This window comes from Callospermophilus lateralis, chromosome 3 (genome assembly GCF_048772815.1).
Source record: "Callospermophilus lateralis isolate mCalLat2 chromosome 3, mCalLat2.hap1, whole genome shotgun sequence".
Classification (NCBI taxonomy): domain Eukaryota; kingdom Metazoa; phylum Chordata; class Mammalia; order Rodentia; family Sciuridae; genus Callospermophilus; species Callospermophilus lateralis.
Window position 1 is genome coordinate 97,407,030 of NC_135307.1, and position 576,716 is coordinate 97,983,745.

The 576,716-nt window shown below is 38.3% G+C and overlaps 6 protein-coding genes, 2 non-coding genes and 1 pseudogene across 18 annotated transcripts; all 9 read right to left on the reverse strand.

The window, feature by feature from the left end:
- Window positions 1-28,991: 28,991 nt before the first annotated feature.
- On the reverse strand, window positions 28,992-31,196 carry Bcl2l10 (BCL2 like 10). Its single transcript, XM_076849403.1, has 2 exons — window positions 30,768-31,196; window positions 28,992-29,135 (listed from the first exon to the last, which is right to left on the reverse strand). The coding sequence occupies exons 1-2, from the start codon at window positions 31,194-31,196 to the stop codon at window positions 28,992-28,994; spliced, it is 573 nt and encodes a 190-aa protein (XP_076705518.1).
- A 6,227-nt stretch (window positions 31,197-37,423) lies between these two features.
- Window positions 37,424-78,200, reverse strand: Gnb5 (G protein subunit beta 5). Its single transcript, XM_076850795.1, has 11 exons — window positions 78,060-78,200; window positions 65,536-65,672; window positions 62,406-62,447; window positions 59,847-59,923; window positions 54,999-55,131; window positions 50,341-50,484; window positions 48,383-48,474; window positions 45,045-45,093; window positions 41,795-41,891; window positions 40,948-41,114; window positions 37,424-39,707 (listed from the first exon to the last, which is right to left on the reverse strand). The coding sequence occupies exons 1-11, from the start codon at window positions 78,169-78,171 to the stop codon at window positions 39,696-39,698; spliced, it is 1,062 nt and encodes a 353-aa protein (XP_076706910.1). The 5' UTR covers window positions 78,172-78,200; the 3' UTR covers window positions 37,424-39,695.
- An 11,145-nt stretch (window positions 78,201-89,345) lies between these two features.
- Myo5c (myosin VC) lies at window positions 89,346-183,596 on the reverse strand. The gene is made up of 41 exons (XM_076848581.2): window positions 183,570-183,596; window positions 174,028-174,138; window positions 170,896-171,061; window positions 169,697-169,841; window positions 168,001-168,157; window positions 165,624-165,767; window positions 164,434-164,515; window positions 163,218-163,325; window positions 156,938-157,044; window positions 153,516-153,781; window positions 149,319-149,400; window positions 146,714-146,854; window positions 144,047-144,172; window positions 141,529-141,612; window positions 139,526-139,660; window positions 139,036-139,133; window positions 133,868-133,954; window positions 132,908-133,019; window positions 131,707-131,918; window positions 128,180-128,345; window positions 127,721-127,867; window positions 126,235-126,399; window positions 125,026-125,119; window positions 123,051-123,114; window positions 120,273-120,453; window positions 117,811-117,904; window positions 117,485-117,548; window positions 117,318-117,398; window positions 115,530-115,710; window positions 113,937-114,030; window positions 113,445-113,508; window positions 113,180-113,348; window positions 108,080-108,167; window positions 106,060-106,158; window positions 104,720-104,874; window positions 101,528-101,617; window positions 99,193-99,343; window positions 98,283-98,565; window positions 91,892-92,066; window positions 91,314-91,394; window positions 89,346-89,498 (listed from the first exon to the last, which is right to left on the reverse strand). The coding sequence occupies exons 1-41, from the start codon at window positions 183,594-183,596 to the stop codon at window positions 89,346-89,348; spliced, it is 5,229 nt and encodes a 1,742-aa protein (XP_076704696.2).
- Window positions 108,863-108,935, reverse strand: Trnav-cac (transfer RNA valine (anticodon CAC)). The gene has a single exon. It is a non-coding gene; the product is annotated as a tRNA-Val (tRNA).
- A 16,245-nt stretch (window positions 183,597-199,841) lies between the features above and the next one.
- Window positions 199,842-410,927, reverse strand: Myo5a (myosin VA). Of its 4 annotated transcripts, XM_076850799.2 has the most exons (41): window positions 410,841-410,927; window positions 335,626-335,736; window positions 328,642-328,813; window positions 325,153-325,297; window positions 310,709-310,865; window positions 306,525-306,668; window positions 304,084-304,165; window positions 303,350-303,457; window positions 300,535-300,641; window positions 293,701-293,966; window positions 292,865-292,946; window positions 288,804-288,944; window positions 286,704-286,829; window positions 285,737-285,820; window positions 283,283-283,444; window positions 282,185-282,282; window positions 279,040-279,126; window positions 278,844-278,952; window positions 276,276-276,487; window positions 275,188-275,344; window positions 271,915-272,154; window positions 270,023-270,271; window positions 266,523-266,616; window positions 262,617-262,765; window positions 258,462-258,575; window positions 251,974-252,117; window positions 251,698-251,751; window positions 249,325-249,552; window positions 244,403-244,503; window positions 241,716-241,796; window positions 239,618-239,816; window positions 237,056-237,130; window positions 235,563-235,656; window positions 226,463-226,609; window positions 224,210-224,364; window positions 220,434-220,523; window positions 218,241-218,391; window positions 207,232-207,514; window positions 205,567-205,741; window positions 201,541-201,621; window positions 199,842-201,274 (listed from the first exon to the last, which is right to left on the reverse strand). In XM_076850799.2, exons 1-41 carry the CDS (start codon window positions 410,865-410,867, stop codon window positions 201,122-201,124), a joined length of 5,634 nt encoding a protein of 1,877 aa, XP_076706914.2. In that variant the 5' UTR covers window positions 410,868-410,927; the 3' UTR covers window positions 199,842-201,121. The 4 variants fall into 4 exon arrangements, with proteins under 4 accessions (XP_076706914.2, XP_076706916.2, XP_076706915.2 ...); XM_076850801.2 differs by lacking the exon at window positions 241,716-241,796; XM_076850800.2 differs by lacking the exon at window positions 237,056-237,130.
- An 8,655-nt stretch (window positions 410,928-419,582) lies between these two features.
- Arpp19 (cAMP regulated phosphoprotein 19) lies at window positions 419,583-437,863 on the reverse strand. Of its 2 annotated transcripts, XM_076850797.1 has the most exons (4): window positions 437,767-437,863; window positions 437,479-437,533; window positions 427,474-427,596; window positions 419,583-423,637 (listed from the first exon to the last, which is right to left on the reverse strand). In XM_076850797.1, the coding sequence occupies exons 2-4, from the start codon at window positions 437,521-437,523 to the stop codon at window positions 423,467-423,469; spliced, it is 339 nt and encodes a 112-aa protein (XP_076706912.1). In that variant the 5' UTR covers window positions 437,524-437,533; window positions 437,767-437,863; the 3' UTR covers window positions 419,583-423,466. The 2 variants fall into 2 exon arrangements, with proteins under 2 accessions (XP_076706912.1, XP_076706911.1); XM_076850796.1 differs by lacking the exon at window positions 437,767-437,863 and having other exon boundaries at window positions 437,479-437,695.
- Window positions 437,864-446,124: 8,261 nt separating this feature from the next.
- Window positions 446,125-538,567, reverse strand: Atosa (atos homolog A). Of its 7 annotated transcripts, none has more exons than XM_076850805.2 (13): window positions 538,411-538,567; window positions 537,116-537,232; window positions 477,085-477,269; window positions 475,691-475,893; window positions 475,269-475,394; window positions 472,203-474,036; window positions 469,554-469,667; window positions 466,068-466,147; window positions 465,152-465,260; window positions 457,536-457,694; window positions 452,051-452,119; window positions 449,490-449,689; window positions 446,125-446,701 (listed from the first exon to the last, which is right to left on the reverse strand). In XM_076850805.2, exons 2-13 carry the CDS (start codon window positions 537,129-537,131, stop codon window positions 446,548-446,550), a joined length of 3,249 nt encoding a protein of 1,082 aa, XP_076706920.2. In that variant the 5' UTR covers window positions 537,132-537,232; window positions 538,411-538,567; the 3' UTR covers window positions 446,125-446,547. The 7 variants fall into 7 exon arrangements, 6 of the variants coding, with proteins under 6 accessions (XP_076706920.2, XP_076706918.2, XP_076706921.2 ...); XM_076850803.2 differs by lacking the exon at window positions 538,411-538,567 and adding an exon at window positions 537,941-538,381; XM_076850806.2 differs by lacking the exon at window positions 538,411-538,567 and adding an exon at window positions 537,606-537,914.
- Window positions 538,568-552,225: 13,658 nt separating this feature from the next.
- LOC143394065 (protein regulator of cytokinesis 1-like) lies at window positions 552,226-554,824 on the reverse strand (annotated as a pseudogene).
- Window positions 554,825-564,175: 9,351 nt separating this feature from the next.
- LOC143396003 (U6 spliceosomal RNA) lies at window positions 564,176-564,282 on the reverse strand. Its single transcript, XR_013090904.2, has one exon. It is a non-coding gene; the product is annotated as a U6 spliceosomal RNA (small nuclear RNA).
- Window positions 564,283-576,716: the final 12,434 nt, after the last annotated feature.

The window sequence follows — 576,716 nt, forward strand, 5'->3', positions numbered from 1 at the left end:
ATCAAATTATCACTGTTTGCAGATGATACGATCCTGTATTTAAAAGATAAAAAAACCAAAACAAAACAAAACAAAAAAAAAAACTCCACCAAAAGATTGCTAGATTAGCTTAGTGTTGTGGCACATGCCTGTAATCCCAGCAGCTTGGGAACCTGAGGCAGGAAGATTGTGAGTTCAAAGCCAGCCTCAGCAAAAGTGTGATATTAAGCAACTCAGTGAGACCCTGTCTCTAAATAAAATACAAAATAGAGCTGGGAATGTGGCTCAGTGGTAGAGTGCCCCTGAGTTCAATCCCTGGTACTCCCCTTTACAAAAAAAAAAAAAAAAAAAGACTGCTAGATTAGCTAGAGCTACTAAACAAATTTGCCAATCTGGTTATAAAATCAACATACAAAAATCAAATAGCTTTCCTATATACTAACAATAAACACACCAAGAAAGAAATCAGGAAAACAATCCCATTCATACTAGCCTACATATAAACAAACAACAAAAACAAAACACTTAGGAATAAATCTAACTAAGAAGGGAAATGATTTCTACAATGAAAACTATTGAACATTGAAGAAAGAAAATTGAAGAAGACCTCAGAAAGTGGAAAGATCTCCCATGTTCATGGATAGGCAGAATTAAGATTGTTAAAATGGCCAAATTACCAACAACAGATTGAATTCAATCCCCATCAGAACACCAATGACATTCTTCACAGAACTAGAAAAAGAGTCCTAAAATTCTTTTGGAAGAATAGAAGATCCAGAATACCCAAAACAATTTTAAGCCAAAAAAGCAATGCTGAAGGTATCACAACACCTGATTTCAAATTATACTACAGACCTAGAGTAACAAAAACTGCATGGCACTGGCATAAAAACAGATGCATAGAACAATGGTACAGAATAGAAGACACACAAGCCAGGCACAGTGGCACATGCTTGTAATCCCAGTGGCTTTGGAGGCTGAGACAGGAGTATCACGAGTTTAAAGGTAGCCTCAGCAATGTCGAGGTACTAAACAACTCAGTGAGACCCTGTCTGTAAATAAAAAATACAAACAAGGGAATGTGGCTGGCTCAGTGGTTGAGTGCCCCTGAGTTTAATCCCCAGTTCAAAAAAAAAAAAAAAAAAAAGAATAGAAGACACAGATACAAACCACACTTTTACATCTGATCCTTGACAAAGGTACCAAAAACATACATTGGAGAAAAGACAGCCTTTTAAACAAATGGTGCTGGGAACATGGTTGTCCATATGTAGAAGAATGAAACTAGACTCTTATCTCTCACCCTGTAAAAAATCAACTCCAACTGGATCAAAACCAAGACCAGAAACTATGCAACTCCTAGAAGAAAATGTAGCGTCAACACTCCAGCAAATAGGCACAGTCAATATGCCAAGCTCAAGAAATAATGCCAAGAGTTAATAAAAGGGATAGTATCAAATTAAAAAGTTTCTGAACAACAAAGGAAATGAGAATGTGAAGAGAGAACTTACAGAATGGGAGAAAATCTTTGCTAGCTATTCTACTGAGAGAGGATTGCTATCTAGAATATATAAAGAACTCAAAAAACTTCACACTCATAAAATCAAATAACCCAATTAACAAATGGGCAAATGTACTAGACACTTTTTAAAAGAAGAAATACAAATGGCCAACAAATGTAAGAAGAAATGCTCAGCATCATTTGCAATTAAGAGAAATGCAGATCAAGACTATACAGATTTAATTTCACACTAGTCAGAATGGCTAGAAAACAATTAAGAGTAAATGCTGGAGAGGATATAAGATATAGAGAAAAATGAGCACTGTAGGTGGGATTGTAAATTAGTACAACCACCATGGAAATCAGTATGAAGTTCTCAAAAGACAAGGAATGCAACTACAATGACTTAGCGATGCTGCTCCTTGGTGTTTATCTTAAAGAAAATTAAAGGCATCACGGGTTGGGGGTTTACTCAGTGGCAGAGTGCTTGCCTCCCATGTGCAAGGCCCTGAGTTTGGTCCTCAGCCCTGAAAAAGAAAAAAAAATGATAAAGAATTAAAAGCAGCATGCTATAGTGATATGTGTAGACCCATGTTTATGGCAGCACAATTCACAATAGCTAAACCATGGAACCAGCCTAGGTGTCCATCAACAGATAACGGATAAAGAAAATGTGGTACATATACACAAGAGAGTTTTATTCAACCATAAAGAAAAATGCAGTCATGTCATTTGTAGAAAAATAGATGGTACTTGGGAACATTATTGCAAATGAAACAAACCCAAATTAGAAGGTCAAGGGTCATGTTTCATATGTGGCATTTAGAGAAGAAAATGGAAAAGAAAGGTGGGGGTGATCCTATGAAAATCAAAGGGAGATCAGTAGAATAGAGAAAAAGGTGGGAAGGGAGTGGGGATGGAGTGGGGAGGGTAGGGAGGAAGACTGATCAAATTCTGTTGTTATATTGTGTGCACATACGAATATATAACAACACATCCCATCATTATGAACAACTGTAATGCATCAATAAGAAATGAACCCTAAGCAATTAGAAGCAAAATTAACTTCATATCAAGTTTATGGATAACTAAAGAAGAAAGAACACTTCTTGGTGTTTGAAGGAACAGAGTTTTAAGGAAGTATACTGATCACAAGTCCCTAATAGGATTTGTCCTAGGGACAAAAAGAACTGCAGAAATATCCCAAACTATTTTTAGTAACTACATCATTTTTGACGCAGCAGTATGCTTATCTTGACATTGTTGGATATATATTGCACAGAAAAGCCAATGAACGTTTGTGTATTGAGAAGTGGGATTTTTAGCATAAGAAATAGAGATGATTATCAGTAAAGTTAAATAAACACTGTATAACCCTGAACTGGAATGGAAAATACCAATATGACCTCATAATGTTTTCCTGTGTGTGTGTGTGTGTGTGTGTGTGTGTGTGTGTGTGTGTGTTTTGTACTGGGGATTGAACCCCGGGGCATTTAACCACTGAGCCACATCCCCGCCCCTTTTTATATTTTATTTAGAGACAGGGTCTCACTAAGTTGCTTAGGGCCTCACAAATTTGTTGAGGCTGGCTTTGAACTCATGATCCTTTACCTCAGCCTCCTGAGACACTGGGATTTCAGGCACCACCACACCCAGCTCATGATGTTCTCTTTATCCTTATTTTTTTACATCTTCTTCAGTATGAAGGATTGAACCCAAGGGTACTTCAACGCAGAGCTACACCCCTAGCCCTTTTGGAGACAGGTTTCACCAAATTGTTGACTCTAGCCTGGAACTTGAAATCCTCTGGCCTCAGCCTCCCAAGTAGCTGGGATTACAAGCACATGCCACTGCATCCAGATTTCTTTATCCATATTTACTAACCTTTACTTTATCACTTATCCATCTACCATCTATCATCCATCTCTATTTTCCTAGATCTGACCAGTGAAAAGCTTTGCCTATGTACATGGCTTTAAAACCCCACTTCTCATTTTCTACTGTGTTTATTTTCCAGCTCTGTTCTCCTGGAAACCTGATAACAGTGGAATGTCAGTTGTGTTACTAGGCAACGTTGCTAGTGGTAAAAATGACCCACTGCATCTGGACAGTGAGGATAGTGACTGAATGCAAAGAACTGGTGGGAAGCTGTGGCTTCTGAGTATATGATTCAGAACTAGATATGTCCCTTGAGGCACCATGGGAGCTATTCCTGTTAAACTATTACTAGAAATATCAGGTAATGGGGAAATGAGGCTTTAATTTGCTGTTTATCTGAAGTTCCAATATAACTAGGTATCCTGTATTTTATTTGCCAACCCTATTTGGGGACAAGGGGCTAAAAAAATGTCCTCTGCTACCGACACTGGTATGCTGTTTCCTGCCCTTGAATTTGTTGTTGTTGTTGTTGTTGTTATTGTTGTTGCTTGGTTTTGGTACTGGGGATTGAACCTGAGGCACTTAATCTCGAGCCACATCCCCAGCCCTTTTAAATATTTTATTTAGAGACAGGGTCTCACTAAACTGCTTAGGGCTCGCTAAGTTGCTGAGGCTGCTTTGAAGTCACCATCCTCCTGCCTCAGGCTCCTGAGATGCAGGGATCACAAGCATGAGCTGTTACACCCGGCTGCCTTGAATCCTTTTTCTAAATGAAGTCAATATCAAGTGTGGCCTACTGCAGTCATGTGAGTCCAGAGGTCTAGTAGAACCTGAGAATAACTTCAAGGAAAGCATTGTCACCTAGAAAGAGTAACCAGCTCAGGGATATTAGCACCTTGAGAACCCAGACTGTGGTCTCTAAATAACTGTTTCCTATTTAAAGGCAATGGCTAATTCCTGTCTAGGGCAAGAAAGGTACAAGATGAACCTGGAACCTGGTCCTACAGGCAAGCAAGGAGCTACTGAAGACCACAGGCATGTGTTTCAGAGGACTTAGGAGCTTGCATGGAGAGGCTGTGATGAGCATAAATGAAGATATGGGGAGTGAGGGAGCATGTAGAAGAAAAAGGATCGACCATATGTTGAAAATTGTTGAAGCTCGGTGATGGGTATGTGAGGATTCATTATGTTATTTTCTCTAAAATTGTTTTTGAAATTGTCCATAATAAAGGTCTAAAAATAATAAAATAAAAAGTGGTTGTACCAATTTCCACTCTGTGCAGGAGGGGTATAGAAGCATAATGACAATTTTAAGTGGCTGCATGGAAATGAAATATCATAAGTCATTTATATGTTCTATTATTTTAAAGATACTTCAAAGACAATTTGTTTTATATAGGCTGGGAGTTTTGAAAAGTTTGCATATAAAGAGGACCTGAGTTGTAAAAAATTGCAAGGACCCAATTGTACATAAATATAAATGAGTAAGTAATCAAAAACTCTAGGTTCAGCTGGGTATGGAGGCGCCTGTAACCACAGCAGCTCAGGAGGCTGAGGCAGGAGGATCACAAGTTTAAAGCCAGCCTCAGCGAAAATGGGATGTGAAGCCACTAAATGAGACTTTGTCTCTAGATAAAATTTAAAATAGGGCTGGGGATGTGGCTCAGTGGTTGAATGCTCCTGAATTCAATCCCAGGTCCCTCACACCACCACCACCACCACCAAAAAAAAACAAACAAAAAACCCAGCCCTTTAGGTTCAATGAGTAAAGAGCTAAGATTCAGAGAAAATATCAATTTTACTCAAAAGAAGATAAGCTGAACCCCACTGGTAGTCAGGGGATGCTCGTGCCTCTGTATTCCCTTCTTCTCTCTTCTAGGATCAGACAGGAAGTAAATCAAGCATCTTGGGTCCTCGGAAGACCACTTCTGTGGGGCCAGAGGCAAAAGCACCTTCCTGCCACTGCACATCCAGGGCTGCTGGGTGGCAAGTCAGGGCTCCACCTCACTGCAGGGGGACCAGACCACTGAAGCAACAGCCTAGGCTGTGTGGCCCTTCCCCAGACTGGAGAGGAGCCAGACTTTTTAAGACTTTGAGAGCTTTCTCTCATTCCAGCAGGTTGCCTTGGGAGAGCAGGGCTATATCTGGGTGTCCTTTGTCAGGAAGCAGAACTGCCCAGCACATTACAGCCAGTTGCTCAGTCTGTGCCAGTCACAGGGCTACACTTGGCCCATGGAGTGCCCTCTCCTTCCTTCACTCTAGCACCACTGGCTGTCTTTTGGCCTCTTGTTTTATCTACCCCCCCTCCCAACTTCCACCTCCGTGTAGAGCAGGCCCTGGGTCTCAGAAGAAAGTCTCAGGAGTCAAAGGCCTCCCAGAGCAATTGCCAATCTTGAGAGTTGCTCACAGTTACTGGAAAGCTGCTCCAAAAATATAAATAGTTGTGGTAAAGTCTGTGGTCAGAGCTGTCAAACCACAGTAAACCCAACTTCTCTCTCTTCTTTCTCAGCTGATTTCTGAGAACTAGTCTTTACTCATTGAATAGCAGGTCTGTCTCTAGTGGGGGACACTTGTTTCCTAACAGTACACAGAGGACACAAGAATCTTGTGGGTGGGAAATGTCCCAGGTGCCTTCTTTATTTGACCTTTATCAGAGGAAATAAATTTCTTAGCCAAATTAGGCATTTTCCAGATATGCAGTGGGTGCTAAATATATATCTTCTAAATCAAATTTACTCTTGCTTGATTTTTTGGGTGATGGAAACATACAATCACAATCATGCTGAAATGCATGTGTTTCTAGGAAGCTCCTAATTTTTAGGATGAAATAATCTTTGTGTTTTTATGCATTCTTTTTCTTCCTATTTCAAACCTTTAATTCCAGCGTGGTGTGCTGTGGGAGCACAGTTTGCAGGGTGATTATTTCGGATGAACATATGTAACAGGGAAGAGCACAAATGAATATGACTGTATTGTAGAGAAGAGCTTTTAAGTCTTTTCTCTTTAGGGCTGCTTTAACAAATTCCACCGCTTAAATCAGTCCTGTGCAATTCTCTAAGCTCATGAAGAGCAGATGTGGCTTTGTGTGGTGAGGTTTCACATGCTCTCTCCACGTGGCCGATGGCACCTCATCTCCCCAAGCTCCTCTGTATATATTACTCTGCCCACTTGGTAGGAAGTTCTACTTGGTTCTCCTAACCCTTTTCTACAGATTTTCTGAAGACACCAAGAGGGACCTAAGTGTTCTCCTGTCTCATCTTAGTTTCCCCACCTTGATAAGACATGGTTTCACATGACATCCATGAGTTCAAGTCTTTCTCGTTCCCTCCCTTCAGTCAATCATCTATCAAATATTTACTGCCTGCAGAAATGTATCAGTTTGGAATATATTTGGCTCAAAGAACAGAAAAAAAATCAACCTCCAGAAGCTTAGAAAATGACGATCCATTTTTCTCATGTAACAAAAATTCAGGGGACATGAAATTTTTTTTGTATTGGTTCAGTGGCTAGAAAACATTGGGAATAATGTCTGATTATTTTGCCTTTCCTTTGTGGGTTCAAAATAACTATTTCAGTTACATATTTATATTAATATTATATGTGGTTTCATATTTATCCATATGAACTCATACTTAAGGCAAGGAGAAGGAAGAAGGGACCGTGCCAGCCTTGTCGTTCCCTTTGTATTAGCAAAGCAAAAGATTTCTCAGAACCCAGTTACATACCTTCACTCACATTTCCTTGGCGAGGGTATGTGACCACATCTAGCTGCAACTGTGAGCTGGGAAAGCCACTACTTAGCCTTTCCAATTCCAAATGTAGAATCAAAGAAACAAGAAAGTTGAGACTAGGCAAAGATGAGTCAACCCTCTGGGTCTGCAATGAGAGTCTTCCAATTGTATTTTGGGTTTTTTTTTCTTGGAACTTAACATGTCTGAAGTCAAGTTCCGCATTTCTTATCCTCCAACCCATCCTTCCAGTTTCCCACACCCTAGCTCTGTTTCTTGCCTTCTGTCAAGGATTCTCAACTATAGACTTGTAGTGAAAAATAGAAGGGGAAGACCCTTGACTAAAAGGCAAAAACAAGTCACTATGACTCAACTCCACAAATGACTTGCTTTGGGATCTTAAATTATTTGCAGCTTTTGAGCCTTGTTTTTTTTTTTTTTTTTCTCACCTGCAACATACCTTCTAAACACTTTCACTCCATCGGAATATTGAAAAATTTGGCTGGACTAACTACACCTGAAAGTTCCTGGTTCAGCGTCTGACCCATATAGATGCCCACAGACCTTTGTTGCATAAAAAAACAAGGCTGTCAGTGTACATCTATTGGTCTGGGATGCCAGCACTCCTTACCCACCTCTCTGGTAGCATTACCCTTTTCAAGAATCCCCTGACTACATCTTGCAGTTATATATGGCTGGCTACTCACGGGGCCCCCACTCTTGGTCAAAGTGTGAGCACATGATCCTGTCCTGACCAATTATATTGCCCCATCTCCTCACACAGTGATCAGTGTGTGACAGGAAAGGCCAATGAGAGAACTTCTCTAAAAATCATATGTGTACCAAGAGACATTTTCCTTGGCCATTGATTCTTCCGGGATTGTATAAATCTGAGGCTGCTTTTAGCCCTGGTATTCCCTTTCTCAGTCACACTGTCACCAAGTTTTTAATATGTGCTGTGTGTTGGTTGGTGTGGATTTGTCGACAATTGGTGATAAATACTGTGATAGGGGAGAAAGGGTTACTGGAGGTTACCTGCTCAAGACACAGGATATTGGTGAACTAAGGGGGTTAAACACAACCAAGAAGGCAATTAAGGGAATCCAGGAACATATGTGAGGGGAAAAATTGCACTGAGTAAGATGTTTGCATTTTAAGTTTATTTTCAATGGAGGGATAAAACAAATGGCTGAGACTTGCTCCAGTGATAGTTCCAACCCAAGTTCATCACCAGGGCTGCATAGAGTACGAATCAGCCGAAGCTTGTGCCTATGTACACACATCTGGAAAGCACAATTATAATTTACTGAACTTGAACAGTGCACCTGGCCATGATGGAAGAATGGTTAAGGCACAGTTTTTTCCTCTGGCTTCTAAGCACCTCAGGCCATCTCAGTTTTCCTCCTGTCTCACCGCTTGCTCCTCCTGGCAGTCTTTGCCGGACTCACTTCTCTACTCAGTCAAGAGTCACAGCCTCCCAACAAAGCTCTGAGTTACTGCTCTTGCTCCTCCGTTTGTGGTCAGTCTCCCTTGAAATCACACCATTTATGTGAATCCAAAACTGAACTTCTGAAGTCCCCTCCCTGCCCCCAACCCCCCCCAAAAGACTTGTTTTGACTTTTGTCTCTTATTTCTCAGAAAATCTTATCACTTCCAAACTCAAAATATATCTAGAATTTGACATTTTGTCACTGGTAGTGTTAAAGTCATGACTATTTACCAGCTGTGTCAATTCAGTAGCCTGCCCGTTAGCCTTCCTTTCTCTGCCCCTGATGATACCCTGTACACACAACAGTGTTAAGATTTAAATCACATGTCATTACTCTGCATCAGTCCCTGTCCCTCCTCAAGTGACAGCCTAAGTCCTTACCACATCTCAGAAGGCCACAAAATCTGCACTCTCCACCTCCTCCCTGCCTCAGCTCAGCCCCTGGATTCCTCTGGCTCATTTTGTCCCCAGCCACACTGGTCCTGATACAATTCCTCAACATGCCGCGCACGCTTCTTTCTCAAGGCATTTTTTCCCATTTCTTCTGCTTAGAGAATTCTTCTCCCAGATGTTCTGCCTGGCTGGTTCCTTTGAAATGTTAAAATCTTATTTTCAGTGAGAACAACAACGCCTTCCCACGGACTCCTGGGTTCCCCTTACTCTGCTCTGCTTGTCTTTTTCTCCCCTATATAACACATTTCTTTCTTTCTTTTTTTTTTTTTACTTGCCTTGTTTTTTTCTGTATTTTTTATTGGTGAGTTAAAATTGTACATAATGGTGGGATTCATTGTTACATATTTGTGCCTGCCATATAACAATAGGATTTGGCCAGTATCATTCCCCACTATTTTCCCCTTTCTTCCTCCATATGTGACAGGGGTTCATTTGATGCTTTGACTATATCCCTTGTGGCTTTGAAACTTACATGTTTTTTTTCTTTTTCCCAGTCTTCTTTTCCCTAAACTTCTCACTTCTCTCTGATCTTCTTTTCTCTAATCTCATTTTCTCTAAAACACCTCTATAAAAGCCCCCTGTTTCTTCTGATGGGCAGAATCACACCTTTAGGTGTTTCTCCTTTGTTAGCAAAGCAATAAACATTCTTTTTCCTTTTTCTCAAAACTGTGTCCTTGGGCTGGGGATATAGCTCACTCGGTAGAGTGCTTGCCTCACATGCACAAGGCCATGGGTTCAATTCCTAGCACCACATAAAACAACAAAAAACTGTGTCCTTATTAGTGGATTGGCATCGGGGACAAGGACTGAGCTTTTGGCCACACCTCCACCGGGTTACTTTCCTTCCTTCTTGGGATCTCCCTTTGATTTTTATGAGATGGCCGCACTCTCCTTTCTTTTCCTTTTCTCTTTCTAGCTTTCATTTGTGAAAGAAAAAACATGACCCTTGACTTTGAGTTTGCTTTATTTTGAATTAACCAATGACAATTTCATTTTTCTTTATGGCTAGATAAAACTCCATTGTTTTATTCATTTTTTTTGATGACTCAAAGCAAAATACAGTATAAATTTATTGACTCTAATCATTCTTAGTTAATATTTAAGCAAAATGAACAGACAATAGAATTAGGTACAAGTAAGCAATGGATTAACACTAGATATTCTATTTGAGTATGGATTTTTACTCCAAAACAGCTTATTCCTAAAAAAAAAAAAAAAAAAAAAAAAAAAAAAAGATGATTTACTCCAAGGCCTAACAACAAAACCACTCATTCATTGTTTTTACTGAATAAAACTCACATATATCACATTTTCTTTATTCATTCATCCACTGATGGACCACTAGGCTGGTTTCATGGTTTGGCTATTGTGAATTGTGCTGCTGTAAACATGAGTATGCATGCATCACTACAGCACGATGCCTTTAATTTTTTAGGATAAATACTGAGGAGTGGGATAGAGGGATCATACCGTGGTTCTATTCCTCATGTTTTGAGAAACCTCCATACTGATTTCCATAGCAACTATATAATTTACAATCCTACCAACAGGCACATATTGCTTTCTAACCTATCATATTTACTAATTGTATTTATTGACTCTCTGCCCCTATTAAAATGTTATTTTCATGAGGTAAAGGTCAAGAATCTTCATCCGTTTTGATCACTGATTTTCACAGGAGATGGGAAAGGTCTTTGGGAAATCTGATCCTCCGGGGAAGGATCTCAGGATAACAACTTTGGATTCTACAACATTCAGCCCAGCCAGATCACCTGACAGTGGAGTACACTGATAAGCATCCTTAAAGTTTTCAACCAGCATTTTACTTAGCCCCTGTTTTTTAGATATAGGCAAACAATATAAAATTACGAAATACCCAAGGAAAGACTCTAATATGAAAGAAAGAAAGAAAAACAAAAAAAAAAATTAAATGATAACAAATTATGGGAGGTGCAACTGGAACAAAGACTGCAAGAAGAATATTTAATACCCCCGAAAGATTATGCATTCAGGAAGCAAAAAGAATGTGTTATAAGAAGGAATATTCAGAAAACAAAACAAAACAAAACAAAAGCTCTAAGAAACTAAGAACATGAAAAGGAAAAAGAAAGATAAAATTGAAGAAATCTAGTACAAAACAAAACTCCAAAACCAAGATGTAGGAAAATAAGAAAAATCAATGAGACAAAGTAAACCCAATATCCAAATATTAAGAGTAGTAGGAGCAATAACACAAAAGTAATAAGAAGATCAATGGACTGAACCAAGTAAATCTCCCAGGATAGAAGAAAATGAGTCTCCAGATTGGAAAAGGTTTTATCTAGTCTCCAGAACAGTGGATAAAATTATACACCTGCATCATTGTGAAATTTCAGAATCTAGGGATCAAAGAGAAGATCCTGTAGTCTCCTGGAAAGGAGAAGAAAAGAAAAGAAAGGAAAGGAAAGGAAAGGGGAAAGGAAAGGAAAAGAAAAGAAAAAAAAAAAACAGTAATAAAGGACTGTGAGCGCCAGGCATGGTGGCATACACCTGTAATCACAGCAACTCTGGAGCCCAAGACAGGAGGATCACAAGGTTGAGGCCAGCCCGCACAACTTGGCAAGGCCCTAAGCAAGTTAGTGAGACCTTGTCTTGAAATAAAAACTGAACAGGACTGGGGATGTAGCTCAAGGTAGAGGGCCTCTGGGTTCAATCCCCAGTACCCCCTTTGTCCCCCCGTCCCCCAAAAAAGATCAGGAATCAACACTAGAAAGGAAAGAAACATGGAAAAATCTTGGAAACCAGAGGAAAATGGAGAGGCCCCTCTAAAATTCTGAAGGATAATAATGGACAATTTTGAATCCAGACGAAGCATTAATCAACTGCAGGGGTGAAATAAAGATTTCAAAGCAAGGCTTCGAATATTCACCTCTGGAGTACTCATGGTCAGGAAGATATCAGAGGGTGAGTTTCACCAAAATGGGGGTGTAGAGCAGGAAAGGCCAGTGAGGCATAGAAACAGGGGATCTAGCACCAGAGAAAAATGAGGGGAATCCTAGGTCCATGACACTGAGGGAACAGGATGACGATTGTGTGCCTGGCAGGGAGGTAGTCAGTCCTAACGTGAGTCAGGGAGAAGGTTCAGGTAGGTTCTTCAGGAAAATGAAATTTACAGAACACCCCATGTGAATAAATGTCAAGAGGAGACTTAAACATCTGATAGAGAATTTAAGGACAGATTACTGAGAAGTTTATAGAAAGCGAGTCCCAACTAATCAAGTAAAAAAAAAAATTAAGGCAATTATTAACTCAAGGAAATGAAAGTGAAAGCACAAACTAATCATAGTTGGTTACATGACTCAGCTAGGAATAAGATACAAAATCATAATGTAAAACATGAATATTGATTGAACTAAAATTATAATTGAATTGAGTAGAGTTGGGGAATGGAAATTGTGTATGTGGCAAGAGACGGGGGTGGGAAGGATGCACCTATCACAGTGCAAAGACAAGTGACAATGTCACTAAATGCAAAAACATCAAGAAATAAAATCCAAGCACCCTACTTAAAGATAGAGCAAATCCTGAAAGAATCTATTTAAAGACTCGAAAGATGTCATGAGACTGGGAAATGGAGGGAGGAGCCTAGGAACTGTTTTTCCCCAACAGACCTGATTGAAATATTTGATTCTGTCAATTATAATTCTGAAAAAGCTTGCATTCATCTAATTCAAAGTGCATGTGCCTATTTTAAGTCTGTTACTAATGAAATCTTAACTAGGTTAATTAATGTGATTGAGCTCAAATAGAGTTTTATGAAAGGGTAACTATCAGATATTCGTTTAATGCTGTGGCTCAGTCCTGGATGTACAAGCACTGGCTGCGAGTTAGAGCCATCTGAGGAACTTTTAGAACTAGTCATGCCATGATCCACTGATCCACCTAAACCAGTAAAATTAAATCCCCAGGACCAGCAGAGGCAGCCCCAATTTTATATGTACTTCTAATATGTATTCTAATATAGTCTAATGAAGACCTGAGGAAATATTTTTAGATTTACCTCTACATTTCTTTAAGTGCCACTCATGGGCTACTCAATCAGGGGCATAGACTATTGAGGAGTTCTGGCCCCACTTTGAGGACAGGAAGGTGATGCACAAGACAAACTCCACCTCGGAAGCAGGACTGGAACAGGGTCTCCTGGTTCTATGGGAAAGTCAAGGTCAGTATTACTATAATCCCAAGGTCAGAAGAACAGTGACCTCCATGGCATTGGCACAGGATAAATTATGAGGGGTCAGGACATGCATTTATTTTTTGTCTTTGCATTTTCCAACTTGTGAGGAAAACCAAATGCTGAAAGATTCTTTCTTTATGAGGTGGCCAGAACCTGGGTTAACCTGTTACTTAAACACAAAAGAAGAGAAAACCAAACCTTCAAAATAATTTTTTAGCACATAATAAATTCAAATTTATGGCCCCTTCACAATCCCATACTTCTCTTTGAACTGCTAGGACCACCTTTTTTTTAAAAAAAAAAAAAATTGTTTTTTAGTTGTTGAAACACCTTTATTTAATTTATTTATATGTGGTGTTGAGAAATGAACCCAGTGCCTCACACATGCCAGGCAAGTGCGCTACCGCTGAGCCCCAGCCCCAGCCCCAGAACCACCTCTTATTAGTCATGGAGGCATGATGGCTCTAATTCATCTTATTTTTAAAAGCATGATTTATAGACAAGCATTACATCAGTAGAAACTTAGTCTCCACTTGACATTTTTTTCATAAATCAATTGCAGAAAATAGCAAGCTCATGCCAGGATACCCAGGACTGTAGCAGGAAATCAAGATCACTATCGTTATAGCCCAAGTCAAGAGGAATGAATGGCCTTCTGTGGCTCAACTCTTAGGATAGTTAGGGAGCCCTTACCTGAGGCATGGGATGGACACTAGGTTTCAAGCAGAATGGAGGGTCCCACCTAACTGAACCAGAGCCTCTTCCTATTTCCTTGCAGGCATAAGGGACCTGTCTGAGGCAGGGTCTGGATCAGGACTGGGCTATAGGAGCTGTGGCCAACGTTGTAAAGGCTTTACATGCAGGCCGTGTTCCAAAGGCTTTGTGCATATCACCACCAGTGATGGGCTTGCGTGGATGACGTTAGATGACTTATCACAGGGCTCAGAATGGCCAAATAAGAGCCAAAATTTACAGAAGGTTCACACTGGGACAGAAGTAGATTAAATCTCCACAGAGCAAAAGCAGTGTCTGGGAGGAGATAGGAAGTGGAGGCAGTTTGCCTTGCAGTTGGAAGTCCCCGATGAGTGTCACAATGCCACGTAACTACTTATGCTCTAGGGGGCTATGGACTCCACCTCCCCAGTAGGCAGTGCCCAACCCCAGACAGTGGTACTTTGCCTCAGGATTTTCATCAACTGCAGTCATCCACATTTTCAATTCCTTTGAATTTCAAAGATTAGATGTTATTTTTTGGTTATGAGGTGTCCCCTAAAAGCTCATATGAGAGATAATGCAAGAAAGTTCTGAGGTGGTTATGAGAGCCTTAACTCAATCAACGCATTAATTCACTGATATGAATTAACTGGGTTTAACTGTAGGCAGATAGGGTGTGGCTGGAGGAGGCAGGTATGACTTTGTGGTTTATGTTTAGTCCCTAAAGAGCAGAGCTCTCTCTGCTTCCTGGTGGCCATGTCCCCAGCTGCTTTCCTCCTCCACACCCTTCAGTCCCGATGCTCTGCCTCACCTCAGGCCTGGAGCAGTGGAGTTGGCCCTCTATGGACTGAGACCTCTGAAACCATTAGTGCCAAATAAACTTCTAAAATTTTCTTGTCAGGTCTTTTGGTCACAGCAGCAAAAAAGCTGACTAAAACACTAAGACATGATAAAGAAACAAACTGGCACTTTTAGCTAGTTGAGCAGAATCTTAACAGGTGTGGAATATCCCACAGCACAGGATGCAGGCTTGGTGTGAGAACTGGCCAACCTTCATGGCATAAGCAAAGCACCATTTGGCTGCAGAAGGGGCAGAGGACCCTGTCTTCCGGCCGGGGTTGGCAAATCAGCATGTGTAGTCGTGTGGTCCAGGAAGCCAAGGGAATAGGGGCAGAGGTCTTCTATTTTAAAGAAACAAGTTGTGTTTTCCTCAGATCTTGCTTGGGTAGAGATAAAGAGTTTCCTTTCCCATTTGGGTGGTGTGACAATGGTCCACTTTATGCTTTAATCCATTTATGCTGGATGCTCTGCCACTGAGATAAGAGCAAAGGACTGATAAATTAGAGAATAAATGATTGGGTCCCTAAGATGGGGGCTAATTCAAAAGCAAATAAAATGCTAATACCTCTAGAACACTTCTCCCTCCTCAAAACCTATTGCCAAGTTACCTGCCTGCAGGGAAGTGTTCCTCCCAGCAGAGTTGTTAATGAGCACGTCCTGGGCAGCTCCTTTCCCATCTTTGGTCATTCCCACCTTTTGGCCAGGTAGGCAGGATGGCAGAAAGGGGCATGAGAAGAAATCTATAAAATCTATAAAAGGGCAAGACACCCCCACTCCTCCGGGCAACAGCTCTGGACCTCCTCCTCTCCAGAGGAGTCTTTCTCTCTGTTCTATCTTTTAATTCAAACTTTTTGCCCTTGCCTCGGTGTTTCTCAGGTGTTTAATCTTCCACACCAGGGTTACAAGGATCCAATGCTGATTTTCAAGACCAGTTTCACTACTGTGACTTATTTTTAAAAGGATGCTTCTTTCTCTTCCTCACTCCTCCTCCCTAATCTCAGGGGAAACAGGATTACATTTCTTCCCCATCCTAAGCAGAGTTATTTGTTCTTGAGCACACACCACTGGAAGTAAGTACTTCGAGGATGACACAGGAAGACAGAAATGAGTGTCTTCCATATTAATAAGTGAATTACAACTCCCGACAGAGAACGCGGATTGTAGCCTTTGAATCACCCAGTTCCCTCATGGGCAGAATGTGAGGATGGCCTTAGGCCTGAGCCTAAGCAACTCCATTTTAGAAACTCTAGTTTGAAACTTGGAGTATCACCAAGCATGCCTAACGGAGCCCCCCAATATGGCCCTCAAGCACAAACAAGTCACTTCTCCCCACCCTGACAAACTCAGGGTGAAGTTTCTGTTGTGCTATCCTCCCCTGAGAAAATCAGGGTGGAGACCACCAGACCAGATGTTTTAACCCCAGGGTAAACGATGTCACTGAGAGACCTGGAACTGATAAGGATTAAAGGTGGGGGGGTTCAAAAGCCCCAAAATTTCATATAAATATTGGAGCAAATGAATAGACATTAAGCCAGCTGACACTAATGCACCCAAGCCTGAGAGCCTGATGAGGACCTGGACTGACATCCCAACACTTGTCATCCTTGCCTGATCCTCTGCATTTTCCTCACTGCTCTCAAACTCTGCAGCCACATCTTGACCCTGGTGAAAGCCAAAATTCTCCCTATGACCCTCTCCTCAACCGGCTGTCAGCTCCACCCGAGGAGAAGCCTGCCGTGATTCCTGATCTGATCACCATGGTCTGAGTGAGTGTGCATCTGCTGGACGTAAAGCCTAAGGCTTGAGACTTTTGACCTGATACTTGAACTTAGCACTCAGAGGGAACGTCTGTCATGAGCCAGTCATGATTAAGGGTATTTGTAGTGCTTAGAATTAATCTAGAATTGTTTGCTGTGAATTGATTAAGTCTATTGTAGTGCCTAGCATTAAGGATTGTCATTTTCTTGATTAAGAACCTATAGAGTGAAATTGTATTGAGTGATTTGAGTGAATAAAGCATTGACTAGGGCAGAAATGCATGGACATTCTTTATCTCTACCCTCGATTACAGATGTTGCACCTTTTGCCCCTCTTGACACAGAATCATAGACTCTGGGACAGGAGTCCCCTTGTGCTTCTCCTTTGCTAGCAAAGCAATAAACCTTCTTTTTCCTTTTTCACAAAACTATGACCTCATTATTGAATTGGTATCAAGGACAAGGACTAAGATTTTGGTAATAGTGGGAATGTGTAATAGTGTGAAGAACAGTGTAGAAGTTCCTCAAAATGTTAAACATGAAATCACGTGACCCAGCAATTCCATTCCTAGGCATATACCCAAGAGAAGAGAAAACAACCACACAAAAACCCATGAAAGAAGGTTCCCAGCAGCGTATTTGTAATAGCCAAAAAACAAAAACAACCCATGAGTCCGTTAGCTGATGAATGGATAATAAAGTGCTACATTAACATAATGGAGTATTAGCCCCTAAAGGGATTGAGTACTGACACGTGCCACTGTGAGGATAAACCTGGAAAACACTATGCTAAATGAAAGAAGTCAGACAAAAAGTCATGAGTTATCTGATTGTTTCCATGAAATGTCCAGAATAGGCACATCCATAGAGACACAATAGGATAGTGGTTGCCAGGGAGTGTGGGGAGGGAGGATTTGGGAGTGACTGATAATGAATCTAGAGTGTCTTTTTGAGGTGATAGAATTATCTGGAATTAGATAAAGGAAATGGTTGTATGACACTGTTAATACACTAAAAACATGGAATTATCAGTGTGCTTTAAAATGTTAAGTTATTGTTAAACAAATTTATTGCAATAATAATGAACAGAAAAACTGCAAAATATACTCTTTTCAACAAGTTGTTATAAAAATAATGTCCAGCAAGTTTATTTTATATTGGTGGTGTTGGCAATCAAATCCTTGTCCTTACTAGTATTTCAGTAATATTTATATTTTTGTACTAGGGATTGAATCCAGTGGTGCTTTACCACTGAACTACATCCACAGATATTTTGGAGACAGGGTCTAAGTTGCTGAGACTGCCTTGAACTTGAGGTCCTCCTGTCTCCGCCTGCTGTGGTGCTGGCATTATAGGCATGCACCACTGTGCCTGGTGTCAGTAAGATTTTTGATTTCCAAAACCTTTATTATGGGAGATCTTTTAAATGGTTGAAGGTCTTCCAAATTGGAGGTTTCTGTGTTTTCCTGTGAAGTTTTTTTTTTTTTTCCATTGAACCCACAGTGCTTTAACCACTGAGCCACATCCCCAGTACTCTCATCTCCTTTTTTAAAAAGTATTTTTTCTAGAGACAAGTTCTGAGTTGCTCAGTAAGTTATTGAGGTTGGCTTTGAACTCATGATCCTCTTGCCTCAGCCTTCCAAGTCCTTGAGATTATAGGCAGGAGCCTTAATCCTTTGAAGTTCCGTTTTAGTTGCTTCTTCGATTCTGTTTTCTTGGGAGTGTTCTTTCTGCTCTTTGTTACTTCTATGCAGTTAGAATTTTCTCTCAATGTTTGGTGACTCTTAGGGGTTAGTTACTAGTTACTGACAAGGATCTAAATCAGTAGTGCTTAATCCTGGCTGCCAAGCAGGGTCATCTGGGAATGCTGTAGGTGGCAGGGGGACCAACAATATTGGAATTTGGGGGGAGTTGGGAAGGACTGGCATTGACATAAAGACCCATGTGATTCAATGTGCAGTGGAGTCAGGAGCTCCTCATCTAGATTGACTGGCCAAGGTTTTGGGGGCCAAGTGTGAGCCCCTGAGTCCAGGCAGGAACTCTCTTTAGATGTTGGAGAGGACAGGGAGGAAAAGGGCCACTTGTCTGCAAATAGGGCCGTGTGGCCGTCTGGGTCTTCTGTGACCTATGGCCCTCCCTGGCTGAATTCAGGACTCCCTCTGGGAGCCTCCCTTATTACAACTCTCATTTCAGGAAGCTATAATTATTTCTTAATCCACTGGGACACACCTAGAGCCAGATGTTTGGGATGGGAGACTGGCTGCCCCTTTACTCTTTATGCACCCCCCCACCCCATCACAGGACCCTGCTTTCCCATCTTACCATTATTCCACAGTTTTGTGGGAGAAAAACATCACGGGTTTTGAAGATGCTCTTTATTTCTGGAAGCAGAGCTAGAGATAGAGATCCTGGGTTCCACTGTCAATTCACTCCCAGTGACATTGAATCTGGATAATCCATTCTCTAATAGCACCCCTCCCTACTTTGCTAATGTTGATTATCAAATTGTAATATATACATATACACACATTTGGGCTGGGATTGTAGCTCAGCGGCAGAGAGCTTGCCTAGCATATGTAAGGCACTGGGTTTGATTATCAGCACCACGTATAAATAAATAAAATTAATGTCCATTGACAACAAAAAAATTAAAAAAATATATATACACATATATACATATACACACATATATATGTGTTTACAATAAATACATATCTTTTGGTATTGGGTATTGAACCCAGGGGCCATTAACCACTGAGCCACATTCCCAGTTTTTTAAAAATATTTTATTAGAGACAAGGTCTCACTGAGTAGTTTAGGGTCTCGCTAAGTTGCTGAGGTTGGCTTTGAACTTGCGATCCTCCTGTTTCAGCCTCCTGAGCTGCTGGGATTACAGGCATGTGCCACTGTGGTCTTTCACAAGCTGTCTATGGGCTGTGTGTGGACTGTTGTGTATAGTAGCCTCGTGGGGGGATAAGTCTGATATTGGGAACTCCCTGTGGCACTCCCCACAGGGATTGACCGCCTGATGCAGGTGAACTTCGCCCCTCAAGCTCTGCCAAAGATCCCACACAGCACCTGAGATGGATGTGACCTACCAAGATGCCAATCAGCTTGCTAACTGCAAGACATAAGCAAGACTCAGCCCTTGAAACCTTATTCCTGCCTTTGGTGTACCCCCATAAATAAACCACCAGAGCCATTTTGTCTTTCTTGTATTTCCAGAGCCCATGTGGACTAGATCTATCAGGGGCTTCACTTTCTGTAAATATTTCTGAGTATTTGAGCTTTGTTATTTACTAATTATTTGAGATTGTAAGTCTTAGGGTGGCTTGGATTATCCTGGGCAGAAAGAAGTCCCTTAATGAGAGGCTGGCTGTAGTCCCCTTGATAGTGCCTAGTCCCAAACCATTCTTAATTTTGTTTTTAATTGTAAAGTTTATTTTTTACAATGAATCTTCTTCTGTGGGAAACCAGTGACAAAAGATGAGTGTCTGTACTGGGGTCCTAAGCAAATACAGAGGATATGACAGCACACCAGAACAGATACACAGCAACCACCGAGAAGCAAGTCTCACAGAATAGTCAGAGAAAGGGAACTTGGGTGTTCTTATAAGCTATTTTGGCAAGGCAAAACCAGGATACAGGTTGTCCCAGATCCACCTCATGCTGAACAATTCTTCTTCAAAGGTCTGTCTAGTACAACCAGGGGACTGGTTATTAGGGCCTCATATTACATATAAAGGCATGATATTCAAAGATGGGAATCACTTGCTTAGAGCTGACAAGTGCTAAGAACAATAACATTAGTTTGACATTCAGTACTTGTGTACTAGGCTCTGGGCTAAGAACTAAGAGAAGACTCGTTCCATCATCAAAACAACCTCAACTTGTAAGTACTACTGTCAATAGGCATTTTCTCCCTGATGAGGTAAGAGAGGTTAAGGGAGGTTAAATAACTAGGTGTTGGGATTTCTGTCATGGTTCTCTCTAATCTACTCTTGAGTACGACTATAAGTCAAGGTAGCCACTCTCTAGGAGAACCTGGAGCAGGAGGTTCGGGTGTGCCAGTCAGTGAGACCCAATGAGGTAAAACTGAAATGAACGAAATACAAGAAATTTGTTACTTACAGATCCCAGAGAACTTAGGAGACAGGAAGTCTGGAGGCAAGGGTAGGAGAGTTGTGGGACCACTCCTTTATTAAGGCCCCAGGGGCTTTACCTGTTGGGCTTTCCCGTGGGTGTTGTGATTGGCCAAGTTTTAAGTGACTCTGGTGTTATTCAGTGTTATCCCTGTCAGTGGCTGTGGGCGTGTTGCGTTTGGTCAGTGCAATGAGGAACAAGTGGCTGTACCGCAGTCCGTTGGGGAGGAGAAGTTTCAACCAGGCCAGCCCTGGTGGGGTATGGCTGGGTTTGGAGCAATTTATGTTGATGCCAAGGCAAAACAAAACTATATTAAACACATTTGACGATTTGGCCAGTGTCATTCACTTGAAAAGTGGCAGAGCTGAGGGCAGAGCAGGCAGGGTCCAGGGCCCAGGATCCAGCCCAAGTCTTCTGAGTTTATCTCCAGCACGGAACCTGGGAGTAAGACCCAGCGGACAGCACAGTGGCTGAGATAGCCAACTCAGAGGTCAGCTGCCCTTTCTTCCAGAGCTGGTCACTTATCAACCAAACTTCTTAAAGTCTGTTTCCTCTAAGTTATTGATACTCGTGAAAAGAGGCAGAAAGGAATACACAGAGGAGAGCTTAGATAAAAGAAAAAAAGAGAAAAATTATGTACACCAATAATTCAGTTTTTAAAATTCCCGATTAGCCCATGGGAAAAAAAATCCAGAAAAAGTCAAGTTGATTTTGCCAATTTTCAAATCAGAAAGCAGAAGCTCAAGGGATAGAAGGGAAAGTGGGAACATGATTTTCTCAGTCCTCTTCTTACACGGACCCGTCAGGTTCCACAGTCGATCATGTCTTCTACCTTGAAATGCTTTCTTCTCCTAACTTTCAGGGCTGCAGCCTGGTGAGGAATTTGTAATTGTCGACAACATTGATGTTATCCTTAACTCTTTAACTCCCACTAAATAAATATTACTTTTGAAATCCAGCCCATAGATTTGAGTCCCATCCTAGTATTTGTTCTATACAAATACAAAGGATGTGTCCCATGGCAGAGTGCAAGTGTTGGCCACAAGAGTAAGGCAGAGTCGTGAGCACGAACAAGGTAGCTCAGAAGGCAGAGGCAGTAATGACACATATGCGTAATCAGTAGGAAAGGGTGCCCTGTGACCATCTGGAGCAGGGGGCCTCAGAAGTCCCTGTTACCTGCTTAGGAGCTGGAATGGGAGCATCTGATTAGCGTTGCTGCTCAGATTCTTTCCCTGATCTCCTACCAGATGCTGCACTAGGTGCTGGGTGTACAAATGAACCAAGTAGGGCACAGGCCCCGCTCTCAGGAGCTTATGGTCAGATGGGATGAAACAAGTCCAGGGCTACAGTTTGAGTCATGAACACACAGAGAGGATAGGGTGCTGTGCAGGAGGGGCTCCTCCCAAGGGGGCTTCTGAAGAGCAGTCTCTTGAGCTAAATCTTGGACAGCAAGCAGGATGCAGCTGCATGTAGAACACAGTGGGTGAGGAGGCCCATGGACAAGTCTCCAGCTGTGAAGTTATAATCCACTCAATAAGAAGGAACCCAGTGGGGAAGGGGCAGGAGAAGGCTCAGTGCATGGGGGTGAGCACATGGCAGGACGTGCGGAGTTGAATGAGATGTCCGTCACCTAGGCCCTTGTGGATTAATTTAAGCAATTTGAACTGATCTGAAAACTGGAGGATACCGTTGCATGACTTAAACTGGGAAGGTAGACACCAATAGGCTGGTGTTTTAAGGAAGAGCTTCCTGGCTGCAATTCAGAGGACTGCTAGGAGTGGGGAGCGGCTTGGGTCCCACTTGGAAGAGGATGAGGGTGGACTGTCTTGTGTCCTCCTCACCCCCTGCCAAATTCATATGTTGAAGCCTTAACCCCCAATGTGACTGGATTTGGAGACAGGGCCTTTCGGGAAGTACTTAGGATTAAATGAGGGAATAAGAGAGAGTGGAGTTTGGTAGTTCAATGGGTGGCATCCCCATAAGAAGGAGATACACCAGGAGCACATGAGGACACAGTGAGAATACAGTCACCTGCAAGACATGGAGAGGGGGCTTAGGAGAAACCAAGCCGGTTGACACTTTGACCTTGGACTTTCTAGCCTCTTGAATTGAGAGATAAGTTCCTATTGCTTAAGCCATTCAGACTGTGTTATTTTGTTACAGCAGCCCTGGCAAACTAACACCAACAGTGTTCTCTAAGTTTTAGAGGTTGTAAACAGTAATTGTGGGAAGGTCACAGTGTGAGGATAGGTCATAGGCCAGACTGACATACTACCTAGGTTAGCATTAGATAACCAACACATTGCAAAATACACATAATTATTTGTGTGTAGCATGAGCATTAGGCCTGGACTCTAGGTGATGAACTATAGTTTTGTCAGCTTCCCTACTCCCTTAGTACCAGGGATTGAACCCAGGAGATCTTTAATCACTAAGCCACATCCCCAACCCTTTTTATTTGTTGAGACAAGTCTCACTAAGTTGATGAGGCTGGCCTTGAATATGCTATCCTCCTGCCTCAGCCTCCTCAGTGGCTAGGCTTACCACCACACCCAGCTCAAACCAGCTTTTGAATAGGTTTTCTTTTGTAGCTCTCTGCTGTCTGCAATGAGGCTTGTCAGTTTTAGGATGCCTCGTCCTCATCTCTGCCACTTTGGATGAGGAAAACCGTGGCCTGCTAAGGGTTCCTTTCTTCTGCCCATCACCTATCTGGGGTCTAGAATGTTGGTCACAGTTTGAGTTACAAGCAGCAAAGACCACCCTGGCTAATTCAAACAGGACTAGAAGTTTCCCTGGAAAAGTCCTCGGGTGACACAGTGTAGTGTCAATGAACTGAGCCCCAGGAGCAGCAGCATCAGGGAAGGAACATGCCTCATTTGCTCCCAGCAGTCATATCCTGTCACTGAGCTCTTTTTGTGTGTGTGCTGCCACTTGAATAGTTGATTGTCCTAGGACATGTCCCATTTGGCACATCCTGTTACAGTAACTCCTTCCCTCACATGGCAACCAGGTATAGAGTATGCACCTGGCATCTTTCCAGGTCATGACCCTGCTGGTCAGAGTGGGGAGGCAAAGGGGGACCTCACTTCCACAGGGAGGTCTGCCTTTGCCCTGGGTCTGGGCTAGCTCGTGACTGGCATGGTCTCATTGCAGGGCACTTTCACAAGGAAGGGTTTGGGAAAGACCACAGAGCTAGACACACTTAGGTCAAGGGCCAGCTTTTATATTGAGAGGAGGGTAAATTGTTCTTTCTTTCTTTATTTGATTTAAAAAAAATAAATGACAGCAGAATGTATTACAATTTTTATTACATGTATACAGCACAATATTTCATATCTCTGGTTGTATATAAAGTATGTTGACACCCAATTCGTGTCTTCATACATGTACTTTAGATAATGATGTCCATCGCATTCCACCATCCTTGCTAATCCTCTGCCTCCTCCCTTTTCCTCCTACCTCTCTGCACTATCTAGAATTCATCTATTCCTCCCATGCTCCCCCTCCCTACCCCACTATGAATCAGCCTCCTTATATCAGAGAAAACATTCGGCATTTGTTTTTTGGGGGATTGGCTAACTTCACTTAGCATTATCTTCTCCAACGCCATCCATTTACCTGCAAATACCATGATTTTATTCTCTTATTGCTGAGTAAAATTCCACTGTGTGTGTGTGTGTGTGTGTGTGTGTGTGTGTGTGTATATATGTATATATATGCCACATTTTTTTTTTATCCATTCATCCACTGAAATACATCTAGGTTGGCTCCACAGTTTAGCTATTGTGAATTGTGCTGCTATTGATGTGACTGTGTCCCTGTAGTAAGCTGTTTTGTTCTTCTTTTATTAAAAGTAAATATGAGTGGGCTGGGGATATAGCTCAGTTGGTAATGTGCTTGCCTCACATGCATAAGACCCTGGGTTCAATGCCCAGCATCACCACCAAAAAAAAAAAAAAAAAAAAAAAAAAGGTAAATATGAGCAGGCATGCATGGAGCAGTTGTGAGTGGTCAAGAGTTAATGAAGATTAGTGTGATTCTGTGTACCTGAAGGCCATTAAAAAGGTAGCACAGGATTATAATTAAGGATTTGAGTACCATTCAATGGTATTTTGTGTTGGTTTTATGTTGATAGGGAAATTTGGGATGGAAGTCAGGGATCTGTGCTGTTTTTAACAATTCACAGCCCCTTTGAGGGAGATGAGAAAAGGAAATGGGTGTGTGTGTAGAGGGGAGTAATGAGGGAAAGTCAGTCCAGGTGATTTGGACCATTTCCACTGTAGGCAATGAGGAATCCATAAAGGTTTTCGAACAAAGATATATTTCTGGTATTTTACTAGTTTACACCAAGTAGCAGAAATTCAGATGGATTTGAGGTATGTAAGGATAAAATGTGCCAAAAAAGAGCTGGAAAGAGATTCTAAGTTCCTAAAGAAACACAGGACCAAGAAAACCTTCTCTACCACTGACCTACATACCCGGCCATTTTTATTTTTTTATTTTCAGAAAGTGTCTAAGTTCCAGAGAATGGCCTTAAACGTGCTATCCTCCTACCTCAGCCTCCTAAATTGTTGCGATTACAGGCATGCCCAGTGAGGGCAGAGAGATTTTGATGAGGAAAGAATATGCCTGGGAGTGATACCAAATACTTAGGTATGTGCTGGGAAAAGCAGCAGGGAGATAAGGAAGTGGGGTCTCAAAGGACTCCCAGATTACAGGGAAAGTTCAACCGGGGGAGGAAGTTGAATTTGAAGCAAACAACATTCACCTAGAAGACCCAGCCAGCATTTAGAAATGCAGGAAAAACTTGAGATAGCAATACATGGCCTTCAAAATAGCCAAGGAATGGAGCATCAGGCCAAAAGTCCTTACCTCCAAGACCACAGGACTGTCACATTGAGATATGCTATTTGAGGAACCTACTATGTATAGGCTGACAGGTGATATCACTAAAAATTTGCACCCGAGAGGCCTGAACTGCCTCAGCAACCTGTGCTATGTCATGCTAATCCTTCTTCTTCTTAGTAGGCCAGACCACTTAGCTTATGGAGTAAGCTAGAAAACAAGTGATTGCCACGTGAGAAAAATACTTCTTTCCTGTAGCTAGAAATACTTCCTGAGACTGCCAGGCTCACCACATGGTAGTCAGCACTGCTTACCTTCAGGAGATAGTTTCTTGCCTCAGAGGATTAATGCAGGTGTTTTATAATCCCTAACGGACTCAAAGAACTGAGAGTCTAGGTTAAATTCTGACCAGAACAATATCTCCGTCTCTCCTTCCTTCTCAAGTAGGGGGAAAATGCTAAAAGAAAAGGCAGCATCTATCAACTGGATATCAAGGGAGATCCTGGTAGATAGGGGAGAGTTATCACAATTATTTATGAATTTATGCAATTAACTAAGAAGGTAAGGTGTAAGTGTTGGAAAAGGAAACTAGTTAGAACTAATGAGCATTCAAAACAGCCAGATTTAGACTCTAAATTTCTTTTTATAGTAGTCATACCAAATACTTAGGACTCATGACTGAATAGTTTCATGTGTATCAATAACTGGTTTAAATAGAAAAGGAAATCTGGGTCCCAGGTAGTTTTGGGCATAGTCACATCCTGAGACGGGAGCACTAACACCAGAGCAGTTTCCTGGGGGGGGGGGGTCCCTAGCATTCCGTGTGGTCTTCCCTTCATGTAGGCTCTCTTCACATGGTGCGCCAGAGTCTTCCCCACAGAAACCCAGGGCCCGAGTCCTGTTAGCTTGGCTCAGGAGTGGGCTCTGTCAGGCCAGATCTGGATTGTGTTTCCTCACGTTGGGGTGGTGTAAAGTGGGGAAGAGTGGACCCCATCAGAGCCACATGGTCTGAGAGGAAGGAAGATGCCCATAAGAAAACTGAGGTGTTTGCTGGGCATGATGGTGCATGCCTGTAATCCCAGTGGCTTGGGAGGCTGAGGCAGCAGGATCGTGAGTTCAAAGCCAGACTCAGCAAAAGTGGTGTACTAAGTCAAATCAAAACTATTCTAAGATTTCATCTCACTCCAGTCAGAATGACAGCTGTTAAGAATACAAGCAACAATAAGTGTTGGCGAGGATGTGGGGGGGAAAGGCACACTCATACATTGCTGGTGGGTCTGCAAATTGATACAACCAATCTGGAAAGCAGTATGGAGATTCCTTAGAAAACTTGGAATGGAAGCACCATTTGACCCAGCTGTCCCACTCCTTGGTTTATACCCAGAGGATTTAAAAACAGCATACTACAGGGACTCAGTCACATCAATATTTATAGCAGCACAATTCACAATAGCTAAGTCATGGAACCAGCCTAGATGCCCTTCAGTAGATAAATGGATAAAGAGAATGTGATATATACACCCAATGGAATACTACTCAGCATTAAAAGAGGATAAAATCATGGCATTTGCAGGTAAATGGATGGAGTTGGAGAATATTATGCTAAGTAAGCCAATCCCAAAAAAACCAAATGCTGAATGTTTTCTCTGATATATGGATGCTGATCCATAATGGGGATGGGTGGGGAGCATGGGAGAAATGGAAGAATTTTAGATAGGGCAAAGGGGAGGGAGGGGAAGGTAGGGTGCATGGGGGTAGGAAATATGGTGGAATGAGATGGACATCATTACTCTAAATACATGTATGAAGACACGATGGTGTGACTCTACTTTGTGTTCAATCAGAGACATGAAAATTTGTGCTTCTATGTGTAATATGAGTTGAAATGTGTTCTGCTGTCATATTTAACAAATTAGGGTAAATTAATTTAAAAAAAGAGAATTCGTTCTATAAGTAGGGAAAGAACAGATCACTTTATAATCTTGGGATAAGGATGACCTTCTTATAGAAGACCCAAATACCAAAAGCCATAAAGGAAACATTTAGGATTACAACTTTGCCAAGAATGTGAAGAGCTAAGCATCTACAACTTTGGACTGGTATATCCAATTTGAATAATAAATTAGTGGAAGCCAATTTTGGATGGGGGAGGTGAGGAATTGAAACCATGGGCACTTTGCCACTGAGTTACAGTTTCAGCAGAGGCTGCTCTTGAATTTACAATTCTGCCTCAGCCTCTCAAGCCATTGGAATTACAGGTGTGTACCACTACATGCAGAAGTAGCAGCCAAATTTACACACACACACACACACACACACACACACACACACACACAGAGTTAGAATTCTCTAACATAATCAGCATCTGTGAAAGGGTATGCACATACACACAAGAAATCCATGCAACATTGTTTCTAATAGCCTGAGGAAGGAGAAACACCCTAAGGCACCTAGCAATGGAGGGATAGTTAAAGCAGCTAATCCTGCCATAGGGGAGAATACTCTATAACAGATCTGCATGGCAGAGCTTCATGCTCTGAAGTACAAGAGTTCATAAGACTAAGTCAAAAGAGCATGTCCACTTTTATATGATGCAAGTATAACAGTGGCCAGGAAGGCCTGGAGGGACATGGCACAGTTGACCACCTTGTAAGTGATGGGTTGATTGCAGAATGGAAGGTGGAACAGAGGAAAATGATTTTTATGAGCTTGTGTAGTGATTAAATGATTTAAAATAAAGCATTGTTACATATTATATATTTAAGGAGGCAATGAAAAATGGTCATCGAGTTCCTCATAAAAACAAAGGAGTATTGAATTAGAGGGAAAACCAACTAAGTTTCTTTAAAAATATACATTTATTAAAACTTTGAAGTTACTTAAAATTTTGTTCAAGTCAGAGGAAAAAAACCAATATTAGTTTTATAAACCTAGATGTCCCAGGAAGTAGATATCAAAGGATTTAGGTTTCAAAGAATTCAATTTCAAAGAATTCCTTATAAAAGGATTAATATCACATTCCTTGTTGCATGGGACTTAGGTTTCTCTGAGGATCATTTTGCCCTGAAACCACAGCCATGGTGAGTTAGCAGCAGAAATGGTGGATGGACAGGAGAGGTTTCTATTCATTCATCCAAATGCAGCCAAGAGCACATTTCTCAGTTAATGGAATGCAGTTTCTTCTGTAGTTCTTCGGAGCAAAGAGCCTTTAGATTCCCTACTTCCCCCACTCAGAAAAGAGCCTCTGTGGCTTAGTCCTCACACCTGAGTATATGCTGAAACATTGGCTGAACATGAGCTGAAACATTGGCTGAATCATCACCGCAGGACTCCCTGTAGCATGGGGGTAAAAATGTCTCAGGGAGAAAGTTTTCCTGAGTTCTTGTCTTCTTATCTAAAATTGTCACTTAGCTGGTCATGGTTAACAGATAAAAATGGGTTAAAAATGTTAGGAAGTACGATAAAATCGATAAAATCGTGTGCAGAAATAGATGAAGATAGTTGCTAAGAGGCACGACATAAAAATCTGGACCAGAAGATTTCTCCAAAACGTTAGTGGCAAGGGTGTTCTAAAGAAGTCACAAAAGCCATCCTACAAGGGACAGAGAGAAGAGAAGAATTAGGTTTCATGATGCTCAAAAACCTGAGCTCAAATACACAGGAGAGACTAAGGGTGCAGCCCAGTAGTAAAGTGCAAGCATAGCAATGCACAGGCCCTGGGTTCAATCCCTAGCATAAAACCAAAACCAAGCAAACAGAAATATTAAAAAACCCAATATGCAGGAGGTTCCAGATTAAACAGTAAAATAACTCTTGTATTTAAAAAGAAAGGGGATTCTGACAATAGGCAACTTGTAGCTAGGAACCCATCAGAATTTGTAAGAAGTCCAACATAGTGCACAGAAGCAACCATTTAACTTTTGTCACCTAGAGTGGGAACACTCTAAATGGAAGAAGGGAGACTGCCATGAGTAAGCATGCTCTTTTCTGAACAAAGAACCTATGCCATTAGGGGAACTGCTAAATCACTAGATTAAAAAACTATCACCTGAGATAATAAGGCAAGAGGCTCCATTTAGGAAGGGAATTAAACTCCAGGTTGTGGCATTTTACTTCTAGCCAGAAAATAAGGGTAAATCCTGTTTACCCAGTAGGAAAATTTCCCACTTCTTGATGTTAAGAGATTACTCCTTAGTCACTGTTGATTAGCAAAAAACAAACAAACAAAACCAACAACACCCTCCTAATTTCCTCTTTAGGTGCAGAGAGCCTCAGGTACCCCATCTGTTACCAGAGGAAGACTACATGGAAATTTACAGACTAAAGTTTTGTTTTGTTTTTTTAATTACCAGTTTCCATAGTTTAGCTGTATTTATCCTGTAATATGGGTCACTCCAGTCCTGATTCAAGACTGGTGAGGAGGGGATGAAAGAAACAAGGGGTCTAGCTCGGAATCCAAGAGTCATACTGTGGGGCTTAAGTGGTCAGCTTTTCTTGGGTCCAGGAGCTGAAAATTAAGAATCTCCAGTGTAGTGGGCCACGCCTGTAATCCCAGCAGCTCGGGAGGCTGAGGCAGGAGGATCTCAAAGTCAAATCTAGTCTCAGAAATTTAGTTAGTGTCTCATTGAATTTCTTGGGGCCTATCTCTAAATAAAATATAAAAAAGGGCTGGGAATGTGGCTCAGTGGTTAAACACCCCTGGGTTCAGTCCTCAGTACCAAAAATCATCATCACCATCATCTCCAACCGAAAGTCAGGGGCCTGGAAGGTCCCATCAGCAGGGTTCAGGGGATTAGAAATGAAGGACACCGTGTTGGGGTCCCCACTGGTGACCACACACTCTGCCGGATCTTTCTCCAAAAGTCATTTAACAAGTAGCAGGAGGGGAAAACCCGCCTGGCCTGGGCTGCATTATTGTTGACTTTACTAGTTGGGAATCCCTACCTGAGTGAACCCTGCAGACCTAACAGAGTTTCCTAAAAGCTAGTTAAGGGGGTAAGGTCAAAGCTTGCAGACCCAAGTCATGCTCAATTAATTGGAGCCCTCTAGCAAGCTCAATTTCTGCCAATCTGACTGCCAAGAGAAGAAACCTCGGACATTCACCAGCCTTTCCCCTGCTGCTGAACCCAGACTTTTCACTTTCAAGAGAACACCCCCCTCGCCCGGGGGCTGATGGGTCGGGGTCCCCCTCAGCGCTAGCAGACCTGTGCTGCGGGGTGCTCACCCAGCCACCTTGAGCTTCCAGCCAGGCGCGGTGCCGCCCCACGAGCTGAGCACAGAGCAAGTCCACGAGACGCTGACAGTCCAGGGCAGCTTGGTCCCGCGTGTGCGGCCCGTGGGTGTCCTGCGGCTTTCTCTGCAGCAGCGTCCCTGCGAAGGTCACAAGCATCACCACATGGCCCCAGTTGAGGGCCTGGTTGTCGGAAAGAACAGCCTCTGCCATCTGTGCCATCAGCTCGACGCGGTTACCTGGGTACCCGCGGTAGAGGGAGAAGAAGGGCTCGTATTGCTGTTGTAACCGGGCGGCCGCGGAGCGCAGCACGGCGGCCTCGGGAGTGGACGGCGGCGGCTCGGGGGTGCCCGGCTCCCGGGCACAGTACTCCAGGTAGTCGGTCAGCAGCCGGGCGGTGCGCTCCTGCAGCAGGTCTGCCATCCTCTGGCCTCCGCACGGGGCCTCGACCCCCGCCTTCTCTCTAGAGCCCACTGCGTCTGCCCCAGCTGGCGCCAGGTTCCTGTTTTTCTAAGGTCGGGAGAGAAGCCTTTGATGGGAATCCCACTTGCACCTGTGACATTCCATAAGCGAGTCCCAGAGGTTTGCGGGAGTTCGCGTGTGTCTGTAGCAATCAGGAGCAGTGCGAGACTGGGATTCCTGCTTAGTTCTGGGCCTGGGGATTAAGAACCAGAGCTGACAGTCCAGAAAGCTGGGCATGGCTCTTGCCTTTCCTTTAAGGCCACACACAGCCTTCACTGACTGCTCTCCAGCAGCCATTAACCAGCATCTCTAGATTGGAAGAATGCATTCAGGTGTGTGTTGATTTCTTTGGCTGGGTGTGGCAAAAGGGGCAGGAAACAGGGCTAATTCTCCTGGAGGCTGCTACAGTGCTGTATTCATTTGCAGATGTTAAGCTAGGCCTTTCCCTCTTAGCACTGGTGATGTGATGAAGAACAAGACATATGGTTCCTGACCTCAAGGACCTTAACTTCTAGAAATCGGTGGACACAAAGGAATGGACCATTTCTTTAATTATAATTATCACTATGATAGGAGAAGATGAAGTATTCAGTTATTAGGAGGCAGCTGCTCCTTGTACCACCATTCCTATATTGCTTAGAGTTCTCATTTCTTTTACTGACCAATCCCTCATTATTCCAATATCCTGATACAGTAAAAAATCTTCTATTAAACTCTTTCAGTTCATATTACTCTATGGTTTCTTTCTCCTGATTGGACCCAGACTGATATAGAATTGGTACTAGCAGTGACATTTCTCCGGTTCAGTGGTCTGGAACATGTTTTAATATCCCTTCCAGAGTGAAAGACAAATTGCTACATCTGCATCGCCTACAAGAAAAAATAAAGAAGGGTTGAGGTTGTGGCTCAGCGGTAGAGTGCTTGCCTAGCATGGGCAAGGCCCTAGTTTCAATCCTTAGCACCACATAGAAATAAATAAGTAAAATAAAGGTATTGTGTACAACTACAACTAAAAAATAAGAAAAAAATGGTGAAAGAAAAAAGAGACACAGCACTTATTAGTTATCTTAGTCCATTCAAGTAACTATAACAGAATACCATACATTAGATGTCTTATGAAGAAGGGAAATTTGTTACTTACAATTCTATTGGCTGAAAAGTCCAATGTCAAGATGCTGACAGATTCTGTGTCTGACAAGAGCTCACTTTCCTGGATCATGGCAGTTTTCTTACTGTGCCCTTACATTGCAGAAAGGGTAAATGAGCTCTATGGGCCTTCTTTTATAGGGGCAGTAATCCTATTTATAAGGGTTCCATTCCTTGATCTAATCATTTTCTAAAGTCCCCCATCTCCTAATACCATCATGTTGGGGTTTAGAATTTCAGCATGAATTTTGGAGGGATATAAGCATTCTGTCTGTAGCAGTAGGCCATTTAGGTTTCACAGGCAACATGTACCACATTTGAGTGTTCTACTTCAACCCAGTCTACAGGCTGGTGAATTGGGGACCGCAGTAAAAGAAAGCTGTGCAGAACATGCAGGCTGGCATGAGGCTACTCCACCTCTTGGGTCTTATGATCCAGCAGATCTAATGGTACTTGCTGTGTCAAAATATGCTGTATGCAACCTCTGGCAAGCACTAGTAGGCGATGGTTGGAGACCACTAGAATTTTAGCAAATTCTATTACTTCTTCTGAAGATGACTTTTCTTCTTTTGTGAAGTAGGCTGTGGCTTTCTACTGAGACTTGGTGAAGACTATAGGCCCAACCATAAAGAGACTACACAGCTTGAGTCCCATCTGAACTCAATGTTGTCTAGACTACTGAGTCATAAAGCTGGATGTATAGAGCAGCAATCTGTCATCAAATGGGAATGGCATATGAGAGACTGAACTCAGGCAGGTTGCCCCGACTCCTTCAACCCCAAGGTGCTTTGCCTTCCCCCTCTTTCCATGTGTATGGTCTCTTGGAGTGTTGTTTAGGGCCAGCTGATGGAGGAAAACTCAAGCCTGGATTACAGATGGTTCCATATGATAAGCTATTTCCATATGAAAGTGGATAGTGCCAGGCATGGTGGCACAGACCTATAATCCCAGAGACTTGGGGGGCTGAGACTGGAGGGCTGTGAGTTCAAGGATAGCCTCAGCAAATTAGCAAGGCCCTAGGCAACTTAGTGAGACCCTGTCTCAAAATAAAAAATAAAAAGAGCTGGGGACTTAGCTCAGTGGTAAAGCACTCCTGGGTTCAATTCCCAGTACAATTAAAAAAAAAAAAGTGAATAGCTATGACATTCACTCACACTTAGGGGTGACTGTGAAGGACACTGGCAAAGGAAAATTTACTCAGTGTGCAAAAGTAAGAGTAGTGTGTTTGGTTGTCTACTTTCCCTGGGGTGAGAGATGCTTAGAGTACAGATCTACACTGATTCATAGGCATTCCTGATGGTTTTTCTAGATTGTCAGAGCCTTTAAAAAAAACAGGAGTGAAAGACCGATGATAAGGAAACACTGGGAAGATGATTATGGCCGGAGGCCTCTGAATGGGCATAGACTGTGAAGGTATTTGTGTGCTGTGTGAATGCCTGCCAAAGGGCATCCACTGCAGAGACTCAATCAGGTGGACAAAATTAAGGACTCTGTGAAATGTCAGTCAGTCTCTCTACCTAGCTGTTTGCTCAGTGAGCAGGAAGGTCATGGCAGCGGGGACAGAGGGTATGTACAGATTCAAAAACATGGAATTTCCACTATAGAACTTGAGCTGGCTAATGCTACTGTTAAGTGCCTGATCTACCAATGGGAAAGATTCCCATCAGAGTGAGCCAAATGAGATATGTTGTAAGAGAATATAAATCTATACACATCAAATTCCTATCTGAACTGGTTTTGATATCTTGTTCCCTCATTAGTTATTGAGTTAAATAAAAGTTTTGATATTTATTTTTTTATAAAAGTATCATATATGCAAGAGAGTCATGATTCTACTATTCTGAACAATATATTTTAACAATAAGCACAACTTTTCTTAGATTTAGAGTAGCTTGAGAGTGAATGGGAAATATCTGGTCCTGCCATTGGTAACTCTTTTATCAGTAGGACTAAACAATAAATAAATAAATTATCCCCCACACAGAATTTCCTATTCACACATAGTGCCAAGAGGCAGTTTGTAGTCAGACATGATTAAAATCCTGGCTCTGCAGCTTTGAAGCTGTGTAATCATGGGCAAGCTATTCGCACTCCTGACCTTGATTTCCCATCTCAAAAATGACGATAAGGAAATGTCTGCATCCCAGGACTGTGGCCAGGAGTACATGAGTTGGTGTATGCAGAGTGCTTAACACAGTGCCTGGCATGCTGTAAAAGCTTGCTTTTGCAGAGAAGTTTTTGATATTCATACGAATTAACCAGGGCTCCAACCCAGGCTCATTTGTTTTACTCAAACACGACATACAACTGTCTTATCTATGTGATTTCTGGGTTTTTTTTTTTTTTTTTTTTGAAATTTTGCAAACAGCTTGTAGCTGCCTTTTATTTTTCTGCATTTTAAAATAACAGCTTTACTGAGATATAATTTATATACCATAAGACTCACACCTTTAAAGTATATAACTCAGTGATTTTAGTGTATTTAGTGTGCAATCTCACCTCCATCTAATTTCAATACTCCAAAAGAAATCCATTCAGCAGTCAAACTCCACCTCCAGCCCTAAGTAACCACATATCTACTTTTGGTCTCTGTGGATTTGCTTATCTGGACATTTCGTATAAATGGAATCATATAATCTGTGACTCTTTGAGTCTTTCTTTCACTTGGCACAAAGTGTTCAGGGTTCGTCCATGAGGTAGCATGAGTCAGCGCTTCATTCCTTTTTATTGCTGAATAATAGTTCATTCATCCATTCAGTTGTTGTTCAGCATTTGGGCTATTTCCACTTTTAGCTATTATAATGCTGCTATGAACATATGTGTTTGGGTTTTGTGAGGACAAACTTTTCATTTCTTTTTTATTTTATTTTTTTAGTTACAGATGGATGCAATACCTTTATTTATTTATTTCTATGTGGCGCTGAGGATCGAACCCAGTGCCTCACACATGCTAGGCAAGTGCTCTACCACTGAGCCACAACCCCAGCCCTAAACTTTTCATTTCTTATGAGCAGAGACCTAAGGGCAGGAGGCTGCCTGTTACTGTGGAAAACACATAGGCTGGAAACAGTGACCTCAACTTCATGGTTTCTTGTTTTTGACAAAGTCAGGCATTCACAGTGGTGTGTTGGTTAGCTAACCTCAGGTTCAGAGACAAGCACTTCCTGTTGTCAGTTTTCACATAAGTGAGATACCATTCTTACATTCAGTTATTGGTATTTATTTATGTGGGTTAAATTAACCATAGCACCATTTCTGATCCTGTCTCTTCACTGGAGGCTCTGCATCCTTTTTGAAATACAAAATATAAAATAACTTCATATCTTTCACCAGAATTAGCCTGAGTTAGCCCACGGGGGGCCATAGTCCCTGTGGCTGTTAGCAGTTCTGAAAGCTGGCCTGGCTCCAGACAAGTCCTGTCTAGAAATGAGAAGTCAGGGGTATGCCCTGAAGAGTGACCCGATTCTCACTCACAGACAGGATCTGGAGACAAGAAGATCCCCCAGGGGGCTTCCTCATCATAATCCTGGCCCCCTTTGTGCCTACCCAGTGCAGCCCGAGGAGCCATATTTCACCCTGCTGTTGACTGGGAAGGTTCTCAGCAGGCAAGTTTGGGAAATGAAGATCTACAGTAAATCCCTGTTCTTCAGGCCTGGGAGAAACAACATGGCCTCAACCCCTGCCTCTGTTAATCTTCCAACCTATCATCAGTTGCTCTTATCCAGGATTCTAGAGGTCCTCCTTAGAAAAGGTTTTAAGCAGGTCACAGGCTCCAGTTTCTCTTGGGCCCTTCTTACTGCCTCTCTGGGACCCTTTGGGACTTCCTGTGCTCCCATGGTTGCCCCAAGCCTCCTCTGGGGGCCTTTCCTAGAGGCCAGCTCTCCTTATTTATCCTGGTTTCTTCTTTTCTAAGCTCTTCTAAGGCCTTAATGACCCCCAGGGAGTTCTCACTCAGAGGTGCCTGAAAAGGGCCCACTAGCTGCTTCTTCTTCTTCTTCTTTTTTTATATTTATCTTTTAGTTGTAGTTGGACATAATACTTTGATCTTATTTATTTTTATGTGGTGCTGAGGATCGAATCCAGGACCTTGCCTGTGCTAAGCAAGTGCTCTACCGCTGAGCCACAACCCTAGCCCCTAGCTTCTTAAAAGTATGAACCAGAGCCCCTGAAGGGGTGAGAGGGAGGAAGCCAGGAAGGGGATGAAGAGAGGAGAGAAAAGATGGTGAGGGGAAGAGAGGAGGAAGAGAAAAGAGGTAGGGATACGAATAAGAAGGAAGGAGAGAGGGAGAATGAGTAAGAGGAGTGAGAAGGGAGAGGGAAGAAATAGGAAGGGGACTGGGAAACGACAGAGAGGGGGCCAAAGTTTTGAGTAGGCATTTCACCTACTTTACTACCGTCCCATTTCATAGATGAGGAAACTGAGGTTGAAAGATATTTAGAATTATCACGTATCCTGCATAAGTGATAGAGCTGGGAACCCAAGGTCCTCACTCTTTGTCACCATACCGCCCCTCCTAACTTATGGAGGAACCTGGTGTCAGTGGGGCCAACTTCCAGCTAGCTGGAATTACCTAAGCCCAGACACACAGGCCTTTCCAAGGCCTAGAACCTTGTGCTGCCTTTAAACCACCAATCACCGAGAAGAGGGTGTGGAAAGGGTTGGAGGGCAGAAGAGAAGTGGACATGGAGTGTCTGCTTCTGGCTCACCCGAGAACAGGGAAGGTCACTGGGACCCCAGGTTCTCACAGGCCGACTGCCTACTCTCTAAAGCAGCTGATATGATTTGGTTCCACAAATATGTCCCACCAGCACTGTTGACTCTACACATCCTTTCTGCCTAAAGTTTCTCTCTGGCTGGGGAGGAGGTTCCCTGAGGCTCCTCTCTTGCCTAGGAGACATCCTTTGGGCCCCTTCACCACAATTGGTTCAGCAGGTTGTCCCCAGGTCTGCTACAAAAAAGAAGAAAAACTGATTCAAAAACTACACTCAGTATTATTTTCAATATGCAAAATACAATTTATTACATGGAGTTTACCCTTGAGTCTCCACATGGCATAGTATATTCCAAATAAAGAATTTCACCAATAAATACTAAACAGCACCCACTGTGAGAACATGGACTTTGGGGAGAGGTGGCTTCCTGCCCAAGGCATTCTGTGGAGTACTTTCATCTGGCCTTGAAGTTGCTCTCTTGGTTGGAAAATCTTGGGCTACTTTGCAGGTGGACTGATGATGCTTCCACCCACAAACATGGACACTTGAACTTGCTTCCCTGAGTGCAGTGGGCTTTCCTTTGCCCTGTGTTTCTTCACTTCTGGAAGCTAGCAGGTCCAGGTCAGAGTAGAGAGACAAAAGGGTGTGTGGAGAGGGAAGGGGTGACAGCTCGAGGTCAGTGAGTCCCAGGCAAATTCTGGGATGTTCAGGAGCAGAGCTCATCCCTTAGAGTTGACCCTGTCAGCCGTTGGACGATCCTAAGACATGGCTCCTCTGAGCCATGCTCCCTCTAACCCTGAGCTCTCAGGAGGCAGGAAGAGGCCATTAATCTTTTCCTCTCTACCCTGGCCCTGGTGTCTTATAAAACCCTTGGTAAATATTTGCTCTGCAAATGATTAAATACAAGTATTGTGTTTATTTAAAGTGAGTTTGTAGAACAGCTGGTCTGCTTGATTTTGACTGGTGGCCCCATCATGATGCCTGAACAGTTTTGAGGGTGGGCCTGGCACTCCCACCTCCCCAGTGCTTATAGCAGGCCTTTCCCATGGCGGTTCCAGCTCCAGCTGTGCAAGGGCCTCTTGGAGAAGCAGGCCCCGGGGCTGGGCGGACAAAGTCAAAACTACCACTAGGAAAAGGGCTGGGCAGAGCAGAGAGGGGACTGGACAACCCAGGGGATGTACACAAATAGCCTCAGCACAGCAAGCACCTGGCCGGTCAGACCCCAGGCCACCCACAGGGCAAGCCTCGCCTAGGAAGGATTTGGGTCTCTGAGGTGACCTTTCAGTCCCCTAAGTAATGTATCTTTTTGTATGCACCCCTCCCCACTTTTTTGACAGGGGTCTGGCTATCTTGCCCAGTCTGATCTTGAGCTCTTGGACTCCAGCCATCTTCCTACCTCGGTTCCTGAGCAGCTGAGACCATGCATGTGTGCCACCGTGCCTGGGCACATGTGAACTTTTTGAATGAGCAGCTTACTAAAACAAAGAATAAATCTCTACACCTTAAAATTAAAGAAAGGGAAAGAAAGAATAAAAGGAATCTCATAACAAAAAGTACTTGGCATCTTCTAGAAGGAACTGCTGAATTTCAAATAAAGACAAAATGTTCTTTTGATATTTTTCTCTAAATATATGATGAATAAATACATTATTATTCAAGATCTATCCATCAATCTGTGTATGCAATTACAATTGCAGTACAATATATATGAATATAATTTATATGGATAAGATCCACTTTGATCCAAGTGTTTCCACTAATGCTACTAATAGGTTTTTAAATAAGTTTACTGTCCTATGTTCCTCACAGGAAGGTTTTGCTTGCTCTCAGAAGCATTGTGTTACAGACAGCATTCAGCTTTTCCCTCAAATGAGGAAAAATGCCCTAATACATTTATTTAGGCATATGCAACATCAGCAATGTAATTCATGAATCAAACATCCTGTCTGTTTTACGCATATTCCTGCTTCATTTATAACAGTGTACACAGACAAAGGATGTTTTATCTCAAAAAAGATGACAGGAGACTGAAAAAAGATAATTTTATAATAAAAACACATTTTTAAAAAAGTGGTTTTGTCCAATAACATTTGGAATTGGAATTTTGTTCTGTCACAGGCCAATTAACACATTCCTCCTTAGACAGTCCATAATACCAGCACTTCTAGAGCAAGGTTCCAAAAGTCACAGTGTACACTAAGAAAAAGCAGATTTTAAAGTGTTCTGAAAATGAATTTGATTCAAGGAAGTAGTATGAAATATTCAATTGCTGAATTCTATGGGCAACAGAATGAGTTATTTAGAATAAACTTAAAGTTATTTAGAATAACCTTAAAAATGGATAAACTTTATAAATAGGTCAAAATGAAAAATACTGTTCTTCAAAGTATTCTTGTAGTGCTGAAGGCTCATGAGAATGTATTTCCAGGGGCGGTGGTTTTAGCAGTGATGCTGAAGATGCTTAGTGAGTTTGAGCTATGCAGCTGATCCCTTAAGCTAAACTGCAAGAAACCCTAAGCTCTTCTAGAAGGTCTATCTATTTACAGGTGAAGATTTCACATTCCATTCTCAGGTACGTATGTGTGAACTGTGAGATGACGATTATGCCCAGACCTGTGAAGACAGATAATTTTTAATTCCTTAGTAGTTAACAACTTGTCTGACTTGAACTTAAGGAGATAAAATCAGTCTATCCACTTGTATGCACACGGCACACGCATGAACTCACTCCATCCAAACTAGGGTACTCACGTGCCTTAGGAGGAAAACATTTCACTCCCAGCCACCTGAAGGTGCTTCTGGGGATCTGACTCCCCTCTCCCTTAGTTAATCATCCATAGGCATCTGTGGCCTCCTTACTAGAGACTGGTAGCTCTTTGAGATTGAGAACTGAACCATCTGTACCCCAACAGTTCACCGTGTTCGTCAATAAGACACTTAGATGAACTCACAGAAAACTTTTTGTTTCAGGAATTTTGTAAAAATTCTTTATGTCTATTTATCCTAAAACTAGACATTCCATTTGCCCACTTTAGAAATAATGTCCAAGTCTTAGGCCAACTCAGAGCATCAAATGACTGTTTACTCTACCAGTCTTTGAAATCCTTCCCTCACCCAGGTTCTAGCAATCTTAAAACTATCATGCCACAGACATGCCCAATCCTAACCAACTGCCTCTGTCCTAAGACCTGCCTTAAGCCAGACCCTCACATGTGCCTCTGCCCTCCCCTTCTGAGCTGCTACTAAGTCTCTGTCAAGTTTGTGATCCTTCACACTGACGTGTGGAATAAACTTGCTTTGCTTGATGAATAGGCTATTTTGATGGTACTTTGAGGGAGCCAATGGTGGACAAGGTCATGGAGCTTGAGAATCTGAAGAAAGCCACGAGGGCTTGTTTCCTGGAACAATGCACACACACAATTTGTAAGACCATTTTAGGGGCTTCACAGGCTTCCTAAAGTGTCTGTGGCCTGTGTTCCTTGTCATAACCAGGTCGTAAGAAGAACCCAGCAAAACTGGGAAGAGAGGCTAGAAATCTGGTGTGCCAAAGGCTAGGATCACAAGAATTGTCCCTCAGGGTCAAAAGCAGCACTGTGGATTATTGAGCCCAGCTATCCCTCAGCTTGACGCTGATACAAGGTTGTCCAACCTGTGCTTGAACACCTACCTGTGCGGTTGGGGCCCTCTGCAACTCCCCAGGAAACTCCTTGCCTCTATGGCTGCCCACAGAGCTTAAATGAGAGCTGCCTGGCTGACCAGCCCATCTCAGCCTGCTCTGCCTTCTCTGCTTTAAGGAAGCTGGTCACTTCTCCCTCCTGTCACACACGGAACAGTAGAAACACATTTCACTTACTCTCAGGGTATGATCCCACGATCCTGAGCAGAAAGCAGTCCCATCAGGGGAAACTCGGAGAGTACTGACGCGGTTTTCATGCCCAAACAGGATGGAGACTCGGGTGCCTTTGAGAACATCCCAGACGTTGATGGTATAATCATTGTATCCAGCAAAGAGCAGGCGACCTTCAAGTGGGTGATGTGATGGTTATTAAACCAGTTTCCTCTCTCCTGCTTTCCTTGTCACTCACTCGCACATTCACTCACTATTCATTCAACCAGTAAACAGTGACTTAGGCCATGGTGTGCCAGGCCCTGCGCTTTGCCTTTCGGATTCAAAGAGGAAAAAGCACAGTTGCTGGCCCCATGCTGGATGTGCGGCAGAGAGAAATAAATCATGTAATATCATGTGACCATTCTGTAAGGACTTATGTGTACGTACAGGATATGGGACCCCCGGGGAAGGGGGACCAAGGGGCAAGGCAGACAAAAACAGATAATTTTGCCAGGTGTGGTGGTGTACCCCTGTAATCCCAGCTACTTGGGAGGCTGAGGCAGGGAAATTGCAAGTTCAAAGATGGTATAGACAATTTAGCAAACCCTGTCTCAAAATTAAAAATAAATAAATAAATAAAAAGGGCTGGGGATGTAGTTCCGTGGTAAAGTGCCCCGGGTTCTATCCCCCAGCATCACACAGACACACACACACATACACACACAACACATACACACAAAGGGCAGTTGAGGAAAATGGCACAAATGTGAGTTTAGCACATTGGTTCACAGAAAGTTTAGTTAGTGGAAAGCTTGACAGAGAGCTGGGTCGCATTCAGGTCGTGTCTTACAATCCTGGGGAAGTTTCTTACCACTGAGGGAGAAGTCCACGCTGGATGCTCCGAATATGATACTCTCTTTGGAATAGATGGCGACCTCCCTGTCTGCTCGGAGGTCATAGAGGCGACACTGAGGTACAAAGAAACAGACAAAAAAGCACTTACTTTTGGCTCCACTTTGGTGACATGGTGACCCCAGAGCTACTGGTGGGTGCTGGTGGCTTGTATGGTTTGACAGATGAGGTAAAAAAAATCTCTTTAGTTTTTTCTTCTACTATTTCATCCCTCAGTTTTGACTTCTATTAATCTCCATGGATCATTAGAAACCCAAACAAACAGTACATGCAGAAAATTTCTTCAGGTACAAAAACAAAAAATCTTTTCCTGATAAAGGAAATATGGTTATTGTAGAAAATTCAGAAATATTTAGAAGTGCATAAAAAAAGGAAATAAAAGTCACCCCAAGTCCTAGAGGTATGCTAATGTCTAGATTGTTTCCTTCAGTCTATTTCTATTTTATGTATATGTATATAAATGGGGTAGATTTTTAAAATTTTTATTAGTTATTGGTGGACCTTTATTCATTTATTTGTTTATATGTGGTGCTGAGAATCAAACCCAGTGCCTCACATATGCTAGGCAAGCACTCTACCACTGAGCCACAACCCCAGCCCAGGATAGATGTTTTATTATTGCTTATAGAAACATTATAAGCATTATTTAATTATCACTAGATAACCTTCAAAAAAATTTACATGGTTGTCAAACATCCCTCATGTTGATTTGTTAGAATCTATTTGGTCACACCCTGTTAAGTGCTTGCTTGTGACTAATTTTTATCTATAAATAATACTATCATGCTGCCTCGTCTGGTGGTGTACATCTGTAATCTCAGCTACTTAGGAGGCTGAGGCAGGAGGACTACAAGTTCATGGACACCCTGAGCAACATGGTGAAGATCCTGTCCCCAAATAAAAAAGGTGTGGGATATAGCTTAGTGACAGAGTGATTGCCTAGCATGTGAGAGACCCTGGGTTCAATTTCCAGTACTGAAAAAAAAAAAAAAAATCTTTTGTGAGCATTCTTATGTAAAAATCTTAATACACCTCTGAAAATTTCCTTAGAATAGTCAAGAGGTAGAATTTCTAGAATAGAATTGTTCTCAAGAAATGGCATGCCAAGTCAAAACACAAGGATGTCTTAAAAGTTCATAATTTCTACTGAAAATCTTCCCTTCAGAAGGGTGGTACCTACAAGCCTCACTGGGGTTTCTCCAAAGATTCTCTGCCTCACCAGCTCCACCCCTGGGCAATGCTTGGCTGATCCAACAGGCAAAACAGGCATCTGAATATATTCAAGTTGCATTTCTTTGATTATAGATGAATTAAAAAATATTTTTAGGTATTTATTGGTCATTTTGGATTTATTATTTTGTAAATGGTCTATAGTTATCCTATTTAATAAATGAATAAAGGTCCAACAAATGTGGTATTCAGCTAATTGATTATGTAACCTCTTCACATCTAAAGGATTTTTACTTGGTCTATCACATACATGGCAAGAATTTTTCCAAAATGTATGCCCTACCTTTTTTTCTTCTGGCACTGGGATTGAACTCAGGGGCACTCAACCACTGAGCCATATCCCCAGCCCTATTTTGTATTTTTTTTTGGAGACAGACTCTCAGTGAATTATTTGGTGCTTTGCTTTTGCTGAAGCTGGCTTTGAACTCTCCATCCTCCTGTCTCAGCCTCCCAAGCTGCTGGGATTACAGGCATGTGCCCACATGCCCGGCTATGTCCTTATCGTTTGTTAATATTTTTTGACATAGAAAAGCTTATGATTTTCATTATTACCAAAACTCTTAATCTATTACCTTGTAATTTTTTTTTTAAAAGAGAGAGTGGGAGAGAGAGAATTTTTAAATATTTATTTATTAGTTCTCGGCGGACACAACATCTTTGTTTGTATGTGGTGCTGAGGATCGAACCAGGGCCGCAAGCACACCAGGCGGGCGCGCTACCGCTTGAGCCACATCCCCAGCCCTTGTAATTTTTTTATAGCATCAAATTGGAATGAAATCTATTATTTAATAAGATATTGAATGCTTTTTTTTGTTTTGTTTTGTTTTGTTTTAGGAACAGGGTCTCCCTATGTTGATTAGGCTAGCATTTAACTCTTGGGCTCAAGTGATCCTCCCACCTCAGCCTCCCAAGTAGCTGAGACTTACAGGTGCACACGACCAGGTCCTACTGATACTTGACTTTTTTTTTTTTTTTTTTTTTTTAAGAGAGAGAGAGAGAGAATTTTTTTTTTAATATTTATTTTTTTTTTAGTTTTCGGCAGACACAGCATCGTTGTTTGTATGTAGTGCTGAGGATCGAACCCGGGCCACACGCATGCCAGGCGAGCATGCTACCGCTTGAGCCACATCCCCACCCCGAGAATTTTTTAATATTTACTTTTTTTTTAGTTTTCGATGGACACAACATCTTTATTTTATTTTTATGTGGTGCTGAGGATCGAACTCAGCGACCCGCGCATGCCAGGGGAGCGTGCTACTGTTTGAGCCACATCCCCAGCCCAATACTTGACATTTTTGAGGGCAGCCAAAAAATATTTTTGCCCTCAAAAATTGATAAACATAATTTGCAATTAGTATCAAAAGCCTTGAAGCTGGGTCTACTTTTGGCTCAGCAAGTTATATCTAAGAGTTCTAAGGAAATAATAAGAAAGGTACACAAACATTTACTTAGAGCAGTGTTTTTAACAGGGGAAAAGAAAATGAGAAAAGCTGACTGTCCATAAATCAAAGCCTGGTTAAGTAAATGCTGGTATGTCTATATGTGGAATGCTATTAAGAAAAATATAATGTAGACAAATATTTACCAGTATGAGAAGAATTTTATAATCTACTATGTGAAAAAGGCAAATTATAAAGCATTTTGCTTGAAGAGACAAAAGACAGGAATTTATCTAACTGATTTTTGTCTTAGAGATATTAAGGTAATTTTATTTTTCTCCTTAAAAAATTAAGTTTTGGGGACTGGGGCTCAGCGGTGGCGCACTTGCCTGGCATATGTGAGGCACTGGGTTCAATTCTCAGCACTGTGTATAAATAAATAAAATAAAGGTCTATCAACTACTAAAAAATTTTTTTAAAATTAAGTTTTCTTCACTGAATATACATTACTTTCATAAGAAGCTATTTTTTATAAGACAAAATTAATTTGGCATATCTCTCTTTCTCATAGGAAAAGCTTTCAAGAGCTTAGAAACATACCGTAGCATCATCTGACCCTGAAGCAAAGGCGTCTCCACTGGGATAGTACCTGCAGAGAGAGTTTGGGTAGAAAGCAGTTAATCCAGAATGGTCATTACTGTCCCTTGACACCCATAAGAGGGATGGCTGTTCCAGGAAGACCCTCCCATGTGGCACATCCAAAATCAGAACCTCCACCTCTAGGGACAGAGGGACATTCATTAAAGAGACCTGAAGGGAGGCTTCTATGGCAGGTCCAGTGACCTCTAGTTTTCTTCTCTGTCAGCAGGGGATGGTGACACTGGCCTTGCAGAGTGTGAATGAGGAATAAATGAAATATGTGTATTTGTATCAGGCACTGAACACAGAGCAGGTGCCCTGTAGATGTAGTTTCCCTTGATCACATACCTATTTCCCAAGAGTAGGCTCAGAGCTCAAGGATAAAAACGTGGTTATGAACAGGCACTGGAGTCAGATATACACAGCCATGTCCAGCTGTCTGTGCTGTCACATACTACATGTGGCTGTATCTTGCCTAGCTTTAGTTTCTTCAGCTAAAATTGAGGATAATATCACATATACCCTGTTGGGAAGACCGAATAAGACCCAGCATACAAAGAATTTCACATGGTGCCAAATAAAAAGCATTCAATAAGCAACTATTATTGCCATGTTCACTCTTCTCAATGATAGGTAGGAAAAATAGGTAGATGATGGGCTGTGGGCAGAATCAGAACAGAGGTCTCCAACCCCCGACTCTGCCAGCACTCAGAGGTGTCCCCACACCTCCTGCTGCACCCTCTTTCTTGTACAAATGGCCTACATCCAACAGCTCTATAAAGGCTGGAGCAGATCTTTTAAAACAGCTTATGGAATTACCTCTCCTACCTGGGGGAGTTGAAAGTAAAGACATTTGGCAAGAGAGAGGGAAGCTTGACTTTGTGTGACTAACTTATACCAGCCTGAAAGCAGGGGATGGAGAACAGAAAGGCTAGATGGCACATGCTAAGAACTGGAAGCTCTGCTCCAGTCAGTCTGTTGTCTTGGGAGCTCATATTTTTGAAAGCACTAGAGATTCATGGAGTCTGACACACCAATATTCCAATGTCAAATTAAAATGATTTCTACATTATACTTCATTTTGGACATCATGAGCTATGATTTCCTTCTGCTGGCAGGAAATTTAGGGTTCAAGTGTAAAATGGATTATCTGAAAGTGATGTTTGGTGTATATGTCTCTTTCCCTCACTGTCTCTCTCTACTATTGCTTTGGTTAAATATGAGCAGGATTTTTGGCTGTCAACAAACCTAGGAGGTGCTACTAGAATTCAGTGGCTGGGGCATCCAGGGATGCAAAATGTCTGACAAGGGCCAGTCCCTCATGATGAAGAAATGTCCTACCTAAAACACAAGTAGAGTGCCCCACTGAGAAACACCAACCCCTCTCTTGGCTCCTGGCAGAATGAAAACTACATTCTAGTTTTCCTGCAGCCAGACTGGCCATTTAGTCTAGTTTTGGCTAATGGGATGTAAGCTGAAGTGATACCTTCAACCCTCTTCTTCATCTTAAGAATTCATAAATACTTAATGGTTGGTTGTATTTATCCCTCTGATTTCCTCAGCAGAGGAGGCGGATGAATACATTGGCCATACAGTGTGGCCCCTGTCACCAGAGGACATCTAACTCAGTTCTGGGAACTAGGCAGCTTCTTGAAGAGACCTGGAGACCTGAGAGTCTGATGGACATTAGAGGAAGGGGGTTCAGGGTAGAGGGCACAGCATGGGTGAGAGAATGTGCACTTTAAAACTGTACTTCACTATCATTTATTTTTGAGGCTTTATCTTCCATCATGCATCTTACTCACTTCATTTGCTCTCTGTAGTGTTTCTGGATTGATTTTCCTTGATTGTCCAGGTAATTACTACTCATTTGCAAAAAGGAAGTCTCTTTCTTTTTCCTTACCCCACATTTGACAGCAGGGAGTACTGAAGCAAATAAGTATTCTTTTGTTCTTGCTTTTAAGAGAAATAAGTTTAGTGTTTTCCCACTAAATATAAAGAACATTCTTGGGATTCTGAGGATAATGAAGATTCTTTAAATACAATCTCAGCAGTGGTGTCTTCCATACATGTCACATCCTGACCTCTCCCTTAGAATCCCATTCACAGATTCTGCTATTTACTTGACATCTTCCTTGGATATCTATTAGGCATCTCAGACTGAACTAGTCCTGAACAGAGCTCCAAGATCAATGTGCAAAAGCATCTCCTTCCTGTACTTCCTCTGGTCTTCCCTATCTCAGGAAATGGATCACTACTTACTGCCCGGATAAAAGATTTTTGTTCCCTAAGTTCAGGGTTCTCCCATAATGCATCCTGTGAGCGTGCAGGTATTATTTGGCTCTCTGTATGTCACCCTAGGGTGACTTGGGCTTAAGTAACCAGCACAAACATTCTGATACTCTGGATATTGCCACTGCTGTTAATATAAACTGTCCTTCATCTTTGAGTTGTATCTTCTAGCAGCATCTATGAGTGATGGCAGCCTAACTTGTTAACTTTCAGGTAGGTAAAATCTCAGACCCTTGATAATTCTTGACATTTCTCTGTTTCCATCATGTCTTCCTTAGCTTCAACCACCATTTCTTTCTTGAATTCACACAACCTTCTAAGTGGTCATCATACTGCCATTCTTGCTCCCCTATGATCTATATAGAGTGTTCTTTTCAAGGTGAAACATGATCCTATTAGCTACCCTGCCAACTCTCCAGTGGTCACCTGGCCTTTTGTTAAGTCCCTCGACATCTCATTTCTGTGTTCTTCCCCCAACTCTTCCACCTGCAGCTTGGCTCTTTTATTATTCTGGCCCCGATTTCAGTGTTTCCTTCTAGCAGAGGCTTTGACTTTTTATCTAAGAAATAGCCCATCCCATCATATCTCCCTGTCTTACTTTTCTTCATAGCATTTATTGATATCTCAAATTAAACTGCACTTTTATTATTTATAGTTTATCTCCTCTAGCAGAGAAAAGACCTTGCCTATGCCTATCTTATTCACCACTGGCAATCTCAGTTATGAGAATGATGTCTAGTATATTAACACTCAGTAAATATTTGCTGGATGCATGAGAAATACTAATTCAACTTAGGGAGCATAGCGATTATTCCTAAAGAAATTAAATTAAAACTCTCCATGTGACCTGGAGCGCTGATCAGTTCTATCACCATCAGCCTCTCTTGCTGAGTAGTCCCTCTCAGCCAAGTAGACGAAGCCTGAAGGTGGTTCCTGGGCTAGGGACAACCCAAGCCCAGGTAATGCTGACAGGCCAGAGAAGTAACAGGAACATTCTGTTTACTGACCGGACACTGTTGATGTCTGATTCGTGTGTTTCAAAGGCCTGCACACATTGGCCAGAGCGCATATCCCACACCATGGCTTTCTTGTCACATCCCTGCAAATGTAAAATTACTCAGAGTTATGGCACTGCAAGGACTCTCTATAGACAGAGCAGGAGTCCCAAGACATTTTTTCTGAGAATAGCTACTTTTCTCAACTAATAAACCCTGAGAAAGTTAGATCTGGGTCTTAGAATGGGAAGGAGCAAGGCAGGGGGGCACCCAGCTTTCCCCTTCAGCATGTTTTCTTCTTTCCCACATTTCTGAATGGAGGTGACTCTCCAGAGCCTCCTTCTCCCCTCCTTCTGGGCATTTCCCTGCCCTTCGTTTCCCCTTCCCTTTTTCCTTTTTCTGTCCACCTTCCTAAGCCCAGAGGACAAGGCAGGCAGATGGTGGTGCATGGTGGGCTCTGTCTGCTGTGACACTAATGAGTGGGTCAGAAGGGCTAAAGCTGAGCAGCAAAAGTACCAGCTCTGTCTAAGGTGCCCTTGGGCCACCTGCAGCTCAGCAGCATACTGGGCTGGGAATTGGCAAACAGGAGCTTAGTCTTGGATATGCCATCAACTTAGAAGAGGCACCTGCTGGGCTTCCACCTCAGCACTTGGAAAGGCACCACACAGAGGATCATAAAATGAGCCTTTTCACACCATGCTATCAGGATTCTGGGAACAATTTGATAAATTCCTGCAGAGCAATCCTGTTACCAAGCTTAAGTGGTAAAATGCAGACCCTCAATAGTCAAACCGAAGCAATGGTTTAAACTTGATGTCCAAGTTGCAGCTTCAATGCAGAGCAAAGGGTTCAATGAAGCAGCATAGGGGCTATCTCGGGGAGACCTGGTGGGGTGCAGCACTCTGAGTGTTGCTGAGATGAGGACAGTAAAATCAGAAGTGTCTTCACATCTTTAGTGGACAATAAATCAAATGGAGTCCAGTGCTCTAAAAGATAATATCATCTACAGTAATAATGATAATTAAAAAAAAAACCCTGCATAGTTGAGCAGTGATAAACACAGTTATATAATCACAACGGGATAAAACCTACAGATGGTCAAATATCCATGAAGAAAACCAGGGTCCATGCCAATGACTCCCAGGGCTGAGGCATACGCAGCCTAAAGCAAAGAACCTTATCTCTCTCAGGAGCAAAAGTCATGGGACAGACTGTGTGTCACTGTCCTCACTCACCACTGTCTCCTAAGTGAGGTGAGTCAGGATTGGGGGTCAGGTTGGCCAGCTCCGTTCTGACCTTTTCCTGGGCTGCCACAGAAATGCCTGCCCCTATTATCGGCACAACACAGCATGAACTCTTCCATCCACTGCTGGTAATGTTTTGAGGAAGGTGAGGGGGTAGTTCTATTGCATATTATGATAAATTTATAGGTGAAGATATTTGAAATCAGGTAGTGAATCCAGGAGCCAGGAAGCCTGATTCCTAGTCTAATGCTGCACCGTGTTATGTGGCCTTGTCTTTCAACTCTTAGCCCTCAAATACTCTGGTCCCTGCACCCTGGAGCGGGAAGGGGTTGGTGGCCAATAGACATGGGGCTGGAAGAGTTTTCGACAGCTCTGAAGCTCTGAGCACATCTCTGTGCCACTTCACCTTAGTAGCCATTGCACCTGCGTGGTGCCTTATCTCTAGTGCTAATACTGTATGGCAGATATGCACCTTGAGTTGAATCATTTATATGGGAGAACATTCAGATCTTTCTTTAGATGGCTGAATGTCAGCGGCAGAACAGAAGGGGGCCCGGAGCCAGTGTTGCCATTGTGGTAGGAGCTGGGGTGGTGTAGGGAGTTGAGGACTCTTCCTGCAGCTCCTTCTACGGAAGGAGCAAGTCTGGTTCCATGAATGCATAAGAACTGCTACCACAGGCCTCCCTAATGGACAAAGGACCATAAAGATTTTCCCTGGGTCTTTACCCCAGACACAAAGGTGTTTCCGGTTTCTGAGGGGGCCAAATCCAAGCAGAGGACATCAGCCCCGTGCCCATGGAAGCTCTGCAGCAGCTGCCCGCTCTCCACATCCCATAGGGCGCATGTGCCATCGCCACTGGCTGTCAGGATCTGTCAGCAGAAAAGGACAAGGGAGAGTGTTGGGGGAAGTCCATCAGAGGCTTAAAATTCTCCAGGAGTCTGTCCAAGCAGCCTCGTTAGACAGACAGACAGACAGACAGAAACATACACACACTCCTTGGTGGATCTGGATACAAGCACAGAAATCTCTCCTGTAGGAAGGTCTCTGGCGCCAGCACAGTCATTGAATCATAGATATCTGTGCCTCTTTTCCTCGAAATGCCAGTGGCCCCACTGAGGTACCTACGGGGCTCCACCGCTGGCTGCATGTAGGAGGTGCTCTATGGAAACCTGTCAAACAGAAGCTTCCACAGCTACTACTATTGTGCAGGCCAGATACTAAAGTGATTCTCAGAGGTGCCCGCAAACCACTGGGCTGCTTGCTGATCTAAGAAGTCTGGAGTGGGGCTTAAGAGCCCATATTTCTCCTACACTCTCGGTGAGGTTGTGGCTGGTCACTGAACTGTACGTAGAGTAACAAGGACCTAGGCAGCTGTTTGTCAGGTGCATTCTCCTGCTGCTGCTTCTGCCAGAGCAGGATGTGGCTCTAGAAGCTCCACAGGATTGCTGACACGTGCTGGAGGACACTCATGCATACATGAGTGTTCAGTAAACATTTGCTACATGCTAATGATGTCTGGACCCTGTGCTGGGGCATTAGGGCTTGCAGAAAGATCCTGTGATGGTGTCTGTTTTCCCAGAATTTGATTTAACAAGACTGGCAGTGAGAATGGAACCAACATAATTCCCTTTTCTGTGTTAACTTGAGGACCAGGCATTGTTTTGTCACTATGCTAGACAAAACTAAGACCATTAAAAGGACCTGGATGCTTGCTCTAGGAATACCTGCTCCTGGAAGAAAAGACTATGAACCAAACAGACTTCCTTATCAAGACTAACCATGTGCTCATCAAGACTCCAAGACCTTCACTGTGCTCACCAGTCCACAGCTATCATATCTTAAACAAGTTTCCCATCTGTCTTGCAAGGCTCATCTTAAAATCACTCAGCCTGGACCCTGAAACATGGGGAGAACCCTCCCCTGACAACCCTATTTGAGATACAACAGATGTGATGGAGCTGAAGTGCTCCCTAACTGCAGGGGTCTAATAAACTCAGCTCTGCTTGACAACATGTTTTCCTGATGGTTGCCTGGGGGCTGAAATCATCACCAGACCATGCAATGATCACTGGAGGCCATGTGAGAAGTACTGAGATGCAGGCAGTACCTGAAGAGCCCTGACCCAGGAACAATGTCTTAAGTGGCCTTACAGGAGTGACAGCTGGCCAGACCAAGAGAATGGGAGGGAAGGGTGACCCAGGAGGTGAAGGTCCGCTCTGAACGAAGGTGAGCTGCACCAGACTGAGGACCTCAGACTGCAGGTGAGTAGCTGTGGAAGCTTCTAGCAGAACAGCAAGAGAAAGGCACCTTCCAGGAAGTCTGCTGGAGGCCAGTGCAGCCACCCAAGTGGCCTCTGTGCAGCTGCCAAGCACAGAGGATGGCCAGAGTGCAGAGGAGCCCTGGTGCCAGGGAAAGGCCTGGGTGGAGGTGGAGTTCTGGTTGTCACCACTGCCAGTGCATGGGGGGCTTGGGCTGTGGTTGAGCACAGCCTCCTGAGGTTGGGAGAGAGCTGGTAGGGACTCAGGGCTCATGGCCCACTTAGGTCCTGCTGGTTGCATCACAGAGCCCTGGAACCCTCTTTGTACCCAGCAGAATAGGCGATCACCACAGTTAAGTCCTGAGAGCAGAGCCTCCTACTCCTCACCTCTGGCTGCCCCACAGGGTCAAGGTGAGGTGTGGGTGGCTACTGAGGGCCAAGGGAAGGACACAGGGACACAGCCCCTCCAGGGCTGTCAGAGCTGATGCACTCACTGTTCCCATCCCTCTGCTGATTTCCAGGACTGGTGAGTTCTCCCTCCTCTCTCCTCCTTCCCCTTTCTCTTGTCCCTTCTTATATGTTAGATCTATCATTTAAGTGTTGTTTTTTTTTGTTGTTGTTGTTGTTTGCTTTTTTGTAGGGATTGGACAGATTACAAGGAGGAGAATCTGTTCCCACCCTGGCCTTACTGCACTGTGTTGGCTTGGGTTTCCTGATGGAGAGTCTGGGGAGGCCAGGATCTCCCTGAAGCCAGGAGAGGATACTCTGAGGTTCCTCCCCAGCTCACCTGCCTCCTGGGCAAAGCCACTGAGGGCCCACTCAGGGGCAGCACTCAAATTCAGGGGATCTCCAAGGCTGCAAAGCCCCTGCACCTGTGCTCAGGGCTGCCTCTGGCCCCGACATCCCTTGGGAGGCCTGTGCACATTCAACAAGATGACTTAGGTTGGTAAACGTAGCTTGTGAACCCTTAGACTTGAACCAAATATATATATATAATTTATTTAAAAATTTTTTTTTAGTTGTTGATGGACCTTTATTTTCTTTGTTTGTATATGGTACTGAGAATTGAACCCAGTGCCTCATGCGTACTAGGCAAGTGTGCTACCACTGAACCACAACCTCAGCCATATATATATATATATATATATATATATATATATATATATATATATATATATATAATTTTATTTTATTTTTTTAATTTTCCACCCCGGTACTAGGGATTGAAACCAGGGCCCCATGCATACTAGGCAAGTGCTCTACCACTGAGCTACATCTCCAACCCTTGAAATAAATCTTAATTTGGGTACCAGTGTTTTGAAATGTGCTCCAGATCCCTTCAGTCTCTCCTGGCCCACACCCACTAATGGATGCTCCAGTCCTTTCCTGTCCTAACACTTGCAAAGGGTCAATAACATGACTTTTTATGGGACACTAGTTCAAATAATCTGCTTTAAATGATTACCCCAGCCTAGCTCTTTGAGAGATTTTTATACCATACTCTTTCACCAAAGAAATAGTTTTTAAACATCCAAAGTAAATTCTTAATAGGGAATTTTTTTGTTTTAATTTTTTTGATTTTCATTATAATGTAAACAAAAATAAATTTTTTAAAATTCCAAATATTTATTCAGACAAATGCACTATACCAAATCCTAAACTCACTGTCACTTGTTTGTTCTGGAATGTGGAGTTATAGCAGCCACTTTAGTTTTTGTTTATCATCCTAGATCCTAGACATGGAAGACAGCTATAAGACTCATTAGTTCAGTGGTACCAAACCATGAAGTGCACCTGAATCACCCATTACGCTTTGTGTAATATTACTGAAATAATATCAGGTAATATTTATTGATATTTACCAGGAACTATGTTATTTTATATAAATTATCTCACTTAATCTTCAGAAAACCTTAGGTGGGAAGAATTTACTATCATCCTTACCTGTAGTGAGAAAAACAAATGACACAGAAGTAAAAACCTTACCTAGCATCACTCTCTAGAACACCAGGGAGCCAAGACCTAGCCCCTGCATTGCCCTCTGGGCTTGCCCCCTAGAGGAAGCCAGCAGGGACTTCCCTCCATCTCCGCTAGCTGCAGGCTAGAAAGCACTTTCTGACACAGGTGTCCCCTTAGCTCCTACTGCCAGCCCCTGTGACAACAGAGTGAAGGGGATGGGTCTTCACCAGAGGGACCTCAGATGGTTTCAAGCCACTGATCTTGAATCCCTCAGAGCTTCTCTTTATCCAGACTAAATGTCCTGTGTTGCTTTGGCTGACCCTCAGGCCCAAGGACATTTAGCTATGGCCATTGCTGGTTGCAGTGCCCCCTACTGCGCAGGTCTGTGAGTCTCAAACAACAGGTGCTTGCATTGCCCATTGGTGGCACCCCAAGTGTGGACATTCCTTCCACCAGTGACTGAATGGTCACAGATACCTGGACTCCCCACCTCCAGCCTCGCCTCTCTCCTGACATCAACCAGCTGAAGCCAGAGTAGCCTATGGACTCTCCTTAAACAACCCGAATCTGACTCACACCTACAATGGTTCCTTCTATAGGGCCCATCCCTGGGCTCCACCATTGCCTGCCTCTAGGGCTACTTTCTTCCCATGGGCTCCCTCACACACTGTGGCAGCCTGAGGTGGCAGCCATCCCTTCTCACAGGCAGGGCATGTTTGTGATGCCCTCTGGCTCTGAGCTCCCCAGCTTCCCCCACTGTCCAACCATTATTGATTCTCTTGGAGGTCCCTGAGGGTGAGACTGAGTTTTCTGCCCCAGAGTCAGGTGGTATCTGTCAACAGGGGGTAGGCACATAGGCAGGATTGCTGGGTAAGTGTGAATAAACAAACTATGGGAGGCTTTTTACAATTTGCTAAGGAAAATAGTGTAAGTTTTAGGGTTGTACTGCTTTTGCTGTGGTTTATTGAACGTGGGGCACATATTTAATATCAGAAGCATTTTGATTTTGCAGTTGTTAAAATAGGAATGTAAAGTATGGACATGAGATGTGTGAGAAGCACCACCCTGAAGCTCAGCCAAGTTTTACACAAGTAAGTGCCCTAAAAACTCCATTCAGACCAGGAGACAGCAAGTCCCACTGCCCCAGAAGATTCCCTGCCCACTTACCTGCATGTCAGAGTTGGTGAAGCTGCAGGCCGACAGGTAGTTGGTATGCATAGCTACAGACTTCTTTTTGGCAGCCATGTTCTCATTTTTGTCAAATGTCAATGGGTACACAGAGCACTTATTATCCAAACCACTAGCAAGAGGGAAACAAGCATCAGGGTGAACGCAGATGAACAGGATATGTGTACTGTCTTATTTGTATACACTTGCACAACCTTTTCCTTAGCAGGAAACTTACACTGTAACCTTCCCCCCAACTTTTTCTTTGAAGATTTTCAAACCTGCAGTAAAACTGAAACAAAACAAAAACCTTATATCAGATTCCTTCACCTACATTAAGTAATATTTTGTCATGTTTGTGGGAACAAATTCTGAACCCTGTGAATGCAAACTGCAGACATGTTATTTTATTTCTGAATACTTCAATTTGCAAATTCACATCTCCTAAAAATTATAATGTTCTCCTATATATCTACTACATCTTTATCACATCTGAAAAAATTAACAAAAATTCCATAACATTATGTAATAAGTCATCCATATTCAATCTTCCTCAGTTGTCCTCAGGATCCAGAACTCAATGAAGGTTCACATCTTACATTCAGCTGTTACAATTGTTTAAGATCTTTTAATCTAGAACATACTACCTTTATGTTTTGCTCATGACAGGAGATCTTAGGTCAACTATTTTATAGAAGGTCACACACTCTGGATTTGTCACATTGGTTACTCAAGCACAGGTTGAGAGTCCCTTAGCCAAAATGCTTAGGACCAGAAGTGTTTCAAAGTTTAACTTTTGAAAAATTTGCATATTTCAAAAATTCTGGGGACCCAGGTTTAAACATCAAGGTCTCTGTGTTTTATATATACCTTATACACATAGCCTGAAGGTAACTCTATATAATACTTTTAGTGTATCTATGTGTAGACAACAATAGTAACAGATCACAATGCAAGGAGAAAAAAGTCTATAGGTGTACAGTAACACTGGGAGAGGAGATTCCTCCTTCCAGAAACATACCAGCCAATAGAGGCAGAATTTTCTACTTGTGGTATCATGTTTCAGATTTGGGGGTACTGTGGACTTCATATTTCCAGATTAGGGAAATTCAAACTGTATAATATTTTTTGGCAATAATAATGTAAAGGTGATGTTGGATACTTCTCTCTTGTTGCTTCACTTCAAAAATCTTGTGATGCCTATTGTTCTAAGATTGGTGATGCTTACTTTGACTCCTTGGTGAAGGTGGGCCTTCACCAGATCTCTCTTCCAAGGTAAAGGAAGTTAGTTGGTCACAAGTAATAATCTGTGGTGTGATATTTTGAGACCATGAAAATATCCTCTTCCCATAAAGCCTTTCATACAATGGCTTAGTGTGATCAGCCTTGCTTGAATCAAATATTACTGTAGGGATACAAAATGGTGACCTTCTGATTTGATAATGCCTTTTGCATTTATCAGCTGGTTTGTTTTTGGGAGGAAGAATTGCCTCCCCAGTGTCACTGAGCACCTACAGACTTCTTTTCTCCTTGTGTTGTGATCCATTACACAATTATAATTATCTCATTTAAATAATTATTTCAAATCGTCCCAAATTTGGAGTCAAGTTAGCTCATTTTTTTTTTTTAAATGACCCTCAATTGGTCCTTGAACGTCTCCTCCCTTCCTCTTCCTTCTCTCCTACTCTTCTTTCCTGTGCTAGGGATTGAACCTATGGGATGTTAAACACATGCTCTACTACTGAGTTACATTCCCAGCTCTTTCCTACTTTGGGGAACAGGAAAATATCCCAGGTTTATTATTTTTCTGGCCCAAACCTAACATCAGCCTTTAACCAAGGATCCCTGTTTCCCTTCAGTAGGGAATAAGCATGGGGTCACTCTTTCTGAGGCTCTGGGGAAGCCCAGGGAACCCTCTACCTTTCTAGAGATGGAGGTGTATGCTTGGGTGGTTTATTATTAGCAATCTACTCTGGCAAGCTTGTTCACAGATGGTGTGATTGAGAATGATTTGCAGTAGGCTGTGGTGATGAGCAAGTGCGCCATGGGGCAGTGTTCTCACCTGAACCTTCAGTTGGGGACGTGTCTTCCCCAGCCTGGAGTCTCACAATAATTTCTCTGTAGCTTTGTTGGAACACTTAATACTTAAGGTTATTTGTATCGCTAAGGGAAGCAGAGCTTTGCAGAGTGATGCACTTGGTATTGAATCTCTGCTTTAGCACCCAACTAATTTTGTGATCTTGGTTGTTTTATAGAACATGGCATAGGGGTGGACTTGTGAGGATGCCATGGTCAGGGAATATTATGTTAGATTTACCACCAGAAACTTTACCACAGTTGCTCATGGTAGTTCAAGGTCTGGGGGAGGGGGAGACAGTACTTTTGCCTACACTGAGGATTCAGTATTTCCCAGTTTAGTCTATTGCTCTCCCATCCATCCTCAATTAAAAAAAAAACAAACACAAATATGCGCACTTTCTTCTGTTTCCCTTCTCTGAGCGATTGGCGAGGCAGCCAGTACAGGTACTGACCATCCCCATTGGCCAGGGCCAGGGAATCAGATGACTCAGATTAGGGCACCTGTGAGTCCTCTCTGAACTGTTTCTGCACCAGTGTAAGGCACCAGGAAGCTAAGTACCAGGGCCTTTCACAATCCTTCCCTCCTGTCCCCTTGCCCTCATCAAAATCCTTTCACTGGGTTCCACTTAGTGAGGGTCATAATAATAGCCTACAGCTTCACTTTTAAACTATTATTGAAGACATTGTTCATTCTATTATTATCTGCATTGTAAGTTACAAAAGAATCTACCCAACATATTATTTACCCAGTATATTCTTTCTAAAATTTAGACCTGATTCCTAATATTTCAATATCAAACACTAAAGAATTATGTGACCCATACAACTTTAGGCATTTGCCAAAATACATACCCAACTAGAAACATTACTCTAGGATTTTTAAACTGTATTTATTATACCAAGTGGTGAAGAACTGACCTGACCTAAGAGAATTTCTTCCTTTGCTCCTGGGAGGTGATGTCTGGGCCCCTGCAATGTCCTGCCCGGTAAATGTCTTTGTTTGCCTGAGGGGCTTTGGCTACTAAGCAATCTCACAGGTGACTTATGATGAGAGCTTTGGGATATGTCAGTTCCAACCCCAAGAGGAACTGCAGACTGACGGTATGAGCTGGGACACAGAAGGCCTAAGTGAACTGCACCAGCTGGGGATCTTCTGTGGATACTACCACACTGTGGCCAAGAGGAGGAAACGGCATCACCTCCTGGGGAGAGGCCTGGGGAGAGGATGATTGGAAGCTCACCCTTCCCAGACTCTACCCTACGCCCTGTCCCTTTGGATGGTTCTGGTTTCTACCCTGCTGTGATAGAGCTAAGACAGGAAGTACAGCGCCTTCCAGCCTGAGGGTGGTTGTGGGGACCTCTGACAGCCTTGTGGGGACTGTGCCTCCTAACTGTACAGCCAACAGAACTCCTCTGCACCAACCTTATAATTGTGGCTGCTTCTCTCTCCCTCTCTCTCTAAATGTGGCACGTATTTGGCACATATATATGTCTATTTTTTGTAGCCACGTCATATTCTTTTAGAAAGAAAATGGGATGAATTTTAAATAAATGAGCACCCAGCTATAATTAACATGACACACTTTTGTTAATTTAAAAGTTAGAAAATATGAAATACATGTGTATGAGCTCTAGGGACACATGTGGTCTTGGCACTTGGAAGGAAAGAGTGAGAAGATGTCCCCAGGACAGCTGCACAAAGGGAGCAGACACTGGTGAAGATGGTTGGTATGACTCTGGCTGGGTGACAAAAGTTTTTCTAGGGGCCCTGAGTTTTCCTTTTTAAAATGCCTTTTTTTTTTTCTGATTATAAAAATAACAGGGCTGGGGCTGTAGCTCAGTGGCAAAGCTCTTGTCTAGAGTGTATGAGGCCCTCGGTTCAATCCTCAGCACCATATAAAAATAAAAAAATTTAAAAAGGCATTCTGTCCATCTACAACTAAAAAAAAAAATAACATATGCTTATTTAAAAAACCCCTAAAAGTAGAAAATATTATCAAGAAGAGAAAAATTTCCCATAGTCTCATCATCCAGAATGAACTACTATCACAATGGCTACAGTTTATCCCAGTCTTTACTTTGTCTCTTTTTTCAAACATGGCTGAGATACTAGAGAAGCATTTTGAATGGTTCCAGAATTGTTTAACACAGGACAGGAAATTATGTATGTTTCAATTCTAGCCATGTAAAACTGAGCTCCAGGAGAGAGAGAGAATAAGGCACAATTTTCCTAGTAACCTTGATATTCTTTTCACACACTGTAATTGAGAATTTCTCTTTTTATTGCTGTATAATATTTTAATCAATTCATATATCACAATTCACTCATTTTTTGATGAATATATTGTTTCCTTTCTTATTTATTTATTTAAAAAATACTAAATAAATGTCATTGTTTGCATGGCTTTTGTACATTTTGGGTCATTCTTTTCAAACGAATTACTAAATGTGGTCACTGGAGCAAAGCTTACAAATATTTCAAGGCTTTTGAAATATACCACCAACCTGCTCTCCAAAATGTTTGCACCAATTTACAGTCCCACCAACAGCAGTTGAGAGGACAGGGGACAGGTCTGGACTTACACTTTTGTCAATGTGCAGTGAGAATCATCATGAAAGAGAGTTTTGTGGGTTCTTCTTTGATAAAGTTCAGGGAAGGATTTACCCATTGTTAACAAGTAGTAACAAAACTTATAAATTCTCATTTGTTTGCTTGTTTTTGCCAATAGAAAAGTATTTTGTGACTAACTGGAAATCTGAAAAGCTTACCCGCAAGCTATGGCACATCCCGACGGGGCGTAAGCACACGCCATCACCCACGTGCAGGGCATAGTGACCGCGTGCTCCTGAAACACAGCATGCACCGTTCCAGAGTGAGTGACAGGCTCTTCTGCACAGGTCTTAACATTTTACTTTAACAAAAGAGTTCCCACTGAGTCACCTCATAGTCTCAAAGAGGAGAGGTGTAGGACAAAGGTGGGCTTGGGACTGACGAAGGGTCTCAGCCTCCCATCATCAACCAAACTATGTCCTATATTCTAAAAGTAAAAAATCTCAACTAGAAAAAAATATTAATATGTTTACTTCTTTCTAAGTATTAATTAATATTTTACTCTTTTTTTTTTTTTTTTTTGGTACCAGGAACTGAACTCAGGGATTGCTTAACTACTGAACAACATTCCCAGAACTTAGAACTTTGTTTTTTTTATTTTGAGACAGGGTCTTACGGCCTTTCTAAGTGATGGAGACTGGCCTGGAACTTGTGATCCTTCTGACTCAATCTCTAAATAGATGGGATTACAGGTATATGTCGGCATGCCTGATAATATTTTATTTTTATTATTATTCATTATTTTGGTGGTGGTGCTGGGGATTGAACCTAGGATGTTGTACATGTGAGGCAAGCACTCTACCAACTGAGCTATATTCCCAGACCAATATTTTACTTCTTAATGTTACATTCCCTTTGTTCTTCTGCTTGACTACTGGGGTTCCTTTTCTTTGAATCTGAATAGGTATCTGCATCTCCTTTCAGGTAAGTATTTTACCTTACTGACTCTGATTTCCATTTTCCATGTAGAAATTTGCTTACTGGTGAGTAAACATAAGTCTCTGCTCACTATAGGTCCTGAAACCATTTCTGGAGAGGGGTACATGCATGGGGATGACAGGAGGAGGAGGGTGATCTTGGGTTGCATGCATGGATCATAGAGAACCTGTAAATGGAAGCATTAAGAACTAAGCAGATGGGGCTGGGTTTGTGGCTCAGTGGTAAAGCACTTGCCTAGCATGTGTGAGGCCCTGGGTTCAAGTCTCAGTACCGCATATAAATAAAATAAGGGTCCATTTACAACTAAAATAAATATATATTTAAAAAAATTACTAAGCAGAACATCCCTGGCTTTTGCCTGTTGGCCCAGTCACTATGTCCTCCTGCATGCAGATAAGCAAACAATAAAAACCATATCTCTTGGACACTTATATCATGATCTTAATTCCAAGGAGCACAGGATATTGGTCCTGGTTTTGACAGTAACAACATATGTAATCCCATGTGGAATAACATTTTTCCTGCTTGTCCCGTATTGTCTGCCGATGAAGCGAGGGATGGGACTAGATGATTCCCAATGGACATTAGAGGCCAGGTGTTCTTTTCTGTTGTGAATCTCCATGTTTCTGTGGGGAAACACAGGCTCCAATACTGCCTGCCAAAATCCTGTTGTCACTCACAGTCTTGCAGCCTTTCAGATGCTAAGAATAACCCATACCCTCCAATGAGTGGAGCTGAACTGGCCGCTTTCAGCACAGGGCCAGGGCCCTTTTGCTTACCAGTAATGACTATGTTCTCTAAGCAGCCACAGAGCATCCCTGAAGCTCCCAAAAATCAGCCTGTGCCCTATGCCTAAGGTGCAAATAGAAATGATTGCACCCCACGGTGCAGAAGATGCTGAGAAACGCCAGGAGAGGCTGTAGCTTGCAATGAGGTGATGTGTAAGAAAGCCCTATTTAGATTGCTCTTTTTATTATTCTCCAGGAGCCTGACCATTAAGGACTCTGTTCTACAAAATGGTTCTGGTCCCTCACTGGACTAGAGCACGTAACAGCTGTTTACCATGACATTTACTAACACAATCAATGATGGGGAACATGGATGCTATTTAGCTGCCGCTGTATCGGGAGGTATAGGTCTCCTTTTCTTATATGGCTAAGAGGAAGATCTCCTTTCCAAATAAATATTGGAACCCATATTTAATACGTAGTTCTCCTACTGCAAATGCTGTATGATACAGGCATGCAAATGCCTACGCAAAGAACTCAGCCTATATGTTAAGTCTAAATCTAGATCTAATTTTAGGCATGTGTGCCCAGACCAGACTCCACAGTATCACATGATGGTTCAGTTCAGTCCCACAGCAGCCTCAGCTTTCCACCTGTTCATTTCCTCTGCTGTGGATTCTGGCCCAAGGTACAAGGGGAAGAAATGACGGAGGATTCTGGTACTTCCCATCATTACTTTGGAAGAAAAATAGTAAAATGCAGTGGGACATGTGAATGTGGCAGTTTTCTGTGCTATGCCCATTCCCACTTTAGCATTAGTGCCCTCTATAGTAACTACATGTTCTTAGGGTGAGGGAGTTCTCGAGAGAGGAACAAATGCTGCTCTGGGCTGGCTGAGCTGCTCAAATGTGGCTGGGCTTTCTCTGGGCTTCCACGTCTAGAGGCTGAGTGGTCACTCGCAGTGGGGCCCTGGTGGAGGATCAGGACAGAGCACCTTCAAACCAGGCAGGATACTGAGATTCCCTGATGTGCCTGGGAAGGAGGCCTCACCTTGTTGGTGGTGAAGGAGTCCCACACGATCACCTTCCCATCCTGGAGGGAGAAGAGAAAACAGTTCAGGGGCTGGCAACAGGTTCTCTCAGGTAATTGCTGAGAAGTCCGTGTCAAGCTGCGTCCAGAGGGACAGTGAAGTGGAAAGCTGGTGCAAGTACCTGGTAATCGAGACCCGCCAACCTACTCATGAAAAAAATGGAGGTGGGGAGGGGCTGAACTTCCCAGGCTGGCGAAAGGCCCAGTTTTCAACCCTACATTCTCTGAATCAACATGAGTACACAAAGCAAGGCTCAGACGCTTCTTCTATACCGCTGATCAACCTGCACAAGCTGTTGGCACACTGCTGTCATCCCCCCTATTCTAAATGTCCAAAAGTTAGACAGGGGAGTAAAAATTTAAAATTACCTTTAGGTGCCTGAGAGGTAAACAATAAACCTCTACATTACCTCCAATACCTCATCCCCTCTCTCATTTCCTTGAAGTCCACGTTCCCTGCAGTCCACTTCTCCAGGTGCCCAAGGACAGCAGAGCTCCCCACTCTGAGATTTCATACCCAGAACAATGTGCAATATGCTCCTATAACAACGGGGAGCTCTTTGGGCAGTTGTTCAGTGAACAAAGAGCACCCCCTGTCAGGGGAGCTATGGGCTATTGATTTCACAAACAATATGGTTACTTTCCTTGTGACTGTGGTACCCATGCTGGGGGTGTAGGGCATGACCACCTTGCCGTCTATTTGTAGTATAAACCCACTGGAGGTAAATCTATGAGTCCTGCCCCCTACAAGCATCCACCTGCCCAGATCATGGCGGATAGTGGAAGAGGGTGGACAAGTTGGCCTCCTTCAGTGCATGGTGTCCCTGCACATCCTCAGGGATGGTAAATCTGCGCTCTCTGGGGCAGGCTCAATTTTTGAATCACTCAAGCATTTGGAGCCAAATCTGCTGAATGAGCTTGGGGGAAATCAGAAGAAAACGCCACACACAGGCAGAAGCAAGGTCTGATTTCTAAAGGGATGCAGCTTCTTGTTTCACATGATCTGATGGAAAATTTCTGGATTAAGGTGTGTGGCTGAGGAACCTTGAAGCTAAGTCAAAGTTGGTCATTTGGGGCCTTTCAGGATCCCTAAGTGCAGTGGTTCTTCTGGTCTGAATTCTGACTAAATGGCCAAACACAAAGTGTGGGTAGCTCAGCTAAGCCTTCTGTGCCTCAGTCCTCCGTGCCTAGAGCCTCCACAGACTGTTGTAGGGGAGAGTACTGATGTCACCTCACTTCCCATGTCCATGGCTTCCTCCCCCTCCCAGCCCACTGGTCTCCCTGTGTGGAATCTCATTAAACTAAATGTGGTCCCCTCCATGAGCACAGATTTTTATACCAGGGGCCTACATGCCTAGAGAGATTGTGCCTTCCACCACAAACCCTGATCCTACCCCATCAGGGTGACTAATCTCCTGTCTTTTAAGGGAGAAGGTTGCTAATGAGTCAGTCTGTTTCAGAGCTTTCCTGTATTTTCCAGTTTCCTCCCCACACCCACACGCTCCTCCTCCTACCTCTCTGCAGCAGAGGAGGATGTGCGGGGCCTGTGCAGTTGTGGCCCTGGTCTTCCCACCTGCAATAGGTGGTGCATGAGCGATAGAAAAGCTGGTATTCCATATGCTTGTAAGGATTAAAAATCCAAAGAGCTAGCTAGGTAGCACCATGTACATCTGGATTATCACTTTGTGAAAATAAACATTTGAGAAAAAAAGAAAGGTTAGAAAGAAATGCTGCAAAATAATAATAATGGTTGGGACAAGGCAGTGGGAAGAAAACCTTTTTGTTCTGTTTTTCAGGGTTTCTTTAATATGCCTAAGTGATAAATTTATTATGGACAAAAATACAAAGCAAGTAAATGTGACATGTTAGGTTTGTAATAATATATGATAATAACTGTCCTATCCAATTTTAGGCTGACATAAATGTTATAGCTTGTGGATAATCTAGGATATGTAATTTTTATACTCACAAGTTATTAAGAAAAAATAAATCTTCTTTTAAAAAAGCTGAGCAAAAGCCAGGGGTGACAGAAAACCTACACTGACCATAAAAATCTGATTTATGAAATATCTTATTGAACTTCAGTTTACATGTATTATGTGTAATACATATAACATAAAAATGGATTAAAAAAAAAAACAGATGTAAAGGTTACTAAACTGTGGGAGCCAGCCTCCAAGCACCTCCCCATCATCCCAGGTGATGAGTTCACACTCCCTAACAGAATCCCCTTCCTCATATCAGGAATGTCATCCTAAGGCTAGGTCATAAAAGACAGCATGGCTCTGCCTCTGTTCCCTCTCCTGGGTCACTTGTTCTGGAACAGACTATCTATGTTTTGAGTAGAACTTCAGATAGGTTCACATGACAAGGAATGGAGGCCTCTGGTCAGTAGCCAGCCATGTGAGCAATTCATCTTGGAAGTGAGTCTGCACCTCAGTTAAGGGGTCAGCTAACTGCAGCCTCATCAATGTCTTCACAGCAACCTTGTGAGAGGCCCTAACCAGAATCAACACCTGGGTGCTTGATTCTTAGAAACTGTAATAATAAATATCTGCTGTTAAAACAGTTGCTAAATCTTGAGGTAATTAGTTATGCAGAAATAGATTATAAATTGATAAGTTGTAAAATAAAATATGTAAATTACAAAAAATAAAAATGAAAAAAAACAATAATTTCCAAACACATATTTTTAATTTATTAAGATATAAGAATTGATAAACTCTTAAAATTAAAGAAAGTATTGGTGGAATCTCAATCACTTATGTCCTTGATTCAGGGGTGAAAAAGACTTTCAAAACTGCATTTGCTCACAAATAGGACCTTGTAACATGTTCAGATAGAAATAATCTTAAATGGCTCATGAAAGAAGTCAAATTCAATCTACAATGTTCCAACTATTACCAATTTCAAATCTACCCAAACTAGTGAAGTTCTATAGTGTGCAAGAGAATTCTTTCTGCTAAATCATGTCCTTTGGAGAATACGCCCCCCATAAAGATCAGAAGATGGCTTTTGAAAAGGACAGCTCTGCTTTCTCTTAGCTGCAAAAGCAGAAGGCTGCTCAGGTCACTCACCAGGTGCAACGTACCTGTGAGGAGCTCACGATCCTCCTCTTATCTTTGCACCAGTCCATGCAGAGAACTTTGTTCCCATGGCCTTTGAGGGTCCTTCTGGTCTTCATGACAAACTGGCCCAGGGCCTCCACCCGCTCTGCCACCTGGTGCACTGGAATGACAATGCCACAATCAATCTTGAGCCCCGAGCTAACTCAGCGATGACACTGGCTTTGCGAGGGTGAGGATGCTGTGCATCATCTGTGTCACAGCTTGATTGTCCTATTGTACACATTACATTATGCCTTTGCAATACTCCCTTCTAAGGTCAGTAGTGGGTACAGATAATACAGTCATGCTCTCTTTGTGTTTAAAGCACTTCAAATAGGTGCATATTGAGGGATTAACAAGACGCCGTATTTGCAGAGCACTCTATAGAATCCTCCCACTTAAGGGCCTTGGCTCAGAGAGGTGGGCACTGCTATCCCCATTTAACAGGCGGATAGGAGACTGCTATCCCCATTTAACAGGCAAGGAGGTGGAGGCTCACAGAGGCTCTTTGAATCATACAAGTTCATAGGACTCACTGGTAGCCAGATGGGGACTTCTGGTCATTTGATTATCACTTTATACTCACAAGGAAAGCTGACCGTATAAAAATTGCCCCATTAGGGCCATCCTGTGCACCTTGCTGCCTGACAGAGGCACCATGTCTAACTGATCCTCGTGTCTAGCACATGCCTGGCACATGGTAGGTGCTGCAGCAAGAATGAAGGGGAGGACCACCAAACAAGCTGTCAGCAGAAGGCGCACCTGTGAGTTTACTGCAAATCTTAGAGTCCTCAGAGAGAACAATGTAATGGCCTAAAAGTCTGAACACATCCTCTCCCTATGACACCACCTACACCAGGGATGAAGCTCTCAAGGTCAGCTTCCCGTGGCCGTGGACCACAACCTGACACTCAGGGAGAGCTTCCTAGGGCTTAGAGAGAGGCTATGACTGATGAGTCTAAGAGAGAGACAAGTTCACAGGAGCAGAAGAATCACAGGGGACAGCAAGCCCAGGCCCTTCATCATGCAGGTGAGGAAACTGAGATCTATGGGGAGCAGGGGTTCTCCTGCCATGGGCAGCAGTCGAGGGTGCCCCTCCTTTTTGGGTCAGTGAGAAGTCAGTCTCCTACCCCCACCTTCTCCTCTTAACCCTCTTGGTAGGCCTTTCTGCAGACAAGTGGGGAGGGAAGGGTAATCTGGACCAGTGGACAGCCTAGGAGGGGCACAGTTCCTTACAGACAGAGCAAGGAGTGATGAGAGGCAGGGAGGTTGACCTGCTCCCCCTGGGAGTGGGGAAGGGCAGGGAGCAACCTGCCAATGGAAACCAGTGACAGGGCAGAGATGTGGTTTGGGCGGAATGACAACAGCACCCTTCTGGCAAAACCATCTTCCCTTGCCTTTCCCTAAACACCACAGTGTGCAAAGAGCTATCTTCAATAATATTTAATGATCACAATCAGAAAATTATTGCTGAAACAATACTAGTGTCTAAGCTAAAGCCTTATTGAAATGCTGCCTATTGTCCCAGCAATATGCTTTATAGCAAAGGAAAATCCAAGATCAAGTGTTACATTCAGGAATGCTTCTCAGCCCCCCAATTATCTCACTCCCTAATTTGTTTTTTTTTTCCTGATGTTTATTTAGGATTAGGTTTGGCTAAGGCATATGTGGCAGGGATGTGGAGTTCCTGGGGACACATGCTGCCATCAGCCACTGCTATGGGCGGTAACCTTCATCATTTGTTTAAGGTAGCACCTGCCAGGTTTCTTTTTCTTTTTTCTATCTTTCACTGTCTTTGTAGTGAACAAGTGTCTTGTGGGGATATACTCTGAGACTGTGTAAATACCATGGTATTCCTCAGACTCTGATGTCCTTATTGTGAAACTCATTAATTTCTCCTGCCTACCCCAGTTATTGGGCTGCTAGTTAGAAAGTGGTGACTTTTCTAAGTCCACCATCCCTTCTGCATTTATTAGTTGGTTTTCCAATCTGAGGAGGTGCTTTTCCTCCTCTCGCATTTATTTATTCGTTTATTTATATTAGCATGAATTCTTACTGTATTCAATAGGTTATAATCCATTACTAGCGCTATTTACTTTGATGCTGAAACTGTTCTCTTTGCCCCCTGGGAACCCCTTCTGCAGGCTTGTGACTTCCTGACATGCCCCACCGTCCTTGGTGCACTTCCCACTCTGAGCTCCTGTTACTCTTTCCCTGTCCTGGAATCAGTCACTTCTCCAAGAAGTCTTGGTTCCTCTTACTTGCCCCACTTCTGTGTGATGAAAGAAAAGAGGTGTGCAAAAAAGTCTTTGTGAGAACTCAAAACTGGAAAAACACTTGCTACACTCTGAAGTGCTCCATTATGCCATTGCTCCTGCTGAAACTCTGAATTACTGCCACCAACAGCATGGCAGTCTTATTGATACACTGTTCACAGAAACACTTGAATGAAGTTTAAAAACAGACCGAATTTTCTGAATTCTTACAAGCCTTTTACACAAGCCTGTATCATCAGTTCAGCATTGTGAGCATATTCTATTTTAATATTTTACTGATATTATACTGATATTACTGCTGCTTCTCTCAAATTCAGCATTAGGACAGCCATAGCTTTTTAACATCCCCCTTAAAAAAGAGATGACTCATCAACTAAAATAGAGCCCTCCTTACATAACATGAATTTGAACATATCCCAACTATTAATTACTTTTTCTCACTGCATTTTCCCTTCCCACGTAGAGATTCACTCCCAACCCACTCCATCCTGTTTCTGTCTGCCAAGTTTTGCAACCACTGAATTCAAGATTTTCTTAAAAGTTAAATATCAGAAAGTAAAAGGAGATCTGGAAATGAGCTAAATATGTTTTGTATTCTATTTGGGGGAGCTCAGTCTGGGGTACATGTGGTTTCTTTTTTGCCTTCTGATGAACCATACTTCCAGGATATAAGTTTTAAAATAATTTTTTTAAAGAAATGATGACCGCAACCGTCTGGTTTCTGCAAGAATGGCAACCTGGTGGAAAATTCCACTAGAAGCTAAACTTCAGGAAGCCAGGGGTGCTGTCTTGTTGAAGGCCTCCTCAAGGCATAACCGGAGCAGGTAGATCAGAATTCTGGCCGTGGGGTCAAAGCCAGGCTCTGCCACATGCCAGCTGTGCAACCTTGAGTATCACCTTCCCTGTCCCACCTTGCTTCTCTCGTGGGGTTGCCAGAATGACTGCTCAAGCCTGGCCAAGGGAACACGGGGTAATTAGCTGTGATCTTCTCCAGCTCAGGTACCCTGGAATTACTTTTTTTTTTCCTGGTAAAATATTATAGGTTTATTTAAAACTTATTTCTCACCTTGAGTATGCAAAATATAAACTTCTCAAAAATGTTCATTTTACTTTGTAGTTTACAAATATGCAAAACAGAAGTATGCTTAAGTTTATATTTCATATCTATTGAGGCACGGAACTATAGAGAAAAAAACACATTTGTTCTGCTTAAGGCATACCTGGAAATAGATCATTGTACAAATAGTTGCACATTTGAAATCACAGTGCATAACAGACCATCTACATAAAAATGTAAAAGAAAGAAATCTGGCATATTCCCAGTAATACTTAATTGACATATTCATAGTGCTTAGTATTTACTACACTTCAATCAACTGGAGCAATTCTAAGCAGCAGTTTTTGGTGGAGCAACCAGACTTAAGCCCCTTTCCCTGCTTTTTCTGTACCTCTCTTACACCAGCCCTTACCTCTCATTACTACATCAGCTGCCAAGCAGCTCCTCCAGTCATCAGGGCAACTCACGAGCACTGGGGGAGACACACAGTAGTTTCAGGCCCACTTCCTGATCTGCACAGGAACTCAATATGCAGCCCTGGGGATTGAACTCAGGGGCACCATATCCCTAGCCCATTTTATATTTTATTTAGAGACAGCATCTCACTGTCGCTTAGTGCTGCACTACTGTTTAGGCCGGCTTTGAACTCGTGATCCTCCTGTCTCAGCCTCCCCAAGCCACTGGGATAAAAGGTGTCCGCCACCATGCCTGGCAACACGGAGCCTTTGTAAAAGTTCCTTCTAAATGTCGGTCTTTTTCTGTCCTTGAGAACTTGGACTTGACCTTTACTATACACAAATCTTAATGCCATATACAGACAGCTTGAGCTCTCTCCTGGATGATCCTGGTTCAACTTGGGCAAAGCTCCCAGATCACCAGATGTGTGAGATTCTGTCTAGGCTCTCCCTGGAGTTCAGAACTGGGGGAAGAGATGGAGCCATAGATGACTTCAACCTAACATGTGACTTGCTAAGCTAGAAGTGTGGACACAGGGTATCACACTGGGCTTTCTGGGGTGATGTTTGAGATCAGAAAAAAGGACAATAAGATGATTCAGAGGTAAGGGGGACTAGGTGGGCACTCTAAGTGAGGAAATGGCAAAAGCTAAGGCCCAAAAGTATTATATTAGTTAGTTTTGGGGGGGCAAAAGTTAAGGCCCAAAGGTATTATATTAGATAGTTTTTTTGTGGCTGTCACCCAAATACCTGCCTGACAAGACCAGTTGGACTCATGGTTTCAGAGGGTCAGGTCAGCCTACTCCATTGTTTTGGGCCTGAGGTGAGACAGAAAGCGTGGCAGAAGGGCAGCAGTGGAGGAAAGCTGCTCAGCTCATGGCAGGGTCAGGAAGCAGAGAGGGGAAAGCGAAGGGGCCACAGGGCAGATGAGCCCTTCCAGGGCACACCCTCAGTCACCCATCATGCCCCACTTGCCTACAGTTACCACCCAGTTAGTCCATTCAAACTAAGATGGACCGATGAGGTTATAACTCTCATCATCTAACAAAATCACCTCTGAATATCCCTATATTAACACAGGAGCTTTTGGGGGACATCTCATATCCAAACCATAACGGTCAGTATGAGATAAGCAAACGTTTTTAGGGCAGTACAAGCAACTTAATCACAGTAGAGGACTAAGGGTGAGGAATGGGCGCAGGCAAGTAATGGCTTTGTATACCCACAACAGAGCTCCCCCAGGGACAGCAGCCTGTCGAGGGGCTGTCATCAGGGGCGTGACATGGCCAGATCTGCCTTTTCATGCCTTCCTCTGGAGCAGTCTGGAAGAGAGTTGATGGAAACCACACTGGAGGAGGAATCCAGTTAGGAGACTCCTTTCCTTGGCAGATCCCTCTCACCGCTCTTCTCTATGGTCCCTCCAAGATGTGCCTGAAACAGCCTTGAGGCTACTCCAATAGGGGCTGCTCCCTGGCCCCATGCTCTCCTTCCCATGTCCCTGAAGTGGGTGCTGTCATTCTCCAAATTATAAGGGTGACAGAGTTTATCCAGATGGGGCCTTGGAGACAGCTTATAATTCTGGCAAAGACTAACATTTCGCCAAGACATAGCTTCCTCTCAGCTTACAGAGGATAGTTTTGCTGTTTATTTTATAATCTATGCAATGTGATCCTAAAGCAAAATGTACAGCATGCAGATCCACCACCAGAATTCAAACGATGTAAATTTACAAAGTGAAAATATGCGACAGGGTCCTTCTGATCATTCCATAAGGCCACCAACAAAAGGACCGGGGCAGGAAGAAGCTCCAAAATGTCCCTGAAAATGAACGTTCTGAAACTGAACGCAGAGAAGATAAGTTCAAACACAGTGAGATGTCTTAGATAGGAAGACAGAACTATTAAAAAAGATACTGAATTGTTTTCAAAGGTTTGTACTAATACAGCCTTTTAATAGCTACCATTTAGTAGAACAAGAATTAAAGAGGAAAATTATCCAAAGCTAATTTTTGAAAACTCATACAGTCTGATTCTACCCCTAGGTAGAATGGGATGGGATGAACTCACACCCCTCAAACATGGGTATGCAGGGAAAACATTTACAATTACAGTACCTTTCTTGTTTGTGTCAGATTTTTTTTTATGGTATGTCTTTATTTTATTTATTTTTATGCAATGCTAAGGATCGAACCCAGTGCCTCCCATGTGCTAGGCAAGCACTCTGCCACTGAGCTATAGCCCCAACCCTCTGTCAGAGATTTTTGAATTGCTTTAAAACCATACATTATCCACAAAGAAATTCTACTCCCAGTTCCCCGATTAAAGACAGAAGAGTTAGGTTGTAGTGCAATCTTGAAGATAGTCCAATATAATAATATTATATGACAACATTAAAAGGAAACATAAATGATATAGGGAACTATTCAATGTATTAGGTTAATGTAAAAACTAGGCTTGAATTCTACATCCAGTACAGTCCCAAGTGTTCTATAAATATACACACAAACATAAAAATAAGCTATGAACTATATCAAAAAATTGAAAGGCACTACTCTACATGGTGGAGTTTTGAAAGATTTGTTTTCTTTTGTATTTCTAAGTTTTCCACAGTATTAGTTTATTATAACAGTCCACTAGAAACACTTGCATTAGCTGGCACATGTGTAATTATGAATGTAGAGCAAAAGGCAGGGAAGAGGAAGTGCAAGGCAGAGGGCTCTTGTTCCCAGCCTGAGGCAGAGCAGCAGGAGGAGGGGGATGGAATTCTAGAAGCCTCTGTAAGTAGAGCACAGAAAAGTAAATGAACATATTTGCTTCAGACTAATCTAGAAGTATGGTTTTTTCCTAGATTTCCCCCCTAAACCATGATATCAGAATATCCAAGGCTGCAGCCATAAAGCATTAGAGAATAAAACTTTTCAGGTCAGGTGCAGTGGTGCATGCCTGTACTCTCAGCAGTTTAGGAGGCTTGGATAGGAGGATGGCAAGTTCAAAGAGTTGAGGCTCAGTGGTTAAGGACCCTTGGGTTCAATCCCTGGTACTCCACCCAGCAAAAAAAGAAAAAAAAATTTTCACAAAATTATATCTAGAAGAAACAGAAAAGTCTGTAGCCTCTGATGATGAATTCTGAGATTCACTCAAATTTAATCTTGATTTGTACTCAGAGAAATTAGTTTCAGTTGCTTTGTTACTTAACAAAGGAAACTGCTGCAAGGAGCTGGGAACCTGGATGAAGCTCCCACACAGTCCAGGAGGCTGTTATGTATATTGGATGAAATGAACACTGTGTCCTTCCTGCTCTGTCTGCTGTCTGTCTGTCTTCCAGATCATTCCTCGGCCTAATTTCAAATTAAAGAGTCTTTAAAGTTGAACTGTCTCCCACCTCTTTCTTCCTTGATCATATTTTCCATTTCAGGATTTTTTTCCTATATATTAAAAAAGGAATAATGTGCTGATGGGTATAAAATGAAAAATGTCTCCATTAGTGCATATTAATGTGGCTTTTTTAAGCTAAGGAAATCAGATTACATATACTGCTTGGCACTTTTTTTTTTTTTTTTTTTTTTACTTACTAAAAAATGAACTTCTTTTCATACATCCATACATGGATTTACTTTTCATTCTTTTAAATGCAAATCTCAGCTTTCTAAAAGTCAAGTACAGTGAAGGGAAGAACTACACCCAGAGCCTGTACTTTGGCTTTCCTTCCTGTTCTGCTCCGAAATCACTGCAGCTCTCTGCCCTCTCATCTGGAACGATGGGTTTGCTAGGAGAAGAAAACTCTGTGCTGGAAACGGAGGATGAAGCAGGAGACCCTTCTGGATTCCAATCCCTAGAACCTGAGATTATGCTACCTAAATGGCAAAAGGGACTTTGCAGATGTGATTAAATTAAGAATCTTGAGATGGGAAGATTATCTGGGATTATCCAGGTGAGCCCAATTAACCACAAGGATCCTTTTAAGAGGGAGACAGCAGGGTCCAAGTTAGAGAAGGGGATGTGACATCTGAAGTCGTGATCAGAATAATGTGGTCAACGAGTCAAAGAATGCAGGTGGCCTCTAGAAGTGGGGAATGGCAAGGAATGGAGACCCCTCTAAAGGCTCCAGAAGGACCTGCTGACTGATTTTAGACCTCTGACATCCAGAACTGTTAAGAGAATAAATTAATGTTGCTTTAAGACACTAAATTTGTGGAAAATCTGTACAGCAGCAAGAGGAGACTAATATAAGCTATAGCCGTGATTGTAAATGCCTTAGAATCAATCAAGGAAGCACTCACCCAAAGCAGAAGGTAAGTAGCAGGTGACAAGGGAAACATCTAGGGAGAAGCAGGAAGCTCTGGAGGAGTGTGGGGAGAAGTAGAGTCCCCTGGAGAACAGGGCCTGGGCTCTTAGTTTGAGGTAGGCTGAATTCTCATCAGATGATTCACATTAGCTATTTCTGTGTTTCATGTTGGTCAAGGGCCTGACTTGGGGATGAAGGTCCAAAAGAATGGACTAAAGGGACTGAGGGCTAAAGGGATGGGATTTGAAGAACCTAGGGTTTGGAGTCAGGAAACCTGAATTTTCCCCTCCAAATTCATGAGCTCCAATTTTGTTGCACTAACTTTTCAGGCAAGGATCTGAGATAACAGTAGGGTGACTAACCATTCTGGTTTGCACAGGACTGAAGGGCATTTTAAAACCCAGTCCTAGGCAAACTGGGATGAGCTGGTCATCTTAGAGCTTATGGTGTAAAGGAGTCTCAGAATAGGGAGGGGTTACAGTGCAAAAGTGCAAAATGCAAAAATGTACAAATATCCAACACCTACTGCTCTGGGGAGTAAACCATGACCCTCTGGTGTACAGCCAGATTGTACCCCAACAATACTACAAATCTTATGTGTCTGGTTTCATGTTCTCAATTTGCTGCAAACTCCTTAGACTCCACAATGGGACATATCTGTTTGGGCCATCATGAAGCAGGCAGGTAATCTCAACGGGGTCTGTGTGTGTCAGAAACAGATCTATCAACTAAGAAGCTGCCTGCCACATACTGGTTGCTCTGGGAGATACAGGAAAGTACCCAATGCCTGTCTCTGCTTTGGAGAGTAAGCCAGATTCAGCTTCTGCTCCTCCCCAGCTTGATAGACTCTTCTCCCCCAACCCTAGACTCTTGGCCATTTGCTTAATGGAGAGAGAGCTTAGTGAAGGCAGCCTAACTCCCAAATTGAATCCTGGCCATCCTCTTACTAGTAGCATGATCCCGAGCAAGTGTTTTGGTTTTGCCAAGCCTGTGTATTCACCCTCCTAGACGGGGGATACTAAGTTTCCCTTCATACAGGGAAAAATGAGAGCACAGCTGTTTGATCTTAGCAGGGGCACCAGCATCATGTTTTCAAACTGCTGATTACCCCACCTTTCTTCCCCTTTCCCACCCTGAGTGCTGAGAGATGAATGTGCTTATTGTAGAAGGAAGCAGAAGGTTTCTGGGGTAGAGTGTGTGAGAACAGCTAAAGGTCAGGCTGTGGGACCAAGGCAAGCTTTGGAATCACCTCTTACTCTCCTACCTGGGGCTTTAACTTCCAGTAGGAACTGGGGTGCGGTGAATAATGGGGCTTTCCACAGTATCTGATAAACTTCTGCAGAGAATCCTGTACCCTAGGCATTGACATCTCATGCTTCATGGCTCTCCCTCAAGCTGTCTTATTCTCCCACAAAACACAGCAGGTAGAGTTATCCCATTCAAATTAGATCAGGCCTCTCTCCAAACTCCGCAATGGCTTCTCAACTCACTCAAGGCAATAAAGCACTAGTCCCCACCCAACCCCACAAACCTCCGGCCAGAAACCCCACTCTTCCTACTCTGCCCTTTGTGCACTCCCTCTAGATGCTCTGGTCTCCTGGTTCTTCCTCCCCCTCCTGGGCTTTGCAATAGTGTTCTTTTTGCTTGAAATGCTCTCCCCTACCAGCCATATACTCCTGCTTCCCTTACTTCAGGAGGGATTTTTGAAGATTCAAAGGCCCTTCTCCAGAAGGCCTGCCGACGCCATCTTCTCTGAAGCCTTCTTTTGCTCCCTCATACCTCATTCCCCACTTCCCCACTTTCCTCCTTTTCTCTCTAGCCCATATCATCTAGCCTATCACTGGTTTTACCTATTGGTCACCCGACTCCCACTTGAGAATGGAGGTTCCACGAAGGAATTCATTCACTGCAGTATCCCCAAGGGCTGACAACAGAGCCTGACTTCATGGGCTGTCAAAATGTGTTGAGTTGGTAGAGCGCTTGCCTTGCATGCACAAGGCCCTGGGTTCAATCCCCAGCACCACACACACACACACACACACACACACACATACACACAGTGTTGAGTGATGGGAGACTTGGGCATGTGTAAATGTCAACAGAAGAGGTCAGGGGAGATGGAATAATCGACAGGCTGTGTTAACTGAAGACCAGAGATGATGAGAACCTAAGCCTAGGGGACATAGGGAACTGGTTCAAGCCAGGAGGGGACAGATGTGAAGGAAAGTTTGTAAGTGTGAACTGAGAGGTGGTGGTGGTGTGAAGGGGTCAACATATTGGCTTCTATTTTCTGTGGAAGAGGAAGTGAGAATACAGAGATGGGGGAGAGAGGAGTCAGAGTCCTGCACAGAGGTGCAGAAAGCCTAGAACTGTCAAGGTGGGGAGCTGACCAGGGAAACTGCTGAGCAGCTCTGAGAGCCCAGGCGACTTAGTGACTAGAATGATAACGGTATCCATGTGCTTCCTGGTGCTTTTCTCCAGCAGCATCTGTGTTCAGGAGCAGGAAATGAAGGATTCATCCAGAGCTGAGGCTTTACCAGGCAGCTCTGATGAAGAGACAGGAAGGCCAGAGTTAAGGTTACTTGGCAAGATTGTTGCTGAAATGCTGGACCAAGGCATCCATGCTGGATTTATAGGGAAGAGAAGAATGGACAAGACTGGAAGAGAGAAGAGGCAGGGTCCTAAAAGATCTCTCCTGGGAGAAACTGTTAAGAGCAGGTTGCAGCAATTAAGAGTTCTGGGAGGAGGAACAGTTCTGAACACTGACAAGATCCCAGGTGCATATGGAATAGGAGGTTGTGGTGGAGTGAGGGTCTTATGTCATAAGGGCTACCCTTGTGAGGCTTAGGATCAAAAGCAAGACCCAAGACACAGTCTTAAGAAATGCCTAAGTTAGGCTGGGGTTGTGGCTCAGCCGTAGAGCGCTCGCCTCGCACGTGTGAGACCCTGGGTTCGATCCTCAGCACCACATACAAAAATAAACAAGTGAAATAAAGGTATTGTGTCCAACTACAACTAAAAAATAATAAATAATTAAAAAAAGAAAAAAAAATGCCTAAGTTCTTAAGAAACAAGGGAGCCTGGCTGGAGGTCAGGAGACGACATGTGAGAGAAGAGAAGAGATCAGTGGGTGACAAGAACCTTATAGGAAAAAGGTTTTACAAGATAATGCAAGAAAAGTGGTTTAGAAGCTGCAGGGAATAAGGGAGAACACATATTGGAATAGACCCTTCCACTGTGGATAGAGAACCCAAAATTTGGGCCCATCCCTGGATGGTACCCTGCTTTTGGCAGGCCAGCAGCAGCATCCACTTTTGGAATGAAAATCCACCCTCTGGGGTTCCCTGTTGAAAAGATACATCTCATAGTTCTGGCCAAGGAACAGGTAAATAATGGAGGGAAAGAGAAAGTGGAAACTGGTGCCCACATTTCCTTTCTTCTTGTCTTGGATACAGAAATGATGTGTAGAGCTGAGGCAATCATATTATAGTCATGGGGCAAAAGCCAGTGCTGTAAGTGTGGAGAAGAAAGGCAGAGAGGCCTGGGTCCCTGAAGGAATACTGAGAAGCTGAACCTCTTGTAATATAAGAAAAATAATTCCCAATTTACTTAACTACATTATTGCGGGTCAATATTTAATTATAGTTAGACACATTTCTAAACTATATAGGGACTTGGTGAATCTTTTACTTACAGAAGCCCGGAGGAAAGCGTTTCTCAGCAAGGGGAGCTGCTGTCTCCTACGCCAAACGGTAGGAGATAAGACCAATGTCCCAAGCCTGGCCTTTAGCCCAAGTTCTGCCAAGGAGGAGTCATTTGACCAAGAAAAAGAAAAGCTGATCTGGCCAAGTCAAGTGCTCCCTCAAAAAGATCAGAACTGGCTCTGAATCATGGTGGTGGTCAATAATGTAAGTTTATTTAACACCGCTATTGCCCTTTTATGCCAGTCTGTGCATCTGTGCGAGAGCTACTTAAACTGCCTTAAACAAACTAATGGTTGGATTTGGTTAGTTCCTGCGGCTTCCCTGCAGGGGGGACAGTAGAAAAGTGAGGTATGAAATGGGTGTCTCCATCCTTGCAAAATCAAAACTAAAAAGGACACAACAGTGATGGAGAAGCCAGATAAAGATTTAAAAATCAAAGCAGTTTTATCCCTAGGCCGCACCCACACGGGCTCTCGGCGCTGGTCACCATTGGCATCCTCTCGCCCCCGCCCGGGAGGGGCGGTCTGCATCTTCCCGGCAGGTGATGACCGAACCGGTGCCAGATCCTCTGCCAGCCAGGGACCGGGACTCTGCAAGGTGCCAGGCCATCCAAGGCCCGCTCCCCGCGCCAGCGCGCCTGGGCCCGGCCTCCACCTGCGCCGCGCGGGCCTGGCTGCCCGTCCGTTCCCCCGGCCCCTCCCGGCCGCAGCCCCCGCCCCGGCCCGCACTCACGCTCCACGTCGTGCAGCTTGGCCCGCTCCTCCTCCAGCTTGCCCTTGAGGCTCTCGGCCTCGCTTTTCAGCGACGCCAGCGTCTCGTTCTCCTGCAGCCCGTCGGTTGCCATCTTTGCGCGCGGACACGGCCGGGAGGGAAGCGCCGAGCGGGGATGCGGTGAGCGGGCGGAGAGGCCGGGCGGGCGCGGAGCCGCGGCGGGCGCAGCTCCAGCCGCCGTGACCCCCGAGCGCCGCCCCGCGGCCCCGCCCTCCGGCGATGACGCGGGCAGCCCCCCTCCCTCCGTCCGCCTCGCCCGCGCCCCTCCGCAACCCGGCGCTTGTGCCCCGCGGGGAGCCGCGGTAGCGTTGCTGCGCCCACCGCACCCGGGAGAAGCGAGCGAGGGTCGTGCCCATCTTAGTGCGGGGAAACTGAGGCTCAGAGATGGAACGTGACTTGCGGGAGACCTACGCGTGGTGAAAGGTCACGTTGGGGTTCAACTCAGGACTCCTAGCTCCCGGGGGTGGGATGGGGTGGGTGCTGGTGACGTCCCAGAAATACAGTCCTTTCCCTCCACGACTCCCAGGGACTTGATTCGCATCTGGTGGCTCCTGCTTGCGGAGAGGACAAAGAAGGAGAGGGCAAGGAGGCCTGGCCCACGCCTCTGACACCGGCTCTGACACTGGCTAGTTCTGCAGCTTCCAAAATATAACTAGTTCTGGCTGCTGAGAAGCTCAGTGGTCTCTGAGACATTGGGAGGCCACCCTTAGTTTTGCTTTTCCTTTCTTCACTGGGCAATCTGGCTCCTGTCCTGGGGGCCGCGGGAGGGGTGGTGTGGGTCAGAGGGCCTCGGTGCACAGACCCAGCCACAGGGCTTCTAAGCTCCTGTTCAGCCATTTGGCAAGAGTGACTTTTGAGAACTCTTCCTACCCCTAGAATGAAGGGTTGCTACATTTTTCTTAAGAACTCGAATTAGTGTCTTAGGGACAACACATCACCCTCTCTCTCCCAGGCACACTTCGCTGTCTTAAGGGCTTTAATGAATAACTCGCTTGATGCTCCCAAGAGTCACCCTGAATGGGCACTATTATGTCCATTTTACAGATGTGGAAACTGAGGCACAGAAAAGCTCAGTAATCACTCAGGGGTCACACTGCCAGAAAAAGGGAAAGGCAGGATTTGGACCCAGCTAGCCTGGCCCCATCAACAAGCCTTTGGACTTGGGTGTGGACCATCCAGCCCAAGCCTCTTTTCTTCCCCTTCTCTGAGGCATTCTTAGGTGAAGAATGGGAAGGAAAATCAAAGTTATAAATCCTGGAGAGGACAAATGGGGTGTGAAAACTCTTAGCAGACTTCTCCATACATAGCAGATGATCATTAACTGCCAATTCCCTTCTCCCTGCCAATCAATATAGGTTTATTCATCATTTATCCTCAGCATTTAGCATAATACTGGCATATGGTTGGTGCTCAGTTAAGGCTAGTTTATCTCGTGGGTATATAAAACAATATATAAATATAAATGTGTATATATATATATATATATATATATATATATATATAAATTATGTCATTAAAATAAGTACATAAATTATGTAAATAGAGAAATATTTTTATACTACTAAAGTACACATTTAAAATAAAAATAAAATGTGAAGGCAAAATATTACATCTGTTTTTGATCTGAAGTGTCACAAGATTAAAGGCTGGCTCAGGCTCTGTCTACATTGGACTTCCTGGGAGCAAGTGTTGACTCTGCCATGTGGCCTGGAGCCATCTACTTCTCAGACTCAGGCTCCTCTTCTGTAATGGGGTAGCACCTTCTTCAGACAATGTAGAGCATTCAGAGCAACGTGTGGCACACACGTTAATATTATTGAAGCTGTTTGATACATTTGAGCAATCCACAGGAAGTAACTTAAATGGGACAATAGATTATGGGGTGCGCTTCCCACGGGGCTATCTCAGGAGGCCCTAGCAAGGAAGCATCGTTTCCTAGTATCCTTAGACTGGTGCTTCTGGACCCACTCTGGGTTGTGTATAGCCCAGGGTGTCCCTGCCTGTGGAGACTGTGGTGGGTGGCACTTGATACTGGTGTTCTCTGTAAAATAAACCCCAAATCACCTCCAGTCTGGGGAATCTACCATCTAGAGATGAAGTCATGATGGCAAAATGCCTTCCTGAACTTTGGTGTTAGCTCCCTTTTAGGAGTGGGGAACCTGGAGATCAGAAAAGTTGCGGTCAGCTACATTTCAGCTGCGGTTGAGTTATAGAGTCACCTCTGTTCATGAAAAGGGTCCTTTGAGGGGCTGTGTCTACATGATCTAGAACATCTGGATGAAAAGCCAACTGTCAGTCACTGGATGTCTCCTCAGCCATAGGATTATTTGGGAACCCCCAAGTGCTTGTGGTGGACATGGCTGGTGCTTGACCCCTGGAAGAGCCCTGGCAGGTCCTCTGAGCTGGGAAGAAGCTCCCATGCAACAAAGGACCCGAGGTTTGGGATTCTGGGCTCCTCTGCCCACAGAGGAAATTGCTTAAAACCAGAAGACTTAGATTAATCAACAGCAGGAGGGTAGGCCCCCTCCCAAGCAGGTTTGTTTTAAGAACTGAATGCCTGCAGTTTTACAATTTGCAGAGACAAGTTTAGAAAAAAAATGTACTACAGGTAGAGTCCCATTACATGGAGCCCCAAGAGACATCAGAATTCCCATGTTGTACCAAAATCTTTTTATGTTTACTTGCCATTTGCTTTTTGGGAGTGATTTTTTTCCCCATATTTTTTATTGTTGCATTATAGTTGTACATAATGGTGGGATCCATTGTTACATATTTGTACATGCACACAACAGCAGTTTAGCCATGTAATTTGGCCAATATCATTTCCTGTATCCCCCACCGCTTTCTCTACTAATCTTTGGAAGTGAATTCTGAAATATTTATTTATTTATTTTTTAGTTGTAGTTGGACACAATACCTTTGTTTTATTTATTTATTTTTTTAATGTAGTGCTGAGGATTGAACCCAGGGCCTCGCATGTGCTAGGTAAGTGCTTTACCACTGAGCCACAACCCCAACCCGTCCCCCCTGGAAATAAATTCTCTTTTCAACTGCCTATCTCTTTTCAACTGGGTAGAAGCCAGGCACCTGCATGCCTGCAATCCCAGCAGTTTAGGAGATTGAGACAGGAGAATCACGAGTTCAAAGCCAGCCTCAGCAATAGTGAGGTGCTAAGCAACACTGTGAGACCCTGTCTGTAAATAAAATACAAAATAGGGCTAGAGATGGGCTCAACACAGTGAGACCCTGACTCTAAATAAAATACAAAATAGGGCTGGGGATGGGGCTCAGTGGTCCAGGCCCCTGAGTTCAATCCCTGGTACCAAAAAAAAAAAAAAATTCTTCTATTCTATTCTATTTCCTCTGCCCTCCCCGCACCCCCCCACCCCCTGCCCACACACACACACACATTTTTTAAAAATTTGTTGATATTGTGGGAATTTCCAGTTGGGGTTTTCTGGAAGAGTGCTTTACCACTTTTCACCAGGTGGGGGCTCTGCTCAGCCACACTATTTAGCACAGCTTTGCAAATCCTCTGAGATATGACTAATACCTAGAATTTTAGCCACTCTGTTGGACATGTTTACTGCAAGATCTGAAACCTGTGCGTAACCACCTCTGGTGAGGACATGATTTTTGTGTACTTCGAAAAAAAATTCTAGGATTTGTGTTTCAGTTCATAACCCTTCCCAAAATCTTAGCCAAGAAGGCCTTTTGGAAGCTAATTTTGCTCACTATTCTGAGGCCCCAAAATGTTCAGACAAGCTGTACACACAGCTGGGACAGGGTCCTTGGGAAGATGGTCCCAGGCTATTTATTTTCCAGTGTCTTTTAGCTTGGTGGCTTCTTTCACAGACTGGTGAAGACTAAAGAAAAAAGCATTAGGCCTGAGAAATAACAGCTCACATATTCATTGAATGTTTTTTGTGCTGGGGCTGTTGAAACACCTTACTAAATGAATTCACTGGAGCCTCACAGACCCCCCCTGATGCAGATGCTAATAATGTTCTTATTTTCCACATGGGAAAATGGGTTCAGGAGAGTAGTAAGAACTGGTGGCACCTCCACCTAGAACACAAGCAGGACTTGCACCCTACACCACAGTCAAACACCAAAGTCAACACCCTGTGCCCCTGTGCCACACTGCCTCACAAGCCCGGGCATGTGTTCTGTAAACTGATTCTACGGCAACTAATTTTTCACAGGACTGTCATTAAATATTGTTCTAAGACAGGTAACTCACAGTTAAAAAAAAAATAGCACTTACAAGTTCTACACATATTGAGCAGTAGCTGAGTTGTTGTGATTTCTTGAAAACTGTTCTCAGAGCTCTTTGTTTGAAACATTTGTCACAGGAGCCAAATACGTTAACTAAGAAGGTCTGATCACACATCTTTCACCCAAGGTGTTTCTGAAAGGAAATAAGAAAGGGCAGGTATGAGAGAAAACCAGTGCTTTTAGATTTGTAGCACCTCTGCTTCCTTCTGTGGTGGTAGCTGCTTAGACCTGTACATGTGGGATAAATCACAGCAGTTAATTTGTAACCTTTGATTTATTGCAATACACTGGGTCAACACCTGAGAAAGCACCAGAGAGTAGTGTTCTTTTTAAGTCAACATGTCTAACTGGTTGTTTTGGTGACTTGCGGAACCCTCCCAGTGGATCTTTGTAGCACAATATCAGTTCTGTGGGGTTTCAGGATGGAAAACATTGTTGTAATGAATACTAAATCTAAAATTTTAAAAAACCATTCCTCCTCTCTGGGTGAACTTTTGAAGTAAAGACAAGAATTAGGAAATGGTGGAGTCTGATCCCAACCAAAAATATGAGGCCGAGTTAGTGTGGAGTTGGTTCCTTGCAAAGCAAGCATCCCCTTTATTAACAGGAAGTCAAACACCCAGGTCCTTATTTGCACTCAAAAGTCAAGATGGGCCCAGGCCACTCAAGGGAGGGCATCCTTGGGGAAATATCACCATCTAGTGGCTGAAGATACAGGTTCTAGCTGCGCAGATCCCAGCCCTCTGGTCAGGTGAGTTCCTTGACCTCCTGAAGCTTTTGTTTGCTAGTCTACCAAATGGAAATCTCAAAATCATTCCTCATAGGATTGTTAGGTAAATTTTAAGATGCAATGCTTAAAGCACTGTCTCAAGGTCAGAAATATAGGGGGTGCACCTGTGAGTGGTAGCAGCAGGAACAGCAACAGCTTTGTGGGGGAAAAAAATGCAGAGAAAAGAGCAAAAAGAGCCTATGGCAAGACCTAATGAAGGCCCAGACCAAAGCTAGGCAGTGGGGTGGCCTTGGACCATGCTTAGGAAGGAGCAGGAGAGGGGGCTTGGCGTGAGAGAGGGAAGAAGAGAGGAGATATCTACAATATGGCCTAGGTTTCTTGGGAATTCTGAAGGACTGTGATGTAATGTTGGAAACTGGACAAGGCAGTTAAGTGGGGGAGTTTAGTAGGTGATCCAAAGAGGGTTAAGATTCAAAGAAATGACTCCTCGAACAGAGACATCTGGGGGCTCTGATCTGAGACTTTCTACGCAGCCAAACTTGAAAGGGATGTTTTTGTGGGGGAGGTGACAATGGGTACACTTCTGAGGGGAAAGTCTGCCATGTAGAGGTCACCATGGGGCTGGAGAAGGAATGGGAGCTCATGAGTTGGGGGAACTTCTGTAGCAAAGGGGCAGGGAGGGGCACAGCAATTGAGCACTCTAGGTGACAGAGGAGTAGAGGGCAGTCCCTTAGAGAGCGAAATTACAAGGCAATCAGTTACCGACTGCCACAGAGCACTTGGCCCTAGCCTCTCACAACTGCCCCAGGAGGGAGGGAGGCAGGACATCTGTGTCACAGCTAAGGAAATGTGGAGGGACTACACAATGAGGTCAGTGATGGAGCCTGAGCCTGGATGTAGTTTTACTGCGGAGCCAGTGTGATCAAGTTGTTTTGTCGTGAAAGGAGAGTTTGCCCACCCTGGGGCTCAGTAAACATGTCTCCCACTCCCCTACCCTGCAAAGGCAGCCGGTTTTAATGTCAGGCTGAGGACACCCAGTAATAGCATTAGAACAGGCTTTAAGCAGGAGAGCAACATCGTTCCAGTGGATTATTCCAGCATTTGTGCTTGCAGAAGTAGGTCAGAGTGAAATGGACAGCAGGGCAGCCAACAAGGTTAGGAGATTATTTCCATGTTATAGAGGAGAGGAAATGAACGTTGGACAGAGCAGTAGCTACAGGAATGGAAGGCAAGAGCAGCCCAAGGGACTATAGGAAGAGGGAAGAGGACAGCCGGGAGTGATGGGAGATTAGGAAAGTAGAAGCAGAAAAAATTGCCAATGTTCTTAATGTGGACAGAGACAACATTTTTCTTCTCTATGAATTTTAATTTTTTTTCAAATTATAAAAACCACTTATACTATTCATTACAAATAATTAGGAAACTATTTACCTATATGGCCTACACCAGCAACTGACCTGTTAACATTTTGTTTTCTTCTAGTATCTTTATAAGCATATATGTGTACACTCCTTATATACTATTTTGAACTTCTAGATTTTGCTTAATATGTGTTTTCTTCTTTGCATGTCTGTCTTCCTTCCTTCCTTCCTTTCTTTCCCTCCCTCCCTTTCTTTCTTTCTTTCTTCTTAGGGATCAAACCGAGAGCTTTTGGTGTACTAGGCAAGTGTTTTTAAACTACATATGTTACTGATGTTCACTGTAGAAAGTCTGAAGAAAAACTCAAAAAGGTTTAAGAATTAATTATTTATAATCCTCACCCTCCCAGAGGGGCTCCTTTTCATATTTTGATATATATGAGGTAGATGTTTAAGATCATTGGGGGTCATATTGTTTACGTATATTGTTTCTATTTCTATATCCTGATATTTTCATTTGGTATTTGTCATGAGCCATGTTTCATTTTAGTATGTTTCATTATACATATTGTCAATCATCCTTTTTTAGGATGAGGGAATTTTTCACAACTAGGGCAAATACCTCAAAGAGTATTTTGACAAGAAAAAGTAAAAAATGCTCCCATTTTCACTGAACTTACTCTGTTAATGCTTATAGATTTACCTTTTTTTGGCAATAGCTTCAGTATTATTCTATACTATGGAGTGTCACAGTTTATTAAACCATCCTCCTATTGTTGGAGATATAGGGTATATTTCAGTTTTTACTTTTAATGTAGTACTCCATTAACTCAATTGAAAATGGGCCAAGGACCCCTCCTGCATTGCTGGTAATAATGTAAAGTGGGGTAGCCATTCTATAGTAGTGCAACTGTGGAAAAAAATTTGCCATTACTCAGAAAGTTAAATATAGAATTGCTACTATATGGCCCAGCAGCCCAATTCTAGGTATATACCCAAGATAAGTGGGGAGCATTATTACTAGCTAAAAAGTAATTACTCAAATATCCACCAACTAAAGAATGGATAAATATGTAGTATATCCATATAGCAGATTGTTATTTAGCAATAAAGAAGAATGAAATCTGGTGTGACATTGATGAATGTAGAAAATATTATTTTGTGGGAACCGTCAGAAAAAAGACCACATATGATTCCATTTATATGAAAGGTCCAGGACAGGCAAAGCCATAGAGGCAGAGAATAGCTTAGTGGTTGTTGAGGGCAGGGGAGGGGAGGGGTGGAACTGGGAGTGACTTGCTTGATGGGTATGCAGTTTCTTTTTGAGGTGATGGAAATGCTCTGGAATCAGTGGTGAAGATTGTACATCCTTGTACATATGCTAAACACCACTGAATCTTTTTAAAATAGTGAGTTTTAAGTCATGTGCTTTATATCTCAATAAAAATTATTTTAAAAATGGGCAAAAGACTTGAACAGGCACTCCTCCAATAGGCAAAAATATAAAAGTGTGCTGGACATTATTGGTCATCAAAGAAATGCAAATTAAAACCGCAGTGTGATACTACTGCTTACATATTGGAATACCTAAAATTAAAAATATGGCCATATAGAGTATGGGCAAGAATGTAGGAATTTAACTATATTTCCTTGCTGGTGGGAATGCAAACTGGTACAGTTACTTTGAAAACTGGTTGGTTGGACCTACTGGTGTAAACATGCACATGGTCTGTGATTCAGCAGTTCTATTTTTGGGTATGTATTCAACAGAAATGAATACTTATTTCCTTAAGAAAATATGAATAAGAATGCCCTAATACCTTTATTCATACTAGTCCCAAGCTAGAAAAATTAAAATGTTCACCAGTGGTAGGCCAGAAAAATAGTGATCTGTTCAGACAACAAAAAATGAATAAACTGTTGATACATGCAACAACGTGGATGTATCTCGCAGGCTCCCTGCAGCTATAACATGTTCAGTGTCAAAAACCTTCTATCATATACCACAATTTCTTTATCCATTCATCTGTTGATGGGCACCTAGGTTGGTTCCATAGCTAAGCTATTGCAAATTGTGCTTCTATAAATATTGATGTGGCTGCATCACTGTAGTATGCTGATTTTAAATCCTTTGGATATAAGCTGAGGAGTGGGATATTTGACCTGGTTAGGTCAAATAGTGATTTCATTCCTAATTTCTGAGGGATTGCACCAATTTGCAGTTCCACCAATAATGTATGAATTCATGCAACTTGAAGAAAATGAGAATATACAACAACAAATAAACTATAACCCAGGTTCCCACTATACAGGAAGCCCCTGGGAACCTTGGTCTGTATGCACCTGGACACCCTGCTTAGCTTTTAAGAAAACCTGAGTACATTCACCCCTGCTTACCTTCCACAGAGTCACACTTGGAACCGACCAGCCAACAACCAACTGACCAACTGGGCAGGAAGGTGAGAAGTTTCTGCTGCAGTGTGAAGGTGTGAAAGCCACTGGCCCTAATCTCCTTATCTAGGTATTACGCTCAGCCTTCTTGTTCCTCTCCACCTGCATGACCATGCTCACTCTTGGGCACTCACTTACCCCTTGAATCTCCTGCCCATTCACATGGCTAGGATCCCAGTTAATCCCTGAGGACCACTTCATGGGCCCAATTCTTTGCCCTCTGTAGGATGCAAACTTAGGCATGTTTGATCCCATGAATCCGCATCCACTCACCCTGTGACTGCATGTGGTCAGCGTCTCTCAGTGTTGCCCCCACCCCCTTTAGCTGTTAGAACTGATCAAGACTATGCGGTGAGTGCTTTTCTCCTCCCCTTCTGTAAACTCATGGGCCTCCACAGGTCTCCTTGTCCCCAAGCAAGATCTATTCTTTCTCATGACTGACTGCTCCCCCACACTTTTGATCCCTGCCACCTCCAAAAGGACTTTTCTCCTTCAGTTCTCTCCCATCTCACCAGCATGAAGATAAATGTGGGGTGGATGGGGTATGACCTCCAGGAGCCCACAGGACAACAGGAAAAAATGGTCAATGTTATTGGTTTACAGCCCAGAATAAGCACTAACATATAGGCATGAATCCTGAGGTGGGAGACAGAAAGGGAGAGTGTGGGAAGGTCTGGACAGGGCACCGAAGCTCAGAAACCAGACGATTCCCTGCCCAGTAGCCCTTCTTTATGATACACTCTTAGAGCCCCATGGAGACCCAGCCAGAGCCAGTTAGGATGTTTACTTCTTCTCTAAATATTTCATATACTTTAAATGAGATATTTTGAATCTATAAAGATTCTAGTATCTTTCTTACAACCCCTAAAGAAGGACATAAAACTTGTGCACTGAAGACTTATAATCTACCAACTACAAGAATCTGACCCAATTCATCTTGTAATTTATTTTATTTAAGTATTATAAAGTTCCATTTCTCATTGTTTTATATACAATGTATTGAAGTGAACTAAAGTAAATCATTTATAATTTGAAAAGACATTAGTACATAGTAGGGTGGCATTGCTTCATAATCATGTGTTATTCCCACTCCTGAGATGTATGTCTCTAGTGTAGAATCACAGTTTTGCCTGAGACCTTGTCAGAGGCACAAGGGGGTCTGGGATTCCTCGGGTGTGTAAGAAAGTGGTAGATCCACAGGTCACAGGTAAGGAGTGTATAACAAAGGAAATTTTATGATCTGAAGGGAAGGAATGAGAAGGTTTGGGGCATAAGAAATAGCCAGTTTCCAGAAAATCTGGGAAACAGATTTCTCAAAAGGAAAAACTGACACAAGTCTTCAGTTACTTTTTTTTTACTCGTTGGTACCAGGGATTGAATCCAGGGGCCCTTAACCACTGAGCAATGTCCTCAGCCCTTTTTTTATTTTGAGACAGGCTCCTGCTAAGTTGCTTAGGGCCTTGCTAAGTTGCTGAAGGAGGTTTTGAATTTTCAATCCTCCTGCCTCAGCCTCCCAAACTGTTGGGGTGACAGGCCTCTGCCACTGCACCTGGCATCTTCAGTTACTTTTAGTAAAAAATTTAAAAATATATTGGGGTGCTGATTAGGTACAGAAAAATACTTAGGTTGCCTTTTTAAACTTAGTTTTAAAAGTTATTGTATAAAAATATTAAACCATGAAAAAGTATGGCAAATATGTTGGCAGATACAATTTAAAGAAATATTTCAGAGAATATGGTAAATGGCACAGCAATTAAGGCTTGATAATATATATGTTTTAAATAGATTATATATAAAATACTTATGATTAATTTGAGATTGAGTATTCTCTGAAAAATTAGAGGAGTCTGAAATAAGAAAAAATATATATATATATATTTATGCTGAGCTGTTTTTAGTAAAACTTAAAAAAAAAAAAAAGTCATTGAAATCCCTCCCCTCCCAGTAGGCATAGGGAAAGGGGACTTCTGGTGGCTCTGGTGGCCAAATAAGACTATTTCTTGGAAGACACAGCCATAGAACCAATTTGTGGTTTCATAAATGTCCCTGAGCTTCACAGGAAACTCAAAAACGTTAGAAGCCACTGGTCCCCAGATCTCATTCCCTAGTGTGGAGCCCTGTCACAAGACAGATTAAATCAAAGGCATCTAGAAGAAAATATGATCCTTCCAGGGATTCCAGTAAAAGCCAACTGAGATTCTGAAGTGAGATAGGGCCTTTCCAACCACAGCTGGCACGTGTGGATTCTTACAAAATGACAGCAGCAGCACCACCACCACTGTGAGACAGAGATGTGGCCGGTTGGGAAGAACTTTCTTTTCTTCCTGAAATCACATTCCAAAGCATTTCCAGTTCCAGGGAATAAACCATGTTCTTCATCTGTGACTTCACTCAGGCTTGGAGGGACCAGCGCATTGACCTTTTCTCCTGTTATAATCTATTGAGAAAGCCTAGCTTGAAACTGCTGGGGATCTGAATCATTTCCAGAGCATGTGGAGAGGCAGTAAAAGGAAATGTGACTTGAAAGAGGTATTTGGTATCTAACATCAGCTGTGATGAATCCTCCCGGCTATTCAGAAGTGCCTGAAATTAGAACCAGAGGAAAAGTGAGTATGGAAACCAGTGCATTCAGTTTCATTGCTACCTGGAGGTCAAGAGCAAAGAAAACCCAACAGCTGCAGCTTCAACGGAGAACTCCTGTCCACATCCTGTCATCTCACACTGTTCAGCAGCTCAGCTCTGAGAAGAAAGATCTGTCCAGCTCTCATGAATCCTTTTGTTCCAGAAGTGAATTTCCCAGAGGATGGGCAGACTGTAAATCTGTTTTCTATTCTTACATATTCTCATGGCATAATTCTAAGTGCAAACTTTGGGTCTTATGGCTGCTTTATATTCTTAAAAATCATGAGGACTTCTCACACCAGTCAGAATGGCAGTCATCAACAAATTCTGAAGAGGATGTGGAGAAAAGGAACACTTACACTGTTGGTGGGATTGTACATTAGTACAACACTATGGAAATCAGCATGGAGGTTCTTCAAAAGACTAGGCATGAACTACCACATGACCTAGCAATACCACTCCTTGGTATTTATCTTAAATAATTAAAGTCATCATTGTATGGTGATACATGTATACCCATGTTTATAGCAGCACAGTTTGAAATAGTCAAACTATGGAACCAGTCTAGGTGTCCATCAATGGATGAGCAGATAAAGAAAATGTGGTATATACACAATGGAGTTTTATTCAGCCATAAAGAAAAATGAAGTCATGACATTTGAAGGAAAATGGATGGAACTAGATAACATTATGTTAAGTGAAATAAGTGAAAATCAGAAGGTCAAAGGTCACGTTTTCTCTTACATGCAGAAGTTAGAGAGGAAAAAAGAAAAGAAAGGAGGGGGAAGATCTCATGAAAACCCACAGGGAAATCAGTAGAGGAAGGGGACCCAGGAGTGGGAAGTGGGAAGGGAAGGAGGAAGTTCTGAGGAGTGATATTGGCCAAATTATATTGTTACAATGTTGGCATGTATGGATATGTAGTAACAGATCACATCATTATGTACAATTATAATGTACCAATAAACAATGTGGAAAAAATTTATGTGGACTCCAAAGAGCTTTTATGTATGTGGCTGTAATTATCGACATTTATTGTATCAATAATTAAAATAACAATTTAAAATATTCACTAATTCACTGGGATAATAATAAATCCAGTATGTGTTAAACATAACATTTTCAATGAAAAAGAACTAATTTTCAAAAAAAAAAAACTTAGGTGAGAAGTGATATTTCCTATTTCTATAAATCTCTTTAATGTCTGATTTAATATAAGACACATGACGTAAGATATTATATCTGCTTATGTGCTCAATCTGTTGTGAGATGTTATTTTGGTTGAAGTAGATGAGAAAAATCCTGCCTCACCCAGGTTATGTCTTTGGGAAAAGGAAGGATTTTGCAGACCTAGGAAGGAGTCCCAAGGACCCCTCCCCCCACCCCAGAACCTTCAAACCAAACTTGGGGAACTGCTGTCCTAGTTCACTGGGGGAAGAAACTTTAGGGATTACATAAGAAAACCAGATATGCAGGTCCCTGTTTCTATTCAGCTGTGCCCATCTGTGCTGTATTTCAAGACCAATCAGAAACAAGATGGGCTGAAAGATCAATCACAGCAGCTGAGACCCAGTTTGAGTGTTTTCATTCCCTTCCCACCGGGACTAAAATGGATTCTGAAAGCTGGGAACATTCCTATTGCCTTTGAGCTGGGTGTCTTTCATTTGCACATATGGTAAAATGTACTTTAACCTTGGATTTCAAATTAATTATGTATCAGTGGCTTATATCGTACTTAACAGGTAAAATTAAAAGGCACATCCTAAAGGATCTCACCTGTACTTTTCGAACAAAGGATGGAGTCACTCTTTTCTCGAAGTCATCTATAGGTGTGTATGAATTAAGGATCTTTATGATCTGCAAATATCACATAACATGGTATTAGACCACGAAAGACAACCAACACTCTAGTCATGTAATAACAGTCATGGAATTTTGAGAACCACAGTTGGTTCTTTTATACTGTCATTTGGCTCAGGAATCATGTTTTCTATTTCCAAGAAAAGAGAAAACAAGGGGAGAAGGGTGTAGAAGACAAGCAAACACAAATAACATAATTAGATGACAGTAAAGGAACCCCCCTTTCCAACTTCCCTGCCTCCCACGTGTGCACCCTTCACATATGCACATGTATGAGTTTAATGGTCAAAGAGATATCACATATGTGTTTGTGTTTGGAGGCCTAGAGTTAGTATCTAATATATATTTAGTAGGCAAAAGGATGGGCCTTGGGAGATAAGTGTGCTCTGTGAACACAAAGTCCAGCTCAACCCGGCTGACTGAGCCAGGAAAAGCCATGACAATCCACAATCTGTCCTGGAAGATCCAGGGAGGGACTAGGGAAGGCTGGATACCTGCACAGCTGACAATGAAGTGCAGCGTTCGTAGATCTCCTTGGCATCGCTGTCTGTGGTCTTCTTGACCTGGAGCAACCAGGCTGCCTGAGAGAGGGGCTCCAAAGTTTCCTTGGCTAAGCTGTTCTGCAAATTCTTATCTTTAAGCCATTCTTCTAAGTAGCTGATGTTGCACCTGGAGTGAAAGGCAGAGGAGCACAGAACACTTCAGGTAAGATGTCAAATCCTCCAGTATGTCCCACACAGTTTACAGAGATCTTAGGAGCCGGGTCCAGCAGTCTCATCTCTAACAGGAGGGGATGGATGAGATGACCAGCTCTCTGGATCCATGGTTCTAAGGGTCATGGTGGTCTAAGGTAAGGGGCTGGAATAGCTATGTACTTGAAGGAAAATCTGAGCAAAGAATAATGACTACAGTAATTTTTAAAGTTGAGTTTTGAAAATCCATAAAAGGACCAAAACAGTAATATTTGAAGAGATGACTTCTGTAGGATAAAACATTGATTTCTTTTCCTGAATTGGCAGAAATGTTTCATTTGGTTGGAAATTTGCTTTCGGTCAACTGGGTTTTCATTCTTGTTTCTGTCACTAATTATTACAGGTTTACGAGTTAAGAGGCACTGATTTTAGTACCACCAATCATTGTTGAGCTTAGGAATTCATCAGCTTCTCTGGGTATGATGAAAGTGTGAAGAACCTTCATACGTTGCAAACACATTGCTAATGGGAATGTAAAATTACACAACTGCTGTGGAAAGTAATCTTGTAGTTTCTAGAAATTAAACATAGAGTTACTGTATGACCCAGTGCTAGAGTTTGGATCTTGGATGTCCCCCAAAAGCCCATGTGTTGAAGGCTTGGTCCATAGCAGGTGGTGCTACTGGAAGGTGGTGAGACCTTTAAGAGGTGGGGCCTAATGGGAGGAAATTAGGTCACTGGGGGCATGCTCCTGAAGGGGATCCTGGGATCCTGGCCCTTTTTCTTCCTTTCTTTTTGTTTCCTGGGCATCCTGCACTCTCTACCATGATATACGGCCTTGCCACAGGCCCAAAAGCAATAGATTTATCTATCTGTAGACTGAAACCTCAACCATTCTGAGCCAAAAATAAAACTTTGCTTTTTATAAGTTGATTACCACAGGTATTTTGTTATAGTGACAAAAAGCTAACATACCCAGAGATTCTAATAGTAGACATATATATATATACTCAAGAAGACTAAAAACATGTCCACATAAAAAACTACTGTACACAAATATTCATAACAGCACTATAGGCTATCAAATGGCCCTAAAATTGTGAAAATAACCCAAATGTCATCTATCAACTGATGAGTGGGTAAGCAAATTGTAGCATATCCAATACAATGAGATATTTTTCAACAAGAAAAAAAATTAGGTGTTGATATCTGCTTTATGGATGAATTTCCTCTTAAGTGAAGGAAGCCAAACACAAAGACGACATATTTTATGATTCTGTTGACTTAAAAATGTTTAAAAATACACAAAATATGTAGTGAAAGAGAATATATAAGTGGTTGCCAAGGTTGTGGGTAGTATTTTGGGGTGGGGGGAAAGAGTGGCTGCTAATGTGTATAAGATTTCTTTTTGGGGTGATGAGAATATTCTAAATCACATTGTGGTGATGCTTACTTAAACCACTGAACTATATGGACATTAACTTGGAAGACCACTATGATATAGAATATCAATAAAAATGTTAATAAAAAGTTTGAGTGTAGGACATCAATTAGGTGCTCCTGAAGGTCGATCTCAGTGGATCATTGAAGTTATCTCTAAGGTCAGTTCCAGTTCTGGCCTTCCAGATTGGCAACTCCCCATGTGGGACTTCTCTCTAATTATGAACTGTGGCGGTAATGCTGACTTATGTGCTCCATAGGGACAGAATGAGTACATCGGTCTCCTCCTGCCCCCACTTTGTTGCATTGTCGCAAAGAACTAGTTTGAGTTCTTATGACTTGCAGTTTTTATTGCAACAGATTCTTAATGGACCTCCTATCTCACCCCTTCCAATCCACCCTATTCAATCCTGCCGTAATCCTTTCTAAATCTGAACTCAGCATGCTAATCCTCCCATCTGTGAATGTGTATGCAGTTCTGGTTCTTGGGGAGAGAGAATAAGCATATTCCACCCTCTCTCTCCCACTGAATGGGGTATAAAACCTGGACAGACTGCATGGAGCAGATGTCTAAGGTCTTGAAAAGTAAAAAGTAGCAGGTGTGTTGGGGAAGATGACCAAAATTTAAAACACTTCCAAATTGACAGTGAGTTTACCAATTTTTCTCCTATTCACTGGCTTGAACTCAATGCAGCCTGAAACTCAAAAGTGGGCATTAGGGCTGGGGTAGCCCAGTGGTAGAACACTTGCCTAGCATATGTGAGGCACTGGGTTCGATTCTCAGCATGGCATATAACAACTAAAATAAAGATCCATTGACAATTAAAAAATTTTAAAAAGTGGGCATTAACAATAAGAAGCTCTAGGAGGGGACCCCTGGTTCTGGCTGAAGAGCTAAAAAGGAATTCCCAAGGTTGAGAGAGGGAGGGTGGAAATATCCTGCTTTTATTTTTAGTTCATCATCATCATCATTATTATCCATAAGACAACTATAACATAAAGTAGGGAGCATAAAGGGGCTTATGTAAGATTTTCATAGTCCACTTGACATGGTAAGATTGATTCTAACTAAAAATTCTTCAAAGAGATATGGTTAAAATGCACTAAGTAAATTAAAAGGCATACTAAAAAATGTTCAAATAACACTAAAGACAAAAAAAAAAAAAAGAAAATTGGACAAACAAACAACAACAAACAGAAGGATACTGGGAGTGGGTGGCACACACCTGTAATCCCAGTGATTTGGGAGGTTAGGGCAGGAGGACTGCAAGTTTGAGGTCAGCCTCAGCAATTTAGTGAGCTCCTTAGCAACTTAGTAAGACCCTGTCCCAAAATAAAACATAAAAAGGGATGGGGATGTAGCTCAGTGGTAAAGTACCCCTGGGTTTAATCCCCAGCACCAAAAACAAAAACAAAAAACACAAAGAACAAATAGAAAATAATCAGATGGTAGACCTAATTCTAAATATATCAGTAATTACATTAAATTAAGATGGTCTAAATATCCTATTTAAGGAGCACAGATTGTCCTGTTGGATTTTAAAAAGTCCCCCAACACCCTAATATATACTGCCTATGAGAAACTCACTTTGAATATGATATATATAGATTAAAAGAATGGGAAAAATATACTATGAAAATGCTAATCAAAGAAATATGGAGTAGCTATGTAATTTCAGATTTAAAAAAAAAAAGACTTCAGGGAAGAGGAAATTATCAGGAAGGGATAAAGAGGGACATAACATAATCATAGGAGGGTCAACTCACCAAGAAGACAAAATAATTCTTAATAGGTGTGCATTTAACAAAAGGCTTCAAATAACCACAAGCAAATACAGACAGATTACAAGGAGAAACAAACAAATCCATAAGTATAGTTGAAGACTTCAACATTTCTGTACTAATTATCAGAACTGGTAGAAAATCAGCAAATATATAGAGCTGAACCTATTCATCAACAAACTGTGTTGATTTGATATTTTATTCAAACATTAACCCAACGCCACGATATGCATTCTTTCCAAATGAACGTAGAACATTCACAAAAATGGACCATATTCTGTGTCATAAAAGCAATTCTAACAAATTTAAAAGAATTGAAATCATACAGATTATGTTTTTCTTAACTGTTAATAAATTTAGAAATAAAACTGGGGAAGTCCTGAGCAAAGTGGGATGGTTGGTCACTCTGGTGTCACAATCCATGCCCTTAGTCCCTGGGAACCACTGTTCTACTTTCTGTTTCTAAAGCATGTTCTGTGACCACCATGGAATTAAACTAAACTCAATAACAGAAAGATAATAAGAAAGTCTCCAAACACCTGGAGATTAAACAACACAGATGACACTTGGGTCAGATAGTAGGCCTTAGGGAAACTTAAAATAGATTTTGAATCGAACAAAGATGAAAATATAAACATACCAAAATCTGTGGGTTGGAGCTAAAGTAGAGCTTAGAGGGAAATTAATAGCATTAAAGGCTTATGTGGGAAAAAAAGAAAGGCCTCAAAATCAATCATCAAAACTTCTACTTTAAGACACTAGAAAAAGCAGAGCAAAATAAATCAAGGCAGCAGAATGAATGAAATAATGATGATAATGTGAGAAATCAAGAAAGTTAGAAACAAAAGTAGAGAAAAATCAATGAAACCAACAACTGGTTCTTTGGAAAGATCGATAATATTGACAAACTTATAGCAAGACTGATGAAGGAAAAAAAAGAGAAGACACATATTTCCGATATCAATTACTCAAAAAGGCACAACATTGCAAATCCTGCAAAAAATGAAAGCATAAAAAAAACTTATTAAGAGCAACTCTATGCATGTAAACTTAATAATTTAGATGAAATGCACTGATTTCTCAAAAAGCAAACAACCTGAACTCACCCAAGATGAAATCTACAATCTGCATAGTCCCATGACTATTAATTGAACTCATATTTTAAAGCCTCTGAAAAAGAAAACATCTACTGTAGCTGCTGAGGAGGTAAAGTATGCATGGCTCACCTGGCCTTCCACTCTCTGTCTCTAAAAAGTTCTCCCATTATTCCTGGGTGCACAGTTCTAAAGGGGCTTTTCATTCTCTGTCTTTAGTTTTTCCTTCATTTCAGCTTGTGCTCATTGAGCTAGTTCTTGATCTGTTAAAATCCTACCTGTCCTTTAAGACCCAAATTAATGCCTTTTATATTCTCCCCAGATTTCCTCAGGTTAGAAAGCAAGGTATTTATTTGAGCTAGTTCTTGATCTGTTAAAATCCTACCTGTCCTTTAAGACCCAAATTAATGCCTTTTATATTCTCCCCAGATTTCCTCAGGTTAGAAAGCAAGGTATTTATTTGGGCCACATTTTCTAGTTCCTGTTCTGGCAGCCAGAAAGCAGAGTCAGTTTTCAAGCTACTCTATGCACTATATATACTTTTCATTGATTCTGATTTTCTACTTATTTTCATGTTTTATTGTTTTGGTGCTCATATTTTCATCAAAAAATCTTTTGCATGCCTTGCATATGGCAGGTGCTTAAATATATGAATAAGTGAATGTTGTTAAAATGTACATGCTACCCATTGCTTTCTAACACTGGCACCACCTCTAGCTTGAGGAGTTCCAGCCCACGGAGAAGTGGGGTAAGTAAGCAGGCCTTTCTACAGTGGCTCTTACAAACTTACTCAGTAGTTGAGTGCCTCTGAGTTCAATTCCCAGTGAGTCATGCATCTCACTCATGTCTCCTTTTACTGAGGTCCCCATTTAGTTTAGGTGTATGGCTTTAAAGAAGGCTGCAACCTATCTCAGAGGGCCACAGGGCATCTGCTTAGAGCTTGCAAAAGAAACAGAACTCTTTACTTTCTCACTGAAAAGAAAAAAACCTGCAAAGGCCAGTCCTTCTGAACACTCCTTTGCATCTACAACTTGGTGTTATGGGAATTTGTCAGCCAGCTTTGTGGGGATGCCCAATTCCAAGTTTCACTAAAGAGATATGATGGATGCCTCACATTTATTTCTAGGCTCAAGAGACTCTGTCACTTTTGCTCACATTACCATCATCACCACCCCCAGCTCTCAAATTACACACAGGTGTCCACTTCCTGTATACATTCTCTGAATCATAAACATCTCCCCTGTAGCTCCACTGTTACTCCTTTGCCCACTTCCCTGCCTGGAAGTTCTTCTCCTTCAACTTTACCACTCAGTGCAAACTCTCTGGCTTTCTCAGTTTTCCAACCACAATAATCTCTTTTCTCTGAAGCATTTCCTGTACCACTTGCTTGTGATTTACATGGTTGTATTGAATTGTTATTTAGCTGCTTTGAGCTTCTCAAAGGTGGAGATCCTATAGACTTTTCCACTGTTCCCTGTGTTCTCAGCCTGGTTTCTCCACAGAGAAAGTGGCCAGTATTGGTAGAGTGTATGGTAACCCTGGAAGGCCAGAATTTAAAATATACAATTACTGGTTCTCAGCTACAGTCACTATGCCAGAGCTTCAAGATGGTGGTGTGGGGGTGGGGGTGGGGGACATGCCACCATCAACATCTCCAAGGCTCTAAGTGTCCTGCACAATCCTACAGTACCACCCCTGTGCATCTGATGCTGGGGTGTGTGTTGCATCTACACTGGGAATTGAACTCAGAGGCACTCAACCACTGAGCCACATCCCCAGCCCTATTTTATATTTTATTGAGAGACAGGATCTCACTGAGTTGCTTAGCACTCTTTCAGGCCAGCCTCCCCAGATTAGCGGCGGTTTATGGGCTTTACCTTATCTGCATCCCTTTCCTGCAGGAGCACATGTCCTTGCGCAGGAAGAGGCTATTCAGGGTGACTGCCCCAATCAAGAAGAACAGCTGCTTCACTGCCTGCCTCACGAGCTCCGGGTCCAGGCCATTCTGGCACATGGTGGTGTAGAAATAGCTCAGCTGCTGCAGGATGGAGGTCATTGTGTAGGCGTCCGTGTCATCAATGCTGGATGACCGCTTCCGGAAGCCTGTGGGCTTCAGGCCGGAGATGCCCTGCAGACTCTCATACTCCAGCATGCCAGGCACTAAGGGGAGAAATAGAAGCACTTCTCACACAGGGGCACGTCAGAGAACATGTCCCACTGCCCTTGTGTGTCTGACGAAGGAGATGGCACACTTTCTACAAGAGTCAGTGGATGTAGATGAGATAGAAAAAGCAAGAGTCAAGGATTTGGGAGCATGGGGGTGCTGGGCAGGGGTGGGGGGATACAATGGACAGCTCTCCTTCAGGGCCAGGCTCCTTACAGGCTTGATGCCACTCTTAACTCAGAGGAAGGAGAGCTGTTTAGCAATAACTCAGGGCCTAAGGCATTTTAGTTTCAGAAAACTGAGCAAAGTATACAAGAATTTGAATGGGACTTTTAAAGCTCCAGAAATAGCTACCTAATAAGTAGAGAGATCACATCAATGATAGAAGCTCCCAAGTGTTTTCTTTCAGGATGGATCATCTTTACAGAAAGAAAACTACTAGCTGTGTACTATTATTAATGGAATCATTTTGAGCAAGAAAGGAATGAAAAGGTGGGCATTTATGTTTTCTTGGTTTTTAAAATTATGTTACTCATAATCAAACATTCCTAACACCAAGCCTATGTTTTAAAAAGTTTCGGTGTTACTATGAATATTTTTTTGGTCATCAACTCTCTTCTTACCTATTATTGGTTGGATGTTATTTTCCATTACGATAATGAACTGATGATATATTCGTATGGCCACATCACTAAGAATCTGTCTGTATTCTGAAAGGTCAAAATTGTTCAAGCAATTCTTATTCTGATGTGGACTGTTATGCTTCATAAATTCCTGAAAGCAATTTTGAGCATATTAATATTAGAACACAATAGATACGTAGAGAATTGAAAGTACTATCTCTACTAATGATATTATAATCAGCATCTACTATAGCTTGCACACCTTAAAACTTCATGTCTGCTTTGTTTCAAATGAGTCCTTGAAGTTTGGGGTAATATTTATTTTCTATTAAAAAATGACACCTTTTTCCTTAATGATGTGCCAGTCATCGTGTCACTGCACTTCCTTACAAACGTGCCCTGGAGCCTGGGACTAAGAGGAAAACAACTCCCACAGAAGCTCACAGAAAAAACTGCAAAGCTCCTAAGGAAACCAACTGCTGTTTAGAGGTCTTTAGATGGAGTAGCCTTACAATTACAAGGTCTAGATCAACCTGAGATGTTTTAAAATGTATATTATGGACTGAATGTCTGGGTCTCCCTGAAATTCATATGTTGAAACCCTAATTCCCTCTAATAGGTGTGGCTATACTTGGAGAAGGAACCTCTAAGGAAGTAATTAAGGTCAAGTGAAAGCCAGGGTGGGTCCCTGATCTGATACCATTGGTGTCCTCATAAAAAGAGACAACACAGAGCCCACTCACGCACCCTCTGTCATTCCCTGTGCACCCAGAAAAGGACACAGGGTGAAGGTGGCTCTCTGAAGGCAGGTAGAGAGCCCTCATCAGGAACTGACAATCTGTCAGGATGGTGAGAAAACAAGTTTCTATTGTGTGAGCCACCTGGTCTAGGGTATTTTATTTAGTCCCTAATACGCTAATCCAGTACATTTAATATGTTCAAAGAGATTTAAAAAATTAAAAATAGGACATTATGATAAGGGGTAGTGGGAAAAAACAACAGAAATATAGAAATAAAAGTATAGTAAGTAATTGAAAAATTACTCAAACTTAGAAAAGAATACTCCCTATGTGGCTGAAGGACACAAAGAAAGAATCCTAAAATAAATGGTGTTGAATAATATCCTCTTCCATTATCATCTCATAGATGCCAGTTTGTCTTAACTAGACTGATCCATGGTACCTCCTGCCTTTCCTCTTACCCCTTGGTGATTTTTAGTCAGATTTTTTTTTTAAGTTGGAGTTTCTTATTTCTCTTTTTGTTTTCTAGTACTGGAAGGATAATTTTTATGCTTTATTTTACCTTCACTTTATTGGAACGATTGGCTATCCACATGGAATAAGATATGAGATCATTACCTCACACATTATTTGGGATTGATAAATATTACACCAATTTTGGATAATTGTGGACTCTAAATTCTAAACTGTAAAATTCTAGAAGGGAATATATTCATGATCTTGGGTAGAGAATTCTTGAGACACAAATCATGAAAGAAAAGGATTAATGGATTTAAGTACATAGAAATTAAAAAAAGAACTATGTATGACAAAGGACTCCATCAAGAAAATTAGAAAATAAACCACAGTACATCCATAATATGTAAAGTCTTCCTATAAACCAACAAGAAAAATATCAGCCCTAAGAAAAATGGAGAAAATATGTGATTAGGCAATTTAAAAGGAAACACAAATTACCAATAGCCTCTGAAATGATGCTTGATGGCACTAGTAATCAAGCAAATAAGACTCAAGTAAAAACGTATCCTTTTATATTCATGAAGATTGGTAACAATCTTAATACTAAATGTTGAAGGTATGAGACATTGGAAGCTTCAGACATTGCTGGTAGGATTATAAATAGTACAACCATTTTAGAAAGCCACAAAACCCCTAAGAGGCACTTTGTTTTTTTCATTCAATGAAGTTTTTCTCTGTGAGTTCTTGAAAGTGAAGAACTACTTCATGGCATCAGCTCCAAGAAGCAGAGTTGGATTGTAAAGGAATTCTATTTACAAATCGTGGAAAAAATAATCAGAAGCTATAGAGAACAGCTCACAAGAAATAAGCACATTGGACTAGAGGCTATATTTTGGAGTCATAATACCAAAAACTTTGAATCCCAACCAGAAGGACGTGGCCTATGGTGTACACCCAAGTGATTGACAGGGGACATGCCTCTGGTCTCTTGGGTGAAGGGGAAGCCAGAAGCCAGTTGGAACACTGGCTGTCTCTGGAGCTGAGTGTCCAGTTCCTAACCCCTATGTGAGCTCTGGATCAGGAGAAGGCCAGAGGCCAGCAGTCAGCACAAGACACAAAGCAGGCCAGTATCCTACCTCTTCTCCACTGTACTGCTTCAGGCAGTTGAGGAAGTGACACGTATTGGAAAGCCAAAAGGACAGCATCTCAAAGTCTTCTAAATGGTCCTAAAAAAATAAGATAACGCTGGACTTGGTGATGACTGGTGTGTCTGAGCCAAGAGCAGATGTCTCTTACCTGTTTGGTTCATTGTTGGCTTTTGAGCAAAATTAACTTTTACTTTTATTCACTAAAGCCTCGATCAAATTTATGCTGTAATAATAAGAGCTTCTATTTCTATAGCAGGTGCATTTTGCAACATAGTTCTGTGCAGATTATGTCTGTAGTTATGAAGCCTGCAGAAGGCACTGCAGGAATGCCTGGGAAATGTCAGTCTCACATTCTGAACAGGAGGACAGATATAGCAGATGTAGGAACAGATAAATAGGTGGTCAAGTGCCCACATGGTTGATGTAGACCGTGCTGCAAACGCTCAGAGGACAGAGAGATGATGGGGAACCACAGGGGGTGAAAATCTCATGAGAGAGGTGGAAGGATCTGCCTCTTGAAGCACAGGGTGGAGAGAGGAAAGCCGTGGAGAAGGAGAGCAGGAGTGAGCAAGAGGCAGAGGCAGAGTGATCATGATCAAAGAGGTACAAGGAAGACTTGGAAAATCCTGGAATTTGGAAAACAAGGGAGAAGCATTTCAAGAAGACGGGTGATAATACTTTAGTCAATTTCAGGAGAATAAAAACCAAAGCAATACCATTGGATTCAGTGGAGGAGTTATTTTAGGTATTTTAGTAGATTGTGGGGTACTACATCTTTGTCATTCCAGATTGTAAGGAGTGATAAAGAGAACTGATGGAGGCTCCTAGTAGAAGCACTTTGGCAGGCAGAATTGGGGAGGAAAAGGAACAGTGGCTGAAGAGGACATGTGGCCCAGGTGAGCACTGGTGTATTGGAGGTGGGGCAGGGGCAGGTCCTGAGCACAAAGGCAGAGGGAGGTGTCCGTGGAGAATTTGAGACTGAAATTGCTGGCAAGAAAGGGCTTTTGTAATTCTCATGCCAAGCATCTTTTGGTGTATAAATATTTAGATAAACATTTCAGAGCATCAAGATGGGATAAATATTGTGTGCCTACGGCTGGAACACAATGTGAGTTTGTCTTGTTTTAAGAAAACTCATTTATGAAAACATGAATAAGGAAAATGTCAATTTAAGGAAGCCATTTCAACAACATTCCACTGACTCTATGAAGATAGTGACTATAAAGTGTATAGCACAAAGCAAATGCTCATTTTCTCTAATACCAGATGAAAAATGAATTATTGGTACAATTTTTTTTTCTTGGAGGAGAGGGGGAAAATGCCCATATTCTGACCTCTCAAACATCTACTTTTTTTTTTTTTTTTTAAATTCTTTCCTTTTGTTAGAGTAATTTAACTAGGGTTTAACTCTTCAAGAAAATATATTTTGGGGCTGGGGTTGTGGCTCAGTAATAGAGCACTTTCCTAGCACATGTGAGGCACTGGGTTCCATCCTCAGCACCACATAAAAATAAATAAATAATATAAAAGTATTGTGAGCGCCTACAACTAAATTTTTTTTTAAAAAAAGAAAATATATTTTGCTAAAAGTGAGGTAGGTCTTCCTTCAACTAAAACATTCAAATATATCCCAACATCAAATGGTGCTTCTCTTTTGGAGGGGCATGAAAAACAGTGGATCTATATTTTATTGTTCCTTTTTCATGTGGATCAGTATGTTATAATAGCTAGAAACTTGGACTTTTAACTGAAAAATTGATTGTTATTTCCTAGAAAGAGAGAAAACAGATTTGGTACTAACTCCACTAACTGTGGTTAATGGAATTTTCTAACTGAGGACAGCATAAAGTCCAGCTTTGTGCTTTATCAACCACCCTACCCATGCTCTGGTAGCCGGATATCCCAGGATCCAGGTTGAACCAAGCATTACCTAAGAGCTCTTTTTATACAGAGCTTCCACCCCTGTGACAAGGATCTGGTCTGTTTAAAAAGATCTCTGAGTCTTAGTTACAATTATTTTCTCATTTATCACTTAAGAGTTTCCAGGAAAAAAGAAAAAATAAATGCAGTAAGTGCAGAATGGTTTTAGGATTATGTTGCAGCTGGAAAGGAAATTGACAATGAACTATATCTTATTGTTACATCAGTGTTCACATAACTCTTTTCCTTTTTATTGTCACTGTTTTTCATTGCCTACATGTCACACCATGAGAAATTTAGTTAGTAACTTCTGATTATGCACTACACATACAGGATCTATGTCCCATGGTGGGACATAGATGGATTGGCATGGATTCCCTACCACCCAGTAGCAAATTCCTGTTGGTGTAGTTGCCCAGTCTTTCCAATGAGGAAAATGTCCTAGGGATTGGCATTCAGCAAGGTGGAAGGAACCTGGTTCCCTGCATGACTGTGTGGAGCAGAGCCTCCCTCCAACATGAATGGCTCATTATGAGCAGAGGAAAACCTCCATTTTCTTTCATTCATTGCATATTTGGGGTGGGTAGATGGGAGTGGTCTCTCAGCTACAGTAGCTTAGCCACTAACCTAACAAAGACACAGCTCATCTTCATTTCTGGACTGGGTAAAACAGTACATTATGTGATTTTAGGAAGGAGAAATGTATCATTGCCAAAGGAAGAGATGAGTAATTTTTCACTTCTTCCCATTCTTCATCATTCATGCTTGCTACACTGTTAGAACACATATTATGTCTCACAGCTGGTAATCTCACACCCTAAGGAAATAAAAGTAATGAGGTAGGGGCTAGTAGGTTGTAGTCTCACTGGTAAGGTTTTGAGGTGCTAGGGGTTGAACTTAGGGCCTCTTAAATGCCAGACAAGAGCTCTATCACTGAATTATATCCCCATCCTTATTTATTTTATTTTGAGACAGGGTTTCACTCAGTTGCCAAAGCTGGCCTAAACTTGTGATCCCCTGTCTCAATCTCCTGAGTAGCTGGGATTGCGGTGTGCCTTTCCACACTTAGCACTTCTGAGGTCTGTTGACAGATTCTTGTCCACTTGTCTTTCTCTGACAGCTTTTACTAGTTGGGCCTCAAACTGGTTTGAGGAATTATGTGGCTCACCTAAGACTGGACACTAAGGGTAGGTCAAGAATGGGCATCCAGATGTTCCCATTGGTGCACACCGAGGGCCAATGTCAAAGGCAATTCCTTACCTTAACCACCTGCTTGATTCCATTAATGGTGCTGTTCATGAGGGACTTCAGCATGTTGGCATCATTTAAAGAGTCTGCGTAGCGTACACACATGAACAGGATGTGAGCCGGCAGTCCGGGGATCATGTTCACAACCACACCGCGGGGCTTCAGATCTGGAGCAGAGAGAGCCAGTGAGGACCAGAGCTGATGGGTCAGCTCTCCTCCTGAGGACCCTTGGTTGTGGGCAGGGGATTTGGTCATTTTTCTGCACTTCATGCAGAGCCTGAACACTCAGGGTTTTCTTTTCTCTTTGAGGAATTCCATCTGGGTCCTCCCTCTGGTGCCACCTGCTCCTCTCACTTCTCATTTGCAAAGCACTCTCTCTTTTTTAAAAGTCCAGATGAAAGACAGAAGTTGTAATTTTCCTTGGTGTGGAGACCCTGGATTTTTGATCCCCAATAGAAGAAAGGAACCCAGTATCATAGAATCCCCTCCTCAATTTCTTTGATGAGGTTGAAAAATGATCTCAACAACCACAAGAAACCACCTTGAATAGGAAATCCAGGGACATAATAGTGTAGAGGAGTCGAGCCTGGTCTTGGGTAGAAGAGAATGGCAGAGTGACAGAATGAGGCTGAAGGGAAAGACAGCTTCATAGAAAAGGAGTTCGTTGCTGCTGCATTAAGCCATGGGAACAAAGAAGAAACCACTACTCATGGTATGCCAGTGAGGGTAGGGAAGGGAAGGATTGGGGATACGTCATGCTCTGAGGGGATCATTCTGAAGAAGAGGAAGTAAGACTACCCCTCAACTTTCTATTTAAAAATCTTGGGACCAGCTATCAGGAAGGAAGATTTTCTCCCTTCCCCTGGAAAACCACTTGGAGACTATGGAAGATTGATTCTAAGACCACTAACCCTCATGCAGTCTGGGATGTTCCTAGAACTGGGGTTTGGCTGGGCAGCTCCTATCACAATGCCTGTAAGTGGATTTCTCAGCAGAAGTCAAATAGTACACAAAGACACAATTATGACCACTGTGGCTCCTGTGCTGAGACCCAACGGTGAAGTCAATGTCTGGAGATATTTTTATTGTCGTGACTAGGGGTTGCCACTGGCTTCTAGCAGGCGGAAGTCAAGGATGTGGCTCAGTATCCTACAGCACACAGTCCACCTCACTCCTTCAATAAGGAGTATCTGGTGAGTAGTGCTAAGGCTGAGAAACTGCAAGCTAGAGGAAGAAGCAATGAAGGAAGAAAGAGGAAGACATGGGACTTGCCCTGCCCAGGACTTTGGCATTGACTGATGTTTGAGTTTTCACAGAGAAAGCAAGAAAAGCAGAGTTCCAGGTTTTACTACCAAGAATGAGGTTTTGAATGAGCTTGGCCTCGTCTTCTCTCTTGTATTCCAGCATTCCAAGATACTCCTTGGGTCCCGAGGACAAGTGTACATCATTGGCTGCAGACAGAGGCAAATAGTCAGCTAAACACACAAAAACAACACTCACAGATTTCTTAATGAGACTTCTCCATCTGCTCTTGCCCCGTTCTGGCTGGTCTGCTTATGAACTTCTGTGGCTTTCAGATATAGAGAAACCTCACAGTATCTTGAAGATTTTCTCCCAGTAGTGATTTCTGTCTGTGAATATAATCAGTGAGCTCAGCTGCTACTGAGAAGGCTAAGTGGTCTCAAAGGACCCCGATGAGCACCTGATAGGTCTCCAGCACAGCAGGGATAGGAAAGAAACCAAGATGCTGCCTGTCTTCAAGGTGCTGATGCTGTGGTGAAGGAAACGGCCCAGGAAACACTTGTTGCGCAAACTACCAAACTATACAGTCATGACCACAGTGATGGTGTTAAATTTTTTTTTTGATTGCTGTGACAAGTTATCCAAAACGTGGTGACTTAAAATACCAATTTTTTTTTTTTTTTTTTTTTTAATGCTGGGTATTGAACCCAGGGCCTCATGCATGCTAAGCATGCTGTTTACCACGGAGCTACTTCTCTAGCCCAGACAACACAAATATTTAATCAGATAGTTCTGAAGGTCTAGAAGTCTGAAAGCTAAGCCAAAATACCTGGCTCCTGGATAAATAAATTGCTCCTGGATTCCTGACCCAGAACTGTGTTGTTAAATTTTATTTGTTGTAGGTTTCTAAGTTTGGGGGTAATTTGTTGTGTAATTTATTGCAGGAAAGCAGATGAGTTCTAATTTAGACATGCTGATTTGGAGGTACTGATAGAAAAGCAAAGGAAGTAGTGTTAAAGGCAAAAAAGAGCTCGGATGAAGGAAAATGAGTGAAGATGATCACGGATTTTGGCAGTTCTTGGGTAGAGATGGTAGTTCATTCATTTATTTGTTCCAACAGTGGAGACAGGATGAGGGGTAAGAAAGGACAGAAGTGGCTGTGCTCTCATGGGGCAGACCAGCATATATCATTTGTTATTGAAGGGGAAAGAGCCTCAGTTTTGTTTGGGACATTTCAGACTTGAGGTGGGAGTTGAACACACAAAAATAAAAAAAGCTCTACAAAAAAAATTAATAGAGTCCGGTGTGAAGTGAATGCCTGTAATCCCAGTGACTTGGGAGGCAGAGGCAGGAGGTTCGCAAGTTTGAGGCCAGCCTCAGCAACTTAGCAAGACCCTAAGCAACTTAGTGAGAACTTGCCTCAAAATAAAAAATTAAAAAGGCTAAGGATGTGGCTCTGTGTTTAAGCACCCCTGGGTTCAATCCCCAGCTCCCAAGACAAAATGAAACAAAACAAAAAGAAATGAATAGAGAAAAAGGAACAGACAGTTGCAGACACAACCTGAGCAAGAAAATTTGAGAGGAAGAGGAAAAGTAATAAAGGACAAAAGAGTGAAGAGTGAAAGGAGAGAGCCGAAGACGGGCAAAGTTCAGGGACTCTGCTGCAGAAAAAGGGAGGAGAGGTCCTTCCCCCAGGGGCTCAGAGAACGCTTGAAGTGTGAAGTTCAGTCAGAGTCTGCCTTCTTGGTTCTCTAGTCCTCTCCCCTAATAGGAATCCGGATATTACTGATCCTACATATGTGACAGGGAAGAAGGTGAATTTCAAAGCAGTTAATTCAAAAACTGCAGTTTAATTTTTAAAGGGGCAGGGCTAACAGAGGAAGAGGTTACAAGTATTTATCATAAGACATCAGCTGCAATGACATGAGCACCTCTCGCATTATCTGAGGGGTGGTGAGCTGTCTCCCTGCCTTGAAAGACTTTTTCTTCAGTGCATCACTAAGGCCTACAGGTGACCAGTTGAGAATCACCGCTTTAGGTTTCCTACGTGGCTTTGGACCATGTAGGACATACACGATTCAGCACATGTTGGCCTTAGCTGAAAGCGCCAAAGAATAAGTACCTTCCTACCTTTTTCAATCGTCTTGGTTAGAGTCTTGACTTGATCTTGTAGCTTTTTAATCACTCTGTCCTTCATGTCTAACTCTTCTTCAAGGTCCTTCAGAAATGAAAAGAAACAAGGACATTAGTTTAGAAGCACCCCTGTCTGTTTTGGGGCAACAGCTTTATTGAACTACAATTCAAATACTGTACACTTCACTCATTTAAGCCACTCTGTGGTTTTTAGTGTAGTCCGAGCTGTGCTACCATCACCATTATCTAATTCCAGACATTTTCCTTGTCTCCCAAAGAAAGTATAACCTTTAGTGGCCAGGCTTCTCAGTGATCACTAATTTTTTCCTGTCTCTACAGATTTGCCTATTCTAGACAATTCATATAAATGAAATGATATACTATGTGATATTTCATGTCTAGCTTCTTTCACATAGCTTACTGCTCTCATGCATGCTGTGGCTTGCAGTTATATTTCATACCTTTCTATGGCTGAATAATATCCCATTGTAGGGTCAACCGCATATATCTTGTTCTGTTTTCCTCTTACGCTTTTGAAAAAAATATTTATTTCTTAGTTTTAGGTGGACACAATGTATTTATTTTACATTTATGTGGTGCTGAGGATCGAACCCAGTGCCTCATGCATGAGAGGCCAGCACTGTACCACTGAGCCACAATCCCAGCCCCAAGAAATCTGTGACAATGAACTACTTGTGTGTAAGACTCTAAGGGGAGAAATGCTCTGGAGAGGTGAAAGCCACTGACCCACTGGAGAAGAATTAGATTTTTTTTTCTTTTTGATGATGCTGGGGATTGAACCCAGGGCATTATGCATGTGAGGCAGGCACTCTACCAACTGAGCTATATCACTCTTAGGTAATCGTCCATCAAAGAAAATTTTAAAACACGAGTATAGAAAAGTGGGCCCTCCAGTTGTCCGAAGCTGGAGAAACTGATGAGAGATGTAAGCCCTGATTTTGTCTCTCCTTCTTTATAAGAAGATGGCCTTGCCCATGATGAATTTGGCTAGTCTTAGATACCTAGAAATATTTCCTGTAGAGAGCATCTTCTTAAGAAGAAGTTCTCATCGGTACAGTTAGATCTCTAATAATTAATGTGTAGTTTCAATTTTGAATTTGACTAAAGGATTATATTATAGGTTGAATAGTCTTTTTAAAATTTATGGCTCCCCCAAATGTGACCTTATTTGGAAACAGGGTCCTTGCAGTTGTAATTAAGCTAAAGATCCATATAAGGTCATACTGTTAAGATGGGCCCCAAATTCAATAAGAGTGTCCTTTTCACAAAAAAAGAACACACAGGGACACACAGAGAAGGCCACGTGAAGAGAGGAAGAGGCCAAAGTGTGACGCTGCCATGAGCCAGGGAATGCCAGGAGCCACCAGGGTGCTGGAAGAGGCAAGGAAGGATTCTCCTCAAGAAACCTTGGAGAGCATGGCCCTGATTTCAGACTCTGGCCTCCATAACTGTGAGAGAATCAATCTCTTTCTTTTTTCTTTTCTTTTTTCTTTTTTTTTCTGGCAGTGCTGGGGATTGGAGGTCAGGCAAACACTCTACCACTGGCTCTAATCCAAGCCCCGAATTTCTATTCTTTTAAGGCACCTCATTGGTGGTGACTTCTTATGACAGATCCAGGAAAGTTACACAGATCAAGTCTCATTGGGCAAAATCCTCCACCTAATATGGCATGCAGAAATTATATATTTTTTGTTTCATATTCATCTGATCATTTGTAACATGTAGGCTCACTCATTGGTTCAAAAATAGCTTGTTGAAGACAGGGATGCCCTCTCTTATCACTTCTATTCAATATAGTTCTCGAAACACTGGCCAGAGCAATTAGACAGACGAAAGAAATTAAAGGCATAAAAATAGGAAAAGAAGAACTTAAATTATCACTATTTGTGGATGATATAATCCTATACCTAGAAGACACAAAAGGGTCTACAAAGAAACTACTAGAGCTAATAAATGAATTCAGCAAAGTGGCAGGATATAAAATCAACACCCATAAATCAAAGGCATTCCTGTATATCAGCGACAAATCCTCTGAAATGGAAATCAGGACAACCACTCCATTCACAATATCCTCAAAAAAAATAAAATACTTGGGAATCAACCTAACAAAAGAGGTGAAAGATTTATACAATGAAAACTATAGAACCCTAAAGAGAGAAATAGAAGAAGATCTTAGAAGATGGAAAAATATACCCTGTTCATGGATAGGCAGAACTAACATCATCAAAATGGCGATATTACCCAAAGTTCTCTACAGGTTTAATGCAATGCCAATCAAAATCCCAACAGCATTTCTTGTGGAAATAGATAAAGCAATCATGAAATTCATATGGAAAAACAAAAGACCCAGAATAGCAAAAGCAATTCTAAGCAGGAAGTGTGAATCAGGAGGTGTAGCGATACCAGATTTTAAACTGTACTACAAAGCAATAGTAACAAAAACAGCATGGTACTGGTACCAAAACAGGTGGGTGGACCAATGGTATAGAATAGAGGACGCAGAAACCAATCCACAAAATTACAATTATCTTATATTCAATAAAGGGGCTAAAAGCATGCAATGGAGGAAGGATAGCATCTTCAACAAATGGTGCTGGGAAAACTGGAAATCCATATGCAACAAAATGAAACTGAATCCCCTCCTCTCGCCATGCACAAAAGTCAACTCAAAATGGATCAAGGACCTTGAATATCAAATCAGAGACTCTGCGTCTGATAGAAGAAAAAGTTGGCTCCAGTCTACATATTGTGGGGTCGGGCTCCAAATTCCTCAATAGGACACCCATAGCACAAGAGTTAATAACTAGAATCAACAAATGGGACTTACTTAAACTAAAAAGTTTTTTCTCAGCAAGAGAAACAATAAGAGAGGTAAACAGGGAGCCTACATCATGGGAATAAATTTTTACTCCTCACACTTCAGATAGAGCCCTAATATCCAGAGTATACAAAGAACTCAAAAAATTAAACAATAAGAAAACAAATAACCCAATCAACAAATGGGCCAAAGACCTGAACAGACACTTCTCAGAGGAGGACATACAATCAATCAACAAGTACATGAAAAAATGCTCACCATCTCTAGCAGTCAGAGAAATGCAAATCAAAACCACCCTAAGATACCATCTCACTCCAGTAAGATTGGCAGCCATTATGAAGTCAAACAACAACAAGTGCTGGCGAGGATGTGGGGAAAAGGGTACACTTGTACATTGCTGGTGGGACTGCAAATTGGTGCGGCCAATATGGAAAGCAGTATGGAGATTCCTGGGAAAGCTGGGAATGGAACCACCATTTGACCCAGCTATTGCCCTTCTCGGACTATTCCCTGAAGACCTTAAAAGAGCGTACTACAGGGATACTGCCACATCAATGTTCATAGCAGCACAATTCACAATAGCTAGACTGTGGAACCAACCCCGATGCCCCTCAATAGATGAATGAATAAAAAAAATGTGGCATTTATACACAATGGAGTACTATGCAGCACTAAGAAATGACGAAATCATGGGATTTGCAGGGAAATGGATGGCATTAGAGCCGATTATGCTAAGTGAAGCTAGCCAATCCCTAAAAAACAAATGCCAAATGTCTTCTTTGATATAATGAGAGCAACTAAGAACAGAGCAGGGAGGAAGAGCAGGAGGAAAAGATTAACATTAAACAGAGTCATGAAGTGGGAGGGAAAGGGAGAGAAAAGGGAAATTGCATGGAAATGGAAGGAGACCCTCATTGTTATACAAAATTACATATAAGAGGTTGTGAGGGGAATGGGAAAAAAATAAGGAGAGAAATGAATTACAGTAGATGGGGTAGAGAGAGAGGATGTGAGGGGAGGGGAGGGGGGATAGTAGAGGATAGGAAAGGTAGCAGAATACAACAGTTACTATTATGGCATTAGGTAAAAATGTGGATGTGTAACCGATGTGATTCTGCAATCTTTGTAATGTTTTGAATAACCAATAAAAAAAAAATTTAAAAAAAAAACACAAAAATAGCTTGTTGAAACGAGCACACTGGGGTGCCTACTCCCTAGCTCTGGGCACTGCAGAAGAAACAGGGCTCCCTTCTCCCTGCCTGGGAATTCAGCCAGACAGGAGAGGTGAAGGACCCCACTGTGCTCCTGGGGAATCAGGAACAAATTCATGCAAATTCCAATCAACTCAGGGAAGACACCTGCTTACAGCCAGTGGGTGAAGGATCACAGGGGATGACATGCACATAACCCACTGCTCAGCCTCTCTCTTAGGCTCCACTGATAGCCAGTCCCCCACAAGAGGCCTGCATATCCCCTTCCAGTTCGGGCAGCCTCACATGCATATGGCAGGCAGACAGTTGCTTCTTTGGTGGGATTTGAGAATTCTATTCTCTAAGAAAGTTGTACTTGCCTCAAAATAGATGGCCATCACTTAGGGGCCACTGACTGGAATTTGTTATTTCCTATTAAATGTCAAACTCCTGGAATTCCTTTGTTTAGATGAAATTACTCTCTTAAGTTAAATCTTGACACTGCAAGACATGCTTTTATCCTCTCCAGGCTTTTCTGTGAGATAGGATACAGGGGCTTGACAACAGAGAGAAGGGCTCGTGAGCACATCCAGACTGACTTTTCAGAAGGGGCCAAAGAGGGTCCTGACTCCTAGGAAAGGATCCTGTCTCTTATTTCATGCTTCTGAGTCTTGTGGGATTTATACACCAGTACAATTTCAAAAAAAATAGCTGGGGATTAAAATAGGGCTGCTAAATTTCATTTTGGTGAGGGCATTTAAAATTTGGAGAGAACTTTATAAAATTTAAAGTCTTCCATCTGTTGTCATGGTCAATTCATAGAAGAACAATGTGACTCTCAAAATTATAGGTGATTCATGCTCCCAGAACAAGCATGGGCTTCGTGAGGGGTACGTTCTGCTCAGCAAAGTGCTCACACATCAGCCTTGTTCTCCATGTGCTAGAGACCAGGGCCCCCTCGTCTCAGACGGTGCCATTTGGGGACAGCACTCAGGAAACAGGGTCCTGTGCAGTGTAGCCTCTCCTCCCCTCTCCGCTGTGCCTTTCAGCAACTGGAATTGTTCTCACCCTGTTTTCTAAAGAGAGACGAGAAGCTTCCTGCCGAAAATCACTCCCAACTTCACTTTCGGTCTCACGTTGCTTCTTCAGGTGCTCGCTGGCCTCCTGTAGCTCTTGGATCTTATCCATCAGCTTCTCTTTCGCTTTGGTGTGTATTTCATTCTGGGCTTCTGCTGCCCTGGGAGAGACAGAGGGACTTCTCATCCATCATGCCAAGCGCTGGTGTTTCCACAGAAGGAAAAACACCAGGGCTGATTTGCAAGTTAACACTTACTTTCTTTGTGTTCCTTCCTCTTCTAGACGGCGATGTAACTGATTAGACAATTCTTCCAGTCTTCCTGTAGTGAGAAGAGCTGTCAGTGCTGTGGTGGGCTATCTCACGGCATTCTGATTTGGGTTGGGCATTATTTTCAGTTATCAGAGGTTCTAAACTGCATTCAGGCAAATGTTAGGTTTTGTTGGGTCTGAACAGTGTTTTAAATAATTTGTTAAACCCTTATTTAAAAGTTATAATATTTCATGTGAAAAATCTAGATTTTCTTTAAAGATAGGAACATCCAACAACGCTGGAGACTGTCTTCCCACTTGGCAAAAATCAACGGAGCCTCGAGGAAGCTGTCTCCTTTAAATGTCCTCCAACTGTTACTGTACCTTCCACTGCCCGTGCTGGGAGAATCAGAGCTTAAAACCCCTGAAAGCAATGACCTTTCTGGCCCTAGACACCCTGCACACCTTTGAAAAGCAGGCCCATGAGGGTTCCATTTACCTTTCATTTTCTCAGTTTGTTCATTCAGACGAATTTCAAGATCTTGCTTCTGTTTCTCCAGCTCTGAAATTTGCTGTTTAAAGTCTGGGATCATCTTTAGAGAAGAATTATAAACATTAGACTAAATACCTTCATCTATGAACTTTACCATCTCAGAAACAAACTACACTGTCTCTGTGTTCAGACCATAGAACGTGTAGTTGTATAACGGGGCCAGCTGAGATGCCCTACTGGATTCCCTCCCTTCCTCCTCCCCCCCCCCCGCCTCTCCCCTCTCTCATTTTATCCTTAAGACCTATATGATAGTCTCAAGGGATTCCAGCATGCTCAGAACTACACTGAGACAGATGTGCAGTGTAGCAGATGTGCACTGTGCTGAATGGAGGGAGGGGTGATGTGAAAGATGTAGGCAGCTTTTTGGTCCTAGACCCAGAGACCCACTCTCTCATCAGGGAATAGAAAAAAAAAATTTTTTTTCAAATCATTCCACTGCTACTTCTGAATTCCAGGCCACATATGGCTCCGTTAGTGTAGGTCTGGAATTGTCCACTGTGCTCCACAATCCTTTATCCTTTTCTATCTGTTATTTCTTTAAAAATGTCCATCAGCTCCATCCTTAGCCAGATAAAAACTTGTTTTTGTTGTCTAAGCTTTATATAGACACCAGTGACTTAGAATTGCAAATTCCTCATTAAAGTTTTATCCAAAGAATATAGGAAGACATGAATGTCCTTAATGGCTGTTCTACATGTCCCGCTCCTGTCTGCTCACCTGTTGATGCACCCAGAGAGTTCCTAACTCTCCCAGGTAGAGGAGGAGATAGTAAAGAAGTGGAGGAGGAGCATACTGAGGCGGGGTGAGAAGCCTGGGCGAGTGCAGTGATCTGGAAGCCAAGAACAGCCGGGAGGTGGGGAGTGATCCACGTCATCAGAGGCTGCTGAGAACCCGTGGGGGTGCAGGCCGATTTGGCTGGTAGTAGGGGCATGTGATAGAGCAGTGTGACCAGAGAGAAATGAGAGGCTGGTAGAGAAAGTATGATTAGATGGCCTTTAAGAAGTCCTTCAACTCTCCAAAACAATGGGAGGGTAGCCATGGAAGACATGAGGTTAAGAAAAGGATGGTTTTTGAGTAACAAGATTCTGAAAGTATTTTTCCATGCCAGAAGGTGTGGGTCAGAAAGAAACAATGAGACAAATGCTGTGGGTGAGAATGAGAGTCACTGAGGAGGAAGCCCTAGAATAGGTAAGCCTCACACCATGAACCGAATATACTCCCTTCTCAAGAACCAAGCTTCCACCTTAATGGGGGTTTCTTTCCAAGGGCTTAGAGCTAAATTTAGATACATGGATTTAAGGAGACACACACATACATAGAATTTAAATCCAGCATATGGTAATCAAACCTACTCTGAAATCAAACTGCTCTCTAGCCTGGGGTCATTTTACAGTTTTATCTTCTGATAAAAGTATTATTTCTGGAAAAAAAAATAGTGTAATTCCCTTGTTCAACTGCCAAAAAACTGAATTTTACTCTACTGAGGAATAATGTCTCCAGGATAATGGCCACGGCCAGGGACCATGGCTGAGATGATACCATGTTTTCTGATGTCAGCCTGGCAACTTCATGACGGATACTTTCATTGATATCATTCTCTTCTCTAAACAATTTCTGCAGGTGGTTGATTTCTTGACTTAGATGCACCACTTTGAAGTTCAGAGCTTCAATTTCCTTTTCATAGCAATCTTTCTGAGACTGGAAATGGTTCTCCAAAACACTGTTAAAGGAGGATCAAGAAATAAACCATAGGGCCTCTGTTCTGTTATGCTGACTACTGTGAGAGTGTATATATGCATCAGTTATGAGGGTCATGGTTGCAGTTGACTTATGAATATGCTAGGTGTTAGAGACTGTCATTATGGGGTCCATCTGGGTATTTATGAAGCATTGTGTGGGGTTAGCATGCAGTTAATGATAAAGAAATTTCATTTTAGAAGTTATTAAATTACATTTTTTACTTTCTTAATAGTTAAAAATATATGCTGTGGCCAGGCGCAGTGGTGCATGCCTGTAATCCCAGCGGCCTGGGAGGCTGAGGCAGGAGAATCACAAGTTCAAAGCCAGTCTCAGCAAAAGTGAGGCCCTAAGCAACTCAGTGAGATCCTGTCTCTAAATAAAATACAAAATAGAGCTGGGGATGTGGCTCAATGGTCTAGTGCCCCAGAGTTTAATCCCTAGTACCCCCCCAAAAATTATATATATGTATATATGCGCTACGTATGGTGCTACAATTGTGAAAACATTTCATTATGTGTGGGAGACCAACCCTACACATGACTGGGTTACACTCCCCGGCTGGGTGCTGAGGCGCTCAGTCGCAGAAATGTGGCAGAGCTTTCCCCACCCTTCTTGGGTTCGAGGGTCCGTGTCTCGTGCATGGGTGTGTCTTGCTACAGCCCCATGGGTGGAGCTATGCTCACCTGTTCCTTTGTAAGCTAACCCCTTGCCCTGTTTAGGATAGAATCTTCCATGGAAGTGCCTTGTGTGTGTCCCCCTCTCTTACTGTGCCCTTGGGTGTGGCGAACCCAGGTGTCAGTCAACCTGCTAACAGTGGGCATCATGAAGATAGACTCGGCCCCTTAAACCTGACCCCTTGCCTCATTTGAATGGCTTCTCCTCAATAAAAGGGGTCAGCGGGTGCGCTCTCTCTCTCTCTCTCCCTCTCTCTCTCTCTCTCTCTCTCTCTCTCTCTCTCTCTCTCTTTCTGCGGACCCTTAAGGTCAGAGGAGCCGTCACAGCAACCCCAAAGAAAAAAGTATTTGTGTCTCCTGTGTGGTTATTTTGCGCAGCCCAGTTAGCCCAGTTCAGCTGGAGTGACTCCTGAGCCTTTTAGTCATGAACAGAAACCCGGCAATTATGCATTATGGGCTTTGGGTGGTGGCAGTGTGTTGGGGTGGTGGGATGTTGGTGGTGGGAAGGCTGCGTGTAGTCACAGGGATATGTGGGAACTCTGTATCCTCTGCTCAACTTTGCTCTGAATCTAAAATTGCTACAAAAAACAAAGTGTATTAATTTAAAGAAGACAAAAAAACTCCTTAAATATGCCCATATATCCACAAGCAACAGTGACTGACTTATTTGCTATAATTAGCTTTTACTATATAGGCTATAGATTTTATTACTAGGCAGTTTATCCAATGAAGAGATTATTTCTCATTACTAAAATAATTACCTAATTCTCAGAGATATTTCCAGTAACTATTAGATTATTCTCCTGTAAGAACATACTTTATGTGTCAAATCTACAAAAAAGATAAGCTTTTGGCTTTTCAATAGTCTATTATCTCCGAAAAATAAAACAGAACCCTGAGGGAAATTTCTTACCGTGTTGCTTTCTTTAGTCCTTCATAAGCAAACCAAAGTTCTCCGTCCTCATTTAAATGTTCCAAATCTTCCACAGAAAGCCTGGAAAATAAGGAGGGTAGGAAAACTCTATCATCTCTCTCATGTTTTACATGTTTTCAAATGTTTGATGATGCAGAAATGATTACCTGCTTCTTACGTCTTCAACGTCATAGCTCTCGAGAAGTTGTTTCGTGATCTCTGACATCTTTTCTGAAAGGAAAAGGTAGTGCAGTATAAATCACATTTGTACATGATTTCTCTTCCCCATGACATTGCTAGGGCCCAGCTAACGAACTTACCAACTGTTTGCCCAAGTGACCGACCAACCTCCCAGGTATTCAACCAACTAGCTATCCAAGCCACCAACCGACCAACTGAACGCACACCAGTCACGGGCGACATCACTTCTGCAGGGACACACCTATGATAACTCAGCCAGCATCCCACGGACAGTGACTTATATCTTTGTTACCTCTCATTTCTCGTTTCTGTGATTGCACGTGTTTTTCCACGTCTATCTTCTGGGTCTGAAGCAGCTCGATCTCCTTCTCAAACTCAGAGATGGTCTGAATCATAGTGATGACAAACAGGTGGAGAAAAAATATTGGTTTTGCTTTGCCTGGGACAAGGGAGCTCTTACAGGAGTGGGTGGGGGCAGGCACCCTCCTGGAGTGCCTTCGTAAAATCTCAGAAAGCCATCAATGCTTGTAACAACTGCCCTTGAGCACGGTTCACGGCTCAAAATGCTGTTGTTTATTCTCAAATCTACTTGATTGTACAGTAGAATTAGCTTCTGTATTATAGAAAGGAAAAGATAACTACTATAAGCTTGCAGAGGGAGTGGGTAGGGGCCAGCTGGGAACAGTAAATCACAGGGACTAAAGCTCTCTTTCAGGGGATAACATCTGGGAGGGGCGGTGGGCAGAGTTGCCATCTTCCTAACTGTGGGTTTGGGCTACAGCCAGGCTTAAACGTGGGACAGCGGCCCAGGTAGGGTGATTTCAGGTAGTCAGGAGGGCGGCCTGGGCACTGGGGTCCCTGAGGGCCAGCTCTGGTGGTGGAGAGGCTGTATCCTACCTTAGCTTTCGAGCTCAGCTCGAGGAAGGATCACGGTTTGTGCTTTTGTAGCTAAGAGAGACATAAAGATTCTTGGGGCAGCAGAGGTGAATCACCTCTCCTTGGTATTTTCTGAGTTAGAATTCTGACGAGTCAAGGTCTCCAGCTCCTGAATCCAGGAGGAGCAGGGAGGGGGATCAAAGTGACATTTACTGAACGCTTGACCTAGATGACCTAATTCTCCTAACAGACCTGTAAGGTGAGTAGAGAGATCTTTTATAGATTAAAAAACAAAGGGTCACTGATGTAAAGGTTAAATGGCATGTTCAGATCACATGCCAGGTATATGGGCAAACTCAGGACTATCCAGGCCTAAAGCCCTGCTCTTCCTTGTAATATTTCGGTGAATGTTATAGGTCACATTTGTATTTACTTATGCATTTTAGACTGACTATAACACAACTAACTTGATAAAAATGGGTTATTTTCTTGGAAAATCCAGACATCTTAATGTTATTACATTGGGGAGCTTGAACCAGAGTTTTAGCTACCAAGGAGGAAGTGAGTGACATCTACTGGAGCCTCACTCCAAGTGCAGCCTCCTGATTTCCCAAATGTAAGAAAGGCTGTAGCCAGATGGCATGACTCGTGCAGATTGATGTCAGTCTTATGTGATTGCTCAGAATAAAGAAGGCATAGGATTATGTGGCTGAAGGTGATGCTTTCTAATCATGTGTCCTGTATCCTACTTTCAAACAACTGGAGACCAGGATCCAGAAAAAATGGTCAGCCCTGCCAATAGAGTTCAGAGGCTACCCAGATGTAATTTCAGGAGTTCTTATATAAAGATTATGCATGACTATTCCAGGACAGTCATGTAGAATATTTGCATAATTTTATAAATATTCTACTAATGTGTTTCACATATTTACTAGAAGCTTAAAAGCTCTCCAACTTTACAATGAAATGTCTTGTATTTATGAACATAAGTACACATAGGGTTACATTTTCTGATAGGGAAACAATTAAGATAAACCTTAATTGTCCAAACATGGGTCATTGCTTTGTTTGTTTAAAAAATTTTATTCTTTCTAAGAGCTTTTTATTAAGTTTCCCAGGAACATTTATATGTTTTTATGATAAATAAAATACTAGACAACAGCTAGTATTTTTTATATGATTTAGCAATTTAAAATGTCTTTCTATATGATTTTCCCTCTCCACTTTTTTATTTTCAATGTAAATTGACATAGTATAGTTGTGTATATTTATGGGGTACAAACTAAAGTTAAGATTTTAAACCAAGCTAATTAACATATCCTTCCCCTCAAATACTGGTCATTTTTTTGTGGGGAGAACATTTGAAATGTACCCTCTTGGCAATTGTGAAATGTGCAATACTCTGTTGTTATCTATACTCATCATACTGTGTAATGGATCATTGCTTTGGGGGACTTCTGATGAGAGTTTAGAAGGAATATTCTGATATAGAGTAAGTTAATTTTGATATAGGTATTTATAGATGTATAACATGATGGGTTATATAATAAGGGCTCACTTCAATTTATAACTTGATTTGGAATTATTCTTTAAATCAACATATTTAGATAACTATGTAAATTACATTTACATAGTTATCTAAATATGTGTTGGTGTTTCCCCAGCACCACAAAAAAAAGTTAGAAAGCTGACTTTTAAACTATGAAATCCAGTTTCATAAGGGTCTCCTGCTCAGAACCTGGTGGACTCAGGCTCCTCTGGCCTTTGGCCCTGATGCCCAGGCTCTCAGTTGTTCAGGAGGGAACATGGAACAGCTTCTACAGGTCGGATGGTTTCTGGATGGCTTGCCAGGGGAGTCTGAAAGCCAGAGTGTCCCACCTTAGCCTGCTTGCTCAGCCGAGCCACTTCCCCCTTGAGGCCATCTGAGGTGACACGCTCCTCCTCCAGCCGATGGTGGAGCTGTGTTTTCTCATCCTTGAGAGCTTTAATTTCTTCTTTCAGAGATTGAATCTGCTTCTCATAGTCTTGTGTTTTCAACTCAAAACTTTTTTCAAGAAGTCTAGGCAGAAAATGAGGAAAACAACTTAGAACTCTCTCTTCAGTCTTTGAATTAGAACAAAATATCATTTTGGAAATAATGAAGAGACCCCCCACAGAAGAGAAGAAAATGAACTGGGACCTATTGTGATACTTCTACTAGCCAGTGGGTTTATTTGAGCAGACTGTTTCCTGTTCTCCTAGTTAAAAGAAACTTTTTATACCTTCTGATCTGAGAAGTGCAGCTTTGAGATGATCATGCACAAGTAACACAGGACCATGGGCTGAATTTAAGACATAGTGGGGGGCTGGAATACAGCTCAGTTGGAGGAATGCTTGTATCGAATGCACAAAGCCCTGTGTTCAATCTCCAGCACCAAAAAAAAAAAAAAAAAAAGACACAGTGGTTGCTGGGGCTCTGCATTCCTAAGCCATCACTGGGTTCCATGCAGTCCTCCTGAGGGGCCCCTTCCCTCAGCAAAGACCTTGGCACGCTCTGTCAAGTCTGAGCTCCTTGTCAGTTTCAAGGACCCTGTAGGGGCTTGATTTGGTCCTAAAGAAATTAATACAAATTGAGCACCCCAATAATCTGAAAATCCATAATCTGAAATCTAACATTATTTGATCACAACATGATGCTCAAAGATTTCAGGTTTTCGAGCACTTTAGATTTTTAGGTTAGGAAAGTCAAAGCAATGACTCCAAAACATAAAAAACTGAAATTTGAAGCACTCTGACTCCAAGCATTTGAGATAAGGGATACTCAACCTGTAGAGCCATCTGATAAGTCCAGGGATTTAGCTCTTCAAAATTTTTAGAACACATTGCAACAAATGCAGGTTCCCTGATCTCCTGCTAACTGCATGGGGAAGTTGTGGATTTTATTGTCCCACTGTCTCAACCTCTGGTCCCTAAGAAACATGACAAGAATGTTCCATCTCTTCCCAAACCCTGCCATGCACTACTACTTTGAGGTCTAAACACACACACACACAGAAAGATTGAAAGGGGGGGGAGAGAGAGAGAGAGAGAGAGAGAGATCTAAAAACCTTTGAGTTAATGGAGTAAATTTGATTGGGGAAGGGAGGGGAGGGGAGGGGGCATGGGGGCAGGAAAGATGGCGGAATGAGATGGACATCATTACCCTAGGTACAGGTATGACTACACATATGGTGTGATGCTACATTATATACAACCAGAGAAATGAAAAGTTGGCTGCAATTGTGTACAATGAATCAAAATGCATTCTGCTATCATAGAGACCTAATTAGAATAAATAAATTTTTAAAAATGGGTAGAAAAGTGGAATACTAGGCCCTATGACCCAAAGAATTACACATGTTCTCAGCCTTCAAAAATGTATAATCCAGGTAAGAATTTCTTTGGTGATGACTGCCTTGTCATGTGATTGGTAACTAGAGGCAGAAATGTTCAGAGTCAAGAAATTGCTCTATCTTCTTGACCTGACTTATCAGTGTTTTTACCCTCAATGTACATGAAAGCTGAAGCTTTTACTTTGACTTACTTATCTATAAATAAGATCTTCAAAAAATTATTATAAAACTCTCCTGTTTTGAAAGAATCCACTTGAAATGTATTTCTTGGAATCTACTATTTCTACACTGAATTGATATTTCTGGCCCTGTGTATACTGTGTATACTGTGTATTTCTTGTATGTGCATAAATTGCATGCATACACAATTTAAAATAGAAACTGAGGTAAAATTGAGATTTTTCTATAGTAAAACTATAGTCATTAATGGTTATATGTGCTCTTGCGAACATAAACCTAGGAGGAAAGTAACTAATTTTGTGTAATAAAAAAGAATCTAAACCAGAAACAAACAAAAACACTTTGAGTTGATTTCCTTGAGAGATGGGAACCCAAAATGACATCCTTGGAAATTAGCAAGGGGTTTGATATTGACATAAGAAAGGGGACTGACTGGTATAGTCCAAGGTTATGGGGACCTACATTATTTATTTATTTATTTTTGTACTGAGGATTGAAACCAAGGACACTTAACCATTGAGTCACATCCCCAGCCTTTTTAAAATATTTTATTTAGAGATAGGGACTTGTTAAGTTACTTAGGGCTTCACTAAATTGCTGAGGCTGGCTTTGAATTCATGATCCTCCAGCCTCAGCCTCCAGAGCTGCTGGGATTACAGGCCTGTGCCGCTGTATCCCCCGCCTACCTTAGTATTTGTAGGTGGGTTACATAACTTATTTTCTGGGACAGAAATCAAGTTAACAGGTACAGCAGGTGAGGGGAAGAGAGGGAAGTGTATTTCTTTGGCCATAATTTTAATTCTTTGATTTCATGGAAGTTGGAGCAGGTGGTTGTCTTTGAATTTCTCACTGTCTCAACAACAAAAAGCAAGAAATTCCTAGTCATCTACCGTGCCCATCTGGCAGAAGCTGTAAGAACAACTTCAGAACCTGTGGTGTCTGAAGGCGTATGCTGAGCTCTCATGCATCTCAACATCTTTTACTTCCTAAAAATATTCCCACCCGCCCTCCTGTATCTGTGATGCACTATCTGCAAGCTGAGAAGCAAAGCAGAAAATACCAGAGAGGAGGAAGAGGTGGCTTTAAGTCAAACTAGATTTCATACATTCTTTGTCGTTCTTCTTTTTGTACATCATCAAAGAGCTGCTTGGTGAGGTTGTCCATTTTTTCTGTGAAAAGAAAATGTTCTTTGAAATATGACTGCCAGACCAATGATGATTGTCTCATGTCACATTCAAGAAACTGAGGATGTAAGAACAACCATGTGGCATTTATTTCTAACGGTGCTTGAGATGGAGTGCATGCCAATTTTTTTTTTTTATAAATTAGAAATGTAGATGAGAGGGTTTCAAAATAATAATTCTCACCAATCTGTCATGTTGGAATTTATGAATAAATAGTTTCATTTCTAGTACTTTTATTGGCCTGAATGTTAAATGCTTTTTAAAAATAGACATACTGGCATTAGGACAATAAATATTCTTAGAAATAAACAGAAACCTTTTGGGAAGAAAAAAATCACAAATTTATCATAGGGTTTCTCAGTCTCAGCACTATTGGCACTTGGAGTGGATGATCCTTTATTATGAAGAGGGGCTGTCTTGTGTTTTGTAGGGTTTTGAGCAGCATCTCTGGTTTCTACCCTCTGGAAGCCAGTGGCACCTCTGCTTCAGTTGTGACAACCAAAAATGTCTCCAGACCTAGTCAAAGGTGCCAAGGAGTGGGGAGGGAGAAACAGTGCCCCAGTTGAGCACCACTCATCAGTGTTGACCAAGAAAACACGAGTGTCTATTTCATTTGGGCAGCAGAAGAACCCCAAAATGGCAGAATCTCAAACACAAAGTCTGTAGGTTAAGGGGGAACTTGACAAGTAGGAAACCACTGGTAGGGCTCAAGATTTTCCATGGTTATGACAACCCCACATCCCCAATATGCCTCTACACAGCAGGGGCCATCAAGATGGAGGCTTGCAGATGCAGCCCGTCAAGGTGGCATCCATCTTTGCACTCAGCTAACATCCTATCATCTGTAATAAAAAGGGTAGAGGTAGGCAAGCTGAACCTGACTCAGGTTCATGTTTACTCCCAGACCCATGACCCCTTCTGTTCACTACCAACATTTCCATGGACTCCAAGGACCATGATGTCAGCCCTATGAGACAGGGTGGGGGGCATGCCTCCTTATCAGCACTCCAGTTCCTTTCCTGCTTGCCCACCTGGACCCAGGATGCTTACTTCCTCCTCACTGACATGGGCTTCTCCCATGCTCTGCCCTGAGTTCCTCCAGATCCACCACCTGCTGGCTGGGGCATATGCAAGTCCTCCAACCTGAACCCTCATGTCTTTGTGGCCTCATGGTGGAACTCAAGGAAAAGACCCTTGGCTAAGATATTAAGTATGGGGACTTCAACTATCAGATCAGAAACCACCAGGCTCACATTCCTGTTGCCTTTTCTGGGATTTAGCAAGTACTCTCTATTCAAATTTGAGCTGGAAAGCTTCAGGTGGATAGAGTTAGGCTAAAGATAGCTGTTCCATATCCTCAAAGGAAAGTGTTACCCACTAATCCAAGGTCTTCCAACCCTTCAGGGCCAGGACAGTGGCAGAGAACATGGGTACCACTTAGACTAAGTAACCCTGATTATCAGAAACTTTCTGTGCATCTTTGATGAGCAACAAATGTCAACTGCAGCATTACCCTGACTGTGCATCATGATTGCCATGGTGTTTTAAAAATACATGTCTGAGCCATCCCAGCAACCACCACCACCCAGACACCCATGCACACGCGTGCACGCACACGTTTCCTGATGCAAATGCTCCAGGCTAACAGTCCAACCATCTGTGCTTTGCAAAAGGCCCAGGGGGCTCTGAGGCATAGGAAGGGATTGCTTTGCTGTCTGATAAGAGATGGAACAGATATACAGGGTAAGCAGCCACAGTTAAATATAATATAGTTATAATATAGTTATTCCCTGTGAAGTAAAAAATGCTCGTGATACTAAGTACACCCAGAGACCCCTGATTCTAAAATGACTGGTTTAGTGAGTGTATGGATTTATCAGCTATCTTGAGCTTTACCTTTCAACTCTTCAGTCTTCTCTTGAAGCTTCAATTGTATTTGCTCTTTCTGTATTTCCAGTTCTGAATTATGCTTCTGAAGCTTTGCCAATTTCTATTGGAGAGAAGGGAGAAAAGAAAAAAAGAAAAATCTTTTTTGAAAATCTCACTCCAAGTTTGTCACTGCCTTCCTCCGTGAAAAGCTCCAGGCTCTCAGGCTGGCTTCTCCCCATGGCCCCCGCCCACCGGTATCAACCAACACCAGCCCATTGCAAGTGCTCCTAGCCCAGTAAGGCTGACACCCAGGACAAAGCCAAATCCAATGTCTCTTCAATGTCAAGGAAATGACAATGTCCTCCTCCAGAGCTTCTTGACAGCCCGGGAGCTTACACATTTAATATAATAGAATTACTTAATTTATGACTCAGGAAGCACGTGAGCGTGGCAGAATCTCTATCTTTCAGCTTCTTCTTTCAGCCTTAGTGCTGATGGCAGGTGACTAGCAGTTCTGGTAATGCCAGCGGCAGCTGTGTGGGTGCACCAGGGCACAAGTCACAGCGAGGGCAGAGGGGCTCCTTGTTACCTGCTATGGGTGCCAAGGACTTTGGAAAGTGCAGGATAATGGATGGTAATAATAAAGATCTCCTTCTTTAGAATATGTTAGCTCAAGCTAATGCAGGGCCTATGATGGGCGTTTGGCTAAGTTACCTTCACTTGACAATTTTATCCTCACAACAATTCAGTCCCTAATTGTTATTCCTGTTTTACATTCAAGGGAACTAAATTTCAGAGAAGATAAATGACTTGGCCAAGGCTGCTCAGCCAGATGGGAGCAAAGCCAAGATTTGAATCTAGGACATCAGGTTTTGGGGTCTATTGCTCTTTTCACTACACCACAAAGATGAAAATCTTCTCCAAGCTTTGCAATGAGGTTCAAGGAAAGCTACCTTCAGGGCAGACCTGATGGACAAGTGGTCAAGGTTCTCCTAGAAGAGAGAGAAGCATCCAGCCAGGGCTCCTTCTCAGGCTTCTCATCACTTTTTGAACATTGGGAAGAGAGAAAATCTGTGCTATGCTTCCTGAAGCATTAGTCTCCTCCCTGAGTAGACTCCAGTCCTCTGGCCTCCCCTTCCTGTGGTCCCACCACTAAGTTTGCTCCGCCCTGTGGAAATGTGCTTTACAGTCTCATGGAAAATGCAGGTGGACCCCCACAGCCACCCTGGCCCTGACCTCTTCCACTGTATCCTTGTATCTCTTGCCCTTCTCTTCGTAATTCTGCCTGTGGGTGGCCGCTCTTTCCAGCTCTGTTTCCAGCTTCTGAATCTTCTCTATGTCACCGGCCCGGAGAGCAGCCAGGCTGGTCAGCTTCTCCACCAGCCCGTGGTTCTCTTTGTTCTAGAGAAAAGAAAGCTCAGCGGGTCAGAGGTTCATTGGAAATAAAGAAGCTTCTTATAACCTGTAACGTGGCCTTACTGGTCACATTTGTCATTATGTCCATGTTTATTAGCATCTTCACCACAGTGAAACGAGTGAGGCAGATCTTGTCAGGTGACTATCTGCTTGAGTTGGTGGCTCTTTTGGTGTAGGGCTCATCTGATCCTGGAGCTCCAGGACAGCCTCAGTGTTGTGGGCTAAACTGTGTCCCCTCAAAAATCCTAATCACTAAATCTTGGAAATGACTGTATTTGAAGATATGTTCCTTAAAGAAATAATTAAGGCAACATGAGACCATTAGGGTGGGCTCTAATGCAATATAATTGTTTTCTTATAAGAAGAGGTTAGGAACAGACACACAGATGGAAGGGCCTGTAAGGACAGAGGGAGAAGGCAGTAGCTACCAGGCCAGGAGGGAGGCCTCAGAAGGAACCAAGCTCACCAACTTCTTGATCTGGGATATCTGGCTTGCAGAACTGTGGAAGAATGCATCTCTGGTTTTGAGGCCACTCTCTCTGGGGTGCTTTTTGATAGCAAACCCATGCACTTAGAAGGGAGCTCAGGCAGTGTGGGGACCCCACCAGGCACTGCTCCTGTTAGGCCACGGCTGTGTCTAAGCACCATTCTGTGCATCTGATAACATATAGATATGCTGCACAAGAGTGTGATAAGGAGAAACTGCAATAAAACCTCAGGTTTATTCATTGACTCATTAAGGACTCTCATGATGTTGTTTAGGATTGAGTTTAAAGTTCACTGTAGAAGAATCTCTGTATTATTAGAAACAGATCCAGGAGTGAGTTTTGTATATTATAATTCACAGCTCTCCACTGGCTGAGAACATATGGATTTTTTTTTTCCCTACCAGTGGAGAATCAGATGGGGCTGCAGCAAGGCCCTAAGGTACCTGTGGGCAAGTTAGAAAACAGCAAGTCCTCTGAGCTGACAGTCTTGAGGGATGCTGGCTCCGTCTTTGTGCATGCTAGAAAAAGGCACCCTTGCCTCAAGCAGCACAGCTTCAGATAGATACAAATTTCTAGCCAGACTCGATTCAGGCCCACTTGCCCTCTTGGGCACTCGCCCTTCTTCAGTGAGCAACCTACACAACCATGTGAAGCAACCTTTAGAGTGTACTCCTGCAACCTAGCCCAGGAAGTCCTTGGAACCTGTTTGAACTTCCTAATATGGGCACACACCTTAATAACAAAGAAAAGGATCTGATCCAGAACAAGATAAATCTATGTGAGAAGTATATATGGAACTAGGTATTATGAACACCTACCTGATCCTCTAGCTTTTTCTGCAAACGCTGGACCCTGTAAGTCAGCTGAATGTTGAGCACAAATCGTCGGATATTCTGGAATCTGCGCCTGGCCAGCCATGCCCGGGCATATTTCTGAAGGATCACGGCCTTGTGTTCCTCCAGCATCTTTAAAGCAAGATTTTGTAAAATGTAAGCTGGATCTCCACTGCTTCTCTCGCTGACTCTTCCCATGCTGGAAGATGAAACTACCAAAGCATTCCCACATTCCTGCCGTGCAAAATATGAGTTTCTTGCCATCAACCCACAGAGCCCATCTACCTGGACTTCTCAAACAACCAGCAAATCCCAGTTGTGGCAGATGGGTGTGAATAGATGCTCTCACACCCAGGAAGGTCTTCATGCAGAAAAACTCCCTCACCACTGGTGGTAAAAACCAGCATGAGTCCTGGAAAACCCACCTCCCAGGAAGCGCTGTACCTTTCGATACCTCCTCCGGGCCAGGAATCCTCGGGTGTAGGCCTGGATGGTGATGGTGGCCACGCGGATCAGCTGGTATAGATTGCGGACCAGGTATCCACGGCAGTGCTTCTGAATGATGATGGCTGCCCAGGCTTCTTTCAAGGCCAAGGCAGTGATAGCTTTCCTTAGTTGAAAGAATGTGGGGTCATTCTGTTGTCCACAGTGCCCAGATCCCACTACCCAACTGCAAGCTTGAGCAGTTTTCAGTAGGGACTGTCCAAATGTCTCTCATCTCTACGGCTGAAGGCTTTAAGTGGTTTATCATAATATGAACTTGAGGCCTGTCCTGGCTACCTTTCCTTTCCACCCTGATCTGGCTATGGGTCATTTCAGGCACACATTTCAGGGACCACAGGAGGCCTTTCATGTGCTGATTATTCAAGCCAGCTGATCTACCTCCATGCATGTCCCCACAGAGACAGTGACACTGAGATGGTGCGACAGCCTTGCACTTGCTCATGCACGGATTCATCAGAGAGATCAGGCTGGAGGCTGTATAGATCAGGAGTTAGCAAGCAATGGTCCAAATCTGCAGCCATCCGTTACTGTCCAGCCTTACGGGAACATAGCCATGCCTATTGTTTAAATATTGCCTATGGCAGCTACTATGGTTTAGATGTGGGTGAGAGTTCACATTCTAGAAGCTTGGTTCTCAGTGTGATGTGAGAGGTGGTGTATATTTCAAGAAGTGGACCCTGCTGGAAGGAATTGGGTTATTGGGGATGCTGTCCTTAGAAGGGAGCCATGCTGATGGAGTGAGTCAGCTGTCATGAGAACAGGTTTTTATAAAGAACAGCCACCTAATGCAGTGACCTCTGTGCTTTCCTGTTTCTCTTCCATGTTGTGATACAGCCAAGGTGGCCCTTCTCAGAGGCCAAACCAGTAGGGCTGCCCCATCCTCTAAAACTGTGAGCTAAATTAACTTATTTCCTTTATAAAGAACTCAGACTCAGACTTTTTGTTATTGCAACAGAAAATGAACTAATACAGCTGCATTCTTGCTATGATGGCAGAGCTCAATAGCTGCAACAGAGGCTATAAACCTCTAAGGAGTCAAATGGTCACTATCTGACACTTTACAGAAAAATTTTGTCAAGTCCCAAGTAAAGGACTGTAGGTACAAAAAAAATTCTTTCCTTCAAAACTTACAGTCTCATGGAGCTGACAGACTTATAAATGGCTAGGAAAGAGGGAAAATAAAATAACTTCTACACAGATCTGTAAGTGAGAGAATAGGGAAAAAGACTAATTCTATTTGGGGAGAGATGGCAGATGAGCTGCTGTTGAAGGAAAGCAGGATTTCTGTCAACAGTGAAGGTTGGGGAAGGCATTTCAGGCTAAGGCATTAGCATAAGTAAGGGCACAGAGGCCCTGCAGTATCTAAAACATTCAGGAAAAAGGAATTTGCTGGACTTGCTAGAGTATAGGATTTTACATAGAGAAAATTAATTAGTATTCAATGAGATTAGAAAAGTAGATGGGACCATTTGTTATTTAAAAAATATATTCATTAAGCTGTGACTTCTATGTGACAGCCATTGTGCTAGGTCCTGGACACAAGAGGGATGGATAAATGTGGCTCCTGTTCTCACGGAGCTTTTGTTCTTATGAATGCACAACTAAGGTCTCCACATGGAGGTTGCCATAGTTTGGATCTGGAATAGTCCCCAAAGGCCCATGTGTTGAAGATTTCATTCTTAGCCTGTGTCACAGTTGGGAGGTAGTAGACCCTCCAGGAGATGAGGCCTAATGGAAAGGAGTGAGGTAGTTGCGGGTGTGCCTTGAAGGGGATATTGAGTCACTTACCCCTTCCTGTCTCTTCAGTTTTTGGCTGCCATGAGCTCTAGCCATGATGTACTTTGCTGCCATAGACCCAAAGCAACAAGGCCTAGTGACCCTAGATTGAAACCCGTGAAAGTGTGAGCTAAAGTAACCTTTTTCATTTACTGAGTTGATTTTCTCAGGTATTTTGTCACATTGACAGAAAGCTGACTAACATAAAAGTAAATGAACAGAGGGTTTCAAACACCATGTAAAAGATGGAATGTGTTCTGCAGGAAATGGGGGACCACTGGAGGCACTAAAGACAGAGTAGAACAGCAGTCCAGACAGACCCTACTTAAGGAAGATGAGGGAAATGTGGTAGGTGGAACGCTGAGCTGATAAGTGTAAAGTAAGCAGCCATGAAGGCCTAATCCAGGGGAGGAGCTGGAGAGATGAATAGGGCAGGTCCCAAAGGCAAGCGGACAGAATTATCAGAAGGGGAGTATGGGTTTGGAGTAGAAGATAACTCTATGGTTTCTTGCCCTGGAGACTATTGTTATTAACTGGACCCAGAAGCATAGGCAGGCAGGAAAGCTTGGTTGTGCATGGTGTCCCCACCTGCAGAGAAGCCCAAATACTGCTGGAGGTTGGGCCTTGCCTTAGTTTGCATCTGGAATGTCCTCCAAAGGCCCAGGTATTAGAGGCTTGGTCCCAGGCTTGGTGCTATTGGGAGGGGTGGGAGGCCTTTGGGTCTTTAGGTCACCTCAAAGGGAATTGTGGAACTCTGGTTACTTCCTCTCTTTTGCTTTCTGGCATGAGGTGAGAGTTTTGCTCTGCCACCTGCTTCTGCCATAACATGCTGCCTTACCACAGACCTAAAACAACAGAGCCAACTGACCATGGACTGCAACCTCTAAAGGTGTGAGCCAAAATAAACCTTTTCTCTTTATAAGTTGACTACTTCAGTTTTTTGTTATAGTGGTGGAAACTGACTACCACAGGCCTCAAGCTCAGGAAGAAGTCAGACTCAAAGATGCAGCTTGACTCATAAACCCCACCTTCTCAGCTCCCAGCTCCTCAAGGAGAGAGGGAGGACAGTCATTCAGAAACACACAAGTCGTCAGGGAAGGCTGACTGGCCCCACGCTCTCCAACAGGTACAACAGAGCAGGGAATGTCACAGGATGATCCTGCAGTGGGTCACAGTTCTTCTGGGCTCTTGGGCCCCTGAAGGAGGGGTAGGATTGGCATGGTTGGTGAACTCCCCATGGGGCTGCCACTCCTCCCTCCCAGCATCTTGCCATTGGTCCCTTCTGTGTACCCCCACTCTTGCAGGCAGGTAATCCGGGGATATTTATCTTTATCCAGGGCCTTCACTAGGGTCCTACTGGTCTTGGGCATTTTCAGTTCCCATGGGAAGGGACCCTATGCCTCTGCCTGGAATCAGTGGGAGCTCTACGTCCTTCAGTTACACCCTGATCAGGGTTTCCTCCCCTCAGGGTGGTCAGCTCTGCCCACAGGACACCAGGCAGTCAGCACTACCTGTCCCTGAGAGAATCACCCTTCTTATCTCCAGGGTCCCAGACTTTAAATGAGACTTGCACTTACACATCTATACCCCAGGGGCAGAAGAAAAGTCCCATGTCCTCTACAGTGCCTCCCCCTGGAGGTGACCAGCAAAGAAAGCCCTGCCATTTGACAATGCCCTCGATTCCAACATACCTCACGGTTTGCTGGCCCCGGAAGTACTGCTGGATGGTCAGGGCAGCTTGCCTCTCTCGGAGGAATTTTTTCCTCTGAAGCCAGCCACGGACATGCTTTTGTATCACAATACAACCCTGCCTCAGTTTATCCAATCGGAGTTTCTCTAAGTAAGCCACTTGACCTGCTCTGAAGAAAATTTTGGTTTTACCAAACTGGTACTGATTAGAATCCTAGAAGAAAAAAAAATGTTATAATCAGAAATGAAATCTTTCAGATCTGACATGATTTGGAAAAGACATTTTAGAGGCTCAAAATTCCAAAAATATTGTTCTTTTTTTTTTTCCTTTTTTTCTTTTTGGTACTGGGGATTGAACCCGGGGGAACATTACCACTGAATTACATAGCCAGTTCTTTTTTATTTTTTATTTTGAGACAGGGCCTCGCTAAGTTGCTGAGGTTTGCTTCAAACTTGTGATCCTCCTGCCTGAACCTCCTGAGTTGCTGGGATTACAGGCATGCACCACTTTGCCTGGCTAACATTGTGACTTTGACATAAAGCAGAAAAATTCTAATCACGATCTAGAAACTTATACTAAAAGTTTCTGTTAAAGCTCCTTTGTAGAACAAATAGGGTTTAGGGGAGGGTGTCCATTGGAAGGCAGGAGGGGATGTGTGCGCTCTCAGTGATTCTCAACTGGGCTGCTGGGAATGTCAGCCTCCCTCATGTGGTTTCCCTACAAGCGTAGGAGAACCTGGAGAAGTCTGGTTTTCTGTCTTGATTTTGGGTTCCCTTCACCACCCCCTTTGCTGGCCATCATAACTTCCCTATCTCTTTCCCATCCTAATTCACCATTTCAGCAATAATCTAAATCTACCCTAAGTGTCAGGTCTGGCGCCCACTTGTCTTGGTGATCTCAGCTGCCCATATCCTACGAGCCAGGTTCATGGAGGATTGGATTAGATTGTGGGAGAGCAAAGCAGGATAGAGGGACACTGGGAGAAGCCAATGTTCGAATTCGGCATCCCAAAGAAGCCTGCTGTCTGGAGCTCTTGCCCAGTGAGCGAGTCCGCTCTGGTCTTGCTCAGGACACATTCCCTTTTTTCTTGGGTGTCCCTGACAGTTACAGCCCTGAGGCTCACAGGCAATGATGAAGAGATACATTTGAGAGACATGCTGTTTGGGAAGAGCCCGTGGTTCCAGAAGGTGAGGAAGGCTGACCTGGATGAGCCTGTGCAAAACCACCTTGCACACCTGCTTCTTATCACTGACGGCGAGCTCCTGCGGGGTCATGAGGACGCCATAGCGACTGTAGAACTCGATGTACGTCCACCTGCAAAGTCAAAGGGGAATCCAAGCCAGGCATCCAGAGAGAAAGCTCTTGGTGTCTGCGCACCCTGCTGCCTGGCCTGCCACCCAGCTTGCCATAGGAGTGGGGCAGTGGATTCTGCTCCAGCAATTCTGACCATGGGTCCCCTCCATGGGATGCCACCAAGACCACCCCAGCACATGTGCTGCTCTTGAACTGTTTCTGTTGACTCCAGCCCCACTACTGCCCTCTTCCTCCCCTTCAGCTTGTGTTCCCAGTACACTGGAGAGGCAGCAAGCAAGGAGCATGGCCAGCAGCTAAGTGGGAGCACTGGGGTGCTATAGTGCTGAGAGCCATAGCTGAGTCGGAATGACGCGCGTGGCATTTTTGCCAGAACAGAGTGGTTGAGAGGTGATGCCAACAAGCCATTGAGATGATAATGGTTATGTTAAGCTGTGTATTCAATTGCATATTAGACCCCTGCTGTCTGCCTGGGCCTGGAGTTCTCAGGGGATTCCCAGAGAGTTCCCATTGGTTGGGGAAGTGCCGGAGGAGGGATTTTTTGGAGGAGGGATTTCCGGTTGGTGGGTGGTGTGTCCCTGGGGAAGGCCGTTTTCGGGGGAGTGCGGAGAATAAAGGAGTTCCTGTTTTGAACCTACAAGGCTGTGTGGCAGCTCGGTTATTTTGTGCCCAGCTAGACTGCGACACTGTAGTGGCTTCTGTCCCACACCTTCTCTGGCCTTCCCACAGGACAGTGGGACGAATCTTGGGTGCACCTTGCAGGAGCCAGAGTGTGGAACAAACCACACGGCAGCATACCCTTGGTTCTCAGCACACGCTCATGCTCCCTCCCCAGAGGGCTGACCACATACCTGGAAGGATAGCTCTGCGCACTGATGCGAATTGTCTCCAAAACACCACAGGCTCGCAGCTGCTGCACGATTCTTTTGGAGTCAAACCTTGAAGAAGCAGATTTTGTAATGTGTCAAGTGTTGTAACTGATGGCACATCCACAGCAGCTATAGCAGAGCTGTAGGGACTGCAAGTACCAGATAGTGTTTAGGCCTGTTGTCCCCATGACAGGCAGACAGCCCCTGTGTGACCCAGCCAGAGGGCTGTGGTGGTGAGGTGAGGACAGAGCACTGATTGTGGAGGAGATGACAGGTCTGTGGGGCCAGGAGGCCTTCGGTTTGAACTTTGAATAACAACCAGGTGGAAAGAAATGTGTGAACTGGACTGGTTTTAGTACCCATTTAATGAAGGAAAGTCCTTTACAAAACACCCACAGGTGGCCCTCCAGCATACCCTCTCTAGCCCTCTAGGTATCTCTAAGTACCCCCCCACCCCACCCCCCCACTCTGGCCTTTTTTCTTTTTTGGCACTGGGGATTGAACCCAGGGGTGTTTAACCACTGAGCTGCATCCCCAGACCTTTTAATTTTTTTTTCTTTTTTTAGACAGGGTCTTGCTAAGTTAAATAGGGCCTAAGTTTCTGAGGCTGGTTTGGAACTTGTAATCCTCCTACCTCAGCCTCCCGAGCTGCTGCAATTACAGGCATGAGCCATCATGCCTGGCTTCTCTAGGCACTCTTTTAGCCCTTGGGGTTCCTGCTGGAGCCCTGGGAGCAAGACTGATGTCTTGTGTCATGTGTGAGAATGTATCTTTCACCCTTCACAGCCTTTCTTCTACAAACACTTGTCTTCTGACAGCCAAGCAAAGGTCCTGGACTTCTGGGCTGCCTACCTTTAGTTGAAGACTGTCATCCCTTTGCTCAACTCTGGAGAACAGGTAGCTAAGCTAGAGGGGTTGTGCTAACATATGAAAAGGGAGGCATTGTTTTGAGTCATTAATAAAACCAGAAACACCCTGCTATTTTTGTTATGATTGCTCTGTAGTATAGTTTAAGTTCTGGTATAGTGATGCCACCTGCTTCACCCTTCTTGCTAAGGATGGCTTTAGCTCTCCTGGGTCTCTTATTTTTTAAGATGAATTTCATGACAGCGTTTTCTGTTTCTATGAGCAATGTCATTGGGATTTTGATTGGGAATTGCATTAAATCTGTATAGTGCTTTTGGTAGTATGGTCACTTTGACAATATTAATTCTGCCTATCCAAGAACAACGGAGATCTTTCCATCTTCTAAGGTCTTCTTTTTTTCTTTAGCGTTTTGTAGTTTTCGTTGTAGAGGTCTCTCACCTGTTTCATTAAGTTGATTCCCAAGTATTTTATTTTATTTTGGTTTATTGTAAATGGGGTAGTTTTCCTCATTTCCCTTTCAGAGGATTTGTCACTGATATACAGAAATGCCTTTGATTTATGGGTGTTGATTTTTATATCCTGCTACTTTGCTGAATTCATTTACTAGTTCTAGAAGTTTTCTGGTGGAATTTTTTGGGTCTTCTAGGTATAGAATCATAGTGATAATTTGAGTTCTTCTTTTCTGTCTATATCCCTTTAATTTCTTTCATCTGTCTAACTGCTCTGGCTAATGTTTCAAGAACTATGTTAAATAGAAGTGGTGAAAGAGGGCATCCCTTTCTTGTTCTAGTTTTTAGAGGGAATGCTTTCGATTTTTCTCCAGTTAGAATGTTGTTGCCTGGGGATTAGCATAGCTAGCTTTTACAATGTTGAGATATGCTCCTGTTTTCCCTAGTTTTTCTAGTGTTTTGAACATGAAGGGATGTTGAATTTTGTTGAATGCTTTTTCTGCATCTATTGAGATGATCATATTGTTCTTATCTTTAAGTCTATTGATGTGATGAATTACATTTATTGATTTCCATATGTTGAACCAAGCTTGCATCCCTCTAATGAACCCCGCTTGAGCATGGTGTACTATCTTTTTGGTGTGTTTTTGTATTTGATTTGCCAGAATTTTACTGAGAATTTTTACATCTATGTTCATTAGAGATATTGGTCTGAAGTAAGCTTCCTTCCTTCCTTCCTTCCTTCCTTCCTTCCTTCCTTCCTTCCTTTCTTTTCTTTGCCTGCTTTTACAATCCGGGTGATATTGGCCTCATAGAATGAGTTTGGAAGTGCTCCCTCTTTTTCTATTTCCTGAAATAAATTGGGGAGTATTGGTATTAGTCCTTTTTTAAAGTTCTTGTAGAATTCGGCTGTGTATCCGTCCAGTTCTGGGCTTTTCTTGGCTGGTAGGCTTCTTATGGTGTCTTCTTCTATTTTGTCGCTTGAAATTGATCTGTTTAAATTGTGTATATCATTCTGATTCAATTTGGGCAAATCATATGACCCTAGAAATCTGTCGATGCCTTCGATATTTTCTTTTCTTTTTTTTTTTTTGCCTTCGATATTTTCTATTTTATTGGAGTACAAGTTTTTTTCAAACTAATTTCTAATTATCTTCTGTATTTCTGTATTGTCTGTTGTGATATTTTCTTTTTCATCATGTATGTCAGTAATTTGAGTTCTCGTTTTCCTTCTTTTCATTAGCATGGCTGAGTCTGTTTATTTTATTTAGTTTTTCAAAGAACCAACTTTTAGTTTTGTCAGTTTTTTCAATTGTTTCTTTTTCCAATCAAAATCCCAATGACATTCCTCATAGAAACAGAAAAGGCAGTCATGAAATTCATCTGGAAAAATAAGAGACCCAGAATAGCTAAAGCAATCCTTAGCAAGAAGAGTGAAGCAGGTGGCATCACTATATCAGACCTTAAACTACTACAGAGCCATAGTAACAAAACAGCATGGTATTGGCACCAAAATAGACTTGTAGACCAATGGTACAGAATAGAAGACACAGAGACTAACACACATAATTATAGTTATCTTATATTTGACAAAGGTGACAAAAATGTACATTGGAGAAAAGATAGCCTCTTTAACAAATGGTGCTGGGAAAATTTAAAATCCATATGCAACAAAATGAAACTAAACTTCTATCTCTCACCATGCCCAAAACTCAACTCAAAGTGGATCAAGGACCTAGGAATTAAACCAGAGACACTGTGTCTAATAAAGAAAAAGTAGGCCCAAATCTCCATTATGTTGGACTAGGCCCCAACTTCCTTAATAAGACTCCTATAGTGCAAAAATTAATATCAAGAATCAATAAGTGTGATGGATTCAAACTAAAAAGCTTCTTCTCAGCAAAAGAAACAATCAGTGAGGTGAATAGAGAACCTACTAATTGGGAAAAAATTCTTAACACACGCACATCAGATAGAGCGCTAATCTCTAGAATATATAAAGAACTCAAAAATCTTAACACCAAAAAGACAAATAACCCAATCAAGGAACTGAACAGACACTTCTCAGAAGAAGATATACAGTCAATTAACAAATATATGACAAAATGTTCATCATCTCTAGCAATTATAGAAATACAAATCAAAACTACTCTTAAGATTTCATCCCACTCCAGTCAGAATGGCAGCTATCATGAATACAAACAACAATAAGTGTTTGGCAATTATGTGGGGGGAAAGGCACACGCAGGCAGAGATATGAAAAATTGTGCTCTCTATGTGTAATATGAATTATAATGCATTCTGTTGTCATATATAACAAATTAAAATTTAAAAAAAATAAAACTTCCCTTTTCCGTTTTAAAAAAAAAATCTCTGTAAGAACATTAAAGAGTAATTTTAACAAGGAAATACTTAGCACAGGCTTTAAAGACAGACCTTTTCTTGTCCATCCATTTATAGGTTGGTGTATCCTACCATATAACTTTCTTTTTTTTTAATTTTAAATTTTGTCTCTCAGAATTACAGTAGGAAGACTTAGATGGACACTTAGAGGATCCTTATGAGACAAAGGATCAAACTGAGACTAACATACGTCACTATGAATGGCATCTGGATAAACTACAACTTCTCTGGAAGTCTCCTAGTATCTCATCTATAAAATGAAGGGGTTCATCTCAACCTCGAAGCCCCCCTCTGTCCACAAAGCACTATGATTTGGGCTTCTGCAATTATTATCTAACAGGTTACTGAATTCTGTTGAGAGTCACAGCCGAAGGGGCCCCAGCAAACTTTCAGACTGCCAGCTGATGATTGGCTCACAGCGGCCCCAGCAACATCTAGCTGATTGGCTCCTCTGCGGTGATGCTCATTGGGCTGTTTCCCTGCCCTTTCAGGCCACGGAGCTGCTCATTGGGGGACTTTTTTGGCTCCGCCCATGCGACCCAGCCAATTGACCTCAAGAGCAGGAGGATTGTGGGAGGTGGAGAGGCTGGTGGTTGGGGGAGTGGCTTGTGGGAAGCCGGTGGTGGCAGTTGGGCTCTGAGGGTTTTTCCTGAGGAGCTGTTTTGTTTGGCGTGTGTGGTTCTAAAAATAAAGTTAGTTTCTTTTGACAAGTGACTCCTGAATTGTGCCCAGCCAGACTGCGGCAAATTCCAGTTACAACTATTCTATTCTATTTAATAGAAGTAGGAATTTGGTTTTGTATACTTGAGTGAATTTAACCTTTGAAAACCATTTGTTCCAGTATTGTAACTTGAGAAGTTATGTTTCTTTAAAAATCATATCATTTCTTGGTGGATACTAATTTTCATTTTGGGTGAGTACTTGTTAAACCACTTCTATCTGTTTTGGTATTGGATTATTAAGTACCAAAAGAGAGCTGTCTGAGAGCTTTTTGGAAACAAAATCATATGCATTACAATAATTCACCTCTCAAGAGTATTAATATAGTCAGTTAGCACTTAGAAGTCTTTCCTTGTACCTCAACTGTGTTAAAGTAGTAAAGATTAAAACTAATTATGCACATAATATCAGTGCCAATATTTGAAATTAATTGTGATTTATAGTACACTAAATAATAAAACAGTTTGGAATTTTTAAAATGTTATGTGAATAGTCATTAATGTGTTTCTTTTCTATTGCCTTACTCATTTTTAGAAATATATTAAATGTGTTCATATTTTTAAAAGCAAATTAAAGTCATGCTCAGCCCAGAAAAAGAAAAAAAAATTCCAGAAACAAAGTAAAGTTTACATAATTATCAACAACTTCTCCATATCATGAAAGAAACTGCTTTCCCAGTATTTTTGTTCTCTGAGGTGTAAAAATACTTACTCAAAGGGCAATTTCTCATCATTTGGCTTGATGCATCGAACATAGTGAGGTGTTGTGGCATTGAGGGTCTCCATGAGCAAGTAGAGAGAGCTGCGGAACTAGGAAACAGGGCCAGAGATTAAACATTATTCTGAAATAATTTAATGTTTAGATCAAAGTAAAATGAAGTCCAGTCTTGGTAAGTTGATCAGTATGCAAAGCTAACACATCTATTATGGAAGGTTTCAGACCATGACTTTGGTTGTTAGCATGACCCACGCTCTGTCCAGTCCTCCCAGAGAGCAGAGAAGTGGTACAGCATGCTGCCATGTAGGGGGGTGCAGCTTGCTCGGGTGTATGCTGCCTTGGCATCTGGAGTATGATGGCAATGAACTTTTTGCATTTGTGTGTGTACTGGATTTGAAGAGGCCCATGGTCTATAGCCAAGTCTGTGGTGTGGGTCCTATGATTGCTCCCAGGTGACCCCCTCGCCCTTAGCATCTTCTTGTACCTTGCTTCCAACTGTGGTCCGGAAGTGCTTGCTATTTGGCTTGATGACTTGCTTAGCAGACTTAACTGTGATCATTGAGCCGAAAGGGGAAGAAGGAATGGGATTTTCTTGAAAAAAGTTGGCACAGAGATGAAACTGGAAGTAAAAGAGAGGATTTCAACATCCAAAAGTGTCTGCCCACAGTCCTCACTGGTGCAAACCAAGAAGTTACAATAGCCATCTAAAGTGGTGGGTAGTACAGTAACAACCTCAGCCACTATCTGCAGCCAGAGCTCAATCCCGCTCAGGGTCATACTCACTAAGGGTGCCCCATGGCTTCTTTCTCAGGACAGGGGACATAGAGGACAAGTATAATGTCTATATCTGGATATCATTCCAAGGGTCAGAAAAGCGAGACACTTCTATTCCACCTGGTGCCCTGGCTCACCTGGAATCTCCTCCTTCCTTCCCCACCTTCTCATCCCTGCAAATCCAACCCCTACCCAGCAGTTGAGGCTCTATCAAAATGTTTTCCAGCTGTGCTTTCTTATAACACTCCCTGATGCCCAACATGAGTTAATCTCTATCTTCATCTTCTATTTGTACCTATTTTAAGGCAATTGTTACTTTCTTCCTTGTATCAGTTATTCCCTTGAATGTCCCTCTTGTCTCTGAGTGAACCTCATATTTTGTTTTTGTTTTGGTGCTGGGCCTCAAGCATGCCAAGCACAAGCTCTGCCCCTGAGCCACTCCACCAGTCCCTATTTCATTCTTCTAAACCAGACATTTACGGTGTCCTTCAAGGCTAACTCTGCCTAAGGTATTCTTGTATGCCCTCAGGAATGAATGAATAGGAAGCTCCCACTGTGTGCTCAGTAAACACACCCATTTCTGTTTCACCAACATTTGCCTTCATCTTCTAGACTGGACCTCTCAGCGACTCAGCTTGGGGCTGAGTAAATCACTGGTAAATGAAATCCACTATTTTTTCCCCACAAAAAATGCAGTTTGTTTCAATATTGATTGCTCTGTCATAAGCCAATTTTAATAAATTCAGTTGTCATGGCCTGGCATCTATTTATAATCACCTGTGCAAGTTCCTGGGCTCTTTGGGGAAACTGCCAAGAAATTTGAATATCAATAATGTGCTCAGATCTTTTAAAGGAGGGAAAACAAATATCATAACCAAATTACCACAGGAATGAAGCCTAATGCATGAAATATTCTCAAAATTTCATAAAGAAATATTTAAAGTAAAAGAGAAGAAGCCACAAGCCATTCTTTTGGTGAAACTATTCATCATAGAAAGTGTGGACTTGAGGATTCTACACATGCCAAGCAGCATGTCCTTCCTGAGCAGTCTCCCTTGGCATTTTTCGTTGTCTCTTAATACTACCAACCTGCTTGTTTACACATCCATCTAGAGGGACATGGTTCCACCAGGGCAGGAACCTGCTGGCTGTATCCTCAGAAATTAGAACAGCACTGGACACAGGGCAAGTGCTATTGAAATGCGTGAATGTCTGAATTAAAGGTGAATTGTGCTTCCCTGATTGGGTTAGCTATCTTCCTCTCTGGCATCTGCACATTTAGTTTCTGATTTGCATATAATTGATTTACAATGCTTTCAGCTGCTAGAAGGATGTTTTACTCCCAATTTAAAAAACAGTTATTTTTGGCCAGGCATGGTGACCATGCCAGTAATCCCAGTGGCTTCAGAGGCTGAGGCAGGAGGATTGCAAGTTCAAAGCTAGCCTCAGCAACTTAGCAAGTCCCTCAGCAACTCAGCAAGACCCTGTTTCTAAATACAATATTTAAAAAGGGCTGAGGATGTGGCTCAGTGGTTAAGCGCCTCTGGGTTCTGAAAAAAAAAAAGGTTATTGTATCTACGAGCCAGCCACAACTTGCTATAGCCTAGACAACATGTGTACGTTCCCCCACCCCCGTCTCTTTCCTGATATATATCTAGATCCATATCAATTATATAATGAATTATATTCATTACCCCTTAGGACTCCACAAACCTTGCTTGCTCTCAGGGTTTCAACCAGCATGTCATAGACAGTGTCTCTGTTCTTCTCGAGGAAACCTTCACATTTATACTCTACCTATGCAGAGACAGGGATTGATTATTTTCAAAGAGACAGGATGTAAGTACAGTTGTCATTTCTTTCCTTTTCTCTCTTTCTCCACCCACCCGCTCTTTCCTTTTTGTTTCTGTCTTTGTGGTGCTGGGGATTGAAGCCGGGGCTCATACATACTAAGCATACACTCTTTCACAGAGCTACACCCCAAGCCCTCCTGCTGGGCTATACCCAAATCCTCTCTTTTAAAAAAAAAAAATCTTAAGAAAGAGGCTTATAAAGGCAATTTAACAAGGAGGTTCCTGTTTATCACAGCAATCCCTTTACAGGTCAGTTTAGGAAGTGGGGGATGGGTCTTCTGATATACAGAGCCAGGTGCTCCTGCGGACACTGACCACACTGTACTCACCTGTGGGTGCCCTCTGGCCACAGGTGACCACTCCTTTCCTGTAGCATTGTGCAGTTCATACAAGAAAACCAAGCTTAGGGCTGCCTTTGCTTGGGAAGCCACCAGCAGGAGGAAAAAACTGAGTGGTGACCATTGGGTCCAATGCTGTTTTCGTAAATGAGCATCGATATGCAAGAAAGGAAACAAAAACTACCCACTACCCACTGAGCTGAGTGCTCACTAAGCTCTCATTGTCAGGCTGCGAGAGGGTAAATGCTTGCAATACTTAAATTTGGCTTAAAAAAAAAAAAAAAACCCTCCATGTACTTTCTGGTTAGTAAGGCTTCTCAAATCCCTCAAGCAAATCCAGGGTGGCTGTCTAAACATTCAAAACCTCATAGTTTCTGCCTCTGGATTGTAAGATTTCATATGATTGATATATATATATATATAAAATTAAAAATACATAAATATTTATAATAAATTAAAAATACACCAGAAATTAATTATAAAGCTGCAGATGTGGCTCAGTGGTAGAGCATTATGCCTAGCATGTGAAAGGCCCTGAGTCTGAACCCCAGCACTGCAAAAACAAATTTTTTAAGAGTTGACTCTGAGCAGACAGGCCTTTGGGGGTGCTGAGGTCTGGAGCAGTGTCTCCTGGGTATGGACCCTGCCTGGTAGCCCCAAGGTGAGGAAGAGTCCTTGCTGGTGGATTAGGAACCAGGAGCACTGGCTGTTTGTAAACACTGCCCTGAGAATGAAGTGCATGGGTTGTTGCACAAATTCTTCCTGAATGATGGTGAGAGCCACTAGTATAAATGGACGGAGGTCTACCCAATAGAGAGCTTTGTGGGTTGAGGGAGACCATTTGCAGACCCAGTGGTCCAGGCAGCTGGGTGCCTTTGCCAGGACTTCTGGGATTGAGGGATTGCGGAGCAAGCTGCTGCATCTAAACCCATCTACTTTGTTCTCAGAAGGATTTTATTCCTTCGGCTGATTAGACCCAGAATCTAATCTAACCTATAGTGTGTATGTTTCTTTCTTTCTTTCTTTTTTTTTTCCTCCACATAGTCCAAAATGCTGCTAGTTCTTTTAAAGGAGTACTTCTTGGAAGTAGTAGATGAGAGAAGGATATGTATAAAAACTATGAATAAAGATAGACCCTTGAACTAAATCTCATGTGATTTTTATGGATTTTAATTGTTTCTTCTTTTCCTTTTCCCCACAAAACTAGATCCCTGACATTATGAATGACAGTTTGGCATACCATCATTTATTTTATAGGCATCTTTTCAGGGACCCATCTAAAAGACTCTAAGCATTACATCATATTTAACAGTACTCCTCTGACCCACAAAGGTGTTACCCCTTTCTAGGTCATTGTCCCCTCATCCAGCCCCCAGTAACAGCCAGCAGGAAATGGACAGAGAGCAGGAGTTCCCCCAAGGAAGGAAAACAAACAAGAATGTGCATTTAGGGCAGGCACTTATGACAAGTTTTCTTTTTTGCCTTCTATTTTCTAAGCTTTCTATGAAGAGATTTTTAAAATTATTTTTCTCCTTACAAAAGTAATATCTGCTTAGTAAAAAGTAAAATAAAAAGGAGCTGTATAGAAAACAAAGATGAAATTGAAAACTGATCACCTTGAGTTACCCTATGTTGTCACTATAATGAAGATATTCTGGTTTAATAAAAAAGGAAAACCACACACACAAAAAGAAATAGCTTTCATCACTGAAAACAATTATTCTGCTTGATTATCGCAAACTTATAGAGAAAACAAATTGGAAAAGGTTAATGGATTTACCAAATGTCAAAAATAAAAATTCTAAAAATCAGAAATAAAATCCATTAATGACACATTTGTCTTTAAAGCAGTCCAGTTGAGACTTGACATACTTTGTAATAAAAACAAATTAAGCATCATTACCTAGACACATTTGTGCAGGTATCCTTCATCAAAGCTACATGCTACATGGGATTTGAACCCCTCCAGAAAAGCTGCAGCCCATTCCTTTGGGAAGCCGCACAGTTCCTGGGTAGAGAATACGCAAGACCTCACCGTACCTTATCGGCAAAGTGCTGGATGATAAAGGATGCGCTTGACATTCTGGGTTTTTCAAATAAGGAGTTCTTGTTGACAAAATTATTATACAGCTTTTGAAGCCAATTTTCATCAGTTCCATGTGGTAACTGGAAAAGAAAAGCAAATCAAACAGCAAGTAAGAAAGTGGGAGATGAAAGATGATGGAGGTGAGGAAAGCACTGATGTAGGTGGAGGCCCTCCCTTCTTGTTTGTTTGTTTGTTGATACTGAGATTGAACTCAGGAGTAGTCTTCCACTGAGCCCCAGCCCAGCCCTTTTTATTTTGACATAGGGTCTCACTAAGTTGCTTAGGGTCTTGCTAAGTTGCTGAGGCTGGTCCTTGAACTTGTGATCCTCCTGTCTCAGCCTCCCAAGTCACTGGAATTACAGGTGTGCACCACCACATCCATCTCCTCCCTCTCTCATTAAAACAACAAGAACCCTGTAGACATTAATCTATCTTTGATCTTAATAACCTTTAGGGTAGTTTCTAAAATTATTGTTGACTAATAATTGTGTATAATTTGTGGTATGTAGTGAGATTTAAATGGGTATACCAATGTCCTTTTAGAAGAACAGAACTTTTCAAACTAAATAGAAATGGCTGTGTAATCATTTTTAAAAAAATTTCTGCAACTTGTGCAGAAATAAAAATGGGTAATATTTTGTGATTCTTCCAAAAGAAGTCTCAGAGTTCAGGAAAAACACAATGGGTCCCATGACAGGAGCATGGCTTCCTTTTTGGCACAGTGGGACAGAACTGGCACCTGCCTGTGTCCTCTCCAGGTCTGCCTCAGAATAATGGGTTTTCTTACCTAAGTAACGACCACCTTGAATTAAGATCTTACCTCCTCAAACTGAGCTCCTTGTAAAACTTGCTCTTGATGCTGGTGATTTTGAAACTATCAGTTACATTCAGCCCAAACTCTGTGACTTTAAAACCTCACTGTGTCTAAGTGACTTCTGCATTGGGTGTTTATGATTCACCTAGGAAATACCTGTGTAGAACAGATATAAATATTTCCTAGCAGCTTCTTTGGCCTTGGCACCCTGTGCTTTGTGGATCATTCCAGAACACTTGGCCCTAATGCCTGCCCTTTAATTCTACATACTATAAGGGTTGAGGCACAGGTGGCATTGGAAAGGACAATTTGTGAGAAGAATCTTGGAATGGAGAATTCTAAGGAGAAATCACCAAAAGTTTTCAATATAATTATTATTATTATTATTATTATTATTTTAATCTTTATTTGGTTTATTTATTTATTTTATGTGGTGCTGAGAATTGAACCTAGGGCCTTGCATGTGCTATGCGAGCGCTCTACCACTGAGCCACAACTCCAGCCCCATCAGCATTATTTTTTTTTTTATTTATTTTTTTTTATTTTTATTTTTTTTATCTTTCATACATTTGATTCATGTGAGTTATGCTTTTCCATTTTTACCCCAAATACAAATTGCAGAATCACATCAGTTATACATTCACAATGTTTACATAATACCATATTAGTGACTGTTGTATTCTGCTATCTTTCCTATCCCCTACTATCCCCCCTCCTCTCCCCTCCCATCTTCCCTCTCTACCTCGTCTGTTGTTGTTCCATTCTCTCCCTCCCCCCCCTTTCCCCTCACAACCTCATATATGTGATTTCGTATAACGATGTGGTTTTCCTTCCGTTTCCATGCAATTTCCCTTCCCTCTCCCTTTCCCTCCCTTCATTCATCTCAGTTTAATATTAATCTTTTTCTCATGCTCTTTCCCCCTGTTCAGATCTTAGTTGCTCTCCTTAAATCAAAGAAGACATTTGGCTTTTGTTTTTTGAGGATTGGCTAGCTTCACTTAGCATAATCTGCTCTAATGCCATCCATTTCCCTGCAAATTCCATGATTTTGTCATTTTTAGTGCTGCATAATACTCCATTGTGTATAGATGCCACATTTTTTTTATCCATTCATCTATTGAAGGGCATCTAGGTTGGTTCCACAATCTAGCTATTATGAATTGTGCTGCTATGATCATTGATGTGGCAGTATCCCTATAGTATGCTCTTTTAAGGTCGTCAGGGAATAGCATTATTTTTAATACAATAAATCTTTGGGGGGAAAAAAGCTATGTTTAAGCATCAAAATATGTCATTTATAGCAAAAACATTAACATTCCTTGGGGATTATTCTGGTGGAACACTGCTGGACTGACCCACTGTACAGCTGCTCCTCCCAGGGTAAAAATAACAGGACAACTCCTAGAGACCTCTTCTCTACATCATATGGTGTTGATTTTTCAGCTACACCTCCTGGTGACTCACAAGAACCAGGAAAAGAAAACTCATTTCTTGTGAGTCATTAACAACAGCAGGGCGTCATTTGCTGTTTCCAGACCTATTCTGGGCACATGGTGCACTGGGGTGCAGCCTCAGAGGTCACCTCCTTGCTGGATGTCACCAAGATGTCCTGTCTGCTGCCCAAGGGTGGCATGCATTTGCTGAGGGAGGGAGGGCCACCTGGCCCCTGGGGTCCTGCTATCATTACTGTCCCAGAATTAATATCCCATCAATTAGGTTAGACATAAGACTTTACAAATATTGCTCAAAAATAAAGGGGGAAAAAAAAGGATAAGATCATTAAAAAAAATTTTTTTTTTAAACTTACCAAACATTCTTCATCCAGTAATTCCAAAATGCCCATCTTTGCTTCGATTAGGTCAATAACTGGCTGGTTGTCATAAAAATCTATCAGAGTCCAAGGGATGTCTTCCTTCATATATTCTTCTTGTTCAAGTTTAAAGACATGCTGGGTACCCAAAAGTTAATATGGTAAGTAGAATATTGGAGCATGCTCCCAAAGAGCAAGGTACAAGCATTTGGGAAAATAGATAAAGAGTTGATGGCTACATTAAAGTTTAAACAGAAAGATCTTTGTTGGCAACCCCCCTTTCCTAGGACCAATGTCCTGAGTTTCTAATGTGGGTATAACTGTCATTGTCTCACCTGGTCTTAGTGGGTCCCCACCTCCTAGTGTGACCACCATCCTCTCAGCGTGGTACTCAGTGTGGTCCTGGAGGCCCTCCCTGCTCCCAGCAGATTCAACCTCTTGGGCCTGCAGCAGACTGGCAGGGGCAGCCATCTGAGGATGCTTGCTGCACAGCCATTGTGAGAAGCCCACAACTTAGAGAACTGTGTGGACCACTTGTTGGGGCCATGAGGGTATCAAAGAGGCTTCCCAGGGGACAGGGCTCAGGCTCCGCCTGGAGGACAAAAGAAGTTTTGGCTGGCAAGTGGCTGGCTGAGGGGAGGAGCAAGAACAGCAGAATTGCAGTGAGGATGGTTCAATAGGTGGTTGAGAGGTGAACCTTGTACAGGCTTAGAGCACCACAGTGACGGGGAGGTGATGAGATGGCAGAGGATGGTACAAGTCAGATCACACAAGGCCTTCATGTCCTCCCTAGAGAATTCAGGTCCTGTGGCCTCGGGCCAATGAGGGAAAAAGCAGGAAGGTCATGATGACACCTGGGGTGGCTTTGAAGAGGGCAAGACTAGAGACAATAAGACTCAGCCCAGTGTTATTTGGTGGCTGAGACCCTGGAGGAAGCAAAGCAAGGACTAGGGGAAGGGGAGGGCTGAGGAGCAGGAAAGAGGACAGGGGATAGGGTGAATGGTGGGCTCAGGACCCAGGTCAACCCTGTTGGTTTAACCATGAAAAGTAGCAAGGCTGGTGGGAGGGTGAGCAGGCTAAAAAGGCAAGGTAGCTAGTTCACTCCTGAACTTGTTCCTGTTGGGCCTCGGAGCATCTGATGCAGCCCAGCAGCAGCCAGATGCACAGCCCAGAGATGAGAGTCCTCAGCAGAGCATCGTGTGACCTGTGAGGGTAACACCCTGCGGGGGCGGGGGCCTGCACGATGACACAAAGACGGAGGAGAGGAGGGGTGTAAGCCAAAGCCTGTGGTGTCCCCAGTGTCATGCTGTCTTCTCCTGGGGGGTTGTGTAGGAGAATGAAATGCCCGGATACTGGGTACTAACAGTGATAAGCTGTTCCTTGGAGTAGCTGTTAGGATTTTAAAATGCATTTTCTATTATGAACAGGAATCAAACTTCTTTCTAAGGAAATGAAGCCAAAGTTTAAGTTGGAAGCCAAAAGACAATGCTAGTGACTAAAGCATTTTAGCTTTTCAGATGGCTCTTCAATAGCCAAACCTCAAAATGAAGAAGCCGGCATAAAAGTACCATACTAGTTTGTGGTAGAGCCAACACAGAATGATATCCAGCAATGTTTAATTTCATTGATCTCTGGTTAGAAACAAGGTATAAGTGCTGCTAGGAAATACAAAGAATGAATTCAATAAAATTCCTGCATCCAGGGAACTTAAAGAGATGACAATTGTATTTAATACATGTAGCAATATCAAAATGCCCAAATATCCATAAGTAACACATAGCTAACAGTTCTTAAGTGTCTTATCCATCTTTGTATCTCAGCACTCAATTCAGCATCTGGCATACATACTCTGCACTCGGCAAATTTGCTTTAGAATAAATGAATTTTCCCTCTGTGGGAAAAATTGGAATCCATCTCTTGTCTCTCTTTCCACCAGAGGACATATTTGATTTTGTAATTAGGAAGGTACTACCTATGTCTTGCTTTAAATTCAGGTTGCAGAAGCTCATTCCCATATTCCTCAGCCATCCACTGTTAGTACTGATGCACTGAGGCAGGCACTGAACCAAGAGACAAAGAACACAAGACCTGGCCTCTCTGAGTGCCCACGTGTATTTAGAGACATGCATGCAAACAATGATAATTCCATGTGATAGAAACAAGCACAGAAGAATGTTTCCTAACCCCCAAAAGACAGAAGGCAGCACAGAAGACCCTCATGGAGAGTAAATCTCAAAAAGCCTGAGTTCTCCTAGTGAAGATGAAGCAATGGGGAAAGGACGGGAACAGGTGGGTTAAGGCAGATGCAAAGATACAGAGGCTCACAAGACAGTGGAGTCTTCAGGAAACTAAATGGTTAATCCTGGCTGCATAGACGGTCTGGGCAGGTGATGACCCAAAGCTCAAAAGTTGGCTGGAGGCTCAAAAAGGATGAAATGAGACAAGAGGGTGTGATTTCAAAATATGGCCACAAGGTGGCACAGGGACTCAGCAGGAGGCTCCCTTAACAATTGGGAAATTTGAAGATGGAGGAAAGCAAGAGCAGGCCTCTTACTGGCTCAGGGCTGAGAACTAGTTCTAAGAAGGTAGAAAAGTCACCTACCAGGTTAAACTGTTGTTGCAGCTTTTCATTAGCATAATTGATGCAGAATTGTTCAAAGCTGTTCACATCAAAGGTTTCAAAACTGAAATACAGTTTAAACAAACTTAAAAAAAGGAAGTAGGACATATGCATCCATTTATAGGCAAATGGTGTGTGAGTGTGTGTGTGTGTGTGTGTGTGTGTGTGTGTGTGTTGCTAGAATTGAATCCAGAGGTTTTATTTTCCTTTCTGACAAATTTCATAGCTTAAAAGTTTGCTGTTTTCTCCAAGTTTTAAATATACCTCTAGGCTTCCAGTTTTAATATCCTAGAAGTTTATAAAATACATTTTTCCTCATTATCTCCAAGAGGGAATCTGGTTATGTACAATACACCTACCCAAAGCCAGGCATTTAAACAGGCATGTCCCAATATGATGTACCCATTTAATCCATTCAAGAATGATGCCAGCTTTATCATCCTCTTTTTATAGACCAGGAAATGACTCTAGAGGTTGGGAAACTTGCCTGAGATCACACAGCTTGTGTCAGAATTTAGCTGTGAGCCAGACTGACAGGACTGTCCATGCTTTCAGTGAGAAAGTCATGTGGGTCCTATACCCTCACTCCCTGCCCACTGCACAGAGAGGCAGCATGAATTTCCCTCCCCAAGGTTGGATTTTGCAGTTCCTGGAAGGAAAGGGAAGGTCATTTAATATCCCATGGCCCCACAGACCCCACATGGGGCAGGGCACAAATGGTCCTGCCTCCACTTTCAGGCTTTCAATAGCTGTCTCTGTGGTTGCCTGGGAGTTGCAAACTCAGGAGCCAGGAGCAGCCAGGCAGGAGGCACAAATGGGAAACAGGCTGACTATCACACAATAGTGAACTCCGAGGAGCAATGGCAAATGGGATTGTCCTAGGGGCAGCTGCTACTTGGCTCCTGCCAGCTGCAGCAGCCATAGATGAATGTAGGCTGGGAAATTAGATCACCTGATTCCCAAGAAAGGGCAGAAATCTGAATCTTTAGGTGAATCATTCCCTTTGTAAAACACGGTGCAGGACAAACAAATCACAACCCCAAATCCACCACCTGCCAGAGGAGCACCCTGCTGGGAGGAGCTGGCTCAGGCTTTTAGGTGTCAGCACATACACATACACATCAACTCCTTTCACCTTAACTCCGCCCCATTTGCAGGACTCGGTGACCCCACTGTACAGAGGGTCAGAGGGGAAGGTGACTATGGCGAGGACCTGCAAGTGCTGCCAGAAGGCTATTTGGCCCAGTTCCTGGTACCTCCAAAGGCTTTGTTCTTAATCGCTTTAATCCCGAGAGATTCTGCCAGCTCCAACCATGGGGCCCCTGAGTCTCACTTGACTGAGCCATTTTGGCTCAGTTTAGAACTCCCTGGCCAGTTAAGGGCCTGGACTGTCCTCTAGACGGCTTCAGGGGGACTCAGAGCAGCAGCAGGATGCACACAGCTCTGTGGCCCTGTTCCACCTCATCCTCGGTGGTTCAGAATTCTGGAGGCTGATCTGGACAAGGAGGAGAGAACTGGGGGAGAATCGAATGAGCCTCATCATGCTCCAAAGCCCACAGCCAGACCAAGGATGGGACTTTCCAGAACAAAGCAGAATGTCAAATGTCAGTGATTATTTTCATGCACTCTAAACTGAAGTTTCAAACAAAACCTACAGGAAGACCTAAACCTATGACTTAAAATGCCAGAGGTGCGTTGAGTAGAATAGCACTTTGCAGTTGGACAACACTGATGGTCTTCAAGGTCCTTCATAATTTTCCATTTGACCTTCACAGTAACCCTGTAAGAGACCTGTCTAACAGACACAGGAACTGAAATTTGGAGAGGTCCTGTGACTCCCTGGGGGACACACAGCTGGTCTGCTACCGAGTTTACTCCTTCGCTCTGATTCTCAGACCCAGTTCTTTCCAACCAAAGAACATAAGCACACCACAGGCTGGCGAGTCATGGCCTTGGTTTCACTTGAATCTTAAACCTCAAAGCTCACAACTTGGGCTTTACTCATCTTCAAAGAGTAAAGAGTTTACTCGTCCTCCAATGCTTCCTTATTTCCAGGTCAAGCTGAGCTCTCAGAAGTTTCGGGGTCTGCACAGGTGAGGGTTAGTCTGCACACAGGCATGCTGGAGAAAGAGGGAAAGATTTGCTCCACGCTAGAGCTCTGCCTCTTTGAGGGGGCACTTGCATTTTAGAGGGTGACCATGCATTCATGGGTGGCAGCAACCACGTGACTTTTATAATTTCTGAAGAGGAATTCCATTTTTAAATTAAAATTGTAAATATACGGGAACAAGTTCTTGTAATTCACAAATACTCTTGTCTCAGGTTTGTCTGCTTAGATGAAAAAACCAAAGTCTTTATTTCAGTGGTCCACAGGCCCACTGGACCCAGGTCTGGCTGGCCTGCCAGGCTCCTCACTCGCTGCTCCTTCACATTCCCATCCCGCTCACCTCCAGCACACTCACCGACTCCTCCAAGGTATCAGCCCTGTTCCTACCTACCTGTCTGCCTACCCACTGAAACTAAGTCCCCAGAGGGCCTGGACCCTGCGTCTACTCTGTTCCCCACTTACAGCCCAATAGAGTAACTGGCAAATGTTTGTTTATTGGATGAAAATAGGAAATAATATATTCTTAAATATATTACACATAAATATTATACTCTACTATTTATTTACTTATTGGCAGTGCTGGGATTGAACCCAGGAGCACTCTACCACTGAGTACCACCCCATCCCTTTTTACTTTTTACTTTAAGACAGAGTTTCACTAAGTTGCTGAGGCTGGCCTCAAACTTGCTGTCCTCCTAACTTAGTCTCCTGAGTCACTGGGATTAGAGGCATGCACCTTTATTTTTAAAGTTAGTTTTTAAAACACAGAGAAGAACCTGGAATAACAATAGTCACAAATTCCCATCATAATGAAAGAGACGATTTTAAACCAGCCTATTACTTTTTTTTAAAGTTTACTTAAAATTTTACTGGCTGCTCAAATTCTTTCTTGGAACAACATAAGGTAAATAATTTACTAGACTCTCCCAGTAATGTATTAGTATTTTATAACTGTTGACATAAGCCATTATTTGGGAGCCATATGTATTAGAGTCTAAATAAACAGTAACTCTTTTGTGGCATTGTCTCCTGAATCAGCTGTGGGAAGAGCTGACTCTATCTGGGTGAAAGCTCAAGGGCTTGGCAGTGGCCCCTACACCCTCCCCAAGTCCACAGCAGGCAGCAGCAGGGGCGTGAAGTCCCAGGGCACAGCTAGCTCTCCCTTTACATGGGGAGAGTCCGTTGAGCTGCTTGTCACCAGGGTGTGGTGACTTCCAGTCTAGGTGGAATACTCTACAATGCCTTTCATGGGACAACCTTCCCCTTCTCCCCCTGAGAAGCTGGGGGTGGTCCTGAGGGAGGGACAGTGCTGGGTATCTGGGGCCAGTTGCTAACAAACAGAAGCCTGGGTGGTGACAAACCCCTCAAGCCCTGCTCCATGTCAGCTTCTACTCTGCCACTCTGTAGGCATCCTCAGCTAGAGCCGGATCTGAGATTCAGAAAAGCAGGGTGGGTAGAGAGAAGGAAAAGAACAAAGTCCATGGTGAGACCAAGTGTAGATCTTGGGGAGAAGGGGTGGAGCTTATCATCCCACCCTGGGAAAGGCTTTATTTAGGCAGGTGCAAGTGAGAAATTGGGTTTGAATCAGCCTCAGGCCCTGCAGCATGGCCAGGAGCTGGTCAGCTGTGACTGTCACTTCTGTGAACCAGAAAAGTGCCGCAGGGCTGTATGCCTCAGGGGCCTCTGGGGGAAACAGAAGTGGGCTTCAGAGCGCTGAGCTCTCCTGCCAGTGGGGCAGCTGTGAACAAGGTATGTATGGACTCTTTCCAAGCCTTGATTGCCGCAACTCTAAAACAAGGACAGTCGTCATGTTGTTTAAGGACTCAAAAAGAAAGTGCATGGGAACCTATGAGTGCTGGCATGCGATGAGCTCTTGATGTTGGCTGTGATTATTTTCACATTTGCTTATGCACTCTGAATAAAAGATACCATGACCCAGGAGAGTGCACTCTATACATGGAAAACAGAGAATCCCATCCTCGTAACCATGAAAAACACAAAATTCAAAACAGAAGGAAGTGATCACTGACATCTAAGTGAGAAAAAAACAGGCTCACTGAAGAGAATCTTACCCATAAATGTCCAAAACACCAATAAAAGTGTGCTGCTTGCCTGAAAACTGCAATGCTTGGTTAATTCTCTCCACAATGAAGTCAAACAGGTGAGCATAGATCTTTTTGGCCAGCGCATCCCTGGCGTTGATGGCCTGGGGCCTGGTCATGGGTTTCACCACTGTCTCAGAGGTTGTGACAATTTTACGGTTGCATAGCCACTGAGCGACTTTGCCATTCTCCAGACCCAGGAGCTCGCAGAACACCTTCAGGTGACTGTCATCCTCCTTTAAAAGCAAGCACAAACTTTGTCAGGACTGCTCAGACATCTAACGCAGCACCACCCCACCAGTCCTGGTCCTTGTCCCTTGCCTGCACTGGGGCCTGTGTGAGAGTAGAAGAGGAGCTGGCAGGAGGGAGACCAGGCCTAAGGTAGTGGAGCAAATCAGGAGGGACTCTAGTGACACGAATCCCGCACCTGTCCCTGAGCAGGCACCATGGCTGTGATGGTGGGCCCACCAGGGCTGTGTCCCACCTGTACATCTTCATTCTGGTCAAAGAGCATCAATAATGATAGCGGTCATGGAAGCCACTGCCCCTGCTCCTGTGCACGTGGACACAACCCCCAGCCCTCTCTCTTCCCTTGGCACCACACCAGGTCATCTGTCAGGATGTGCACCTACTAGCCCACCTAGTGTAGTCAGGAGTCTACCTAGGTGGGCTGGCCCAGGAGGTGCCCGGGTGTTGTGGCAGACAGAGCTGGTGGGGTTTCCTCGGCTTGGCTAGCTCTTCAGCCAACATGAGGGCTGCAGTGGGGAACTTAGCCTGAATGCACCAAGTGACTCTTACTCCTCCTCCAGGTCTGGGCAGCAAAGCTCCTGTTTATCTTCAGCCAGCGTGGACTGTGGGCTCTTTCCACTTAGCCTGGGGATGTGATGCCATGCAACTCAGCACCATGGATGGTCTCAAGCACGGGACCTTCCATCTCAGCCCAGCAGCGTATCCGTGTGATTGCTTCTTAGAAGCATCAGGATAGGGTGGAGGAAGCAATCTAAAAAGACCTGCCACCTCCTCGCTGTCCATCCACTGCCTTCTGACCAACACCACGATAACTGGTGAGCCTGACCTCCTTGCTGGAGAGGGGACTGGCAGAGTCATTGGTTTCCTTCCTTTTAAGAAGGAACAAAACCTTTTAAGTCAAAAAATTCAGCTATAGGTGAGGCTAGGAAGGAAATGCAAAGATGCAGCAGTTTCAAAAAATTTTTAAAAAGGCTTCAAGTGAATTTAATTTGGCCAACATTCTAAGTGCCTGATTTAAGTGAGTTATATGTGTGTACCAAAGCTAGACCAATGATTATGGAACTGGTAATTTTCTTTCTTTCTTCCTTTCTTTCTCTTTCTTTCTTTTTCCTAGTGGTACTGGTTTTTGAACTCAGGGCTCTATCATCAAGCTACATCTCAGCCCTTTTAATTTTTATTTTAAGAGAAGGTCTCAATAAGTTGCCCAGGCTGGCCTTGACCTTGGGATCCTCCTGCCTCAGCCTCCTGAGTGGCTGGGATTATAGGTGTGCACCCCTGCATCTGGCTAGGGCTGGTAATTTTCTACAAAGATTCTTAGAATACTTAACGAAGAATTTCTTGTCTACCGATTTTAATTTCTCCTCCAAAATGCCACCTTTATGATAAAATTCATGAAATAGAGCTCAATGTGACAACATTTGTTGGGTGGAAATCACACTTTTAGTCTATGAGAGCTCAGCTTCTCTGGGATAAACGAGCAAGGAAATAGGGGGAGCTGTCACTTCAAGCACATTGTATTCTCACCCTGGGTCCAGGTCACCTCTCCCAACTTAATAGCCATTTGAGAATCAACTAAGAGGTGAGGTCTGGACACTGCAGGGATGGAAGGGGAAGAGTTGGAGCAGAAGGAGAATTAGTTCCTGGCCACAGGCAGAGTGCGCCCTCCACTCTGCCTGGCTCTTTCCTCCCTAAACTGCAGGTGCCAGAGAGTTGAGAAATCACAGGTTGCACAAAATTATTGACTGTTCCCATTTTTGGGGACATGAATAAAGACACGGTTATGGGCTGTTTGTGTACCCTCTAAAATTCACACATTCAAGCTATCCTCCAGTGAAATGATATTTGGAGCCAGGGCCATTGGGAGGTAATTAGAGTTAGCTGAGGTCAGGAGGGTGGGGCCCACATGATGGGTTTTAGGAAGAGACAGCAGAGAGCCTGCTGTTTCCACCAAGTGAGGATGCAAGATGAAGGCAGCCATCTGCAAGCTAGGCAGAGTGCGCTCACCAGAACCCAGCTCTGCTGGTGCCCTCATCTCAGACTTCCAGGCTCCAGAACTGGGAGAGAGCAAACTTCAGTGGTCAAAGTCACCCAGTGTATGATTATGGCAGCCAGAGTGGACGAAGACAGAAGTAGTAATACAAAAATTTATAAAGGTGTGCTGATTTTGTGCTTCATGGAAATGTATTTTTAGTACCTGTTGTTCATTTTGTTCTCTTCTTCATGTGGACATTGATGAGACTAACCAAACACACCCCCTACCCCGGATCTCTGCTCATAATATTTGTTGCAGAACAGACTTCTGTTAAGTGTTATCTTGTGTCAATTCAAAACAGTAAACTATTGCAGAATCTAGGTGGGAATATATTCTCAGAGAGGGAGCTGGCACTCTGATGTGGATTGGAGCCGGTGTTAGGATATAGTGTTTTGGCCAAAACTGTTCACTGCCCTGAAGACCCTACGTGATCTGCAACACATACTCCCCGTTTCTGGTCTCATCCACCACCCTGACTCACACTCGCCACTCTCTATATTTGCTGACTTGACTTTTGTTTCTCAGATACCATCTCTTTTCTGAGGGTCTGTGCACTAGCTGCTTCCTCTACTTCCAAAGTTCTCCCCCTAGATATAGATGTGATTTGCATCATCATCTCCTTTGGGTCTCTGCCCGCAGCCACCTTATCAGAAAGGCTCTTCCTGACCACCCTATACAATAGGCACGGCTCCTGTGCAACCCAACCCTGCTTTATTTTCCTCCATGGCAGACATCACCAGCCCTGGAACTTGCAATAGTTTGTTGTGCCTCCTGCCCTCCCTCCCCAGATCACAAGATCCACAACAGAATTTTTATGTTTCAATGCTGTTCTCCAGAGCCCCTGGAACAGAGTGGATGCTTCATAAATATCTGTTGAATTGAAGGAAAAAAAAAAAAAAAGACAAAACAGAGAAACAACCAACCCCCATCTCAAGGGGAGGAGGGTCTCTTCTTTGAAAACAACCCCAGGAAACCCTGGCTTCCTCCTTCCTGCTAAACCAGTCTGCCCAGCTGGTCCAACTGAGCCTGGTGCTAATGCAAAGGCAGCTCAACTGTGAGCCCTGCTTCCCACAAACCTCCCACCCAGAAAGGACAAACAAACAGGACTCACACTAATGAAGGATCTCTCATTGCCCACTGCTGTGATCTGCACGTTGCCCAGGTGCAGGATGGCTGCCAGAATCTTAAAAACATCCATCTGAAAATCCTCCTTGAAACCTGAAAACAAATATTTCCCCAAATTAGGGATGCTGCATCTCTTTTCTTCCTAGTAAGAGAAGCACCTGGATCCTTTCAAGACCCTCTGGTACCATCAGTGCAAAAAGCTGGGACAGGGAGCATGAAGCAGGCCCAGGGACAAGCCGGCTCACTGTTCTCTCAGTCAACACTCCTGTACACACAAGGCGAACACTGCTTCCCCTCTGCCATGGCTGCCGGGGAGCAGCGCAAAAGCGAATGTCAGAGTAGCCGTTGTATGTGGGGTTCCTAGGAGAATCAGCTCTTATTTATTGTATGCTTTCTTTATTTAGAAGGTTTTTCTTTTCTCTTTCTGCTTGTGAGTCCCTGGAATTCTCTTTGAAGTGGGATGCCGGTGGGATCCCATCTGCCCCTCTGGATTCTCTGCTCTCAGGAAACTGACCTCTGTGGACCAACGCAATGGGCTCTCATGCCCTCTGGCCCCTGGCTGGGTTGGATTAGTGGGGAGCCCTAGCAGATCAAAGAGAAGGAGGAAAGGAAGTTCTAAGCATGTCTTCCCCTGGCCCTGGGGGAAGTTGCCTCTGACCGGCCGTGTGGCCAGAGGTCCCCACTCCTGACCTGATACTGACTTGACCTAAATCTCCTTGGAGGCTCTCAGAACACTTCTGGGCCTGAAAGGGAGGGCGCAGAGAACAGCCCTGCTGCTGTCCCAGGGTCTCCACTGCCCCTGGGTCTTGCCTAGGCACCACCTACTTCTTTGTGTTTGTCCCTTCATAAGTAGACCAACCCTCTTCAATCCTATTTTGAGTTTACTGCATGTTTCCCCAGGGCCTTGGTTGATGTGGGTGGAATATGAGTTATGAATATATTATACATCCAGTCCTCGTGAGAGGATCAGCACACCTCCTGGAACTGCAAAGAAATGACATTAGCTGCTGGCAAGACTTTGTTATTAGCCCTGAAAATCACAATAAAGAAGCTGCCAGCTGAGAGCCGGGCTTTGCTGGGTCAAGTTCCCTCCAGTGTGTGTTAGTGGCAGTGTGCTGAGTCCAGGAGCGGGGACAGACACCTGGGCTCTCTCATAGCACTATCCAAGCTCCTGAGTCCACACTGGAGTGGAGGCCGATGCCTCCCCTGACTCCCTCTAAGCAAAATGGAGCAGTTCCCAAGCCCAAAGAAGAGCGACTACCACCCACTCTTCTCACTTGAGGAAACCTGGAATATTTTATTAGCAGGTAGGTAACATGCTTACATAATTCCAGGACCTAATGAGTCTTCTCTGCTTCAAAGCCTAAATAAAGCTGAAATCCCCAAAGATTCCAAACCAAAAATATCTGGGAGACCCCAGCTCAAACCCAGTCCAGGCATTTGCTGCCTTCCCATGGGAGCTAGCTAACCCCCAGCCTCCCCTGCCACACACACAACATGAAGGACGGATGTGTCTCCCAGGTCATCCACCCAAATAAAGGTAAGTAAGGGGAGAAGCAAAGCAACTAAAAATGCAGAGACTGGGAATCTTCTCCTGGCACTCCTATCAGTTCTCTGTGATCCATAATGAAACCCTTCACTACTCCATGCCTTCTACAAAGAAAAAGGTGGAATAAGTACTCTGAAGTGATGTGTGAAGTCAAAGTCACATGAAAGTAACACCGGCCTGGATTAGACTATGAGGAGCAGCAGCCTGGAAGTGGTCCTCCAGCCTGAGGTCCAGGCGAGGTCTGGCCATTTCCTGGCTGTTCTTTCTGTCAGAGGTCAGAGGTCATGGCAAGGATCAGTGGGTGAATCAAATGAGGAAGAAAGAGCAGAGAAAAAAGTGCTTTCTACCAAAACTCTCCACCTTCTGCTTCCTCAGGGGGCTGCTTCTCAGCCAGTTGAGATACCTCGGAGCAGGACCAGAAAGAAAGCGCGTGGGACCCCAGCAGTCCCTGTTCTCAGTACTTTCATCTAATGCTCAGGACAACTATATGAAGTGCTAGAATTGTTCCCATTTTACAGAGGAGGAAACGAAGGCATAGAAATGTTAGGAAACTCACCCAAGGTCACCCTAGGTGTTTATTATATAGGCAGCTTAGCACCAGTGCCCACTGCAGTACGTGACAAGACCTGCAGAGTTCATCAAGCCATCCTGACTTCACCCCATGTGTTCTAGGACCCGGGGCCAGCCAAAGGAAAGGACTCTGAGCAGAGTCCAGAGGCTCATTCACTGGGCATGGTGTGGAGTGGATTTGAGTATTGAACCAGATGGTCTCGATGCTAAGTTGCCCATTTCTCTATAACAAACACCACCAATAGATGAGTCAACCAACAACCATTAAGTTACCAAGCACTTTTCTTTTTTTTTTTTTTTTTTTTGGAACCAGGAATTGAACTCCAGCCACATCCCCAGTCCTTTTCATTGTTGGTTTTGAGACAGGGTCTCACTAAGTTGCTTAGGGCCTCAATAAGTTGCCAAGGCTGGCTTTGAACTTGTGCTCCTCCTGCCTCAGCCCCTTGAGCTGCTGGGATTACAGGCCTGTGTCACCATGCCCAGTGAGAAAATTTTAAACAGGATGATGTGCCCAAGTGAGTTATAAGCCTCCATATGATTCAAGATAGGCAGTCTGCCCTGGAGATGATCTCTAAGAAAGATAATACCAAGATTCAATCAAAAAGACAAGTCAATGGGATCAGAAGTATAAGTAAGGGATTTGCATTGTTAGATGTGCTGTTCTAGGTTTCCATGGTGACAGAGAAATCCCATTGCTGGGTTGTATAATAAGGTAGCTGTTAGTCACACGTGGCTGTGAGAACTAGAAACATGCCTAGTACAACTGAGGAATTGAATTTTACATTTTATTTCACATTGGTTAAAAGTAAATGGAACAGTCACTTGCAGCTGTGGCTTCTGGGTTGGAAAGCACAGGTTTAGAGATCATGAAATTGACATAGCACTTGACCACTGTTTGTGGGGTCATGTGATGATGGCAATCTCCGGGTGACTATGAGGTTATCTGGTCCCATCCTACACAGTCAGTGGAACTCTGGCACCTGCCTGGCATGGGGTCATTGGGAGACTTCCAAGTTTAGACAAGATACACTGGGATGAAGCAGGCTTCATAAAACCCACAGTTTATGAGAAAACCCTAAAGAACTCAGCATCCATGTCCACTCCACCATCTAGGATGGGGGTCAGCAAAGGTTTTCTTATGAGGCTCTTCAGGCCCTAAGGTCTATGTCACTGTTACTCAACCCTACCAATGTAGCACAAAAACAGCCCGAGATAATACATAAACAAATGAGGATGGCTGTTTTAATAAAGTTAGATTTTCAAAACTTGCCAGAGTGCTCACCCTGGGTCTAGGACATTTTTTAGTGATTGCTTTCATGGAAGTGCCCTGACCTCTCACACTGACACAGCATGGCACAGCTCCTAGACCACTTTAGACACTGGCTCTTACTCCTTGTAACATCCCTAAAGAGACCTGGCAGCAGTGATGCTGTATGATTTCTGAGGCTGGTTCACAGACAGTCCTGCATGTCCCATCTAAACCTTTTGCAAATGGCTCTGGAGGAAGCTGGTTACAAATAACAAGTCTGTCTACCCTGAGGCCAGCATGCTGTGAGGAAGTCCAGGGATAAGGCCACTGAAGTGAGAGATGCCCACCCAGCCCCAGAAGTTCTAGCTGTCACAGCCCTCAAGAGAGGAAGATTCAGAGGATCCAGTTCCTGCTACAGTCATGTGAGAGTCCCCAAGTAAGATATTCCCCACCTGAGTCAAGTCAACCCAGAAGCAAAAGATATACTAAGGAGCTGTCACTTGAAGCCACTGAAATGAGGAAAACAGCAATAGATAATTGGAATAAATAGGTATTTTCATATCTCCACTGTACAGATGGGGAAACTGATACCCAGAAGTAATGACTGACACTTGCCAGGTCACAGGTCATGTTTGCATAAAAAAACTGGAGAAAATGCTTGACAACAAATAAATAAATACAGAATTGAAAGGTCTAATTGCCAATGCAAGGCATTAAGAGAACACGGAAATCATCAACTATCATCTTTGAATAACTAGTCCTGGGAATAAGCAGGTTTTGCCTGATTCTAGATTTCTTCAGCCATCCCTGCCCCTGGCTGAGGTCCCCTATCTTTCCACCCGTCTACCACATACAACAGGGTGGTAGCCCTGTTACTAGGGGAGTGGCGGGTTGCTGTCTTCTACCTCTCCACAAAACTCCAAGAGCTGTGTCTACAACTCTAGGCCTGTGTGCAGGGCTGGGACCGAGGGCAAACCAGGTTAGGCGCCAGGGCCACCCTCTGCACTTTCTGACTCGGAGAGTGAGTACCTCTCTGGCCTCATCCTAGTCTCAGCTCTGGTGGCATGGAAATTTGTGGAGGTAATCTAATTTGTGTGATACAATAGGAATAACTGCTGCAAACTGCTGATCTTCCATAATTATAAGCTGTGTGAGAAGAGGAGATGGTTTAATGCAAGCAATGGTTTGAGATGGGACAGTAGGGGGCAGAGAGAGAGAGAGAGAGAGAGAGAGAGAGAGAGAGAGAGAGAGAGAGAGAGAGAAAAGGCAGACAGCAGTATTGGCCAAGCACCTGCTGGGTGATGGCCGTGGCTAAGGCTCTTATGTACATTTCCTTGCCAACTGTCGTGAAAGGTCAGGATGTTGCCATTGTATAAGTCAGAAACTGAGTCTCAGAGAGGGCAACCTCCTGAGTCATGCCAACTAGGATGTCAACTGAAAGCCTACACTGTATTTCCTTTCTGTCATTGCTCTGTGAGGAGGAGGGAGTGAGTACCCAGGAGGATAAAGGGGGTCGGGCAAGGCTGGGGTTGTGGCTCAGTGGTAGAGCACTCGCCTAGCATGTGTGAGGCTCTGGGTTTGATCCTCAGCACCACATTAAATAAATAAATAAACAAATAAATAAATAAATGGAGATATTAAAAAAAAGGGGGGGGGCACAGTCAGGGCAGGCACGGGGACCAAGGTCTCCTTGAACTTGGCCAGAGCTGGGCTAACTGTCCCTGTCTCATAGCCATGCTTCCTCTCAATGGAGTCTGTTACAGAAAAATTGAGATTATGTCTACAACTATTTTAAAAAACTGTTAATCAGTACCAAGAGTGTTTATCTTATTAAGAAATGTGTAAATCACCCTTCTTGCAAGCAGTTTTGAGGGAGCAGAATCTGAGAATAATTTTGCTTAGGAAACCGTCTGGTTTTCACTCTGAATTATCCAACTTTACTCCTCTTTCCTATTACTTTGATAGATTTTAATCTCAAATTATTTGACTTTTACCTTCAAATATAGCTAATCAGGCCACAGCAAAGGAAACAGTGGCCTGAGATTTCATTAGGATGTAAAATGGCTTATTCTCTCACACTCATCAGAAGTTTGACAGGCGGTTACATGCGGATGTCTAGACAAATATAAAATGAGAATGTAAATGACTATTTTTATCCTTCTGAACATGAGCTCCGAGTGGGACAACGACTGCAGAGGAAGACTGAGACCCTCTGGCTGCCCTGTGAGACACCTTGCTCCCTCGGGGTCTCCATCCAAGTGAGTTATTTGGTTTTTTATATAAACATGAGATATTTTAAGACCTCAGAGAGCAAAAAACCAGTTCTGCTCCACATTAACCATGAGATTTTGGATAAATCACTACCCACCTGTAGGCCTTAGTTTGTATTGTAAAATGGGAAAATACCAACACCCACTTCATGGGGTGGTGGAAAAGTTAGAATGAGTTAATACAGGTGATAAAGTGCTTTGGATGGAGCCCCATGCATGGGAGGCTCCACAGAAGTATTTACCGTCTCATTAGCCTCCTTATCAAGATCCTCTGGAGTCCAAGTTGGGTCAACAACTCTCTTCTGAACTGAACCAGAACTCTGCGTCACCACTTTTCTCCATAGAAGCTCAGAGAGCTTAGGAGCATCCGCAGGCGTGAAGCCCATGCCTCTAACAGCCGGTCAGCAAGCCCGAGGGCAAAGTGAGGGACTTCTTGGCTCTTCTAAGGGCCTTGGCCACTCAGTCTGCAAATATGTTCTGAGTGGCTTATCTTGAAATTAGAGTTTACTAGGAGTCTTCAAAACACAGAGATGCTGGGATCCCTGATTTTTCTCTTCTTTCTTTGATTTTCTTTTTCTTTTATTTTTTAGGAAATGGCCATAGCCTGGAGTAAGATATTTTTACTTACCCAGAAGCTTGAAGGTCTTCTGAGTCTCTACCATGTCAGCTCGGTCATTCACACCCTCGATGACAGTACTGCCTCCCATTCTTGTATAATTAAATTCTTCTGCACTCCCTGAGACAAAAAAAAGTAAGATATACATAGTTACCAGACACAAGAAGGGAAACTCACACTGGATGAGCTATATCAAACACTTCACATGCTTTCCACTTATGCCTTAGGATTCTACGTTGCAGATGTAGAAGCTGGGCTCCAAAAAGCAAATGACTCTCAAGAGCCCACAGCTGACAGCAGGGCAGGAATTTAGGCCTAACTCTAAAATGTATTTTTGTTCCTGCATTAACACTTTTGCACAACTTTATTGAGGCTTATTGAATATATAATAAACTTCATACATTTAAGATGTACAATTTGATGAGTTTTGACATAAATATGCCCTTACAAAGCCACCACACATGCACATTTAATATTCAAACAACAAAGGACCCTTCAGAAAGCTCTTGTGCATGTTTGCTTCTTATATTCTGTTGGTATTAAGCCTGGGTATTATCTTCATGTAAAATCTGCAGAAACTTAGATTCCAAGAGTGCAAGCAATTTCTCCAGAATGAGAATGTGTGAGTTCAACTCCAACACACTCAAAAGTTACCTCTGACAATTCTCACCCATCAGAGGAAAGAGGGAGGAGAGCTGTGTCAGCCATGGTGAAGGCCATTAGTGCTGAAGGACAAATAGCTGTACATCTAAACTGTCCTTGAAGTATAGTTAACTATGACTTCAAATAACAAATGGCCTCTAGCTTATCAAATTATGATAGAGGGGCCTTGTTTAGGAAGATGGGGTGAAGCCGTACATGTTAGAAAAACAACTCTCTAAGGATGCTCCAATAAAAATAAACCCTGGAGACTGCAGCAGTAAGCAAAGCCAGTTGTCGGCAGTCTTTACTGAGGTGATTCTAGCTTAATGACCATAATCATCCAATAAGTTGTGAGAAGAGCCCCCAGGGCTGATGCGACTCCTGTCCTGGACTCACCCTCCACCCCAACCAGAATGTATTTTCTTAGGAAGATGTATCAACTCCATCCCTGAAACCAAAGGATATTTTCTGTCTTTAGACAAAAGACAAACTTTTCAAAAGTTGTGTTATACTAGTAAGAAGAAATTAACCAACAATATAAACCTTTACAAAAAAGAGATATTTCTATACACCATTCATCACATACCCAGTCTAAGATGTTTAAATTCCGACTGTTGTGCAGACGCGCAAAGCTGATAGAAAATGTGGTAATTCCGTTCATTTTCTGACTGTAGAATAAAGAAAAGAACTCAAAATTATACCACTTTTTTTGCAAGTAAAAGTTCCAGGTTTATAATGAGAGGAGTCTAGATGGCTAATTTGGATGTACAGTTCTGTTCATCCAAATTAGGACTAGGGATTTAGCTCAGTGGTGAAGTGCCCCTGGGTTCAATTCCCAGTACCTGTCCTCCAAAAAAAAATTTTTTTTTAAGTCTTTGCATTACAATTATTGGAGCAGTATTTAGTAACAACCAAGACCATGTGGACACCCATATTCATGGCCAGCTCACAAGCAAGCCTGTCCTCTCAACTGATTGAAAACTGGGTGACCAGAGATCTTCCAAATAGTGACCACGAAGAAAATGTTATTAAATGAAAACATCCATGGAATGGCCATGATGTAATTCATACCAGATGAAACTTGAGAATTCCTGAAATACAGTACAAGGTTTCCCGTTGTTCTTCTAGGCCAAGACTATGAGAAGTTTCTATATTTTACCGATGAAAAAGCCTTTCTCCTGGCCCATTCCCTCACTAGCTCTAATCCCATTCCTTCCCAATATGAAAACCAGGCCAACTGCTTAGCCTATTTCAGTTTTTGTCTTCTATAAAGATACCTTGATTTTTTTTTCTGGTATTAGAGATTGAACTCAGGGGCATGTGACCACTGAGCCCCAGCCCCAGCCCTATTTTGTATTTTATTTAGAGAAAGGGTCTCACTGAATTGTTTAGTGCCTCACTATTGCTGAGGCTGGCTTTGAACTCATGATCCTCCTATCTCAGCCTCCTGAGCTGCTGGGATTACAGGAGTGTACCACCTGCACCTGGCAGATTTTTTAAACTATAAGGATTTTTTTTTCAAATTAAAAAGCCACAGCCTTTTCTCTCAATCATATTACTACTCCACTGATACTGAACCCACCCATCCACCAGTTTTTGCTCTTAATACACAGAGGAAAACAAACAAACAAAAAAGAACTTAAACTGCAAATGAAAAATGAGAAAACATGATTCTTCTGATCTCAGAACAATATATATTGACTGTTAAGTATATACATCTATGTAATATTTTAGAAGTTGGGAAAAAGGAAATTTAACTAATACTTTTATTCTTACTTGAAAGACAACTCTGGATTTCTCCAGGAGGTAGGTTCTCATGTTGGCTCCTATAATCTGATTTCTCTCATCAAAGCTGATTTCTGTGTACTTCCCGAAACGACTGCTGTTGTCATTGCGTGTGGTCTTGGCATTTCCAACAGCCTATAAAACAGAGGACTTTCTTGAAATAGAGTTTAAAGATCGATTCTGAAGGCTGAGGCAGGAGGATTGCAAGCTCAAGGTCAACCTCAGCAACTTAGTGAAACCCTTGACAACTTAGTGAGACCCTGTCTCAAAATGAAAAATAAAAAGGACTAGGGATTTAGCTCAGTGGTAAAGTGCCCCTGGGTTCAATTCCCAGTACCCGTCCTCCAAAAAAAAAAAATTTTTTTTTAAGTCTTTGCATTAAAATTACTGGAGCAGTATTTAGTAACATCCAAGACCATGCTCTGGCAGGCAGGTCTGACTCAGAGAAATGTCTGGGGTCAGAGAAGGCGAAAAGCAGCTGGAGGCACACAGGGAACATGGTCCAACATGCACATCTGTCCTAGGCTCCCCTCATCCCCGCTGAGAGACACTGGGGAGGAACAGAAGCATGGGTTTTGCCATTTTGTGGCCATGGGGTCCATTTCTGCTCTCTGTATAATGTTGTGAAAGTTATTTCAGCTGGGCGTGGAGGTGCACACCTGTAATCCCAACAGCTCAGGAGGCTGAGGATTGTGAGTTAAAAGCCAGCCTCAGCAACTTAGCGAGGGCCTAAGCAACTCAGAGAGATCCTGTCTCAAAATAAGAAATAAAAAGGGCTGGGGATGTGGTTGAGTGATTAAGTGCCCCTGGGTTCAATCCCTTATTTAAAAAAAAAAAAAAGTTATTTCAGCTATCCAAGTCTCAGTTCCTCTATCTGTAATGTGGAAATAACATGCTTCTTTACCGTTATGGACTGAAAGCTTGCACTCCCACCTCCAATCCATGCATTAAAATCCTAACCCTATGTGTTGGTATTAGGAAGTGCTACTTTTGGGAGGTAATTGGGTCACGAGGATGGAGCCCTCACAAATGGGATTTAATATCCATATACAAGGGACCCCAGAGAACTCTTGTTCTCATTTTTAGCCTTATGAGGGTACAGTGAGAAGATGGCCCATCTGCAACCCAGAAGAAAGTCCTCACTGGAACCCAACATGCTAGCACCCTCACTTTGAGTCTCCATAACTATAAAATACATTTCTGTTGTTTATAAGCCACCCTGTCCATGATACTTGGTTATAGTATCTTGAACTGACAGTTGGGAGGAGCAAATGAAATAATATGAAGTGCCTCAGTTCATCCATGTTCCAAATATTATACATGCTCAATTAAAAGTTCACATCCTCCATTCAACCTGTATTTTTTTCAAATAAAAATTTAGACATTGATGAACCTTTTTTTTATTAATTTATTTATATGTGGTGCTGAGAATCAAACCCAGTGCCTCACACATGCTAGGCAAGCGCTCTACCACTGAGTCACAACTCCAGCCCCTCAACCTGTATTTTAAACCTTATTCCCTTAGTACTTCCTTACTCAAACTTTATTTTCAACCAAAAGAATTCTGCTCTTTCAGACCTCCTACACTGTGGGCCTGATTTGTGCTTTCTGCTTCTGTTGTTGAATTCCATTACTCCTCTGCCTGAGCACCTTACTATGTTCCATGCAGAAGGACTCTTCTTGTGCACACACACTGCTCTTCCTGCCCAGGTCATGATGATTTTGTCAGCATGTTTGCTGTGCACTATGTGCTGCACACATGATTAGCATAAATGAACCAATTAGACATGATTCCACCTTCATGGAGCTTACAGTCAAGTGGAGAGACAAACTCTAAATAAATAATCATAACTCATCATTGCCCCTTGACAACTTTCCTGTTGCCATCTTGGATAGTAATTTGTGTTTCTATTTAGCAGCCTATGGCCTCACTGAGTTGCTGAGGCTGGCTTTGAACTTTGACCAAAGCCAGAAGAATCAGCTTGCAAAACTCTTGAATATGGCACACTCAGCTCATGAAAATTGATGCCAGCTGGCTGGAGAGCACCAGTGCCTCCGTGCGCCTGTGGTGGCTATGGAGGGCATCTTCCCTGGGACATCAGCAGCAAACAGGGGACTCCTGAAATCCAGTCATAGAGTTTCTAGTCCAGCAGGCAGAGAAGAGCCTTGGAGGGAGTAATCTCTGCCCCAATCTCCTTCAGATCCCCTGGGAAGCCAGGTCCTTGTTCCTTCCCACCTGACTTCTTTGGTTTTTAAAAGATGGGAACTTGCATTAGCAAGGATGACATACACACACAGGCCGACCCACATCTCCACCATGACACACTGCTGCCTGGCCCCCCACCTGCCTCCTTCCACAGGAACACACCTCGGTGATGGGATTGGACGCCAGGACCTTGTCCTCCACGTGAGCGTTGCTGCTGGACTTGCTGACGGTGGCGAAGTACCTCATGGCATAGCGAGCAGACACCGTCTTTCCAGCTCCCGACTCCCCGCTCACAATTATTGACTGATTTCTATTGTTTCTAAAGCAGATAAACGAAAGAGTTTTAAAATATTATTATTTTTTCTTTTCTCAGTGTTGGGAATCGAACCCAGGGCCTTGTGCATGACAGGCAAGCGCACTACCACTGAGCTACATTCTTTAAAACATTAATCTCTTGCCATTAAAAAAATGAATTCTGCCTGGACAAAATCCAGCGTAGGCCACATAGTGGGACTTTTAAAAATAATATTAAGAATAAAAGGGACAATTAAGAAAAATACAGACAAACCTGAAGGCAAACTTCGTTTTATCACTATAAACATTTCAGCGAATTTCTTTCTAGTCTTTTCTCCCCGTGTGATCATGCAGAACACATGATCCTGCTACGTTCCCCATTGAGGGTCCCCAAGCCCAATCCCAGGTTCATTGGTCCACTAGGAGGAGTCAGCATTTCAGCATAATAGCTATGCCTGTGGTTCAGATTAATTATAGCAGAGAATTCAGAGAAAAGTCAGCAAAGAAGCACATGGCAAATCAAAGGAAACCAGGTGCAAACTTCTAAGGGTCCCCACCCCCGGTGCCCCCGCCCCGCCGCCCCCCCCCCCCCCCCCCCCCCCCGCAGTCCAGCGACTTGCGACAGGCCTCCAGCAATGAATCTAAAGGCACAGGTAAAACTTCCCCTCCTGGGGAAGCTCTTTGGGGCTTCACATACCCACCCCTGGCCTAACACATACCCAAATCCCAGACTCCCAGAAGGAAAGCACCTATTCAGCAACAACCACACTGTTCACACAATGTACCTCATTTTCGGTACAATGAATGAGCCACTTCAGTAGTTAGGAAGTGGTGGGAAGTGTCCTGAAGTCCGAGGCCAACCACAGGTCTGCTGGCAAGGTCTGTGAAAGCACAGCAGCCTGGCCTGTCAGCCCCTTTGTGCATGTTCCACTGAAATGCAAAACCACCTCAGATATTATTTTTGAGAGCAATTATTCTGAATATGCTCAGGAACACGTGTACCCTATAAACCAACGTGCTGTTACATAATTTCTCTAAATTAAAAAAAAAATGCATTGAACTTTTCATGCCACAAGAAGGTGGTGATCGAGTGATTCTGTTCTATGTATCGAGCACTGCTTCTGAGCCAGGTGCTTGCCGAACACTTCACACACATACTCAATTAAACTTCACAAAAATCCTAGGACATACGTAAATCTATTTTGCAGATGAGTAAAATCTGTGCTTGTCTGTCATTAAACACTGCCTCCTTGAATGGGTTTTTAAAAAAAAAAACTTAAGCATTTTACCATGTAAAATCAGACTTTCTCCAATCAAGCCGACTGCAAGAGAAACGTGCTATTCCCAGATGGGCAGGACTGACTTTTAACTCTCCAGAAGGAACAAAACCCAGGAAACTCAGTCCAGACAGGTCATTATGCTGTAGCCATCACGGGCTACTGAGTACAGGTCATCTACTCAACAAACCATCCCTCTGGTCTGACAGTCTCCTTCCATGAGCCCAGCCAGCAAGTGCAGGGAGGGTTGGGCGAGCTTGAGGAAGGCCAGCCTGGCAGGAAGCTACCTGGCCATCTGCTTGTAGGCCTCTTCTGCCACGGCAAATATGTGTGGGTCCATGTCGCCCATGTTCTGCCCGCTGTAGGCATGGATGATGGCATCCCCATATATGGGCAGCTGCTTATAGGGATTCATGGCCACCAAAATGATTCCTGTGGAAAGACATGAGATGTAGTTAACAGCAGTCTTACAGTCACCCACTGCTGTGATTTAAAAGTGTTCCACAAAATTCACCTGTTAGAAACTTGATTCCCATATTCATATGTTAGTGGTATTTGGAGATGAGCCTTTGGGATTGGGATTAGATGAGGTCATGAGGGTGGGGACCCCATGATGGCATCAGTGGCTTTATAAGAAAAGGAAAAGACCTGAGCTAGCCCACTTGCTGTCTCACCAAGTGATGCCCCATACCATGTGTTGGGGGCCCTCGCAGATGCTGTGCCTTGCTCTTAGACTTCCTGACCTCTAGCCATGAGCCAGATAAACTTCTATTCTTTTTTAAAATTTTTTTGGTGCTGGGTACTGAACCCAGAAGTACAAACCACTGAGCCACATCCCCAGCCCTTTTTTATATTTTATTTAGAGACAGTCTTGCTGAATTGCATAGGGCCTTGCTAAGTTGCTGAGGCTGGCTTTTCGATCCTCCTGCCTCAGCCTCCTGAGCCACTGGGATTAGGGGGTGTGTGCCACCACATCTGGCAACTTCTATTCTTTATAAAATACTTAGCTTCAGGTATTTTGCTATGGCAACAGAAAACAGACTAAGACACCCATCTCTCCAAGTTCTTTTAGGAAACCCCAGCTCTGCCACTTAACTAAACCAGCTTGACTTTGTCAGATCACTTGATGCTCTGAATCTTGGTTCCCTGATGATCACCTGTATCTCTGGGATATTCTGATGTTTGAATGAGACGAATGAGATGACAGGTGGGAAATGTACCCAAACTGAGAGGCTTTTGTCATTTGCAGTGTAACTGTAATAATAATACCAGTGTCCCAGTAAGTGATCAATGTATCAAATCCAATGAAAGACTTAAACACAAGCCTTGTTATTTTGTTTTTCTAAGCAGTCCAGTCTTAGTTCTTGTGGACTCTTCTCCCCCCATAGACACTTTTCACAGCAGATCCTAGATGCTCAGTATAAACATGATAAAAACAATCGGGAAGCTCTAGACAGCAGGCGTTCAGGTTCAGGTCCTTCCTTACCGCTGTAGGTGTAAATGAGTTTGGACTCTGCAAAGCGGATTCTGAGATTGTGGAGCACTGCAGGCTCGTGGAGATAGCTGAGGGCGGTGAGGTCATTCTCGCCCACAAGGATGTCAGGATTCCTGAGAGGAGGCAGTGATCCTGGGTCAATGGGATAATCCAGCTCCTGTGGGCAAAGACGAAATTAAACTTTTGAAAAGACAAGACTTTTAGCATTTCTGCAGACCACTGGCTTTTTTTCTATCTACCTCCTGTAGACTCATCACTGACACTGAAAAACAAGCTTTCAAAGTGGAGCAAAAGGAAAACCATCTTCATAGGCATCTATTGGAGCAGTAAAAAGTGGGAGCCAGGGGATCAGGGCACTGACCGTGTGCTGGGGGCAAGTCACTCACGCTCTCTGGGCCTCCCTTCTCATCTGTGAATAGGGCTAAACCAGATTGAGGTAAGCAGAGCTGAAGAAGCTTCAATGCAGGGTGACAAGGAAACTAGATGGGCAGGGACCCAGGGACCTCACCCCAGTTCTACCACAGGGACTCCACTTGTTTGTGGTTTTCGTTAGAAAACAGGGTGCTGCTGCTAAAATGACAGATATCTTCAGGTCACTTACAGCTTCAGGGTGGCAAATTTCTGGTCAGAGTTGCTATGCTTGGTGGTGAGAAGGGTCTGAAGGAGGCTTTGTGGGTGGTGGTCGCGAGACAGGCCGCTGGTACAGGCAACTGCTATCTGCAGCCTCCTGCGGGGTGCCCAGGGTCATGGCTCCCCCTTCAGAGCCCTGGACTGAGTAACTTTCCCAGTGGGCCCTTCTTCTGCCAGATTTACCTACTGTTCCCAAAGTAGCTGCCTGAGCAGAATGAAGACCAGGTTAACATCCCTTGTTAGCATCCATACCAGAGACCACCGTGTCCTCCAACTGTCAGAGTAGTCTAGGGCCACTCTTATTTCATGACTGGGTAAAGCAAAGCCCAGAGAGGTAAGGTGACTTGAGCAAGATCACCTGGCACGCCTGTTTCTGTTCTATTTTTCCAGGCTGGCTTCCTGGCATTTAGTCAGTACCACTGGCTTGCTTCTGATCCCCAGTCCAGGGCCAGCTGTCGCTTGGCAGGTGCCCCTATATACTGCACTCATGCCAAGCACTTAGCACTGATTGCTTTGTTTAATCCTCAAAACTGCCTTCCCAGGACAGCGTGACTACTCTAATGAACTTTAACAAGACAGGTTCAGAAAGACTGAGCCTGCTGTCCCAGGTCACATGTCAACATGGGCCTGGCTCCAAAACCTGTGCTCTTTCACTACCTCGGCGCCTCCCATCAGTGCGGATGGGTTTTGACGGCTGGCAGTTGGTCTGTCTTGCAGCAGATGACCAGGACAATCCAGGACAATGGAACACAATCCTGGAAACAGCCCTTATTCCACCATCAACAGCACAAGTTCCTGTGTGGGCCAGGCCCAGTCAGCGACTTGCTGCCAACTTGTGTTTTGAGAATAAAATTCAGAAAGATGTTTTTCATATAATATGTTTTACTTTTCCTGTTATCATTTTTCTGTTTTAAACCAACAAGCCCTGTTTCCTGTTCGGCCATCGTGTGTGCAATGTGTGAAAGAAACCAGGGAAGAGGGGGGATGTGAGCTGGTCTTTGAGGGGAGAGGTGTTGGCTGCTGGAGGCAAAGGTGACATTTTCTCACACAAAGCAGGCTTTGTCCTCCAGGTGCGGCTGGGGCTGAGGTAGGAGCAGCCTGGCCCTCTGCCATCCTACCTGCCTCTACCTGGGCCGCTGGATCAGAGCCTTTTGAGCAGCCACCGCAGCTCCCTGACCACTAGAGCAGCACACTGCCACTGCACCTGCTGTCTCCAGGTTCTTCTCCCAAGATGAGGCTCCTGACCCCTAAGGGGCACCTCAATGGTGCTCAGGAGGGTCTCAGGAGAAGTCTCGAGGCGATACTGGTGGGGAGGGAAGGGAAGGCTAAATGGCACTGGGGCCTTCTCATGCAGGTTCTTGCACATGGACGCCACCTGGGTGATCTGTGTGATCTCAGGACTCTGTGATGGCACTGTCACCAATTGCTTTTACATAGGAGGAAGCCGAAGGGCCACTGTCACAGACTTAGCAAGCAAGCGGCCGTGCCAGGACCAGATCCAGCCAGCTTGATTCTGGAGGATATGCCTTCTGCCGCCATGTTTGCCTCCTTCCCAGAACCTCAGGAATGTCTCCCAAATCCAGGACAGTCTGATGGGAAATGCATTTTGTAATTTCCAGCATTCAGTATTCACCAGGTATTCCTCAGACCTCCTCTGGTCAGCACCAGAGCACAAATCTTCTGTCTATCTCTGTATCCAGAAACTATTCTAAAGACGTAAGGTCACCTGGTTATGGATACCAAGGGGTGTCATTTTGGTGGGAAAAGGACCACTCATGATGGCTGCTTAAAGAAGACGCCGAACCCTTCAGAAGCCGCACAATCAAGCGGCACAGGTAGCCTAGAGAGGCCCCTCACAGGCTGTCCCACCATGGAGCCCCCACTGACACTCATGGCTCATGGGTGGCCTCTCCCTCACCATGCCAGCACTGACAGAGGCTCTGCCTAATGTCACACACAGCTGCATGTTCCTGTCCTCTTGTGCCGGCCACGTGTCCTGTATACCTACAGACAGGCTTTCTCTCCCTCCCGTCTCCTCCCACACCTCCCTCTTCCTGATTTCTCTCTCTTCTCTTCTTCCCATTTTGACTTATTTTTTTCCCCTAATTGATTACGCCCTGGGCTCAAATTACTTTCCTCCAAGTTACTCATCTTTGTTCAGTTTCTCTGCTGAGACTCACAAAGCCAAAATAACTCATCACTTTTCAACATTCAGCAAGCAATGCTGAAAACCTGGAAATGTGGAGGAGGGGCACAGAGGCTGGCAACTGCATCTGACCCCACTACAGGGAGAGGCCTGCTGATGTGGAACAGCACGGGGTGGGGGGGGCATGGTACGAATACCTCAGGGGGTCCACAGCACCAGCTGGCCTTCCTGGACTGGAGCTGGTGCCCTCTCCGGGGCTGCTCCCACAGGACCATCTCCCCCCTCCCTACCACATACCCATTACCACTTTATACACCACTGTAGCTAGGAAGAGCAAGGACCCTCACCGTTCCATCTTCTAGCAGGAGTTGCAGGACTTTGTCACCAACTCTGTAGTCCTTTGCTATTTCAGCAGACTTCCAAACTTCTTCAGGATCAGGAATCCAAACCCTGTTGTACTGCCCAACAGAATAAGATGGACTCAATTTCAGCACTTTAAAACCCACAGCACACACAGATCGTTAGATGATTGGATGCAGGAAGGCTTCTTTCTGCCAACTAAGTTCCTTTGTTAGGAATACTTCTTACCTACATTTTACTGATGAGACATTTTTTAGTGCATTCTGCAATCAGTGTAGCTTGATTTGATAGGAAATAGATCTCCCAAAGCATCCTAAGTATACATTGAAAACTGAAAGCCTTGGGGGTGGAAAGGAAGCCCGAGAATCCCTTCCTGGAATTTGTGAAAACTGAAAGCCTTGGGGGTGGAAAGGAAGCCTGAGAATCCCTTCCTGGAATTTGTGAGTACTTTCTGCAAGAGTCAGAGCAGAGGGATTTAGTTCACCACGGATGGTCTACGGGGGTTTAAGCCAGATACTTCACTTCTAGTGTCTCAATGTTTCATCCATAAAATGCATACAATACCTACTTCATGGGCTTGCTGGGAGGCCCAGTTAGACTGTGCACTTGAAAGCACTTTGTAGAGTGTCATGGCAATATCCTTACAGGGACCCCATCACTGTCTCATCACACTGGGACGCAGCAAGGATTCCTACCCTGGAGATGCCAAGTCCAGAGGTAGCTGCCCAGCTCCATTCCCAATAGGCAACTGGTACACCTGGCTCAGTGCTGATGTCCAGGTATTCAGGTCCATGTTGACGTTCTGACCCTCTCCCCATTTGACTTCATTTGGAGACTGGGTCATTAGAAGGTGGTTCATTAGAAGATAATTCAATTCAAATGAGGTCATAAGGATAGAGGATTGCTTGAGCCCAGGAATTTGAGACCAGCCAAGACAACATAATGAGATCCATCAATTAATGAAAAAGGAGTAAGAATTTAAAACAAAGTTCAGGGCACAGTGGTTGACCAGGCACAGGTTGAATGAGGAATGTATCCGTTAACTCAAATTGTCTCAATCAACCAAAATAGAAAAAGAAAGATAGTCATTGGTTGATATCAGTCATATCAATCATATCTATGTGAGTTATCTGAATTGCCTTAATCCTCCACAGCTAGCAACCAGAAAGAGCTTGCTAAATGGACATGGGACCAATAAGTTTTGACAGAGAAAGAAAATATGCAAATGGAAGAATGATCTAGAATGAGCTGGCAGGCAATGACACACTCCTGTGCCTCATAAACAGACACACCTCACACAGACGCACACCACCCACTCCCACACACATCCTTGTTGCCACGGGCTACATGTTGTCTACCTCAGGTCTGCTCTTAAAAATACTTACTGATAACCTCATTAAGTGGAGTATCCCAATTTATCAAGAATTGGCCAAGACAGAGTTTCAGAGCTAAAAATATCCTTGGAGACTATTTAGTCCAAGTTGTTTGTCCACCTTCTTAAAACTGCAGAAGCGTATTCCCAGTGATAGTGGAGCCCACCATAAGAAGGGGTGAGGGTGGAGGTCCCTAACAGGATTCCTGGGCGGTTGGGCCCTGAGGTCCTTCTTCGGAGGCCTGGGGCTCTGAGAGGTAAGGTCCAATCACTAAGTCAATCAACCCTTTTGTTTTACTGATTACCCAACCCAACTCAGGGAAGGCAAAAATTCCTTTGAGACTCATCGAAGTCTCAAAGGACCAGAGCCTGTGACTTCAGGTTTGAACTCCTGGTTAAGTGAGTTTGGCCCGAGAGAGAAATCTGAACTCCTAGCAGCAGCCCTCCACCTGCGAGTCTGCATGCTCTCTGAGCAATAGTTTAGGATTTGTTTCAGCTAAAAATACTATTAAATGGCGGGTAGTGTCAGGAGAGACGCATGTAACTACTGCTGCTTCTCCTCTGTGCCCCAGTGTGGTAGGCAGCCCACACCCTGCTGGTCCTGGTGCCGCTGATGCCATATGCGGCCAGGTGTTCAGAGCCCTGCAGTGTAACCCAGCCTGGTAAGCAAACATGAGGCAAGTTTACTCAGCCCCAAGGAAGTTCCACCCATTGGTTCCCTCCCACCTTCCTCACATTCCTGTACCCATAGGCAACTCTTCAAGCTGCAGGGACAGCTAACTATGCAGTGTTTAGACAAATACAAACTCAGGCCCTGCAAACCATGTGACCAGCTCTTGCATGAGTCCCTGAGTGTGGTTCCTTCCTGTGAGGCAGACGCCTCTGGAAGGCCTCTGGATGGCTGTAAAAGTTGCTGCAGAACCAAAAGAGAGGAGAGGTCACCGCCTGAGCCTTTTCTGGGACTCCTCGTGGGGCAGACTGGGGAAGGAAGCGCAGGCTCAGGAAGTTATATGTGCTCTCGAACATGCTGGATGCCCTAGCCCTGGTGTGCACAGGAGATGCTGCTGCCTGTCTGAGGGGTCTTCTGGCACTAGCCATGGAAGTGGCTTGAAGACTTACACAGAACATGGAGTAGTACGAGTTTCTTTCCTAGAGCCACTTTCCACTAGAAGGGCATCTCCACTCTTCGGGTCAGCTAGGCTGACCCTGGCATATGCTAGCTCCACTGAAAACAAACAGCACTAACATAATGCCAGGTTGTAGTGATGGGTGCTCACAGAAGGTCATACCATGCAGTTCCAGGGGCTCATGTTGAGCAGATCAGATCTAGCAAACTGAAGACACTGTGCTCCTTAGTGTCCGGCTTTTCATTTGTTTCTCAAAGGCCCTTTCCCCAGGTCCCTCTGTCTCCTCTGCCCCATGTCCATATCTCCCAAGATCCTTCCTGGCCTCCTCTCATGACCGGCTGTTTCTGGAGAGTTCCATCCATTTCCATGGCCTCCACATCTACCCTTACACCTGCACCTTAGACACTCCCAGTCCAAATCTCATAGTGGAACTCTAGACCACATCTCTGTGGCCTCCCAGACATCAGTCCCTAAATGTCCTTGGATAGTCACAAATTCCCAACTCAAAAGCAGATTCTGCCTGCCCCAAATCTGCTTCCCCTTCTCATTTCTCCTTCTCTTCATGTCAGGAGACAATGCTATCTCCTTCTGTGTGTCTCTACCCCCCAAAAGTGGTCACCAGGTGAAAAGCCTGCCCACTTCTTCAACAGCTCTCACCTCTCTGCTCCTGCCCACAACCCCTCTGCCACAGCCCTGAATTAGCTCTCCCCACAACATTCTTGGGCTGCTGCCTCAACCAGCTGAGCACCAGGTTTCTTTGAACACATAGACCCCTTCACCCACCCTTATCAGAATTTCTGCGAGCGTGGCCTGGCAAGAAGAAAGTTTGAAAGTCCCCTCGCCCCATGGATTTTGATGAACTGCTAGGCTTGGGGAGCCACTGTTCTAGCCAATTTTCCTATTAAGACCTCACCCCTTTTAAAATCCATCCTCTGCATGTTGCCATTCCAAACCATTAGCAGTTTCTAGAATATGACCAGCTCTTCTTTGGCTCTCTGCTGGGTACTTCTATTCCTTCCAACCCAGCCTGGCAAACCCTCCAAGTAGCCAAGAGTCGATTCAAGGACCCCCTCAGCTATGACGCTCTCTCTGCTGCCCTCCACCCCAACGGGGCTGGTGCTTTTTCTGCGGAGCTCTTACTGCCCCTCCCCAGGTGTCTGAGTTACCTCCTCATCTGCTCCTCTGGCAACTGTGCCTCAGGACCCAGTGTGAAGACTTCCCACAGCCAGCATTCCATACACAGGTGGTGAACACAATCTCAAGTTCCCAGGAGTTCAATTGCACCAATTAAAGACTAAATCTGGACTTTCATCTGTATTCTTTGTAATATTCTTTACAATAAATGAATAAAAAGTGAATTAGAAAAAAAGACTAAATCTAGTCTTTTAGGTTCTTTGAATTTTTTAAAAAAACTTCTTGGAACTACTAATAGAAAATACAATGGATAAATCTATTTTTCTAGCATCATTAATGATATATGGAGAAGTTGTTTAGAATAGCCAAATGGAAAATGACTACACTGAACTTTAACCTTATTTTACACAGGGATCCAAGACTACTGGCGAAGATGCTCCTTTTGACTTGGCACATCTGAGATTCAACAGAACTTCTTTGAATATATTTGTGTACAAGTGAGAGGAATGGATAATTATTATAATGAGTGAATCTGTGGCTAAAGGCTGATAACCTGAGTCCTTGGTAATGAGCAAGAGCAGCATTTTATTTTTCTAAACATCTCTAGAGGGCATGGAGCTCTGCTGCCTCCCCTCCCGCTTATCATTCACCAGTGTCTTAAATGAAGAAAACAGAATATGTGTGTGTGGGATAAGCAGATGAAATGATAATTAAAGATGACCAAGATTTAAAGAGTTTTGACAAGCTACAGAAACTCTGGGCAATAACAAGATGAAAATTTTCATATGACTGTTACAATAAATACAGTATTTAGGTACTCAAAATTCACTATATTCTAATAGTATCAATATAAAAATAATGAAACTTTATTAAGGATTATATGTCAGGTATTATGCTAAGGGCTTTACACGTATTATTTAATCCTTAAAGTAACTTTCTAAGCTGAGAACTTGCCTAGCACCACCAGGCTAATGAGGGGCAGGATCAGAACTTGACCTGATGCATCAAGCATAGACAGAGCTTTCCGGATTAGAGCATGGGCCAGCTCCGCTGAAAACAGCACTAACATGATGCCAGGCTCTCCTGAGGGGTGCTCACAGGAGGACATACTACGCAGTTCCACGGGGATCATGTTGAGCAGACCAGATCTAGCAAACTGAGCCACTGAGATGGACATGGAGGTACTTAAATTCATCCTGGATGGCAGGGTGTGTGGATGATGGTATTAGAGAAAAGGCTGGTGGTACTGTGGCTCTCCTGAGCTCTCAGTCCAATTACCTCTCATCTCAGCAGATGCCAAGGGCTCTCACCTTCTTTCCTTCTCTCTAAAGACCTCCAAACTTTCACCTCCTGTCATCACAGCTTCAGGCTCCCCTCTCCCTGGAGGCACACCCAAGCTGGCTGCCTCTCTTACATCTCCAGATGGTTCCTCCTCTCAGTTCACAATCATGTCAGGATCCAGTTCTACTGACAAAGAATCATACCACGAACTTCCAAGAGGCCAAATCTAACCACCTTCTTCAGCTTTCATCCTGCTTGACATCTCTGCAGTTATGGGAACTGACTGTCCAGTCTTTAGTCATCAACATGCGTGGTCTTTTCTTTGTTACATATTTTCATGCTTACCGTCACAGTATAAACAATTTTTGTTCTCTCGTTTTTCATGTACTGCAAGCATTTTCCCTGTCGTTTCAAAGTCTTCATTAGCACTTTTAATATCTTCCTACTATCAGATCAAATTATAAGAGTAATTTGCTTAACTCTCTTGCTGGACATTGGAATTAGTCCCATTTTAGTTATAACGAGGAATAAGGACAAATTAGCAGGTGCCAGGGAAGTCATTGGGAGGTGGATGGACTTCCCACAAGTGGGGAGAGCCTTTGAAGAGGAGGAAGACACTAAAGGTGGTGAGACTCAGAGCAGGTAGTAAGAGGCATCAAGACATGGGCTTTTAATCCTGGCTCCATCATTTCTATGTAACCCTGGGCAACTTACATGACCATTTCTAAAACTGAGATAACAACATCTAACCTGCAGAGTTGTTTATTTGAATTGAGCAAGAAAAGGTACATATAGTTCTAGCACCTAAGAAGTACTGGATTTTACAAAGACTGCCATTTTCAAACCCATAGTTTTTTCTGTCCCCCACTCCCCTCTGGTATTGGGGATTGAACCCAAGGCCATAGCTTTTCCTTAAGCAAAATAAATAAACAAACAAGCAAATAAATAAATAATAAAAAATCATTCGTGCGTTTATGTTCACATCCAGGATTTATGGAGCCCCCACTGCTCCCTATTCTCTGGAAGCTCTTGGTCAGTGGGGCAGACACAGTTAAAGGTGATGTTGACAGGCTGTGTGAAGGGGCAAGCTTCAAAGATTTCTCAGATGTCCTGCCCAAATGGCATTTGAAAGGTGCAGGCACCGTGAGCAAGCCAGACAGAGGAGCCCTGTGTGCTAATACAGGGGAGCCTTACGCACAGGCAAAGCACTGAAAGACGACCAGAAGTTTGGCAGAGCAGGAGCCAAGGTAGGAGAGGAGAGGCAGGGGCTGTGAGCCAAGGCAGGAGGAGGGCCCAATGGCTGGACAGCAAGTCTGAAAGGGACCAGGACCTCCAGAGGCTTCACGTAGACAATGGCCAGACCAGTTTTTCTCAGAGAGATCGTGAATAGTGCAACTGCTCCTCTGAACATTTCTAAGGCCCGTGGCCAAATCACTTTGAAAAGAGATGGGTCTTATTCCACTTCACGGGCGGCAATCACTCCTCTCTCCAGACCCCCTCTGCTCCATTTGGGGCCTTTCTTTTTGCAGCTCCCCATGGGAGCCTTCCTGTTTCTTCCTCTGCGATGGCTCAGCTCAGGCCCTCTGCTTTCTCTCTCTCCCTAAACAGAAGCACTCCCCAGTGTCCTGTCCTCAGCCCTCTTCTTTCTCCCTGGCCAGGGCCCGTGCTGCCTTGGCTTCACTGACTGTGTCTGGGCAGAAGACTCCCAGCCCCTGGCCTGGCCATCCTCTGCAGCCACCTGGACTATGGACTCTCCCTGGAGGCCCTCTCTTATAGGAAACCTGTCTTACTGCTTTCCTCAGAAATGTGTCCTCCTCCTGGGGTCCCTGCTGATGTCAGCAGTGCCCCTGCCCTCATTCACCCAGGCTCTACCCTCTGTGCCATCATTGCCATGTCCTCTCCCTCATACTTCAGGCCAGTGTCCCCTTCTCACCAGCCTGTACCCTCCATGGCCAATACTGCAGTTCTCATTCTTTCCTGGAAGGGTGGGATGATGGGACAATTTGGTTACTTGACCCCAGGTCACTACTGGAAAATTCACTTCTTAAAACACTGACCTTGATTCTGCTGTCCCCACCCAAAATCTCCACGGGAATGTAAAGCCAGCTCTGGCTGCCTCGGCCCTCCCTTCTCAGCTCCGTCTCCCACCACGCTCCCAGTGCACTCTAGGCCTCAGCAATGGAACTACTTGACATTTCTTAGTACTCCCTAACTAGGAAAGTCCTTGAGAGGCAAGGCAACCACTTCTTTTTTGAATCTTTTTAGGTTCCCTCAATTATAATGCTTTTGCATACAGAGAGTAATATGTGCCTTATCATATCACATGCCTGTCTTCAAGGGCTAATGCAAGAGGGGAGATTAGACAGGGACCAGGTAGGTGAAGTGGGTGAGGCAGCCTGGAGATTATAGGGTGGGTGCAGCAGGCACAGGAACTGACTACTGTGCAGGGGTTTCAGAATGGACAGTCCATCTGTCACCCTGATGCAGGGACACTGTTTGCCTCTGAATGAAGAAGTAGGTTTCAGGCTGTTCTAAAACATGTGGTTTAAATTGTGCAGGGAAACAGAGCACCCCTTGTGTTTAAAAGTGAACAAGCTTCCCCAGTAGCAAACTTGGATTTAGGATAATCCTGTGGGCTGGCATCCCAGGACCATCGGCTGGATTGCAGAGAGGAGGGGTGGCAAGGAAGCAAGGAACAAAGTTTAGATTTGTCTCAATTTAAGAAAAAAACTCTAACAAAGTAAGATCTCTAAAACCTAGTCAGGCAGCCTCACAAACAGGGAGCTTCCCACCCCCACAACTGACAAATGAGCTGAATGACTGCCTACCTGGAAGGGAGGCAGTCTAAGGGCACAAGTGACCCACAAGAATAGCCTTGGGTTATTATAGTTTTGTTATATTTTACAGAAGGGACAGCCATCAAGAATTCTTCATCTCTGGGATTCCCAGATTCTCTGTCCATCCAAATTTGTCTCTCTGTAACTCTCTCATATCTGTTTTCCTATGTTGTACCTGGCATCTAGTAGGCATTTAATAATCTGAGATTTGAAGTGCTTGATGATGGGGTATTTGAATTGTCACCAATTAAGCACAGTGTATCACATCTGTGTATTTTTGCTTCAGGAAAAAATTGTTACTTATAATAAGTTAATCATCAACAATTTTAACTCCTAAGAATAGTTTTTTGTTGTTGGTTTTGGTACAGGGGATTGAACTCAGGGGCACTCAACCACTGAGCCACATCCTCCTCAACCCTATTTTTTGTATTTTATTTAGAGACAGGGTCTCACTGAATTGCTTAGTGGCTCACTTTTGCTGAAGCTTGCTTTGAACTCGTGATCCTCTTGCCTCAGCCTTCCCAGTAGCAGCTGGGATTACAGACATGCCACACACACACACACACACACACACACACACGCACTGCTTGCCTGTTCAGCTAAGAACAGTTTTGTCAACAATTTTCTTCCACCTCTAGTAATTTAAAGATTTAAGCACTGTTGGATATCTGATGGCTCACAGTGTCACTGGTGAAAGTATTATAGAGCAGAGCTATGGCAATTCAAACACTGGTGTCCATTTAAAATTCTAGTTAATGGAAATGCATTAGTGTGGAAATCCCATTGTGTTGATTTGTATTTGAATTGTCACCAATTAAGCACAGTAGAAGAAAGAAGTTTGCTTAAACTATTGAGAGATTATTCTTTACAGTGATTTTTCTATGTGTATCTACCATGAAATTGCCTTTTAAAATTTAAAAATAGGGCATGTGTCAGGAGAAATTAATGGATTCCCATCCATCAGAAGTTTGGGGACTCCAGATTTCCCGCAGCAGGGTGTAGGAAAATCTTTTATACCCCTTATCCAGGTAATTGCCCAATCTCCTCTTAGAGGGCCTGGGCACTCTGTGTGAGTGAAGGGCTTAACTGAAGGAGGAGGTTTTAGAGGAATGCTCTAGAGTGTTTCTGGGTCAGGGCATGCAAAAGGTGCTTTATGAACTGAGTATTACCTAGATGTTAGCTGAAGGGTCTGGGGCTGCACATCAGGACTCCTGGGTTCCCAGGAGCGCTCAACCTCCACAGCAGACATGTGGCCTAAGCAGCTTCAACTCAGGGCATCAGATGAGTGTAAATGGACAAGCAAGCCTTTTGAAGACAGCGTTCTAGAAGGCATCCTGAACATTGCTGACATAAACTTGTGGGCCAAGTGGTTCAAGGGGCTCAAGAGGATCGGGAAGATGACAGAAGCTCCCAAGTGTCTGAAGTTTCTACATCCCGGTGGGCAACTCTGATTCCATGGTGGCGAGGGAGGAAGGGGCTGAGGGTTACAGCTAAGGGAGGTGGGGCCCCACGCATAGTGAAGGCCGGGACGCCCACTTGGTCTTCCTATTCCCAGCGGACCCAGGGGCTCCCGGGGGCGCCTTTCCCACCGGCGGGGACCCTAGCTCCTGAGAGGTGCCGCTTACCTGGGCCCCCCAGTCCCGCGGCCCACCCGCGGGCGCGCCAGCCCCTCCCTGCGCCAGGTGTACAGGTGCGGCGCGGGCGCCAGGTACAGTCAGCATTGCGCTGGGCCCGCGGCCCTTCAGCGCCCCTCCCCTGGGTCCGGCCGACCCTCCTACCTGCGTGTACAGCTCGGCCACCGCCATGGGCGAGAGCGGCCGGGCAGCTCGACCGTCGTGAGAGTGCGAGCCTCGACGGAGGGGCTGTGGCTCTGCGGGCGGGCGCGGGGACCCCCAAATCACTGCAGGGCCATCTTGCCCTGAAGTTTTTCAGCGACCGACTGCTCACTTTCGCAGCGTTGACTGCGAGGGGAGGAGAGAAGTCGCAGGATTGGTCCTTCCGGGACCAGCTCCGAGAGGGCACACTGCCATTGGCCCGGGCGGGGACGGCCAGCTGGCAGGTGTTGGACCTTGGAGCGGATCCTCCGGGAGGGAGGGCAGCAGCCGCCTCCGAGGGCTGGAGCTCGCCCCAAGGCAGGTAACAGGAGTGTCCTGAGCGCTCCCGCCAAAGATTGAGTGAGCTTCCTGGAGCCACAGTTTACTGAAAGGAGCAAAGGTATAAACACACAGAAAACCCAGGAGAATCAACAAACGGATGGAACTAACTTTAACAAGGTGGCTGTGTTCAAAATCAAATATAAAAATGGGTAATCTACTTTTTTTCTGAACATTTTATATATAACAACCACAACAACAAAGATATTTATGATATCAACGAAAAATGTAAAGTAGCCTGAGGTTACACTAACAAAAACGCATTTTACCTTTGTGGAGGAAATGTTTCAATTTCTCTTTAAAGGGCACAAAAGAGGGCCTGAGTAAATGGGGAGACATGCCATTTTCATGGATAGGTATACTTCACATGGCAAAGGTGTCACTTCTATCCAAGTTAATATATTAACCCAATATATTGTTATAAAAATCCTAGTAGCAGTATGTTGTACCGTAATTTAATATTTCACAATGTATTTACAATGATTTTATATTTTTATGGAATAAAAACTCGCATGTAACTAAGAAAATTCTCACAATAAAGATCAAAGAAGAGAGATGTGCTCTATTATACAGTAAGGGACATAACAGAGCTATATTAAAACAGTGTTATGCTCACATGAGACTGGATACATGACGAAGCAAGATGGAATACCCCAATAGGGCCCTACATTTTATGGTATCTTCGAGCCAGACTGAGAAGAGATTATTTAACAAATAGGCCCTTTACATGGAAAAATAAATTTAAAAAATTAGATCCATGGCAAAAGCTGCATCCAAAAATAAACTCCATATAGATTCATGATTAAAACTTAAAAGTAGCTGGGTGTGGTGGCACAGGTCTGTAATTCCAGCAACTAGGAGGCTGAGGCAGGAGGATGGCAAGTTCCAGGCCAGCTTTAGCCAACTTAGTGAGACCCTGTCTTAAAAAAAGGAAAAAAAGAAAAAAAAAAAAAGGCTGGGATTGTGGCTCAATGACAGAGTGCTTGGCTAGCACGTGGGAGGCCTGGGTTGGATCCTCAGCACCATACAAAAATAAAAAAATAACATAAAGGTATTGTGAAAAAAAAAAAAAGAACAAGGGATATAGCTTAATGATGAAGTGCTCCCGGGTTCAGTCTTGAGTTAAAAAAAGAAATAAAGAAAGTCATAAACTTAAAAGTAAGTAACAAACTAAAACCAAGAAATTATTAGACAAAAAAAAATCAGTGACAATGTCTTCAAAGTGTTGGATTGTTACAGCTTGAGAATATTTAGTGAAAATAAGTTTAGACAGAAAAATTCTCAGTCACTTCAAGAGCAAAGTAAGTATTCATCACAACATGGTTATAAGAGTTGAAAACACTTAAATGTCCATTGATAGGGAAATAAATAAAATAGGAAAATACAATGTAAAACCCTACAGCTACTAGTAGGAATGGACATGATCTAAAAAACAATGTTGAAATAGATGTCTAGTGTAAGTCTTTATATCATCAAAGACTCATAAAAACTGCAATATTAGATATTGGTTATGGATACAAGTACATGTAAATAAAGGTGTGCATGATAAATGGCAAAGTCATCCATTAAATGTGCAAGAGCAGACACATATGGAAGGTGGAGGGGAATGGTAGGAAGACAAAGAAAAATGGGATATGTGTGTGTGTGTGTGTGTGTGTGTGTGTGTATAGATAGATAGATAGATAGATAGATAGATAGATAGATAGATAGCCTGGCATGGGCCAATAATGATAGATGCCACAAATGAAGGATTAAGGTACATTCAATTTTGTGCACCACTTGTCCAAATAATTATATAAAGAAAAGCCATAATGTGGATACCGTTGCCTTGCTGATTAAAGAGGAAATCTAATTGGTTTCTTATTTAAATAAAAATTTTATTGAAGAATAACATATACAGAAAAATGTACAAACTGTAAATGTCTAGCTTAATCTATTTTTTTCATCGAACATATTAACACATCTGAGTACTACCAGACAACCACCAGCTCCAGATGCAGAACATAACTTTTTCTGTATCTACTGAGGTGATCATGTTCCCCGCTCCCCCAGACTCACTTTCTTTACTTGTAAATCTATTCTTTTCTTTTCTTTCTTACCTTCCTTCCTTCCTTTCTTTTATGGTACTTCTATGGATTGAACTCAGAGGTTTTTATCACTGAGCTATGTCCCCAGCCCTTTTAATTTTTTTATTTAGAGACAGGGCCTTGCTAAGTTGCTGAGGCTGGTCTTAAACTTGAAGTCTTCCTGTCTGAGCTTCCTGGTTTGTGGGGTGCCAGGTGTGCACCACCACAGTCTGCACTTGTCTTTTCAGATTTCCTAGGTCTCATTGAGTCAGTTTTCATATTTGTGTCTAAGAATTTGTCCATTTCATCTCACTTGTTGGCATTACGTTGTTCATGGCCCTCTGATCCTGTAATTCTAATTCTGTAGTGTCTCTGTAGGACTAGGGTGAGGCAAGTGAGGGGCACAGGGTACAAGATTTAAGGAGGAACTCACTCTCAGGTGCTGACGGCATTTGCATGACCTTGAGGACAAGCACATCCTTAAATCTGTACCCTAACCCCCTTGCTCGACTCATTCTAGTCATCCATTAAATGTGCAAGAGCGGCCCTACCCAGGAATAATGTTCCATCATTCATTCCTGATTTTAGGAATTTATATCTTTTATTTTTTGCTTAGTCAACCTGGATAAATGTTTATCAATTTTGTCCATTGCTTTCTTTGATTTTCTGGTTATTTTCTAAATTTTGTTGATTTCTACTCCCATTTTTTTCTTTCCCTCAACTTGCTTTGTGTTTACTTTACTATTTTTCCCTAGTTATATTTTAAATGTTTTATTAGTGCATTATAGTTATGTTATAGTTAAAGCAACATCCTGGGTTTCATAAACTGACTTCCAGACCACTCACAGATAATTGAATCAAGCTTTTAATGAAGCACACTGGTGGCTACTGACCAAAACATAAAGCTGTTCCCCTGATCAGCCCCGAACAATTGCAAGGGTGCTCCTTATAAGCCTGAAAACCACAAAAGGGATGTTTGGGGGTCCAGCTCATGCAAGCAAGCCAGGTTACAGAAGCGGAGAGTGCAGTGAGATGGCAGGAAGCTTAACCAATCACAATTAGCTCAGTCACCCCAGTTACAGAAACAGAGCCCCGTTACCCTGTTACAGAAACAATGCCCCATTAGATAGTAATGTGTTCTTAAGGGTTTCTACAGCAAAAGGAAAAGAACAACTTGCCCAGTCATGACCTTTCTATTTGGCATGGCTGTTTTTTTTTTTTTTTTATTGGTTGTTCAAAACATTACAAAGCTCATGACATATCATCTTTCATACATTTGATTCAAGTGGGATATGAACTCCCATTTTTTTTACCCCAAATACAAATTGCAGAATCACATCGGTTACACATTCACATTTTTACATAATGCCATATTAGTAACTGTTGTATTCTGCTACCTTTCCTATCCCCTACTATCCCCCCTCCTCCCCCATCTTCCCTTCTACCTCATCTGGGACAATTTGGTTACTTGACCCCAGGTCACTACTGGAAAATTCACTTCTTAAAACACTGACCTTGATTCTGCTATCCCCACCCAAAATCTCCACGGGAATGTAAAGCCAGCTCTGGCTGCCTCGGCCCTCCCTTTCCCCTCACAACCTCTTATATGTAATTTTGTGTAACATTGAGGGTCTCCTTCCATTTCCATACAATTTCCCTTCTCTCTCCCTTTCCCTCCCACCACTTGTCTCTGTTTAATGTTAATCTTTTCCTCACGCTCTTCGTCCCTGCTCTGTTCTTAGTTACTCTCCTTATGTCAAAGAAGACATTTGGCATTTGTTTTTTAAGGATTGGCTAGCTTCACTTAGCATAATCTGGCATGGCTGTTTTATAAAATGGAGTTACTAAACAAAATGGAGTCACTTTGGCTTGACTATCACAGTTATACATAATAGTGGGGTTCGTTTTGATATAATCGTAGGTACAGATATAATTTGCTACACTTCAGCCCCCAGTGCTTCCTCTTTCCCTCCTCTCCATCTTCCCCCTGTTCACATTCCTCTCCTCTACTGGTCTTCCATCTATTTATTCATGCTTTTTTTTTAAAAAAAAATTGTGCTTTATAGAAAGAGGTGAAATTTACTGTGGTGTATTCATACACGTACATACCATAATTTGGTCATTTTCATTCTACAGTTCCTCCCTTTTCCTGTCCCTCCCCCTCAACCTCCTTCCTCTACTCCACTGATTGCCTTTCTATTTTCATGTCCCCCTCCCTGCTGCCAGTTTTTTTTTTTTTTTTTGGATTGAACCCAGCGCCCCACACGTGCTAGGTGAGCACTCTACCACTGAGCCACAACCCCAGCCCCCACCCCTGGCCAGTTTTTAAGGTAAATTTAAGTTCCTGATTTGAGACACATCTACTTTTCTCATAAAAGCATTTCAAGTTATGACTTTCCCTCTAGGTCTTGCATTAGCTACATCCCATGCTCAGTTTTTGTTTTCCTTCAGTTCAAAATATTTTATAATTTCTCTTTTTTTTCTTCATCCCTGTATTATTTAGAAGTATATTATTTAATCTTCAAATATTTGAGAATTTAAAATCTTTTCCTTTAGCTATTGATTTCTAATTTAATTCTGTTTCTCTATGTGGTCAGAGAATGTACTTCCTGTGATTTCAATGCTTCTCAATGCAATGAGACTCGTCTTGTTGTCTGCCTATGATCATTTTTTCCTGGAAAGAGATCTATACATACCTGAAAAGAACATGTGTTCTGCTATTGTTGGGTAGAGTGTTAAAGAAATATGTTAGATCAGGTAGGTTGATAGTGGTTTCAGGTCTTCCATATTTTTGTTGATTTTCTAATTGTTCTATTAATTTTGAGAATGGAATATTGAAAGCTCCAACTAATACTGTTCAGTTTTCATTTTTTCCTTTTGATTCTGTCCGATTTGCTTTGTGTATCTGGGGAAGATATTCTAGAAGGTATGTAGACACTTTTTTAAAAACAAGGGCTCAGACACGGTTTACTTCTTTCTTACATAGTAAGTGGGCAGAGGAGTCCATGTGAGGGTGATGATCTCATGCTAGGATCAGGAGCCTTCTGTCTTGTGGTGTCACTTGAAAGAAAAGTGACCACAACACTCAGAGCAACCAAGAGATCTTTATTGCAGCAGTGCAACAGAGGAGGAGAGAGAGAGAGAGAGAGAGAGAGAGAGAGAGAGAGAGAGAGAGAGAGAGGAGAGAGGAGAGAGCACGTGCACAAAGGAGACAGAGAGAGCAAGAGAGAAGAGAGAGAGGGGCCCGGCAGGAGGGAGTTTTTATAGCCCAAATCTAATGGGGTCTCTGGGTCTGCAAGCTGCCTTGTTGGCACACAAGGGGGTTAAGTGCTCGGCCTTGGGCAGGGGGTTGAGTGTTCGGCCTTGAGCAGGCGGGGCGAAGCGCTCAGCCTTGAGCGGGGGCTTGGGCATTTGGGCTTGAAGCAAACAGGTGATAAAGAACCAGACAGAGGGTTTGAGTGGCCAGGTCATCCTGCAGCTAACTTTGTTTGGCATGCTCTGCAGACAACTTACTCAGCCTGTCCTGCACCTAATATCACTATCCTCAGAGGTGCCATTCAAACACATGGTCCAAGATGTTTCCTCACATGTCACATTCAACTAAAAGGGGCCTGAGGAGATCTGCCCCTTCCCAGACCACTTGGTCACATGGCCATATCTAGCAGCAAAAGAGATTGGGGAATATAGTTTTGTCTGAAAGAAGGGACAAGAAACAAGCTCTGTTCATCTTTGGGAAACTCTGGGTAAACTGGAGACTGAGAGGATGGCAAGGGACATAGTGTAAGTGTGTCATGGCGAATGGGAATCAAGGAATACCAATAAGCTCTAGATCTGACAAAAGACAGATCTAACCAAGATCTGAGCCAGGCTTCCCATACCCTGAGTGGTCAGACCTCGAATCTCCATGTAGTATTGATAGGTTCAGTTCCTCTTATTTCTGCTTCTCTTATATATGCTTTCTTTTTTCAACTGCCTGCCTTTATCAATTTGCCTATTGTATATTTATAATTTTTATATCTTCCCCTCTTTTATTGTTACAAAGCATCCTTCTTTTTCTCTTTGAAAATTTTTTTCTTTGTCTTATAAAGTCTATTTTGTCAGATATTGGTATGGCCACTCTTGTTGCCTTATGGTTATTATTATTATGGCATATCTTTTTCTTTCCTTTTCTTTCAACTTATATGTGTATTTGAATCTAAAGTGTAACTCATAAACAGTGTAGAGTTTGTCCTTTTTTTTTATCCAGTCTGACAATTTCTGCTTTTTGAATGAAGCATTTAATCCATTCATATTTAATGTAATTATTGATATGGTTGGATTTATCTCTAGCATTCTGTAGTTTTGTATATGGTACATGCATTTTTTTTGTTCCTTTGTTTCTCCTTTACCACCTTTTTGGTTGACAGTGTTTTTTTAATAGTGCATCTTTTTAATGTCCTTCCCTTTTTAAAAATTTTATTTCTTGAGTGAATTTTTTAGTTTTTCCATTAGGAATTTAAAATGTGCATATTAACTCAGCATAAATACTTCAAATTAATGCTGTATATTTTCTAAGGCTGCTATAACAGAGTACCACACACTGAAAACATCATATTTATTCCCTGACTATTATGAGAGTACCACTGTTACTCCTGGCAGTAAGGTTTGACTGCATACCTCTCCAAGTGGAATAAGCCCCCCCCCGCCCCCCCCCCCCCGCCCCCCCCACCCCGCCCCCAGCAGCAAAGCTGTTGATTCTCACAGCTTGCCCTGCTCTGGTAGAACTACCATGCTGTCGGATCTGTGGGAGAAGAGGGTGTTGGGAGCAGCACCAGGCAAAAATGCCAGACTCCCACTATTCTTACCCAGAGTTCAGTGTTGCCTCACGAATAATTTCTATCAGTTTGTTGTATACTGTTTGTCAATTTTCAGAGCACTAACATTGTTGTTTTGACAAATTTTTAGTGTTGTCTTTACTTTGAGAAGAAAATTTATTGGGCTCCTCAGTCTGCCATGTCGAATACCAAACACCTATTTAACCTTTTTAATTGAGATATAATTCTCATACTCCAAACTTCACTTACTTAAAGTATATAACTTGGCTGGGCACAGTGGCACACATCTGTAATCCCAGCTACTGGGAAGGTGAGGCAGGAGATTTGTGAGTTCAAGACCAGCCTGGGCAACTTAATGAGAACCTGTCTCAAAATAAAAAAAGGGATGGGGATATAGCTCAGTGGTAAACATCCCTGAGTTCAATCCCAAGCCAGATCCACCCCCCACCCTCACCAAAAACAAAAACAAACAAACAAACAAAAAATCCATAGTGGTTGAAAGCAATTATTAATGTGGTTGGAGTAATATCTACCATATTTGTTACACTTCTATTTGTTGCCCTTGGACTTTGTCCCTATTTTTGTCTTCTACTCTTTTTCTGCCATTGGTGGACCTAACTGAGCATTTCATATGATTCTATTTTTCTCCTTTCTTAGCATATCAGTTATATTTCTATTTTTACTTTTATTTGATGGTTGCCTTAGAGTTTATAATATGCATTTGTATTTAATCCCAGGTATTTAATTTTCAGGTAATGCAAGTACCTTATAGTAACAAAATATTCCAGTTCCTCCTTTCTGCCCCTTGTACCATTGCTGTCATTCATCATCTTTAATAACAGTTTCCTTTAGTTTTGTGGACATATTTATAATGGCTACTTTGCAGTCCTTGTCTGTTAAATCCAAATCTGCTTGCTCTTATAGGCAATTTCTATTATCTGATTTCTCACCTACATACAGGTCATACTTTTCTATTTCTTTGTATGTCTTGTAATATTTTTGTTGGAATTTGATAATATGGTGTAGCAACTCTGTTTTTTTTTCTTCTATTGCTAATAAACTGGGTTTGTTATTTCCCTTTTATTTTAAATGACCTCGGGGATTATTTCCATGACACCTACCTGCCCCCCAACCCCAACACGCACAGTTGCTCCTCAGGGGCTGTGGCCTGACCCTTCCCACAGTCAACCTGGGATGCCAGACAGTTCAGGCAGGACTCACTTTGTCTCCTTCCTGAACCATCCAGCTGTTCAGCTTCACTAATTGCTCCTGACTGCTCTACTGTTTTTCACATTGCCAAGGGGCATAACTTGCTTCTGAGACTAATACATTATCCAATTATCAGTTTTAGGCTCCTTTGAAAGGATAGTTACCAAGCTCAATCTTTGAGACTTGTACTGATCCACGGGGACTCATCTTGGCTGTCTTCTCTAGGTTCTCTACAGATCTCCCTAGCCTATAGTTCAGTCTATATCTACAGTGAATCTACCAATCTCTCCCTAATTCTTGTTCACTACAACCTCCACTATTTGTGAAGTGACCTTAGGTTCAAACTTCTCTATACTCTATTGTAAATGAAGTCAGGTTCTTTAGGAAGAAATGTTCATGGCCTGCTGTTACCTCTGAGCCTTTGCTCTGGAGCTTGGGTGAGGACCAAGATCCCATTTCTCTCTGAGCAATGCCTCTGCCTAAGGAAGCTGAGTGCTCGGTGGGTGGGAAGTAACAGACTTAAGTCTCCTGGCTTGGCCTTTCCCAGGCACTACTTTACAAGCCTGTCTTTGCCCACCTCACTTTCTATGACCAACCCTTTCCCTCTATGTTTTCCACCCTCCCTTCTCTCACTTTCATGAGGTTTTTAATAAAAGCTTCCTACTCCCACTAGGGGCTCCAGCCTTCACAATGACTGTCATCCTGGACTCAGGCCATTCAGCCCAGAATCCTGCTTTCAGCAGACCAAGGAAGGGTATGCTATGAACAGGAAACTGGTTTCCTGGAGTATAACCTGAAGGTTTGATACAACCCAGTTCTTCTTAGTTTTTTTTTTTTTCCTGGTCACAAGCAGCATTGACCAAATTGTCTTCAAATTCATGGAGGTTTCTTGATAATACCAATCTTAGGAAAGGAGTTTCAGAAGTTTGCTATTGATGACATAAACTAGAATTTATTTTCCAATAACTTTACTATAAAGTTTCAAAATGTGTCCACTTATCATAATATTTAAGATCTGGTAAATAATTTGTTTTCCTTTTCTGTACCAAGCATGATATTATAGCACTTGCTCACGTTTGTTTGCCTTCTGGTCTTCACTTCTTCAGGCTGAACTGTCTCAGGATGTTCAAACTGTTCTTATGGACAGTATCCTTTTCCTTCAAGTACCTTCCATCCTCCTCTGAGCATTTTCTATTCCTCTGTGTTGTGCTTGAAATCCAGTGCCTTAACTTCCCACAGTGGGCCAACATGCTAAGAGGGACTTATGATAGGTTTTTATTTTTTCCCCTTTGTACTATGTCCACTACATTTTGGGTCCAAAAGCATAGTGGCTGCCTGTTTAGTGGAAAAACTATATGTATTCCTTGTGGTAAACTGTTCCAAATTCTTTAGTTGTGTAATTCCTGGCTTACTTTATTTCTCTGTACACTCACACTAACTGATAAGATCACCCTGGGACGCACAGCCCCAGAAGTACGTGGCACACACCACGCACACACACCATTTCTGTCCTGTTCTCTCTCATTCAAGAGGATGCAGTAGAGTTGACATGGGTTGCTTTCTTTTCCTGTCAACTACAACCTGACTTCCCTATGGTGAGCCCCCACTGGGTCCTGTGCTTTTGTGAAGACGACAAGTTTCAGGAGTGGTGTGGCTCAGGTGAGGCCACTCAGAGCATTCCACTCCCTGGGCACAATGAGCGAGTGGGAGATGGAAGCAGAATTCAAAACAGGCAATGAGATTCTGAGAAAGAGGTTGGAAGGCAGAGTCAGAGAATGAAGCCAAATACTTTTGAGGGTCATCTTTGGCACCACTTGGGGAGACATTGCTAAGAATGAAGCCAAAATGTAGGAAAGCGAAACAGCAGTGATGCCAATGCTTGTGCACCTGGATATATCCTTTAACTTTATTTGGGAAGTACGTTTCATTCTTTATCCAGCTGGTTTGAGTTTGTGTCTTGTCATGGCCTCAGAAAGAATTGTAATGCATGTATCAAAACACAATGGTTAGAGAGTGGTTTTTATTGTGGGGAGATAACCTTGACTCAGTTCCAATTTATTTAGAAAAAGACACTAAAAATTTGACATTTTATTATTTGTAGCATCCTGGGTCCCACTAAACTACAGTCTATGGGGCCACTGCCTGAATCTAATTTCAGTGCTGCTGTATTTCTAGGGCCTGCCATGGTGCCCACGAATTTCCTTAATAAATGAATGGGAGCGTCATGGTATGGAGGTGGGGGGTGTATAATCTACATCAAAACCATACATTCACTTTTCCATATTAAAAATGAAGATGAGACTAAATCAATCACAGATCTGAATAGCCCTGCACTTTTTCTTTCCAAAGGAGTGTATCTGCATTCTTAGATTTCTGTTCCACACTTAGAATGTTGTCTAACTTTTGGAAAGTAAACCTTTGATACAAATCATGTGTTCAATCTTTCCAAAGTCCCACATGACACTACCAAATTCCCCTTGGCTATGTCTGTTTCTCAGAGAAGCCAGGACAGTTAGGCATGACTCCCCCTGAAGGTCAGAGCTGCCTCTCCTCTACTGTTTCTGTCTGCTCTTTGTTTAGGTGTTTGGCAATTCTCTTCATTACATATATATCACTATATTTATGGGGCTGGGGCTATTGCTCAGTTGGTAGAGTGCTTGTCTTGCATGCATAAGAGCCTAGGTTCAATCCCCAGCACCAAAAAAAAAAAAAAAAAATCACTATGTTTTCCAGTATAGAAAGGAAACTTGTCAATTTTTTTTTAAAGATAGAGAAGAGAGAGAGTTTTTAATATTTATTTTTCAGTTTTCAGTGGACACAACATCTTTATTTTTATGTGGTGCTGAGGATGGAACCCAGCTCCCAGAGCATGCCAGGCAAGTGCGTTACCACTTGAGCCACATCCCCAGCCCAACTTGCCAACTTTTAAATCCCCAAGACTACTTAGAATATTCTCAGGAGGAAAAGTTATATTTACATTCACTACTCCCCCTCAATTTTTTTCTTTATTGTTTTAAAATGTGAAGCGGGATTATTTATAACACATTGACAAAACTCCTTTATATCCATATCTTTATTTGAACAATTTTCTATAATAGCTAGGAGAATACAGCATTAATGACACACATACACTAAGCACAACATTAGACAACTACATATTTAGAGCATAAATCTCATTCTGACATTGTTTTGGTTTTCATTTAGCTCTAGGTGATAATCTAGAGAAAACCCATGTTTCAAAGGCTTTTGTTGATATGAGATGAATTATTAAGCTATTCTAAAAAAGTTCATGTGAGATATGCTGAAATGGGTTTAGTTTAAAATTATAGTTAGTTGGTAATGACTTTCACCTCTTGGTACTTCTGCTTCCTTTTTAATGAATGAATATTTCGTCTAAGAACTTTTCATTGATTAACTGTATTATGTTTTCCTATGCAGATCAAAGAATTACTTCTCCAGATCCACTAGGAAAAAATTTGAAAAACTTCATTTCATGGTAAATTAATAAATAAAATACAATATATTAGGTGTCATGAGCTCATTTCTGTGCAACACTGTTAGAGCAATTTAAAATTTTCAAGAACATAAAATAGTCAATGATCCTCCAGGATCCCACAAAAATACATAGTTAGGAATCATAAATTACAATGTACACATTGACATTTAGAGAAAAAAAAATCACCATCTGTTAGACAAAAAATGGCTCATGTGACTTAGACAGGTTAAAATGTAGGCCAGTAATAAGACATCTGAAAATATTGACTGAAAAATGCACAAAAATGTTCTGACTTACCAGGCATTTAATTATATACACCAGTTTCAACTTCAATTTTTTCTCTTTCAAATATTTCAAGCAATATTAAATACTAAGGAAATGTTAGTCATTTTCAGACATTTTATAATCTAGTAATACTCATTAAGTTAAGCTAATGAACATTTTTTAGCTAAACCAAATTAAAAATTAAAAAATGTATAAAATGCATTTTTGAAGATATTTTACATAGTAATTTTCCATTCTTGATCTATTGAGATATCCACTGCAATTCCAGGTTAATTTGTTTAACTTAAGGGTAATACAATGGATTAGAACTGATAGCACTACCTTCCTGTTTTTATTCAACCTTCTATATTTAAAGAATGTCCATTAAAATATTAAGAAAGGGTTAGTGGAAAAAGACATTCACAAATTACCAAGACTAACTATTTCTTCCGCATGATCATTGGCCTTCCTGTGACAGAGAATCTCAATGACTCAGGAACATTCTCTAAGCTGACATTTCACTGGCTCTGAGATTGTTGCTGCCCCACAGTTCTAATCCCTGTTGGGAAATGGTAGAAAGGAAAGGGAGGAGAAAGTAACAGGAGGCAGCAGGTCATGCAGGAAGGGGAGAAAGGAATTAGTGATTGGGGGTCACACCCAGTCAAAACCCTCACAAAACCTTGAGAAATAGGGCAAGGTATCCTCTCCAGGCAAAATATCCCTTACAGAGGACAAGTTCTGGTGAACTTAAGGCAGCTCTAGAAGGGAAGGGAGTAAGGGTTAAGGCGGCCTCACAGCACGGCCGAGGAACACTTTACAATGCATTTATCCATGAACAGAGGCTACAGCAATCCAGGAGCCTAACACGCATGCAACACAGCATAGCTCCTACCCCAAAGTGAACATCTGCAGCATGCACACACTAGTGTCAAGTACACATTGACTTGTATATGGCCTGCCTGGGGAACAGCCTTCAAAAGGTACCCAGTGTCCTGGGCAATTCTGTGCAGAGGTCCTGACTTAGGGACAGTGGCCTGTGGCTGCAGGTTTCTGCAAGTGGCACAGCTCACCTGGTGGCTCTAACAGAGACTCTGAGGGGCATGTGGAGAGTGACCTGCCTCTCTCCATTGGAGGCTTTCACTGCTTCCTGTCATTTGGGATCAGACAGCCCACTACTAACTAATGCCTACACTCAGAGTACTGTATCCTTTCAGGGAGCAGTGGGTCACGGCAAAAGTCCAACCTAGTTATAGAAGGTAACTATACCCCCACAACAAACAAACAAACACTCCTGGCACTGGGTGCTTGGTCTCATTAGAACAAATAATCTGGCACTTATTACTTGTTCATCCCCATATGCCCAATTGCTAACTCTGATAAAGAAAGAGTACCTCTTGTTGGCACAGGGCCCACCCAACAGCACCAGGAGGGACAGGACAGAACCTCATGACTTTAAAGTTTCTTGTCCTGCATCTGCCATACACCACTCCTCTGTATGAGCCAGGAGAACTGCTGGAGGGCAGTGTGACCCCAAGCAAAGCACGGACCTTGCCGCTATCTCAAGCTATCACCAGCAAAGGACTGTAGGAGCTGCTCGATCTCCTGATCGCGTTGCTGTGAGGAAGAATGAGGTAACACAGAGGAAAAGCATGGGCGTAAAGCACACCCAGACAGGTACTGCTTCGGCACTGCTTTTGCCAGGACCATGTAGCGTCACATGCTATGTTTGCTTTCTGTTTTATCCTAAGCAGTCAACTTAGATCCTTGGCTATGCCACTTGAGGAACTCTGTGAACTGTGACTCAGGATATGCGTGTGTGTGTGTGTGAGGGGGAGACAGAAAAACAGGAGGGAGAGAGAAATCATATGAGGACTTCTTGTGATGGTGACAGGTCCTATTTTCCTGGGGTTACCAGAAAGTTAATTTCTCACAATAATCACTACACTGAAATTCAAATGAAGTATTTTCATAGCTTTTTCCACTACATTATTAAGAACTTGATTTATATTACATAATTATGAAAAAAGAGCCAACTCTCAACTATCCATTGAAATGAAAGATAATAAAACAAATCATCCAAACTGAAACTGATCCCCAATCTTCCAGTGGTTGGGTCTGGGATACACTTTTTGTACTTTGGTGCCTGAGGAAAGCAGTTGTCAGGTATGTGGGGAATGTTTAAAACCTCTAAAAGAACCATGATGTTATACTTGGTGGATTTTATGCCATATTCATCTTTCCTCCTCTAAGGCAGATGGAATCCTTAACTTAAGAAAACCACAGGAAGGGAACTGCTTCTACTTTTTTCTTTGCATTACAAGGATGTGAGTTGAGCTTGGACCTAATGGGAGAGGGGTGATGACTACTGGAAAGAGGAGATTATTGTGGCTTCCAAGGTCTCTTCCTTTGCATTCCTACGGTGTCACAGAGGAACTACGAAAAGAATGTATTGCAGAGAAGTGAGAACAACAAAATCTGTGCAAAGGTTGATGCAAAGATAAGTCACAAGGAAGATCAAGTAGGGCAAATGGAAACAGACTCCACATGTCTACCTTCAGTGCACAGGTAGCCTGCTAGTTAGCAGCTGATGGGATGTATGACTAAGCAGAGGGAAGGAAAGAGTAAAGAGGACAGACAAAAAGCTGGGTGTGTGTATATGAAGGTGAATGAAAAGGTGTGGGAAGAGGGAGAGTGAGCAGTTCTCAAACTGGCTAATGGGTACCCATGGTCAGCAGAATCTTGGTGCATCCTCAACAAAGTAGTGCAGAGAGTCATTTCTAGCTCTTGAGGTTCCCTGGTTGTAAGATATTCTTGTTATACTAAAAATCTTCAGGCTATCAAGATAAGTTAATCCTGATCCCTATTTGGGGTTCTGGGGAGGCCTTGGAGAGAATGAAAGCCCTGGAATAGAAGAAACTTTGTGCCACCATCACTGGAATAGGAGAAACTACATGGGATGGCGGTGGAAGCTCTGGTCTAATGTGGAACAGTGGCCACAGCACTTGACAGCAGAAAGCCAGAGGACAGGAGGGAAAGTCTCAGACCACAGATGCTTTAGGACATGAAATGCCAGGAGTAAGGAAAAAGGCAGCAATGAAAGTGGGAGCTACCATGTGATCTTGAATACAGAATAAAGTGTGGTGTACATGGGTCATGCCACATAGGATCAAGCTGGGAGAGGACCAGGGAGGACTGCCAGGGCTAAGGTGGACAGCCTGCACCATGATTGTACTTTCTTGGCAACTCCCCTGCCCATGTCACACTTGTGCTGTTAGACTCTGACACATTTAGCACTAGCTAAATGGCTAGAAGAGTTAATTGTTTATTGAAACCACATTGACAATCAGGAAAACATAATATGATTAGATTAGAATTGGGAGGTTCATGTTGAAAATAAATGTTTTAAAACTGAATAAAGCAGTACATGATGTAATAAAATTTAAATTACTTTCAAATAAAACAATATAATAGGGCTTTCTAAAAGCATGGGCCTTTTGAAATGCACATGTGCATAAATCATGTACATTTAAGAAAGGTTACAGCTACATAAACTTGTGAGTTTGCATTTTATTAATCCTAAGGAAATGACAGGCACTACACACTGGTCTTTCCAAGAGAGGATGGACTAAATTGTGGCTTTTTTTCTCTAGGATCTAAGTGCTGAAAGGAGAGAATTTTAGATATGGAAGAGATCTTAAGAATCAGCTGTCCAACCCTTCTATTTTATAAACAAGGAAATTGAGGCTCAAATAAGTTAATAGATGATATCTTTTAATACAATCTTTATCACTGATTTGCAACTGTTTGACTTCCATAAATAATATTGCACATATTTTTAATAAGATATGTCATTTTTATAGACCATCTAACAGTTAAATTACATAAATCTATGATTATAATTATAATTAAGAACCAGAATTTCTGATGAAAGCTAGTAATTTATTTTTGTACAACCTGAAGGATTTATTTTACTAATATTTCTAGAAAAACTGGAGAATTGTTTAATTAAAATTTCAGATTGAAAACCTATAGAATTTGAGTCTTACTGAACCAAATTCTCTATAAAATTCCACAATCTTCATATATTTTTTATATAAGTCTTCTTAAGGTATTTCTAATATGATGCTTTTTAAAGTATCTAGTGGTATCTGAGAACATTTATAGAAGTTGCAAAGTCTAAAAAACCTGAATCATAATATTTATTATACACCTTCTTTTGCATAATTTATAGGCTAATCAAAGTTTCAAGACCTGAATCATGAAAATTCTGACAATCCTTTCTACATAGAGATTGAGATTGATTCTTAGTGAATTAAGAAGAAAGAAAACCTGTCAAAGTTGAAAATATATACTACAAGAATCAGATCTGGGAACTAAAATAAAGTCACTTTACAAAACACTGTACCCTGATGTAATATCCACCCAGAGAAAATTAATGAGCATGTCAATGTAATACATCCTGAATAAACAGTGACATCAACAATAGACAATTTGTCTATTCCTACCCCTAAATGTCAAGCATTTTGTCATATTACATGATTTTCCAGTGTCTGCTACTTGTGCAGGTGAATCTGTAGATATTTGCATATAATCCAGTTAAAACTGATCTGATTGAATTGTAAACAGAGTTGATAAAATAGAAGCTTATTGTTGTAGTGCCTAATAAGAGTATCATCTACATTTTAAGGAGATACTATGTAGCAGCAATTTAAAATGCTCAGTAAGCTACAGTACAAATGAACATCTATGTTATATAGCAAACCAACATTCTTTTAATAGCTCTATATCATAGTGACACAAATAAGGAATTTACTTGACCAACTACTTTACATATTGCCAGTTTATTAGATCCAGTTTGATAATATCAACATAACTAATTCCTAAACTGATATGTATTCAATGGTGATTTTTCTTTCAATTCTGTTTAGCACAGAGATCATTCTTTGTTGTTGTCTTCCTAACAACAGCCTATGCATATGGAATTTATGTTTTCTATACCACTAAATGCAGTGCTAAGGATTTAAAATAAATGTTGACACATTTGCCTTCCTTTCTTTTCTTTCTCCCTTCCATCATCCAGTGGCATGTAAACTCAGGATACCAGCTGAGCAGGAATGAGTGTTGCTTTAAAGGTAACATGGCACAAAGGAGCCTATCTTTCTTCCAAGATGATGAAAGCCTCTAGGGAGATTTCCAGTTAATATCTTCTTGTTTGAGAGATAATCAGTACTTTCTCTTTAAAAATGTATTTTTTTCAGTAGCTTACTGGAAATAATGGTTCTTATCCAGACAAGGAGTATACTGTTATTGTTTGCCTGGACATCACTTTCAGACCCGTGAAATGAATCCCAGGCCCAGGCTAGCTGGAATCTGGATGGTTTCTAGTGCGAGGGAGGATGGGTTAAAAGGAAAGGTGACAGGAAAGATGTGTTTAGCATCCATGAGCAGCTGAGGCGAGTCTTTCCTATCTCGTAAACGCATCTGAGAAGATTAAGAAAAAAAGATGAACAGGGCATCAGAATCTGTAAGATAGTTTTTTTCTGCCAAAATTTCTACCCCCAAAATCCTCAATTAATGAAGAATGTTTGTTTTAAAATCACTTCATTGACTCAATAAACTGTTATCAAAATAGTTAAAAAGTTATTTTAAAATAAGATAATATAATAAAAGATAAAAACACATTAACCTTCAAACACTTAGAAGCTTATGTTGGTGAGCTAAAGAAAAAGAAAACTGAGGGCTCTTACCTGTATAGTACGAATAAATGAGACGGAGACTCTTTCTTCGAACTCATTAACTGGAGTATACAAATTCAACACTTTGACAATCTATGAGAAATGAAAAGATCAAAGTTTTTGGCATATTATGAAATATACACTTGATATTCATAATCTAGAAAACTTAAAGTTTCTGTGTGTAGTTTTCAACTTGGGAGTGAGTTATGATAAGAGGGAAGAAGGAAGGCACATTTACTTTTGTTATTTGAATTTCTATCAGAATTATTAATGTAATATTTGTATAGTATTTTAAGAAGCAATATAAATTTAGAAAACTATTCAAAAACCATAATGCAAAAAAATGAAAGTGTTCTTATTCCTATCCTTCCAGTCTCCCAAAGTAGCAGCTATTAACCATTTCCTGAGCAATGTTATATATATATTCTGGAAAATGCTATTTTTTATGCAAATTGGTTTGTTTTATTAATAATAGTCTACAATTTTCTCTCTTCACATAAAAATATATATCTGGCCACATTAAAAATCAGCATGGTACTGGTACCAAAACAGGCGGGTGGACCAATGGTACAGAATAGAGGACACAGAAACCAATCCACAAAATTACAACTATCTTATATTTGATAAAGGGGCTAAAAGCATGCAATGGAGGAAGGATAGCATCTTCAACAAATGGTGTTGGGAAAACTGGAAATCCATATGCAACAAAATGAAACTGAATCCCTTTCTCTCGCCATGCACAAAAGTTAACTCAAAGTGGATCAAGGAACTTGATATCAAATCAGAGACATGGCGTCTGATAGAAGAAAAAGTTGGCTATGATCTACATACTGTGGGGTCGGGCTCCAAATTCCTCAATAGGACACCCACAGCACAACAGTTAATAACTAGAATCAACAAATGGGACTTACTCAAACTAAAAAGTTTTTTCTCAGCAAAAGAAACAATAAGAGAGGTAAATAGGGAGCCTACGTCCTGAGAACAAATCTTTACTCCTCATACTTCAGACAGAGCCCTAATATCCAGAATATACAAAGAACTAAAAAAATTAGACAATAAGATAACAAATAACCCAATCAACAAATGGGCCAAGGACCTGAACAGACATTTCTCAGAGGAGGACATACAATCAATCAACAAGTACATGAAAAAATGCTCACCATCTCTAGCAGTCAGAGAAATGCAAATCAAAACCACCCTAAGATACCATCTCACTCCAGTAAGATTGGCAGCCATTAGGAAGTCAAACAACAACAAGTGCTGGCGAGGATGTGGGGAAAAGGGTACTCTTGTACATTGCTGGTGGGACTGCAAATTGGTGCGGCCAATTTGGAAAGCAGTATGGAGATTTCTTGGAAAGCTCGGAATGGAACCACCATTTGATCCAGCTATTCCCCTACTCGGTCTATTCCCTAAAGACCTAAAAAGAGCACACTATAGAGACACTGCTACATTCATGTTCATAGCAGCACAATTCACAATAGCAAGACTGTGGAACCAACCTAGATGCCCTTCAATAGACGAATGGATAAAAAAAATGTGGCATTTATACACAATGGAGTATTACTCTGCATTAAAAAATGACAAAATCATAGAATTTGCAGGGAAATGGATGGCATTAGAGCAGATTATGCTAAGTGAAGCTAGCCAATCCCTTAAAAACAAATGCCAAATGTCTTCTTTGATATAAGGAGAGTAACTAAGAACAGAGTAGGGACGAAGAGCATGAGAAGAAGATGAACTTTAAACAGGGATGAGAGGTGGGAGGGAAAGGGAGAGAGAAGGGAAATTGCATGTAAATGGAAGGAGACCCTCAGGGGTATACAAAATTACATACAAGAGGAAGTGAGGGGAAAGGGGGAAAAATATAAAGGGGAGAAATGAATTACAGTAGAGGGGGTAGAGAGAGAAGAGGGGAGGGGAGGGAGGAGGGGGGATAGTAGAGGATAGGAAAGGCAGCAGAATACAACAGACACCAGAATGGCAATATGTAAATCAATGGTTGTGCAACTGATGTGATTCTGCAATCTGTATACGGGGTAAAAATGGGAGTTCATATCCCACTTGAATCAAAGTGTGAAATATGATATATCAAGAACTATGTAATGTTTTGAACAACCAACAATAAAAATTAATTAAAAAAAATAACATAATTAAATATTATTTCTTTTAAATGGTATTTTTGTTTCTTTGCTTTTTGGTATGGGGTATTAAACACTGGGGGGCTTAACCACTGAGCCACATCCCCAGTCCTGTTTTAATATTTTATTTAGAGACAAGGTCTCACTGAATTGCTTAGGACCTTGCCAAGTGTTACTGAGGCTGGCTTTGAACTTGTGATCCTCTTGCCTCAGCCTCCCAAGCCACTGGAATTATAGGCATGCACCACAGCACCTGGTTTGAATTGTATTTTTAAAAACATGAATAACAACAAAGTCCTCTAAAGAAATTAGCCAATTAATTAAAGGGTATGAGGTCTTTAAAAAATGTCAAATTAATTCCTTTTATAAAATGATCATATCTCTTTTTTAACAAAAGCAAATCACTGGGGTTGGGTTGAAGCTCAGTGGTAGAGTGCTCGCTTGCATGTACAAGGCCATGGATTTGATTGCCAGTACATCCCACCCCTATACACAAATAACTGCCATGTAAAATAGAAAGATATTTTCATTTTCAAGGTATTTTTTTAAAGCTTTGCCATGGGTGGTCACTAGGCACATGTGGCTATTTAAATTTAAATTCATTAAACTGAAAATAACAAATTCCAGACCGTGCTGATCTATAGGTAAAGAATACATAAAGCACCAGAGAGATGTGACTGAGAAAGCAGACATGTGTATCAGGTTGTAGATGACAAAATGAATCAGGAATCAGCCCCTAAGAGGCAACTCTTAGAACTTTAAGAAGTAGGATCACTTTGTTAAATAAAATTTGTTAAATTTTAATGAATCATAGGTCTACCTTACTCTGTGAAATATGTGCTTAAGACATATTTAAGTTTTAGAGTACATTTTTTAAAAGTTGGATGACATCAAACTTCTATGAAGTCAGGCTTTCCTCAATGCACTTTTACTTTCCAAATGTAGCAGAAAGGGGGAACAAATCTCAAGACCGTTATTCAGTGGTGTGGTTCCTCTTTATTCTTAGCAAGAATTTTTGTAAATATGAATTCCACATTAGGAAGCTACAAATCTTGATTCCAACTATCTACTAAGTGAGTTTAATTATACTGGCTGCAACTGAAGATGTCTGTGCCATAAGATATGTGATGAACATCAAGAAAGTTTGAGTCAGCACAGAAAATAACCAGGCAAAAGAAAAATGGGTATGTTCATGCTGATGCCTAAAGGCCTCATGTTTTTGCCATTGTCCTCAAATACCCTTCCCATGTTCCCACTTCCTTCAATGTAGTGCCCAGCTTAAAGGGACCTCCCTGAAGTCAGCTATTGTCCCTCAGCACTTACTACAGACTTTACTATAGAATTTGCTAGAACCCCTAATTTGCTAGAGTCAACTTGGTGCATCTGTGTCTTCCTTCCTAAACTGTAAACTCCCTGAAGGCAGAAAATTTTCATTATTTATTGAAGTATTTTCTCCAATACTAAGTATGATGCCTTGAGATGGGAGGCTCACTTAGTCATTTCTATAACTGAAGGAGTAAGAATTATCTGTCTTAAAAAGGAGAAACCTAAAGAATCAATTATTAAATAGTGATGAAACCAATTTTGTGGAATATAAGAGAATGATATTCCATTACAGCAGGGACTTTGTTTTGTTCTTGGTTATAGGGTCTGGAACATGTGCAGAACACTGAAGGCACTCAATATTTGCTGACTTTTGACTATAGATGTCTGTAATTAGCACTGAAATGTATAAATTTCTGAAAAAATCTCCTTTCTTCAAGATCTGTAGAGATACATCTTCTCTATCACAGATGAGGTCAGTGCAGAGACAAGCGCAATGACAGAAGATTTCTTTATTCTCCAAAGGTCACCTGTGATGACTGATATTATTTCATGACAAGGAAACTTGCTTTACCTGGGCAGTAGTTAAAGCATTGCACATGGAACAAATGGCTTCTGCATCATCATCTGTTTTCTTTTTTACTTGCAAAAGCTGAGCAGCTTGAATGAGTGGTTCCAGGGTTTCTTTTGCCCCACTGTTCATCAGATTCTTGTCACGTAGCCATTCTTCTAGTTGACTGACATTGTACCTATGCCAAAAAAAGAGAGGATGAAAGATAAAATGCAAATTTGCTGAATGCTGTCATAAGTGTCTTAATTTTTTGTGTGTGGCCTTGTCAGTTAAAATGACAGGCAGTATTTTTGTTCAATTTTCTAAAATCTAATCAGCTATGCTTAAAAGTTTATCATTATAGTCATGAGGTTTATAATCATAATTATGTAAGATAAAATGACAAGAGAATAAAATTCTCTTTAATGGAACATGGAAATGAAGTTATTATAGCAAAAGTTATAGAACTTGCTAATAAACAAAACAGAATACATATTATAGCTCTATCCTTATTAGACAACTGCCCAGAAAGCACTTTCTAGCTTCTCTCACAAGTTCAGAGATGAGTTCCTTGTACAGAGTGAGACTTGATAATTCTTGATGTACTCTCTTTCTTAAAGGTCGACTCCAAATTGGGTAACTGAATAACCAGATCCCCTCTCCCCTTATATATGCCTATGCTCAAGCCTCTTCAGGGAAGGGTTTGGGCAACGGGGATGATGTCCTGAGGAAGCCTAGGGATGGAAAAAGAGAAGGGCAAGGGAGAATACTTGGAAGGGACAAAGACTCATATTGGAAAGAGACGAACAGATCACATAGATGCTATGGTTTCAGGAGGTGGTCAGATAAATGACAGTGGATCTCACACTAAGATTAAAATAAACAAAAATACACAGTCATAACATAGTAACCAGACAAACAGGAGGCATTCTGATATTACAGTGAGTGACTTCACATTTGTAAGCAAAACTTATAGAGAAAGAAGGTCCACTACTCCCTGAACAGAAGGCATTATCTTAATATCAATTCTGAGTAGATGTGAGCCAGTGGAAAACTGAAAACAAACACTGAAGTTTCTTGAGAGTTACTAAATATTTTTGAAAGAAAAATTCTTTTTCTTCCTCTCAGTGAATATTTTGGCCATTTAAAAATAAATATTTGCAAAAAATATCAGGTCTATTACAAAAAAGAGCATACGCTGAAGAGTAGTTGGGTATAAAAGTGAGTATACCTTTTATTAAAATATGGGGGGTATATTTCAAGTGTTAGTAAAAGATGTATTACGTCTGTTTTTGTTGCCTTAGGTACAAAGGGTATTTTTCCAAAATATATTTCCAAGAGCATTAGAAATCTTCACTATAGTATTTTCTTATTGCATAATTAAAACACACACAAGAGGAGAGGAAGCAGCTACCTCATCTTTGTGTATTTTTTCATCATCTCTCTGTCTTCAAACAAGTTAGCTTCACAGTGGAGCAAGGTGTTTCCCATCAAGCAATGAGAAGAATGTGCCGGCAAGGCACTGACAAGGAGCAGTAACTGCCAGGCAACACAGAAAGTCCCTTGCTGCTTGGCTACGTGGCAACCAAATCAGGTGCATGTACTGGAAACAAGTCATCAGTGTCCCCCACCCTGTCAGGTCAGTTGGGCAGCAAAAAGAAGCTGTCACAGGTGCTGCCACTTGCTCACCTGATCTGCATGCCTTTACTCCAGGAGCACATGTCCTTACGCAGGAGGAGGTTGTTCAGGGTGATGGCCCCCACAATGTAAAACATCTGCTTGACCACCTGCTTGATCAGTTCTGGGTCCATGCCGTGCTGACACATGACTGAGTGGAATGAGTTGAGCTGTCGGAGGATGGAGTCCAGTGTGTAGGTGCCTTCATCCGCAATACTGGAGGTTCGCTTTCTTAGCCCCGTGGGCTTCACCCCGGACACACCCTGAATTGTTTCATGCTCCAGCATGCCTGAGACTGTAGGAGTATTTCAATTATTAGAAGTTCTGAAAGGCAACGTGTTTCATGTGCACAAATATGTTATGTGCACATGCACTTACACATTCAATTTGGGAAAATTATCTGAGAATCCAAATAGAGGGAAAAGGAAGCCAAGCATAGTTGTGCACACCTATAATCCTAGCTAACTGGGAGACTGAGGCAAGAGTATCACAATTTGAGACCTGCCTCAGCAACATAGCAAGACACTGCCAAAAAAAAAGAGGGGGGTGTGGAAAGAAAAAAAGGGTTTATAACTCAGTGGTAAAGCACTTGCCAAGCATGTTTGAGGTCCTGGGTTGAATGATTCCAGTACTGCAAAAATTAAAATTATAAAAAAAAGAGAGAAAAGGGACTTCAAGGAAAGGGCTTCTGGATTTTAAATTTTAATGAAGGAATAATTCTTAAATGTAAATTTACCATAAAAGTAAATACTCTTGGGGCTGGGTTATGATTCAGTGGTATAGCACTTGTCTAGCATGTGAGGCCCTGGGTTCAATCCTCAGCACCACATATAAATAAATAAATAAATAATAAAAAGGTCCATTCACAATTAAAAAATATTTTTAAAAAATAAAATAAGGGGATCCAAGATGGAAGACTAGAGGGAGGCTGCATTCTGTGTCACTCTGGGATCTGGGATTCAAGTAGTGGGAATACTATTTCTCTGTGAGTGTTTACAGGACCCCTGACAGACGTTCCCATGCAGGAATCATGGCCGCGGTGCCTGCACATGTCCCCAGGCCTCAGCACAGGACTCCTGGCCACTCGTCCACGCCTGATCTCCCAATGCCTGAGTAGGATCACCAGCATTAGCACCCGTGCAGGACTCCTGGCCATGCACCTAAGCAGGAATCTCAGTCACAACTCCCACGCAGGACACCCTGTCACAGCCCATGTGCAGGAACTCCAGCTGCCCCTCCCATATGGACCCCCATCTACCAACATGGGGCTCCCCAGTTGCCTCCATCTTGGGGCACTGCAACAACTGCCATAGTCCCCTACATGTGGTAGCCTGCACCTGGGGACTCCATACTGGGTCCAGAGACAGCCCCATCCACAACACTGCATGCCACAGAGCTACATCTCTTATCACCACCACTGGGCTCCACCCGACCTGAGAGCCCATCCCTGAAAGCCTCCATCTTCAGATACCTTTGTTGCCATCTTTATTTGGGACAACACCCAGCTTGGAACACTGGCTGGGGCTTAGAAGCAATATCAAGGTACCAAAAGTCCCCAACTCCCCACCCTCTCCCCAGCAGCCCCTAACCTGGCACAGTGCTTGTGGCTATGCGACTGGTCCATAGCTCACAAAACTGGGTCCTGAACTGCCCAATACAAAACATCTCTCCGAGACAGGTGCACAGCCCCCAGAACGCAGCCTACAAGACCTCCAGAGAGAAAGGTTCCCCACTGGGATGTAGAAAGGGAGCGGGTGAGCGAGATACAGTTTAGAGACTAAATTAGAGATCAGGAATTGCAAGGCCTACAGGCGATATAAGAGATAAAACCAGGTGCCCATATCACATAAGTGGCCCCCAAGGGAGATCCCTGGGGTGCAGTCTCCCATCATGGACCAGCAATTGCTATACCCCACCTCTAGGAGCTATGCCCCAAGACCAATGCTTCCACCCTAACAACCTTCACCATCCTGAGGGTGGACATACCAGCAAACAGACAACCCCACCTATTGTATGAGAAGGGAAGCAGAAAAGATACTGATCTCCAACAAAAACAATCCTTGTATCTTCCTTTGATATAGTTTTTTTTCTCTCGTTCTCTCTTTTCCTGCCCTCACATCACCAACATTTGTGAAAACAAATACTTTCATGAATTAGGCCAATGAGGACTAGGATGTCTGAATAGTATATTACAATGGTGTTGTATATTATTTATCTCCAATTTTTTCATTTTTTATTTTTCTTAATATTTATGTTTGTTTGTTTTGTACTCTACTGTCTTCCCACTTACTTGTCTCCCCTAAATCACTTTCTCTCTCTTCTCCTGATATTAACCAACTTCTTTAGATTCCTCTTTCACACTTTGTAATATCTAATAACTCTATTTCTTCACTTCCTACCCCCTCAACATCTCATCCTATACCTTACTCCAGGTTCTTTGTCCACCACCAGAAACTGTAGACCCTTTTGCAAATCTTCTGTTTATATGTAGACAATAATTGAACTTACTATTTCTTTATAATGTGACAAAACTGTAAACATCTTTATAGCAGCTATTTGGTTTAAGGTTGTATATTGTTTGTATTGGGATCTGTTCACATTGTTCTCCCCTTAAAGGAAAGGTTTTGGAACCCTACAGGGGCACTATAAACTTATAGGGTAAAAACTATAACACCCAGGATCCGCTGTGCTAAAAGGGAAAACACATGAACAAAATGAAAAAACAAGGGGAGAAAGTGCCCAAAACAAACCAAGATGTTACATATTAGAATCCATGGCCAGCACAGCAGAAGAAGTGACAGAGAAGGAGTTCATGATGTACATAATTAAAATGTTCTGTGAAATAAAGGATGATATAAGAGAGTAAATATAGGCAGCAAAAGATCATTTCCATAAAGAGCTACATAAGCAAATACAGGAAGCAAAAGATTACTTCAATAAAGAAATAGAAGTTCTGAAAAAAACAACCCAGAAACTTTGAAATGAAAGAAACAATAAACCAAATTAAAAGCTCAACTGAAATCATCACCAACAGATTAGTCTACTTGGAAGACAAGACTTCAGACAATAAAGATAAAATATATAATATTGAAAAGAATGTTGATCACACAGTGAAGATGGTAAGAAACCATGAGCAGAACATTCAAGAATTACAGGATAATATAAAAAGACCAAATTTAAGAATTATTGGGATAGAGGAAGACAGAGTTATAAGCCAAAGGAATGAACAATCTATTCCATGAAATAGTATCAGAAAATTTTCCAAACATGAAGAATGAATTGGAAAATCAAATACAAGAGGCTTATAGGATACCAAATGTACAAAATCACAATAGATCCACACCAGGGCACATTATAATGAAAATGCCTAACAGAGAGAATAAGGAGAGAATTTTATAATATATATATTTTTTGATTTTATTTTTTTAGTTGTAGTTGGACACAATACTTTTATTTTATTTATTTTTATGTGGTGCTGAGGATCGATCCCAGGGCCTCACAAGTGCTAGGCAAGTGCTCCACTACAGAGCCACAACCTCAGTCCAAGGAGAGAATTTTAAAAGTCACAAGAGAGGGGCTGGGGATGTGGCTCAAGCGGTAGCACGCTCACCTGGCATGCGTGTGGCCCGGGTTCGATCCTCAGCACCACATACCAACAAAGATGTTGTGTCCGCCGAAAACTAAAAAAAATAAATATAAAAATAAATAAATAAATAAAAGTCACAAAAGAAAGGAATCAGATTACATATGGGAGAAATCAATTAGGATATCTGCAGATTTTTCAAGCCAGACTCTGAAAGCTAGAAGATCTTGGAACAACATATACCAAGCTCTGAAAGAAAATGGATGCCAACCAAGAATCTCATATCCAGCAAAATTAAGCTTCAGATTTGATAATGAACTAAAAACCTTCCATAAGAAACAAAAGTTAACAAGTTAAAAGCCTGCACTACAGAACATCCTTAACAAAATATTCCATGAAGAGGAAATGAAAAACAATAATGAAAAGGGAGGTATTACTCTAAAAGAAATACCAATCAAAGGAGAAACCAAGTCAAAGTAAATACCAAAAATAAATAAATATGACCCGTAATACAAATCATGTCTCAATAATAACCCTGAGTGTTCATGGCCAAACTCACAATCAAAAGATACCTACTGGCAGATTGGATTTATAAAACAAAAAACAAAAAACAATATGCTGCCTTCAAGAGACTCATCTCATAGGAAAAGACATACACAGACTGAAGGTGAAAGGTTGGGAAAAATCATACCATTTACATGGACTGTGGAAACAAGTGGGGGTTTCCATCCTCATATCAAATAAAGTAGACTTTAAGCCAAAGTAAGTCAAAAAGGATAAAGAGGGCACTTCTTTACTGCTTAAGGGAACCATACATCAATAAGATATAAATAACTATTATAAATATATAAGCCCCAACAATGGAGGATCTAAGTTCATCAAACAAATTCTTCTCAAGTTCAAGAGTCAAATAGACCACAATACAATAATTCTGGGTGACTTTAACACACCTCTTTCACCACTGGATAGATCTTCCAAACAAAAGTTAAACAAAGAAACTATAGAACTCAGTAATACAATCAATAATTTAGACCTAATAGACATATATAGAATATTTCATCCATCAACAAGTGAATATACTTTCTTCTCAGCAGCACATGGATCCTTCTCTAAACAAACCATATATTAAGCCACAAAGCAACTCTTAGCATATATAAAAAAATAGATACTACCATGAATCCTATCAGATCATAATGGAATGAAATTATAAATCAATGATAAAATAAAAAATAGAAGCTACTCCAACACCTGGACACTAACTAATAAGCTATTGAATGAATAATAGGTTGCAAAAGACAACAAAGAGGAGATTAAAAAATTCTTAGAGGTAAATGAGAACACTGATACAACATATGAAATCTCTGGAACATTATGAAGGTAGTAGTAAGAGGAAATTTCATTGTATGGAGTTCATTTCTTAAAAGAAGAAAAAGTCAACAAATAAATGACCTAACATTACATCTCAAAGCCCTAGAAAAAGAAAAACAAATCAACACCAAAAGCAATATAAGACAGAAAATAATTAAAATCAGAGCTGTAATCAATGAAATTGAAACAAAAGAAACAATTGAAAAAATTGACAAAATAAAAGTTGGTTCTTTGAAAAAATGAACAAAAAGTTGGTTCTTTGAAGAAATAAGTAAAATTGATAAACCCTTAGACATGCTAACGAAAAGAAGGAAAGAGAAAACTCAAATTACTAACATCTATGATGAAAAAGGAAATATCATGACAGACACAACAGAAATACAGAAGATAATTAGAAATTATTTTAAAAACTTGTACTTCAATAAAATAGAAAATATTGAAGGCATTGACAAATTTCTAGAGTTATATGATTTGCCCAAATGGAATCAGAATGATTTATACAAGTTAAACAGATCAGTTGCAAGCAATGAAATAAAAGATGCCACCAGAAGCCTATAAACCAAGAAAAGTCCAGGACCAGAGGGATACACAGCTGAGTTCTACAAACCTTCAAAGAAGAACTAATATCAATACTCCTCAAATTATTTCATGAAATAGAAAAAGAGGGAATACCTCCAAACTCATTCTATGAGCCCACTATCACCCTGATTCCAAAACCAGGCAAAGACACATCAAAGAAAGAAAACTTCAGACCAATATCTCTAATGAACATAGATGTAAAAATTCTCAATAAAATTCTGTCAAATCGAATAAAAAAATATCAAAAAGATAGTGCATCACAATCAAGTGGGGTTCATCCCAGGGATGCAAGGTTGGTTCAACATACAGAAATCAATAAATGTAATTCATCATATCAATAGACTTAAATAAAATTAAGAATCATATGATCATCTCAATAGATACAGAAAAAAACATTCGACAAAATACAGCATCCCTTCATATTCAAAACACTAAAAAAACTAGGGATAACAGGAACATATCTCTACATTGTAAAAGCTTTCTATGCTAAGCACCAAGCCAAGATCACTCTAAATGGAGAAAAACTGAAAGTATTCCCTCTAAAAACAAGACAGGGATGCCTTTTTTCCCCCTTCTATTTAACACAGTTCTTGAAACTCCAGCCAGAGCAATTTGACAGATGAAAGAAATTAAACTATTTGCTGACAATATGATTCTATACCTAGATGATCCAAAAAATTCCACCAAAAAACCAGTAGAAATAATAAATGAATTCAGCACAGTAGCAGGATATAAAATCAACACCCCTAAACCAAAGGAATTTCTGTACATTGGTGACAAAACCTCTGAAAGAGAAACTAAGAAAACTACCCCATTTACGATAGCCTCAAAAACAAAACAAAACAAAACTTGGGAATCAAAAAAGAGGTGAAAGACCTTTACAATGAAAACTACAGAGTGCTAAAGAAAGAAATTAAAGACAACCTCAGAAGATAGAAAGAACTCCCTTGTTTTTTGGATAGGCAGAATTAATATTGTCAAAATGACCATACTATTAAAAGCACTATACAGATTTAATGCAATTCCAATCAAAATGCAAATGACATTTTTCATAGAAATAGAAAAAGTAGTCATGAAATTCATCTGGAAAGATAAGAGACCCAGAAGAGCTAAAGCAATCCTTAGCAAGAAGAGTTAAACAGGTGGCATCATTGTACCAGACCTTAAATTATACTATAGAGCAATAGAAACAAAAACGGCATGGTACTGGCATCAAGATACACTTGTAGACCAATGGTACAGAATAGAGGACATAGAGACAAACTCACATAATTACAGTAATCTCATATTAGTCAAAGGTGTCAAAAACATATTGGAGAAAGAACAGTTTCTTCAACAAATGGTGCTAGGAAAATTGGAAATCCATAAGCAACAAAATGAAATAAAACCCTATATCTCACTATGCACAAAACTCAACTCAAAGTGGATCAAGAACCTAAGAATTAAACCAGAGACCCTGCAACTAATAGAAGAAAAAGTAGGCCTAAATCTTCATTATGTTGGATTAGGCCCCAACTTCCTTAATGAGACTCTTATATTGCAAGAAATAAAATCAAGAATCAATAAATGGAATGGATTCAAACTAAAAAGCTTCTTCTCAGCAAAAGTAATAATTATTGAGGTGAATAGAGAGCCTACAGAATGGGAGCAAATTTTTACCACACACATATCAGATAGAGCACTAATCTCCAGGATATATAAGAACTCAAAAATCTTAACACCAAAAAACAAAAACAAAAACAAAAACAAAAACAAAAAAAAACAAGTAATGCAATCAATAAATGGGCCACAGAGCTGAACAGTCACTTCTTAGAAGATGATATACAATCAATCACCAAATATATGAAAAAATGTTCAACATCTCTAGCAATTAGAGAAATGTAAATCAAAACTACTCTAAGATTTCATCTCACTCCACTCAGAATGGCAGCTATTAAGAATACAAACAACAATAAGTGTTGGTGAGGATGTGGGGAAAAAGGTACACTCATATATTGCTGGTGGGATTGCAAATTGGTGCAACCAATATGGAAAGCAGTATGGAGCTTCCTTTGAAAACCTGGAATGGAACCACCATTTGACCCAGCTATCCTAGTCCTCGGTTTAGACTCAAAGGACTTAAAAACAGCATACATAGTGATGCAGTCACATCAGTGTTTATAGCAGCACAATTCACAATAGCTAAATTGTGGAACCAACCTAGATGCCCTTCAGTAGATAAGTGGATAAAGAAACTGTGGTATATACACAATGGAATACTATTCAGGAATTAAAAAGAATAAAATCATGGCATTTGCAGGTAAAAGGATGGAGTTGGAGAATATCATGCAAAGTGAAGTAAGCCAATCCCAAAAAACCAAATATCAAATACCAAATGTTTTATCTGATGGGGGATGCTGACCCATAATGGGAATGGTGGGGTGAGTATGGGAGAATGGAGGAACTTTAGATAGGCCAAAATGGAGGGAGGGGAAGAGAGGGGGCAGGAGGGTCGGAAAGATGGTGTAATGAGATGGACATGATTACTCTAAGTACATGTATGAAGACATGAATGACGTGACTCTACTTTGTGTACAACCAGAGACATGAAAAATTGTGTTCTATATGTGTACTATGAATTGAAATGCATTCTGCTGTCATATATAACAAATTAGAATAAATTAAAAAAATAAAAAACAAGTCAAAATACACTTTAAAATTCATATTTGTGTACATGGATTTAAGTCACATTAGGTTTAGATAGAGAGGTATGGAAAGGGTAATATCAAATTTTGTCTTGAGCTAGGGTTAGTGTTATAGAATTAAGATTAATATGAGGAAATATGAATATTCATAAGAATGTATATTTGAAATTATGTGTGAAAACATACATATACATACAAGACCTGAAAGAAGGAAGAGTAAATTGTGAGTCCTATGAATATATATTTTGTAAATATGAGTACATATTGATGAAACCTATATATATATTTATATGCATTCAAATTTAACATTGAAAATGAAAATAAATATCAAAATACTTTAAAATTCAAAATAAAATAAAGTAAGTATCCTTAATGATGTAGTTTCTAAAGTAAGAAGTAGTAGCCTTGTGATAGGAGAAGCTATGGCATCTTGGGTGGGTTTTTGAGAGGTTAGTGTTAAGATAAGCATTTCTTGGAAATTATTAAAAATACAAATAATAATAAATGTTGGTGAAGATGTGGGGAGTACTCACCAATATTATTGGAAGGATTGCAAATTAGTAAACCATTCTGGAAAGAAGTATGGAAATTCCTCAAAAAACTAGAAATGGAACCTCCATATGACCCAACTATCTGATCCCTCAGTATTTACCCAAAGGATCTAAAATCAGCAAGCTATAGGGGATGCAACAACATCAATGTTTATAGCAGCACAATTCACAGTATCCAACCAACACAGGTGATTGTCAACAGGCAAATGAATGAAAAAATGTGCTATATATTCACAATGGTACTTCACTTAGCCATAAAGAATGAAATTATGGCATTTGCTGGTAAATGGATAGAACTGGAGACCGTCAAATGCTAACTGAAATAAGACAGACTCAGAAAGTCAAGTTTTGAATGTTTTCTCTCATATGGGAAAGCTAGACCAAAATAAGGGGGAAAAAAAAGATAAAGGGGTGTGAATCCCATGAAAATAGAAGATAGATCAGTGAAATAGAGGAAGGGAGGGAGGAGAGACAGGAAAAGGAAAGAATGGTGGAATGAATCTGATCAAACTTTTCTATGAACACATATGAATACACCCCAGTGAATTTCACATTTATGTATATCCACAATGCACTAGTTTAAAAGGAAAGATCAGTACTGTAGAGGGAAGGAACAGAGAGACAGAGAGGAAGGAGGAGAGGTAATGGGGAGGTACTAAGGATTGAATTGGAGCAAATTATATTCTATGCTTGTATAATAATGAAAAATGAACCACAATATTACATATATCTATAATAAACTAATAAAAAAGATAAGCATTCTTCATATTTGAGTCTCAGAGGCAATAAAACAGTAAGAAAAATGTGACACTTAGAAATAGTCTTGGAGGAGACCTGAGAGAGGCAGTTTGAGTGGGGTGGAGAGCTGGGTCCTTCCTTGACCTGGGTTTCCCACAATAGCAATGAGACCTTGAGCTAGTCTCAGCATTCTTTTGGTTTGTGGCATGCTGCTCCCCTACTGCGCTCTCAGAGCATCTGGCTGATGCCTCCCTTAGGATACTTCTGAGATGTCCACTCCCTGTCCAGTAACCCCTTGAAAGCAAAGATCATTCCTGGTTCATTTTTACCTCTTTGTGCTAAACTCAGCTTCTCAGAAACTCACCCTGACAATTTTTTTTTTTTTAGGGGGGAGGTCACTGCTATTAAATGCCTGGGAGATGGAAGCAGTTATTTAGAGTGGGACATCTTAGAGGCAAACTTCTTGTTCAGCCAACCAATACAAACAAGCAAAACTAGAAGAAAGATTTGCTAAAGCTGACCTTTGTCTCTGTTACCTCCTTTATTTTGGCCAGGTTGACCTTTTAGTAGACAATAGAAGAAACAACTGCCATCTGGCATGGCTTCCTTAACCTTTTAGTCTCTGGTTAATTGTGGGCCTACAAAAAACAATAGAATACTATGAGTCCTTAGAAGGGAAATAAAAAAAAAAATTGTGGAAATATGAAAAAACACATGGGTGGAGAAAGAAAGAGTAGGTAGCTAGAAGTAGCCTTAAGAGTCTGCTGATAATCTGCATGAAGATAACAGTGTTGGTAACTTGAAAAAAAAATTTTTTAAACTTTAAATGCATTCAAAACTAGTAGCTTGACTCCTAAATTCTGTTCCAACCTGCTACACATTCCAAAGAAACACAGATAGTACAATATATAAATAAACACCCAGAATGAGTACACATTGATAAAGAGAGGTACATGGAATCACACATTGAGCTGAATATACATAAGCATATCTCACACACACACACACACACACCAGCAACTCAGCTGAGAAACCACCTTAAGCCAAATTGCCTTTAAAATGTCCAGATGTACAACTCAGCTTGGAGTGTCTGAGACAAACCTATGGGTCATGTTCTTGTTGACATAGTACCTTCTCAGTCATTTCACTGTAGATTATTAGGCAAAGTTCAGACCTTCCTCAGCCTCCTTGTTTTTAGGTGAGGGCCCCTAGGAAGCCCTGTGTAGTAGCGCCATAGTCCAAAGTTTGAAGCATTATGGAAAACTGAACAAGAGATAAGGTCTATTTCTGGTTATAAGGAATATGACAATAAGAAGATAAAAGCATTACACATTAAGAATGGGTTCCAGATCTGCTGTTTTGATCATGTGGAAAATGAATTTCTGTGGTATGCCAGGTAGCCATGGCTGGAGTTCTGGGATTCCTCCACATTAATTTATGCCCTGAAATATGTGCCACTGGCAGTCACTTATTGATGAGATAGACAGACTGTGATGTTCAGTGATGTGCTGGCCTTACCAATCATTGGTTGAAGGATGTTCTCTAATACCCGTACAAGCTGTTGGTAAATCTGAATGGCCAAGTCACTCAGCACCTGCCGATACTCAGCCAGGTCAAAATTGGTGAGGCAGTGTTCATTTTGGCGAGAGGTATTATGCTTCATGAAGCCCTAGAGTCATAAAGAAAAGTTAATAATACACAGGAGGTCAAGCATCTCTTCTGTCTGCCTCACTATCTCCAGTTTGGTGAGCATCTTTATGCTCTTTCTTCTCTCTCCCAAGGGTTTCCATTTATCCCCCACAAAAATGCCAGGATAATCATTCAGTTGCTGGTGTGTGCTTGTTTGCTTTTATCATTTCTTCCTTCCACTTCTTACAAGCTTTTGAATAATAGATACATTTGGCAACCCAGCATTTAAGCCGTTCTAATAGCAATGTCAATGAAATAAGTGGGGGAATTTAACTAAAAAAAATGAATGCGGTTTCATTTATGAAATAGTAGGTTTACTGCTAAACACTGAATTATTTTAAAGTACTAATTTCTTAACTTCAGCTCACTAAATACAGTCCTATTCATAAACACTACACCCATAGGGCCTCTATAATCTTGAAATAGACCAATTTCTACAGAGACTGGTAAATAACAAAAATTTTCCTTTCATTATATTTCATGGTATCCACATTATTTTTAGTCAGAGATTAGAATGAAATGTTTTGGTGGTAGCTGTTAAAAAGAAAAGTTAACTATACAAGCAGGTAGTTTTTGTAGTTATTTTTGCATCCGAACATGCTGCTCACTTGATATTGCTTAATAAAGGCAATTGTTTACTTGATGGATTCTTATCTGCCTTCCGATAACTAATTTAAGGACATGGTCTAAAAGTGGAGATGGACAGGACATAGTTAATGGCCTTTCTGTAGGTGGGTACCGGGGATTGAACTCAGGGGTACTCAACCACTGAGCCATATCTCCAGCCCTATTTTGTATATTTTTTATTTAGAGGTAGGGTCTCACTGAGTTGCTTAGGGCCTTGCTAAATTGCTAAGGCTGGCTTTGAACTTGTGATCTTCCTGTCTCAGCCTCCGAGCTGCTGGGATTACAGGCATGCATCAACATGCCCAGCACTTTCTTGGGATTCTTATGTCAGTTCCATGTTCTCAGGTGTCTTGCTCATCTTTATATTTGCCATCATTTGTGAGGACAGTCCTCTGCCTCTGGGTGTTTCTGGTCAGTTTTTCTGCCTGCCCTTCTGCAAAGGATGGGGAGGTGTAGAGGACAGTGGGCTAGGGGTACAGGCTTGAAGAGGTAGGCTGTCCCAGAATCCCAGACTTAGGCAACATTTCAGTTTTTTTCATCTGTAAAACTGGGTTTTTAATTCCTACCATGCAAATATGTTATAAAAATTAAATAACATAAATATACTGAGTGCTGTCAGATATATACTAAATAATAAAATGTATTAATATAGATATTTAAATTAATTATTAATAAAAATTATTATTTTACATAATTTAAAATATTTTGAAGTTTATCAAACAACTAAAGAACACATCAGTACAAACAAAAGTAATATAGATTTTTACACAGATCAAAAGACACATGAGAGCAGGGCATGGTGGCACATGCCTATAATCCCAGTGATTGGGAGGTGGAGGCAGGAGGATTGGGAGTTCAAGGCTAGTCTCAGCAATTAATGGAGGCCTAGGCAACCTAATGAAATCCTGTCTCAAAATAAAAAATAAGAAAGGCTAAGGATGTAGTTCAGTGATAAAGCGCCCTGGGTTCAATCCCTATACCACAAACAAAAAACAAAATACACATTATCTTAGGTTATATTTTGTCCCCGATCACTAGTAGCAAGCCAAAACTGACAAATTTCTAAATAATTCAGTATTCCAATATTAGCTCTTGACAGTTCGCTTCAATGTACTGGCAAAAAGATTCATTTATGATAATATTCATTGACTGAGGTTTATTTTATTTTTTGCTGTGCTTTGTCATAATTTAAACTCTAACAGTGAAGAAACGATGTCATTCCTCAATTCACTGTTTGGTAGGTAATGAACATTAAACAAAAAGATGAATTCCCAAGCCATCTTTGAATTTGAGTTTTGGAATTAACATATGTTTAAATATTTTTCACTTTAAAATTTTTCCTTAAAAACAATAAGAAAGAAAAGCATGCTGGTTTTATAAGCAAGATTTTCTCACCTCTTCTCCACTGTACTGCTTCAAACAGTGCAAAAATCGGCATGTGTTAGAGAGCCAGAAGGAGACAGTTTCAAAATCATCACCTCTTTTCTGAAAAAGAGAATAAGTCTAAATTTGTCTTTTCCTTAGAGAAATAGCAACTGAAAAAAATTGAACATACACCAGAAGGCCTATTTCTCTTAGTTACCATCATGAACTATTACAAAAATAAATAAATCACATTGCAGCCTTAAATCATTGCTAGCAGAATATAAACCATAGGTTCATTGGCTGTTTGTTACTTTTCTTGCTATTAGAAAAAGTATTCCCATTTAGTAGATGTTAGCTATTCTTTTATGCAGTAAAAAATTCAACCCACAGCTGATCTGAACTCACTTCCCTTGGGGTTAAGGGAAAAAAAATCAGAAAAAACTAAAGGCACAAAAGAGAATGACAAATTTTATGATAAAGAATATGAATTTGATTAAAAAAAAGAATATGAAAAAGAGTCTGAAGCACTCACCCAACTTAGCTAAAAAATCTTTTCAAGAATAAAATAAAACGTCTGAGCAGTGAACCAGGGAAATGGTGGGAAAAATCCTGTACTGCGCATTACAGAGAGGGTGAAGCTGGTTGGCTCTTCACCAGGGATGGGAAAGAGTAGAAGGGAGGAAAAGAGAGTCACTGTGCCTGAAAAAGAGTCTGGGTGTTTTTCAGGGGCTGAGGAGTAGCCATACTCAGAAGTTCTATAACTCTACAAACAAAACCATTAACTAGTTTGGATATGGAAAGTCACAGAACTATCAATATTTGCCTATACCTTTTTCCAGAAAATGATGCACAGAAAAAACTACAATAGTTTACCTGGGACAGCTGTCCAGCACTAAATAGCTATGCTTTTAATTTAAGAGTTCTTTTTAAAAAATGTTAAATTCTAATAACTTTTCTACTATATCTCAAAACCTAGGTTCTTAAAAGTTATATGAGAACACCTGCCTTTGGTCTTTGGTTGTAGCTTTATGTAGTAAAAGTGTACTTGGAGTAGGATAAATCACAGGGAAAGACAGATTTCTCATAGAATCATTTCTTCTTTTTTTAATACCTTTATTTTATTTATTTTTATGTGGTGTTGAGGATTGAACTAAGTGCCTAACACATGCAAGATGAGCACTCCACCACTGAGCCACAACCCCAGACCGAATCATTTCTTTACGTGATAAAATTATTTCCTCAATCAAGTGCAAAACAAACTAAAACCCTTAACTTTTTGGAGAATATTTTTCTGAAAAGACTTTTTTAAAAAAATTTTTTAATATTTATTTTTTAGCTTTCGGCAGACACAACATCTTTGTTTGTATATGATGCTGAGGATCGAACCTGGGCTGCATGCATGCCAGGTAAGCTCGCTACCGCTTGAGCCACATCCCTAGTCCCCTGAAAAGACTTTAAGAAAGAAATCTCAGAGGATGGAAATCATAACTTGTCTTTTTAGCTGAGACAGGACTATTAGGTTCTGGTCTTCAATTTACCATGAGGTAAATATCTGAAAGATCTAGCTAGTTACAATCATCTTCCAATATTAGGAAGACTACCAAAAGTGCATAAAATTTTATGATACTCCCAAACACACAAAAAATTATCTTATGACTTGAGTGAAGGTTTGACCAAGCACTATTTTAAGTGTTGCAAAAAATCTGCATGACAACTGCTGCTAATAAAGGCTCTGGGCTGAGCTGAGAAAGACCATCAGTACAGATTCAAGAGCAAAGCTGGCCTCAGGTTGACTGGTGGAACAGGGACACCGAAGCTCTTGTCTAGGTTGTCTCTGCTGATGTTTAGCCAAGTAAAACTGCAGAGATCCTTGGAACAACCTCAAGATAAAGCGTGTAACTGCACCTATACCAAAGAATTACCAGAATCCCCACTCTCCACTGGGAGTGGAGAATTACCAGATGCAATTGGTTAAAACTTGAGAAGACTACATTACAGAAATAATTCAGCATTTGTTCTCATTACTGGGCTGCAGTCTTTGCTAAGCTACTTTAAAAAAAAATTAACTCAATACATACCATTTCTTTCAGCATGAACACTAAAGGGGACTTTTATTTTCATTAACATCAAATATCCTATATTCAAAACCATTTGCTTCTTTGGAAACTTAAAAAATTTATAATTGAATGCTAATTCTGTACTCAAGAAGTTACTAGATCTAGCTTGCCAAAAACAATATTTTTAGGTGAAAATATCATGTATGGTCAAAACTAAATAATAAATCAATATTATCTGACTGTCTCACAGAGAAGACAAGATGAATGCAATGACACTTGCAGATTTTGATTTACTAGAAATAAATGATCTATGAGCTAAAAACTGTAGGGATTCTCCATATGTCCTTGGCTAGTTATGCTGCTTCAGAGCCCATGTGAAAAAAAGAGTTGCTAAAATCAAAACCAGATGTGAGACACATGCATGTACCACAATTTTAAATGGCATCAAAAGGATATTTTGTTCTAGCACCCACTCCTTTCTAATCTTTAAACAACATGGCACAATAAATAAATGCCTTCTTGCAAGGTTGAGGGAAAATTTTGCTTTTGTCTAATTAGGAGTTGACTTAAGTGGCAAAACTTGTAGTCGAAGTGCAATATAGCACCAATATGTAAAAAATTAAATGAGTTATATTCAGAAAACATCAATCAGTTTTTAAAAATTAAGTCTTCAGAAACTCCACATTTCAGTGGATATTCATAGAATATCTGCAGAATATAGACTAAGAACCAGAATTTTTCAGAAGTTCATGACCAGGGGGTGGGGGGTGGAGAGGAACAGAGAGTTAGTGTTTAATGGGTGCAGAGTTTTAGTTGGGGAAGATGAAACAGTTCTACAAATGGATGCTGTTGATGGTTGTACACACTGTGAATACACTTACTGCCACATAAATATACACTTATAAATGGTTAATATGGTAAATTTTTTGTTTATATATATATATATTACCACAATTAAAGTTCAAGAAAGGCATCTTAGAGTTGAGAGAATCCACTGTTAACTACTTACTTATCTTCATCCTCATTAAGTTAGATAATCAGAAGGCAAAGCACCTGGAGCACATTATGTCAATTCCTCACAGAAACACTAAGTTAAAACTAAGTATGTTGTTTCTCTACAGTCAAGAGGAGGATTATGCAAGGTGACTCAGAGATTACTGAGTTATGTAGGGATTTCTGCTTGGTTATATAATGCTGCTGCCTCTTCCAAGTCTGTCTTCTCTGATTAGCATCTTATGTTGCTTTTCACATGGAAGCAGGCATTTTAGGTAACAAGAAGAATTATGGGGTGAGTTGGAGAATAATGGGTACAAAAGTTGGAAGAAAATATTTTAATGCTTTATCAGACTTGTTTTTATATGAACAAGCCATGCATTATTGAACGTCCATTTTAACATTAGCATTATCCTATCTATCTATCTATTTATCTACCCACCTACCTATCCCTTCTCCACTGAATATTTTTAATTTAGTTCCAAGTATAATCTTAAAACAGACTATTTCTGTCCACGAAGAGAAATTTACTCCCCAAATAAATGCAATTATATCAAATTAATTTTGCTACATATCCAATTTGAGTCATGTTCTAAAAGAAAGTATATAGAGAGGTTGCAAGGAAGAATGTTTCCTAAACTGCAAGTTTTTAGTAAACACTAGCAACTTTGCCCAAGTCCATGGAAGAAAAAGCATGTCTGCACAGACTGTCACCATGAACATTCATCTTGAGAATTTTGTTGAACTTGAGCTCACCTTCAATACTTTTTTGATGCTGTTAATTGTTGACGTTAGTAATGACCTTACTTTCTGATCATCATTCAGGTAATCGGCATGTCGAACGCACATAAACAGAATATATGCTGGTAGCCCTGGAATCAAATTGACTGCTACACCCCGTGGTTTTAGTTCTGGAAAATGAAAAAAAATGTAAAATTATACTACATTGAAAGTCTCTGTGAAGCATGCTTTGCCAGATATAAAAGCACAGTTATATAAAGTTCAATCAATCAGGGTAAATCAGATTTAAAAAAAATTTTTTTGTACTGGGAATTGAACCCAGGGTCACTTTACCACTGAGCTATGACCCCAGTACTTTTAATTTCCTATTTTGAGATGGGGTCTTGCTAAATTGCTTGGTGGAAGGGAGTGGGGGTGGGGTCTTGCTACATTGTTGGGGCTGGCCTTGAACTTTCAATCCCCCTGCCTCAGATTCCCAAATTGCTGGGATTATAAGCATGAGCCATCATTTCCAGCAAAAAAGAGTATTTTAACAAATCGTTAAGAGGAGAAATTCTTGAGTGTGGGGACATGTCTATCTAATATTTATATGTCCTGCCCTGACTCTTCCCTTGAACTCCAGTCTTATGTATTAACTGCCTCTTGATATCTCTCCTTAGATATGTCAAACTGAACCTCTCCCAAACCAAGCTCCTGGTTCTCTGATAAACCTGCTCTTTCAGTGTTTGGAAATGGCAGCTCCAATCTTCCAGTATCTCAGGTTATAAATCTCCTCATCTCTTTGGCTCCTTTCTTTTCTCATAACACATACCTAATCCACCAATGGATCCTGCTGGCTCTCCCTAAAAAATATACCCAGAGTCCAAACTACTTTGCACTACAGTAACTAGCTATTACAGTAACTAGCTAGACCACCATTATCTCTTCTTGATTTGCTATAAGAGATTCTTACCTGGTCTTCTTGGTGCACCCTTTGCCCCACAGTATATTTTCTATATATCAACTACAGTATTTATTTTAAAAAATATAGGTAAGATTATCTAACTCTTGTTCAAGAATCCTCCAGGCAGCTTCTCATCTCACCCATTTATAAAATCTGAAATCCTCATGTAGTCCACATGATCTGGCCCTGTTCCTCTTCTCAAGCCCTGGCTTACCTGCTTCAGTCAAATGCATTTCCTTACTGTTGGCTAAATATACCAGGCCTGCTCCCATCCCAAGGCCTATGAAATTACTATTTTTTTCTGCCTCTAAGGTTCTTTACTCAGATATCAGCTCTCTTACTTCCTTTAACCTCTGTCCAAAGATTACCTTATCAAAAAGTGTTTCCTGACAAATTTTATATAAAACAACACACCTTCCTTCATTCTTTATTCTTTTTTATACCTCCCAAACAATGACCTCTTGAATATTTCTGCTAAATGAAGATCATGTTGAAACTGAAGTACCTCTGTACCCATATATAGTTCTGAGTTTAATGCCATGAACCTGAAGAATGTTAAATCAAATATAACTGCCAATCACACTGCTGTCACCCTGGCACTTGGGTGGTAGAAAGCTGTACAAATGCTGACGGAGCAGTTTTAAGGTTTTTCAGTTCACAACTCATGGGTGTGTGTACTCTTTCCTTGTTTACCAGCAGCCCCTGAACTGTCTTCTCACAGAGCCAGAAGGCTCACACCCAAGGCCTGATGCCCCTCTATAATGCTTCTGGACTCCCTTCTCATTTATCCTACCCTGTCCTTCCTTTACTGGAATCTTTATCTTAATTCTTTTGTTTCTTCTTTATTACTAAACTGTTGTCCTCAACATATTTAGATATAAAACTTTCCAGGGAAGTAAGGAAAAACAGAAATTCAGAAACCTAAAAGGCCTATAGGTATTCAACTGTAAGAATCCCTTGAGAGGCTATTTAAAAAGTACTAGACATGGCCAGGCTCTATTTCCTACAGATTTTAATTTAATTGGCTTAAGTTAGAGGGACCATCAATACTTTTTTAAGTATTGTTGTTGGTGATTCTAATGTGCCCATAGGACTGAGAAGGCGGGGCCTCAAGAGATCCTTACAGTTAGGTCCTAAGCACTTGTCCCTGCAGTTTGACTAACAAAGCATGGAGTAGTCAAGATGCTGCAGCAGCACTGCAATGTACAGCATGTAATTATGACTAAAGAAACTTCAGTGTTAAATACTTAAAAATGATTGATTAGTCTTCCCACCACTGCCACACATACTAGAAAGAGCTTTTATCCCATGTAGAGAATACTTACCTAGAATCAGGTTCTTAACAAGCTTTTGCTCATCTTCCTTCTTGTATTCCAGCATTCCTTGGAAATCTTTTTCTTTCCTGGGAATGTTGACTGGACGGATAGGCTCATCAATGATCTGTCCTGGAGATATATTCTCCATCTGGCCCACTTCATAAGGAGGAAAAAAAAAAAAAGAGCAGAATGATTTCTAGATAGGAACATGAAACCCTCTCATTTTTCCTATCATTTTAAATGAATTCTGTAACAATACAAACTTGCCATATTTGCCACTTAAAATTGTCCTCTTATAACTATTCTCTGGTGCTAAAATTGGGTGGATAGGTAGCAAAATTAAATGATGATGCTACTCTGACAGGCACTAGAACCTGATATTATTAACATCAAATAATCTAACCTGAACTGATTTGAAACTTTCAAGTTTTTTTGGTTTTTTTTTGTTTTTTTTTTTGTAATAAGGTTACTCACAAAGGGAAAAACAATATTGTACAAGGGGACAGCAAGATCAACTAGTTCTAAGATTCTAGACATTAAAAACAAAAGAATATTTACTCTAAATGTATCATTATAATCATCTCAGACCACATCAAGAGTGTTCTCTCATACTAACTGTTGTGAAAATGTATTTTTTTCCATAAGGGCCTCATAAGGCAAACACCTTTCTCCTGCCACCTCTAATCTCCAAAGAAATCATAAACAAATAAACACCTTTATTTAATATAAATTCCTAAATATTTTTTACTTGTTTGTTGCTTTTAATGAATACTAAAGTCTTGCTATGAAGCTGCAATCATTGAAGTACAATATTAAAAATGGTCACTATTGTCAATGACAGCAGCTAGAGAAGAATTATGCTAAGGATAAAAAGAGGCCTCCAAGTTCATCTCAAAGTTGGGAACAAAAGGGAAGATGTGAACTTATCTTGATGATTGTGATAGTAAGCAGGATTTTTATCCTTTAATCTACAGGAAAGGAAAGCAGTTAAGAAATCTCTTTAAGATGCTATCCTTTCTCCATTGCATGGTTTTAGCACCTTTGTCTAATATAGGTAGTTGTAATTTTGTGGATTTGTCTCTGTGTCCTCTATTTTGTACCATTGGTCTACCAGCCTGTTTTGGTGCCAGTACCATGCTGTTTTTGTTACTATTGTTCTATAGTATAGTTTAAAATCTGGAATCGCAATACCACCAATTTCACTCTTCCTGCTTAGAATTACTTTAGCTATTCTGGATCTCTTGTTTTTCCTGATGAATTTCATGATTTCTTTTTCTATTTCTGCAAGGAATGTCATTGGGATTTTGATGGCAATTACAGTGAATCTGTAAAGTGCTTTTGGTAGTATGGCCATCTTAATAATATTAATTCTACCAATCCATGAGCAAGGTCTTCTAAGGTCTTCTTCAATTTCTTTCTTCAGGGTTCTGTAGTTTTCACTGTATGGCTCTTTCACCTCTTTTGTTAAGTTCATTCCCAGGTATTTTATTTTTTTTGAGGATATTGTGAATGGAGTAGTTGTCCTTATTTCCATTTCAGAGAATTTGTCACTGATATACAGGAATGCCTTTGATTTATTGGTATTGATTTTATATCCTGCCACTTTGCTGAATTCAGAGACTAATTCTAGAAGTTTCTTGGTTGAATTTTTTGGGTCTGCTAGGTATAGGATCATGTCATCGGCAAATAGTGCTAATTTAAGTTCTTCTTTTCCTATATTTATGCCTTTAATTTCTTTTGTCTAATTGCTCTGGCTAGTGTTTCAAGAACTATGTTGAATAGAAGTGTGAGAGAGGGAATCCCTGTCTTGTTCCAGATTTTAAAGGAAATGCCTTCAATTTTTCTCCATTTAGAATGATACTGGCCTGAGGCTTAGCGTATATAGCTTTTACCATTTTGAGGTAATTTCCTGTTATCCCTAATTTTTCTAGGGTTTTGAACATAAAGGGATGCTGTATTTTGTCGAATGCCTTTTCAGCATCTATTGAGATGATCATATGGTTCTTATCTTTAAGTCTATTGATGTGGTGAATTACATTTATTGATTTCCGTATATTGAACCAGCCTTGCATCCAAGGGATGAATCCCATTTGGTCATGGTGCACGATCTTTTTCATGTTTTTGTATCCGATTTGCCAGAATTTTATTGAGGATTTTTGCATCTATATTCATTAGGGATATTGGTCTGTAGTTTTCTTTCTTTGAGGTGTCTTTATCTGGTTTGGGAATCAGGGTGATACTGGCCTCATAGAATGAATTTGGAAGTACTCCCTCTTTTTCTATCTCCTGAAATAGATTGTAGAGTATTGGTATTAGTTCTTCTTTAAAGTTCTTGTAAAACTCTGCTGTATATCCGTCCGGTCCTGGGCTTTTCTTAGTTGGTAGTCTTTTGATGGCTTCTTCTATTTCCTCAATTGATATTGGTCTGTTTAGGTTGTTTATATCATCCTGACTCAATCTGGGTAGCTCATATGCCTTAAGGAATTTATCGATGCCTTCACTATCCTCTATTTTATTAGAGTACAGGGTTTCAAAATAATTCAACAAATGGTGCTAGGAGAACTGGAAATCCATATGCAACAAAATGAAATTGAATCCCTTTCTCTCACCATGCACAAAAGTCAACTCAAAATGGATCAAGGAGCTAGGAATCAGACCAGAGACTCTGGGTCTAATAGAAGATAAAGTTGGTCCTAATCTTCATCACGTGGGGGCAGGCCCCAAATTTCTTAATAAGACACCTATAGCACAAGAGTGAAAACCAACTGGGACGAATTCAAACTAAAAAGTTTTTTCTCAGCAAGAGAAGTAATATGCAAGGTGAATAGGGAGCCTACATCCTGGGAACAAATTTTTACCCCTCAAACATCAGATAGAGCTCTAATCTCTAGAGTATACAAAGAACTCAAAAAGTTAAACAACAAAAAAGCAAATAACCCAATCAACAAATGGGTCAAGGACTTGAACAGAAACTTCTCAGAAGAGGATATACAATCAATCAACAAATACATGAAAAAATGCTCACCATCTCTAGCAATCAGAGAAATGCAAATTAAAACTACTCTAAGATACCATCTCACTCCAATAAGAATGGCAGCCATTATGAAGTCAAACAACAATAAGTGCTGGCGAGGATGGGGGCGGGGGAGAGGTACACTCATACATTGCTGGTGGGACTGCAAATTGGTGCAGCCAATTTGGAAAGCAGTATGAAGATTCCTTGGAAAGCTGGGAATGGAACCACCATTTGACCCAGCTATTCCTTTTCTTGGACTATACACAAAAGACCTAAGAAGAGCATACTACAGGGACACAGCCACATCAATGTTTTATAGCAGCACAATTCATAATAGCTAGAATGTGGAACCAATCTAGATGCCCTTCAATAGATGAATGGATTAAAAATGTGGCATTTATACACAATGGAATATTACTCAGCACTAAAAAACAATAAAATCATAGCATTTGCAGGCAAATGGATGAAATCAGAGTAGATTATTCTAAGTGAAGTTAGCCAATCCCTAAAAAACAAATGCCGAATGTCTTCTCTAATATAAGAGGGGTGACTCAAAATGGGATAAGGAGGAAGAGCATGAGAAGAAGACTACCACTAAATAGGAAAGAGAGGTGGGAGGGAAAAAGAGGGAGAAGGGGAGTTGCAGAGAAGATGGAAGGAGAACCTCATTGTTATACAGAATACATATGTGAGGGTAATGAGAAAAAGAAAAAAAAGTGTGTCACATTAGATTGGATAGAGAGAAAGGATGGGAGAGGAGGGGAGGAGTAGGGAGGATAGGAAGGGCAGCAGAATAGACAATATGATTGATGTATGTACATTCCATGTATGTATTATGTATCAAAATGCATTCTACTGTCATGTATGACTAAAAAAAATAAATACAAATTAAAAAAAAGAAATCCCTTTAAGCATACAATAAGTTTGGGTTCTCAGATTGTTGTCAAATGAAATGCAGATCAGATGCAAAAATATTAGAAAGTTTAAGGGTGCTGGCTCCATGAGGTATCAGAACTTCTTGTGTTGCTCTGTGCATTTCCTTTTCTAGTTCTAAGAAACCAATTCTACAGGAAAAGATTATCATAGAGAACAAAATACCTGCCAGTGCTCTTGCTTATGTGGCATGGAGCATGGTGACATATCTTCCACCTCATGATGCAACATCACATATTGAGACTGTAAGTGCTGAAAACCTGGTTTAGGTAGGATCACCACCATCCACCAACACTATGATATCTAAAGAGTGATCAGATTGCAATTGGACAGCTAGGGGCTACAACCAACTCCCGTGATCTAGTGCTGCAGATACAAGATGCAGTCTGAAACCCACCAGGTAAGTTTTATAATATAATACTTTATGTGAGAGAAGAGGAGACTCAAAACTGTTTATTTTCATATTAATTACTTCTGGGGTCAGTTTAAACATAACACCCACAAGGAATGATGATGAAGTTGTGGCCTCCAGAGATTATGGGCCTGCTGATGTGTGTTAAAATAATAAATTCTCTGCCATTTATGTTTCTAGATACTTTAAGCCACAGAGATAATTCTAAGAGGGGAAACTGGGAGGAAATGAATTTAACATTAGATTTATCAGTAAAAGCACATGTCTACCAGGTGTGGTAATAAGTGCCTGTAACTGCAGCTACTTTGGAGGCTGATGCAAGAAGATCAGAAGTTTGAGGCCAGCCTCAGCAACTCATTGAGACCCTATCTCAAAATAAAAAATTAAAAAGGCTCAGTAGTAAAATGCCACTGTCCCCAGTACTGGGGGGAAAAATCTAGAGTCCATGTAACCCAAAGAAGATGTTTTAAGCCTACTACTTTTATACTTCCTTAAGATGCCACTAACTATGAGATATGCCATTTTATATAACACTGAAAAAAATGGCAATAAAATGATAATAGTGTATTAATAATTTTAAGACATATTCCAACTTCAGAGGTGCTAAAATGTGAAGCATGCACCTCAAAATTATAAAATATGGTGAATACTTTCAATAAAAGAGCTTGTATGTTAAAAGAAAGCTTCACTTTCTTTTTGCAAAATCTTGAACTAGGATCTTTTTTGGTCTGAACAAAAATGTCACACAAATTTTCCCATCTTCCCATTAAAATTTTTCTCTCTGCTTTTGAATTCTTCCTAGAGACTTAAGTCTTTACAAAAACTCACAGATAAAAGACAGCTATCAGTTGAACATAATCTTGATTTATTTAGCAAAACTATTTACTAATTAAAATAAAATGTCAACTTCTATGCAGCATCAGGAAAATATAAAGCCTGAAAAGGATAAACCAGGACACTACCCCAGTTTTCTTTTTCTTTCTTTTTTGGCACTAGGAATTGAGCCCAGAGACACTTTACTAAGCTATAGCCTTAGTCCTTTTTATTTTTTATTTTAAGACAGGGTCTCCCTTCATTACTGAGGCTAGCCTCAAACTTGCACTCCTCCTGCTTTTGCCTCCTGAGTTGCTGGGATTACAGGTATGTATCACCATGCCTGGTTCTACTCCAGTTTTCAAACACTCAAGAGACATTGGTAGCTGTAATGGTGTGAATATTTGCTTTCCAAAGTTTATGTTGAAACTTAATCCCCAATGCAACAGTATTAAAATGTGAAGCCTTTATGAGGTGATTAGTCCATAGGAGCTCCACCCTTAAGGATGGGAGTAGTGCCTTATAAAAGTATTATAAGGAATTAATTAGGCCTTTTGTCCTTCCATCCCTTCCATGTGAGGACACAGCCTATGAACCCTCTGGAGGGCACAGCAACAAAGCACCACCAGGGAAACAGAAATCAGGCCTTCAACAGGCAGTGAGCCTGCACGCACCTTGATCTTGAACTTCCATCCTCTAGAACTAACTATGAGAAACAAATTCCTGTTGCTTAAAAATCACCCAGTCTCAGGTGTTTTGTCAGAGCAGCACAAATGAGCTGAGATGGCAGTTTCTTAGTCCAGTGTTTTATCCAATGCAGACTCTTTCTACAAAAAGCTGAAGCAATCCCTATTTCTGTTTTCTAAATTCTTTATAAACTTGAAAGGAAAACATTCCTTAACCTTTTTGTTATGGAAAAGGAAAGAAAATTGGATTTTTTAAAAAATTTTACTTTTCCACACTTGGCACCAGAAAGATATTGATCTCAGGTTCAATTAAAATCTCAGGTTCCTATAAGAGGAGAAGCTCCGTTGGAAAACATGACTCAAAGGAGAGAAAGCAGTGGTTCTCAGAGAGCTTGGGTTCTGGTCCTGTATCTTACTGGCTGAGGCTTTGGGACTGTCACCTATGCTTTTTTTTTTTTCTCTTATAAAATAATCAAATGATTTTTAGAAGACTTTCAGGTATAAATTTCTTGACTACAAAAACCGAGATGGAACACCCACTCCTAGATTAAAATACAGCACAAAGCACATCAAATTTTGAAATACTCTCCATTTAACTATATAATTCCTGCTAAAAAATTATATAGGTTGGTATTTTTAAAAACAGATTTTGCTGGATGTTAAAAAGTCTCCTTAATTAAATGTAGCCCATAGGAAAAGGTAAGAGTTGTGTTATTTTAAACTGAAAGGATGTTATAATATATGTATTAAGTATGTATTAATATATGTATTAAGTATGTTGAAGAAAAATATTCACTTTTGGCTACTAGAAAGTGCTTTGCTATACAAAGTTGCCAGTATTTTCTGTACAACTGTGAGATTCATGGACAAAGGGAGAAGTGTTAGAAAAATCTTTCATCTATATTCCCTGAGGGTAGAGCAGGGACAATGCCTGCCATAAGTTCCAGGTCACATAAATCTATTAATTTTATTCTCTAGTTAGTGTTATCACTTGACTCAAAAAATAACCTTTCTTAAGAACCATTATGTCTTTGTTTGACTTAATCTAAGCCTTCTCAAATGTTTTTAGCTTTATAGCTATCATCTTTATACTTGTCAGGGTTGTTTCACTGAAAAAGTTGTTTCACTAATTTCTGATTAATAATAGCCTAATATTAGTAACATCTTGAAATATTCTAATGTTATCTTTTAAAAATGTATACATCAAAGAAAGCTGATTAAAAATGTAAAATTACTAATGTATGGCAAAGAAGCCAGTAGGAGTTCAACATAAGCAATCTCACAAGTTAATACCCTTAAAATCAGTTTCTTTCAAGCAAATGCTCTTGTCTGATTAAAACCTCATGATATAATTTAGTGCATAATAAGTGTAGAAAGTTCTTTTTTAAATCGTATATCTCACATGTGTGAGTATGTGATTTGGGGTTTCAAAAATTTCAATGTTATATGAAGAATTATACATCAAATATGACTACAAAGTAATCTTTCTGATTTCTAAATAGTTATTCCAGTATTTGTATATCTAAGAGAGAAATATCCTCTTTAAAGTAAATATTCAAGTTGTCATGTTCTAAATATTTCTGAAACTTATTTATTTTTTCAACAAACACTTAAGAAAGGACTATTATAGGTCCGACACCATACTCAGGGCTATGAAAACAAAAGAAAAATAAGAGGTAGGTGGTTCCTATGCTAAGGAAGTTTATAGTTTATCATGAAAGACAATAATTCAAACAAGGAAAACTACTAAAAATATGATGTAATGAAAATCATAGAAGATGTGAGACAAACTGTGGTGCACAGAGGGCAGGGCCATAAGATCTATCTGCAGGATCAGGAAAGGCTGCTTTTGAGGGTGTGACACATGACTCTGGTCTCAAAGGACGAGTAGGACTTGACCAGGAGAACAGGAAGCCAAACAGAATAATTATGATAGGTCCTGGCATGTTTGAGGAATGAAAACCATACTTATGAGTCAATCATAGTAGATTCTCTTGAACATTACCAGCAGTGGGGAATCTCAACTCTTTGAGCCAAGCAGAAATTAAACAGAATGACATCTAGAGAATAAGATGGGAGATCAGGCTGAGTAATATCATTTTAGGTATGAAGGCAATTCCAAATAGTTTCTCTAAAATCTCTCAAGCAGTGAGAAGTTTGTTGAAAAAAACTTAGAATATGGCTTTAGTCCTGTTCACTGTTAGATCCCTGGTGCCTACAACTGTGCTCAGATCATGGCAGAAACTCAGTATATTTATTTAATGAACAAACACATTAATCCACAAAACAAGATTAATTTATTCATAACAATTACAGCAACTTATATTTAATTTTTCTCAAGGAGTTTTCCTGCCATTATTATAAAGAAATCACGAGATCTTTTAAAAGATCTTATTTCTTTATTTTCATTAGTCATATTTTTATTTGCTTCTCTTTTTTCCTCTATCATACTGTGGATTCTTTGAGGAAACAGACTTTATATCACTCCTGTCAGTATCCCAAATATTAAAAGTTAATACTAACAACTAAGTTATATGTAGCATTTACTATGTATCATAAACTATTCTAAATGTATTACTCATACCAACTCATTCAATTCTTATAACTATATCAGATACTATTAACATTTTCATTTAACATATTGGAAAACTGAGGCATAGAGAGGTTTGGTTACTTGTCCAATATTATATGGTTAGTAGGTAGAAGGATTTTTTTTTTTTTTTTGGTCCTGGGGATTGAACCTGGGGCACTTGACCACTGAGCCACATCCCCAGACCTTTTCATATTTTTATTTTGCGACAGGGCCTTGCTAAGTTGCTTAGGCCCTCACTAAATTGCTGAGGTTGACCTTGAACTCATAATCCTCCTGCCTCAGCCTCTGGAGCTGCTGGGATTACAAGTGTGCACCAGCACCTCTGGCAGTTAGTAGAATGATTAAAACTTGAACCCAGGAAGCCTGGCACCACATTCCATGCTCTTAATGGCCATGTATACTGTCTAGCACATTACCTGGCATACATGAGACACTCATTAGATGCTTGATGAATGAATTCTCTCCTTCTGAAAACATAATTTCCACCACAGAAAGAACATTTTTCTTCAAGTAGAAATAGGAATTTCCACTCCACAGAAATTAGGTTTGCTAAAGGTTATTTTTCCTAATATTCACATACAGTCTTTGTTAAGCTGCTTGTATAACAATAAACAACCAAGATTCAATGACTGTCATATAAAAAATATATTTAGTACCTTCTAGTTCACCAATTTTTTTGGCAAAAACTTTCAGTTGTTTTTTCAGTTTCCGGACAGTCTTATCCTGTTTTTCAAGTTGTTCCATCAAATCCTAAAGATCAAAATGAGAAACATAACAAAAAAATCAAAATAGCCCTTTTAAAATTTCCCTTTCCAAGGGAGAGCTGACACAGCATCACAGAAATAGTACTGTTAGTTTTACATAAAAGCTTCAGAGCAGCTCGTTGGTGGAGCCCCCACCTGGCTAAAACTGGCAGGCAAGGGAAATACAGCTATTTATTTAGCCAAATGTTAAAATACACAATGCAGTAAAATCTTTTACAGCGTGATGGATGGCAAGCTTCCTGTGGAGTCTTTTTAAGTAGACTCTCTATGGGTAAAAAAAAAAAAAAATCAAACCTTTTCAATATATTGTTATTACAGTGAAATGGCTTATTTTAAAGGGAAACTAGGCAAGTATGAATTTTGATGAGTTCACAAAAGGTTTTGGGAGAAGATTTAAGGATCATTGAACTTATCAAGCAGAAATTGAACCCTACTCTATGAGAGACCCATTCTTTGGAGCTGTTAGAATAGCTCTGAAACTTAAAAGTTTTGGGAATTAAAAGGTAAGTTGAAAAATAATCATAGAGAATGGGATAAAGAGTAGTTTGATGACTTTGGGCCAAAGTGGCAGGTGGCACAAGACACTCATGAAATCTTGCAGGTGATATATACAAAGAAAGGGAATAATTATGAATGTGTAATGCAAAAGAGGAAAAAACAGTATGTTTATGGTGGGAGGTATTAAATTGTATGATTATTGTCTCTGTAAAAGAGAATTCTCTAAAATGCCAGCACATAATTAGAAACTCAATAATTAAAGCAAATAAGAGCAGACTCAGAGTTTAGAAGGGAAATGAGTCAGGGATGTTTGTGGTTTTCATTCAGGTTACAGAGAAGACAAGTGTTTACAAATCCAAATATCATTTGTTCTCCAGTTTAGACAGGAGTGGATATAGATACTAGACTAATGATCTGGGTTTTTTGTTTTGGTACTGGGGATTAAACACTGAGCTATATCCCCAATCCTTTTTGGATTTTTTTGAGACAGGGCCTTGCTAAGTTGCTGAGGCTGGTCTAGAATTTCTGATTCTCCTGACTCAGCTTCCAGAATTGCTGGGATTACAGGCTAAAATGATGACTTGAAGTGAATAATTGCTAACGCTTTGTTCAAACTGTTAATTGCTTCTTGGATTTCATGGGATCTTTCAATCATATTGCTTCCATCACACTGTAAGCCTAGTGTTAATAACAAACCACACATGAGAATGGACGAAGGACACTGACAGAGATGACACCACTGGCTAAAAGATAGCTGTGGGCAGAAATAGGTTTTGTGAAAGTTTTTGAAAAGACTTCTGGTGAGGGGCAGGCAGCAGTGTGCTCTTCAGATATAGAGGGCTAAAATTAGCAGGAAGACAAGGAAAAAACACTGTGGTTTTACATACAATCATCCGTTTGTAAAGTGAAATCCGATATGATTGATACTTCTTAGGGTCATCTGCATATAATTCCTCAAAATACTGAAAAAACAGGCATAATGGATATTTGGTTTTTTTTCCCTCTGTCTTTGAGGGAACACTACCTCTCAGCAAAATTCATTTAAAAGTATTTTAAAACACAAATAATGAATCTGATTTGTCATTGCTATATATTATTTTCTAGTATGGATAATTTTAACTACATTCTTACAGATTTTTTTGCATAATAAAAAGAAATGAATGATGTCCAGGACACCATCATTTAGATGGTAAACAGAATGGTCATCCACACTGCCCAGACAAGGCTGTCACTTCAGTCTTCAGCCCTCTTGCCCTTTTATCTCTAGCCTTCCCCATAGGTGATGCTCAGGAGTTTGCTAGACCTACTTTGCTACTGGCAGCCACAGCAAGGGTAGGGAAGGCAAATAAAATTACAGGGAAAATATTGGCACTGTTAGTACTCTTGTTTGGAGAGAATGGTGAGAAACCCTGGGCCCTTCTTCCCTGAAAGGCATCCTGGGGGAGGTCTGTGAAACCTGTTCACTAGAGGAGGAGAGATACCATTCTTGTGTTTGTGTTGGGGCAGTAGGTGGCTGGTGGATGTCACACAAGGTGAGATTTCCATTAGTGTTCTTCATTTCCAAGAACACTAAGCCTAAGTCCATTGCTGCTTGAATTTTCTTCTCAAGTGATTCCAAGAATTATACAACTGAGATTGAGAAACCATAATGAGTTGGCAAAAGCACATAATTTCATGTACTTAAATCTGAATCCATTCTCCTGAATTAGTAATCAGTGTAATGGCAAGAGAAGCAGCTGACTTAAAAGGGTATTCCCCAAATTCAAACTCATTAACCAGATTTTTATGGCTTAGAATGTAGAGGCCCATTTTATTTTTATGTTAGCTATGAAAATTGCTATGAAAAATTAATACTACAGACAGTTTGCAAAGGAAATACTTGATCAACTTAGTGTACAAACTTTGGGAATCTGCCACCCAGAAGCACCTTTATTTCAGATTCACCGAGTATTTTAAGACAATCATTTATAAGCACAAAATTTTTTTGCTGATCAATCAATGTTAGTTAGTATATTTATCAATTCTTAGTCATCAAAGAATTGTTAGTTTAATTTAAGCAACAAAATATACTTGGGAATAATAAATGACATTTCAAAAATATTTAATGAAACAGTGGTTTCTCTGACAAATTGGCAAGATTTCAGTCACTCTGAAGAGTCCAAATACAACATTCACCCTCTTCCTGTATTCCCACCATGAGCCTCACACAGAAATACAGACTGCAAAAAGAATACCTTCCGCTTTGCTTCTAATTCACACAAAAGATGGCTGGATAAATGACACTAGAAATCTATTTGTAATATAGAGTATCACTAATGAAATAATGGACAGATGATTCAGATTGTAAATTTTCAGAGAGAATTCAAAGTATTTTATTATAGGTCATTAAGAAACCTTAATTTAAAAAAAAGACAAATTCTCAAAAGTCTTAAAAAACTTTTCTCAAAAATCAGGCTATCACTACAATACAGATTTTACACAGAAGTATGGAATTATAATCTTTCAATTATTTTTAATATTATGTGTATATCTGTCAGATTTTAAAAACTACAAATCTGTAATAAAGATTATTATGTGACAGAAACAAATAACTTAGAAAATATTTTCAGTAAAAAAAGAAAAACAAACAAGGAAAAAGGAAAAGAAAAAACTTGGACTCCATACCAGTGTTCAAAAATCTGGCAAGGGAAAAAAATTCTGCATTTGTTATACAAGTTCTTCTTTTTTTTTAAAAAAGAATTTATTAGTTCTAATCAGTTATACATAACAGTAGAAAGCTCTCTGATTCATTGTATACATATGGAGAAGAATTTTTCTCTTCTCTGGTTGAGCATGAAGTAGAGTCACACCATTGTGCAATCATATGTATAAGTTCTTCTTAAAAGAATAAGTCTAAACCTGAATCCTGACTCCCTCTCCTGTCAATAAGCTCCATCTAGCATTAACCAAAAGCCCCTTCTTGGTTCTGCCAACCACCTTCCCTGATCTCAACTCTAACCTGCTCTTGTCTGCCTGAGAGAGAGGCTGGGATGGCCTTGATGGCTGCTTGGGGACCAAATGTAAGCAAAATTGCCCAGTCTCTGTCATGGCAATCACATACCAAACCTCCTGAGAAGGCAGAGAATCCTTAGTTGAAATGGATGAAGCAGGTTGCCTCAGACCCTATCAAAACCCAGTTTGTAGTTGGGTGGCTCTCTTCCTGACCCTCCAAATGACATCTGAGAACACTTGGACACCTGGAGCTTTCTGTGAGAACAACCTGTGCAGGTTGTTCATTTGTACCAATTTATTCATGTTTTCTTTACTGTTTCTGTTAGAAACAGAAACAGTAAAGAAAACATGAAGGAAAAGCTGTGTTTGATCAAAAAGAAACCAAGATATTCAGCAATGCCAGGCACTGCCTGCTGAGTGGGGGCATGTGGGGGTAGGGGGGTGGTACTTCTCCTTACCAAGTTTTCATTGGTCAACCGGGTGATCTCATGCTGCAGGCTGGCCTCGATGCGGGCCTCTGGGGGTAGCTGTAGGTTCTGAGCCAGCAACTGCTGCTGCCGGTTGTTCTCTTCCTTCAGGCTCTGGATCTCACCTCGGAGGGCCTCAGCCTCATTCTCATGGCTCCTCTTCTGTGACTGCAGCTGGGATTCCAGGAGCCTGAAGAGAAGCCATACAAGTAGAAAGAAAAGATGATACTTTGAGTTCCTGCCTAAGTGGTGTGGGGTAGGGCTTCATGCTCACTTTCAAAAGTAGAAAAAGTAGGTACTGTCTAGTAGCCCTGAATCTTCTGACTTGATTAAAGTAAAAAAACCCAAACAAGGACCAGAAATGTATGTGAACACTCTCATATTTGTGTCTTTCTGAGCAGTATAAAATTCTCAGAGGTCTGAAGAGACAGAGGAGTCTTAGCTCTTTAAACAATTCATAGGAAATGATGATTTTTTTAAAAAAGGAAAGACCTAGCTCTAATCTGGCTTTCTATATTTATAAGCTAGAATTCAATGTGGAAAACACAGTATCACTGCTACCAAATAACTCGGCACTATAAAGGGCAAGCTTACAAACTCCCAATCTAATTAAATATGCCTTTAAGGATTATAGTTACTAACTCTAGGCAGAGGGTGGGACCAGGGTCCCATTTTTATATTTTACTCTTATCACTAAAGGACAGAAATGCTGGAGCCTTACTCTAAAATATATGCAGATTTAGTTAAATTCAGACAGAAAGTTCTGTAATTTCATATATGAACATATTTTAAATTTATCATCTTCTCTCTCCCCATAAATTTATATAACAGTAACAGAATCCAAACATGACATGGTTTTGGAATACAAGTATTAACAGGACCAACAAGTGGTTACTGTTTCTTTGAGCAACCATGTAGCCAGCTGTGCCCACAAAGTAGATGAGGGCACTGGCAACAAAGATGCCAGAGAGTAAGAGCATTCTCCCTTCACTGTGCTTCCCTGCTTATACAGTCACTCCTTTTCTAAACACAAAATGAAGTGATGGTTAAGACCTGATGCAAGAAAAAAAAAAAAAAAAAAAAACACAGTGGTACACATCTGTAATCCCAGTGACTCAGGAGGCTGAGACAGGAGGATCACAAGTTTGAGGCCAGTCTCAGCAACTTAGGGAGACCCTGTCTCAAAAAAAGGGGTGCTGATGATGTAACTTAGGGGTAAAGCACCCCTGGATTAAATCCCCAGTTACGGCAACCACCACCACAACCACCAAAATAAATAAATAAATAAATAACTGATGTGAAGAAAGAAAAGAAGACATTCTTTTATTCTAACTGTCTTGGTTTGTCAACTGCTGGGTAAAACTTACTGATGCCATTGCAAGCAAGCTGTTAAAATTTCAAAAGAATTTAAACCAATAATACTTCAAAATTAATGACAGTGGTTTATGGTTAGAATAAACAAAGCAGAATAAGCAGAAGCCCCCTGAACAAACAGTATTTTAAGACTTTTAAAAAGATATTGCTATTTCAATTTATTTTCTTTCCCTTAAGCATGAAACCCTCCTGATTTGTTGTCTCATGCATGTGAATTTTGCAATAACCACAAGGAATGCCAAATCATTTATTTGATATTATTTTTAGGCAGTATAATAATATATAAGAAAGTAGCCACATTGCTACAGGTACATATATCATGTAGATTGATCTTTGAAACAAGAAGCTGCTAATTAAGTAATAAATATTAGTTCCTACCCCCCAAAATTTGTACTATACTTAAAAGATTTTGTTTTCTCAACTCCTAGAGAGAGAGATTCACAACTTTAAGATATTCACTCTAGAAAGTATCATTCACTTATAGGAAGTAATTCTCATATTCACCATTAATCAATTTTAGCTTTAATAGTATCTCTTAGAGGAGAAGGTTTTTGAGAAGGTGTCTGGCTGAATGTTCTAAGTTGAATAAGTTTTAATGAAACTGATTTACCCAGGAAGACAATGCAAAAGAAACACAGAGTTAAAGTCACAAGGTCACTGTTAGTAAGAAAAACAACAAATTAATAACATTCCATTTTGAGGAGACAAATATAACCTGTTGGCTTGTTTTAACCCTTCATAAACCAGCCACAGCTCTCCATCCTCATTCAATTCATGGTAATCCATAGCAGAAGATCTTCCACGCAAATGAAACAAAAATGCAAAACACAAAGGAATACAGGATGGTAATGAGATGATGATGGTCAAGAGTAGCACATGGTATTTCAATATTTTATTAAGTGAGTAAGATTGTTTTTATTTATCACAGATAACACTAGAACATTACCACAAAAATTATTTTTGGTTAATTTTTAAAAAATGGGTAACATGTAACATCACATGTATGTGCATAGAAATTATAGCAAAAAAACAAGACCAAGAGTTATTTTTCCCCCAAAATAAGAAATAAACTAAAAAATGAGAAAGAAATTCTGTTTTTAGCAATTTATTCAGCTGGCTGAGCAATTTCGTATATTAGGCATTAGACTTGAGGCTAACCATGGCATACGTGTGGAATGAAAACTCCAGTTATTGTCTTCATGTGGCAATCTTCACAGTATATCTCAAAATAAAGTTTTAAGTCTTCTGGGTAGGAACTTGTTTTAGCTTAATGAAATCTGATTCTCCATTTAAAAATTTGTTTTTTAAAAATTTTTATAGGAGTAACATTTATAAGAACATGTCCAATGTATTCAGCTTTTATGACATGATTTCAAGTTATTTTCATCAAAGACTAATCTTAATATATGGAGAAACTCCCTTTATATTAGAGCTGTATCACATTTTATTAGAAGTAGTTAACAGATAAGAATGACAAAATTGGTAACAGTTTTTTTCTAAGATACAAACATTTGTGTATTTACTAAGTGCCAGATGCTGTTCTACATCCTTTCATTATATTTCATTTAGTTCTCCCAGTCACCTAATATATACCATGTGCCACATTACACAGGAAGACTTGGAGACTTGGAAGTAAGATACCTGTAGAGGTTACACAGCTGGTAAGTAGTGGATCCCAGCACTGTGTGACTACAGAGTACAGGTTCTTACTCTTGCTATATAATCTTGTTGATATATTTTCATAACACAAATTGAAGGAATTCTGTTTTCCATCTACCATCTCTTCCTAGAAAATTCATCTGTTTCCAGGTTTCAATTGTATTATTATAATTTGATGACTTCAAAATTTATATCTTGGCCCAAATATCTCTCCTGGATACAGATCTATATATTCAATTGCCTAATGGATTTCCCTCCTTGGATGTCTTCCTGGTTCCTTAAATTCAATATGTGTAAGTCTACTGATCACTGTCCCACACTCCAGTCTCATATCATGAAATGGCATCACCACATCCAACCAAGTGTCCATAGCACATACCTCAGGCTTCCCCATTCTTCACCACATAGTCAATATACAAAAAGGCCAAACTGACCTCATCTTCTCACGTATCTTTCAAAGTATCCAATTTCTCTCAATCCCAACTGCCACCAACCAAGCCCAAATCACTATAATCAGTTACTGGATTATGTTTTCAATCTGGTGACTGGTCTTCATGTTTCCAATCTTGTTCCACTGCAATCTACTCTCAACGTAATAGCCAGGGCTAGATTTCTAAAATTCAAATCTCATCACATCATTCTCCTACTTAAACCTTTCAATGCTTTCCACTATCTTCAGAATAAAATCCAAACACTCTGATTGTCTCACCAGCAGCCTATAATTTCTGAGAAAGCAGGGACTGAATTTATTTTCCTTATTGCTGTATTGTCACTATATGGCACAGAGTCTGCCATGAAGTAGGTATACAACATATACCTGGTGACTGAATAGCTGAGTGGATGCATGAACAGTGTAATATAGCTCTTTCTATAAAAACATAATCTTAGATACAAAGATATGTTTATTATTTATAATCATAAATTTAATTAGAATTTCAGTTTAACCAAATACTTTCATAAGCATTCTCTACACTTAGCCATTAAAGAAGTATCTTACTTTTTGTATGACTAGTATCTTTGGTTTGTAAAGTATTTACGAATACCAATTCTGATACTATGCATCAAGAGACTTAGACTGAACACTGGTAATACGTAACTCTGGAATTGTCTTTCTCTGTAATTATCATTGGCCATTGTTCTCTCAAAAGGACCTAGCACATAATCATTAATATTCATATTTCTATAACACTGCAGCTTTGTTGAGAAGTGTAATGGCAGTAAGACTGAGGAGAATTCCATCTATGAGCCTTCATTCTCTCATCCTCAAAGTCATAGTACTCTTTTAGAGTTGTCCGGCCAACACTAACGTAATCCCAGATAATCTTATCACTTTTCTTCATACTAAATTTCAATTATTGAAAGCTTCAGTTTTCCCTACAAACCTTCAAATAACCATCCTGAATAACTAACACATTCTATGAAAGGAACTACACAAGACAGCCCAAACTGAACAACTATTTTTCTTCTCAATACAGCTCCTCAGGGCTAAGACCCTACATATACAGCAACATCTTCCTGTAATACAAATAAAAATTTCACTGACATCTCCATCAATAATACTACCGAATTTTATAAATGGGATTTTAACTGGGTTCACATTGGACATCTTGGATTCTCTTTGCAGATGATGAGATGTCTAATTAAGCAATGAATAAATATGCTGACTTACTGTACAAAAGTCTAGCTTAAAGACTTAATCCCAACACAGGTAAACCAAAACCAACAAAAGAACCATTGACTTACCTATTTGTTTCTTTCAAACCAATGTATGCTTGTGCTATTTCACCTTTATCTTTCATTTTCTGTACATCTTCCAAAAGAATTGTGGAATCTGTCATTGTATTCTGCAGAAGGAAATGCCACATTTCCACATTAAGACTCAACTCAAAAGTTTTGGACCACATATAACATACTCCTTTCCTCCAGTTGAGGGGGTAGAGCTATAAGCATCACCACACCTGAGCCCCATTTGAATATCAGCCCCAGCCCCAGCCCGAGCCCCTGTAACTATAGAGGAGAGTTTGGCCCCATCAGTCCCTCTTCTGAGAATGCTTAATACTACACAGGGAATGAGATTCTAGAGTACCACTGCTCTGTGAATACCACCACTGATGGTCTATGTGTTTTATATTATGTAAAAATTATACATACATACACATATATAGTATATTATACAGTATTAGAAAAAAAACACCAGACAGTATTTTAATGGCATAAAAGAGCCATTCTTTTTACTTTCTGACCAGTTAGAATGAAACAAACACCCAATAAAAAACTGAAAGCTTGACATAAAGCTTTTTTTTTTTCTTCATTTAAAACTCAGGTCAAAGAAGGTGGCGTTCATATAATATGTTTAAGAAAAATTTAAAAGTTTTACCCTACATCTTTAGATGTATAGAAGTGGGATTTGGATCCTTTTAAATATCTACCATCTGCAGCTATTTAATTCTTTTTTTCCTCTGGTATGGTATAGTGTGATTAATAAATGTTTTTGCAATAAACATCTGATGGATTAGAATTCCTAATGATTTTATGTAAAAAAGACTTTTTTTGCCAATATTTCTTATTTCATTCTTTTCCCTTTTTGGTCCAATCTCTCTCTGACAACCAATACAGTTTCAAAATCTTGCTTCTATTCAGCCTCTTTCTATGTCTTTTGAGCAGGGAAGAAACAGAAAAGAAGCATCATTTCTCTATTGTCTCTAAAGATTGCTAAACTTTAAAACCCAAAGGCCCTCTCTGTCTATATAGTATATATTTGATCTTTAGTCAACATCTGCTGTCAGGTCTCACAATGAGCTGGATTTAATAGAATACACTTCAAATATCATGACCTTGGAGACCAGTTCCAAGATAACTTTAATGCCAATTAGAGATTTACAAATGCTTGTTTTTGAATTTCAATGTGTATAAGAAACATCCCTGGAAAAAAATAACCAGAACAATATTCCACTCTTCCCCTAATGCTGTTCTTTTGAGTTTATAAATGTATTCTTTAAGATGGTCAAATATAATCAGAGAAAAACCATTAATATTAAGCTTATATATTGAATTAAAAAATATTTACCATAAATACTATATAGAACATTTCTTTATTTATGTTTTATAAATATTTTAGTATATATTTCAGAGAATTTCTTTTTTCTTTTTCTATAAAAGGAAAAAAAAGTATTTCTATTCCAGAAAGGGTCATTCTCAGATTTTAAGACCCGTAAGTGATAATGTCCAAAGAACATGATGTTAATACATCAAATAATGATACATGTGTGCTCTAATGCCTGAGGACCTATATGAAATGGTTTTGAACTTTTAGAAAACTAGATAACTTGATATAATTAGTTGGTTCAAGGGAAAGAGATACATCTTAGTATGCAGCTGTGCTAGGGAATAAGTAATCAATCTTCTGCTGTCCTACCTACCTTACCTAAAAAGTGGCAGCTGGGGGCTGGGATCAGATCTGGACCACCAGCATTAGGAAGTTCCTGACTGACTTCTCAGAGTTTGTTTTCCCAAGCCAATGACCAGAGGTTTTGAAAGGGTAGGACTATACATGAAAATCTCGTAATATCTTTCACTCAGTAACTGAAAATAAGATGTATTAGAGAAATTTGACTTTGCAACCTCATCAGAGGCCACTTTTTATTCTCCCTATGAACCCTGTACTCAGGGGGATGAAAAGGAAAGTAAAGAACATATGTTCAGTTCCTCAGATTCCTCCTCACCCTTGCTTGACTATCAAAATCATGACTGGTAGAAATGAGAACTCAGAAGAGCTTGCACATCTGAGTGTACTCCAAGCTCTTCTCACCATTTGTATGGCTTACCATAATTACCACAGTGAGTCACAGAGCTGAGTTATGAGTCTCTGATCCAGACTGGAATCTAATATGATTATGTTTTCCCTATTAACTTTAAATAGGAAGGAGTCAAATAGGAAGTTAATTCATAAATATTGAAATAGGTTTGGTGGCCAGAAAGCATCAACTGCATATATTGGGGAATATCTGTAAGTTAAAGTTATAATTAAGTACCACTATTTGCTTAAAATTGGGAAAAAACTTATAATTACCTTGTCATCCTGAAAAATCACAAGTTAGCAAGCACAAAAAATAAATGAAGAAAACAGTAAATCTTTAGTTCCATGAATAAATACAACATATACAGTATTATACATATTATATATATAATAAATACAATTATTCCATCAATGAATCCCCACTACAAGAGATAAAAGCTAACCTAAAAATAATCATGAATTGTTTCCCCTAAAACAATGTAAAAAAATTACGATTCATGAAACTGGCATAAGGTGGACATTAATATGTATTTACATGATGGCACCTTTTATTTTTCAGGGCCAAATGCTTGAAATTCCTTCTTGAGTTGTTTTGGTTTTTCTAGTTGTAAAATATTTTTGAGTATGTGAGAGAATAATCCTTGTGTTAATGCATATGGGTAAAATCTTTTCTCTAGGTGTATGAGAGTTACAGTGATTCCTGACTAGGACGACATTTGTCCAAGTGAACTCTCCCAGAATATTCTGGAGTTGGAGCTGATGAAACAGATCTAGCTGGTCTGGATCATCCACTAGCTCACTGGGTGTTGCTCACGACTGCCCTGCAAAGGAGTTGTGAAATGATGTATCTCTCTGAGCAGAAAACTGAATGGAACAAATAGCCACACAATGTTTGGAAGGTCTCAATTAGTGTCAGGTCCCTTTTCCTAGGAGAGGACAAGACTGTTGCCAGGTGTGGGCTGGGAGGTGGGTGATCAGGAACCTTGCTTAAATAGGAACAGCCCACTGCGGGCAGGAGAACAGTTGTCACATGGGATGTGTGAGCTGGATAAGTAGGTATGTGTGATTCCAGAACTATATGCTCTGTTAACTATATTGTTTTTATGCCCCTTGCTTCATTTCTTTTTCTTTCTCTTAATTTTTTACTAAAATTTCTCATGAGTCTATCATATTGTATATCATAAATATATACAATTATTATTTGTAAATAAAGGAAACTGAAGAACAACTATCAGTTTGTCACAAGGGAACCATAGAAAAGAATCTTGATTTTTGACTCTGCCCCAACTAGGTTGCAGTGCCTTGTTGCTCTAGGACCCTCCATTGTGGTAGCCCAGGGAACCACCTGAGAGGTCCTGTGGAAGGAACAACCTATACGGCCCAGCCAAAATGCAGAGTCCTCTTTTGGAACTTGCCTTACTTTAGACTTAGGGGTTTATGATTTGTTTTAAAATAAGGAAGTTCATTTCCATTTCTTTTCTTTTTTGCTGTGCCTGGGATTGAATTCAGGGCCTCACACATGCTAGGTGTGTACTCTATCACTCAGCTACATCTCCAGCCCTAAGGAAGCCCATTTATTTATATAACTCCACTTTTTACTGGATTTTAAAACCATATATTTATTCAAATACTTCATTTTTAAAATTTTATATTTTCCTGGATTACTGTTGATCCCAAAGTATGACTTGCCTTTATCAAATCCAAATATAATGTACTAGGTAAAGGATCTAAACCCCATAATGAATGCTCTCTCCTATCCCCAATTTCCCACCCATTTCTAACAGATTTTTTTAGGTGTACAGATCATTGTATATCATGGGCATTTTTTTTATATGGCAATGTTATGTAGCTGGGATACTTTATTGCCTCAATTCCTGGTAACATTCTTTTGCACACACATGGGCAGGGAGATAAGCCAGATTTTGATCTAACCATTCATATTTCCTCTGATGGCAGATGATAAAAAGGCTTACTTCTTATCAGGGTATGGCTGTGCTGGGCCTCAAATTATATGGGGACAGAGAAGGACTTCCCAGGACCATTTATATTCTCAGTGTGAAGGACTTCCCAGGACCATTAATATCCTCAGTGTGGGAATGCTTTCTGTTGAATCCTTGAACAATGCCCTCCCAGCTGGGACAGCTCCTGCTATTAAATAGAACCCTTGGAGTGAGCAGAATCATCTCCATGTAACTTCCATTGACTGATCTTATTTATAACCTTTTTACATGTTATCTTTCCAGTTAAACAGGTTATTTTCAACAAGTAACTTTAAAGTCACATTTGTCTCTCCAGAGTTGAACAATTTATAGATTTTTGTATTCAATAGGACTTTATTTTAGACCAAAATTTATTGGGGCCAGATTACCACAAAAAAGATTTATCTATTCATTTAGGCACTGGGAATTTAACCCAGGGATGCTTTACCACTGAGCTTCATCCCCAGCCCTTTTTATTTTTTATTTTGAGATAAGGTCTCACTAAGTTACTTAGGGCCTTGCTAAATTGCTGAGGCTTGCCTCAAACTTGGGTTTCTGCTGCCTCAGCTTTCTGAGCTGCTGGGGAGGTGAGCACCACCATGCATGGCAAAAGATTCATTTTAAAAGAGCTTGGCTCACGGATGAGAGATAAAATTCCAATAATCTAATCACTTGGGATGTTACTTGCTTTTTGTAATTGGAATTTTTTTTCAAACTATAATTGGCATTTGCAACAGTTTTAAAGTGACACTGATGTATTTACAAAAATGAATCTTCCATCTTATTAAAAATATTCTTTAAGTGTTTTCTTCTTTATAAATTGGAAGGGAAGGATAAGAAGAAATGAAGAACAGTCCCCAAATACTACCTTAGCCATGTCTTGTGCTTACCTTGGGTTGGATGGCCTCTTTCTGGCTCACCAGCTGAGACCTTAAGATAAGGACTTCTTCCTTGCGGACATCAAGCTCCTCACTCACAGAGGTCAGCTGCTCCATAAGGACCCGGTAGGCAGGTGCCCCTGGAGCAGTCACCTCTGGGGCACTTTTCTCACTGAGAGCCTTTCGTAACTCATTTAGCTCATTTTTCAGTTTTTTGTTTTCTGACTCTAGTTCTTGACGCTGAATGAAGAGATAAATGAAAGTTCATTGCTTGTCATCCTCAGCCTTACATTGAAATACTCATCTTCCCTTAAGATGATAGAACAACTCTTTGCTGGTAAAAGGGCATGAGAGCTCCCTTAGTGAATGGCTTCCCATGCTCTACTGGGAACTCTGCAAATTAAGGGAGTCTGACATCAAGTGGAATTGAGCAAGGTTAATGGTAGTTTGCATCACCAACCCAAATTCCAATCAAATTTATTCTAGACTGGTTCAGTGAGTATTCACAGGTCTTGAGAGATTGTTAAGTCCCAATGGGCAGGTTTAGCTGGTCCCAAGAAGTCCTGGTTTTATTTGTAGATAAGTATACGGGCAAATCTGAATACCCAGCTGGTTAGGATATTTCCAATGAACAGTTCAGATAGGTGGACCCCTGAAATTTTTAGTAGTGTCCTTATTTCCTTTGTAAAGCTGAATAGAAAGAACACTGAAATTTCAGGCTTTAACTTCTTTTTTTAATATTTATTTTTTAGTTATAGGTGGACACAATTATCTTTATTTTATTTTATTTTTATGTGGTACTGAGGTTTGAACCCAGTGCCTCACGTATGGTAGGCAAGCGCTCTACCTGAGCCATAACCTCAGCCCCCAGGCTTTAACTTCTTAAAAAATAAATAAATATATTTACTGGTACGGAGGATTGAACCCAGGAACACTTAACCACTGAGCCACATCCCGGGTCCTTTTTAGTTTAGACAGGGTCTTACTAAGTTGCTGAGGGCCTTGATAAATTGTGGAGGCTGGCCTTAAATTTGTGATCCTCCTGACTCAGACTCCTGAGTTGGTGAATGGGATTACAGGCATGTGCTATTGCACCACAGGGGCTTTTAATTTAAAAATATGATATCATTTAAACTGCTAAAGTTCCTTTCAGTGTTTCAATGACATTAAATAATACATTATTCTGACTTCTTTCCTGTGTGAGGTGCTTGTGAAGAAGCCTTGGAGGTGGGGGAGAGGCTGAATGCCTCTCCCTTTAGCCATCCAGATGGACATATATCCTTCACCTTCTCAGTACTTTCCCATGCTCCAATTATCCTCAGCCCACCAGCTGGGTCTCTCCACGCTGTTCAAATCATGGTAACAGGAACCCAGAACAGAGTGACAATGACAACAAAAAGCAAGTGTCACAAGATACCAGTTGGGAAACACTGAAGTAGACAGGGATTTATAAGTCTACTTTTTTGTGGGAATGCCATGGTGCCTTATTTAGCACAAGACCCAAGGTCAATTACAGTGTAAGTGAAACACTTGTATATATACAAAGATCAAATATCCTTGTATTTATTCCCAGAGAAACAATTTTGGGTATGTAGCATCATATCAGGTCTTTTACCAAGTAATAGAATAACTGTTCTATGAAAATGAATGCCCTCTCCTATCCCCGATTTCCCACCCACTGGTAATCAGATTTGCATTGCTCATTTCTATAAAAGAAAACACATTAAAGTCTTTACTTTGATGGCTGAGCTCAGGTACAGTGTTTCTTAAACTTTAATGAGATCAGAATCACCTAGAGTTCTTGTTAAAACACAGATTGCTGGGCTCCACCCCTAGAAATTCTGATTCAACAGTGTAATAGTGTGGGGTCTAAAATTTTGCATTTCTAGGAAGTTACCAGGTGATATTGATCCTGTTGGTCCAGGGACCAGATTTTGAGAACGACTATTCTAATATTTTGTGAATTGTGGTTTCATTCATAATAGAGAAGTCTTTATTCGTCCATGTTTATATAAGGCAAAGAATATCTGGAAAGCAGATTGCTACTCCTATGCCTTTGGTCTGTCCCTTCATATCCAATCAGATTTTTACGGTGGCAAATGGAACATCTGAACCTGGGTAGTGTAACACTAGAGTCCATGTTCTTTACTACTGTAGCCTCAAATAGAGGCTTCCCCTGTTCCTGTTTGGAATGAAGTACAGTATAAATGAAATAGAATTTGTAAAAGCAAATAGGCCAGACATAGTGCTTGAATAAGACTTAGGTTGTAAGAACTGGTGCATTTTCCAGCTCTTAAGGATGTTTTCTGAAAAAAAAGAGAGGCTCTGAGCAGGTCTTTTGCCAAAGTAAGGTATCTAAAGTCCTGAACAGAAATTTTCCATTACCTTGAGGGACTCATATTCCAGTTCCGCACCTCTAATTTGTGGTCTTTCTTCTTCCTGGGGGAAAAAATTAAGTAAAAACTTAAATATATTTTAATTGCCACATTTTAACTCTTTTTTACTTGTTCTACACAAAATAATGGAGAGTTAACCAAACACACTAGATTAAGGTGCTTCTGGGCTGAATTCTGATTTAAGAAACCAAAGAATAAGATATAAAGTCTCAGTCTCCCTGCTCCCGGTGCATCCTTGGCTCTTGGGTAGAATGGAATTGCTCACCTTTGCCTTGCTGCGTAGCATCTGCTCTTCCTTGCGGTCCAGCTCATCCTGCATCACCTGCTTTTCCTGCTCCAGCTCAGTGACCCGCTTCTGGAGCTTGAGGAACAAGGACATGTCCAGAGGTACCTTCTTTTCGCTTGGCTCCTAAACTCCAGAAATCACAAGAGAGTCAAGAGAAGCAAGAAGTCACACAGGCCAAAACACATATAACCCTTGATAAACTGAAGGATAATTTAATAGCATTTAAAAAGTGTATCAATTGGTTTGAAAACAGAATCACAGTAAGTACTACTAGAAAAAACAGTTATACTAATTAAAGCTAAGGAAATGCAAAGAAATAACTATTGTCAAAGAAGTTCTAAGTGTCATAATTGTTTTAACTTGTTTGCTTTAGATTTTAAGTTTTAATGAAGTAAAAAGAGACACCATATGTTAGATTTAATGTAGAGAATAAAGAATATTTTATGTGGGCATGTATGCATGTCAGTGAACAAATGAGAGATAGGCAGAGGTAGAGAGAGAGTGAGAGAGGGAAAACAACTTACTTATTTAAATAAATGGTAAAAATATAATTCTGAATTGAAAGCAAATCTTGTCTTTCCAATTGTACACTTACAAAGGAATGTTCATTTTTTGTTCTTCTAATATAAAAGCAAAACAGACTTTCATAGAATATTTAGAAAATAAGTACAACAAAGAAAATGCCAACATAATTCCATGTTCAGAGGAAAAACCCACCTTATTTGCTTACTTTTTAAAAATGCATCTGTAGATTTAAAGAATCGGAATAATATTTCCATTATAAGTTTGTATTGATTTTTAAACTTACCACTGTATTACAACTGTTTTCTAAGTGTATGATATTTAACTGTGTAGACAGGTAAATCATTGTTTGTTTGGCTATTACCTTACTAATGGGCATCTGTTAGTAAAATGTTATTAAAATAAATATCCCAGTACATTAATATCAAAACATTAATACTTTTACATCAAGTAATTTGACCCAATTTATACTTCAATCAACAATCACTACCTTGCCTGGAATAAAAGTGGCTGCTGAAAAAAAAAAAAAATTAAGCTAGTTGTTAAAGCAAAAGTAGCATCTCAATGTTGTTTTCATTTGCATTTCTTTGACTTTTCAGAAGGTTGAATAATTTTTATATTTCCAGAAATTTTATATCCATTAGCTACCTTTAGTCTTTAATGAATTTTGAGCAATGTCACACCAGTTTTAAAAAGGTCTAAGAAGAATCAACTGTAATCTGGAGGGGAGAGGCAAGGTGCTGGGTAAGTAAGTTGTTCTCCCTCTCTCCCTCTCTCTCTCCCTCTGCTTATCTCTCATTTGTTCACTGACATGCATACATGCCCACATTCAATACTCTTTATTCTCTACATTAAATCTAACATTCCTGTAATCCCAGTGGCTTGGGAGGCCGAGGCAGGAGGATTGTGAGTTCAGAGATAGCCTCAGCAAAAGCAAGGTGCTAAGCAACTTGGTGAGACCCTGTCTCTAAATAAAATACAAAATAGGGCTGGGGATATGGCTCAATGGCCAAGTGCCCCTTAGTTCAATCCCCAATAGCACCACTCCCCCGCAAAAAAAAAAAAATGAACTAAGAAGTGTGAATTGGTAGGCTATCAAGGTCATTTGCTCACAAATAACTATATTGGGATTGTTTCTTACTGTTCACTTTATAATAATGTGATAGACAATGATTGTTATCTAACTTAGCAGAACAGATATAACATCTTGTCTCAAAACTACTATAAAATTTCATTCATTCTTGGGCTGGGGATGTGGCTCAAGCGGTAGCGCGCTTGCCTGGCATGCGTGTGGCCCAGGTTCCATCCTCAGCACCACATACAAAGATGTTGTGTCTGCCGAAAAAACTGAAAAATAAATATTAAAAAAAATTCTCTCTCACTCTCTCTCTCTCTCACTCTCTTAAAAAAAAAATCATTCATATAAAAATCTATTTCTAGGGCTAGGGGTGTAGCTCAATGCTAGAGCACTTCCCTACCATGTGTGGGGCCCTGGGTTCAATCCCCAGCACCTCCCCCCCCCCATATTCATTTTTATATATCCTACAAACACCTATATTTTAGTTTATTTATAATTCAAACATTCCATATTGTATATTTTTAGTGTTTGTTTATTTATTAATGATGTATGTGTCCCTAAAATTTTTATTTAATCTTTTAAAAACTATAATAGAATCCTATTAATGAAGATAATGATCCATTCATAGTATCTAAAATGTCATCAATCGAAAATTGTTCTTCTAATCTTGAATGGGCATTTAAAAAGAAATCTTACTAAAATAAGATGGGGTAGATTTGCATCTTTAGATATCAATTAAGGCTCCTTATAGAATTATTTGATTGCTAGATAAGAGCAAAATTCTACACATAGGAATAATAAAACAGGAGGTGGCAGAACATAAAAGATAACATTTGCCAAAGGAAAAACTACTTGAGGCATAAATATTGATAATTACTTAAGAGCGCTCTGGATGGTGTCCATTCTTATCCCTCATGACACATCTAATTAAAGAGATGTCATTTATCCTCTCTATAAACATGAGCAAGAATAATCTTGCATAGAGAAGTGTCTGGTATTTTGTTTTGCTTTCCTTCTTTAGCAAGGACTTTGTCACTTGAGACCTTATGAAGAGAGTGAAGCTTTGAAATTAACCTAAAAAGTAATACCAATCTCTCATCTGGGGACTATCAGAAGATAAGAGAAGTTTTTTTACAAAATTACGATATACCTGGCAGTTATTCTGTAATTATTCCTAACGAAAAAATTGAGAAAGTTATGGTGGACCCTTGTCTTGGTGTGAAGGTATCAAGAAGCTAGAATAAAAACAGAATTGGGATAATTAATCAACAGCTACTAGGAGAAGTAGGAGAAGCAAGGGTTCTGAAACAATGTAAACCCAGCCCATGAAGATGCTGGAAATGTGGGAAGGGCTGTAAGGCAAGTGGAGCTGGCATGTTAGATCAGGTTCTTCAGAAGAAATAGCAGAGGAAGTGCCATCATGACAATAAATCAAGGTTTGGCAAAGCTAGAAAAATATAAATTCCTTTTTTACATCAAAGTTTGCTGTTATTATATGACTGAGGTGGACTTCTGTTCCAAAAGTCTGAAGATTCCTATTTTTTAATTAAAAAAATTTGAAAAGTCTTAACTTAGGAATATTACAGGAGTCAATATTGTGTTTTTAAGGGGCAATTTGTAAATCTGACCACTACAAAAGTAGTTGCAAGAAGAAACTCTTGACCTGGAAGCTGTGACTATTTAGAAGTAGAAATTAATAGCTACACATAGTCTTCTAAGGTACCTTTTTCTTGCCCATCTTCTCTTCTGATAAGCAATCTTTTTCTATTATCATTTATATAGATATAAATCTTTCTGACCCTGACCACATACAGAATTGGGAGGATGATCACTGAAGCCTGTTATTAGAGCAAAAGAATTTATTTATTGAATACTTACTATGTATCAGACACTACTCCAAGCATTTTATAAAAATTAATCCATTTAATATTAAAACATCACTGTAAGTTAATAATAGCATCCCCTCCTAACAGATGGGGAAACTGAAGCACAGAGAGACTGAGGCTAAGGTTATTGACTCAGTCTGAGGGAGAAATATTACTAGTCTCTCCATGGGAAACAGAGAGTTCAAACCAAAGTCAGCTATATTGCAGATGTATGCATTTAGTCACAAGAGACTATTTACAAACATGACTTGCTCAGTGAAAAGCCTGCCTATTACAGAAAGACTTCTGGGTACAGGACCTACTGCTGGGGGAGTTAGTGTATGAGAAGGAAAGTGCACAACACTCCAAGATCTGTCTGCAATTTGTGGAGTATAATCATATTTCATCATTCAATAAAGACAAAAACTATACTAAATCCCACTTTAATCTCTCAACTTGAGAAAATTTCAGCAGAAAACAGGCAATAATTAGAAACATAAAGTTTACCCTTCCCTAAAATCTTTAAGAATCTCGAGAAAACCTGACAAGAGCAGAGACCCTGACAAAAAACTTATGAGTAAAAGTTAGATGAAGTATGTAAGAGTTTTGGAGTTAAAAATATAACATCCTGGGCTGGGATTGTGGCTCAGTGGTAGAGCACTCGTCTCTCATGTGGGAAGCACTGGGTTCAATCCTCAGTACCACATAACAATAAATAAATAAAGGGATTATGTCCATCTACAAATAAAAAATATATATATTTTTTATTTTTATTAGTTATTGATGGACTTTTATTCATTTATTTGTTTATATGTGGTGCTGAGAATTGAATCCAGTGCCTCACACAGGCTAGGCAAGCACTCTACCACTGAGCCACAACCCTAGCCCCTACAAGTAAAAAATATTTAAAAAAAAATAACATCCTCAGTCTAAAACATTAACAAAAGCTCTCCTTGCTCAGAATTATCTACAGAATCTTTCTAGCAAACATATTCCTTTTGTCATGACTTCTTACCATGCAGGAGCTACTCAGGTGATATTACATTAAAGTGGACAGTTTATAACCTCTCATTGAGACCAAAAACATGCAGTCCTAAAGCTTTCATATCTATTAGAAGCTCAGAAATCCTAATTTTGATTTTTTTTTTTTTTTTTTTTTTTTTGTGTGTGTGGTGCTGGGGATTGAACCCATAACCTTGTGCATGCAAAGGTAAGCACTCTACCCACTGAGCTATACCACCAGACAGAAATCCTAATTTTGAAATCTTCTAAGTCTAACTTTACACCTGTAATCCCAGTGGGAGGCTGAGGCAGTAGGATCACAAGTTCAAAGCCAGCCTCAGCAGGAAAACATTAAGCAAGTTAGTGAGACTCTGTATCAAGAAAGCAGGGGAGGGGGTAGGCGCTGGGAATGTAGCTCAGTGAAGTGCCCATGGGATCAATCCCAGTACCAAAGAGAGAGAGAGAGAGAGAGAGAGAGAGAGAAAGAGAGAGAGAGAGAGATGGTCAAGGCCATCAGTCCACCAATGGTTCTTCCAAACATACATGCCTTTCTTCTCATCAAGAGATGGTACCTAGTACTTCCACCCAACAGAGAGACAGAGAGGCAGGCAGACAGATGGATAATCTATTTTCTGCTCCTTGAACGTAGAGTAGCTTTATAATTTGCTTTGACTACCGTGTGGCAAAATTGACACTGGGTCATTCTTATGGGACCTCTTTTACTCTTGAACTCTTAGAACCCACCTACTTGCTGCAAAGACAAAGTTTCAAAGTAGACAATCTAAGCAACTTAGCTGACTATAACCACACAAGGCACTCCTTTACCACTACATGGAATAGAACTACCTAGTTAAATCCCACAGAATAATAAGCAATAATAAATTGCTGTTTCAAAGCACTAAAATTTGGGATGCTAGCAGTTACCCTCAGGCCACTAGACAATAAGGTACAACCCCAACCCCACTATGTACTGCTCACACTTTTGGATACATGAGCCCAGACATATGTTAGCAATAGACATGAAAGACATAGGAGAATTGTAATGCAGAATGCCTGGATGAAGGCAGTAGAGTATGATATAGCAAAGGGCATGAATCCAGAGAGATGAGCCTCAGACTGACTACTGGCTCTGGCACTTAAAAGCTGTGAATTTGAACAAACTATAAGTCTCATGTGTTATATGACAATCCAACTACATGACATTTTCTTCAAAATTATCAGAAAGAAGTGGCAGAAACTCTTCCTTCTTAAGTAAAACTAAGACAAGAAAGGAGAGAAGTATTTAATTTCTTTAGCTATTCTGCCAGAACAAGTCTATTTCTGACTTGGCCATTTTTTAAAAAATTATGATAAAAATAGAACAGCTGTGCCTGAAATTAATATCATATTTGAAAAGGAGAGCTGAGAACTGGTTGGGAACAATCTAACTTAAAGCCACTGTATTTTTGCAGTTAAAATAATACATCATTTTAGTTTTATACTATATAACATAGCACAATTACAGTATATTTCAAAATTATTTCCCCTTAATTTTTGTGGAAAAAAATTACATTGGTTAAAAACTAGCATGAAACATAGGCAAAAGTTTTGTTAAATTCTTTGGTGCTCGAATTTAGAATACTGAAGGACAAAGTGCTTAGTTTATTTATAACTTATCACAGCCAGAAATAAATTCACGATAGCCTAGATTTTTTTCTTAATACATGAAATATGTTAAGGTGTAAAAGGGAATTCTTAAAAGAAACTATTGCCATTAAAATTATATTAAAAATTAAAATGTAGGACTGAGGGTACATAGCTCAGTGGGTTCAGTACATGTTAGCACAAAAAAGTAAATAAGATAAAATTAAAAAGTTCATATGTGCATTGACAAAAACATATGCAGTAAGTATATATGTACACAGCTAATTAAGTGCCTACAAGTTATGTATTAAAAATGATCCCTATTAACAATAGCATGGTCATATCCCATGTTTTAGTCACAGGCATCTAAAATGTACCTCTGTTCTTGATGGAATATCTTCAGTATCTGCAATTTCAGAGCTAAAGGTATATTCGGACTCATTGCTGCTATGGGTGGAGTCTGTTCTCTTGTGTCCAGGCTTAGGCACATTCTGCAAGGCAAATAACCCAAATATAATTAATACATTATTAAACTAGACACAGTTAAGGCAACAGTCATCTTTCCTTAGTTCTCATCTCCCCTCACTGACTTGTACTGATGCCCAGATTTGTTTCATGCCATCTTGGTTAGGTCCTTACAAAGGGTCACCTCTTCTCAAAGAAAGGTATACAAGCATATTGTGACAAGAACAGTTGTAAAACCCAGCACCCAAATGAAAATTATTATCAGCAGAGACCCTTTGGGTCTTTAATGTTTTGAGTGCTAAGCCACACTGGGGAAAGTAAGAAAACTGCTCTAAGAATACTCTGAAAACCCCTGGGGGTTAATAATTCAGGGAGTCCAGGTGATACCTTTATGATATATATCACTATGAAAAATCAGTGTTCAAAAGCTTATGGGGAATAAAAAAGTTAAGCAAATACAGCCTTAGGCCAGCCCAATGTGCATCCAATGTAGAGAGAAGATCCAAAGAAAACCCCAGAGCCTCTGAAACGATATAGAAGCAGGGGTGTATGCTAGAGGGGAGAATCACCAAACATGAAGCCAAAGGCCAACCTGATTCCATTTGCTTTACATAAGAGTGCCTATCACTTAAGATTTCTAGCCAAATTCTACAGCTGAATGGGATAATATTTATTTAATAAAGGGCTATGTCATTAATAATAAAAAGTGGGTTCATATAAACACCCAAAGATTTTTAACAAGCTTATTAAAAATGGGAAAGGACTGGGGAATATAGCTCAGTGGTAGAGGACTTGCCTAGCATGTGTGAGGCCTTGGGTTTGAGCCCTAGTGCTGCTGCTAAATAAATAGATCCTTATTTATTCCACACCCACTTATCACTAAACAATGAATACCTTAATAGTTTTTGCAGTGCAGGGAACTGAACCAGGGACTTGCCATTTGCTAGATAAATATTCTACCACTGAGCCACATCTCCAGTCCTGCTATGTTATTTAATGTAACTTTTAGCCCAGGGCAATGCTTATGTGTTATGGGTTTGAAACACAAGAAAGAACTAGGTAAGAATCTGAGCTATGCCACTTACTTGCCCCTATCAAACTTCTTGAGGCCTCAGTTTCATCACTAGGATGAAAGAGCTAATATTATCATCTGCTTGGTAGGATTTATGTGAGGATGAAATATGAGTGTGCAAGTAGAGTTCAACAAGTGCCTGGATCATAACAAGCATTCAATTAATGTTAACTGCTACTGCTGTAATTGTTGAAAAAAATCTTCAATAATTCAACAACTTCCTTGTAGTGACCTTTGGATTTCCAAGTTTTTAGGATTCTGTTCCCCTGTTCATTGTGTATTCAATTACAAGGACAATGCACTTGACTTAATTATCATGTTCTTTCAAGATTCACATCTTGCTTCTCTTTTGCTACTTATCCATCATTTCTCCTGTAGTTAACTTTTTCCCCCACAGAAACTGTTTTATTATGATTGTTGACATGATTTCCTCCTTACTTGGAATTTATTTATCTTTACTTCATAATTCTGGATTCCCTTGTCTCATTTTACTTTTATTGTTAGCTTGAAACTCTTCAGCCCTGGATCAGCCTTTTCTACATTGCCTCTGCTCCCATAATACCTGGAAAACTGAATGTTTTTGGAGAAAAAAAATCTACAACACTTCTTACACTAGCTAGGTCAACAATTCTATGTCCTGGCAATTAGTGACTGTTAAATCACCAGTGTTCTTTGGTGTGCACATCACATAGATTACAGAAAGCCTTTCAGGCACTCTTATAAATTCTCTCCCCTCCATCCACTTGAGGAGTGTATTTACTAAAAAAATGATTCATTATCTCTGGATTGCAGCACTGAGAACACCATTTGCAAATAGTGTCAATGAACTATTAGCCAAGACCCATTTGTTAGCTATGTAAACATTAAAATATTTGATATTGCCATTAATATTTTAGTTGTCCTGAATTTTAAAGTCAAATTTTTATTCTTTGCAATTCTTGGCAGATACTCTCTGCACTTCTACAATCTTGATTATATATCTGGAGCTAGGAAATGGTACCTAATGAACAGCTGAGTAGGAAGCAAAGGACCTTTGATCTTCTTCCATATGCTTTTTTCTTTTTCCTTTCTCTGACCATTTTGTGACTCAAAAGGAATGAGAGTGAGTCACAGGCATTCAGTGAAGAGAATTAAGTGCCAAAAATAAGAAATCAAGACTCTAAGCTATTCTTGGAGCACTGCTGGGAGCAGAATGGACAGCAGGCCGAGATTTGCCTGGAAGGAAGAAGTAGCTGTGTTAAGTTGCTGGAGGATGGCTATTACTGGAGGGACTTTTCTAGAGAGATGACTACCCTGTTGACTAAACAGACCCATAACCTCAAGATATCTATAGAATATGTTCATTGATTATGTATATGGCACACATTTCTCTCATTTTATTTTCTTTGACTCACAAGGTATATACTGTTAACGAATCTGAGAAAGTCTATAGAAAAAAATCTGTTTAACTTGGTTGATTATTTGACCTCAGAATCATTTCTTTTCCAGTGCTGTTTATTAACATTTCAAATAGCTAGTGGTCTCAGAAATGCCCGGTAGAATACAAAGCTTAGCTCTAACAATAACTGAAACAAAGGTTAACCGTAAGTGTTGGCATGGTTACCCAGTAAATAAATATAAATACACCAAAGAATTGAACTCTGGGGACCATCAACACTGAAGGAGAGAAAAAAGGGCTCTAGAAAATCTAAGAATCAGAATATGACAGAAGAATTCTTTCAGTGGGGCCAAATGAAGTGTGGAAATGAAGACAAGACTCTTTAGACATATTATGGTGACCTGCTCCTACTTCTAATGTCTCTTTGCAAATATAAATCATGGTAGATCAGTGAGGTTTGAAATAACAGTCCAATGTAAGATTTATATTAGCTTTTATGCCTCTTTTAGACTAGATCTCATCTGCAAGGTTATGAGAACATTTCTTTTGTGTTATATCAATATCATCTCTTTTATTTTGACTTATTTTTAAAATTTTTTTAGTGTAGATGGACACAATATCTTTATTTACTTATTTTTATGTGGTGCTGAGGATTGAATCCAGTGCTTCACATGTCTCTACCACTGAGCTATAGCCCCAGCCCTTATTTTGACTTTTTAGACATCACATTTTAAAGAACTCTGTCAAGCAGATCCAGGCGGAAATAAAATTTGAAGTAAATCTCCTACTGTACATATAGAAAATTATTTTTCTTTCTCTAACAGATTTTAAAGCATTTTTGGTCATTGGTACGATCAGGTTGCCTTTAAGGCAGATGCTGGCTGGTGTACACCTGTAATCCCAGTAAGGAGGCTGAGGCAGGAGGATCTCAAGTCTGAGGCCAGTCTCAGCAACTTAGAAGGCTCTAAGCAACTTAGTGAGACCCTGTCTCAAAAATAAAATAAAAAAGGGTTGGGAATGTAGCTCAGTGGCAAAGCCCCCATGAGTTCTATCCCCAGTACAATTAAAAAAAAAAAATAGATGTCTGTTTCCTGAAAGCAGGGTAAATATTATAGGTAGAGTGGAGAACTATTGTAAATACAAAAAGTATATACTGGCAAATGCAGAAGAGTCCTTGAAATAGATAAGATAATTTGTTACAAATAGAGAGGCATTTTGCTTTTGTAGGAATTTACCTTGGAAATTACAATAAAACCAGTGGAGGGAATAATTACATAAATATTTGCTTTATATGCAAGTTTTACATTAAACTATTCAATCTATAAAAAAATCCTGCTATTTTGACTTTCTGGTATTCTTTAATCTAATCTTTAAAGTGTTTGACTAAACTGAGGTACTTAATAAATAAAGTTGAATGATTTCTGGGATTTACTTTATAATAATATAACCACTGAATAGGGCTGGGAAAGGGTAGAAGAGGAAGCAGAAATGTGTTGACCATTTTGGAACTGGGGAATGGGTTGGTGGAGTATATGGAGGTTCATTCTACTATTCTATTTACTTTTGTTTGTGTTTAAAATTTTTCATCTCAAAGAAAAGCAAAAGTGTTGGACTCACCACCATGAGGGTCATCTCTTCCTTGAGGTCATCATATCTTTCTTCTAGGCGACTGAACTCATTCAGAAGGTTCTGGTATCTCAGCCTTTCATCATTAAGTTCAAGTTCCAGTTGTTTTGTTTCTTCTACTAGCTTCTTCTCCATAGTTTCTAAAAGAAAAAAAGGGATATGCATGCCAGAGACAGCTCCATAGAAACTGAATGTAACAGGTACACTGATTCCAGTTTATCAGCATAGGATCTTACTTTTAGCACCACTGTGATCTTCAAAAGAGTATCTAGTGAATGTAAGGCAAGAAAAAGCATGACCCAAAAATGAAATGATTTTCTCTTAATAATGACATCAATCATCTATTGAACTCTTCCATTTACTATAGTCTTAGATCTACTAGTTTATTTACTAGTCACCACACATTCTTGATAAACTTCAACTAGGTAAGCTCTAGTAAGTATATGTATTTTTGTATTCCGATGGTATTCCATTTTAGGAAATTTGTAAAATTATTTTGTCCAAATTAGTGTATTCTTTCAAAAAATTAAAGCTATTTCTCTAGGGAATGGCAACTTTGAGTAGATCTGGCTCTCCTATTCTGGAGTGTCTGTCTGCTGAACTCAGTCCCAGGGTTCTAGCCTAAAATTTTCCACCAAACTCCCCTGCTGTTGTATTGTTACTGTTTCTAATCAGATAAAATGCTCAGGTGTGGTCATCTGTGTTATTTATTTCTTGGCCATCTCCCATATGTGGCTTCGGGAACCCTGACTTTCCCATTTATCCACCCCACCCTGACTTCTGTGTCGTTGGTGGTTTGCATTTGGCTAGGAGACTTGAGATTATAGATCCTGCTGTAGACAAAACAAAATTTTAAAAAGCCTCATATCTTGGCCATATATTTTAACTAAATAACCAACCAGGTATTTTTATAAAATTAAGTGTCGCACTACTATGCTCATTTTATCCTCGTATTTTGTGGGCAAATTTTAAGATGCCCTATTTACTTTTATTGCTTCAACATTTCTTTCTCCATCAGCTCCATCAGGCAAGAGCTGAAAGTGTCTTGTTACACTGCTTTCCTTGTGCCTAACATAGTGCTTCCTAGGATAAGGCTTTCATGATTCATAAATGAATGGATGAGGGAATTTCTGCTCTCTGAAACATTCTATAAATAGCTTTTTTTGTGTGTATGTGTGTAGTGTTGGGGATTGAACCCAGAGCCTTGTGCATGAAAGACAAGCACTCTACTGACTGAGCTATATCCCCAGCCCCAATAAATTGCCTTTTATTTTCACCAGTTTGCAAAAACTGATTCAGGCTAAATTCTCCCTAGACAAATCCAGTGTTATTTCTTTATTCTAACAGCTTAATTTCAAAATAGAGTTTTATATTTTTCCAAAAGTATTCTCATCATTTTTGGTCTTTCCATTGCATTCTATATCCCAGAAACCTCCTTCCCATGATGTTAGGGACTCTGTTTTCTCTTTTCCCTTTTGATTTCTTTTCTTGAACTTATGACTTAGTTATGTTCATTAATTCCAGGTTTTCTTCTCTTTCCTCAACATCATATCCATTGTTTGGGAGGGAAGGGGTGGTATGGAGAAAACAAAGAGACCTCTTACCACCAGTCTTAATGGAAACTTTCATACTCATTCCTCATTTTCTCTCTAATGTTTTAATCTGGATTTGCTTGAGGTCCTAGTTGACACCCCAAACTTAATTCCTCTGATGGATTAAGAGATATTTTGATAGCTGATAAAGCATTACTTCAGGATTGTCCATGAGGTGTTTTCAGAGGATATCAGTATGTGAACTGCTGGACTGAGTGGGAAAGATCTGCCCCCAATGTGGGCAGGCACCATCCAACACACTGAGGGCTTAGTATGAAAAAGATAGAAGAGCAACTCTTACTCCTTCTTCCACAGACAAGATACTGTTTTTCTCTTGCCCATCAGAACTCTGGGTCTCTGGCTTTTGAATTCTGGGACTTGCACAAGCAGTCACCTGGGCTTTCAGGCCTTCTGACTCAGACTAAGAGTTAGTTACACCATCAGCTTCCATGGTCTTAAGGCCTTCAGACTTGGCCTGAGTCATGCTGCCAGCTTCTCTGGTACTCCAACTTGCAAACTCTGGGACTTCTTATCTTCTGTAATCATGTGAGCCAATTCCCTTAGTGAATCCCCTCTAGGATATTTACAGCTATCATTGGATCTACTTCTTTGTAGAATATTTATAACAGTCTAACAACTAATCTCATTAATTTGCCTCATACACAGGTACTTTTTCTTTAATTTCATCATTACTAATAAGATGCCATTATTGTCTGGGTATCTCATGTTAAAACTTTAGGACATTTTGTCTTTTTTGAATACCTCATCAAAAATTATAATGTTCTAGTGACTATTTTTCATATGATATAGTCTCATTCCAACCCATCTTTTCTCTTCCACTAATTATTATTGTTTAATATAAATCACCACTATTTTAATTATACCATGAACAGCAAATAGAATAAATGTCCATATCTAAAAAATTGAATATTTTATTTTTAGTTTGGTAGCAAAAAGTGGTTGATCTTAGGAGAATAATATTCCTTGGTTTAGCAAAAAATAAATAAGAAATAAGCAAGATCCAGAAAGATATCTGTCATGCTTTCTTCATTTGTGAAAACTAAATAAACTGATCGGATAGAAGAGAGTAGAACAGTGGTCACTAGATACTGGGAAGGATGGATAGTAGGGAGAAGGGACAGAAAGAAGTTAGATCATGGGTATCAAACAAAGTAAAGAAAGGAATTAGTTCTGGTATTTATTTATAGTATAGTAGGATAACTATGGTCTATGGTAATTTATGATATATAAAATAAGCAGAAAAGAAGAATCTGAAGGTTTTCCACACATAGAAATGATAAACTACTTGAGTAGATAGAAATGCTGGTTACTCTGACTTGATCATTATACATTATATACTTATATCAAATTATTGTATTTTACCCCATACAAATATACAATTATATCAATTTAAAAAAATAAAAATAAGTCAGGCATGGTGGTGCCCACCTATAATCTCAGTTAATTAGGTGGGAAACAAAGTGGGAGGAATGGGGACTGAAAACAAATTCCTTGCCTGTATGATTGAATCAAAATATACCCAACAACTATGTATAACTATAATTTATATATAAATACATCTATCTATATGTATATACATATATAAATATATCTGTACATATATACCCATAAGGAGGATCAGAGAGCTGTGTTCCCCTAACACTATGTAAGGACACAGAGAGAGGGCACCATTATATAAACCAGGAAATGGGACATTACCAGACACTGAATATGCTGTTACTTTAATCTTAGACTTCACAGCTTCCAGAAATGCAAAAAATAAATTCTAGTGTATATAAGCCAAAAAGGGGGGTGGAGGGTGGAGGTGAACCTTAGTAGTAGAGTGCATGCCTAACAGGCATGAAAGCCTGTTCAATTCCCAGTACTTTCAAAATAAAAATAAAAATAAATAAACCAATATACATAGAAACATACATCCCTTTATCTATTTATCTATGCTAGCTCAAGAATTATTACTAAATCAATAATAATTCTATAAGTCATAACTGATAAATTACATACATAAAGCAAATTAACTTTTGAAAAAATCATATATAGCATTGACTGAATGAGTTCACACTGGTACACACAGAAACCAGGCTTACAAGTTCAGCACTAAGTCAACCAAAATATGTGGGGCTCCTACAACTTCTAACTGTAAATTTATTGATGATAGCCTCAACTTTTTAAAATATTTAAGTGCTAAGTAATTTTGTAACTGGAAAAAATAACATTATAACTTATAAGACTTTGGTGTGAGGTTGGTTGGTGTATATAAAGTATGTTGAGCTTACATAAGCCTTACCTGTCATCTCCTTAGCCTGCTCCACAATAAGGTGATTAAGGGTCTCTTTTTCCTGCTTCAGCAAAGTATTTTCTTCTTTCAGATTTGATACCAGCTATAAAATGAAACAATAAACTGAGATGACTGCGATAGAGGAATCTCCATTACTAAGTCTAAAGACCACATAGAAGTCACTCCATGCTTTCACCATCCTTGTGCCTCATGTCTTTGACCTGTTACGTCTAGTCACCTGTCAAATTTGGTTCAATTACCCTCTCCAGACACTTTCTGGAAACCTCCTCCATTATGTCTCTTCTCTGGGTTACTACAGAACCCTATATATGCTTCTTTATAGCCCTTATAAATGATTTACTTTTCTGTCTTCTCTAATAGACTAGATTCCTAGATGACAAGAATGGTGATAGTTGTTTTATGTTGTACCTTGAATATTTAGCAATTACTTGGTACCTAGCAAACATTTGTTCTCAAAGCAATATTACCATCTCATCTCAACATTGTAACACAAAGCTCATGTATATTCATAATTAAAATGAACATATGTGGGAGGCCAACCTTACAGGTGACTGAGTTACACTCCCCAGCTGGGTGCTGAGGCGCTCAGTCACAGAAATGGGTGTGTCTTGCTACAGCCCCATGGGTGGAGCTATGCTCACCTGTTCCTTTGTAATATAACCCCTTGCCCTGTTTAGGATAGAATTTTCCATGGAAGTGCCTTGTGTGTGTCCCCTCCTCTTACTGTGCCCTTGGCTGTGGCGAACCCAGGAGTCAGTCAACCTCCTGACAGTGGACATCATGAAGATAGACTCAGCCCCATGAAACCTGACCCCTTGCCTCATTTGAATAGCTTCTCCTCAATAAAAGGGGTCAGCACTTGCTCTCGCTCTCTCTTTCTGAGAACCCTTAAAGTCAGAGGAGCCATCACAGCAACCCCAAAGAAAAAGGTATTTGTGTCTCTTGTGTGGTTATTTCGTGCAGCCCAGTTAGCCCAGTTTAACCAGAGTGACCCCTGAGCCTTTCAGTTGCCGAGGAGAACAGAAACCCGGCAATTGGCGTCCAATGTGGGCCGAAAGGTCAAAAGCCGCAGGGACAAAAGCTGGCTCCTAAGGGGACTCCAATTTAAATATTAAAGAAAGTTAGTGAAGTTGAAAGTTCTCTCCAGAAGTTAAGCATGCTTAGATTGCAGAGTATTGTGGGCAGAATTGTAGAAAGTAAGTGAATTAGACAAAAGGAAAATCTGTGACGTTAAAATTTTTAATATTGGGGTATAATTGTAGAGACTCTAAATAAATATAGTTATTAAGATGATTGATGGGCTATGTTGTTGAGTTGAGTCATCTCCATGGAAAACACACTTTTGTGGATTTTTTAAAATTGTTTTTATAAATCTTTATAAAAGATTTTTGGGGGGCTAGGATTGATGCTCAGTGGTAGAGTGCTTGCCTAGCATGGGTGGAACCTGAGTTTGATCCTCAGCATCACATAAAAAAAAAAAAAAAAAAAAGCTTTAAAAAAAAAAGAGAGACTTTTTTGGCCTTTATGTTCTAGAAGTTTGCGCTAGGAGAGTGAGAAAAGGGGAGAGAAAATGTGATGTTTACCTGGAGAGAAATAAGTTTCAATTTTCTTTTGTTTTTGTCAATACTCAGAAAGTATGTATGGACCTTTTTACTACTTGATTGTCCTATGAATCAGAATGGCTGTAACTCAGCTGCTGGGGACAAGGGACTTTAGCTGCTGCTGCTGGCTGCTCCCTATGGGGTCCTAGCCCCTGCGGCCAACAGTGCTTTTAATCCTTGAATTACTTGACCTAAACGCCAAACACAGACTAACTTAAGATCTGATGGTAATGCTGGCGTCTGCCGCTAAAAAACCTTTGGAGCACCCACGTGCCACAGAAAGAAGTGCAGGATATGGGAGTACACAGACTGTAACCACAGGTCTCAGAGACAGAACAAGCTGCTACCGCAGTAAGATCTTGGCCAGGCGGGGGAAAATGCAGATAAAATCAAACAAAATGCAATCAGCTAGGAAAACTTGGGGAACTTTTGCCTCAACAATGGACAGCGGACTCCATGTTGTTTGCATCACCATGGTAACCATGGGGGCCTGGCCGGAAAAGCGGGCTTCCTGGTCCCACCTCCCACAAACATATATTTTACCACATTAAAAAAAAAAAGCATTGACCCTTAACTTTCTTGTTTCTGGTTGGATAAAGATCCCCAGGAAGCAAAAATCAAAATCAAAGGTAACTTAGCAAAGTAGATAATTTACATCCTTGGAATAAAATGTGTGCTTGTGATGAATGATATTTTAATCCTGTCTCCCTCAAAGTGAGAGCTATATTAATAAAGAGAAAGGTGATGCACAAACCTTTCAACACACTAGGCTTAGTGACAGGAAAAGAAGGCTCTGTGACCATAGATCCTGGAGACCAGGAAAGTAGACATTAGCACTGTGCCATAGCCAAAGTCAGTTTAAAAAATATCCCTTCTGGTAGACCAGTCTCCCCTCTGTACAAACATGGGTTTAACATCCATTCCAGTAGAAAGGTCCAAATTCTCTGTGTGCTCTTAAGGGAAGCTGCTCTTAATCAGGGGTGTACAGACAATCCTGTAGTGCTTTCTCAAAATCTAGGTGCCCATTCCACATTTCCAAAGCCAGGGGAGAACAATTTTTTAAAAAAATATTTTTTAGTTGTATATGGACACATTACCTTTACTTTATTTATTTATTTTTATGTAGTGCTGAGGATTAAACCTAGTGCCTAACACATACCAGGCAAGTGCTCTACCACTGAGCCACAACCCCAGCCCTGGGGAGGACCATTTTAAAAAACTCTCCAGGAAGCTGGGCCTGGTGGTGCACATCTATAATCCCAACAACTCAGGCAGCTGTGGCAGGCTAAGCTTAAGGTCAGCCTAGGCATTTTAGCAAAACCCTAACTCAAAATATAATATTTAAAAAGGAATGGAAATACAGTTCAGTGATGCAGCATCCTTGGGATTCAATTCCCAGTACTAAAATAAACAACACAACCCCAATACAAACAAACAAACAAAAAAACTCTCCAGGAGATTCTGATACACTCCTGGTTAAGAACCAGCTGTAGTGTAACTTATGGACTTCTTATTCAGAGAATATTTTCCCATTGATGAAGCTGGCTATCACAGTGAAATATTTTCATTCTTTCCCTGACATTATATTTCTTCAAAAGGATCAAAGGTGGTGCCTACATCTACTCCTCTAAAAAGAAGACAATGAAATAAAAAGAAAGGAGAAATCTGAATCTGCCCATGTATACTATTCTATCAGACCGGAAAGGCAAGAACTTAGCTTAAAAGAGGAAATCTTTTTCTTCCCACCAAGCTTAAATACTCTGAAGATTCAAAGGAATCTGGAAAGCTTCTAGGGACTGAGGAGACTTAAAGGAAGAAAAGAAGTCCTATACACTGCCCATTTACTTTGGGTAAGGTATAGATTGAAATATGGACATTAATTCCTACCTGCTCAGTTTCTTGTTTATATCTATCTGCTCGTTCTTCAATGGTTTTTTTCTCTGACTGAGTTTGTTCTAGGTCTTTCCGGAGCTTGGCAATTTCTTCCTGCAGACTAAGAACTCGACCAGTGGCAACCTTAGCTTCCTCCTCACTTAGCTGAAGACGTTCTAAGTCACTCCGTAATTTCTCAGTCTCAGAGTTGTATACTCCTTCCAGATTGGTCAGTTTCTCCATGAGGCATTTGTAGTCTTTATTCTTTAAACATTCAAATAAGCAACAATAAGTAAATATATACTACTCATATGAATAACCAAATGTATTTCATGAAAAAATCATGCTTACTAATCACATCTGTGTTATATCATCACAGCATTGTTATAGTATATAACCAAATCTGTTAAACCGAATCATTTATAATACACCTTGTATTAAACTCACATTGAGATATATGGGTCAAGTCAAAATGACAGCACATTTCCTCTGTATTAAGAATAGACAGGGATATGGATGGCAATACGCTCAACATTTACAATAACACAACCAATATCTTCTCAGTGATACAAACAGAGGATAGCATAGCACAATTAATTCTGTTGTATGTGATATGCAACACAGATAATAGTTTTTCATGATCATGAATTACATAGTAAATTCTTAATTTCATGATTTTTTCTTGCAGGGGCGGGGGTTAGTGGCATTAAACTAAGGGGCATTTGGCCACTGAGCCCATCCCCAGCCCTATTTTGTATTTTATTTAGAGTCAGGGACGCACTGACTTGCTTAGCACCTCGCTTTTGCTAAGGCTGGCTTTGAACTCCCCATTCTCTTGCCTCAGCCTCCCAAGCCACTGGAATTATAGGTGAGTGCCACTACACCTGGCAATTTCATGATTCTTAATCCAGAAATAGGGGAATGTGTAACTTGATTTTGAAAACAGCTCAGAATGCCACTAAAAACAATGAACCAGCTAAATGATGCATAAGGATGATAAAATGGATTGAAAATCACAAATTTCTTACAAATATCCATTTAGTACCTCAAAATTCTTTTGTCTTATTCAGAAAATCTTTCCAAAAATCTCATTTCATTCTGATCCTTGTTTTCTTTTGCTATTCTGTTAAGGTCTGTAAACAAGTCAGGATGGCACCTGGTATTTTGCCAGAGAAATGTTAGAGTCTGTAAACAAGTCTGGATGGCGCCTGGCAAAATGCCAGAGGGAGTGGTTTGTGAAGTAACAAAAGCGAGCCATTAAGTGTGGAGATTCCTTATTGGTTGACTGCTGTATCTATTTTATGCTAATTAGATAAGCTATGTAAAATGTATAAATACCGCTCTTATTCTACAATAAACAGCTCCTATTCCTGCTGCATCAACGTACACAAGTTATTCGTCACCCCCCCCCCCCGTTATTTTTGCTGCAGCCGGACTGTGGCACTATTCTTATCATTATTTATTATTAATACCTTTATGTCACTTACATATGCTAAACTATTATAAGTAACTATCGCTAAGCAATCAATTATTTATCTCTGCAAATAGCCTGTAAACTCTTTATAAGCATGCACACCTTTCTATTTCTTTTGTCATTTCAGTGCTAAAAGAATATTATACTGCATACAAATAAATGATATGGTGAAAGAATTCTATAAATTATAAAGTACAATAGGACTTTTGATCATTAAAGGTCTAAAGTGGGTTAGGGTTAGGGTGTCCTCAAAAATAAATCCCTTTCTTGATCCTTAAACTGTAATCTAACATATGAGCTCATCATTATTTCTATGTTCATTATTGTCATTATTTTATTTTTTGGTAAGACTAAAGGGGAAACAATATTGAAAATAATCCTAATGGATTTCTTCAGGCATGCTCCAACATCAGGGCTCCTTTTTAAAACACACCTGCTCATCAACTTTGCGCTGCAGCTGCATAATCTTGTTCTCCATGCCAATGTGGAGCTTCTTATATCGTTCCACAGAGCGAGCCTCAATTTTGAGCTTCTTAAGCTCACGCTTAGCCATCATCCTCCTGAAGCAACACTGAAGATAGATTATGGCATGCATGCTCTTCTTGTAATGTGTTCGAGCCAGCCAGCCACGGACCCACTTCTGAATGATGACTGCTTTGTGTTCACGGAGTATCTGCAGAAAAGGGTAAAGGTGAAGTAGGTAAGATCCTGGATTATACCAAGGTTCAACTCTATCAATGAGAGGCTGACATGTCAAGCTGAGAATCAATACATTATCTAAAGAGAAAGATGAAAAAGTTGAATTAATAATGCATTATGTGGATTATTCATATCACAGAAATATGGAGGCACAACATTATCTTAACAAGTGATTTTATAGGCACAAATTATATGTATGATTATAAGCAGAATATACCTTGGAAACTGTCAAATAAAAGGCATCAGATTACCAAAAGAAAAAGGGTCTAAAGAGGAAAATACATTGATGTGGCTGTGTCCCTGTAGTATGCTGTTTTTAAGTCCTTTGGGTATAATCTGAGGAAAGGAATAGCTAGGTCAAATGGTGGTTCCATTCCCAGATTTCCAAGGAATCTCCATAATGCTTTCCAAATTGGCTGCACCAATTTGCAGTCCCACCAGCAATGTATGAGTGTACCTATTTCCCCAACACTTATTGTTGTTTGTCTTCATAATAGCTGCCATTCTGACTGGAGTGAGATGATATCTTAGAGTAGTTTTGATTTGCATTTCTTTATATACAGAGTTATGCATTACTTTATATATAGAGATATGCAAAATTGTGCTCTATATGTGTAATAAGAATTGTAAAGCTTTCCACTGCTGTTGTGTATTTAAAAAAAATAAAATCAATGTCTATATTTCTATATTTAACTAAAAGATTAAAAAAAGAGAGAAAAATAAATTATGTTTCTTATTGTGTGTGTTTTCTGTTAATAGACAACCCCCATAAAACTCCCAGAACCACTCTGTGAACTACATGCTATTAAACTAGAAAATCTCCCCACTACTCTTACTGTTGACATCATCTCACCTCACTGTGCATTAGGCCTGCGCATGAGGACATGGGGTATGGTCAGCAAGCTGTTGGTAGAGGCCAACATTTAGGATGCTAAAAGTTCATAGGCGATTTGACTTTTTTTTCTCCAGAAAAAAGAAATTATGACACTCTTGTTTGTTACATTTGAGGAATACCATTCTATGTAGTTTCTAATTCCTATTTTAAATGAATAAGAAATCTGCTTGTGGGATTTAAATTTGGAAGGATGGGTTTAAAAAGAAAGTGAAAATTACAAAAATATGAAGTAACCTTCCTTTTGATTTAATGTTTTTTAAAAATATTTTTATTATATAAAATATTATTATATAATAATATTTTATTAATATTGTTTTATCCAATGATTAAGGAGCAGGAACAACAACACTCAGTGATAGCAAACTGAAGGGTTTCAGACTTGAAAGTTCAAACAGCACACAGTAGCAAAGTGATAACACAAATTTTGCTTCTTCCCATCGGTCCATTTCTCTAATTTCAATCAAATGAAAACATAATATAATTGGAGCTTCCATGTTCAATGGAACATGACTCAGATCCGTGACTCAGAGAAATGAAAGAATGTCTATATTTCCTTTAAGACAGCCCCACCCCAATCCCACTATGGGAATCCTTGGATCTCAAGAGCACAGCTAAAAGAAACTAGGATTAATAGGATGGCCTGTATGTGAGCAAGCATCTAATCTGAAACTACTCACCCAAGACTGTGTCCAGTCACAGTGGGAGTGAGTCAGCCAGTGATTGCCACTGCCAAACTACTGGCCTCAAAACACATTTCAAATGTTTCTGAGGAGACTACTGAGGAAATTAGTTTAGTATATCTGAAAAGCCAAGTATAAAGCTCTGAAATCTCATACTTAGGTAGAAAGAACAGACTATAAAATAGACATAAGCAGAAAAAAGTATCTGGAGTAGCTGCCTTTAAATTTCCTTCAAACCACAGTTATTAAATATGTTCATTCAGATCTAATCAGTTTTATAATTTTTTATATCGAAAATCACTTCAAAATAAAAATGTAAAATGAATGGATGAAAATGGCCAAGATACACCCATACACTGCCAGTGATAAGAAACCTACCCCCAAATCACCCTATTTGTGTGCCTTCTGACTGGGATGCCCACAGAGCTCTAATATCCAGTTAGTAGATTTTTGGTATATTAGAAACACAGTCTATACAACAGGCTTAAAGCCTTGCCAAAATGAAAGAGATAAAAACCTTTTCATCAACTGTCACAATTAAAATTAATCTGGTGATCCAGTATGTATATAGTCATCTTTATTATTGCTAGATATAAAAATGATTTTTTAAAACCTTCTAGAGCATCATACTCCAATTAATACAATTTTAGCCATAATAATGTTATAATTTATTTTCTCTTCACCTAGTAAATTCTTCCAAGGTTGTCTGATACTTGGGTTAATCTTCTACTCATCTGTCATATGTTTGACCTAATCATATATATTTTATTTCTCTATAGTTATCTGATGATAGACTCCAAAGATAGCATTTCCAGAATTTATAAATTATTTGGAAAAAGGATATTTGTACATGTGACTAGGATAAAGTTCTTAACATGGGAAGATTATCCTGGATTATAAAGCAGAATATAAATATCATTATAATTGTTCTTATAAGAGTCAGACATGAAAAGTTAGACACATTGAGAAGATACTGTAAGGGAAGAGCAGATTGGAGGGATATGCCCTAAGTCCAAAGAGTGCTGGCAGCTACTAGCAGTTGGAAGAAGCAAGGAATGGGTTCTCCTCTAGAGCTTCTAGACAAAGTACAGTCCTGTTGATACCTTGAATTTGGCTAAGTAATGATTTTGGACTTTGGTCTCCTGAAAGGTGAGATTAAATAAATTTCTGTCATTTTCAGTCACTAAGTTTGTGATAACTTATTATATACCTACTTTTTATTTCCAAACTACACAGATAAGGGATGAGAGGAGATAAATTTTTTCTTTTGTCTTATTAATATGTAATTATTTAATATTTAAAAACACACTACAATTGTTAGTTTTTTCCATATGGCTCCTATGTCCCGGAATCCCCTGTGGCATTATGTACATATATAGAAATTAATTAATGTTAATGGAATGAATAAACAAATTTGAAAATAATGTCTCACCTTGTGATACCTATTTCTGGCCAAATAGCCTCGCAAATAAGACTGAAGAACAATAGTGGCAGCTCGTTTAATCTTGTACTTCTTGTGGACCACATACATCCGCCAGTATTTCTGAATGATGACTGCTGCCTTGGTTCTACGCAGAAATTTAGCATAGCTAAAAGAACATAGTAGTACATTGTCAATAATAAGAAAAATGCAAAAATTCATATCAATGTCTTGGTCATAATGAGTAGTACCTGAATTACATTATTCTAATAATGTGCATGATAAATCAACATTTATATTTGCTTATATTTGTATAGCAATTAGTAGTTTCCCAAAGTAGAATTCATTCATTACCTCATCTGAACATTTATTATCATTAATTTTCTTACCTGAGCCTTTCCAATTTCTGAAAAGGAGGCCATCCCATACTGCCAGATTTTACAATTAAAAAAAAGTAGAAAGTTCATAATTCTTTCGAGGACAGGGCTTATAACCATCAGCTATGTGCCTTTTACAAAGGAGACCAGTCTACATGGTAATCCCATATTTACTTATCATAAACTTTCTTAGATCTACCCATTGTTAATGTACCTTATTTTTTCCTAAAATCTGTTAAGAGTGTATATTCTACATCATTAATGCCTTTCCACTTATACTTCAAAAATTAAAATTGTCCTAATATGTAATCACATTGAAATGTAGTTCTTCAGTACAGTATAGACCTTCTCAGTTACTTGTTCCTGAAAGCCCCTCAATGGAGTAATTATTAAGCAGGTCATATTCATGCCTATTTTAATTTACACACGATTTCTTCAAACTACCTATAAAAATAAAAAACACAAAAATTTTGAGGATATGAGTAGGTAGAAATTTAAAATTTTCTAAGGATGAATCAGAATCATCTATAAGGCTAAGTGAAATTTTATTATATTTAACTGTCTTATGAGTTGTTATTCCTTGAAACTAAGAAGGGGTGAGATGCTGACTTCTTAGGTAGGGTAACTACTCAAACCTGCCTTAGGTTGGATAATGAATTAGGTGAACACCTTAATCTTATAGGTACTCGGGAGAAATAACATATAGGTACTCGGGAGACCTACCATCGAGCCTGGTAGCCCCGCACATATCTCTGCACAGTGATGGCTGCTTTACGCATGCGTAGGTATTTCTTCCTCAGTAGCCAACCTCGGATGGTCTTCTGGATCCGAATGCAGGCAGCCCTCAGTTTGTCTGCCCTCAATTTTTCTAGATAGGCCACTTGACCAGCACGGAAAAAGATCTTTGTTTTACCAAACTGGTATTTGTCCTTGTCCTATTTTAGGAAGAAATTATATATTCAGAAATAATAACCATATAAAAGAAATTTAAAAGAGAAAAATATGTCTAGAAGCAGAATCAGTAAAAGGATGAATCTATTAGCTAAAACTTAGGCTACATCACAATTAACTAATGGAGCCAGATTTTTGATCCTATGCAAGTTCAGCAAATAGAAGGGATTTTTAAGGAAAACTATAGTTTAAGAGTTATTTTCCAGAATTATTCTACCTGGAATTTTTTTATCTGAGGCCCAAAACTTGGTTGTGGGTAATAGGCAGCTATTATTTTCTGGTTTGTATTTTAAACATCTCAAGGAAATGGAGATGTTGACACTCCCTCAGAGTGACCGAGTTGTAAGCATTACATCAGGCTGTATATTCCATGAGCAAGCTGAAGGGACAAAAACATCAATGTGAAGAATAAGGCAGGAAGAAAAGCATATGAAATAAAATTGGGGGAAAAAAAAAAACAACCCAAAAATCCATGGGTATTTATGTTAAGAGTTGAGTTTCTAAACAATTATCTCTTGACTTCATCAATAGTATTTAAAACAAAGACAATAAGAAAAAACTTTATAAACGTGTTAAAATCCTATAAATTTCAAATTTCTTCCCCCAAATATAATCAGTTACATTGCTCAATGACATTTGCTTTACAAAAACAAACTTTTGAGTTTCATACTGTTCTTAGTGAGTCACCACATCTAGAAACATGTAAATTATTAACCATTCTCATATCAAAAGAAGAGTAAAATGCATGTATAATAATCACCACTGTGATCTGAAATTCTAAGCAAAAACAGGAAATCCCTTTTCATTGTAAGCAGATATATCCTATCTTATACACGAAACCTAAAAATAAGAAACCTCCAAGTGCATCTAAAAAACCTAAAATTATTCAATAATTTTAGAGTCATAGTTAAAAGTGATTCTCTTCTACCACCCCTGTACCATCTCTAGATCCAACTTTGCCTCCATCTTGCAGGCTCCTCTGCCTATTCCTTGCGAGGCCCTGAAACCAGGTCCAGAGTGGTAAGGAAGACAGGAGTAGGACTGTTGCTCAATCCCATGTGAACTCAGGGTTGAAAGGAGATAGGCCAAACTCGACAAACACTGGATTTTTTAAAACATGACTTGTTTGTTTTTTAAAAACAAACAATTATATATATCTCATTCATTACCAAAGGAAATTACCTGTTAACAGTATAATTAGGACTTACTATCTTGAAGTGAGGCAATTCCCTTCAGACTCGTTTCAAACAGTAAAAATATATTTTTAAAATTTTTTTATGAATCTTAATTCTCTAAGTCCTAGATCAGAAGATCAGTAATTCTCAAAGTGCAGTTCTCTTCAGATAGCATCAGTATTACCTGGGAATTTGTTAGTAATGCAAATTATTGGGCAATTCCCGGATAATTGCCCCAGAAATTCTGGGGATACAGCTTAGAGATCTGTGTTTGGCAAACACTCCAGGTGACACTAATTCACAATAAAGTTTTGGAACTTCTTAGCCTGGGATGATTGATTCTCTATAATATCAACCTATATTTCCTAACCATTACTTTACAATCCCATTCACAAATCTTATACTGTAAAAAAGCTACTTTTTCTGAGCAAACCCTATGCTTGCTTGCTTTTTTCATACCATGCTTTCTCTTAGAATATTCTTTCTCCAGTTTTATCCAGTCTTACCCATTCTTCATGGCCTGACTCAAAATACACTTCTTTCATGAAATTGTTCCTCCTTCCCCTAGCTGGATGTGACTTTACCTTCCTGATTTCTTGTCCTATTCATTAAGCATTTGATATAGACTCTAAAGTACAGTGTATTTAACTTTAAAATGCATTACTTGCCAAGATAGACTGTTACTTGAGAATAAGGCTCATTTTTTGTTTTTGTTTTTGAGACAGGGTCTCACTATGTTATCTACATTGGCCTCAAACTCCTGGGTCAAGAGATTCCCTCATTACAACCTGAGTGGCTGGAACCACAGGCATGCACCACCGTACCTATTAAGAATCATTTTTTCTCAATTACACATGATCTGGTCTGGTGTCTTCCATAAGTAAGTACTGCAAATATTTTTGCTGAAATGATCACAGTCTCTAAAATAAATGTGTCTCAAGTTGGGTTGAGGCCTTAACAATTTTATTTTCTAATAGTGGACCATTCTCCTGCTCACAAATTGTAGCATGAGTGAGCCTCAACCTCTAAGACAGTGTGCCCCTCTACCCAACCACCCCTAGATAATTTGGATGAATGATATTTTACATGGAAGCTCCCAGGATCTTTACAAATAAGAACCACAAGGCCTTTGTTCAGATAAAGGTAAGTGAAAAATCTTTCTCACCAGTATCAGTTTCTCTAACACATTCTTGCATGTTTGCTTTCTGTCACCTAGCACATCTTTTTGCTTCATTAGGACTCGGTAGCGACTGAAAAATTCTTGGTAAGTCCACCTATAAAAATAAAATTACATCAGTTTATTTAAAGAACTAGGAATCTCCCTATTAGGATTCCTTACACTTGAAAAATGTCACGCCCACCGTGAGGGGAAACCTGCTGCACTGATTCGAATGGTTTCCAGGACACCACATGCTCTCAGTTGCTGCACTGCCCTCTTCTCATCAAACCTACATGTTTAAAAAAAAAAAAAAAAAAAAGTCATTAGTGCACAAAGAACCAAGCTGTAGTCACTCTCCTCAGGCAGGGTTTAAATTCTTCTGTAAACAACCAAGTGGATAAATTTAAAAAGAAGGCATTCAAAAGTTGAAGCTGTGATCAAAATGGAAAACTTCATGAGACCCGGGAAAGACAATGAGCAATAAAAATAGAGCTGTAAAAACCCCCTAGGGTTCAAACCACAAACTCATAACAAAGTGCACTGAGGATACTAAAAAAAGAAAGGAACACAAAATTTCTCTGCATTGTCCATACTCACTTACATAGGTTGACCTGATTAATTCTTAGAGATTTTTAGCTCCCTATATGGGTTCTCCTGGAATGAATACTGGCCAGTCTGGAAGATATTCTTCATTCTTGAGCAGTTCCATCCCTTGGACTAAAAACGGACACCATTCCAACAGGAAGGACACATTAAATATGCCATGCCCCAGTAAGTTTTTTTCTTAAAAAAATTATTGATGTTTTAAAAGCTATTTACTGTATACATACTAAGCATGTATAGTGTTTATATAAATAAAAATATTTTTATTTTGTATTATATTTTATATTATTTCACTATGGGCAATTAAAATCTTCAAATTAAAATAATACTAAAAGAGGAAGCAGAAGGGTCTCCTCTAACTATATGATCACTCTTATTACTCCCATAGCTAGGCTCTGAGTGATCCATCTACACCTTCTCTTGCACTCTCTTCTCAAGTGTTCTGTTGGTGGCAGGAGATGGAGTTTGCTGATGCAAGGTCATGGCTCATGGCATGGCAATTGCTTCCTGCTTGCCACTTCCTCTAGAGAGGGCTTCTTAATGATGAGGGACACAGGACAGCAGTCTTTCAGATCTACTCTCTAGACAATAGGATTGGCAGGGAAGTAAGGAAACAGGCAATCATAATTTGTAGAATGGGTGTATGTGCCTCATTTTTTTTCCTTTTCTTTTTTTCGCATCTTTTAAAAAAATACTTATGGAGCAGTGTGATATTTTAATATATGTACATAATGAGTAATCCTCAGACTAGAAGCATGATATTTGACCTACAAATTCACAAATTCCACTTCTAGAAATATATTATCCAAAGGAGATATTAGACAAACAAAAATTAAAGGCAAAAGATGTTTTTACAGCATTGTTGAAACAACCTAAATAATCATCATAGGCAATAATTTGAATAAATAATGGTACATCTGTGTCATAGGATACTCCGCAGCCATTAAAATGAGATGTGAACTTTTACTAACATGGGACATGTTCACTATCTATTGCATAAAAAACAGAGATAAAACTGCAGTTACAGCATTGAGATCCTCCCTTATTCTAGTATTTTTTTCCTCTCTCTCCCCGTAAATCTGTCTCTTTCTCTCTCTCTCTCTCTCTCACACACACACACACACACACACACACACACACACACACACGAGAACAGGAAGGAAGGGATGCTGGTTAGTCAAGAATGGTTTATGCCAGTTTATACCAATTATCTTATTCATTTCTTTTTATACTATCCTATGTTTTCTGAAAATTGTTTTCACTATGTACCAGTATTAGTTTCAAAATTAAAGGGATATCTTTTTGTGGGGTGATGCATGAAAGATTCTTCTCTCATATTTAAAAAAATTTATTTGTTCCTTTTAGTTATAAATGACAGTAGACTCTATTTTGACATACTGATACAAATATGGAATATATCTTATTCTAATTAGGATCTCAGACTTGTGGAGGTACATGATGTTAAGATAGACTGGAGTGTATTCACATATGTACATAGGGAAGTTATGACAGATTCATTCCACTATCTTTTCTATTCCCCCTCCCTTCCTTTCATTCCCCTTTTTTTAATCCATTGAACTTCTATTCTTCACCTCCCCGCCCACCCCTGACCTATTGTGTGTTAGCATCCACATATCAGAAAGAACACCTGACCTTTGGTTTTTGGAGACTGGCTTATTTCACTTAGCATGATACTCTCCAGATCCTCCCATTTACTGACAAATGTCATAAAGTCATTCTTCTTTATGTCCAAGTAACACTCCACCGTGTATATATACTACAATTTCTTTATCTATTCATCTGTTGATGGGCACCTAGGTTGGTTCCATATCTAAGCTATTGTGAACTAAGCTTCTATCACCATTGATGTGGCTGCATCACTATAGTATGCCAATTTTAAGTCCTTTGGGTATATGCTGAGGAGTGGGTCAAATGGTAGGTCCATTCCAGGTTTTAGGAGGAATCTCCATACTGCTTTCCAGAATGGTTGCACCAATTTGCAGTCTCACCAGCAATGTATCAATGTATCCTTTTCCCCATATCCTCACCAACATTTATTGTTACTTATATTCTTGATAATTGCCATTCTGACTGGAGTGATGTATAATCTTGGTGTAGTTTTAATTTACATTTCTCTAATTGCTAGAGATGTTGAACATTTTTTTTTCATATATTTGTTGACCATTTGTTTTTCTTCTTTTGAGAAGTATTTGTTTAGTTCCTCTGCCCATTTATTGATGGGTTGTTGTTGTTTATTATTATTATTATTATTATTATTATTATTATTATTATTATTTTGGTGTTAAGCTTTTTGAGTTCTTTGTCATATATGCCATTTGAAGCAGAACAAGATGTTGGTAAAAGCAGACAATCTCTGCTGGTTTCATCAGGTAAAAAGTAGCAGGTACATCTTTGCCAAAGCATCCTTATCCCCCAGCTACCTCTGGTTTTAACTAGTACCCAAATTAACAAAACACCTAGAAAGATTTTGAACTGAGGTAAATTTAAAAAATAATATCAAACCAGAAATGTTTGGTTGACCTCAACTTTTAAGCCTTAACAGATGACCAACTGCTAATTTATTCTCACATTCTGAAAAGGGAACAAAAATTGGAAAAATTCTATTAAGTAATATTTTACCTCTACAAGACGTGAAGATTTACCCCGGTTTTTTTCCTTATGAAAGCTTGGCAATCATCATGCAGCAGGGATACTTTATTATTCAGTAGTTGAGAAATACTTACGTGAATGGAAACTTGAAGTCATTAGGCTTAATACAGCGCACATAGTGGGGAGTAGTGGCATTGAGGGTCTCCATAAGCAAGTGAAGGGAATTTCGGAACTGCATGAAAAAGGGCAGAAAGGGGGATCAAAGTTTTCTTAAAAGTCAAAGATGATGTAAAACAATTAAAATTCTCTTCCTATGACACTAATGAATATGACTTTGTCACCTATGAATTTGATGCATCCTGAAAAGGGGAGCTGATACTAAAATAGGAATGTTGAGACTTTTAGTTAAATTCTGCCCAAACTCTACTAATATATGCTTACTCTGCTAAATATATATCTTCCCTACTCTCATACCTTTCTCCCATTCCCCTTATTACATAGGCTTCTATAGCTTTGTGATATGAATTCATTCGTTTGTGACCCACAATATAACTTTGCTTTAAGAATATGAAGGTCATTTAATTATGTCAAATAGAAATTTTGCTTAAGATACTGAAAAAAGCAACAGATATCTTAAAAGAGTATAAGGAATGAGTGGAGAATGGGAAGGATGGCCAGAAAGGAGTTACCATTAGGGACATGAAATCGGGACTAGAGGCTGTGGACTCATGTCAGGTCCTGCTCTGATCTACACTGGGACAGGGTCTCACACAGGAAAACACAGTATGTTTTTTAGTGTTTAACCTCCCTTCCAAAGCCTTTACCCTACGTTTAGGCACTAAGCAGGCGTATAACATTTCCCACTCCCCACAGGGCATAAGACATCAAAGGAAGGAGAAGGCACTTTCTTGTACTGAAGGAGATAACTGTTGCTCTGTATAAATACAGAGACAAAGCAACCAGAGAATGAAGCAAAGAAAGCAGTGGTCTGAGAGAGATGATATGCACTAAAAGAATCAAGACATAGAGAAAATTGTTTTGGGGAAGGCAGACACGAAGGCATGGGTCTAGAGTTGGCAGAGAGAAGTATGAGTGGGCAGTGTTATTTTTTCTCACAGTGGAAGCTCCAGACTCTTCTCACCTGAGAATCCCACCTGGAAGCTAAAGAAAGAAGACCTGAGGCTTCAGGTGAGCAAAGGAGGAGTGTGGCAGCAGCAGCTCCCTGAACTCACCTGATGCCCCACAGTTTTCTTGTGCTCTTTGGCCGTCTGGCCTGGTCTGCCCTTGGTGGCCTTTGAAGGAATGCGGGTGAGGGGTGTTCGCCCTGAAGAGGTGGCTGAGGTTGGACTAATGGCCTTTTCATCATCTTGAAATAGTTCTGGTAGCATCTTAAACTGGGTCAGAAACAGTAAAAAGCAATTACACTCTGAACCTACACTCAAAAGTAAGCCTTCATAGACAAAACATTACTAATATTTTCAACAAGTAGAGAATCTCTTGCTTTAGATAATTCCTGTCAGAATCACATTCCAGAAATAATCAACATTTGAGTTAGGAACTGAAATATGAGAGATAGATAAAATAAATGCTATAAAAATATAGGTAGAGGCTGGGCACAGTGGTGCACCTATAATCCTAGCTACTTGGGAGACAAAAGTAAGAGGATTACAAATCTGAGGCCAGCCTCAGAAACTCAGTGAGACCTGTCTCAAAATTTAAAAAAAAAAAAAAAAAAAAAATGGGTTGGGGGTGTAGCTAAGGAATAGAGTGCCTCAGGGTTCGACCCCCAGTACTAAAACATGTCATCTATTTCTAAACCCTACCAAATTCCTATCACCTGCTCTGACTTAACCTCTTGTGTGCTTTCATTTCCAAATTTCTACATGACATGTCTACCTGGCTATCTAATTGCTATCTCAAGTAAAGCATAGCTAAAACAGACATGGACTCCACACTGTGTTACCACAAAAAAAATTATATTCAAAACACAACGCAAATATTAATCATTTGGTATTTCCAAGAGAACATTATGTTATATTTGCTTCCTCTCCAGTGCAGAGAAATTATGAAGTTTATACCTACAGCTTGGGTTTCTGAAAAGAATGGGAGCAAGAAGGTCATCAAACTATGTTAGATAAATCATACACTGTCCTCACTTCAACTGCAGCAATGCTGCATAGACTGGCAGTCACTTCAAATGACTCACTAGAACACAGAGATAATTTCTGATGGTTAAGAAAATTAAGTCTAAATAAAGACAACTGATTATGGGTGTCTCAAGAATGAGAACCTGTATTTTGTTTAAGCTAAATTACTTTGGCCAAATATTAACAATAGAATTTCATGGTTTATAGCAATGTTCATAAATCAAAATGACAAAGATCTTCACCTGTTTAATACTTAAAGATTGGCACTATGAAAATTTTCTTACACATCGATCCTATAAGCTATAAAGCATTAATTAAAGAAAAAAAATTATCTTTTTCTATAGACACTTTAACTCATTATTTTCTGGGGATTAAAACTGGGATTTGGTCTTCATGTGATCTTTATATTATCAAAATAACGGAAAGCAAACATTTTAGTTTCAAAAACGAGTTAGAATGTTCATATGCAATTCCAATGAAGTTAAAATTCTTTTTAGAATAAATTAGAAAAACAAAGTGTAACAGTCATTTAGACAAATTCACATGAAGATTTTTACTTTTTTAAATGAATATTGGCCCAAATAAGTAGTTGGCTGCCTGGTTTGCACCCTGTAGGATGAATGTGAGAGGTCTTCTCATCCTTTCCAGATTAAGTTGAAGGGTGCAGTTGGGATCAACCTAATGATGTTTTGTAGACCTCATTGTTTTTGCCATCTGGAATATTCTTTTCCCACTGGAAGGCAGTGTTTCTAGTGTCTGTCCTTAAGAAAAATAACTTCAAAGTTATACCTGGAATTAGATTCAACAATGATCCTGAGCTCAATCTCCATCAGCATGAAGTACATGAGGCCACAATTCTGGCACATCCCTTCAAAATGACATAGCAAAAAAACCTGTTTTCTCTCATAGTCGCTCACAAAGGCACACAAGAGAGAAGACCATGGTGGAGGCAATAATTTCAATTAAAACTGAAAGATCACAATGCATAGTGGTTAAGAGCAGACCCTGAGCAAGACAGCTTGCGTTTTAATGTGGCTTAAAAACTCACTAGCCATGAAGTCCCTGTGTCTCAGATGCCTTATTTGTAACATAAGAGTAATGATAATACCCCCTCATTATAAAGATTAGATGTGTTAATATTTGCAAGGCTTTTAGAACAGAACCTGATACACAGTAAATGTTATATATTGGTGAATTAAAAACTGTAAGTAAAACAGATTTTGTTGGAAAAATCATTTTTATTGTTAAAATGCTAATGCTTAAAGCTGGGCATGGTGATGCACACCTGTAATCCCAGCGACTCAGGAGCCTGAGGCAGGAAGATCACAAGTTTAAGGCCAGACTGGGCAACTTAGCAAAATCCTCTCTGAAAACAAAAATAAAAAGGGCTGGAGATACAGATATAGCTCAGTGGTAGAGTGCCCTTAGATTTAATTTCAACCCCAGTACTGCAAAACAAACAAACAAACAACAAAAACTAGTGCATAATTAACATTTTATTGAATATATACTGATTAGAATAAACCTGTCTATGGTTACCTTGCTTGACTTAAGAACTTTAATTTGTTCCTCAAAAACAGTGTCTTTATTCTTTTCAAGAAAGCCTTCACACTGGTATTCCACCTGAAAACACATGGAAAAATCTCCTTAACTGATAGCACTTTTGAATAGATATTATATCATCAACAACAAAAATATGTATTAGCTCAGGTTACATAGCAGCTCTCATCAGTTTTTTGCTAAAATATTGGTACCATTCCATAACTGTTTTTCTAGGGAATAGTGGTAGTGCTTGCTGATTAATTGTGGTCTAAATAATCCTCTCAATTTATGGGTAAGCAGACTCATAAGAAGTTGATCCTCTTCCCCCACGCTGGCCAAAGAAAGTTCATCCCAGGCTGACCCATTATATCTCCTTCCAAGCTAGTCCACTATTCAGTGGAATGTTTTCTTTTGGGAAAGAAGAGATTAAAGTGGGAGATAGGATCAAAAGGAACACATGGCTGTTGGATTGGAAAGAGGTGAAAAATTAATGATGGATAGAGGAAGAAGCTGGGGGAAATATTGTTGATTTGGTAAAGTGGGATTCCTTGAGAATAGAAGATTTCTCTTTCAAAACCCCAGCAACCTGAACAGTCTGTCACTAGAGGAGCTTTACATCCTGTACAACAAAACCCTTAGGTGAACTTATGTTCATTTTAAGGTTTCCAGTCAGGACTAAGGTAAACTCAGAAAGTCCTCAACTCCTGAGGGAGATTCCCAGGAAGCTGGTTTTCAGAGTTTCCTGGAATTCCAACTTCTAGACAGAAGACTAGACCCCTATTTATTTCATATATAATTCAATTTAAGTTAAAGGAAGAGAAAACCAACAAGCCAATACTGAAGATTTCTTTTTCTGTAAGCCCTCAAAGAATGCAAGCATCAGCAAAGAGAAAAAACAATATTTCTTGATTATTATTTTTTCCTTCATTTAAGTATTCAAAAATAAAAAATATACAAAGCTTACTTTGTCAGCAAAATGTTGGATGATGAAAGCTTTGTTTGACAGGCGAGGCTTTTCAAAGAGCGCACATTTGTTCAAATGTGTGTTGTACAATTTTTGGGCCCAAGTGTCATCTGTACCTTTAGGCATCTACATTGAGGGAGAAAAAGAAAGAAAGAAAAGAAACTGAATATTGAGACTCTTCTGTTGCATCAACTGCCAAAAGGTCACTTTTTGGCTTTACCTACATTCTATATTTAGTTTAGGAATTCATTTCTTCTACATTTCTCTCCAACAGGCCCCAAACCAATTACTAATGAAGAGCTAGACCAAGCGCTTTCCACAGGTGACCCAGCCATCTTTGAGTGAGAATCTGCCTATACTAGAAATCATCAAATAAATATTTGATCTGTTTTTAAAACAAAGGCCTTATAAGATGAATATCATGGATATAGTAATATGTATTTTTAAATTTTAAATTTTTGTTAAATAAAGGTAACATTTACACACAGAAAGATATGAAATGGAGGGTCTCCCCTTGTTGTTTTCTCAACTTTATTATCTCTTTTAAGGCAGGATACCATCTTTGCTTTGCTTTGCATTTTATTTTAATTTCAAGTGAGGCTGAGCACTTTTTTATTACATACCTTCTTAATGTTGTAGGAAATCTGGAGGCTTAAATGGATCAACCTATGATAAGGTGTAACTTATTGCATATAAACTAAAGAAAGATTAAGTGAAAGTATAGGTTATTTGCCTAAGATGACTCAGATAGTAGTAAAGCTGGGGATCCACTATTTTTTCTAACATGGTGCATCATCAAATATTAAGACTAAACTCCATCTTTATCAACTATGTCCATAATAAAGAATGACTAGTCAATTTTTAACTTATGGCTATTTAGAGCTAAGCTATGAAACCAACCTAGGTGCCCTTCAACAGATGGACGGATAAAGAAAATGTGGTATACGTACACAATGAAATATTACTCAGTTATAAAAAGGAATGACTTTACGACTTTTGCCAGTATATGGATGAATCTGGAGATGATTATGCTAAGTGAAGTAAGCCAGTTCCCAAAACCCAAGATCAAATGTTCTCTTTGATATGCAGATGCTAACACACAACCAGGGCGGGGGAGGGAAGAATAAAACTTCAGTGGATTAGACAAAGGGGAATGAGGAAAGGGAAGGAAGAAGGGAATAGGAAAGACAGTAGAATGAATCAGACATAACTTTCCTATGTTCATATATGAGTACACCACCAGTGAAATTCCACATCATGTATAACCACAAGAATGGGATCCTAATTAGAATAATTTTTACTCCATGTATGTATAGTTTGTCAAAATACACTCTACTATCATGAATATCTAAAAAGAACAAAAAAAGACTAAAATCACAAATAGATTATCCTTTTCTTTAACATATTTCATTTTTAATGTATTTTATTGAATTCCAACTAAAAGACAACTTATAGTTGCCTTAAACAACAAATATTATCATCAAGAGTGGTCTCAAGCTGTAGGTATTACCAGTGACAATTGTTTCCCTAAATAATAACTCCACCAAATCACTACTGATATTCTCATCCTTTTGGATATTATATAAATGACTTGACATTTCCCAGCTGGTTTCCTAATGATAATGAGAGCTTACCTCCTACATTTGAGAAAATTCAATGAGAAAATTCCTTTAACATACTTGGATTAAGCCTTATATATAGCAATTCCTTAATAAAAGATAAATAATAGTGATGATGACAAAAAAATTATGGCTACTTAGAACTATTATTCAAAACATATTTTGTGCAATTTCTTGCATTTCTTTAAATACATTCTGTCTCCAACAGAGTTCTAAATATAAGAAAATTGATTTAAAAAAGCAACAAAAATTGGTAGCAATATTATCTACCAATTTTCTACATAACCTATAATCAGCTGAAAATAAAAGTTTCATTTATAACTAGAATCCTTGGGGTCTAGTGTCCCTTTAGAATGAAGACTCTCACTTGTTGCCACAATGGCATTTCATGTTACTAATAAATGTCCGCCTGAACCTACTTGCCTCCTGATCTTGATGCATCTATTTGGCAGTCTAAATTCCCCCCCAAAATCATACTCGCCTTGCATTCCTCATCCAGCAAATCTAGAATGCCCAGTTTTGATTCTATAAGATTAATACAAGGCTGATTATCATAAAAATCTATGAGTGTCCATGGAATTTGTTCTTTCATGTATTCCTCTTGTTCCAATTTGAAAACGTGCTGAAATGAAAAAGAAAAATGCAGTCATTTTTGGATTGTTATCAATGTAGTTAAAAAAAACAACAACAATGTTTCTATAAAATACTAAGAGGATACCAAGAAAACTGGAGATAGTTTGTGGCTACTAGCAATAGTAATCTCATGGGAGAAGCACCATTTATACACAGAGAAAGTAAATTAAAACCACAGAAAGCAAAACCTCAGCTATATCAGATCCTTAGTGAAGAAGCAGATCTAGGCATGTAAATATTTTAAGTAGCTGATAAATCTAAGCAGTCTTTGTGATTTTTTATTATGTATATTTCTAAAATTGCACTTTCTACTTTTGGCTCCTTAAGCAATTATATAGGGCTGCTAACAACACAGGACACAGGAATGTCTAAGCTGGCATTGAACAACTATGCAGAGTGAATGCCCTCTAGACTACTGAACAGTACGGGGCAATGCTTTGAGCACAACAAAATAATTTCTTAAGGGATTGTGGTGCTGAAGTACAACATGCCTCAAAATTAGATTAACGTATGTTTTTTTGTGTGTGTGTGTCTGCCTTGATTATTCTCCTCTTTCAGGGAATAAGTGGCTCACTTTTCTAAATTCTTTATCCAATACTGCAAGCAGCTACACAAGTACTACCAATCCATTGCTATTTCTGCTAAAAATCTTCAGCCACAACCCACGCCATTGCTTCTGATCTCTGTCATTCGTTTAATCAAAAATATATATTGACTACATACTATGTGTCAGTCACAGCATATAGTCAACAACATAGACAACAACAGGAGACTAGTGGGAGATGAACACAGAAATCAAATAATCACAAGGAATAATATTAAAAAGGAAAATAATATAAACTATGAGGGCAAGAATCCCTATCTAGTTTGGTTACAGGATGATCAGGGTAGGTTTCCCTAAAGAAAGGCTTGTGCTCTGAGCTTTGAAGGTGAAGAGGAGCAGAGCTGCCCTAGATGGGAAGGGCAATCTGCTACAGTTTGTGGCAGGATGTGCTCTAACCATGTAGCTGATACACAACTTTCTGTTTCTATGGATGCTAAAGACCATTAACTGTTCTTCCAAGTTTCTGCTGTTATTTACTTGTCTCTTTTATCTTCTTTGGTTCTCTCACACATCTTGCTATTTTTTCTAGGAAGATTATCTTTTTGTGGCTATGACCACATAACACATATTTTCTAAGATACCAAGTCCTATGAAACAGGTGACACAGAGATTTCTAATATATAATTCCATGCACCTGGAACTTTCCCATTTTATTTTACTTTTATTGGAATGTCCTTTGCACTTTAAGCAGCTATAAGAAGCCTTAGTTAAAACAAAATATAAAAAGGTCATCCATAGAGTATTTGTCATGCTATTTAGCAATTTTACTCTGTTCTTTTGATTAATGAGAAAACAAATAAGGCATCATATGTTAGCAGTGTCCTGATTAATAGCACTAATATCTTCCAAAACAATGAACTTTTTAAGTTTTTCATTAGTTTATATGTAGTCTTCATGCTGACATCAGAAGCACTGCTCTAAGCTTTAAATAGAACTTATTTCTCATACAAATCTTTATATCTATTCTAGAAAACTCCATAAAGCCGAGGGGCTCAAATATTTGGGGTGCTCAATTATCAAGGAATGTGGGCATGAGGTTCAATATGTCAAGAGATCCTTGTCAATATAGGAATGCTTCTAAGCACTAAATATGCCCACAACATTTCTTTCTTTCTTTCTTTTTTTTTTTTTTTTCTTGTATTAGGGACTAAACCACTAAGCCACATCCTCAGTCCTTTTTAGTATTTTATTTAGAGAAAGGGTCTTACTGAGTTGCTTAGGCCTCACTAAATTGCTGAGGCTGGCTTTGAACTTGAGATCCTTCTGCCTCAGCCTCCTGAGCCCCTGGGATTATAGGCCTGTGCCACTGCACCTGGCTCCCACAGTATTTCTTATGCCAACTGCCCACATCCATGGCCTCAGCTCAGGGAGCAGCCCTATGCAGCTAAGTCCTTTACTGTGAAACCCCATGTTTCTGGTCACAGCTCACTAAACCAAGTATGGGTACATGAGGGCACTTTATAGCTAGACATCTCAGATGAAAAAAAATGAATGGGGCTAATTGGTTCACTTTTGTAGGTATCTGAATTAGAAAACAAAGAAACAATTAGGCAATTAGCAGTGGGAGCAGAAGCTGAAAGAATTCAAGATGAGTGGGAGGTGAGCAAGTTAAGAAGATGTGAAGAGCATTCCAACCACTGCTATCTCTATAGGAAGTCTGAAGTAAATGGAGAAGAAGAAATGTTGAGGTGGAGATAATATATACAAACTAGAAGAGAGAACAAGCCATCTCATAGTAAGACGGAGTGGAGCAATTATGCATAGAAAAATTAAGATATAACATAATGGGGAGGTGTGAGGGAAAAGCGAGAGGAATAAGTGATAGAGACAAAAGCAGGCAAGAATTTTTAATTCTTTTCGCTATTTCTTCTGATGTTTACTTACATATTTCTAAAGAATATACGCATCAGTTGCTTTCTGATTTATCAATTTGAAACTGTTAACTTTCTGATGAAGCTAAGTTCATATACATCACCCTCTCTGCTGCTCCTTTGTTATCTTCCCAATATTACTATTTTTGGATTCTCTTTTTTTAGTCAATTTTGTAACTTAAAATAATTTGCTTAAACTTTTATTTTTTTTTTATCAACTATGGACCACAGACCACTCATGCCACTTGATGTCTCTTTTCATAAGATGAAGCAACCTTTCCTATCCTTTAGCTCTCTTTTCTTCTATCAACCAATTCCTATGGGTGGTCCACCCCTTTCTTTTCCTTCTCCCCCCTCCTTTTTTTTGCTTGATTATGTGTGTGTGTGTGTGTGTGTGTGTGAGTGTGTGTGTGTGTGTGAGTGTGTGTGTACTGGTGTGTGTGTGTGTGTGTGTGTGTGTGTGTGTGTACACGTGCTGGGGATTGAACTCACACATGCTAAATAAATACTCTCCCACTGAGCCATATTTCCCAGTACTCAGTGGCTCATTCTTAACATCCTCTTTCATCAATACTAATAACTACCCCTAATTTTGTACTTTGAACTGTGCTTGACATGTGAGGAGCAGTTTATGTATCCCAACTCATTTAATCCATAAAACCATATGTGGGAGGAACTATTTTCATCTCCATCTTATAGATGAGGAAGCTAAGGTCCAGGGAGGTCCCAACATCTCCTGGACAATAAAGACAGAATGGGATTCCAACCCAAGCAGTTCACCTCTGAGGCCTCTGCCCTTCACAATTATATAATCTGCTGCCCCTCATTTTTAAGTACCTTCAGATCTCCCACCACTTTGATAATCCTCTAGGATATTTGATTTTACTTCTTCACAAGAGTCATTCTCAAAATATTCCCATTGCCATTGTCTCAGTGATAGAGACAAAAGCAGGCAAGAATTTTTAATTCTTTTAGCTATTTCTTCTGATGTTTACTTACATATTTCTAAAGAGAATGGCTTAGACTGTTGAAAAAAGAATACATGAAATTCTCATGTTTAGTTTTGACTCCTTGCTAATATAGAAAGTAAGAGTTAAGGCTGTCATAACACCACATACAATTAATTTCAGAATGACAAAATGAAAGATATCCCTAGGTTCAAAGCTTTATATTTCCTATGTTGGTAATACCCCTCCTGCTTCTCTCAATTTATTTGCCCCAAACTCTCATCATTCTCAGACAATGATGACTTCCAAATATTTTTCTAAATGTAGCATCATTTTTCAATCATTAGTTCTAGCTGTTTAGTTGTTCTAAAACTCATATAATACTTGAAATTCAGGACTTCATTTCAGGGGCCAGACTTTAAACAAAGACCAGGAATTAAAGAGCTAATTTATAGCAGAATTATTATTCAAAGAAGAACATTCTTACCATGTTGAATTGCTGCTGTAGTTTTTCATTTGCATAATTTATACAAAACTGCTCAAAACTATTTATCTCAAATGTTTCGAATCTGTAATACCAAAAATAAAATAGGAAAGGGAGAAAAGTAAATTATTCAAAATGTACTCATTAGGAAGAAAAAAATAGGAAGTACTCTAACAGTGTGCAACTTTCTTTACACAGCAATTGAGATAAATGTTTATAAGTCAGAAATATGGAAAATGTGCCCAATAGATGAGTACCTGCTATGAGGCAGAGAATTTTATTTAGAGTTCCCAGCATGAAAAGATGTTCAAAACTATGAGTTTTTGAGGCTCAGTTTATCTCCTGAGAGGAACAACAGAATTATAATAAAGTCATTGTTCCTATCAATTTATAGACTCAGAGTGTTACACATACATAGAAGGGAACCTTATAAGTTCTTCTGAAAAACTGAACCAGAGAATGAAAAATCAAGTATAAAATAAGCATAATGTACAAAATGGGTTTACACAGTTAAGGAAGGGTATCCACAGAAAACAAATTAGCAAGTAAAATTAGATTTTTAAAAATTCAGTGATAATTTCTCACATGAGAGTCTGAAAACCAATTTACTCCACCCATTACTTTATTAAATTAGCTCTAGAGCTGAGCTAAATTTTTGTTGTTGTTTTAGTTAAATTTTAATCACAGCATATCACCATCATAAAGGTACTCCTGACTTGCCATAGGTAGGGTTTTCCTCTCCTCACCAGTATGAGAAAAAATTAAATTCCCATTCAGAGTGACTAAATACTCTCCACAAAGAAATGCTCTCTGGCAGACCAATAAGCCAAAATGCTCACCCATAAATGTCCAGCACGCCAATAAAAGAGTGCTGCTTAACAGCAGAATGCAGAGCCTGATTGACATGATCTACAATCCAGTTAAAGAGCTTGGCATAGATGTGCTTGGCTAAAGCATCACGGGCATTTGTGGCCTGCAGCTTGGAGATGGGCTTGATGTATGTCTCTGTGGCAGTAGCCAGCTTTCGATGGCAAAGCCAATGACACATCTCCTCATAATCCACACCCATGAGATCACAGAAGATGCTGAGAGGTTCATGCTTGGACTGCCAAAAGAGAATGGGTTACTTCCTATGACCAGACCAATCAAATAAGAATTTCCTGAAAAATGTTAACAAAGAAATATCAAGTAAAACTCAGCAATGTCTTTGATATAATAAACATCAAGATCACTCACACCTGATCTGTGATAATAATCACAATCATTATTCAAACTGGCATCTGGGTGACATAATATCTGTTAGGGCTCATTGAAAAAATTACCTCTTCTTTGATTTTTTTATAGAGCTCTCTGTATTTGTCTTAGGGAACACTACATTTATTTAGTCAATCAGAAAATCAGACATCTAGTAAATAAATATTTACTAAATGGCCATTGTACTTCATTAAACAAAAATAGACATGGTTCATTTCCACCTAGAACTTAGTCACTGGGGGAAACAAATGATTGCTCCCTAAATACTACAAAGAAAAAGGACACTACACTGAGTTCACACAAGAGGAATATGCTGTATTTAGGGAGACAAGAGACAGTTGCCTTGAAAAATGGAATTGAGATTTGAAGGAATTTGGAAGGTGCTTCTGGGTTAAAGAGTGAAGGAAGAATTTTTTAAGCAGAAGAAACGACTAAAAAAAAAAAGAAAGAAAAAGGTTCTGGGTAGGAGGGAAACAACTAATATGAAAATTGAAGGTGAGTGAGAGTGTGTAAGATGGGTAGAGAAAGGCAGAGGCTATGCCATGGATAGTATTCCCAGAGAAATGGGAAGCTGCTGAAGGGTTTTAGGTAGACAACGTTTTAGATAAGAATCACTTTAACAACTCACATATTCTTGTATCACCTAGAATTTCTTCTGTAGTTTTGAATGAGTAGGTTTTTTGATAAATATTTGCTTAATTTAATCATGTTAGTGCCTTATATTTTTCAACATTTTACCCACATATCAATTGAATCTGATAACATTCCTGGGGGATAGGCAGGGTGAACACTGTTGTCTCTAAATGAAAAACAAGAATCATGATCAAGTTGGCTTTATCCCAGAGATGTAAGGATGGTTTAACATACAGAAATCAACAAATATGATTTATCACATAAACAGAACTAAGGACAAAAACTACCTAGTCATCTCAATAGATGCAGAGAAGGCCTTTGACAAAATTCAGCACCCATTAATGATAAAAACACTGAGGAAAATAGGGATGGAGGGAACTGCCTCAGTATCGTAAGGGCTATATACAAAAAACCCAAAGCCAATCTCATAATAATTGGGGAACCACTTGCCGCAGTCTGGCTGGGCACAAAATCACGAGCCACTCAAGCAGGAACAAACTTTATTTCCAAAACTCCCCTGAACAACGCACACGGCCTTCTCCTAGGACACACCACACCAATTGGAAATCCCTCCTCCGGAAATCCCTCCTACCGCACTTCCCCAACCAATGGGAACTCTCTGGGAGTCCCCAGGAGAGCTCCAAAGTAGCAGGCCAAGGCAGACAGCAGGGGTCTAATATCCAATTGAATGCACATCTTAACATAATCATTATCATCTCAATGGCCTGCTGGCATCACCTTTCAACCAAAAATGCCATTCCTCATTCCTACTCTTAGCAACCACTGAAAGCATTTATTTTAAAATCTGGAACAAGAAAAGGAAGTCCATTCTTACCACTCCTATTTAATATAATGCTAGAAATTTTAGCCAGAGCAATTAGGCAAGAGAAGGAAGTAAAAGGAATAAAAATAGGAAAGAAAGAAGTCAAATTATCATCGTTGGCAAATGATATGATCTTACACTTAGAGGATCCCCCCCCCAAAAAAAAAAACCCAGCAGAAGACTACTAAAGCTAATAAACAAATCTGGCAAAATAGCAGGTTACAAAAATCAACATATAAAAATCAATAGCTTTCTTATATATTAACAATGAACAAGCCAAGGAAGAAAAAAGGAAAACAATCCCATTCACAATAGCCTCAACACAACAACAACTTAGGAATAAATCTAACCAAGGAGGTGAAAGACCTCAATAATGAAAACTGTAGAAAGAAATTAAAGAAGGAGAAAAGACCTCCTATGCTCACGAATAGACAGAATTAACACTGTTAAAATGGCCATACTACTAAAAGCAATATACAGATTCAATGCAATCTCCATAAAAATACCAGTGACATTTTTCACAGAACTAGAAAAAAAGAGTCCTAAAATTCCTTTGGAAGAATAAATAATCCAGAATAGCTAAATCAATTCTAGGCCAGAAAAGCAACACTGGAGGCATCAAAATACCTAACTCAAATTATACTTCATGATGTAGTACATGCATAACCATGTTTATAGCAGCACAATTCACAAAGGCCAAACTATGGAACTAGCCTAGACGTTCAAAAGATGAATGAATAAAGAAAACGTGGTATATATACACAATGGAGTTTTATTCAGCCATAAAGAAAAATGAAATTATGTCATTTGCAGGAAAATGGATGGAACTCAAAACCATTACGTTAATGGAAATAATCCAAACTTAGAAGGTCAATGGTTGTATATTTTCTCTCATTTGTGGAAGCTACAGAGGAAAAAGGAAAAGAATGGGTGGGGGTGGGGGATCTCATGAAAATCAAAGGGAGGTTAGTAAAGGATAGGGGAAAGGGGTAAGGAGAGGGGAGGGAAGTGCTGTAGATTGATATTGAAGCCAGATTTAAAGTTAGGTAGTCAGTGTAGTTAGGTAAATCGGGTCTAATATCGAGTGAAATCGAAAATGGAGGCCATGCTGGGAATGACTCAGGGAAAACGCAGGACAACTCATGGAATGTTAATGAAGTCCTGAAAAGGCCCTAGGCCAAAGTCCACCTCAAAGAAATGTTAATGGAGCCCGGGAAAACAGCCCCAACAGACTTGAAGATAGCCCATCCCAAAAGGTGATAATTAAGCCCACCTGTAGGCCTCCAACCTACATTCCATCACTGAAAGAACTATAAAAAGGGGAAAGAACAGCCCTTCCACGGATTCCCACCTTTTGGGTCCCCTTCTTCCTCCGGGAGAAGTCTTTTCTGCTGTCCTTTAATAAATTTCTAATTTCTACTCTGACCTTGCCTCGGCGTGTGCTTTCTGGTGTTATTCTTCAACATTGGGGAAGCAAGAACTCGTCACCGGTCAACAGCGTTTCAATATTGGCCAAATTATATTGTTATATTGAAAGGATGTGCAAATATGTAACAACAACAAATCCCATCAGATGTACAACTATAATGCACCAATAAAAAATGTGGAAAGGAAAATGAGGAAATGAGGTCCAAGGGAACAGTTTGTCAATAATCGCATGGCTAATTTATGTCAGAACTGGCACTAAAACCTGGGTCTTCTGATACCCTCTTCCCTGGGTCGTTCTCATTTAAGTGGTCTTCCTCTTTTCAATACCTTCCTCCCAAGTAACACTTTAGATACAAATCAGCACCTCACTCAACTCCCTTAAATAATAAGCAGCTTAGAATTAACACACACACACACACACACACAGAATTTTTGAGCCGTAAGAAATGACATACTGATACATGCCATAACATGGATGGACTTTGAAAGAATACACATTATATGATTCAGTTTCTAATATGACTAGAATAAGCAAGTCTATTCGGGCAGAAAGTAGATTCAATGGTTATGTAGGGATAGAAAAATAGAGGAACAGAGAAGCATCAGGTAAAGGGTATAGATTTTCTTTTTGAAATAATGAAAATATTTAAATTGACTATGGTGATGGCTAAAAACATCCATAAATACAATAAAAAAATTTAATTATACATTTAAAGCCATTTAAATGGGTATAATTCACATTATACTACAACAAAATTGCCTTTGAAAAAAGTTTAATGGGGGCTGGGGATGTGGCTCAAGCGGTAGCACGCTCTCCTGGCATGCATGGGTTCAATCCTCAACACCACATAAAAATAAATAAACTAAAGGTATTGCGTCCAACTAAAACTAAAAAAATAAATTTAAAAAAGCTGCCATAAAGGCTGGGCATGGTGGCACACACCCATAATACCAGTGACTCAGAGGGCTCAGGTAGGAGGATGGCAAGTTCATGGTCAGTCTTAGCAACTTAGCAAGACCTGTCTCAAAATAAAAAATAAAAGGGGCAGAGGATAGAGCTCAATGATAGAATCTTCCTGGGCTCAATCTGCAGTACCCCAAAATAATAAAAATAAAAATAAAAAAGACCTGTCAGTAGGAGAAGAGCCTGTGTGTATGTATGGGGCAGGGAGAAGTGGTACCATGCACCTCAATTAGGATCCATGGCTTAGGGAAATTATAAATTATACATAAAGGAAATTGTGTAGATCAAATGTCTCATAAACAAAGCTCACTACCCTTTAACTTATGACCCTATGACTAATAAATCATTTATAGTATAGTGTTTTTCTTCAAATCATAAAGTATTGATTTTATGTTTCATATATCTAATTGTAGTACAAAACTACTACATTTACAAAAGGCAGGGAATAGATTCTTTCTTATAGGAATAGGGAATCTGTTTTTACATGAGGAGCTATTGATCCAAAGAAAAAAGGCAACCAAGAAAGAGTACGGTCCCATTAACAAGGACCTCAACTCCTAGGGGATAAACACAAGCAAGAGAGACCTTTATAAAACATTGAGACTTGAGCTGAGATAAAGGAAAGCAGTGGAAAGAAGGGTGATGCTAAGAGATGCTGCCAGAGCTGTAAGTTAGCAGTTGGAGCTGCCCAGAAAGAACAGTTATCCTACACCCCAGAGAGAATCTGAGCAAGGGCAGGAGAGAGAGAGGTAGCTGAGTTAGTAAATTTCTGGGCTGGAGTGTGATAAGTGATGAGAGGTAAACTGAATAGGAAGTCAAAGGTCGATCATAAAAGGGCTTTCAATGTTATGCCAAGTACAGCACATCTCCTTATCTGCAGACTCCTAATGGAAAATAAACACCATATATACTTCTTCCTTAAATATACAAATATATGATAAAGTTTAATTTATAAATTAGGCACAATAAGAAATTAACAACAACTAATAATAGAACAATTGTAAATAGAACCATTATAACACTATTGTATAATAAAAGTTATGTGAGTATACTGTCTCTCTCCCTCTCAAAAGATCAGATCATATTGTACTCACCCTTCTTACGATGATGATGAGAGATGATAAAATGCCTATGTGAGATGAAGTGAGAAGAATGACATAGGCATTGTGACTTATCATTAGGCTCCTATGTAAGGGTTACTTGGCCATAAGCACCGCGATACTTCAACAGCACCGTGATAACTGAGATGACTACTAAGTGACTAATGGGTGGCAGCATATACAGCATGGATATACTGGACAAGGAGAGAATTCATGTCCCAGGTGGAATGAAGCAGAACAGCATGAAATTTCATCATACTACTCAGAATGGTGCACAATTTAAACTATATGATTGTTTATGTCTGGAATTTTACATTTAATATTCAGGCCAAAGTTGACCACAAGTAACTGAAACCACCAAAAACAAAACTATAGATAATGGAGAACTACTGTAGAGTATCTACCTTATTCCTGAAGACAATGGGAAATCCTGAAGGATTTAAGCAAGGGCATGATATATTCCCTTATAGCTCTAAATTCACCCAAGTTTATGATCTTATGGGGTCATTTATATTATAGTAATTAATTTCATCTGTGTATCACTGTTATCTATCCTAGATATCTACATTGAGAGACTGAGAGACAGACACACAGATAGATATGGGGAGAAGTTAGAATTCATACATTTTTTTTTTTAACTTCTGGGAATTGAACCCTGGGCCTTGTACATACTAAGCATGAGCTCTCCCACTGAGCCATACCCAAAGCCTGAGAATTTATACATTTCTGAAGATGTACATATACCACATTCTATACGATTAAAAAGGAAGCCAGGTGCGGTGGCATATGCCTGTAATCCCAGCAGCTTGGGAGGCTGAGGCAGGAGGATCACAAATTCAAAGGCAGCCTCAGCAACAGCGAGGCTTTAAGCAACTCAGTGAGACCCTGTCTCTAAATATAATACAAAATAGGGCTGGGGATGTGGCTCAGTGGTTGATGGCCCCTAAGTTCATCCCTGCCACCAAAAAAAAAAAAAAAAAGTCTAAAAGGGATAAGTCAGTTTCTTTCCCACCCCACACCCTATTCTAGCCATGTTTCTTTCCTTAGCACTGTTCAATATTTTTAAACCATATTACATCTCCAAAGCTAAAGACACAAAGTTAAATAGGCCAACTGAAACTACATGTAGTATTTCTCCCTCGGTTATAGAAACCAGACACGTATCCAAGACCATTCATTCTCTCTCTCTCTCTCTTAAACACACACACACACACACACACACACACACACACACACACACAAATAAATAAATAAATAAAAATAAAATAATAATAATCACATAATCACTCAAGAATTGAAACCCATGTTCTTTATTCTCAGTTCAAGCTTTATATTTTTGATAATACATCTTTTTGATAATTACCTCTCTGATAATGTCAGAGAGACTTAAATTATATTGCTTCTACAAAAAAAATCAACAAAACTAAAACACAATTCAACTTCTACCACACCAATTTCATTTTGTACTTACAGGTATTGTGCAGCTGTCTGAATCTCGAGAAGTAAATGCAACATTGCCTAAGTGAAGGATGCCAGCAAGTATTCGAAAAATTCCCATTTGATAAGATTCACTAATTCCTTAAATAGAGTAAATGAGTAAGTGATTAATTTCAGAATAGCAACAAAACATTTTAGCAGTAATTTTAAATCTATTGTTAATTCTTGAATATTGACAGATGTTATACACATTATAGTGAGTCACAGCTAACAATCATTCATCTTCATTGACATTAAAACATTAAGCAGTTAGCATTATGGGTGATAATGTGGATATACACATGGGCAGGTAACTTCACCCTTCTATGCTTTCATTTTCTCATTTGAGATATGGCAATAAAAGTGAATTCTTCAAAGGGTGTTTTTAACATTGAATGAGGTAACACACACAGCATACCCAATGTGACACGTGGTAAGTACTACACAAATGATCATATCATTGTCACATATTGGATTTAAGTATTTTATTAATATTATTGCCATTTCTATTAATCTTTATTTCAAGTGCAAGTTGTAGCACAATAATAAGGCTGTTTTAAATCAATGATTTAATTACTTCTTTTAACTAAATGCCAAGTATAAATCAAAGAGACTCCAAGATCAGAGATGTTCAGACAGGTGTTATTCCCTGGTCTGAAGAGTTAATGTCCAATACAGCATTGGAGAAGGAGCTGAAGTATAAAGCAGGATGAAAAAACTAGACAGCTTTTGGATTTTATCAGATTTGGCTGTTTTTCTGTAAGTAAAAAATTTTCAGAATATTAAACATAATTAAGTTATAGTAAAATTATTTCCAAATATGTAATCATACACAGTAATTGAGAATTCACCTTATAATGAATGTTTATGTTATGTCCAACATTATGGCTTTTTCAAATTCATAATTTGGCCCTAGAAGTAAAGCAGTATTTTTCAAACTTTAATATGCATATGAATCACTAATAGATCTGTTAAAAAGCAGATTCTGATTCACAAGTTTAAGAAAAGGAATGAGATTTCATACTTCCAGCAAGCTCTATAGTAGTCCTAGACCATATTGTGATTAGAAATGCTTTTAAATTAACTCATTCAAAGGTACTTCTTGATGTTTAAGTTATTTATATTCTGCAGTTTTTTGGTTTGTTTGATTATTTGTTTTGGTACTAGAGATTGAACCCAGGGGTACTTAACCACTGAGCAACACCCCCAGCCTTTTTTTTTTTTTGTTTGTACCAGGGGTTGAACTCAGGGGCACTCAACCACTGAGTTACATCCCCAGCCCTATTTAGAGACAATGTCTCACTGAGTTGCTTAGCCCCTCACCATTGCTGAGGCTGGCTTTGAACTTGTGATCTTCCTGTCTTATCCTCCTGAGTCACTGGGATTACAGGCATACACCACCATGCTCGGGCCCCCAGACCTTTTTAAAATTTTATTTAAAGACAGGGTCTCATTAAGTTGCTTAGGATTGAGGCTGGCTTTGAACTCATGGTCTTCCTGCCTTAGCCTCCAGAGCTACTGGGATTACAGGCATGCACCACCATGCCCAGTTTCTGCTTTAATTTTTTTTTTTTTTTTTAGTAGTTGATGGACCTTTATTTAATTTATTTATTTAGATGTGGTGCCGAGAATCAAACCCAGTGCCTCACACATGCCAGGTAAGCACTGAGCCACAACTCCAGGCCCTGAAATGTTTCTTTTTAAAAGAAAAATAATTCACCTCTAAAAGGTATAGACTATGGGTCTAAAAATTAATTTATTCACATATATAGTTAACATTTGTTAACATCTAAGCAGTTTCAAAAACACTGGACCAAATCACATTTAATATAATGTTCTGTTATCATACCAATATAGTCATTTTTCCAAGATACAAAATACCCCCAAACAAAAAACAAAAACATAATGAAAATCCGTAGAAAATTCAAGCTTGTAGAGAAACCCATCTTATTAGCTATAGGTTCTAGATTTTTGTAAAAATTTTCACAGAAAATTAGTTAGTCTTACCTTGCCTGATGTCTCAAATATTTTTTTAAAAACAACTTTATGGAGGGATAATTTTCAAACCACAAAATGTGTGCTGCTGTAAGTGTGCAAAGCAGTGATTTTCAGTAAATTTACAAATTTGTGCAACCATTACCAAAATTTAATTTTAGAATAGTTCCATCACCCTAAAACCCTTGTGCTTAATTGTTGTCTGAATGTGTTCTATAAACTATATTAAGTCTACCAGCAATGCTCACTACTTAATACAAAACCAAAACAGTATTTCAAACAAAGCTGCTTTAAGCAAAATGCAAATGCTCACTGGGCAGGTGGCACATGCCTGTAATTCCAGCGCTTGCTTGGAGGCTGAGAAAGGAGGATCACAAATTCAAAGCCAGCCTCAGCAATTTAGTGGGGCCCTAAGCAACTTAGCAAAACCCTGCCTCAAAATAAAAAATAAAAAATAGACTGAAATGAGGCTCAGTGATTGAACACTCCTGGGTTCAATCCCTGATACCAAAAAAGATAAAAAAGGAAAAAAAAAGCTATTGCTTCTCAGATATAGTGGTACATACCTGTAATCCCAGCAACTCAGGAAGCTGAGGCGGGAGGATTATAAATTCAAGGCCAGCCTCAGCAACTTAGTGAGTGAGACCCTGTCCCAAAATAAGAAGTAAAAAGGTCTGGGGATGTAGCTCAATAGTAAAGCACCCCTAGGTTTAATCCTCATCGTGTGCGTGCACACACAAACACACAATACCACCAACCAAAAGAAAAAACAAAACACTATTGCTTGTAAGAGCTGAAGAATAAAATTACATTACCTAGTAGACTGCAGGCCTGCCTGGTATGTGCCATCTCCTTTGCATCATCCACTCCTTCAATCACTGGGCTACCTCCCTGTTTTGTGTAATGAAAGCTATTTGCATTTCCTGCAATGAAGGAAAATAGTTTTGGAGTCTGAGAAAGAGCTTTGACTTCTACCCGTATGATCACTCTGAATTGAAGGCAGAATAGAACATTTAAGTGTTCAGGTCTGGAGATTATATACATGTGTGTATATATATTCCTTTCTGTTTTCAATCATATTTTAATTTAAAACTCAAAACTATGTTTATGACTTATTTATCTTAATTGTTGAAATGTATAGTAGTTTCCCAAAGGTTTAATTCCAAACTACATGCTATGACAATTTCCTCAAACACTTTACTTCCCTTATCAGAAACCCTATAGGCCTCCAACTAGTAAATTTTTTTTCTTTCATTCAAGATAAATTTCAAACATACATAAAAGTAGAGAGACTATTATAATGAACCCCTACATACTCATCACTCATCTTAATAAGCATCATACCAAGGCCAATCCTGTTCTATTTATACAACTACTCACTTCTTCCGCACCCCATGGGTCTTTCTGAAGCCAACTGCAGACTTCTAAAAATCATTTTTATCCATAAAAATTTCAGAATGAGATAAACTTCTTTTAACAAGTTAGTTTGGAAACTCAGGTATTAAACGAAAATAATACCAATATAATAAGTCTAGAGCCATATTCATACCTAATCGCAGCATTTTAAATTCAGGTAATTGTGCTGAGGCACAAAGCTGATAGAAGATATGATAGTTTCTCTCCTCTTCTGCCTTTGAAATAAGAAGAGTTTTCAATTATAACATTTGATCTAAAACTCAGAAAATTCTCATAAAATACAATTTTAATATTTAATTTTCTCAGTGAAATAAATTATCCTTACCAAATTTCCTATTTATGATTGTTAAACCTTATGGTTTTTAGTTATATGTAAGCTGGTCACAGTGGTACACACCTGTAGTCCCAGCTACTGGGGAGCTGAGACACAGGATTGCTTGATATCAGGAGTTTGGGGTCAGCCTCAGAAACATAGTAAGATAGTCTCTTAAAAAAATAAAAGTAAATAAATAAAATATATGGAATCTATATGTGTATATGTATATGTATACATATTCACACTCAATCGAAAATATCCAAGAGTAATGCCTTTTGAACTAGCCAACAGCTTGATAAATGGCTATAGTCATAAGAAATCAGTGCTTTTGAGGGAAGCTAAATCTTCTGTTTTTTCAGTACTCAATACTTTTTCTAAATATTTGTGATCTTCCCAACTCTTTGAAAAATAATAATCCCGTCTTTGCCATATTTTAGAGAGGACCATCTTCTGCAGTTGCTTCTAAGAAATCCATAAACATGCTATATTATCCTCCATAACATTTTTATTTATATATTTTAAAACTGATAACTATTTTACAAAATAGAAAATAAATCATTTATAATTCTAAGGTCAATTTTTAATATTTTCTGAGAGTTTTTTTTACATACATACCTAGAAATATAGCTGCAATAATACTATACATACAAAATTGAATACTAATATAATCCTAATATTACATTATCATATCCTTGAATTCTGCAATGCATTCTGTTAGAAAAAGATTAGTACTAATAAGGTCAAGGCTAGGTTTGATGCCCAAAGTAAACTGATATCTGGTTTAATAGAAAGTCTATTATTATAGGGACAGAAGACACTGAACAAAATACCAACATACCAATGATTATAAGTATAATTAGGCAAGAGATCAGGTTGTTCAGTGTACAAAAACTAGGAAAGCAGGTGGGTCTGCAGAAATGCTCTGATCATCTTTGTAAATGAGAGACAATATCAAATTTGGTTTTCCTGACTATAAGATTCATTTTCATAGATCCTTCTCAATATTCTATCCCCAGAGACTAGAGAACAGCTAGAATGACTACACTGTCTCCAGACAAGGCAATACAGATTAGGCCTTATAATTTTGTACTAAGCCTTGCTAGCCTTTGGCCAACATACTGACCAAGGATGTTTTTTTTCCTATCCATGTCACCTTTAATGATATATTAATCAAATCTTTACTATTTGGATTCAATCTTTTCTTAGATTTACCTATGTCTCATTCAAATTCATTTGTTCTTCAGGCTACTAAACTAGACAGTTTTCCCAAAAATCTGTAGAAGTATTTACATATGCAAGAAAATCACTGTGTGCATTTGGATATTAGAACAATTATAAAGGGTTCCTTATTATATAAATTGAGTATTATATTTTAGTTTGTCATCAATGAGGCACAACCCTAAAGTCAAAGCCATTGTAGATGCAGGCTTCCCCAATGTGTGACTTTTGGTATGTCCCAGATAACTTTCTAAGCCATAACAGGCTTGGAAAATGGAAATTGTGGGCCCTGATACCTGGCAGTGCCAGCAGTATTTGACTCTCTATGCAGTGGGCGTCCAATTAAAGGGGATACTGAAACTACAGATCTGATAACATAGGGATATAGTAGGTCACCAGGAGCTTGCTAATGATAAATATACATTCCTTTAGTATGCCTGTAAATATAGATCTGCTAGTATTGCAAATGTATAGTATTTTACCCTTTCAGACCAAAAGGACTAAGGGCATACATGTGAATACAAACTCTGCACAAATTCATCAACTTTATTTTTGATAATAGTTCACAACTGAGATATAAAGATTTTTTTAATCCCTCACTTTTCTATCTAAACAATATCATATTCTAAGAAAAAATATAGTAAAAAAGGACAAAGATAACTTTTTTCTTAGCTGAAAAACTTATAAGTAACTCCTTATAGACATAAGTCAATCTGTTCCTCATCAATTGGGAAAGAAGAGAGACAAGACTAAACTAATAGTGCCTCTTCGTAAGCAGACTTTTCAACAAACATCTGTAGAAAAAAGTCAGAACTATTAAATCTACATCAGCGCTCAAAGACTGTAAGTCTATGGGGTATTCTGCCCCTGCAGGCACCATTTTACATGCTTTAGTCCAAGCATAGTTTGCAGTAATACTGTCACAATGTGTTCTTGAGAGTGTCTAGAAACAAAATTTATACCTCTCCAGCAAGCATGAGCTCTGCAATTATGTGGCAATCTAACATAAGTATACATACATATGTACATGCCCAGCTTACCTGGAACACCACTCTGGATTTCTCTAAAAGGTATGTTCTCATATTGGCACCAATGATTCTATATCTCTTATCAAAACCAATCTCTATATACTTCCCAAAGCGACTGCTATTATCATTCCTGGTTGTTTTAGCATTTCCAATAGACTAAGAAGCAAGGGAAAAAAATTAAGATTTTAGAAGTGCAATTCATGATATGACAATTACAATGTCTATTCAGGGATAGAAAAAAGAAAATTGAACATAAATATTTAAAAGTGATTCTTTTAAGTACAGAACCAACTTTGCCCCTGCAGGTACAGATAGATGAATGCTTTGCCCACTGCACAACAATACAAATACATACTAATCGTTCTTATTTGTCTTGTTATTCTCACAAAAATGAATTTCAGAACAGTAAACCTGATCCCAGCAATTGGAGATTTTTATATTCCACACATTCATACAATCATTCCAGTGAAGAAAGAACAGGGTAGGGTTGGGATTTGCCAAAATACAAGCCTTATGAGTTAAGCATCAAGATTTTGATTTCTTGAAAAATTTAGTTTTAGTATAAATGAGATGGTTAAGCCAAATTAATATTTTCCTGGAAATGTTGCTCTTATGTTCAGGGTTTCTTTAGAAACTGGAAGTTTCTCTCATCTCATCCATCCTACAGAAACAAAGGTCCACTTGGACTTCTTATTATCAGAGGATAAATATTACCTATTCAATGTAAATGCCTCTTTCAGAAACCTGAGAAAGTAAAATTTGGCTTTGATTTTTGATGGTAGTATCTAACTTGCAAAGCATCTGCTGTGTAATCTGGACAATATAACTTTCTGCTATATTTTTATGTAACCTTAAAAATTAAAATGCATATCTTCTTACTGATTTAAGTGATATGCTTCTACAAATTTTTCTAAGGTAAAGCAAAAAAAAAAAATAGTATAGTTTAAAAAGCAAATATTCATATAATGCATATATGTAAAATGTTTAATCAACTTTTTTCATATAAGAGCAATAGATTTCACTTGTGCAAAGCCTCTGTTAAGATTAGTAATATCAAAACCATAGCAAAGAGAAAGATGTGAGAACAGTGTGGAGCATTAAAAGAGTGAAACAAACAGTAGCAATATAGCTAGCTAAAAGTCATGCTAAAATCATGCTAGATTCTCTGATCAGTCAAAGAAAATGTATTTTCAATTTCTGGAAGAGGGCAGATATCATCATATTTTGTTTTGGCAATGAGGATACTGCTACAACTTAGATAAATATTTTAAATGCTTTTCTAGAGGGGAAAAAAAAAAAAGAATGACTGGAAGCTACCATTTCAGCAAAATTACAGTGTGAGCTGACATAGTCTGATATAATTCATTATAGACATGTACTCAGATGTTATTACCCTTCTTAATATCACACACACACACATATACACACAAAACCTGAGCCCAATACAGTGGCACAGGCGTATAATCACAGTGACTTGGGAGGTAAGAGGGTTGTAAGTTGAATGCCATCCTAGGCAACTTAGTGAGGCTCTAAGCAATTTAGTGAGGCCTCATCTCAAAATAAAAAATAAAAAGGGCTGGAGACGTGGCTTAGTGGTAAATAAAGCACCCATGGGTTCAATCCCAAGTAACATGCAAAACAAACATACAAAAAAAGACTTCCAAGAGAAAAAACATGTTATAAAACAGAGCAAAAAGAATAATTTTGCTACATCATTTACATTTTGCCAAAGGAGACTATTTTTAGGACAAGGTGTTTGCTTTCTAAAGGATAATGAACAAATCCCTTTAGCCACTGGGTCATGTTGTTAACTATGTACAGGATGTTCATTATCCCACCAAGGAGTTTTTGCAGATCACTGGATACCTGGACATTCCTTTCTTGATATCACAGTAATGGGCTCTAATATAGAGACATAGTCTTACAGCACATTTAAACCTATAAACTTTCTAGGCTACATATTCAATATTTTACATGTTTTTTTTTCTAGTGACTATAGACCCTTTGTTGTCAATCTTAAACCTATAAACTTTCTAGGCTTCATATTCAATGTTTTATATGCTTTTTTTTTTTTCTAGTGACTATAGACCCTTTGTTGTCAATCTTAAGCTCCAAGTCTTTTTTTGTATGCTTGTTTTGCTTAGAGCCTCACAAACTGAGATGCCCTCTTTATAGTTGTTGAAAATTAGTTCTCTGTTTACCAAATTTTTCTTAGCCCAAATTCCTACAGATTAAATGACAGTACAGAAAGAAGGGATCAATTATTGGATCACTTTATTTATTTTTTTTCATTCCAGTAAACAGGACAAATTCCTTATAACTGCTTATTAAAAAGTAGTCCCTGTGTCCATTCCAAAATCATTCTAATATCATTTCTATTCATACAACTCAAACTTGAACTATAGAAACATTAATATGGCTGTTTTTTGAAAGAGGTCATCTTTTGACACATTCTAAAAGGCTCATTCTGGATTAAGTTTCTCCAAGACAAATCCAAATCATACTTTTATGTGGTCTAACCTAGAAGACATGGAATTTCCTAATGCTATCACAATAAAGACTTCAGGATATCCTAACATTAGGGACTAGAATGGCCTGAACTATTGCCAAATACTAGGAGTATGTTGTCATGATAAAACAAAGCATTGTTGCTTTCTGATCAAAAAAAAAAAAAAAAAAAAAAGCTGGCTCCATAAACTATTTACCTAATAATAACATCAGTAATACCCACCACTACATACCGAGATAAATACTTTGAAAACCTTAATTTGCTTAAAATCTTCACTATTTTCTTTTTGTGAAATTGTTTGTTGGTACCAAGAATTGGAACTAGGGGTGCTTCACCACTGAGCTACATCCCCATCCCTTTTTATATTTTATTTTCAGATAAAATATATTTTATATTTCAGATTTTCAGATAGAGTCTTGCTGAATTGCTGAGGCTAGTTTCAAACTTGCAATCCTCTTGCCTCAGCCTCCCAAGTAGCTAGTATTATAGGTGTGTGCCATTGTGCCGAGCTCAGTACTCTCTTTTAGCACAAACATCTGCTTCTTCCTATCCAATTTATTTCAGAAAACTTTTCCAGTTTTCTTTCCATAGCATACCAGCCTTGGAGGCCTCTCAACTTCCCCAACATATCTTGGAGAGCAGAAGTTCACAGCACTGTGTTTTCAAGTGACACACACAGCACTGCAAACCAGGCACAATTTACCTCTGGACAGATTATTGCAAAAACCACTTGTACCACAGGTGCACCACGCCAGTTTTAACTCCATCTGTGTTTAGGTGATAAATAAGGATTGACAAAGGAAAAAAATAGGAATAAAAAAAAAACCCATTTGAATTTTTTAATAGCAAGGTTTGTTTCTGTATGTCCAAACTAATTTCTGTCCATTTAACAAAACTTATTTTTCCTCATTTTCTTACAAAACTATAACTTTCTTAAAATTACATTCAAATAAAATACTTTATTTTCTTTGGCATAGTCATTTCTATCTTGTATATGTATTTGACTTTTGAAAGCACATTGTTCTTTCATTGGCTTTCACTATCAAGAACTTACAATCACTGAATTTCTTTTACTAACCTATATCTGTGTTACGTGATTAACAAAAAGAAGAGGAAGAGGAAGAAGAAGAAGAAGTAAAAATGTTTATGAGGTCATGGTTTAAGTTTATAATTCAAATTAGGGGAAAACTTTAAATTTAAAACTTTAAACTTTAAAGCAAATAGGTCAGATTAAGCACAGAAAATAAACTCTGAGCAAAGAAATAATGAAGTTCATTCATGTTTGAACATAGTAAACCCTATGTTTTGGAAAGAGCATAAATAACTCAGGAGGCAGGGGATAAGTAAATTGTACTTCTGGTACATAGAACAATAGGTTCGATCAATTAACCAAGAGAAAGAAACTTTAGAAAACAAAGTACTGCTACCTGTTATCACAGGCAACAATCCTATTGGTAGGTTAAAAATATAAGATTTTTAATTAAAGCAGATTTTTTGATGGCTGGGCTTTACTCAATCACCTTACATAATTTTCACTTTTCTTGGATGTATTACTAACATATAGAAAGGTATTTTTCTAATTTTAATGGCTGGGAGGCCCCTGATTATCTGATATATCAATTAGTTTTTTCAGTATGTTTCCTAATAACAGAATATATTTCGAAGGCCCAGGATGCTGCTGTCTTACCTCCATGATGGGGTTGGAGGCTAAGACCTTCTCTTCAACGTTGGCGTCACTGGCAGAACCACTTACAGTTGCAAAGTATCGCATGGCATACTTAGCTGAGACTGTTTTTCCTGCCCCAGACTCTCCACTTACAATGATGGACTGATTTCGCTCATCTCTGTAAAACAAAAAAGAGTAATTGCCAGTGCTGCCTGCTTCTGAATGTGATTATTTCTACTCCAGTCTCATTGATGAAGCACAGTAAATTTCTGCTGGATGCTACATGCAGCTATATGGAAAGAAACACAAGAATGCTATTTCCTAATAAAAATTACTACTTATAAACTAAAAATGAATAGAGGTTAAAGATATATACCATGAATTTAGTCTCACATTGTAAGATGGATCTATAATACAGATTCTCTGAATTTTTTGTAAGTGTGCACAAATCAAACATATTTTACTCCTAGAGAATTTCTTGAGTATCTTAAATTATTATTGTCAACTACCTCAAAAGAGAAAGGAGATACTATCTGAAGCCACAGAAGGGAAAACATTGAGAAATTTAGAAAAAATATCTATCTAATTAAAATTACAAAACCATTTAAAATATTTCAAATTATCTATTAGCTAACAACCCATTAAGTAGTGTTTCCCACAAACTCCAGCTCATAATAAAATACCTTTATCACCAGAGGAGAAATAAATAATCCATTTTGCTGACTGATTTCATTTAAATACATCAAGCCATAGTCATAGTTGGATATTATTCCTGTTAATAATAGTACAGAGACTATCTAGTGTTTACCTACGACTAACTTCAGAACTCAAAGACTAATATGACATCTTATTTAATTCACATAATAACTCAAAAACTCTAAGGATGAACTTGCTCAAAAGACTATTATTTCTTTGACACGGAGAGCCTGTATCTTTTTTACTTTACTTTTAACATCTAGCATTATGTCCAGAGCCTGACACATCACAAATGTGCACCAATTACAAGCTTATAGAACTTCAATGAACAACCTATCCTAGACATGAATCTTCCTAATTTGGCTATATTTTCTACTAGGACAGAAGAAGGAAACTTCGATTTCCTGAGATGAATCTTTTGGTCACTTTTAACCCATCAAAATAGATAAGCAAATAAATAAAAGTGGTATTATTTGTGCTTTAATTCACAAAGAGACAAGGTGACTTAAAAGGTTTTTAGTGGTATTATCCTACAAGGTCACAAGATATCGAGGTGTTATGGTTTGTATGAGAGGTGTCCCCTGAAAGTTCACATGTGAGAAAGCTCAAGGTTTGAAGGAGAAATGATTGGGTTATAGCTTTAGCCTAATCAGTGAGTTAATCCCTAATAGGATTAACTGAAGTGGTAGGGTGTGGCTGGAGGAGGTGGGAATTGGGGCATGGCTTTTGTGTATATATTGGTATCTGGTGAGTAGAGTCTCTCTCTCTCTTTTTTTTTTTTTTTTAAGAGAGAGACAGAGAGAAGGAGAGAGAGAGAGAGACAGAGAATTTTTTAATATTTATTTTTTAGTTATCGGCGGTCACAACATCTTTGTTTGTATGTGGCGCTGAGGATCGAACCTGGGCCGCACGCATGCCAGGCAAGCGCGCTACCGCTTGAGCCACATCCCCAGCCCCTCTCACTGCTTCTTGATCACCATGATGTTAACTGTTTCCCTTCGTTACATTCTTCCGCCATGATGTTCAGCCTCATCTGGCGTCCTGAGGAGTGGAGCTGCCCCTCTATGGACTAAGACCACTGAAAGGATGAGCCCTCAAATTAACCTTTTCTCTTCTACAATTGTTCTGGTCAGATCTTTTAGTCTCAGCAGCAAAAAATCTGACTAAAACAGCAGGTTTTTCTATTATACAATACAATTTTTTAATCTTTTAAAAGAGATTTATTTGTCCAACAAATATTTATGGTTTACATGTTCTAAATTGTGCTAAACATTACAGATAAAAGTTTAAAAGCTATGATGTGTGTCATCAGGTAGATGATGGTCTAATAGGAAAGACAGATCAATAATGCAAGATGATAAAACAGGTAATGGGGCATTGACAGGAGGAGGAGATTAACAGAGGCGCTTCCCTACAGATGAGAGTTAGGCAGGAGAGGGCACACAAGGAATGGAAAGTGAAGAAGGGACCATTCTAGGCACAAGAGAGAGCATAAAAGAAGACTCAGAATCCTAAGAAATTATAAAAGGGCAGGAAATTCAGTTCTGACGAAAAATGGAGTAATGACATTTAAATTTGAAGAAATTAGCAAGAAAATCATAATTATCTGTAAGGAGAGGTTAAGAAATTTGAACTTTGCCATTGCAAGATTTTAAACAGGAGAGTAACACCATCCAATTAGTAAAATCAGTCTGGCAGCAATTTGGAGTATGGGTAGCAGGGAATCCTGATAAAAAACTGAAAGTCTGAACAAGGGCTGTAGCGATCGATTAGCATTGAGAGAGACAGATGTATGTAAAAGACACAAAAATGGCAGAATCAATAGTAGTTGGCAATAAATTTCCAAAGTAGAAACTTAAGATTTTTCTAATAAAATGGTTCTTTTTTCTTAGAGAAAAAGGGTTTCTGCCTTATCGTACAGATTTTGAAAACTAGAATGGGAGTATTCAGTTCAGGCCTGATGAAGTACATTCATATTGTTCTACCAGGGTCATGTAGCAGACTGTACCTGACTCCCACACTGTGGAGAAAATCAGGAGGACCTATGTGACACACTAAGGAATCATTAATTCTTATAGTATAGACTTGTATGCAATCCCTATTTTTATAAAACTCCCTTGAACCTCATATTTGCCATCTCATCTCTTTATTTGAATTTCTAGAATTAAACCTAAAAATTCATTGCTTCTGTTTTTTCATGTCTGGTTTCAAATAAATAGCTCTAGTAAAATAGTTCATATTTTGGTGCTAATGTCCTTTTTAGTCATTTCAAATGTCCTCAATTTTATCTTTTTCAATACATTAATCAAGGGTTAGTGATAGTAGCATAGATTCTCTTCCAAGATATGATCAAAAAAATGAACTCTCCTATTCCCCCATGATCAGTTCTGTCCCTACACCCCATGTGACAATAACTTGACAAAATTCTTCTAGTACCCCTTCCAATAGCAAACAGGGTGAAGAGCCTGATAAAAAGAAAATCTTAATAGAAACTGCTATCCTAGACTGTACATTTGAAAAGCTATTGTAAATCTTAATGACAAAATATTGTGTCAAAAAATCTAGAAATTCTTATGTAATAGCCCTTTCTTATGATAAAGGGAAGAAGAAAATTTTTTTTTTTTTAAAGAGAGAGAGAGAGAGAATTTTTTAATATTTATTTTTTAGTTTGTTTTCGGCAGAAAACAAACTTGTACTTGGTGCTGAGGATTGAACCCAGGCCGCACGCATGCCAGGCGAGCGCGCTACCACTTGAGCCACATCCCCAGCCCCGAAGAAGAAAAATATTAAAGGCAATATAATCAATGATTGTCAAATGAATCACAGAGATTTTTACACACACACACACACACACACACACACACACACACACACACGTGAGGAACATGCCTGAGATACATCTTCTTTCCACAATTTATAGATCCATATGGCCAACAGTCTGTAAATGTTTCAAGGCGCCTTTACTATTTGTTATATTTTCATAAGTTTTTTGACAGAGTGGCTTTTCTTTTTATCCAAGTTTAGTATAGCATTGTAATATAGAAATAAATACCATTCTTTCATTTTATAAATCTCTAAATTTAGATTCTGGTCAGTTGTGGTTTGGATAAGTGCCTCCCCAAAGCCCCATGTGTTCAAGGCTTGGTTTCCAGCCTGTGGTGCTATTGGGAGGTGGCAGCCTAGTAAAGAGGTAGGGCTTAGTAAGAGAAAGTTAGGGCACTGGAGCATACCATTAAGGGGGATATTGGGACTCCAGCCCTTTTGACTCTCTTTGCTTCCTGAGTGCTATGAGGTCAGCAGCTTCCTCCACTACATGCTCCTGCCACAATGAACTCCCTCATTACAAGCTCTGAAACAACTATCCAGTGAAGAATGAACTAAAACTTTCAAATTACGAGCCAAGATAAACCTTATCCCTTTTTAAGAAAATTATCTCGTGTATTTTTGTCACATGATAGAAAACTAATATAGTCCTAGCCCCATTGTTTGCCACTTTCATGGTTCTGAGCAGCTGCATGACATCTCTAAGTCATAGTTTTATCATGTTTAAGATTAATGAAAGCCAGGTGAGGTGGTGAACGCCTGTAATCCTATCGACTTGAGAAGTGAGGCAGGAGTATCATGAGTTCAAATCCAGCCTCAGCAACTTAGTGAAGCCCTAAGCAACTCAGCAAGACCCTGTCTCTAATAAATATTTTTTAAAAGGACTGGGGATGCTGGGATTGTGGCTCAGTGGTGGAGTGCTTGCTGCCTAGTGTGTGAGGCACTGAGTTTGATTCTCAACTCTGCATATAAATAAAATGAATAAAATAAAGGTCCATCAACATCTTAAAAAAATATTAAAAGGGGGGTGGGGCTGGGGCTGGGCTCAATGGTTAGTGCTCCTGTGTTCAATCCCTGGTACAAAAAAAAAAAAAAAAAAAAAAGAATTCAAGATTAATGGAAACGAAAGTACTATGATTTATCTAAAAATCAAACAGACTCTGTGGTTGATTTTTCAGAGCCTACATTAAGCTATAGTGAACTCTTGAGAACAAGAATTGGACCAGGACAGGCCTACAGATCATCATTAAGATGGGCAACCTTTTCCCCTTAGAGGGTCCCTAAATCAAAGGTGGCCACAAATCAATAAGGGCTTTAAAGAGGAAAACATAAAACAATACATTGTTTGCTCTTGTGTGTATATGTGTGTGTGTGTTTTGCTGGGGACTGGACCTATGACCTCATGCATGCTAGGCTAACCATACCATTGAGCTTCAGCTCTAGCCTCACTGTTTGCTTTTAAATCAAGAATAGGAATCAGAAATTTTTACAAAATCAGTATAGTGCAGTCTTTAAAACATATTTCAGTTCTTTGTAGTTACAGGAAGAAATGTCAAAAAGAAAGGATAAGAGCATAGATGGAAGTGGGAGAGACACGGAAGGGAAAGAAGGAGACGGAAGGGAAAGGAAAATCCATAAGAAAAGGATAAACATATACACAGGGAAAAAGAAAAAGAGGATGATAGAAAAGGGAGTAGGCAAAATATCAGGGAGAAAATTTATACTAAACATCACAGTCCACCCTCTTTTACTCATTTGAGCTGTGGGCTTTAGATTTTTACATATATATGCATGTTAATATACTATTCCTTGATTTTTCTTTTTTTTGTACTGAGGATTGAAACCCAAGGATGTTTTGCCACTGAGCTACATCCCCAACCCTTTTTATTTTGAGACAATTTCCCACTATGTTGCTGAAGGTCTTGTTAAATTGTTGAAGCTAGTCTCCAATTTGTGATCCTCCTGTTTCAGCCTCCCAAATCTCTGGGATTACAAATGAATCAAATACAGAGAGAATTTCTTCTGTTTCCCAAGAATTTTACAGGTGTGTACCACTACATCCAGATGTTCTTTGAAATTTTGATGAGTTTATCAGTCACTATTCACAATTTTTGTTTGCTTGTGTCTTTACAAGGAACTTCTTTCTACTTTTGGAATATATATGTCACTTTAAGGGGCTAATTTTTGGGGGTGAGGGGTACCAGGGATTGTACTCAGGGGCACTTGACCACTGAGCCACATGCCCAGTCCTATTTTGTATTTTATTTAAAGGCAGGGTCTCACTGAGTTGCTTAGTGCCTTGCTTTTGCTGAGGCTGGCTTTGAACTCGCAATCCTCCTGCCTCAGCCTCCAAGCCACTGGGATTACAGGCATGCGCCACCACACCTAGCTTAAGGGTCTAATTTTAAAAACCAAACTAAAGTACAAAGATCCTTCATCTCTCATGAAGGACAGGTCAATCTGGACCACCCTCTAGATGCATAAACTAAAGATTTGATTCCTGAATTGGCCAGTTCTCTCCAGGGTCTCTACAACAATCCTAAATAGCCTGGACACTGGATATTTGGGAGCAGAGTTGAGATCTACTGACTTGTTTCAATCAATAGTGTTCCAGAGTCTCTAACGTTAACTAAAAGCCTCCACCTAAAAAGTCTGCTTCATTGACTCATTCGTTCTTTCAACAAACATGTTATGAGCAGCCACAATGTGCTAACCATTTTACGAAGCCTGAAGACTATTGTCATAACTTCCCAAGAGAGACTAAAAAGCACACAGTTAAAAATACAGCAGGTAGTAATTACTATAAAAGAGGTCTACCCAGTATACCATGAAAGCATAAAGAAAGGGCATGGAACCAGTGGGAAAAGTGAGAAAGCAAAGTCAGGAAAAGCTTGCTAGAAAAGATAGTGGATTGACTCTTATTATAATTGATTATGATAATTGTCTTTTGATTATAATAATTAAGAGAAACCAGATTGTATGAGATGAAGGAAGTGGAAATTAAACTATGCAGAGGCATGTGAAACCCCAGGAAAAAAATCAAGAAAAGGATATCCACTCTGGGTTGATGAGAAAGTGAGATGTTACACTTGAATCTGTTTTTTCCTTTGAAGTTATCAGTGACCACCATTTGGTCTACTCAGTCTTTCTCATATCGATGAAGTTTTCATTTTGTACCAAGTATATTATTTTATGGATTTTTCTTTTGAACTTTATCCTTTACAAAAATGTTATCACTCTAGTTTTTCATGGTCATAAGGAATACTATTCATATCTCCCAAGACAATCAACTTGTTCTCTGTAAACTGAATAAGCATACTTTCAATTCACATCCAAGTCATTAACAAGGACACTATGTAATGATAACCTCAGACCTGATTATTGCAGAACACAATGTAATATTTTCAATCATGTTATGTTAACTCTCTGATAATCACCATTGGGTGCTGCCAAGTACCTTGGTAAACTGAACAAGCATGGAAGCTTCCATTTTTAGCTTATAAGTAAACATGCTCACCTGAAACACAATCTAGAGCTTTTCTTTTTTGAAGGCAATTGATATAATTATTTTCTCTGCATTTGATCCATTTGTAAACAAAGAAGATATTAAATTAATATAATAAAATGCTTTCTTCCAAAGTTGCTTTTATTGTAGTGACTTAAAGATGTGGCTTTATTGAGACTCTAATCTTTTATTAAAAGTTAGGCTTTTATACACTATTGTCAGTAATCAAAATCCAGTTGCTTTTCTGTTTCTCAAGAATATTTACTTTCAGTTAGCTCCAAAAAGAAAATACTTAAATCCAGGAAGTGTTGTGAGCCTGTAGTCTCATCTACTAAAGATGCTGAGGTAGGTGGAAGACTTGGGCCAAAAAGTTTGAGGCCACCTGGGACAACACAGAAGACCCCAACCTCAAAATAACAATACAAAACACATAAACTCTAAAGTTGATATTAGACAATGAGTTCACAATTGCAGCATTTAGTTTTTTTAATATTTATTTTTTAGTTGTAGGTGAACACAATATATTTATTTCATTTTTATGTGGTACTGAGGATTGAACCCAATGCCTCATGCATGCTAGGCACTGAGCCACAACCCCATCCCAGCATTTAGTTTTATTTTTGAAGTATAAACATTTACTCTAAAAGAAGGTGCTGCTCCTTGTTACTTATCCAAAAGAACTAAAAATCAGCGTACTGCAGTGATACAACCACTTCAATGTTTATAATACCATAATTCACAATAGCCAAATTATGGAATCAGTCCAGATGCCCATCAGTAGATGAGTGCATGTCGAAAATGTGAGATACACACACACACACACACACACACACACACACACACACACACACACACAGTAGAGTTTTACTCAGCCACAGAAATGAAACTGTGGCATTTTCTGATGGAAATGGAGAACCTCAGACTAAATGAAAGAATCTAGACTTAGAAAATCAAGGGTCAAATGTTTCCCCTTGTATGTGGAAACTAGAGCAAAATAAGGGAAAGAATGTGCTAATTCTGGGGGAAGGTTGGATACCATAAATATATAGGAAAGATAAGTGGAACAGAAAGGAGAGGAGGAGGAAAGGGTGGGAAGGGAAAATATGGAATGAGTTTCACAAAATCATGAGTATGAAAATATTCGTATATAAATGTAACACAAGGAATTTCACCTTTATATACATGTAGAACGTATCAATAATAAATAAATAAATGAGCAAAAGGACGATCAGTAAAGGAAGGAGAACATAGGGAGAAAAGGGAAGGAAAGTGGGGGAATGGACACTGAAATCAAATCCCTTGCATGTATGATTTTGTCAAAATAAACCCAATTACTATGTATAACTATAATGCTCCAATAAAATAAAGCAGCTATAATATTTTAAAAGGTACTGGTCAATATCCAAGATACAGAATCAACCTGTCTATTAGTAGATGAATAAATAAAGTGTAATATATGTGTGTGTGTGTGTGTGTGTATACACACACACATATATCACAGGATGTTATTTAGACATATAAAGATGAAATCCTGTCATTTGTGACAACATGGGTAGACCTGAAAGACATTTTGTTAAGTGAAATAAGCCAGGCACAGAAAGAAAAATACTGCATGATCTCACGCATATGCAGAAAATAAAAAGTAAATCTCATAAATCTGAGTAGAATAATGGTTGCCAGAGGGCTTCAGATGGTAGAGTGCTTGCCTTGTATGCACAAGGACCTGGGTTCAATCCCCAGCACCACACACACACACACAAAAAAAAAAAAGAAGAAGAAGAAAAATGGTTACTAGAGGCTGAAGTGGGTAGGGGTAAGGATGGTCAACAGGTACCAAGATTGATCAAGAGGTACCAATATTGGTCAACCGGTACCAAGTCAAGTTACATAGCAGAAATAAGTTCTGGAGTTCTATTATACAGCAGGGTAACTATAGTCATTAATAATATATACTTTTAAGTGGCTAGAAGACTTGGATATTTCATCACAAATAAACAATAGATGTTTGAGGTACTATATATACTAATTACCCTGATTTGATTATTACATAGTGTATACATGTATCCAAACATCACATTGTGCCCTGTTATTATGTCAATTAAATATAAAATAAAATAGAACACCTTAAAAAAAAGATGGTGCTGGTACTGCTGAAAGCTGTTCTTTAAAGAGGCAGTGAGACTTTTCAAGCATTAAAAACAACTGTTTTCTAGGGATTCTTGCTTATATCATTCAATTCCTAACAAGAAACCTGTTAACATGGCTTCAGTGTCTCTCATTCGACCTGAGTTTTCTGTTCCATAAGTACAGAAACCATATAGTATATAAACATTCCAAATAGAAACAGCTAATTATATTTAGTTATAATTTTTACATACTGCAGTAATTTATACAAATTATATTTTAATCCTACTGCAACCATATGGGGTAGTCAGTACTGAGTAAGTTTCATATAAGTAGCACATACATAAAAATTTTAAAAGAGGAATCATTTACTGTGAGCTGGGATTGTCTGAAAGTAAAGTTTGAGAAGGATAATGTGAATAAAGCACATAAAGAAATAGCAAGAAGGATATTCTAGGCTGAATAAAAGATGCAGAAATGGAACTAGGCAATGTGAATTTGAATAAGGCCAGATAGTTAAAAGTAAGAAAACTAAATGGCAAAGAAGAAAGGTTTATAGTCTCAGGGCCAGATTCAAATCTCAGCTCCCAGATTTCTTTTATTAAAATATGACTTGAACAAGTTACTTCTGTTTCCTCACCTGTAAAGCAGCGGTGATGATATCTGTTTCTAGGGATAAAATGAAGATTACAGGTAACATGTCTGGCACTTTGTTTGGCACACAACAGGCAGACATCTAAGCATGTAGCTATTAATTAATATAAGTTAATCCACCCTTACATACCATAGATAGATGATCTCCAACTTATAATGATGTGGGATATAAACAAACTCATGACTTGCTCATCATAAGTCAAGGAGCATCTGAATAGAATTATTAAATAGCATGTAGAACATCAAGTCTATCTGCATAACTAGGTTACTTGGAATCACATGGCAGCTGAATCGCAGTTAACAGGAGACATCTTCCACTTGGTCAATGGACCTTATGACAGTGGGGCATCCAGAGATCATGTAGCTAAATGAAAAAAGGGGCCACCCTAAGGAAAGATCTGACAATGAATAAAGTCAGGAGAAAATAAAACCAGATTAGAAACTAAAGTAATGAAAGGAGAATGAGACTTTATAATAATAATGACTATGATGAAAGGAAAAGCTTATATTTGAATACCACTTAGTATTTTTCAAAATAGTTTTGTATTATCAACTAATATAATTTTAACATCTGAGGTAAACAGTTTAGACATTCTTTTCCTCTTTGGGGGAAACAACACGAGAGCTTGGTGGCTAGTGCGGTAGAGCAGAGCTGGGTGTTATACCCCACATCTCCTGATTCCCAGGTAAGGTCTATACTGTGATCCTTCTGCTTTGCTGCACATTTCTTTATCTGTCCTCTGCTCAGAAGAAGAAAAATACTACATGCTAGTCTCCATTAAACAGAAAGGTAGCAAATGCATTCCACGGAATAGTCTGTAAATGTAAAACTAGGTATTAGTGAAATTGTTCTATTTATATGTAATTAAACTGAGATCCAAGGAAATTTTGAGATTCAAGTTAAATAGTTAATTATTGGTAGAGACTCAACTAGTACAGATATCTTTTTTACTATACCAAAATTAACTGCACCGAACTAGCTAATTTCAAGTAGAACTATAAATGAAACAGTAAAATTGATTCACAAAAGAGAGAAAATATAGAAAAGTTAAGCAATCAGTACTACCTGATTTAAGGGAAACAAAATTAAAATATGTTATTTTAAAGCAAATAACATTATGACTTAGATATTAAAGAACAATCAATTTCAACATGAGAAATGACTAGCAACAATGTGAAATGAATATATGATAATAAAAATAGACACTGCAGTCCATTGAGGTTTTCTCCTCTGGAGGTAATCAGGAATACTAAAATTAGGAGGCTATTCTATAAAATTATTTGTATTCTCTTAAAATATTTTTGTTCTCCAAGGAGCATGTTTAGAAAGGAACCATGAGCCAAGCATTCTGGTTATTGCTACTGTCATGCTTGAGAAGAATCACTACTGTTAACTTTGCTTTGAGAAGAGATGCCTAAAACAGCATTTCAACCTTAAAGATCTAAAATGGAAGCCCACCCCTACTCTTTGCCCCACACCACACATATTCACAACTTGCTCCTCTTACTACTTCTCTATCTCAGCAAATGGTACTTTCAATGTTCTAGAACTCAGATTAAATCTTTGTCCCTATCTCCAATTTCTTTCTCACATAAGCAAGTCTTTGCCAGTTCTATTGTAAAAGATATATTCAGAATCCACCCACTTCCTAACCCTTTCCACTAATATCCTAAAACTAAAATTATCATTCCTTGCTTAGACTGTTGCAATAACCTAGCTGATCTCCTACTTTCTACCCTTGACCCTGTCTGTTCTTTTAAGGTTTGCTTTGTAAATTCAGTTTTCTCATGACTTCAAACAAAAAAAATTGCAAAAATAGTAAAACAAACTCCTGTATGTGTATTACCTAGATTCACCAGCTGTCCATTTGCCTTATTAATATGTTTCTCTTATTCTGATGTTTCCTAAAATATTTGAATGTAGGTTGCAAACATGATTCTTTTTAGAGCATATTTCTCAGAGACTTGTTCTAACATATCTACAATGATCAAAATCAGGATCAATAATATTGATATAATAGTACCACCTAATCCCAGTACATATTCCAATTTTATTAATCATCCAGCATTGTCCTCAACATGGCACTTATAGATACTTCATAAATTGTGCATTTTATTTATTTTTAGTCTTTATCATGATTTGCTTTGTGGGGTAGGAATTTTTGCTTATTTCATCTAATTTTTTTTTGCTGTTTCTCTTGTGTCCAGGACAGTACCTGGTGTCTGGCATGCTCCTGTACCTTTGATTCATGACTGGAAGCCTAAGCCTTAGCTGTTGTATCAGACTTTAAGGTTGTACTAACAACATAATACCATAACTGGTTGAAACATACTTTAAAACTGCCTTAAAAAGAAAACTAAGCAAAGAGAAAAAGATAAGCCTTCAGTTAAGAAATCACAGTGTATGACTAAGCCACAGGGATGATAAAGCAGAGTGGGGAAAATGCTAGGAAACCAAAGTAAATCTAAGGGTAAATCTAACACCATTCATAATACCATTCATTCATTTGCTATGGATTACCACAGAAAAGATGGTAAGAGCCATGTCTTCTTATTTAAGACTACCAAGGGGGATGGTGATGTAGCTCAGTCGTAGAGGACATGCTTAGCATGTTCAAGGACCTGGGTTTGATCCCCAGAACACAAAATGCAAAACAAAAGGGCCTGGGGAGAAAGGAAGGAAGAAGGAAAAGAACAAGAAAAAGAATAATATTTTCCAAAAAGTCATATAAATTTTCTCAGTAGTATTAAATTTTCAGGAATTATTTTTAGGGTCTAGTGATCCATGTGACTCTCTCTTGGTCCACTAGTTCTCAGGTTGTACTGAGTGGTACTAAAGTTTCCTGTAATGCTCCAATACTCTACAAATCAAATATTGGTAGACTTTTCCAACTTAAGGAGAAAATATACTGATTGAGGGAATTTTCTCAAATTTTTAAGCTTAAAAACAATGCTTAAAAATAATTTTCTTAAAATTTATATATTTCTTACTACTTTATAAAAGAATCTGGCATACTGTGGCCTATTATACAGTGCTAAACTATGTTTAGTCATTTTATATGCAACATATTAACATTTATAGTATCAGACTAATTAAATTTGAAAAATGGTCTTAGTAATGAGACTTTGAAAAAGTTACTACATGACTTCTCTATGATTCAGTTTTCTCATTGGTAAAATAAAGTTTAATAATAAAGTGAAACTCAGAAGGTGGTTTTAAGGATAAAACTAGTTAATAAGGGAAAAGCAATCAATCAATGTCTTATAGAAAGAGAACATGTAATAACTATTATTTGCCATAAGAGTTATTACCATTAATAGTATTTTATTAGGAAAAGGGCACAATGACTTCTAAGGGTTCTTTCATTGAAATAATTCTATAATTTTGTTACAATGGTCCAATCATGTACAATCTTCCTGACTGAAGAAGAGAAAATAAAAAACTCTACAATATTAGTGTTCTCTCCACTCATAACTACTTAAGAGTTTCTCAAATTTTATATATATATATTTGACCAAGTTCTGCTTTGTAAGCTGGAGAAATTAGTCAAATATATGCTATTATTTTATGCATTCATTCTTTTACATTATTTTGTATTACATATTATTAAGTGTAATCTAATCCTGAGAATATATTTCTCCTATTTTCCACCCTCAAAATGTTAGGGTCCTGGGGCTGGGGTTGTGGCTCAGAGGTCGAGCACTTGCCTAGCACATGTGAGGCACTGGGTTCGATCCTCAGCACCACATTAAAAAAAAAAAAATTGTCAATCTATAACTAAAAAATAAATATTTTTTAAAAATGTTAAGGTCTTGTGGTTAATATCAGATATAAGGGCTGGGGCTATAGCTCAGTGGCACAGCATTTGCCTTGCATGTGTGAGGCACTGGTTTTGATCCTTAGCACCACATAAAAATAAAAAAAATTTTAAAAAGGCATTCTGTCCATACATAACTACAAATTTTTTTTTTAAATCTGATATATTTTACAGATGATATTCAAGATGAGTGATGCCCTATCATAATATTAAAATTATACTTTCTTTTAGATTTAATTCTCTAGGGTACAGACTAATCCCCGTTCCCCCCCACACACACACCAGTTCATAGGTCTTTTAGTTCTGGTCTATCATTCTACTGAATGACATTAGGCAAGTCATTTAATATCACTAAAACTTGATCCTCTCATCTGTAAAATATAACTTCTGTCCTTGCCTAGTCACAGAATCATGGTGAGATTCCAAAGGCAATATTTTTAAAACTGTACGTCTTTTTATAAATGTGAGATTATGTATGTGTGTATGTAATTGGGGACTAAACCAAAGAGAGCTTTATCACTGAGTTATAGCCCCAGTTCTTTTCATTTTTTATTTTGAGACAGGGTCTCACTAAGTTGCTGAGGCTGGCTGCAAACTTATGATCTTTCTGCCTGAGGCCCTCGAATCACAGGGTTTACAGGTATATACTACCACATTTGGCCAACAAGAGATTATTTTAGTATTTAATAAAAATCCAGGTCATGCAGACAAACTGGTTACCAAGGTTGCTTAGTTAGTAATGATACATGAACTGCCATTAACTTTAAAAATATCCATGACCTTACAAAGAAGAAATTATCACATATAATAAGAGCCATGAAGTAATAATAAAAGCTTTCACCAACCTGGCCATTTGCTTATAGGCTTCTTCAGCTACTGCAAAGATATGTGGATCCATATCACCCATGTTCTGACCACTGTAAGCATTAATAATATCTTCTCCATAAATAGGCAGTTGTTCATAAGGATTTATAGCTACTAGGACTATACCTGGAGGGAGGGGACAAAAAAGAAAAAGAAAAAGATATCAGTGATATCCTAATGAACATATCAAACTTGGCATAAAGTAAAATTAACACAAACTTCATTTCATTTTTAGTTCATATTAAACTAATATATTGTTCAAAGATCAAAATACACAACTTTTTAAAAATTCATTTATTCTAATTTGTTATATATGACAACAGAATGTATTTCAATTCATAGTACACATACACAGCACAATTTTTCATGTCTCTGGTTGTATACCAAGTGCTGGGAGCCATCAGCCAAGTAGGTATGACAATTTCCTTGCCAGCGTACCCCCCATGTTTCTTTAGTGGAAGGACTCGTGGAAATAGGACATTTTGCAGCTACATTGCATGTAAGGTGACCTTGCTCAAGGACCAGGGCGGATCCGTGTTTAGGATGTTCCTGGTTTAGCATAATAGGAGATTAGGGTGTTCCCCGTTTAGAATAGGGCATATCCTGCTGCCTGAGTTCCTCTTGAGTTCTTAGGGTCAGACAGTATTTTTGGGAGACAGAAGCCCAGTGGAGTGGTGGATTTGGGCAGAGAACGTGGATTTCCCCAGAACCTGTTTGTAGATGGCCGGTGTGAGTTCGGGAATAAAGAATTGCTGTTTGAATCTACAAGCTGTGTGGTGGCTTGTGATTTGTGCCCAGCCAGAGACTGTGGCAACCAAGTAGAGTCACACCATTTATGTCTTCATACTTGTACCTTGAATAATGATGTCTATCTCATTACACAGTCTTTCCTACCTCCATGCCCCCCCTCTTCCCCTACCTCCCCTTTGCCCTATCTAAAGTTCCTCCATTTCTCCCATAGTACCCCCCACCATCCCTATTATGGATCAGCATCCTCATATCAGAGAAAATATTCGGCATTTGGTTTTTTGGGATTGGCTTACTTAGCATAATATTCTCCAGCGCCATCTATTTACCAGCAAATGCCATGATTTTATTATTTTTAATTCCTGAGTAGTATTCCATTGTGTATATATAACACAGTTTCTTTATCCATTCATCTACTGAAGGGCATCCAGGTTGGTTCCACAATTTAGCTATTGTGAATTGTGCTCCTTTTATAAACATTGATATAGCTGCATCACTATAGTATGCTGTTTTTAAGTCCTTTGGGTATAAACCAGGGAGTGGGATAGCTGGGTCAAATGGTGGTTCTATTCCAGGTTTTCCAAGGAATCTCCATACTGCTTTCCATATTGGTTGCTCCAATATGCAGTGCCACCAGTAATGTATGAGTGTGCCTTTCCCCCCACATCCTCGCCAACACTTATTGTTGTTTGTATTCTTAAAAGCTGCCATTCTGACAGGAGTGAGATGAAATATTAGAGAAGTTTTGATTTGCATTTCTCTAATTGCTAGAGATGTTGAACATTTTTTCATATATTTGCTGATAAATTGTATGTCATCTTCTGAGAAGTGTCTGTTTAGTTCCTTGGCCAATTATTGATTGGGTTATTTTTCTTTTTGATGTTAAGATTTCTGAGGTCTTCATATATCCTAGAGATTAGTACATGTGGTAAAAAATTTGCTCGCATTCTGTAGGCTCTCTATACCACAACTTTTGTCTCTCTGAATCATTATACATCGTCCTAACTAAAACACCATTAAAGAATTGGGCTGGGTTTTTAAAAATAATGTTATTAGGCTGGGGATTTAACTTAGAGGTAAAATGTTTGCCCAGCATGAATGAAGGCTTGGGTTCAATCCATAGTATCAGGAAAAAAAAAATTTAAGTGAAAATGTTTTAGTACTCTAAATACTTCCTACTTCTAGAAATTTATCCAAACAAAATAGAGATTCATGTATAGGTTTGTTTTTAAATATAGATCTTTATCATGTTATTCATAATAGTAAAAATGGAAACAAAGAAAATATGTAATAAAAGTAAAGTAGTTGAACACATTCTGTGACATCTACATGACTATTGGGCTACCACTGTAAATCACCTATTTTTGAAGACTATAAAATGTCTTAGAAAAACATGACACAAAACTATACATGATTTCATCTTTATATCTGCTTATAGTCTTTCACAGGTACACAAAGAGAGTATTTAAGTTTAAAAAAATAAAAAATTTAAGTCAATGGAATACTGGCTATTTTTCACTGGTGAATTACATGCAATTGTTATTCCTTTTTGATACTTTTCTGTATTCTTTAATATTTTACAGTAGCTACATATATTACTATAATGAAGTTATTCACTTAACAAATATTCTTTAGCTCCAACTATGTTTCAAGTCTTTTCTAAATGCTGATTTTACATCAGAAAACAGAAAAAACAAATCTTTGTGCTCATGGAGCTTATAGTCTAGAAGGAAATTCAGATGACTAACAAAATAAGTAAAAAAAAATAGATACATCTATATGTATGGTTTAGAGAGTAGTAAGGAAAAAAGGAGAAAAATAATATAAGCAAGGAAGATAGCTGGGAGGGGAAAAAGCCTTATAATTTAGATAGGGTGGCCAGGGAAGACTTCATTGAGAAAATAACATGTACCAAAGAAAAATAAAAATTGAGAAAAAAAATATTCAGTCAATGGTGGAAAATAAAAAGGTTAACATCAAGGATCTAAAGGATGTACATTCTTTTAAGAAGAAAGGGTGGCTGCTCCTGTTCAAACACTGCATTGGGCACAGAAGGCAAAAAGACTCAGATGGAAATTCAGATCTGAGTCTCAGAGAGAGAAAAAGTAAAAGAAAGCTGAGAGTTCAGTAGAGAAAATAGAGGATAAGAATAAAATAAAGAAAAAGAAGAAAAAAAAAGAAAAGACAGATGGGGAGAGGGAAGGAAACAAAAAACAGACACTCATGCATAGGCTTCATTTCTAAGAGAGAGAAAAAGCATACTACAATGAGCAGGGGCCTGGCATTCCAAGTAAGCAAGACTTACCATGAGTCAAATCAATCCTGCATTTCTCAGTAATTAAGAAAAAGTTACGATAAGCCTCTAACCTGCTCCAAATATAAGTTCTTGAATATCTACTCTTCATATAGTTTTTAAGAGGTAAAAATAATATGAATTTGGCATTAAATCTGACATATGGCTTCTGTGAGGAGAGATGCAAAAGATGAGCCAAGTTCTTTTCATCTTGAGCAAAGCTATATAATGTGACTTCACAAATGAATTTATTTTGTACCAAATGCAATTTAGCTAATAAATATTGGTAATCTTTTTATAACTCTGAAATGACTTTTCTCTTTAAGAGAAAATCTAACCACAGCCTGATTTCCCCATGCACAGTGCTTCCACTGCTGCATCTCTTAGTGGAAAGAGTTTATAGTCCACTCAAACAACAAAGCATACTTACCACAATATGTATAAATGAGTTTGGAATCAATAAAGCGGACTCTGAGATTATGGAGCACAGCAGGCTCATGAAGATAGCTGAGGGCAGTGAGGTCATTTTCACCAACAAGTATATCAGGGTTTCGTAGATGAGGCAGCTCCTTGGTCTTTGGATCTAGACGGTATTCCAAATCCTAAAAACAGAAGGTACAGCATCTGGATCAGACATGGCAAGGAACAGGAAACAAGCCCATGCACTTTGCTTATTTCCTATTCCTGATTTGCTACTCAGTTATTAAATATTTTTGTTTCCTGGGATCTTCCATTATCATAGAAACTGGTGGAAATGGCAAAAGCTTTTTTTTTTTTTTTCTTTCATTACTAAAATTTTTTGGTGATTTTTATTTTTTGGAGAAATCAGAACCTAGACCTTGTTTACCTAGAACTTTTTAATCATTAAATGAGCTTTCTTCCCTCACCTCTTTACTTATGAGAAGTGATGGACAATATAAGAGAGGTCAAGAGCTTGGCTTGAGGGTCAGATTGACCTGAGCTCAAACCCTAAGACTGGTATTTACTTTTTATGTGATTTTGTGTATGTTATCTAACCTAAATCCATCATTTGTAAAACAGCATAACAGAACTGTGCCACACAAAGTTGTGGTAAAAATTAAAAGAGGCCATGCTTGGCATGTGGTATGTCCTTAGGGACTCCCAACCCTGAGAAGTCCAAGAATCCCCTGAAACTATGCACAACACTTTGTGTATGTGTACAAATGTGTACATATATGCATGTATGTGAACTTTCCTAGGAAAGACAGTTCATACTTTTCATTAGATTTTTAATGAGGTGCCTGGGTCTAAACATTAAGTACAATACATTCTGAAGTCACAGGCATATGACTTTATGATAAAGACAATAAAAATGCAATTTAATTATAGAGTGGGATAAGCTAATTTTGTTAATACTGAAGATATATACAGAGGTCAAATATTCAAATCAGGCATGAATGGATTACAATAAAGGAGAGAAAAATTTATAATCTGTCTCTCAGCAGTTCCCTTTTCCTGTTTATCAGGATATAATGTCCTAAATGGTACTTGCATCAACTCTGTCAGTACACAATTGTCTGTTCTCTGGCTGTTCTCAGTTGACTGCTTTTTACCTCTCAGTACATTCTCCTTTCTGCTCATCATCAATGTCTATCCCCAGATAACTTAAAAATATAGCATTAGATATGAATGACAGCAAGCCTTAGATGATAAGGGGAATATTTAGAAATGTCCAGAATCTTCATGGCTTAACTGGTTACAAAGTTCATCATGTAGCCAGATGACTATAAAATGGCAAAATAATCTTCTTAGTCTCCATTAGAGAATGGGGTTTTCATGTGGTCAGTGGGGAAGAAGTTGGAATTGTGAAGACAGTAATATGGGAGATGCTCATCTACAACATCTTTATAAAAATTTGCTCCTTGGAATTAGGTTTAGATGGCTACAACCTGCTCCTAGAATCACTGAAAATTAGCAAATTAATGAACTTTTCTAATGTTGCAAAAACTATGTTTTCTTTATTTTAATCTAAAGTTTCTAAAAGGGGAATGATTCTTGGATAGTTGTGATGGTGGGGGGCGGTACTGAGGATTTAACCCAGGGGTACTGTACCACTAAGCTACATCCCAGCTCTTTTTAATTTATTTTTTATTTTTTTATTTTGAGACAGGGTGTTTCTAAGTTATTTAGACCTCACTAAATTGCTAAAGCTGGACTTGAACTTGGGATCCTCCTGCCTTAGCCTCCCAAGTTAATGAGATTTTATAATGTCTATTCTTCTTGCTTGTTTTCTTTTCTAAGAATTGCTTTTTAAAAAAATATTTTGTTTTAGTTGTAATTGAACACAACACCTTTATTTTATTTTTATGTGGTGCTGAGGATCGAACCCAGCAACCTGCACATGCTAGGCGAGCACTCTACCACCAAGCCACAACCCCAGCCCCAAGAATTGCTATTATTACATGCACATATCATTATATTTTTGGATTTTTTTTAAATTAAGAATTAGGTCTTGGGTTGTGGCTCAATGAAAAAGTGCTTGCTTTGCATATATGAGACACTGGGTTCAATCCTCAGAACCACATAAAATAAATAAACAAAATAAAGATAATATGTCCATGTATAACTAAAAATATATTTAAAAAATTTTTAAATTAAGAATTAATAAAATTAAACATAGATACTATATTCTGCTAAATTTGTTTCTTACAGTGATGTGAATTACCAATTTTGAAATAACTTTACATGTATAACAAATGAGTAAATATATTATAGATAATGAAAACCAAAAAAAAAATTTATAAGTAAGCTGAGGGAGAATAAAAGGATTAACCTTGCAGTGTTGAAGAAAAAGGGACTACTATGAACTCATAGCTAAAATACCTATCTTTCTACCTATATCTATTATTATAGCTATATAGTGAGATATTGTCATACAAAAAAGAATAGATGAGTGTAGGGGCTGGGACTGTAGTGCAGTAGTTGAGCACTGGCCTAGCATGTGAAGTACTAGTTTTGCTGTTTGGCACCACGTAAAAATAAATTTAAAAAAACAAAGGTATTGTGTCCATCTACAACAAAAAAATATTTTAAAGAATAGATGGTGTACAAACATTAGTATTGTATGCATTTGATTTAATATCTATATCCATGTATATATCTATAAATACAATCCATAAATATATGTTTGTGGGCACATGGTCCATGCCTATAATCCCAATTATTAGGGAGGATAAGGCAGAAGAATTGTAACTTGGAGGTAAGACTGGGCAACGTAGAAAGATCCTGTCTCAAAATAAAAAAAGACAGGCTGGGTGGTGCAGACCTGTAATCTCAACTATTCAGGAGGCAAGAAGATTGTGAGTTTAAGGGCAGCTTGGGCATCTTAATAAAATCCTGTCTCAAAAAAATAATAATAATAATAATAAAGGCTTGGGGGCTGAGGCACTGGGTTCAATTCTTAGCACCACATATATATAAATAAATAATAAGGTCCATCAACAACATCTACACACACACACACACACATACATACATACATACATACATAAATAAATAAATAAATAAACAAACAAACAAATAAATAAATAAAGGCTTGGGATATAGCTTAGTGGCTGAGCACTTACCCAGCATTTACAGAATCCTGGGTTCAATCTCCAATCCAAAAAAAGAATAAAATTTTAAAAAAATTAAAAAGGGCTGGAAATGTAGCTCAGTGGTATTTAATCAATAGTATGTATAGACATATGTATATATGTATAATTCATATACACATCCTATCTCTGTCTGCCAAAAACTCTAGAAGCAGTGCTATTCCAACAGCAACGAGCATACCTAGTGTCCAGATCTTGGTTACTAAATATCATCCTCCAATACTAGGTATTTGGAGAAGAGGAAATACAAGATAATTTTTTATTATCTTTTATTTTATTTATTTATTTTTGTGTGTAGTGCTAAGGATTGAACCTAGGGCCTCAAATATCTTTTAGTATGAGGAAATAAGAAAGTGATTTTAAAAAAACAGGATAAAGATATGTCAAAAAACAGAGGAACAAATCTAAGAGAGCCAATGAGGGAAACAATTCTAGTGATAAAATGAATGATAGTAGTAAATGATAAAATAAATACTCATTATCCCATAATGACATAAATAAGTGATTGAATAAGTATAGAAATGGGAGAGAAGAGATAACACTGCTGTGCATAAGAATTCCAATTAACAAATGTATAAGAAAATACAGAAACGGAGAATCACCATTAGAATACCAGTTATACTTGAAACGGGCAAGACCGAGTAATGACCACTAAAATTAGTGGGCAAAGTTTAAGGAGAAACAGGATTTATGTGTGTCCTCCAACTATCTCCTGTAGAACAGTGGTATTCATTAATTATAAAGGGAAAAAAAAAACTAACTTCATAGTAGACAATGGCAGACATCACTTTAACTAGGTGAGCATGGTCAACATAGCCAGTAATAAGATATATTAACATCATAGACTCTTTGATATGATACACCGAGATCATATCACATCTATAGCATTCCTCATGAAATCAATAACCTTAATCTAATCATGAGGAAGCAGCATGATTGGGACATTCTATAAAGCACCTGGCAAGTACTCTTCAAAAGTGTCAAGGTTATGAAAGTCATGAAAGACTGAGGAACTATTTGAAACTGAAGGAAACTAAGGAGACATGACAATTAAAATGCAATGTGGGACCCAGGGTTAGAAAAAAAAAAAAAGGCACTGGTAGCAAAACTGGTGAACTCTAAATAAAATCAGAAGGTCAGTAACAGTAACTCTAAATAAAATCAGAAGGTCAGTAACAGTTTTATATCAATATTAGTGCCCTAGTTTTGATTATTCAATACAGGTTATAAAAGGGGTTAGGGGGGCTGGGGATGTGGCTCAAGCGGTAGCGTGCTCGCCTGGCATGCATGCGGCCCGGGTTCGATCCTCAACACCACATACAAACAAAGACGTTGTGTCCGCCGAAAAACTAAAAGAAATATAAATATTAAAATTCAAAAAAGGGGGGGGGTAGGGGAAGTTGGGAAGCTATCTGTCTAGATGTTTTTCTTGAAATCATCTGCTTTTCCAGCTATCTGCATAATAGAATAAGCACTGTCTTAGAGTGAAAAAGTCTATGTTCAAATTCCAAAGTCCCCAAAGCCACTTTTTGACTGCTGACCTCAGGTAAAACTACTCAGTGTTTCTGAGCCTTGGCTTCCTTATTTATAATAGTCATAATATCACCTACTAATCCACAGGGGTTGCTGAGAAAATTAAGTTGAGAGACTGTAGCCCAAAGTGGCTAATACTGTACCTAACACAAAGTAGATGACTAATACATATTCAATAAGCTAATTCCTTAGTTTGACACTCAAGGTTTTCCTAATCTGGCCTAATTCTTCCCTGTCTTCTTCCCAACTAGTCTCCTTGCCTCAGATTTACTTTCTTGAAATTCATCCTCCATGCCGTCATCAATGAGTCCCTAAAACACAAACCAGGCACCCTTCTTTTTAGAAACACTACAATCATTCCCCATACCAAATCAATGAAATTCAAGAGTTTTATAGGAAGAACACCGGGTGCTTGTGATCTGGTTTTCACTCTCATGCTTCTGCTGGTCCTGTAGTCTCACTTAACATCCCACTAACACAGAACTTGGGTGGTTCCCCAAACACTCCTTTACTATGCATGCCTCCTAGCCTTTGAACATGCTTTTCCAGGTCCCTAAACACAACACCCAATGTCTACTTGTTCTTCTGACAGTGTCTCTCTGACCCCTCATCCTCACCAGCCCTCTGTCTACTCATTACTCTGATATACTTTTATTTCCAATTTGTTTTGTTATATCATGTTTATCTTCCTCACTGATAAGGAAGTCAAAGATCACAATTTCTGCCACCTCTTAACGTGGTATATAGTGACAGGTACCTTCATATGTATTTTTAGAACCAGAAAACATACCTTTCTACATCCCTACTCCAACTGACCTATTGCATTCACTATCTCTACAACACATTCCAACACTCAGAGGATCCACTCTTTTCTATATTAATCCAAACTCTGTCTAGATTTTAAACAAGATGGGATGATGCATGCTTGTAGTTCTGGCTACAAAGGAGGCTGAGGCAGGAGGATACCTTGAGCCCAGGAGTTTGAGATCAACCTGGGCATAGATCCTGTCTTAAAAAAACAACAAAATATGCACATTCAAACTCTATCTAGTTTGTGGGACTGGGGATAGCCCAGTGGTAGAGCACTTACCTAGCATGAATGAGGCTACCTAGTAGAGCACTTACCTAGCATGAATGCTGGGTTTGATCCCCAGCACCATCAAAGAAAGGAAGAAAAGAAGAAAGAAAAGAAAAATATTCAATCCAGCTTTTAAGACCCTGTTGCCTATCAAAATCCTTCCTCCTCCAAGAAGCCTCCCCCAATGACACAGCCCATAATAATATTTCCTCCTACTGGGATCCTCAATTCCTTACTATTTTTATAGTACAACAGAGTGGCCATTAGCACAGATCATGAAGGCAAATTTCCTGTATTCACTTCAGAGCCTCATTTCTTAATACCTCTATAACCCTGAGTAAGTCACTTAAACAATTTGAGCCTTGATTTCCTCATATGTAAAATGAGAATAACAATAGCCCTACCTCATGGAGTTGTTGTTAAGATTAAATGAACTAGAACATAGTTAGAACCACACCTGGCACATGATTACTCAATACAAGTTAACCATTAAGATAGTTTTACTCATTTGGCAGTTAATCATGTAGTATTCTCTTGACATCTTTAGAACTGCAGTACAACACTATTCTTCATTTTCTAATTATTTAATTTTTCCACTTATTTATATCCAGTTTCCCTCACTAGACTACAAGTTCTAGGAAATTAATGTGACAACTGTTTTTAAGCAAGTGACACATCCTGTAAAAATATCATAGAGAGATTAAAATGGTAGAATTCAGATGAATTCATTCACAAAGTGAATAAAGACAGTGCAGAAGAGACACAATTGAATTTAAGCTTTTCTGAGCAAATATTTCTCAAATGATCAGTTGTAGTAAACATCAAATCTTAATTAAACTGGCACCTTAAGCAATGTTATCTTAGTTAATATGAAATAATTTTAATGTTAATCTAAACAAAATACAATTAAATAATATCTTTGGGAAGATTAGATATAAATCTAAACCTGATAATCATAATAAACTCACAGGCAAAGCAATGAATTTTTAAAATATCTGCTATTTTCACCAACCTATATCATTGATAAATCTATTAGGATAAAAAAATTGAGTTTGTCATTTTTACCAAGATAGTAAGTAAGTAAAAAAATATTTAACTTTTTATTAAGATCAGCAAGTCACAATAAACTCACACTTTTGAACTCCCTTCACTGCAGGCAATGACAACAATTGAAAGTAAAGACTCTTACCTTTCCTTCCTCAAGATGAAGCAGGAGGACTTTATCTCCAGGCTTATAATCTTTGAGCAGCTCTGCTGACTTCCAAACTTCCTCAGGATCAGGTATCCAAACCCTAGCAAACTAGAAGAAAAAAAATGCTTATATTAGCAAGTCAATTACTTTATAATAATATAGAAAGCATAATAATTATTTATAATTAAATAATTTATGAAAAAAGGAATCATATCCAATATAAATCTTTTTAAATTAGTAAACAAAAAGTATATCAGCCTCAGTAGCACCACCAACCCCAAATTATGTAAAAAGTATGTTCTGAAAAAGTAGGTAAAATTAAAGCTTGACTTTGTTTTATCTAGTAAATACCTTCTGAAATGTAATTTTAGGCAAAAAATTATATACAAAACCTCTTTTCAAAGCTCTGGTGCCATGGCTCTGCCAGTTTCAGTAGCACAGCCATATTTTTATCAGTGTATATACACTTTTGAATTTTTTATTGTGGTTTTCAACCTGTGCTTTGCAAAGCCCTGATGATTGCTCAGATATCCTTCAGGTGCCATTATGGTAGGGAGAAGGGTGAGATTGTGGCTTGGAGCCACATTATGTTTTACATACTGAGCATCTGCAATTTTTTTTGAAGAAAGAGTTCTGTTGCTAATAAAACCCTTTTGACAAAAAGATGATTGTGTAGAATTTTTCCCTCATTATTTTTTTAAAAAGCTTGTGAAGTGGTAAAAATGGTAAGTTTGGCCAGAAATACAATTTGGCTCATGTAGCCTCGATCCCATGAAAAAGGCACACTAATCATCAGGGGTTCCTAAGATAGCAAATCTGCAGCCTCAAATAGATACTATCTGGACTTAAGCCAGATGATCACATGATCAATTTTAAGAAAAAGAACAAAATATATTTACGAATATGAATTTTTTCAATCACCATATTGAAGAAGCACTTCATGGTTGCTTAGACTCTCCAGGAATAAATCTCCCTTTAACACATATGTCTATTAAACCCTAATGCTGATTTTCACAAACTAGATGGTGTATGAGAGAAAGACACACTGGATTTCATTGGCAAAGGGAAGATGTAATCATGGCTGACAAAGGTTAGACTAAAGCTGATCTCTGGCCTATACTATATTCTCATTTCATGTAAGTTCACTTCTAGACTTCATTTTTAATAATGACTAGGATGATAATTTACTTGGAACTTCAAGATAAAGAAACATTTGCATTAAGTATGCTACATATAAGGCTATTTCCTGATGAACTGTAATGTGATGGATAGTCTAAGTACGAAGCCCAAAGAAGTTCTGGAAGCTTATAACAAGACTATTCCTAATTAAAAGAGAAACTTACATATTTAGTGATGAAATTAAAGAGAGGGAAAAGAAAGTGGGTGAACAAAAGTAAAGGAAAATCTGGGCTGGAGATGTGGCTCAAGTGGTAGCGCGCTCGCCTGGCATGCGTGTGGCCCGGGTTCGATCCTCAGCACCACATACAAACAAAGATGTTGTGTCCACCGATAACTAAAATAAACATAAATATTAAAAAAATTCTCTCTCTCTCTCTCTCTCTCTCTCTCTCTCTCTCAAAAAAAAAAAAAAAAAAAGTAAAGGAAAATCTGAGAATCCAGAGAATTTAAATTAAATGGCCCTGTAAAAAAAACACTTGAACATGCCACCATATAGGATATTACATTAAACTCAATACTGACAAGGATTTTCAAGTCTTCCTACTGGGAAGCTTCTGTGGTATAGTGCAGTAGTTTCCAAATTACTATAATCCCATGACTAACAAAATTTTTTTTAAAAAAGATGTTTGAGGACTAGCTGGGTACAGCGACACATTCCTGTAATACCAGCTGTTTGGGAGACTGAGGCAGGAGGATTCCAAGTTTGAGGCCAGACTTGGCAGTTTAGTAGGACAGTCTCAAAATAAAATAAAAGGCTGAGGGGTATAGCTGGGAGAGCACTTGCCTAGCATGTATAAGGTCTTGGGTTCAATTCCTAGTATATACACAAATACACACACAGAGGACTGACATAGGGTTATCAAATTTTATTGTGTCAAGTAAGATTACAAAACCATTAAGTGTTAATGAAGAGAGGCTAAGGCCCTCATCCTCTCCAGAGGCAAGGTTTTTAAGTAGAAATCTACAATCTAGTATCACCATCATTTTATGAAATAAAGAACATTTTAACATTAAAACAGTAGGAAAAGTAGACATTAGAGTAGCATACAAATTCCATGCCATGTTCTAGATGGGCCTTTAAGATCTGTTCTTTCCTTACCTACTTCACCTTTAAGCTGGAGCCACTGGCCCTTATTTTAGTGCTTTAGGAACACAGGTTTATTCATGTTCCCAGAGCCTTTCCCTTTGTCTGCAATGTACTTCTCCTAGATCTTATGCATATCTTGTTATGGTTTGGATATAAGGTGCCCCTCAAAAGACTCCATGTTCCTGCAGGAATAACCTCAAGAGGTAAAATGGATTGGTCATGAGAGTCATAATCTAATAAGTCTATCTTAGTTTGAATGATCTAACTGGATGGTAACTGTTACAGGGGAGTGACTGGAGGAGGCGTGTCACTGGAGGTGTGCCTTGAAAGGGTTCATCTTCCCTATGACCCCTTCCCTACTTCCCTCTTTCTGCTTCCTGCCACAAGGAACAACAAAGCAACAACAACAAAGCAACGTTTCTCTACTACACCCCTTTTGCCATGATGTTTGGCCTCACCTTGGGCCCAGAGGAACATAGGAGTCAGCCCACTGTGGACTATACCTAGGAAACAGAGAGCCAAAATAAACTTTTCTTCCTCTAAGTCATTCTTCTTCTCCAAGTTGAGATTTTGGTCACAGTGATAAAACCTAACACATGCCTCCTTCTTATTTTTCAGATTTTAGTTCAAATGTAAACCCCAGAGAGGCCTTCCCCAGATCTTTCTAAATTTATCCCAAATACCTCTATCATTTTATATTTTGTTTTCTTCAGAGGTCTTACAACTATCTGAAATTACTTACTGTTATGTTATTGTTTATTTATCTCTCTTTCTTCATTAGAACATAAGCTATGTGTCTATGTTGTTCAATACTACATCCAGTACTTAGAACAGAACTTGAGACACAGCTAGTGCTTAGTATTCGTTGGAAGAAACAAAGAGTAAAAGGCATCTTCTTCACTTTTATGTAAGTAGTATGGTAAAAAACTGACCCAATTGCTTTATTTTTCTTGTATTTTTAAAGAATTATAAAATCTTTTAATTTGAAGTTTACAAAGAAAGAATACTAAAGTAGATAGGTTGTATGTTCTACCATATTGACCTTGGCCTTTATTTCAGGCAACTGTAAAGTAAAAATGACGGTAGTGCTCTTCTCAGGAGTTACAAATTTAGAAACTCGGGCTGGGGATGTGGCTCAAGCGGTAGCGCGCTCGCCTGGCATGCGTGCTGCCTGGGTTCGATCCTCAGCACCACATACAAAGATGATGTGTCCGCCGAAAACTAAAAAATAAATATTGAAAACTCTCTCTCTCTCTCTTTAAAAAAAAAAAAGAAATTTAGAAACTCTGAGAAAAGCATGAAATAATATATAAGTACAGGATGGGACTGTTACTGAATTTTTTTCCATGGGAATCAATTCCTAATGTCATACATTAAATGTGTTACTAAAAATTTGTTTTATAACCCTTCCTTCAGGTACACGGTCCATAAACTGAGCAATATTTGTACATATTACTAAAATCTTATTCATTCAATAAACATTCCTAAGTATTTACTGCTCCTATTCTTACTTTATAAAGTCAGTAATTTTTTAAAACTTTTCTGGAAGAACTTACTAGTTCCAGAAAATATATGACATTAAAAAATCATGAAATGACCTACTATAATGACTGATGAAAACATAAAAAAGCAAAATGTGACCACCAAGTGGCTTTCAAGAAGAGTGACTGACCTATGCCTAAATTAGAGGAGACTTTAAATCTAGACAGAAGTGTCTTTGTGTTCTGTGTTAGCAAGAAGTCCTAGGTAGGATTTCCACAGTTTTTGCATTGAGGAAGTACTGGATTTCCAAGAATAAAGTGTTAACAAGACTTATAGATAAGGAAGCTGGCAAAGCCTTACATACACCAGAGGCAATATAAACACCAAACCCTATCTTGATAACAAGTTTTATCTTATCTCTATCTCTTGGGAAAGTATCCAAGGAGAAATAGGCCAGAAGCAAGACCATTGTTTCCATTGCCTCTTTGTGATTCTTTTCCATCTTAACCCATGAGGTCAGTGACAACTAATTGGTTCATTTGGAGGTCTATGTCTTAGGTGAAAAGGCAGAGGGAGATCTTAACCTCAACTGCTCCTCCCACTGCCTCTGTAACTTCCAACTCTATTTCTCATTCTTTCTCCAGGCCCCAAAATAAATACACATGGCAGTCCGAGGGGAGGAGTAGGATGAAACTTGTCACATCCATTGTATGCACTACGAGAAAGAAGACAAGGGCCCTAGACCACATTAGAAAGCTAGAAAAGGGACATGGCTATGAGGCAGGAATCAGAAACAGCGTGGACACTTGCCCACTAAGTCTGCCAAGGGGCTTCCTGATGAAACAGAAGCATTTAGGAAAAGAAAACACTGGCCAAATCCAATGACAGTGGACACAGACTCCCTCAACAGGACAAGGGAAAAGTCCCTTTTGTGTAACTCAACTGTCTTAATTACCCAGTGAAGGTTTTCTTGCAGTGTTCTCCATTTGCCTCACATTACTTATACTCCTCTCCACGCATACTACTCTAGAATTAGTCTCTCGCTATTTTGTGACAGACCCTCAAATATTTCACACATGATTCCGCAGACCTTATTTATCTACCTCCCACATTAGACTATCAACTCCTTCAAAATCATCCTGGGTCCCCCTCTATGGTTGGCCAAGTTCTTTGCCCACAGTTTATGGGTAGCACATACATGTTGATTTTAAGACCAAGACAGGGTAAGAAAAGGAAAAGAGATGAGAAAGCTGGGATGAAAGGCAACAAAGGCAAACTATGCAGGCTTAGCTGAGGATTTTTCCTGGAGTTGCTCCAGGGTTTAAGACCACAAAGTGTGGTTGAGAGAGGACATGAGTCAGTTACTATTATGGCAATATGTAAAAATGTGGATGTGTAACCGATGTGATTCTGCAATCTTTGTAATGTTTTGAATAACCAATAAAAAAAATAAAAAATAAAATAAATAAATAATTAAAAACTTAGAGAAATTCATGAAGTAGTATGTAAAGAAAGTAAACAGTGTTGTAGGAACTGATGGGAGAAGGGGAAAAAAAGGCTTGGGATTTGAGATACATATATGATTAAGGACAAAAACCAAAACAAGGGCTGGGGATGTGGCTCAAGCGGTAGTGCTCGCCTGGCATGCGTGCGGCCTGGGTTCGATCCTCAGCACCACATACAAAAAGATGTTGTGTCCGCCGAAAACTAAAAAATAAATATTAAAAAAAAAATTTCTCTCTCTCTCTCTCTCTCTCTCTCTCTCTCTCTCGCTCTTTAAAAAAAAAGCAAAACAAAACAAAACAAATGAAAACATTGTAGGAGATGATGAAATAAGGAAAAAAGCTTAAAATAGATACAATTCAAATGTAACAAAATATGAATCACTTGATTAAAATGAAACAACAAATTAACCACTCAGTCAGAAATGGGAGTAAAACAAAATAGAAGGGCTAAATTCTAGTAAGTCAAAATTGGAGAAAATAATGCTGGCACAGATTTAAGTTGCATAAGAACTTGCAAGTAAAATACATGTCATCTATCTTCCCACAATACAATTTAATGAGGCCTACCAATCAGTGGTGAAGCAATTCTGACAAAGCCTGATGGATGAGCACTGGAAAGGCAGGTTCAGGGGGCATAGTTGCCCAGGATGCACCAGAGAGGGCTACAAATAGGGCCAGCTTACTCTCAGACCATCTCAGGGGTTATGCCCCTCCCTGCACACTTAAGGAGGCACCAGTCATCTTTCATTTTGTGTCCTTACACAATGACAATACTCAAGAGGTCCTGAATTAATGTAGTTGAGTCACTGGAAGTTTTTCTAACTCTCATTTTGTCAGTCAAGAAGATGTATACACACCAAAAGCAGTTGTTTCTGATGCCTCAAACACTTTGGGAACAAAACTGACAGTACTAAGAGGGAACTGACCAGCCCTTAAATCACAAAGAGTCAGACCCATGTAATTCTATCTTCTCCCCTAAATTCCTATATACTTTATTTGCTTTTCATATACTATGTGTGCGCTTCCATCTGAGCTTCCTTAAATCATGAACTGTTTAGTCACTCATAATCTGCCCTTATTCAATCTGCTCTCATTCACAACCCCATTATGATTTGTTTGCAAAAAGTTAATCCTGTATGTGCCAACTTGAACAAGGCTTCTATAAAAACTAAGTGTCCCTCTAGGCTATGAACTAAAGCAAGAGGAAACCTGAATCATCATCAACACCCCTTCCACTGAAACCTGACATTAACATTGATACTGCATATGATTACTAAGTAATTCATGTAATCCTTACAGCATGTTTTTGGTGTAAAATATTCAGGAACTACCACTCTAAAAACATAATTGGCTTTCCAGAGTAAAGGAAACAAAAATTATTAAAGAAATTAGAAAATCTAAAAAGTTGTCATCCTTAGTTATTGTAAATTTTTAAAATTTATTATGAGATCCCATCCAGATATGAGAACATGAGAGTATGTTTGTGTATAATGAACTTTCCATATGCCCACCATTTAGGTTCAGAAATCAAACACTACTAATAAAACTGAAACCCCTGATAAAATATTCTCTTAACATTTCATCCCCCTCCCATCATTTTTATTTCAATACTAGTGTTCTCCAGTCATGTCAAATTTTGGGTGCTGTACCCTGAATAAGCAGTGCTGCCTCACACTACTATGCTTTTGCTTTAGTTATTTCCTCCATCTGGAAAACTATCCCTTCCCTTTTGAGCAAATAGAATCCTTTTTATCCTGTGTTTAAATGCTACCCTTTCTAAGAAGCCTTTCCTTACTCCCATCACTTGTCACTCCATTCTCAATATCTCTATCACCTCTTACAATCTTCTGCTAAAATCCTTATACCACTATCTGATGACTTTGGGTGTTTATCACCAGAGACTAAGAGCTACTTGAAAGGAGGGCGATGTCTTTTTTTGCCTTTGTCTCTATGGCACTTAACTCAGGACTTGCCCACAGTAACTTTTCAATGAACTTTCGTCATATGTATATTTTGGGCCTTTATGTTCTTGAACATTACTGTATAAAACAAGGTAGATTAAAAGAATTACTGGTCTTTCCCAATCCTCCCCAAATCTTCTGAAAGGATCTGTAATTTCCAAAAGTAGAGAAAGATGCACTAAGTGCTAGATGTTGAGTTATATAGGAAATGTAGGTACGACTGAAGGAAAAAGAGCCAGGCCTGTAGGAAACAAAACTAATGAAACATCCCTTCCCCCCTCCCCCACAAAAACCACACCTCTATCCTTTCATAATACAAGTGTATAGAGTGGAAACCTCCAGAACAGTGATTCAGTCCCACCCCTAACCAAGCACAAATTACTCAGAAGGCAGAGAAATGTCACTACCCCCCTCCGCCAGCAATCTCTCCAGGAGCAAGGGAAGAACAGATGGGAAATCCAAAAGGTCTAAACAAAATGAGGGGGGTCACACAAAAGTGGGAGGGAGAGAACAAGTGTTAGTGGGTATAGAATACATGGTGCATTCTGGGTAGGGCTATAAGTGAGAGCAAAAGTATACTATGCTTAAACTTTCCAGAATTGTTGATGAACTAAATCATAATCAACACTGGATTTATCACAGATTCATAAGGAATGAGAACTAGCATTTCTTGAGCATCTTCTGTGTGTCAGCAGAGGCCCAGGTATTTTATACGTAAGATTTCATTCAAATCATCACAAGAACTCCACTACCTCATTTTAATAGATATTGAAGTTTAGACCTTACACAGGTAGAAATGGAGTTGAAACATGTCTACTCTAAAAAGCCATATGTTTTTTCTATTCAACACTTCCCCCTTGTTTGAACAGTATATTTCACTATAAAGAAACTCCTTCCTTCCACTCTACAATTGCTCCTCTTGGTATTACAAGGAAAATGGCTATTAAACAGGTCCACATCATTGGACAAAACATAAGAATGTCCTATCTAACAATGTGTCGAAATCATACCAATGGCCTGGCATCCACCCTGCAGTATTTCAACTGGCTAAAAGTACAGAATGAGGGCTGGGGATGTGGCTCAAGCGGTAGCGCGCTCGCCTGGCATGCGTGCGGCCCGGGGTTCGATCCTCAGCACCACATACAAAGATGTTGTGTCCGCTGATAACTAAAAAAAATATATATAAATATTAAAAAAAAAATTCTCTCTCTCTCTCTCTCTCTCTCTCTCTCTCTCCCTCCCTCCCTCCCTCCCTCCCTCCCTCTCTCATTCTCTCTTTAAAAAAAATAAAAATAAAAAAATAAAAGTACAGAATGAGCAACTAAGAACAGAATAGGGGGGAAGAGCATGAGAAGAAGATCACCATTAAACAGGGACAAGAGGGGGGAGGGAAAGAGAGATAGAAGGGAAATTGCATGGTAAAGGAAGGAGACCCTCATTGTTATACAAAATTACATATAAGAGGAAGTGAGGGAAAAGGGGAAAAAAAACAAGAGAGAGAAATGAAGTACAGTAGAGGGGTAGAGAGAGAAGATGGGAGGGGAGGGGAGGGGAGGGGAGGGGAGGGGAGGGGGGATAGTAGAGGATAGGAAAGGCAGCAGAATACAACAGACACTAGTATGGCAGTATGTAAAAAAGTGGATGTGTAACCTATGTGAATCTGCAATATGTATACAGGGTAAAAATGGGAGTTCATAATCTGCTTGAATCAAATGTATGAAATATGATATGTCAAGAGTTTTGTAATGTTTTAAACAACTAATAATTAAAAAAAGATAGAAAGAAAAATAAATAAATAAAGTACAGAATAAGGATTTACCAAAAACAATGTTATGGAATAACAGCAAGAAATTATCTGAGGATGCTAAGGATACTAATAAATGGATGATTCCTGATTCCTGAACTCTCTAAATGATTACAATAAGGGGGCTGATTCTAGATTTTTGGTAACCAGAAGTTACCTTGCAAGTAGTATGAAATGTGCATGGTTTAAAAGTGAAACAAGTTTGCCAGACATGGTGGTGCACACCTGTAATCCCAGTGTTCTAGTTTTAGATTTGTGATGTCTCCCAAAACCACATGTGTGAGACTATGCAAGAAAGTTTGAGATTAAATGATTGAGTTATGAGAGCCTTAGCCTAATCAGCGAATTATCTCATTAATATGGATTAACTGGGTTGTAACTGTAGGCATGTAGGGTATGGCTGGAAAAAAGTCACTGCCTTTAGGATTTATATTTTTATACCTGGTGAGCAGAGGATATCCTCCCCTCTCCTCTCCTCCCCTCCCCTCTCCTCCCTCTTTCCTTGTTGCCATGTCCTGAGTAGCTTTCCTCTTCCATGTCCTTCCACTGTGATGTTCTGCCTCACTTCGGTCCCAGAGCTAAAGAGTCGGCTGACCACAGACTGACTGAACCTCTGAAACAGTGAGTTCCAAATAAACTTTCCCTCCTCTACATTATTCTTGTCAGGTCTTTTGGTCACAGCAATGCACAAACTAACATATCCAGTGACTGGGAAGGCTGAGGCAAGAGGATTGCAAGTTTGAGGTCAGCCCCCAAAACTTAGTGAGACCTTGTCTCAAAATAAGAAGGATGTAGCTCAATGGTAAAACATTCCTGGGTTCAATCTCTAGTACTAAAAAAAAAATTAAAAGTATATAAGTAAATAAATAAAAGTGAATCAAGTTCAAGTCAACTTCCAATAGGCACTGAAGTTATTTTAAATTTGTGAAGAAAATATTTCAATTAATGAATGTTTTATCACTTTAAGATAGAAAAAAATAGATAAATTTTATTTTTCTAGAATATTAATGTGAGACAATAGAGCTTTGGAATTAATATTTTTAGACATGAGTTCTTTAATATTTCTATAAAGATTATTTTTGGAACTAAGTCTCACTTTATAAGAACAGCATTGGGACTGGGGTTGTGGTTTAGCAGTAGAGCACTTGCCTAGCATATGTGAGGCACTGGGTTAAATTTTCAACACTGCATATGAATAAATAAAAATTAAAAAAAAACAAAGGAAAAACAGCATTAATGTGAACATTTTAAAAATTTACTATTTCCATCTGTAATTAGCTAGTGGTATTTGAATATAAATTCCAAATTTCTAAATAAATAAAATAATCAAAGGTATAACAGAATTACCAAAAAAAAAAAAAGAAACCATATTGATCATGTTCATCACAGGGCTTTATTTAATCAGAATGCAGAAACTTTCCTTAATTTTTGCAATATCGTTTATAATTATCATTAAAGAAGTCCATCATTCACCAAAAAGCCTGAAAGAGGCTAAATAACAACCCAAAGTCACTCTGCTAATAAATGAAAGAAGCAGGATTCAAACCCAAGATGATCTCTAACTTCAAAATTAAGATATTTAAGAAAAAGTTTAAAAAAATCCCAAAGGGTCATTTTCTACTGACTGAGACCTAGGCTGTCCAATTAAGCAAACCAACTCACACTTTCCTACCATTTTCAACACTTGCTGCTAACTTAGGGAAAAATATATACAATGCTGATCATGTTAAATATGCACAGCTCTCAATATATAGATGTCTTCCTCCCACTTAGAATATCTACCACCTGATAAATGAATTAGATATAAAAGAAATCATGGGTAATTTCTTGAAAACATAGAATACATTAACATGTTATATTTGAAGGAATCATGGAATTAAACATTAAATAAAACATACATTATATGAGGCAACATAGATAAGATGCTCAAAGCAGTGCCTGGCAAATAATAGGCAGGCACCAGTATGTAGTTCACTTCTGTATATAGCAGGTTGTGTTGGTTCCCAGCTTTTGGAATGACATTTCTAGGCTAAGATCACAGTCTGCTATAAGTTGGAGCATATTACATGTCTTTCATGACCTGACTCCCTGCTCGCTTCTCCAGTCTCATCTTTAACCTCTTCTGACCTTCTACTCAACCCTCTAACAATTTCAAAGAGCAACTGTTTCCACCATACCTGTCTCATTTACTCATGTGGTCTCCAAACATAGCAAACTTTTTGCCTATGTGTCCTTCATGGTTTGTTTGTTTGTTTGTTTGTTTGTTTGTTTGGCAGCCTACTGGGAACACTCTAAGCCTGGCTTCTGAGACACCCCATTCTCACGGTTCCTATCTGCTTCTCAAAATCACGTCTTTTTAAAAATGATCAAGAACATGAAGAAAGAGCCTATAGAATAGGAGAGAAATCTTTGCCAGTTGCTTCTCTGACAGGAATTAATATCCAGAATATATATATTCTGAAGGCTAAAAACATAAGAAAAAAAACAAATAATCTAATAATTAAATGGGCAAAAACTAAACAGATATTTCTCAAAAGAAGAAACAGATGGCTAACAAATATATAAAACAATCTTCAACATCTCTGACAATCAGGGAAATGCAAATCAAAACTACAATAAGATTTAATCTTATTTCTGTCAGAATGGCAGTTATTACTAACACAAATAGTAAATGCTGGCAAGAATGTGGGAAGAAAGGTACTCATATACCTAGGTGTTGTACTAACTGGCAGACCAACCACTCTAGAAAGCATTACGGAGGTTACTCAAAAACCTAGAAATGGAACTACTATATGACCCAACTCTTCTACTCTAGGTATTTATCCAAAAGAACTAAAATCAGCTTCAATATTTACAATATTTACCATAGCATAATTCACAATAGTCAATTATGGAATCAGTCCAGATGACCATCAATAATAGATGAATGGATCAAGAAAATGTGGTATATGTATACAATGGAATTTTACTGAGCCTTAATGAAGAATAAAATTATGGCATTTGCTGGTCTATGAATGGAAATAGAGAACATTGTGCTAAGTGAAATAAGCCAGACTCATAAAATTAAGGGTTGAATGTTTTCTCTCATATGTGGAAGTTAGAGCAAAATAAGAGAAAGAGGGTGGTGGGGGACTAGATATCATAAATATATATAGTAAATATAAGTGGAGGAGAAGAAGGAGATGGAGAGGGGAGGAGGAGGGACAGGAAAAGGGAGGAAATACACACACACACACATATATATATGAAGTACCAATAAAAAACAAACAAGTGAAAGGAAAATCAATTGATAGAGGAAGGAGAATAGGGGGAAGGGGAAGAGGAGGGAAAGAGTGGGAAAGGAGATTGAGATCAAATTCCATGTACGCATGATTTTGTCAAAATGAACCCAACTACTATATATAATGCTCTAATTTTTTAATTTAATTTTTTTAAAAAATCACTCCTTTTCAGTTTTCTGTGCTAGTTCTGACATCTCTATGTTCTCTCTTCTCTTCTAATGTGGTATTAAGAACTCAAGCTGTAAGACCAAACTGTCTGGGGTTTGTTTCTTACTAATTTTTCTGTGACTTTTCTGCACCTCAACTCTATAATGAGAGTTATCATTAGGATTAAATAGAACAGTGCTTAGACATAGAGGGCAATAAATGATAATTATTCTTATTAATATTATTATGAAGATTAGATAGCACTGTTGTTATTTTTACATTTACAGTATATCTGACCCACCCTCTTTAGTCTAAATGCCAACTCTCGCCAAATTTCTATCTCTAGCCCAAATATTTCTACAGAACTACAAACCCACATAACTGCCTACGATCTCTATGCAGATGTCTCATAGGCATCTTAAATTTAAAAAGCCCAAACAAAACTCTTCTCCCATCTCCTTTTAACTATGTCCTTTTCTGTAGCATCATTATCTTAGCAATAAGACAGGAACCTCTACCCAACAAGTTAGTTTCCCTTGGGAGAAACTAGTTAGTTTCTAGTTAGAAACTAGTTAATTTCTAATTAGAAACTAGTTAGTTTCCCTTGGGAAACTACTGGTGCTTAGTACTACCCTCTCCTCTACCCCTGTATCAAATCCATCAGTAAATCCTACCAGCAATGTTTAGCTAGATTTAGTTCCCACCCCATCTCCACAGCTACCACCCAAATCTTACCTATACTCACTCTAGTGCTAAAAATAGCTACCACGCTTTCCTTCCTGACTCTCTATACAGCAGATGCATTGATCTTTTCAAAATGGGAAAATCGGATAATGTCTTACCCTTACTTAAAAACCCTTTATAAGGGCTGGGGTTGTGGCTTAGCAGTAGAATGCTTGCCTCTCACATACGAGGCCGTGGGTTTGATCCTCAACACCACATAAAAATAAATAAAATAAAGGTATTGTGTCCAACTACAACTAAAAAATAATATTAAAAACCCTAAACCCTTTATAACTTGGTATAAAACATTTGTATAACCCCCTAGAGCTCTGCATTATTTGGCAACTGCTTTTATAAGGCTGCTGCTGCTTCTTTTTTTTTTGTACTGGGGATTGAACCCAAGGGCCCTTTATCACTGAGTTACATCCTCAGTCCTTTTTTATTGTGGGATAGGGTCTCACTCAGTTATTGAGGCTGGCCTCCAACTTGCAGTCCTCTGCTCAGTCCCCAACTCAGTGGGATTACAGGTGAGCACCCCTGTGCCTTTCCATGCAGAAGGTCTTGAACCAGGCTCATCTCATGATATTCCCCACTACCCACTGCTTAGCCCCCTCTCTGCCCAACCAAGGATCATCTATACTGATTTTCCCTTAGCTACTTGAACAACCCATGCTACCTTAAGCTTCAAGACTATCTCTTGCTCAACTGAATTCAAATATTCTTCATATTTTAAGCTTGAATATCTGTTACTTGGAAAACCTTTCCCTGACCTTTGCATCTAAATTAAGTAACCTCCCCACTCCTCGCCATTATATTTTCTCATATAACCCTGTACTTTTCCTTCACTATAAAAACCACGAAAATAGGAATTATATCTGCTTTGCTCAAAACTAATGCCCAGGGGCTGGGGAAGTAGTTCAAAGGTAGGGTACTTTCCTAGCATGCATGAGGCTCTGGTTTGGTCCCCAGCACCACCCCTCCACACACACACACAAAAAAAAAAAAATTAAAAAAAAAACCAGAAACAACTGATACCCAGGGCTCAACACAGAATCTGATCTTAGTAGGTCCCAAATAATTACCTATTGAATCAAGGGATGTCCTAGTCATCAAATCAGACATCATCAATCAAAAGACACATTTCCAATGAGAAAAAATAATGTGAATCTTAGACTTGAGTCAATACAACATATCACTATGGTACACATTGTTCCTAACCTCATCTCTGACTCTATTTTATGTCTTTGAGGGTTTGTTTTCTTCCCTTCTACTCTTTAAATGTTTAAGATGACCTGTGTGGGCTGGGATTGTGGCTCCCAGGTAGAGTGCTGGCCTAGCATGGGCAGGGCCCTGGGTTCAATCCTCAGCACCACATAAAAATAAATGAATGGAATAAAGGTATTGTGTCGAACTACAACTAAAAAAATAAATATTAAAAAAAAAAAAAGATAGTGTCCTATGGGAGGCCGCCACGCCATGTGACCAGCATTTTCCTTTCCTGATTGGTGAGGCTCTGCGGTCACTTTGCGTGATCTGGCCACATCAAAGTGGCCCTAGACAGTGGCCCTGATCTTGAAAATTTTGCTAAATGTGTCTTCATGAGTGGGCGTGCCTTCCTACATCCCCAGAGATCAAGTTACCTTACATGTCCTTATAACCCTGCCCCTCTTGACCTTATTTGGATGGAAATTTCTAAAGAATCAAAAGTTGTGTTCCCCCACTCCCCCTACCCCCAAGAATGCTAGCTCTCTGGTGACATTCCTCACTCTCCCATTTGGGAAGCTTGAGGCTGAGGGCAGAGGAGCCATTCTGGGGCTTGAATTAAAGGTAAATTGTGTGTCTGTGTTTTATTTGGTACCTTAGGAAATTCACTTGAGCGACCCTAGTTTAGCTGCTGGTTGGGGGCGGCAGTGTCCTTTCTTTAAAATGGAAGAATTTTTAAAATAAAGCAAGCCATATTTAAAACTCAGTGAAGTGTTATACCTCCAGAAAGCCTGCCTTGACCAACAAGTAGGGCCTCCTGCTTATAGTTTCTAAATCATCTGGTTTTTATCCCTATCTATGTAATTGCCATATTCTATTGATTTTTACTTTTAATTTTTTGTAGTTGTAGATGGACAGCAAGTCTTTATTTTATTTGTTTATTTGTATGTGGCACTAAGGATCGAACCCAGTGCCTCACACATGCTAGGCAAGCTTTCTGCCCCAGCCCCTCTACTGATGTTATCTTTCTGTCTTTCCAACTAGACTATGATCTACCTGTGAACAAGATCTGTGGTTTATCCATTGGCATTACCCCCATACCTGGCCCAATACTTAGTAGAGTGAATGTTCTAGAGATGTTGATTGAGTGAATAAACAATTGATGGACAAGCCTTGTGGAGCCAAACTGATTTGATGTGTGAAGGAATACCACAGTGAAACAAAATTAGTCAGAAGAGAATTTAAAATAATTTAATTATCTATCAACTACAAGTATGAATTAAAAACAGCATCCCAGTCAGCCAGGCTGAATAACACAAAGCTGGCAAGCCCAAATGAAACAACATTTCATAATAGGAGGATATCTGAAAGATGGTGAACAGAATATGTGTTAACATAAAGAGCCTCCAGGTTAGAAAAACTTATTTATATTTATATCTTATATACTGATTGGCCCTCTTCACATAGCTTGGGTATTCTTTTGACCAACAGAATCCCCAGAAAAAAAAACCTGTTTGAACAAAACCCACAATTTCTACTCTATAGATTAATATTTTTAAATGTATGTATAAGAAGTTAGACTAATAACATAAGATTGCAATTTTCTTATGATATATTGAAAGCCCAACTAGATGTACACTAAGTCCCCAAAAGGCTCCCAGTCACACTAAAGACTGAGGAGAACCACAGAAGTGATGTTAGACCCAATCCAGTTTCTTGACACATACGCACCTTGATCATGGTTACAGTTACTAGAAATCTAAGAATCAGAAATAGATATTAAGGCTATAAAATTATGACTTGGAAATTCCCAAACATGTGAAAAGACCAAAAGTACACTCTGCTTCCCTCAACTGTGACAGCCTTAGGGGTTAAATGGTATGATTAAATTGATAGGGAAGATCATCTGAATTAGGTGATCAGGGGTTCTCAATAGGACTGAGAAGAACTGACAGGACAATGGGGATCATAACAGAAAAATCAGAATTGATTGCCATCTATTTTAGGTTGTAAAAATCTCATAGTTCATGAACTAAGGACATTTATTCTTGAGCAAGAGTTAACACCAATTATAAATGCTGAGAGAGTATTTTGAAAGAGAAATGCAGCAAAAACAAGCATAAGTTCTAAAAGAACTTGTGCCTCAGCCTTTTCTCCAATCAAGCAGCATCCTACAGTGACTTGACCACACCTCTCCTGCTGCTTAAAATGGATTTCTCTAGAAGTAAGAATTTCATTCTAAACTGAGAAGTAAGAATTTCATTCTAACAACTGAGGAAAAATATTATTTACTTTAACCCCTAGACTAGCTTTTCAGTTAAAAGAATCATTCATGAGTTTATGTATTTTTAAGATGTATAAAACTAAAATTTTTAAATATTAAAAAACTGTCACGTAGAATTTCTTTTATTTTTCACCATTATAAAACCTTTAAGAGAGTTATTGTCTCTGTACTCATTTTTTCCCAATTTTCTTAGACAGTTATTTAAGCTTATGTTATAGATATTTTCACTGGTACTTTAGTGCTTCATACAAAATTGGCTCTCTTTTTGCTAAATAGGTCTACAGTCCTGATAAAAGCTACTCTAAATTTATTTTCAATCTCTGAGATAATTGGCTATTACTGCATAATAAGTACTTCCTTTTACTTGACCTGTAATTATTTCTTTGAAGCTTCAAAAGATGCCCTGGAGTTTACTTATATAGTGAATAAGTCCATATTGCCCTCTCCAGGCTCTTCATATCCTTCTAAGCTTCCATCAGATAAAAAGTTCAGTCTTCCCAGACAGAAGAGTCTAACTTTTTTGAAGAGTACCTCATATCCTTTTATTCCTTCTAATTTATTTCTTTTTAAATTCTCTGAATCTCAATTTTCTTATAAAACAAAGTTGCTTAGACAGCATAGAATGTTCAAAGTTAAGAATGTGGGCTCTGGAGTTAGTCAGAGCCAGTGGCTCTAATACTTTTTCCACTGTATGAGTGTGAACAAATTACCCAACTTCCTTCCTCAAAGTTCTCATTCATGCAGCTGGTTAATATCTACCTTTCAAAGTTTTTACACAGATTAATGAGATGAAGTTTAAATACCAATATATTATGTCATCACTTACCTCATACTAAAGCTAGATTTAAGAACCTCATTGTGGTTAATTTGAATTCTTTCACTACATTCTACGAGGAACTGTGATTTGGCCTCACCCACAGGTTTAATATTACCTCAATGGGATTTTTCTTCCTTTCTCTGAGCTCCAGGGGTACCAATCTTCTATTGTGCCTAGAAAACCCCAAACTCAACTTCAAAGTCTTTGATATGCCCTCTGCCTAGAACATGCTCCTTTCATGCCCCAAATCTTATTAAGGCTAGTTCCTTTTTACTCTTCAGGTCTTAGATTAGATGTGTCCCTCTGGAAAAGTCCTCCCTGCCTACCCTACAGATTGTTTGTTTACTTGAGATTATCATATGTCTCCATAGCTGGTCTGAAAGTCCAAGCGGGTGGAGAACATACCAACTCCAAAATCTAGAAAAGTATGTGGTAAGTAGTAGATACTCAATTAATATATATATAATACAAGTATTTAGCAAATGTTTAGCTCAAAGAAAAAAACAGATGAGGACCAGGAAGTGAATGACCTCATATGCTATGGTAGGAACTTGGCCTTTATACAACAGAAGAGAAGGAGTCAAAGGCTTTTAAAGCAGGGTGATGAATGACCAGATATTTCTAATACCCAATTCCATCAGCAATCTTTTCATCATAGTCAAAAAGTACATTTTGTACAACTTCTGATCTTGATTAGTTGTTCTCTCTCCAGTTATTTGTATACAACTGTCATATTTTTCCTGTAGACATCTAATATACCTATATCTAGTATACACATAGTTGCTTCCAAAATGTCATTCATATGAGGCAAATGACATTGCAATTGAGGCACTAGGAATCAGCTTTATCTAAGTAAAAGGGCCAAGAGGGAAGTTCAGCTGGTATTGCCTAATTAATGATGGAATGGAGTGTTAAATTGGGGTCTCCATGCTGCTTTCTTACAAAGTCATCCTAGCACAATCTCCCACCCTTTTTAAAAGCATCGTTTTAGCTGAATTTTAGCTGGGAAAACCAGCTATATCAGGTACCAAGGTTGTATATTTAGAAGAAATGTTTAAAAGATTTTTAAGAAAAATTTTAAATTTCTGGATTGCAAAAGATATTATAAGCAAAGTCAAAAATACAAATGTCATATATTTGTAAGAAATTAATTCCTTCAATGTATAAAGAACTCTTACAAATTAATTTTAAAAAGATAAGAAACCAATAGTAAATAAGCAAAACAAACAAACAAAAAACAGGCAACTAACATAAGTATCACAAAAAATAAACATAAAATGTCCCATCTCACTAACAGACAGGAGGTTGAGTATGATCAATGCACACTGTATGCATGTATGGAAATATCACAGTAAATTCCATTAGTATGTACAATTAATATGTACTAATTTTTAAAAGGATAAAAAAATATAAAAGTTTCACATTGGATTTGAAAAGATTCACAGGATTACTCAGGAGTTGTGGCACATGCTGATAATCCTAGCCAAGGGAGGAAGATCACAAACTCAAGGCCAGAGCCAACAATTTGGCGAGACCCTTTCTCAAAATAAAAAATAAAAAGGTCTGGGGATATAGGTCAGTGCTAAAGCACCCCTAGGTTCAATCCCAGTACTGAAAAAAAAAAAAAATAACAGGATGGATAATAATCTGTGCTAGGAAGAAAATGGACAATAAGGCCTAAACAATTACTGATGAAAGAACTGGCTTTACTTTTCACCAAGAAAAAAGTATAAGCATGTGGTTATACATTTTAGGCATATTTTCTATGTTCATTTTGTTAGTAAAAATAGAAAATAATCAGTACTATTCTGCATTGGTAGAATAAGAATATGACTCAGTCAGCAAAAACACAGCTCACTCAGCATGACACTTGGAAACTCAGGCATAATAAAGAGGAAGTATTTGGACAGTTTTGATATTCTTTCGACCACAAGAGAGAGGAACTGGGATGGTGTCTGCACAAAAGACACAGGTTGAGATCTAAAGGAGAAAGCTTATTCTTTGAGCTTAAGAACTTCTTAGACACAGTAGACATCTCTCTTTTCTCTCACTGGTCTAGACATAATCAACATAAAAAACAAGTATCTGATTCTGCCTGTTCTTCCTCATGGCATCACATGGAAGAAACCCTGAAATGGGAGGCAATAGAACTATCACTGGTGAGTTTTGTTTGTTTTTGTGATGGGATTTGGGTCATTTTCTGTTGCTGAAGAGGGCAGAGGTTACCCAGAGCTGAAAGAAAGAGAAGTCAACAGAATTTGTACAGTTAAATGGAGTTAACAACTCCATTTTGAGAGATTCCTTGGAAATCTGGGAATGAAACCACCATTTGACCAAGCTATCCCTCCCCTTGGTCTATACCCCAAAGAATTAAAAACAGCATATTACAATGTTTATAGCAGCACAATTCACAATAGCTAAACTGTGGAGCCAACCAAGATGCCCTTCAATGGATGAGTGGATTAAAAAAAATGTGGCACATATATACACAATGGAATTTTACTCAGCAATAAAAGAGAATAAAATCATGGCATTTGCGTAAATGTATGGAGGTGGAGAAGATAATGGTAGATTAGCCAATCCAAAAAAAACAAATACCGAAATGTTTTCTCTGATATAAGGAGGCTGACTCATAGTCGGGTAGGGAGGGCAAGCATGGGGGGAATAGATGAATTCTAGATAGGGCAGAGGGGTGGGAAAGAAAGGGAGGGGGCAGGGGATTAGCAAGGATGGTGGAATGTGATGGACATCATTATCCAAAGTACATGTATGAAGACATGAATTGGTGACAACATACTTTATATACAAGCAGAGATATGAAGAATTGTGCATATGTGTAATAAGAATTGTAATGCATACCCCTGTCATTTTTTTAATCAATAAAAAATAATTAATTATTTAAAAAAAAAAAAAACTCCATTTTGAATGTAATTGAAACACATTGGAATTCTGAGCCCCAGTAGGTTTTTACTAAGGATAAGAAAAGAGCCAGGCACAGTGATGCATCTGTTATTCCAGTGACTCAGGAGGCTGAGGCAGGAGGATCACCAGTTCAAGGCTAGCCTCAGCAGTTTAGGCCATAAGTAACTTAGCAAGACCCTGTCTTAAAATAAAAAAATTAAAAGGGCTGGGGATGTCACTCAGTGGTTAAACACACCTGGATTCAATCCCTGGTACGAAAAAAAAAAAAAAGACAAGAAAACTGAAGCAATGAAGATAATAAGGGATGCAGATGTCATAACTACTGTTTATAAATTAACTTATAAACAGTAGTTCTTTTTATTACTTGTAGTGCTTTTTATTATCAGATAAAAAGTATATAAATAAATATATAAAAGTTTATAAACTTTTCAGGCTGGGGCTATAGATCAGTTGGTAGAGTGCTTGCCTTGCATACACAAGGCCCTGGGTTTGATTTCTAGCACAAAAATCAATCAATCAATCACACATAAATTCTAAAACATTTTCATCATATTCACATTAAAAAAAACTCAACAAGGCAAAATTAATCCTTTTCAGATCTCTAACACTGATTTTCTGTTCATACTGAGCTAGACATGGTGGTGAATGCCTGTAGACCCAGCTACTCAGGAAGCTGAGGCAGGAGGATCACTCAAGCCCAGGAGTTTGAAAACAGCCAGGGCAAAACAGCAAGAGACAATTTCTTATTCTTTCTTTTTTTAAAAAAATACTTTTCTTTGTGGTAAATGGATACAATGACTTTATTTTATTTATTTATTTTTATGTGGTGCTGAGGTTTGAATCCAGTGCCTCACAAGTGCTAGGCGAGCACTCTATCACTGAACCACAACCCCAGCCCATGATCCAATTTCTTAAACAGAAAAAAGTTAAGACTGTGGTGAATGACAAGAGTTATATGGGAACTCTGAATACTTTATGCTTAATTTTGCTGTGGACCTAAAAGTACTCTAAAAATATAGTGTATTTTTTTAAAAAGTGAAAATAGTCCATTAGTATAGATGTAACAGTTTAAGAATAAAAGCCTGAGGCCCAGGTTCCTAATCCTTTAGACCTAAATTATGACTCTTGCCCCTGATGCTCCTGGACCACTAACTTACGTGTTCAACAGCTTTTATGATTCGGCTCCTATGATTTCAAGGAGATAAAACTCACTTAGGCTCACTAAGGAGAAGCTCATTCTTTCTTGGGGAGTAGAGGTGGGGTCCTGGGGGTTGAACTCAAGAGCACTCAACCACTGAGCCACATACCCAGCCCTATTTTGTATTTTATTTAGAGACAGAGTCTCAATGAGTTGTTTAGCACCTTGATTTTGCTGAGGCTAGCTTTGAACTCGTGATCCTACTGCCTCAGCCTCCCAAGGTGCTGGGATTACAAGCCACGGCACCCATCGAGAAGCTCATTCTTGAGCAGGACAACATAGGGAAAATACAAGGATAAGAAACCATAGAAGGACCAAATCTCACAGAGGCAAAAATGAAGCACAGGGTTGTTTACAAGGCAGGCCCAGGAAGTTCAGCAGTATGAATCTGTATGCTTTCTGATGTACCACCGCTAACGGGGTCATTTGTGTCAGTGTGTCTACATCACTCTTCTTTGGCTTATCTTCTCTATAATTCTCAATTGCAATTCCCCAAACAGAATATCTGAATGGCTCAGTTAAAAACTTTTACCTCTGTAGTTGGGGCTATAGCTCAGTGGTAGAGCACTTGTCTGGCTTGTGGGGTAGCTATGGTAGAACACACACACATGCACATATACCCTCTTTTGTTCAAGTAGTCAGGGAGGGTAGTGTGGATATTCATAGGAAAATGTTTTTGCCCTTGTAGTTCTTTTTATTACCAGAAAAAAAGTAAGAGGTAAAAATCAATACTAATTTTAACCTTGATCTCTGTTTCAGTTTTGTTAGGCTTTTGCAGATCTAAATATTCCAAAGTGATCATTATATGAGATATGAAGAAATATAGAAGTATATTTTTATATTCCTAAATTAACTAAAGAACTTGATGGACAGAACAAAACATTGCCGGTACTTCCTTATTCTCCTAAATATTTTCTGATTTCAATACCAACTTTTTAAAATTGCATACATTATTCTTTTGAGTCATCATAAAAAGCAGAGACAAAAGGTAAATAATTAAAGAACTTAACAGTTATAGGTGGTGCCTAAGTCACAATAAATGATTTTTCTAGTAAGTCTTCAAATGATACTGGAGTTTCTTACAGTTTAATATTCTTCCTCTATTAATGATCTGTAAATCACAGAAAACTAATCTTTAAAAGGAAACTAAGAGTGGGAAAATGTCAGATGATGAATCATTTCTAATGTCAAAATGATTAAGCATATTAAATTTGAACAATATAGAGCATATATAAATACTACTGAAATTATGGAGACAGATTCTTAGAAGGTGCAAATTTTCTGTCACATGAGTTAAGGCATGCCAAAAAGAAGTCAGATGGTTTCTACATGAGAACTCTGATTAGATCATGAGATGCTGAATTCTAGAATAATAAGTTCTTTTTTAAAAAAAAAAAAAATAACCCTAGCAGGACCAACCAATGTTATTAAAATGAAATAAAAGCAAATCACCATTACTTTTATGCTTTTTTCTTTTTCTTTTTAGATTTATTAAGTAACCTTTTATATGGATATTAACTATGCATGTTTCTTCTATACTAATATAATTTTACTCATCATAGCCAGGAAGAGGAGTAAGTTTTAGGTGAGCTATTAAAAACAAAACAGCACACAATAAAACACCTAAAACATTAACAATATGGAAAGCATTTCCAAGGAATATGGAGATTCCTTGGAAATCTGGGAATGGAACCACCATTTGACCCAGCTATCCCTCTCCTCGGTCTATACCCCAAAGACTTGAAAACAGCATACTACAGGGACACAGCCACATCAATGTTTATAGCAGCACAATTCACAACAGCTAAACTGTGGAGCCAACCTAGATGCCCTTCAGTGGATAAATGGATAAAAAAAAATATGGCACATATGTACACAATGGAATTTTACTCAGCATTAAAAGAGAATGAAATCATGACATTTGCAGGTAAGTGGATGGAGGTGGAGAAGATAAAGCAAAGTGAAGCTAGTCAATCCCCAAAAAACAAATACCAAATGTTTTCTCTGATATAAGGAGGCTGAATCATAGTGGGGTAGGGAGGGGAAGCATGGGAGGAACAGATGAAATCTAGATGGGGTGAAGGGCTGGGAGGGAAAGGGAGGGACAGGGGATTAGCAAGGATGGTGGAATGTGATGGACATCATTATCCAAAGTACATGAATAAAGACACAAATTGGTGTCAACATACTTTATATACAAGCAGAGATATGAAAAATTGTGCTGTGTATGTGTAATAAGGATTGTAATGCATTCCTCTGTCATTTATTTTTTAAAAAATCAATTTAAAAAAAAATTTTAAAAAGAGAAATGGGGACCCATTCAAATGGCCAAGCATGTACACCTGACCATCAGAATGCCACTGGAGTCATCCGATGCTTGCAATTGAGGTTTTGTGGAAGACTCCTCACAGAGATACACCCACCCCTTAGTCAAGTTTAGAATGGTAACATAAGGGTTGTAGGCTTTCCTAAGAAAGTAATAAATTAGTACTTGTGTTATATATGAATGGATTCTTAAATATTCTTTTCAGATATGAGTTGTTTACTCAATATTTTAAATTCAGGAGATCTCAGAGGAGAAATAAGTAATCAATATTAAGAAATAAGTAATAGGGGAAAAGGGTACACTTGTACATTGCTGGTGGGACTGCAAATTGGTGCAGCCAATTTGGAAAGTAGTATGAAGATTCCTGGGAAAGCTGGGAATGGAACCACCATTTGACCCAGCTATTGCCCTTCTTGGACCATTCCCTGAAGACCTTAAAAGAGCGTACTATAGGGATACTGCTACAACGATGTTCATAGCAGCACAATTCACAATAGCTAGACTGTGGACCCAACCTAGATGCCCTTCAATAGATGAATGGATTAAAAAAAATGTGGCATTTATACACAATGGAGTATTACTCAGCACTAAAAAATGACAAAATCATGGAATTTGCAGGGAAATGGATGGCATTAGAGCAGATTATGCTAAGTGAAGCTAGCCAATCCCTAAAAAACAAACGCCAAATGTCTTTTTTTGATATAAGGAGAGCAACTAAGAACAGAGCAGAGAGGAAGAGCATGAGAAAAAGATTAACATTAAACAGGGACGAGAGGTAGGAGGGAAAGGGAGAGAGAAGGGAAATTGCATGGAAATGGAAGGAGACCCTCATTGTTATACAAAATTACATATAAGAGGATGTGAGGGGAAAGGAAAAACACAACAAAACAAGGGAGAGAAATGAATTACAGTAGATGGGGTAGAGAGAGAAGATGGGAGGGGAGGGGAGGGGAGGGGAGGGGAGGGGGGATAGTAGAGGATAGGAAAGGTAGCAGAATACAACAGTCACTAGTATGGCAATATGTAAAAACGTGGATGTATAACCGATGTGATACTGCAATCTGTATACGGGGTAAAAATGGGAGTTCATAACCCACTTGAATCTAATGTATGAAATATGATATGTCAAGAGCTTTGTAATGTTTTGAACAACCAATAATAAAAAAAGAAATAAGTAAGATAATATTAAGAAATAAGTAATAGTAGAAATAAGTAATAAATATGATATAAAACTACTTACCTGGGAATGTATGGACCAGTGTGTTAACATCAATTTTATACTATGACTTTTCCTGGTTTCAGTTTTCAGTATCCTTGGTCAATTGAAGAAACCAGCTTACTTGTATGGCAATAGCTCCTGACTCACCTCACTACCCATACTTTCCATTTACCAAACTGCTTTATATCAAACAGCCTATCTACTGACAGCCCTCCCACTTTGAGTTATAGCAGTATTAAATAATTAGGCAATATAAATCAAGAAGAAAACTTCATAATCTGGATGAGATCTAATCATCTTTCATTTTAACAATCATATATTTGTGAATTTTTAACTTCTAAACAGTACTTCTACAGCAAAAAGTCCCCCACTTATTGCACTTTATTAAATTCTCCAGAGGGTGAAAAAGAAAGAATAATGGAATAGGTGATGCTCTTATTATATAGTATCACCATGATTCAAAGGGAAGAGACATAATAAAAAAAGAAAAAGAAAATAAACATTTTTATAACTTTTCCTGTGAGTTCTTATTCTAAGCATTTTATAAGAATATGTAGCTAGGGCTGGGGTTGTGGGGTTGTGGTACAGCACTTGCCTAGCATGTGTGAGTCACTAGGTTTGATTCTCAGCATCACATATAAATAACTGAATAAATATAGTAAAGGTTCATCAAAAAGTTAAAAAAAATTTAAAAGAATATGTAGCTAATATCTATAAAATAATGAGTTATTGAAAAATCACATTTTTTTTCCTGATACTGGGGATCAAACCCAGGACCTCGTGCATGCTAGACTAGTGCTCTACCAGCAAGCTATATCCCTAACCCTGGAAATCATATTCTAATGTAAAGGGCTGTAGAGAAGTTCAATTTTTCCCAAAAGAGCAATATATAATCAGGATTTGGAATCCTGAGGCAAAAACCGCATTATTGATTAGAGATAAAATCAAAGAAATAGCATATAATAAATATATAAACAAAAGACATTTCAAATATAAAAATTAGGCTATTGATCCTAACCCTAGAATTTAAAACTATTAATTGATCAAATACTCTACTATAAAGTACTAGAAAAGTATACTCTACCATCAAACATATTTGATAAGAAATACATAAATTTACTTTAAATATATAAGTGGAATGATAAAATACTTCAGGAAGAAAAGGCTGGGAAAGGGAGTAGATGAAACAAGAGATGGAGAAGGCTATTTGTTGAAGCTGTGTGCTGGGGTTTGTTTTTACTATGTGTATGTTTGAAAACTTTTCATAATAAAAAGTTGAAGAACCTAAAATAAAAAGTATAAACAACTAATACTTAATAACTGGGAACAGGTACTTAGCAATTTCTCTTTCTTAAAATTTAAACTCTTTGGGGAAAAATAAACTAGGTCAGTAACAACTGCCCATGGGAGGAGACATTAAGGCAAGATTTCCATTGCAAGCATTTGTCAATAGCACAACCGACTTCAGAGACCTCTGTTCTCTTCTAGACAGTGCACAGATATATCATTAAATCAGAGTGTAAAAGAGAAGAGAATGAAGATAGATTCATTCCTACCTTAAATCTCATGGAAAAAGTAACTCAAGCAGGATCAAAGATATAAATGTAAGAGCTAAAACTATAAGATTGTTAGAAGAAAACTTAGGGGGAGAGCTTCATGGCACTGAATTTGGCAATGATATCTTAGTTGCAACACCAAAAGTATAGGCAAAAACAACAACAAAAATATAGATGAATTGGACCACATCACAATTAAAAATCTGTATGCATCAAAGGACATGATCAACAGAATGAAAAGCCAATCCACAGAATGGGAAAAACTATCATATATTTGATAAGGGGTTACTATTCAGAATAAAGAATTCCTACAACAACAAGAATAAAAATAAGTAACCTAATTTTAAAATGCAAAACATTAGAGTAGACATTCTCTCAAAATGATATACAAATGGCCAATAAACATATGAAAAGAGGCTCAACATCATTAATCATTAAGGGAATACAAATCAAAATCACAATGAGATATCATTTAAAATTCATTAGGATGCTTGCCATTGTAAGTGAGGGCAGAAAATAACAAATGTTGGAGAGGATATGAATAAATTGGAACTCTTGTGTGATGTTGGTGAAAATGTACAATGATATACCTACTGTGGATAACAGTATGATGGTTCCTCAAAAAAATGAAACAGCCAGGCATGGTGGTGCATGCCTATAATCCCAGCAACTCAGAAGACTAAGGCAAGAGGATCACAAGTTTAAAATCAGCCTAGACAATTTAGCAAGGCCCTAAGCAACTTAGTGAGAACCTGACTCAAGATAAAAAATAAAAGGGATGGAGATGTGGCTCAGTGCTTATGCACCCCTGGGCTTAATCTCTGGTACCAAACAAACAAATGAAACAATTACCATGTGACCCAGAAATTTGGAGTACATACCCAAAACAACTGAAAAGTAGGGTCTCAAAAAGATATCTGTACATCCATGTTCATAAAAACTATTCACAACAGCCAAAGGACAGAAGCAACCCATATGTTTATCGATGAATTAATGAATAAACAAAATGTGATATATTCATAGACTGGAATACTTTTCAACATTGAAAAGGAAGGAGCTGGGAGCAGTAATGCACACCTGTAATCCCAGTGGATTGGAAGCCTGAGGCAGGAAGATTGAGAATTCAAAGCCAGCCTTAGCAACTTAGTGAGGCCCTAAGCAACTTAATAAGACCTTCTCTCTAAATAAAATATTTTTTAAAAGACCTGGGGAAATGGCTCAGTGGTGAGCAACCCTGGGTTCAATCCCCAGTAGCAAAAGGGAGAGGGAGGGAAGGAAGGAAATTTGGATACATGCTACAACTCTGATAAACCTTGAGGACATTATTCTTAGTGATAAAAGCCAATCACAGGAAGACAAATACTATATGATTCCACTTTACCCTAGATAGAGTAGGAAGACTCAGAAGCAGAAAGAAAAGTGGTTGCTGGGATCTAAAATAAGGGGGATAGGGAATTAGAGTTTTAGTTTTTCAAGATGAAGAGAATTCAGGAGATTGGTTATACCACACTACAAATGTAGTTAACACTACTGAACTGTACATTCAAAAGTGTTAAGTTTGTAAATTTTATGTGTTTTTACCACAATTAAAAATAAAAATGTTTAAAGTATACATGAATATTCTAAATGTTTATTAAATGACCAACCACCACCTATTTCAAAAAAGTACATCTATATTGATACCTATGGTAACTATATTCACTGTTTTTTAAATAAAGAAAATTTTGTTTTAATTTTTTATTAGAGCTGCTTAATTATACAAAGTAGTTAGGTTCATTCCAAAAACTCATACAGGCATGAAAATTTGTCAGTTCATGGTTCCCCTTTTCCCTCTTCCCTCCCCTCTCCCATTTTCCTTCCTGTACTTTATTAGACTTCCTATTGCTCATTTATAAATTTGTATTAGACTCACATGTTTTTTTAAAATTTTTATTTTTACATAAGCTTTATTATTATTATTATTATTATTATTATTATTATTAGCATTACAATTCTTTACGTTATCCTATCCTCCCCTCCCCCTTTCCTTTTTTTTATTCTAGCCTCCACATATAAGAGAAAACATTTGACCTTTGAGTTTCTGAGTTTGGCTAATTTCACTTAGCATGATACTTTCCATTTACATCTATTTTAGCAATAAATGCCATAATTTTATTCATTTTATCGCTAAGTAGAACTACTCCATTGTACATATATACCACAGTTTCTTAATCTATTCATCTATTGACAGGCATCTGGGTTGATTCTGTAGTTTAGCTATTGTGAATTGTGCTATTATCAATATTGATGTGGCTGTGTTGCTGTGGTGTGCTGATTTTAGATCTTTTGGGAAAACACCAAGGAGTGGAATAGCTGTTTCTTGTGGTGGTTTCATCCCTAGTTTTTTGAGGAATTTCTATACTGCTTTACAGAATGAATGTCCTAGTCTGCAGTCGTACCAACAATGTACAAGTACACCTTTCTCCCCTGTCCTCACCAGCATTAATTAATTGTTGCTTGTATTCTTGATCGCTGCCATTCTGACCAGTGAGATGAAAGTTTTAATTTGCATCTCCCTGATTGTTACAGATGTTGAACATTTTTTTGTGTATTCATTGGCTTTTATTTGTGTGTGTGTGTGGTGCTGGGAAATTAAACCCAGGGACTTATGCATGTGAGGCGAGCACTCTACCAACTGAGCTATATCCCCAGCCCCTCATTGGCTATTTACGTTTCTTATCTTGAGAAGTTTCTGTTTAGTTCTTTTGGCCATTTATTGATTGGATGGTATTTGTTTGTTTGATGTTTAATTTTTTGAGTTCTTTGTATATTCTGGATATTAATCCCCTCTTGGAGAAATAGTTGGCAAAGATTTTCTCCTATTCTATAGGCTCTCTCTTCAAGCTCCTCTTTCCTTTGCTGTGCAGAAGCTTTAGTTTGATAGCATTCCACCTACCAATTTTGGTTTTATTTCTTGCACTTTAGGGGATCTTGTTAAGGAAGTTGGTGCCAGAACCCTGGGAGTATTGACCCTATGTTTTACTCCATCAGTTGTAAAGTTTCTGGTTTAATTCCTAAGTCTTGGTTCCATTTCAATTTGAGTTTTTGAGTAGGGTAACAGGGGTCTAATTTCATTTTTCTACATATGGTATCCAGTTTTCCCAGCATCATTTGTTAAAAAGGCTGTCTTTTCTCCAAGATATATTTTTGGCACTTCTGTCAAATATTAGATAGCTATAGGTATACAAGTTTTTTTCTGAGTCTTCTATTCTATTCCATTGGTCGTCATGTCTGTTTTGATGCCAATATCATGCTGTTTCTGTTACTACAGCCTGTAGTATAATTTCAGATCAGATATTGTGATGCCTCCTGCTTTGCTTTTCTTACTTAGTATTGCTTGGCTATTCTGGGTCTCTTACTCTTCCAAATGAATTTAAGAATTTTTTTTTTTCTAATTTTGTGAAAAATGTCATTGCTTTTCTTGGTTTTTTGTTTGTTTTGTTTTTTGTGGTTTTTTTATTTTTTTCTTTCTTTTTAGTACTAGGGATTGAACCCAAGGGTGCTTAACCACTGAGCCACATCACCAGCCTTTTTTAGATTTTATTTAGAGACAGGAATTCACTGAGTTGCTTAGGGCTAAGTTGCTGAGGCTAGTTTTGAACTTGTGATCCTCTGGCCTCAGCCTCCCAAACTGCTGGGATTATAGGTGTGCGCCACCATGTCTGGCATGTCATTGGTATTTTGATGGGACTGAACTGAATCTGTATATTGCTTTTGGTATTTTGGCCATTTTGACAATATTAATTCTGCCTATCTAAAAACATGGGATGTCTATCCATCTTCTAAGGTTTCTTCAATTTCTTTCTTCAGTGTTCTATAATTTTCATTGTAGAGTTCTTTTACCACCTTGGTTAGATTACACCCAAGTATTTGATTTTTTTTTTTTTTTAGATTATTGTGAATGAGATGAATTTTTTTCCTCAGCTGAATCACTGTTGGAGTATAGGAAAGCGATTGATTTATGGGTGCTGATCTTGAATATTGCTGCTTTGTTAAACAAATTTAAAAGTCCTAGAAGTCTTCTGGTGGAGTTTTTTGGGTCTTCTATATATAGATGCATACCAATGGCAAACAGAGATCTTTGACTACTTCTTTTCCTACTAACACTTTAGACTTTTGTTGTTGGGTTATTCCTATAAAGTTAAGAGGAATTGGTGACTCAAAAACAAAACAAAAAAGACAACATAAAAGTAGAAGGGGTGCTATTAGGAAAAAACAGCTTCCTGGGAAGGGGAAGAAAAAGGGACACAGAGAAGGTGGATATGATCAAAGTATATTATTTGCATGTATGAAATTGTCACAATGAAAATCATTTTAAAAAAATATTTTAGTTGTTGATGGACCTTTGCTTTATTCATTTATATGTGGTGCTGAGAATCAAACCCAGTGTCTCACACATGGTAGGCAAGCACTCTGCCACTGAGCCGTAACCCCAACCTGAAACTCATTATTTTGTACAAAGAAGATGTACTATTAAGCTGGGTGTGGTGGCACATGTTTATAATCTCAGTGACTTGGGAGGCTGAAGCAGGAGAATCACAAGTTCAAGATCAGCCTCAGGAATTTAGTAAGTCCCTGTCTCAAAATAAAAAAAAAAAGAAAGGGGATAGGTGCTGGGAGCCATTAGCCAAGTAGGTATGACAATTTCCTTGCCAGCGTATCCCATGTTGCTTAGTGGAAGGACTCGTGGAAATAGGACATTTTGCAGTAACATTGCATGTAAGGTGACCTTGCTCAAGGACCAGGGCGGATCCGGGTTTAGGGCGGTTCCAGTTTAAGATTATTCCTGCTGGGATAGGGCTTATCCTGCTGCCTGAGTTCCCTTGAGTCTCTCCTGGGATTCAGAGAGTTTTTGGGAGGCAGAGGAGGTGGATTTGGGCAGAGAACGTGGATTTCCCCAGAACGTGATTGTAGAGTGTCGGTGTGAGTTCGGGAATAAAGAATTGCTGTTTGAATCTACAAAGCTGTGAGTGGCTCGTGATTTTGTGCCCAGCCAGACTGCGGCATTTGGTGGCTCCTACGCGGAACGCCTGAACCTTGGGGGTAAGTGAAATTGCTTGCCCCTGAGGGAAGGCGAGAGAATGGGTGACCATTTCAAAAAACAATGTGTTCTTCTTTTGATTTATTTTGTTTTTGTTTCAAGCTGCCTATCCCTAGAAATTTCTCAGGCAAACTGGAAAAAATGGTTGACTAAAGGTTTGAAGTTTGTCGGCCCTGAGGAAGAGAAAATTGATACAACAATTTTTTATTCTGTTTTTGTTTCATTCAGTTTTGGGTTTGTTTTGTGTTATCTTATTGGGTTGCATTATCTTTATAGTAGATTAGAAATTAGTAAAAAACAAACTGAAAAGATGTTAAGTAAATTGTTAGAGGTTCAGACCATGGAGAAAGACATTTTAGATCAAGCAAAAGAGAAGGTCTCTCGAGCTAGTCAGACAGAGGAAGAAAATTTAAAGAAAAAGGGGTTGTTAGGAAAAAGGCCACAACAGGAGGCTGTTACTAACTCTGTTTTATCACCAGAGGGCATAATTCAACGAACAGCCCCACCAATAGAGACAGCTAAGTGGCCCTCAAACCCCGTAGTTGATAAATGGGATCCTGAGACAGGACCTCAAAGATTAGCATGCCCTGTACTTGAACAGGTAGGAGGGCAGCGAATTCACCATGCTTTAGATTTTAAAACAGTGAAGCAGTTAAAGGAGGCTGTAACAACTTATGGTCCCCAAGCTCCCTTCACGGTAAGCATGGTCGAGTCCATTACTAACTTGGACATGATGCCAGCAGATTGGGCTAGCATGTGTAAATCTGTGCTAAATGGAGGACAATATTTGTTATGGAAGGTTGCCAATGAGGAATCTTGCACGGAGAAAGCTAGGCGAAATGCAGCAGCCAGTTACCCTCAAAGAAATCTAGATATGTTGTTAGGAAAAGGACCTCATGAGGGTCAACGGCAACAAATTGAATATGATCCTGCTATATATGCACAAATTGCTGTAGACGCAGTTAGGGCATGGACGACTTTACAAGGACATGGAGATTTACAAGGTCAGCTATCTAAGGTAATACAGAGAGCTAATGAACCTTACGCTGACTTTGTAGATAGGCTAATTCAAACGGCTGCCAAAATTTTGGGGGATACAGAACAAGCAATGCCATTAATAAAACAACTGGCTTATGACCAAGTAAATCGTTGCTGCAGAGAGGTTATTAGACCATGGAGACATGAAGATTTAAACACATATATTAAATTATGTAGAGATATTAATGAACAAGGGCAAGTCTTGGCAGCTGCGGTACAATAGGCTTTAGATGCCAGGCCAAAAACATGCTATGATTGTGAACAAACAGGACATTTTAAAAGGAGTTGCCCCATAGGAGGAGGGTTTAACAAAACCAGGTATCAAAGAAATAGAATACCGGGTATTTGCCCACGATGCCGTAGAGGGAGACATTGGGCTAATGAATGCCGTTCTCAAACCACCATAGAGGGTACTCCCTTATCAAAAAATGGAGAAGGACCAGGTATTTACCCACGATATAGTGGAGAAAGGCATCAGGCTCCAATGCCAAAAAACGGACAGGGGGGCTCAATGCTCCAGGGCCCACAACCACAAATATATGGGGCAGTGGAGGAACCCAGCAACACCATCAGAGTAGTGCCCAGGACACATTGTCCATTAAATCCCTCATCAGACAAACCCGAGGGAGCGCAGGGTTGGACATCTGCGCCTCTGCCAGAGCAGTACTAACTCCAGAGATGAGAGTTCAAATCATTCCCACAGGAATAAAAGGACCTCTTCCCCAAGGAACAGTAGGCTTATTATTGGGACATAGTTCATCTACATTAAAAGGACTTATGATAAGTCCTGTGGTAATTGATCCCGATTATGTAGGTGAAATAAAAATTATAGCTAGTTCTCCAAGAGGTATATCAGTAATTTCACCTGGAGATAGAATAGCACAGTTGTTAATAATACCCAGCCTACATAATAAATTTCCTAGTCGTAGTGTAGAAAGAGGTTCCAGGGGATTAGGCTCCACAGGTGTAGATTGGGCTATGCTGTCTTTAAATTTAGATTCTCGCCCCATGCTAAAACTAAATATTCAAGGACACGACTTTAATGGGCTACTGGACACAGGTGCAGACCTTAGCATCATATCTAGTAAGGAATGGCCAAAACATTGGCCATTACAACAAGCCACTCAAACGCTTCGAGGCCTAGGAGTGGCGACTAATCCCCATAGAAGTGCAATGGTATTAGATTGGAAGGATCCTGAAGGATGTGAAGGAACTATACAGCCATATGTATTGGATCATCTTCCTACAAATATATGGGGACGAGATGTCCTAGATCAATTAGGTTTGACATTAACAAATAACATCAATCCTAATGCGCCCACTACTAGGGCTAGACAAGGTTTTAGGAAAGAAAAAAGATTAGGAAAACAAGGACAAGGTATAGCAGCACCAATTCAAATAGATCAAGGAACAGACAGACATGGGTTGGATTTTCAGAAAGGGCCACTGAGACAATAAAAATTACTTGGAAATCAGAAAGACCAGTGTGGGTTCCTCAGTGGCCCCTAACTAAAGAAAAGATACAAGTAGCCCATGATCTGGTCAAACAACAATTAGCGGAAGGACATATACAACCTTCCATATCTCCCCATAATACTCCCATTTTTGTCATCAAAAAGAAATCTGGTAAATGGAGATTACTGCAAGATTTAAGAGCCATTAATAATGAGATAGTTATTATGGGACCTGCTCAATCGGGGATTCCTCAATTGTCTGCTTTGCCAAAAACCTGGCATGTTTTAGCTATAGATATTAAAGATTGTTTTTTTCAATTCCAATTCATCCTGAGGATAGTCCACGTTTTGCATTTACTATCCCTGCATTAAATCATGAAGGTCCTCATCAGAGATATGAATGGAAAGTACTCCCTCAAGGGATGGCTAACAATCCAACTATGTGTCAAATATATTTTAACAAAGCAATCCAGCCACTTAGAAATCAAAATCCTGAACTACAAATATTTCACTATATGGATGATGTATTATTGGCACATAAAGATAAAAACATATTGCTGGAATGTTATGCCACACTTACAAACTTATTAAAAAATTATAATCTAGAGATAGCAATAGATAAAGTACAATTAAATTTTCCAATTAATTATTTAGGAGTTCTATTATCCTCAACCATGGTCCGTCCACCAAAAATTCAAATTCGAGTAGATCACTCAAATCACTTAACGACTTTCAAAAGTTATTGGGAGACATAAATTGGATAAAGCCTTATCTAGGCATACCAACAGGAGAGTTGGGACCTTTATTTGATATTCTAAAAGGTCCATCAGATCCAAATTCACCCTGCATGTTAACTCCTAAAGCAAGAAAGGCATTAAAAATTATTGAAACATATATGGAAAATATACATTTGAATAGAAATGATAAGTTTGCCTTTATTATTTATTGTACTACCAACAAAAAAATATTCCTACAGGAGTATTTTGGCAAGAAGGTCCATTATTGTGGATACATTTATCTTATTCTCCTAACACTATTCTTACTAGGTATTCTGAGGCTGTAGGACAATTAATACTCAAAGGAATAAAAGCAGCGAAGGGAGTGTTTGGAATTTCTCCCAATAAAATTATTACTCCATATACTATGGATCAAATTGATGAGTTAGCTAATGAGTTAAATACTTGGGCAATAATCATGTGTAAATCTAATGTTACATTTGATAATCACTTACCATCTAATCCTTTGTTGTCTTTTTGGTCTAAGCATCCTGTAGTTTTTCCAAAAATGACAAAAAAAAACCCTATCATGAATGCTCCAAATACATTCACTGATGGGTCAAATAATGGTACAGCAGCAGTAGTTACCCCTGATCAAACTTTTACATTTTTAGTACCCAAATAATCAGCTCAAAAGGTACAGCTTAATGCAGTTTTACAAGCTTTTTTGATGTTTAAAGATTCTGTATTTAATTTATTTTCTGATAGTCAGTATGTAGTTAGTTCTATAGTATCCCTTGAAGATGCTGGTAGGATTTCTCCTTCCTCTACTGTTTTCTCTTTGTTTTCCACTTATCAAAGTCTAATCTGGGACAGAAAAGATCCATTCTTTATAGGACATATCAGGGCACATACAGGATTGCCTGGAGCCCTTAGTTTGGGCAATGATTTAGCAGATAAAACTACACATGACATACATATTTTCTCTACACTAGAAGAAGCTACAAATTTTCATAAAAGATTTCATGATAATGCTAATACTTTGCAAAAGCGTTTTAAAATAACTAAGGAACAAGCCAGACATATAATAAAACAATGTCAAAATTGTGTGACCTTTTTACCACAAGTTAATCTTGGAGTCAATCCTAGAGGACTGATACCTAACCATATATGGCAGATGGACGTCACACACTTGCCAGAATTTGGAAAATTAAAATATTTACATGTTACAGTTGATACTTCTTCCGGATTTTTGATGGGCTCCCTTCATGCCGGAGAAAAAACTAAAGATGTTATAGCTCATTGCTTACAAAATTTTGCCACTGTGGGCGTTCCTAAACAGTTAAAAACCGATAATGGTCCTGGTTATACTTCTACCTCTTTTCAACAATTTTGCTCATCATTTGGTATTACTCATATAACAGGAATCCCATACAATCCACAGGAACAAGGCATAGTTGAAAGAGCTCATCAGGAATCCCATACAATCCACAGGGACAAGGCATAGTTGAAAGAGCTCATCAAACTATTAAAACGTACTTATTAAAGCAAAAAGAGGGAATTGGAAAGGGGTATATATCCCCCAAAGATAAACTTAAAATAACCCTTTTTACTCTAAACTTTTAAAATTTGGATTCATCAGTACTTAGTGCTGTGGAAAGGCATATGTATCCAAAAAATATGCATAAGCCTAAAGTACTTTGGAAAGATATTCTAACAGGACAATGGAAAGGTCCTGACCCAGTGATTGTCTGGAGTCGGGTTCTGTTTGTGTTTTTCCATAGGGAGAACAGCAGCCGATTTGGATTCCAGAGATTAACTAAAACAATTTCTACAGATCAAAAAGAAGATGATTTGACTCAAATCCATAACAGCTGATATCCAGAGTTCCAGCTTGGCTATTCTTACATCTGCGACAGTGATTAACCAGGGTGCTTTTTTCAATATCTATTTTATTATTGCATTTTTCCACATCAGAAGGTTCTATTTTTATTTTTGAGCTCATACAAGCCTAGGTTAATGTTTTTCTGATCAGTTTTATTTTTTGACTGGAGTTTTTAAACATTGCAATGGAGATTTCACCTAGGTAAAGCTACAAGGCCTTCATTATTGTCGCATGTGTTGTACTCTTGTGTTTTGTGTTGTATGTCTGTGTGTGCATATGTCCATATATCATATATGAGGAGCGCTCATGGATCCGAATTTTTTTTTCTATTCACGTGATTTAAATGGCTTAATTTAAATTAGGTAAACAGCTGTTAAGGATTGTTTTTAAAGGTGGTTAACAGATCTGTTTGTTTACTAATTTAAATCAGGTAAACAGCTGTTAAGGATTGTTTTTTAAGGAGGTTAACAGATCTGTTTGTTTACTTTCACCTTTCCTTTTCATTATATTTAATAATTCTTTTCAGGATAATGTCTCTTTAGCATCATTGCCAGAATTCCTATCTTCATCCCAGTGCCGTTGAAGACAAAGATAAAACCAAAGTACAGCTTTTATGATAGCTATCACAGTAAACTGTATAAACTGATGCATCAATGAATATAACTCAACAAGTAATGCTCAATCAAGGAGTCAACTTACTTTGGGAGGAAACGGACATATTGATAGATTCCTCCTCTTTGAACTGCTTGCAGAACTTGCCTGGACTATGTAACTATCGTTTGGTGCAGCGATTTTGGTAGTGCTGGCATATCTTTGCCGATGGTGTCACCAGTGATGCAATTTTTATTTCCTTGCCAGTGCACCCCATGTTAATTGTGGTAGTGCTGGCATATCTTTGCTGATGGTGTCACCAGTGATGCAATTTTTCCAAAGGAGCCGTCAATTGGCTTGGTGTCGTGGCATTTCTGTATCCTCCTCCCTTCTGCTAGTGATGGTCTAAAATTTGGGGGCCAATGGCTATACGCTGGACCGGTAGTCAGTGACGCGTATGATCCAATTGCAGTGGTATCAACCTAAGACAGGAGGCTGACGCCTAAAGGTCAGTTTTCCAATGACGGGTAAGAACCATATGTTGAATTGGACAACCTACCAGGCACGGTCCTTAAGCCACATTAACCTTACTCCCCCACTGGCACCAAGGCCAAATTTGGGGGCCAATAGAGGTGAGGCAGAGAACCTCACCCCCCCACTGGTGCATAGACCTATCCGAAAGTATGGCTGTATGCTGGACCGGTAGTCAGTGACGGGTATGATCCAATTGCAGTGGTATCAACCTAAGACAGGAGGCTGACGCCTAAAGGTCAGTTTTCCGATGACAGGTAAGAACCATATGTTGAATTGGACAACCTACCAGGCACGGTCCTTAAGCCACATTACTTGTTGTTTAATTAATCAGAAGGGGGGAGATGCTGGGAGCCATTAGCCAAGTAGGTATGACAATTTCCTTGCCAGCATACCCCATGTTGCTTAGTGGAAGGACTCGTGGAAATAGAACATTTTGCAGTAACATTGCATGTAAGGGCGGTTCCAGGTTTAAGATTATTCCTGCTGGGAATAGGGCGTATCCTGCTGCCTGAGTTCCCCTTGAGTCTCTCCCGGGATTCAGAGAGTTTTTGGGAGGCAGAGGAGGTGGATTTGGGCAGAGAACGTGGATTTCCCCAGAATGTGATTGTAGAGTGTCGGTGTGAGTTCGGGAATAAAGAATTGCTGTTTGAATCTACAAAGCTGTGAGCGGCTCATGATGTTGTGCCCAGCCAGACTGTGGCAGATAGGGATATAGCTCAATGGTAGAGTGCCCTGGAGTTTAACCCTCAGTACAAAAAACAAAAAAAGCAAAAAACTCACTAATAATAATTATTTACAAAGAACATTGATTTTGTTGTATAGCAAATTAATATATGTTGGCATATATATGCAGTTTTTAGTAGAGTTCTGATGTTTCCTGGTTTAAGTTTTTAGGATTTAACAAAAAATAACTGGACTGAAAAGAGGGAATTTGGGAGCTGGGGGTTGTGGCTCAGAGGTAGAGTGCTCGCACCACATGAAAATAAATAAAAATACTGTGTCCACCTACAACTAAAAAATAAATATTAAAAAAAGAAAAAAAAAAGGAATTTTATCACCATGGCACAGTTCCAACCCCCGATAACTAAAGTTAGTTTTTGCTCAGAGAATTCTGCCAGAATAAGTACATGAAAGGCAGGTAATGAACACTAAGCCATGTACTTTTCATTGGAATCTCTTAAGAAGGATAAGTCATACTCCCAGTGTCAGAAGATCTAGTCTCAAGCTAATGAAACAAAGATATTTACTGTTAGAGCCCTTCTATTCAAGTATCTCAATATGTTTGGCAAATATTAATCAAATGAAAACTAAGGCATATCCTCAGGATATAAGGCAGCACTGGACTTTCAAAATCTCAAACAAAAAGTCACAATACCAATTCACAGAGGAAGACAATAAACTATTCCATAGCAGTATAGTAAACAAAAAAGAGTGTGGGACACACTGCAGGAAAAAATGACTCAGGTTCTTCAGCAAAATAAATTCAAGAAAAAAAAAGGGGGGAAGATAGAGAACCTATAGTGATAACTTACGAAAGTATCAACCAGTTGCAATATCTGAATCTCGATTCAAACAAAATTTAAGAAAGATTATGACACTTATGAGGCAACTGGAAATGCAAATGCTGATTTGATATTTAATGATATGAAGGAAGTATTATGAATATTTTTAGATGTGATAATAGTATTATAGAGATGTGGGTGGATGGATGGATGGATGGATGGATGAATAGATAAGTGTTTATGTAAGAGATATTCTGCCAACAATTCCTAATATTACTCCCAGATATAGGGATTTGGAAGGAGGGCTCACATAACTCTGCATACAGCTGTACATGTTCATGGCTATGAGCAGCCAAAAGGTAACAAAGCAAAAATCAGCAAAGGGAAAACAGCATATAGTAAAGTTGAGAGGAAACCAGGTGCCAGCTTTCAAGAGTCTTCTCACAGTGCAGTCACTGGGATGGGCCTAATTCTCCAAGCAACAAGTTGAGACAGTGCTTCTACATACTCAATGCCCAAAGTTTTTAGTGGAGCGTGGTTACATAGTCATATTATCTAGCACACTCCAAGATTCCAGCCTCTTAGAAGGAAAGCAGACGTTCATCATAAACAACATGGTTTGCACACAAAGCTTAGGCATAGTGAGCCACTACCAGTTAGGGTGGTAAGAATCTTCTCCAAATCCATGTTACCTGATGCCAGCAACCTTGTAAACAGGCCTTTCAGAAAACTGCAGCCAGGCCTGCTATGTTAACCTTTTTTCTGTACAGATACTGATAGACCCAACCTGATCTTGAAAAACCAGCCTCTATCTCAGAGCAAAGCCTGTCCAAGGAAGGGACGTGCTTAGTCCTTGGAAAGACCCACAGAGCACTCCTAAGCACATTCCCACCCTGCTGAGTTGTTTATCTACAAATAACAGGAGAGATCTGCTGTGCCAGGTGTCCCTGACTCAGTCAGGCTAGGTGGGGATCCATAGCAGCCCCCTAGCAGCCATTAATCAGCATGAGACAGGGAAATACCTGGGATGCCAGTGGTTTATGGTGGTTGGTAACAAGTTGGAAAACCATGTAGTTCAGCATGTACACCCCTCTTGGCTCAAACCAATCAGTTCAAACGAATACACCTTTTGTACTGACCAATCACCCCTACCCAACTTGTTCCTGCCAGTGAATGTGCTAAACTACCATTAGTGTGATGCTTGTCAGAGTTCTGTTATCTGTAACCCCCCTTTGTGTAACTTTCTGGGCTCTAAAGCTGGGCTGCAGGAAAGCTGCTGCTGCTGTCTTGTTTCCCACGGTTTTGGGTAGGAGAGGCAGCCTGGCCGGGGTTTTGGGTGGGAGGGGCAGCCCGGCTGGTCGAAATAATAAGCTTGCTTTAATTTGATTTTAATTGGAGTCAGTGGTCTTTTCTTGCGTCCTGGTCTAACAATACATACTGAAATAATTGGAATTAAATGACAGTATGTCTGGTATTTGTCTCAAAATAATTGGAAAAGAAAAAGCAGGTGACGTAAGTTGGCCATGAGTTGATGATGTTAAACCTGGGGACACAGGTATGTGGGAACTGACTATACTGCTTTTTCTACTTTTGAAGCCAGATTTAAAGATAGGTAGTTATTGTAGTTAGGTAAATCAGGTCTAATATCAAGTAAGATAAAGAAAATGGAGAACAACACCTGGGGAAATTGAAATGTTAATGTCCCCAAGGCCCAGAACCCATCCTAAGGAATTGTTAATGAAGTATCTCCCAGCAAACAGGGAGGTGCTAACCAAACCACCCCAGGCCCTTCCGGTCCAGATTACTCCTCCTTGCCCCATCAGTCCACCTATCTCCCATCTTTTGGCCTTCCCACCTGCATTCTATCACTGCAGGATACAGGGAAACAAAGGCAGGAATGTGGGAGGACTCAAAGAAGACCTTAGCATAAAAAAGGGAAGACCTCCCCCTTGGATGGATTCTGCCTTCTGAGTCCCTTCTTCCTCAAGGAGGAAATGTTTTCTGCCATCCTTTAATAAAGCCTTCCACTTTCCTCTCTACACTTTCCTAAGTGTGCTTGACTCGTCACTGGTAAACAGTGGTAACACTTTCATATATATTTTTGATTTTTTCACAATAAAAATTTTTATTTATTTTTAATCACCAGAAAAGATTCAGATCTAGTGCTTGAACTGTGAGTCAACAGGGCCTCTACACCGGGTGTGGATGAGAATAAGAGCTAATGAAACCCTTGTGCTGCCCTCAAGATCTGCAGAAAGAAATATTGTGTCAGGCCATATGTAACATGTTCTGGAAGAAAGAAATAGAAATGGTACTTTTTTCCAAGGCAAACTATATCTCAAAGCCAGAAGGTTTGAAGTAATTGTTGTAGCTATAGATTAAGTAAACTGGCACATCTTAAACAAGCTATAGATTATAAATCAGATTGATATACTTAGAATCATTAATTGTTAAGTTATAAAATAAATATGTAGCCACTCTCCAATAGCACATTGTTAACAGAATGGAGAATGTTTCTTTCATTTAAAAACTGTCTTCTTTAGCACTAGTACATGCTCATATAATAGTGTTATACTCTGGAAGACACTGGCCTCAGCATGATAAAAGTATTGACAAGTTCCAAACACCAGATACTAAGTGTTAGGTTAGTGATGGCGACTTGGTGGCAACTTAGAACAAAGCAGCCCGCACAGGAAAAGAACATCAATCAGATACCGGCGGAAATGCCTGTCAATCAGCCAGATCTCTTGATTAACGCCTGTCAATCAGCAGGACCCCCTGGCCAATCCTGGAGTTCAGCCAACTCCCTTGACCAACTCCAAGGGGGCAAGGGTTCCTAGAAACACCTTTTCCTGTCCCAAGCCCTTCCCTTCCTGCTGTAAGCCCCATAAAAGTCCAGTCCGGTCAAGCTTCTACAGGGTTTCTCCTCAGACCCTTCTCCAGTCCCCTCAGTGGGTCTGATGGAGTTCCGCCCGGGAGTGATATCTCAATAAAGCCTGTTCAGCGGCCCTTTTAAATCTGCCTCCCTTGGTCGCTGCCTCCCCACCTGATCTGACACTAAGCATTCTGAGTCATGGCTACAGTCTCCGCTGACATCATTAAATATGGTTTACTTGATGAGGTATGTAGGAGAACTGAAGGAAGAGAGGAAAATATGAGCAAAAACATACTCTTTCCTCTGAGACAACAATTAATCTGTATTTAATAAAAAATTATTTTAGATACAAATATAAGGCAATCATATTTTAACTTGTATCATACAAGGGTAGAAAATACAATTAAAAGTCCAAAGGTGAACTACTAGCTTACTGCCTGGCCAAGCTTACTGCCTGGCCCCTGGCTCAAATGTCCAAAAACATGACAGTTCCACCTCTAATAGACAAAAAGAATAAAGCACAGAGGACGAGACCCAGTCAGAAAAACAGACTCACACATCTTTCCTTGATTATGTGAAAAAAAACATGTTTCTCACTAATCATCTCCAAGGATGACTCATCATTAATAAAAACATTTCCTATTAATAGGGATGACTTTTCACGAATTCATCCACACTCTCTCACCCCAAATGACCAAAATCATTAAATGAAATATCTGGACTAAGGATCACAACAAAGCCTATATATGTAAAAGGGGCCAGAGGTCTTGGTTCTATTCTAAAACCCACAAATCTTTCCTGAAACTGGAAATCATCTACTGGCATGGTGCAAACATACTACAGTAGTCAGAGTTCCTTCAAGATAACATTCTGATTAAATAAAAAGTAGAATGATATTTCTTGTTATCTGCTATCTAGGTGCTTAAGCTCAAGGCAATTAATTAATAATTCTGCTGATTTTGCCTACCAAGGGAACCAACTACTGCAGGAACTTTATAATAAATATTAAAGGCCAACAACAACACAGTTCCCAGGTCTGCCAAAATCCAACTAGATAAATGAATTCCATTAAGCTATGTGTAAGTTCCAACATTAGCCAGTTATCAGTCATATTTGAGGATATAGGTGTCAAAAACATATTCAAAACTGAAGTACTAAAAAAATTAAGTTGACTTAAAAGTGGTTAAAATTCAACTATCTAGGGGCTGGAGATACAGCTCAGAGTGAGAACATTTGTCTAGCATATGCAAGGCCCTGGGTTTGATCCTCAGCACCACACACAAAAACTAGCACATTAACAAAGTATGGAGAATGTTTCTTCCACTTCAAAAATGTGTTCTTGCTGGATTCAGGAGGCTAAGGCAGTTCAAGGCCAGCCTGGGCAACTATTTGTCTCAAAACAAATAGTAAAAATGGCTAGGGATGTAGCTCAGTGGTAGAACATTTGGCTAGCATGTGTGAGACCCTGGGTTCAATGGTCAGTTCCCAGCATTGCAAAAAAAGAAAAAAAGGTGGAGTGGGAGGCTCTTTAGCACTACTACATGCTCACACAATAATGTTATACTCTTTGAAACATCAGCTTCAGTATGAGTAAAGCCTTTTTTTTTATTTAGCAAAATAAAATTTAACTATCTAGATTTCAATTAAGGATAAAAATAAAACTAAGTGTCCAGCAATGGATGAATAAGGAAAATGTGACATATATACATAATGATATATTATCCAGGCTTCAAAAGAAAGAAATCTTGTCATTTGAAAAATTATGGTAAAATCTTAATTAACCTGTTAGGCATTAAGAGAAATAACCCATGCTCAAAAAGAAAATATCACATGATCCCACATATATATGAAGTTTAAAAAGTTGAACTTACAAAAACAGAATAAAATGGTAATTACACGAGGCTGGAAGGTAGGGAAGTTGGGGAAATACTCATAAAAGGATATAAAATTTCAATTGAGAGGAGTAAGCTCAAGAGATCTAATATATATCATTGTGACAATAGTTAATGACAATACATTGTACATTTGAAAATTGCTAGGAGAGTAGATTTTAAGTGTCCTCACCACAAAGAAATGATAAGTATATGCTGGGTACAGTGGCACACGCCTGTAATCCCAGCGGCTCTGGGGCTGAGGCAGGATGATCGGGATTTCAAAGCCAACCTCACCAACTTAGTGAGGCCCTAAGCAACTCAGCAAGACCCTGTCTCTAAATAAGATACAAAAAAAGGACTAGGGATGTAGCTCAGTGGTTAAGTGCCCCTGGGTTCAATCCCCAGTACAAAAAAAAAAAAAAAGAAATGATAAGTATGTGGGGATAATTCTTATGTTAAATAGCTTAATTTAGCTATTACACAATGTATAAAAATACATCAAAACATAATGTACCCCATGAACACAGTGACCCTGCATTGTTTAATGATGCATTCTGAGAAATGCATTGTTAGGCAAGCTCATTATTGTGTGAGCATCATACAGCATACAGTATGTACACAACCTGAATAGCACAGCTTACTATACATTGTAGACTAAAAGGTAGAACCTATTGGTTCTAAGGTACAACACCCTGTATGACATGTTACATACTGACTCTCCCAGTCAATTGTTAAAACAATACTGTTTGTGTATGCAAACATATCTTCACACAGAAAAGGTAGAGTAAAAATATGAGATAATAGGAAATTTTCAGCTCCATTATAATCTTATGAGACCACTGTTGTATATGTGGTCTATCAGTGACCAAAATGTCATTACATAGCACATGACTATACATATATTTTTAACTTGTCAATTAAAATATATTAACTACTTAATTAATAAAAGACTAAGAAGTGAAAATGGCCTCTGAGTGGTGAGAAGCACAAAGCTTTTTTATGCACTAAAACTTTACTTGGGAAAGCATCCCTTGTTTTCATTTAAAAATTCTACTTCTTATTCTATAATTTTATTTTTTATACAGTTCATCCAAATTTAAAGACAAAAAAACCCTAATGTCCTAGGTAGCATTAACTAATTTGAGTTAGCTTATGCAGACATGAAAGATTGATTATAAGGATATGGATCTCTTCATGAAGGCAAAGAACAGAAATAGGGACTTCACAACAGGACTGGAAGCAGAGCTTAGAAAGCTAATCCACCTCTGACAGTTTCTCATCTCTGCTCCTTATACATATCTGCATCCTCTGTTTTCTGGGCCACATGGCTGATGAAAGATGTTCCCATCACACTGCAGTGCTGTTGACCTTCAAGTTTATGGGCCTAATCACAGAGAGTAACTTCCTCCTCTGGAAAAGTCCCAGAAAACGAATACAGATCCATCCTGCCACTTGGGTTCAGCCACTTGTGGCTGAGGTAAGGAAGGGTGTCAAGATGACTGGGGATTAAAGAAGGTTTATTACAGTCTAGAAGACCCTCTAAAGAGTATCCACTGAAGAAGAGAAGTTGTGAAAACAAAGGGAACAAAAAAGCCATAATAACATAATAATACAGCAAAAAGTAAAGGCTTATTGCCTAATAATTAAGGACACAGGTCCTTCAAAAGTTTTCACCTGAGGTCATTTAGTATATAGGCAACTGTTCCTTAACATCTTTGTAGGCTACAAGGGCTCCAATGTACTATTGCACTATTAATGTCACATTCCTCAGAAAAATTTAAATACTATTCAATATATAATTTTAAGAGAACGACTTCATCAGTCAACTTCAAAAAGACATGTGAAACTGCAGCTTAGGATGTAGATCAATGGTAGAGCATTTGCTTAGTAGGCATGAAGCCCTAGATTCAATCCCCAGTAATGGGGGAGGGGTGCAGGGGGTGTGCGTAGACAAGGAAGGAAGATGTGAAACTAGAATAGCTCAGAGTGGTCCTGAGTTGGCATGAGGGAGGGTGTGCCTTTATACCCATGCATCAGCCAAACACTGGATATAGACTACCCTGGAATAGTGTGTGAGGGTGTGACCTTGGGTGAAACAGATTTTTTAAGCCAAGAAAATTCCCAATAACCTTTCAGCAGTTGGGAAGTTGTGATAAACAGATCTGGGCAGTGCAGCACAATATTTATAATACAGACCATTTCCAAAAACCTTTGGAAAGTGTTTTTTATTTTGTATTTTCATGTGTTCACAAAGATCTTCTGAGTTTTCCAAATAAAAGTAAATTACACCTTTTTAAAAATGATTTTTAAAAAATTGTTTAGTTGTAGATGGACACAATACCTTTATGTTATTTTTATGTGATGCTGAGGATTGAACCCAGTACCTCACATGTGCTAGGCAAGCACTTCACCACTGAGCTAAAACCAGCCCCTACATCTTATTTTTAATAGTACATTTTAGAAAGATTTATATCCAATATATTTCTAATGGAAGATAAAGAAATAGTGTTATGGTTTGGATGTGAGATGTCCCCCGAATGCTCACATGTAAGATAATTCGAGAAGGTTCATAGGATTAATAATTGGGTTGTAAGAGTCTTAAACTAATCAGTGAATTAATGTCTTGATAGGGATTAACTAAGTGGTAACTGAAGTGGTAGAGTATAGCTAGAGGAAGTGGGAATTGGGGTGTGGCTGGGGGGTACATATTTTGCACCTGAAGAGTAGAGACTCTCTTTCTCTCTCTGCCTCCTAATAATGTGAGCTGCTTCCCTCTGCCACACTCTACCACCATTATATTTTGACTCATTTTGAGGCTCAAGGAATGGAATCCGCCTTTTGTGGACTAAGAACTCTAAAACTGTGAGTCCCCAAATAAACTTTTCCTTCTCTACAATTGTTCTGGTCAGGATCTTTTAATCACAGCAGCCAAAAAGCTGATTAAAACAAATAGTTACTAGTATATAGAAAATTTAATTATGGAAAATTGTATGTATAGCTAAGGTTTGCTTGTTTTTAAAACTCAAAGAAATTCAAAATTACCTCCAAAACATTTTACTATAAAAAGTCAAGAATAGGGGTTGGGTACATAGCTTAGTGGTCAAGTGCCTGCCTTGCATGCACAAGGCCTTGGGTTCAACCTCCAGCAATTAAAAAAAAAAGGTAAATGTCAACTTTTTTCATAAACAGATCATAAATGGAATACTAGTCAAATTTTTTACTTTATAAACCATCTGGCCAACAAAAATATGAAATTTCTAAAAATTCTAAGACAAATTAGGACATTTTTAAAAGTAGAAAGTAATTCAGAGTTTAACTACACACTACACACACAAACACATACACTGTATTACACATTTTGAAAATATAGGATATTTGAAAATTAAATTTTCATAAACTGTTAATTTACCTGACAGATTCTTTCAAAAACTCGAAATAAAGTTTATATTAAAAATCATCTGAATAAAATATAAGCTTAAACAGACACATATAAAATAGCCTAACTTCCAGTTCTAGAAGCAACTGAGTAACTTATATCAAACTAACATTCTCACTGAAAACTATAAAAGCTGGATACTATGCAAAAAACCACAGATAACAGATATTGCAGAACAACTAAAAAAACCCATCATTAAGAGCCCAGATCCCCAAAAGGAGAGAAATACACTGAGATGGGCCCTAAATTTGCTGCTATATTTTGTCTTCAGGCCATTTCCCCACTTACCTTACGGAATACAAAAGACTTTGGTGAAGACCACAACTCAAAACTCTAGCAGATTCAAGGGTCTGAAAAAACAAAATCTGGGGCTGGTGTTGCGGCTCAGTGGTAGAGTGCTCGACTAGCACAGGTAAGGCACTGGGTTCAATCCTCAGCACCATATAAAAATAAATAAATTAAATAAAGTCATGGGTCCATCTACACCTAAAGAAAAATATTAAACAACAACAAAAAAAATCTGGTTTCACCAGTAGCACTGAATTTCAAGACCAAAGAAGCCAAGATCTTAGAGGAGGCAGACCTAGTTGTCCACATTTTCCCCTTTAAGCGTTTATTTGATCAGTTTCTAAACTATAGATGGGCAGAAAAATAACTAATCCAAGCATAAGGCAACCACTAAGAAGCCAAACAGCTAGGTAGAGATTTTAGGAATTCAAGTGCCAAGCAAACAAAATTTGGAGTTCAGGGCCAGGAAGGAAGTGAGGTCTGCCAAATATGCCCCAACTCTTCAGTTGAGATCTCTATAATATTATGCTAAGATTCAGGCCAAACTGAAATTGGTTAGTCCTTACAAAGCATGAAACATAATGAAACACCATAGCCCCTAAAACTGGACAAGGTTACCTGTCTGGCTGCTAGAAGAAAATTAAATCATTTCCAGAAGATGATAATCATCCAGAGCTTCTATAACTTTTTATAAAGAGTGTGCCCCATTGAAATCTGGAGAGCCTAAAAAATGGGAGAAAAATCTTTGCCATCTGTACATCACATAAAGCATTTAATCTCCAGGATATATAAAGAACCAAAAAAAAAAAAAAATAGCAAAAAAAAAAAAAAAACAATGAATCAACAAATGGTCAAAGGAACTGAACAGACGCTTCACAGAAGAAATATGATTGGTCAACAAATATATGAAGAAATGTTCAACATCTCTAGCAACTAAAGAAATGCAAATAAAAACTGAGATTTCATCTCACTGTAGTCATAATAGCAATTATCAAGAATATAACTAAGTAACAATAAAAGTTGATGAGGATGTAGGGGAAAAGGTTCACTCATACATTGCTGGTGGGACTACAAATTAGTGTAACCACTCTGGAAAACAGTATGGAGATTCCTTAGAAAACTTGGAATGGACCCACCATTTGATCCAGTTATCCCACTTCTCAGCATACACCCAAAGGACTTAAAATTAGCATACTATAGTGATGTGGCCACATCAATGTTTCTAGCAGCTCAATTCACAATAGCTAAGCTATGGAACCAACCTAGGTGCCCTTCAATAGATGAATGGAGAAATACGGTGTGTATATAAACAAAGGAATATTACTCAGCCATAATGAAGAATGAAATTATGGCATTTGTTGGTAAGTGGATGGAACTGGAAATTATCTTGATAAATGAAATAAGGCAGTTCCCAAAAACCCAAAGGCTGAATGTTCTCTCTGTTATGTGGATGCTAACACACAATAACAGGGGAGGTTAGAATAGAAGTTCAGTGAATTAGACAAAGGGGAATGAAAGGAAGGGAGGGGATGGAAGTACAAAAGACAGTAGAATGAATAGGACATAATTTTTCTATGTTCATATATAAATAACGATCAGTGTAACTTCACGTCACATACAACCACAAGAATGGGAAGTTACATTCAATGTATGTATAATATGTCAAAATATATTCTACTGTCATTGTAACTAGAAAGAACAAATAAAATAAAAAACAGTGTGCCCCCACTGAATCAAATTTTAACAAGCATGTCAGGAAAACAAACTAAATGACCAAAAACCAAGAGAATAAATAGGCAATAGGAAAGGATCAACAGGTGACCCAAATAAAGGAGTAATCAAATACCAATTTCACAATGACTATGATTCATACATTTAAAAATATGTGATAATTTGATAACTTAATCAAAAACTTGAAATTTTTTAAAAAAGCAAAGAGTTATTTTGTTTTTGTGTGTTTTTTATTTTATTTTATTTTTTTTTTTTTTTTGGTATTGCTGGGGATCAAATCTAAGGCTTCACACGTACTAGGCAAGCACTCTAGTATTAAGCCATATCCTCAACCCAAGGAGAATCTTTAGAACTATAAATTAAGAATAACTAAAATTAAACATTCATTAGATGGATAAGACACAGAAGAAAGACATTGTGAAGTCAAAGGTCAGTAGAAAATAGCCAGATTGAACCAAAAATAAAGTAATAGAAAAAGAGAACCAGAGGGGTTGATATGGCTCAGTAGTAGAGCGCTCGCCTAGCATGTTCGAAGTCCTGGGTTCAATCCTCAGCACCATATAAAAATGAACAAATAAAATAAAAGTACTGTGTCCAGCTACAACTAAATAATAATAATAATAATATTTTTTAAAAAAAAAAAGAAAAAGAGAACCAGAGACATGTGACATAAAGTAAAATAGTCTCCTGTGTAATGAAGTTCACAAGGAGAGAGAGAATAGGGCATAATTAATATTTGAAGAGATACTATTCAAAGTTTCCATAACTGATGGGAAACATTAAGTCATATATGCAAGAAGTTCCATGAAACCATAACAGAATACATGGAAATAAAACCACATCAAGACACATCATAGTAAAACTGCTGAAACCAAAAACAATGAGAAAAAAACCTGGAAAGCAGCAAATAGCAGATAGAATGAGGGGCTGGCATGGGTCTCAGCATACACAGAACAGAGCATGTACATTGTTCACAGTGAAATTATTCTAGAACTTGAAAGCAGAAAGATAATTAGAAAACTGACAAATTTTTGCAAATTATTATTCATGAGTCAAAGAACTCTCAAGAGAAATTAGGATAAATAACTAATGATAATAAAAATTCAATATATCATAACACAAGGAAAAAGATGGTAGAATGAGATAGACATCATTACCCTAGGTACATGCATGACTGCACATATGGTGTGTTGCTACATCATGTACAACCACTGAAATGAAAAGTTGTGCTGCACTTCTCAGAGGAGGACATACAATCAATCAACAAGTACATGAAAAAATACTCACCATCTCTAACAGTCAGAGAAATGCAAATCAAAACCACCCTAAGATACCATCTCACTCCAGTAAGATTGGCAGCCATTCTGAAGTCAAGCAACAACAAGTGCTGGCGAGAATGTGGGGAAAAGGGTACTCTTGTACATTGCTGGTGGGACTGCAAACTGGTGCGGCCAATTTGGAAAGCAGTATAGAGATTCCTGGGAAAGTTGGGAATGGAACCACCATTTGACCCAGCTATTGCCCTTCTCGGACTATTCCCTGAAGACCTTAAAAGGGCGTACTACAGGGATACTGCCACATTGATGTTCATAGCAGCACAATTCACAAGTTCTAGACTGTGGAACCAACCCAGATGCCCTTCAATAGATGAATGGATAAAAAAAAAAAAATGTGGCATTTATACACCATGGAGTATTATGCAGCACTAAAAAATGACAAAATCACGGAATTTGCGGGGAAATGGATGGCACTAAAGCAGATTATGCTTAGTGAAGTTAGCCAATCCCTAAAAAATAAATACCAAATGTCTTCTTTGATATAATGAGAGCAACTAAGAACAGAGCAGGGAGGAAGAGCAGGAAGAAAAGATTAACATTAAACAGAGACATGAGGTGGGAGGGAAAGGAAGAGAAAAGGGAAATTGCATGGAAATGGAGGGAGACCCTCAATGTTATACAAAATTACATATAAGAGGTTGTGAGGGGAAGGGGAAAATAAACAAGGAGGGAAATGAATTACAGTAGATGGGGTAGAGAGAGAAGATGGGAGGGGAGGGGATGGGAGGGAGGATAGTAGAGGATAGGAAAGGTAGCAGAATACAACAGTTACTAATAGGGCATTATGTATGTGGATGTGTTTTGAACAACCAATAAAAAAAAGAATAAAAAAAAAGAGAAGTTGTGCTGCAGTTGTGTACAATGAATCAAAATGTATTCTGCTGTCATATACACCTAATTAAAATAAATAAATTTTTAAAAACATGAGGAATACAGCCAAAAAGGTGCTCTGATGAAAATTTATAATTCAAAGTCATAAAACAGCAAAAAATTCTCTGGAAAGATTAACAAAATTATTTAAAAAAATAGCTTTATACACACATAATCTATGTAAATAATTCTCTATTGTTGAACATCTAGGTTATCTCCAATTGGATATACTATTCCACAGCCCTGAAATAATCATTCATTCATGCTTATTTCTTTTAATTCTTCAAAATATGACTGCTGGTTCAAAGGTTATGAAAAATTCTAAGGCTTTTGATACCTATGCATACTGATAAATTGCCCTGGAGAAAGATTAAATCAATTTTACTTCCGTTAGCAGTTTATAATAGTGTTTACTTCCTTAAATAAGAAGTATGATATTTAAAATATTTATTAATTTTATCATTAAAAAAAAAATCTCACCAGGTGTAATGGCACATGCAACTACTCAAGAGTTTGAGACAGGAGAATTCCAAATTTGAGGTTAGCCTGGGCAACTTAGTGAGACTATGTCTCAAAAACAATTTTTTTTTAAAAAAAAAGGCCTGGGGATGTAGCTTAGTAGCAGTGTTTGCCTAGTATGTGTGAGACTCTTGGCTCAATCCTTAGTACTAAAGCAAAACAAAACAGAAAAATCCTCTGTTCAAATAGAATTTTTTGTTGTTTGTTTTGATTTGTATAAATTCTTTTCTATTGTTTGTATTTGTTTTGTTATGGTTCTGGAGATTGAACCCAGGGGCATTTACCTCTGAGCCAGCCATGTCTGCACCCCATTTTCTTTCTTATTTTGAGATAGGTCTCAGTTACTTAGGGCCTCACTAAGTAGCTAAGGCTGGCCTTGAACTTTGTGATCCTCCTACCTTAGCCTCCCAAGTCACTGGGATTACAGGTGAAAGACACTGCAACAAGGTGTATAAATTGTTTATTTGTATTCTATGTTTAGCTTCTCTCAGTAACCTCCAAATCATGCCATATAGGCGACCTGCCCCTTTCTTTTCCCTCTCTGAAGAAAGGTTCTTAGTTCATGCCTAATCCAAGATGCTAATTCCAACACTAAAACAGGATCTGGGGGCTGGGGATGTGGCTCAAGCGGTGGCGCGCTCGCCTGGCATGCGTGTGGCCCGGGTTCCATCCTCAGCACCACATACAAACAAAGATGTTGTGTCCACCGAAAACTAAAACATAAATATTAAAAAATTAAAAAAAAATAAAAAAATTGTTAAAATGTGAAAGGTGATATTTAAAAAAAAAAAAAACAGGATCTGGAGTGAGGCATCTTGGTTCTTAGTACATCAAACAATACTTCAAATATATTATAAAATGTTTTAATAATTTACATATATTATACATAGAGAAAACTTTTTAAAAATATAAAAAAGATAAGAAAACATTTGTTCTTTTCTGATTACAAAAGAAATATACATTAATTATAAAAATTATAAAAATCCAAATACTATAGAGATGGATAATTACAAAATGAAAATCTACTATAATTTCATCTCCTCAGAGGAAAAAATTCTTATAACAATCTCAGCAGTCTAGAATACACTCTTCCATAACATAGGCATACACAACACACCTGTGTACCCATACACACACATACCACATATACATACTGCATATCCTGGACAATTATCCATAGCAATATGAGATGCTGTTAATTATCTTTTGTAATAATAGCCAAGATAATATTTACATATGTAAACAAAAAATTTTTTAATTCAACAAAATAGGGCTGGGGTTGTGGCTCAGTGGTAGAGTGCTTGCCTCCCATGCTTGAGGCACTGAGTTCAATCCTCAGCACCACATCAATGTAAAATAAAGATATCGTGTCCACTTAAAACTAAAAAATAAACATTTTTTTAAAATTCAAAAAAATATAAGGAAAATGGATCTTAATAAGATCCAGAGCACTTTAGAGTCTAACACTGAAAAACAATAAAAAAGAAATGGAAAATAAGATTTAGTAATTACTCTGTATCCCTTATACATGAGACCTAAATCTTTAATAGTACTTTAGTTGCAGCCCTCCATATCAACCTATGGTGCATTTACAAACTCTTCCTCACTCTGAACCAGAAATAATACATTCTCTGCCCATGCTACATATACAGAAATATTTCTGATAAGTAAGGCCAACCATTACTAAAATTTTATTGAGAAAACAGGAAGGTTACAAACAGCTCTCAGATGATCATAAAAGGTTGATGAACATGTATAGGGGTTTGCATGTGTCAGCTTCCATTTAAAGTATAATTCTTTCATTATATCATTAGTAAACAATTGGTTTATTTCTTCAGTTATACAAAGACTTACTGTCTTCTTTATGATGCAAAAGAGACGTTGTCCGTAAGCCTCAGAAATTTAAAAATTTAAGAGCAATTTCTATGGGACAGATATAATTATTTGTTCATCTTCTGATATGGTCAAATTTCTCACAAGAGTCCTCTGTATTTTCTCACCTCAGTTCCTTACCTTGCCTACTGCTATTTTAAATTTCCACAACAAATGTACAAAGTAATCAAAAATTTTAAAATTATTAGATAATCTAATATTTAACAGGATTGCATTAAGCATATGGTTTCCATGGCTTTACCATGAACTTCCTGTAGGAGTTAGGAGATCAAGTGAAACTGGACCTCAAAGTTTTTAATGCTTCCAAATAACTTTTCTAGGTCTTCAACAGCTGTTACTACTTCTCCTTTGTCTTTTCATTTCTTTTTTCCCCCTGTCTTTTTATTTCTTCTTTTGAGATTGGGTCTTGTTTTCTGCTCAGGCTGGCCTTAAATTTCCAATCCTGCCTCAGCCTCCTGAATAACTGGGAATATAGGTGTGCACCACCATGCCTGGCTCCTTTGAATTTTCTATATCTTGTTCTTTTCTTCCCTCATTGAGATTCAAAAACATATGGCTACCATAAACTCAGGGTGTGCCAGGAAAAACTCTGACAGGAAGATTGGTATGGCCTTTACATGCTCATCTTTTAATTGACATCTCCTACCCCTCACTCTTACCCATACCCAGCTTTCCCCATATTATTGAAACTTCATTTCTTGCCTCTCTCATATTCCGGTTCCTAAACCTGAGGAAAACCAGACTTTAAAAAGCTATGTATAGTAGGAAAAAATTCTAGATGTAGCCAGAGTATTTAGAAATTATGACTATCACTGGATTGTTTGATATTGATACCCATGTCACCAAAGCATGACTAGAATTCATCTTTTACCTCCTGAATTCTGCCATATTCCCTGTTATTTATATTTGTTTTGTGAACAAATAACACTGTATAAACTTAACAAATTCTCTAATTTCATATTAACTTTATTCACACTAAAGCTGAGGTTTTTGTTTTTGTTGTTTGTTTATTTGTTGTATTTTTGCACTGTTGGGGATCAAACACAGTGCTTTGTGAATGCTAGGAAAGCACTCTACCACTGAACTACACATCCCAACCTACAACAGCTGCATCTTGCTTAAGTTAGGAATACTTTCAGCTATAAGGGACAGAAAAGTCTAAGTAGCTTTAATATTAGGAATTCTTTGTACACTGAACAAGGAATCCAGAAAAGGTTCTCAGGGTTTTTCCAGACACTTAATAATGTTATATATAAAGAACCTAGATTTCTGCTCTACCATCTTTGCTTGTTAGCCTTTCATACTCAGGCTTGTTACCTCATGATTGCTACTTGACTGCACAATTCCATACATCATATTCCATACTTAAGGATACAAGGGTATGCATCCAAATTATTCTCTTGTTTCTGTTCCTTCTATCAGACAAGCACTTTTTTTTTCCTTGTAGAGGCCCTCCAAAAATTTTCGGTCTATAGAACATTGGTGAGAATCGAATCATGTAGCTAGTCCTAACTACAATGGAAGTTATAATAAAAATGCATAATTGTCTTTCAAACCTCTAAAGTGGCAAGAGAAAAGGGCTGGGACTGGCATTTAGGATTCAACCAACAGTTTATGAACACAGCTGCATGTTATGCACAAATACCAATAGTACTTACTGATTGCTATTGGGTACAGGACCTTTAAGATTCCTGGTTTAGAATATAGTTCCCCTTTCTGATAATGCTGATGAAAGAGATTAAAAAGGGACAGGAATGGAAGCTACAGCTATGTCAGCTGGTGCTGACAATGATGAGTTGCAGACAGATTATAACTGAAAAGAGTACCTCTAGCTAAACTCTCTATAGAATGAAGGGAAATTTTAATTACTGTGCATAACTCATGTCCTGAAACCCTCTAAAAGCTTTAAAAGTATGAAAAACAAAATCTATCTAGGGCTACATTTTTTAGAAAACATTTTTTAACAGATCACTTAAAATAGACAAGTCAATAATACTACCTAAGAATTAACACTAATGGACTCTGTTACCATGTGCTAAGAACCACACTTGATATCTATGACTCTCTTTGCTGCCCAATAAAATAAGTACATCCACTAATTTGCTTATGGTCACACAGAAAGAAGCTCATACTACCTCTAGAAATCATGCTCTTAACCATATCACAGTATGGCTTATTATTTTACTTGTTCTTCTCAGTATTTCCTATTAATTTTATGTATTTGTTATTTTATCATTTAGAATTGTAAAGTTTAACTCTTTTATGAATAGTCTTTCTCTACTTTCTTTTCAGCATATATTAGAGTCATGAAAATTCTAAAGAGGCAAAGCTATTGGAATCACATCTTTCGAAAACCTGAAGGTAGGGTTTAGGTTAAAAATGCTTACTCGGGTTGGGGATGTGGCTCAAGCGGTAGCACGCTCGCCTGGCATGCGTGCGGCTCAGGTTCGATCCTCAGCACCACATACAAACAAAGATGTTGTGTCCGCCGATAACTAAAATAAAATAAATATTAAAAAATTCTCTCTCTCTCTCTCTCTCTCTCTCTCACTCTCTCTTTTAAAAAAAAATGCTTACTAATATAAAGCAAATAAACTTTGGAGCTATTTTTAGAAAAACTTAGACTAAAAAAAAGAGATCATGACAAAGAATGTCCATATATATGTATATTATCTTTATAATATATAATTATAAAATATATAATATATATTTGTACTATATATTATCCTTAGGTGTTCTGATCTCCCTTCTTTTGAATCTACTCTGAGTTTGCTACCGCTATAGCACATTGGCCAATATTATTTGTAGGCATGCCATTAGATCCCTGAGTTATTGATTGTTCTGTCCCAAGAACATTAACCTGTTTGCCTCTCACATACCTGGTAATAAACATTTGGGTAATGTCACAGTTTAGAACTTGAACGTTGCCTGAAGATCCATGTGTTAAAGACTTGATTCTCAGTTTAGTGCTACTGAAATATAGTAGAATCTAGTGGAAGGTCTTAGGTCACTAGGGGGATGCCTTTGAAGGGGATAATGGGAATTCAACCCCTTCCTATATCTCTCTCTCTTGCTTCTGGCTGCCACGGGGTGAGTGGCTCCTGTGCTACATGCTCCTCCCATGATGTACTGCCTTACCACAGATCCAAAAGCAATAGAACCAATCAACCATGGACTGAAACCTCTAAAACTGTGAGCCAAAATAAATATGTTCTCTTTTTTAAGTTGATTATTTCAGGTATTTTGTTGTAGTAATGGAAAACTAACACAGATAATTAGTCTCAAATCTCTAATCTCAAACCACCATTTCCTTTTTAGTTTTTTTTTTTTAATATTTATTTTTTAGTTTTCAGCGGACACAACATCTTTATTTGTATGTGGTGCTGAGGATTGAACCTGGGCCGCATGCATGCCAGGCGAGAGCGCTACCGCTTGAGCCACATCCCCAGCCTTTTTAATGTTTCCTTTTTTTAAACTTTCTTTTTCTTTAGATCTTAGATCTTTACAAATATGCTTCCAGAAATTTAACTCCTAAACACATAAGCTTTTCTAATCACATTTTCAACATCATATGAAACCTATACCTTTTAATCTGACGAAATATTGCAAATCATATATTATACATTGACTCTTATTCTCTTCTCATCTATTATTAAAATTATAAGTGGATTAAACTCCCTTCTAGTTTTCTCAAAATCAGTGTCATCATGTTGGGCTGGAAAAACAAGATGATCATTTATAGAAAAAGACCTTTCTGACAGCAGAATAAAATACACATTATTATTGCTGTGGGTATATACGTGACTGCATGACCAATGTAATTCTGCAACCTGTACCCTCAGAAAAATGAGAAATTATATCCCATCTGATTCAAATGTATGATATGTCAAGATCATTATACTGTCATGTGTAACTAATTAAAACAAATAATAACTTTAAAAAGACCTTTCTTCTTGTCTCTTCTCTTGATTTTCCCTTGCTTGTTATCTCTGCTCAATAGTTCATCTTTCTTTGACTATTTTGGAGAAAAGACAAACTTCATGCCAGAAAGATCAGCTGATAGACAACATGCTTAGTTGAAGAAAAAAGAGATGGGAAAATACAAAGCCTCCTCCTCTCTGTAATAACCCAGTAGTCAATCCTACCTTGTATTTGCCACCCTACATGTACACACATGTTTGCTTGCTAGGTTAAAAACTCAGTTAAAACTAAAATATGACAGCTATAAATAAAACAATAAACCCATTTTTAGATTCTGACATACCAAAATTCATGCACTGCTCTCGAAAACTGTAACCAATAGCAAACAGAGAGTAGCCGCAAGAAGAAATGATAACATCACTATATGGCCTGAATGATTCATGTTGGAATCAGAACCATCAGGTGAGGTCTCTAAGATAGATCAATAGCTCAAAGTGGTCTCAAGTGAACAATCTAGACCATCATTTTTCTCTAGTCTCTTGGGGGCTGGGGGGAAGCTCTAAGGTCTTTTAATGAGACTGTTATTCCATTAATTATTTGAGGCAGTTTTTGTTTCATTGGAATTAATTAACATCACCCATCTGCTTTAAGCTCCAGCTACATCTGATGTAACTGTTATGGCAGTGGATAATAAAAAGTAAAGGACAACTGCTACTTAACCAAATTACATTGACTAAAATGAAAGCATTTACAGAAGTGCTCTGGCTGAGACTCTGTCTACATAAAGATCATATTCTGAGCAAATTCATCTATGTACATTTATATCTGCAGGACCAATTAATAAGCAAGTCAAATAAAAATATAGGAGATACATATATTTTTTGAGACAGGGTCCAACTCATGGGCTCAAGTGATCCTCCTGCCTCAGCCCGAGTAGCCAGCCTGTAGGAACACGCCAGAAGATATTCAACCTTAAGAACAAAATTATCGCATGAATCTGGGTCTAATGTACAGAATGGCATAGTTTACAACCGAATTTTACAGATTAGGTAAATGGGCTGTGACTTCCTTTCAACTCTTCCCATCCCTTAGATTTTTCATGAACTCAGATGAGATATCCTCCATCTAACCAGTTAAGTAGCAATATGTTTCTTTCCAAATGCTTCTTAAACACACTCCAGTGGAGGCCCCAGCTCCAAAAGCCAATATGGCCCTCAATGACTCTTGCAGGCGGTGTTTGAGAACTTCAACCTCGTCCACAGATAATCCTAAATTTCCTGAGACTAAGGCATGTTGCTGACACAGAAAATTCTATCTTCAGGAAACATACATCTTCCCTAAGGAAAATGGGCAACTTCTCAAGAATTAGGCCCCTAAAGACCTCTGCCCAGTTTCCCAGACACATTTCAGTTGTAAACTCTTTATTAGAAACACTTAATTACAGCAAACTGGAGACAGGGAAAAGGGGTTATTTGAAATACACTAACTCAAAGACTCTCTTTTAGAGCTTCAAAGCTTCAAAGTGTCATTTCTCAGAACTTACTTCCCACATTACTTCTCTTGATTCCATGAACATGTTTTTTTCTTGAATAATTGCCTCTGCTATATTATTCTCCATTTGGCCTAAATCAACTTTTCTGTTTCTAAATACAACAGATCTGAGCAGCCAGTCTACCCTACCATTACATATGGATGCAGGGGTTCAGCAGATCCTGTATGGCTTTCATTAGTCAGGGATATAGTCTCCTTGGCTACCAGGAAAAGGCAGGTATATAAATCTGTAGGTTCTAATAAAATTCATACTGACATATGGCTTCCAAAAATACTGGAGGAGGAAGGGATCCTTTGTTCTGATTCACCTGGCCCACTAATTAATAACACTGCTCTATCTACCTCTGTAGTCTGGAGAATTTTCTTCTAGTAAGCTGTTGCAGCTGGCACTCTCTGAGATCCCAAATATGTAATTATATTTAAGGATTTATTCCTGAGTATTTTGATATTCCTATGTTCTTTTAATACTTTAAGTTCTAAATAAATTAACATCTTTAACATTTATATCATAATCACCAAGTTTTGTACCAATATTATTATTAAAGAAAAATTAAGTAACTGCAATTTACTTTTTTTTAAATAAACACAGATAGGCTTTTGGTTCTCTTTAATTCAAATGTAAACTTCAAAAAAATTATAAGTAGTTATAGAGAACTAAATGAGTATCATATGACTAATTTGTGCAATATAATATTTGAAGTCATTAAAAACATCAGAAAAATATGTATTAGCATGGGAAAATATTCACAGCATATTATTTAGAGAAAACAATCTTGTTACAAAATAGTATGTACAAAAGAAACTATTTTGCTAAAGAAAATATATGCATAAAAAGACCAGAAGGACAAACATCAAAATATTAAAAGTATTTGAGAATAATAGGGTTATATTCAATTATTTCTTTTGCATTTATGAATCTTCTAAAGTTCTTCACTGGACACTTACTACACTATGCTGTTTTAAATTCTTTTTTAAAAGCAAAACATCTCCCCAAGTAATTCTGCAAGTCATTTCCTGTACTATTTCACACCTATTATTAGTAATGGCAATGAAACATCTTTCGCCATAGAAGACTCTTAATCATATTTTAATATAAAGGGGGCAGTTTTTCCAGTTGCCTTTAAAAATAGCAAAGATTTACTGGGTCATACCATGTGCCAGGTCTTCTCACTATTTTATAAAGTGAAACATCAGGATAGCTAGGAAGGAGCTGGTGATGTAGCTCAGTGGTATAGCACATGCCTAGCGTGTGTGAGGCCCTGGGTTCTAAGGAAGGAAGGAAGGAAGAAAGGAAGGAAGGAAGGAGGGAAGGAAGGAAGGAGGGAGGGAGGGAGGGAGGGAAGGAAGGAAGGAAGAAAAGAAAGAAAGAAAGAAAGAAAGAAAGAAAGAAAGAAAGAAAGAAAGAAAGAAAGAAAGAAAGAAAGAAAGCCAGTCAGGAAAGACAAACCTATTGCTAACAATATGTGTACTGTAAAACCTGAAAATTTTTTAAAAGATTCACCAACACCATTAAATTTTATTGAAAACTTGTTAATTAGGCAATCATGGCAAAGAGGAAGTAGAGCAAACAAGAGTTAAGCAAAACTCAAACATGGGCTCAAGAGGTAATGTGAGCAATACAAAGTCCAGTGGTCCATTTTCAGATTACAGCATTTACCCTTAATTGGGATCCTATCCTAGCCATTTTGAACTTCCCAACGTTTATCCAATCATAGCCATTGTAACTCTAGCCCTTACCTTTTCGGGCCATTTTAAAATTAGCCAATCATATAGATTTGTAACCCTGAGCTCCTCCAATCAGAGCAAGGGGCAGTAAGGATAAAAGCATTAGGGATAAAAACTGGAGGACTGCTCATCCAAGTGTGCTTGCTTACCAGACTTTGTTGGGTGGCACATTCTTCTGCAGAAGTTTGCCTTGCTGAGCTACTTCTGAATGTGTGTTTAATTCCTTGAGACACCCAGTATTTCTAAGATTGGTTCAGTGTCTTTGAGTGGGAATCCACAGACTACATGCATCAGAACCCTTGATGGCATTGGTTTAAAATGAAGATTCCTGAGTTCTTTAGAGGCATGATTCAAAAATTTACATTTTAAAAATCTTTCTGGACAATTGCTATTTACAGAAGTTTGAGAAACCTCATGATTGTGAAAGACCAAGCCAAGAGTAGGACTATTAAAATATCATTCATCCTGGAGTACCTAGCTAAGGAATGATTTAATTCTACAGTAGATAATTAAGGAGAGGGAGAAAGGGACTGGGTACCAGTCAGAAGTTTTGAGCTAGAGAGTAGCATACTGAGATCTGTTCTTGGGTCAGTACTGCTGATCACAGTGTGGGTTGCAAAACAGAACAACTGGAAGCATGGGAGAAATCAGAAAAGAAAATGTGGGCCAAGGACACAGTCAGGAACACAAATATCTTAAGGAGCAATAAGAGGCAAGTAAGCTTAAGACAAAGGAGCCAAAGATAAAAAGAGAATTATTGCTATAACAAACTAATACTTCTAAGTAGTTACTATGTACTGATCACTATTCCAAGCATTTTTATACATTATACATTTTTATACATTAAATAATTTAGTCATCATTAAGACCACCATCACCATTATATAAGTGAAAAATTGAGGCACAGAGAGGTTAAGTAGCTTGTTCCAGGTCAAACAGAAAGTGAACAGCAAAACTAGGATTCAAACCAGTATCTGACTTCTAGATATAACATCCATGCTCTTGACTGCTATGATCATTGCCTCTCTTTTTAAGACAAGGGTAAAAGCTAAGAAAGTAAACCATTATAACAAAACCCTCAGAAGTGTGTCTGACCCACATAAGGTCTCTGAAAATATTAATCATTATTATTTGATAATTATATGGCCTTGGAGTCATACATTTGCCCGTGCCACAGTCTTTAGAAGCAAACAAATTAAACTAGATAAGGTAAAACTCAGGGTTTTAGGGATAAAGAAAAGAAACTTCAAGGATGCTAAGGCTAATTTTGTGGGCCTTCAATATTTAAGACTCTACACCATCAACCCTCATGTGAGGTTTCTGGTTACCATTCCGATCCAAGTCCTTAGGTAGGTTCCTGTACACAACAATGACCTGAAGGCTTCACAAACCCCAACACAGTTTCTGATTGTTATAAGGGTCAATTTTAGGGTGCTGTCTTTATCTTTGGGTATATTTTACTCAATTCTGATGGTTATGAAGCAGGCAGTTGATGTTGAAGGGCTTTTAGGTTCTCGCAAATCAAATACATCTTTGGACTATTTCAGACAAATATTAATTTATTATAATCAGGTGGAAATGTTTACAATGAAATGACAACATATTCTTCTTCTTATTATTATATTATTATTATCATAATTATTATATTATTATTATTATTTACTTTTTTGAGGGGGGGCTACCAGGGATTAAACCCAGGAGCACTTAACCACTGAGCCACATCCCCAGCCCTATTTATGTTTATATTTTATTTTGAGATAGGGTCCTTCTAAGTTGCTGGGCTGGATTTAAATTTATGATCCTTCTTCCTTGGCCTCCCAAGTTGCTGAGATTCTAGGCATGCACCACTGTGCCCCACTTATCAGGTAATTTAAAGTTAAAATATATGATTTATATTCTTAAGATGGAAGCTTCATGGGTTTTTTCTTTATAAATTCTAATTCAATTATTCTGTGTGTCCCAGATTCTTCCAAACTTGAGAAAAAGCAACAATGATGAGGATGGTGAGAAAAAGAAAACAGTTTAGGTTTGCAAAAGATTTAATTTCTTAAATGTATATGTTTCTACTACTCCAAAAAAAAAAAAAAAAAAAAAGTATTGAATGACAGAAAGTAGCTCCCAGAAGTGGGACATCTGGTCACTCCAGCCCTGAGGCAATGCACATAAAAAGTGCTATTTTTAAAATGAAATGAATGTGAATGTCTTTTGTGTATATAAATGCCAGTTTTGTCACAGAAACTTGGGACTCTAAAATTAACTAAAACTGACTAATTCAAGCAAAGATTTATATATGAAGATGCTCATCTTAGCACATAACTCCTAATGGTGAAAAATGCCCAACAGCATATAAATTATGTACATCAAATGTTGAAATATTATGCAGCTATTAAAAATGTTGTAATGATAAAAATCCTCACAATATGTTGTTTCAAAAATCATTTTAAAACATTTAGAATCATTTAAAATTATTACCATTGTCTAAAAAAGTAAATCAAGGCTGGAGATGGAGCTCACTGGTACAGTACTTGCCTACCATGTACAAAGTTCTGGGTTTGATCTCTAGCAATACAAAAATTAATAGATTAAATAAATAAATAATTAGCAATGATAATCTCTGGGTGGTATAATTCGTTCTTTTTACTTGCTTCCTTTATGGTAAAATAGCATTTTATAAACATCTTTTTGCTAAAATTCATGTGAAATATTGTCTTGTGGGAATGGAACTGTTAAGTCACCTCTGTGGGCAATACAGTACCATCAGTGATATGGAGGAGGTGGGAGGGAAGCAATTACAAAAAGTAGTATGTTAGTGTGTCCATACTTGGATATTTTCAGACATCAGACAGTTTGGTATGTTTTGTGCTTTTTGTTCTGCTATGTGTATAATACACAAATAAGTCCCAATTTTGCAACATCTATTCTCTAAATGTTAAAGATGTTGCCAGAGTATGATCAAGTAATGAAATTAGCACATTTTGTGCATTTGTGTTGAAATTCATAGGAAAGTTTGTCCTCTGTAAATGACTTTTGGATATAAATTTGTTCATCCATCTGTAAGCATTCCATATGCCTATACTTATCCACTGGACTGAAAGTAGAGAAGGAAGCAAAGAGGAAAGGCTCAAGGACAAAACAGTTATATTAGAAGATACCCCAAATTATAACCATTGTTAGGTGTACAATTTTATTTATTAGCACTGTGTGCATAGCGGACAAGTTCTTATATGAAATATCTAGTCCTCCTAGATAAAAGTGCTTGATATATTTAAAAATAGAAGTAGTAGAATAAAACTTTTTGGAAACAGCTTTTAAAAATTGATGGGAAATAGCGTGTTTGGAATTATTAAACCACCTGTGAACAGCATACTGTCTGTACTTGTTCACTGGGATGAGGGAGGAGGGAAGGAAGAAGGTATAGAAGGTCTTTTCTGAGAGTGTGCTAGGAAATTTCAATTCCCATTGCCCTATATGTTATGTGCATTTCATTTAACTTTGCTGTACTGTATATATACTGGACAAAGGAGTCCTGATTTTATAATGTCTAGTCTCTAGATATTAAAGAAGTTGCCAATATAAAAAAAAAAAAAACTTCTTCCTTTATATGTTTCTGTATCTTCTAAGTGGTTTACAGCGCATTGTTTCTATAAACAGGAAAAAAATACAACTTATAAGTCAACTATTTTTTTTAAAGTTTTTCTGAGTAATCTTTGTTTATGTTTTTAACTCTTTCCCACTTTTTCTCACCCTAATCTGAATCTTAAGGTCTGAGGCAACAGGGTACAGTGGTACACATGTGTAATCCTAGCTACCTGGGAGGGTGAGGTGAGAGTACAACTTGAGTCAACAAGTTTGAGACGAGCCTGAGAAATATAGAATCTGTTTGAAAAGAGAGATACACAGAACATAACCTCACACATACCAAAAAAAAAAAAAAAAAATCCAGCCTACTATCAATAGTGTGCAAAGGTTGAGAAATTTTAAAAATAAGAATTATACATTCAAAATTTAGAAAGTTTTAATTCAGGTTTTGATCCAAATTCCTTATTTTGAAGATACACACTCTCCAATTTCATAGGAAACATTTCCAGGAATTCTGATCCTAGTGGCTTATCAAACTAGTAAGATTTTTCTCAGTTCAAGCATATCAATCCTATATAAAAGTTGTGTTAAATACTGATATAAAAGGTTATAAAGTGAGATCATAGCCTTAAAAAACTAGTCATCTTATTATAAGTACTCTAGTATGGTAAACTGAAAAACTAAGGTTTAACTGGTATAATCTAACTAGTCTAACAATTAGTTTAACACAGAAGTGTTTATTTGAAGCACACATGATCATATACACAGAAAATGATTTAGGCAAATTCAAAAACTTTTTCCTCTTGTTATGTCAGATTCAGGGAGTGGTAACAAAGCAAAAATATATGGATTTGAGCAACAAAGTACCCTGCCTGAATAAGAATTACTAAGTAACAAATCATTCAAAATTGATTTTATTCCATTATAGGTTATGTGTTTGTGTATTTGGTTATAACAAATAACAACAGAAAATTAGGGTCTGGGATACAAAATATAAAAACAGGAGGAAAAGAAGATAACAGGGTAGAAGGAAAAAAGCAGAATAGAAAGTCCACCACCAGAGATAACAGGGATAACCTGGATAAGCACAAAGGGAACAAGAAATTTGTATAATGTATAATAGGTAAAAAATGAGGGAAGAAGATAATGTATAAAAGAAAAGTGTGAAGAAATACTGAGGAAATATAATAGAAAGAAATCAGCAGGAAAGGTGACACAGGTTCATAGTCCCCTTATTCACTAAGATTGAATAAAAAATACTTTTCAGATCTTCAATTTATGATATCCTCTTAGTAATGTTTGTTTGTATGGATTCTCTATGGCTTGTTTTTTTTTAACTTTTTTTTTTTTTAAGAGAGAGTGGGAGAGAGAGAGAGAGAAAGAGAGAGACAGAGAGAGAGAGAGAATTTTTTAATATTTACTTTTTAGTTTTCGGCAGACACAACATCTTTGTTTTTGTATGTGGTGCTGAGGATCGAACCCGGGCCACACGCATGCCAGGTGAGTGCGCCACCACTTGAGCCACATCCCCAGTCCAGCTTGTTTTTTTTTTTAATTCAAATTATTTTCTAGGGGAAAGACACCTAAATAAAGTCTTCCTGGTCATGCAAAACTCTCCATTCTTCAGCTCAAGGATCAGAAAGGGAGTAGGACTTAATCACTGTTGTTTTTAGTGATCTATCTGTAGAAGACAGTGATTGAGGGTAATTGTTTCATTTTGTCTACTCAGCACTGTTCCTTCTGATGGGGAATGGATCTCAGCTATCCCATGATGCCAGAATGGAACTATCAATTACTGTGCCCTGTCCTCTCCCAGACCTCTGAGGCTAGCACAGACTTGACTCATGGCACTCCTCCCCTATTGCCCACTGGGCATAGTGAGTGAACACATGACCCGAAGAAAGGGCTGCAGGAATTCCTCCATCAGACTCTCTTCCTCCATGCCCAGAGCTAAGTGATCATGTGATGTGCAGAGGCACATCTTTTCACACTGGAAAAAGCTGTCCTGAGGATAAAACTAATGTCAGATAGCACATGAGTCAGGGGCAGGCAGCCCCAAAGACCACATCTGAGCCATGAATCCAGCCATGCCTAAACTTAAGGGTGATCTAAGCAAATAAAACCCTTTCTGCCTTGAGTTGCTTGGGTTTTTTTTTGGTTTTTTTTTTTTTTTTTGCATGTTCCAACTACAACAGCTCTAGCTGATAAACTGTCTCACACTGTCAAAGAGAAGTTTGGTAAATCAGTGTGTCAGAATTTCTATGCATGAATCACCCAGGCCCTTACTATTTACAACAAGGATGATGCCATAACTTGAGGTAGTTTCATAAATGTAAAATTTAATGTTTGTGGCAGAAATTCATTTAAAGGCATGAATTCATTTATTTCAAGATCTAGCTGGGCATGGTGGTTCATGCCTGTAATCCCAGGGATTCAGGAGGATGAGGAAGGAGGATCGAGGTTTGAGGTCAGCCTCAATAAATTAGTAAGACCCTTTCTCAAAATAAAAAATCAAAAGGTCTGGGGTTGTAGCTGGGTAGTAGAACACCCCTGAATTCAATCCCCAGTAGTGTAAAAAAAAAAATAAAAACAATAGAAGTCTATATCATCTCAGCATTTCAGTTCAGTAGAGAAACTTGATATTTGGTGGGGGTGTAGGGAGTGTCAGGGTAGCACAGGGTCTCACTAAATTGTCCAGGCCAGGCTAGCCTCAAACTTGCTATCTTTCTGCTTCATTATCTTGAGTTGCCATTGCACCCACTTAAACTCCCACTGTTCTTGATGTTAAATACGCCACTATTTTTTCTAGATCACTATCTTTCTAGAGAGTTCTACCCTTTTAGGCTAGAATGCTTGACTAGCATGAGAAAGGCCCTGGGTTCCATCCCCAATACTAAAGAAGAGAAAAATCAACATACAACAGAGAGCTCTACCCTTTTAATCTCTCTAGCTTCTTTCCTGCCCTGATAATTTTATTTCTCCTGTCTGAAATTCTCTAGTTTCAGTGTCTATTCTGCAAGGAGTAGGAAAACCCAACCACAAACACAGGATTCCTGGCCACGATGCATGTCTTTTTTTTTATAAATGATCAAGGACACTATATTTATCTTTTGTGTGTCCAGTCTCCCTCCAGCCTAGCATGTTGACCCGCTTTAGGCCACAGCAGCACATTAGGCCAAAGGAGGTAGATGGACAGTCCTCATATACTTAGGGAAATGTATCATACTTTTTCCTTGATTTCAAACAAGTTTGGAACCATTATTTTGAAAACAAAACAATGACATGTCCCCTAAATTGTACAGCTGGCAAAAAGCCTCTGTAGCCCCAGGAGATATTTAATGCTAATGTCTTCTGGTTAAGAATTCCAAGTAAAGAGGGCTTAGAAGAGTCATGGAGAATGCCTTGGGCATGAAGAGACCAGGGATGAATTTCTGCAAAGTTTAAGATGTATTAGCAAAAACTCAGATTGAAATTACAATCATGGTGGATGGGAATGGGAACAGCTAAAGAGCAAAACTGACCAAAGGGCATTATAGCACACTGAAGACCTAAAGAATCAAAGCACCAAACGCAGTCATAGTTAATAAAGGCCAAGTGGTAAATGTGGAGGAAAGATTAAATAAACCACTTAAACTCCTTTTCCTTACTCTTCCACCTCTCACTGAAAACTTCACAGGAGATGCCTAAGGCCAGGCCTTTGTATCAACTATCTCTATTGGTTAGGCTAAGGTGGAACCACACATTCAGTTTGGAAAAAAAACTAAGTGCAACTCTAGTCAACTCTGAATGAGTTGAAGAGAAACATCTGAACATAAGGGAACTCTTGTATGTGGTGGGGATGGGGGGTACTGGGGATTTAAACCAGGGCCCTCTACCACTAAGCTACACCTAGGTCTTTCCCCCACCATCATTATTTTGAGATAGAATCTCTCTAAGTTGCTGATGCTGGCTTCAAACTTGCCATCCTCCTTCCTCACCGGGATTACAGGCATGCACCACCACAACCAGCCACACAGGAACTTTTGGGAGTGATGGGAATATTCGATATTTACTTGTAGTGTACTTACATGACAGAATATATTTGCTTAAATTCACCAAATTATATTTTTAAAAAATAAATTTTATTGCGTATAAATTATACCCAATAAAACTGGTGAGAAAGGAGAGGCAGAAAGTACAATAAGAAATCTAGGGAGACCACTGTGGTATGAAAAACATGTCCACTGAGGTGGGGAGGGTGAAGTGGTATTGCCCACACAATATTTAGACTAATATTTAGACTATGGCAAGACCTTACTCCCTCTATAGACAGAAGTTTATACTTCAATTGCCTGAAATGGAGACAAATCCAAATTGACCCTCCAGTGGGCCAAGTGCCCCTAAGCTCTCCTAATGGAGGCAAAATTCATCATAATGTTAAAAACAGAGAAACTAAATTAATTCCTACTTGTAAGAAATGAAGTTGGGGAGGATCATCTCTCCCTTTCTACATGCTGCTATACAAAAGTAAGTGTTCTCTATCCCCCTCTCCCAGGTTGTAGTTTAATCCCTGGATCCCCAGACTTTCCTTCAGTTTTCCTTACTTTATTTACTTACTTTTTTGTGGTACTAGGGATTCAACCCAAGCCTTCATGCATGCGAGGCAAGTGTTCTACCACTGGGCTACATCTCCAGCCCCAGTTTTCCCTTATTTTATAAAAAGCTAGAAGTGCCAAGAAGATTTAATCTGGCAGAAGCCACTCTCATGAGAACTCTGTAATCTTTTATCCACTGAGCCATACACAAAACTTTTACACTTCAAGATAGAGTAACAAATTTCAAGAGCAAATCATGAGCATTTGAGCAACTCCTTTGCTCAAGGAGTTCTGAAGTATTTGTGTAGTTTTTAAGTTGAGAGTCAATAAAAATTCATGATGACATAGCAATTAACTTCCAGTTTTCAAGGCTGGAACTAATAGTATTTTCTTGTCCTATGCCCTCTCTTTCCCATCCTATATGCAATCTAACTTGGAAACCTCTCAGGTTTGTCCCCTTTTCCCCCCACACTTTCTGTACATGTTCTCTCTACCAGACATTCATCAATTCACATTTTGTTTTCTGAAACAATCTCCTTGGCCTCCCGGGCTCCCAGTTCTCCCCTCTGTTACTCACCTTTCAGCATGACTGATGTGTGTTTACTTGTTTAACCACTTCTATATATGGGGAAAAAATGTGCTAGTAGTAGTTCAGAATCTGAACAGTCAGTTGGATGCCAAGTAAATTAGAATTGGAATAAATGTAGATTGTGAGACAAGGGAAAGGATGCTGAGGTTTCCAACCTGAGGAGCTAGGAGACAGCAGTGCCATTAATAAGCCTAGGAACACCAGGAGCAAATACAAAGAGAAGGAATGTGACTAGGGAGGAGGCTTGAGGACAGCATGTGCTTGCTAAACTCCCAATCAGAGCACATGATCACATGAGATTTGTGTCCTGCTTCAAGAGGATGAAAGCAGTCTGAGAAATTAAGTTTAAACAAATATCAGAATTTCCAGGAATGATGGTTTGAAGGAACAATAGCATAAAATATAAAACTGGAACTATGCCAGAAAAAATCTAGGCCACGTGGCTTCACAAGGTATAAAAAATATGGTGGGAAAGGAAAATTACAAAGATACAATCGATTGACCTGAAAAGCTGTTTTCATCTAGCAAAGTTTACATGGCTTTGGGACTTCAGATTGTTTTTGTACTGTTATAATACTCAGCATTTTAACATACCATAAGGACTCCTAATTAAACAGCTTCAGTAATTTTGGTGATTCCATAGTATTTATGGTGCTGTACATGGTGTCTGGGAACCTCATATGAAGATCACTAACATGCAACTCATTATATTGCTGCTCATGATACTTATAGGTCTAATGAATAAACCCTGCTACATAAATGGTAAATCATTTGTAGTTGTACCAATGGTTGATGTTATGATGCAGATATCCACTGGCAAGACAAGACTAACAAATACTTTCAAGCTGGGAGCAGTAAGTGCAAGACTAATTCCAACTTGGGAAACTGAGGCAAAAGGATCACAAATTCAAGGCCAGCCTTTGCAACTTAATGAGACCCTTTTGTTTTGTTTCAAAACAAAATAATAAATAAATAAATAGGAGTAGGGATGTAGGTCAGTGGTAGAGTGTCCCTGGGTTAAATCCTCAGTTCCACAAAAAGAAAAAGACTAGCAAATATTTTCAAAATCAGAAGCATTGAGATATCATAGCTGTCTTCCACCTTCCATTCTTTAGGCATGGAAACAAATCAACATGCACTTTGTAAATATACCAAAACCACTGAATCATACACCTTAAATTGGTGTATTGTGTAGTATATGAATAGCACAATAATGCTGCAATTTTAAAAATTAAATAGATCACAACACCCCCCCCAAAAAAACAATAAACATATTTAACCAAATGTTAGTTTCCAGAAATTTATAGCCATGAACCTAGCTATTGCTCTTAAAGTATTTACTCTATTCAATAAGTGCAGTAGTGCATTCCCGTAATCCCAGTGGCTCTGGAGGCTGCGAGAGTAGGATCACTAGTTCAATGTCAGTCTCAGCAACTTATTGAGGCTCTAAGCAACTCAGCAAGACACTGTCTCTAAATAAAAAGGGCTGGGGATGTGGCTTAGTAGTAAAGAGCTCCTGGGTTCAATTCCTGGTACAAAAAAAATTACTCTAGGGGGCTGGGGTTGTGGCTCAGTGGTAGGGCGCTCCCCTAGAACGTGTGAAGTCCTGGGTTCAATCCTCAGCACCACATAAAAATAAATAAGTAAAATTAAAAATAAAGGTATTGTGTCCAACTACAACTAAAAATAAATATTAAAAAAATTACTCTACTGGAAAAATTTACAATAAAAACTCTACTAAATTTCTGTAACAAAACCATTATCATGGAGGTGGAGTTGTAACTCAGTGGTAGAGTGCTTGCCTACCACATGTAAGGCAATGGATTTGATCCTCAGTACCACATAAAAATAAATAAAATAAAGGCATAAAAAATTATCATTCTAGCTCAAAAAGAAAAGTTGAACAGTTTCTTGCCCTTTACTATAATAGGAGCTAGTCTGTATGACAGATCAAGATCTGCTTTTCAAGTTTTGAGTAAGATTTTTAAAAATATTTTTTAGTTGTCAATGCACCTTTATTTTATTTATGTATATGCAGTGCTGAGAATCGAACCCAGTGCCTCACATGTGCAAGGCAAGTGCTCTATCACTGAGCCACAACCCCAGCCCCTCGAGTGACATTTTTTAAAAGGGCATTTTTCAGATTTAACTACAATGTTGAATATCATCATTATGGCATGTTACCAATACATCTTTTCCTTATCCTAGAACCTCCTTCCCATTAATCCTCTGTAAGGGAAAGAAACTTGTATTTGCCCACTAATACTACTTCAAAGATTTCCCTTTTCCCTTTATAATCACTATCCCAATTTTGTCTCCAGAATCATTCCAACCTTCCCCATGTCCCAACATATTCTCTAACTTCTCCTAATTCCCTACCAATTGTTTGCCAATTGTTGAGGTTACAGGTTATTTTTTTTATTATTATTTTTTTTAAAAGAGGGAGAGAGAGAATTTTAATATTTTTTAGTTTTCGGCGGACACAACATCTTTGTATGTGGTGCTGAGGATCGAACCGGGCAGCACGCATGCCAGGCAAATGCGCTACCACTTGAGCCACATCCCCAGCCCGTAACAGGTTATTTATGCCCTTGGAAATTCAAAGTGAATCGAGGATACAAGAAGCTGGATGTGGCGATACACACTTTTAATCCCAGCTACTCGGGAGACTGAGGTAGAAGGATCCCAAGTTCAAAGCCAAGCTTGACAACTTGGCAAAACCTACCTTGAAATTAAAAAAATAAATAAACAGGCTGGAGGTGTAGCTCAGAAGTAAAGTACCCCTAGGTTCCATCCTCAATAGCTGGGAGGAGATAAAAAGGGGAGGAGGAGGGGATCCTGAACCCCTTGAGAGAAAGGACTATGATTTGTCCATTGTTAGAAATTCTGGACATTAAGCTGAGTAGCACACAGGATTCTCAATAAATATTTCTGCCTGCTATTAAGCTAAGGCCCATTCATAGAAAGAGTTAACTAACAAATAAACAAGAGACCAAACTATTTTAGGTAATATGTATATTATGAGCACTTAAAGCCTCAACTTCAGTCTTGATGACTAAAACAGTCTGTCTTTACAATGTCTAGAAAGTGAATTTTAAAATAGTTTATGATTAAGTTGTGACAGAAACACAAAACCTTTACAATTTAGAGATCACAATATCTTGTCAATTGTTTTCCTTACAAACTATCTTGGAAGGGAAAATAAAGCAAATCTAAAATCCAACAACAATTAACTATCCAATCAATCTCTAGTTAAGCAGCCTAGTATTAACAGCTTTATAACGGACTGCACACCACAGACAGGGGTTAGGAGTATTACAAAGAGTAACTAAGGAATGTTTACACACTGATCTCTTCACTATTAGAAAATAATTCTAATATTTCTTAGTATCTACTGCATACATTCACTATGAGGATTAAATGAGTTAATATTTGTAAAATATTATATTTAGACTGCTATCTGCCACATAGTAAGTATATAGTAAGTACTACATGTGTTTGTTAGTAAAGTAACCTTTAGTCAGTTTCCAATTATAATCATTTATATGTTAGAGATCTCTAGAGCCTAAAGAAATTAGCAAGTTTAGAGAAAAATTCCAATGATGCAATTCTTAAATCTAGGGCTGGAAAGAAAGGAGTCCCAGAGAATGTTTCATGCAAGCTCCTCACTTCCTGGTTGATGAAATTAATCATATACATCATATTTGTAGGGAAACTTATAGATCACAAAAAGCTTTCACAACTATTATTAGGTTTGATCCACAACAGCTTGTAAGGGATGCAAGGCAGGTATAATTAACTCTATTTACAAATGAGGAAACTACCCAGAGAGGATAAGTGATTTGCCCAAGGTCACACAGTAAGTGAAAAAGATCTATTCTAGAAACAAGTCTCTTAATGCCCAACCCAGACCTATTCCTTTATGCTACCATTTGGGCCTGGTCTTACTTGGGTCATATAGGAAGCAACAGTTCCATTACCCTAAGAGAAGAATGCTGCAAATGTTAACTTGAAAAGTTAAGGCAATTCTGTTAACTGTATGTAGGGGTAATCAATAACTGGCAAAACACCTACCTACACAGAAGATGTAGGTAGGTGCCAAAGTCTCATACATTCACAAAGGGCACCACACATTGCCTAATACAATTTTTCAGAAGTCTCCAAAGAGTAAGGTCTCCAAAACCCACCATTCAGAGATTACCAGACCCAGAGAATGCTTGGGTCAGTTTAATACAGAAAAGGCTGCCACTTCCCTTAAACTAAAACCAGAAGGAAAAGGCTCGCCCAAAAGGAAGGTGAAAACATGAAGGCTAACAAGGCTCTAAGGGATTACTCGCAGGCAGCAAACTCCCAGCCACCAATGAGTACCAATCCGCCCAGCCCGCGAATCAGCTCGCGTTTATCCGGCTGCATCTTCCCCAAGGGCTCGCCGCCCAGGACAGCGATTAGAAAACCGTCATCTAAAGGTGAAAATATACTGGCTGCCATTTGCAGGACACAAAACAATCCCACTGAAAGATGGGCTGGCTATAGAAGTCCGACTGCATACCAACACAAGACGTTATTTTAAGCGCGTGTCCGCACGAGAGGGACCATCTGATCTACCCATCAAGCATCTCCCAGCATCCAGGATTTTTCCTAAACTGAGCGGGAGAGCTAAGCGATGCGGCCCGGTTCCGCCCCACTAAACCACTCGGGTCCCTTTCCACTCAGAAATTCATCCAACCCGCAGCTCTTGAAAAGCGTGGCAGGGGGTCTGGGTGAACCGCAACTCAGGCCTCGCTCCGCCGCTCAAACGTCAACGCCCGAAAGAGGAAGGTGCAGCGGCGGGTGCCAGACGCGCGGGCCGGGGTTTTGTAATGCTGGGAAATGAGGGGAGCTGGCCGGGGCGGGTCCCCGCGCTGTGGCCTCCCGGCCCCCTGCCCTCCCCCGGCGCGGGCCCGCGGGGCGCGTTACCTTTGTGTAGAGCTCGGACGCAGCCATGGCGGGGCCCCACGCGCCGATACCCCCGCCTGGGCGGAGGCCGCACCTCGCCTGGGCGGCCCCGCGTGCCGACTAGCAAGCGCCTGGCAGCAGCGGGCGGGGAGCAGGGCAGGGCCGGGCCGGGCCGGGAGGGGCAGGGCGGGGCGGGGCGGGGCGCCTCAGGCTCTGGCGGCCCGCCGGGGCCTGGCCATCACTCCCGGACTCGCCGCAAGCTGCCGCGAGAAATCCGCGTGCCTGGGGTCCTTCGGGTCGCTGCTGCCTCCGCAGCCACCTCAGCGTTCGGTGATGCCGCGCCGCCGCCGCCTCCGCCCTGTGCATTGTGGGAGCGGGAGGAGGCTGCGCTCGAGAGCTGCCACCGCGGTTGCTCTGGGCTCTCTCGGGCTCACGCTGCCTCCCACCGGCTGCGGGCACCCAGCATCCTCAGCCTGCCACTGGCAGGCCCGCGCCGCTGCCACCCTGCGGAGGTCCAAACCCTGCCCCAGGACATTTGCCCCGGGGCGCGGACGCCTCCTCTGGGAGCGAGTGCTAGACCTGGCTGAAAAGCTATGCCCCCGTGGGAGAGGCAGCTATGGCAGGGACTGTCATCTTGTCTAGGTGAACCACGGGGGGTCTCAAGGATGCTTCCGAGAATTTCTAGGGAGAGGATTTAGGACAGGTCTTCTTGAAAGGCTGTCATCGAATAACCTAGAACTCCAGAAAAGCCTAGGTAACAGCAGTGACCTGGATGCTGAGTAGTGCATCACCCGGGATTTGAGGAGGATCACCAAGGTCACTCCCAACTCCTTGGCATAGGCAGCAGAGTTGTCTCACGATGTCAGAGTGTAGGGGCTGGTTCTAAGCCACAGAAACTTAAAAATGAAAACAAAAGGTCTCCAGGGGACAACCCCACCGCCTTTTTTCTAGACCTGTGCATTTGCAGAAGTGCCACTACACTTTTGGCCCAGTCCAATTTCTTCGCCTTTTCCTCCTCCCTAGTGGTCTCCTTTAAGGTACCACCTGAAAATGGCACACTTAACGTGGAAAGTTTATATAGTATCTGCAATTTGACTCTGTATGCAAAAGCTAAAGGCCTCAATCTACTCATAGTTATTGTAGCGCATCATGCATAGGAATGTGGTCTTTCCATCCTCAATGCCATGTTGTCCTCACCATCAAGTTCTTCCTCACCCACACTTTAACACCTAATTGAATAACGTTCATTTTTTTTTTTTAAATTTCAGCCTCATTTTAGTATGTTCACCTGTCTTATTTCTTTGAACTGTAATGAAGTCCAGTGCTTGTCAGGGAGATTCAGGACTGTTTTCTATAAAGACCAATGGTCAAGACTGGGGGCCTTGTTATGAGAGTACTGGAGGATATGTACTTGAAGGAAAACCGTTCACTAAAAGGGATATACGACCAGTCCTCACTCTGAAACTCAGACCTGTCCCCCTCTTGCTCATAGGCCCACTCTCTCCTCAGAAATGGCAGAGGGGATGGCTACAGAACCCAAAGTCCTTACAAAATTGTCGCTATTCCTTTCAATTCTAAAACCAAATGTCTTTGACGTTTCATAGTCCCATTCTTTCTTTGACCAGACATAAAGAGAAAATGTGCAGTTATGACCAGAAGAACATAAAAAGTAATGGATTGAGAGGAGAACTGGCTCCTACCCCTTACCATTTCTTAATGTCCTATACAAGGTGCCTGTTTTCTTACTTGCATGGATACTCCCTGAAGTTCTCACACACTGAAATAGTTGACTAACAGGAGCTGGGATTGTGGCTCAGTGATAGAGCACTTGCCTAGCACTTGTGAGACACTGGGTGCCGCAGTCTCTGGCTGGGCACAAATCACGAGCCACCACACAGCTTGTAGATTCAAACAGCAATTCTTTATTCCCGAACTCACACCGGCCCTCTACAAACACGTTCTGGGGGAATCCAGGTTCTCTGCCCAAATCCACACTTCCTGGGCTTCTGTCTCCCAAAATATACTGTCTGGCCCTAAGAACTCAAGAGGAACTCAGGCAGCAGGATACGCCCTATTCTAAACGGGGAACACCCTAATCTCCTATTATCCTAAACCGGGAACACCCTAAACAAGGATCTGCCCTGGTCCTTGAGCAAGGTCACCTTTCAGGAGTCCTTCCACTAGACAGCATGGGAGTACGCTGGCAAGGAAATTGTCATACCTACTTGGCTGATGGCTCCCAGCAACTGGGTTCCATCCTCAGCATCATATAAAAAAAAAAGTTATTTTTTAAAAAAGAAATATTTGACTAACAACAAACAGTGCAGTGTTATATTAAAGAGGTACATGGAAAGGTATGGCATCTAATATATTTGTTTTCTTGTCGCTTTTGTATATTTTGGGAAAATCTCTTAGTTCTGCCTCCTCATAGTAAAATCAGGACTCAAAATTCCCACTTCTTTTGTAGATCAGAAGCAGTAATAGAACCTAGGTTCTAACAAGCAGATTCATCTGCACAAGACTTCAAATTCAGAAGTGAGCAAATGTAAGGAAATAGGCTTGACTCAGAACTTCTGTTTGCTAATGAAGGCAGCAGAAGAGGTAGGCAAGTTTTGGGACAACAGTAGTTAATCAAAGTCAGACTCTGTACTTTGGTGTTTGGTGGTGGCTATAGCAACACTTTCCATTGAGAGCACGGCTGAAAGTTTTCTAGAGTTGCACCTGGAAATTTTCTATTAAAACTGTTACCCCAGCCTTTCCAACAATTCTGTAGGTGATCCGATATCTCATTAATATCTTTTCAGCTTAAAAATGTCAGAAATATGTATTTTTTAAAATTTTTTTAGTTGTAGATGGACACAATACCTTTATTCATGTTATGTGGTGCTGAGGACCAAACCCAGTGCCTCACATGTGCAAGGCAAGTGCTTTGGCACTGAGCCATAACCCCAGACCCAGAAGTATGTATTTTTGGTTAAGAACTCTGACTCAGCCTCCTGAGTAGCTGGAATAACAGGTGTGTTCCATCCCACCAGCAGAATTCTTTAAAATAAAGAACTTCTATTTCATCTAGGGAACTTGACCTAAGACCTACACAAATGCAATCACTGCCATTGAATGGAACACAGAAAATAATGGATTAGTTCAGGAGAGCATCCAAATTGCAAGATGACAGCTGTGCACAAGGATAAGCAAGCAACCAGTTTAGAATGAAGCAAGGAAACAGTGGCCTCCAGGGGAGAGTTTTCTGGAGCAAAAGGAAGATTTTATAGATACCTGATATAATAGAAGATATTAAAGTTATTGTGGCTATGATATAGGCCAAAAGTATAAGGAAAAAAAGATAATGAGAAATGCCAAGAAAAAGAAAAACATGTATAAGAAATGCAATCATAGCATAAACTGTGCTCTGCAGTGAACTATATCAACCTATAAGGCCAGGAGAATTGCTAAAAATGATTACAAAATAGAAATAAAATGTTATTAACCTTAGTGATGCAACTGTAAAATCATAGATGACAAAAACTGAGAGAAAAGAGGAGAATCATAGGGAAGGATAAAGGGTATTAATACTGCCATCGTATACAGTAGAGAGCCAACAAGTACTGTCCATAGTTAACAGAATAAGAATAAAAAAGTGAAAGTATATTAGTAAACACCTAAAAGAAGCCTATATTATTATTATTTTCCTTTGTGGTGCTGGGAATTGAACCCAGGGCATAGTGCATTTACCAACTGAGCTATATCCCCAGCCCCAAAAGAGAAGCCTATAAAGGTTTCAGAAGTTGATATACCACACTAAGAGGTGGGATGTGTTGTGAGCTAAACCTTTACCTACTAATCTGGAGAGCCATTAATTTATGTCTAAAAGTAAATTAAGAACAAAAAATAATATAAGATATTACTGAGAACCAGGCATAGTGGTTCACTCTTGTAATCCAAGCACCTGAAAGGCTGAGACAGGAGGATCGCAAGTTTAAGACAACCCTTAACAATTTATCAAGAATCCTTAGTGGGGCTGGGGATGTGGCTCAAGCGGTAGCGTGCTCGCCTGGTATGCGTGCGGCCCGGGTTCGATCCTCAGCACCACATACAAAGATGTTGTGTCCTCTGAAAACTAAAAAAAAAATAAATATTAAAAAAATTCTCTCTTAAAAAAAAAAAAAAAAAAGAATCCTTAGTGACTTATCAAGAAACAGTCTCAAAAAAAAAAAAAAAAAAAAAAAAAAAACAGGGGCTGGGGATGTGGCTCCAGGGGTAGCCTCGCTCGCCTGGCATGCGTGTGGCCTGGGTTCGATCCTCAGCACCACATACAAACAAAGATGTTATGTCCACCGAAAACTAAAAAAAAAAAAAAAAAAAAATTAAAAAATTATCTCTACCTACAATAAAAATTAATTAAAAAAAAAAATTATCTCTCTCTCTTTAAAAAAAAATCAAAAAACAACAAAAACCTGAAAGATATTGCTGAGAGATATAGCAATAACTATCAGAAAAAAAGAATAAGAAAACACACATATACACACAATAACTTGAATGTTCCTAGTAGTTCTCCCTCTAGGGATCTAAAGTATCTAAAGCAGAGAGGTATATTTGTGATTCTTGGTTTTTCACTATGTCCTTCTATAACTATGACTGAAAAGACAAAAAGAATAGGAAAAAGAAGTTTCAGAATATTATTTAACATCAAATTTGTTCTTTTTTTCACCTATACATTTCTTACCCACTTGTGCTTCCCATTTGATATTATTTGCTCCATTTAGTTTTCTTTAAAAAATAAAAAAAAGAGGAATGTAAGCAATGATCCCAAAGAAACCACTTTAAAATTTTGAGACTCTTTCTAGATCTTTGTTAATATAAGGACATGGTTTTACAAAGCTGTAAAGCAATTATGAACTATTAGTGTACTTCTTACCTGCATCCTTTTCTCATCACACCTTCCTGGAAAGTGACCTCATCACCTTCTTTTATATGGGTAGGACTAAGGTCAGCCAACAGGCCCTTTCTTCTAGTGTGTTACCTTCTCCACCTGACCTCTACTGGCTCATCTGCTGGTTCTGGCTGATCCTCCATCCCAGGCCCTCTTGCCTCATCTGCATCTTCAGTTTTTCTTTCATACTCTTTTGTCTACAATAGATATCTGGAGTGTTCCCCATAGGCCCAATTATTAGAGGATTCTTCTCAGCTAGGCTTGCCTTTTGGGAAGTGGTGAAACTTTTTAGGAAATGGAGCCTAATGAAAGGTTTTGTTGGCTCTCTACTGTATACAATGGGTTGTGCCCTTGAAGGAGATTGTGGACTCTACCACCCTCCTCATTCTCTGGCTTCCCCAGCCTTAAGGTGAGTGAGTGGCTTTTCATTGCCACAAGTTCCCTGCCATGATGTGCTGCCTTGCCACAGGCTGGAAAGCAATGGAGCCAATTGATGATGGATTGAAACTTGCAAAACAATGAACCCAAATAAATCTTTTCTCTTAGGTATTTTATCTTAGGTATTTGTTTATATTAATTGAAAGCTCACTAACAAAATGACCATATTCAAATTTTTCCTGCATTTAAAAAGAAAACCAAAAACTTCTTCCAAAGTAATTTTTTTTTTTCTTTTGGTACTGGGGATTGAACCACATCCCCAGCCCTTTTTATTTTTTATTTTGAGACAAGACCTTGCTAAGTTACTGAGGGTCTTTCCTAAGTTGTTGAGGCTGGCCTCAAATTTGAAATACTCCTGCCTCAGCCTCCTGAGTTCCTGCAATTACAGGAGTGCACCACTGCATCCAGCAAAAAAAAATTTTAACCTTTTTTTTTTTTTTTTTTAATATTGTGCAGAGGATTGAACTTAGTGCCTCACATGTGCCAGGCAAGTGCTCTACCACTGAGTCACAACCCCAGCACCACCAAATTTTTTAATATAGCTCGGCTTTCAAAAGAACTGTCTTCACACTAATTTATCTCAAGTTACTTGTTATTCCTGTTATATTCCTCTGCCCTGAGCCCATATGTACCTTCTCTACTGAAATTGCTCTCTCTGAATGATGAGTGATACCAATTTCCCAACTTTTAGGCCTTTCCTTAGGTCTCACTCTTCTCTGCTATACTACACACTGCCACCTTTATACTGAATTTCCCCCACCTTTTGTTTGACACTTGTAGAACAGACCTCCTGTGAGAATGTGAGTACATTATAATCAGCTGGTAATACTATAACAGACTACAGTCATGAGCAACAAAATGGGAAATAAATATAAAAAGTAGTTCTTTAGAATTTTTGTATAAGCACACTATAATATAAACTTTATAGGAATAATACATATGACCAACTTAAATTACCATGGCTAGGGGCTGGAGTGTAGCTCAATGGTAAGCCCCTTACCTAAAATGCTTGAGGCCCTAGGTTCAATCCTCAGCACCAGAAGAAAAAAAAGATTAAATTATCATGGCTGGCAACATGAGCCTTAGACTTAATTGATACATAGGTATAAATATATTAGTCCAATGTCTTATAATCAGTAGCAGAAGTAATATATATTTTTGGTACTTGGTATTGAACTCAGAGGTATTCAAACACTGAGTCACATCCCCAGCCCTACTTTGTATTTTATTTAGAGACAGGGTCTCACTAAGTTGCTTAGCGCCTTGCTTTTGCTGACGCTGGCTTTGAACTCAGGATCCTCCTGCCTAGGTTGCCCGAGCCACTGGTATTACAGGCGTGCACCACCACATCCGGCTTTAGAAATCAATTTTTAAAAAATATTTTTAGTCTTTCTTTTAGCAAGAATATTCATGGTCATAGTAATGCATGCCTGTAAATCCAGCAGCTCAGGAGGTTGAGACAGAAGGATTGCAAGTTCAATGCCAGCCTCAGCAACTTGGCAAGGCCCTGAGCAGTTTAGCAAGAATTTGTCTCAAAATAAAATATAAAAAAAGGGCTGGAGATGTGGCTCAGTGGTTAGGCAACCCTGGTTCAATTCCTGGTACCTGGTGATTGTAGCTTCAAATAATAGATATTAAAGCGATTAAGAATTAAGAAAAATATGAAAATGAAAGATTAGAGATCTGTGATTCTTCTGAGTTGAAGAATGTGGAAGAAATACCTTTAGAAATAACTTTTAAGGAAGAAAAAAAAAGTCTCTTTACATGCTATGTTCGCCAACCAAACTTCCTATGTGGGTCTACATTTCTCCAATTCCTTGCTTTTTTGAAAATAATATTTCCTCGACCTAAAATGTTTTCTTCCTCCCTTTCCCCTATCTATCCCATAGCAACTCATCTCTAAAAGCCACCTCTAAAACTCATTCTATTTATTCTTCAGTCGAAGAACTCATTCCTCTTCCTGGAACATTACTCCTATCTCTCTTGAGGAATGTACTATTTTCTACCTTGCATTAAATTATATACAGATATATTTCACTTCTTAAAATGGGTGCATGGTTCATCACATTTCATTTTTTCCGTATTTTTATTGGCACATTATGGGATTTGTTGTTACATATTCATACATGCACACAATAAATTTGGACAATATCATTCCCTACTATTTCTTTCCCTTCCCCTGGTCCCTTTCCTCTTTACTGGTCCTTCCTTAAATTTTCCCCTTTCATTTCCTTTTCACTCTATGGGAGAAAACATACAACCCTTGACTTTCTGAATTTGCCTTTTATTTCACTTAATATAATGTTCTCAAGTTCCATCCATCTTCCTGCAATTGACATTTTTCTTTATGACTGAATAAAACTCAATTGTGTACATATGTCACACTTACTTTATTCATTCATCCATACACCTAGGCTGGTTCCAGTTTGGCTATTATGGATTGTGCTGCTATAAACATGGGTATGCATATATCACTACAGTATGACGACTTTAATCCTTTATGATGAATGCTGAGTACTAGTATTGCTGGGTTATATGGTGGTTCCATTCTCATTCTTTTGAGGAACCTCCACACTGACTTCCAAAGTGGTTGTACTTATTAACAATCTCACCAACCGTGTTTCTTTTTCTCCACATCCTCTCCAGCATTTATTATTGTTTGTATTTTTGATGGCTGCTATTCTAACCAAAGATTGAATCTCAGTGTAGTTTTGATTTCCATTTCCTTAATTGCTAAAGATGAACATTTTTCATATATTTGTTGGCCATTTGTATCTTCTATTGAGAAGTGTGTTATTTCATTGCCCGTTTATTAACTGTTTTTTTTTTGGGGGGGGGTGTTCAAAGTTTGAGTTCTTCATATATTCTAGATATTAATCCTCTGCCAGAAGAGTAGCTAGCCAAGAATTTTCTACCTTCTCTTCATTCTAAATTGTTTCCTTTGCTGTGCACCAATTATTAAATTTGATGCCATTGCATCTATTAATTCTTATATTATCTCCTGAGCTTTAGGAGTCCTCTTGAGCAAGTTGTTTTCTGCATCTTATGTTGGAGTGCTGACCCTATATTTTCTTTTAGGAGTTGCATAGTTTCTGGTCTCATTTCTAGGTTTTTGATCCATTTTCATTTGACTTTTGTATAGGGTAAGAGAGAATCATCAATCTTCCTATTCAATACTAAAGTGTTTTCTACATGAGACTGAGACGAATTACAATCTGAAACCATTTTATTACCTTAATTACAAAGCTTTACCAAAAAAAGTTGACTGCTAGAATTTCATTGCCATACATTTTTGTAATTAAAACAAAATCTAAAACCACCAAATGTCAAAATTCTGCATATACAGGCATTTGAACTTCAGAAAATATTAGCTTTAAATAAGACAAAACTGCAAATTCAATCAATAGAAATTAGATCAATTTATTATTATTATTTTTTTGGTATCTCATAAGTATAATTTTGGAAGGGCTATTTGACAAATTTCAGCATTAACTGCCAACTCTGTTGACACATTTAACAAAAAAGGTATTTACTCTTGACCTTTTTAATACAGGAAAAATGTCCTACTGCGTAACAAATGCTAGAGAGTCAGTAGCAGATTTGAGGGTGTAATATTAAAGGAATAAGATGTCTTTTTTCAAATGCCATTTAATTGATAAATAACATAATACAAGCAATACATTAATGGCTGTCATGACCACCAGTGATTTGTAGAATAAAATCCATAGACCTACCTACCCAGAAGGCTGAAATTAGTAAAACAGTATTCAAAAATTGGTGTTTTTATCCTTAAATTCAACAATCATAGAGTTCCTTTGATCCTAATTTTATAAGGTGTGGTGGGGATTTGGGGAGAAAAGACAGAAGACTGGCAGTGCATGCTGAGTTAAGAGTTGGGACAGTGGCTCATATTAGTCATTATCTAGATTAGGATGTTTTAGAAAATGTGACAGGTCCTAAATTTCGGCATATTGGGATGGATATTAGGGATTAATAATTCATTAACTCTAAAAAAAAAAAAAAGGGTTTCAGGGAGGAAATGAAAAGTGGGAGAAATATGCTTAAATGCTGGGGAATGTGAAAAGGCCACCGGAGAAACTACTTTGGTGACCCTCAGAAATGCTCTTCCCATATGCTACCACCTGCTTCTGATCACCAAACACCAATTTTACAGCACAATTTAAGTACATACTACATTTCAACTTTGATAAAATTACACTATTTGTATTGTATAAGAACATAAATCTGATTTAGTAAAAAGTACCAATAAATATTAGAGGTATACTTTTGTTACATCAAGTAAAAAGAGCAACTAATTCTCACTGCTGAAGTAATAACAAGTAGAGGCTCTAGAGGCCCACCTTGATGAATAGTTAAGACATATTTTTAGGTCAGCAGCACAAGATTATTCAACAATTTTGTAGACTACAAACATGTTCCTTCCAATTCATCAAACTATCCTATTTCAATTTGCCAAGAACTCTTTAACTATTTTAGATGTAGCCTTCAAGAACAAAATGTTTGTCAAAACTGTACTATCAAAAGCAAGAGCTACTGAACATGAAACGGGAATTTACTTCAGATGGTAGCCAATTTTCATGAAGTATTTAATTCCAACTTCAGTTTACTCTAACAATAACTTATGGCAAACAGGACAATGATTAAAATTAGTCACTTTTTCAAACCACGACTTCGAAAAAGTAGAAATTAAGGTCATCTCATCAAAATTTTCATTCAAGCAGTGATTAAAGAGCTTGCAAAATGCTTCAATAAACCGAGATTTGAGGCAGAACAAAAAATAGAAAAATTTAAAACCTCTCTATCCCAAGCACCAATGGAAGCTAAGCAATTAATTATATCTACAAATCCTTAATGACAGGTCTTTCCTAATGGGAAATCCTGAGATTTTTAAGCACTGTGACTTTACAGAAGGCAGGTTGGTTTAATGAGTAACTACTTTTAATAAAAAGACAATCAACAATATTTTATTTTTGGGCACTTACTCAGTATTTCACAGATCCTCAACAAGTTTTGAGGTAGGTTAAATATCGTATTTTACAAACTAAAACTCAAGCAGATGTTATGCCACTTGTCACAAACTACAAGAGTTCTATCATGGTTGGGAATAACATGGCCTCTCTGATCTTTCAGATTAATCTTTTTGATGTTTGGATTTAATGGTGATAGCTTGCAAATGTTCATGGAAAAAAAAAAGACTAACTATAATAGAAATTCTACTTAGGGCTATTTAAAAATTTTTAAATGGATCTTATGGTATAAGTTTACATACTATGGAATAACATAATTGGTCTCATTACAAATATATTCATATATTTATATATCATTGATCCTTAAAATTACAAATGAGCACAGTACTGATTTTGTTGCTTTTCTGCCTTTGGGGTGGGTGGCGAAGGAAGGCAATTAGCCTTTAAGCGCAGGTGCTATGTTCAAGGCACCATCTACTATGATTTGGCATCACAGAAAAGCAGTTACAAATGAAGCCAAGACTTAGAAAAGATGCCTGGATCCAAGAGGGAGGATTTGTGCAAGTCAAAGATGAAGAGAAAAATAGTATAGTTCTGTCTAGCAATCCTCATTATCCTGCTACCATATTACAGCTTGTGGGAAGAGTTCTAAGATAACAGTAAACCTATCCTAATAAAGTGTTAAAGTTCTAACTGGATGAACCACAAGTAAAATTAAACTCATATTTTATTAAAGTGACATCTCAGAAGCAACTATCTAAATGTTTTTCATATGAATAAATTTTAGCTATCATGTATGTTACTCGTTACAAGCCTAATTCTTAGTTCATCATAATTACTTGACTTTAATTCAATCTGACAGATTCCTGGGCCAGTTCTCTCAACTATTTGTTTCATTATAAATTTTTTATTTAAACAATTGTTAAATGCCAATAATAATAATAGGGTTAAGTGGTAAGTTAACAACTGAGAAATGAAAGAGGGAAAACACCATTATTGTGTTATAAAATACAGCATTCAGCACAGCAATTAAAAAGAGTAAGGCTACAGATGCCTATGCTATCATATAAACTAAATAGCCCAATACTGTAAGTCAAAAGAAGCAAAGACAGAAAGGGCAGGGAGGAGAAGAAAACAGAAGGCAGAGTATGGAAAGCTTTTTACTCTAGTGTCTCCAAAGTTAAGTGTGGAAATAAAAAGTCTGTATACTTTAAAAAAAGTGTGTATAAATTATATGAACTGCAATTTTCATAAAAGACAAAATGAGATCTGCATAGGACAAAAGATATGCCTAAGCAACATATCATATTTGCACAAGGCCACTGAATGTCATGGATATTAGTAACAATTGTAAAAGCTTAATTCTACGGCAGACTGAGTGAAGATGAAGAATTCAGTTTGGTATTCTATAAGCCCAAGATTATAAACTACTCTTATTATATAAAAGCTGTAAGGACATATTTTTTTGTGTAGGAGGAACTCTTGTGCTTCTCGATGGCACATTATCTACTTTCTAATATGTGAAATTAATACAGACATTTATGAAAGGTTGTGCAAAACTACTGTATTTACAAAAATGGCACAAAAGTGAATTCAACAGTTGATGCACATGCATACTTCATTCACATCTTCAACAATGAAAGGTATTTAACACTACAAAACTAAATAAGAATACTAGCTTCAATGGCAGCTGTTAAGCACTGAAGTCACGTAAGTTACACCAAAATGGGCAAATATTGCCCAAGTAAAATTCTATTGTTAAAGCTGAAACAGGTTTAAGGCCATTCAAGTTCAAGCACAGTTATACAAATCTTTCAAAGCCCCTCCTATTTTCATTTGAATTTGTGATCTTTCTTCAAACTTGTGGCTTAAACTTCTGTTTGACAAAATCCAGAAGGAAAATACAGAAGAAATCAATACAGAGGTTACATTAAATAAGAGTAACATACACAGCTATAATTAAGATAAGCGAGGAAGGCAAAACATTAAAATTGTAAAATTTGCTTATTACTTTTTGGAACCTATATTAGGAGTTAGGTAATATATACAAATATTTTCAAGTAGATTACTTATGTTGCTCTAACATGTCCTTTTCATCAGTGCACTGTTAAAACTAATCAAAACCTCTACACATGTATATTCCCTTACAATAGCAGCACACACTATCGCTACCTGCAAAGCCATCAGTCTCATTTAAATGACTTAGTGAATGAAAGGAATAAAAAGTGGATAAGTAACATATGAGGAGAAATAATGGGAATTAGAAAATTCATGCAGGTCAGCTCTTTTAATCAGCCAGCCAGCTTGCTAGCAACAAGGGATGGTTTCCGTTGAGGAAGGTCCTGTGGAGTGGGAATATGGTCACCAGTGACCTCTGTCTTATCCGGGGCTGCAGTAGGAAGTTGCTTGTTCTTCATCTTTGCTTTTGCCATGTTGTAATCCCCAGAATCAAAATATTTTTGCTACAAAAAAAAAAAAAAAGCAAAAACCAAAATTCAGATTAAAGTTTTCATAAACATTAGACTGATTTAAGACATATTTACAACCCTATGCCAGTATTCAATGAGTTAATCTAAACAAATCTTAACAGGAAATTAATAGGATGAAACAGCTATGATTCTCTATTGAGTTCTAGCATAAGTCAACAACAGAGAACTCAAGCCAGAACTCTTTCTTCAGGCTTACTTGGACCATTCTGATTTTAATATAGAAATCCCAAGACTGACATCAAGATACTTGGAAATAAAAAGTACTAGACTTAGTAAAACATAAAACTTTAATTTACTAACAGAACCACCAGGTGGAAATTCTTGCTTAAATTATTTTGAAAATAAAAATGCATAATTTACCAACTTGCATTTAGGATGTGCTACCCACCTTCCAATCAACCTCACACCCATTAAAATTATTTTAATTGTTGATATTCCATCCTCTAGAATGAGCATTTTTCTGTAGAAATTTAAATCATATTTATGTGATCACTACAAATTAATTTGGAATGAGATGATGGCCTGAGTGAAGAGGGAAATGGTCTCATGGGATGCCTCCCTTTAGGGACTATCCTTTGAAAAGCTTTATCTGGCCCATGGCCGGGTTTACAGTTAGAAACTGCTTCTCATACTGGACGTTGAGGCCAGGGGTGCTTTATGACTGAACTATACCACTAGTATTTTTTTTTTTTTTTTTTTTTTGGAGACAGGGTCTCACTAAGTTGCCAAGGCTGGCCTTAAACTTGCAATCCTCTTGTCTCAGCCTCTCAAATTGCTGGGATTATAAGTGTGTGCCACTGCAACCCTGCTTTCTGCATAATGTTTTAAATTGAGTGTAGAAAAAAAAATTCAGAACTCTGATGCACTGTATATTGAAAAGCTGCTTCTGAATTTAGTGACCTCTGAAAGAGAACAAAACAACCTGTCAAATTTCTTACTGTCAAAAGTACAGAAAGAAATTTATAGTGCAAATTTAGGCAAATTTTTGCCAATTTAAAAACTCAGTTTCTAATAATAACTATCTTACAATAAGCAAGAGTTCATCATATAAAGATCTTACTTAATTACAATTTAGACTGCTCTGCTTGGGGGGAAGCAATTAAATTTATTTAATATTACTAGATATAAAACTAAAATCAATGCTTGAAAATTAGAATGGCTCTAAAAAAGAAACAGATTTATAGAAGAAAATCCTTACACAGAGATTCAGCAAAGACAAAATGACACAGCAAAGATGTAAGATAAAGAAGTCCATGCTTTAGGTAGAGGTGAACTAGATTGATGTTTTTCATACTGGGATACACAGATATAGTCTAAGGGTGATATTAGTTATCTCTAACACTTTCTCAATTTTGTGAGTTGTTAAATAAAAGTATTTTTTAATTCACCAAACATTAAGTCTGATTCATCCAGATTACAATCTTATTAAAAGGTCCTCTCTCACTCAAATGCAGAGGCCATACTTACATTGGTATTTATAATAGCATTAACATAAAAAAAAGTGACTATGTTTAACTTTAAAGCCATGTTTCTTAAAACTAGATCCTCAGTCTTCTTGGATCAGATGTGGAAAATACAGGCAGACTGCTTCTTCCTAGCCTCCCCCAGCTCTGACAGTCAACATGACCATGATGTGCATAATCTTACTATTAAAAGCCTCATGATAATATTATATAATGTTAACATCATAGTGTCACCAATGGGTACAATAATACATAAAAAGCCTTATAAAATCTAACGCAACCCTCTAAATAACAAAGAAACTTGCCAAGCTTGCTAACTACTGTGACAGAGTAAAAATCAAAACCCAGAACCCCATGATTCAGACTTTTTTTTAAAAATCAAGACTTTATTTCCCTAATATATATATATATATATATATATATATATATATATATATATATCATTGACATTCTGTAAGAATACCAAATTAATCTGAGCTCACTTCTCAACTTCTATATAATTATTTCTTGATTCAGTTGGCATTTTTCTCATTTCTCACTATTTATTATCTATAACACCAAGAGGCAATGTATGTAAATTCTGATCTAAAGATGCTTTAAAAAATCATAAATAGTTGAAACTAGAGGAAAATTATAATGACAACAGTCCCAACATACTGGGGAAAAGCCTGTTAGCTTATAGTTATGCTAAATATTAGCAAAGGTTTTTGTTTCCAAAAGACTAATAATCAGTCAAATTGAAATAATAATTTAATAGTCAAAGATGATATACTTATCATTTATTTCCTAACTAAAAACATGCCCAATGGGATAGTTTTATATTTAGACTCAGTACATGTACATTCCACTTAGCTAGGTTCATAGAACAGTTTTCATTCTATTTTTTCTATTTATCTCCAATATTTTGACCTCTGTAATTATGTTTTAAAATATCCACATAATATTCTATTTTGTTGACTTAACCATCTCTACTGTTGAAAAGTGATGCTTTTAATTAAAGCTACAAGGGAAAATCTTGAAGATATTTTCCTTATCTTTTTATTAACTCATTAGAGATTATTCATTTAAAGAACATGAACATATTTAGTTGTATATACACTACAGTATAATATACATTTCATTGATTTTTATCATGATAAGCACTTTTCTTTGTGTTTATTGACTCTGCTAATATCCATTATATAGGGGTACCTTAATGTTTTTCTCAAAGTTTACCCCCTTTTTTCCTGATAATTCCCCTGTATTATGTCTCATGATATAAGTTTTACATTTTTATATAGTTACTGTAATTTTCCTTCTTATTATTTCAGACTTGTGAATGTCATTTCATGTAAGAGTAAACTACACCATTCTATTTTTTTTTTTTTGACACTTTAAAGAATTGTTAAAACATTCTTTTGGAATGTTTTACACACACACACACACACACACAAACTCACACACACTACAGATGTTGTTTTTAGTATACAAGTAACAGATACCAGTATATTTAAGAAGAAACACGATATGGCATCTCATTTGGTAAACAATTCTCTTCCATATATAATATCTCATCCTTCCCTGATCCCTGTATGGTAAATAACTGAAATATGTTTAAGCTTAATATGGAATCCTCTAATTTGTTTTTCTTTCTTTCTTTCTTCTTTTTTAACAGAAATAAAGAAAAGGGTTAGATGAAAAAACTTAACAAACAGGTTCAATTCATCTCATTATTGAGAAATAATGGTTTCTATCTCACACAAAAAGATAACAAGATTTTGAAAAATGCATTTCCAGTAACCTGAACTACCTAAATTACAGTATGAAAATTGTATTAGAGTAACTCTGTGAAACCTATTACCAAAGGAAGAGTAAGGGGTGCTTTATCCGTGATCATTTCATCCAAATACTTAAAAAAGTATTTTAAGCCTTTGGATATTGTATGAGAATCACTTTAACAGATAAAAGTTAAAATATATGGGCAGCAGGGTAACTACCAGTTTCTGGTGAGCATTTGCTTTTGCAGCAAAGAAAGAAAGGGGCTATGTAGCATAGGGTAGGTTTCAATTACACACATATTACAAAGATAAAACCAAAGTAAACATGACAAAAATACTAATATTTTAATATAAGTGGTGTGTCTGGGTTCTATTATCTTCACTATGCTACATGTTTGAAATATTTCACAATTTAAAATGGTAAATTTTAAATTCTTTTCAAATTTATGAAAAGTATATTGAAAAAGGTATACACAAACATGCATCTGCTAAGTACAGAGCTAAATATGCAGACACCCATTTCACCATCTGTCAGTACACTGAGTTCAGAAGATTTTAAATATTTGAAGGTTTACACATGACCACTTACCCCTTTCTGCAATCGTTTCCTTAAAAAATCTGAACCTCCAGGCTTTTGTCCCAGGTGAGGATACCTTGCTTTTAATTTTGCTTCTTCAGCTTTCTCTGGACTAGTCACTTTATCTTCCATTTCCTGAAATAATTTAAAATAAATTACTTCTTTAGTACAACTCAGTGATTTAAAATAATTCACCTTTTAATATCTGGATTCTGACTTCAGTTGCTAAATGTCAAGTAACACAGCATCTAAGGAATCAAGCACAGAAGCCTTTAAAGCATCTCTGTCTTGTTTTTCAAATGTTCCATGTGATAGCTCTATTATAGCTGTGATGCATGTGTAGCACCCCACACACTGGATAAAAATATCAAGATAGCTCAGCTCTAAAGTCTTGCTTGCCATTACTTTCCAGTCATGTATAATACATTTATAGTTAGTCACCTTCTATGGAACTCTTCAGCTCTTTGTCTATATTTAGAGAATTTTCCTAATACTGCAAAAATAAAAAAGATCTTTTTGATTTTCTACTTATCTAAAATTATGTTTGACTTGAAGATCAATGGATTCTTTACTAGAAATTAACGGCAGCCTCCTTATTAGCATATTTTCCTGAACAAATTAATACAGAAAAAAATATTTGTAAAGAGATATTATTTTCAACAATCCTCATATCTATGTTTTATTTCATAATTTCCCCCATGTTTAAAATAACAAACTGTTCACATCAAAGATCCCATTCTTTAATGTATCAAAACCTGTTTTCTGATAATAGTCTATTTATTTTTGACACTAGTCTTGACTTAGTCTACATTTTTTTTTTTTTGAAGTGCCATATGTTATAGGGAAGCAATATTTGTCACGTCATAGCAAGCACTGCACAAGAGAGATTAGTCAAGAAAAACAAAGCTGTCCTGTGACTTGTAGGTTGGGTAACTGGCAAGGCACATTTTCTAATAAATTCATTTCTGCACACCGGACCAACAAAATCATAACTCAGCATATTTTGGTTCTTCTGGATTATTTATGAAGTAAAAAAGCAGAAATGTTAAATTCATAATTGTCAAACTAACTTTTTATACAGCAAGTAAATCACTTATCTAGGAATCAAAACAAATGTCATATAATTTTTGCAGATTTTCCTCAAAATTACATTCATACATTTTATAATCAGCTCTAATTGCTTTATGTATTGTCAATACTTTCTTCATTTTGAAAAATTTCCCTGTGTATTGTCATACCCTATTATCAATCTTGGAGAATTTGGGGAAAAAAGTATTGCTATCCAAAATACCTTGTTTTCCACAGGGCTTCTTCTTATATGTATATTCTCCCTTCCTGCTTCAAATTTCCTACTTACCTCTTTTATGTTGTAGTTTCATTTGTCTATGTTGACTTTCACTCTCCTTACTGTGGTTACATAATACACTCACAAGATATACACAAAATTCATCTTCTAAGCCCAAGAAAGTTTATTTTAGTACATATGTAGGTCTTCATTAACACTTTTATTTGAAGGTGCTGGGATTGAAGGCTTTGGGTGCTCAGCCAGAGATATTACAGACTTCAAATAATGGTGTTTCTACCAATCATTGCATACCAGAAAGGTATAAACCAGAGAGTCAGGTGTGAGGTATGGTATGTAAAAACTGCTGTTTCCACTTTCACCTTAATCCTATAGTGTCTTCTGGTATATAAGCATATCAACATGCTTTCTTTAGGAGTTTTTCTAGAATGATTTTAGATATTTTAAATGAGATTTTTGTCTCAATGCCTTTAGAATCTAACCCCCACTTTATAACATAAATTTAAGGTTAATAGTTTAGAGTGGGAAGGTGGGCACTTGGTTGGTAACCAATCCACATTCATCACTGCACAGCTGCCTCTATGGCTCAGTCTTTAATGCCGCAGTCTGGCTGGGCACAATTCAGGAGCCACTTGTCAAAAGAAACTAACTTTATTTTTAGAACCACACAAGATAAACAAAACAGCTCCTCAGGAAAAAACCCTCAGAGCCCAACTGCCACCACCGGCTTCCCACAAGCCACACACCCCAACAACCTCTTCCTCCCACAATCCTCCTGCTCTTGAGGCCGATTGGCTGGGTCGCATGGGCGGAGCCAAAAAAGTCCCCCAATGAGCAGCTCCGTGGTCTGAAAGGGCAGGGAAACAGCCCAATGAGCATCACCGCAGAGGAGCCAATCAGCTAGATGTTGCTAGATGTTGCTGGGGCTGCTGTGAGCCAATCATCAGCTGGCAGTCTGAAAGTTTGCTGGGGCCCCTTCAGCTCATCAGCTGGCAGTCTGAAAGTTTGCTGGGGCCCCTTCGGCTGTGGCTCTCAACATTTACTGCAGACAATTCCTGTAGCCAAGGGTGTTCCTACTACTGTAATCTGTAAGTGGAAATGGAAGGAGGGACCTACTCTTGGTTTTCCTGGTACAGTTAATTTTAAACGATAGTGACTGACAAAAAGCCAAAGCTGACTGCTGCCCTTCAATCCCAGCACCTTCAAATAAAAGTGTTAATAAAGACCTACATATGTACTAAAATCAGCTTTCTTGGGCTTAGAAGATAAGAGCTTTCCACTTTTTCCTTTGATTTGAAACAGGAGTTCTCTAGGTCCCTGTTAGTGCAACTTTGTAGATGGATTCAAAAGTTGATGCATTAAACACCAAAACAGGATGTTAAATGCAACAAGGGTAAAGATACTATTACTTAAACTATATATTTAAATATGGCAAATACTATTCAAGACTTCCACAATAGACTTTTTATGAGTCACACAGAAACATTCCTAACCTTCCTCAGATGTAATCAGTTTTAGGACATTACTGATGTTAAGCAAGTTCAAATGCTTGAACATTCAACTACCATTCTGAAAGACTTCCTTGGTTGGCAACCAATCCACATTCATCCTTCTCGAGAAGTCCAAACCTACATTCCCCAGAACAAATTCTTATCAGGCCCCACCAGTGGATGCCACTGATGAAAAGGCATGGGAGAAAGAATCCATTCTTCTCCTGGTGAGGCTACAGACAATGGCCCAAAGCAGTAGTCCCTGTGAGTTCCTGTGGCTTTAAAGGAAGTTTATAGCAGCTGCATGGCAGTGGACATAGAGTTAATGGACTTCTCAAGTGATTATTCTTGCAAAACCAAAGGCTTTGTGCAATCCTCCAATTCTGGAAACATAACCTTCCCCACTTCTGCTCCTTTATCTCTAATCTCATCCCAAGACATGTTCCTTTGTTTGAAATATACAGAATGGTTTCTATCCTGTCTTCTCACAGGAATAAGATCAGGTAAAATGAGCACTTTATCTCTGTAGTTGTAGTTCAAAAATGGAAAACAACACAGAATCTTGTGTGACTACATGTTTTTGGACATGAAAGGTATGCTACAAGAAGGAAGAAATTGGTATATATGCACATATACTGAGAAGTCAATATTCTAACTTGAAGGTCATTTATTATGTGGAGTTTAAATAAAAGACAGGCGGCTAGAGGTATAGTTCAGTGGCAGAGTGCATGCATGAGGCTCTTAGTTCAATACCAGTACCAGGGGGAAAAAAGGAAAAGAAAATACCATATAGCAATATAGTATTTTTTAGTGTTTAAGTTTTCTCCAGTATTGTATCACTTATAAGAGTTTATAATATAGACTGGTTCATTTAAATCCAGCAGCTAGATTTACCAAAAACAAACAAACAAATAAATAAATAAATTTCTGGTCAAAAGTCTTTAGTTTAAAAAAAAATCTAAAAATGAAAGAGCACGGGTTAAAAATAAACATAGAGGGGAGGACTAAGTAAAAATATAGAAACTAGCGAAATAGAAAATACAATATAGAAGATCAACAAAAGAGAGAAGAAAGACAAGTTTAAGAAAAAAGTATTTCTTAAAATTCAAAGCCCTAATCAAAACAGAGATGGTACACCTAACAGAATTTTGAATTTTTTGCTATAGGTTACAAATTGAGGAAACAGAAACCCAGGGTACAGTAACTGATATATGCTCACAATGGATTTAAAACAAAATACACCTTAAGAAGCATTATTAGAAACAAAGGATCTACATATTAATTCCTCTAATAATAGACTCAAAAATATATAAAAATTTACAGAAATATAGGGAATAATTAATGAGTCTACTACCATGGAATTCAACACATCTTCCTCAATTATCAATTGGGGGGGACAGACAGACAACATACTTGATTTTAATTTATACCCTCAAATTAGAGAACATATATTCTTCTCAAGCATCAATGGAAAAATTGACAAAACAACCAGGTTATAAAACCAGTCTTAACCATTTTCATCTATACCACTGTCTCTGACTGCAATTCATTAAAGTATGTATGTGTGTATCAATCTAACATTTGGAAATTTAAAAAAAAATTACTAAATAATTCACAACTACAAAAAGAAATCTGCTAGGAGTGGTGGTTCATGCCTCTAATCCCAGATATCCAGGAGAATGACAAGTTGGAAGACAGCCTGAGTAACTCAGCAAGACCCTGTCTGAAGGTTAAAAAAAAAATTTTTTTTTTTTTTTAAAGAGTTGGGAATGCAGCTTAGTAGTAGAATGCTTACCTATCAACATGCCAGGTCTGGGTTCCCAGAGTATCACAAAAAGAAAAACTAAAAATCATGACTGATAATAAAAGTTATATATCTATATGTGCGTGTGTGTGTGTGTGTGTACACGCGCATACACATACACACACATAAATTTATTATAAACTTACAGGATAAAAAGGGCTTATATTAAACCATACAGTTAAATGTCAATGACCTATAAGTACACAAAGAAGATTAGGGGTGTAGCTCTTAGTGGTAGAGCAGTTGCCTGGCCCATGAGGTCCAGGATTCGATTCATCACACTATCCCCGGCCCCAAAAGTCAAAGAAAGAAATGAACTCAAAAGAATATAGAGAGAATAAAAAATAGAAACTAGTGAAAATAGAAAATACAATACAGAGGATCATCAAAAGGGAGAAGGAAAGACAAATTTAAGAAAGAAGTATTTCTTAAAATTCAAGTCTGGTTTTGAAGTTTTATTCTCAAAAAGAAGCCTCTTCATGACTACATTTTGGAAACAAATGCTGGAATATAAGTGGATTTACTTAAATGGTTTCTTTCTCTTTCTTTTTTGTACCAGGGATTGAAACCAGGGGTGTTACGACTACTGAACTATATCCCCAGTTCATTTTTTGAGCCAGGGTCCTGATAAGATGCTGAGGCTGTCTTTGAACTTGAGATACTCTCCTGTCTCAGCCTCATAGCTAAGTAATTTCTAAGCCAATGATCAGGGGCAGTGGGAGCAGTGAGTGAGGTATAAGAGAAACATTGGTAGAATTCTGAACATTTCCCTATAGGATTACAAACTGGGAAAACAAGAAACACAGATATATGTGCTCATGATGCACCTAAAACAAAATTCAAGAATTTAAAAATAGTAATCCTCTTTACAAAAACATATACCCCAAAGTTGTACACTCTACACCTAGCACAGGACCTGACATTTATCAATGTTAAGCACATGTATGTTTGTGAATCATACTATCAAGATACATTTGAAATCCCTTCTGTTAATGGGGTGAAAGTAATAAATACATCTAACAAAGGTTTTCAAATAATTAAGGATTATTTTATATTCTATTATAGCTGATGATTATTTCTAAACAATGGAATTTTTCAGTCTTCAGCAGAAGTTACATAGTATCAGCAATAATAATCTGACCACTCTCAGCAAATTCTCTATCTGCTCAGCAATGTGTTCACATTGACAAATGAATAAGTAGAAAGGATTAAGGTTTACCTCTAGACTTAACTTGCTATACACAGACCCAACAAGCACGAAACATCCACTTTGAACAGACAACTTAAGCCTTCTAGTGACCAAAGATTTTTATCAAAACAGCCCCAAAAAGATACCAAAATTAACTGCAATTTTTTAAAACCTGGGGAAAAAAGCAATTGATAGCCAGTATTTACTGTGGATATATGGAAACAGTCATGCATCACTTAACTATGGGGACAGGGTCAGAGAAATGCATAGTTAGGCAATTTTGCCACTGTGCAAACATCAGAGTGTGCTTACAACAATTAAGATGGCTGTCACTAAGTGATATAATCATATGGGAACATCATAATGGTGTTCTGTGATTATGTGATACATTACTGTATATGGGTACTTAAATATCCATTCTCCCCTCTTCCCTATCAATTTTACTTACTTTATCAATATGACCAAGTTAAAAATTAATTCCCCAATCTCTTTTGCAGTTAGGCATGACCATGTGACTAAGTTCCAGCCAAGAAGATATAAGCAGAATTGGCATGTGTGGCATCCAAAAAGCCTCCCTGAGGGAAGAAAATACATCATTTGCCCTCTTCATCCTTTCTGCTGAATGAATGAGAATAAACTTGAACTGCCATATTGGATCATGAGGTGATATGCAAGAATGGCAAGAAATGAGTCCTAACAACTTGAGCCATACTCTTAGCCCTGGACTAGCCTTTTCTGTTGCTTCTTTGACATGAGAAATAACTTCTGTCTTCTTTAAACTATTGTTTTCATTTTCTTGTCACACGTAACCAAACCTAATTCTGATTGAAACAAACAAAAACCAATCTGCTGTATGCAAGACCCTGTAGGGAATGCAAAGGTACTCAGAATTTTGACACACAAAGAGTTGGTCAAGAAGTGGAGTTATGGAAGAAAATATGAAATAAGTTTGAATTGCCAGGCACATCTGGCTGAATTTCTGATGATAATGAACACAGTAGAAACTTGCTCCCATGTGCAAATACAGAAACTGAGGTTACAGTACTTGTTCAAGGTCACCCAGCCAGGCAGTCTAAGAGTGAACCTTAGTTCCCCTGACACTGCCTTTGAGAGAATCTAGAGCTGAAATAGGAATCAAGTTTTTATAAGGAACCCTTGTTATGCAGCATATAACCATAATTTAAATAATAGTTCGCTTCATCTACTGTGCACAAAAGCAAAAAAAGCATATCTTTTAACTGACAGACATATTTTAGTGGAGAGCTCTACTCATAGTTACCCTTTCTAAAAAAAATCTCACTTAGTTTGATGAATATCATATAACCTTTAGAAAACTTGCTATTAAGATCCTTAAAAAAGTTTAAAAGTGCACACACACACAGTGTTAGTTTTTTTCAGATTATTAAAGAGAGTATAAGCTTTTTATACTGTATTACCATCATCTATCCCTCCTTTTTTTCACTATAGTACTAGCACTGCCATTTATATTGGAGCAATAGTTTCAAAAGTTCTGAGGATGACTCAACCAACCAACAATTTCTGAAAATGCTAATCATTATGCTATGTAGTACGGGAAAAAAGAAAGAAAGCAGGGGGCCTTGAGTTTAAGGTGCTCAAGATGAGGTTGCACAAGCCTCTTAGTTTAGTGTTATTAAAAGGGGAATTTACAGATGACCATGAGGATTCTTTAATCTAAAAAATGTAAGTATATCCAGGCATCTGAATTGATATTCGTATCTAAGTACTGTCAGGGCTTGTTATCAGAATTTTCATCTGACAGGGGTTCAGCAGACTATTCCAACTGTCCAGGATATCAACTAAAAAATGGAGCTGAATTCAAAATATAAATTTATCTGTAACTCTAGAGTTAAATGACCTCAGATTTTACTCTTTCTTAATATATATATATATAGAGAGAGAGATAGATATTTCAGTTGTAGTTGGACTCAATACCTTTATTTTACTTAAAAGTGGTGCAGAGGATAGAACCCAGAGCCTCATACTTGCTAGGCAAACGCTACACTGCTGAGCCACAACCCCAGCCCTCAGATCTTACTCTTAGAGAACTGAGTTCACCATGTAGCCCAGGGGATAGTCAACTTGCCATCCTCAAAAAGTTCCTGCACCTTAATAATTGCAACCATATACTCAATATATTGGACATTTAGTTTCAGAAAACACCAGCCACACAGAACTAATAATTTAGACTGATTTTGTTTGGCTTTAGAGTGGTGAAAAGTTAAAAGCTAGTAATTTATAATTTCTTTGCCTGCAGATATTCATTGATATCCCAATTAAAAAAATGGAATCTATCTGATGTTATTTTTCTTAATATTGTACCATACTACTACTCAAAGTAAGAAATTGTTGAGTTGCTATTAATCTATGCAGAGTCCAGCTCTTTATTTTTTTCTTCGGTTAATAGGCTAATCTATCATAGAATCATAAAAAGTATTTTTAGCTGAATACTTTGGCTTTAATTGAAAGGTCAACTGGGTACACAAACAATAACCCAATTTTTTAGGTCATCTAACTGTTCTTCCAAAGAGAAGAAACAGGTGATTTGGCTCACAGAAACACAGAAGTGACTTTGCACATTTTCTTCCTGTTTAGGGATAGTATCTATGCCACAGGCACTTAACATCTACAGCCAATCTTCAAGAAGGGACATTGTATTCCCAATAGACTCTGGGTGGTATTAATGACAGCAGCTAAAAACCAAAGGACCTGAAATAAATGTTTAATGTAGACAATTGTTAAGACAAAACATTCATGCTATCCTTAATATTGTTAGAAGATATATGAGGCTGTTCAGATTAAAAACATTTACACTCCAGAAATCAATTCCACACAGTTAGGCAACTAACAGAGCTCATCAAAGAAAATTACTTAGAATACTACTGTGTACCAGAAATCAAAACTGAGTTTGATTACAGTATTTCAGATGGCACTACAGACATTGGTTTGTTATTTTGAATTTATTTTCTGAGTTCCTAAATCCCAATTAATAATGAACACAATAATATCTTATAATAAAAAAGCCATATTTAAAATTAGTTAAGTCTGTAACCCTTAACCTATACATATTCAAAAGTCCATCCTTTTTTTTCCAGAGTGTGAAAAATATCCTATAATTTTCACTGAAATATTCCAAAATAATGTAACTTGTCCTATTATTTCTGCCATTGATGTCTTCTTACTTTTCTTTAATTACTTACAGTTAACATAATTAACACAATTATCCAATTCAGGAAAAATCAACATAGTCCAGAACATATGGAATCAAATTGATTCAAAATAATTTCTAAGCTGATCAGGGACATGGATGAAACATTAAGCATAAACCCTTGCAAAGGTCAAGAGTTTATTCTACCCAAATCCTTTTTAAGTTTGATTTTTTATCAAAAATAGTTTGGTAACTCTCCATGAACAATTCAGGAAACAAGATACCATGGAACTTCTCATTTCTTAGCCATATATACGAAGGAAGGCTGGACTATAGAAATACTGTGATGGAAGGGGCAAGTATTAACCCAGATAAATAAAGGTTACATCGGAAAGATACTACAAATTAGTTTACAACTAAAATATGGAATCAGGAGACAAAAAAAAAATTAAATTAGTTTACAAAATATCCTTGCGATTTCATTTAAAACTAACTTAAAATTTTAAAGCTCCAATCTTTGGAGTTTTGGTCGCGCACCATTGGCAGCCCCTACTGGCTAATGTTTTTGAGCTACATATTATGTGTGTCTCCTTATTTTGGGCCTCACAACAAGCGTAGGAAACAAGAACTATGAATGTGACTTTACAGATGAAAAAATGAAGGGCAAAGAGTTTAGGAGCTGACTCTGGTCACCGGATCACAAGGGTTGGACTTGAAACCCCAGTGCAAGTCTACACCCCGGCCCAAACCACCTCAGCCGCCTCTGGAGTTGCCCGCACTTTTACCACAGTTAGTGGATGCTTCGGCGGGAAAAGGAAACTTCCTAAGCAAAGTGAAGCTCGCAGGAAAACTCGGGTTCCAACTATTAAGCAGAGAGTCCTGGGCCCTCCGTGTTTTTAAAATAATGAAAACAGACACATCGAATGTTCCAACGCCCAGCCCGCTGGCGCCCATCCAGGTCGGGAAGCCGGTCCTGGGTGTGGAGCCTGGCAGCCGAGGGCCCGGCTCCGGGCGCGCCCTCCGCACGCGGCTACCATAGGCCCGCAGCGCCTAGAGCGCACTTACCTTCTGCTCCTCCGCCGAGGCCGCCTCCGGGACTTCCGCGGACATAGCGTTCCCTCTGCAGACAAGACGCCGGGAAAAGATGCGATTACCGGGTGGCCGAGGCCGCCCGGCTACCGCCGCCGCCGCCGTAGGCCTGCCCGCCTCCCACCCTGTTCTCCCGGTGCCCGCCCGGACTGTCGTCGCCCGCCACGATTCCCGCCGCCTTGTGACGACACGAGCCTCCAGCATCCGACTGGCGGCCGTCCCCGCCCGCCACGGCCCTCCCTCCCCTCCCGCACCGCGCCCTACCTGCCCAGCCGCGCTCCTCCGGCTCCGCGACGACCGAACACTTCCTCTTTCCTTCAAAGGTCGCGGCTGGCGCCCTACCTCACATCCGTTGGAGGCTGCCGGATGCTTCCTGGGAATTGTAGTCTGTAAGTGAAGCCCTGCCTCCCCGCCCTTTGCTGACTACTCTGAGCCGCCGTATTCCCGCAACCTTCCTGTTTCCACCTTCCACCCTCCCGGTCTCCTCCACGCTGTCTGCTCAGCAGCCACACGTGGGCACCACACACCTGTGCTTCTCCTTCACTCCGCTCGTCCTTCAAACCTCCAGTCCTGGGTCCCTGCTTCAGAACCCTTCCTCCTGATCCCGCACACTAGGTCGGATCCACCCATTACATTAGGCTATCCCAAGTCTGGAGAGTAACTCCAGTAACACCTTTCTTGTTCAAATAAGCCACACCAAGGTAGGGATCTTGTCTATATTTCACTTGGGACCCTCTGAGACCTCAACATTTTCTATTCAATAAATAACGTTTGTTCACTCCCACAACTTTAATGAAAATACCGGCATCCAATTCCCCTAATTTTCTTAACAGCCAAATGCCGTAGCTTTCTACTTGACATCTTTCTACTTGACATCTGAATAGCTGCTGTCAGTACACGGTGGTCCCTCAGAAACTTGGAGACAAGACTGCACTCTGAGAGTTAGTATTAAAAAGATAAAGATGATGAAATGTGGGTGAGCAATCAAAACACTGTGTGGCTGGATAAGGAATTTGGAAATCATCAAAATTCAACTAGGAAAAATTCTACTGGGATCGCAACTTGAAAAACAAAAAGTAGCATTACATTCCTTTTGGAGAAGGAAAGAAGTATTTAAAATAAAAGGATTCCAGAGGCCTACTCTTTGACAAAGATATCCCTAATGTTTCAAGCTGGGTCAGCTGAGAAACTCCATAAGATTAACTACATATGTTATCCTGCCATATAAAGTAATCTACTGAAAATTTGCCTTTATGCAAAACTACAAAGAGAAAGGATGAAAGCACTTGTTAGACTAAGTGGAGCACCTAACAGTAGTATTGCTATTAATAAATACTGACATTCTTGAATATATGCCTGTATATTCTATATTTGTGATCTTTAGTTAAAATCTGACAGACAACACACATACAGAAAATTGGTATATGTGACCATGGAGAATCTGCTTCTGAAAGATAGTGACACTTGCATGAAGACAGTTTGAATTTCTTGGGGGATGGACTTTGGTCAAAGAATTCACCAAGTACAATACCTTATTGGGGAACTTGTCTGGGAAGCCATCTTTCACAAGTAACACTACTCTGCATCATCATGAATCGTGTGTCTCCATGTTTAAAACTGTGCTCATCCCCAATACTCTTCTTAAAGCTCTCTTCTCTTCACCCCTAGCAGATTATTCTCTCATGGTTTCTCTGTCTCTCTCTCTCTCTAACCATTCCTTCATAGTCTCGTTTGTTGAATCTTTACCTGCCTTTTAATAAGCAGATTCTAACAGTTCTGTCTTTAGATCTAGTGCTACACTTTCTGGAAGATCATCTCCTACCTTGTATCTTCAGCTGTCACCTGTATATTCTAGATTAAGGCTAATAGCACTTTCTGTGATGATGGAAATACTCTGTGCTAAGTGAAATAGTAGCCATTAGCCATAATATTGCTTTTGAGCATTTGAAATGTAATTAGTATAACTAAGGAACTGAATGTCTAATTTAAAATAATTAGCCACAACAGTTTTTTGAATCCTACTTGACAGAGTTGCAATGGTAAGCTCCAGCAACCAATGCTTAACTAAAGCTCCCTCTGGTGATTTTGATGCATATGTGCAGAAAATATGTTCTTGGCTTGGAATTTGGTGGGTATATAAAAACTTTTAAAAGATCAGGGATATTTTTGAAGGTTAATTGCTATAGCAGAACTGTATGTTCTGAAAACTCTCAATGGCATTTGCATGCCTTCTGGCAGTATACTAAGTTGAATAGCCTATGAGTTGTTACAGGAAATTTCTTCCTAAAGTTTTTTGTTTTCTTTTTTTTTTAAAGAATTTTTTAATATTTATTTTTTATTTTAGTTATTGGCAGACACAACATCTTTGTTTGTATGTGGTGCTGAGGATCGAACCCGGGCCGCACGCATGCCAGGCGAGCGTGCTACCACTTGAGCCACATCCCCAGCCCAAGTTTTTTGTTTTCAATATAATTTTTTAGTTGCAGATGGACACAATACCTTTATTTTATTCATTTATTTTTATGTGGTGCTGAGGATTGAACTCAGTGCCTCAAACATGCTAGGTAAGCTTTCTACTACTGAGCTACAACCACAGCCCATTGTTGTTGTTTTATAAATCAAGGTTATTTTTCATTTTCCCCATGATTAGTATGCATTGCCTTATGCATAGCTAATTATAAACTGTATTTCTAAGAATACTGATGAAACGTGTATTTCTTGTGGAAAAACAATAGAAAAAGGGCAAAATGCCAGCATAATATAATGAAAGAGACGCAAGCTTCAACCTACATTTGAATTCTGGCTCTTCTACAAACCGTCAGTGGAATGTTGGGCAAGCTATAGAATATCCATTGTCTCTCTGACATATGATTTTAAGGATTAAGTGACCTGCAATGCCCAGCACATTACAGGAGTTCATGAATTCTCTTCCTCTTCCCAGTATCCAAGTTTCAGACATATCTCTCATAGATAATTTATGATGGAATAGAATCGCCTGATTTCAATGTCATGTAGGGATCGTCTTAGGCACTGAGATGATGAATTCCTACCATTCTGAAAAGCCAGCTAGACTGATCTGTTCTTGGCTTTGGATGATATAGTGTGTTATCTACCAAAATTTCAAGTTATCACCCCTGTGAGGTGGTAGCTACAAAAGCACAAATGAGGGAGGAGACTTTCACACTCATTTTATATACTAATGCAGTGAGAAATTTTTAAAAAATAAACATGTATTACAACTTTTTTACAAAAAAAAATTTTTAAAGGAGAACAATTGCTTCATTCACAAAATTAAATAGGAAAGAGTGGTGATCCCAAAAAGCTTTGAAGGAGAAATTTCCCCCTTTTTAACTCTGTAGGATTAACAGAGATCTGGTGGGAAAAATGTCAGGAGGGGAAATCTTTTGTTGAACATCTTAGTTAATTTCCATTTTTATACTTATGAGTATTTTTTTTCATTCTCACAATAGATTTTAGTATTCTGTGAGGATGGCCTTAGGCCCGAGCCTAAGCAATTCCATTTTAAAAACTCCAGTTTGAAACCTTCAGTCTCAGCAGTCAAACCTAATGGAGCCCTCCAGCATGATCTTCAGACAAGTCACTTCCCCTTACCCTGATAAACTGGGGGAAGCCTCTGGCAGGCTCTCCTTGCCTGATAAGAGGGAAAAGGGAGAAGATCAGGGTGGGGACTACCAGACCAGATGTTTCTGGCCCCAGGGTAAATGATGTCATGGAGAAATCCAGTGGTAGCTGATCGGGATTGAAATGGGGATCAAAAGCCCCAAAATTTAGTATAATAGAACTGATGAACAGGGATTAAGTCAGCTGAAATAAGGATGCACTTGATCTGAAGGGCCTGATGAGGACCTGGACTGACATCTCAACTTTTCTCATCTGCCTGATCCTTTGCATCTTCCTCACCGCTCTCAAACTCTTCCACCTGTCTGGATATTTGTGAGAGTCGAAACTTCTCCCTAAGACCCTCTCCTCAAACGGTCATCCAGTTTGTTCTGGATCTGATCACCATGGCCTGAGTGACTGTGCATCTTGCTGGATGTAAAGCCTAAGGCTTGAAACTTTTGATCTGACACTTGAACTTAGCACGCAGAGGGAATGTCTGTCATGAGCCTGTCATGATTGTGTTTGCAGTGCTTAGAATTAATCTAGAATTGTTTGCTGTGAATTAATTAATCTAGAATTGTTTGCTGTGAATTGACTGTCTATTGCAATGCCTAGCATTAAGGATTATCGTTTTCTTGATTAAGAACCTATAGAGTGAAATTGTATTAATTTGAGTGAATAAAGCATTGAAAAGGGATGAAGCAGGTGGACATTCATTATTTCTCCCCATCAACTGCATACCTCACAGTTTTGCTCCTCGTGATACATTCCCATCTAAAAAAATCTCCAAAAACTTTTGCAGACTACTTGTTACCTATAGTTCCTTTTTGAAAGGAGTTATAACTCATTTTAAAAATCTTTAAAACTGCAAGTAAACCTGCAGTAAGTGGGATCTCTGTTATTTACTGTTGGAAGCAATATTAGTTGCTGCTGGAATCTCTACCTGCATATCACTGTCCTGAGATATAATCTAATAATATAAATTTTTAATAGAAATACAGAATGTATGGTAGTATGGGCCTGAGACTGAAGAACTGTAGAAAAATAACCAGGGGAGAGAACACCAGAGTAGGTGGAGAACAGATAGGGGCTGGGTGACTATATCTCACAGAGGAAAATTATGGGCAAAAAATGGCCCCAAGAAGAAGGTACTCTCATACATTGTCAGTGGGACTGCCACTCTGGAAAGCAGTATGGAGATTCCTTAGAAAACCTGGAATGGAACCACCATTTGACCAAGCTATCCCACTCCTTGGCATATACCCAAAGAATGGATTTAAAATCAGCACACTATAGTGCAAAGCCACATCAATATCCTTAGCAGCTCAATTTACAATAGCTAAGCTAATAGGAACAAACCTAGGTGCCCTTCAACAAATTAGTGGATAAAGAAAATGTGCTACATACACATAGTAGAATATTACTCAGCCATAAAGAAGAATGAAATTATGTCATTTGCCAGTAAATGGATGGAACTGGAGACTATCATGCTAAGTGAAGTAAGCCAATCCCAGAAAACCAAAGGCCAATTGTTTTCTCAGATATGCAAATGCTGACTCACAATAGCTGGGAGGGCAGGGCTGGGGTGTGGGAAGTAGAGGTTCACTGGATTGGCACAAGTGGAAATGGGGGGATGGGAATGGGAAGACAGTAGAATGAATTGGACATAACTTTCCTGTATTCATATATGAATTCATACCAGTATAACTCCACATCATTTACTGTTGAGAGCCACAGCCAAAGGGGCCCCAGCAAACTTTCAGACTGCCAGCTGATGATTGCCCCAGCAACATCTAGCTGATTGGTTCCTCTGCAGTGATGCTCATTGGGCTGTTTCCCTGCCCTTTCAGGCCACAGAGCTGCTCATTGGGGAACTTTTTTTTGGCTCCGCCCATGCGACCCAGCCAATCGGCCTCAAGAGCAGGAGGATTGTGGAAGGTGGAGAGGCTGGTGGTTGAGGAAGTGGCTTGTGGGAAGCTGGTGGTGGCAGTTGGGCTCTGAGGGTTTTTTCCTAAGGACCTGTTTTGTTTGGTGTGTGTGGTTCTAAAAATAAAGTTAGTTCTTTTGACAAGTGGCTCCTGAATTGTGCCCAGCCAGACTGTGGCAATTTACAACCACAAGAATGGGAAGTTATACTCCATGTATGTGTATGTCAAAATTCATTCTACTGTCGTGTATGTATGTATAATGAGCCCAAGAAGTAAAGGGACAAAATGTCAACACATGCTTCCAAACTTACCAGGAAGAGCATAAGATATGCCCAGATGTTCATTCAATGATATGACTTGGATATTATTTGAGTGTATCCCCCAAGGCTTGAAGTGTTGAAATTTAATGCCCTTGCCAGGTAGTATGAAGGTGGAAACTTAATCCAAATATGGTAGAGATTGGGTCTTTGAGAGGTGATTAAGATTAAAGTTAGGAGGGTACAGCCCCCATGATTGAATCCCAGTGGCTTTATATGAGTTGAGAACAGAAGAGAAATACACAAACATGCACACACACACACTCCCTGTGCATGTTGTGTATACCAGGACTCTGCTAACAGAAGACTATCACCAGATGTAGCCCCTTGATCTTGCACCTTGCCAAAAATAAACTGTTCTTTGTAACTTACCCACACAATGGCATTGTGTTATTAGCAACAGAAAATAGACTAATGCAATCAAATTGTCTAAAAATGTTCAGAAAGGTTGGGAAACTAGATAGAATTTGGGCAAGACTGCATGGTATTTTACCCCAAAAGATACCTGCACAAATAGTATTAATTTTGAGGTAAACATCACTGAAGAAATAAAGAAGCAATAATATGATCAAGATTAACTTTTTCTAAATACAAGAAATCTAGATATATTTATTGAAATATTTATTTTAAGAATTATAGCTGGGGATGGCAAATTCCTGCAATCCCAGCTACTTGGGAGGCTAAGACAGGAGATTTGTGTTTGAGGTCAGCCTGGGCAATGTACTAAAGCCTGTCTTTAAAAACAAAACAAACAAACAGACACAGACTAGAAAGATTATAAGAACTATATATTGCCTAGTAAAGAAAAAAGAAAGAAGAACTACAATGGCTAGCAAATGCACAAAACATGTTCAACATCTTTAGCAATTAGAGAAATGCAAACAAAATGCTACACTGAGATTTCAGCATGAAGTATGCATACCTATGTTTACAGCAGCATAATTCACAATAGCCAAACTAGGAAACCAGCCTAGATGTCCATTGATGGATGAATGGATAAGGAAAATGTGGTATGTATACACAATGGAATTTTATTCATCCTTAAAGAAAAAAATCATGTCATTTGCAAGAAAATGGATGGAACTTGAGAGAGCATTACGTTAGGCAAAATAAGCCAAACTCAAAAATCAAGTGTCAGGCTGGGGCTGTAGCTCCGTGGTAGAGGGCCTGCCTAGTATGCATGAGGCACTGGGTTTCATCCTCAGCATCACATAAACCTAAATAAAGGTATTGTGTCTATCTATAACTAAAAAAATATTTTTTAAAAAAGTCAAGTGTCATGTGTTTTACCTCATATATGGAAGCTAGAGAGGAAAAGGAAAAAGAAAACTAATGTGTGGGTGGGGGAGGTATCTTAAGAAAAACAAAGGGATACCAGTAGAGAAAAGGGACCAAGAGATGGGGGAAGGGGAAATATTGGAGAACAATATTGGCCAAATTTATATGTGAATGTACAGATATGTAACAACAAATCCCACTATTGTGTAAAATTATAATGCACCAATAAAAATGTGGAAAAAGAATGAGAACATAGAATTTGAGAACATTAATGACACTTTCACTCCATTTTTTCAATCACATGCACCTTGCTAGTAAGGTTAAGGAATATCTGGAGCCAGTTCCATCAGATACCATTAGAGCTTAGACTGCAATCAAGTCTTTGGCTCCTAGTCCCATGTTCTTTGTATATAGTCTGAAGATAAATACAACAAATCTTCATAAATTTGTACCACTGAAATTATTTAAGTTTTATGGAATATAAGTAGCCTTTCCTTTTTAACTGATATTTTAAAAGAAACTTATGAAAGGCTTCTTTTTGCTTTTTCCACAGTCCATAACTACATATTCATTACCTACTCAGATTTTCTGAAGTATTCTGTCTAGTACCTGAATCTCAAAGTAAACAAGTTTCCTCCCTACCAATTCCAGACTTCTTACCAGATTCTAGACTCTCCTGTCTTTTAGGTCTGACCTACTTGAGTCTGTATTTTATAATCTGCAATCATAGATTTCTGTTAGCACTTCCAGCATTTTTGCCTTATTATCTAATCTGTTGTCACCCATTGTCCCTCCAAAAATATCTAGAAACACTTTGTTTTTTTCTAAGAGTGTGAGAAGATTTATGATGCACTCAGTCAAGTTTCTGTGCTTGGTGGTGTTTCCAGTTGCCAACAGCCTTCTGTTATGACCCTAAACAAGGAAATGATAAATTGGGACAAGACTCAAGACATATTCCTCGCTTCTCTGAAAGGCAGATTTAGAGATAGGATGGAAATTGATGGCTAATTCACCCAATCACATAAATGTCTCATGTAAAAATAAAAGCCAAATACACGTTTTTTAGGTTTTTTTTTTGCATATATTTACAATATAAATACTAAATTTGTTTTCAAAGTACATATTAACAATTTGAAAAAATTATCTAGCCTGGGAGAGCAATTTAATGAAAAGCCTCTATAGTATACTGATTAAGGAAAAAATAGAACCGTTTGGGGGATAAGGAATATGAATGGGCATGATGATCTGAACTTGCAAGGGGAATGGGAAGCAGCTTAATCCTCACTGCACTGCCAACACAGCATGTTACAGGACTACTAAGTGAGACAAGCAACCTGGATGGGGTATTGTAAAAACTCAACTTGAGAGATATAAAAAGTACACATGCTTGCATAGTGCATTAATCTTAAAGAAGCTCAACATTTCATTCTCATTTTCAATAGTTTAAATGAATAGCACTTAAAACACATCACACAAAATTAAAGACTTGTGCATATATTTCAGATTTCAACATTAATGTCAAAAATACATAGTATGATTTTACATAGGATTTGTGCTACTTTAGAACACTAGAGACAAACATCACTTGAGCATTAAGGAAAACATTAAATATTAAATAACTGAGAAATAAAATGTGTAAACACTAATCTAACTGGGGATTTTGCTATTGCAACATGTCCAATGAAGTGGTTTCAACAGTACAAAAAAGATTAGGACATGAGTGTTTCCAGTCTACTTGGAATATATAGATCTCATTTTCAGGAATTCTTTAATAAAAACTGGTCCAGGATAATAGGAAAGTATACACTCTCCTGATTGTTAATTTGGTACACACCATTCTATGCTACTAATTACTTTCAAACTTGGATACTGAGCGTATATTTAAAATATATCACTCCTTATCAACATCTTGGTGAAAACTGAGGGTTTGTTGGCGATTCAGTGTAAGATTTGAGTTCATATGCAGCACCGCTGTCAACCTCCATTGACTTTCTAGAGAACAGGAGCCGTACATCTCTATGGAGGTAGATCTTTCCAGATTTAGAACTCTGGAACCTAAACAAATAAATAAAAGATCAGTCATTTCAGGGAATGAGTCTTTAAAACAAATAAACTTGTATAATTAAAATTTGAAAGTAGGAAAAATTTATTTTGCTACTATACTACATTAACACTAACTCTTTCAAATAATATTTAAGTGCCTCTACTCCCTGAACACTCTGTATTCCTTTTCTCTCTGACAATGCCCAAGGTGCTCATTCCTATGAGTCTGGGTTTCAAAAACAATCTTACTTTTCCTCCATGATTTAACAGCACATGAACCTTTCCTCATTTACAGTGTTAAGTTTCAGTTTACATGAGCTAATTATAATACTTTGGGCTTTTTAGTTCTAGAATCTTCTAGCAACACAGACAAGTCATACACGTCAGCGTCCCATGATTTGGTACAGATCAAAATAGATTCCACACTTGAAAATACTCAAAATAAGCACAATTATAGGAGTTAAGGAAGAACTCCTATAATTAGTAATAGTCAGCTAAATAAACCTAACCATCATCAAAAGTCAACAAGTGTCATGAAAATGGCTATTGAAACTGGATTTGAAACTGTTTCTACCCCCCTGCTACTACTGTCTGTCCAATAGTAAAAAGGGCTGTAGTATTAAACTTACTCAGCAGACAGACCAATATACCCCGTAATGCTAATTTTTCTTTGTTTCCCCTCAGCCTAGAAGAAATACCCTCTGCAGATTTTAAACTGGTGGAAAGATCTGGTGTTCAGATGTGTATGTCAAAGCATATTTGTGACTGGCTCACACATTTCTTCTCTCTGAAGTCTTTCACCTTCCCTATCTGAAATAGAACATGGTAAGCTTTGGAAAGTATACCATTTTTTTCCCAAGTAGATTTCTATATAGCATTTAAAGCATCTGGCCATTGTGTGGGGATTATAAAAGAACAGGCAGTTGATTTTTATTCTGGCAAATGTTACTTACATGTGGATAAGGTTGTTAAACTTTGAGAGTGGGCTATACCAGCTTAATGGTAGAGTACTTGCCCAGCATACCTGAGGCCCTGAGTTTAATTCCTGTAGCATCATAAACAAAACATAAACCCCTAAGAGGAATGGTGTCATATGGAAGTTCATTCAAAGTTAATCTTTTCTAGGTTGGGCTGGGAGATATTCTTACAGTCTGCTACTTTTTAACATTTATCTTTGTAAAAAAGCTTCCAAGTCTGTTTTTGGTAGATTTTTCATTCCCATAATGTATGTAACATTTCCTATGAGATTCATATCAGGCAGAATCAGGCTGGGTTTAAATACATTGTGCTGGTTCAAAGTGTCTTTTGGAGGCAGAACAACAGGCAAAGATGAGAGTACCAATTAAGCAGTGTTTTGAGGGGCAACAATTACTAGAATTTTCAAGCATGGTACTTAGTTGCATGTACAGCTCACTCCTTATTCACCCCAGGTCACCAATGCAAGGCCGATATATACATTGAAAGATAGCTAGTGTTCACTACCCGTTACAGAATAAAGAAGCCCTCTGCTTGAACCCAGGAAGAAAGGTGACTCATGATGAATAGAGCTCCTTATAGTAAGAAATAAGTGTATGATGAATGTCATGGACATGTCTGAAAGCTTTTAGGAACCAGAAAACTGTGAGAAACAGAATTATGGGGAACAGGCTATTGAGCCCTCTCTTAATCAACTGATTTTGTTCATGATCTTCAGAACTACATTAGGATTTCAGGGACACCCTTGGATGATGGCAACTTGAAACAGAAGGGGAAAAAATGGGTTCTCACAACCTAGAATTATGAGTTGGGTAATAAAAGTTATAAGAAATTTCTTTTTCCTTTCTTTCTTTCTTTCCTTTTTTTTTTTTTTTTTGTATTTGGGGTTGAACTCAGACCCCAGCTTTTTTCCCTAAGACAGTCTTGCTAAGTTGCCCAGGCTAACCTCAAACTTGTGATTCTCCTGAGTTGTGCCCCACCAGGAAAATATATTTTTGATGGAATCATTAGAATATTCAACTCTATGACAACAAAGATTTTGTCACTCCTGTTTCCCTAGCATCTAGAAGTATTCCTGGCACACAAACAGGTGTCAAACAAGTGAATGAGTGAATTAAGTATAAGAACTTCCCTAACTAATACAGTAGCTTCTAGCCACATGTGGCTATTGAGCACCTGCAATGTGGCTTTGAGTATAAAATATATTCTTGATTCTAAGGATTTAGTAAAACAAAGGAATGTAAAATATCTCAATTTTTATATCATTATATATTCAAATGATAACATTTGGATATGTTAGATTAAATAAAATATATATTAATTTTACCTGTTTCTTACTATTTTTTAATGTGGCTACTGAAAAATATAGAACTATATAAATAGCTAATATTATATTTCTGTAGAACAGCACTGGTTTAAAAAATGTGTTTCACTGCCTCACATATATTTGGATTTTTCTTGACAAAATATTTCACATTTGGGTTGGGGCTGTAGCTCAGTGGTAGAGTACTTGCCTGGCATGTGTGAGGCACTGGGTTCAATCCTCAGTACCACATAAAAATAAATAAATAAATAAAAGGTATTGTGCCCACCTACAACTAAAATATTTTTTTTAAAAATTTCACATTAAACAGCTATAAATGAAAAGATCCCTGATTTCAACAAGTAATAACTGCAGTGCTGTATGCCATGTACTTTCTACATCTTGATAATCATCAAGAGTTCCCATGCTAAGCAAAGTCTAAGAAATATAATTTAAAAAAAAAAGCTAAAAAAGTTTAGAAGTGTCTTAAAGTAACATTTTTATATAAATTTTAAACATTACCTCAAATGTATGAGGTAGCGTAATAACCGTTCTTCTGTGTGTCGGATGTTCTCTTTATTAATACTTCTCTTCATGTCTTGTTTAACAGGTACAGAAAAAGTTCTTTGTCGTAGGAATGTCTGATGATTGGCTGGCATATTTCGCAAGTCATATATCACAACAAACATCTTCACCACAGTCTTATTAGGATTAAATAAGGTCTGAAGAAACAATATAAAAATTATTCTTTTAAAACAGTGATTTGTTGATATAATTCAGAATTATTATCCAATAATTAAATAGGCTTTTAAATAATAATTTAATCCCCATTGGATATAATTCAGTTTCAGGGACAAAAGTCGTAAACTTTTGAAGTTTACAAAAAAATAGTTAATGTTCTTTCAAAGGTTCAATTTTTTTATTTCACAATAACATAAATTCCTGTAATAAAATTTTTAGTTACAAATTTCATATTAGTAATAAACATTATATAACTTATCCTTGTTCATATTTTCAGATAGTTCCACTAGCTTACGAAATATATGCCCTTACTGGCTTAAAATATTATAATTCTTTTATTTCAAACTTAGCTTTTCTGTAGAGTATCAAAAGCAAAATTCACAAGGTGAAATTTTAATTTTTCTCACATTTTAATGGTGAGTAAATTGAATTTTTAAAATAAAACATACAAGTTCAATAAAACCAGAATTTTTGATATCTTAGGTATCTATAGTTATTGTAAAATTAAAAAGAAATGCTCAAAGGGGAGACTTTTCTATTTGAAAATTTTTTCATATTTAGAAAATAAAGCTCATTATTATTAGATCCAAAACAGGCTAAATAATACTTTATGTATTCACACTTGGACTCATTTCAAAATTTGAGTGACACTAGGCATTTTTTTTTTTTTTTTGCCTTAATGGGATTGAACCCAGGGGCAATCTACCTCTGAGCTACATCTCCAGCCCTTTAAATTTAAAATTTTATTTTGAGACAGGATCTTGCTAAGTTGCCCAAGTTGGAGTCAAACTTGGAATCTTCCTGCCTTAGTCTCCTGAGTCACTGATTACAGGCATCAGTTACCACCCCCAGCTAGGTTTTTTTTTATCTTCAATATTATTATAGAAAACAATATGGATCCTTTGTGAAGACTGAAATTATTCAACTGGTACTTGACTATTAATAATTGAAAAGAATGTCATTTTTAAAAGTAATAGTTTTTAAACAAAACCCCAACTACTGATCTGACTTTAACCAAATTACCAACACATCAATAGGTAACTTGGTGCCCATGCTTTCAGAAGCTCATCCGTGGCACTGGACATCACTCACTGAATCAAAATGAGAAATATATCAATATTATGATCCAAATTTTGCAATCTAGTGAGTCTTAAGATTAAGGCTAATATATTTAACAACCATAAAATCTAGCAAGCCAGGAATTCAAACCATGATTATACATTATTAAACCAAGTAAGGAATGAAAGACATATCCAAATTTCATCTCTAAAATTAACCACTAATGTTGGCCATCTCCAAAATAAAAGGTAAATATGTTGCCTCTGGGTTAATGATTCATTGTTATGACAGCTGACAGCCAGATTTCCAGTGACCCACACTTTCTCAGAGGCAAGTGAACAGAAGATTATTACTCCTTTAGTTCAAGAAATCCATTTCACATAAAATGACCCTGTAATACGTAGTGATTCTTTCTTAGAAAACACATATAATGCAAAGTACTATGTTTCATTCCTGTGAGATATGAAATCAACAAACATACAGAGTCCTTGCAATTTTGGAACAATGGTGATAAGTAACAGTGACAGAACACTGAATACATTGAGGCCAAAGGTCATAAAAAGCTCTTTTGGTCTATACCAGATCTTGAGTGCAAGGAACCAGCCTCCATTAAACATATTACTCTGCAAACTCCATAAAAGACTTGAGGGTTTGAAGGAGTATCCTGGATCAGGCTTGGAGATCAAACTCAACTGCACACTGGCCTTGAAATCACATTATGCTTCTGAGAACCCTAGACCAGAATAATAAAAAAACTGTTCTGGGCTAGACGGTCTCTTCTGAGTCAAAACATGATTAACACCCAGACTAAAGGAATGATGCTTTCTCGCCCTGACATTTGCAGACTTAACATTTATTTCCACTTGGAGTGTTCATTTTATTAGATTGATCAATGTTTTAAGTCATTACGGAAGGGAAAATATGATTTTGTTTCCCAAGTTTTCCTGCCAAAACAATACAATATTTGGAGCCTCCTTTTAAATAGATCAATCTCAATATGGCTTATCACATTAAATAGAAGGCAAAGGTAATGTTAAGTTCTAATTATTTGAAAATAGCTCTACTTAAGTTACGCATTCACCTTGATTAGCTTATTAATGCTTTCCTTTTGGGGAGGTCCCCAAATGGGTCATTCCTGGGGCAGAGCACGGAAACTCCAAACAAAGCTGCAGCCCCACTGTTACTTACCAAAGTTGTTGCAGCAGCAGTAGCAGGAGAAAGGGCTAAGTTCTATATGTATGTGAGAGAATGATTATTGCAATTGTAGGCTATAAAACACATACCACTTGTATTGTTCCTGAAGGAGGTACTCGATAACCCCTTTTACCAAGGGACTCTAAAGTAATCACACCCTTGAAATAAAAGAAGACAAATTGAGTACAAACTCATGCATATTTATATAAAAGACTAAAATAAAAATAACGTATCATGTAATTGTTAAATTTCAGAATTCTATTTCTACGAAAAAATACTCAAATTGAATTAACAGTGATACATTCTAAGAGTAATAAAACAGTGATGTTTCCACTCCTAAACAATTTTCTGTTCTTCTGAGGCTGCTGCAATAAATAATATATAACATCAATGGCCACTGTGCTGAAAATTTCCACTGAAGTATAAGATTAAGATGTTTCCTAAACAAAATGGAAGGATTATTCCCATGTATAGTGAAGAGTGGTCATGAAGAAGCAAACAATTTATTGATTTTAGGGCATGTAAAAAGTAATGAGTGTGGAAGGATCTAAGCCTTGGCCCAAAAATGAAGTAATTATTCTTTATTCAGGGAATTAAGTTACATATCTGGATTTCTGACTACAGACAAGGTAAAAAAAAAATAAAATTAATAATAAGGAAGAAAAAGAAAAAGAGCATAAGAGCGTTTGGGAGTCTGTGGTTCCTGACAATCTACAGGAGAAGAGATGTTCAAGGCAAAAAGTAGAAAATGAAGGTTTAATCAGCAACCTTCAAGACTTTTTCTACATAAAAGCTATAAAACTCCATTTTCTAAGGATTAAATATTTCTTGTTTCCAAGAATTAAATGTCATGTTGTATCTTACTTAATTTGATCTTAAGGAATTGCTTTTATTAAGGAATCTAATAATTCAAATTGATTATAAATCAGAACACAATGGATTGAAGACCTAAGAGCTAAGATTTGAGTCAAGGATAAATACAGCTAAATTGGGTCATTTCATTAAAATAATCCAAAAGAGGGAGCTGGGATTATAGCCTCACACATGTGAGGCGCTGGGTTCCATCCTCAGCACCACAATCAATCAATCAATCAATCAATCAATCAATCAATCAATCAATCAAATAATCCAAAAGAGGATATCAGGAGACCTCTAGGTTAATCTGGTCCTCAAAATATCATCATCAGTATCACTAGTGAACTTGTTAGAAACACAGAATGACTTCTCAGATCTACCAAATCAAATCTGCATTTCAACAAAATTTCCCAGATAATACCTTATATGCATTACAATTTGAGAAGCACTGCTCTAGTATGTGGAATTGTTTTTCTAAGAAGCCCAAACAATGGGGGAAAATGCAAGTTTAAGTAAGTTCAAATTGAATGTGTAAAAGCGTCTCAATAACCAGGGTAACCAAAGGACTATAGGTGGTGATTATGATGATTAATTCTTAGGTAGCTTTAAGTAATGAATGCTGATTTGTTCATTTTAACTATTATAGAGTAGTGGAGGTAGTTAAATAGAATTAATGCTCAACATTTCATCATTCTATCGTTATATATTGTACATGCCAACCTTATATAAAAGTAAATATAAAACAGAAATGACCCATTAGGTGACAACTCTTGGGTTTGGAAGCTAGACTAGGGTTGGGAGATAAAAATGAGTGGGAAAAAGGAGAAGGGAGGACCAGATTCTGACATATAAATCCCTTAACTCCACGTACATATTAATATTGGGAAACGGGTACTGAAAAGACATACATGAGTCTTGACAAATCCAATTTATCACAGTCACTAAAGTACAAAAACAGAATATCATCAGACTGCATCATTAACCAAAAACAGCAGTGATGCTTTAACAATTTCTCACTACATGTTTAGTGAGGCACTATGTATTCCACTTCTCATAAAAAATGCTATGACATATAATACCCCTCTTCTTTCTAGTTCAAGAAAGAAAAAGTAAAATATACCCAAAATAACAGCTCCTTTTTTCCTCTTTTATGGTACTTGAGTCTGAACCCTTGGGCACTTTATAACAGAGCTATATCCCCAGACCCTTTTTTTTTTTTTTTTTTCCCAATTTTAAGATAGGATCTTGCTAAATTGCTGAGGCTGTCCTCAAACTTCTGATCCTCCTGCCTCAGCCTCATGAGTTGCTAGACTATAGATGTGGGCCACTGCATTTGAAAATAATAGTTACTTTTAACATTACATTGCTACATGGAATATATTAGTATTCTTCACCATTCTTCATTCCCCATAAACACATAAAGGAAAACAGGTAAGGCAAAAACTACTAATATTCCTATGCTTATTTCTTTTAATATATATAATTCTGATAGTTTTTAGAATAATAGTAAATAATCAATTTGTAAAGAAAGACCACATATTTTTGAAAAACTTTTAAGTTTAGGGCAACAGTATTTTTTCAGTACTGGGGATTGAACCCATGGATATTTTGCCACTGAGCTATATTGCCCAAGCATTTTTCTTTTCTTTTTTTTTTTTTTCTTTCTTTTTGCCTCTACTTCCAGAGTAGCTAGGTTACAGGCATGCTCCACCATGCTCAGCCAGGGGGACACTTTTGTAGTTCAGTTGTAAAGACCCCAGGGGTTCAATTCCCGGTACAAAGAAAGGGGCGGGGGGGGGGGGGGAATAGTAAAGATAAGCTAACGCTAATTTTCAGTCAAAATCTTACACAAAACTTTCTCAAATTATTGTGGAATAGAGAACATGCAAAAATAAGTGGAAAACTGAGAGAGGTGTGCTTTGATTTGGTCAGATTTGAAAGGAAATCATACATGTCTCTGTCAATATGATAATAATGCAAGTAATATTCTAAATTGCCAATGGCACACCTATATTAGATATTTCTGCCTAGTTTCACCATACAATAGATTCTAAACAGCTAAATGTTGTCATGTAGCACTTGGAGATTATTTTTACCACTGACTCCCAATTAGAGAGAGAGATTATATGGCTTTGAGTTAATCTTTAAGGAATTCTTTAATGAAAAGCCCTATATCAGCTCTATACCACAAAAAATTTCTATGTTAACATTTTACCTTTATGAGTCATTTGTAAAATTTACGATGAGAGGTAACAAAGTTATTAGAATAATAAATAGGAGAATTGTGTCTCAGTTCTGATGGTCTATGAGATGTGTTATCTTTTTTTTCCTTTTTTGACCCAGGGGCACTTTACCATTGAGCTGCACCCTGAGACCATTTTATCTTTCATTCTGATACAAAATAAAGTTGCTAAGTTGCCCAGGCTGGCATGGAAATTATGATCCTTGTGCCTCAGTCTCCTGAGTAGCTGGGATTACAGGCATGTACCACCATGCCCAGCTGATATATAAGACATAATCAGTCCTTTGAACTGACTAACCTACTAAAATACAAATAATATTCCCTGAAGAAAAACGTTAATTTTATTAATTTACGTAGGAAAGATTTGTGGTCTAAGGTTTGCAAGGGGCTCATTCCTAATAAGTAATGACCTAGGAAAAAAACTATAGTAGATAGTTGATTAAAGATTATTATCAGAGAGAAGGAAGTCAGGGATTTGTAAAAGGATAACTTAATTCACTAACCTTATTTGTACCCTTCTTTATATCTATTAAAAATCTGCAATTATATGTATTTCTGCAATTAGATATATTTCTGTACTTTCTGGAGACACAGTGACAAAAACCTTTTATCTACTACTAATCATTCATTTTTAATATATTAAACAAGGTCAAGGATTAATGCTATTTTGTTCTTTTTTTGGGGGGGCGGGTACCAGGATTGAATCCAAGGGTGCTTAACAACAGTACCACAGCCCCAGCCCTTCTTATTTTTCATTTTGAGACAGGGTCTCCCAAGTTGCTCGTGTCCTTGCAAATTTTGCTAAGGCTGACTTTGAACTTGTAATCTTCCTGCCTCAGTCTCCTGAACCTCTGGGGTTACAGGTAGCACCTGGCAATGCTATTTTGCTTTTTAAAAGTATAGTTCAAATTATCTCTTGCTTATGAATTTTGCTCAAAGATATTTACTTGAGCTGATTTTTAGTCATTTCAGCCTTTTATCTTGTTTCTAAGCCATCCTAATGGCCATCAGGAATTCTATTTACTAATGATCTTATCTTTCTAGTCTCTATCACTATATACAGAATATGTAAAATGATGAGATTTCTTGATGTCCTGGTAAAGCAAAATGGACATCTTTCAAGCTAAATTTTATATTGAAAGCATTCCAGTATGAGAAGCATTCATTATGGTGCAAAACTTGCCTCAGTGGTACTTTCCATTTTATTTACTGTCCAAAATTAACAGCTATTTTCCCAGAATGATCATGGAAAAGTGTGTATATCTTTCTATGGTAAATAAATAACAGGTGGTACATATGTGATAATTTGGCAGGTCTGCGAAGAGGGGACAGTGTCTCTCCTTTTGATAACAACTAATATTGTAAATTCTAATGCGTTAAGACCTCCAAGAGTAAATATTATTGGGAAAAGAAAACAGAACTATGAGTTTTCTATTAAAGTATGAAACACTGATCAGATTCTTGACTAAAAGGTTCTACCTTCAGAATGAAGTAAACCTAAGCAACTTTCCTTGAACAGTGTCAATGATAAGTCAGCTATATAAAAAGTATAACTTTCTTTCCTCTCTGTGGTTTCTCAATTATGTATAAGTTACTTTTTATAGCTTTTATTAATAATAAAAACATTATTACCAATGTTCTTGAAAACCTTAAAGGTTGGAGAGAGGAAGCAACTGGGCCAAATGGTAAGTTAGAAAGTTCAAGTGGCAATACCAGAGATGTACAGTTCCACATCTATAGTAATTTACATTTCTCAAAGTAAGACTTAACATGAAAACCCTTTTGACTCATTTCACTCTATATTTTATATCATCATTGTAAACTTTTTACAGATTTCCACTGTTAGCAACTTCTCCCTCTTTGTATTTAAAAAAAAAGGACTAATACACACTCCAGGATTCAGAATCCTTTATGAAGTAGAAGTTTACCCACAACCCACTGGAATAAGAAGGAAAGACAAAATCAGAGGATTGAAGGCTCAAGACGTGCTCTAATTCTCCTTAGCTCTCATGTTCTCCACTAAGACATTAGCATAAGTGAGAAATGGCTAGTATTTCACAGAACCCTAGGATCAGAAAAGAATAACCAAAGACAAAGCAAATAGGGGAAAGGGAAGTGGAAGGGCCTCACAGAGGCCTTAGGTCACCAGATCCTTACCTAAACTCTACTGAGATAAAGACCACACAGGAAGGCAATCCTTTTGGAAATAGAATACAGAGTAAGCACTTGAGAATTTGGGTAGAATTAACAAGATGAAACTGTAGTGTCACTAATCAATAAATCACACAGAACAGACGTTCAGCACCATTCTCAAATGTAAAAGAGGTTATCTGCTTTTTGAGGTAGTTAGTATGAATTCAGCCTCTAATTTTTTCTTAGGAAATATTTTACACTTTAAAGTACTGCATTGAAACAATTAAAGGTATATGTTAAGTTTGTTGATAATGGCATAAAAAGACAATTTAAAATATACTTGCCATATAAGGAGAAGGAGCATTATCATCTGAAACACTGTAGAATGACACTTCAACTGGAAGAGTCAAATGTGTGGGGCAAAAAATACCACTTGCCCCTACCTCAGCAGTAAAGCCATCAACAATGCCAAGAGGGTCTAAACGATAGTTCAACACAGATTCCTGGAAGACAAAATAATTTGGTAAAAAAATTAGAAAGGTTAGCATGCTAATTTCATTTTTTATTTAAAGAAATATATTACATTACCATTCATTCTAGCAGTAGAAAAGTGATTGCTATCCATGCCATGTTCTTTATCAGTCTTGAAATGAACCTCATCTCCCATCAATCTTCTACCATCCTATACAACTGGTTCTCCTCTCACTATTCCAACCAATGCTGAACTCCAATACTTCTACCTAACTGCGTAATGTTATTTTTATATCTATAAGTAAAAAAATGTGCTCTATCAGAGAAGGTATTTATCTATTACATTGTTTATAGTACTAAGAAGAGAGGAGTGCTTGGAAACTTAAAAGATAACATGACGTGTTTTATCAAAAGATGAAGTCAAGCACTTAGAATTTTAATTGAGAAATATTGCTTCTTTTAAAAATAGTTTTTGAATTTTATTTTTTAATTTAAAGAATAGTAAGTGTGGGACTGGGGCTGTAGCTCAGTGGCAGAGTGCTTGCCTAGCATGTGTGAGGCACTGGGTTTGAGCCTTAGCACCACATAAAATAAATAAAATAAAAACATTATGTCTATCTACAACTACAAAAAAAAAAGTTAAAAAAAGAACAGTAAGTGTGTTTTAGAAATAAAATTACAGAAATATATCTCTTTCAAGCTTGGTTGCTAAAATAACTTTATTTAAAAAAAAAATAAGTTAGTGGTTATCTTTTCAGGTATATGAAACATTTAAAACTTTCACAAGCTTTATTGAATATACACGCATTAACACATATATCCATGCATCATGATGTGTGATAAAATAATTATTTAATTATTTAAATAATAAATCCTGCAAATCCTCATGAATCTAACAGTCTATGTAGTCTAAATTGGAAATAGTTGACACATCAGAAATTCTATAGTCTCAGGCTGGGGTTGTGGCTCAATGGCAGAGCATTTGCCTCACACAAGTGAGGCACTGGGTTTGATCCTCAGCACCACATAAAAATAAATAAAGAGAAAAGCAAATCAAAATTACTTTAAGATATCATCTCACTCCTGTCATAATGGCAGCTATTATGAAGACAACAACAATAAGTATTGGCGAGGATATGGGGAAAAAGGTACACTCATACATTGCTGGTGTAGCCAATTTGGAAAGCGGTATGGAGATTCTTTGGAATTCTGGGAATGGAAACACCATTTGACCCAGCTATCCCTCTCCTCGGTCTGTACCCAAAGGACTTAAAAACGACATACTACAGGGACACAGCCACATTAATGTTTATAGCAGCACAATTCACAATAGCTAAACTGTGGAGCCAATCTAGATGCCCTTCAGTGGATGAATGGATTAAAAAAATGGATTTTTTTACTCAGCAATAAAACAGAATAAAATTATGGCATTTGCAGGTAAATGGATGGTGTTGGAGAAGATAATGCTAAGTGAAGTTAGCCAATCCCCAAAAAACAAATGCCGAATGTTTTCTCTGATATAAGGAGGCTGATTCATAGTGGGCTAGGGAGGGGGAGCATGGGAGGAATAGATGAATTTTAGATAGGGCAGAGGGGTGAGAGGGAAGGGGAGGGAGTAGGGGGTTAGCAAGGATGGTGGAATGTGATAGACATCATCATCCAAAGTACATGTATGAAGATGCAAATTGGTGCCGTCATACTTTGTATACAAGCAGAGATATGAAAAATTGTATATGTGTAATAAGATTGTAATGCATTCTACTGTTATTTATTTTTTAAAAAATAAATTTAAAAGTAAATAAAATAATGACATTGTGTCCATGTATAACTAAAAATATTTTTAAAAAAAGAAAGAAAAGAAATTCTAAAGTCTCCTGGTCAAAAAGATAAGACTAACAGATCTGTGCCAAAACTGAATTTCTATATCTTCCTCCTGCTCTGTAATCAAACAATATCTTGTTGATTTTACCTCTCAGTTTCAAGGCCACATCTCTTTTCTTCTGCTCCAGTACACTAGATCAGAACCTTACCACCTGTTTACACTAAAATGCAACATCTTCTAGTGAGTCTTTCAATATCTAGTGTACCACTACTCAAATTGTTGCACAGAGACCCTGTGCTTCAGTTCCAACTGAAGGATGGGGTATTGGGGATTGACCTAGAGCTGTGCTCTACCAGTAATACAACCTCCAGCCCTGCCATGGTCTTTTATTAATTTTGCAGGTGTACTTCTACGTATTTAATTTTCTCTATCTGGAATTTGTTGTTATTCCCCACTACCCAAACAAATTTACTTGGCAAATTCCTACTCTTGTAACCAAGCTCAAGTGACAGTTCCTCATTAAAGCTGTCCCCAAAATCTTTAGCAGAAATAGTAGATACACAAATACTTAGGAAACTTCTAATATAGTGCTAATTGCTTGGGATTTTAAATTATTTACATGTCTTTCTTCTTCAATAGTCTTTATAAAGCAGGAACTTTATCATTTAGCTTTGTATTTCTAACAGTATGACACATAGTAGGTAATCAACAAATCCTTCTTTCTTTTATAAAAAAATATTTATTTTTTAGTTGTAGTTGGACACAATGCCTTTATTTCTTTTTATAAATAAAGGATCGAATCAAGGGCCTCTCACATGCTAGGCAAGTGTTTTACAAATGAGCCACAACCCCAGCCCCTTAACAAATATTTCTTAGATAAGAAAACTATTCTAAAGATGGATAGAATTGTTATAGGAAGGGCACATATAAAAATGTATATAGATAAAACAAATGACACATATTAGTTGCTAACTTTCTGGATAATTCAAATTTTGTGAATTTACTAGCATACAGTACCATTCCAGGTCCTACTTGGTACAATATGACAATGAAAGAAAATAAAAGACATACAGATTACCAACTAACAAAATTTTTCCTGCTTATAGATCACATGACTCTTTACACAGAAAACCCTAAAGAATCTTTATAAAAAACCTACAGAGATTAGTGAGTTGAGAAAGACCATAGGTGATACTCACACAAACACAGTTATATTTCAATATAATTAATTCAATATAATTAATTACCAAATTGAAATTAATTTTTTTGGGGGGGTACGGGGGATTGAACTTAGGGGCACTTGACCACTAAGCCACATCCCCAGCCCTATTCTTTATTTTTATTTATATACAGAGTCTCACTGAGTTGCTTAGCACTTCGCCATTGTTGAGGCTGGCTTTGAACTTCAGGTCCTACTATCTCAGCCTCCTGAGCTACTGGGTTTACAGGCATGCACCACTGTGCCTGGCCTTGAAATTAATTTTTAAGCCTACTTTACAATATCTCTAGAAAACATTAAACACTTAAGTATACATCTACAAAAAATGTCCAAATATGTAGGCTGAAAAATATAAAACACTGATTTAAAAAAACTCAAGACTATCTTATTTGGTATGGATTTCATGGATCAAAACATTTAATATTCTTAAGATGTCAGTATTCTCTATAATTGATCTATATCAATTCATCCTATACAAAAATCTCAGATGGCTGTTTAGTAGTAAAAGTTAAGCTCATTCTAAAATTTACATTAATAGATAAAGGAACTAGAATAGCTAAAGCAATTATTATTAATATTATTATTTATTTTATTTATTTATTATTTTGGTACAAGGGATTGAACACAAGGATGATTTACTACTGAGTTACATTCCCAGCCCTTTTTATTTCTTACTTTGAGATATGGTCTCACAAAATTGATTAGGTCTTACTAAACATTGAGCCTAGCCTTGAACTTGAGACCCTTCTGCCTTGGCTTCTCAAGTCATCGAGATTACAGATGTGTGCCACCATGCCCAACTTAGTTAAAGCAATTTTGAGGAAAAAAAGAGTCAGGACTCATACATGTTTTCAAGATTAGAAAATTTGACATCCATATGCATAAAAATAAATTTTGACTACACAACCTCATATGACCTACAAAAATTCAATTCTAGATGAAAACATAAAAGAAAATATATATGACCATAGGTTAGGGCACTGGTTTTCAAGCATGGGATACTTGGCAATATTTGGAGACATTTTTAGATGCTACAATATGGGGGTGGTACTGGGATTGATCCAGTAGAGGCCAAAGATTCTGCTAAATATTCTACATTGCTCAGACAAGCTCCCCCTAACAAAGAAATATTATGAATGCCAAAGTTAAAAAGGCTTGGGCTAGGCAAAGATTGTTTTAGATACAGTAAAGGCAATATACAGTAAAAAATATTCATAAATTAGATATAAAACAAAATAAAAAATATTTTTCTCTTAAGATACTGTTACAAAAATAAGTGTAAAGCCAACACTTCATACTTGGAGACAATACTTGGAAAACCTATGTGCTTACATGCAAATAAACACAGGAAAAGAGGGTCACCATGCTTAATCACTAGGGAAATAGAATTAAAACTACAATAATTATTATTTTTTAATTTTTTTTATTTTAAATATTTTTTTTTTTTTTTTTTTTTTTTATTTGTATGTGGTACTGAGAATTGAACCAAGTGCCTCTGCATGCTAGGCAAGTGCGCTACCACTGAGCCACAACCCCAGCCCAAACTACAATAATTAAAAAGACTGACCAGTATAAACTTTGGGATAGATGTGGAAGCACTAAGACTCTTGTATACTAATAGTGCTACTTAAAATGGTAAAACTCTCCGGAGCAGTGTGTACCTGTAATCCCAGCAACTCAGGAAGCTGAGGCAGGGGGCTATAAATTGGAGGCCAAGCTTGGCAACTAAGTAAGACCCTGTCTCAAAATAAAAAATAAAAAGGGCAGGGGGTGTAACTCAGTGGTAGGGTGGCCCTGGGTTTAATCCCCAATACTTTAAAAAAAAAAAAAAGACAAGAGTATAGTCACTTTGGAAAACAGTTTGTAAGTTTCTTAAAAAGTTATATACCTTCATATAAATATATATATTTATATAAAGGTGTATAAATATATATATACCTTTAATACTAACCAGATATTCCATTTCCAGGTAGTTACCCAAATGAAATGAAACCTTATGTTCACAAAAAATTTATGCACAAATATTCATAGCAGCTTTATTTGTAATACGTAAAAACCTAATACAACCCAATTTCCAGAATTAGGTAAATGAATTAATGAATTGTAATCCATACAATGGCAATACAAAGGAATGAACTCTTTTAAAGTTAGGACAACAGGGATAATCTCAAAATAATGGTGTATAAAAGAAGACTCCAAACCTTTTCCCAAGAGTAAATATGGTATGACTCCATTTATAAACAATTCTAGAAAAATACAAGCTATTTTATTGTGACAGAGGGTACTTTATTTTCAACTTCTCTATAAATTTAAATAATATTCTCTATTTTAATAGGATTTTTTAGATTATAGGTTTTAAATAAATTTTAAATAAAAGTTAATGACTTATTCTTAAAAATTTATTAAAAAATATTTATCTTATTATATATTATAACAGGATTTTGAGATTAAATGGTTAAAATTTTAAGATTAAATGGTTTTTTAGATTAAATAGTTCTTGTATGGGAAAAACAATCCATTTTCAGTGGTTGTTGGTATTATGTTGAACTGAACTGATGGAAGAAGATAATCACATGACAGATGAGTTGAATGAATATAATAAGGTTTTGCAATAGAAAACGCTTAATGGTAGCAAGAAAGGTGACTAATTAGAAAAAGAAATAAAGGACACCCCTGTATTTGGGTGTTATTCTGGGTCAATGTGTTCACAGACTCCATTTAAGGCCTCACATATAATGTGAAAATACCCAAATTCCCCTCAACAACATTACAGGAATTAAGATTTTGTCCTGCTTCATAAAACAAGACCAATGTGAAAGTTAAGAATTCAAGACTATTCCCCAATACACCTTTCTTATTGACATAGAGTATCTAATTCACTAAGTAAATATCTTCTATAACTTACTGAAGAGAGTATCAATTTTATTGTAAAGAGAACACATATGGGTTAGACAGTCTCAATACTTCCCTGTATTTTGTCCCTTGAGTCACATGAACAAAATGTATGCATATTTACATAAGTAGAACCCTCTGAAAACAATAATGTATAGATCTTTTAACCATCTTCCCTATTCTAAAGTTTTTATATATCAGACTGCTTTCTACTCCCTCATAAACATTTTTCTTATAAAGGTTGAAGAGCACCTGACTCTCACAATGGTCTAAGCAATCTTAACTCTAAGACAAAGAGGAATAGAGTTCAGCATCTCTGGACTAATTGTTTGAAAGTGACATGGAAAATAGATAATTTAACACAAAAATATCTTTTTAATTTCCACTAAAACTTTGAAAAATAGTCTCAAAATTAAAATAATTATAAAGCACAATGGTTACAAAATGTACCACAACTCTGGTAAAGCTATTTATTTTAATTAAAAATACAAAATAGAAATTATTTTTCCCTAAAAAAATTCACCAATTAAAATCACTTTTAAAAAGGCATTTTCAAGTTCATGTTTAATGTTTAGGTGATTTCTAATTAAAGGCAGAAAGCCAGGCTTTGTGGCACACCTAGCTACTTGGGAGGCTAAGACAGGAGCCAGCTTTGGCAACTCAGCAAGACTTTGAAAGGTTGAGGATGTAGCTCAGTGGCACTATACTTGCCTAGCATACCTTGGGTTCAATCCTCAAAACTGAAGACAAAAAAAAAAAAAAACCAAAACCCAAAATCCATGAATAGATAAACTCATGATATTATGACATACTTGATCCCAAGTTGAAATATTCACATTACATAAGGAAGTAAATATATTAGAAATCTTTAGCCTTTTAATCTTTTAAAAATTCTATTATTTTATAATTAAAAAATAGATTTAGATTTACAGAAAAGTTACAAATAAAGTACAGAGAACCATTTGATTTTGTTAATTAATCTCCTTGATCATAAAGGGCTATTATCAGCCATCATCACATTTCCTGGGGTTGAGGTTATAGCTCAGTTGGTAGAGTACCTGCCTTGCATGCACAAGGCCCTGGTACCACAAACAAAAAAAGAATAAACATTTCCTGAGTAGCAGAACCTTTTTTTTTGAACAGGATCTCACTATGTTGCCCAGGCTGGTCAAATGATCCTCCTGCCTCAGCCTCCTGGATTGCTGGATCTACAGGCATGCTACACCATACCTGGCTAACAAAGCCACATTTTTAGAGAAGATGTGGTAAAGTCTCTCCTCTTGACTAAAGTAACAGACACCTCTGTTAGTAACCTGATTTCACCAAAAGTCCTTTACCTCCTCTACCAGTTACCCAATTCTAAGATGTCACTGTAGACAATTCTTCCAAGTTCTTTTCTCACGAAAACAAAACATAATTAAAAAGGTGACTTCAAGGTTTTAGAAAAATATAGCTAAATTTTTTTCCTTTTTGTTAAGAAAGTTAAAAACAAAAATGCTATCCTGGACCCAAGTTTAAAAAACTTCAACTCTTAAAACAGTTTCAAAACACATTACCTCAAAATTTCCTAGAAGACTAAGACTTGTTATAGGTGGAGCACTAGAACTCAAAAAAGGTTTTTCATGAATATCTGGATCATCTTCAATGTTTAAACATGGCCGAGTACTAAACAAAAAATAAATCAATAAAAGAATACATTAAAAACAATCTTTTCTAATTTACTTTTTACAAAATTAAATTAGGAGAATCTGAACAATTTTACTCAAACCACCATAATAATAAAATTAATGTCATCAAATTTTAAAACATAAAATTTATAGTTTAAAATTTCAGATTAGATTTCATATCTGTTATAAGATTTAATATTATGCAGGATATCCATATATCTGATAAAGGATGGAGATATGTATATGTATCTCAATCATGGTAAAGGTTTCCAGGTGGAATTTATGATATATCATATAGTGGCAGCTACCAGAAATATTAAATAATTCAGATTTCTATATTAATCTTCATTTTTAGCTGAAAATAAAAATACAAAGGCAAAATTATGTGACCAAAGGATATAATCAGAATGCTGTGGATGTAGGTGAGTGGTAGAGCATTTGCTGAGAGAGAGAGAGAGAAAAGAAAAGAATAGAAAATAGAGTAGAATAGAATCTGAATATTACTTGTCAACATGGAAAAAACTGCTAAGGCTTTCTTTTTGCAAAGGAATAAAAAGTAGAGTTTAATGATCAGAGATATATAAATGTAGCTAAATATTAAAATCTCTGTGCTTATTATGATTGTTGCTACTCATTGTCTCAATTTCCTTCTGATTTATCCTGAATAACTGTGTATGAATAGTATTATATTGAAAATAAGATTTCTATTACAATTTGACTTTTACACTTAATATTATTTATTGTGCAAGATCAGAATTGTGTGAAATTCTGCTTCATGTACACAAAGAAATCTTAAAATAAATACCTTCTAGATGATAAGCTTTTCAGATGCAATAATGAAGAATCCAGATCAAAGCAACCCGATTGTGTCTTTCTTTGAGGAACCTAAGGTCAAAATAATCATTTGTAATATCAAAAGACTAATTTTTTCTTGAATTGAGAAAATGACTTTCAAATGAAAGCTACACTTATCTTTAAAATAATAATTTTATCTCATATCAGTTTACTTCAAATAATATTATTTATTACATATTCTTCTTTGCCCATCCCAATCACTACAACATTCCCAAGTAGTCTAAAGCTTTACAGAAAATAGGTTTGGAAAATAATACCATGGATTTCCAAACACTGTGTATACCAGATTACAGTGACTAACCACCACTTACTCAAAATATCCTAAAAATAAAATACCCAGATATAAATTTATTTTGTGAGAAGGTACCAGAGATTGTATTAGGGATTGAACTCAGGGGCACTCAACTACTGAGCCACATTCCCAGCCCTATTTTGTATTTTATTTAGAAACAGGGTCTCCCTGAGTTGCTTAATGTCTCGCTTTTGCCGAGGCTGGCTTTGAACTTGAGATCCTCCTCTCCCATGCAGCTGGGATTACAGGTGTGCACCACCTCACCTGGCTCCAAATATAAATTAAGGATAAAATATACAACATGAAAATTAGATTTGATGGGCTGAGGTTGTGGCTCAGCGGTAGAGCACTCGCCTAGCATGTGTGAGGCCCTGGGTTCAATCCTCAGCAACACAGAAAATAAATAAATAAATAAAATGAAGATGATATTGTGTCCAACTAAAAAATAAATATTAAAAAAAGTTAGATTTGAGGGCTGGGGTTGTGGCTCAGTGGTAGAACACTCGCCTCGCACATGAGACCCCCTGGGTTTGATCCTCAGCACCACATAAAAATAAATAAACAAAATAAAGATATTGTGCCAATGTATAACTAAAAAAATATTTATTTATTTATTTTTAAAAATTTTATTCTTTTTTTAGTTGTAGATAGACACAATATATTTATTTTATTTTTATGTGGTGCTAAGGATCGAACCCAGGGCCTCACATGTGCTAGGCGAGCGATCTACCACTGAGCCACAACCCCAGCCCTAAAAAAATATTAAAAAAAAAAAAGTTAGATTTGATTCTTGAATATTAAACGTCTAAAGTATCTGATTCACTGGTCCAATTGGCATTAAAATATCTACACATTAAAAATTTAGAGTGGTACAAGGGTACCATGCTATTTATTTTAGTTAGAACTTATTTGTAAAATTTTCAATCTAAACTCTCATGATTTCTGGAATGTTCTCTATCTTCATTTCTTCTAATATTGGGTTTTATTATTTCATCTAGTCTTTCTTTTAGAACATCTGCTAGACTTATATTGAACACATCAATCTACCTTCTGTGGCTCTTTAGATTTTATCATTTATTTCCCTTTTTGTACTTCCTTCTAGGTGCTATGTATGTACTCAGTTGCTAAATTTCTATTCAGCTAATCTATTATTTTATCCATCCAAATACAATATTTTTTATATCTATAATTTCTACTTAGTTATTTTTTAAAAGCATGTGTTCTTTCAACTTAATTCCCTATCTTTGCCTTCATTTAGCACTTAGAGCATTTAAACAGAATTATTTTTAATTCCCTTTCAGGCTACTCTGATGATAGGGTTCCTATATGTGAATTCTTACATTTCTTGTTCCTACTAATTAATTTTTAAAGGTGCTTTGTAATTTTTTCCTCTCTGAGATCATTATCAACAAGAGGTAATTTTTAAAAGAAAATCAGTCCTTAGTGCCCTATAGATGTGGGATGGTTTGCTTCCTCCACTGGTTCACAATTTGGATTTCATGGATTCAAATTTAGTTTTCATGGCTATTTCTTAGCTAGACATGTCTAAATATCATTGTGGGGTTTCTGAATTTATGTTACCTATAAGTGCTTTAGGTTTTAGGTCTAATTTCTTCTGGGGGTTTCTTTTCCTCACTTACTCCACATATCCTTGGAATACTTTGAGTAAAGAGGTGAATTAAAATTTTTTTTCTCATTTAATAGAAAGCCAGGCCTTCCCTGGCTTTAATGAAGAGTTTAGTTTTTTCCAGTTATGACTGATGCAGACTTGCATCCTTGACTCCTAGCCTAGTAGGAGCATTATACCATACCTTCACTCTGCATTAGATTCAGATTTCCCAGAGGACTACAATTTTCCCCAAGTTAGAACTTGGGGACTTATTTTTCTTATTCTTATACTACATTATGTATTTAGAAGTTGTTGTATTTTATCCAAGACTTCTATGTTTGAAAGGAAGAAGAGTTTTCCTGTATTTATCTCAGTCCAACATATTGACCAAAGTTTTGTCTTACCTCATGTTTAACTGAGATGGCAGCCATATCAACTAATTACAGAGTACTTACTATGTACCAAGAATCATTCTAATTATCATCATAATACTAAGGTAGGTTCTATTTCCCCTATTTAGAGATGAAAACCTGAAGGTCTCAGAGATTTTTTTCTTACCTAATGTTACAAAGCTATGGTGAAGTCATTGTGACTCCAAAGAGATGTTTTAAACCGTTGCACTCAAATCTATAAACCTATTTGTAAACAAAGAGTAGGGATATTTATATGTCTCACAATAAGACAACTAAATTCATGAGTTTAAAATCAAAGACAGGTATCAATTTATTTTTTTATTTTTATTTTTTTAAAAGAGAGTGAGAGAATTTTTAATATATATATATATATATATATATATATATATATATATATATATTTTTTTTTTTTTTTTAAGTTTTCGGCGGACACAACATCTTTGTTTGTACGTGGTGCTGAGGATTGAATCTGGGCTGCACGCATGCCAGGCAAGCGCGATACCGCCTGAGCCACATCCCCAGCCCTGACAGGTATCAATTTAGTTCCCAGATGAACACATTCATCAGTATCAGTACTTACTGAGATATAATAACTTTTTTTTTGGTACTGGCAATTGAATCCAGAGGTGATTTACATTCTCAGCCCTTTTTATTATTTTTTTAAATTTTGAGACAGGGTTTCTCTAAGTTGCTGAGGACCTCACTAAATTGAGGCTGACCTCAAACTTGCAGTTATCCTACCTCAGCTTCCTGAGTCACCAAGATTATAGGCACCACACCCAGCTACAAAGGCTATTATATAAAGTCCCCTAGACATCAGGAGTTTTTTTGGCATTAATAACAATAAAAATATTGTTATTTTATGAAAATTTTAAAGAATTTTATGAAAATTTTTAATTCTAATACAATAAATATAATTTTTATTTATTTTTAGTGTTTTCCCCCCATATTATCACCTGGGTGTTATTGTGCTATCAAATAATAAAATGTTTTACAACTGAAAATTTATTTCAAAAGAACTTAAATTTTTTACAAGTAAAATTTGAATGTAACTCTTGCAAATATTTTAAATGTTTGTAGGTTTTCAGATAAGATTTAAAAAAAAAAAAAAAAAGCACTTACAGGACTTGAAAGAAGAGGCAATCCAGTTCGAGGATGAAAGGCTCTGGTTGAGGTTCCATCCAAGGAATGGAAATTATGTTTTCGCCAGACACTTGAATGTTTCAGTGTGGTCCTCTGTTAAGACAATAGATTTTTTTTTTTTTTTTTTTTTAGTTGTCCTGAGGATTGATCCCCAGGGGCTTTCTACTACTGATGTCATCTCCAGTCCTTTTTATTTTTTATTTTGAGACAGGGACTTGCTAAATGTCTAAGCTGGTCTTGAGCTTGTGATCCTGCTGGGATTACAAGTATGTGCCACAGAACCTGGCTAAGAATTAGAATTTAATGGTATATTTAAATACCATTTAAAGAACTTGTGTAGCTTTTTGGTTTTTAGATTCATCCTTAATGCATTTGAGGTTTATATCCCTGGTGCTGAAGCTGATGATAATCTATCTCTATTTTGTCTACACACACACACACATACACACATTCTAATTAGAAAACAATGCCTAAGATATTTTAATATGCTGAATAAACACAAATATTCTAAAGTATGCCCCAACATAATTGCCTTCTTAACATGTTAACTCAGAATCTAGCATCTAGTAAGCTAATATTTATTTTAATTTATAAAAATACAATGATTCACAGGTGGAAAAACTTAGTACAATGTTCTAAAGCAAAATTTTGTTAAGTATCATTTTCAGAGGATTTAATTTGGTGATACAGAAACATATGAAATATTACTAATTTAAAAATGCAGCAGCTCAGGAGGTTGAGGCAGGAAGATTGCAAGGTCAAGGCCAGCCTCAGCAATGAAGGGATACCTGGTCTCAAAACAAAAAATAAAAAAGGATTGGGGATGTGGTTCAGTGGTAAAGTGCTTCTGGGTTCAATCCCAGGTATTAAATAAATAAATAATCAGTCACAGCACTATGGTTTTGATGTTAGTCAAAAAAGAAGTAAACCATATGCGGTAGCATATGCTTGTAATCCCAACTCCTCAGTAGCTGGGGCAGGAGGATCACTTAAATCCAGGAGTTTGAGGTTAGCAATGAAGTAAGCTAATCTTAAAAAATTAGGAAAATGTACGTAAAGATCAAAATTCCATAAAGAGCACATGAATAAAAATTAGGGGGAAAAACGATTAATTTAGATCCTGGTGCTACCATGTACTAGCTTTGAGACCTTGAATAAATTACTTTAATCTCTGGTCTATAGTTCTCATCTACGAACTGTAGTAAAAGCACCTAACCTCACAGGCTAGTGAAAAGATTCAGTAAATTAACATGTAAAATACGAAGATGAGAATGCTTGAGTACACAGTAAACAGCATATGATTATATTTAAAAGAAGCACATGAAAAAAAAATGATTACAGTGGCTTGAAAAACAATGGCCAGATTAAGCTTCTCTATTAGGCATCACAAAGAATAAAAAATGATGGAGTCTTGTTATGCTGCCCAGGCTGTAACTTGGGATCTTCCTGCCTCCACCTCCCAAATAGCTGCGATTACAGGTGTTCACTGCTGGGCCCAGCAAAAACCCTAATATTCTGAAGGCCAGAGAAGGTTTCTGTGACAATTATAGTTTTATAGAATGTATTTTATTTAGGTACAACATTACAGGTTTATGAATTATTTTTAAATTTATTATTCAATCATTAATACAATTCTGAGAGAGGCAAAAGACATTTAGCCTTCTTGTAAATTGACATGAGGTTCTTAGAAGTTATTTGACTTATTTGGTATAACTCAAGGACTAAATTGTGAAGCCCAAACTACAACTAGATGTTTTGACTAATAGCTTTGTGACTCTCCTAGAGACATGCCTAAAAGTATTAACTGGGGTGGGGCATAAATATCGGGCAAACAGTATGTACTAGGTCAGAGTAGCTGACAAAAAAATCAAGCTAATGTGAGTTTCTTTTCAATTCCTGTTTATCTCTATCAATTATTCATAAATATTAAAATTTTAAAAAACAGTAAGAATTAAAATGAACCAAGGACTTGTATAGTCCACAAATTTGTCCTTCATTATATAAGGCAGAAGGAAGAACTGTGGATTGAAAATCAAAGACCTGAGAAAGGGCATGGTGTGCCAGTTCAACCCCCAAAGACTTTTATAGCTACTGGTATGTCATTTATTCTGAGTCTCAGTTTCCTCATCTGTCCTACCTGTCATAGTAAAGTACAAAAAGAACCAAGTGTTTTCTAATCATGAATTATAACTGAAAGCAATATATAAATACTATACAAAATCAAAGTGTTTTTATATCTGTAAAGCATTCATTCTCCTAAATCCACACACCAAATATTATTTCTTCTGAATAGAAGAAAAAAGAACAGATCTTTTAGATTGCAGATAATGGGGAAGAAACAGAGTTAAAAGGTCTCAATAATAGACTAATAAATCACTAAAAAATTATTGTCATAAGAGCAGTTTTTAAACAATGAGATCTTTATTTTTTCTATGTACCTGGTACTTACTGTCAAGAGTATGTTATTTGTAAGGAGACTAACAGTTTGTAGAAAGCTAATTATATCAGAGTGAGTGTTCTATGGATAATGGACACCTCAGATCTTTAATAACTAAACTAGATCTTCCGTGAAGAAAATTCAAACCATAACAGTTGAGAATTATATTTGAAATATAAGATGTTACCTACCAATACTTCTGTATTTTTTAGTCGTTCACATGTAGACAAACAGTCTTTTATATTCTTTCTTTGAGAACAATTTTGAGGTTTTTCATCAGTTGAATCTTCTTTCTTATCCTTATTTTTCAATTGGTTTATCTTTTTGCATTTAAATCCTTCATCATCTTTATGGAGATAATTTTCTATGCTATTAAGTCGAGTATTTTGCTCACATGTTTTTGGCCTTTTTGAGTCTTTATCTGAACAATTGTTTTCATACTTATTCAGATATTCAGACATTTCCAACATAGTAACTTTTAACTTTGAGTCACTTGTCTTTGAATTATCATACTGGAGATTGTCAAAGGATTCTGGATTACAATTTTCATTTTTTATTATTTTTTCTTTGCACTTACTTGTGCAAATATGTTTGTCAATACTGTTACATTCTGAATACTGTTTATCAATTCCATTGCTAATTTCTTGCTCCTTAAATTGAGACTCCGAAAGTGTATTTTCCAATCTGCTTTTCAAATCTAAGTTACTTTCATTGCAATGAGACATATTTGAGAACGTCAATACACTAGAAGCTTTGTTCTGTGTCTCTTGATATATATTTTGGATGATTTGACTAGGACTGTTCTGACACTGATTTCTTATTTGAGGTTTCAAAGAAGACTTTCCTTTACAAGAACTAAAAGATTTATTAGGTATTAAATTTTTCTCATCACTGTTGTCTCCTAACAAGGAAAATTTTGTATGAGAAATGGAAATGGAAGAGGAATCATCCTTAGTTTTCTTTAGCAAATTTTTGTCTTCATATGAGCTCCTAAATACTTTAGAAGGAACCAAATTGGAATCATGCATGTTGAATGAGGGACGAGGAATATGTGATGCTGTTGGATCAATGTGCTCCAAATGATGAGCAATTCTTGCAATAACATCTTGTCGTTCCTGGAGTAAAGAACCTATCAAAGGATTAATTTCTCCAACAGAACGATGAGAATAAAGACCATTAGAAATGCAAGTTTCACTTTGGGAAGTTTCTGATTTTACTTGAATTTTCCCCTCATTGGTGCCTTCTGAGCAAGTAAACTCTGGATTACCAAAAGAAACAGAGAAAGTTTCTTTACATTTTCTCACATTTTCATTTTCCTGTGAAACCCGGTAAAGTTTGGAATTAAGTGAACTAGATTCTTGAATTGTAAATGGATGTCCAGAAACATGTGAAGGGCTTGGATCACAATGAATCAAATGCTGAGCAATTCTTGCAATAACTTCTTGTCGATCCTGGATTAAAGAGTCTATTAAAGGGTTAGTATCACCAACTGTGTGCCAGGAACTCTGGTTGCTAGAGACACTAGAATCAATCATTGAAAATGATTTTAAAGTTCTCACTGATGTCTCATGTGATTTTATATCTCCTATACCATTGAAGTCCAAAATATTGGCTTGAGATGTCCCATAGTCAGATTTATTGCCAGAGCCTGGATATAGTTTGACATTTTTGATGGCTGCAGTATACTCTGGAGTTGTACCCCTTTTTCCATGTAATACACTTTCAGAAACCATGGTCCAAGCTGGTTTGCTACACAGACGCTGTGAACTCTTTGGACTACATTGTTCTGCTTCATTAGAGTTGCGGTGCTGATGAGTTTTAAGTTCATGTTCTTGAATTCTTTTCTCATACAGGCCAATGTTAGTGTGAATACTACATGTCAAAACTGGGTAATAAGATTGTCTGGGTAAAGACTGAACGCTGACTTTCAAGGCCACATTGTGAGAAACGTTGGGAACAGGAAACACATGTTCAATTGGAGTCTGTGAAAAACTCCACTGAAGGTCTACATCAGCAGCACTGATTCTAGAGTCAAACAGTAAAATACAGAATCAATGGATTATAAAAGTCACATGTTTATCATTGTATATTAAAGAATATAAAGCATACTTATCTTTGTTTGCATTAATTACCACTGAAATTTACTTTTAGCCACTTTGCCATGCATATTACTCTGATAAAATGAGTCTGAGATTGTGGCTCAGTGGTAGAGGCACTGGGTTCAATTCTTAGCACCACATATAAATAAATAAAGGTCCATCAACAGCTTATAAAATATTAAAAGAAAACCCAACATAAGTGGTATCTTATGCTTAGAAGAGATGATCTTTTTAAGAACACCAGACTATTTAAGTATGCAAGCTCAAGAATATTATCATCAAAAATATATTTGCCAAAATAAAAAGAATAAATGGATTCAGCTAATTTTATTGTGCAAGGTGACTAAGATAAACTATTTCATGACCACCTGAGTAAAGATATAATAGTTGCTTGGTAGGAGGTGTGTGTGTGTGTTTGTGTGTGTGTGTGTGTGTGTGTGTGTGTGTGTGTGTGTTATTTTAGGTAAGGTCTCACTATGTTGCCCAGGGTAGCCTCAAACTCAGCTCTTTTCCCTCAGCCTCCTAAGTAGCTGGGACTAAAGGCATGCATCACCATGACTATCTATATTCATATTTTTCAAGATGCCAAAAACTCAGGACTGGGGATGTGGCTCAGTAGTAGAATGCTTGCCTACCCTGTGTTCAATCCCCAGTACCACATACACAATAAAATTATCAAACTGTATAGTTAAAATATGTGCATTTGCCAATCATGTGGTACATGTCCGTAATTCCAGTTACTAGTGAGGCTGAGACAGAAGGATCTCAAGTTCAAGGCCAGTCTCAGCAACTTAGTGAGACTTAAAAAGGACTGGGGATATAACTTGTAGTGGTAAGGTGCCTCTGGGTTCAATCCTCAGTAGGAAGGAAGGAAGGAAAGAGAAAGAAGAGAAGAGAAATTCAGAATCCCATAAAATATTTCCACTTTATAGTGGTAGCAGCAAATTGTTCTTCTCTAAAGTAAGTTTATCAAATTTATTTCAACAAGTAAAATTCACACTAACTCAACCTAAATTTCTCAAACTTGTTTTGAGAAAATTCTCATTAAATTTTATCCATTTATATTCAAAAATGAAGAAAAGAAACTATTTTTAAAAGATCGCATTCAGTAAGTTAAGCAATGTGAATATACATGTCCCTTTTTTGCCTTAGACATACCTGTAAAGAATATTTCGTGGAATAGCACCATGAGAAACACTCAGCCATGCACTTAACTGAGAAAAAAACACAAACGAGCGGACAGCCAACAAAAGAGTCTTCTCTTCAATGAATCGATCACCATTCCTAATGAAAGTAACAAAGCCTAATTTAATTGTCATCAAGCACACATGATTGAATTTTAGGAAGACAGAAGCTGAAATTAACATATCACTCAGGAGGTAGGCTTTTAAGAGCAAAAGAATGAATGTACCAATGTCAAAGTTATGATTATTTAACGTAAGTATTTAACATCTAAGTATTAAATTTTACTACACAGAGGGATTCAAAGATATGATATAATATCTTTTAAAAACTATAGGAAGTAATAAAAAAAACTTGATTTATCAGGATCAAGTTCAAACTTAAGCTCAATAACTTACTGTCGAGGAACTGGCTCCAATATCCATCTTTCTAATAGTAATGCATCTTGCTTAATTGCAGGATCATTTAGGTCAATGCCTTCTGTGGTAGGCCCATCATCACTGTAGCAGCAGTCTGGTAGTAGCATCACTTCCACCATGATTGGAAGATTATTCTTCCACAACAATGTGACCTCAGACCTGGTTCGTCTGGCTTGGCGACACTTTGAGAAAATGAATATGAGCAAAATTTCTCAATAATCTGCCTAACTTTGTATTTAAGTTTTAAAATTGTAAAGTAGAGGGGCTGAGGTTGTGGCTCAGTGGTAGAGTGCTCGCCTCTCATGTGCGAGGCCCTGAGTTAGATCCTCAGCACCACATAAAAATAAATAAGTGAAATAAAGGTATTTTATCCAACTACAACTAAAAACTAAATATTAAAAAATTGTAAAGTAGATATTAATTAGAAAGGAGTCACCTATTGCAGAGCTTTTGGATTTTCTCATTAAATAATGTATTCATGCTAGTGAGTTCTGAGTTCAGGGATTAGTATTGAGTATTTAAGATGCAAATTTTCTTGGGGAAGATATCTTTGTTGTATCTTGTGAAAAAATAACTGCCATACACAATGTCCGAGAGGTCTCTGAGTTAACCCAGCCTTGTCTACTTTGTTAATTTCATAGGAAAGATTAATTAATTATTTCTGTGTATTAGTTACTGGTTATTGAACCCAGGGGCATTCTATCACTGAGCTTTCACCCCCAGCCCTTTCATATTTTTATTTTAATACAGGGTCTTTCCTGAAACTTGGAATGCTCTTATCTCAGCCTTCTGAGTCACTGAGATTGCAAGCGTGTACTACCCACCATGCTTGGCTTAATTCTTAATTCTGAAGACCAACTCATTTTCATTAAACATTCAAAACAGGTAAGATATTTTTTAAGTTTAAAAATTTGGACTACATTTGATAAACTAATAACTGGGAGAAAAGTTCCTAAGCCAAATTTTATTCTACCTACCAAAATATTTTAACAGTTATTATTCAAAAAATTAATACAATAATAAAAGGTATTCTCCCATTAAAAAAAAAAGAGCACAGAGGGAAATTGGTTAATCTGAGGAAAATAATCATCAATTAATTTACTGAATGAACAAGAACATGAAGTGGAAGAGACAGGGCTGAAACTCTAAAAGAAAACTCAATCAAAGAGAGTCAACCTGAGAGCATGAGAGGACAGGTGTGAATCACCCTGCTGACTGATCCACAAAACTACCTGACCTGCTTTCAAGAGCCTTGTTTAAGAGCCAATTTTATATTTAAATGTGAAAATTATAATTGTGATATAATGAAGGTGATAATAGAACTTACATTAGTTTACATATAATTTTTTAAGCATTCAACCTATGGTTCTTACCTGGGCCAACTTGTCACTACATTCATGTTTTGTAGTTACTGGATAACAAGACTGTGCTGGAGGGCAATGGAAACTTTCCGTTCGACCTTTTACAGAACATTCAGGTGTTCGACCTTCTGTTATTAACAAGGCCAAAGAGACCAAGAACTCCTCTGCATCATATTCAAAATATTCATCTAGAGTATCTGGAATCACAAGAAAAAAGAAAATCTCTGCACCATGTTCAAAATATTCATCACATAAGCATACTTTTTTTTTTTTTTTTGGCAGTACTGGGGACTGAACCCAAGATCTTGCACACTCTAGGCAAGCCCTCCTCATTGAGCCAAACACCCAGCTCTTAAGTATTCTTAAAAAGAACTCATCTATGTGCCTATAATAACAAATGTTACATTCCATATTCACTAACAAAAAGTGAAAGGAAAATACAGAATACTCTTGATTCACACAGTATACAGAATTATAAAGAGATGATGGATGATTCCAAATTCCAGGTGAACAGACTGGTTAAAATTATGGCATAAAATAAAAAAATTATGGAAAAATTATTTTTATCTAAATTTCAACTAGACTAGTCAAGATTTAAGAATATATGCATCATCTGATGGATAATTATGTGTGTTTAAACATCAGGTACAACTTTTTTAAAAATATATCATTAATAGACAAAAGGTCAAAATGTCTTTTATGTCATATTTTTTAGGTAAGATTTTTATTGCCATTATTAAGTATTAGAAAGAAAACACAAGTCCAAGTGTGTCTCTCCCTTTCTCTCCCCTCTCCCCTCTCCCTTCCTTAACTGATTCCTTGTTCTCATAGCACTAAATCTGTGATATGGATATTCACAGTCACAGGGTTCTCGATGCTTTGTTATATAATAATAACAGTTTCAAAGGGACAAATGCTATAATAAGCTAGAATCAGAAGGAGACTTATTTTGCAATACAAGGAATGTGATATTTTGGTTGTTACATAGTTCCAAATAATCCAACCTACCAATATTTTCATTTAGTTTTAGTAATTTAAAAATTTCTCAAAGTGCTCTAAGTTTTTAACTTTAAAAATTATTAATTTGCTATACAAGTTGAATACTCATGAATAAATGTGCACACAATACTTCATTTAATTTATAATTTTGAAAACGTTGTTCTTATCTCTGCCAATTAAACAACAAATATTTCAGGTGTTCACTATACTATATTAGGTGATGGGGAACATAGAGATATAATGTACATAGTTCTTAATTTCAAAGACTTTATGATTTAGAAATGACTTAAAGAAAACAGTACACCATACAATGGGTAGAAAGAAAAGTACAACTTGGACAGAGAATTTATGTAAAGAAAGTAAGAGAAAGGAAGGACTGGATTCAGATTATGAACAATTTTGCAGGAAGTAAACTTTATTGGCCCAAATTTAAGAACTTTCAGAAAATTTTCTCTAAAATAATCATGTGCAACATAAAATGACAGCCAACACTTGATAATAATTTATCATTGTCCAGTATTACCCGTGCTAAGTAGTTTCTATACATTGATTCATTTAGCTCCATCATTTAGCTTCATTTTAAAGACAACTGAAGCATAAAGAGACAAAGTAACTTGCCTAAGATAACTCAAATAGGAAGAAGTAAATTTGGAATCTGAACCCAGTTTGGTTCCAGTATCAGCCTCTTAATTAGCATACAGGCTGTCTTTCATTATAGCTATAAATTTTATATACTTCAATGTATTTTTTGAAATATAAATGAAAATAAGATATACATTTCACATAATTGATTTTGGTATTTTTATTTAAAAATATAGAACTGTTTTCCAAAAATAGGACCTAATTTTTATAATACTGTGCCAATGGAAAGGTGGCAGGGGGCAGTGTTTCTCTGGGAATAAAATTAGGTCATAAATCAAGGGTCCTCTGAGATTCACTGAGTTAAATTATGGTGTCCTTCATAAATAGAGAGGCAAAAAACACACAAAAGAAATCTATTCAACACCTCCCTGGTAGGTTTTCAAGGGTAGCTCAGGCTTGCCATGGGCTATATGGCATAATGTTAGCTCCCAGGACATTTTCTGGACTCACCCTGTTCCCTCTCCCAGCATGTAGTATAATCCCAGAGAGCTAAGAATTATAGCAGAAAAGTGGCTTCTAATCTAATGAATACTGAATGGTGCCAAGAAGTCGGTTACTCCATGTGAGGATGGTCTACAGCCTAAGTAATGTCTCATATATGTGCTATTATTTTTAAAAAGCCTATAGATACTAACTGCATTACTAAAATATAAATTCATATAAAAGCATCATTGAATTAATAGCAACTTTACATCATTATTTTATCACATACACTGAAAATAAAACTTCATTAGTGTTAATGCTACTAAGCTTTTGCCTCACGTAATTGTCCACGTACATGACAAGTTTCAGGATAACTGCTGAGGAGTTTCTTATCAGCTTGCTTATGGTTGCAACTCACAGTGACCTTAGCATCATTTAAGTCATGTAAATGAAGGGCTTTATCTGTACCTGTGAATTACTGGGCTGGAAACAACTCTTTATTTCATTGGATAGAATGTAAACTGTTATCAAGGAAATTGCTAAAACTGTAACTTCTTCATGGACGCTAAAAGTTAGGGCATAAATATACCACAAGGGGAAAGTTTTGACATTAAAATCTCAGGAAACCTGAGTTCTATAAATACTCTCCAATTAAGAGATATAGCACATGGGTCCACACTGGTAGACAAAACTGGTAGACAAAACAATTAAATACAAATTTTCTGTGGTAACCACTAGTATAGAGGTTAGAAGTGTGGGCTAAGCCGGGTGTTGTGGCACACGCTGTAATCCCAGGGACTCAGGAGGCTGAGTCAGGAGGATCCTGAGTTCAAAGCCAGCATTAGCAAAAGCAAGGCACTAAGCAACTCAGTGAGACCCTGTCTCTAAATAAAATACAAAAAAGGGCTGGATATGTGGCTCAATGGTTGAGAGCCCTTGAATTTAATCCCCAGTACCTGCCCACTCTCCCTCCTCCACAAAGAATAAAAATCATAGCTGTACAGGGGCATGAGGTGAAGGGCAGTAGTTAAAGAAGACTTCCACAGTTGTAAACTGCTACATAAGGCAAGTCACTTCATGTTTCCCTCTGTAAAACAGGAGTAATATCTGCCTGCAAGAACTCTAACATCACACAGGTGCAAGCTTTAACTGTCCCCACTGTCTAGAGTACACACTTTAGTTCACTGGATTAGACAAAAAGGAATGAAGGGAAAGGAGAGGAGACGGGAATAGGAAAGACAGTAAGATGAATAAGAAATAATTTCCTATGCTCATATATGAATACACAACCAGTGTAACTCCACATTATGTTCAACTATAAGAATGGGATCAAAATTATGAAGAGCTGCATCTCATGTGTGAATGTCAAATATACCCTACTGTCATGTATCTAAAAACAAAACAAAAAAAGAGGATACACTTTAATTTTCTTTAGCTATTATAACCTTGTTCCCCAACCTGACCCAATATAACTGATTTAAAGTGATCTCTTGACCCAAGCTGGGCCAGAATCTCTTTCCCAGGACACTGGAATAAGGACTCAAGAGATGTTAGTTGGTTCCTGCCTGCTACCTTGATCTGAGACAGAATACACTCAGTACCTATACAGGGCTACAGGCTGACATAGGCATGGAACAGTACCAGAAGAGAATGAAATAAGAGGAACAGTGAATGAGAGATAAGAGACCTCATGGCTACAGGAAGCCAGATAAAAAGTAGTTGTCTCATTTTCTGACAATGTTCCAGTCCCTCAGGAGGACTGTTAATATTCCTATTAATATTATTTCTATTAATCAATTTCTTTAAACTTCTTGAGTGGGTTATTTGTAATCAAAAAATTTAACTAATAACTAAAACGTTTTATTATGAGATTACAGAAAATGTTTGTCAAAAAATAAAAAGTATTCTTTGATTTCTTTCTTAAGGGTTCTGTAGTTTTCATTGTATATGTCTTTCACCTCTTTCATTGATTCCAAGTATTTCATTTTATTTTTGAGGCTATTGTAAATGGACTAGTTTTCCTCGTTTCCCTTTCTGAGGATTTGTCACTCATATACAGAAATACCTTTAGTTTATGGGTGTTGGTTTTATATCCTGCTACTATGCTGAATTCATTTACTAGTTCTAGGAATTTTCTGGTGGAACTTTTTGGATCTTCTATGAATAGAATCATATTGTCAGCAAATAGTGCTAATTTGAGTTCTTCTTTTCCTATCCATATCCCTTTAATTTCTTTCGTCTAACTGCTCTGGCCAGTGTTTTAAGAACTATGTTAAATAGCAGTGGTGAAAGAGGGCATCCTTGTCTTGTTCCAGTTTTTAGAGGGAATGCCTTCAATTTTTCTCTATTTAGAATGATGGTGGCCTGGGGCTCATAATAGATAACCTTTACAATGTTGAGATATGTTCCAATTACCCCTAATTTTTTTAGTGTTTTGAATATGAAGGAGTGACCAATCAAAATCCCAATGGCATTTCTCATAGAAATAGAAAAAGCAGTCATGAAATTCATCTGGAAAGATAAGAGACCCAGAATAGCTATAGCAATCCTTGGCAAGAAGAGTGAAACAGGTGGCATCACTATATCAGACTTTAAACTATACGCAATAACAACAAAAACAGCATGGTATAGGCACCAAAATAGAAATGTAAACCAATGGTACAGAATAGAGGACACAGAGACTAACCCACAAAATTACAATTATATTAGACAAAGGTGCCAAAAACATACATTGGAGAAAAGATAGCTTCTTCAACAAATGGTGCTAGGAAAACTAGAAATCAATTTGCAACAAAATGAAATTAAACCCCTATTGCTCACCATGAACAAAACTCAACTCAAAGTGGATCAAGGACCTAGGAATTAAACCAGAAACCCTGCGACCAGAATAGGAGAAAAAGTAGGTCCTAATCTCCATCATGTTGCATTAGGCCCCAACTTCCTTAATAAGGTTCCCATAGTGCAAAAATTAAAATCAAGAATCAATAAGTGGGATGGATTCAAGCTAAAAAGCTTATTCTCAGGGAAAAAAAAATCTGTGAGGTGAATAGAGAACCTACATCTTGGGAGCAAATTTTTATCCCTCACACATCAGATAGAGCACTAATCTCTAAGGTATATAAAGAACTCAAAAAGCTAAACACCAAAAAAACAAATAATCCAATCAATAAATGGACCAAATACCTGAACAGACACTTCTCAGAAGATATTATATAATCAATCAACAAATATTGAAAAAAAGTTCATCATCTCTAGAAATAAGAGAAATGCAAATCAAAACTACTCTAAGATTTCATCTCACTCCAGTCAGAATGGCAGCTATTAAGAATACAAACAACAATACGTTTTGGCAAGGATGTGGGGAAAAGGGTACATTCATACATTGCTGGTGGGATTGCAAATTGGTACAGCCAATTGGAAAGCAATATGGAGATTCCTTGGAAAACCTGGAATGGAACCACCATTTGACCCAGCTATCCCTCTCCTCAATCTGTACCCAAAGGACTTAAAAACAACATACTACAGGGACACAGCCACATCAATGTTTATAGCAGCACAATTCACAATAGCTAAATTGTGGAACCAACCCTGATGCCCTTCAGTAGATGAATGGATATATATGGTGTATATATTACTCAGCAATAAAAGATAATAAAATCATGGCATTTGCAGTCAAATGGATGGAGGTAGAGAATATAATGCTGAGTGAAGTAAGCCAATCCCCCCAAACCAAATGCCGAATGTTTTCTCTGATATAAGGAGGCTGATTCATAGTAGGGTAGGGAGGGGGAGCATGGGAGGAATAGATGAACTCTAGATAGGGCAAAGGGGTAGGAGGGTAAGGGAGGGGGTTAGAAATGATGGTGGAAAGTGATAGACATCATTATCCAAAGTACATGTATGAAGATATGAATGGTGTGAATATACTTTGTATACAACCAGAGATATAAACAATTGTGCTCTATATGTATAATATGAATTGTAATGCATTATGCTGTCATATATAACAAGTTAGAATAAAAAATTTTAAAAAATTTTAAAAAAGACAAGAGAGATATATAACCTTCAGCCTTATTTTAAACAAAACAAATAAGAGACTACCCTCCAAGGTACCTCTCCAGGCAGGAATGCTGTGGATTGGTTGTGGGCTGAAGCAGCTCAAGCCTTGGCTCATTATCTTTCTGGTGCTGAGGCCTATGAAAGATGGCACAAAAGCCAGAGCAAGGAACTAGAAAGACTGCTTCCTCCCTTAGGACCTGTAGCAATTGATCCTAAAGGTTATGTCACCATAGCCATCCATACCAAACCTAGTTCCAAACAAATGGATGAAACAAATTTGACAACTAAAGTCATAAAAGAAGCTATTGCAGGCTAAGCTCTGTTAATATCTTTCCAAGGTCCTAGAATTCAAGAAGAGTGATTTGGATTTGGATAAAGGATAAAATCTCAGGAAAATGTGGGGAAGCTTTTGACCTTCACATCTCCAAAGAGAGCTTGGAGAAATTTAAAAAGGAAAAAAAAAAAAAGCAAAGAAAATATAAAAATAAAACCTTGAGAAATTTTTTTATTGCTAACAATACAGCAGCTATTAAATTGGAAAACAGATTTAAACACATAGACGGACATTTTAAAATAAGAATAACACTTGAAAAGTAAAAATTCTAAAAGTACTATGAATACAGGTTCTAAAATCTCTGACCCCAAACAGCCTGGAACATGTTATTCTGATTTCACGGCATTACAACATCAGAGTTGGAAGGATATTTTAAAAAGACCTTATTTAACTTCTTGCATTCTGTGATGGGGTTTGATATCCAGGTGAGAGACGTATTCAAGATCACATCTTGCAAAACCGTAATTAGAACCCAGATCCCTTGATTCCTAGTTGAATGCAGATTATCCTGATTGTTAACTAACATGATAGTATCTCCACAACTGTCAATTCTGGGGACTGCCTTCTAATTCAGTTTACAAGTGACAGAGGAAAACCTGTCATACTGCTTTGTAGTTTTACCTTATATTTTAAGATGCTTATCTATATAAATGTTCTTTATATCTTTTTAAAAATTATAATGAGCATTTTGTTTAAAAAAGCAAACAATAATCTAGACTTGTAATTTGTGTTAATTATTTGGGGGAAGTCACTGAATGTTATTCCTCCTCAATGATAACTTGCAATTGTCCAACCCAATAGCTCTTAAGGAATCTCTAAAAATCCTTAAAAGAAAAAAGAGGTCTAAACTCCATCTCTTACCACTTTCCCTCTCTCCTACTACAATTCTAGCCTTGTTCAACTATTAGTTCCTAGGACAAGACCAGTTCATTCATACTTGACACACACTGCTCAGAATGTTCTTCTCCCTAGTTTAAAAAAAATTCTTTTTTTTTAAGTTGTTGATGGATCTTTATTTTATTTATTTATATGTGGTGCTGAGAATTGAACCCAGTGCCTCACACATGCTAGGCAAGTTTAGTTTTAAATGGCTAACTCTTTGTCATTCAATCAGTTTCAATGTTATCTGCTCAGAAAAGTCTTCCCTGACCACCTTCTAGAGATATTCACATAATCATTTTTTAAGTAATATAAAAATGATTATGACATAGTCCTTAGCTCCAATATTTTTCTTTTCAATTTACTTTTTGTTTTCCTCTGCCATCACTAGAATATAATATGTAAGTCTCAATACTAGAAAAAGTTTCAAGTACATGCTGGTTTTATAATATTTGTTGAATAAAAGCAGTCTTTTTTTTACCTGATATTACTGATATCAGTTCTAGTTCTTAGTTAATTTAAATGTTTGTTCTTTAAAAGAGGATAAGTATGTCACACTACTAAGTTCTAATTTCTTAACACCAAAACTACTATGCTGCTATCTACAGGTTTCCACAAATACCTGAGTTAAGTAACCAAACTATGAATTAAGAGATAATAGAGGTTTCAAAAAGTAATAACTCTGATTACTTTAAATATATGACACTGGATAGGGCTTTCATTTACATGTTTTCAGTTAATAGGAATTTTATAATTTAGTATACTTGTTTATGTGTTTGCCTTAGAGAACTGATAGTATTCTGTTGCATGTCTTATGTATGTGTAAGCACATTCAATCCCACAAACATGTGATCATATCTTCTCTCTTTTTAAGCATTTATTTTCAGTGTAGACATCCTTGTCAAAAGTATATGTATATTATTATTTTAGACATAACTATACCACAATATATTTAAACAGTCCTATATTGTTAGACATTTTGGTTGATTCCATTTTTTTAAACAGACATAAATATTTTCATAAATATCCTTGAACATTTGACTCAGTATACTTGTTTGATTATATCCTTGGGATAAATTCACAGAAGGAAACTTTTTATTCACATTACCAGATTGTCTTCTATGAAATTAAAAGGATATTATTTTTGGATAAAATTTCTTCTTAGTAACCCCTGAGGTTTTTTCCAGACCTCTTTTTCCTATTTATTCTGTAGTAAGAAGAGCCAGGAATCTTTGTACTATTTTGGCAGGCTTTAGAAATAAGTCAAACAGCATATATAGAAGTCCAGCACTGGGAAAGATACTCTTCCTCCATTCCCTTTAGACAAAGCTCAGAAGTAGCTCTGAGCTATCTTTGGTTTTTGTTCTAAGTGAAGGATCCAAAGACAGCAGCAATATGTATATATTGGCTTAAAGGAACTCTCTAATAGGGTTTCTTAAGAAGGAGAGAGTGGCTGTAGTCTTCTCTCCTAGGGTTTCCCTAAACTTCTAAAGAACAGATTCATAGACTCTCAGCACTGAAAACAAGTCTAATTCAACTACCCACTTGATCCCTTCAAGGACACCTCCCTGGCAAGCATTTATCAACCAGTCTTTGAATACCTCTAATGATGAAGAATTTATTTCCCAAGTTAGTCCATTTAATTATGGATCACTCTGGATGTTCAGTTTTCCCAATGCCCAAGATATTCACTTTTCTTGTTAGAACAAATGGGAATTTTAAATAGTTGGCAAAACTCTAGAGCCAGAAGAACTAGCCTCTAAGAATGGTCAGTCTGACTAGCTCCCAGACTGATTCAAGCATCAGTCCTCACAGTCTTAGAGAAAGAGGGCACCCAGAATTTTGTTTTGATTAAATACTTATCCATCTTATACCTAATACAGAAAACCCAGTCTATGAAAATCCTCTAAGTTCAGATTTGATTGTTGTTGTTTGCTTGTTGGCTTCCTAACTATATGATGAATCCAGTATAAACTTAACAGTGGGGTCAGAGCCACCATATACAATCAGATACTTAGACTGTTCAATGGCAGATGCTGATGTAAATGTTACTTTTGAGTTACACTTTGAGGTGTCCCTAGTTAAGATTCCTTTGGTTTCTTCAATTAATCTTTTACCAGTCTCTCCTAGTCTTTGGTTTCTGATTCCAGCCAAACTGCTGCCTATACAATGTTCTATTCATTTTCCATCTTGTGACATTGCTCATTCTTTTTTTTTTTAAACATATTGAGCATGCCTCCTTCTTCCTTCCTCTGCTTTCCATTAAACGGGGGTTTTTTAAAGAACTTTCCAGACTCCCTATCTTTTCCACAAAAGAAGCCTTTCCAAACTTCTCTCCACACTGATTTTTCACTGACTTTGCACTCCTCCCCAGAACTTACATAAGTCACCTAGGCTATGAATGATTACTTCAGGGTGCTGGCACACAATCTAAAGTCATGAATTTCATCTCCACATGGGTACATTTCACTTTGTTCCAGGGACAGACTGTACTGCTAATTTCCCAACCTTCTTCAAAGCTTGGGGCACTGATCACAAATGTGAACATGACAAAGGAAAGGACAGGTCAATGCAAATCAACATCACTTTTGGTAAAATTCAGTGCTATCTTGAGACCTCTATAGTTACATCAGTCCATCCATTTTTTTTATACTAACATTCTTAACATTTCATAGATAAATATCTACTAATGGATTGAATTCTACAATCATTGAAGTATTTTTTGTTTTTCATTTATATGCTCCAATTTCAAAAAATTTGTCTTATAGGTTTCTGTTATGAGAATTATAAAGTACCTTAGCAAAAATTTAGTCTAATCTACTTTACTTCTACATGAGGAAAATATGGTATAAGTATATCAACTTTCTTGCTCAAAATTGTATACTGCAAAGTAGAATATAATTCTTCCTCCTCTTCTTCTTCTTCTTTTTTTGGTACCAAGGATTGAATCCAAGGCCACTTAACTGCTGAGCCACATCCCTAGTCCCTTTTTATTATTATTATTTTTTAATTTTAAGACAGGGCCTCGCTAAGTTGTTAAAGCTGGCTTTGAACTTCAATCATCTTGCCTCAATCTCCCAAACCACTGGGATTATAGACATGCACTGCCATACCCAGCTAGAATACAGCCAGTACTCTTTATTCCCAGTGCAATCAATTTAAAATACTATGAGATGCTTTTAAACAGAGAGTAAGAGGCAAAGTTGACTCTAGTGACAAGTAAAAAGCAGTGGCTGTGGCTCTAAATAAAAGAGTAATTTTATAGATGTACTATTATTTTAATGTTAATTATACAAAAATGTTCTCACAGAATAATATCTTGAAATGCTATTTTTTGTTATGTTAACCACCAACAAACCATAAACTAAAACACTAAACACACTAAAATGAACAACACAAGTGATATATAAACAGACTCAGAGACCTTTTAAAAGCAACCCTGTGGGAAACTAGGGTTGTGGCTCAGCAGTAGAGTGCCCAGCATGTGTGAGGCACTGGATTTGATCCTCAGCACCACATATAAATAAATAAAATAAAGGTATTGTGTCCACCTACAGCTAAAAAAAATTAAAAAACAAAAAATCAACCCTCTAAACTTGTTTAGAGTATGTTTGTTTAAATTCAATCAAATATCTCCACTCTATATCTATACTATATAATAACCACCAAAGTTCATCAAAGTTATGACTAAAGAACTGCAATAAGGTAGCATCTTGAAGGCTGTATGTTTTTATAATGAAATCCTGTGCTTTAAAAATTGGCTATATATCTATGCTAAGCCCAAGACCAACATCATTCTAAATGGAGAAAAATTAAAAGCATTCCCCCTAAAAACTGGAACAAGACAGGGATGTCCTCTTTCACCACTTCTATTCAACAGAGTCCTTGAAACTCTAGCCAGATCAATCAGACAGATGAAAGAAATTAAGGGGATATGAATAGGAAAAGAAGAACCCAAACTGTCACTGTTTACTGATGACATGATTCTATATTTAGAAGATCAAAAAAAAATCCACCAGAAAACTTCTAGAACTAGTAAATGAATTCAGCAAAGTAGCAGGATATAAAATCAGTACCCATAAATCAAATGCATTTCTATACCTCAGTGATGAACCCACTGCAAGAGAAATTAGGAAAACTGCCTCAATCATAATAGCCTCAAAAAACAAACAAACAAACTTGGGAATCAATGCTCTTGGATAGGCAGAATTAATATTGTCAAAATGGCCATACTACCAAAACTGTTATACAGATTTAATGCAATTCATATTAAGATTCCAAAGACATTCTTCATAGAACTATAAAAAGCAATCATGAAACTCATTTGGAAAAATAAGAGACCCAGAATAGCCAAAACAATCTTTAGCAAGAAGAGTGAAGCAGGAGGCATCACATTCCAGAACTTAAACTATACACAGAGCAATAGTAACAAACAGCATGGAATTGACACCAAAATAAAAATGTAGACTAATGGTACATATTAGAAGACTTAGAGACAAACTCACATAAATATGGTTATCTCATACTAGACAAAAACTTCCGAAAGCATACATTGGAGAAAAGACAGCATATTCAACAAATGGTGCTGGGAAAACTGGAAAATCCATATGTTGCAAAATGAAATTAAACCTCTATCTCTCACCCTGGACAAAAATCAACTCAAAGTGGACCAAAGACTCAGGCAATAAAACAAGACCCTGTGCCTTATACAAGAAAAAGAAGGCCCAAATCTTCATCATGTCTGCTTAGGAACTGACTTTCTTAAGACACATCTAAAGTGCAAGAAGTGAAATCAAGAATCAATAAATGGGATAAATTCAAACTAAAAAACTTCTTCTCAGCAAAGGGAAAGAATCAATGACATGAAGAGAGAGCATATAGAATGGGAGAAAATCTTTACGACACACACCTAAGAACACAAATCTCTAGGATATATAAAGAATTCAAAAAACTTAACACCAAAAAAAAAAAAAATTAACCCAATCAAGAAATAGGCTAAGGAGCTGAACAGACACTTTACAAAAGAATAAATACAATCAATAACAAACATAAAAAAAGTTCATCATCTCCAGTGACTAGAGAAATGCAAATCAAAACAAAGATTTCATCTTACTCTAGTCAGAATGGCAATTTTCAAGAATATAAGCAAAAGTATTGATGAGAATGTGGGAAAAAAGGTACACTCATACATTGCTGGTGGGACTGCAAATAGGTGCAACCACTATAGAAAACAGTATGGAAATTCCTTAGAAAACTTGGAATGGAACCACCATTTGACCAAGCTATCCTACTCCTTGGTTATACTCAAAGGACTTAAAATCAGCATGCTACAGTGATGCAGCCACATCAATGTTTATAGCAGCTCAATTCACAATAGCTAAACTATGGAACCAACATAGATGCCCTTCAACAGATGAATGAATAAAGAAAAATGTGGTACACATACATAATGGAATATTACTCAGCCTTACGAATGAAACTATGGCATTTTCAGGTAAATGGATGGAGCTGGAGAATATCAAGCTAAGTGAAATAAATCAAACCCCAAATGTTTTCTCTGATAGCAGATGCTAATCCATAATGGGGAGGGTGGTGGATAGGGAAGAATAAAGGAATTTTGGATTATGTAGAGGGGAGTAAGGGGAGAGGAGGGGGTCTAGGGATGGTAAGCATATGGAATGCAATGGACATTATTACCTTATATACATATATGACTACACCATGTTCAGCCAGAGGAAGAAGTTGTGCTCTGTTTGTTTACAATGTGTCAAAATGCATTCTACTGTCACGTATGACTAATTAGAACAATTTTTTTAATTGGCTATAAATTTTCATTGAAACGTATCCAAACATTTAATTAAACAAAGATAATCCCCATCCTTTTTTAAATATATATTTTTTTAATATTTATTTTTTAGTTGTAGTTGGACACAACACCTTTATTTCATTGTTTATTTTTGTATGTGGTGCTGAGGATTGAACCCAGGGTCTTGCACGTGCTAGGCAAGCACTCTACCGCTGAGCCACAACCCCAGCCCCCCATCCTTTGGAGTTGTTTTATCAAGTGCTTCTCCATTTTAATTCTTATGGCGTAGTCTATAGAATAGTTAAGAGCTGAATTTGAGGTCTGGCCACCAGTTCTGTTACTTGCTAGCTGTTCAGGGTAGTTAAAAGGATTGAGTTTTGTATAATTTTTAAAATACTACCTAGAACATAAGGAGCATCATATAAATATTTGTTAAATTTAAATATCATAATATAGTTCTTTCCCCCATTTAAAATAAAAAACAACTAACTTCATAAATCATTTGCCCAAGGTCATACACATTATCAGTAGATGGAAAACCACCTTGAAGCCTACTTTTCAATAATAATAGTTATTAACAATTCAAGTATAGAAATTCATATTTACCTTTATTTCAGATAAAAATGATTGAAAGGCCACCTTCCCACTTGAGGTACAGATTCTAGAAAGCTCTTCAGACAGATATATTTTTTAAGATTCCTAGTATTAAAATAATTTGGGCAGTTATATCTTTTCCCCTTCCTCTCTGCCTCCCTCCCTTCTTTGCTGTGCTGGAGCTCTAACTCAGAGCCTCTGCATGCTAGGCAACTACTCTAGCATAGACTTACTTACATCCCCAGCCCTCCTTTCTTTCTTTTAAAGCTCTAAACCAAGCTTGGTCCCTTTATCATCAAAGAAAATTAAGCAGCTTCCCTGGGCAAAAGGAAAAAGGAAAGTTTAAAAAGTGGGTAGGAGGGCAAAGTGTTGGTTTGTGTAGAATTCAGGAAATAAGGAGCTTAAAGGAACCTTCTAGAACATGATTTTTTTTTTTAGTTGTCAATGGACTTCTATTATTTATTTATATGCGGTGCTGAGAATCGAACCCAGTGCCTCAACATATGCTAGGAAAGTGTTCTACCACTAAGCCACAACCCCAGCCCCTAGAACATGAATTTTCATTAATTTACAGGTGAGGAAACTGGACTTCAGAGAGGTAATTTGCCTTGCTCAGACACACAGTAAAATAATGGTAAAGGGAGAGTTTAAGCCTAGGACTCCAGAATGCAAAATGCCAAAAATTTAGAAACTTGTTTCCAAGTCTTATCCTGCATGCATTTACCTAAACTCTAACCCCCCATCAGTCCAATTTCAATTCTCTGTTCATGGTTCTTCCCTGAGCCAGAACTGAAATTGGACTGAGAGATGTTAGCTCAGTAAATCACCCCGGGTTCAATCCAGAGAACCAAAAAACAATGAACACTTATGCATAGTTTACCATATATATTATTTCTAGAATGAATTTTACTTTTTCATGTAAGAATAAAATTTTCAAGCAAGAAACATAACTACTATTAAACATAATACTGACCCAAGAAACATATCTAGAATTGAACATAACACTGACCCAAGAAACTGCATGACTCAAGATGTTCTCTTTGGAAATTGAATAGGAATGGGCTGGGGATACAATTCTGTGGTAGAATGCTTGCCTAGCATGAGCAAGGCCCTGGGTTCAATCACCACTGCTGCAAAAAAATTTAAAGGGTGAAATTGAATAGGCAGTCTTTTGCTTTAACATTAGCATAATATTTGTTTTTGGGGTAAGTAAATGTCACTAAATACACAATAGACCCAGTCTATGACAAAGTTGTACCTTGCTTCCCAAGGGTGCTATTTACATTTTGTAATGTAGTCCTTAGAAGTCATAGATTCTTTTCTGCTTGTAGTAAAATAGATCCATATCTATGAGAAAGTTAAACCTCTTACAACTATATGATTTAGTTATTTAATATGGTTATTACCTGCTTGAACCTGTAAAAATACAGGGTAGGGACTTTGATCAATCTTGTTGACTAAGCCTCAATATCCAGGAACTATATGATTGGCACATAACAAGCATTCAAAAATATTTATGAAATTATATAATTTATTATAAACATATTCAATACCATACTCAGATAAGAACCATGACAGTATTTCTTTTTTTCCCCTTTGCTATTTTTAAAAAATGTTTTCTTTTTAGATATACCTGACAGTAGAGTATATTTTGACATATTATACATCCAAGGGGAATAACTTAGTCTAATTAGGCATTACAGTATTTCTTAAATAACTCTCCCTTTATTATCAGAAGTCAGCCACATATTCATTGATTCAAATACTTTCAAGGAGAAAAGATTCATACCATCTAAATTTAATTCAGAATAGTGTTCCTAAGTAAAAGCACCTTGGGCTGGGTACGTAGCTCAGTGGTAGAATACTTCTCTACCATGTGTAAGACTGGGGTTTGATCCCCAAAACCACAAAAAGTTATAGAACCTCAATTTAGTGAGCATAAAGTATTGAATACAGCTTGTAATAATTTCTTTTATTGGTCTTAGATATATGATATCTTAAAGATTAATTTTATGGGCTGGGCTTCAGGGTGCATGTGTGTAATCTCAGATACTTGGAAGGCTAAGACAGGAGGATCAAAAGTTTGAGGCCAGCCTCAGCAACTTAGTGAGACCCTGTCTCAAAATTAAGAATAAAAAAGGCTCAGAGAGGTGGCTCAGAGGTAATATGCTGGGTTCAATTCCCAGTACCATCACAAAAGAAGATTTTCTGAAGTTTTAAATAAGATTTAATTTTAAATCTGAAATATTAAAATGTGATACTTTTCTGTAGAACTCTGATAGTAAAACTCTGTGGCATAACTGAGAGAAAAAACTAGGTTTCACGATCAAAGAGGTTTAAATTCAAACAGTGAACAACTCTAGGCAAGCTAAAACAATAATTGTCTCACCCCAACCCAGGGCTCAAATATGCTCCCAGTCCATGACATAATAAATCTTACCTCTGTGAAATCTCTGAGGGGGGGGGAAAGACTCTATCCTTTGGAATTTGGCACACCTTACTATGGCAGGAATTATTAGATTTGTTTTTGGTTAATATTTAAGATTTAAATAGCAAACCCAATGTAGTTGATAAGTATTTAGTTTAAGACTCACTATAAATGGACTACTTTATTTAGTTAGAAAACATTCTTAGTGAAATTTTCTTACTTAAGACCAGAATTATTGACTTCATGAGGTATTTCCTTTACACTATATTTGATTAAAGGAATGTCATAAAGCATAAAATCTTCCTACTTTAGAAAATGGAATGAGATTACCTACAATATAACTGATGGCTAAATAAAATACATGTGAAGAAAAATTTTGAAAACAAAATGATCTTTAATAACTGTTTTTTAATTGCAATAAGTAAAATATTCATTGGAGAATTCAGCTTTACTAAAAAGGGAATAAGATCTAATGAGTCCAACCTTGGGCAAGTTCAGGCATGTTTTTAATTTCTTCATTTATGAAATCAGAGTAAGTGTTACGAGACAAAGGAACTTTTTCTCTTTACTCAAGTTGGGCTTCCATACACCGGGAGAACAGGACTTTACCACAAGTCTTATCTTCCCACCAGGAGATATGTTGGAGGGAAACCTATGATTTCTATATTTATCAATTTTAACTAATTCTTTTACAAAGTAGGTGGGTAACATGACTGGTTTGATTTGAGTAGTCATCAGGTTGTCTCCAGTGAAGTCAGAGTAATAGGAATGTGATTTATTCTCACACTTTGAACTAAACAATTTTTTTTTAAAATCCTATTTTCTGACACAGGTGACAGTTAGTTCAGGACAATGATTTCTAAGAGGGAAATAAACAGGTGAACCTCACAATAGTTCAGAGAGCAAATTATCATGTTAAGGCACAGGGAAGAAGCCAGACAGAGCCTGCCAGCTGCCCTGAATGAAAGACTAAAGAATTAGAAGGGGAGGTGTCAAGGTGGTTTAATACCAGAGAAAAGTAGCATACCAGAAAAAAAGCTTCACAGAGATGAACTAATGAAAGACATAAAACAAAACTCTCTCAATGAAGAATTCTGTTAAACATCAAAGCAGAATTTTTCTTTTTAGATACAGAAAAACTGAAAAAAAAAATCATTACCAGAAAAGTTTAACAAGAAAAATTGTTAAAGGAAACCCTTCTGGCAGAAGGAAAATGATACCATTTGGAATCTGGAGCTACATAAAAGCACTGGAAACCATAAAATATGTAGATAGATATGATACTGTTAGTGATAATGAGGGCTTTTTCTTAATGATAAAGGCAATTCATCAAGATAACATAACACCCCTAAACAAACGTCAGTAAGGGAAAGATACCTGGAAAAATCTCCCAATATTTGGAACTAAATGACTGGTATGATAACAGTCATTGGATGATCCCTTTATTCTGAAGTGAGGTCACCAAGTGCTATGGGCTAAAACTATGTCCCCTCTAAAATCCATATGTTGAAGCCCAACCCCTAATGTGATTGTATTTGTAGATAGGGATTTTAGGAGATAATTAATCTTAATTAATCTTAATCTTACATGAGGTCAAATGGGTGGAATCTTAATCCCATAGGATTGGAGGGGGAGGAAATGGAAAAAGGAGAAGAGGGGGTGAGAAAGAGAGGGGAGAGGTAAGGGAAGAATGAAGAGAAAAAGAAAGCATTCTCTTTCTCCCCAAGGTTCATATGGAGCTCATATAAGCAAGCCATGGACACTGCCCTCACCAGAAACCAACTTGGCAGCACCTGGGTCTTTCTTGGGTTTACCATTCTCAAGAAGAGTGAGAAAATAAGTATCTATTGTTTAAGACACACCATTTATGGCATTTTGTTATGACAACCCAACCTGACTAATACACCAAGGTTAAAAGCCAGGAATTAAGCTCCATATTTCCTATCCCTTCCTGAATTTCAGAGGAGACAGAACTGCACTTAGCTCCAGATTTCTGAACAAAGTATTGTGGGGCTAGTACTTAGAGCTAAGTATTCTCAGTTCATAAAGAGGGAATAAAAATACCACACAAAAACTAGGGTTTTCAGAATTCTTACACTGGGAGGATTATTAGTGTACAATTCCACAAAAGAGGTTCTTTAGTTCTTATTCCACAAATGGTCATTTTATGTACATACTTTTGATTGTCACTCAGAGGACAAAATGGCATTTAAATGACTTGAATGTGTACCCCAGAAAGGATGTGTTAGAAACATAAGCCCCCCGTGTAACAGTGTTGGGAGGTGGGCCCTTTGAGAAGTCTATGAGGACTCCACCCTCATGAATGGATTAATATCAATTATAAATAGGTTTGAGAATGCAAGCTTAAACTCTTACTTTTTTGTACACATTCTCTTCCCCTCTAGCCTTCCACCATGGATGATGCAGCACAAATGCCCTTACCAGATATCATCAGCTCCTCAGTCTTGGACCCCTGGGTCTCCAGAACTACTGGAAATAAATCCACTTGTTTGTTTTTTTTCACTGAGACAAGATCTTGCTATGTTGTCTGAGTTGCCCAGGCTGACCTTGAACTCTAGATTCTCCTGCCTCCATCTCCCAAGCAGCTAGGATTACAGGAATCTGCCACTGCACTGGGCTAAATCTGTTTTTATAAATTCTGCAATCTCAGGGATTCAGTCATAGCAGCACAAAGTAGACTAACACAAGCTCCTTGAATTCAAAGCAATTATAGTAACTATTCAGTCATCTTATATATTATAATTAGAAGTGAGGTATATCAAACATTGAATCATTAGTCATAAAAAAATGTGTTGTATGGCATGATTACTTAATGAAATCAAGATGGAGACAATGGGCAAGGGGAGAAAACTGGAGAAAAAGATGAGTAATATGGGAAAAGAAAAAACAAATACAATGACAAATACATGTAGAATTCACAAAGTCTGGCATCATCTTCTACATTCCCTTACCATTTTAATCCATTCCACCTCTCTTGTTGGAATTTGATCTGAAATGCAATTATGATTATACTGGGTTAAATCTCTATAACTATTTCCCCACTATTTAATATTTAAAGCTCAAACTCCTACTTTTTTTAAAAAAAATTTTAAATTGTCAATGGACCTTTATTTTATTTATATGCAGTGCTGAGAATTAAACCCAGTGCCTTGCACGTTCTAGTAAGCGCTCTACAAACGAGCTACAACTCCAGCCTACAAACTCCTACTCTTTTAAGAACCAGTTAACAAGTTGCTTATTAGGGGTATGTCTACTCCTTCTAGTATATATTTATTATTATTATTATTATATTGATATTAAAGCTCATAATCAGTGAATTATCTCATTCATTCCTATTTCATACATTAGAATATTTCATATAAATAATGATATCACTGCAAGCAGAGATTTACTTCTTTCCAATCTTTATGCTTTCTACTTCTTTTCTTGCCTTATTATAATGGCTATGTATGCAGTGTGATATGGAAGTGGCTTCACTGAGTACCTTATTTCTGATCTTAACAAGAAAGTGTTCATGGACTGGGGTTGTGGCTCAGTGGTAGAGCATTTGCTTAGCATGTGTGAGAAACTGGGTTCAATTCTCAGCATCACATACCAATAAATGAATAAAATAAAGGTCCATCATGTCTAAAAAAGTAAAAATTAAAAAAAAGAAAGTGTTCACTATTTTACCATTAAGGATTATCAATGGAAAAATGTAGATTTTTCAAACCTGTTCTTTATCAGGTCAAAAAGGTTTATTTGTTTATTTGTAGTGCCAGGTTATTGAACTAGGGTCTTAGGCCTGCAAAACATAGGCTCTACCACTAAGGTAAACCCACAGGCCTAAGATTTGTTTACTAGGTTATTTTAATAAATAGCATGTAAAACAGATTCCTCAAAGAAATGGTATCTATTACTTTAGAATGCCTCAGAAAATTCAGTTAAAGAAATTTTAAAACAACAACAAAACCAAAAAATATCTGGATAAGAGGAGGCTAGGATTGTGGCTCAGTGGCAGAGTGCTTGCCTCACATGTATGAGGCACTGGGTTCAATCCTCAGCACCATATAAAAAATAAATAAAATAAAGGTGTGGTATCCATCTACAACTAAAAAAAAAATTAAACAAAAAGGGCTGGAGGGCTGGGGTTGTGGCTCAGAGGAACAGGGCTCGCCTAGCATGTATGAGGCACTGGGTTAGATCCTCAGCACCATATAAGGTAAAAATAAAGACACTGTGTTCACCTATAACTAAAAAATAAGTATTTTTTTAAAAAAAGGGCTGAAGATATTGCTCCGTGGTGTGATACTGGGCTCAATCCCTGGTAGCAAAAAAAAAAAAAAAAAAAAAAAAAAAAAAATCTCTGAATAAGAGTTGTTGAAGAATACGCTATTTTCAGTGTATTCTTATTGTAGTTAAGAAATAACCATGTATTTAAAGCACTTACATTCTGCATTATAAAGCAAATTCTAAGAGGAAGTTGATAGCTATGAGTACCTACATAAGAAAATCAGAAAGATCCCATATAAACAATGATGCATTTCAAGACCCTTGAAAAACAAGATGAAACCAATTCCAAAACCAGTAGAAGGAAATAATTAAGATCAGAGTCTACCTTCAACAAAAGTGAGAATAAAAAAGCCATACAAAGGCTCACTGAAACAAAGAGTTAGGAAAAAAAAAAAGAAACAAAGAGTTAGTTCTTTAAAAAGATAAACAAGCCAAACTTACCAAACTAACCAAAAAGAAAAAAAAAGACTTAAATGAAAAATGAGAAAGCACCACAGACATCACAAAAATCCATGGATCGTTAGGAACTATTTGCAAAAGCTTATATTCCAATAACCAGAAAAACCTAGAAGAAATGGATACATTTCTAGACACGTATGACCTGCCAAAATCGAACAAAAAATAGAAAATCTAAACATACCAACAACTTGTATTGAGACAGAAAAAGTAATATAAAGCCTTCCAACAAAGTCCAGACTAGATAGATTCTTAGCTGAATTCTTCCAGACCTTCAAAGAAGAACTAATGCCAATAGTCTTCAAAGTATTCCATGAAATAGAAAGGGATGGAATACTTCTAAATTTATTCTATGAAATTTGTCTCATACTCATATCAAAACCAGATAAGGATATATCAAGGAAAGAAAATAAAGTATTAGCAAATCATGTTCAATAACATTTTTTTTTTCGTACCAGGGATTGAACTTGGAGGCACTCAACCACTGAGTCAAATCCCCAGCCCTATTTTGGGTCTCAATGATTTGTGTGGGTTTGCTAAGGCTGGTTTTGAACTTGTGGTTTTCCTGCTTCAGCCTCCAAAGCCACTGGGACCAATAACATATTAACGAGATTATACATCACAACCACATTAATTTTATCTCAGAGACGCAAGGATGGTTTAACAAATGTATATCAATAAAAATAATTCACCACATAAATAGAATTAAGCACAAAAACCACTTAGTGATCTCAACAGATGCAGAAGGCCTATGAAAAAATTCAGCACCCATTCATGAGAAAAACACTGAAGAAACCAGAGGCAGAAGGAACTTACCTCAGCATCATAAAGGGTATATACCCAAAGCCAAAATCTTAGTGAATGGGGGAAAAACTGAAAGCATTTCCTTTAAAATGTGGAACCACACAAGGATGTTCACTCTCATCACTCCTATTTAATATATAGTGCTAGAAATTCTAGCCAGAGCAATTAGACAGGAGAAGGAAATAAAAGGGATAAAAAATAGGAAAACGAGCTGGGCACGGTGGTGCCTGCCAGTAATCCTAGTGGTTCAGAGGCTAAAGCAAGTTCAAAGATAGCTGCAGCAACTTAGCAAGGTCCTAAGCCACTGAGCAAGACCCTGTCTCAAAACAAAAAATAAAAAAGGGCTGGGGATGTGGCTAAGTGGTAGAGTGCCCCTGAGTTCAATCCCTGGTACCAAATAAATAAATAAATAGCTTTCCTATATACCAACAATAAATATGCTGAGAAAGAAATCAGGAAAATGTTTTCATCCACAATAGCCTCAAAAATAAATAAAATACCTAGGAATAAATCTAACCAAAGAGGTGAAAGACCTTTATAATAAAAACTACAGAAAACCAAAGAAGACACAAGAAGAAGGAAAGACGTTTCATGCTCATGGACAGGCAGAATTATTATTGTTAATGTGGCCATACTACCCAGAACAATATACAGATTCAATGTAATCCCCATCAAAATACCAATGACATCCTTCTAGGAAAAACCAATCCTAAAATTCCTATGGAAGAATAAATGACCCCCAATAGCCAAAGCAATTCCAAAAAGTCAGTGCTGCAGATATCACAATACCTCACTTCAAATTCTACTACAGAACTATAGTAACAATAATTGCATGGTATTGGCATAAAAGTAAAAATAGAAGACTCAGAGACAAACCCACACATCTACACACATCTGATCCTTGACAAAAGTGCCAAAAACATAACACTGGAAAAAAGACAGTCTTTTTAACAAAAGATACTAGTAAAACTGGTTATCTATATGTAGAAGGATGAAACTAGACTCTTACCTTACATCATGCACAAAAATCAACTCAAAATGGATCAAAGACTTGGGAATTAGACTAGAAACTACTCAACTCCTAGAAGAAAATATAGGGTTAACACTCTAGTATATAGGTACAGGCAAGACATTCTCAATAGGAGCCCTAAAGCTCAGGAAATTATGCCAAGAGTTAATAAATGGGAAGTTATCAAATTACAATGCTCTGCACAGGAGAATTAACATATAAGAATGTGGAGAGAGAAGCTACAGAATAGGAGAAAATCTTTGCTACCTACTCTTCTAACAGAGGATTAATTTCTAGAATACAGAAAGAATTCAAAAAACTTCATACCAAATAACCCAATTAATAAATAGGCAAATGAATTAAGACACCTCTTAAAAGAAGAAATACAAATGGCCAACAAATATATGAAAAAATGTTCAACATCATTAGCATTTAGGGAAATGCAAATCAAAACTACATCGAGATTTCATCAGAAAGGAAGTCATCAAGAATACAAAAAATAATAAATGCTAGAGAGGATGCAGAGAAAAAGGAACACTTTTACACTATTGGTGGGACTGTAAATTAGTAAACCACTATGGATTTAGTATGGAAATTCCTCAAAAGACTAGGCATGCAACCACCATATCACCCAGCTATACCACTCCTTGTCATTTCTCCTAAAGAATTAAAGTCACAATACTATAATGATTCATGCATATCCATGTTTATAGCAGCAAAATTCACAATAGCCAAACTATAGAACCAGCCTAAATAAAGAAAATGTGGTATACACACACACACATACACACACACACACAATGGAGTTTTATTCAGCCGTAAAGAAAAATGAAATAATGTCATTTGCAGGAAAATGGACGGAACTAGAGACCATTATGTAAAGCAAAATAAAGTCAAACTTAGAAGGTCAAGGGTCACATGTTCTCATATGTGGAATATAGAGAGGAAAAAGAAAAAGAAAGGTGGGGGTGGGGATCTCATGAAAATCAAGGGAAGATAAGTAGAGGAAAGGAATAGGAATGGGAGGAAGGGAGGGAGTGGGAACTGTTGGGGAGTGATTGGCCAAAGTATATTGTTATAGTGTGTACATGAATGAATATGTAACAACAAATCCCATCATTATGTACAATTATAATGCACAAATTAAAAAATGTTAAAAGAAAAAAATTTATTTTCCATAAAATGCCAGAGAAAACATAAACCTATTCACCAAAAGTAAAACCTAATATAAATTACAGATTTCAGATGATGATATGTGTCACTATAGGTTCATCAGCTGTAACAAAATGTACCACTGTAGTGCTGGGGTGGTAAAAAAGACACATGAAGAACTCTATACTTTTTGCTCAATTTTGCCATGAACAATAACAAAAAATAATTTTAATTATCTCCTTTATAATGCCAGAAAAATTATTTTTATTGTTTTGCAAGTTTAAAAAAGGAAAAACATCAATAATGAAAATAATCTATAATTTTATCCTAAAATTATATTTAAGAAGAGTCTATAGGGAAGCATGAATTTTGAAAAAACAACAAAATTACTCAGGAGAAAGCATCTTCAATTAAAAAAAAATGATCAGTGCTCAGATAAGTCCTTAGTAACTAAAGACAAAAAAGGGGCTTCTATATAAACCTAACAGTTTATGTCTCAAATATTTTAATGCCTGATAAATATGAATACACAGTACTTACAAGTCTTCAGTGCCTGAAAAATAGACAAGGTTAACTACTGGAAGAATGAAGATGTGCTATGTCTGTAATATTTGCTTCAGGACTTGTATTACAAACAAAATTGTTAAGCAGCTGAGGGAAGCACAATTTTATACTACCTGCCATTCTCAGTCTACTGATAACCCCTTGTTTCTCATACAACATTTGATGCTAAATTTCTTGGACAAATTCTCTTGGATTAGACTTGAATATCTGTATTAAATTTTCACATTTTAGAAATAGCCAAAATAACAGTCTCCAATGATTAGTACGCTGTTGTATAATTATAGCTTTCAGAATTAAAAAAAATACAGTGGTCTCAGAAATACCAATTTAGTGCCAATCAGATTTTTGTTGGTAAAAGGACTTGTCTATAGAAAATGACTGAAAAAACAGTTCATATCTTTCATTTACGCTGAAGAAAAGAAGGCTGGACATTTATCCAACAAACCTCTTATTTTAAGGAAAAATGGAGGACGTAGAGATGCGTGTGTTCATAAGAACTGCATTCATACTTTCTACTTATATATTTCTAATAAAGCTATACTAAAGTAAAAATACAGTCATCCAAAAGTATATTTAATAAAAACTGATTCGAGTAAATTTATATCATACAAAATGGTGTCAAATAAGAGGATATTTATTAGAAATTAGTTTCATGGTTAAGAGCATGATTAACAGACAATTTGAATCCTAGTTATGCTTCTAACAGCATATGCTAACTAACAAAAATTGTTTAGTCTCTCTGAATTTTACTTTCTTGAAAAGTGGGCACAATAGTTATCTTAAAGCATTGTTTACTTCACAAGGTAATGTTTGTTGTGTTGAACACAGCATCTGACATACAGTGAACACCCCTTATGAAATATAAAATTCTACTGATCCTTAATAATTTCAGTGTTAAGTTTTCAATAGTTCTAAATCTTCTGGTTTTGAATCCTAGTTGTACCTGGAACAAACTACAAAGCTTTAAAAAGATAAAACAAGATATTTAGAAGCAGAACTAGGATCAAATAGTTGGTTAACCATATTGGGTTCATTTATTTACAGGATAATAAAAAATAATCTATGTGAGCTGGTTCAATTTTTTAATTTATTTTAATTTTTATTTTTTAACTTACATAGTTGCGGGAGGCCTGAAAGAGAGGCTGAATGGATTCAAATCTAAGCACTATTAAATAATGGGGAGGTTTTCAACTTTTTGTAAAATCTTTAAGACCCTCTTTCTTCTTTCCCTGCCTGCCTGATGATACCCTGAAGTCAGTAAAAAAAAAAAAAAAATCATACTTAGGCTTTCTAAATAAATGACAGAATTCCTAATATGGTATAAATGTTTGTGTCTCTCCAAAATTCATGTTGAAATATCATTCCTAATGTGATGGTATAAGGGGCAGGGCCTTTGGGAAGTTATTAGTGCACTTATAAAGGAGGCCCACAATAGGTTGGTTGTCTCTATTTCAGGATACAGTAAGAAGGTGCATCTATGAAGGAGAGGAGGAGCCCTCACCAGACGCTGAATCTCAGTCTACACTACTGTGAGCAATGAATCTCTCATTTATATATTACCCAGTCTGAGGTATTTTGTCATAGCAGTCCACATGGATTAAGATAGTTCCTAATACCAGGTTAAACTTCATTATTAAAAGTGATTTTTCTTCACTTGCCCCTTATAAGTCCCTATCAATATTAAATTCAGGACATTTAAAAATATATTTACAATATAAAATTTTAATTTCATTAAAGTCAATACAGCAATATTTATATTGGAGTTTTTCTGGCAATTATTTCCACTAATTTTCTCTGGTAAAAGATTAAAGAAGTATCAGAGGGAAAAAAAAAAAAAAAGTCTAGACAGGTTATGTAATCTTCCCCAAAATACAGAAAAAGTCTACAACTGACACATCTGGGTCCATGTCAATATTTGGTTCCCTAGTCAACATTGCATCTGCTAAGTCAAATGCAAATCTCACAACCAATTTTCTGTCTTTAACCACTGAAACAGAGTTAGCCCATAAGCAGTCTCCATGATGTCCTAAGGATTTAGTAAACGGATAATTGTAAATGCTATTATTACATTTGATAATAACTTGAAACTGATGAAAATATTTTACTTAGCATTTAAAAACAAGGAAACAACCACTTTTCAGTAATTTTACTATTTTTTTTGACCAAAATTTCAATTAGTTATTAAATGTGCTACTTAGGCTTTTTAATACTGCTGACAGGGACATGAAAAAACTATTGAGATATCAGTGAGTGACAGAAATAAGTTGCAAAACAGTGTATGAACCACCATCTTTTATTTTCAAAATGCACACAAAACTGCAGTTCTACAACCGTATTAATTATTTACAGAAAAACAAAACAAATACATACTACACTGTTGCTATTAGTCAATTCTGGGGCTGTGGGACAGCACTATGGGGAAGTCATTAGTTTACATACTTAGAAGTGCCCAATTTAGCAAATAAAAATAAAGAATGCCTAGTTAGATTTGAATTTCAGTACGGAACATACTTATACTAAAAAGTTACTCATTTGTCTGAAATTCAGACTTAACTGGGGCATCATATTTTATTAGAAAACTGGCTGATCAAGTAAATATTACAGTATGCCAATGTCTAAACTTTACATTTATAGGGTACATATAGGATTACTGTTATATATCTATCCAGCAAAACACAAAAACAAAAACAAAGCCTATCATAAATATCCAAATGAATTCATTTCTCCTTATAATAAATAAACTGAATTATCAAATATTCAAAAGAAGGACTGGAGGTGTGTCACTCAGTATAGTATTGTGCTCAATGTGGGAGAAGCCCTGGGTTCAATCCCCAGCACCAAAATCAGCCAACCAAACAAACAAAAAAGAAAACAAAAAGGTCCAAACAATACACTTCTACATTGGAAAATCATGTTAAGTTGAAGATACTCAAAAACATCCTAGTATGAAAAAACCGAGTTAAGTCAGGTGTAGTGACATGCCTGAAATTCCAGCTACTTGAGAGACTGAAGTAGAAAGATCACAAGTTTGAAGCCAGCCTGGGCAACTTAGGGAGACCTTGCTCAAAATAAAATAACAAATGAGCTAGGCATGTAACTCAGTAGTAGATTGGCCCCAAGTTCAATCCCCTGTACTGTAGAGAAAAAAGAAAAAGATTAAGTTATAGAGTTTATACAGTATGATCATTTTAGTTTAAAAAGTTTTAAGATATACAATATCATGCATACTTATATGTGGATAAGATAAAGACTGGAAATATATACACAATACTCTGGACACTGTTTATTCCTGGGAATAAGGCATAAAAGGAAGTAAGAAGGAATTAGCAGTTTTTCCTACTTGTTTATACACTTTTTAGCTTGGATTTTGTTTCAAACAACCATATTCCTTTTCTATATTTTTAAATCAAAATTTAATAAAGTAGCAAGTGGAGGGAATCAAAGACACTTGCAAAGCTTTTAAAATTGCTGTTTAGCAATGTTTACAAAAACACACACACACACACACAAAAAAAAAAAAAAAAAAAAAAAAACCCTAGAACCAATGACTTTCTATTTGATAAAGATATATTTTTAAAAGATTACTGGAATAAGATACAGACATCCTCAAAAGACTAATTAGATATAAAAATATTATGGTCTCTACCATTTATAATCTTTACAAAACAGAAGAGAATTTACTAACATTTTGAGTCATTGAAGGAGAAGTATAAAGTATCATACACTACTGGTTGTCAAATTTTAATGTGTATTACTAGTATTGTGGTGGACAGAATAATGCACCCCCCTCAGAAAGATTCATGTCCTCAATCCCCTGGATCCTGTGCATACATCATTTACATTCAAAAGGAATTTTCATAGAACATCCAGGAATGCCTAACATGATCACAAGGATCTTTATAATACATGAGAAATTCAAAGAGATAAGATGTTAGTTACACTGCTGTCTTTGAAGATCCATAAAGGGTCCTTAAACCAAGGACTGTAGAGACTCCAAAGCTGACAAAGTCAAGGAAACATTTCCTCTAGTCATTTGGACCCATTTTAGACTTCTAACCTCCAAGAATATGAGACAATAAATTTGTGTTGTTTTAAAGTGCAAAGCTCTGATAACTGGTTAGAGCAACAACACAATCCTAATACCAGTATACCCTGGAATCAACACTCAGAAATTTTGACTCAAATGGTCTGTATGTTTAACAAGAAAGCTCTATAACTTTCATACAAATGACCTGTGAACCACATTTTAAGAAACAGTACCTTATATCATGTACCAAAATAAATACCTCAAAGGTAGAAAACCAAAATATAATTGTAAAGGGGAAAACTAGCATAATTTTTGATACACATTTACTTGACTTAAAGAGTACTAAAAAAACCTCAGCTTTGAAATAGTATGAAAATACACAGAAAAATATTGACAGATTAAAAATATATAAAATCTAAATATTTCTGAAATATAGGAGAAGGCTGGGGTTGTAGCTCAGCCACAGAACACTTGTCTAAATGTGCAAGGCCCTAGGTTTGATTTCCCAGCATTTTAAAATTTAATAAATTAATTAGTGAAAGAACTCTATCATATTATCAATAAAATAGTCCTATTTCTATATTATTCTACTCAAATGTTAAATGAAAAGAAAAATAATTCACATAAATAAAATAAAATGGGTAAACAGAAATGTTTGCTCTCTAATCAAAGGAAGAAAAATAAAATAATACTAAAGATCCATGTTAGATCTAATATAGTAGGAAAGGTTTTTAAAAGTTTGAAAAAAATTATGGTAAATGGCTATAATCAACATGATGAAACATCCTCCAGCTCTTAAAAATCAAGGAACCAAATTCCTTGAAATAGAATGAGTACTCTTAGAAAAATGCATGATAAAGTCCATTAACTTAAATATCAACATACAATTTATATTTGTGTGATTTTTCAAGAATATAAACATAATGACACGTATCGACAATATGAAAATTGAAATAAGCTTTCAAAAGCTGAAGGATTAAAAACTACCAAAGTAGGGTACAGTGGTGCATGGCTATGATCCCACTGAGGCAGGGGGATTGAGAGAGTTCAAAGCCAGACTCAGCAATTTAGCAAGGCCCGAAGCAACTTAGCAAGACCCTGTCTCAAAGTAAAATATAAAAAGGGCTGGGGATGTAGCTCTCTGGTTAAGTACTCCTTGATTCAATCCCCAGTAACAAGAACAACAATAACAAAATGAAACTACTGAAAAAGTTTTACTTTCTAAATAAATGCAAAACTGGAAGAAGAAAAAAGAAGATACCATATATAAAATGTTGTACTAAAAGCCAGAAGACCTGGATTCTAATTTCAGCTTTGCAATAAACTGGCCTTTGAGTCCTTGGGAAAGGTCAGTTAAACTCTGTGACCCTTGGAAAACTCATTTATAAAATGAAGGGCATGAAACTAGATGGCCCCTTCCAATGCCAATGATTTGATTTCACATAAACCAATTTTTGTAATTATAACTGATCCTACCTCTAGCCTACCACAAACTAAAAACAATCATAGGAGTGTTGGACAGAGTACAAAATCTGTCCCAACCACAGCTGTTTTGCTTTTTTGTGATTTGAAACCTTAGAATCACCTATGACTCCTCCCTATCTCTTGTCCCTTAAGTCATCAGTGTGGTAAAGTCTGACTGCTTCTATTTTCAATAATCCCCCACATCTGACCACTTACCATTCCTGGACTGTTGGGGCACTGGATGCCTAAAGGGGAGTAATGAAGGATGAGGTAAAAAATAAAAATCACTCCCTACTTTTTTTCACCTCATCCTTCATCACTCCCCTTTGCGCATCCAAAGCTGTGGCCAAACTCATTCTCTCTCCGAGGATCACCTCAAACTGTTCCACCCTCTGTATTCCACTAAATCACTAGAATTCCTCTTGTTCCCAGAACTCCCCTCCTGGCAGGTCTCATGAAGCTGTACTATGGAAAAAATGTGGTCAGAAGGTGACTCATCCTTTTGTTTCTTCCAATTCTCTTAACACTCTTCCTGCTTTTCTAATCTTCAAATGAATTTATCAGTGTTTCCCCAGAATTATAGCCAACAACTCAAAAACCTCTTCAAGTAATTTTTTAAAACCTTCATTTCAAAGGTTTAAATCTCAACATTTATGAAAACCTTTTAAAATATTCTTAAAATCTTCACCAGTTTCTGAATATATGTACTAATTCTGAATATATGTACTAAGCAAAATTTGATGTTTGTTGCTCTTATTGAAAAGGTTTTTTCATTATATTTTCTAATATTATTTCTATTATTAAAGGAAAAAATTAACTTTATCATATTCTACATATTTAAAAAGTCATCTATGAAACAGTCAGATGATCTCTATTGCAGTTCATATGCATAATCCTTCATTAGGTCTTCAACCCACTACTATCTTCCATGGCCTTTACTGTTTTGTTTTGTTGGAGTTCATAAGATCTTATACATTTCTTTCCTAAAACTTAGCACAAATGAAGCACCATGAAAACAAGACCAACTGCTTTACCAATGCTTAGCATGTAGGGCTTTGCATGAACAGGCATTTGAATGAATGTTTAACGTCTCATTGTTTTCTTATTTTCAGCTTATTTCTAGTCTAAGTGATAAAAAGCTTCCTGTTACCCTTTCCAATAATTATTACTTTAATTTTCTCTTGGATTTAATATTTTAATTATCAACTGTTTTACCATCGTCTCAATATAATTATCTTAAATGGAGCAAGGAAACATTTGTTTTAAAATGGTTAAGCTGCATTAGGCAATATTCATGAAATCTCTAGCATGAGAGCAAAATTTAAATTATAAAAAAAATAAGAGGAAAGAGCACTTTTCTGAGTTCTACTTTCCATATTGATTATTGGAATTTCTAGACCGCAACAGTCTTTTAAGGGATTATTGATCCAATACATTATAGCAAACTACTAAATGCTTGTGTGAGAAGTTGAGGGCAAACTGATGCTCTCAAAAGAAAACTAAATTCTATGTAATTTGAAAGATGGGCTAGATGTTTGATATTTGTGTCCAAATTTTCAATAAAAATCAATCTTTTCTATAGAAAGTAATGGGAAAACAAGCCATTATTACCACCTTAAAACAGAGTTAGTTTTATGGGGTAAGACATACATAAGTCTAATTTACAATGATGCAATAAATGAAAAACGGGTAGATCAAGGTGCTATGGTAATTGGAGGAACTGAATATTGGACAGCAGAGAAAGCTGGTATTTAAAATGTTTCAGAAATAGAACTACTCAATGTACTGAGGAAATTTACTGGTACCCTTTTGTTTTGTCTCCTTAAAGTTGAGGCTACCAGAATTAGGCTTTTAGTCATGCATCACAGATGCATGGGCACAAACTTAGAGCCAAACAGATTTTATTCATTGCCTTCTCACCTGCACTAACCCTACTTAATTTCATTTCTCTGTGCACAATGTGAAACATCAGAACTAATTCATCATTGTTTCAGGGAAACCCTCAAGTAGAAAATGTTGTCCTTTTCACTATCCCTTATGGGAATATTCCTGATTATATAATGCTATAACTCCAAGCTCCATACAGAAAGAACTCTGGGACAGTGAGCTAAGAAAACATTTTCACAGAAGGAAACAAAATCTTGTCTCTCAAAACCACAAGTTCTAGATTTAGCTCAGAAGAATACTCTGCTAAAAGGGCAGCAATCTACTATTCTAATGCTGTTTTGTTTTGTTCCAGTTTACTAGTTCCAGATAGTTGGCACATAGTTTTCAAAAATCACCCTTAAATTTAACCTAATTTAGTCTTAACATTTTTCTCTCCTGGGGATATGGTTACAACATAGACTGGTACCAAAAAAAAAATGCACTGTCCTTTCAACTTCTTTCCTTCTACCACATGCATGACCCCTACTTTTAAGTACTCTCAACATTCATATTTTCCACTGTGTGTGTGTATGCATGAAACCTAACACTCCTGGGGAAACTGAAAGACGATAAAAGACAGAGATGTTTTTAATTAAGAGTTGAGAAACGAACACATACAATAAGATTAGTTCAGCTTGATTATTTTAAACAAAAATGGAATTAGGTAACATTCATAAACGAGAACCTGTCATTTCTAGTGTAGGGTGATTTCTGGAAGAGATTTCAGGTGCAGCTTTGTGGCCAAAAGGTGTCTTTTAGGTTTCCTCTAATCTCAGTGTACAACTCAGAGACCTGAGCAATGAATTTCAGGCTACTCTTTTGCACTAGGTTCTTTGTCCAGAATATAGAGTTCAATGAAGGAATACTGGGTATTTATCAGGACAAACTATCTGCAAAAGTACTAATTTATGGAGTGCTTGCTGGCACATTTTACCATTTCCTCTGAAGCTAAAAGACAGTGTGTCCCATATTCACTATGCACCACTCTGACGGAATACATATCCTTATCCAGTCTGTTTTAAGCCTCATATTTTTAAAAATGTTTTTAGACTCTGACTAAAATGAAATTATGTTTAATAAAATGTCTTAACCTAAGAGAATATATAAGCCTCTGGATATTTTCCACAAAATTATGTCTATACATACACAGATATAATGTTTTTTTCTCCTAGCAGGGGATTGACAGTTTTCAGCATATTCTCAAGTGGGTCAGAATGAGTCAATAGCATTAAAAAACCATTCTTTTCCTATGTGGATATTTTTGAGATAAGTGATTTAAGGTAAGTATGCACTGCCCAAAACAAATAAACCAATATAATTCAGTCAGGTAAAATCAAGACATTTTTTATTTTTAAAAGTGCTCCTCTCCCATGTTGTCAATTGCAAAGTGGTTTGTAGGCACAACATAGAAGCATACTGCTGGACTCCTTGACAGTTATAAATGGAGTGTTCTTAGAAAATATTTTCTCTTTTTTTCATTTGCTTGTTCTCTAATTCTCAAAAAGCCAAACTATATCTTTAGTAAATTAATAATGAGAAAAGTCACTTCCAGGATGGAACTCAGATTAAATGTTTCCCCCCTAAATAATACAGAATTATCATAGCTCATAGCAGTGAAAATACTGTGGTCAGTTGAAATTTTTTGTACTTCTGAAAATGATAAATAATAATGATAATAAATGATCATTTTTCTGAACAATTTGGCTTTGAAGTTTGAGTTTTCAAAACAGCTCTATTCCACCCGATTTTTAGTCTCTAAGTTTTTAAATTCCAAGACAGTTACACTAATCATATTTGTGATGATATTTAATTTATAATTCCCAGGCACTGGGTTTGTCATTAAGATGGATGACAAAAAAAAAAAAAAAAAGATGGATGGCAATTAAGGGTCATCTTTAACTCAATGCTGCTAGCTGAGGAATTCAAAACAAAACTCAGAAACAAGTAACTTCCCACTTAAAAAAAAAAAAATCCCAAGGAATTTAGCAACTGATTAATTAATCAGCTCAGTATTTGGAGAGCTATGAAGCACACACAAAACAATAAAAACAAACAAACATCAAACAAAAGTTTCATTTACTTTCTCTTCTCATTTCACTCATTTGTAATTTCCTTACCATTATTTACTATTATCTATCTTCAGATATTTACTCATGTATTTCCTCATCAGCCCTGGCTTCTCTGTCTGGATCCCCATATTTTCATGGCTTTCTAATTCATAAAGCATTTTAGAAAATTGAGAAACTATATCTGTAAATGTGAAGCTCTAGGGGAAAGTCTTAAAATTCTCATAATAATGAGAAAAGTCACTATGTTCAGACTTTTAGATACACAATAATTTTAAAGAAAAGGAGAGTCTATTATAATAATCTCACATTTTATTAAGTGATAATACTTACTCGTTTTTCTAAGTAGTTTTCATAGATTCTTTAACTTTAATCCCACAATCACCCTCAAATCTCATTATCCTGATAAGGAAACTAAGGCTTAAACAGATAAAAGCACTCCCAATAACTCATAACTAAATAATAAATCATATAGGCAGCCACTCAAATTTTGATCCTCAACAAAACACTTTCAAAATATTAAGAAAACAGGGCTGAGGTTGTAGCTCAGTAGGAGAGAGCTTGCCTAGCATGTATGAGGCACTAGGTTCAATCCTCAGCACCACATAAAAATAAATAATAAAGGTATTTAAAAAAATAAGAATATTAATTAAAAATTAATAACATTAAATATTAATGCCACATATTTAGCAATACAAAATAAAGAACAGGGACATATATAACTGGCTAATTTTCCTCTTATACACTAGATGACAGGAAGCTTATAGCAAAATCTGAGGCCTAACTATATTGAAGTTAGTTGATATTTCTTATATCCAAGCATGATTACTTCCTATAATTATAACATTACCATCCCTATACTTATCAGAAAACTTCTCATTCAATTTGATGTTCAGAAGTCTCAGAATGAGTAAAATTGAGGAGACCAGTAAAGAAAGAAAAAGAATTTCAGTTTCTCAATTAATAGTCTTCATGTGGTCAATTGTATAATGAAGTCCCATAACAAAGGACTATACAATCAGATTCAATTAATATCACAAACAACTGTATTTTTATAACTAAAGTCTTGAATTTAGATAGTGATATGTGAATATTTAAAGAAAGATGCTATATCTTTGCAAAGACAAAAATGTTATGCAATAGTACCACTATGTGAAAATGATTGATAATAGCCAAGCACAGTGGCATACACCCATAATCCCAGTTAGTTGGGAGGCTGAGGCAGCAGGATCATTTCAGCCCAAGGAATTTAAGGCAAGGCTGGGCAACAAAATGAGATGAAACAAGAGAGAGAAAGAAAGAAAGAGAGAGAGAAATGGAGAAAGGAGGGAGGAACAAAAGTCTGACAAAAAGTTGTTAAGACCAAACTTCCCAGCCCAGCTGACTATGAAAATAAATCTTTCTTGGATTCAAGAGGCTATGAAGAAGTAATTGAATTTCTAAAAGCCAAAGAAGCATTATGCCATGTAGCACTTATGGCATACATTTAAATACTTGCGGTATCAAACATTTATGATAATACTTAAAGTAGTAATGATATTTTGTAGTTATTTATTTATTGATCAGATGGTGAAATAAAATTCATTTATATTATATAAAAATGATAATATGTTGACAGATCTATATATTGATAACATTCTTGATATGTTGGATTTTCAAAGATTTTTTTTAAATTTTTTTACTTGTTCTAATTAGTTTTACATGACAGTAAAATGCATTTCAACTCATTGTACACAAATAGAATACAACTTCTCATTTCTCTGGCTGTAGATGATGTGATCACGCCAGTTGTACAATCACACATATAGACAGGGTAATAATGTCTGTCTCATTGCACCATCCTTCCCACCCCATTACCATCCCCTCCCCTCACTTCCCTCTACCCAATTCAAAGTTCCTGCATTCTTCCCTAGCATCCGCCCATGCCTCCCCCATTATGGATCAGCATCCACCTATTAGAGAAAACATTTGGCTTTTGGTTTTGAGGGGTTGGCTTATTTCCCTTAGTATGATATTCTCCAACTCCATCCTTTTACCTACAAATGCTGTAATTTCATTCTTCTTTAAGGCTGAGTTATATTCCATTGTGTGTATGTATGCATGTGTGTATGTATATATACCACATTTTCTTTATCCATTCATCTGTTGAAGGGCACCTAGGTTGGTTCCATAGTTTAGCTATTGTGAATTGAGCTGCTATGAACATTGATGTGGCTGTGTCACTGTAATACGCTGATTTTAAGTCCTTTCAGTATAAACTGAGGAGTGGGATATCTAATGATTTTTAAAATCTTCCATAGAAAACCTAGATCCCTTTCCATCCTGTGGTTTTAAATTACATAATTTAAGAATTATAAATGAAATAATATATTTACATTTTATAGACTATATTTATAAAATACAATTTCAAAATAAACAAAAAAATCAATATTTTAAAAATCAGTTATAGCAATCACTGAATGTGATAAATACTAGCATTTCTGTTTGGTTTTGTTTATCAGCCAAAACAGCCAAAACAAAAATTACTGTATTATGTCCAAATTATAGCTCTGACACATAAAGACAATGAAAATCCTATTGTCAAATAATTTTGAACTGAAATATGATAGCAATACTACTGTAATTGACCAGATTATAAACTTCAATTAACCTGATATTTTTAATTTTTATTTTTTTGTTATAGATGAACACAATATCTTTATTATGTTTGTTTATTTTTAATGTGGTGCTGAGGATCAAACCTAGTGCCTCATGTGCAAAGGGAAGCTCTCTGCCACTGGGCCACAACCCAGCCCTACCCTGAGATTTTAATACTGAGCAGAAACTGGTATCTGGGATTCTGCCAAAAATATTCCTTTTGAATACAATGGTAATGACTTTTTGTGATATAGCAGTACATTCAACTTCCTTATCAATATCATATTTCTCTATCTCATGCAGTATATAAATGAAAACAGCCTGCTTTTAAAAGTGCTATTAATTCTTATGCAATAAACCAGAGAAAGGTAGTAAACTAAAACTTTGGCTTTTGTCATTCTATAATTAGAAAATAAAATTAGTAAAAAATGAAAATGATTAGACTGACCCCATGTGGTTAGAGTCATATTTAAATCAACTTAAGTCTTCTCTCATCCCTCTACCTTCCTCTCTTCCACTCATGTCCTCCCTCCTCTTCTGAAAATGAATTTTTCATAGTATGGAAGTCAATAAGTCCAAAGAATAACATTTTCTTGATTTGGCTACAATTTTCATTATAACTTCTATCAGGTTCAAATTTTTTAAGCTACACCTAACAAACTATAAAAACTAGGAAATGTCAAAGTCTTTCAAAGTTCAACAACATGCAGGTCCACATAAAGTACTTTGTTAATGTTTAAGTCATTTTAGCTTAATAAAAATATGTATGTATTGTTAAAAACAAGCAGTAAAGGGGGCACAGATGCTTGGATATATTTTGAGTTATTTCCAAAGAAAGGTAACAGCTCTCTTCACTTATTAAAAATACTAACATTGATAAAACTTTGATAGATATTTTTGAAAATAACAAAACCAATCCTATTCCAAAATGTGACATATGTAGAGAAAAAATACATTAATTTTTTTAATTAATAATTTTGAACCAACTTTACTCATTAGACATACTTCACTGAGTGAATTTAAAGGAACCATTTAAGACAACTATGTGAAACTGAAAAATTCGTAATTAGCTCAACACTGATTGTTCCTAAAATTGGGCATTATGCTAATTAGCCTGCTCTGCTTTAAATAGTTTAAAAGAATCATTAGCTAAATCAATTATATAAACTCTTATTTCACAGTATTTGAGAAAATACAAAAAAATTCTGTTTCTCTAAAATGCTTTAAAACTTTCATTTAATCTGTTAGACAAATCAGTTTTTCCAGATCCCATATAAATTGCAACTTGTATTCTGTTCCAATTATTACAAATATTGAACTAAGTGGTTTAAAATAATAAAATTTTACTGTATTTTCAGTATCAACTGAATTGGATGTGGAATTATTGCATATGGGAGGCCCATTTTAATTCTAAAATACTATCTTAACCATTTGTGGTACATTGCCCTCAAAATCCTTTACTCTTCAGTTTTCTAGATGAACACTTAATAGACACTACACTAAATTTGCTGTTCAATTATATTTCTTTTATTTGAACTGCACAGAACTAGTCAACAGATCAAGCTATTAAGAGACTGTAATTTGAAGTTTATAATCTGGTCAATTACAGTAGTATTGCTAGCATATATCCGTTGTTCAAAATTATTTGACAATAGGGTTTTCATTGTCTTTTTAAGTGTCAGATCTATAAAACGGACGTGCTTTTAAAAAAGACAACATAACAATTAGTTTATATTAAAAATCTCACTAATCTAAATTCTGATGATCTCTGTCAAATTCAGAAATAATTAATCCAATTAAAAATAGATAACTTATTTAAATACATTATTAACAGCTTTTATTTTAAAAACATCTTCTGCCCCCACATATAGTTAATACTTCTGGCTAACTCATATTCCCTTCCCAGTATTCTTATTTCTATCACATTTTTTCCCCATTAAAGTGAGGGCACTGTATTTGGTTTCTTTTCTTCCTACTCATTGTTCAGATTAGCATTTTAATAATCTTTTAAGCAATGCTGTTCAAAGAAAACAGGCTATATGAAGCAAAGATAAATTTCCTAAATCCCATGTTTTTCAAAGTGAGATCATTTTCCTAGACCTAATTTATTAAAAATCCATGCAAAACAAGCACCACAACTGGTAAACAGCTACAGAAAATTGGAAGCTTAAAAATAAAGCCGTTAAAAACACTTCATTACACACCTTCTCTGTGCTGCCCTTTGTTTCCACTGAAAACCATACTGGAATCTTTGTATGAAAGAAGTTGCCTTCTGGCTGTCAATAGCTATACTGTCAGTGACTGAAAGATCCAGATGTCTGCAGCGGTTAAAACAAATGTTCAGCGTTGGGCGCTGATTCCACTTCCCTCCCAGTAAGGTTTTTCACAAAGGCAGCAGAGTAAGAGCACACATAGCAACAGCACTCACAGCTGATTGGATGAAGCTTGTGCTCAACCTTCCCTGCTCGCTAGGTCCACTACAGCTTCCTGTCTACTTGGCAGCACTGTCATGTTTTCTTTGCTCCTCTTAGGAACTCAGCTGTGTTTAAGCAACTTGAAAGGAAAGAACAGTAGACTGATAATAATGACAAAGTATTCTAGCATGAGCTCCTAAAACGTACTTCTAGTTGTTTTTAAAAGAGAGGAATGCATGAGATGAAAATTTATTTCAGCTAGTGTTTCACATAAAACTGAGGACAAAGTAAGGGTGGTAAAGGAAATTAATTTTTTCACATTTCAAGTAAATCAGGTTCTTTGAAATGTGGAAATAGAAAAATTTATAAATAAATAATTTTGTTAAAAAAGAAAAATCTACAGCAATCAGAATTAAGTATCAAACTCCATTTACCTAGAACTAGGAATTATTCTACAAGGAACATCAAAAATTCCTACAAAAGCACAACCAGTTAGATATTTAAAATGAAATATGGTCTTAAAAGTAAGAGTACCTTTTAAGAAAGCAAGAAAAACAAGTTAACAGAGTGATTATAAACAGATTCAAAAAGGAAAAATGAATCTGTTATTTAGTAAACTCTGAAAATCCAAGACTTAACGAGGTATTTACAGTAAATGTCTCTTATTACACAAAACAATTTAACTTTGTCTTCAAATTTACTTTATCTTCAAATCACCTAGAGATATAAAGGTATAAATTCTTTGTTTTCATGTTTCAAGCACTAGGTTTTAGCATACCATGCTATCTTCAACTTTATCAACAAAAATCCTTTCCCAATTTACAAAGTTGTTTAGAAGAGTCAATGCAGGTAGTAGGAATGAACAGATATGAAGGATCAGAAAAATTTCTCATTTCAGAAATATTTCCCTGGAACATCACATCAACAGATTAGTATGTTTCAAACTTTTAAGACAATGGAAAACTTTATTTTATTTTATTATCAGTGATAGCTCTAGGATTTCAGGAAAGTTTTATAATTTCAGGCCGTAGCAGATAAATGCTGTTTATCATTCAGATCTTTGTTTATTTGAAGTGTCTTTTTTTTTTTTTAAGAGAGAGAGAATTTTAATATTTATTTTTTAGTTTTTGGCGGACACAACATGTTTGTGGTTGTATGTGGTGCTGAGGATCAAACCTGGGCAGCACGCATGCCAGGCCAGCGCACTACCACTTGAGCCACATTCTCAGCCCCTATTTGGAGCATCTTGAGTGGGAAGAAGTGCAAGATGGTGGAAATACTGGCTACTAATGTACCCCATGAGCACCATGGGGCTATTTTTAAATGAGAGGTCACAAACAGCACTGCAGTTTCACAAAAGCCCCAGAATTCACAAGATATTACCCCTGAAAAAGCTTCCACAATCCCTGGGGTTCTGCAGTATACAAGTAAATATAACCTATGAAGAAGAGTTAGATCTCACAAACATTTAAGGAAAGAATCTGATCACTGTTGAAAAGGAAAGCTTCTAAATCCCCTGAGAAATAACAATAAGGGATGCATGTTCAGGAACACAATAAGCCTGTGAGGTAGATAATACAGAGAAAGAATGGCATGGTAGAACAAGGTTTTGGAAGTCAAGCCAAACTAGGTTCAAAACATGAACCTGCCATTTACTAACAGTGAGACCAAGTATAAAATACTAACACACTATAAGCTTCAGTATCTTCATCTGTAAAATTTTCCCTGATCAAAAACTTGTCCCAGGCACCCCATACTTTTTTCTTAGGCTGAAGCAGGAGGATTGCAAATTCAAGGCTAGCCCCTGCAACTTCATGAGATCCTGATTCAAAATCAAAAAAATAAAAAAGCTGGAGATATAGCTCAGTGATAGAGTGCCCCTCGGTTCAATTTTTAGTACCAACAAAATAAAACAACAACAAAGGAATAATAATATATATTTCCTAAGGAAGAATAATATATATTTCCTATGTGGTTCTGTAATATTTCCTCTCAGTTATAATTCTCAAACTTCTTAAAGGCTAATGCTATCATAGATCTGTGATATAAACTATTAACATTATAAAGAGAATTTACAGACAAATATTAAAATTATTTAGTCAGAATATGTAATTATAAATGAATAGAATGTACATCAAGAGATGTGCCACCTTAAAAATGGGGGGGACATGGGAAAAATAGAGGAACTTTGGGCAAAGGAGAGGGAGCAGTGGGGAAGAGACATGGAAGCAGGAAAGATGGTGGAATGAGATGGACATCATTATCCTAGGTACATGTATGACTGCACATATGGTGCAACACTACATTGTGTATAATCAGAGAAATGAAAAGTTGTGCTGCAATTGCGTACAATGAATCAAAATGCATTCTGCTGTAATATATACCTAATTATATAAATAAATAAATTTTTTAAATGCTTCCTTTGAGCTGCTAGTTTTCTAAGAAATTTCAGAATGGCATTTTATAGATTTCTGAAAAAGACTTACCTTTCCCTGATTTTTTAATCTTGGTAAACAAATACAATAGATATACTGTAAAATAATGGCACATTATCTACTTTCTAAACCTTGAGCCTACAAGCTAAGAATTTACATAACAGGAAATTCTAAACAAGTGCTAGACTTCGTTCTCAATTCTCAAACCACAATAACAACAACCCCTCCCTTCCACTAAAATCTAGTATTTTCTTCAATTGGACCAGTTTAAGAAATATATTATCCTAATGTAAATAAATAGGAAAGAAGATCTTCTATAGAAGTTTTTTAAACTATGTATTCCAAATATAAAATGGAAAAACTTCAAAAATCAACTACTTGAGATCGTCTCTGCTTTCTGACAGTAGTAATAATTGGGAACCATCTACTGATAGTCAGATATTTTAGATACAATAGTGCCATCTTTGATATGTTCTAAACAAAAACATTGCTCATAGAAAAATAATCTTTAAAAATAATCATTAAATAACTCCTAATTATATTAAATATATTAAATAGCTACTAGATCCTGGCAAAGCATGATGCTAATCCCTTTACAAAGCCATCTCCTCGGACCTCCAGATAGTTATTGTCCCCACATCTAAGAACACTGGCTTGCTACTTGACCAAGTAACCAGAAAACAGTGGTCAGGACCAGGATTCAAATTCAGGTCCTCCTGTACTGTAATGTATATTCCTTTTTTGGTACTGAGATACTTGGCTTCACCACTGAGCCACATCCCCAGCCATTTTTATTTTTTATTTTGAGACAGTGCCTTGCTAAATTGCTTAAGGCCTCACTAAGTTGCTGAGGCTGGCTTTGAATTTTCGATCCTCTTGCCTTGGCCTCCCAAGCCACTGGAATTACAGGCATGCGCCATAGTGCCTGGCTAATGTGAACCCTTAACCAGTACTGTCCTTCCCTTAATAATTCTTTCCTTACATACATTTCCATAAGGCAAATAGAATATCACACAAAAATTAAAGTTTAAATGTAGAAATCTTACGTTCACATTTTTTATCTATTTCATTTAATAACCATCACTACAGTCTCATTACACATTGAAACTATCATTACACACTATTTATAACAAGAAAACTGAACTTGACTGCGAAAACAGGGAGCCTGGCTGTAGCTGTTAGTATGATCCTGAGGATAATAATAAAAAATTCAACTTGTAAAACTTCACTTTGTGAACAAAGATTACTTACTCAATTCAGACAAAGAAAAAGGAAGTAGCAAAGGACATTGATCCAGGAACCACATATTTGAATTCTGGCCTAGACACTAACCAACTTTGTGATCTTAAGCACTTTGAAATTCTTCATTCTGTTTTGCCTACGATGTTAGTATGCTATAAGGGTCAAATAGAATAAGATAAAATTGTTTTGAAAACAGCAATGTAACATACAAATAGAATATATTCATCCCTGATAGTCTTCTCAGGGGTTGAGAGGAAGGTCCTGATACAGCAGTGGGTCATACAAAACCCAAACTCTTTATGGGAAAGATCCTTTAAAGCAGCAAAACATAGTGAAGAAGAGCCAGGTAGTCTAGGGATTCAAACTATTTTATCAAATTATTTAGTCTATCTGAGCCTATTGATCAGATCCTATAATAAAGGATACCAGGCACATACCCAGGCACACTGAACACACACAAATAGAGGACAGTACATTAACAGTATCCCATGTTAACAACAATGGGGACAAAGGGAATTGAATGGAAGTGAAGAATGAGATTAGGAAAGACAGTAGAATGAAGTGGACATAACTTTCTTGTGTTTATATATGACTACATGACCAGTGAAACTCCACATCATGTACCACCACAGGAATGGGATCATAATTAGATAAGTCATGCTTCATGTATGTATAATATGTCAAAATATACTCAATTGTCATGTCTATCTAAAAAAAAAAACAATGGGGATGAAATAAATCTTGACTAATGAAAGTTTTCTATAATATTGTTTTTTAAAAGAGTTCCTTAAATACTTTCATATTTAAAAGCTCAATAACTAATTTGCAGGAGGGACTATACAATAGCTACAATTCAATGCTGTTAACAGTTATGGAAAATAGGGAAATTTATGACTTAATAATGCCAGAGTTTTTACTAAAAATAAAATAAAATAAAAAACCAAAATATTATTCTGTTAGGTAAGTACAGGATAAATTAAGCCACATGTTGCATTATTTCTCACTCTCATAGAGATTCCTAGCAATCATATTTGCTGAGATGATTACCCAGTCATTTGTTTTCATTAAGATAATGGTACAAATAAGCCAACCAGCCAAAGAGCAACCCCAAAATATTAGGTTTTTAAAAGTCAAAACACATCCTTAAAATTAATATACTTAAAAGTACCTTAGATACTTAATTAACAGCCTCATCTTTCAAAAGATTTTGGATTATGATGACCTAGATTTGTTCCAGGAGCAGCGCCTTCAGAGCCTTGTTTACAAAATCTAAGATCTTGGAGAGAAGAAAATGTTCTAGCCTGTTTTTTTTGGCATCATTCATACTACATTGTTTAAAATGAGCTAGAACAAGGGTTATTTATAATCTAAGCTACTGAATGTTTTGTCTAATAATATATTGTATGCATTTTGGACAGATTTAATAAGCATCAATATCAAGTATAAGAATTCATTTTTAATATCCTATAATATTTAGTCTTTGTAAATTAATATCACCATTATTACATAAAATGTGTGTCAAGGTATACATGGATTCACCTTCCTTAAAGACATGTTCTGGGATATTGTTAATGTCCTATTATTAGAGTGTTAAGAATGTTATGTTCATTTTAATCTTAAAAATCTAGAACCAGTTATGGATTTTTTATTCTGATAAATTGACATTTTATTAAAATTGTTCCATGGTGATGATCAATTCCATATTTTCTTGTTAATATTGTAATTTTGTGAAATAATATTTTAAAGATAAAGAAACTGAATCACAGAAATCAAGGCAGCTAGGTAAATTACCATCACCTACCTCATACAATTTCAAATCCTACGTTTTTCCCCAACTACCTATCACTGATATATGTCAATACCTCTATTAATAGATGCAGATAACAGAAATCTGGCAGAGGGAAAACAGTTATATACACTTATTAAACATCATGGTAGCTTTAAGAACTCAATCATTAAGTGCCCAAAGCTTCAATATTACTTGCTTGCATTGTTTTTTTCTTTTTTTAATTTGCTAATTCTAGACTATTTCATAGAAGCTTGTTTCCAAGCGATATGACTAAACTTCTCTGGCTAATCATAACTCTTTAAAATGCTAAGATATCTAAAACTGAATTAGTTTAACTGTGAATAAGATTCACCGGGCTGGGGATGTGGCTCAAGCGGTAGCGCGCTCGCCTGGCATGCGTGTGGCCCAGGTTCGATCCTCAGCACCACATACAAAGAAAGATGTTGTGTCCCCCAATAAATAAATAAATATTAAAAAAAAAAAAAGATTCACCATTATCATTATTATCAGGGATATACTTTCTTTTTTTTTTTTTAGAGAGAGAGAGAGTGAGAGAGAGAGAGAGAGAGAGAGAGAAAATGAATCTTTTTTGTAGATGGACACAATACAATGCCTTTATTTTTATGTGATGCTGAGAATCAAACTGGGTCCCTCTCATCCTAGGCGAGTGCTCTACCACTGAGCCACAATTCCAGCCACAGGGATATATCTTCAACTCCCTAATTCAGGAGGTAGGAGTTTTTTCTTACACAAATGCCAGAATCAACCTTTTAAACAAAGCTCTCTGTTTTCAGTGGCAATTTCAGCCAAGAAGGTACTTGTAATTTGAATACAACAACATTTCTAATATCTTAGACCATGCAGGTTTTAGCTGCACAACCTAGGAGAAAAATTAGTAAGGTGCTCAATTAATGAGCACTTGTGGGGAACAAGTTTCCATTTCTCATTCTAAAAAACAAAATATCTAACATGCACTCCTGTCCCCATATTCAAGTCAAAAATAATTGAGACGACCACAAATACAAAGGGGAGAATAGAGTTTAAGGATTCTGAAGGCCATCTGATAACTCATTTTTCTCTGGGTCAGTTCTCCTACCCCTAACTCAGTTCCTGATTTGTCTGTTGACTCAGGAAGAAAGTCAGGGCTCTTTTTTTTTTTTTACCCTCCTATAAGTTCCTGAGAACAGAGGCCACATTAGTTCTTGATCGTCACTGTATTTCCAACACTTATGTGCCAGGGATTCAATGAATATCTGATTCAGAGAAGATAGGGAAAAGGGTCCAAATGTCTGAAGTTTTACTATATAGAACAATAAATTCTAAAACTATTAAGTCATATTTAACCAATGTAACTCTATAATCACTAATTAAACATTTATGTAGAACTGTTCATAAGAATTCAGATTGATTGTTTTGCATAAAAATTGCATTCAGTAAAACATTTTTTAATTCTATATTCAACTTTAAATTTTTATTGATACATTATAATTATACATAATAGTGGGAGGCATTGTTCATATTTGTACACACATTAACAGTTTGGTCAATTTTGTTCCTCAGAATATCCTCTTTACCTCTCCTCTTCCCTTTCCTGGTCCTCTTTCTATTCTATTTTCATGAGATTCTCCCCTGCCCCGACCCCCTTTTTTTTCCCTCTAGCTTTCACATATATGAGAAAACATACGATCCTTGACTTTCTGAGTCTGGTTTATTTTGTTTAACATAACGGTAAAACATTTTATAAATTGGGCATTGCTAAAACAAAATGGGAATTTTTGTGCTTTGTACTAAACCAAAACACACATTTTATGTTGTCAATCCCTTGATTTTATACAAAGACCCAAGTAAATTATAAAATATTAGATACAATATTCTATACAACACACTGGGGCAAATTGTCCATATTTAAGCTATCTAAGTACAGAATGGAACACCAGCTAATGAAAGATGAGATTTGAATACATTAGCAGAAAAACAAAATCATTAATAGAGTGACCATAAAATTTGTTGTCCAAAGAATGACATATTTAGGGTAAAAGAAGATGATGATGAAATAGGATTGGACATAGAAACAACAGGTTGTATAGCAGGATCATTCCAGGTAGCATTGAAACCATACCTTCCCCCTTAGATAGGATGAACCTAATACAGTTAGAGATATAAAAGTTAAACCAACTGCTGTAATTTTCTGTGAACTTCTTATTTTGTAAAACTATTAGTTCAAATATAAAATTTATAATATCTTAGAACTTATTATTTGAAATATTTGACAAAATGTGTGCCATTTTTAAATATCCTTTAAAAAATGATATTCTATGCAACTTACTATATCCTAGCTTATTGTCTGAAGGAAGGAGAAAGGTCAGTGCTTTTCCACAAGGGACTGGCAGTTATGAATCAAGCAATAGGTACTTCTATGGTTTTTTAAACATTTTATAAAAGCCAATTCTGTGCAAAGCATTGTGACAGTTGTGAAGGGTACAATATGGGAAAAAATCAGAGTATTTCCCTGTCCTTAGAGAACAAATTTTCTAGGGAAGGAGATAGTAGAAAACGAGGAAATGAAGAAAGTACAAATTGTGTGTGGTAAGTGCCTGTTCTTCCTTCAGTACCTAGAGCATACTAGTCTCTAAATTCAGGATCTTTACAACTAATACTATGTTGGCCTGTAACTCTTCACACAGCTGGCTCTTTTGTTTTCTCTGCTCATTTCTCAGAGAGGTCTTACTTAACCATTCTAAACAGAGGGCTTCTCCTTACTCTCAGTCTTTCTTAGCCTTCATAGATTTCCTTCAGAGTACTTGGTATATATGCTTATTTTATTCACTGAAGAGAAGCTAATATATTAACAATAACAACAGGCCTATTTATTCAGAATCAAATAGTATTCTAAGCTTACTTCATTTGATCATTACAACAATGCTTTAAGAAGGTTCTACAGGATAGAGGTACTACAGTATAGAAAATGCTAGACTACTAGGAAATTTGAGTTCAACTATTGTAGTTGGACAGGTTCTTTCTTTTCTCTAGGAGTTGTTTTCTCAACTGTGAAAATGAGAGCGATTCACACTCTCTAAGGACTTTTCCAACTCGGATTTCTAACAATAAAATGATTGTGAGAGTAATTTCAGAATAACAAAAGCATTTTCATGTTCTGAGCTCTTCACAATGAAATTTAATCTGTACCACTATGTAACCTGAGGACTACAGAAGCATGCCTCCAGGATCAGCATTCACTCAACACAATAATTACCAAGACATGAATATACTTCTTCAAAAGCATAGGTATGTTTCTTACCCCAACTAGTAGCTAGTGGGCCAATGTAAGGACTGACATGCCCAGATACACAATACTAAAGAAAGAAGTTCTGAAGGACAGAATATTAGACCTAAAGAAATCTCTGAAGGGGGCTGGGAATGTGGCTCAAGCGGTAGCACGCTCCCCTGGCATGGGTGCGGCCTGGGTTCGATCCTCAGCACCACATACAAACAAAGATGTTGTGTCTGCCAAAAACTAAAATGTAAATAAAATATTAAAAAAAAAAAAGAAATCTCTGAAGTCATCTAACTATTAGATGGGCCAAATGATGTTCAAAAAGATTGGTGATCACTACACAGGGCTACAGAACTAAGACTAGGAATCTGAGATATATTACATAAACCTCATTACTTTTTGATTTTTTCTTCTTAAAACTCGGGTTAAAAGTGTTTCTTTGGTTGGGGAGGGGAGAGGACAAATGTCCATTTTTCCTTAACACAGCTAGGGAAGCTTGTCAATATTGTGGAGACCTCTTTCACTCTAATAGTTCACAGAAGCTGGTGCGTACATACTAAGGCCTCTAATTCCAAAGAATTTATTACATTTCTGCCAGCAATTGTCTACAATAAGAAAAAGAATCCATAATTTTACCCTGAGTTTGTCTCCCTTCTACTTTTTTATTTTTTGAGACAGGGTCATGCTAAGTTGCCCAAGCTGACCTCAAATTTGTGATCTTTCTGCTTCAGCCTACTGAGTAAGTGAGATTAAAGGCATGTAATCTCAGAATGAGCCACCCTGCCTGGCTCATTCTACTTGTAACACACAGTTACTTTAAAATAATAGTGTAGTTTACAACTTTGACCAGAGTGTCATAAAACAATAGACATGGTATTATTAATATTGAATACCATGTTAATATTCTCAAAAGCCTTTGTAAAAGGAAATACCAATCCTTCACTTACCCTAAACAAAGAATGGTGGCAAAGGAAAAATAAATAAAGAAGAAAAAGCAGAGATCAGTGTTAGATAATTTTTATAAAAGCAAATCATAATGTAATTCTGAGAACTAAAAAATTGAATTTAAGACTACTAGATAACATTTAATATTCCTGTATTGGTTTTTGATGAAATGAAGTAAACAATTATTCTTCCATAAGACTCCCTTTAATTATACCAAAGTACTTAATAGTGCCACACTGTCAAATGAATGAAGTTCAATCTCCTCAGTATGACATTCAAAACCCTAATCTCCTCCTATTACTAAGTAAGCCCTCGGATTTACATTATTCAACTCACCAATCCTTAGACATATGAATTCTACCTCCACTTCATAACTCAGAATGTCCTTTCAGTCACCTAAACCCCTAATCTCTGTAAATTTTCAACTATTCAAATCATACCTGTCTTTTAAGGCTCAATACAGCTGCTACCTCTGTCAAAAGACAGTTTTTGCCCTGAAATTAATCTCCCCAGCAGAAATTAATCATTCCCTATGAACTCTGATAGTAGGCATTATTTTTACCATTCATTTAGTTATCAAATGTCTTGCATTATATTTTTCTTCCTTCTTGTATTATACTTTTTTTTTTTTTTAAGTGAAATGAATGACAGCTTGTGTAAATAAGGAAGGGTGGGAGGAACGGGGAGTATTCACTTAAAAGGTACCTGCACTACAGTGTTATTTGGCAGTGGACTTATATTGTTTTTTTTTTGTTTGTTTGTTTGTTTTTTAAAGAGAGAGAGAGAGAGAGAATTTTAAATTTATTTTTTAGTTTTCGGCGGACACAACATCTTTGTTTGATGTGGTGCTGAGGATCGAACCCGGGCCGCACGCATGGCAGGCTTGAGCCACATCCCCAGCCCCTTGTATTATACTTTCAATAGGGCAAAGAACACAACCTATATCTCAGAGGTCCTACCACAGGATACCTCATTAGTAAATACTATTGAATAAAAAGAAAAAAAAATTTAGCTCAATGGCTTATACAAAGCCAGCCATACCGTTTTCAGATTACATATTTGTTGTAAGACAAAGAGTTGTATATGTTGTTAAATGACACATACTGTATCTATTTAACCATAACTTTGCTTAGTGAGATCTCAAAAAAATTGAGGGATAAATATTCATTTGGGATGTTACAGTTGAAACCAAAATATGTTGTTTTGTTTTGGTGCTTATTATCAAACCCAGGAACACTTTACACCGAGCTATATCCCCAGCTCTTTTTATTTTTTAGTTTGAGACAGGGTCTCACTAAGTTGCTTAGGCCTCACAAAATTACTGAGTCTGACTTCAAACTTACAATTCTCCTGCCTCAGCCTCCCAAGCCACTGGGATAACAGGCACATGCCAGCATGCCAGACTATGATATATGTATTTACATATCTCTAATGCCATAAAAATCCAAATTCATTACATAGTACATCTGAATTCTACTCATCCATGGAAGCATAATGTTTCTTTCCTTTAATATTTATTTCTTTTAATTATACATAATACCTTTGTTTTTATTTTATTTATTTTTATGTGGTGCTGAGGCTCGAACCCAGGGCCTCGCATACGCTAGGCAAGTGCTCTATCACTGAGCCTCAATCCCAGCCCTAATGTTTCTTTTTTACCATAAATTATAATAAACTGAAATACTGATGAATCAAAGGAAATCAATGTCAGAGTTTAACTTCATAAAAACCTACTCTGTCCTTTGCTCAGTCCTTGCTATAGAAAACCAAGGACTGATAAAATCCTACAGTTGAACACAAATATCATAAGGATAAATTCACATATATGATGACACAAGCACTAAAGCTTTAGAAATTATCTCCAAACTGAATCTCCAATATTGCTTATTAGATGACAAAATGTAAAAAAGAATTTTCTAGATGTTAAAATAAAGTTTTATAAATGGCCTGACTTCAGATATTAATACTAAATTATTGCAGTCAAGAATATGTTTGGTAAGTGGGAAAATAAAATATGGAAACTTCCTATAAATTAAAAATATTAATCCCCAAATACAAATTAGTTGTGCACCAATATACATTTTTAAATCTGAATAATGGTCAAATTTGGAATATAAGAAACCTGAGTTATAGCTAGATTTTCAGACTAGCTTATTAAAGGTTTCTTAACCTATAATGGCCATAACTTGCAGTACATGAAACAAGTATAAATTTGGGGTTTATAGAAACAGAAGGGCCATGCTCCAGGCACTAAATAAATACCAGGTAATATTCTGAAATAAAGAAAAGGGTAATTTGGGGCAACAACTCACCATTCTATATTTTCCACCAACCTCCTTCTAGTGTCTACCCTTATTCCAATCTCTTTGCCCTAATGCAACTCTAAACTGCTCATTATAGTGTATTATCACCCAGAAGTAGTTGTTTATAACCCCAGTTACCTATTTTCACTCTCCCATTGCATTCTCAGGAAAGACTATGTAATTCAATGCTGGTTTTGATTTCTTCTATTTTGCATACTGCAGAAGAAAAAAATTGACAGTAACAAAGGTTTATTGATCTCATATATCTATTACAACTAGTTGTGTATATGTGTGTGTTTAAGACAATGGGGATTAAACCCAAGGGCATTCTACCACTTTATTATACTCCCAGCCCTTTTATTTATTTTTTTTAATTTTGAAGCAGGGTCTTGCTTAGTTGCTGAGGCTAGCCTTAAATTTGCAGTCCTCCTGCTTCGGCCTTCCAAGTTGCTGGGATTACAGCTGGGCACCACCAAATCTAGCACAACTAGTTTTAAGAGAGTATTTAAATACTCATTTCCTCAGAAGAGCTGTTCTAAGTCATCTATCCTTGAAAGTAATGGAAAATTGAACTAGGCAAAATTCCTACTCTGTGCTAGGCATATGCTAGGTGACACACCCTATGTTCTCAGTTCACCTTTCCCACAAGGCTTGCTGTGTTACAGCAAAAAATAACTATCATTCCAACAGGCTACGTAATTTTCTCAAGGTCATTTGCCTAATAAGTGCTGAAGTTAGAATTTCAGGCTAAGTTTTATCCTAATGACTTAGGGTCTTAAGTCTTCTTACATTACATCATGCAAAAAAGGAACCATATGAGCTAACCAAATATGTCCATTATTTCAGTACTATTCAAAAAACATAATCAAATATATATTTATTAATCCAAATAAATCTCTAGTTGGTATAATTTCAGTCAGGATAACAAGATCAATAATATTCAAACTTAATAAGTAACATAAGTTATAGCTAGATTTTCAGACTAGCTTACTAAAGGATTCTTAACCTTTTATGGTTAAGAACTCTATTTCAAAATGCTTTATTTCAAAATAACAGAATTTGCTCACTTGTGAATAGTTATTTTTAGATGGAGAGACCCCAAAATTTAATTGATTATTTTCAAGAACCCGTGGTCCTCTGTTCATCAATAAAAATGACACCACCCTTAAGGTAAATTAGTCAACATTTATTTAGCATTTCACATCTTACAAATTCTTTGACACATTATCTCACCTGAAACTCAGGTGCAACATTCTGAGCCAGGTACATTATACAGATGAAAAAAATAGGTTTGGGATTTGAACCAAGTCACAAACCAATAAGTGACAGAATGAGTCCCAAATCTAAACTCTAAATCCTTTAAATCTCTTTACTACTATATCCTATTTTAACTTCTTCTACTTATAAGCTGAAGTTTAACAATTTAATTGCTCTCTCCATCCTTCCCTTCCCATCCCTTTGAAACAGCAACATCAATAAATTCAATAGGAACAAGTGGATAGAGGTCAGTGAGCTTCCAGCAAATGTTTATGAATGGATCATTTTTGAATCAGATATATGTGTGTGTGTGTGTGTGTGTGTGTGTGTGTGTGTATGTATGTATGTATGTATATATGTGTGTGTATATACAAAAAACTGACTCCAAACAGCTTTTTCCTATTCTTATTTTAGAGTTTTTAATTTCAATTCAATGGGAATTTAATTAAAAAACACAACATTTCTTTAAGTTATAGGCAAGTGTTTTATTTTTGGTAGTACTAGGGATAAAATGCAGAAGGCAAAGCTTGCCCCTGGACTACATCTCCTTTTTTTTTTTTTTTTTTTTTTTAGTGGTTATTAAACCAAAGGGCATTCTACCACTGAATTGTACTCCCAGTCTTTTTTTTTAATTTTTTAAATTTTGAAGCAGGGTCTTTAATTTTGAAGCAGGGGGCGGACAGTCTTCCAAAGTTGCTATGGCTGGCCTCAAACTTGGCCTCCAACTAGTGTTCCTCCTGCCTCAGCCTCTGGAGTCACTGGGATTACAAGTGTGCACCATTGCACTTGGCTGGGCAAGTGTTTTAAGTGTATTTGAAAATGAATGAAGTATAAAGTTGTGATAACAGTCTAATGTTCATTAAGTCAAGCAAATCCCTAAATTGGTAGAATTTCAATTGGTATCAGTGAAATAATAAATGACTACTAACTATTTGCTGCTATTCCTATTTACTGTACAAACACAAAGGCATGCTAGTCATTCATTCATTCAACAAATATATATTAAGCACTTCTTATGCACCTATAATGCGCCTACCATGTGCAAGACTTTCCTGGGTGATGAAACCACAGCTGTGAACAAGAGACAAGATTTCTGGCCAGTGGAACTTCAAATCTAGTTGTAGAGACAGGCAATAAATAAGGAAAAAAGATAAACTGAACACTTAAAATACATAGAGTAAACCTCTCTGAAAAACTTAAGCCTACATAGGAAGGATGACAAAGGGCTACCATATGATGACTGGGGAGAAAGTATTTTTAAGCAGAAGGAATAGTGCATATATAAGACCCTAAGTGGTAATCAAACACTTAGTGGGGCTGTGCATGGCAGGTAAGAGAAAGAGATGAAAAAGGCCTCGTTATAATTTTACCTGATGACTGTCTTTCATAGGGAAAGGAAATACAACAAAGCTCAACTCAGATTATTGCTAGGAGTTTAGATATATACGTGGGCTCTTAGCTTAATGCTTTGATTAGTTACTGGCATTTTTACCCAGTCCATCTGTTTCAGTTTAATAAGAAAGTCTGACATAATCAAAGAACTACTCTGATTTTTTTCACCCATTTAAGCAAAGACAGAATTAACTACTTACAAATTTGCTTTACCTACTAAGAAAGAAGTACTGTTTCCAGGTCTAATAATTTTTTCCTTTTCATTACAAAAAAAGTCAGTATTAAGTTATTCCAAATTTTAAAAATCCTTAGCCTCAGAAGGAAGGATTAGATACAAAGATGAAAAGGGCAAAAGAATAAACATAAATGTTCTTTATTCAACAACTAAATCTTTTTCCATTACTTGTTCACAATGCAAAATACTCAGACACCATGGGTTTCTTCACATTCTGAAGATAATTGAATTTTAAGTCACTCTTCTTATATACACAGGGTCTCAATTCTACATTCCAATTATCTTTTTTCTCATCCTTCAAAGAAATGACATTATTCAGTTCACTAAATCATTTCCTTCTTACTGGATGATAGGCGAAGACACATACAGGGTACCTCTATTTGAACCACTTTAGTATCTGAATCTCAAGTTGTATTCAGCCAGTAATTATTTAACAACTACCAATGTGTCAAGACTCATCAATATAAATGGATGGCAGGCCAACAAACAGTAGCCAGCTTTTAAATTGAGATTACAATGACTATACAAAATGTGCAGCTAAATTAGTCCCTTTGTTTTGTCCTCCTCAGCTTTCACTAAATGATTGGCTTCTTCTTAAGAAAATGTCCAAAAATAATAACAGCTCACATTTGCATTCTTCCTGTCAGCCACTGTTCAAAGTATATTATAGATATTAACTTAATTCTCAAAATAACACTAATCCAAGGTACCATTACTTCCTCCATTGTAAAAATGAAAAAGCCAAAACAAAGAGAAGATAAGTAGCTTTCTAAGATCACAATACTCATCAAATATCTGAGCTAAGTATTCCTCAAGCCTATTTTTAAACTACTTTGGTCACAATATCTTACAATACTTTAAGATAAATTACTGCTACCAATCAGAAGATTAAGATACTCAAAGCTCACTTCAAATTTGGGCTTGCCCTTTTATTATTTGTGTAAATTTGGAAAAGAAACCAAACTTCTCCCAGTGACTCAGTTTCATTTAGCTATAAAATGAAGATGACAACAGCATCTACTTCTTGAGTAATTGTTGAGGATTAAAAGAATTACATATACAAATCATTTGGAATCATGTCAGGTACATGGTATGCCTAAGTATTAGCTGTTATTATCATACTATCACTACTACCTCTACCTAGGAATTTAGCAAAAGATCAGTCTTTTTAAATCTAGTCAACTTTTTTTTTCTTTTCCTCCAACATCTATCATTTCTGTTGCTTGATTTACATAAACTAACAATAAACTATGCTCAAGAAGTAAGCAATGCACCTAATTCCCTTGCCATTTTCTTCTAGTCCTTATATCTTCCTCCTATTTCACATACCTAGGAAAGAATCATTTGAAGTTAACAGGATTATATTATGCCATAAATACATTCAGAAGCCACAGTAATACTAAGCCTAATACCAAAATTTGTAATATAATAAAAAAAAAGGGAAAAAACTAAGAGAGAACTCCTCTCAGTTTTAACCACACATGCAAACGAAAAAGAAAAGAAAAAGAAAGTAAATTGTTTGGCATTTTGTTTGTGGAACAGGTTTTGCACTAACAGGTTTTATTTAGTCATCATAACTGGTGTTTAAATATGAATTGATATAGTATATTTAAATTATTAACTTCTGGATGATTAAAAATTTTGGTTCTTAATCTTTCATAAGTTTTGATAAGCTCAGGGAGCATTTAAAGATAAGATTAGAAATTCCATATATTTATAACATAATAAGAACTATTTTAATTATTTGTACACAAATAACATTTTAGACTTTTCTTGAAACACTGGGCCTTCAGTATTTATATATCTAGGACAGGTCCCAACTTGTACATCCTTGAGTCCAAGGTAGAATAACATTGTTTATTTTTTTAAAAAATATTTTATTTTATTTTATTAGTTTTCAGCAGACACAACATCTTTGTTTGTATGTGGTGCTGAGAATCGAACCCGGGCCGCACGCATGCCAGGCGAGCGCGCTACCGCTTGAGCCACATCCCCAGCCCGTTTGATTTCTTTCTCTAGTTACCCGGCCCTAGTCAGCAGTTAACACCATTTAAAAATCTAATTATTCCCAGAAAATGTATTTCAATCATACATATCACCCCTACATACAGAATTAAGCTATAATTATAAAAGCAAATGACAATATAAATAATAGATTATACATACATTCAAGTATCCTTAAGGTTTTATATTTTTTCAGACAACTGTATATTAAATGTCTACTAAATCTGCTTGACCTTGACACACTGCATACAATGAATGTAAAACAAGATAAAATAGTGTTAGGTTATTACATTAGATTATTTTCTTATCTCTGTTGAGTATATTTTGCAACTAACATACAAGCATCTGTAATGTTTTAATTAGCCATACAAAAGGTATTAATCTAATACTTTTTAATGTCAACTACTGTCATATTTTATTCTAATAACTGGGAGTTTGTAATCATTTACATTTTATAGACAAGGACACTGAGATAAAGATTAATGTGATAAAGATTACATAGCAAGCAAGTAATGGAAAGTATATAAACACAGGTCTGATTCCAAAGCCTGTGCTAATGATAACATCAGAGACACACAGCTGGCAGCATTACCCAAGTAATGTTATATAACTGCCTAAAATTTTTAAAAATATTTTTAACCTTAAAATATGTTGACAATATTTGACTATATTGACTACTGTGAAATGTAGCCATTGTTCCATACACTAACGTCTTATCAAAAAGTAGAATAGAAAATCTCCTAACTAACCTTCACTTAATTAACTAGCAGAATTGACCAGGGCACATTCATCATGAAAACAAACTGACAGACATTGCTGATACTGAACACCAGTGGCTAAAGGGTACTTTCTACTTGCCTGCACACTTCTGTTTCCACTAGTTGAGTTACATGTTTAATATGAATCTGGTCTTTTCTTCCTTATAAATCTGTTTATGACATTCTACTTATAATTAATAATAACTATTATAATAACCAAGGAAACAAGTGCAAAAAAATTATTTCTGTGATAACTAAATTCAATGCTTTGGGCAAAGTACATTTTGATAAACATAATTTGCGGGTTTGGAGGGCGGGTTTTGCTGAGAAACAAACCAATAGCCTTGCACACTTTAAGATTGCACTGTAACATAGAGCTACATCCCTAGCCTCAATAATCATAAGTTTGATGAACATAAATTCCTATTTTCCAAAAACAAATTCCTGTTGAATTATAATGTGCTGATAAAATTGTGTGTAAAAAAAGTCTTAAAACTTTGAAATTATTAAAAATATAAGATTTCACCCCTTGCTTTGTAAAAGTCTTTATTACAACTTAATGAAAACAAAACTAGAAACTTTAGGTGTACATTGTTGCTATGCTTTATACAAGAAAGATCATGTCCAATTCTAAAAAAACCCAGACCCTATCTCATTTTCAAAAAGAGCCTTGAGGGCTAGGCATGAGCTCTTGTCCAGCATGTGAGAAGCCCTGGAGCAATCCCCAGCACTGGGGGAGGGGGAAGCAGCAGAAGAAAAGCTCACATGAAACGAAAGGTGAAAAAATTAAGGCTGCTATATTTTTCCATGATTCCCCACTTAAATTGTTTGTATTAGCCAACTATCACACCCAATCATAAGATAAAAGGCTCCAATTACACTTAGAAATTTGAACTCCCTGAAGCACAGCTGTATTCAACTAAGCAAATATCTGAGCATCTATATTAAAATCTATACTTACATTCTGAATGAATACTTGAGAGGTTCTATTATTTACCTTTATTTTACAAAAAACTTAATATTAAGTATGGTTATCTAGTTCTTTAGTCCACAGATTAAAAGCAGGAAATTAAAGGAGGCAAGAATAAGCATTATAGGAACAAAAACTGTTGATACCAAGAGAATATAAAAATCACACAAATCTAAATATGTATGTGTAAGTATAGATAGATAGATAGATAGATAGACAGATGCAATAATCTGGTAGTTTAAGCTAGATAAACTGGACTAGTTCAAGCTAGAAAAAAAATCTCATAAATTTAAATATCTTTTCAGGCATCTCTAGATTATGATCCAGCAAAAAGTTGAAACTCACAGCAATGTCCTTTTATCATGAACTAAAAGTTAAATTACATTGACTCTGCAAATTCTTTTTCTTTCTATAAGAAAAGGGCAGAGGAGCATTAATATTTTAGGTATCTCTCAATATATCATGATTACAAAGGAAAATATTTCTGGCATTAGGAGTGATATTGGCATTAGGAGTGATATTTAAGTTATCTAGAAATTTCACTCATGAAATAGTTCCTTGGAAACCAATGTATTTATTAGTATTTTTAGCTAAGGCCTACAACTATGCCTTTCAAAATCAATAGGTTGTGACAGCCAGGAATTTAAAAAGTGAAAAAGAACAGAAAATAGAAGATCATATTGCACATAGTAAGGGTAATACATTTATGAAAAACATTTCAGTATTTTTGTACTAATTTGCTAAGTAAAAGATATTAATTACTCTGGGTCCTGGTCCAAAAATCTGTAAGCTTAAAAAACTTCATTTATTATTATGGAATACAATCAATACTAAATTTATAATCCCATCATTTTCCTGAGAATACTAAAGTAAGACAAAATTTTAAGGGGGGGGGTGTTGCTTTCTTTGGAATTTTTAAAATTATTATTATTACTTTGTATGTGTGGTACTGGGGATTGAATACAGGATGTCACACATGCTAGGCAAAATACTTTACTACTGTACTATATCCCCAATCATTTATTTTATTTTGAGACAAGGTCTCACTAAATTGCTCACCAAGATTGGCCTTGAACTTGAGATCCTCTTGGAGCCTCAAGTAATTGGGATTACATGCATACACTAAATTGAGCTCTTTGGAAATCTTTATGAGTGAATTTATTTTCCCTCGTTATCCTATTCAGGTGTATAATTAAGTATTTTATTTGGTTTAGCACTAGTTTAGCCTAAAATAGGTAATGCTATTTTTTAAACTCCTGTGACTTTAAAGCAACTTTTAACAACAATCCAAAACAAATAGTGACTTTGATTTTATTTGCTTGTTTATTCTGAGATGCAATTACTGACCTTGGTACCATTTTTCCAAAGTCACTAATGTAATCTAAAAATCTAAACTTCACATTGCAAGCAAGCAACCTGCTCAATAATAATATACTTACTAATACTTCATACATATCTAGCTATTGCCTGATTCTAAACAAAATTAATTTAAGCCACTAAATATGTCTTTGTCTGCTTCTAATGCATTTTAATAGATATTATGACCAAAGAAATGTTTTAGACAATTTGTCTAATTACTTATATACAGAAAAATAGCCAGTTAATATATATCTTTTTAAAGTAATCATCTAATTCATAGGATAAAATACTATTTTGAATACTAAAGTCTCAGAGTTGGAAGGAACCCTGTGACCTAGTCTAACTATCAAATACCATAATCCCCTCTTTACAGTATTCCTTCGAATCAAACCCATAGCTGACTAAAAGAACTACATTAAAATCTTCTAAATCTGGTCCTTGCCATTAATCAGAAGACTGATAATCCCTTTGAAGTCCTTGAAAAGCACAGTGTAAATATTATTCTTTTAAGCTCTGAAAATACAGGTTTAGAAAGGAAGTAGCATTTACCTATCACCAGGAATTTTGGTAGCCTTAATTGTCCATATGATATATAGAATGCTTGAGTACTTTGCAATCTTTTGGAGTCTGCTTAAAGCAAAAAAATCAGCTAATGAAAGCATAATAATAGTTGTCAACAATCTTAAATGTTCGCTATCAAGTTCAAATTCGCAAGAGCTTCAAAGGCTTGTTTAAAAATCTTGTAAATATCATTAAAGTTGAAGTTGGATCCACTTTACCTAAAAGTGAATGACTGCAACTCTAAAATGATACCAATAATTGTGGCAACAGATATAAATGCTATTTTTGATTAATTCCTTTTAACATACACTAAATTTTCTATTGAAACTACTGCTCTACAAGCACTTTTGAAGAACTGTCCTCCCCTCCTAACCCTCTCTTCCATATGTCCTCCTTTTCCTCACCAGCTGGAATCTGTCACAGAAACAGATAATTACATATGATACAGAAATAGTTGATCCTGCTGCAGAATTAGGTTAACACGTCTAAAAGGAGGCACAGAAAACAAAACAAAAAACAGGTCCACTTAAATAAATCATTTACCTCGGTCTGGCTTCATTTTCACATCCAATTTCCACCCAGAGTGCTGTGAAATACACTTGGGGGTTCTTTCAAAGCGCTCACTGTTGATTCGAGGGCTTCTACTTAGTTTTCAAAATGCTAAAAGAGATCAGAATAAAATTAATCTGGTCCTGCTCTAACATCAGGACTCTACAAGAAAACTGTTAAGTTAGGCCTATTGTGGCAGAAACTACTGTTGACAGCACCATCGGCAGATGTGAAAAGTGCAAAACTCTTTGCACGGTCTCCTCCATCTCCTCCCGAAGGAGCACCCCTCTCCCCGCCCCTCAACTCTCCAGGCCAAGGTGTCCTTCTCTGACACAGTGTCTCCGAACCAAAGCAAGGTCTATTTATATCCCGGAGAAGTAAAGAAGTAAAAGATTCAAGCAACACAAACTAACCAACCCCTCTGAGGGGGAAACAAAACAAAACCAAAAAAAAAAAAAAAAAATGCTTCTGGGAACAGTGGTACCTGCTCAATGCTGGTCTCTAAATTCTTCCACCTGGTGCCAGGGGGCTGGAAACTCTTCCAGACCCCTGCGTTTCCCAAGAGCTCCGCCCGCCCCGCCCGGCCTCACCTGTGTAATTACCCTCTGGCTAGCCTTCCTGAGGCAACAGCGGCCAAGTTTACACAATAAGAGGGTCTGAAAGAAATTCGAGTCATCTTCTCGCGCCCAGCCCCCAGCTCCCAGCTCAAACGAACTCTCCCCGGACTGTCCCGGGTCGCCCTCTACAAACCCCGTCCCTACGTGGCCCAGCCTGAGGTCTGCCCCCAAGGAAGGTGTTTACAGCTGAGCGCTCGCTCACCCACTGCTCTGTGCAGCCTGCTCGCCGCGGGCCCCTTCCGTCCCGCTGCGGCCCCGGATTTCCTTCAGCCCCGCGGCACCGAGCGCCGCGCCTGCCCCTCTCCCTGCTGGAGAGTAGTTTTCATGGCGCTCTCGGGCTGGCCCGCTCCTCGACTCCCTCGGCAGACCTCTGCTGACTAACTCGCTCTCTTCTCCCGTCCCAATACCTCCTCCTTTTGGCACTTCTCTCCGCCGCTAGTCCAGCAGCTCACATCACACTCCCACCTCAGACCCGAGGCTCCAAAAGGCGCAGGGCCGGCGAGAGCCGAGTGTGGCGCGCAGCGGCCCCCGGGGCTGCGTTAGGGGACCATGGGGGTCCAAGACCGCAAGCCCGACTCGGCTCCCCGGCGCCCCTGTGGCCATCCACCCCCGCCTCAGCCGACGCCTCGCTCCGCTCCCTGCCCTCAGCCCCTCGCCCGGCCCGACTCGCACCCAAGCCCCGCGGCCCCGGGGTTCGCCCGCTTGTCGCCCCGGCCGGCCCGCTTGCCCCGCGCCTCTGCCAGCTCCTCGCCCGCCCGCTGTCGCTAGCTCTGGCGCCCCAGCTCTGGATCCCCCTCGCTCGCCCAGTTCTTTCTCTGCTGTTTGCCCTGTCAAAACACTGCCTGGGTCACGTGTCCCAACAACAGCCAACCCACCGCTCGTCACTTCCTCCCCGGCGGCCTCTGCGGCGCGGGCGCCCGGTTGTTATAGCAACGCCGCCGCGCGCCCGGGGGCTCTAGTCGGCGGGCGGGCCCGGTTTTCCGTGCAAGTGCCTGCCGGGCGAGAGGGCACCAGAGGTGGCGGCGCCGGCGGGCCCGCCGGCCCAGTCAGGAAAGCCCGAGACGTTGAGCTTTTCGGTCTCGCTTCTTGACGGCTCTCGGAGCTGACTGAGGCGCACCATCAGAGATCAGGGATTGGAGCTGCGCTATTAGAGCACAGAGTAACTGGGGAGATGTCATTCGAGGGCCTGCCCCAGACGTGGAGGATAATTATAGTCTCCTCCTTCTCCTCCTCCACACTGGATGCTGACGCAGACCTGCGACTGCGCCCCAAGTGGATTACAGTGCACCGTAGTACCCGGGTTTAAAGTGGCCGGGGCAGGAAGGTGGGCAACCATGCATGTCAAGGAGCGGGGAGTTGAAGGAGAGGAAGCTCTTCCACCGTCCGCCCCAGATTTTCCCAGATCACTAGGGGTTCTAGTGGGATTCAGTACCCAAGCTTCTGAAGCACTGGCTGCTAAAAATAACTCTTATAACTTCTAAAACACTGACTCATGGGCAGTGTTCTAAAACATGACACCATGTTATTGTTGGGGAGCTGTAATTTTGTTGTTGTGCTATAACAATGTGACATGATGACATTTCGTGTTGTGATGTTGTGTCATCACTTAAACACAAACAGATGGCAAGAATCTGTTGTAGATTAAAAAAAAAAAAAAATCCTAACCAGGGCTGCAGCTATTAGCTACTAAGATTATAAACAAAGTACACATACATGACGTTGTGAGCCCAAACGGAGACAAGAAGTACAAAATTTGCAAGGCTCTTTGGTTTCATTAGGGAAAAAAAAATTTTTTTTTTTAGAAATATTTTGCATACAAGTGTCACAACAGGAAAGCACCTAGGACAGGTCTAAAAATGAAGATTTTTTTGTGAACTACAGATTGGCAATTGCTTTTTTCGCCCCCTTCAGATCAAATACATGAAATTGTTCTTATGAAAAAAAAAGAATTTTTCTGGATGTTTAGATATTTACAGTAAAATAGCATGCACAATTGCAATGGTTCATTTTTAACTCCATAATTGTAACTAATAAGAACAGGGCATACAATTGAGAAGGGTAACATTTCTTTTTCACTGAAATGTTCTGGCCTCATGAAGATGAAACTTCTGACAAATAGCAACAGTTCTTTAATATTTAAACAGTTTTTAAATAGAGGTTACAAATTTTGATTCCTAGTAGATATGACACTGATATTATTGGATACTGTATTATGTAGTTTTTAAAAATGCACTGAAGTTTTAGTTGTTCTACAATCACTTCTCAATTAACTTTGATATTGGGAGACTGAAGCAACAGTTTACAGATAATACAAAATCCTAAATTTAGCTCAACAGCTGGGTCAGATAACAGCTTTGTAAAAGGCTTACTGGGTGAATAGGCAGCAAGATCTGTGATTTAGCTCCTCTACCTCTACCTAGTTTGAAAGAAGTATAAAGATCAGAAAAAATGTTAAGTGCACAAGTCAAGAATATTGGATAATATGGAGCACAAACTATTGTCTTTTTGAATAAGTTTTAATAGCACACGGATAAATGAAGATGTCTGACGATTTGTTGGACTAACAAATATTTTTTATCGAGACTTTTAAATCTATTTAAAATTTTGATATCACAGCCAGATACAATGGTGCCTGCCTATAATCCCAGCAGCTCTGGAGGCTGAGGCAGGAGGATTGCAAGTTTAAAGCCAGCCTCAGCAACTTAGTGAGGCCTGAAGCAACTTGGCCAGACCCTATCTCAAGATAAAAAAAAATGAAAAAGGCTGGGGATGAAGCTCAGTGGCTAAGCTGAGCAATTGCCAATCTGTAGTTCACAAAAAAACTTCATTTTTAACTGGGGTTAAATCTCCAGTTCAAAAAAAAATTTTTTAACATTATTAAGGTACTGGACAAAGTAAGAAGTATATTTCTGACTCCTTAATTATTCAAGTTATTGTTTCATTCATGCAACAAGCATTTACTGAACACTATCTGCTATGCACATACTCGTCTCTGAGAATACAAGTCACCCAAACCACACAGGGTCATCATTCTCATAAAGCTTATAGTGCTATATAGTTGGATAGTGGCAGTCAAGTCACATTCAACTTGACATTACAAACATGGGGTGTTTAGACTCTGAAGTAAATAATCTCTTTCCTTTCAAATTCTAAAAGAATCCTGTAAGTGTATAAAACATGTCCAGAGTGTTTAGAAATAAAGCCCTAAAATGAGAATCACTCTAATTTTTAAAGAACAAACATCTTTAATTTCTACTTGGTAATGGGTAAAACAAGTCAAGACAGCTGGCAGGAATCTAACCCTTTTTTCATCTGACTTGCTCTCATTTTGTTTTCCCCTAATGCTCCAAAGCCATATGAATAATTAGCTTCAAAAAAGTTAACTCATCTTCAGCATAATCATCCCTTCAGCTTCTACAGATCTTATTGAAATGAGCAGTGCATAACAAAAACTGTATTTAATGAAGCTCATTGAGTTATTTTTCTTGCTTAAAATGATGAAAATAATTTTTTTAAAGAGAGAGAGAGAGAGAGAGAGAATTTTTTAATATTTATTTTTTAGTTTTTGGCGGACACAACATCTTTGTTTGTATGTGGTGCTGAGGATCGAACCTGGGCCGCACGCATGCCAGGCGAGCGTGCTACCGCTTGAGCCACATCCCCAGCCCAATGAAAATAATTTGTTCACTTACAATTATGCACAGTTGTTATTGTGACTAGTGTTATGGAACCAGGCCAGCTACCCAGGATGAGCTCTGCCAGAGCAGGAACTGGTACCCTGTTCTTCTATCCCTACCACTTAACAAAGTCCCTCACACAGAGTAGGAATCCAATAAACCTCATCCTTTGTATTAATAAACTTTTCTTGTATGTATCCATAAACCATATTCCTAATGCTGGCTGGAATTTTTCTCCCTAATGGGATAAGGCTAGAGAACTGAGAAATTGGTAGGTGGAACAAACTTCATTTGTGAATGATATATTTTCATTATACTTTGGCATTGTCTTAAAACAGCAGGAACCTCTGGTGGGTTGAATTGTGACCCTCTGAAAGATATTCTAAAATTCTACCTCCCTTATTTGTGAATGTGACCTTCCTTATTTGGAAATAGGATCTTTGCAGATATAAGCAAGATAAGATGAAATCATATTGTTGGGCCCCAAATCCAATGACTAATGCCAACATAAAGAAAGAAATTTTTGAAGACAAAAGAGACCCAGAGAAAATGATCATATGACAAGGAAAGACATTGGAGGTTTTAAGATTAGTCACTAAAACATGGAGATCTTTAATATTGCAAAAGCTACAGTAGATCAGTTGAAAATATTAAGAAAATCTCTCAGATATCACAAAATTACTCTATAGCCCATAGCTAATGGATAATCGTGAAAAATGATTGTGAATCATCAAATGAAAACATACTATTTTAAACATAACAATTGGTAGATTTTCTTCATCATAAAGTATGTGGAAATAAAAATGTATAATTAGTTAAAATATATAGTAAACTTAAGTCTTTCACAGTAAGTAAAAACAACTGTGACACAAAATGAAATGCAAGCTGAACAAACTAAACTATTGAAGCAAGATCAAATGCAAACTATCTTTTCCATATATAAATTATTTCTGACTATTCACTTACATTCATTGCGGTTTATTTCTTTCTAAGTAGGAGAGATTATGGAGTCACTGCTGAGGTATTGGCTTCTGTAAACGACACTCTACCTTTCCTTAAATTGGTTGGCTGGTTGATCCTTTTTTTGAGGTTCCTGTTTGTCTAGTCTCTATAACCACAGGTATAAGGAAGTTAAAAAAAAAAAGAAAAAAGAAAAGAAAAAGAAAAAAGACTATTTCTGGTTCCTAACTGCTGAAGTGACTGTAGTACTTAGAATATATAGGCCTGTAAACTTCAAGGCAAGGAAATTTCTAATGCATTTGAAGGTTTGCTGAGTTAAAGATTTGCTGAAGTTTGTCTCTGGACTACCAAGGCTTAAGGTCTTTTCAAAAGTTATGATAATCACTCATTTGCAACAGTAATTGTGTTTCACACTTCACATATATTATATATTTGATCCTAAGTGGGTGATACCATCTCATGGGTTGAAAATTGAGGCTTAGTGAGACAAATAACTTTCTTAAGATTATAGTTAATAAATGGAAGGAGCCTACTTCCTGTGAATGGATTAATTTAATTTCCACTGTAACATTCTGAAGCAGGTTAAATAATTCTGAAAATTTCAAGTGGGGAAACAAAGGCTCAGAAACATTGAGAAATGGTTGTACATTTGGAATTTCAATTGGTTTATATAAATTTAGGCTCAATATTTTGGGACATAAGTTCTAAGTAGATTACCTTTGGTTTGGTTAGTTTTTGTCATATATAAATTCCAAAGAGCAAATAGTCACACTCAGATAATAACAGCAACTAAAATGTCTTAGGTACTTAAGTACTAAGCACTATTCTAAATGCTTAATATGTATTAGTCCATTTAATCCTCACAGCATCCTTATATAGTATTATTATCCCTATTTTTTAACCACATAAACAGTAAAAGAAAAGATAAATAAATTGCCTAAGGTTAAGAAATTAGGTAATAGCAGAACCAGAATTCACACCAAGGAATATGACTTGGGAGTTTAATTCTTAATCACTACCTGTTCTTGGTTTCTTTTAGTAGGATTTCCCACCCAAGCCCTGCACCTTCCTACCCATGAGATTCTGCCATTTCCTCTATTTCATATCTCTCCCCAGTTCTTATCCAAACCCTTCTGAACTTTCAGAGTTCAAAGTCTTACCTTATGATGTCTTCTAAAACCCATACTCACATATACCATCTGTCTTTTTTCTGAATGCATAGAATCTTAAAGCCATTTATTCCTTTGTTCTGTTAAAAGGCAGAGATGGATGATGATTTTCAATTCCATTTTATTTCCTGTGCTGAGTGGCAATAGCTTGGACACAAAGACTCAAGTGTGTAAGTTAGTTCTTTGTTACTGTGACAAATATGTGAGAAAATCCTTTTAAATGAGGAAAGATTTATTCTGGCTCACAGTTTCAGAGGTTTCAGTCCAAGGGTAGCCAGCTCCATTGCTGATAGTGAGGCAGAACATCATGGCCCACTCATGGCTGCTGGAAAGGAGAGACATGGCCAGGCCAGGGACTTGGAGACAAGACATAGTCCCCTAAAGGCATGACTCTTGGGCTCACTCCCTTCACCTAGGTCCCACCTCCTATACTTTTCATGACCTCTCAATAATGCCATCAGCTATGAACTCATCAATGGCTTAAGCCATTGATGAGGTTAATGCCCTCAAGATCCAATCACTTCCCAAAAGCCCCACCTCTGAACATTACTACAATGGACATCAAGCCTTCAACACATGAGATTTTGTGGAACATTTTATGTCCAAACCATAAAACTTAAGTGATTACTGAAGACCTGAAGCCAACCCTATGCTCTAGAACTGTTCTAGCCAGTACAGTAGGCACAAGTTACCTGTGGCTATTGAGTTCTTGAAACATGACTAGTAAAACTGAGGAACTGAATTTTGAAATTTATTTAAGTATGAATTTCTAATAATGAAATTAACTCATTTTGTAAATTAAGTATTTTTGGAACTACTTGGGTTTGTCAATGTTTTTTAACTGCAAATTTTAGGAAATCTAACTCCATATCAGTATTTCTAAAGAAACTTTAAGTTCCAAATTGAAATGTGCTGAAGTATAATATATATACCAGATTTCAGATATTTTGTGTGGAAAAATATAAACTATTTCTGTTAATTCTTTTAAAATATCTATTACATGTTACAATTATGATATTTAAGATATATTAGGGCCAAGCAAAGTAGTGCAGCAACATGGGAGGCTGAAGCATAAGGATAGAAAGTTCAAAGCTAGCCTCAGCATTCTAGCAAGACCATGCCTCAAAATAAAATAAAAAGGTTTGTGGATATGACTCAGTGGTAGAACACCCCTGGATTCAATTCCCAGTACCAAAAAGAAAAAATAAATGGACTTATTTTTAAAAAAATTTTATGTGGTTAATGGAAAACTTAATTACATATGTAGCTCACATGATATTTCTATTAGATAGTATTGCTATATGACTTAATGGCTTATCCAACAACACAAACATGCTTGAAAATCACCTATGTTCTTCAGTCAACTGATACGATATAAGGAAAATTTGGGGCTGACAAAACTTGCTGCTTGCCCTAATTCTTACCAAGAAATCAGTGCACTTTAATGAGAATTGAGAAGGTGCACCCTACATCCAGTGGGAACATTTGCATAGAAATTATTGTTCTCTTTATGTCTGTTAGAAGATCACACACAGAACTATCTTACCCCAAACAAAATGAGCTATTTTCAGGAGCAATAATGAGTAGACATCACTAAATAACTGGATTGTTCACAAGCTGGTAGAGATATTAAGTATATTATAAATCAAGTTACTAATCCTTTAAATCATTTCACCAGAATATAATTTTCTCATTGCATCAACTGAAATGCTACAATAGTACTTTTCATTGTTTAAAAAAAAAAGAATTTCATACCATGACTTGAAAAGTAGATATAAACAGTAGTGATCTGTTTCAAAATAAACAATGTAAACTAAATGATCAGATTCTTCCAAAAATTTTTTGAAGAGTTTTTCCCTTCTAAAAGTTTTTTAAAGAAAAATCTTTCTTGCAGGGCACGGTGGCGCAAGCCTGTAATCCCAGCGGCTCAGGAGGCTGAGGCAGGACGACATAAGTTCAAAGCCAGCCTCAGCAACAGCAAGGCACTATGCAACTCAGTGAGACCTTGTCTATAAATAAATTACAAAATAGGGCTGGGGATGTGGTTCAATGGTCCAATGCCCTTGGGCTCAATCCTCAATTCAAAAAAAAAAAAAGAAAGAAAAAAAGAAAGAAAAACATTTCTTATGTTAATATCTTAGACTTTTTTAGGGAAAAAAGTTTTTAAGCATGCACAAAAAGTATAGAAATTTCCCATCTCCTTTTCACAAATGGGAAAACTAATAATTGATACTAATTTCTTCACATGTAAACACAGCATAATAGAGCAGTCTAAATTATACCTTTGATAAATCTAATTTCTGCTACTTCTGTGAGAACCCCAAAGCTCAGTTCAGCATAAAGAGAATTGTAGAAGTGACTCCTTTATTTGCTTGCTGTGTATATCTCAATAATTTTATACTGTCTTGCTTCAGAAAGAAACATTAACTGCTTTCATATTTTAAATTGCACAAGCAAATTCTGTACCTGAAACTCAAAGTAATACTCTTTATTTCTAAAATATCATCTCTGGCAGTACTTGTATGATTGCAAGAATGGTGTGTTTCTACACCATGTACAACCAGAGAATCAAAAATATTGCACTCCTTTTGTGTATGATGAATTGAAGTGCATTCTGCTGTCATGTGCAACTAAGTAGAAATAATAATAATAATAATAATAATAATAATAATAATAATGTCACTTCTGACTAACATAAGTTTAACTCAAATCAGCATTCATTGAATTTTTAGGACAAACACTTTCCTGGGACCTAGAGAGACAGAGACCAGAAAAGTAAGTACTTATTACCCTCGAAAAGCTTTATTAATCTAGAAAAGAGACAGCCATGTGAACATGAATTGCAATTTAGTCTAATGACAGCAAAAAAAATCATGCATACAGAAAATAGGTGGTATAAAAAGAGGTCTAGCAGAGGAGGGTCATTAAAGAACATATTAACTATGTTTGGGAGGATGAAGAGAAGATTAGATAGGCAGAGTAGAATGGGATGGATTTGGGGAAGTTGTTCCTAACAAATGAAACTACATGCCACTGACTCATGATAGACCTCATCAAGATGCCATATTGCAAGATCAGATTCAATGTAAATGATAGACGATAGATTAAGCATTAGAGATGTTTGTTTTGGCCAGTCTTCATGCCTCTCCATATCCATTCTTTGCCAAGTAAAATTTTTTTAGTTGTAGATGGACACAATGCCTTTATTTTGTTTATTTTTATGTGGTGCTGAGGGTCGAATCCAGTGCCTCACACTTGCTAGGCAAGTTCTTTACCACTGAGCCATAGCCCCAGTCCATTTGCCAAGTAACTTGCAGTCCTCTAATTAATAGGTCAGAATATATTTCCCAGATCATGGTTCAGTCACTTGACTTACTTTTATAAATAGAATAAGGCTGATGTGACAGTGTTCTAGTTCTGAGCTAGCTCTGAAAATGTCTTGCCTGTTTTTCCTCTTGTATCTCCACTATTACCATGAAAATCAGATGTCTGGGTCAATCTGAAAATGCTGGTCCCATGAGGGGAAGACCAGAGCTAACTTATGGAATAGCCTAACTTGGATTAGCAGAACCACCACAGCTGACCAATAAATCCATAAAAATAAATTATCATTTAAAGACACTAAGATTTGGAAGGGTTTGCATATAGCATTATTGCAACAAGAGCAAACTAATACAAAAGTGGTGATGGGATGGAGTAGAGAAGACAGTCTGGAGAGAAATTTAGGATCCAAAATTGATAGAACTTTGGAAGTGATTGATTGTAGGCAAAGAGAGAGGGCAACCTTCCCATGCCCTGCTTCCCACCTTGAATTGTTGGTAGACTATTGTGCACTTTAATAAATGTAAGAGAAATATCAGATTTGCTATGGAGGAGTGGTGGGTGATGGGAACAAAATTAGTTAGTTTTAGACATGTTGTGTATTAAAAACCTGCCAGTATCTAAACTGACATTCTGAAGATAGAAAAAGATTCTCCTCTGGAGCTCATGGATGAGGTCCCATCTAGGTATGTATATTATTCAGAATACATCAGCATACAAATGGTTACTACTCCATCAGAGTAGATGAAGATATTGATATTGTGGGATAATAAGAAGCAAAGGGTACTCCACAATGTTGACTGTTGTGAAGAAGTCAAATAAGGTAAGGACTGAGAAATGTCTTTTTGATTTAGCAATCACGTGTCACCTATAAAATAAGGAACAATTTTGAAACATTTTTAACAGATGGAGAGAGGTTGCCTAGGCCCAATTAAACTCACTATATATTTAGAAAATAATCCATAATTGGGAAATTCAAAATGCCATTGCTTTGACTCAAATCACTATTTCACACTAGGTCAGTGTGGCACAAATTTCTGAGAATAGTCAGTAGATTTATCCTGAGCACATATTTTGGGAATTAACATTATTTGTACTAGATCCCAAGAAGACTATTATCCATGATCTCATGAGATGTACCAGCAAAATATAACATGCAGAGATTTTTCAGAAAATGTTTTTCTGGGAGTAATTTATTTCAGAGATATTTTCCAATATATAGGAATATCACATATGAAAAACTAAAAAATCTTCCTAGTTCTTACTCATGAATGTCCGTATATTGAATTTTTCTGCAGTGTGCTATATAAATTTTCTTCTCAGTAGATTATGGCTCATTTCTGTCTCATCATAATACACCATGACGATTCCAGGAAACATGACTAAGTATTGATGTCTTATCTAGCAAATGAAATCCACAAGGCAAAGGTATTTTGTGAAGATGTGGCAACATAAATATGAAAATAATCAGTGTGCATTGGGATTGTTAGATACTGATACATGGCAGTTCCTAATTATTACCTTTAATAGCAAGAAGCCATTGGCTTTGAGAGGTACCTCAAAGTACCTGCCTGCCCTTGTTGCTGCGTAACCCTACCTCCCTTGGCCACAAGTTTTTGAGCCAAGGATTGGTATCTGACCTGAAGGCATCCCTTTATAAGGTGGTCAAGTGGTATACAAAGTGACCCAATGTTGGGGCTGGGGATGTGGCTCAAGCGGTAGCGCGCTCGCCTGGCATGCATGCGGCCCAGGTTTGATCCTCAGCACCACATACAGAAAAAGATGTTGTGTCTGCCAAAAACTAATAAATACTAAAAAAATTCCCTCTCTCTCAAAGTGGCCCAGTGTTGAAGAACTGAGTCCAACAGCACTGTATTATACTGATTAGTAACTGGCTAGGCATATTCTTCTTAATATTTTTTAGTTGTAGTTGACACAAGACCTTTATTTTATTTATTTATTTATTTATATGTGGTGCTGAGAATTGAACCCAGGGCCTCATGCATGCTAGGCAAGTGCCCTACCACTGAGCCACAACCCCAGCCTCCCCAGCATATTCTTTATGATGGTGATAGGGAAAGGGCTGTGATATGCTTCAGACATACAGAGTTAGTAGCGGTTGCAGGTGTCAGAGATCTCCCAAATGGTAAGCAAGAGCACCGAAGAACCTAATTCTCAAGTGCTTTTCAGCCAAGAGCTGCACTTAGGCTCCTGGAGGTACCAGTCCCATGTGATGGGAATGATAATATATTTTTCTGTGAAGCTTGACTATACACCTACTGAGAATTTTTTCTCTTTCTTTCAAGGGCCCATTAGTCTTTCCGATAAAGCCCCATAACAAAGGTACCTAAACATTTGATACTTGAAAATATCATAATTTTACATGATTTTCAAATCATGAGTGAAAACTTTAAAATATATTATTAGATTCTCTACATATACCAGTTCGTTGCTCAATCAAAACATGTGCTGATTACCTACTATGTAGAAGATATGTACTATTTAGGAAGTTAGTAGGGAACAAGATTGATATGACTCCTGCCTCCCTAGCGCTAGTAAGGAGACTACTCTGTAGTTCTTAGACTACTTGTGCCTTCATATGTACAGTATAAACAAACCTAAACTTCACATATCTCAGAAGTTTGTGATCTACTTTTGATTGGCTTTTAAAAAATATATATTATCTTCCAAATACATTACATTGATAAGAATATAACATTAAAACCCATGTGTTATCATTTTAATCTAAAAATATCTGTATTTATATCAAAATAAATCTTAGTTCAAAGCTTCTAAAAGTTTTTTTAAATTTTTTTAGTTGTTGATAGTCCTTTATTTATTTTACATGGTGCTGAGAATCGAACCCAGTGCCTCACACATGCCAGGCAAGTGCACTAAGGCTAAGCCACAGCCCCAGCCCTCAAAGCTTCTAAAATTTAGCACAGCTGAGACAAAGCAAACAACAGAAAGTAGAGTTAGTAAAATTATAAGTTATTAACTGGACCAAAGGCCCTAAGTAGAGAGGTAACAAGATAAAAATTTCAAGAATGCAAAAGAAGAGAATAATATGATAGCATTTGTAGGTTAGCATTGTTTTTTTTTTTTCTTTTCCCTCTTTTTGAAAAGTAACTATGCCCATTTCAATTTATTTTTATTTTTTATTTATTTATTTTTGTTAGAAAACTGCTTTAATCGAGTTCTCTCTGCATTACAAGCCCAATGGAATGGGGGATGGGCAATGGAATGTGCTCGTGGCCACTGCGCTCCACGTACAATACTGAGCCTGTAATCGCTGTTATCAAAATATACACGTCACCATAAAAAACCTGATGCGCCCCTCCACATCTCAACAGATATACAAAATTATAAATATTTACACCTTTGTCACACTCTATGAAACTGGGAATCCGAGAAGATAGGCCCTGCTGCTGGAGCGGTGGGACCAAGGTGTCCCCCAGGATAGGAGGGTGGTCAGGGCCTGGAGGTTCCCATCGCCTGGAGTCCCAGCATCAGAGCAGACAGAAACAGAACCATGACTTGGGTCCAAAATTTAAAGGAAAAGGGGGAAAAAAAATCCTGAAAGTTCTAGAGTTGGTCTTCCTAGGCAGATCTGGGAGGCTGAGTAAGGCTACTGAGGCGGGCGGTGCACAGCAAGGCCCTTCCCACGCGGAGGCTGGGTCTTGCCTGTGACCAAATTGATTACAAAGAATAAAACACAAAGTACAGCATACAAAGTAATATCAATTTATTTTTAAGAATATACTTATATTTTAAAAACAGGTCATGTGGGTACGTATGACTAACAGCATGGCTTACAAGTCCACACTGGTAAGCTTTTGAGAATCATTTAATGTGTTAGTAGTATTGGCGCAGGCAGACAGTAAGAATACATAATAGTGCTTCGGGAAGTGCAGGAATAATGTTTAGGGTAGGTAAAGAAGGAGCCTCATCAGTGGAAGCTATAGTAGGGAAAAATCCCCAGTTGTGACATGTGGAAAGCTGCTCATCTCCACAACAGAAATGGCCCAACCTACCCAGATGGCCTCCCAACTGGGCTGGCAGCTGCAGGGGTAGAAGAACTTGGGCACAGTGGGCACAGGGATAAGAGGACTGGACCCAGAGAAAACTCTAAAGAAACAGAATTCAAACAAGCGTGTGGGTCACTCACACACACCCATAAAGGGATTGCACTGTACAGTTTCACAAAGGGGCTCCCAGCCTCCTTGTCACACTTTGTCACTACATCAGACCACCTCAAATGCTGACACACAGACGACCTTATTGAAAGGAAGGCTGTCCTGTGAAGTGGGGACCCGTCTTTTGGTGAGAGCAAAGCTATCATAGATACATCATTAACTGAACACCCCTAGACAAAAAAACAATGTTAATTGCTAATTGCAAGTATACAAGCTAAAATTACTTCATTTCCCATTCCCCAAGGCTGGGTCTAGTCAATCATCTTCTATACAACAGTGATTGTGCTTCAACAAATAGAATCATGGAGTAGATAGCAATAAAAGAGAAAAAAGTCATGGCATTTGCAGGTAAATGGATGGCTTTGGAGAAGATAATGCTGAGTGAAGTTAGCCAATCCAAAAAAAACAAATGCCGAATGTTTTCTCTGATATAAGGAGGCTGACTCATAATGGGGTAGGGAAGGGAGAGCATGGGAGGAATAGATGAATTCTAGATAGGCAGAGGGGTGGGAGGGAAAGGGAGGGGGCAGAAGATTAGCAAGGATGGTGGAATGTGTGGACATCATTATCCAAAGTACTACATGTATGAAGACACGAATTGGGTGTCAACCTATTTTATATACGGAGATATGAAAAATTGTGGTATATATGTATAATAAAAATTGAATTGTAAAAAAAGTACACATATAATAAAGACATGAATTGGCATGAACATACTTTATATACAAAGATATGAAAAATTGTGTTCTATATGTGTAATAAGAATTGTAATGCATTCTGCTGTCATGTATTTAAAAAAATAAAAACAATTAAAAAAAAAAAGAATCATGGAGTAGAGAAAAAAATTAGGTCCCAGATGCTAATATTCGTACTTACTGCTATAAACTAAGTTTTAAGGTATTTCTCGAGTCAAAAATAAAAGCAACTCTCTATGGACCTACTAAACCCATGACAGACTTTGATCTGTCATACTTGTTCATGTCTTTTAAGTTAAGCCCATGGTAACAGACCCTGTCCAGTATTTTAAGTGCATCCAAATTGAAGAAAAACTAGAGACAATTCTGCATAATTAAGTCCAGTCTCTGCACAGGAAGCTACAGTGGCTGGCTGGTCAGGGCTTCTTAGGCCTGAATGTTGGTTGCATTGAGGAATAGAGAAGTAGCTTCAGATTTGGAAGCCTTTGAAAGTTCTCGCACTCAAAATGCTGCCATTCAACTCCAGGTTCTCTTTGTTGGCTCCATGCCTCCTGGCACAAGGTGTTTTCTTTCCAGAACAGGTGGAACTGACCACTGGCTTGCTGCCAGAAGGAGGAAGTCGAGACACAGGGCAGTGGTAGATTGTCCCTGCAAAGACAAGCCTATGTTCCTATTGGCTGTAGCACTGGACATGGTAGCAGTTTTCAGCTTCTGCCCTTTGCCCGGCGTGTTGGGAGGCAGTACTTGCTGCTTGCTGGGCATCAGGGAACACTGCCACAGAGCATCTCTGTCTCTGTCTGCTTCTTGTTCTTTAGTTGTCTCTCCTGCTTGGCTCTCTTTTTCTCTAATAGATTCATCTCCCATTGTTCTGCCACATACTCCATGAATTTCTGTCCATTCACCACAAATGTTTTTGATTGCTCCTGTTCCCACATTTCAATCCGTGCCTTTAACTCTTCTTTTATCGTAGGGAGCTTTCTCTAGAGCTTGGCTTATTGCTTTCCTTCTCTTAAAAGGTTTCCTTCCCTGTTTGTAAATCGACTTGGATCTGAAGCTTTTCTCCCAAACTCTAAGAAAAGCCTCCAGCTCTCTTCCCACTTTCTGGAAACCTTCAAAGAGTTCTTTATGAACTTCAAAATAATTTCTTTTTTTTTGTCTTTTTAAAAAATTTGTTTTAATTAGTTACACATGACAGTACAATGATCTTAACATATCATACATTTGAATCAGATGGGATATAATTTCTCATTTTTCTGAGTGTACGGGTTGCAGAATCACATTGGACATGCAGTCACATATATACCCACAGCAATAACAATGTCTATTTTATTCTGCTGTCCTTCCATTTCCCCCTTCCCCCCACTCCCCTCCCATCACTTCTCTCTACCTAATCTAATGTGACCCACTGCTTCTTTTTTTTTCCCTCACATCGTCATACCTGTATTCTGTATAACAAAGGGGGTCTCCTTCCCTCTTCCATGTAATTCCCATTCTCCCTCCCTTTCCCTCCCACCTCTCTTCCCTATCTAAAGGTAATTTTCTTCTCATACTCTTCTTCCCTACCCCATTTTGAGTCACCTCCCTTAGAGAAGACATTTGGCATTTGTTTTGGGGGGATTGGCTAACTTCACTTAGCATAATCTGCTCTAATGCCATCCATTTCCCTGCAAATGCCATGATCTCGATATTTTTTAGTGCTGAGTAATATTTCATTGTGTATAAATGCCACATTATTTTATCCATTCACCCACTGAAGGGCATCTAGGTTGGCTTTACAGTCTACCTATTGTGAATTGTGCTGCTATAAACTTTGATGTGGCTGTGTCCCTGTAATATGCTGTTTTTAGGTCTTTTAAGTATAGTCCGAAAAGAGGAATAGCTGGGTCAAATGGTAGTTCCATTCCCAGTTTTCCAAGGAACATAATAGTTTCTTAACTGCACAATCTCAGCATCATGTAGTTTGAGCAGGTTTTCAGTGTAGTCCTCAGCATAGTAAGGGGCAAAAGCTCATCCCTGCTCATGGCTATAAAACCCTTGTCCCAATACTGAGCCAGCTCCACTTGAATTGCCTCAATCACTTTCTTCATGTTTTGCATTTTCAGTTCTCCTAGCCAATCAACTTCTAATTGCAGCGCTTTCCTGACATTGGCTTTTGACCCAGTCATAACCATTGCTACAGCTTCTCTCTCATCTTTAGGTATCTGCAACCTGTCCCAGAGTTTCAGGATTTGAGCACATGGTCCGTCACATACTGTTTCATTTTGTGGTTTTTGTATTTCCAGCTGCCGAAGCAAATTTTATAGCATTGCAGTATTCTCCAAAGACAAACAAAAGGCATCTTCATCTTCACATACTACATCTCTTTCAAAGCTTGTGTCTGGTGTGTGATCTAATTCTTCCGTACACAGTATGATCTGTCTATGTTGACAAACTCCTCATGCCTAGATACCTTTGTTTCCATCAATGTTGTCACATATTGTCTGACCTGGTTCAGCTCTTCTGAGCTGGGAACAGAGATGCTGTCAATGTCATAGTGGGGCATGCAAAGAATTTCACACAATTTTTTTTTAGTTGTAGATGGACACAATACCTTTATTTTATTTTTATGTGGTGCTGAGGATCAAACCCAGTGCCCTATGCATGCTAGGTGAGCACTCTGCCACTGAGCTACTGCCCCAGTCCCACACAATTCTTGTTCTTGAAGTGACTTCAGTTCCTGTTTTCTCTCCTTTTTCCTTTTTTTTTCTTTTTTTATTTCAATTCTACTTGAGCGTGCAAATCTTTTTCTAGTTGCAAGATAGTTGTTTCTCCTTCCTCCTGAAATGGCTCAATGTAACTCACCGCACAGGTGTTCAGATCTTTTGGGCAGATGGATATGTTTTTGATAAGCCTCTCCTCAGGCTCTCTTATTCAGCAATCATCATATCCAGGGCACCCTTGATATGCTTCTGTACAACCTCAGTTTTTCATAACCACTGGTCCTCTGGAATCCCAACCTATTCCCATATTTTCCGAAGATGATTTAGGGCTTTCTGGAGACATACTATGGACTCCTCTGCCAGTGCCTCACTTCTTCACTCCAAGCAGCCCCAGGGAATTGAGACCCCCTGCATCCTCCATGAGGGTTCAAGGGCAGCAACCAGCCGCACACACTGGAGATCTTGCTCGGGGTAGCCACTCCAGGGTAGCACTTTGCAACAGCCATGATGTGCTACCTATAAATGAAAGTAGGTCCTGAAAGTAAAAAGACGGAACATTTTTCTTCATCCAAGTAAGAGATAAGCTGAAAATTAATGGTATGGATTTCCCAAGATAGCAGGCTGAAAATAAAGAGAGAGGTGATTCATTAAATTAGATTAAAGAAAAATGGACTAGATGGGAGCTGATGTTTGGTGAAATTGAAATGTCAAGGAATTGACAGTGATGCATTCTGTGATGATCCTGTTGGTAACTGAATAACCAAGCAAAAAATTTTAATACTCTATTTCTTAGACCAGCTAAAATTAAGAATGTCACCAATCCACAAAATTACAACTATCTTATATTCGATAAAGGGGCTAAAAGCATGCAATGGAGGAAGGATAGCATCTTCAACAAATGGTGCTGGGAAAACTGGAAATCCATATGCAATAAAATGAAACTGAATCCCCTCCTCTCGCCATGCACAAAAGTTAACTCAAAATGGATCAAGGACCTTGATATCAAATCAGAGACTATGCGTCTGATAGATGAAAAGGTTGGCTCCGATCTACATATTGTGGGGTCGGGCTCCAAATTCCTTAATAGGACACCCATAGCACAAGAGTTAAAAACAAGAATCAACAAATGGGACTTACTTAAACTAAAAAGTTTTTTCTCAGCAAGAGAAACAATAAGAGAGGTAAATAGGGAGCCTACATCATGGGAACAAATTTTTACTCCTCACACTTCAGATAGAGCCCTAATATCCAGAGTATACAAAGAACTCAAAAAATTAAACAATAAGAAAACAAATAACCCAATCAACAAATGGGCCAAAGACCTGAACAGACACTTCTCAGAGGAGGACATACAGTCAATCAACAAGTACATGAAAAAATGCTCACCATCTCTAGCAGTCAGAGAAATGCAAATCAAAACCACCCTAAGATACCATCTCACTCCAGTAAGATTGGCAGCCATTATGAAGTCGAACAATAACAAGTGCTGGCGAGGATGTGGGGAAAAGGGTACTCTTATACATTGCTGGTGGGACTGCAAAATGGTGAGGCCAATATGGAAAGCAGTATGGAGATTCCTGGGAAAGCTGGGAATGGAACCACCATTTGACCCAGCTATTGCCCTTCTCGGACTATTCCCTGAAGACCTCAAAAGAGCGTACTACAGGGATACTGCCACATCGATGTTCATAGCAGCACAATTCACAATAGCTAGACTGTGGAACCAACCCCGATGCCCCTCAATAGATGAATGGATAAAAAAAATGTGGCATTTATACACAATGGAGTACTACGCAGCACTAAGAAATGACAAAATCATGGAATTTGCAGGGAAATGGATGGCACTAGAGCAGATTATGCTAAGTGAAGCTAGCCAATCCCTAAAAAACAAATGCCAAATGTCTTCTTTGATATAATGAGAGCAACCAAGAACAGAGCAGGGAGGAAGAGCAGGAGGAAAAGATTAACATTAAGCAGAGTCATGAAGTGGGAGGGAAAGGGAGAGAAAAGGGAAATTGCTTGGAAATGGAAAGAGACCCTCATTGTTATACAAAATTACATATAAGAGTTTGTGAGGGGAATGGGAAAAAAATAAGGAGAGAAATGAATTACAGTAGATGGGGTAGAGAGAGAAGATGTGAGGGGAGGGGAGGGGGGATAGTAGAGGATAGGAAAGGTAGCAGAATACAACAGTTACTATTATGGTATTATGTAAAAATGTGGATGTGTAACCGATGTGATTCTGAAATCTTTGTATTGTTTTGAATAACCAATAAAAAAATAAAATAAAAAATAAATAAAATTAAGAATGTCTTCCTCAGTGGAGTTAAGATGGCCCAGGGCAAGAGGAGAGTTGGGGAAAACACTGGTAAGCTCTTCAAGGTTTCTCAGACTCTTTAGGTATTATTTCATTTGAGCATTGAGGAAATGAAAATGTGTTCTTAGATATATTCTACCACTCAAATTTGTACAGGCTTCCTTTCAAGATACCCACATTCCTAAATACTACAACTTTTTATTGCTGTATGAGATACAATCTGATTGCTGAAATACTATTGTAGAAATTCTCGCTTGTCTTCAGTTAAACAGATTGCCATTTAAATTCTGCATCTCTCTAAGAGAACACAAACAACATTAGAAATTAGAGAGATGATATAAATATAGCTACAGAAGCTAACTAATGACCAGAGTCAAGGGTTTTTGTTTGTTTGTTTGTTTGCTTGTTTGTACTGAGGATACAACCCAGAGATGCTCTACCTCTGAGTGGCATCCCCTGTCCTTTTTATTTAACTTTTGAGACAGGTTCTCACTAAGTTGCTGAGGCTGGTTTCAAACTTGCCATCCCCTTGCCTCAGCTTCTTGAGTTGCTGGAATTACAGGTGTGCCCTGCTGCACCTGGCCAGAGAATTTTATTTATGTATAATTTTGAACATGCAAATTTGAAAATTAAAACAAATGGATGTGGGGGGGGGCGGTACTGAGGATTGAACCCAGGGGTGCTCTGACACTGAATCACATCCCCAGCCCTTTTTATTTTTCATTTCGAGACAGAAAGAAAAAATTGCCCAGGCTGCCCTCCAACTTGAATTCCTCCTGCCTCAGCTTCCCAAATTGTTGGGATTATAGGCAGGTGCCACTATTCAGAGCACAAATGGATACTTTCAAGGAAACTATAAGCTAAAAAATGGAATTAAGAATCAATAGAGAACCTGAATAGACCAGCCATTATCTAAGAAATCAGTTGGTCAAAGATCTCCTTAAAAATACACCAGACTGTGCCAGGTGCATTGGTGCAGGCTTATAATTCTAGCGGCTTGGAAGGCCGATGCAGGAGGATCATGAGTTCAGAGCCAGCCTCAGCAAAAGCGAGGTGCTAAGCAACTCAGTGAGACCCTGTCTCTAAATAAAATGTGAAAGAGGGATGGAAATGTGGCTCAGTGGTCAGTGATTAAGCACCCCTGGGTTCAATCCCTAGTACTAAAAAAAAAAAAAGTCTGAAAAGACTTTGAGACTTCCACCAAACCATCAAAAACCAGATAAGTCATTTATTATAGAAACTATCCTAGAGTAAAGAAAAAAAGATAAAAACTCCCTATTTCATTCTGACACCTACATAATCCCAATAAACCAGAATGGAAAGTACTCCTCCGTCCATCCAGAAATATAAGAAACAAACCCCACTTATTAATGTAAAGAAAAAATCCCAAATACATTATTAGCACAGAATCTAGCAGTGGATTAAGTGAATATTACATCATGAGCAAGAGAGTTTATTCTATAAATACAGGAGTGTTTCAACATTATGAAGTCTATTAATATAAATCACCATACTAAGGAAATAGAAGATAATCAACTTGTGTTGAAAAATGCACTTGACAAAATTAAATACCCATTAGTAAAATGTCCTTGAGAACTCAGAAGAGAGGAAAATCTTACTTACAGAGCATTTATCACTATTTCATAGCAAGCCTCATACCTAATAGTGAAACATTCGAAGCAAGAAGTCCCTTAAAATCAAGAACAAGAAAGCCTACTTCCATCATTACCATTATATTCAAAGTTTTGGTCACTACACTAAAACAGGAAAAGAGACATAAGGTAGTGTAACTAGAAAAGCTGAGACTATTTCAGAGAGTTATAAACTAATAAATACATAGAATTTCAGCGCTATGTTCAAATAAATGATCTACACTTTAAAAACTAATGGATGGCTTCTAGTATACTAACACCAGCTGGAAATTGTTAGGGAAAAAGGATCTATTCACAATAACAAAACCACTTTTTTTTATACCAGGGTTTGAACCCAGGGACACTTAACCACTGAGCCACATCCCCAGCACTTTTTTCTGTTTTATTTAGAGACAGGGTCTCACTGAGTTGCTTAGTGTCTCGCATTTGCTGAGGCTGGCTTTGAACTCGTGATCCTCCTACCTCAGCCTCTCAAGCTGCTGGGATTTCAGGCACGCACCACCACACCAAAAAAAAAAAAACCTATTAGTTTTATTATTATTAGTCGAAAACTGTTAAAGACTTGTATGGTGAAAAAAAAAGTTACATTAAAGAAGATTTTAAATGAATGGAAAGAAAGACCATGTTCCTGGATAGGAAATTAATGCCTTATTATCTATTTTTTTAATGGGGTTTCACTATGTGGGCTGAGCTGGCCTTGAACTCCTGGGCTCAAGGATCCTGCCTCAGCCTCCTGAGTTGCTGGCACTACAGGCACACACCACCACGCCTGGCAAGAAAGTTAATGTTTTAAAGATAAATATTCTCAGTCTATAAATTCCATGAAATCCTAGTGAAAATCTCTGAAGCACTTTTTAAAGAAATTTAACAAGTTGATTTTAAAAGTTTATGAAGGGCCCTAGAATTACACTTAGCACAGTGAAATGCTTACTTTAAGTGAGGCATGTGAAAACTAACACCAACTAATGGAATAGACTCTTCAAGCATTGCTTCTCACGCTTACAAAGAAAAAGATACTAGTTGAGAGAACAGCAGATATGAGTGCCTACTCTCTTTAATGTTCTCTCACACCTAGCTCTCTGCTTTTGTTCAATAGATTAGGTATGTCCTCTAAATTAAATGTGTTATACAATGTGACTGATTCACATTTTTATATATTCCTTCAAATACACAAGGTAGAATTTTGCAACTTTGCATGTACGTCACCTTGTATGACTCTCTTAGACCCCTAGCTCAGTATTCTTTAATATATGATTGCTTAGAATTAAAGCATGCAAAAATTCATGGAAATTTGAACTAGTGCCTGTGATTAGATCAATTAGAAAATATAAAACAAAACAAAAAAACATTATGACAAAACACCACTGTTTTAAAACAGTATCATTACCAAAATATTATAAAAATCCATAGCAATATATTTTTTAATACTGAGCTAACCCTCAGTATTAACCCTCAGTTGCTAAGGTTGGCCTTGAATTTACAATCTCCTGTCTCAGCCTCCCTAGTCACTGGGATTATAGGATGAGACACTCTACCTGGCTAAATCATGTTTTTAAAATCGAATTTAGAAATATATTTTGTCTCATTGGCCAACAACTACCTCGCGGTAATCGGCTTCCAAGTCTAGATTCTAGCACCAATCATCTTTCCTCTGACCTCTAGACCATCCAGCTATCTAGAATAAGTTGGTTTTGTTTTTTTGTTTTTTTTTTTGGCAGTGCTGGGAATCAAACCCAGTTCATTGTGCCTGCTAGGTGAGCACTCTACCACTGAGTTACGCCCCCAGCCCCTGAGAGGCTTTTTTCCAAATAGAGTTGTCAAGAGTAGGCCTCACTGGGGTGAACTGAAGGAGGTTAAGGGTGCAAAGACTTGAATAAGTTAAGGGAATTAGTGTGTGACCACCTAGATGAAGACCGTTCCAGGCTGATGAAGAGTCAGTGCAAAGGGTCAAGGCAGGAGCATCCCCTTATATGTTTGAGAAGAGCGAGAGCAGCTGGAAGTCAGTGAATGGAGATGAGGGGAATAATAGCAAATGAGACCCAATCCCCAGTACTTCCAAATTAAAAACAATAACAGGGATGGAAATTTGAATCATGTGGGGCCATAATGACTATTAAAAGGACTTCGACTATCACAGGATGTTGAACAGAGACATTATGTGATCTTACTTATGTTTAAAGAGTACACTTGGACTGCTCTGTTGAAATTAGGCCCTAGTGGGGCAAAGGAAGACACAGGAGACCAATTAGTAGCCTGCTATACAGGTACAAGCTGGTATGTCTTGGTGTGCCATCCTCTCTCTTACCCAAGCTAGAAACCTCAGTGAGCTCCTTTAGTCATTCCTCTCTCTCACTTCCCCAAGCACTTCCCTAACTCTCCCCCAACACACACCTGGATTCAATTCCCAAATACCACCACTGCCCTATACTCCACTACTGCAGTCTCTATTCAGTCTTATCTGGACCACTGAAATGGCCTAACTGATCTACCCCTCCTTCTAGCTTATCCCTCCTTCCAGTCTATCAGTAGGGGTATTTTTTTACTTACTGAGGATGTAACCTGAGATAAATACATAGAATTCATGGGGTCTCTGGGAGAAATGTATAGAATCCATGGGGTATTTTCACTTACATATAAGTGAAATTTAGTATTTTTTTTTACTATGAATATAAGCCACAAGCCATAGCATTAACAATGCTTATAACTATCACCAACAAAAATTACAGATATTTTCACCTCACATTACAGTTGATATGTCTATTTTAAGACATTTCTTACACTCATTTCCACTTTGAAATTATAATAATATTAGACCTACCACCAGATTTTTTAAATGTGCTAATACCGGAGCCAATATCACGCTTAAAAATATTCTGTTTCAATATTATTGGATTTCTTTTATTTATATTTCCTTATATTTCCTATGTATTTTAATTTAAACATTTAAAAATTATATTCTGAGGAATTCATATGCTTTACCAGACTGCCAAAGGAGTTCAAGGCCAGAAACTTCTGTTCTAATCATATCAAATCTATTCTGATCTGATCTTGTCACTTTCATACTTTGAAGATTCTTAGGTGGCTTACCAGGATACAAGATAAAGGTCTCAAATTGTTTTGGATTTTTTTTGTTTGTTTGTTCATTTGGCTTGTTTGTTTACAGTACCAGAGAGAGAACCCAGGACCTTATGCATACTAGGTAAGTGCTCTACCCCTGAGTATAATCCCATCCCTTAATACAATGTTCTATTTTATGTTTAAATTGCATTTAAAAATAAGAAACAGGGTCTCTCTATGTTGCCCAGGCTGGCTTTGAACTCCTTGGGCTCAAGGAGTCTCCTTGCCTCCACCTCTCGTATAGCAGCCCCATGCCAAGCACAATGTGTGGTAAATCCCAAATAGTGCTGACAAGGTTCTCCAGATCTTCACTTGACTAACTTTCTGCTTTGCTACAAGTCATCCCCCCTTTCCCCGACCTCACATTCTGGCCATCTCAGATCCCTGCTGGTACTTGGCCATTTCATTCCTCTGGGTATTTGTTTCTCATGTTCCCCTTTTCTACAAAGTCTACCCAACCAAGAAAAACTCCTGCTCCTTCTTCAAGATGTACCCTCTTACAATACAGCTTCCTCTCAGGCCAAATTAGTTTCTCCTTCATCTTTACTCCTCCAGCACATGATATTTGGCTTTACACATCCCATGACAAGTCTTGGTTGACCTAATTGCCTTTCTTGCTCAATAGTAACACACCATGGGTAGGATCTGTTTTACACACCTTGGAATCCCTAGAGGATGTTGACAGATGCTTCCGTGGCAAGTTGAATTGAACTAAATTATTACCATTTTAGATAATCTGAGAATATGACTCACTTCCTTAATTCATAAGAATACATCTTTTCCTCAGTCTTCTTTAGTTCAATAGGGTTTTATATAACTCAGCAGGAATATGCAAATTAAAACCATAATAAGAAATCATTACTCTCACCCTCAAAATGCTGTGTGTGTGTGTGTTCCCAGGAATCAAACTTAGGGCCTGAGGTATGCTAGGCCAGCACTTTACCTTTTTACTTTTTATTTTGCCCAGGCTGGCCATGAATTTGCAATCCTCTTGCCTCAGTGTCCTCAATAGCTGGTATTGTAAATGTGTACTACCAAACTTGGCCAGAAAGATTAAGAATTTTTTGCCGGAAGAGGGGGGGCAAATATTTCGAATTTATTTTCCAACAGACACACAGCATCAGCAGGTTCTGCAGAGGTTTCTCCATAGATTACATATTTGCTAGGTATTGTGAGCTCAACATTGAGAGCCACTGGTGTGTTCTCTGTAACAACATCTATGGCACAGTTAAACAGGTACTGTTACTGTGTTCACTTACAATTTCAGAAGGAAAGGCACAACTTGGCAAAAACATTTTTTTTTTTACCCTAAAGTCAAGTGCAATAACTAAGAGATAAAACTTTTGAGTAACAGTCTTGATCCACATTTCAATAAGGGCATCCACACAGCCAGAAAAAATCCTCAGCCCCAACACTGGTGTTTATTTCTCCTTCCTCATTCAACCATTAGAGCAATATTTCATCATTTACTCTACATTATTACATGCATAAAAGGGAGTTTTTAAAAAAGGAATCACAAAGACAATGGCAGTGTCTAGCTGTTCCCACCAATGTGACAGCTCTTAGGTTTAAAGCAGGGCCTGGGAATACTTTAGCAGTCATAAAATAGGGAAATACAGGCTATGGCTAAAAAAATAAAAATAAATAAATCATGTAAATAAATTAATGCTTTCACACCCAGGACTTCCCTGTTCTAATTGTGTTAGCCTTCATTTAGCTCAGGGAAAAATAAAAATCTTCATTATTACTTGGCATAAATTGCTTAGGGAAAATTTTTAAAAAAATAAGAATCTGCAATAGGAAGTACACCCTTCCATGAGTTTCTTCTCAAGAATGAAAATGCAGTTCTTCAATAGAGTAGGCACTGGCAAATTACATCAAGTCACCTGAGAATCCCCTAACAGGTGCTACCTCTTCTGATGTTGGGGAAGATGAAGGCATCCTGACATGTGGGGAGTGGTTGTTAGTCTTGGACCTTCAAATGGACTGTCTTTAAATAAGCAGCAACTTATTTACAATTTCAGAAGGAAAGGCACAACTTGGCAAAAACATTTTTTTTATCCTAAAGTCTAAAATAAGTCCAAGTGAGGGGATCTAAGGTTGAAGAAATTTTTCATTCTACAACTTTAGATTTTGTTTTTCTTTTTTTAAAGTACATTCAAAAACAAAAACAAAAACAAAAATGGGCAATGGTTGGAAGGCATGTAAAACAGGTCCCTAAGTAGACCTGCAGACCTTGTCCATCTGCCCACATATGTGCTTATGGTTACCATGAAACAGAGAGTACCCTCACCCACCCAATTAGGCTAAGTAGTTGTCTTTTTCATAGGGTGCAATAAGTTCTGTTTCACCTTGAAAGAAGCAACAGTCATTGGAAACAATCACTCTAGGTTGTACAAAGCTTCTATGTATGTTGATTGTTGTCACAAGTAACAAAGATACTTTGCAACACCCGCTTTGCTCCCAGATTAAAATAATAAAAAAAAAAAGATTCTAGCTTGTTATGGTATGCTTTCTTTCAATCTTTCCTGTTATTATTTTCATTTTTTTTCCAAGTAGCATAGCAACAGTTGTGATGTAAGACTGTCCAAGGTTGCAATACAACAATAAACATCATTTGCATATCAGTAAGAAAAAAATATGAAATGCTTAATAAACTTGCATGTTGTCCTTGCACAAGGGCCATATGAGTCTTTTCTGTATTGTTCCAATTTTAGTATATGTGCTGCTGAAGTGAGCACCCAAAAGGCTGAAATTTAAAAGATTGATAATATCAACTTTTTTCATGGATACAGAACTCTCATACATTAGTGGGGTGGGGCCCTCAAAATAATGTCTCTTTGGAAAAGCATTTGTTAGTTTCTACACACATATTTGGTTTATGATCCAACAAATCTATTCTTTATACCTAAGAGAAATAAGTGCTTACGTCTTCTCATTTGTGTAATATATGGTTTTAATGGTTGTTTTCATAGTATCCCAAAGCTGAAACAACCCAAATGCTCATGAATAGACATAAATAAACTGTGGTACACTTATCCAATGGAACACTACACCTCAATTTTAAAAGAATTAATCAAGCCAGGCACACAATTGTAAATTCAACTACTCAAGAGGCTGAGGCATAAGGATTACAAGTTTGAGGCTAGTCTCAGCAAATTGACAAGACCCTGTCTCAAAAAAAGAGAAGGTGGAGAGTTGGGGGCTGAGGATGTAGTTTGGTGGTAGAACATCTGCCTAGCATTTGTGAGACCTTGGGTTCACTCACTAATGAAAGGAAGAAAGAAGGAAAAAAAGAAAGAAAGGAAGGAAGGAAAGAAAGAATAAAGAGGGAAGGAGGGAAGAAAGGAAGAATGGATCAGCTCCAGCAAGATGGAGAAATCTTGCAAATCCTATGTCGAATGAAAGAAGCCAGACACAAATGAGTTCTGATTCTATATATACAAAGGTTAAGACAAGCAAGACTTGAATGTTTATAGAAGTCAGAATAGTGATTAATCTTTCAGTGACTAAACTGAAAAGTATACAAGAGAACCTCATGAGGTACACAAAATGTTCTATAGTTTTAACCAAATGGTGGTTAACTGGATATGTACACATGCAAAAATTTAACCTAAACACTTGAGATTAGTACTGTTTATATACTTTACTGTTTGTATGTTATTACTCATTAAATAATAAAATAAATAATTTTTGATAAATCCACAAAAGTTGTAGTGATTTTGGAAACTCAAGCCATGGCAAAACTTTGGAAAATGGTTTTAATGTGGTCCAAAACAAACTGCCATTTGACCCAATGGAACAAATAAAAAAGTTATTTTTGGAAGAGTAAATGGAGAACAAAAATAGAATTATTTTGAAAATAAAAACATTTTACATAAATGTTCACTGTTATCAAGCCTGCCTCAGCCTTGGACAAATAAAAAATCTTAGTTAACCAAGGTGTTCAAACCCATAGTTCCAGCAACTTGGGAGGCTGAGGTAGGAGGGTTGCAAGTTTGAGACCAGTTTGGGCAATTTAGTGAAACCTTATCTCAAAATAAAAAATAAAAAGTCCTGGGGGTGTTGTTCAGTGGTAGAGAGCCCTGGATTTGATCCTCACTGCTTGGGAAAACAAAGAAAAAGCCTGGGTTAAGCCAAATACCTCAGAAATCATAAAGCATCATGACAATGCAGCCTTTTAACCACAAGGACATTTTTACTATCCACTTTCTCCTTTCTTTTCCTTGTCCGTGCCTTCATATTAGTGGCACTTGGGACTTAAGAACATTTTTATTTTTGTTTCAGAGAGGCAGGAGACGGAAAATGCCTTTGAATGAGATCATTTAGCTAGGGAGAAAGAGACTTGGGCCTCCAAGTTCCAATACCCCACCACCACCCATGTCAAATGTATCTAATCACCATTTAGTCTAATTCCTTTAGTTCTATTTTGTGACAGTCACTATCTTTTAAGACATTTACTGTTGCTCTAATGCAGCCTTCTTTTTGTCTCAGAAAATCTCTCCACACTGCCACCACAACTTGACTGAAATTCAGTGATTTACCTCCCCCAAATTAGATCTAATCATGCCATTCCACTTGAGTGATTCCCTTTGTCTCAATAAAATTTGAACTCTACGATGGTAACTCTGTGATGTTTATGTACATATATCACCCTCTCCCAGCAAGCATCTTATGTAGGTCTTGAGACTGTGAGACCAAGTGGGAATGTATCCAGTAGCTTAGAGAAGATCATAATTCCCCAGAATTCTAGGGGTGTCTCTGTTGCCCCTAACTGTAGTATTTGGATTTAGTGTTTGTGGGAATCTGAAGGATACTGGTGACATCAGTAGCAATTGAATCGTCAAGTCTACAGTGAGATATTCTAATCTGAAGGAAATAAAACTCAACATGTGGCATCACAGATATGGTTAATGCTCAGAATATGTATGGTATGCATCAAGTACTTTACTCTCAGTGTATAAATCCACTTGAGGTGTGTGTGTGTGTGTGTGTGTGTGTGTCTGTCTGTCTATGGTGTAACCTGGGATCAAACCCAGGGAAATGCTCTACCATTCTGCTGCACCCCCAGCCCTCAATGTAAAAACCTTTAAAAAACTTTTTTGTTGTTGTTGCAGATGGACACAATACCTTTTTTATTTATTTATTTTTATGTGGTGCTGAGTATCAAACCCAGCGCCTCATTTGTGCTAGGCAGGCGCTCCACCACTGAGCTACAGCCCCAGCCCTGTATAAATCATTTGAATATAAGGTTTCTATTTTTTTTTTTCAGTGTTAGGGATCAAACATGGGCCTTGTGCATTCTAAACAAGGGATCTACCATCCTAAAGTTTAGATTCCTGACATGGAATTCATAGAACCATCAATGCAGGGAGTTCTCCTACCAGTTTTCCAGGAACTCCCTTAGTATCTTCTCGGTGGGACTTTGCTTGCCCAAATAAAACTTGCTTAGAATCAAATTAAGTAATAAAGCCCTCAGAAGGAAGAGAGAAGCAGGAATTATAGGAATTACTGTCAGGGTGTGAAGTGCTCAAATCCAAATATTGCCTACCCATCTCTAGGTCTATAATCCTGTAAAATATAACCCATAGGGCAGGGATTCAAAACTAGAATCTTAAGGATTGGCTTCAAGGAGTCAATGCCTTCCCCTCCAACCTTTTGAAAAATTGTGTAAAGTTCCCATATTGATGGAAAGTGAGTCCATAGCTTTCAGATAGATACTCAATGAGATCCAAGACATCTTCATAAAACAAAACAAAACAAAACAAAAGCCTTATTGTAACTAGGCTTATTATTCATACCTAGAAGCAATTGTCCTTCATAAAGCACACTCAAGGAAGTGATATTAAGCAACTTGAATGCTGCGGAGCAAGATGCTTATGATTCCTGAACACAATTAGGATGTAAAAATTATGATTATTTTGGTGCTGGGGATTGAACCCAGGGCCTTGTGCCTCCTAAGCATGATTTCTAGCACTGGACTACACCTCCAGATACTATTGTTTTCAAACTGCTGCTTTTATTTATTGGAAAGTAAAACAGACTTCCTGGTTTTACCTTTCGCATGAAAGTAATTTCTGGTTCAGTTTTCAAATATATTTCCTCAAACATATTTGTTTAACAAAAGAAGACTTTACCAAATGGAAAGATATTCCTTGCTCTTGATTAGAATATTCAAAGATCAAAATGTCAGTTCTCCCTAAGTTAATTTATGTATTTAACATGATCCCTATGGAAATAATAACAAGCTTTTTAATTTTTTTATTTATATATATATTATCTGTCCTGGAGCTGGACAGATTAATATAAAATTCAGGTAGAGAAATAAACACATGAGAACAAGTAGAAAACCTCAAAAGGAAGATTAATGTGGGGAAGAGGAGAGGGTATTTAAAATAAGGTGGTACTAGCATGTGAATTAGACCAACCAATAGAATAAAATGGAAAAAGTATATCTAGAAATATAGTAAATGAGAAAGGTGAATTCTAAATAAATAAACAAAACAAAATAAAAAGGACTTTTAAGCTCTCAGTACAATTGGATAGCCATTAAGAAAAATAAGATCTTCATACCACACACAATCAACCTTTATGGGTCAAAAATCTAAATGTAAAAAGTGAATGAATATTAATATAGAATAAAATGGTTTAACTTCTCTATGATGTAGGTATTGGGAAAATATTTCTAACCATGATTAAGACATAATCAAGATATGATAAATTAAGATATGATCAAGAAGAGATTAGGCATTGACCACACAGATTTTTAAAATGCATATAAAAACACTTTAAGTGAAATTAATATATAAATGACAAATTGAGAGAATATTTATAACATATTAAGATAAAGGTTTAATATCTCCAATATATAAAGAACTTCAAAATTAAAGATCAAAAATTTTACAGAAAAATAGGCAAAAGACATTAAGGGACAATCACACACACACAAAAGTGACATTTAAGGACTGGGGATGTAACTCAATTGTAGAGCACTTGCCTAGTGATGTGTAAGGCCCTGAGTTCAATCTCCAGCACTGAAAACAAAAAAACGAAAGAAAGAAAGAAGAAGAAAAATGGCATTTGAAAGATGCTCAGTTTCACTCATAATAAGTTATTCTTCTTATAGGTATTTGCCCAAAGGTTAAAAAAAAGGTATGTTCAAAGACTTATATGCAAATGTTTATACTAACTTTATTTGTAGTATTCCCAAACTAGGAAGAGCCTAACTGTTCATGTATATTCACATGATGGAATACTATTCAGTAATAAAAAATAATGGATAAATCTCAAAATATCACTATACTGAAAGAAGCCAGACAAAAGAGTACACATCATATGATTTTGTTTTTATACAAGTCTATAAAGTGAAATTTTATCTATAGTGACAAAAAGCTGATAACACTTGGTTAAGAGGAATAAATTCTAATCTTCTATAGCATAGTAGGATAACTATGATTGACAATGATTACTTGCAAATTTCAAAATAGCTAATAGAGATTATTTTTGAATGTTTCCAACACTAAAAAATAAGGCAATGAATTTGCCATGATATTATCATTATACATTGTGTATATGTATTGAGATGTCAAATTGTACCCCATAAATATGTACACTTACTGTGTGACAATTAAAAATATATCTACTTTTTTTTTTTTTTTAAGTAAACCAAGGTTCTTTGGGCATGGGGATGAAGGGTAGAGGGAAGGATTGATTTAAAAAGGGCTGCAAGGAAACTTTTGGGGTTAATGAAAATGTTTTATGCTGATGTGGTAATGGTTTATATATTGTCAAATTTTATAATTTAAATATATGCATTTTGTTGGATTTCAATTATACTTCAATAAAATTCACAAAAAAATCATGCTTCAATAATATCCAATTTCACTTACAATAAGAAAAATACAAATTAAACTACACTGAGATACTATTTCTCACCTATCAGATAGACAAAATGATAATATAACCTGTTGGAGAGTCTTTGGAGAAACAAAACCCATATGAAAGGATTTTGCTATATTTATCAAAACTACCTACATGCTTACCATCAATTAGAAATTTTGTTTCCAGGAATCTATTTAAAAATAGATCATTAAGCATATAAAAATACATATGCACAAGGTTTCTTTGCAGCATAGGTTAGTTGACTAAAATATGATATATGTATTTATTACAGTAATATGCAGCTGTGTTTAAACAAACAAACAAAACCAAGAAGGCCATTTGAACTGATTTGGCATGACTTCTAGGACATATTATTAAGAGGAAAAAGGCAAAATGAAAAGGAGTAATGAAGTATGTTACCTTTTTATAAGAAAAAAAATTGAGGAAAAGACATAGATCATTATTTTTGCAAAAAAGAAAAGAAAGATGGAAAGATAAAAAAATTTTCTCCCTACAAGGGGTAAGAGAGGAATGGGTTAGAAAGGATGAGTCAGGGAATGACATGAGTATAGATTTTAAATAATTTTTGCTTTTAGAGGCATATTCTACATATTTAAAGAATGAAACAAAGGCAAGATGGGGTATAAAAGACAAGAGAATTTCGAGTTCAAAGCCTGCCTCAGCAACAGTGAAGTGCTAAGCAACTCATTGAGACCCTGTCTCTAAATAAAATACAAAATAGGGCTGGGGTTGTGGCTCAGTGGTGGAGTGCCCCTGAGTTCAATCCTTTGTACAAACAACAACAACAAAAAAGTATAATTGAAGGCAAATAAATAAATCAGTCTATTTCAACTGAGAAATAAAACTGAAGTGAAGAGGGAAAAGGTACTAATTAAAAAAAAAAAGTACTAATTCAACTCACCTGTGAATATAGTAGTTTGAATATAGACTCAAGGTGTGGAAAAAAGAACTACAAACAAATCCTGTGCTCTAGTTGGTTAGCTTTCCATAGTGGAATGGGTTTAGTAACTCTGAAACTATTTTATATATATTGTAGCAGTGAGCAGATGAGTAAATGCAATGATATCATTGGGAGTTAGGGTTTTCACAGGGAAAGAAGAGATACACAAATATGAAATGGGGGAAGGCAAAAAGAGCCCTAGGGGTTAGACTAGAGAGAGTTATTAGTGAGAATTCAAGATTTCCAATAGGGCAGTGTTTATTAGTCGGATTTTTCACTGCTGCAACAAAAAGACCTCTCAAGAGCAATTAGAGGAGGAAAAGTCTATTTTGGGACACCCAGTTTCAAAGGCCTCAGTCACAAACAAATGGCTTCATTTCTTGGGGCTCAAGGTGAGGCTGAATATCATGGCAGAAGAGTGTGGTAGAGGAAAGTGGCTCAGGACATGATCAAGAAGCAGAGAGACTAAGCCCAGCTCACCAAATACATTCCTCAAAGGCATGCCCCAATGACCCACGTCCTCCAGTCACACCCTGCCAGCCTACAGTTACCACTCAGTTAATCCTGATCAGGGGATTAGTGCACTGATTAGCTTCAGGCTCCCATAATCCATTTCACCTCTAAACCATCTTGCATTGTCTCACATGTTAGCTTTTGGGGGACATCTCATATTTAAGCCATAACAGGCAGAAAAGTACTGATACCCTAGTGGCAAGAAGCATGCCACCACCAGATCTGGGTTTCTCAATACTATTTCTCCACTAAAGGCTCTTTGAAAAGGCATATTACATAACTAGATTCAGGAGGTACAAGCAAGATGAGCTTGGATATAAAAAAATTGTTCAAAAAAGTGATGAGGACATGTCAAAAGAACACAGAAACCTCCCTGAAAGTCCCAAATCTGGAAAGACAAACGTCAAAATAATAACAATAATGATTATAACCTAATGAATAAAAATAGCAATTCATAAGTACATATATGTCACATGCCATCCATGGGCTGCATGTGGGCCACGGCACATCCAGCCTAGTGGATAGGAACAGCTGGTTGTCACCAGTGGTCTGTGGGCTATGTGTGAACTGCTGCACATAGTAGCCTCCTGAGGGGATAAGTATGGCACTGGGAACTTCCCATGGCACATTATGCAGGTAAACTTCTTCCTCAGGGTCTGCCTAAGATCCTGCATAGCACTTGAGATGGGTGTGACCTGCCAAGATGTCAATCAACCTCTTAACTGCAAGACATCGGAAGCAAGAGTCTGCCCTTGAAACCTTATCCCTGCCTTTGATGTAGCCCCTTAAATAAACCATTGGAGCTATCTTTCCTTTGTCTATTCCAGCTTTTGTGTGGACTGGATCTATCAGGGGCTCTGCTTTTGTAAACACATTTCTGACTCTCTGACTTTTGTTTTTCACTAATTATTTTAGACCTTAAGTTCTCAGGTGGCTTACACCCTCCTCAGCAGGAAGAAGAAACACCCAATGAGATATTGGTGGTCACTCCCTAAGCCTATGTATAATAAATAATATAATTCAGCAATAAAATAAAATGAAGTACCAATACATGCTACAATATGGATGAACCTTGAAAACATGACCCCAAGAAAAAGAAACCAGTCACTAAAGGTCACAAATTGTCTGATTTCATTCATATGAAATGTCTAGAAAGGCAAATCTTGTAGAGACAGGAAGTAGATTAGTGATTGCCTAGGTCGGGGAAAGGATCTTTGTGGAGTGATGAAATGTTATAAAATTAACTATGGTAATGGCTGTACATCTGTGTGACTATACTGAAAACCACTGAACTGTAAAGGGGTAAATGGTCTGGTATGTAAATCATGTCAACAAAGCTGTAAACAAAGAAGAGCAAGGGGAAGACTTCCTCACAACAGAATGTCCTGTGATAAATGTTGAGGCAGCAGTGGAACAATTAGAAAATTACATTTTGCAAACATCATATAGGATGGTTTGAACAAGAATGGATGCTAAATCTGGAGAGGAAAGTTTAATGAGGAACAGGATATTTGCGTTGTCTCACTGTCTTTCCATGATTGTTTATGAGTTGCAAGGCAACAAGTAGTGAAAAAATAGATAGTGACTGGGTGATTAAAATTAACATCATCTAATAGGGACAGATAGATATCATGTGTCTCCAGAAGTGACATTCTGAGGATACAAAATCACCTATGTAATAATCCAGCCAGTAGTTCATACTCTGAATCTACTTATGAGGAAAGACCAGATAAACAATTCAGTCATATAGAGTAATTGACCTACATTCTTCAAAAATGTCAACATCAACTGGTGCAGTGGCACACACCTGTAATCCTAGTAGTTTGGGAAGCTGAGGCAAGAGGATTGAGAGTTCAAAGCCAGCCTCAACAACTTGGCAAGGCCCTGAGCAACTTCTTAAGATCCTGTCTCTAAATAATAAAATAAAATGGGCTGAGGGTGTTGCTCAGTGGTTTAATCTCCAGTAGCTGCCCCCCTCCCCCCCACCCCCGCGCAAAAAAAAGTCAACATCATGAAAGGTAAAGACTAAGGAACTATTCCAGATTGAAGGTGGTGAAAGAGACAGGATTTAATTCTACAGTAGTGAGAAAATTTTTATCATTTTGAACAATTAACAAAATAGGAATATAGACTATAGATTAAATAATGAATAAACTTCAATGAAATGTCTGTAATTTGCTAATTATATTGTGACATGTAAGAGAATACCTTGTTCTTCGGAATTATACATTGAAAGACCATGATGTTTGCCACCTACTCTCAAATGATTCATTTAAAAAAGTTGTAAGATAGTGGTGCAGATAGTGAAGGAGGGACCAAAGAAGGGAGACAGAATGTGAAAGCAAATAGGGGCTGGATGTCTGTAATCCCAGCTACTGGGAAGGCTGAGGCAGAAGGAGGGCAAGTTCAAAGCCAGCTGCAGCAAATTAGTGAGGGCCTAAGCAATGTAGAAAGACCCTGTTTCAAAATTAAAAATAAAAATGTCTGGGGATGTAGTTCAGTGGTAAAGTGCCCCTGGGTTCAATTCCTAGTACAAAAAAAAAAAAAAAAAAAAGAAAAAAAAAGTAATAATAAATAAATGTAATTTTTGAAAAACAAAATTTTTGTCAATCTGGGGTCAGGGTATACAAAAATTCTATTATTCTTAGAAGGTTTCTATAAAAAATGTTTAATAAAAGTGTGTTTGTGAGAATAAGAAATGCTCATTAAAGGCCCAAATGGCATTATTAAATTAATTTGCCTTTTATAGGTGAGCTCCTGAATTCAGTTTTGCTTTGAATAGCCAGGAAAATCTTAGTCCCAAATCCACGCTATGCCTATGTCACAGAAACCTTGTTACAGAGGCCGAAATCACAGGAGATTTTGGGATGCTTTCTGGGAATTCAGAAAAGAGGAGTGGAGTTATCCTGGGAAAGCCACAGTGAAAATTAAATTAGAACAGTCATAAATAGGACAAATAAAAAATGGACAAAAGAAGGGAAGGAGGTAAGTGAGGCTTCATCAGCCTTGCTTTCAGTGAACATGAGAAACATTTATGTAGGCTTCTAATTCAGTAGTAAACACCCTACTCCCTTAAAACCAGCAACTTCGAAATGCTAGGTGAGCAGCAAGAGCAGGCAGGTTAATAAATACCAGGAAAGAGGCCGCAGGCCAGTTTCCAAGACAAATATGAAACTTCAAAATAATCATAGGAGCCAAGCACTATGTTGCATGCCTGTAATCCCAGAGACTCAGGAGGCTGAGGCAGGAGGATCAAAAGTTTCAGGCTAGCCTCAGCAACTTAGCAAGACCCCGTATCCGAATTTAAAAAAAAAAAAAAAAAAAAAAAGGCGGGGGGGGGGGGAGGGATGTGGAAGTAGCTTAGTGGTAGAGCACCCTGGGTTTAATCTCTGATACAGAAAAAAATCATCATCATCATCATCACCATCACCACCACCACCACCATCATCATCATCATCATCATCATCACAGGATTGGTAGCTGAAAGGGAATTAAATATCTTCTAATATAGAGGGACAAAGCTGACCCACTTGCTTGTGTGTATCTTATTGGGTCTACACGAAGTTCACACCCCTGCCCTCCATATTCTTTACCTCATCCTCAACCTATTACAAATCTATCATCCTCCTCAGCCTCTTCAGTCTCTTCGCCCCGCATCCTGTATCCCTCCCATGCTTCCCATCCTATTTTATGTCTTTATCCCCATCACCCCCTTCAATTACTCCCTTTTCTTCAGACAAGTACCTACCAGGTCATATCCATACCAGCCACTGAAGGGAGGTGAGCTGAGGCCCTGGGACAGCAGCAGCAGGGGAGTAGGTTGGTGCTCTACTGTAAATAGAGCAAGGCAGGGGGCGGAGCCTGGGAGGGAGGAGCCCCGAGGGAAGTTAATTAAAGAGATTTGCGCATCAGGGAGTCCTGAAGGAGGAGGGGCTTGAACTGTCATAGCTTGCATAACCCCCCAAATAGTTCTGCTGTTAAAGCCAGGTCCCCATACCGCAGCCTGATTCCTTTCAGGATTATAATGATAATGATGTTGAACCTTATACCCTGACATTTTGTTGTTGAGTCAATATTTGCCCCACAAGAACACGGAACTACCAACGTCCAGAGCGAGTGAGATGATGAACAATCCCTACTGTGCGGGTTCCTGCAGCTGATGCCAAAGAAGGGCAGCACTGAGATCTGGTGTCTTGAAAGTCAGAGGCCTGTGGGCAAGTATGAGAGTTAGCACCTGCAAGACTACAGCTGAAACTTCATGTTTCTGTTCCTGTTATACATGTATTTATATTATTTTGGGTCCATGAAAAACAGGCTGGGGCCACCAGCAACTTTGACTCTTGCTACTATTTGCAGTTCTGCTCTCCCTGGAATCCAATCTTCATCGTGGCCTAAAAGGTCCTCCCTGCTCTTTCCCTGACAACCTTTCAACTTTATCTCCTACCATGTATGCTCCTGCCAAACTATCTTCTTAATGTTTCATGTAGCTTAGATAAGCCAAATGACTTCTGCCTCAGGGTCTTTGCACTGGTTATTTCTGCTTTGTGGAACATTCACCTGACTGACCCTTATTTTACTTAACTATCTGGCTTCCTGTCATTCGTTGGTCAGCTCATGTTTTTCCTCTGACTTTCCCCTCTTTCACAGTATACACTGTTTTGTTCATAGCTATTAATGCTGTCTGAAATCACTGCATTTATTTACTTGATCTCCAGTATTGTCTTGCTGCTAGTTCCATGAAGGTAGAGTTTGGTTTGTATTGCTTATTGTTATACCCCCCTTTCAAGGAATAATGCCTGAAAACATCTAGGTGTTTATTGTATGCATAGGGCTACATGAATGGGACGTTATTTATTCATTGATTAAATAGTATTTCATACTTAGTGTGTGCCAGGCACCGTAACGAGTGCTGGAGATTCAACAGTAAACACTATGGGCAAGTTGGGGGTGTAGCTCAGTGGTACAGCACTTGCCTAGCATGGACAAACCCCTGATCCCTAGCATCCTAAAACAGACACAAAAACCAAAAGCAAGATAGGCAAGGGCTCCTCCAAGGAATTTACTGGTCTAGAAGAGAAGAAAACCATTAAATTAATAATCAGTTAATTGAAATTTTTTTTAAAAAAATAAACAAAGCTAAGCATGGTGGCATACACCTGTAATCTCAGTGACTTGGGAGGCTGAGGCAGAAGGATCACAAGTTTGAGGCCAGCTTCATCAATTTAATGAGGCTCTAAGCAGCTGAATGAGATCCTGTCTTGAAAGATTAAAAAAAAGCGGGGGGGGAGGGGACCGGGGGTGTAGTTCAATGGTAAAGCTTCCCAGTATTTAATCACCAGTACCAAAACAGACAGACAAACAAGATACCAATGTTTATTCAGAGTGTTATGAATGTATATAACATTGTTGGTGGGGGAAGTGAGCTTTCAATCACAGAGCCCAGAATTTTCTGGAATCTGCCTCATGTTTGTGAATTGATAAAGGGATTTTATTCCCAGAAATTTGATGGGATCCCAAACACCAAATGACCCAGGTCTAGTTCTGACTTATTTTTTGCTGAGGGGTCTAGTTAAGACTGCCCTAGGCACCAGCATATTTTTCAGGCTCGAAGTGTTTTACTGGAGAATATCTGAATCCACATTTCAACATCCAAAGAATACAGCTTCTGGGAATGTCCTAGGGCTCTGAGGGTTCTTTGGAGCTTATAAAAGAGACCTGGCATGAGGAAGGGATTGCAATAGGCCAGTGGGCCTTCCTTAAAGTATCAGAAGTGTATTGGGACCAGAACACTTCCCTCTAGAAGTCAAACACAAGAAATCT

What these genes read in the sequence shown, in the direction of transcription:
- Bcl2l10 (XM_076849403.1), bottom strand. Translation starts at nt 31,196, where the DNA reads ATGGCAGACCTGCTGCAGGAGCGCACCGCCCGGCTGCTGACCGACTAC. An exon ending in TGGAAGCTCAAGGTGGCTGG is followed by an intron (nt 29,136 to 30,767) that starts GTGAGCACCCCG and finishes TGTCCCTTGTAG; the next exon opens with GATGGCTTTTGTGACTTCTT.
- Gnb5 (XM_076850795.1), bottom strand. Translation starts at nt 78,171, where the DNA reads ATGGCAACCGACGGGCTGCAGGAGAACGAGACGCTGGCGTCGCTGAAA. An exon ending in GGATCGTGAGCTCCTCACAG is followed by an intron (nt 62,448 to 65,535) that starts GTACGTTGCACC and finishes TTCTCCCTCCAG; the next exon opens with GATGGGAAGGTGATCGTGTG. An exon ending in TCAGACATCAACAGTGTCCG is followed by an intron (nt 45,094 to 48,382) that starts GTCAGTAAACAG and finishes CTCTCTCTGCAG; the next exon opens with GTACTATCCCAGTGGAGACG.
- Arpp19 (XM_076850797.1), bottom strand. Translation starts at nt 437,523, where the DNA reads ATGTCCGCGGAAGTCCCGGAGGCGGCCTCGGCGGAGGAGCAGAAG. An exon ending in CCTCGGCGGAGGAGCAGAAG is followed by an intron (nt 427,597 to 437,478) that starts GTAAGTGCGCTC and finishes AAATTATTTCAG; the next exon opens with GAAATGGAAGATAAAGTGAC. An exon ending in GGAAACGATTGCAGAAAGGG is followed by an intron (nt 423,638 to 427,473) that starts GTAAGTGGTCAT and finishes TTTTTTTTGTAG; the next exon opens with CAAAAATATTTTGATTCTGG.
- Atosa (XM_076850805.2), bottom strand. An exon ending in GTAGTGACAAGTTGGCCCAG is followed by an intron (nt 475,894 to 477,084) that starts GTAAGAACCATA and finishes ATTTTCTCAAAG; the next exon opens with TGTCGCCAAGCCAGACGAAC. An exon ending in TGCCTCTTCTTTCAAGTCCT is followed by an intron (nt 466,148 to 469,553) that starts GTAAGTGCTTTT and finishes TTTTGACCTTAG; the next exon opens with GTTCCTCAAAGAAAGACACA.
- Myo5a (XM_076850799.2), bottom strand. Translation starts at nt 410,867, where the DNA reads ATGGCTGCGTCCGAGCTCTACACAAAG. An exon ending in GCAGGCTAAGGAGATGACAG is followed by an intron (nt 262,766 to 266,522) that starts GTAAGGCTTATG and finishes TTTTTCTTTTAG; the next exon opens with AAACTATGGAGAAGAAGCTA. An exon ending in CATTTATTCGTACTATACAG is followed by an intron (nt 201,275 to 201,540) that starts GTAAGAGCCCTC and finishes TAATCTTCTCAG; the next exon opens with ATGCGTTTACGAGATAGGAA.
- Myo5c (XM_076848581.2), bottom strand. Translation starts at nt 183,596, where the DNA reads ATGGCGGTGGCCGAGCTGTACACGCAG. An exon ending in GAAGACCTTCAAGCTTCTGG is followed by an intron (nt 157,045 to 163,217) that starts GTAAGTAAAAAT and finishes ATTTGTTTTCAG; the next exon opens with GTTTCAAGGAGGATTTTCAG. An exon ending in GGCTGAGCAAGCAGGCTAAG is followed by an intron (nt 117,905 to 120,272) that starts GTGGGACACTCT and finishes ACTATGATTCAG; the next exon opens with ACCATCTCTGAGTTTGAGAA.